The 428,998-nt window shown below is 45.1% G+C and overlaps 1 protein-coding gene across 3 annotated transcripts; it reads right to left on the reverse strand.

The window, feature by feature from the left end:
- Positions 1-109,412: 109,412 nt before the first annotated feature.
- LOC137374285 (phosphorylase b kinase regulatory subunit alpha, liver isoform-like) lies at positions 109,413-395,124 on the reverse strand. 3 transcript variants are annotated; one of them, XM_068040091.1, is made up of 33 exons: positions 395,016-395,124; positions 393,504-394,242; positions 383,732-383,890; positions 375,705-375,752; positions 372,793-372,961; positions 355,524-355,606; positions 351,065-351,145; positions 344,781-344,879; positions 344,523-344,669; positions 340,730-340,783; positions 340,045-340,167; positions 327,517-327,612; positions 319,416-319,523; positions 305,377-305,455; positions 297,051-297,185; positions 285,352-285,461; positions 284,621-284,765; positions 278,110-278,188; positions 276,801-276,979; positions 272,166-272,345; positions 271,011-271,099; positions 263,427-263,563; positions 238,284-238,440; positions 237,824-237,903; positions 223,481-223,559; positions 223,258-223,387; positions 217,782-217,883; positions 212,441-212,559; positions 199,885-199,923; positions 137,075-137,248; positions 122,856-122,909; positions 117,767-117,967; positions 109,413-113,920 (listed from the first exon to the last, which is right to left on the reverse strand). In XM_068040091.1, the coding sequence occupies exons 2-33, from the start codon at positions 393,579-393,581 to the stop codon at positions 113,747-113,749; spliced, it is 3,687 nt and encodes a 1,228-aa protein (XP_067896192.1). In that variant the 5' UTR covers positions 393,582-394,242; positions 395,016-395,124; the 3' UTR covers positions 109,413-113,746. The 3 variants fall into 3 exon arrangements, with proteins under 3 accessions (XP_067896192.1, XP_067896191.1, XP_067896193.1); XM_068040090.1 differs by lacking the exon at positions 395,016-395,124 and adding an exon at positions 394,720-394,867; XM_068040092.1 differs by lacking the exons at positions 199,885-199,923; positions 395,016-395,124 and adding an exon at positions 394,720-394,867.
- Between the last annotated feature and the right edge of the window lie 33,874 nt (positions 395,125-428,998).

A 428,998-nucleotide genomic window follows, 5' to 3' on the forward strand; every position in this document is an offset into this window, starting at 1 on the left:
GGCCCTGGCGATCAGAGGGGGAAACCCCTCCCTTGGCAGTTCTGGGCCTGCAGGGGCAGTCATTACAGCCAGGGCCCTCCCTTCAGAGCATGAAGCCTCCAAAACCAAGGACCCCCGCCCCTCCTCCACCACTGGGAAGCCAATGAGGGGCCTCCCCACGCAGCCGGAAAATGGCCATCATTGACCTTTTAATGATGTAAATTGGCCGCCTGCCTCCAGTCGGTGGGCAGCCAGGCCGCTGCTATACTCAGTGCTGAGAATATCCTCTGGTGGTGCAAACACATCGGGTGTTCCTCCCAACACCTTTCACCACCATCTTCCTGCCCCTGCTGCCTCGCAGTCTGTCTCCAATGGGCTGGTAAAATCCCAGCCCACATATTCTGGATGAATACATCACTGTGAATATATAGGAATCAGCAATGTTGAGAGATTGGGGAAGCTGGTTGTTGTTCTCCTTGTAACAGAAAAGGTTAACAGTGCATTTAATAGGCGTATTGAAAATTATGAAGGATTTTGATGAATTAGATGGGGAGAAACAGTTTCAGCTGGCAGGAGCAGTGGTAACCAGAGGACAGTTAAGATAATTGGCAAAAATAATATTTGAAGGGGAACATTTTGCAGTGCGATGGGGAAAGAGCAGGGGACTGGGAGTAATGGGGTAGCCCTTTCAAAGAGCTGGAACAGGCACAATGGGCTGAATGGCCTCCTTCTGTGTTGTATGGTTCTGTATCACTGCCTATGGACAAAAACAGAAAGTGCTGGATGCAGCACGTCAAGCAGCATCTGTGGAACAGGCAAGGTTACAGGTGTGGCCCCTTCATGAGAGCTGATTGTAGTGAAACTCAAAGAGATCAGTTTGCTCCAGGGGCTGTTTCTAGGCTGGGAAATTACCTGAATTTTCAGGATAAAATGAAGTGCTTGCACCTGAGAGCAGGAGATAACCTCCCCCACCAAACCCTGTGAGACAGGGAGATGGATGGGAGGGGATGGGAGTTGTTATTTCCTGCCGAGACTGCTGGTCCCAGGAGAGCTGAAGATCACTGTGGATTCTGATCCACAACCACAGCTCGCTGCTCCCTTGTCTCATACCATGCCCGTGTCGTCTTGACAGAGAGCTGAAGTCTTCACACCTCAACTCTACAGGGAATCCCTTATCCCTCACAAGTTATGATTGTATCATTATTCGGGTTTCCAGTTTCCCTGATGGGATCCCTCCGAATGTTGCTTCTTGGGATCTTGCTGCTCCCGGACGGCGGTAAGTGAGGCTATGCACAATAAGTTAAGGAGCTTGATGTTTAGATACAACTCTCTAGCCCACAATGGTGTCCTTCTCTGCTCAATATCCAATGAATGTAATTTTCCATGCTGAATTTATTATAATTCTAATATTAAAATTTGATCATGAATAAAACTAATTCAGTTAACCTGACAACTAAAAGTGCACCCTAGCTTGGACTAATGTCAAGACAAGATTATCAGTGGGTTTTTAAGAATTAATGGGGCAGTAGGTTTTATCATTGAAGATCTGGCTGTTATTCAGTCACCTGCATTATTGCAAACTTTAATTGCCCATTTATCCAACTGGGTCAATTATTTCTAAGGAACAGTAAAACTGGGAGCAAACATTACCCAAGGACAGTAAAAGGAGATACCGCAAGTTTCTCATCATGTCAATATTAGGCTTTGTTTTTTTTTAACTCTTTGTGGTGAGTTTTGCATTCAACGTATTTTAACATTCATTCATGGAATGTGGGCATCACTGGCTTGGCCAGCATTTATCGCCCATCCCTAATTACCCTTGAGAAGGTGGTGGTGAGCTGCCTTCTTGAACCACTACAGTCCATGTGGGGTGGGGACACCCACTGTGCTGTTAGGAAGGGAGTTCCAGGATTTTGACCCAGTGACAGTGAAGGAATGGAGATATAGTTCCAAGTCAGGATGGTGTGTGGCTTGAAGGGGATTTTGCAGGTGGTGATGTTACCACGCGTCTGCTGCCCTTGTCCTTCTAGTTGGTAGAGGTCGCAGGTTTGGAAGGTGCTGTCTAAGGAGCCTAGGTGAGTTGCTGCAGTGCTTCTTTTAGATGGTACACACTGCTGCCACTGTGCGTTGGTGGTGGAGGGAGTGAATGTTGAAGGTGGTGGATGGGGTGACAATCAAGCGGGCTGCTTTGTCCTGGATGGTGTCAAGCTTCTTGAGTGTTGTTGTTCAGTTTCTGGTCAATGGTAACCACCAGGATATTGATAGTGGGGGAATTAGTGATGGTAATGCCATTGTAAGTGAAGGGGAGATGGTTAGCTTCTCTCTTGTTGGAGATGGTCATTGTCTGGCACTTGTGTGGCACAAAATGTTTCAGCCCAAGCCTGACTGTTGTCCAGGACTTGCTGTATGTGGGCACAAACTGCTTCAGTATCTGAGGAGTCGCGAATGATGCTGAACATTGTGCAATCATCAGTGAACATCCCCACTTCTGACCTTATGATTGAAGGAAGGTCATTGATGAAGCAGCTGAAGATGGTTGGGCCCAGGCCACTACTCTGAGGAACTCCTGCAGTGATGTCCTGGAGCTCAGCTGATTGACCTCCAACAACCACAATCATCTTCCTTTGTGCTAGGTATGACTCCAACCAGTAGTGAGCTTTCACCCTGATTCCCATTGACTCCAGTTTTGCTAGGGCTCCTTGATGCTATACTCAGTCAAATGCTGCCTTGATGTCAAGGGCAGTCACTCTCACCTCACCTCCTGAATTCAGCTTTTCTGTCCATGTTTGGACTAAGGCTGTAATGAGGTCAGGAGCCGAATGGCCCTGGTGGAACCCAAACTGAGCGTCACTGAGCAGATTACTGCTGAGCAAGTGCCGCTTAATAGCACTGTCGAGGACACCTTCCTTCACTTTGCTGATGCTTGAGCTTAAACTGATGAGGTGATGATTGGCCGGATTGGATTAGTTCTGCTTTTTGTGCACAGGACACACCTGGACAATTCCACATTATCGGGTAGATGCCAGTGTTGTGCTGTACTGGAACAGCTTAGCTCGGTGTATGCCTTCAGTACTGTTGCCGGAATGTTGTCAGGGCCCATAGCCTTTGCAGTATCCAGTGCCTTCAGTCGTTTCTTGATATCATGTGGAGTGAATTAAATTGGCTGAAGTCTGGCTTCTGTGATGCTGTGGACTTCAGGAGGAGGCTGAGATTGATCATCAACTCGGCACTTCTGGCTGAAGTTGGTTGCAAATGCGTCAGCCTTATCTTTTGCACTCAAGTACTGGACTCCCCTATCATCCAATTCATTGTTTAATTGTCCACCACCATTCATGACTGGATGTGGCAAGATTGCTGGGCTTTGATCTGACCTGTTGGTTGTGGGATTGTTTAGTTATGCTTATAGCATGCTGTTTCTGCTGTTTAGCTGTGCCTGTGATTCCTTTTTATAAATAGAAAGTTCCATTCCAAATTTAGTAAATGGGCCTTTGCTGCTATTATTTCTTGACCTGTGATAATGAAAATATTGACAAGTATTGGAAAAAATGGCATTCCCTCCTGACATACTCCAGCCCCTTGAACAGCTCCTCATATCAGTTCCACGGCTTAAAAAACTGACAAGAACTGGCAATACCATAACAGCAATAAGTAGTAATATGTAGGAATAAATAGTTGCCAGTTTTCGGAGCATGGAAGACAAGGTGAAAGCAATTTCGAATGAAGTTGCTGACATGGGGAAAGATGTTCAACTTCCACTGTCAAGAACATTTTGCGTGAACCAGTTTTTGCTGTCGAGTTTGTGCTGCATTAGGGATGAAACCTCTCAGAATTTCACATTGTAGCTGGGAGATGAAAAAAGAAGTAAACTCTAATTTGTACCAAGGTTAGAGTTTAAACTTTGATCTTCGATACAAGATGGAAGATTAAAATCCCATATTCTCCCCCTGAGCCCCTAAAACCTGGTGCTTCTGTCACCTGATGCAGTGGTGGGAGAGCAAAAAAAAAACAAAATAATTTGTTGAACTTGACTTTGGATGTTGAATGTAGCAAAGTCTGTTAAAATAAAGAGAGGATGCCTTGTATACCCTAAAAATATGGATTAAAGCTAAAAAGAATATTCTACTGAACTAGAAACCTGTGAAAGCTTTCAGTGACGCAAGCAGTACTTACAACATAGTGGCAAATGCACCATCGATATAATGTATATATATATAATCTGGAACTCTCTATATATTTCAGGATGCAGAGATATCCATTTAGCCATTGGGAACTTAGTTTGCATGATGGTCCTGTACTCTGTGCTAATGACCTGGAGCATGCAAGAGAACAATGTTTCAGTGACAAGACAGCTATTCTATTGGTACTATACTCTACTGTGTGTTCAGTTTAGTGTGGGCCACAACTGTAATGATAATAGTTATAAATATGTTATTAAGAGTCTTCATGTAAGGGCTTCAAACCAGCTGTTTAAAGTGTAGTGCCGTCAGCCTGCGACACTACACAGTTAAGTTACATAGAATCATAAAGTTGTGGGGCTGGATTTTGTGCTGGAACTGGGGCTCACGGTGCCGGGCCGAAAAGGTGGGGGAACCTCGCCTCAGCCTTTTCCCGCTCGCCCGGAGCGATCCTCCGGTCTTTTCACTTCCAGGTTTCCCATGCCGGGATCCCAGTCCCTTTAAAGATGGGGATTCTGCCTCCAGGAGCTGCCGGCCATCCAGAGGGCCGGCAGCTCAGCTGTATCAGCAGTGCTAATGGGAGCAGTGGCCATTGGCAGTATTGCAAAGGCCTTGGACACAGGCCCAGCGCTGGAACCCCAGACCTCAGGTAAGTGAGGTGGGGTCGCCAGGGCCAGTCTGGAAGGGTCCAGCGAGATGGGCCAGTGGGAGACGGGGGTGGCTGGTGGTGGGGGTGTTGTCATATAGTCCAGGAGGAAGGGGTTCCCTGGGGTTAAAATAGTTCCTGGCAAGGGTCTCCTGTGGGCCACAGATTGCCCACAGAGGAGGGAGACTCCCCAAGCTCACAAGAAGTGCACTTCATCTTACAAGTTGTCCTCCCAGTGCAGTGGAAGCACCCCCCCACCCCCCACCCAACCCCCATCACTGGTAATATTCCAGCAGTGGTGGAAAGAGGTCCTTAGTTAGCCATTAATAGGCCACTTAAGGCCCTCAATTGGCCTCAGGCGGGAAGGCTGTCGTTGGCCTATCCTGCCCCTTGGAAGATCACTTGGTGAATGGGAAACGACTGACCTTCCGCTCTCCCCCACCACCGATTGCAATACTCTGAGCATCCGCCCCCCTCCCCAACCCAACTCCAACCCTGCCTCAGGGAGCCACACAAAATCCTGGCCATTGAGTCATTTACGGCACACAAGACGGCCATTTGTCCTGTCACTTGCACAGTTGAACTACAGTATGAGGTCCAAACTTTAGGAAAGTTGTAAAGGCCTTATAAAGGGTGCAGAGACAGCTTCCCAGAATGTTACCAGGGATGAGGGTCTTCAGTTATGAGGAGATGTTGGAAAAGTTCAGCATGCTCCATTTGGAACAGAGAAGATTAAGAGGTGACCTAATAAAGGTTTTCAAGATGATGTGAGGCTCTGATAGAGTAAATAGATTTAAAAAACTGCTCCCTGTAATGAGTAGGTCCATAACCAGAGGTCATAGACAGGCAGGAGTTTTTTCACTCAGAGTTGTTGGGATCTGGAACAGTCTGTTTGAAAATGTGTGAAAGTTGATTCAATCAATGATTTAAAAAAAGAGTTGGACAGGTATTTGAGGATGAGAAACTTACAGTGTTATGGACAAAAAGAGAAGCTGTGGGACTAAGCATGACTGATCTTTCAAGAGCCAGCATGGGCATGATGGGCCAAATGGCCTCCTTCTGATGTAATTTTCTGTAATTCTATGATCAGATTTGAAATGCCATTCTTGCTAATTGTCACATCTGAGTTTCTGTGGGGAGGGGTACAAGCAGGAAGAAAGTCCATTCCAAGTGCACACCTCTTGACAGATTATTGTAGGTAGCATCTGGAAATATACCCTTGATAGAATTCACATGAAAATCTATTGGGCTTGAATTTCATGATAAAACAATAGCAGGTGCTCCTGACTTGCGACGAGGAAGTGATATGACGTGAATTGTAAATTGCCATAGATTGTTAGAGACGACTCTGCCATTAACCTCACAAAGATGGCAAATCGCCCTCAAATTCCCAGTAAGTTTTAAGGAATTTCAGCGGTTTTGCATTAGTTATCCATTAAATTTGCAGTAGAAAGTTAGGGCCAGCAATTAACAGCGTAAGTACATTTTTACAGAGGAAATTTATGTGTTATAATGCCACTCAACCTCATCGGCCCAGAAAGTGATCAACTTAAACTATGGCGTCTCATTCCCACAGGTGTTGAATTATTGTTAGAGATTTTTAAACTTGTAAATATAAAACAAAAACCCCACTTTTTGTTTGTCTTTTCTCTCTCTCTTTCCTCTTTCCTTCTCCTTATTTCTTTTATTGTATCTTCTTCTTCTTAGGCAGGGAACGAGGATGATTTTCTTCCATTCCAGTGTTATGGGTCCATAGGTGACTGAATAGTCCAATCCTGGATCCACACACTCTGCCACAGGTGGGGCAGGTGGTGTCTGGTGAGGCAAGTGAATGGGATGCTCGAATTTCTAAACGCTCCTCCCACTGTTTGCACTTGGTCTCTGCCTGGGCATGTCGACGTTGTTAGAACTGGCTGGCACCTTCGCGGATGCTTCTTCTCCATTTTGGGCGGTCTCGGGCAAGAGATTCCCATGAATCAGTGGAGATGTCACATTTTTTCAGGGAGGCTTTAAGGACATCTTTGTAGCATTTCCTCTGCCCTCCTGGTAGCCTCTTGCCGTGACGGAGCTTGGAGTAGAAAGCTTGTTTTGGGAGTCTTGTGTCAGACATGCCAATGATGTGGCCCGCCCAACATAACTGACTAGCCATGATCAGTCTCTCGATACTGGGGATGTTGGCCTGAGAGAGGGCACCGATATTGGAGCACCTGTCCTACCACTGAATTTGCAGGATCTTGTGGAGGCACCGCTGGTGATAACGCTCCAGGACTTTGAGATGTCTGCTGTACAGTGTCCATGTTTCTGATGCATACAGGAGGGCAGGTAACACTGCGACTGTGCAGACCATGAACTTGGTGCCAGGTTTGAGGTCTTTGTCGTCAAACACTCTTTTCCTTAGACGACCGAAGACTGCACTGGCACACTGGAGGCGATGCTGAGTTTTATCATCGATGTCTGCCCTTGCTGAGAGGAGGCTCCCAAGGTATGAGAAGTGATCCACATTGTCCAGTGGTTCACCGTGGATCTTGATAGTCAGGCGGCAATGTTGCACTGTGGGAGCAGGCTGGTAGAGGGCCTTTGTCTTCTGGATATTTAGCTGAAGGCCCATTCTTTCATATGCCTCCAAGAAGGTATGACTCTCGGCCTCTGAGTGTGCACATACATACGCAAGTGTCGTTTGCATACTGCAGCTCAATGACAGAGGTTGGAATGGCCTTGGTTCTGGACTGGAGGCGATGCAGATTAAATAGTTTCCCACTTGTCCTGTAGAGTAGATCTACTCCAACAGGGAGCTTCAGGGAAATGAGGTGGAGTGTTATGGCGAAGAAGATGGAAAAGAGTGTTGTCCCTCAAAGCTACCATAATCAGCATGTGCAAAGATATTCTTGGTTTCTTGACCAGGAAACATCAAGACTAGTTTGACAAGAACAATCAGGAGATCCAGGAGCTACTAAATGGCAAGCGCAAGGTATTCCTGAACTGGAAGCATCACTAAAATTCGAGGGAGAAAAATCAGGTAAACAGACAATTGAAGGCTGAGCTTTAATAGAAAACCTGTAACCTAAAGAACAGCTGGTGGGCTGAAAGAACACAGGAAGTATAGCAACTCACTGACAGCCACAAAATGTGTGGATTCTTCAGTGTAGTCAAGACCATTTATGGCCCAGGTATCAAAGGACCTACCCCACTGAGAGCAGTCGGCGGGCGGACCCGGAGCGGCTTCAGTCGGCGGGCGGACCCGGAGCGGCTTCAGTCGGCGGGCGGACCCGGAGCGGCTTCAGTTGGCGGGTGGACCCGGAGCGGCTTCAGTCGGCGGGCGGACCCGGAGCGGCTTCAGTCGGCGGGTGGACCCGGAGCGGCTTCAGTCGGCGGGTGGACCCGGAGTGGCTTCAGTCGGCGGGCGGACCCGGAGCGGCTTCAGTCGGTCGGGCGGACCCGGAGTGGCGGCAGTCGGCGGGAGGACCCGGAGCGGCAGCAGTCAGCGGGCGGACCCGGAGCGGCTTCAGTCAGCGGGCGGACCCAAGCGGCTTCAGTCGGCGGGCGGACCCGGAGCGGCTTCAGTCAGCGGGCGGACCCAAGCGGCTTCAGTCAGCGGGCGGACCCAAGCGGCTTCAGTTGGCGGGCGGACCCGGAGCGGCTTCAGTCGGTGGGCGGACCTGGAGCGGCGGCAGTCGATGGGCGGACCTGGAGCGGCGGCAGTCGGCGGGCTGTCTGTCTGTGTCGGTGCGCGTTGGGTTTCAAAAGAGGAAGAAAACTTAGTGACATCACAGGAAATCTGTAAGCTGATTGGTTGGGTAAGTAACAGCTGTTATTACCTGTAAACAGCTTTAAAAATCAGGGAAAAAATGTTATTTTTTTTAAACCCTCAAATAGCTACTTTGTAAGTGATAAGGCTAGTACTACTCATGTTTTGTTTCAATTAGTGTAATTTATTAATAATTACTAATTAGAATATTGCTGTTTGGACAGAGTTAGGCTATGAGTTGTGTGTGAGGGATTTTACCTACCAGGGGAGAGAGGTGCTCTTTGTCTCTGTTCTTTTCTGCCTTTTCAGCCTCCGTGTTACTGGGGAAGAAGCTAATTGGTGAGTAACTGGTAAGTTATTCCACTTATTACATTAGCAATAGTTAGTTTGCGAAGCTAAGTAATGGCAGGGCAGCTCGGACAAGTGGAATGTGCCTCCTGTGGTATGTGGGAAGTCATGGACGTACCTTGTGTTCTTGACAATCACATCTGCAGCAAGTGTCACCAGCTGCAGAAGCTTGAGCTCCGGGTTTCAGAACTCGAGTGGCGGATGGAGTCACTGTGGCACATCCGCGAGGCAGAGAACTACGTGGATAGCATGTTTCAGGAGGTAGTTACCCCAGAACTTAAGCAAGCACAGACAGAGAGGGACTGGGTGGCTGCCAGACAGACAAGAAGGTTGAGGCAGGTAGTGCAGGAGTCCCCAGTGAGCATCCCACTTTCAGTTCTGAGTACCGATGGGAGAGAGGGTTCCTGTAGAGAGTGCCGTGAGAGTCATGACCAGAGCACTATGGGTGGCTCAGCTGTGCAGGGAGGGAGGAGAAAGGACAAGAGAGCAATAGTGATAAGGGTTTCTATAGTTAGGGGAACAGATGGGCGTTTCTGTGGTCGCAGACGTGATTCCAGGATGGTATGTTGCCTCCCTAGTGCAAGGGTCATGGATATCACCGAGTAATTGCAGGGCATTCTGGAAGGTGAGGGTGCACAGCCAGAGGTCATGGCCCACATTGGTACCAACAATATAGGAAGAAAGAGGGATGAGGTCCTGTAGGCTGAGTTTAGGGAGTTAGGAACAAGATTAGCAAGCAGGACCTCAAGGGTAGTAACCTCTGGATTAATCCCAAGGCCACGTGCTAGTGAGTATAGAAATAAGAGAATACACCAGATGAATGTGTGGCTGGAGAGATGGTGCAGGAGGGAGGGCTTCAGATTTCTGGGGCATTGGGACCAGTTTGGGAAGGTGGGACCTGTACAAGCTGGATGGTCTACATCTGAATAGGACTGGGACAAATATCCTTGCAGGAAGGTTTGCTAGTGCTGTTGGCGATGGTTAACGAGTTTGGCAGGGGGATGGGAACCTGAGCGCAGTGTTAGATAGGAACAGGAGGCAGAAAATTAGCAAGTGACTGAAAAACAGAAGCAAAGGTTAAAAAGTGTGCAGCACAGGAATTGGGCAGTTTTAAAGGGTATTTTTTAAAATGCAAGGAGTATAGTAAATAAAGCCGATGAGCTGAGGGCACAGATAGACACATTGCAACACGATATCATTGCTGTAACAGAAACTTGGCTCAGGGAGGGGCAAGAATGGCAATTCAACATCCCTGGAAACAGAATTTTCAGGCAGCATAGAGAGGGAGATAAAAAAGGAAGTGGTGTTGCATTATTAGTTAAGGAATCAATAACAGCTTTGAGGAGGGATGATATGCTAAATGAATCATCAAATGAGGCCATATGGGTAGAGCTCAGAAATAAAAAAGGGGCAGCCACACTACTAGGAGTGTACTATAGACCCCCAAATAGTGAGAGGGAGATAGAAGAACAAACATGTAGGCAGATTTCTGAGTGCGAAAACTATAGGGCAATGATAGTTGGAGATTTCAACTACCCCAATATCAACTGGGATACAAACATTGTGAAGGGCACAGAGGGGACAAAATCTTGAACTATGTTCAAGAGAACTTTTTTAGCCAGCACGTAACAAACCCGACAAGAAGGGGCGCAATTCTAGATTTCGTCTTCAGTAAGGAAGCTAGGCAAGTGGAGGAAGTAGCAGTGGGTGACCATTTTGGAAATAGTGACCATAATACAGTTAGTTTTAGCATAATCATGGAAAAGGACAAAGATAAAACAGGAGTAAAAGTTCTAAATTGGGGGAAGGCAAATTTTAAGGAACTGAGAGGTGACCTGGTGAAAGTGGACTGGATACAGCTACTTGAAGGAAAATCAGTGTAAAACCAGTGGGAGGCATTCAAAAGCGAGATACAGGCACAGTGTAGGCATGTCCCCACAAAAATAAAGGGTGGTACTACTCGAGTCCCCTGGTTATCTAGAAGCTTACAGGGTAAGTTAAAGCAGAAAAAGAAAGCTTATGACAATCACAAAAATCTTAATACTTTAGAAAGCCTAGAGGAGTATAGAAAGTACAGGGGTGAAGTAAAAAAGAAAATTAGAAAAGCAAAGAGAGGACATGACAAATTTTGGCAGGTAAAATCAAGGAGAACCCAAAGATGTTTTATCAGTACATTAAGAGGAAGAGGATAACTAAGGAAAGGGTAGGGCCTATCAGAGATGTACAAGGGAACTTATGTGTGGATGCAGAAGATGTGCGCAGAATTCTTAATGAGTTTTTTGTCTCTGTCTTCACAAAGGAGAGGGATGATGCAGACATTGTAGTTAAAGAGGAGGAGTGTGAAATATTAGATATGATAAGCATAATGAGAGAGGAAGTACTAAAGGGTCTGATATCCTTGAAAGTGGATGGATTTCATCCCAGGCTGTTAAAGGAAGCCAGGGAGGAAATGGTCGATATAAAAACAAGAAATGCTGGAATCACTCAGCAGGTCTGGCAGCATCTGTGGAAAGAGAAGCAGAGTTAACGTTTCGGGTCAGTGACTCTTCATCCGCAGTATCTTGCTTTTATTTTAGGAAATGGTTGATGCTCTGAGGATCATCTTCAAATCCTCACTAGATACAGGAGAGGTACCAGGGGATTGGAGGTCTGCGAATGTTGTACCATTGTCTAAAAAGGGTACGAGTGATAGGCTAAATTATTATAGGCCAGTCAGTCTGACCTCGGTGGTGGGTTAATTGTTAGAATCAATTCTGAGGGACAGGATAAACTGTCACTTAGAAAGGCACGGATTAATCAGGGATAGTCAGCATGGATTTAAGGGAGGGTCATATCTTACTAACTTAATTGAATTTTTTGAGGAAGTAACAAGAAGGATTGATGAGGATAGTGCAGCGGATGTTGTCTACATGGATTTTAGTAAGGCATTTGACAAGGTCCCACATGGCAGACTGGTCAGTAAAATGAAAGCCCATGGGATACAGGGGAATGTGGCAGGTTGGATCCAGAATTGGCTCTGTGACAGGAAACACAGGGTCGTAGTCAACGGATATTATTGCGAATGGAAAGCTGTTTCCAGTGTCGTTCCACAGGGCTGTTTGTGGTATATATTAGCGAGGGAATATGCAATAAATGGGAGGATATTGAGAGGGGTGGAGGAGGTGCGTGACCTTGGAGTCCACAGGTCCCTGAAGGTGGCCGAGGTATCGAATACAAAAGCAGGGAAGTAATGTTGGAACTGTATAAAATGCTGGTTAAGCCACAGTTGGAGTATTGCGTACAGTTCTGGTCACCACATTACAGGAAGGACATAATTGCTCTGGAGAGAGTCCAGAGGAGATTTACAGAATGTTGCTAGAGCTCAAAAGTTGCAACTATGAGGAAAGATTGGATAGGCTAGGGTTGTTTTCCTTAGAACAGAGGAGGCTGAGGGGTGACTTAATAGAGGTGTACAAAATTATGAGGAGCCTAGATAGAGTAGACAGGAAGGACCTGTTTCCCCTAGCGGAGAGGTTAATTACCTGGGGCACAGATTTAAGGTGATTGGTAGAAGGATTAGAGGGGACATGAGGAGAAACTTTTCAACCCAGAGGGTGGTGGGTGTCTGGAATTCGCTGCCAGGAATGGTGGTGGAGGCAGAAACCCTCAATTCTTTTAAAAGTTACCTGGACACGCACCTGAAGTGCTGTAACTGGCTAGTTTTTCGGCCAGCACAGACACGACGGGCTGAATGGCCTCCTTCTGTGCCGCAATTTTTCTAATGTTTTATGGAGTGGTGCTGATCAAGGACAGAGAGGCAGTCAGCGCTTGTTGGAAGGAGCTCTTCAAACATCTCATCAATCATGACTCAGTCCTTGATGCAAGTGCTCTCGATCACATTCCACAGCATGCTACCCACCGTGACCTCAGCACAACCCCAACCCAACATGAAATCGAAAAGGCAATCCGACAGCTAAAAAACAATAAGGCCACCGGTGTAGACAGAATTCCTGCCGAAATTCTAATATACGGCGAGAGGCACTCTTGACAGAAATACATGATGTCACCTCCCTCATCTGGAAGAAGGAGGGCATGCTGAGGGATTTTTGAAACGCGGTAATTGTGACTATCTTCAAAAAAGGTGCAAGACCGACTGTGCTAGCTACAGAGGGGTATCCCTGCTGTCCGCCACAGGGAAAGTCATCGCAAGAGTCCTTCTCAACTGCCTCCTCCCTGCGGCTGACAAGCTCCTACCGGAATCACAATATGGATTCTGTCCATCAGGAGGCACAGTCGACATCATCTTCACAGTAAGACAACTCCAAGAAAAATGTCAGGAGCAGCAGCAACCTTTATACATGGTCTTCTCTGACCTCACAAAGCCCTTCGACTCTATCAACCGGGAGGGATTATGGAACAACCTCCTCAAATTTGACTGCCGGGAGAAATTCCTCACCATCCTGCGCCTGTTGCACCATGACATGCAAGCTGTAATCCTTACCAATGGATCTGCCACTGACCCAATCCGAGTGCAAACTGGGGTTGAGCAAGGCTGGGTCATCGCACCAACACTTTTCTGTATCTAACGACTTTAATTTACCCTCTTTCCTTCTCTGCCATTCCTGTTTCTTTCTCAATCATGTTACGACCAGGTGAGAAAGGGGTCTAGGGTTCCCTTTCAGCCTTCACCTGGTCTTACTGTAACAGGGTTTAATTTTAAACACACCATGTTTTTAACTCCCCCTTGGTGAATCCTTGTTCACTGCTTTCCAATTATAAATCAAAGAAACCAGCACAAACAGGCTTTCTTAGGTTTAAAGAAGAAAAGTCAAAATTTATTAAACTTGGACTTAAACTCTAATTTGGTTGACGCCTACGGATGCATGATGCACCCACATTGGCATGCATACAGGATACACACATGCAAATAGACAGAAAAGAGCAGAAGAAAATTAAAGCGGAAAAGTTTGAGGCAATATCTGAAGGGTTTTTGTTCCAGTTCTTCGAGCTCACTGTAGAGTCCTTGATTGTAGGTAGATCTTACTTTTTGTTGGGGCCCAGTATTCTTCTCAAACCTTGTTCACTGTAAGAGACTTTTCTCTCTTGGGGTTTGCATGTCTTCAGTGGATTCAGCGGCTTGTGAGAAAGAGATGGGAGCAGACAGGAGAGATCTTCTCAGTCCAGGAGCAAACAAATCTTTCTGAGTTCAAACTCTCTGTGGCTAGTTCAAAAAACCGTGGAATAGCTAGTTAGTCATGTGACCAGCTGGTCCAACCAGTCCTGGCCGCTGTGGATCACCCCAGCAGGCCCTGGAATGCGCTTCCCCATCCCCTCACTGTCCAGTGATCCACATCCAATGTGTCAGGGAATGGTCCTTTGTCTGCACAAACACTGTCGGTTAGTATGTAAATATTTTTTCCAGCCACGGTTGATCTGTTCAACAAGTAATTTCCTTGCTCCAGCAACAGTTCAAAATCAATGTTCATATGACAAAACCAATGTGCCTCATTCTTGGCAGGTGGGGGCCTGCATGAAAATCATTTAATATCATTGTTTAAGGAGCTAGACTGTTGGTCCCCTCATTCACGGACGTCCCAGATGCCCCTTCGCTCTCACCGCTGTCAGCAGCAAATTGCAGGGCAAAACAAATTTTGAGCTGAAAGGTGTGGGAAATAGTTTAACTAACAATACCCCTCCCCAGCAAACTCAGTACCATTAATTCACAGAATTGATTAACAAGCTAATCATTGACCCCAGCATTGAATTTGAACCTGTCCAAACTGAAGGGAGTGTTTGTATCGATGGAGTTTGTTGCCATTCCCTCCTGCATTACCACTGCTGCAGGCCCAATGTGTCAGAAAACCTGCCTCAGTTAATAGAATCATAGAAATCATTGAAAGTTTACGGCACAGAAAGAGGCCACTCGGCCCATCGTGTCTGTACCAGCCAAAATAACAGCCACCCAGCCTAATCCCACTTTTCAGCAATTGGTCCATAGCCCTGCAGGTTACTTGAGGTTAAGTTTAGTGAAGCTTGGTGTTATGCTTAGGGTGGGTGTAGGATTGGACTGAGGGTGAGGGCTGTCATATATTTATGGTTAGGGTTAATGTTAATGTTAGGATGAACTTTTCAGGATAGGTTTAACTTCTGGATGGAGAGCACTTACTTTAATGGGAAAGACTGTGTACTGCATGGATTTGCCAGAGTGACTGGGATTCTGCTATGAGGTTGATATATTTCATTGAACTGGCCATGCAAGCTGCCACTGATCTGCCTCACTGCTGAACATGCTGACACGGAGATGGGGTCAAAGTTGACAGTGGAGCCAGGCATTTAAGTGGAGGGGAGAGGTGACAGTATACAAACAACAGGACATGCAGGAAGAATAATTTCCTCAAAGAGAAATGGAGCCAATTAGAAAACAATGTATAATTGATACTAACACAACTTTAATTTGAAGCTCCCAATACAAGGATGTTCTCCCAGGCTCATATTTATCCCTCAGCCAACATCACTGAAGCAGATTATCTGGTCATTTGCACATTGCTATTTGTGGGAGCTTGCTGTGCACAATTGGGCTGCAGCTTTTCCTATGTTACCATGGTGATCATACTTCAAAAGTGCTGCATTGGATGTAAGGTGCTTTAGGACATGCTGAGGTTATGACTGGTGCCATATAAATGCAAGTTCGAACTTTTTTTCTCCCTTCCTGTGTGAGTTCAGTTCTCTCACATTCCCAGGTGTGAACTAGTGTTTTGTTTATTACTCATGTTTTAAATTAAAAATATCCGAAAATAGAAGTATGCAAAGACGAATGAAATTGAATGTAAGAGAAAATGATTTTAATGTTAATCACACTTGTTTGTAACTGTTTGATTTTTAAAATATGGTGGAATTCCTTCTTTCCAATGCATCATAGAATCGTAGCAGGTTTAAGGCACAGAAAGAGGCCACTTGGCCCATCGTGTCTGTGCTGGCTGAAAAACGATCCACCTATTCTAATCCCACCTTCCAGCATTTGGTCCATAGCCCTGCAGATTACAGCACTTGAGGTGCATATCCAGACTCCTTTTGAATGAGTTGAGAGTTTCTGCCTCAACTACCCTTTCAGGCAGTGAGTTCTAGAACCCACCACCCTCTGGGTGAAAAAGCTTTCCCTCATCTCCCCTCTAATTTTTCTACCAATCGCTTTAAAACTATGTCCCCTCGTCACTGACCTCTCTGCTAAGGTGAATAGACCCTTTACCTCCACTCTATCCAGGCCCCTCAAAAAGTTTGTACACTTCAATCAGATCTCCCCTCAGCCTTCTTTGTTCCAAGGAGAACAACCCCAGCCTATCCAATCTTTCCTCATAGCTGCATTTTTTCAGTCCTAGCAACATCCTCGTAAATCTCCTCTGTACTCTGTCTAGTGCAATTACATCCTTTCTGTAATGAGGTGACCAGAACTGCATACAGTACTCAAGTTGTGGCCTATCCAATGAGTTATACAGTTCCAGCATAACCTCCCTGCTCTTGTATTCTATACCTTGGTTAATAAAGGAAAGGATTCCATATGCCTTCTTAAGCACCCTATCGACCTGTCCTGCTACCTTCAGGGATCTGTGAACATTCACTCCAAGGTCCCTCACTTCCTCTACACTTCTCAGTATTTTCCCATTAATTGTGTATTCCTTTGCCTTGTTTGACCTCCCCAAATGCATCACCTCACACTTCTCCAGGTTGAATTCCATTTTCCACTTTTCTGCCCATCTGACCAGACCATCAATATCTTCCTGCAGCCTACAGCTATCCTCCTCGCTATCTACCACACGGCCAATCTTTGTGTCATCCGCAAACTTTTTGATCATGCCCCCTACATTTATGTCCAAATTGTTAATATATACCACAAAAAGCAGGGGACCCAGTACTGAGCCCTGCGGAACACCACTGGAAACAGCCCTCCTGTCGCTAAAACACCCGTCAACAATTACCCTTTGTTTCCTGTCACTGAACCAATTTTGTATCCACCTTGCTGCATTTCCCTGGATCCTATGGAATTTTGTTTTTTAACCAGTCTGCCATGTGGGACCTTGTCAAAAGCCTTGCTAACATCCATGTAGCCAACATCAACTGCACTACCCTCGTCTATCTTCCTTGTTACTACTTCAAAAGATTCGATCAAGTTGGTCAAACATGATCTTCCCTTAACAAATCCATGCTGACTGTCCTTGATTAACCTATGTCTTTATAAGTGACAGTTTATCCTGTCCCTCAGAATAGTTTCTAATAATTTGCCCACTACTGAGGTTAGACTGACTGGCCTGTAATTGTTCTGTCTCTCCCTCATTCCCTTTTTAAACAGAGGTACAACGTTAGCAGTTCTCCAATCCTCTGGCACCACACCTGTATCCAGTGAGGACTGGAAAATGATGGTCAGATCCTCTGATATTTCCTCTCTTGCTTCTTTTAACAGCCTAGGGTACATTGCATCCAGCCCTGGTGATTTATCAACTTTCAAGGATGCTAATCCCATTAATACTTCCTTCTCCCTATGTATATCACATCCAATACTTCACACTCCTCCTCCTTAACTACAGTACCTGCATCGTCCCCCTCTTTTGTGAAGACAGAGGCAAAATATTCATTAAAAACCATAGCAACATCTTCTGCCCCTACATACAGGTTACCTTTTTGGTCTTTTATGGGCCCTACTCTCTCCTTATCCTCTTATTCTTAATGTATTGATAAAACATCTTTGGGTTTACCTTGATTTTGCTTGCCTATATTCGTTAATGCTCTCTCTTTGCTTTCCTAATTTCCTGTTTGATTTCACCCCTCCATTCTCTATACTCCTCTCGGCTTTCTGTAGTGTTGAGTTCTCGGTGTAGGACACAAACTTTCCTTTTCTGTCTTATCTTACCCTGTAGGCTCCTTGACATCCATGGGGCTCTAGATTTGGCCATCCCACCCTTTTTCTTTGTGGAATCATGTTTACTCCGAACCCCTTGAATCTCCCCTTTGAATGCCTCCCACTGCTCTGACACTGGTTTACCTTCAAGTAGCTGTTTCCTGTCCACTTTCACTAAATCACTCCTCAGTTTAGTAAAATTAGCCTTTCCCCAATTGAGAACTCTAACTCCTGTTCTATCCTTGTCCTTTTCCATAATTATGTTAAAACTGACTGAATTATAATCACTACCACCAAAATGCTCTCCCACTGCCACTCCTTCCACCTGCCCATTTCATTTCCTAAAACTAAGTCTCAAACTGCACCCTCTCTTGTTGGACTTGCTACAGACTGTGCAAAAATGTTCTCCTGCATGCACCTCAAGAATTCTGCTCCCTCAATTCCTTTCGCACTGAAACTATCCCAGTTAATATCGGGGTAGTTAAAATCCCCTACGATTACTGCCCTGCTTTCTTGCACTCCCAGAAATACTGAAGATGGACAAAGACTTTGACCAAGTTAATTAATTCAGAAACATTGATGAGCTGATTTATGTATGTGTATCCTGGTCCCCATTGATTTCAAACTGACTGCCTTTTTCGGCTGGGTTAATGTAATAGTTTTGATGACAGTCCACAGCCATCTTCATAGCCACCCATAAAATGAAGCTTTACTCAACTATAAAATAACCTAGCAGGCCGGCTGAGAACTGACCATTGAGAGTAGTGGTGATTGAATTGACATACCTGGCATTGGAACTCGGCTGCTGTGGTTGGGACTCCTGTGCTCTACCAGAAATTGATGAAATGATTTACTGGTTAATGAATTGCTTCTTCCCTCAGGGCTGGCCCTAAGCAGATGTCCAGGATTGCACCAGTTGTCTAATGGCCGTCTATTTTTCCGTTATGGTGGGATTTATGTGACATTCTTTTGTAATCCTGGATTTAAACATTATGGATATCAGACCAGTAGCTGTATGTCTGGCCGATGGACCAGAGCTCCTCCAGTATGTGTTGGTAAGTAAAGGTAATTTCTCTGTACAAAAATAAACTTAAATATTTCATTGAAATTATACAGTTCAGTGGAAAGCAAGTTTTCATGAATTTGTGTTGAAACCATGAGGGGTCTGGACAGAGTAGATAGGGAGAAACTGTTGTCATTGGCTAGAACCAGAGGACACTGATTTAGGGTGATTGGCAAAAGAAGCAACAGTGACATGAGGAAAAAGGTTTTCATGCAGCGAGTGGTTAGGATCTGAAATGCACTCTCTGAGAGTGTGGTGGAGGCAGATTCAATCAATGCCTTTGAAAGAGAATTGAACAATTACGGAAGAGAAAATATTTGCAGGGCTATGGAGAAAAGGTGGGGGCATGGGACTAGGTGAGTTGCTCTTGTAAAAAGCTGGCATGGACACAACAGGCTGAATGGCCTCTTTCTGTGCTGCACCAGTTAAAAGCTCACAACTTCATGATAAGGGAATTCTCAACAATTAAATATTTAAGAATAATAGTGAATGTTACCACCTTATAAGGGTAATGAAAGAGGGACGAACATTTACAGTGAGGTAACGCCCACATTTGCAAGGGATGACTTAATCAGGTTGGAAAACTATAAATGTAGGCACTTTACAATTGAAAAATGAGAAGTATTGAATTCCTCAGCAATGCTTTTCACCTCATGGCAAAGGAAGCTAACTGCACGATAAGATAATTCTACTCTTAACTGAGGGGGTTTTGTCTTGTTAGGCAGGAGGCTTACTCGGGGAATTTAAGCTAACAGTTTACTTTGCATTTTGATAGACATTCTGAGATGTTTTGCTGTAACATTGTCGAAGTTGAACGTTTTGGATTCTGTTTTAGAAATAAGATTACGTTTTCCATCTTTTAGTAACCTTTAATGTTGTGATATACTTAGCCACTTAAAGTCTATAGCATGTTCAATTCCTTGATAAATTTACAAATAAGTTAGTAAATCGTCTCAGGTAGTATTCTGTATACAACTGCAAGAACCCCTTTCTGTACTCCTTAAGTGGGGATATACATATTGAAGAGAGAATCCCAGACACTTATAATTTCTGGGATGTTTATGACCTATAAAAAAATAGGCTATCCGAAAGATGGTAATATTCCATTTCCTTTTTTGAGGGAGAGCTGGTCGAGTTCTTCAGACTCAAAACAAGTGTCTGTGAGATCTGCCTAGTTTAAACTTAAGTGAGAGAGATTAGCAGGGAAGTACTCCTGATTTGGTTTATCTCCTGTAAGGGGTTAAGGTCATAAATCACTTCAATAAGATGACAAAGTTCAATGCAGATGAGGAAGACATTAAACATATTCAAGATCATTCATCTGTTAAATTAAATTTAATATGTAATTCCAGTCATAGAAGTAAATGAGAATAGAATGAAAGAATAATCATAAGACAATGCTTTATTTTATATACATGTATGTTTAATACCAAGACTACTGGATTCTGAATTAAAGCAGCTGTGTCCAGTTAACTCTTGAGTTGTAATTGATTTCAGGCACTAGCAGGCTAATTAGATAACATAACAAAGCTTTGGTTTTATTCCGTAACTGTCAGAAATATGTTTTTCACCCAGAGTGAGCTGACTAATAGATGTAATTGTCATGTAGACTGTACCTTTCGGGCCTTAAATATAGAGACAGTTTGCAGCTTTGATTAGAGTGTGCCCCAGGAAAGAAAACTGCTAGACACGGCCAAGTAGACCATCTACTGGTGCTTCCCAAGCTTGCTAATTATTAGTTAACAGACTCATATTGTTAGATTATGAATCTTACGATATGGCTATAATGTTGTGTGAATATTACAGTAGCCATTATTTAGTAAAATCCCTTATATAATGAATAGTTGAACTCATAGAGAGTCATAGAGTCATTTTACAGCACAGAAGGAGGCCATTCAGCCCATCAAGTTCATGCTGGCTCTCCATTGAACTATGCAGTCAATCCCAGTCCCCGGCTCGTTTCCCATAGCCCTGCAAGTCTATTTCTCTCAGGTGGCCGTTCAACTTCCTCTTGAAGTCAGTGATTGTCTCTGCTTCCACCACCCTTGTGGTCAGTGAGTTCCAGGTCATTACCGCCCGCTGTGTAAAAAAATGTGCTTCTTCATATTCCCCCTGCCTGCAACCTTCTCTGTTCTTGCACACTCTTTAGAACTCTCCCATTAAGTACATATTGCCTCTCCCTATTCCTTCCATCAAAATGCATCACCTCAAACCTGTCTGTATTAAATTCCATCTGCCACCTGTCTGCCCATTCTCCTCGCCTATCTATGTCCTGATGCAGGTGGTTCATATCATCCTCGCTGTTTGCCACATTTCCAAGTTTGGTGCTATCAGCAAATTTTGAGATTCCACTCTGTATTCCAAGATCCAAGTCATTTACATATATATAGCAAAAAAGCAGTGGTCCCAGCACTGACCCTTGGGGAACACCACTATCTACCATCCTCCAGTTTGAAAAACAACCATTTACTACAACTCACTGTTTTCTGTCCTTAAGCCAATTTTTTTTATTCAATTGGACACTGACCCTCCTATTCCATGAGCCTCAATTTTGTTAACCAGCCTTTTATGTGATACCTTATCAAATGCTTTCTTAAAATCCAAATAGACAACATCCACCACATCAACTTTTTCTGTTTCTTCATCAAAAAATTAAATTAGATTAGTGATGATTTGCCTTTTACAAATCCATGCTGACTATCCTGAATTAGCTCAAACCTCTCCAAGTGTCCTGGATTATTGTTTCTAAAACCTTATCCACCACTGATAGTAAACTAACTGGCCTTTAGTTGCTAGGACTGTCCTCACACCCTTTCTTGAATAAGGTTTCACATTTACCACTCCCCAATCCTCCGGCACCTCTTACATATCTAGGGAAGATTGGAAGATTTTGGCAAGCCCTTCTGCTATCACCATCCCCACTTCTTTTAGCAACCTGGGATGCAAGCCATCTGGACCAGGTGACTTATCAACCCTAAGCATAACCAGCCTTTTTAGTACCTCCTCGTCTCAATTTTTATCCTATCCATTGCCTCTACTCCCTCTGCTTTTGCTGATATTTTGTCAGCCTCCATTTCCTTAGTGAACACTGATACAAATACTCATTACGTATATTAGCCTTGCCCTGCGCCTCTAAGCATAGATTACCCTCTCTGTCCCTAATAGGTCCCACTCCTCCTCTTACTACTTGCTTACTATTTATATGCCGGTAGAAGATCTTTGGGTTCCCTTTTATGTTGATTGCCATTCTATTCTTATATTGTCAGTTAGCATATGAGTTGTATTATTGTTGAATCCAAATATTAAAACACATCTCGACTGCAGAGGGATTATGGTGTCTAAAGCGTTTCAGTGAAGGTCTCAAACTGAACTAGAAATAAGTGTAAAGAAACGCACCTCAAAAATCAATTCTTCCAAAATCACAGCTGGTTTTTAAATGATTCCGAATTCTTTCCCTCCATTGTCCAAGCTTAATCCATTTTCTGGGTGAAAAACATATTTCTGACAGCAGTTTTCAATGTACACTGGTTTAAAGTAGTTTACCATGATTTAACTTGAAGTAAAATTGTGGATTTTATATTTTCAATATTATTACAACCTCACATACTCCCATGAAGGCTGCTTTCAGGCATTTACTTTGAAAGCTTAAAATCCCATGTTTTTCCCATCTTTCCTCGCACCTTAGTCCTCTCCGCTAGGGATCAGTCTCATGACATCCAGCTATATGTAAGCTTATACCCTTCAAACTGATGAATAGTTTAATTGATGAGCATGTTCCTATTTGTCTCATTGCAGCTTCTGGATGCCCAGATATTGGGAGTATTCTCCATGGAAGCAGCACTGTGCATGAAGGCAATTCTGTTGTCAGATTCAGATGTGATTCCGGGTTCAAACTGCTTGGATCACCGATGCTTTATTGTAATGGCAATAACTGGAATGGCACCAAGCCAAGATGCAAAGGTGGGACCCCATCTTAATAGTCTTACAGTAAATGTAGAGTAATGTGGTCCTGGTAATGATTGCATGAAGTTTGCACAATTATATTTATCAACTTCATAAAGAATGGCTGGAGCAAACTGCACGAGTGCCAGAACTGAAATATATCTCAATATATATCTTAGAGCTATTCAATGCCAAATCCATTACTTTCATTGTTGTGCAAAGGGACAACCAGAATTGATTCTGATGTTTCTATTAACAGCCCAGTTTGTCGATGTACAAATGTGGAAGGTCGATACTGAGTTCGCTACTTTCAGCAGGGGTGGTGACTGGGGAGTGGATCCAAATACTCCTGGGCTGGGGAGGGGTGGGTGGGTGGGGGAAGGGGGGAAATGAGTGAAAATGAGTGAGAGCCCACATGGTCAAATTGATTTCTGACACTCAAGCTCTGATTTAGTGGAGTGGGATTTCCAAGCTGGGAATGGGGAGAGGAGTTATTAACGCCAAGGGGTTGGGACTATCTGGGATGATCACCAGGGGGATTGAAGATCAGTGGTGCCGGGAGAAGATCGGGAGGGTGTCGAAAATTAGGAAGAAATGAGCTTGGGGGAGAATCAAAGGGTCAGTGATAGTGGAGGGGATGGTGATAGCAGGGGACAATAATGGGGGGCGGGGGGGGGGGGGGATTGTGACGGTGGCGGGGTGTTTACAGGTAAGCTTGTTGGCCCTGGAGAAACATTCCTGCTGATCATGGTCTACAAGCAGTGCTGTAAAGGTACTTAACAGATAACACTTGCAGCACTGTACACTTAGACAGGATACCAGGGGAAACCAATGCCCATGAAACTCTATTCCAACAGTGCCTACAGGAGAAGGGGGGAGAAAACCATTCCACTAAGTCAGAGGGTAACCCTCTAGCAGTTTTAGTTTTAATTCTTAATTCTAAATTTACATTACTTGAAAATGTGTTAATAACCTCCTTTTGGGATTAGAGCCCATCAGTTCCATATGGAATAATATTTCCATTCAGTGATGATTCTGTTGTTCTTCAGTGGTGTTGGATTTAGGATGTGCTGCTTTACCTGATATTAATCTGAGAATGCAGACTGACAACTCCGACAAAACAAAGTTTCAACATGGCTGAAGATGATGGTGACCATGCATTTCAACATCCAACACTGCAACCATGCTGTTAAAGCACAGAACTATCTGGATTATCACAAATTCATTATCACAGCTTGACTCCCTACCTTTGTATTGAACATGTTGAGGGTCAAAGGAATGATCCCGCATCTTATCATTCTATGTCACAGAGTGTAGGGTCTTGATTTTCAGTCCGGGATCTGGAACCTGATGCCTGGCTCATTTCCAGGCCCTGATGTCACACTCCGTCCATGTTGCTGATGTGACGCTGTTTAGAAATGGAATGGCACTAATTGGGCTGAAGGTGAGCTCAATGCCCAATTGGTGGCTCCAAGAGCTGCATGGAGACAGAAACCGGCTCCACATTGGAATGCTCAGACAGCAGCTATGACAGAGCTTACCATTGCCTTCCAGAATGGAGCAGTAGCGCCCCAGTGCCTACAAGGGCGGCACAGTGGCGCAGTGGTTAGCACCGCAGCCTCACAGCTCCAGCGACCCGGGTTCAATTCTGGGTACTGCCTGTGTGGAGTTTGCAAGTTCTCCCTGTGTCTGCGTGGGTTTCCTCCGGGTACTCCGGTTTCCTCCCACAAGCCAAAAGACTTGCAGGTTGATAGGTAAATTGGCCATTATAAATTGCCACTAGTAGAAGTAGGTGGTAGGGAAATATAGGGACATGTGGGGATGTGGTAGGAATATGGGATTAGTGTAGGATTAGTATAAATGGGTGGTTGATGGTCGGCACAGACTCGGTGGGCCGAAGGGCCTGTTTCAGTGCTGTATCTCTAAACTAAACTAAGTGATCAAACGGATGGTACTTGACCCCTTCTTTTTGAATCACCCTTCATTTCATTCACCCTTACTCATCAGCAACAGTGCTTTATGGCTCCCTGCAATGCTCCCGTCCCCTGCACCCTGACATGTCTCAGACCCTGCATTTTCCTCGTGCCTCCTGATTGAAAATTTCAAACTGCGCCTAGGAAGTATTTTAATGAGCTCAACCATCACTTAATTGGAGACATATGGGTTTCCAGTCTCTCCCCTCCCGCCCTCCCTTTGAAAATCTCTTTGTGTTCCGGAGGCCTCCAGATCCGATGACACCCTTCGGGAATGTGATTTTTGATGCGTTCCCACACCCATGCTCATTCCCACAATTAATTGCAAATTCAGCCCCAGGAGTCCAATGTAGCAATCTAACAACATCCAAGTATCCCTCTTGTTCTATTCGCACTTTAGTAACTAAATACCAAAAACATAACTTTGATTGAAGCATCTAGTGTTTTGTTTCAGAATCAGATATGATGAGGTCCAGGAAGGAGACATATCTGGAGGTTACTAAATCAAATTTGTTGCCAAACCTGAATAAACCATAATCCCTGAACAAGCTGACAGATAATCTATTTCAAGTTCATCATAGTAATACAGCCATAGTTGTTACATTGTCCTTTCACCAGAGCCTCACATTGTTGCTCTTACAAAATCATGGCCAATCGTCCAACTTTTATCCTTAAATCAACCTGTATAAAACAAGTGTAATGAGAAGCTTTTTATGTTGTCTGATGCAAAATAAATGAGATCTGTGGGGTTCAGTTGATTGACAATCTCATACAGGTTTATGAACAGCCAACTATTTATTATATACAACACAGAGCTAACTATTTACGGAAGCTGCCTCTTGGTGTCACAGTTGCCAAGTGACTCTGGCTAGTAGTCACATGACTGCATCCTGGCACTTAGCTCATTAGCATACTAAGATTTTAAAGGTACATTACTCTTAAAGGCAATCACATAACATCCCCCTTCTTTCCAAAGATAAGTCTTGAATGCTAAAAGTAAAACATACATAAAATTAGATAACATCAAAATTATTTACACAAGTATAGAGATTATGAACTTTACAAAATAGAGACTCAAAAGTCCTTATATTGTCTCGGTAGTTTGGCCACTTAACTCATTAGCATACTAAGATCCTAAAGGTACATTTCTCTTAAAGGCAATCACATAACAACAAGAGTAACCAGAAAATAATGCCGAGAGGGAGTTCCAGGCATGGTGTGGTAAGACTTCTAGAGGCAACTTCTTAAACTAAGGATCATCAAAAGATCAATATAGCCAAGTAAAGTTTGATCAACATCAATGTCTTCATTACTGTTATCAACATCAGCACTATATCCACTTCTACATTTACCTTACCATCACTGACAGGACCAACATTACCGTCATCCTTCTGGCCATTGCGTTCCATGTTAGTCACTCAACTAACTCCCTCCTCATCACCATAGTCAAAACCTTCAAAATCTATAATGGAGCCAGAACCTTCCTCTACAACCAAATTGACATTATCACTGCCACCTTCACCTTCATCAGCACATTCTCTGTCTTCCAAATCTAACCCTATATCTCTACACCAACCTTCAAAATTATTATTTCAATCAGAATCTTCCATGGTAACGAACCTATCATTACCATCATCTTTACCTTCACCATCGTCTTATCTGTCACCCAAAACCTTATTGCAACAACTAACATGCTATTCCATATATACTCAGTCAGGACATTTCTATCAGCCCCAATATCTCTGCAATGGACAGTTAAATCATCATTATTCTTGAGAAACAAAATTCTCCAATATCTAATACCTGATCTCATCCCTTCACAGTGACTCAAAGGGGTCTCTATTCAGCTCCAATCACATCCAAACCATATGGATGGCTTAGAGGAGCAGAGAGCCATATCAGTGAAGAAGACAGCTCCATGAGTGAAGGAGAAAACATTGAAGCAACAAGAGAGGAACCTCGCAAGAAGCAGATATTACTCAATTATGACTCGAATCAACTCAGAACATTTGATTGGATTACTCAAATAGTTACAACAGATGCTACTAGTTCAAAGCCTGCATCCTCACTGGATGAAGATGCCATGAAGTCATTACCATTTTCAAGCACAGAATCAATGAGAGGTTTGTCTTCTCAAGGTGACACTAGTGAATATACTTCTACTGCAGTGACTGCAGCCGAAACTGTCCCCGCTCCTCCAGATTCCATCTTCCATCAATTTAAAGAGGAGGATCCAAATGTCAGTGCAGAAATATCTTCATCTACTAACTCTATTCCTGCCTGGTCAGTTAGTGGCACTGAGTTACCGACAACAAGTAACAATCATGGAATCCTAAACATGCCAAGTCCATACTTTTGGCATAAATCTATCACCACAACAACCATTGCAATACCACAAAGTCCTGAATCTCTGCATTCTCAAACCAGTACGCCTGTTAGTGTGGGACATCCAAACACAACCAAAGGTTCCCCTGGTGGAGCACTTCCTGGTCCAGAGAGTCAATCAAAGATGAAAGTAAACAGCCATAATCAGATGGATGGTCACATAAAGGAAGAGCTCATGTCCACAGATCAAGTGTCGGCACTATCGGATGATTTTGGTCTGTCACAAAAAATAAATAGACTAAATAATATACAGTTAACTAACTCATTGAGAGGAGCTCAGATGGATTTAGACCAAGCAAAATCTATTAGATCTAAACCTCCAGCACTGAAAGAAAGGGACAGCTCTAGAAAAGACCCATTGGTTTCAAATAACAGCATGACCAACCAATCGTGGAGCAACCAAATTGCACAAAATACAAGTTTGTCAGCTAACAAATCAAACAATGTCACCGCTACCCTTTCGGATGTGCATGGTCCTAAATTAACTGAATCAGAACTACAGAATAACCTGGTTGAAATGAGTGTGGTGGATGAAACAGAATCGGCACCAGTTAATCTACAAGGGCCCATTGTGTGTCCCTCTCCGCCTGTGCCATATCACGGGATATTGTACTTCCACAACTTGGTCAGACCATCACCATGGCAATACAAATACTATGTGCAGTATTCCTGTACTCCAGGTTTTACTTTAGTCCACGGAGACCAGTTCAGCTTTTGTCAACACAATGGCACATGGAGTGGAGAGAGGCCTGTCTGTGCAGGTTAGTGTACCAGTAACATTTCAAACTACAATCAGCTGCAGCTTTAGTTCATCAAATTATCTTAAAAAGTATGTTACTTCTCTGAACATAGTGAGCGCTATTTTACCACTCAAGCTTTGGGCACATGAAGGATTTAAATGGTTAGCTGTAGAAATCAATTGGAAGACATTGGCAGTGAATTTCGGGAACATTCAGTGTAGAGTACAAAGCTGCATTTATGTGCCATACTATTCCTTTTTGAACTGTCCTGTCTTTAAATTCCAATTGTCTTCTAAAAGTCACCTTCACAGAACCCAGCTGAACTGCAGCATTTCACGGGCGATGTCAGATCAGTCACCCATTCTACATTTCTCTTGACTTTTCGTCTCTTGAAGTCACATTGCTTTTTGTGAGAGCTTGCTATGTGCAAATTGGCTGCTGCGTTTTCAACATTACAACAGCGACTACCCTTCAAAAGTACTTCATTGGCTGTAAAGTGCTTCGAGATGTCTAGTGGTCATGAAAGGCACTATAGAAATGCAAGTCTTTCTTTCACTGGCCATTGAACTTCCATTGAAGCTACATTCATTGTGACTACAAGTAGGTTGGGAATGATACTTTGTCTTTAGAGCAAAAGTTGCTAGTGATCTCCATTAATATAGAGATCGGAATTCATCCAGCTGTGGTTAGGAACCACATTTTGTCAAAGAGCCCTATAATTTTGCCACAGTGCAAAATAATTGTAATGTTCAGAATGATTTACAAAGACCCTTTGCTTTGATTTCTAAGGAAGTAGTGATCCTGTGTCAATTACCTGAGGATCACTTCTGTTTAAGTGAACAGGTTCGAAATGTGTACAACACACAGTTAGATGAAAATTAATGGGCCCAGCTCTTACACGTACAGCTGCTGCTCTATCAATCGGTCATGTAAACAGATAATTTGAAATGTCCCATTATTCTTGAACCTTTGCAATCAAAAGGCTCAAATGAAACTGCTGTAACAAAACAAATCACAATCTTTAACTTCACATTTTTGGTTCTGCTGTAGTAATTAAGGTTTTCATATTGGGGAGTCTTTTCGAAAGAGATCATTATTTTCCCTTCAGAGAACATTTTTTTGGATAAAAAATCGGGAAGGGGTATGGGCGGGATTTGAAATTGTTTTCCTGGAGAGCGGCACTGGATCCCACCGCCTCTGGAATGTGAGGTCATTTTCAAAGGGACGGCAGTGGTGTGGGGAAGCGACTCTTCTTCCATTAAAGGCCCATTAAACTCCTTCAGCAGCTTGGTAATGGGCCAGGGAGGACGAGAAAGCAATTTTCAAAGCATGGAACCTGAACAGTCTGGTACACGCTAGTACCGGGTTCAAAGTGGACAGAGGTTAAAGTTTTTTTTAATTAATGATGAAAAATGTTGTGTGCTTTACCTTCCAATTGGCCGTTTGTCCACTTGTGTTCTCAGTGAGAATGCTGGCCTGCCAAGGTACTGCCAGGCCCAGGCACCACCATGGCTGCCATCTGCGGGCCGCTTCCGCCTCTCGGCGCAATTAACTGGACACTGAGCTCACCTTCAGCCCAATGAGGGCATTTAGAATGAGAGATAGCCACACACGCAATGCAGCGTCAGCAGGAGATCATCCTGGCTTCAGGTTCCCCACCCGATCTGAAAATCCAGCCCCAAATCTCTCACTGAATTGCATCCAGTGTCTGTAAACCCGACTTTGTTTAATAGGATGGTAGGGTGTTATAATTTCTATTTCTTACGTTGCTAATTTTTCTCTTCCCCCACCCCATCCTGAAAATATTGTCCTTTACTGGGCCGTTATGAGCATGTGTCGAGCAATCAAAAGTATAACTGTAGATTGAATAGAGTTAGAGAGTTATACAGCACAGAAACAGGCCCTTTGGCCCATCGTGTCTGTGTCAGCCATCAAGCACCTAACTATTCTAATCCCATTTTCCAGCACTTGGCCCGTAGCCTTGCATGCTATGGTGTTTCAAGTGCTCATCTAAATGCTTCTTAAATGTTGTGAGGGTTCCTGCCTCTACCACCTCTTCAGGTAGTGTGTTCCAGATTCCAACCACCCTCTGAGTGAAAAAATCTTTCCTCAAATCCCCTCTAAACCTCCTTCCCCTTGCCTTAAATCTATGCCCCCTGGTTACTGACATCTCCGTTAAGGGAAAAAGTTCCTTCCTATCTACCCTATCAATGCCCCTCATAATTTTGAATACCTCAATCATGTCCACCCTCAGCCTTCTCTGCTCCAAGGAAAACAACCCTAGCCTTTTCAGTCTCTCTTCATAACTGAAATGTTCCAGTCCAGACAACATCCTGGTGAATCTCCTCTGCACCCTCTCCAGTGCAATCACATCCTTCCTATAGTGTGGTGACCACAACTGTACACAATACTCCAGCTGTGGCCTAACTAACGTTTTATACAGCTCCATCATATCCTCCCTGCTCTAATATTCTATGCCTCGACTAATAAAGGCAAGTATCCCATATGCCTTCTTAACCTCCTTATCTACCTGTGCTGCTGCCTTCAGTGATCTATGGACAAGTACGCCAAGGTCCCTCTGACCCTCTGTATTTCCTGGGGTCCTACCATCCATTGTATATTCCCTTGCCTTGTTAGTCCTCCCAAAATGCATCACCTCACACTTCTCAGGATTAAATTCCATTTACCACTGCTCCACCCATCTTACCAGCCCATCTACATTGTCCTGTAATCTAAGGCTTTCCTCCTCGCTATTTACAACACCACCAATTTCCATGTCATCTGCAAACTTACTGATGATACCTCCTATATTTACGTCTAAATCATTAATGTACACTACAAACACAAGGGTCCCAGCACCGATCCCTGTGGGTACACCACTGGTCACAGGCTTCCACTCGCAAAAACAACCCTTGACCATTACCCTCTGCCTCCTGCCACTAAGCCAATTTTGGATCCAATTTGCCAAATTGCCCTCGATTCCATGGGCTCTTACCTTCTGAACCAATCTCCCAGGTGGGACTTTATCAAAAGCCTTACTGAAGTCCATGTAGACTATATCAACTGCCTTACACTCATCTACACATCTAGTCACCGCCTTGAAAATTAAATCAAGTTAGTTAGACACAATCTCCCCCTGACAAAGCCATGCTGACTATCCCTGATTAATCCCTGCCTCTCCAAGTGGAGACTAATCCTGTCCCTCAGAATTTTTTCCAATAGTTTCCCAACCACTGATGTTAGACTCACCGGCCTGTAATTACCTGCTTTATCCCTGCTACCCTTCTTGAATAATGGTACCACATTCGCTGTCCTCCAATCCTCTGGTACCTCTCCTGTGGCCAGAGAGGATTTGAAAATTTGTGTCAGAGCCTCTGCTATCTCCTCCCTTGCCTCACATAACAGCCTGGGATACATCTCATCTGGGCTTGGGGATTTATCCACTTTTTAGCCTGCTAAAACAGCTAATACTTCCTCCCATTCAATGCTAATATGTTCAAGTATATCACAATCCCCTTCCCTGATTTCTACACCTACCTTGTCTGTCTCCATAGTGAACACAGATGAAAAGTAGTCATTTAAAACCTCACCTATATCCTCTAGCTCCACACACAGATTGCCACTTTGGTCCCTAATGGGCCCTACTCTTTCCCTGGTTATCCTCTTGCCCTTAATGTACTTAAAAAATGCCTTGGGATTTTCCTTTATCTTGCCCACCAGTGTTTTTTCATGTCCCCTCTTCGCTCTCCTAATTACTTTTTTAAGTACCCCACCCCCCCCCCCCCCCACACTTCCTCTACTCCTCTAGTGTCTCCGCTGTTTTCAGCACTCTGAATTTGCCATAAGCCTCGTTTTTTTCCTGATTCAATCCTCTATATTCCTTGACATCTAGGGTTCCCTGGACTTGTTGGTCCTACCTTTCACCTTAATGGGTACACGTTGGCTCTGAACCCTCACTCTTACCTCTTTGAATGACTCCCACTGGTCTGATGCAGACTTTTCTACAAGTAGCTGCTCCCAGTCCACTTTGGCCAGATCCTGTTTTATCATATTGAAATCAGCCTTTCCCCAGTTCAGTACTTTTATTTCCAGTCCATCTTTGTCCTTTTCTATAGCTACCTTAAATCTTACAGAGTTATGGTCACTATCCCCGAAATGCTCCCCCACTGACACTTCTACCACTTGTCCAGCTTCATTCCCTAGGATTAGGTCCAGTACTGCCCCTTCTCTTGTAGGACTTTCTACATGCTGGATCAAAAAGCTCTCCTGTATGCATTTTAAGAATTCTGCCCCCTTTAAGCCTTTTGCACTAAGACTATCCCAGTTGATATTGGGGAAGTTGAAATCCCCTACTATTATTATCCTATTATTTTTACACCTCTCTGAGATTTGCTTGCATATCTGTTCTTCTATCTCTCCCTGACTGTTTGGAGGTCTGTAGTACACGCCCAGCCAAGTGATTGCCCCTTTTTTGTTTTTAAGTTCTACCCATATGGCCTCATTTGAGGAACCTTCTAAGATATCATCCCTCCTTACTGCAGTAATTGACTCCTTGATCAACAGTGCAATGCCACCCCCTCTTTTACCCTTTCCCTGTTTCACCTGAAGATTCTATACCCTGGAATATTGAGCTGCCAGTCCTGCCCTTCCCTCAACCATGTCTCTGTGATAGCAATAATATCATAATCCCATGTGCTAATTATCGCCCTCAATTCATCTGCCTTACTAGTAAGACTCCTTACATTAAAATAGATGCAATCCAGCCTTGCATTTTTCACTTGTGCCTTAACAGGTCTATATTTGATCTGCCTTCCAGACTGACTCAGTTTTTTTAGATTAGAGATACAGCACTGAAACAGGCCCTTCGGCCTACCGAGTCTGTGCCGAACATCAACCACCCATTTATACTAATCCTACACTAATCCCATATTCCTAACAAACATCCCCACCTGTCCCTATATTTCCCTACCACCTACCTATACTAGTGACAATTTATAATGGCCAATTTACCTATCAATCTGCAAGTCTTTTGGCTTGTGGGAGAAAACCGGAGCACCCGGAGAAAACCCACGCAGACACAGGGAGAACTTGCAAACTCCACGCAGGCAGTACCCGGAATCGAACCCGGGTCACTGGAGCTGTGAGGCTGCGGTGCTAACCACTGCGCCACTGTGCCGCCCTGTGCCGCCTTTTATATTTAACTGTGGATCATCCCCTACTCTACCTCCACTCTGTATCCCATCCCCCTGCCAAATTCGTTTAACGTTCCCCACCCGCCCCAAAGAACAAGAACAAAGAACAAAGAACAGTACAGCACAGGAACAGGCCATTCGGCCCTCCAAGCCTGCGCCGATCTTGATGTCTGCCTAAACTAACACCTTCTGCACTTCCGGGGCCCATATCTCTCTATTCCCTTCCTATTCATGTATTTGTCAAGATGTCTCTTAAACGTCGCTATCGTATCTGCTTCCACCACCTCCCCTGGCAGCAAGTTCCAGGCACTCACCACCCTCTGTGTAAAAAACTTGCCTCGCACAGCCCCTCTAAACTTTGCCCCTCTCACCTTAAACCTATGTCCCCTAGTAACTGATAGCTTCTGACTATCCACTCTGTCCATACATAACTTTGTAAACCTCTATCATGTCGCCCCTCCACCTCTGTTGTTTCAGTGAAAACAATCCGACTTTTTCCAACCTCTCCTCATAGCTAATGCCCTCCAGACCAGGCAACATCCTGGTAAACCTCCTCTGTACCCTCTCCAAAGCCTCCACGTCCTTCTGGTAGTGTGGCGACCTGAATTGCACGCAATATTCTAAGTGTGGCCTAACTAAGGTTCTGTACAGCTGCAGCATGACTTGCCAATTTTTATACTCTGTGCCCCGACCGATGAAGGCAAGCATGCCGTATGCGTTCTTGACTATCTTATCCACCTGCGTTGCCACTTTCAGTGACCTGTGGACCTGTACGCCCAGATCTCTCTGCCTGTCAATACTCCGAAGGGTTCTGCCATTTACTGTATACCTCCCACCTGCATTAGACCTTCCAAAATGCATTACCTCACATTTGTCCGGATTAAACTCCATCTGCCATTTCTCTGCCCGAGTCTCCAACCGATCTTTATCTTGCTGTATCCTCTGACAATCCTCATCATTATCCGCAACTCCACCAACCTTTGTGTCGTCCGCAAACTTACTAATCAGACCAGCTACATTTTCCTCCAAATCATTTATATATACTACAAACAGCAAAGGTCCCAGCACTGATCCCTGCGGAACACCACTAGTCACATCCCTCCATTCAGAAAAACACCCATCCACTGTTACCCTCTGCCTTCTGTGACTGAGCCAGTTCTGTATCCATCTTGCCAGCTCACCTCTGATCCCATGTGACTTCACCTTTTGCACCAGTCTGCCATGTGGGACCTTGTCAAAGGCTTTACTAAAGTCCATATAGACAACATCCACCACCCTTCCCTCATCAATCATCTTCGTCACTTCCTCAAAAAACTCAATCAAATTAGTAAGACACGACCTCCCCTTCACAAAACCATGCTGTCTCTCGCTAATACGTTCGTTTGTTTCCAAATGGGAGTAAATCCTGTCCCGAAGAATCCTCTCTAATAGTTTCCCTACCACTGATGTAAGGCTCACCGGCCTATAATTTCCTGGATTATCCTTACCACCCTTCTTAAACAAAGGAACAACATTGGCTATTCTCCAGTCCTCTGGGACCTCACCTGTCGCCAATGAGGATGCTAAGATTTCTGTCAAGGCGCCAGCAATTTCTTCCCTTGCCTCCCTCAGTATTCTAGGGTAGATCCCATCAGGCCCTGGGGACTTATCTACCTTACTGCTTTGCAAGACACCCAACACCTCCTCCTTTTTGATAATGAGATGACTGAGGCTATCTGCACTCCCTTCCCTAGGCTCATCATCCACCAAGTCCTTCTCCTTGGTGAATACTGATGCAACGTACTCATTTAGCACCTCACCCATTTCCTCTGGCTCCACGCATAGATTCCCATCTCTGTCCTTGAGTGGGCCAACCCTTTCCCTGGTTACCCTCTTGCTCTTTATATATGTATAAAAAGCCTTGGGATTTTCCTTAATCCTGTTTGCCAATGACTTTTCATGACCCCTTTTAGCCCTCCTAACTCCTCCCAACAGCACTAGCAAACCTCCCAGCAAGTTTGTTGGTCCCATTCTGGTTCATGTGTAACCCATCCAACTTGTACAGGTCCCACCTTTGCCAGAAACAGACCCAGTGATTCAGGAAACTAAAGCCCTCCCTCCTGCACCATCTCCTCAGCCACGCATTCGTCTACTCTATCCTCCTATTCCTATACTCATTAACACATGGCAATGGGAGTAATCCAGAGATTACAACCTTTGAGGTCCTGCTACCTGCTAATCTGCTACCTCAATCCCTAAATTCCTCTCGCAGGACCTCATCCCTCTTTTTACCTATGTCGTTGGTACCAATGTGTACCACAACCTCTGACTGTTCACCCTCCCCCTTCAGAATGTCCTGCAGCCGCTCCATGACATTCTTGACCCTAGCACCAGGGAGGCAACATACCATCCTGGAGTCATGCTTGCAGCCACTGAAACGCCTATCTGTACCCCTTACAATAGAATCCCCTATCAGTATAGCTCTCCCACTCCTTTTCCTCCCCTCCTGTGCAGCTGAGCCACTCGTGCTGCCACAGACTTGCCTCTTGCTCTATTCCCCTGAGAAGCTATCTCCCCCAACAGTATCCAAAATGGAAAAATCTGTTAGATAGGGAGATGGACCCAGGGGACTCCTGCACTACCTGCCTAGTTCTTCTACTCTGCCTGGCAGCCATCCATTCCCTTTCTGCCTGGCAGTCTTTACCTGCAGTGTGACCACCTCCCTGTACGTGCTATCCATGATGATCTCAGCCTCACGGAATGCTCCACAGTGTCTCCAGCCGCCATTAAAGATCCGAAACGTGGATTTCAAGTGGCTGCAGCTGGTGACACTTCCTGCACACGTGTTCGCCCTGGACACTAGAAGTGTCCCCGACTTCCCACATTGCACAGGAGGAGCACTCCACACTGCCGAGCTGCCCTGCCATGAGTTACCCTTAATTTATTCCCTTAAGTTACCCAAAAATTAGATTATATACACTCGGGACCTTGATTGCCTAAAAACAAACACGACCTACTATATTTTATATGGCGGGCAGCCATAAAGACAGGGCTAAATTGTGGCGAGTCGAAGAGACTTAGTAGTTGGCAGGAAAAAAGACAGAGGCGCAAGGGGAGAGCCAACTGTGCAACAGCCCCAACAAACAAATTTCTCTGCAGCACCTGTGGAAGAGCCTGTCACTCCAGAATTGGCCTTTATAGCCACTCCAGGCGCTGCTTCACAAACCACTGACCACCTCCAGGCGCGTATCCATTGTCTCTCGAGATAAGGAGGCCCAAAAGAAGAGAATACACTCGGGACCTTGATTGCCTAAAAACAAACACGACCTACTATATTTTAAAAACTGTAGACCTTTCCCTTTTCTTTTCGTTACTAACCCAGCTATTTAGAGTTATTCCCTAACAACAGTTACTCACCAACCAATCACTTTGCAACTTTCCTGTGACGTCACTTCTCACTTTGTTTTCAAACTCTGGACCGCTCTCACACAGGTCCGCTCCCGGAAGATATGTGCTCTCGGCCTTGATCCTCGGGCTCTATTTATCGGTGCTCCATTCTCGGTGTTTTCCCCGCAGGTCCATTCCTCTCCCAGAAGGTAAGTGCTCTAGGCCTTGATCCTCGGGCTCTATTTATTAGCTCCCCACTCCGTGTTCCTCCCGCAGCTCTGCTCCTCTCCGCTGCTCTCCCGGAAGGTAAGTGGAACATGATGATATCGGCAATCAGATCAATCCAACCCTGCGATAGATCAGTAAAGGAAGATGTAATGTTTGTTGAATATACTTCAGATTGGTTTGATTTGTGGAGTGGGGAGGGACTTTGCAGAGTCTCTCCTCAGATCATCACAGAGGTTGGGTTGACTCCCTGATATAACAGCTACCATCACAGTCTGTAGAAGGAGCTTATTTGAATGGCTGTTTCTCATTCTGTGCGTTCTGAGGTTCTTGCATCTGACACATTGTTTTGAGCACCAAATCAAAATGATCTTCACTGGGCTATTTTGAGTATATTTTCAATTGCCTGAATTTGACTCGCGTTTGCCGCTTTGGTCTGGACTTTACTGCTGTTCTTGGGCAAATTCAGGACAGCCAACTGAGGAACATCAGGGGATAAGACTAAACCCCAGATCCCCAATGGCTCCATGTTGGTCAGATCTTTCTGCTGGGACCAGACATCATTGCCCATTTCATCCTAACCCTGCCGCCTGCACTGATGGTTGTTGGGTGGGGTTTTGTGCAGGGTCATGTGTTCCTTTGCGGTCCCCAATGGGAAGGAATGCCTGGGGTCATGAACGGTGGCATTCCAGTCCTGTTTTCCATGGCCTCCAAGACTATGAAGGGACCCAGAGCAGCTCATAGAGTAGAGAGATTTTGCAGTTTATTGCAAAGTTTTTACAGCTATAATTTAAGTTTTTGTAGAAGTGTTGTAGTTTTTCCCGTTTTTTTTATCAACGCTCCCCTAACTTGTGTTTGATTTTTCATTTTGTAAATGGTATTTAGATATTTTTTGAGCATTTATTTAGTTTTGTAGGGTGTTTTTAAGTTTAATCTTGCAGATTGTTCTGTGTGAACCGAAGAGGTCTGTCAGGTCTACGTTGGTTACTCTGCTTCAAGGTGGGAAAAGAGGATGATCAGAGGGAACACTGCAGGGAACCCAGGCTGAACAGGGACCATAGACAGCCTCCAGTCCCTATCTGCTGCTACCTCTGAGCTAGGGTTGTCATCCCTCCAGGAATTGCCCATCAATCTCCAGCACATGGCTACAATCAAACCGGACAAAATCATAGGGCCAATAAAAAAATAAATGTCATCTACTTTGGAGACTTTCATTTATTAATTATAAAAATAATGGAGATGAAGGAGAAAAGACTGTTTGACTAGCAGTCAAGATTATTCCAACTGTGTATCAAAGAGTCGGTTCCCTTTCCAATTGGTGTGAGAAGGCAGTGTCATAGATTCATACAGTCATTTATGGCACAGAAGGAGGTCATTTGGGTCCATGCCGGCTCTCCAGGGAGCTCTGCAGTCAGTTCCACTCCCCCGCTCGATCCCTGTAGCCCTGCAAGTCTATTTCCTTCAAGTCCCCGTCAATTTCCTTTTGATTGTTTCTGCTTCCACCACCCTTGTAGCCAGTGAGTTCTAGTTCATTACCATCCACTGCATAAAGAAGTTCTTTCTCATATTCCCCCTGCATCTCTTGACCAAAACGTCAATCTGTGTCCCCTAGTCCTTGTACCATTTGTTAATGGGAACAGTTTTTCCTTGTCTAACTGATCTAAGCCTGTCATAATTTTGTACACTTCTATTAAATCTCCCCTCAATCTCCATTGCTCCAAGGAGAATAACCACAGCTTCTCCAACCTAACCTTGTAACTAAAATCCCCCATCCCTGGAACCATTCTGGTAAATCTCCTCTGCACTCTCTCAAGGGCCCTCACATCTTTCCTAAAGTGTAGTGACTAGAACTGGTTACAATACTCCAGTCGGAGCCTAACCAGAGCTTTATAAAGGTTCAGCATAACTTCCCTGCTTTTGTACTCAATGCCTCTATTTATGAAGCCCAAGATCCCATATGCTTTGCTAACCACTCTCACAATATGTCCTGCCACCTTCAAAGATCGATACACATGCACCCCCAGGTCCCTCTGTCCCTGCACACTCTTTAGTACTGCACCATTAAGTCTATATTACCTCCCCCAAACCGTTCTGCCTCACACTTGTCTGTATTAAATTCCATCTGCTACTTGTTTGCCCATTCTGCTAGCCTATCTATGTCCTGTTGCAGGCAAATCCTGTCATCCTCACTGTTTGCCACTCCTCCAAGTTTGGTGTCATTGGCTAGTTTTGAAATTTTACTCTGTGTTCCAGGATCCAAGTCATTAATGTATAGCAGAAAAGGCAGTTGTCCCAGCACTGACCTTTGGGAAACACCACTGTCTACCATTCTCCAGTCTGAAAAACAACCATTTACCACGATTCACTGTTTTCTGTCCTTAAGCCAATTTTTCATCCAATTGGGCATTGACCCTCCATGAGCCTCAATTTTGTTAACCAGCCTTTTAGATGGTACTTTATTAAACATTATCTTAAAATGCATCTAAACAACATCCACCACATTCCCTTCATCAATCTTCTCTGCTACTTCATCAAAAATTTCAGTCAGATTAGCCATGCTGGCTATCCTTAATTAATTCAAACCTCTCCAGTGTTTGTTGATTTTTTTCCCTGATTCTTGTTTCTAAAACTAACTGGCCTGTGGTTACTAGGAACGTCCTTGCAACCTTTCTTGAATTTGGGTGTCACCTTTGCCACTCTCCAATCCTCTGGCACCTCTCCCGTATCCAGGGAAGATTGGAAGATTATGACAAGCCCTTCTGATATCTCTACCCCCACTTCCTTTAGCAACCTGGGATGCAAGCCACCTGGACCAGGCGACTTACCTACCCTAAGCATAGCCAACCTTCTCAGTATCTCCCCACTCTCAATTTTTACCCTATCCATTGCCTCTACTCTCTCTGCTTCTACCAATATTTTGTCGGATTCCTTTTCCTTAGTAAACACTGATACAAAGTACTCATTAAGTATTCTAGCCTTGCCTTGCACCTGTAGGCATATATTACCCTCCTCGTCCTTAATAGACCCCATCCTACCTCTTACTTACTATTTACATACCGGTAGAGGATTTTTGGGTTCCCTGTTAACTGCCATTCTATTCTCATATTCTCTCTTTGTCAGTCTTACTTTCCTCTTCACTTCCTCTCAACTTATTGTATTTGACCTGGTTCTCACTTGAAGAATTCACCTGACATGCATTGTACACCCTTTTGTTTGTTTCATCATATTCCCTATCTCCCTCGTCATCCAAGGATACTTGGCTTTGGTCCCCGTAGCTTTCACCCATGTTGGAAGGTACCTAGCCTGTACCTGAAACATCTCCTCCTTAAAGATAACCCATTGTTCCTTTACAGTTTTTCCTGTCAGTCTTTGCTCTAGTTAGATTCCTTCTCATCGCATTGAAATTAGCCCTCTTCCAATCGAGACGTTCTACTTTTTATTGTTCCTTGTTTTTCTGCATTACTAATCTAAACCTTATGACACAATGAACACTGTTACCCAAGTATTCCCCCACAGACACTTGGTCCACTGGCCCACCTCTTTTCCCCAGCACCAGATCCAGCAATGCCTCCTTCCTAGTTGGACCGTGAACATACTGGTTAAGGAAGTTCTCCTGAACACATTTCAGAAATTCCTCTCCCTCCTTACCCTTTCCTCTAACATTATTCCAATAGATATTTAAGTCCCCCAACTTCACCACTCTAAAGTTCTTGTATATCTCTGTGATTTTCCTGCAGATTTGCCCCTCTATCTCTCTCTCTATTTGGAGACCTATAGAATACCCTCAGTAGTGTGATCATACCCTTTTTGCTTCTCAACTGTAACCAAATGGATTCTGTCCTTGCTTTTTTAAGGACATCCCCTCTTTCCAACACTACAATGTCTTCCCTAATCAGCACTGCCACCCCACCTCCCTTTTATCCTTCTCTGTCTTTTCTGAACACTTTATATTCTTATATATTAAAAGACCCGTCCTCACCATTTTTAAGTCACGTTTCAGTTATTGCCACTATATCATATTCCCACATGGCTATTTGCACTTGTAGCTCACCAGCCTTACTCACCACACTTTGTGTGTTTACATACATGCATTGTAATCCTGTCTTTGCAATGCTCGTAGTCCTTCTCAGTCTGCTCCCATCTAATACAGATCCTTCTCTAGTACTGTCTAACATTCTCAAATTATACACCTTATTCCTCTCTTCTATTTCTATATGCTGGTGCCCATCCTCCTGCCAATTTAGTTTAAAACCTCCCCAACTGCACTAATGAACCTCCTTATGAGCACATTGGCCCCAGTCCTGTTGAGGTGCAACCAGTCCCTTTAGAATGGGTGCCTCCTGCCCCAGAACTGATCCCAATGTCCCAAAAATCTGAAGCCCTCCCTCCTGCATCATGCCTCATTGATCCTCCCTATCTTCCTATTTCTACTCTCGCTAGTGCATGGCACTGGGAGTGATCCAGAGATTACTACCTTTAAGGTTCTACCTTTTAACTTCCTTCTGAGAACGTGACTGAAGGTCCTCAATACCTGCTCTGTTTATATCGTTGGCACCAATGTGTGCCACAACTTCTGGCTCATTCCCTTCTCCCTGTAGAATATCCTGCACCCTCTCCGTAATGCTCTTTACCCTGGGACAAGGGAGGTAACACACCGTGCAGGACTCACGATGACGGTTACAGAAATGCCTGTCTGCCCCCTAACTATGGAATCTACTATAACAACTACATTTCCTCTCTTTGCTGTTCGTCTCCTGTACAGTCCCTTGCCCATTGGTGCCAGGGTCTGGACTGCTCTCCTTCAGGGACCGGAGAATGGACCAATGGTGGGAATGTGGGGTGGGCAGTTTGAGGCTAGGGGCCATGTGATGAAACCTCCAGATGAATCCCACCGGAGTTAGCAACACCACTGACAGCCTGCAGATTGAGGAGGGCTACTCCACAAAGCTGGGTCATTGCTGGCTGTCCGACACAGTTTGTGAAGGAGACCGCGAATTGGTTAACCTTCAAATGCACTGCGCAATGAGTCCTGTCAACATGAGCCCAGAGTTACAACCAAGGCCACCTCCAGACAAATCTGAGCGAATCACCGATGGAGTCAGAAAAAAAACAGCATGAACTAACAATAATAATTAGCTAATAATTACCCTGAGAATTATAGTTAGCAGTACTCTGAGTACACAAATAATTCAGAGATAGGGTTAGTTTATCAAATAATTAATAGAGGTTACAAAAGCAGTTCAGCTCTTTCACTCAGCAATAACTGCTTGCTCATTCTAAACGCATAGTTTGAGGTTATTACAAGTTCGTCATCATTAGTATAGACAGTCTATTGAATAGATGAAAGACGATGGGCTAGAAATTCGGCTGCATAGCCTGGATTTAGCCGGTACTCCGGGGCCCTCTTAGTGGGACACAGTGTTCCCAACCACTTTTGGTGTGGCACACCTGACGTACCACACTGGGTAGGGCACTATTGTGGGCATGTCATCCGTAAGCCAACAGCTTCACAACAGGGCACATTGCGATGTTAGACAGACGTTCCGGCTGATCAGACGCATGTATTCCCAACTTGGACCACGCAGCTGCAGGAGGGAGACACCACTCACTTAGTTAAAGGGCCAGGCACCCAACTTGCAGCGAAGGTGATTGAAACTAATCTCTGCTATTGCAAAGTGTCTGGAAGGACTGTGAACTATTTTGGGGGTGTTTTGGTTGGAAGTATTGCTGCATCCTCCCAGGGAGGGCTAGAGGAGTCATAGAGTCAGAGGGGCGGAGTTCTGCCGGCCCCATGGAGATGGTGTTGAAGACGAGGCGGCTGCTGGGAAAATAGGGGAAGCCATGTTGGGATGGCTTCCCACACATTTCCACCAGCAGGGAGGTTTCCCGGGGTAGACCAAGAGGCCGATTGGCTGCCAGCTCCACAGAGGTAGCCTCGCTCTGGCAGGCTTGGGGGTGGTGGGGGAGGTGGGGTGGGGGGGGGGGGGGGCGGTCATTGGAGCTGGAAGATTCATGTCCTAATGATGGGGCCAAGGGCAGGAAAGGTTGTTCCCGTGAACCCAATGATCCCACCAGAGGGCTTTCCTCTCTATTCCTCAGGGCCGTCTGCTTTCCCAGCTCTGTATTATTAATTTAATTTTCCCCCCTCCGAGGGCATCTCCATATTGAGGCACCATCGCAGTCCCCAACCTGCCTGAGCAGCATCCACCTCTCCCAGTGGGACTGCCAAGGCTTCAGAGCTGCCGTCCCTCTGATTGGGCCAGCAGCATCGAGAGCGAGCACGGAGGCAGCAGTTCTGGCCTGTCTTTGGGAATATTGCTGAGCTAGTCTCACTGCCGGCAAGTGCAGGCTCAGAACCCCTATTTGGCCATGAAGTCGGGCTCTCAAAGCCCAAAGGAAAATCCATCCCAGAGAGCTATTGGCCGGAATTTTACAGTGGGCGGACGGGAGCCGGACTCCAATGTAAATTTCGGTGCCAAACCCGCTTCCGCCCAGCCAGGGGATCCGTCCCGTATTTTACAGATCCCACTTGAGGGAGGAGGTCCCGCCTCAGCAGCGCCACCAGGAGCGGTGGCCACTGCTGGGACTGCAGCCCAGCCGACTGAGGAAGATACCAAGGAGCTGGGACTGAAGGTAAGTTTGGGTTGCCTCACCAGGGGAATCAGTCGTGCCCTGGTGAGGCTAGGGTGGTCGTTTGTGGGGGAAGGGGCGTCTTGGATCCCGGAGTTGGGTTAGGAGGCAGGGGCGGCTCTCAATCGGGTCCGATTGCCAGGCCACCCCACCACCCTGGGGTGCGGAAAGGCCGGCAGCAATAGCTGGGTGGCCTTTCACGTCCCCGGCACACCCGCTTGCCACAGGTAAAATACCCGTGGAGGCGTGGAAGGGCCCTTAAGTGGCTGTTAAGTGGCCACTTAAGGGTCTTGATTGGCGTCGAGCAGGCGGGTGGCTTCTCACCCCCCCGCCCCCCCCGCTGGACCTCCGTAAACTTGGTCGGAGGCGGAATCGGGGCGGTTAGGCTTCCCGGTGCCTGCTGCTCAATTTTACGCCACCCCCGCGCCACCATCCGACCTGCTGGGGCGGCGTAGAATTCCGGCCATTATGTCACCGAAGGAGACCATGAGGTCCATTGAGTGCTTACCAGCTCTCTGCAGAGCAATCCAAACAGTCCCATTCCCCGGCATTATTCCCAGAGCCTCATAAGTTCATTTCCCTCAAGTGCCCATCCAATTTCCTTTTGAAATCATTCATCATCTCCACTTCCTCCACCCTCGTAGGCTCGTCACCACTCTCTGTGTAAAAAAGGTTCTCCCTCACAGGGACCTGTCCACATCAAGGCTGCAACAGGTATGGGGGCAGGAGAGGCACTGACTCTGGGTCTGCAGCACAGCAAAGTGATGGAGCGAAGGCTAAGAGAGGGGAACCTCTGTGCAGAGGGATGAGGAGTTGGAGGAAGTGGAAGAGAAGGAGGCATGCACTCTACTCTTCCTACCCAATCATCTGAAACATCTCTACACAACATCATCCTGGCCAGAATCCTGCAATAAAAGCCAGCAACAAAATCTTTGTCTTTATCATCTTTATCAAATAACACATCCAATTATATCGGCAAAAATGAACTCTTCACCCTTGTGTGTTCCCTTAGTGCCTGTCTTGTGGGTATCTTTGCCTGTCCTAGTGCTCCAACACAGAGCTATCCCAGTGGCTGTAGCATGGCTGCTGGAAGGCTGCTGACTTTCACTGGGAGAGACTGCAGATGGTCTTGCATGATGACCTCAAGCAATTCTGGGCCTCTAGGGTCCAGCTTCAGACTGTACTTCAGCTCAGCATGGATACCAGCAGTCTGGGCTGACCAGCTGATGGGCAACAGCAAGGGCACTGGGTGGGTGGCAGGGGCAGGAAGATGTCATCCTGAGAGAGTGGGCAGAATGTCAGTGGTCGTGCTGCATCCTGTGTGATGTGCCTGCCATAGTTGAATAGCCGGAGGTATGTGGAGACAGTGAGGGATGGATGTGAGGCTGGCATCATTGGTAGGTGTGTGAGAGTGAGGTGGAGTACCTGGATGTTAGGCCTGAGTTCTGACTGCCAGGGAGTGTCGCTGGGTGGGTGATGGGGGTGTGGTGCATTGAGCAGTGTGAGGGGTTGGCATTGTGAGGGTAGTAGGTGTCTCATGAAGATGCCTTCACTGATCTTGAGGTGTGAGGTCATTGTGGCACTGTTGCCAGGTCATCGGGGCCAGATTCTGGGCATTGACTTCCTTGGCCACCTGCTCCCACTCCCTTCGGAAGTTTGCTTTGAGGCCTCCCATTCCCACTCCCTGCAGAAATAGCACTGCTCTCCTTCTATCAAGTTCCACCACTAAGGCCTTCAGCACCACATCTGTAAACCTAGGAGCCTTCTCCCTGGTGCTCCATTTGTACTGCTCCAACTTGCAGCCAGTATCAGTACAGACAGGGAGCTGCAGCAGCTCCCTTTCCACTGAGTGAAGCTCCCTTTTAAGAGGACAGACTGCCTATAAGAGAAGCAGGCTGGTTGCAAAATGTGATATGAGTGCATGGTGCTTGGCCCCTTGCTGAGTGCTGAGGCAGCCAGCAGCATGGGCCCTCCTCAGACTAATGCTACAATCTGGTAAATGAGAAGGCTGAATCAAGTCTGCCTACCTGAATGGGAAAGTCGTGAATCACAACCCCGGACCCAAAAACAGCTGCAGACTAATATTTAAACTAATATGCTTGTAGTTCACAATGTTTCCAGAACTTATGAAGTCACATTCTTCTGAGGATGAACTAGTTGACTTGCCTTCTCTTAGGAATAGACTGTGAGATATCAGAGTGATGAGCCTCTGGCTATAGAGGTATTATCTGAACCTCCTGGATCCTTTGCTCCTGGCTAAATACACCTTTGGCATTGTTATCGATCTCTGGACCAGCTGTCTTAAATCTCAGCTTACTTGATCGCAGGGAAATGTCTGAATTTCTATATTTCTATCTGTCTGTATCTATCTGGTAAAGCCATACAACCTTAATTGCTGGAATCTTTATCTCTCTCTCTCTCTCTTTCTCACTCACACTAAGGGAAACACATAATAAACTCACTCGGAATGACAGAAAAATGGCATAAATCTTCAATTATTGCTTTGCTCCAGTACTTACTAAGGAGAATAATGGGATGGACATGAATTGGGAATAAGAGATCCAAAAAGGATATAAAAACATTTAAGATAGAATGTGGGGGAGATAATTAATAAGCTAATCAAACTTGTAGGATAAACCACCATGGCCTATATAGATTGCATTGATGCATATTCAAATAATGTAGGGTACCAAGATAGCAGATGCATTATTACATATACAAAAAAAATTATTAGAAAATGGAATAGTGCAGGGAAAATAGGCCAATTAGCTTAATGGTGGTGGTAGGAAAGATAATGGAATCATTAATTAAAAATATAATAGAAAAACATGCAGAAACTGAAAAAATAATAAAGCAGAGATAGCACAGATTTCAAAAGGAAGGTGATTCTTCACCAACCTTATTGAATTCTTTGAAGAAGTAACAGAAAGGGTAGATAAGGGTAAAGTCATAGATGTAATATATTTGGATTTCTAAAAGGCTAAGGTACTGCATAGTATACTCCTGACTAATGTCAGAATATGTGAAGTCGAGGGCAGGTAGCAGAATGCATAGCTACAAACAGAAAACAGAGAGTAGTGGTTAAAGGTAGTTATTCCGATCGAGAAAAGGTGGGAAGTGGTGTTCCACAAGGATTGGAGCTGGGAACACTGTTGTTCATCATTCACATCAATGACTTGGACTCTGAAATTGGAAACACATTTTTAAAATTTGCAGATAACACCAGGAAATGTAACTAACACATAGGAGGACTGCAGCAAAGTACAGGAAGACATTAATAAACTTGCAGGTTGGGCGTTTAATTGGCAAATGAACTTCAATATAGCGAAGTGCGAGGTAATGCCTTTTAGTAAAAGGATAAGAAGGCCATATACTCCTTGGTAAATAATTGTCTAAATGGGATAGAGGGATCTAGGGATACAGATCCACAAATCACTAAAGGGCCATACAAGGGATAGAATTGAAAAGTGGAGATGTTGTGCTAAACTTAAATGGTACCATAGTTAGATCACACTTGGAACATTGTGAACTGTTCTGATTTCTGTCTTATAAAAAAAGATATAGAGACAGTGGGAAAGGTGCTAAAAAGATTTACAAGGTAAATGGCGGAACTAAGAAGAGACATCTAACAGGAATGACTGAACAGGCTGTGTTGTTTCTTTTCTCTGGAAAAAAAGACTGAGAGTTGACTGAATCTTTAAGATTATGAAAGGGTTTGTTTGACTAAATGTGGGGAAGCTGTCTCCACTTGCGGAAGAGACCAGGACTAGGGGCCATAAATATAAGATAGTCACTATTAAATCCAATAGGGAATTCAGGAGAAACTTCTTTACCCAGGGAGTGCTGAGAATGTGGAACTCACTCCCACAGGCAATTAGCAGAGATGTATTTAAGGGGAAGCCAGATAAGCACATGAGGGAGAAATGAATAGAAGAATATGTTATTGGGGTTAGATGAAGAAGGTTGGGAGGAGGCTCGTGTGGAGCAAAAACACCAGCATGAGCCTGTTGGGCCGAGTGGCCTGTTTCTATTCTGTAAATACTGTGTAATACTACTGACCACTACAAGAATACTAATAGAACTACGAAGACTAGGAGTAAGACACAAAACTGAGAACTGAGCCTTAGTGTCAAAACATATCTTCTTAATTTAATACCTTAATGAAAACCTTAATTTCCAAAGAAAACTCCTCAATTCTATTGACCAATCTAAGTTGAAGAGTTTAGCCCTCCTAACATCAATCCCCTCACACAGCCCTGTTGGTACCATTATGGCCTCCGGGTCAATGAAGCCTCATTTTGTGACAAACCAGCTTGCTCATTTCTGTCCTTGCTTCTTAGGGTTTTGCCAGCAGATGGGTTGCACAGAGATCTAGCTAATGGAAGGATATTTTTATGTCCTGCTTAGTGTGACCGGGCCTAAAGTTTTGATGAGGTATTTTCTATCCCTGGTAAGGATTAGTTTTATTGTAGAAGCCTCCATTCTTTAATTAACATTAGCCCTTTCCTGTGCCAGCATGCAGCCTGACAAATGACTCCATTTTGAGGATACAATTGAGACAATTCAGAGGGTGTTACTGCTCCATGATCCTGGGGTCTCTTCTTATTTTAAAGATGTCAATGAATGCACCGTTGGACTGAACCATTGCCAGCAAATCTGCATCAACACCTTTGGATCTTACAAGTGCGGCTGTCTGTCTGGTTTCCTGTTGGCCCAGGATGGCAAGAGTTGTACAGGTAATTTAGTTATGATTTCTATGTTGCAATGTAACTAAGAATGCAGGCATATTAGTTGCTTGTAGCAATTTGTGAACCATTACTCAATATTCCATTGTGTACAACATGCCTTCAGCTTGCAGCATTGGTCACTGTAGTCAAAGCCAGCTTTCTATTTGAAATGTGGATTTATTCACTGTAAAATTTATTCCTGTAAAAGTCTATCTGCTCATTTCCCAATCTCTAACCTTCTCTTTGTTTCCCTTCTGCTTTTTCCATCTCTCTCTCTGCATGCCTCTGTCATACCTTATGTCATGGCTATTTCTGCATCTCAGTCTCCACATCCTTTCTGTCCTATCAATGTATAAAGCCAGGTGTTGTCCAAGATATTAGATCATTCCCATAGCCAAGAGCACTAATGGGGTGAGGGCTGAACTATGACAAATGGGTCTGCCATCCTCATTTGGTTAATACCAGAGAGCTGTAGGCATCATTCATGGTCATGGCAGGGTTGGGCTATGGGGGTGAGGTACAAGATTGGCTTGCATGACTGTGGAAAGAGGGAGTCAGGGAGTTGGACACTAATAAAGCACAGAGATTAGGTGGCTACAGCAAGTAGGGTAATTGTTGGAGTAAGGGTACAGTTGATCTCCTGCAAATTATTTGTAGGTTCTCAGGTTTTCTCTCTCACCCTGGCCGTTTGCCTTGCTACTGCCTTCATCTCTGCTCCATTTAACTCCAGATCAGGTTGGACTGTACTGAAAGTGGATAAAGCACCAGGGCTTGATGAGATGTATCCAAGGATACTGAGGGAAGTGAGGGTGGAAATCGCAGAGGCACTGGCCATAATTTTTCAATCTTCCTTAGACTTGGGGGTGGTACCAGAGGACTGGAGAATTGCAAACGTTACACCCTCGTTCAAAAAGGGATGTAAAGATAAGCCCAGCAACTACAGGCCAGTCAGTTTAACTTCGGTGGTGGGAAAACTTCTAGAAAAAATAATTAGGGACAAAATCAATAGTCAAGGACAATCATGGACAAATGCGAGTTAATTAAGGAAAGCCAGCATGGATTTCATAAGGGAAAATCATGTTTAACTAACTTGCTGGAGTTTTTTGAGGAGGTAACAGAGAGGGTTGATGAGGGCAATGGTGTTGATGTGTTGTACATGGACTTTCAAAAGGCATTTGATACAGTGCCACACAAGAGACTTGTGAACAAACTTGTAGCTCATGGAATAAAAGGGACGGTAGCAACATGGATATGGTATTGGCCGAGTGACCAGAAACAAAGAGTAGTGGTTAATGGATGTTTTTTGGGCTGGAGGAAGGTTTGCGGTGGAGTTTCCCAGGTTTCAGTGTTGGGACCCTTGCTTTTCCTGATACATATTAATGCCCTAGACCTTGGTGTACAGGGCACAATTTCAAAGTTTGCAGATGATATGAAATTTGGAAGCATTGTGAACTGTGAGGAAGATAGTGTAGAACTTCAAAAGGACATAAACAAGTTAGTGGAATGGACAGACAGGTGGCAGATGAAGTTTAATGCAGAGAAATGTGAGGTGATTCATTTTGGTAGGAAGAACATGAAGAAACAACATAAAATAAAGGGTACAATTCTAAAGGGGCAGGAGCAGAGGGACCTGGGTGTATATGTACATAAGTCATTGAAGGTGGCAGGACAGGCTGAGAGAGCGGTTAATAAATCATAAAGTATCCTGGGCGTTGTAAACAGGGGCATAAAGTACAACAGCAAGGAGGTTATGTTGAACTTGTATAAGACACTAGTTCGGCCTCAGCTGGAGTATTGTGTCCAATTCTGGGCGTCGCACTTTAGTAAACACATAAAGGCATTGGAAAGAGTATAGAAAATATTCATGAGAATGGTTCCAGAGATGAGGAATTTCAGTTATGAAGTTGATTGGAGAAGTTAGGACTGTTTTCCTTGGAGAAGTGAAGGCTGAGAGGTGATTTGATAGAGGTATTCAAAATCATGAGGGGTCTGGACAGAGTAGATAGAGAGAAACTGTTCCCACTTGTGAAAGGATCGAAAACAAGAGGGCACAGATTTAAAGTATTTGGTAAGAAAAACAAAAGTGACATGAGGAAAAACTTTTTCACACAGCGAGTGGTTAAGGTCTGGAATGCACTGCCTGAGAACATAGTAGAGGCAGGTTCAATTAAAGCATTCAAAAGGGAATTAGACAGTTATATGAAAAGGAAGAATGTGCAGGGTAATGGAGAGAAGGCGGGGGAATGGAAGTGAGGGAATTGCTCTTTCAGAGAGCCAGTGAGGACACGATGGGCCGAATGGCCTCCTTCTGCACTGTAACAATTCTGTGATTCTCAACCTGTCTGCAGGTTGACCACACCATCCTCCTCCAACACCTCTCCATTGTCGTCTAGATGGGTGGCACTGCACTCACCTGGTTCCATTCTTATCTAATCGCAGCCAGAGAATCACCACCAATGGCTTCTCTTCCCAATTCACAGTTACCAATTGTTTACCCCCAGGATCTATCATTGGCCCCTTCCTGTTTCTCATCTACACACTGCCCCTTAGGGAGATCATCTGGAAATGTCTGTGTCCACATGTATGCTGGTGACACCCAGCTCTACCTCACCACCACCTCTCGATCCTGCCACTGCCTCTAAATTGTCAGACTATTTGTCTGACATCCAGCTGTAGATACGCAGAAATTTTCAACAATTAAATATTGGAAAGACAAAAGCCATTGTGTTCAGACCCTACCACAAACTCCGTTCCCTCGCCACCTGCTCTCTGGCAAATGTCTGAGGCTGAACCAGACTGTTCACAACCTTGGTGTCAGGTGTCACCCTGAGATTAGCTTTCAGCACATATCCATGCCATCACCAAGATCACCTATATCCACACCTGCAGCATCGTCCGATTCCACCGCTCCTCAGCTGTTTTGCTGCTGAAACTCTCATCCATGCTTTTGTTACCTCCAGACTTGACTATTTCATCCCATTCTTGGCCAGCTTCCCACATTCTACCATAGAAACATTAAAAATAGGAACAGGAGTAGGCCATTCGGCTCTACGGGCCTGCTCTGCCATTCATAAAAGATCATGATAATTCAGTACCCTGTTCCTGCTTTCTCCCCATAGCCCTTGATCCCTTTGGCATTAAGAAATTTATCTATCACCTTCTTGAATATATTTAATGATTTGGCGTCAGGACCTGAAACGTTAACTCTGCTTCTCTCTCCACAGATGCTGCCAGACCTGCTGAGTATTTCCAGCATTTCTTGTTTTTATTTCATATTTCCAGCATCTGCAGCATTTTACTTTTATTATCACAATACTCCAGATGTGGTCTCACCAAGGCCCTGTATAACTGCAGTAAGACATCCTTGCTGCTGTACTCAAATCCTCTTGCCTTCCGAACTGCTTGCTGCACCTGAATGCTTGCTTTCAGTGACTGGTGTACAAGGACACCCAGGTCTCGTTGCACCTCCCCCTTTCCCAATCTATCACCATTCAGATAATAATCTGCCTTTCTGTTTTTACAACCAAAGTGGATAACCTCACATTTATCCACATTATACTGCATCTGCCATGCATTTGCCAAATCACCCAACTTGTTCAAATTACACTGGAGCCTCTTTGCATACTCCTCACAGCTCACATTCCACCACCACCACCACCCCCCCCACCCCACCTCCCCCACCCCCAGCTTTGTGCTGTCTGCAAACTTGGAAATGTTACATTCAGTTCCCTCACCCAAGTCATTAATATATATTGTAAATAGCTGGGGCCCAAGCACTGATCCCTGCGGTACCCCACTAGTCACTGCCTGCCACCCAGAAAAAGACCTGTTTATTCTTACTCTCTGTTTCTGATCTGTCAACCAATTCTCAATCCATGCCAGTATATTTTTTTTTATTCATTCATGGGATGTGGGCATCGCTGGCCAGGCCAGCATTTATTGCCTATCCCTAATTGCCCTTGAGAAGGTGGTGGTGAGCTGCCTTCTTGAACCGCTGCAGACCATTTGAGGTAGGTACACCCACAGTGCTGTTAGGAAGGGAGTTCCAGGATTTTGACCCAGTGACAGTGAAGGAACGGCGATATAGTTCCAAGTCAGGATGGTGTGTGACTTGGAGGGGAACTTGCAGGTGGTGGTGTTCCCATGTATTTGCTACCCTTTTCCTTCTAGTTGGTAGAGGTCGCGGGTTTGGAAGGTGCTGTCTAAGGAGCCTTGGTGCATTGCTGCAGTGCATCTTGTAGATGGTACACACTGCTGCCACTGTGTGTCGGTGGTGGAGGGAGTGAATGTTTGTAGGTGGGGTGCCAATCAAGCGGGCTGCTTTGTCCTGGATGGTGTCGAGCTTCTTGAGTGTTGTTGGAGCTGCACCCATCCAGGCAAGTGGAGAGTATTCCATCACACTCCTGACTTGTGCCTTGTAGATGCTGGACAGGCTTTGGGGAGTCAGGAGTTGAGTTACTCGCCTCAGGATTCCTAGCCTCTGACCTGCCACCAATATTACCCCCAATCCCTTGTGCTTTAATGTTGCACACTAACCTCTTATGTGGGACCTTATCAAAAGCCTATTGAAAATCCAAATACACCACATCCACTGGTTCTCCCTTATCTATTCTATTAGTTACATCCTCAAAAAAGTCCAATAGATTTGTTAAGCATGATTTTCCTTTCGTAAAACCATGCTGACGTTGTCCAATCCCGTTTATGCTTTCCAGGTGTTCTGCTATTACATCCTTTATAATAGACTTTAGCATTTTCCCCACTACTGATGTAAGGCTAACTGGTCTGTAATTCCATGTTTTTTCTCTCCCTCCTTTTTTAAATAGTGGGGTTACATTTGCCACCCTCCAATCTGTAGGAGCTGCTCCAGAATCTATAGGATTTTGGAAGATGACCACCAATGTATCCACTATTTCCAGGGCCGATTCCTTGAGTACTCTGGGATGTAGATTATCAGGCCCTGGGGATTTGTCAGCCTTTAACCCCATTAATTACCCTCCCACTATTTTTTTACTAATACTGATTTCCTTCATTAGACCCTTGGTTCTCTTACATTTCTGGGAGGTTATTTGTGTCCTCCTTTGTGGAGACAGAACCAAAGTATGTGTTTAATTGTTCTGCCATTTCTTTGTTCCCTATTATAATTTCCCCCATTTCTGACTGTAAGTTTTTCTGACATTTGTCTTCACTCATCTTTTTCTCTCCACGTATTTATAGAAGCTTTTACAGTCAGTTTTTATGTTCCCTGCAAATTTACTCTCATACTCCATTTTCCCCCGCTTAATCAATCTCTTTGTCCTCCTTTGCTGAATTCTAAACTGCTCCCAATCCTCAGACTTGCTGCTTTTTCTGGCAATTTTATATGCCTCCTCTTTAAATCGAATAGTATCCTTAATTTCTTCTGTAAGCCATGGCTGAGTCACCTTTCTGGTTTTATTTTTGCGCCAGACAGGAATGAATAATTGTTGTAATTCATACACACGTTCTTTAAATATTATCCATTGCCTATCCATCATCAACCCTTTTAGTAAAGTTCCCCAATCTACCATAGCCAACTCGCGCCTCATACCTTCGTAGTTTCCTTTATTTAGATTCAGGACCCTAGCTTCAGATTCAACTACTTCACTCTCCATCTTAATGAAGAATTCTATCATGTTATGGTCACTCCTCCCCAAGGGACCCCACACAACAAGATTGTTAATTAATCCTTTCTCATTGCACAATACCCAGTCTGGGTTAGCCTGTTCTGTAGTTGGTTCCTCAACGTATTGGTCTATAAAACCATCATGTACACACTCCAGGAAATCCTCCTGCACAATATTATTGCTAATTTGGTTTGACCAATCTATATGTAGATTAAAGTCACCCATGATTACAGTTGTACCCTTATTGCATGCGTCTCTAATTTCTTGTTTAATGCCTTCCCTTACATCTCCACTACTGTTTAGGGGTCTATAGACAACCCCCACCAACGTTTTCTGCCCTTTGGTGTTTCTTAGCTCCACCCATGCAGATTCCACATAATGATTTTCCGAGCCAATCTCCTTCCTCGCTATTGCATTGATTTCCTTCTTTACTAACAACGCTACTCCACCTCCTTTTCCTTTTTCCAAAAGTTGTCTGTCGGCATGTAAAAGGGTGGTAAAAGGAGGCATAGGGCTGATTAGGGACCAAAAAGGGGATTTACACATGGAGGCAGAGGGCATGGCTGAGGTACTAACTGAATACTTTGCATCTGTCTTTACCAAGGAAGAAGATGCTGCCAAAGTAGTAGTGAAAGAGGAGATAGTTGAGATTGGCTAAAAATTGATAAAGAGGAGGTTAGAAGATGTTAGTTTCGGCAGGCATCAAGATCGGCGCAGGCTTGGAGGACCGCATGGCCTGTTCCTGTGCTGTGCTGTTCTTTGTTATTTGTTCTTTGAGGTATTAGATATGCTAATGAGATGACAAATCAAGTTAAGGGATAGGTCAATAGAAATGCAGTCGCAGACATTTAAGAGAATATTTCAGAATACACAGAATAGATACATTTCAACGCGAAAGAAAAATTCCAAGGGTGGGACCCGCCATCCGTGGTTAACTAAAACAGTTAAAGATAGTATCAAACTTAAAGAAAAAGCATATAATTGTGAAAAGATGGGAGGCAGGTCAGAAGATTGGACAGATTATTAAAAACAGCAAAGAATGACTAAAAGATTGATAAGGAAGGTAAAATTGGAGTACGAGAGAAAGCTAGCTAAAAATATAAAGACAGAGAGTAAGAGTTTCTACAGATATTTAAAAAAGAAAAGAGTTAACAAATGAGCCTTGGTCCTATAAAAAGTGAGTCTAGGGAGTTAATGGATAATGAGATGGCAGATGAATTGAACAGATATTTTGCATTGGTCTTCACTATTGAGGATACAAGTAACATCCCAGTATTCACTAAGTCAGGAAATGGAAAGGAGGGAGGAACTCAAGAAAATTACAATCAACAGGGAAGTGGCATTTGATAAGGGGCCACATCAAAGGTTATTGCAGAAAATAAAAGCTCATGGTGTAGGGGGTAACATATTGGCATGGATAGATGATTGGCTAGCTAACAGGAAACATAGAGTAGGCATAAATGGGTCATTTTCTGGTTGGCAAGATGTAACGAGTGGTATGCCACAGGGATCTGTGCTGGGGCCTCAACTTTTTACAATTTATATAAATGACTTAGGTGAAGGGACCAAAGGTATGGTTGCTAAATTTGCTGATGACACAAAGATAGGTAGGAAATTAACTTGTGAAGAGGACATAAGGGGACTGCAAAGGAATATAGATTGGTTAAGTGAGTGGGAAAAGATCTGGCAAATGGAGTATTATGTGAAAAATATGAAATTGTCCACTTTGGCAGGAAGAATAAAAATGAAGCATATTATTTAAATGGTGAGAGATTGCAGAGCACTGAGATTCAGAGGGATCTGGGTGTCTGAGTGCATGAATTGAAAAGGTTAGTATGCAGGTACAGCACATAATTAGGAAAGCTAATAGAATGTTATCGTTTATCGCAAGGGGAATTGAGGTTATGCTTCAGATATTTGTTAGACAACATCTGCAGTACTGTGTATAGTACTGGTCTCCTTATTGAAGGAAGGATGTAAATGTGTTGGAGGCAGTACAGAGAAGGTTTACTAGACTAATACCTGGAATGGGCGGGCTGTCTTACAAGGAAAGATTGGACAGGCTAGGCTTGTATCCACTGGAATTTAGAAGAGTAGGAGGCGATTTGATTGGAACATATAAGATCCTGAGGGGTCTTGACAGGGTGGATGTGGAAAGGATGTTTCTCCTTGTGCAAGAATCTAGAACTAAGGGGTCACTGTTTAAAAATAAGGGGTCGCCCATTTAAGACAGAGACGAGGAGAAATTTCTTCTCTCAGAGGGTCGTGAGTCTTTGGAATTCTCTTCCTCAAAAGGCAGTGGAAGCAGAGTCTTTGAATATTTTAAGGCAGAGGTAGATAGATTCTTGATAAACAACGGGTGGAAGGTATTCAGGGGTAGTGGAAATGTGGAGTAATCAGTTCAGCCATGAACTTATTGACTGGCGGAGTAGGATTGAAGGGCCGAGTGGCCTACTCCTGCTCCTAATTCGTATGTTCATATGCTGGCTGTACTTATAGTTGATAAGTCACCAGGACCAGATGGGATGCATCTGAAGATACTGAGGAAAGTAAGGGTGGAAATTGCAGAGGCACTGGCCATAATTTTCTAATCCTCCTTAGAGACAGGAGTGGTGCCAGAGGACTGGCAAATTGCAAATGTTGCACCATTGTTCAAAACAGGCTGTAAGGACAAGCCCAGCATTTACATGCCAGTCAGTTTAAACTCGGTGGTGGGAACATTTTTAGAAATGATAATCCAAGACAAAGTCATTTGGACAAATGTGAAATAATTAGGGAAAGCCAACATGCATTTGTTAATAAAAGGTATAGTAACAAGCATGGATACGAAGATGGCTGAATGACAGGAAACAGAGAGTCGTGGTGAACAGTTGTTTTTTGGAATGGAGGATGGTATATAGTGGGGTTCCCCAAGGATTGGTATCAGGACCCCGGCTTTTCATGATATATATTGATGTCCTTGACTTGGGTTTGCAGAGCACAACATTAAAATTTGCAGATGGCACAAAATTTAGAAGTATTGAAAGTCATAGAAATGTTATGGCACAGAAAGAGGCCATTCAGCCCATTGTGTCTGCGCTGCCTGAAAAATACTAGCCACCCAATCCAATTCTACCTTCCAGCACCTGGTCCGTAGCCTTGCAGGTTACAGCACTTCAGGTGCAGGTCTAGATACCTTTTAAAAGAATTGAGGGTCTCTGCCTCCACTACCGATCTGGACAGTGAATTCCAGACACCCACCACCCTCTGGGTGAATAAATATTCCTCAAGTCCCCTCTGTCAATCACCTTAAATCTGTGTCCCCTGGTAACTGGCCTCTCTGCTAGGGGAAACAGGTCCTTCCTGTCTACTCTATCTAGGCCCCTCATAATTTTGTACACCTCAATTAAATCACCCCTCAGCCTCCTCTGTTCTAAGGAAAACAACCCTAACATATCCAATCTTTCCCCATAGCTGCAACTTTCAAGCCCTGGCAACATTCTTGTAAATCTCCTCTGTACTCTCTCCAGAGCAATTATGTCCTTTCTGTAATGTGGTGACCAGAACTGTACGCAATACTCCAGCTGTGGCCTAACCAGCATTTTATACAGTTCCAGCATTACATCCCTGCTTTTGTATTCTATACCTTGGCCAATAAAGGAAAACATTCTTCACCACTCTATCTACCTGTCCTGCTACCTTTAGGGACCTGTGAACATGCACTCCAAGGTCTCTCACTTCTTCTACCCCTCTCAATATCCTCCCGTATATTACGTATTCCCTCGCTTTATTTGCCTTCCCCAAATGTATTACCTCACACTTCTCTGTATTGGATTCCATTTGCCGCTTTTCCGCCCACTCAACCAAACCATTGATATCATTTTGGAGCCTACAGCTATCCTCTTCGCGATCCACTACATGGCTAATTTTTGTGTCATCTGTAAATTTCCCAATCATGCCTCTCACATTTATATATACCACAAACAGGTCTGTTTTCTGACCAGGCTGCCATGTGGGACCTTGTCAGATGCCTTACTAAAATCCATGTAGACCACATCTACTGCACTACCCTCATAAATCCTTCTTGTTACTTCCTCAAAAAATTCAATTAAGTTAGTAAGACATGACCTACCCTTAACAAACCCATGCTGACTGTCCCTGACTAATCCATGCCTTTCTAAGTGGCAGTTTATCCTGTCCTTCAGAATAGATTCTAACAATTTACCTACCACCGAGGTCAGACTGTCCAACCTATAATTATTTGGCCTATCTCTTGCACCCTTTTTAAACAATGGTACAAAGTTCACAGACCTCCAATCATCTGGTACCTCTCCTGTATCTAGTGAGGATTTGAAGATGATCCTCAGCACATCCGTTATTTCCTCCCTGGCTTCCTTTAACAGCCTGGGATATAATCCATCCGACCTTGGTGATTTATCCACTTGCAAGGATGTCAGACCCTCTAGTACTTCCTCTCTCATTATGCTTATTGTATCTAATATTTCACACTCCTCCTCTTTAACTACAATGTCTGCATCATCCCTCTCCTTTGTGAAGATAGAGACAAAAAACTCATTAAGAACCCTGCCCACATCTTCTGCATCCACATCTCTGATAGGTCCTACCCTTTCCTTAGTTATCCTCTTCCTCTTAATGTACTGATGAAACATCTTTGGGTTTTCCTTGATTTTACCTGCCAATAATTTTTCATGTCCTCTCTTTGCTTTCCTAATTTCCTTTTTTACTTCACCCCTGCACTTTCTATACTCATCTAGGCTTTTGAAAGTATTAAGACGTAGGCAAGCTGGTGGAAAATGGCAGATGAAATTTAATGTGAAGTGATACATTTTGGTAGGAGGAATGAGGAAAGGCAATATAAAATAAAGGGTACAATTCTACAGTGGGTGTAGAAGCAGAGGGACCTGGGGGTATATGTACAAAAGCAAGGAAGTTATCATAAGTTTGTTGTTATGAACACTGGACTTTATAACATGATTATGTTTGAAAAACTATGATTTTTAAAGTTTAACATGGAGTCTGAGAATTCAGGTGATCTCACATCTTGCTTAAGGGCAAGACAGAAATCTTGGTTACCAGGACAACAGAGAATACAGATCAAAGACCTTTCTTTGAAAAACAGAGACTGCAGGGGTAACACCTAAAGGACAATGGGTTTTACACTCCCAGACTTTCGAATCATAAACAAGGAGTCAGTTATTCCGAGGATGCAAATATACCAGGCAGCTGCTAACACCTGGGAACAATGGAAAGCCCGGGTGACTCTGCTGAAATCAGACTTCTGGACTTTGCATATTGGAAAAGGACAATAAGTTATTGACTTCTGATTCCAGATAAATTTAACAGGGAGAGAGAAGGAACACGTATCCTCAGAGAAGACTGATACAGCGAGAGGCTGAGAAGACTTACACCTGTTTTTTTTAAAGTTGAGGTGTGTGGAAAAGGAAAAGACCAACAGGATCACCAACTTCTTCATAGACATCCAGTTTGAAAGTGCTCGGAGAAGTGAGTGAAGAGGACATTGACTTTGAGAAAGGTCTAGGAGATCCAATCCATTGCAACTGGGAGGAGTTTGGGACCTTTAACCACAGGCATTTTGCCAACAAGAAGGACTGTGTAACATATCAGTGTGCTGTGAGGTTTTCAAGTGTTTCTACAAGTAAAGAAAATACCTTTCTTTGTAATTTGAGGTATCAGCTACTTACAAAGTACTATTTGTTTAATGGGGATTTCTTTTAGTTTAGCTATTCTAATAAAAGTCTTAACAGGTGGAATCTTGTCGTGCAATTCTTTAAATTGGTCTGGGGATTCACATCTTGTATTTTAACGTTAATTGTTTCACTCAGGTCATAAAACTGTATTAAACACTGGTTCGGCCTGAACTGGAGTATTGTGTCTGATTCTGGGCAGCACATTTTAGGAAGCGTGTGAAGGCATTGGAGAGGGTGCAGAAAAAATTTACAAGAATGGCTCCAGGGATGAGAGACTTCAGTTACTTGGATAGACTGTTCTCCCTAGAGAAGAGAAGGCTCAGAGGAGATTTGATAGAGGTGTTCTCAAAATCATGAGGGGTCTGGACAGAGTAGATAGGGAGAAACTGTTCCCATTGGTCAAAGCATTGAGAACCAGAGGACACAGATTTAAAGTGATTGGCCAAAGAACCAGAGCTAACATGAGCAAACCTTTTTTTAACTCAGTGAGTGGTTAGGATCTGGAATGCACTGCCTGAGAGTGCGGTGGAGGCAGATTCAATCCTGGCTTTTAAAAGAGAATTGGATAAATAACTGAGGGGTAATGATATGCAGGGCTACAGGGAAAAGGCAGGGGAGTGGGACCAAGTGAGCTGCTCTCGCAGAGAGCTGGCATGGACAGGACGGATCGAATGGCTTCCTCCTGTGCTGCAACCATTCTATCATTCTAAAACCTCTCCGACTCTCTACCTCTCTTCCTTCATTTTAAGATATTCCTTAAAACCTACCTCTTTGACCAAGATTTTGGTCATCTCCCCGAACATCTCATGTGGCTCGGTGTCATATGTTGTTTTAAAAATTCCTCTGTGAAGCCTCTTAAGGCATTTAATGATGTTCAAGGTGCTGTATAAGTACAAGTTCATAGAATCATAGAATGGCTACAGCACAGGAGGCCATTCGGCCCACCATGTCTGTGCTGGCTCTTTGCAAGAACAACTCAGCTAATCCCACTCCCCTGCCTTTCCCTGTAGCCCGACAAATCTTTTCTCTTCAAAGGTGTTGTTGTTGTTGGTACATTAGATTTTTTAAAGTTCCAATTGGGGTGGAAAGTGTAAGAAGAACTTGCTGATACCAATCTTAAATTAACTTTTTTACGAGTTTGGACGTGTGCCCCTTTGTTTAATTTAAAGTAATTTTTCTGGATTCATCTTTTCCACACAGTTTACTGTTTTATATATGTTGGGAAGATCATTTGTCAGACACCTCCTTTCGAGGCTGAAAGAAGAGAAAGGGGTTTCATGCAGAGTCCTGGTCAATATTTAGCCCTCAAACAATTTATCTGGTCATTTATCTCATTCCTACTTGTGGGATCTTGCTATGCGCAAGTTGGCTGCCATGTTTCCTACACTACAATGATGACTACCCTTCAAATGTGCTTCATTGATTGTAAAGTGTTTGGGGGTATTCTGAAGTCATATAAGGCGTTTAGAATTGCAAGTTCATTCTTAAATATCAGTCAATTATTTTTGTTTTGCAGATATTGATGAATGTGTTCTGTCTGCTGGAATTGCCAGCTGTTTGTTTGGTTGCATTAACACTCCAGGAAGTTTCCAGTGTCATTGCCCAGAAGGTTACCAGTTAAGTACCAACAATGGACACTGCAGCGGTGAGTATCAAACCCAGCTGAATTGATAGGTGCTGTTAGCCTCAGAACGGTTGGAAACATGTATGTTGGGCCCCAGAACTTCACTAGATACCTGGATGAGGCAGATATGCATCCTATAGTGCCACAATGAGGCACTCAATATTATCTAAAATAATTAATGCTTTTGATATGCACTAATGACTTGGACTTAGAGTCATAGAGAGATACGGCACTGAAACAGGCCCTTTGGCCCACTGAGTCTGTGCCAACCAACAACCGCCCATTTATACTAATCCTACATTAATCCCATATTCCCTACCACATCCCCACCTTCACTCAATTCTCCTACCACCTACCTACACTAGGGGCAATTTATAATGGCCACTTTACCTATCAACCTGCAAGTCTTTGACTGTGGGAGGAAACCAGAGCACCCGACGGAAACCCACGCGGTCACAGGGAGAACTTGCAAACTCCGCACAGGCAGTACCCAGAATCGAACCCGGGCCGCTGGAGCTGTGATGCTAAAGTGCTAACCACCGTGCCACTGTGCCACCCCAAGGGTGGGGGGGGGGCGGTACAGGGCACAATTTTGAAATTTGCAAATGTCACGAATCTCAGAAGTATAGTAAACACTGATGAAAGTATTAATAGACTTCAAGAGGACAAAAGAACATAAGAAATAGGAGCTGAAGTAGGCCACTCAGACCTTTGAGCCTGCTTTGCCATCCAATAAGATCATGGCTGATCATCCGCCTCAACTCCACCTTCCTGCACTATCCCCACATCACTTAATTCCCTTCGTAACCAAAAATCTATCGACCTCTGTCGATCTTGGTTCGTTAACCTTGGTGAAGGTTCAGTTGAGTGGGTCAAGGGTGATGGATTCAGGCTGGAAGGTGGCAGGAGGAGGTTGGAAGGTGGGGAGACTTGCCTTAAATTGTACACACACCATTTTCTCAAACAATGATGCAACCACATGGCCACTCAAGGATGGGAAGGAGACTGGGAGGAGAAAATGATTGTAGATGTGTTTTCCAAATGGCTGCAATTCTAAGGCACATAAAATCGAACTGCTCATTGCCTCACTATCTCATCTTTCTTTCTTTTTATTCTTTCATGGGATGTGGGCATTGCTGGCCAGGCCAGCATTTATTGCCCATCCCTAATTGCCATGAGAAGGTGGTGGTGAGCTGCCTTCTTGAACTGCTGCAGTCCATGTGGGGTAGGTAGACCCACAGTGCTGTTAGGAAGGGAGTTCCAGGAATTTGACCCAGTGACAGTGAAGGAACGGCGATTTAGTTCCAAGTCAGGATGGTGTGTGACTTGGAGGGGAACTTGCAGGTGGTGGTGTTCCCATGTATGTGCTGCCCTTGTCCTTCTAGTTGGCAGAGGTCGCGGGTTTGGAAGGTGCAGTCTAAGGAGCCTTGATGCATTGCTGCAGTGCATCTTGTAGATGGTGCACACTGCTGCCACTGTGCGTCGGTGGTGGAGGGAGTGAATGTTTGTAGATGGGGTGCCAATCAAGCGGGCTGCTTTGTCCTGGATGGTGTCGAGCTTCTTGAATGTTGTTGGAGCTGCACCCATCCAGGCAAGTGGAGAGTATTCCATCACACTCCTGACTTGTGCCTTGTAGATGGTGGACAGGCTTTGGGGAGTCAGGAGGTGAGATACTCGTCTCAGGATTCCTAGTCTCTGACCTGCTCTTGTAGCCACGGTATTTATATGGCTACTTAAGTTCAGTTTCTGGTCAATGGTAGCCCCTAGGATGTTGATAGTGGTGGATCCAGCGATGGTAATGCCGTTGAATGTCAAGGGGAGATGGTTAGATTCTCTCTTATTTGAGATGATCATTGGGCAGCACAATGGCGCAGTGGTTAGCACCGCAGCCACACAGCTCCAGCGACCCGGGTTCAATTCTGGGTACTGCCTGTGTGGAGTTTGCAAGTTCTCCCTGTGTCTGCGTGGGTTTCCTCCGGGTGCTCCGGTTTCCTCCCACATGCCAAAGACTTGCAGGTTGATAGGTAAAGTGGCCATTATAAATTGCCCCTTGTGTAGGTAGGTGGTAGGGAAATATAGGGACAGGTGGGGATGTGGTAGGAATATGGAATTAGTGCAGGATTAGGATAAATGGGTGGTTGATGGTCGGCACAGACTCGGTGGGCCGAAGGGCCTGTTTCAGTGCTGTATCTCGAAATAAATAATAAAAATAATAATTGCCTGGCACTTGTGTGGCGCGAATGTTACTTGCCACTTATCAACACAAGCCTGGATATTGTCCAGGTCTTGCTGCATTTCTACACGGACTGCTTCAGTATCTGAGGAGTCACGAATGGTGCTGAACATTCCCCACTTCTGACCTTATGATTGAAGGAAGGTCATTGATGAAGCAGTTGAAGATGGTTGGGCCTAGGACACTACCCTGAGGAACTCCTGCAGTGATGTCCTGGAGCTCAGATGATTGACCTCCAACAACCACAACCATCTTCCTTTGCGCTAGGTATGACTCAAGCCAGCGGAGGGTTTTCCCCCTGATTCCCATTAACCTCAGTTTTGCTAGGGCTCCTTGATGCCATACTTGGTCAAATGCTGCCTTGATGTCAAGTGCAGTCACTCTCACCTCACCTCTGGAGTTCAGCTCTTTTGTCCATGTTTGAACCAAGGCTGTAATGAGGTCAGGAGCTGAGTGGCCCTGGCGGAACCCAAACTGAGCGTCACTGAGCAGGTTGTTGCTAAGCAAGTGCTGCTTGATGGCACTGTTGATGACACCTTCCATCACTTTACTGATGATTGAGAGTAGGCTGATGGGGCGGTAGTTGGCCGGGTTGGATTTGTCCTGCTTGTTGTGTACAGGACATACCTGGGCAATTTTCCACATTGCTGGGTAGATGCCAGTGTTGTAGCTGGTACTTGAACAGCTTGGCTAGGGGCGCGGCAAGTTCTGGAGCACAGGTCTTCAGTACTATTGCCGGAATATGGCCCATAGCCTTTGCAGTATCCAGTGCCTTCAGTCGTTTCTTAATATCACGTGGAGTAAATCGAATTGGCTGAAGTCTGGCATCTGTGATGCTGGGGGACTTCAGGAGGAGGCCGAGATGGATCACCAACTCAGCACTTCTGGCTGAAGATTGTTGCAAATGCTTCTGCCTTATCTTTCGCACTGATGTGCTGGGCTCCCCCCCCATTGAGGAAGGGGATATTTGTGGAGCCACCTCATCCAGTTAGTTGTTTAATTGTCCACCACCATTCTCGGCTGGATGTGGCAGGACTGCAGAGCTTAGATCTGATCCGTTGGTTATGGGATCATTTTGTTCTGTCTATTGCATGCTACTTACGCAGTTTGGCATGCAAGTAGTCCTGGGTTGTAGCTTCACCAGGTTGACACCTCATTTTGAGGTATGCCTGGTGCTGCTCCTGGCATGCCCTCCTGCACTCTTCATTGAACCAGGGTTGGTCTCCTGGTTTGATGGTAATGGTAGAGTGGGGGAGATGCCAGGCCATGAGGTTACAGATTGTGGTTGAGTACAATTCTGCTGCTGCTGATGGCCCACAGCGCCTCATGGATGCCCTTTTTTGCATTGCTAGATCTGTTCGAAATCTATCCCATTTAGCACAGTGATAGTGCAACACAACACGGTGGACGGTATCTTCAATGTGAAGGCGGGACTTCGTCTCCACAAGGACTGTGCGGTGGTCACTCCTACCAATACTGTCATGGACAGATGCATCTGCGGCAGGCAGATTGGTGAGGACGAGGTCGAGTATGTTCTTCCCTCCTGTTGGTTCCCCCACCACCTGCCGTAGACCCAGTCTAGCAGCCATGTTCTTTAGGACTCGGCCAGCTCGATTAGTAGTGGTGCTACCCAGCCACTCTTGGTGATGGACATTGAAGTCCCCCACCCAGAGTACATTTTGTGCCCTTGCCACCCTCAGTGCTTCCTCCAAGTGGTGTTCAACATGGAGGAGTACTGAGTCATCAGCTGAGGGAGGGCCGTAGGTGGTAATCAGTAGGTCCATGTTTGACCTGATGCCATGAGACTTCATGGGGTCCGGAGTCGATGTTGAGGATTCCCAGGGCAACTCCCTCCCTACTGTATACCACTGTGTCACCACCTCTGCTGGGTCTGTCCTGCCGGTGGGACAGGACATACCCGGGGATGGTGATGTCAGTGTCTGGGACATTGTCTGTAAGGTATGATTCCGTGAGTATGACTATGTCAGGCTGTTGCTTGACTAGTCTGTGGGACAGCTCTCCAAACTTTGGCACAAGCCCCCAGATGTTAGTACGGAGGACTTTGCAGGGTCGATAGGGCTGGGTTTGCCGTTGTCGTTTCCGCTGCCTAGGTGGATCTCGGGTGGTCCGTCTGGTTTCATTCCTTTTTATAGACTTTGTAGCGGTTAGATACAACTGAGTGGCTTGCTAGGCCATTTCAGAGGGCATGTAAGAGTTAACCACATTGCTGTGGGTCTGGAGTCACGTGTAGGTCAGACCAGGTAAGGACAGCAAATTTCCTTCCCTAAAGGACATTAGTGAACCAGATGGGTTTTTACAACAATCGACAATGGTTTCATGGCCATCATTAGACTAGTTTTAATTCCAGATTCATTAAGTAAATTCAAATTCCACCTTCCCACTCAAGGACAGAGATGGGAATCTATGTGTGGAGCCAGAGGAAATGGGCGAGGTGCTAAATGAGTACTTTGCATCAATATTCACCAAAGAGAAGGACTTGGTGGATGATGAGCCTGGGGAAGGGAGTGCAGATAGTCTCAGTCATCTCAGTATCAAAAAGGAGGAGGTGTTGGGTGTCTTGCAAAGCATTAAGGTAGATAAGTCCCCAGGGCCTGATGGGATCTGCCCTAGAATACTGAGGGAGGCAAGGGAAGAAATTGCTGGGGACTTGACAGAAATCTTTGTATCCTCATTGGCTACAGGTGAGGTCCCAGAGGACTGGAGAATAGCCAATGTTGTGCCTTTGTTTAAGAAGGGTGGGAAGGATAATCCAGGAAATTATAGGCCGGTGAGCCTTATGCCAGTGGTAGGGAAACTATTAGAGAGGATTCTTCGGGACAGGATTTACTCCCGTTTGGAAACAAACGAACTTATTAGCGAGAGACAGCATGGTTTTGTGAAGGGGAGGTCGTGTCTTACTAATTTGATTGAGTTTTTTGAGGAAGTGACGAAGATGATTGATGAAGGAAGGGCAGTGGATGTTATCTATATGGACTTTAGTAAAGCCTTTGACAAGGTCCCACATGGCAGACAAAAGGTGAAGTCGCACGAGATCAGAGGTGAGCTGGCAAGATGGATACAGAACTGGCTCTGTCATAGAAGACAGAGGGTAGCAGTGGATGGGTGTTTTTCTGAATGGAGGGATGTGACTAGTGGTGATCCGCAGGGATAGTGCTGGGACCTTTGCTGTTTGTAGTATATATAAATGATTTGGAGGAAAATGTAGCTGGTCTGAATAGTAAGCTTGCGGACGACACAAAGGTTGGTGGAGTTGCGGCTAATGATGAGGATTGTCAGAGGATACAGCAGGATATAGATTGGTTGGAGACTTGGGCGGAGAAATGGCAGATGGAGTTTAATCCGGACAAATGTGAGGTAATGCATTTTGGAAGGTCTAATGCAGGTGGGAGGTAGACAGTCAATGGCAGAACCCTTAGGAGTATTGACAGGCAGAGAGATCTGGGCGTACAGGTCCACAGGTCACTGAAAGTGGCAACGCAGGTGGATAAGGTAGTCAAGAAGGCATACGGCATGCTTGCCTTCATCGGTCGGGGCATAGAGTATAAAAATTGGCAAGTCATGTTGCAGCAGTACAGAACCTTAGTTAGGCCACACTTAGAATATTGTGTGCAATTCTGGTCGCCACACTACCAGAAGGACGTGGAGGCTTTGGAGAGGGTACAGAGGAGGTTTACCAGGATGTTGCCTGGTCTGGAGGGCATTAGCTATGAGGAGAGGTTGGAAAAACTCGGATTGTTTTCACTGGAACGACGGAGGTGGAGGGGCGACATGATAGAGGTTTACAAAGTTATGAGCGGCATGGACAGACTGGATAGTCAGAAGCTTTTACCCGGGTGGAAGAGTCAGTTACTAGGGGACATAGGTTTAAGGTGCGAGGGGCAAAGTTTAGAGGGGATGTGCGAGGCAAGTTTTTTACACAGAGGGTGGTGAGTGCCTGGAACTTGCTGCCAGGGGAGGTGGTGGAAGCAGATACGATAGCGACGTTTAAGAGACATCTTGACAAATATATGAATAGGATGGGAATCGAGGGATATGGGCCCCGGAAGTGCAGAAGGTGTTAGTTTAGGCAGGCATCTAGATCGGCGCAGGCTTGGAGGGCCGAATGGCTTGTTCCTGTGCTGTACTGTTCTTTGTTCTTCTTCTGTGGTGGGATTCGAACCCATGTCCCCAGAGGAATACCCTGGGTCTCTGGGTTACTAGTCCAGTGATAATACCACTGCGCCACCGCCTACCCTTTCTGGCAACATATGTTTTGTTCAGAAAAGCCACAGCAGCATGGGTCTCATACCCCCAATTTGTCTATTACCATGGGAAGAAGAGCAGACGGAGAGACTAAGGATGGCTCTTTTCCCTCAATGGGTGATGCCTGAACACCAAAAACAAGTAGAACAAGAAGGTGAGGATGTTGCGAATGACAACATCCAGGAATGGCATTATTGAACTCGGGCGCTGGCATATTATCAGATCCTCGGGACAAGGACAAATTACCTACAAATGTCAGAGAGACAATGCCAGAGATGTCTAAGTATGTTATGTTAAATTGTCACTGAAATTTGTAGGATTCTGCGGCATGACCTGTAACTGCTTGGGTTTGGTGGGAATCCCATGCCAGTTGTCCTCATGGTCACTGCTGCACTCAGTTATTCTGCTAGTAGGTCCTTCCAGGGATCCATGGGCGACATATGTGTCATATCACAGTCTGAGACCTACAGGTGTGTCAAAGATATGTATCAAGAGGTGCCTTATTTCAATGTGTCAATGATTTCTTCTACTTACCTGGAGATGAGGGCAGCCATGCAGCAAGGTCCGCTGCCTTCAGCACCATCACTGGTTTCCCTAGAGGTCAAGGGGTGATCAGCTGCCCTCATGTGACCATTAGGACTCCCAGTGAATGCAAAGGAGTCCAATCTTTGAACATACAACTGGTTTGCGACCACAGGAGGAAAATCATGCAGGTTTGCGTATGTTTCCCAGGGAGCTGTCACGAGTCATACATTGTGAGGACCTCCCAGCTGCCAGCAGTTTTAGAGGAACTAGCCGAAGTGGAGTGCTGGATCCTGGGTGACAAGGGTCACCCCCTTTGTACACGGTTGATGACACCAGTGCGTCATCCCCAAAGCACTGCTGAAAGAGGTACAATACTGCTCACGCATCCACCAGAGCCATCATTGAACACATCATTGGCATGTTGAAAATATACTTCTGCTGCCTTGACCGGTTTGGAGAGGCTCTTCAGTACACACAACAGAGTTTGTCACAAATAATCATTGTCTGCTGTGCCTTGCACAACCTTGCAATTAGAGACAGCAACATTCTGCAGGTGAAGGAACAGGAGGAACAGCAGTCCTCCTCAGATGAGGATGACTGTGAAGATGGTGAGGAGGAGGATAACAATGACAATCATATCGTCATCGATATGAGGGCCATGGAGAGACATGCCAGGACATCAGGGAAAACCTCGTATTTTCACGTTTCAGCCAACAATAAGTCACATCATCAAGGAATGTTGGTCGGGTGTGAGGCAGAACCACAAATGTAAGGCATGTCAGTAGTGATAAAAGTTAATAATCATCAAATGACCAACAGCCATCATTGAAGACTGAAGGCTCAAATAGCAATGAGAAATGGACACTGGACATTTTCTGAAATGCTTTACAAACATCAATGTGTTCCTTTCATACGCTCCAATGGACATTTTCCTTTTTAACTGAAACTAAGCAAAGGATTTTCGAGAGTGCATCAAATGTAAAAGTAAATAACGGTGTATTTAAACTTCTGCAATATGTGTGCAATATTTACAGCACCTGTGCCACCTTCATGCTCTAAACCATTCCTTTTTCTGTTTTCTCTCGCTATGTCTTGGTGCAGCCCCGACATTAACAGCTGAGGTGGAGACAGTCTGCTCAATGCACTGCCCCACTGCTCTGGATGACCATGGCAGGCGTCCTCTGGAGGCACGGGGTCCTGGTGGCTCCATTCTACTGGGGGTCTGCAGCAAGAGTGATTGAGTAACCCCCGTGGGCTCACCTGCTGGAGGTAAGGGGGTCAATGTCGGGGGGTGGATGAGACGCCGCTTAACCTATGGGCTACCTGAGAGGAGAGTCCAAGGGCAGCTGGCATGCACTCCTCCTCCATCTGTCTGCACGATGGCATCTGTGTGTCTCCCTGAGAGGGAAGGAGCACCTGGAGGGAGGTCCAGGTTCCTTGTCCCCCTCTCACTTAGACTCTGCTGCACGGAGCCCACAACAACAACGATGGAGTGCAGGACAGATCGGATATGGCTCGAGTGCTGAACCAGACTCACCACAGAGCTGTCCAAACTGTCTACTGAGGAAGCCATACACTCAAATGCCTGGGACATGGCAGACGCCATGCCTTGCATGGACTCCTCCATGGCACACGCAAAGCCCATGCATGACCTCCGGCATCTCCGACATATTTCCTACATGGTTTTGCGTCACATCCAGCAGACTTCTCCTAGCAACTAACAGAGGATCATCATGAGCGTGGGGCTGAGCAGAGGCCTGGTCCCCAACACTCCTTCAATTGTCAGGGGACCCAGCTGGCACATGCTCCCTCAGCTGCTGGGACGTGTCTGTGTTGTGACCACCAGCTTGTACACAGATTCTAATTCTAACCCCCCATGGACCGTGTAGATGTAAATGTCCTGGCGGAGATGGAAGAAGAGAAAAGTGAGGGTGCACCCACTGGGACATTTCCACCTTCCTCCCCAGAGGAGGGGTCTTGTGCCTCGTGGTGTTCTGTCACTCGAGTGCGGGCACCTGCAGTGGAGACACAAACAGAGGCACATTAAGCATCGGATGAACTTGAGTTCACAGTTTCCTGTGGTGTCCACATATGGCTACAAGACTGAAGAAGACACTTGATCCTTACGCCTTGAGGATCCTGCCTCACCATCTGCGATCGCCCTGCCTCCCTCCTCTCTCAATATTTAGTTTAGAGATACAGCACTGAAACAGGCCCTTCGGCCCACCGAGTCTGTGCCGACCATCAACCACCCGTTTACACTAATCCTACATTCCTATCACATCCCCACCTATCCCTATATATTTCCCTACCACCTACCTATACTAGGGGCAATTTCTAATGGCCAATTTACCTATCAACCTGCAAGTCTTTGGCATGTGGGAGGAAACCGGAGCACCCGGAGGAAACCCACGCAGACACAGGGAGAACTTGCAAACTCCACACAGGCAGTACCCGGAATTGAACCCGGGTCGCTGGAGCTGTGAGGCTGCGGTGCTAACCACTGCGCCACTGCTGCCTCCCTCCTCTCCCAGTATTCTGAGGCCTCCTCGTGATGATTGGAACACCTCCACTTATCTTTGGCAGCTCACACTGATTGTGGGTGTGTTTGTCCTGCAGAAGACAGTGCAGATTGAATGGGATTTCAAAAGATGAATCCCACCCATTGTAAACATGCATCGCTGTCACTCATTCTGTAGGGGCTTTCACACGACACATCCAAGCACATCAACAATGCCAATCATCATCTTAGCGCACAATTATTCAGTGTATGGCACCAAGACTACTCCTGCATTCCACTGAATGCCTTGTCTGCCCTCTATCTTAAAGAGACGAAGCCAGAGAAAACCAATGAAACAGCTTCACCAAGACCACTTAACCTCGCCGATCTGAGCAAGTCATTGATACGTTTGTGACACTGAACCCAGGTTTGCCGCATCACCACACAGTTCGAGCCCTCCTCCACTACCTCCATCCAGGCCCCCTTGGTGAAGCGGGAGAGTTTTTGCACTCCATCTGCAGGGAAGAGGACCTCCCGCCTTTCCCTGACGGCCTGGAGGAGAACCTACAGGGAGGCATCACTGAACCGTGGGGCGGGACGCTGCCTGCTGGCTGACATTTTCTTTGCTGCTGTTGCAGAGAAAAATACATGATGTGAAGTTGGTGCTGGATTACAAAACCTAAGGAGGCAGAAGCATTTTGAATTAAGTTCAAGTTTAAATTCAGGTTCCTGTGCAGAGACGTACACGACAGGAAGGCTGCTGATCCTTGAGGTTGCAAGCAGAGAATGCCTTATAGCCTTGGCGACCATAGCCCAGTGACAGTGGGTTCCTCCAATGAAAGGCCAACCCCGCCACATAATCCCACAGGTCGCCCGTGCCTGTCACCGCATGGTTCATTTACATATGAAATCAGGTGTGGCATGGGAAAAATGGCGGAAATGGAAGTTACACCAACTTTCAGTCCCACTATCGAGAACACCGTGAGACTCATAAATTCCCGGCCAAAGTACTTGTTTAATGTCTCTGCCATTTGCTCAGTCTCCATGAAAATATCACCTGGCACTGCTTCTAATGCGCCTACGTTTACTTTCACTAATCTCTTCCTATTTCCGTACCTATACAAACATTTACAATATGCTTTTATGTTTCTTGTTAGTCGACTCTCATATTCTCTTTTCTCTTTCCTTATCAATTTCTTGGTCCTTCACTGCTGAATTCTAAAATCCTCAAAATCCTCAGGCTTATCCCTTTTGTTGGCAACTTTATAAGCCTCTTTTTTTGATCGAAACAATCTTTAACTCCTGGAGCTGTGGGTGGATTCACTGTGGAGCATCTGCAATGCTCAGGACGTCGTGGATAGCACGTTTAGCGAGGTGGTCACACTGCAGGTAATGGCTGCAGAGGTAGAAAAGGGATGGGTGACCACCAGGAGGAGTAGTAGGCGCAGGCAGGTAGTGCAGGAGTCTCCTGCGGCCGTCCTCCTCTCAAACAGATATACCACTTTCGATACTGTGGGGAAGATGGCCTCCCAGGAGGAAGCAGCAACAACCACGTTCGTGGCACCATGGATGGCTCTGCTGTGCAGCAGGGGAGGAAAAGGAGTGGGAGAGCTATAGTGGTAGGGGATTCTATCGTAAAGGGTACAGATAGGTGTTTCCGTGGCTGCAAAGTGACTCCAGGATGGTATGTTGCCTCCCTGGTGCCAGGGTCAAGGCTGCAGGACATTCTGAAGGGGGAGGGTGAACAGTCAGAGGTTGTGGTACACATTGGTATCAACGACATAGGTAAAAAGAGGGATGAGGTCCTGCAACAAGAATTTAGGGATCTAGGTAGCAGATTAAAAAGCAGGACCTCAAAGGTTGTAATCTCTGGATTACTCCCGGTGCCACGTGCTAGTGAGTATAGGAATAGGAGGATAGAGCAGATGAATGCGTGGCTGAAGAGATGGTGCAGCAGGGAGGGCTTTAGTTTCCTGGATCACTGGGTCTGTTTCTGGCAAAGGTGAGACGTATACAAGTTGGACGGGTTACACATGAACCGGAACGGGACCAATATCCTTGCTGGGAGGTTTGCTAGTGCTGTTGGTGGTGGTGGTGGTTTAAATTAATTTGGCAGGGGGATGGGATACAGAGTGGAGGTACAGTGGGGGGTGATGCACAGTCAAATATAGAAGAGAAACTGAGTCAGTCTGGATGTCAGAACAAACATAGACCTGTTAAGGCACAAGTGAAAAATGCAAGGCTGGATTGCATCTGTTTTAATGCAAGGAGTCTTACTATTAAGGCAGATGAATTGAGGGCGTTGATTAACACACAGGATTATGATATTATTGCCATCACAGAGACATGGGTGAGGGAGGGGCAGGACTGGCAGCTCAATATTCCAGGGTATAGAATCTTCAGGCGTGACAGGGGATGGGGTAAAAGAGGAGGTGGCATTGCACTGTTAATCAAGGAGTCAATTACTGCAGTAAGGAGGGATGATATCTTAGACGGTTCCTCAAATGAGGCCATATGGGTAGAGTTAAAAACAAAACGGGGGCAATCACTTTGCTGGGAGAGTACTACAGGCCTCCAAACAGACAGGGAGAGATAGAGGAGCAGATATGTAGGCAAATCTCAGAGAGGTGCAAAAATAATAGGGTAATAATAGTCGGGGATTTCAACTTCCCCAAGCCTGTGACCAGTGGTGTACCGCAGGAATCGGTGCTGGGACCCTTGCTGTTTGTAGTGTACATTAATGATTTAGACGTGAATATAGGAGGTATGATCAGTAAGTTCGCAGATGACACGAAGATTGGTGGTGTCGTAAATAGTGAGGAGGAAAGCCTTAGATTACAGGACGATATAGATGGGCTGGTAAGATGGGCAGAGCAGTGGCAAATGGAATTTAATCCTGAGAAGTGTGAGGTGATTCATTTTGGGAGGACTAACAAGGCAAGGGAATATACAATGGATGGTAGGACCCTCGGAAGTACAGAGGGTCAGAGGGACCTTGGTGTATTTGTCCATAGATCACTGAAGGCAGCAGCACAGGTAGATAAGGTTGTTAGGAAGGCATATGGGATACTTGCCTTTATTAGGCGAGGTATAGAATATAAGAGCAGGGAGGTTGTGATGGAGCTGTATAAAACGTTAGTTAGGCCACAGCTGGAGTACTGTGTACAGTTCTGGTCACCACACTATAGGAAGGATGTGATTACATTGGAGAGTGTGCAGAGGAGATTCACCAGGATGTTGCCTGGGCTGCGGTATTTCAGCTATGAAGAGAGACTGAAAAGGCTAGGGGTGTTTTCCTTGGAGCAGAGAAGGCTGAGGGAGGGACATAATTGAGGTATACAAAATTATGAGGGGCATTGATAGGGTAGATAGGAAGAAACTTTTTCCCTTAACAGAGATGTCAGTAACCAGGAGGCATAGATTTAAGGCAAGGGGCAGGAGGTTTAGAGGGGATTTGAGGAAAGATTTTTTCACTCAGAGGGTGGTTGGAATCTGGAACACACTACCTGAAGAGGTGGTAGAGGCAGGAACCCTCACAACATTTAAGAAGCATTTAAATGAGCACTTGAAACACCATAGCATACAAGGCTACGGGCCAAGTGCTGGAAAATGGGATTAGAATAGTTAGGTGCTTGATGTCTGACACAGACACGATGGGCCGAAGGGCCTGTCTCTGTGCTGTATAACTCTATGACTCTATGATTTTTCCTGGAGTATTTTATGCCGTAAAGGAATGTATATTTGTTGCAAATGATGTATTAATTTTTTTAATGCTTGTCTATCGTCATATCTTTTAAAAATAGGTGGAATGGGCAGACACATGGCAGATGGAATTCAGTATAGAAAAGTGCAAGGTGATACATTTTGGTGGGAAGAATGAGGAAAGACAATAGAAGCTAAATTGTACAGTTTTCAAGTGGGTGCAAGAACAGACAGATCTGGAGGTGTTTGTGCACACAGCTTTGATGGTGACAGGGCAGACTAACAAAGGAGTTAATAGAGCATGTGGGATCCTGGGCTTTATATATACAGGCAAAAAATACAACAACCAGGAAGCTGTGATGAACTTTTAAAAACACACTGCTTCAGCCCCAGCTGGAACATCGAGCTGGATTTTGTGGAAGTTGAGGGGGGTGGGGGTGCTCCCGGCACCGGGCCGAAACAGCAGGGGGATCCCCACCTCGGCCTTTCCGTGCCCCTCCCCAGAAAAATATTTGAAGGTTATGTGTCCCGTGCCGGGATCCCAGTCCCTTTAAAGGTGGGGATCCCATTTCCAAGAGCTGCCAACCAATCACAGGGCTGGCAGCTCAACAGTATCAGCGGTGCCACTGGGAGCGGTGGCGACTGCCAGTATTGCACAGGCCTTAGAGCCAGGCCCAGCGCCAGAACCCCAGACCTCAGGTAAGTGAGGCTGGGTCACCAGGGCCAGTGTGGAAGGCCCTGACGAGGGGATTTGGGAGTTAGGTGCATTGTTTCCTGGCCAGGGCCCTTTGTGGGCCACAGATTGCCCATGGATGAGGGACTGCCCACCACCACCACCTCCGCACCACCCCCCCCCACGCCCCCAACAAGCTTGCAGGGAAGATGCCTCTTTTTACAAGGTGCCCTCCCCGTGTGGCAGAGGCACCCCCTCCTTCTGGTTAGATCCCAGCGGCGGCGGGAAGAGGCCCTTTTGCAGACATTAATAGGCCACTTAAGGGCCTCAATTGGTCTCTGGGCGGGAAGGCTGTCATCGGCCTATCCTGACCCCCGCAAGATGGCTTGGCGATGGGGCACTCCACCTCTGCTACACATCAGGATTCTATGCCCCCCACCCCGCCTACAACTGCTTCGGGGGGGCCCATAAGATCCAGCCCATTGTGTCCAATTCTGGGCACTGCATTCTAGGAAGGATGTTAAGGAATTAAAGAGCGTGCAGAAAACATTCAGGAGAATGGCTCCAGGGATGAGGGACTTCACTTACATGTTTGGAGAAGCTGGGGTTGTTCTCTTTAGAAATCAGTGGAAGTTAAGAATTAGTACTTGTGAAATTACTGGGACTAAAAATGAGATATCCCCTGGACCTGAACCTATATCTTGGGTTTAAAATAGATGGCTGCAGAGATAGTGGATGCATTGATTTTGATATTCCAGAATTCCTTAGATTCTAGGTCAGTTCCCAAGGATTGGAAGGTAGCAAACAGAATCCCGCTATTTAAGAAACTAGGAAAAGTAAAAACAGAGAAGCACTTACCCTAACATCAGGAGTAAGAAAAATGCTAGAATCTATTATTTGGGATGAGGTAACAGGGCACCCAGAAAATTATAATACAGAAACATAGAAAATAGGAGCAGGAGTAGGCCATTCGGCTCTTCGAGCCTGCTCCGCCATTCATTATGATCATGGCTAATCATCCAACTCAGTAATCACTAATCATCCAACCTGTTCCAGCTTTCTCCCCTTACCCTTTGATCCCTTTAGACCCAAGAGCTATATCTAACTCCTTCTTGAAAACATACAATGTTTTGGCCTCAACTGATTTCTGTGGTAATGAATTCCACAGGCTCACCACTCTGTGGGTGAAGAAATTTCTCCTCATCTCAGTCCTGAAAGGTTTACCCTGTATCCGTAGACTATGACCCCTGGTTCTGGACTCCCCCACCATCGGGAACATCCTTCCAGCATCTACCCTGTCAAGTCCTGTTAGAATTTTATAGGTTTCTATGAGATTCCCCCCTCACTCTTCTGAACTCCAGCGAATATAATCCTAACCGACTCAATCTCTCCTCATATGTCAGTCCCGCCATCCCAGGAATCAGTCTGGTAAACCTTTGCTGCACTCCCTCTATAGCAAGAACATCCTTCCTCAGATATGGAGACCAAAACTGCTCACAATATTCCAGATGTGGTCTCACCAAGGCCCTGTATAATTGCAGCAAGACATCCCTGCTTCTGTACTCGAATCCTCTCGCTATGAAGGCCAACATACCATTTGCCTTTTTACTGCCTGTTGCACCTGCATGCTTACCTTCAGCGACTGGTGTACGAGAATACCCAGGTCTCACTGCATATTCCCCTCTCTCAGTTTATAGCCGTTCAGATAATAATCTGCCTTCCTGTTTTTGCTACCAAAGTGGATAACCTCACATTTATCCACATTAGACTGCATCTGCCATGCATTTATTTGCCCACTCACTCAACTTGTCCAAGTCGAGTAAGATTAAGTAGAGCAGAGAAGAGTACAGAAGAGATTTACTAGAATGGTTCCAAGGAAGAGAGATTGCAGGTATGAGGATAGCCTACAGCAGCTGGAGTTGTTCTCCTTAGAGTAGAGAAGGTTAAGGGATTAAGGGGAGTTTTGATAGAGACAATTAAGATTTCGAAGTGTTTAGATGTAGAAAATAGAGAAAGTGTTTTTTAAATTCATTTGTGGGATGTGGAAGTCACTGGCAAGGCCAGAATTTATTGCCCATCCCTAATTACACTTGAGAAGGTGGTGGTGAGCTGCCTTCTTGAACCGCTGTAGTCCATGTGAGGTAGGTACACCCATAGTGCTATTAGGAAGGCAGTTCCAGGATTTTAACCCAGCGACAGTGAAGGAACGGCGATATAGTTCCAAGTCAGGATGGTATGTGGCTTGGAGGGGAACTTGCAGGTGGTGGTGTTCCCATGTATTTGCTGCACTTGTCCTTCTAGTTGGTACAAGTCACGGGTTTGGAAGGTGCTGTTTAAGGAGCCTTGGTGCATTGCTGCAGTACATCTTGTAGATGGTACACACTGCTGCCACTGTGCGTCGGTGGTGGAGGGAGTGAATGTTTGTAGATGGGGTGCCAATCAAGCGGGCTGCTTTGTCCTGGATGGTGTCGAGCTTCTTGAGTGTTGTTGGAGCTGCACCCATCCAGACAAGTGGAGAGTATTCCATCACACTCCTGACTTGTGCCATGTCGATGGTGGACAGGCTTTGGGGAGTCAGGAGGTGAGTTACTTGCTACAGAATTCCTAGCCTCTGACCTGCTGTTGTAGTCACCATATTTATATGGCTACTCCAGTTCAGTTTCTCGTCAATGGTAACCGCCAGGATGTTGATAGTGGGGGATTCAGCGATCATAATGTCATTGAAAGTCAAGGGGAGATGGTTAGATTCGCTTCTGTTTAGATGGTCATTGCCTGGCACTTGTGTGGCGCGAATGTTACTTGCCACTTATCAGCCCAAGCCTGGATGTTGTCCAGGTCTTGCTGCATTTCTACACGAACTGCTTCAGTATCTGAGGAGTCATGAATGGTGCTGAACATTGTACAATCATCAGCGAACATCCCCACTTCTGACCTTATGATTGAAGGAAGATCATTGATGAAGCAGCTGAAGATGGTTGGGCCTAGGACACTACCCAGCGGAACTCCTGCAGTGACGTCCTGGAGCTCAGATGATTGACCTCCAATAACCACAACCATCTTCCTTTGTGCTACGTTTGACTCCATCCAGCCGAGGGATTTCCCCCTGATTCCCATTGACTCCAGTTTTGCTAGGACTCCTTGATGCCATACTCGGTCAAATGCTGCCCTGTTCTCAGGGCAGTCACTCTCACCTCACCTCTGGAGTTCAGTTCTTTTTTTGTCCATGTTGGAACCAAGGCTGCGGTCAGGAGCTGAGTGGCCCTGGTGGAACCCAAACTGAGCATCAGTGAGCGGGTTATTGCGAAGCAAGTGCCACTTGATAGCACTGTTGATGACACCTTTCATTACTTTACTGATAATTGAGAGTAGACTGATGGGGCTGTAATTGGCCGAATTGGATTTGTTCTGCTTTTTTGTGTCCAGGACATATCTTTGAAATTTTCCGCATTGCCAGGTAGTGCCAGTGTTGTAGCTGTACTGGAATAGCTTGGCTAAGGGCGCGGCAAGCTCTGGAGCACAGATCTTCAGTACTATTGCAGAATGTTGTCAGGACCCATAGCCTTTGCAGTATTCAGTGCCTTCAGTCGTTTCTTGATATCAAGCAGACTGAATCAGATTGGCTGAAAACTGGCATCTGTGATGCTGGGGACCTCAGGAGGAGGCCGTGATGGATGATCAACTCGGCACTTCTGGCTGAAGATTGAAGCAAATGCTTCAGCGTTATATTTTTCACTGATGTTCTCGTGCTCCCCCATCATTGAGGACGGGGATATTTGTGGAGCCACTTCCTCTAGTCAGTTGTTTAATTGTCCACCACCATTCGTGACTGGATGTGGCAGGACTGCAGAGCTTCGATCTGATCCGTTGATTGTGGAATCACTTAGCTCTGTCTATCGCATGCTGCTTATGCAGTTTGGCACACAAGTAGTCCAGGGTTGTAACTTCACCAGGTTAACACCTCATTTTGAGGTATGTCTGGTGCTGCTCCTGCCATGTCCTTCTGCACTCTTCATTGAACCAGGGTTGATACCCCAGCTAGAAGGTAATGGTAGAGTGGGGCCCCCTAACCCCCACTCCTGTTAATAACCAACACCGTGTAAACACTGAACCCCCTAACCCCACTCCTGTTAATAACCAACACCCTGTAAACATTGAGCCCCCTCACCCCCACTCCTGTTAATAACCAACACCCTGTAAACATTGAGCCCCCTCACCCCCACTCCTGTTAATAACCAACACCCTGTAAACACTGAGCCCCCTAACCCCCACTCCTGTTAATAACCAACACCCTGTAAACACTGAGCCCCCTAACCCCCACTTCTGTTAATAACCAACACCCTGTAAACACTGAACCCCCTAACCCCCACTTCTGTTAATAACCAACACCCTGTAAACACTGAACCCCCTAACCCCCACTCCTGTTAATAGCCAACACCCTGTAAACACTGAGACCCCTAACCCCCACTCCTGTTAATAACCAACACCTTGTAAACACTGAGCCCCCTAACCCCCACTCCTGTTAATAGCCAACACCCTGTAAACACTGAACCCCCTATCCCCCACTCCTGTTAATAACCAACACCCTGTAAACACTGAACCCCCTCACCCCCACTCCTGTTAATAACCAGCACCCTGTAAACACTGAACCCCCTAACCCCCACTCCTGTTAATAACCAACACCCTGTAAACACTGAACCCCCTAACCCCCACTCCTGTTAATAACCAACACCCTGTAAACACTGAACCCCCTAACCCCCACTCCTGTTAATAACCAACACCCTGTAAACACTGAACCCCCTCACCCCCACTCCGGTTAATAACCAACACCCTGTAAACACTGAGCCCCCTAACCCCCACTCCTGTTAATAACCAACACCCTGTAAACACTGAGCCCCCTAACCCCCACTCCTGTTAATAACCAACACCCTGTAAACACTGAGCCCCCTAACCCCCACTCCTGTTAATAACCAACACCCTGTAAACATTGAGCCCCCTCACCCCCACTCCTGTTAATAACCAACACCCTGTAAACATTGAGCCCCCTCACCCCCACTCCTGTTAATAACCAACACCCTGTAAACACTGAGCCCCCTAACCCCCACTCTTGTTAATAACCAATACCCTGTAAACATTAAGCCCCCTCCCCCCCACTCCTGTTAATAACCAACACCCTGTAAACATTGAGCCCCCTCACCCCCACTCCTGTTAATAACCAACACCCTGTAAACACTGAGCCCCCTAACCCCCACTCTTGTTAATAACCAACACCCTGTAAACACTGAGCCCCTTAACCCCAGCTCCTGTTAGTAACTAAGGCTCTGATTCTCTGGTTTTATTAATTTTTATAATGTTTTGCTGTTGTTGTAACAGGTCTGTTTGATTGTAGGGTAAGTAACTGGCTGTTTATTGGTGGAGTTATATCATGCCAACAATAACAACAAATTCTATTTTTATAGAACTCTGAATGTAATCAAACATCCCAGGTCACTTTCCCCAGTCTGAAGTGTCTCCTTGGACGTTAATTCCATATTGCCTGGGGTCTGGACTCAGAGGAGGGCTCAACACTGACCTTTTCCATACTTTTACATCAGTTTTCAGACGCAAACCTGTTCATTTCCCCTCTTGCTACAGGTGCCATGGGGATTGGTGCGACATGACAATGCTGATTCCCAGGGATTCGTACTGTGGCCTTCGCTTTTACTGGAATTATACTTGAATTGGATAAAGGAATAGAGGGTCATATATCCCAGTTTGCAGATGACATTTAGTTCGGGAGCACAGTAGGTTGTGCAGATGGGAGCAGGAAGTTACATTGACATTGACAGATGAAGTGGGTGGAATTTTAATTTTAACTTAGAACAATGGTGTAAAATGGATGGTAATAAATTAGCTGACTGTTATACGCCACACATGATTTTCCTGTCAATTGATGTCAAATTGGTCATCGGCTTAAAATGGTCAGCCACGTTGATATTGTCATTTTTTACAATCGCCCAAAGTTAAAGGTACTCCCAAAGGTTGGACAAAACTGTGGCAGATGGAGTTCATTGTGGGAAAGTGTGAGGTCTTTGGACTGACCTGAGAAGGACAGATCAGAATATTTCCGATTAGGAACTGTGGATGAACAGGGAGATTTGGATGTCCACATAAATCACTAAAAATTAGTGGATCGGTACAAAAAGTAATCAAATGGTTTGATTCAATGTTGGCCTTTAGCTGAAGAGGGCTGAAATACAGAGGGATGGTTAGATCCCATCTGCAGTACTGTGTTCAGTTCTGATGAGATGAGAAATAACAAAGGCAAGATGTCACTCATGGGAGTGTTGCCAGGCCCCCGAACAGTAAACACATGGTTGGACAGAGTATAAAGGAAGAAATAATGGCAGCTTGTCAGAAAGGTATGGTGATAATCATAGGGGACATTAATCTACATATAGACTGGAAAAATCAGATAGGCAAAGGCAGCGTAGATGAGGAGTTCATAGAATGTTTCTTAGAACAGCACATCCTGGAACCAACCAGAGAGCAGGCTATGCTCGACCTGGTATTGTGCAAGAGAAAGGATTAATTGATAACCTCATAGTGAAGGCGCCTCCATGTAACAGCAATCATAATATTATTGAATTTTACATTCAGTTTGAGGGAGAGAAGAGTGAGTCCAAGACTAGTATTTTAAACTTAAATAAGGGTAGTTATGAGGGCATGAAAGCAGAGCTAGCTGAAGTGAACTGGGAAATTAGGTTAAGGGACAGGTCAATAGAGATGCAGTGGCAGATATTTAAGGGGATATTTCAGAATATACAGGATAGATACATTCCAACGAGAAAGAAAAATTCCAAGGGAAGGACTCACCATCCGTGCTTAACTAAAAAGGCTAGAGGTAGCCTAGGCCCCAAGCTCTGGAATTCCTGCTTTCTACCTCTCTACCTCTCTTTCCTCTTTTAAAACGCTCCTTAAAATCTAGCTCTTTGACCAAGCTTTTGGCCATCTGTCCTAATAAGTGGCTTCATGTCAAACTTTGTTTTATAATGCTCCCAGGAAGCACTTTGGAATGTTTTACCATGTGAAAGGGACCAAATCAATAGAAGTTGTTTTTGCATTCCCTTGACAATATAAGGTTCAAAGGTGATTTATTTGAGGTGTTTACTGTGATAAAAGGAATCGATGTGGTAGATGGAGAGAAATTATTTGATCTGGTGGAAAAATTCACAACAAGTAGGCACAAATGAGCTAGGCCATGCAGGAGCGCAAACAGGGAAACATTTTCAGACAAAGCGTAGTGGAAATCTGGAACTCTCTCCACCAAAAGGCTGTGGATATTGGAGGCCAATTGGAATTTTCAAGACTGAGATTGACAAATTTTCTTTGGTAAGGGGATGGAACAAAGGTGGGTAAGTGAAACTGAGGTAGAAATCAGTTATGATCTAATTGAAGGGAGGAACACACTCAAGGGGCCAAATGGCCTCCTCCTGTTCATATGTAATGCAATCCTGCCTCAAGTCCCCTGCATGCAGTGAGAATGTTGCTTTCTGAATGAATCTGGAGTAATAATCTCACTTACCTCACCTCACTATATATGTTTAAATGAACAAACAGATATTGATGAATGTGTGGAGAATAAAGGCCGGGGTCCCTGTGCCATGGAGTGTCAGAATGCTCCTGGTTCCTTCAGATGTTCCTGCTCATATGGATTTAACCTGGCAGGGGATGGCCGCTCTTGTATTATGGAATGCCCCCTTGGCTACAGAAAAATGAACAACACAGAGCAGCCTAACGGGTACCAATACAGTCAGCAGTGTGTGGGTAAGTAACTAGATGGGGAGTGTTGCTTTCTTGTTCCCTTCCCTTCTATTCCTTTCCCTATCATCAGTCTGAATCATTGAATCTTACATCACAGAAGGAGGCCATTCAGTCCATCATGCTTTGCTGGATCTTTTGAAGAAGCTGTCCAATTAGGTCCACAGCCCTGTTCTTTCCCCATAGCCCTGTAAATTAATTCTCTTTCAACTATTTATCCAATTCCTTTTTGAAATGTATTATTGAGTCTGCTTCCACCACCCTTTCAGACAGTGTAGTTCAGATCACAACAACTGGCTAGGTAAAAAAAAAAATTCTCCTAGTTTCTCCTCTGACACATTTGGAATAACCGCAATCACACACACAGGGCTGGATTTTACAAGCGCCCCTGAGGCGAGATCAGAGGCGGGGGATCCATAGAATCATGGCAGGTGGCAGGGAGCAGAGGGCCCATCACCACCCTCTCACCAAGCAATCTTGCTGGGGCGGACTAGGCTGATGATGGCCTTCCCATCCAGAGGCCAATTGAGGCCCTTAAGTGGCCTATTAATGGCTACTTAAGGGCCTCTTCCCGCCGCCACTGGGATATAACCTGTGGTGGGGAGTGCCTCCGGCACGTGGGTGGATGCCTTGTAAAACGAGGCACCCTCCCTGCGGGCTTGGGGGGACTGTCCCTCCTCCGTGGGCAATCTGTGGCCTATGAATGGCCCTGCCGAGAAACAAGGCACCACCCAGAATCCCTGCCCCCTGGGCTTTATGACCACCCCCCCCCACTAACCCCCCCCCCCCCCCTCTTGCTGGGGCCTTCCAGACTGTTCCCAGTGACCCTGCCTCACCTACCTCTTCTCTGGGTTTCCAGCGCTGGGGCTGAGTCCAAGGCCTGTGCAATACTGGCAATGGCCACCGCTACCAGTGGCGCTGCTGAGCCTGCTGAGCTGCCAGCCCTGTGATTGGCCGGCAGCTCTTGGTGGTGGGATCCCCAGGGATCCTGGCGCGGGACGCTTAACCTTCAAAACGCCAGAATATCGCTCTTGGGGTGGGGGAGGGACATGAAAAGGCCAAGGCAGGGATCTCCCTGCCATTTCGGCCCAGCGCCGGGAGCCCCGCCTCCTCCACAAAATCCAGCCCACGGAAACATTGGCTGCCACATTCACTCCTTGCCCATGAGCCCCAATGCCTTAATATATTAAATGTGATGTACGAGTTTCAGGTGCATTATTCATCTCAATGAATTACTAAAATGTTGCCTGTCGGTTTAATAGTGTTTTTGCATTTCCTACTATGTGTAAATAAGCATATTAACATAAACGTTTAATGTTACTTCCCACTCACATGTCATGTTTATGATTGTGTCCCTGCAGATATTAATGAGTGCCTGGATGTGTACAACAGACAGTGGCAGTGTGAGTGGAGGTGTTTAAATCTCCCTGGCTCCTTCCGTTGTATTTGTCCCCGTGGCTACATATTGAATGATGACAAGTATCATTGTGAAGGTGAGAGCCATCTTTCATTTTGCAAACGTCCCATTTGTCTTTGTTCATAAGGTAGATCCAGATGAGGAAGCGTCATTTATCCAGCTAAAAAAAAATCTCTCATGGTTACAACATCTATCACAATATCCAACTGGTACATGAAGAGTTCCAGTGATATTGCTTCCACAACCCGACATTGAAGTCAACTCCACTCATTGCTCCTCATCTCCTGACCTTTACTGCTTTGAACTTGGGTCCCATTCTCACAGTTACTATAGGTCACAAAATTCAGCTCCTGAGCACTTGCTTTATTTTTGGCACTACAAGCACAGTTCTGACTTTAAAGTGGCATCTGCAGCATGCGTGCAGACTACTGGTGCAAACCACCTTGGATGCCAATTTGGTGAGGGTGTTAGTGCGCACAGTGGGAATATCTGCTGGAAGTATCACAGTGATTTGATGCCAGTGTTGCCATTTTGGAGCTAAACATGAGTCGAGCAGCAGGAAGAACACCCTCCCCCCCCCCCTCACCCCACCAGCTTTATTTAAAAGGATCATCAACTACTTCCAGGTTAGTCGCTGATTGATTTCTACTGACTGTTGCTGCAATCATAGAAGTATTTGATGGTTTCTAGAGTGCTTTCAAGTTGCTAAAGTCTGCAGAGAATGGTGTGACAGGTGCTGAAGGACTTTGTCCTGACTTCAAGGATTTTGCACAAACTACTTGCTCAGGTGCAGTAATTTGCATCCCCCCCTAGGACTACAGCATGGCAGGGAGAATGAACAGAGGTGGCACAAAGCAGGACGTGCTGCTGGAAGAAGGAGGAGGAGGAAAGGAAGACTAGCTTTCAGCAAGAGGCCATATCCACCCAGGGTGTTCAGAAAGCAATTCTGAGGACTAGTGCATCAGACATCTCCACTTCACTGTAAGGAGGTTCTCAGTGAAATCTGCCACCTGCTGCAGACTCAGAACAGGGCGAGGATGGCATTGCCACTGGCTGTGAAAGATGACCTTGGCCAAAGACTTTTCTATATCTAGCTCTTACCCAGCTGGAGCTGGCAATATTTGCAACATTTCCCAGTTTGCCATCCACTGTTGTCTAAGGGAGGTCACTGAGGCTCTGTATTGCAAGACAGCTAAATACATTACATTCTGTCCTGCCAGTGAGAAGCAGCGGAGTGAGCATGCAGCTTTCTGATGAATACAGGCTTCCCCACAGTGCAGGGCTGCCATTGACTGCATGCACATTGTTTTTGGGCACTGCAAGTCAGCTCTGAGTTATACCGCAACTGAAAGGAATTCCAGTCCCTCAACGTGCAGCTGGTGTGTGACCATATGCAGCATATCGTGCAGGTCAATGCCCAGTATCTTGGCAGCAGTCGTGATGCCTTCATTCTGCAGCAGTCCACTGTGCCAGCTGCATTTGAGCCACCACGACAAACCAAGGGCGAACAAGGGCTCACCACAGACCACATGGGCGATGACTCGAGTGCACAACTCACACACATGTGCTCAGCATGCATATAACAAAAGTCATGCTGCCACACGAAGGGTGATTGAGCAGATCATCGGCATACTGGAACAATGTGTCTGCTGCCTGGATCGCTCTGGAGGAGCCCTATAATACTTGGCAGAGTGGATGTTGAGATTCATGGCACTTTGTTGCATGCTGCACAACCTCGCCATCATGAGGGCACAGCCTTTGCCACCATCTATCCAGTGTACAGCTGAGGAGGGGGAGGAGAAGAGGAAGTGAGGAGGCAATCAACACAGTCCTTCTCTGGCTAGGCTGTCTGTAATCCACTCATCCAACTGCAATACCAGTAAATGCAACCTCAATCGGCCATTCACCAACAATCCGACACCTTACCTTCCCTCTGTTACCGACTAGCACAGAAAAAGACACCACAAGATAAACATTCTAAATCTAATTTATAAATCAAGTTATGCCATACTGTATACAAAGGTCAACTAATCACCCTTGTGCATTCCCTGTCTTGGTGGTGTCTTTGCCTGTCCTCGTGCTCCTACACAGTGCTACCCCAGTGGCTGCAGCATGGCTGCTGGAAGGCGACTGACTTTCACCAGGGGAGACTGCAGATGGTCTTGCAGGATGACCTCGAGCAGCTCTGGGCTTAGAAGGCCCAGCTTCAGACTGCACCATCTTGGCATGGGTGGCTGCATTCTGGGCTGGCTGGCTGACAGGCAACACAAGGGCACTGGCAGAGTGGCAGTGGTGGGAGGACGAATGCTGTCATCCTGACAGAAGACAGCAGGCCCATGCTCCATGAAGCCACTGCCACTCCCCCTGGGCGGCATCTCAACAATCCTAGCAATCTGTTGGAAGACAGATTATTGGACTGCTGGAGCATTTTTAGGTGGGCAAACTGTAAGTAGTGGAATGCCTCAGGGATCAGTGCTGGGATCTCAACTATTTATGATCTATATTAATGACTTAGATGAAGGAACTGAGTGTATTGTAGCCAAATTTGCGGACAATACAAAGATAGATAGGAAAGCAATTTGTGAGGAGGATACAAAGTGTCTGCAAAGAGATATAGATAGGTTGAGTGAGTGGGTAAAAACTTGGGAGCTGGAGTATAATGTGGGAAAATGTGAGGTTGTCCACTTTGGTAGGATGAATAGAAAAGCAGAACATTATTTAAATGGGGAGAGACTGTAGAATGCTGTGGTACAGAGGGATCTGGGTGTCCTTGTACATGATTCACAAAAAGTCAGCATGCAGGTACAGCAGGGAATTAGGAAGGCAAATGGAATGTTGGCATTTATTGCAAGACGGATGGAGGGATATACTTGCATTGGAAGCAGTTCAGAGAAGGTTCATTAGGCTGATTCCTGGGATGAGGGGTTTGTCTAATGAGGAAAGATTGAGCAGGTTGGGCCTATACTCATTGGAATTTAGAAGAATAAGAGGTGATCCTATTGAAATGTATAAGAATCTGAGGGGGCTTGACAGGGTAGATGCTGAGAGGATATTTCCCCTCGTGGGGCACTCTTGAACACAGGGTCAGAGTTTCAAATTAAGTAGTCTCCCATTTAAGACGGCGATGAGGAGGAATTTCTTCTCTCAGAGGGTCATTAGTGTTTGGAATTCTCTTCCCCGGAGAGCAGTCGAAGCTGGGTCATTGAATATATTCAAGGTTGAGTTACACAGATTTTTGATTGACAAGGGAGTCAAGGGTTATGGGCAGCAAGCAGGAAAGTGGAGTTAAGGCCACAATCAGATCATCCATCATCTTATTGAATGGTGGAGCAGGTTCGAGGGGCCGAATGGCCTACTCCTGCTCCGATTCATTATGATCTTATGTTGTAATGAGACCCTGCAAGCCCCTTTGAGCACTGATATCTGCAGTCATGGTGGCAGCAGTCTGAGCTTATGTGGCTGTAAGCTGACCTTTCATTACAGAGGTCAGAGTTTCCATTGCAGCACAGGCCAAAGCTACCTGTTTTCTGAGTGCTGCAGTGGAAACTCAGACTTCTGAGATGAGACATCGGCCACCAGACACTGCATCATGGCTGGATCCGCAAGTGCGTTACAAGCTCACAGGACACCAGTCTGATGTATACTGAGTCTTTAATGAAACTCACTGTCATGGCCACCCCCAGTCTGAGTAGCTCATGTTAGAGGCCACATGACTATGGCAAGCCAGGAGGTAGATTGGTACAGTATTGCATTTCTATCCCAAACATCCCCCTTTTCATACAAAAAAACAAAATTTGCATGCATTATCATTGACACTGAGTTTCCCAAGTTACCCACTATGCACACAACTGTTCGTCATTCTTGTCAATCTCTGCACATGCATTGCACACACAGTCATTAAATCGTGCCAGTCTCTTAATGGTGTGCATGCACATTGTAGTTGGTTGTTCATCTGGTTGATTTCCCTTCTCCGGTGAGTGTCGTTCCCTTGTCACTTGTTGTCGTGGTAACTGTTGTTGTTCCATTTCCGTTGCTGGGATGCTGCGGACCGCTGGGGCTGATGGTTGTTCTGTGGCCTGTGCAATTGGTGAGTTCTTATCTTCCTGATTGGCCGCCTGTTGTGACAGAACAGCTTCTCCAGTTGTGCGTATGTGTCTGCAGTTGCAACAGTATATCTTGTCAGTCACTTCCAACGCATACGATTGAGATGACAACTGCTCGATGCAGGTCCCAAGTTGCCACTTGGGCCGACTCTTGTTGTGAACGTTGAAGGTTTGTACCCTGACTGGCTCTCCAATGCTCAATTCTGGCAATGGTTTGGCAGTTTTGCTAAAGTGAAATTTAACTTTCTGCCGTTTCACCTTGATTTTGTCACTCACGCCAGTTACTACTTCTAGCTTCAGTAGCTTTTTTGCTATTGGAAGAGTAGTTTGTGTGCGGCGTGACATTAGTCTTTGTACCGGACTACTTTCCATGCCTTCAGTAGGTATGTTTCTCCATTCGAGGATTGCCTTGTATACATCTGTGCTGGATTTTCCCGATTTCTTTATGATTCCTTTGGCGATTTTCACTGCCACCTCAGCCTTTCCATTTGACTGGAGATAGTGTTGCGATGATGTGTGGTGTTGAATTTCCCAATCCTTTATGAAGCGGCTGAATTCTTCACCCATGAACTGAGGGCCATTGTCGCTCATCACAATGTCTGAAATGCCGTAACGACTGAAGTGTGTTTTCAGGCATTCTCCAATCTCACCGGTAATCATTGAAGTCAGCTGCTCTACCTCCCAGTAATCAGAATAGTAGTCTACAGTGACAAGATAATCAGTTCCTGTGAGAGTGAAGAGGTTCATCCCAGGTCTGTCTGGGATGTCATGTCCTCGAGGATTGTACAGCTAAAGGAGGTTACAGAGCTAGGGAAGGATTTGAACAGAAAAATTGCCTGAGCAGGAGCCCATTTCGGTCAGTGAGCAGAAGAGTTGCTGGGTCAATGGGACTTGGTGCAAGTTCGGATATGGCCGGCGGCATTTATGATGAGCTAAAGTTTTCAGAAGGTGGAGGATGGGCTGTTGATCAGGACAGCATTGGAATGGATGAGTCTAGAGGTAAAAAGGCATGGATGAGGGTTTCAGCAGCAGATAAGCTGAGGAAGGGGTTGAGACGGCTAATGTTACAGAGGTAAAGTAGGTGCTGTTGGTGATGGTGTGGATATGGGATCAGAAACTGAACTCTCTGACAGTGAAAAGAAAAGAGGGACTTGCATTTATAGAGCACTTTTCACAATCACTAGACATCACAAAATGCTTTACAGCCAATGAAGTATTTTAGAAGTGTAGGCACTGTTGTACTTGTTATGACTGAAGTTGGAGGAAAGCACTGTCTGTCTCTAATTCCACTACTCCACTGGTCACAACATATATTTAAATATTTTACCCAGTTATGGCCAATTATATAGTTTATCTATATTAGTTTCTGAATAAAAATCCGCCAACCAGGTTTCTTTAATAAACAACAAAATTATTAATTTATTATAAAACAAGACTTAGTTTTTTTTAGTATTTAAGACTTATTCAATAAAACTGCAAATCTCATTAACACACAAGTTGAAATATGGAAGTTTAAATATATTCCCTTCTAAATAACCCAACACACATCCACACCTGTCAAAGAAAAATAAAGACTTTCTCTGCAGAGATCAACTTTACAAAAAATAAAATACTTTGGCCAAATAATTGTTAATTCTTGAAGAAAAAAAGAATAAGATATGAAATCTTCCAATTGGTACTTTGGTCTGGCATCCGGGTACATGTAAACGGGTAACACTGGGATCTTTCTGGAGCAGTTCTGTTCAGGAGATGTTGAGTAGTAGTCTTGCAGGCTTTTAGGGAGAATTACTGCATCAGTGGGTTCAGTTATCACACTGGATTCCCGGAAGATTTTTCAAAACAGGTGGCAAAGGATGAGTTGGGTGGCTTCTCTCTTAGCAGGGTACACACCAACTGCCCATTCAAACAGTTCAAAAATGAAACCAACTCCTGACCACCATAAATCTAGACATGTGACTTCTCTGTAAACAACTCCAAATAGTTCCACAGTCCATAAGGCTCTGGCTGTTTACTTAGCTTAAGACATGTGACTTCTTGTAAGAGTTTGTTTTAGAACAAAATCCCAAATGTCCTTCCAGTGACCCTTTAAAAAAAAAACAAGTCCAGCATCTCTTGTTTTCCACAGTCTTTTAAGCACAAGTCTTCAAAAAATATTGGTAATGGAAGCATGTTCATGACTTAATGCACAGGCTAAACTTTACTGAGGGAATAGCTGTTTGCACTTGGATAAACAGCCACCTAAAGAACAAAGAACAGTACAGCACAGGAACAGGCCATTCGGCCCTCCAAGCCTGCGCCGATCTTGATGCCTTCTGCACTTCCGGGGTCCGTATCCCTCTATCCCCATCCTATTTATGTATTTGTCAAGATGCCTCTTAAACGTCGGCTATGGTACCTCCTTCCACCACCTCCCCTGGCAGCAAGTTCCAGGCACTCACCACCCTCTGTGTAAAGAAATTGCCTCGCACATCCCCTCTAAACTTTGCCCCTCTCAACTTAAACCTATGTCCCCTAGTAACTGACTCTTCCACCCTGGGAAAAAGTTTCTGACTATCCACTCTGTCCATGCCACTCATAACTTTGTAAATCTCTATCATGTCACCCCTCCACCTCCATCGTTCCAGTGAAAACAATCCGAGTTTATCCAACCTCTCCTCATAGCTAATGCCCTCCAGACCAGGCAACATCCTGGTAAACCTCTTCTATACCCTCTCCAAAGCCTCCACGTCCTTCTGGTAGTGTGGCGACCAGAATTGCATGCAATATTCCAAGTGTGGCCGAACTAAAGTTCTGTACAGCTGCAGCATGACTTGCCAATTTTTATACTCTGTGCCCCGACCGATGAAGGCAAGCATGCCGTATGCCTTCTTGACTATCTTATCCACCTGCGTTGCCATTTTCAGTGACCTGTGGACCTGTACGCCCAGATCTCTCTGACTGTCAATACTCCTAAGGGTTCTGCCATTTACTGTATAGGTCCCACCTGCATTAGACCTTCCAAAATGCATTACCTCCCATTTGTCCGGATTAAACTCCATCTGCCATTTCTCCGCCCAAGTCTCCAACCGATCTATATCCTGCTGTATCCTCTGACAATCCTCATCACTATCCGCAACTCCACCAACCTTTGTGTCGTCTGCAAATTTACTAATCAGACCAGCTACATTTTCCTCCAAATCATTTATATATACTACAAACAGCAAAGGTCCCAGCACTGATCCCTGCGGAACACCACTAGTCACAGCCCTCCATTCAGAAAAGCACCCTTCCACTGCTACCCTCTGTCTTCTATGACCGAACCAGTTCTGTATCCATCTTGCCAGCTCACCTCTGATCCCATGTGACTTCACCTTTTGTACCAGTCTGCCATGAGGGACCTTGTCAAAGGCTTTACTGAAGTCCATATAGATAACATCCACTGCCCTTCCTTCATCAATCATCTTCGTCACTTTCTCAAAAAACTCAATCAAGTTAGTGAGACACGACCTCCCCTTCACAAAACCATGCTGCCTCTCGTTAATAAGTTCGTTTGTTTCCAAATGGGAAAAAATCCTGTCCCGAAGAATCCTCTCTAATAATTTCCCTACCACTGACGTAAGGCTCACCGGCCTATAATTTCCTGGATTATCCTTGCTACCCTTCTTAAACAAAGGAACAACATTGGCTATTCTCAAGTCCTCTGGGACCTCACCTGTAGCCAATGAGGATACAAAGATTTCTGTCAAGGCCCCTGCAATTTCTTCCCTTGCCTCCCTCAGTATTCTGGGGTAGATCCCATCAGGCCCTGGGGACGTATCTTCCTTAATGCTTTGCAAGACGCTCAACACCTCCTTTTTGATAACGACATGACCCAAACTACCTGCACTCCCTTCCCTAGACTCATCATCCACCAAATCCTTCTCTTTGGTGAATACTGATGCAAAGTACTCATTTAGTACCTGGCCCATTTCCTCTGGCTCCACACATGGACTCCCTCCTCTGTCCTTGAGTGGGCCAACCCTTTCCCTGGTTACCCTCTTGCTCTTTATATCCGTGCTCTTTATATACTCTTTATATACCTAGTGCAAAGGATTATTGTATTATTATTATTACAATTCACAACAGCTAGTCGGAAGCTGGATCAAACTCAATTCATCAAAGACCAGACACGTAGAGGCCTGGATTGAAAAAGATGGAGAAGAATTTTGATTAAATGGTGAAGCAGAACTTGGATGATGGAGCAACCTGGATCTCCCTGCTTTTGTTGTTGTGTTTGAATGGTCTTAATTCACAACTGTTGTGCAGTATTAGTAGACAGAAAATGATTGCTCATGTACTCGAACCCAACACTGGCTCTCAAAATTACCCCATCCATCATTTTCTAGAGTTTGGGTTCTGGTGCGAAAAGGAAGAGAAAGACCTGCATTTATGTAGCGCCTTTCACAACCTCAGGATGTCCCAAAGCCCTTTACAGCCAATGAGTGTAGTCACTGTTGTAATGTAAGAAACGCAGCAGATAATTTATGCGTAGCAAACTGCCACAAACAGCAATGAGATAATGACCGGACAATCTGTTTTTGTGATGTTGATTGAGGGATAAATATCGGCCAGGACACTGGGGAGAACTCCCTTGCTCTTCTTCAAAGTAAGGCCATGGAATCTCTTACATTCACCTGAGAGGGCAGACGGGCCCTCAGGCCTCTCATCATAAAGGGAGGACTTGAGCAATGCAACACTCTCTCAAAGCTACACTGATAATTATCATTTCATGGTCGAATTCATCTACAAATGTGGGACCTAAACAATGAACCAAAATAAACTCTGGACTATAATAAATGAATAAATGAGAGTACAGTTGCATATTGGTTGTATGACTGGACTAGTAATCCAGAGGCCTGGACATATGATCCAGAGACATGAGTTTAAATCCCATCATGGGAGCTGGGGAATTTAAATTCAATTAAATAAATCTGGAATAAAAAGCTAGTGTCAAGGAAACATAGGAACATAGGAGCAGGAGTAGGCCATTCAGCCCATTGAGCCTGCCCAGGCATTCAATACGATCATGGCTAATCATCCACTTCAATGCCTTTTTCCCACACTATCCCCATATCCCCTTATGTCATTTGTATTTAGAAATCTGTCAATCTCTGCTTTAAACATACTCAATGACTGAGCTTCCACAGCCCTCTGGGGTAGAGAATTCCAAAGATTCACAACCCTCTGAGTAAAGAAATTTCTCCTCATCTCCCCCTTATTTTGAAATTGTGTCCCCTGGTTCTAGATGCCCCAACCAGGGGAAATATCTTAACCTGCATCTACCCTGTCTATCCCTTTAACTATTTGGTAGGTTTCAATGAGATCACCACTCATTCTTGGAAACTCTAGAGAATGCAGGCCCAGTTTCCCCAGTGTCTCTTCATAGGACAGTCCCACCATCCCGGGAACAAGTCTGGTGAACCTTCGTTGCACTATGGCAATAATATCCTTCCTATGATAAGGGAACAAAAACTGCACACAGTACTCCAAGTGTGGTCTAACCAAGGTTCTATACAATTGAAGCAAGACTTCACTACTCCTGCTATCCCAAATGAGGATTTTTAATTCATCGGTTAGAAACCTACGATAAACTTTTAAAAAGGAGCTGGGATCCTACAGTTAACTTTTAAAAAACTGGCAGCCAAGATGCACAATTTACATTGAAATACATCACGTTCCAGGACATCGAATTGAAAATGCATGTCTAATGAGGTTGATTCTAGGAAGGACAATGCATCATGCATTTGGAATTAGATAACAGCTTCACTTCTAATGAAAAAACATTTAAAGACATCTTGGAACGTTAACAGTGGAGTGATACCACCAGGGGGTGAACATTGAAACAATGAAACTCGAGAGAGATTGAAAATACCTGGACTCGAGTCTAATTAAATTGCAAATGAGGGCACTGGACAATCATATGACTACCTCACCATCTGTGGAAAAACTAGCAGTCTTTTGCAAAAGGATAAACTCCTGAGACTTTGAAGCAGACAAGCGTTGAGTGCTAACCAGACAAGATCCCAATGGGGCTGAGTGTGTCTCTCTCTCCAGATAACGTCATAAGTTTGATACCTGTCTGTGACTGTGGGACAAGTCTACCATTGCTACAGACAGAGACCCCAGGGAAGAAAGCCACCTACAACTCCGTCTCCAAGAAAAACCTGAACCAGTTGGATTAGCCACAAAGTGCATTTCTCCCAGCCAGAGACTTAGAGATCGCACTTCAGCTGGAAGACAACAGAATTACCCGACCCCACAGTCTGTATATTATTTTTACTTGTTCTGGACTCTAATCCAAACTAGATGATTTCTTCTCTCTCTGTACTCCATTTGTGTATGTGATTCTCGTGAGCATGTGTGAGTGAAAGTATAGCATAGTTTTATTATTTTATCTGGATCGAGTTTAGATTTTTTAAGTGCAATAAACTCACCTCTTTTTTGCTTAAACTCAAGAAAACCTGTCCGATTGGTTCTTTTATGATCATGACAAAGGTAAAAGGTAAAACACTCACTGAAGAGGTAACCGCATCTACTGTTTTAAAAGCAATAAACCCTGTGCGGTCAAACAAGGAGGACAAGAGGGGAACCTTGTGACTCCTCCTCACCTGTTCGTAACACTAGTCTCAGTAATTTGACCATGAAATTACTGGATTGTCCTAAAAACCCATCTGGTTCACTAATGTCCTTTAGGGAGGGAAATCTGCCATCCTACCCAGTCTGGCCTACATATGACTCCAGACCCACAGCAATGTGGTTGACTTTTAACTACGCTCTGGAATGTCCCAGCAAGCCACTCGGTTGTATTCAAGAAGGCAGCTCCCTGCCATCTTCTCCAGGACAATGATGGGCAATAAATGCTGGCCTTTTCAGTGACTCCCATATCCCAAAAAACGAATAAAAAATATTTTCACTCTTGTAGTTTTGTATACAGATATTTGCCAACTTTTAGTTAAGGATCTTTCCCAAAAATACTACATTTTGAGAAATGAAATGTTAATTGAAGAAGAATTATTTTTAAAAGTGTGATGTGTTTGTATTACAGATATTAATGAATGCACCTATAAGAACGGTGGCTGCTCCCAGCTCTGCATCAATAACAGTGGGGGATATCGATGTGCTTGTCCAGAAGGTTACATCTTCCATCCATACAGCAAGAAGAACTGCCAAATTGTTAGGGTTTAGGAAGTGATTCTGGGTAACCATTCATACACTGAATCATTCAGACTTAATTCCTGCAGTATTACCTATTGTTCATGGATGTCACTCTTCAAAAACACCTTACATTGCTTAATATAGTGTTTCAACACCATAGCATTACTGAAACTGCTCATAGAATCATATAGCACAGAAGGAGGCCATTTGGCCCATCATGCCTGTGCCAACTCTTTGGAAGAGCTATCCAATCAGTCCCACGCCCCATGGCCTTATAAATTTCTCCCCCAAGCATTTAACCGATTTCCTTTTGAAAGTTCCCATTGAATCTACTTCCACTGCCTTTTCAGGCAGTCACAGTTCCTAGATTTTCAAAGTCTTGGAAATGGTATATGTTATTGTGTAAATCTGTTGGTTTTTCAAAACTTATTCTAGGTAGTTCAAAATCACTTTCTATGTGTGCCTTATATATCATAATATACTTTGTATGTATCAGTATGTGGTGAGGTGTAGTTTAGCATTCTATATAAATAATTAATAATACTCTGGCATTCGGAAGTCTGACAGAGTGCCATTATTTCTAAATTTCATCTCTATCACCAGTCACCATCGCCAGCACACAGGGGACAGAGAGGGCATCTAATAGATCGATCATCAGAATTAGACACTGATTAGTGACACAGACACTCAGGCAGTCTTTAGTTGGGTAAATTGAAGCTTGACATTCAAGAACGCCATAGATACTGACAGGCCCAACCATCTTCAGCTGTTTCATCAAAGACTTTCCCTCCATCATAAGGTCAAAAGTAGAGATGTTCGCTAATGATTGTACGATGTTCAGCATCCTTCGTGACTCCTCAGATATTGAAGCAGCCTGTGCCCAGATGCAGCAAGACCTGGACAATATCCAGGCTTGGGCTGATAAGTAACAAGTAACATTCAAAGAACAAAGAACAGTACAGCACAGGAACAGGCCATTCGGCCCTCCAAGCCTGCGCCGATCTTGATGCCTGCCTAAACTAAAACCTTCTGCACTTCCGGGGTCCGTATCCCTCTATTCCCATCCTATTCAAGTATTTGTCAAGATGCCTCTTAAACGTCTCTATGGTACCTGCTTCCACCACCTCCCCCGGCAACAAGTTCCAGGCACTCACCACCCTCTGTGTAAAGAACTTGCCTCGCACATCCCCTCTAAACTTTGCCCCTCTCACCTTAAACCTATGTCCCCTAGTAACTGACTCTTCCACCCTGGGAAAAAGCTTCTGACTATCCACTCTGTCCATGCCACTTATAACTTTGTAAACCTCTATCATGTCGCCCCTCCACCTCCGTCGTTCCAGTGAAAACAATCCGAGTTTATCCAACCTCTCCTCATAGTGCCACCTAAGTCCCAGGCAATGACCATCTCAAACAAGAGAGAATCTAACCATCTCTCCTTGACATTCAATGGCATTACCATTGATGAATCACTCATTATTAATATCCTGGGGTTACCATTGACCAGAAACTGAACTGGACCAGCCTCATACATGCTGTGCCTACAAGAGCAGGTCAGAGACTGGAAAATCTGCAGTGAGTAACTCACCTCCTGACTCCCCAATGCCTGTCCACCATCAACAAGGCACAAGTCAGGAGTGTGATGGAATAATCTCCACTTGCCTGGATGGGTGCTGCTCCAACAACACTCAAGAAGTTCAACACCATCCAGGACAAACAGCCCACTTGATTGGCACCCCATCTACAAACATTCACTCCCTCCACCACTGACGCACAGTGGCAGCAGTGTGTATCATCTACAAGATGCACTGCAGCAACTCACCAAGGCTCCTTCAACAGCACCTTCCAAACCCACGACCTCTACCAACTAGAAGGACAAGGGCAGCAAACGCATGGGAACACCACCACCTGCAAGTTCCCCTCTAAGTCATACACCATCCTGACTTGGAACTATATCGACATTCCTTCACCGCTGCTGGGTCAAAATCCTGGAACTCCCTTCCTAACAGCACTGTGGGTATACCTACCCCACAAGGGTTGCAGCAGTTCAAGAAGGCAGCTCACCACCACCTTCTCAAAGTCAGTTAGGGATGGGCAATAAATGCTGACCTGGCCAGCGACGCCCACTTCACATGAACGAATAAAAAAAAGGCAAACCAGGCTCAGTTCCCATGCTGATATATTCCTTTCTATTAGACCTGCCGAGGCTGCTATGGTTATCTTGGTGGATTCCAGCTGTATATTAGGCTGAGTTGTATCAGAAGCCTGTATATGCTTTTGTTTCGACTGTGATGCTGTTAGCTATTTGGTACAGTTGGAGCTCAACTGACCCAGAGAAGGAGGCTTCATATTAACCCCTGTGACAGGGAGGACAGGGCTGTGAGCAGAGTGTTAAAAGATCAGGAGCAGAAAACCCAACCCCAACCTGACCTCATTCCCATTCTTTACAACTTGAAAGTGCAGAAATCAGACCATGGATTTCATCACGGAGTTTCCCATGAAATGCAGGTGGGGCCTCGATAACATTCCAGAGTCACTCCCAAGAACAGTCGTTTCCTCAGTACACCTTTAGATCAAATGTGCTATCCTCTTCACCTCTCCCAGAATACCTCCAATCACTGACACCCCGATCACCCCACAAATCACTAACCCCCCCCCCAATCACCCCCAAATCACTGACCCCCAGATCACCCCGCAATCACTGACACCCCGATCACCCCACAAATCACTAACCCCCCCCATCACCCCCAAATCACTGACCCCCAGATCACCCCGCAATCACTGACACCCCGATCACCCCACAAATCACTAACCCCCCCTCATCACCCCCAAATTGCTGACCCCCAGATCACCCCGCAATTACTGACCCCCCGATCACCCCACAAATCACTGACCCCCTCGATCACTCCCCAATCACTGACCCCCCCATCACCCCCAAATCACTGACCCCCAGATCACCCCCCCAATCACTGACACCCCGAACACCCCACAAATCACTGACCCCCCCATCACCCCCAAATCACTGACCCCCAGATCACCCCGCAATTACTGACCCTCCGATCACCCCACAAATCACTGACCCCCTCGATCACTCCCCAATCACAGACACCCCGATCACCCCAAAATCACTGACCCACTCGATCACTCCCCAAGCACTGACCCCCCAATCACCCCAAAAATCACTGACCCCCTCGATCACTCCCCAATCACTGACCCCCCCATCACTCCCCAATCACTGAACCCCCGATCACCCCCCAATCACTGAACCCCCATCACTCCCCAATCACTGACCCCCCCGATCACCCCAAAAATCACAGACGCCCCCGATCACCCCAAAAATCACTGACCCCCCCGATCACCCCCCAATCACTGACCTCCCCATCACTCCCCAATCACTGAACCCCCGATCACCCCCCAATCACTGAACCCTGATCACCCCCCAATCAATGACCCCCATCACTCCCCAATCACTGACCCCCCATCACTCCCCAATCACTGACCCCCCGATCACTCCCCAATCACTGAACCCCCGATCACTCCCCAATCACTGACCTCCTCGATCACTCCCCAATCACTGACCCCTCCATCACCCCCCAAACACTGAACCCCCGATCACCCCCCAATCACTGAACCCCCGATCACTCCCCAATCACTGAACCCCCGATCACCCCCCCCAATCACTGAACCCCCGATCACTCCCCCCAATCAATGAACCCCCGATCACTCCCCAATCACTGACCCCTCCATCACTCCCCAATCACTGAACCCCTGATCACTCCCCAATCACTGAACCCCCGATCACCCCCCCAATCACTGAACCCCCGATCACTCCCCAATCACTGACCCCTCCATCACTCCCCAATCACTGAACCCCCGATCACACCCCCAATCACTGAACCCCCGATCACACCCCCCAATCACTGAACCCCCCATCACCCCCCAATCACTGACCTCCCCATCACCCCCGAATCACTGAACCCTGATCACCCCCCAATCAATGACCCTCCCATCACTCCCCAATCACTGAACCCTGATCACCCCCCAATCAATGACCCCCCATCACTCCCCAATCACTGACCCCCCCCATCACTCCCCAATCACTGACCCCCCAATCACCCCCCAATCACTGAACCCCCATCACCCCCCAATCAATGACCCTCCCATCACTCCCCAATCACTGAACCCTGATCACCCCCCAATCAATGACCCTCCCATCACTCCCCAATCACTGAACCCTGATCACCCCCCAATCAATGACCCCCCATCACTCCCCAATCACTGACCCCCCCGATCACTCCCCAATCACTGAACCCCTGATCACTCCCCAAATCACTGACACCCCCAATCACTCCCCAAATCACTGACACCCTCCATCACCCCCCAAACACTGAACCCCCGATCACTCCCCAATCACTGACCCCCCAAAACTCCCCAAAAATCACTGACCCCCTCGATCACTCCCCAATCACTGACCCCCCCATCACTCCCCAATCACTGACCCCCCAATCACCCCACAATCACTGAACCCCCATCACTCCCCAATCACTGATCCCCCCGATCACCCCAAAAATCACTGACGCCCCCGATCACCCCAAAAATCACTGACCCCCCCGAACACCCCCCAATCACTGAACCCTGATCACCCCCCAATCAATGACCCCCCATCACTCCCCAATCACTGAACCCCTGATCACTCCCCAAATCACTGACACCCCCCATCACCCCCCAAACACTGCACCCCCGATCACCCCCCAATCACTGAACCCCCGATCACTCCCCAAATCACTGACACCCTCCATCACCCCCCAAACACTTAACCCCCGATCACTCCCCAATCACTGAACCCCCGATCACCCCCCAATCACTGAACCCCCGATCACTCCCCAATCACTGAACCCCCGATCACTCCCCAATCACTGACCTCCTCGATCACTCCCCAATCACTGACCCCTCCATCACCCCCCAAACACTGAACCCCCGATCACCCCCCAATCACTGAACCCCCGATCACTCCCCAATCACTGAACCCCCGATCAACCCCCCCAATCAATGAACCCCCGATCACTCCCCCCAATCACTGAACCCCCGATCACTCCCCAATCACTTACCCCTCCATCACTCCCCAATCACTGAACCCCTGATCACTCCCCAATCACTGAACCCCCGATCACCGCCCCAAACACTGAACCCCCGATCACCCCCCAATCACTGAACCCCCGATCACCCCCCAATCACTGAACCCCCGATCACTCCCCAATCACTGAACCCCCGATCACACCCCCAAATCACTGAAGCCCCGATCACTCCCCAATCACTGACCCCTCCATCACTCCCCAATCACTGAACCCCTGATCACTCCCCAATCACTGAACCCCCGATCACTCCCCAATCACTGACCCCCTCGATCACTCCCCAATCACTGACCCCCAGATCACCCCCCAATCACTGACACCGTGATCACCCCACAAATCACTGACCCCCCCATCACCCCCAAATCACTGACCCCCAGATCACCCCCGAATTACTGACCCTCCGATCACCCCACAAATCACTGACCCCCTCGATCACTCCCCAATCACAGACACCCCGATCACCCCAAAAATCACTGACCCCCTCGATCACTCCCCAATCACTGACCCCACGATCACCCCAAAAATCACTGACCCACTAGATCACTCCCCAATCACTGACCCCCCAATCACTCTCCAATCACTGACCCCCCAATCACTGAACCCCCATCACTCCCCAATCACTGACCCCCCCCGATCACCCCAAAAATCACTGACGCCCCCGATCACCCCCCCAATCACTGAACCCTGATCACCCCCCAATCAATGACCCCCCATCACTCCCCAATCACTGACCCCCCAATCACTCCCCAATCACTGAACCCCCGATCACTCCCCAATCACTGAACCCCCGATCACCCCCCAATCACTGAACCCCCGATCACTCCCCAATCACTGACCCCTCCATCACTCCCCAATCACTGAACCCCCGATCACCCCCCAATCACTGAACCCCCGATCACTCCCCAATCACTGAACCCCCGATCACCCCCCCGATCACCCCCACAATCACTGAACCCCCGATCACTCCCCAATCACTGAACCCCCGATCACTCCCCAATCACTGAACCCCCGATCACCCCCCAATCACTGAACCCCCGATCACTCCCCAATCACTGACCCCTCCATCACTCCCCAATCACTGAACCCCCGATCACTCCCCAAATCACTGACACCCCCGATCACTCCCCAAATAACTGACACCCCCCATCACCCCCCAAACACTGAACCCCCGATCACTCCCCAATCACTGAACCCCCGATCACCCCCCAATCACTGAACCCCCGATCACTCCCCAATCACTGAACCCCCGATCACCCCCCGATCACCCCCCCAATCACTGAACCCCCGATCACTCCCCAATCACTGAACCCCCGATCACCCCCCCAATCACTGAACCCCCGATCACTCCCCAATCACTGACCTCCTCGATCACTCCCCAATCACTGAACCCTGATCACCCCCCAATCAATGACCCCCCATCACTCCCCAATCACTGACCCCCCCGATCACTCCCCAATCACTGAACCCCTGATCACTCCCCAAATCACTGACACCCCCAATCACTCCCCAAATCACTGAACCCCCGATCACTCCCCAATCACTGAACCCCCGATCACCCCCCCGATCACCCCCACAATCACTGAACCCCCGATCACTCCCCAATCACTGAACCCCCGATCACTCCCCAATCACTGAACCCCCGATCACCCCCCAAACACTGAACCCCCGATCACTCCCCAATCACTGACCCCCCAAAACTCCCCAAAAATCACTGACCCCCTCGATCACTCCCCAATCACTGACCCCCCCATCACTCCCCAATCACTGACCCCCCAATCACCCCACAATCACTGAACCCCCATCACTCCCCAATCACTGATCCCCCCGATCACCCCAAAAATCACTGACGCCCCCGATCACCCCAAAAATCACTGACCCCCCCGAACACCCCCCAATCACTGAACCCTGATCACCCCCCAATCAATGACCCCCCATCACTCCCCAATCACTGAACCCCTGATCACTCCCCAAATCACTGACACCCCCCATCACCCCCCAAACACTGCACCCCCGATCACCCCCCAATCACTGAACCCCCGATCACTCCCCAAATCACTGACACCCTCCATCACCCCCCAAACACTTAACCCCCGATCACTCCCCAATCACTGAACCCCCGATCACCCCCCAATCACTGAACCCCCGATCACTCCCCAATCACTGAACCCCCGATCACTCCCCAATCACTGACCTCCTCGATCACTCCCCAATCACTGACCCCTCCATCACCCCCCAAACACTGAACCCCCGATCACCCCCCAATCACTGAACCCCCGATCACTCCCCAATCACTGAACCCCCGATCAACCCCCCCAATCAATGAACCCCCGATCACTCCCCCCAATCACTGAACCCCCGATCACTCCCCAATCACTTACCCCTCCATCACTCCCCAATCACTGAACCCCTGATCACTCCCCAATCACTGAACCCCCGATCACCGCCCCAAACACTGAACCCCCGATCACCCCCCAATCACTGAACCCCCGATCACCCCCCAATCACTGAACCCCCGATCACTCCCCAATCACTGAACCCCCGATCACACCCCCAAATCACTGAAGCCCCGATCACTCCCCAATCACTGACCCCTCCATCACTCCCCAATCACTGAACCCCTGATCACTCCCCAATCACTGAACCCCCGATCACTCCCCAATCACTGACCCCCTCGATCACTCCCCAATCACTGACCCCCAGATCACCCCCCAATCACTGACACCGTGATCACCCCACAAATCACTGACCCCCCCATCACCCCCAAATCACTGACCCCCAGATCACCCCCGAATTACTGACCCTCCGATCACCCCACAAATCACTGACCCCCTCGATCACTCCCCAATCACAGACACCCCGATCACCCCAAAAATCACTGACCCCCTCGATCACTCCCCAATCACTGACCCCACGATCACCCCAAAAATCACTGACCCACTAGATCACTCCCCAATCACTGACCCCCCAATCACTCTCCAATCACTGACCCCCCAATCACTGAACCCCCATCACTCCCCAATCACTGACCCCCCCCGATCACCCCAAAAATCACTGACGCCCCCGATCACCCCCCCAATCACTGAACCCTGATCACCCCCCAATCAATGACCCCCCATCACTCCCCAATCACTGACCCCCCAATCACTCCCCAATCACTGAACCCCCGATCACTCCCCAATCACTGAACCCCCGATCACCCCCCAATCACTGAACCCCCGATCACTCCCCAATCACTGACCCCTCCATCACTCCCCAATCACTGAACCCCCGATCACCCCCCAATCACTGAACCCCCGATCACTCCCCAATCACTGAACCCCCGATCACCCCCCCGATCACCCCCACAATCACTGAACCCCCGATCACTCCCCAATCACTGAACCCCCGATCACTCCCCAATCACTGAACCCCCGATCACCCCCCAATCACTGAACCCCCGATCACTCCCCAATCACTGACCCCTCCATCACTCCCCAATCACTGAACCCCCGATCACTCCCCAAATCACTGACACCCCCGATCACTCCCCAAATAACTGACACCCCCCATCACCCCCCAAACACTGAACCCCCGATCACTCCCCAATCACTGAACCCCCGATCACCCCCCAATCACTGAACCCCCGATCACTCCCCAATCACTGAACCCCCGATCACCCCCCGATCACCCCCCCAATCACTGAACCCCCGATCACTCCCCAATCACTGAACCCCCGATCACCCCCCCAATCACTGAACCCCCGATCACTCCCCAATCACTGACCTCCTCGATCACTCCCCAATCACTGACCCCTCCATCACCCCCCAAACACTGAACCCCCGATCACCCCCCAATCACTGAACCCCCGATCACTCCCCAATCACTGAACCCCCGATCACCCCCCCAATCACTGAACCCCCAATCACTCCCCCCAATCACTGAACCCCGATCACTCCCCCCAATCACTGAACCCCCGATCACTCCCCAATCACTGACCCCTCCATCACTCCCCAATCACTGAACCCCTGATCACTCCCCAATCACTGAACCCCCGATCACCCCCCCAAACACTGAACCCCCGATCACCCCCCAACCACTGAACCCCCGATCACTCCCCAATCACTGAACTCCCGATCACCCCCCAATCACTGACCCCCCCATCACTCCCCAATCACTGACCCCCCAATCACTGAACCCCCATCACTCCCCAATCACTGACCCCCCCCGATCACCCCAAAAATCACAGACGCCCCCGATCACCCCAAAAATCACTGACCCCCCCCGATCACCCCCCAATCACTGACCTCCCCATCACTCCCCAATCACTGAACCCCCGATCACCCCCCCAATCACTGAACCCTGATCACCCCCCAATCAATGACCCCCCATCACTCCCCAATCACTGACCCCTCGATCACTCCCCTATCACTGAACCCCGATCACTCCCCAATCACTGAACCCCCGATCACTCCCCAATCACTGACCCCCCCCCGATCACCCCAAAAATCACTGACCCCCTCGATCACTCCCCAATCACTGAACCCCGATCACTCCCCAAATCACTGACACCCCCCATCACCCCCCAAACACTGCACCCCCGATCACCCCCCAATCACTGAACCCCCGATCACTCCCCAAATCACTGACACCCCCCATCACCCCCCAAACACTGCACCCCCGAACACCCCCAATCACTGAACCCCCGATCACTCCCCACTCACTGAACCCCCGATCACCCCCCAATCACTGAACCCCCGATCACTCCCCAATCACTGAACCCCCGATCACCCCCCCGATCATACCCCCAATCACTGAACCCCCGATCACTCCCCAATCACTGACCTCCTCGATCACTCCCCAATCACTGAACCCCCGATCACCCCCCCCAATCACTGAACCCCCGATCACTCCCCAATCACTGACCCCTCCATCACTCCCCAATCACTGAACCCCTGATCACTCCCCAAATCACTGACACCCCGATCACTCCCCAAATCACTGACACCCCCCAAACACTGAACCCCCGATCACTCCCCAATCACTGAACCCCCGATAACCCCCAATCACTGAACCCCCGATCACTCCCCAATCACTGACCCCCATCACCCCCTAAATACTGACACTCCTGATTACCCCCAAATCACTGACCCCCCGATCACCCCCCAAATCACTGACACCCCCGATCACCCCCCAAATCACTGACACCCCCAGTCACCGCCCCGATCACTGATCCCCAATCGCTCCCCAATCACTGACGCCCCCCCCCCACAATCACCCCCAAAATCACTGACCAACTAAAACCCCTCCCGCAGATCACTGACCTCTCCCTCCCAATCACTGCTGTCTCCCTCCCGATCATCCTCCCAATGCTGGAGTCCATCACCAGAGTCACTGACTATATGCTCTGCCCCCTTCTATCCTGCCCCATGGTCAGCTTCTGTGTTAGCATCTGGTGTCTTGTATGGGGGGAGGCATTGAGATCAGGATGGAGAGGGGCTGAGATTGGGAATGGCAGAGGTTTCCACCCCTCTCACCGGATGAGCAAAGATAGGAATGTCATTGTCCATGGTGATTTGTTCCTTCTCATCTGACTTTCAGCCTTTAGCACAGTCCATCACACAATACCACTCCCATCCCTCTTTCACTCAGGAATCCTACTCCCATCCCTCTTTCACTCAGGAATCCTTCTCCCATCCCTCTTTCACTCAGAAATCCCACTCCCATACCTCTTCTCTCACTCAGGAATCCTGCTCCCCTCTCTCTTCTCTCATTCAGCTCAGTGGCATTCTTATTAATTCCATTCTTACCGAGCTGATGATAGCCTGAGAATCCCTATCAATGGCATCACCCATGGCTGTCTCCATCCCATCCCCCTAGTACTATCCCAATTCTTCATCCATATTTCCTCTTCTTTGTCTCCATCCTGTTCTTGTTGACATTATTCACAGACATAGGATCAGCTTCCAGCTATAATGGATGAAAGCTAACTTGACCTCCCCAGCATGCCTCTGGACTCTGCCACTGAACGTTCTGCTGTTTAGTTTAGAGATACAGCACTGAAACAGGCCCTTCGGCCCACCGAGTCTGTGCCGACCATCAACCTCCCATTTATACTGATCCTACACTAATCCCATATTCCTACCACATCCCCACCTGTTTCTATATTTCCCTACCACCTACCTCGACTAGGGGCAATTTATAATGGCCAATTTACCTACCAACCTGCAAGTCTTTTGGCTGTGGGAGGAAACCGGAGCACCCGGAGGAAACCCATGCAGTCACAGGGAGAACTTGCAAACTCCACACAGGTAGTACCCAGAATTGAACCCGAGTCGCTGGAGCTGTGAGGCTGCGGTGCTAACCACTGCGCCACTGTGCTGTCAGACTGCTTGTCCAATATCCACATCTTGGATGGATCACATTTTCCTCCAGTTAAACAATGGGAAGAGTGAAGTATGAACCTCCTACCATAAAATCTGTATGCTCAGAACAGACCATAACCCCCTCCCTAGTGACCATCAGGCTGAATCAGACTGTTTGTCGTTTTAGTACTATTTTGAACCCCAAGCTGAGCTTCTGATACCATATTCTCACCATCAGAAAGAATGCTGTATATTATTATCTTTACCACTTCACCCACCTCAGCTTACCCTGCCTTCGTCACTTTGAGATGTTATTATTGCAATGTTCTCCTGTTGTCCTCTCATCCTTCACCCTCCCAAATCAAGCCCCAATTCCCTAGCATCCTATTTTTACAGACAGACATGAACTCCTGCTACCCCAACACCTCAAATTGAAAAGTCTGACCTTCATGCTTCTATCTCTACAATGCTCCACAATGGCTTCCTGTCTTTGTAACCTCCTGGCAAATCACAGGCTAGAACTGATAGTGTATCACTCCATAACAACAACAACGTGTATTTATATAGCACCTTTAACATCATAAAACATCCCAAGGCACTTCACAGGAGCGTCGTAAAACAAAGTATGACACCGAGCCACATAAGGAGATATTAGGAAATGTGAACAAAAGCTAGGTTAAAGAAATAGGTTTTAATGAGAGTTTTAAAGGAGAAAAGAGAAGCAGAGAGGTTCAGAGGAGCTTAGGGCCTGGGCAGCTGAAGGCACAGCCATCAGTAGTGGAGAGATTAAAATCAGGGATGCTCAAGAGATCAGAATTAGAGGAGTGCAGATATTTCAGAGGTTGTGGGGATGGAGGAGATGAGAGAGATAGGGATAGAGATAGCATGATACATTGCAGCAACAGGCTATATACCTATAAAATATAATGGTAACTATGGTGAGCTTAATGTCAGCAAAAAATATAGTATCTGCATAGCTCCAACTGTATTTCATTTATACATTTGAACCTAAAAAATTCTGAAAAGGTGTGGTGGGGAAGGTGTAAAACTGATGAGAATTCCCCGATTTGGCTGTATCTAGGCAAATGAATGGGATCCTCTGACAAAGACTCTATTTAAATGCAACGGCAAGGACTAGGGAACCCCAAAGACAGAGCACAAATTGAGAGAACTAGAGAGCATCACCATAACTGCTCCATAGTCTCACCTCACAGATAATTAAACTTACCTCACCCAAGATGAGAGGACACATCAACCATGCAGTCAACATCTCTCCTTAGTTCCATCCTTTGTCATTTACCTCCTCCACTCTCATCTCCAACCAATACAAGGAGCTCATGGACTTCTTTGTCACTAAGATAGAGGCCATTCATTCAGCTGCCTCTGCAAGGTTGTGGCCTCCATTCCTGCCCAGTGTTAGCTGATATTGTAAACTATTCATTGTTAATGAACGAACCCCATCTCTTTCAAATCTGTCATCATCAACTGCTCAAAATCCCGTCCATCTCCAAATAAGCAAACTACCGCTCCATCTCCAACCTCCCTTTGCTATCTAAAATCTTTGAACATGTTGTCTCCTCCCAAATCCATTCCCACCTTTCCCAGAACTCCATGTTTGAATCCCTCCAATCAGATTTCCGCCTATGCCACATTACCAAAACAGCTCCTATCAAAGTCACAAATGGTACCTAATGTGACTATGATAAAGGGAAACTATCCCTCCTCATCCTTCTCAACCTGTCTGCAGCCTTTGACACGGTTGACCACATCATCCTCCTCCAATGCCTCTCCACTGTCGTCCAGCTGGGTGGGACTGAACTCGCCTGGTTCCATTCTTACCTATATAATGGTAGTCAGAGAATCACCATCAATGGCTGCTCAGTCCAGCTCTGCTACCACTGATGCCCCTACCCTTATCTATGTCTATTCCAATGCTCTCCTGTCTGGTGTCCCATCTTTCACCCTCCACAAACTTCAGCTCATCCAAAATTCTGCAGCTTAAATCTTAATTGGCACTAAGTGCCAATCATCCATCATCCCTGAGCTCGCTGACCTACACTGGCTCGCAATTGAGCAATGCCTCGATTTTAAAATTAATATCGTCAAGTTCAAATCCCTCCATGGCCTCACTCCTCCCTATCCATACCTCCTTCAGCCCTACAACCCTCTTCTAACTCTACTTTCTTTCAATCCTGTCCCCTTGTGCAGCCCCCACTTTCATCATTGGCTGCCCTGCCTTCAGCCATCTCAGCCCCGAGCTCTGGAATTCTCTTCCTTAACCTCTCTAACTCCTTTAAGATGCTCATCAAAAGCTAACTCTTTGATCAAGCTTAGTCACCTGTCTTCATATTTCTTTTGATTCGGTGCCAATTTTTATCTGATTATGTTCCTGTGAAGAATATTCCACGTTTTATACATTAAAGACGCTATATTAATGCAAATTGTTGTTATAAGTCCATTCTCACAGGATACTACACTGTTTTCTAGCTGAGCTATTTTAAAAGTAAATCAGTTGAGATTAATCTAACATTCTAAAGAAAATGTAAGTGAACATAAATGAAAGGACACTTCTGCTGTGCATTCTCCTTTATTCACATGCTTAGAAATATAAACACAGAATAAACATTTCATTGTTTGAAAGTTAAAACACAGGCTGAATACAATTTGCGATTGGAGAATAATGCTGCATTGTGGAATGTCTCAGATATAACAAACACACACAAAGCAGCACTGTTTCAATTTAAATGGATTATGATGTGGCTTCAGAATTAGGGAGGTTTGGAACTGTTCTAAAAGAATTTCAGAAAAGACACAAAACAACCATCACGTGTGTTAGCCTGGTCTTTAAATTACTTTTAAGCATTTTATCGCAATTGCTTGGCACATATTCTTTACAAAGGTATTTACTATGTAACATCTGCTGTTGAAAACAGAAAATATTTTTCTTCAATATGTTATATGCTGGTCAGAACACAGCTATCTCACTAATGTATATAAAACAAAACACTATTTACAAATGTGTTAAATAATCAAATTCAAAATGCACTATATCTAATAAGCATATTCCACTTTTAAGTTAATAAAATCATTAAACCTTCATGCATCAGAAAAATCATCAGCTTCTTAAATAGATGTAATGAAGGAAATGCTAAAGCTTCACTAATGTGATGCGTGTGTACAGGATTTCCACACTATGGCAGATAGTCTGTTTACTATTTGTAACACTACAAACTGAGGCTTGTTCTACAATCCTGTTTATTAATCAGCTGTACACTCACTGATATTGGATACAAATACAAAGCCTGCTTTCTCTCGTACAAAGACAAAATACAGCAAACGCTGGAAATCTGAAATCTAAACAGAACATGCTGGGAATACTCAGCACCGACAGGCAGTAAGTTTCCTCGCTCCACAATGCTGCTCGACTTGCTGAGCATTTCCTGCTTAGTTTGCCTACTTTCTCTACCTTGGTGCTCCTCTAAAAAATAAATGTAATATCCCCATATGGGGACTGAGCTATTATTCACAGTGCTACTGAGAAATCTGGAACTAAGAAAGTAAAATAACAGCAACAGTCCACATACGGAATAGCAGAGTCATAGTAACAAGGAAACACTCAAAACAAGTTCGTTATTAGGTTCATAAACGCTCAAGCTCTTTAAAGTCATGATGAAGTAGCAGACAACATATGAGTAGCAATACTGTAAATAAATGCGTGGAATTTTCAAACGTCCTGATCTCCCAGTCTCCTGATTCTCCGACAGTTTGTTCAACAAGTGTTAGTGTAAATATAACATGGAACACATTTTCCCAATGTACTTAACTAAAAGATATTCCCATCACTTTTAAAAGGATTAAATATCACTGTAATTTGTTAGGAAGCTCACTTATTTATGAGGAAAAATGCAAGCCAGTACACACTGTGGCCATGCCGATACAACAACATTGCATTGGGCTTCATTGTATTTGCACCATGTGCTGCTTCTATTTTATAAAACTATACATTTAAAAAATATTAAAAACTACAATTGCTGATTTATTGTTACCTTTTAGAAGTTTAGAACAATGGCTAAAAAAGTGAAAATAAATAATCCGAAATGTCTTAACTTGCACCAAGTCCCATTTACCCATCACCCCCTATGCTCGCTGATATACAATGGCTTCCAGTCTCATCCTTGTTTTCAAATCCCTCCATGTCCTTGCCCCTCCCTATTTCTGTAATCTTCTCCAGCCCCACAACCCTCCGAGATATCTGTGCATCCCCCACTTCAAAGAACAAAGAACAGCACAGGAACAGGCCATTCGGCCCTCCAAGCCTGCGCCGATCTTGATGCCTGCCTAAACTAACACCTTCTGCACTTCCGGGGCCCATATCCCTCTATTCCCTTCCTATTCATATATTTGTCAAGATGTCTCTTAAACATCGCTATCGTATCTGCTTCCACCACCTCCCCTGGCAGCAAGTTCCAGGCACTCACCACCCTCTGTATAAAAAGTGCACCATTGGCGGCTGTGTGTTCAGCTGCCTGGGCTCGAAGCTCTGGAATTCCCTCCCTAAAGCTCTCTGCCTCTCTATAACACCATCCCCCCCCCCCGAGCCCCCCTTTTTAGATGCTCCTTCATAACTACCCTGTACTAATGTCTTCTCCTTTGGCTTGGTGTCAACTTTTGTTTGATGGCTCTCCTGTGAAGCACCTTGGGATGTTTTACTATGTTAAAGACATGAGATAAATGCAAGTTGTTTTGGAAGTGGTTTCAATATGAATGCTTTATGTCTTTAGGAAGGGACCGACAGCATGGCTGGATTAATTTGTTCACTCCAGCTCAAGGAAAGACTGCTACTGTGTCAGATTCTTCATATGCTAAACTATGTCATGTACCCAAGTCACCATTTCACTAGTAGAGATACATTGCAACAATAAGTTCTCAGTGATTGACTTAAGTTGTGTTTTAAGTCTACTTATCATTAAACCTGATAGTTACTGATCTGCATAGGGATGTAATACATATATTCTTTGACAAGCAAAAATATCAGTAAATTAAAAGTTGTTTTGGAGAAAAGGCCATTAGCACCATCTTGGCAGATCCATCATTTTTGAAAGTTATAAATATTTCTCCATATCTTTAAGTGATCTTTACTATGAGGTGGCTAATTACAGCCTGCGAAAAATTAAAACTGGTTAAAAAAGAAACTTCAGAACAAGTATTTATTACAACATTAGACGTTACAGCCATCACGAGATTTGGGCATCTGTTTTATGCACTGTTTCCAGTTTCCTCGGCCCTGTCCAACTTTGTAACTGGCCATTCGGAGACAGTTTAAATCATCACAGTAATTTATAATTTAGACTTTCTCCACTGGGGAGATGGTTTGAAACTCTCCAGTGTCCTCCTGTTGTCACCCATTCTTTCATATAACTGGTGGCCAGCTGTCTTAGCAATCACCACACTGTTGGCTGACTGTTTGGCCAGTTATCCCTGAAACTGTCCATTAACACAACTGCAAATCACTTGAAGCAACACTGCAGTAGCATATCAATACCAGGATACCACAACCAGGATTTCTCAGACTATAAAGATTAAAAATTCACATTTTCCATTAAAACATTCTCCAAGCAAGGTACAGAATATATTCCAGCCAACATTGCAAGCAGCTTGTCCTTTTCATTGCTCATAAACTATTTACAATGTTTCATTGATGGCAATATCATGTGCTCTATGTAACAAGGTCTATGAGACACAGTTAGTATGCATTTAAACACATTTAGCTTGCAATTAGTGAGCATGCTTAAAAGTTGGAGTTCAATCTATTTTTATATCTATTGTGTATCCCTTTGGGATATGCATTGTGCAATATCAGTACAATGATGATTACTTTGCTATCTTAAGTGAAGCGTTAACAATTAATGGGCAAAAAGCTTTTCTAAATTCATTCCTGGGATCGCTAGCTGGGCCAGCATGTTCTGTCCATCCCTAATTGCCCTTGAGAAGGTGATGATGAGCTGCCTTCTTGAACCACTGCAGTCCTTGGGGTGTAGGTACACCCACAGTGCTACTAAATAGTGCATACAGGAGAATCGTACAAATTTATTAAAGCATAGCCTGATTTTACCCCAATGATAAGCTACCACCAGATCTAAATGAACTCTCATTTTTCTATCCCTGCACTTGTCAAATACAGGATTCTATTTCAATACGTTCTAGTAAAATTCCTAATTATGAAATGCCCAACTCAATCTGCACTCCACTCCAACAATGGGTCTCGGGAAGCTTAAGCCTTCATTTCTCTTTTACCTCTTCATTCAATATAAGTTTATAAGATACAAACAAAATCTGCCAGAACTCTCTCATGCATAATATAGTTTGTATCTTCACTAATGAAACATCACCATTATGCACTGTGAAAATGTCAATGATGCACATAATTTATATTAAGCTAAGTTAATAGAATCCAAAAATTCTCTGTTCAATCCCACTAAGTATACAGATATGGCTTATCACATCTTCATAAATTTTGCTACAATTAAATGACAAACTAGAGGTTTAGTATATACATTACTAAGTGTACAAAAGACTTCAGACACTTGTGAGTTAGCTTACTACTTTCCTAACTACAGCATTTAGTTGCTTTCCAAATACTGAAATATATTTATTTAAAGCTGCCAGTCTTGAGTGAGTAAACTTCTGCACTATTACTTTGTGTCAAAGTTATTATAACTGTGCCAAATAAATAACAGCCATATATAAAGAGTATTTCCTGACACACAGTTCATATTATCCCATGCATTATTGCAATTCACAGATCATAATTTTATTAGATATATGTTCACTTAAAACTCTGAGTGATGGAATATAACGAGATCAGAAGGATATTCTTCATCATGCTGATAACTCTTTCACAGCTCACATTTCTATTGCATGAAACAGCCAGTATTTGGCAGGAAGTCTTGTACATAAGTAGCAACAGCTTTTGTCAAATAAGTCATAGTGCCATAGCTTCCACTTGGAGCACTGTCATAGAACAAATTGCAAACTCTTGTGGCTGAGTCAAGTTCTAAAAGGGAGTCACTTGCACCAAGGGATTTCTGCAATAGAAACAGAACAGGAAATTATATTAGAAAAATTCAGTTGATACAGTTCAAATTTCATGTGTTAAGTACAGTACAACATTACATTCTAGACACGTCTTTCACCAACCACAAACCTTCAGCCCTTCTAATTCAGAAAGATTTTTTCTTATTTGCTTATCCAAATGTCATTCCAGTTTACATAAAGATTTCATTATTTTCCTTTTTATTGCAGTTCTTACTAATCCAAATTGTGTTTTGTGCTCAAGCATCGATTGTAAAGATACAACAAAAAGCCATTTAGTTTACAAGGCTCATTTGTGTACATTTTAAATGTGAACGAGGACTTATCCTAAGGTTGATTTACAGCAAGACCTCTAAAAAAAAAAGGGTTTACACTTAGTGAGCTGGTTTTACAAGGAACACTGACCACTTTCACTGAGGCAATTCTGGAAGGACCACCTATAATGAGGCAGTTTCAACATTGCGTTGGGAGTCATAGAGACATGATGGCACAGAAGGAGGCCACTCAGCCCATCAAGTCCATACCAGCTCTCCGTAGAGCAATCCAGTCAGTCCCATTCCCCTGCTCTATCACTGTAACCCTGCAAGTTTATTTCCCTCAAGTGCCCGTCCAGTTTCCTTTTGAAATCATTCATCATCTCCACTTCCACCACCCTCGTAAGCAGAGTGTTTCAGGTCATTATCACTCATTCTGTAAAAATGCTCTTCCTCACATTCTCTCTGCATCTCTTGCCTAAAACCTTAAATCTGTGTCCCCTATTCCTTGTACTATCAGTTAATGGAACAACTTTTCTTTGTCTACCCTACCCAAACCTTCCTAAAGAATGTCCTGCCACCTTCAAAGGTCTGTGCACATGAATCCCCAGGTCCCTCTGTCCCTGTACACTCGTCATAACTGTGTCATATAGTCTTTATTGCTTCTACCAATCCCTTCTACCAAAATACATCATCTCACACTTCTCTCTGTATTAAATTCCATCTGCCACTTGTCTGCCCATTCTGTTAGCCTATCTATGACCTATTGCAGTTGATTGGTATCATCCTCACTGTTTGCCACATCTGCAAGTTCCGAAGAAGGGTCACTGACCCGAAACGTTAACTCTGCTTCTCTTTCCACAGATGCTGCCAGACCTGCTGAGTGAATCCAGCATTTCTTGTTTTTGTTTCAGATTTCCAGCATCCGCAGTATTTTGCTTTTATTTATGCAAGTTTACTATCATTGGCAAATTTAGAAATTCTACTCTGCATTCCAATATCCATGTAATTTATATATATAATCAAGAAAAGCAGTGGTCCTAGTGTTCCCTTGGGGAAACACCACTGCCTACCATCCTCCAGTCTGAAAAATACCCATTTACCACAAATTGCTGTTTTCTGTCCTTAAGCCAATTTGTTTATCCAAGCTGACACTGACCCTCCTATTCCATAAGCCTCAATTTTGTTGTTAACCAGCCTTTTGTGGTATACTTTGTCACTTTCTTAAAATCCAAATAGACGTCATCCACCGTATTCCCTTCATCAACCTTCTCTGTTACTTCATCAAAAAATTCAATTAAATTAGTCAAGCATGATCTGCCTTTCACAAATTCATGCTGACTATCCTTAATTAACTCAAACCTCTCCAAGTGTGTGTTGATTCTTTTTTCTTGATTATTGTTTTTAAAACTTTACCCACCACTGAAGTTAAATTGACCAGCCTGTACTTACTACGAATATCAATACACCCTTCCTTGAATAAGGGTGTCACATTTGCCATTCTCCAATCCTCTGGCACCCCCATATCTAGAGAAGATTGGAAGAATATGGTAAGCCCTTCCGCTATCTCCACCCCCACTTCCATTAGCAACCTGGGATGCAAGCCATCCGGACCAGGCTATGTATGTACTTTAAGCATAGCCAGCCTTTCCAATACACCCTTCTTAACAATTTTCACCTATCCATTATCACCAACATCTCCTCTTCTACTGATATTTTGTCAGTATCTTCTTCCTTAGCAAACACTGATACAAAATACTCATTAAGTATTCTAGCCTTTTCCTTCGCCTTTAAGCATATGTCATCCTTTTTCTCCTTAACAGGCTCCATTCTGCCTCTCACTACCCACTTACTATTTATATGCTGGTAGAAGATTTTTGGGTTTCCATTTATGTTGACCGCCATTCTATACTCATATTCTCTCTTTGCCAGTCGTATTTTCCTCTTCATCTCCCCTCTCAACTTATTGCATTTGGCCTGGTTCTCACTTGAAGAATTCACCTGAGGTGCATCACACACTTCTTTGTTTCATCATATTCTTTATCGCCCTCGTTATCTAAGGAGACCTGGCTTTGGTTCCCTTACCTTTCGCCCATGTTGGAATGTACCCAGCCTGTATCTGAAGCATCTCCTCCTTAAAGATAACCCATTGTTCCATTACAGTTTTTCCTGTCAGTCGTTGGTTCCATTTTATCCTGGCTAGATCTCCTAGCATTCCATTGAAGTTAGCCCTCTTAAAATTTAGAGGTTCTACTTTAGATTGTTCCTTGCTTTTCTCCATTACTAGTCTAAACCTCATGATACAACCTCTTACCCAAGCGTTCCCCTGCAGACACTTGGTCCACCTCATTTCCCAGCATCAGATCCAGCAATGCCTTCTTCCTAGTTGGACTGAGAAGATACTGATCAAGGAAGCTCTCCTGAACACATTTCAGAAAATCCTCCCCTCCTTACCCTTTACTCTAAGATTGTCCTAATTGATATTTGGGTAAATAAAGTCCCTCAATATCACCATTCTATAGTTCTTTCACATCTCTGTGATTTCCCTGCAGATTTGCTCCTCTATCTCTCATTATGTGAAGGTATATCGAATACCCCTAGTAAAATGACCTTTTTGCTCATCAACTCTAATCAAACGGATTCTGTCTTTGCTCCCACAAGGGCATCCTCCCTTTATAACATTACAATGTCTTCCCTAATTGGTACTGTCACTCCACCTCCCATTTTTCCTTCCCTATCTTTTCCGAACACTTTGTATCCCAGAACATTAAGCGCCAGTCCTCGCCATTTTTAAGCCATGTTCCCGTTATTGCCACTACATCATATTCCCATATGGCTATTTGTACTTTTAGCTCTTCAACCTTATTCGCCATACAGGAGATTGGTGATTTTATAAGTACGGTGATATTTTTCATATTTAAATACTCTTGTTACTATATGAGTTTACATTATTACTGAACAACAGTTTGGTGAATTGCAAGAAGTAACTTGCTAGAGTTCATTATAATGAACAAGGAGCTGCAGAATTTTTGGTATTAATGTAAACTCTCTCTAATAAAAGAATATGCTGCAACATTTGTATCCCCCCGCACCCCGCCCCAAGTTGTCAGCTGAACCTAAAACTGGAATAAAACTGGCCAAAATGTCAGATTGACAGAAAGGGTCTGCATGCTTAAGATTAGGAGTGTTGCTTCATATTTGAATCATCACATATTCCACTTCCCCTTGTGACCTGTACAGTGGAATATTAGTTTTCAGATTTCACAAAAGAAATAGTAAAATTGTTGAAAAAGAAAACAAACTAAAAGTATATATAGCAAGTCAGGATGTGAATGGAGTTTCAATAAGTCAGGAAAGGCATCATGGCTCAATAACCTCTTCAGTGTTGTTAGATTCTAGGATTTTATGAACATTAATTTTATTATGTACCAGGACTCTGCTATTTGTTCATATCAAATGGAGCAGGTTACCACGGTATCTAAATGTTACAATAAGCTATACAACCAGAATTTAAGATCTTTCTGTAATAATAATGACTTATGTCTGCTACATGTGTTAGAAACAGCAACAACTGAGAACTCTTACCTGATCCTGCAAAAAGTACTCATTGGCCATGTGCACGATGTGGTCCACACAGATTATACCACCAATGCTGTGAACCTCCAGATCTGCTAGTACAGTGAGAACCAGGATTGTTTCCACCAGAAGCTGTCTGTATTCAGGTTGAGGAACATGGTTCAAAACAGACTCCACATGAACGGCAAATTTGATCTCTTGAGGTGTCATCTTAAAGTGAAAAAAAAAATTTAACTCACGCACTACATTAGCCACCAGACAGTAAAATAGTACGGACTGTCTCTAATTGTCAAACAACAAATGATATTTTCTTTCATCAGTAACAGAACATTTTCCAAGGCGGAATCTTATCCTTTTTGTAGGTTGGTCATGTTATAGGAATTGACGGAAGCTGATCTTTCTACCATAACCCTGCATATTTTAATTTTCCTACTACCCTATTGGAGTAGTACTGAATTGAGACCAATTCTTGGTTTGTGTTGATTTAACTGATCCAAGTTGGGCCAGCAGTAAAGGCATTATGATTGGTCTCTGTGACATGGACTAGGAAGAGGCCAAGGCTCTGGTCCCTAACAACTAATGGAAATTGACCATGCCTGGGGACAGACAGATGGTCTCTAATGCAGTGCTGTCAAACAAGCCGATTGATGCTCACTTTATAGGTCAACATGTGAAGAGAAAGAAGAGACAATGGGTATTCAGACTTGTCGTTGGAGGGTTCTTATTCAGAGATTTTAATCAGCATTTAATATACTACCCGCAGCTGCCCCAGATGCCTACAGAGCGACAAAAAACCCAATACAGCGGGTAACTGACACAGAATGAGCAGTGTGTGCTGACTGCCATATCGCACACCAAAGCACTCGTTTTACGCTTGAAAACGAGCAATACACCGATGAATTTCTAGGCCACTGGGTGTCCCTAAAGCTGATTATTTAATCGACCTCTTCCTTGACCAGCTGCTCCTATTAGGTTTCACAGAGGACATAAATGCAAGGACCTGTTTTTTCTGAGAACAGCAGCAGCCAACTGAGAGGCAAAATGATTGTTTTGTAGGCTGGACAGGTATCCCGACAAAGCTGCCTTCCTGAGTTTACTAACATAAATTTTGAAATACATAGAAGACAATGCTTTACTGTAGCTGAAAAGTTTATGATGTGCTCTCAAGGATAAATTAAGCATCAAAGCAGCTGACAAATATTTTCATTCTAATGCACCCTGATCACCCAAGCTGGTTTCAATATGAATTATCTCATTCTGCTCTCTTGTGCATCCCTGATTTTAATCACTCCACCTCTGGTGGCTGTGCCTTCAGTTGCCTGGACCCTAAACTTTGGAATTCCCTCCCTACACCACTCCACCTGGCTTTCCTCCTTCAAGTTGCTCCTGAATACCTACCTCTTTCACCAAGCTTTTGATCATCTCCCCTATCATCTCCGTGTAGAAATGCAGCAAGACCTGGACAATATCCAGGCTTGGGTTGATAAGTAACATTCACACCCTACAAGTGCCACGCAATGATCATCTCAAACAAGAGAAAATCTAACCATCTCCCCTTGACATTCAATGGCATTATGATCGCTGAATCACCCACTATCAACATCCTGGGGATTACCATTGACCAGAAACTGAATTGGAGTAGCCATATAAATGCCGTGGCTACAAGAGAAGGTCAGAGGCTAGGAATCCTGCGGCGAGTAACTCACCTCCTGACTCCCCAAAGCCTGTCCACCATCTACAAGGCACAAGTCAGGAGTGTGATGGAATACTCTCCACTTGCCTGGATGGGTGCAGCTCCAACAACACTCAAGAAGTTCAACACCATCCAGGACAAAGCAGCCCACTTGATTGGCACCCCATCTACAAACATTCACTCCCTCCACCACCGACACACAGTGGCAGTAGTGTGTACCATCTATAAGATGCACAGCAGCAATTCACCAAGGCTCCTTCGACAGTACCTTACAAACCTGCAACCTCTACCACCTAGAAGGACAAAGGCAGCAGCTGCATGGGAACACCAGCACCTGCAAGTTCCCCTCCAAGCCACAGACCATCCTGACTTGGAGCTATATCGCCATTCTTTCACTGTCGCTGGGTCAAGATCCTGGAATTCCCTTCCTAACAGCGCTGTTGGTGTACCTACCCCCCAAGAACTGCAGTGGTATATGAAGGCGGCGGTTCACCACCATATTCTCAAGGGCAATTTGGGTCGGGCAATAAATGCTGGCCTAGCCAGTGACACCCACATCCCATGAACAAATAAAAAAAATGCTGCCTTGATGTCAAGGGCAGTCACTCTCACCTCACTTCTGGAGTTCGGCTCTTTTGTTCACATTTGGACCAAGGCTGTGATGAGGTCAGGAGCTGATTGGCCCTGGCACTACAGTATACTCTCTCCAAGGCGATATATCTTTTATGAGGTGTGCTGCCCAGAACTCAATGCATTACTCTAAATAGGGTCTAAGCAGAGCTCTAACTGTAAGATCACATTCCCTTTGTATTTCGGTCCTCTTGAGAGAAAGGCTAACAAGTAATAAGTTGGAATCCCAACACATTGTGCGATGGAGTGAAACTGTATTTAATTGTGCCAGTAATCTTCCCTAGAATACATGAATAATCTTAAAGGCCCAGATTATGCGGTTAGCAGCCAAGTGACTGCCCTTGCCGTTGACCTTGAAGAAAGCTGCCCACAAAGATCTGGCGATCTCTGGTGTGGATTTCCTCTTTCCCGATATTAGTTTGAAACTGGCACCAAGTCAAGGGGATCTCCAGGCATCCCGCCAAAAGTGATGTCAACAAGCAGGGTAAGCAGCCAATCAAATTGAAGTATTCTCACAGACAGCAAAGCAGGAAGTTAAAGCACTGATTATCCTTCACTTTTTAATATCAATTTATAGACAGCGAAATAAAGATTGTGATATACACATGGGATTAAGGTAGAAGCTGAAATATCATAAATAAGCTTTAAAAGAAAATTATTTTAAACATGCAAAATTTTTAAAATCTTAATAGAGAAATTCAAAATTCTACAAATATAAATAGTTTCCCAGGATCAGAGAGGTTGTTCATCAGTAATTATGAAGTTAGTACACTGTTATAAACACAGTTACAATTCATTCAACAAGGCGTAACATTTTCCAAGGGTTTTTACAGCGAGTGTGAAAGTGGAAGTTCTTGTCAACTTCAGAGATGGTGGGGGGGCGGGGTGCGGTATTGGGGGGAGAACAGCATCACTGACAGCAACTTCAGGATTGCTGTATTTAACCATGCATGTGCGGACTCCAGAAGTTGCTGTCAGTTAAAGGAGGAGTAATAACTGCAAATGTTGACACTTTCACTGTCATTGCTACTGCAAATTCCGGGCCCTTGTGGGGACAAATATTGCTCCACTTTTGGGTTTAGAATCATAAAACACATGTAAGCCAACGTGTTTTTATCTTTTAATCGTGTAACTGTTCCTTTATTTCTTTTATATTAATGAATGTAGACCAGTTGTGGTGGAGTCCTGTTGTGGACTCTGTCTCATGGTGGCAACATGGGCCGTTGAAGTACCCAGACCGAAGACATCTAATGAACTATAGTGAGGGCCTGAAGGTACAGGCAGGATGGTCAATGGCAGAGCCTGAATTGGCAAGGTCTGCAAAATCAATTCAACTGCAGAAGTGCTAACATCCGGGAAGAGATACAGGCCTTGCTCATTAAGAGCTAAAAAAACAGGTTTGTCTGCACCAGTCTGGAGATTGATAAATGATGCTAGAGATAATGAAGCAGAGAAACTGTCTTTGTTATCTGAAGCAGTGGGCCTTGAAATTTCAGCATGAGGCCCAAGTTGGCAACCACCTGGAGAAGTAATTGTCTTGTTTTGAAAGGGACAGTGAGGTAATTGCTGACCAATTGAAAGAGTTAAAGACAGATTTTACCTTATATGGAACAGGGACATAGCAAAAAAAAAAGGAAGAAAGAGCCCACAGTAACATCTTTGCTGCAGTGGTTAGGGTGACATGGTCGGCCATCCGGAAGTTGTGCACGGAAAATTCATCAACGGATTGACCACTGGGATGGACTCCGGCTCACAGGGCTGCTAAGCAACTGGTATTATCATGAGTATGCTTAGTGATATAATAAAGGCGTACCCAATCTACTGGAACAATACCAATTGTGGTGTGCCATTGATACCCGGAGTAACCAGGTAAAGGGTCTTCACAGAAGATGATAATTCAGCCCATCATGCCTGTCCCGGCTCTTTGAAAGGGCTATTCAATTAATCTCACTCCTCATCTCTTTCTCCATAGCCTTGCAAAACTATCAACCTTCAAGTATTTATCCAATGCCCCACTGAAAGTTGCATTTTTTTTTCGGCCCACCGAGTCTGTGCTGACCAACAACCACTCATTTTATACTAATCCTACATTAATCCCATATTCCCTACCACATCCCCACCATTCTCCTACCACCTACCTACACTAGGGGCAATTTACAACAGCCAATTTACTTATCAACCTGCAAGTCTTTGGCTGTGGGAGGAAACCAGAGCACTAGGAGGAAACCCACGCAGTCACAGGGGGTACTTGCAAACTCCGCACAGGCAGTACCCAGAACTGAACCTGGTCGCTGGAGCTGTGAGGCTGCGGTGCTAACCGCTGTGCCACCCGCTACGATTAAATCTGCTTCCACAACCCTTTCAAGCCGTGCATTCCAAATCATAACAGATCATTGCATTAAAAAAACTTCTGCTCTGGTGCTTTTACCAGTTCCCTTAAATCTGTGCCCTCTGGTTACCGAGCCTTCTGCCACTGGAAACAGTTTCTCTGCATTTACTCTATCAAAACCATTCATAATTTTGAACATTTGAATCAAATCTCCCCTAACCTTCTCTGGTCTGAGGAGAACAAACCCAGTGTCTCTTGTCAGGACGCCCAGTTAAAACCACTGACAGGTATGCTTTTCAGTCATCTGTACTTCTGCAATGTTAAGTATTTTGAGTTATCGGAATATTACTGAAAAGACAGCTAGAAGATGGAAGCTACAAGCACATTTGGCTGCATCTGGCCATCAGTGATATAGGAATTGAGTGTACAAATTAGTTGTGGCTCACCTCTCTTGTGGTTGAAGAAGGAAGTACATAGCCATCAATAGAAAGACCATGACACTGAAATTAAAAATAAGACAAGGAATAAAATAAAATCACTTGCATTTACATTCTGCCTTTTAAATAGAAAATATCTCAAAGTGTGCCATACAATGAAGTCAGACTTTCAATGAAGACATGTGTGCAGCAGTGGCTTTGAATTTGATCTCTGTAAACACAATCCATTCATAATTTAATATTTGCATTGAGCCGTCCAATATATCAAAGAAACTCACAGGACAGAAGGAGGCCATTTGGCCATCGTACCTGTGCCAGCTCTTTGAATGGATTATCCCATTAGTCTCACTCCCTGCTCTTTTCCCATAGCACTGCAGATTTTTACCCTCCAAGTATTTATTCAATTCCTGTTAGAAATTTATTACTGAATCTGCTTCCACCACCCTTACAAGCAGTGCAGTTCAGATCACAACAACTAGCCAAATAAAAAAACAAATTCTCATTTCCCCTCTGGTTCTTTTGTCAATTACCTTAAATGTATGTCCTCTGGTTACCGACAACCCCTCTCCACCCCCACCAGTGGAAATTGTTTCTCTCTACTGAATTTATCAAAACCCCTCATGATTTTGAACAGCTCTTTGAAATCTCCCTTTATCCTTCTTTGCTCAAAGAAGAACCCAGCTCTTCCAGTCTCTCCAAATAACTGAAGTCTCTCATCCTGATACCATCCTAATAAATCTTCTCTGCACCCTCTCACAGCATCGAAACCTTCCTAAAGTGTTGTGCCAGAATTGGAGACAGTACATGTTTAGCATAAATTCCTTGCTTTTGTCCTCTGTGCCTCGATCTATAAAGCCAAGGACCCATATACTTTTTTTTAAACAGACTTGTCAACTTGTCACCTTCAAAGATTCGTGAATGTGAAGCCCCAGGTCTTTAATGGCCCTCTCCACTTTAAATTTGCATCATCTATCTAAAATATACTGCAGCAGTTCAGGAAGGCAGCTCATCATCACCATCTCAAGGCAACTAGGGATGGGCAATAAATGCTAGAATTTTCAGTGACGCCCACATTCTAAGAAGGAGTAACAAATTAGACAGAAAACATGCTAAGTATAGCTAACTTTATAGCACATAAAATTCAGGTTATTTTCGAATTTATTTGAAGATATTGTGAATGGGTCGGCAATACTAGGAAGGGGTCGGTAACACTGTGAATGGGCCGGTAACACTGTGAATGGGACGGTAACACTGTGAATGGGACGGTAACACTGTGAATGGGACGGTAACACTGTGAATGGGTCGGTAACACTGTGAATGGGTCGGTAACACTGTGAATGGGTCGGTAACACTGTGAATGGGTCGGTAACACTGTGAATGGGTCGGTAACACTGTGAATGGGTCGGTAACACTGTGAATGGGTCGGTAACACTGTGAATGGGTCGGTAACACTGTGAATGGGTCGGTAACACTGTGAATGGGTCAGTAACACTGTGAATGGGTCAGTAACATGGCAAATGGGTCAGTAACATGGCAAATGGGTCAGTAACATGGCGAATGGGTCAGTAACATGGCGAATGGGTCAGTAAAACTGTGAATGGGGCAGTAGCATTGTGAATGGGTCAGTAGCATTGTGAATGGGTCAGTAGCATTGTGAATGGGTCAGTAACATTGTGAATGGGTCAGTAACATTGTGAATGGGTCAGTAACATTGTGAATGGGTCAGTAACATTGTGAATGGGTCAGTAACATTGTGAATGGGTCAGGAACATTGGCAATGGGTCAGTAACATTGGTAATGGGTCAGTAACATTAATAATGGGCCAGTAACATTAATAATGGGTCAGCAGCGTTGTGAATGGGTCAGTAACACTGTGAATGGGTCAGTAACACTGTGAATGGGTTAATAAAACTGTGAATGGGTCAGTAAAACTGTGAATGGGTCAGTAAAACTGTGAATGGGTCAGTAAAACTGTGAATGGGTCAGTAAAACTGTGAATGGGTCAGTAAAACTGTGAATGGGTCAGTAAAACTGTGAATGGGTCAGTAAAACTGTGAATGGGTCAGTAAAACTGTGAATGGGTCAGTAAAACTGTGAATGGGTCAGTAAAACTGTGAATGGGTCAGTAACATTGTGAATGGGTCAGTAACATTGTGAATGGGTCAGTAACATTGTGAATGGGTCAGTAACATTGTGAATGGGTCAGTAACATTGTGAATGGGTCAGTAACATTGTGAATGGGTCAGTAACATTGTGAATGGGTCAGTAACATTGTGAATGGGTCAGTAACATTATGAATGGGTCAGTAACATTATGAATGGGTCAGTAACATTGTGGATATAGGTCAGTAACATTGTAATTGGGTCAGCAACATGTGAACGGGTCAGCAACATTGGCAATGGGTCAGTAACATTATGAATAGGTCAGTAACATTAATAATGGGCCAGCAGCATTGTGAATGGGTCAGTAACATTATGAATGGGTCAGGAACATTGTGGATATAGGTCAGTAACATTGTAATTGGGTCAGCAACATTGGTAATGGGTCAGTAACATTGGCAATGGGTCAGTAACATTAATAATGGGTCAGAGCATTGTGAATAGGTCAGTAGCATTGTGAATGGGTCAGTAACATTGAGAATGGGTCAGTAACATTGTGAATCGGTCAGTAACATTGCGAATGGGTCAGTAACATTGCGAATGGGTCAGTAACATTGCGAATGGGTCAGTAACATTGTGAATGGGTCAGTAACATTGTGGATATCTGTTAGTAACATGGCAAATGGGTCAGTAAAACTGTGAATGGGTCAGTAACATTGAGAATGGGTCAGTAACATTGAGAATGGGTCAGTAACATTGTGAATGGGTCAGTAACATTGAGAATGGGTCAGTAACATTGAGAATGGGTCAGTAACATTGAGAATGGGTCAGTAACATTGTGAATGTGTCAGTAACATTGTGAATGGGTCAGTAACATTGTGAATGGGTCAGTAACATTGTGAAACATAGAAACATAGAAAATAGGAGCAGGAGTAGACCTTTCGGTCCTTCGGCCCTGCCCCGTCATTCAAAAAAGATCATGGCTGATCGTCTAATTCAGTACCCTGTTCCCGCTTTCTCCCCATATCCCTTGAGCATTAAGAAATATATCTATCTCCTTCTTGAATATATTTAATGACTTGGCTCCACTGCCTTCTGTGGTAGAGAATTCCACAGGTTCACCACCCTCTGAGTGAAGAAATTTCTCCTCATCTCGGTTCTAAATGGCATACCCCATATCCTGAGACTGTGACCCCTGGTTCTGGACTCCCTAGCCATCGGGAACATCCTCCCTGCATCTGGCCTCTCTAGTCCTGTTAGAATTTTATAGGTTTCTATGAGATCCCCTCTCATTCTTCTAAACTCTAGTGAATATAGGCCTAGTCGACCCAATCTCTCTTCATACGTCAATCCTGCCATCCCAGGAATCAGCCTAGTAAATCTTCTTTGCACTCCCTCCAAGGCAAGAACATCCTTCCTCAGATAAGGTGACCAAAACTGCACACAATACTCCAGATGTGGTCTCACCAAGGCCCTGTATAACTGCAGTAAGACATCCTTGCTCCTGTACTCAAATCCTCTTGCAATGAAGGCCAACATACCATTCGCCTTCCTAACTCCTTGCTGCACCTGAATGCTTGCTTTCAGTGACTGGTGTACAAGGACTCCGAGGTTTCGTTGCACCTCACCCTTTCCCAATCTAACACCATTCAGCTAATAATCTGCCTTTCTGTTTTTACAACCAAAGTGGATAACCTCACATTTATCCACGTTATATTGCATCAGCCATGCATTTGCCCACTCAGCCAACTTGTCGAAATCACATTGGAACCTCTTTACATCCTCCACACAGCTCACATTCCCCCCCAGATTTGTGTTGTCTGCAAACTTGGAAATGTTACATTTTGTTCCCTCACCCAAGTCATTAATATATATTTTGACTGGCTGGGGCCCAAGCACTGATCCCTGCGGTACCCCACTAGTCACTGCCTGCCACCCAGAAAAAGACCCGTTTATTCCTACTCTTGTTTCCGATCTGTCAACCAATTCTCAATCCATGCCAGTATATTACCCCCAATCCCATGTGCTTTATTTTTGCACACTAACCTCTTATGTGGGACCTTATCAAAAGCCTTCTGAAAATCCAAATACACCACATCCACTGGTTCTCCCTTATCTATTCTACTGGTTACATCGTCAAAAAGCTCCAGTAGATTTAAAGTCATAGAGTCATTGTGTTACACAGCACAGAAACAGGCCCTTTGGCCCATCATGTCTGTGCCAGCCATAAAGCACCTAACTTTTCTAATCCTATTTTCAAGCACTTGGCCCGTAGCCTTGCGTGCTATGGCATTTCAAGTGCTCATCTAAATACTTCTTAAATGTTGTGAGGGTTCCTGCCTTTACCACCCTTTCAGGCAGAGCGTTCCAGATCCCAACCACTGAGTGAAAACATTTTTCCTCAAATCCCTTCTAAACCTCCTACCCCCTACCTTAAATCTATGCCCCCTGGTTATTGACCCCTCCACTAAGGGAAAATGTTTCTTCCTATCTAACCTATCAATGCCCCTCATAATCTTGTACACCTCAATCATGTCCCCCCTCAGCCTTCTCTGCTCTAAGGAAAACAGCCCTGGCCTTTTCAGTCTCTTTTCATAGCTGAAATGCTCCAGCCCAGGCAACATCCTGGTGAATCTCCTCTGCACCCTGTCCAGTGCAATCACATCCTTCCTATAGTGTGGTGCCCAGAACTGTACACAGTACTCCAGCTGTGGCCTAACTAGCGTTTTATACAGCTCCATCATAACCTCCTTGCTCTTACATTCTATGCCTCGGCAAATAAAGGCAAGTATCCATATGCCTTCGTAACCACCTTATCTACCTGTGCTGCTGCTTTCAGTGATCTATGGACAAGTACACCAAGATCCCTTCTGACCTTCTCTACATCCTATGGTCCTACCATCCATTGCCTTGTTAGTCCTCCCAAAATGCATCACCTCACACTTCTCAGGATTAAATTCCATTTACCACTGCTCTACCCATCTTACCAGCCCATCTATATCGTCCTGTAATCTAAGGCTTTCCTCCTCACTATTTACACCACCAATTTTTGTGTCATCTGCGAACTTACTGAACATACCTCCCACATTCACGTCTAAATCATTAATGTACACTACAAACAGCAAGGGTCCCAGCACCGATCCCTGTGATACACCACTGGTCACAGGCTTCCACTCGCAAAAGCAACACTCGACCATCACCCTCTGCCTCCTGTCACTAAGCCAATTTTGGATCCAATTTACCAAATTGCGCTGGATCCCATGGGCTTTTACCTTCTTAACCAATCTCCCATGCGGGACTTTATCAAAAACCTTTCTGAAGTCCATGTAGACTACATCAACTGATTTACCCTCATCTACACATCTAGTCAGCACCTTGAAAAATTCAATAAAGTTAGTTAGACACGATCTCCCCCTGACAAAGCCATGCTGACTATCCCTGATTAATCCCTGCCTCTCCAAGTGCAGATTAGTTCCGTCCCTCAGAATTTTTTCCAATACTTTCCCTACCACTGATGTTAGACTCACCAGCCTGTAATTACCTGGTTTATCCCTGCTACCCTTCTTGAATAATGGTACCACATTTGCTGTCCTCCAATCCTCTGGTACCTCTCATGTGGCCAGAGAGGATTTGAACATTTGTGTCAGAGCTCCAGCTATCTCCTCCCTTGCCTCACATAACAGCCTGGGATACATCTCATATGGGCCTGAGGATTTATCCACTTTTAAGCCCGCTAAAACAAGCTAACACTTCCCCCCTTTCAATGCTAATATGTTCAAGTATATCACAATCCCCCTCCCTAATCTCTACATGTACATCGTCCTTCTCCGTTGTGAACACAGATGAAAAGTAATCATTTAAAACCTTACCTATGTCCTCCGACTCCACACACAGATTGCCACTTTGGTCCCTAATGGGCCCAATTCTTTCCCTGGTTAAAACCCCTTAAGATTTTCCTTTATCTTGCCCGCCAGTGTTTTTTTTAGGTCCCCTCTTCGCTCTCCTAATTACTTTTTTAAGTATCCCCCTACACTTTCTATACTTCTCTAGTGCCTCCGCTGTTTTCAGTGCTCTAAATCTACCATAAGCCTCCTTTTTTTCCCTGATCCAATCCTCTATATCCCTTGACATCCAGGGTGTCCTGGATTTGTTGGTCCTACCCTTAACCTTAAGTAGTACATATTGGCTCTGAACTCTTACTATTTCCTCTTTGAATGACTCCCACTGATCTGAAGTAGACTTTTCTACAAGTAGCTGCCTTCAGTCCACTTTGGCCAGATCCTGTTTTATCATATTGAAATTGGCCTTCCCCCAATTTTCCCCTTTATTTCTGGTCCATCTTCGTCCTTTTCCAAAACTGCCTTAAATCTTAGAGTTATGGTCACTATCCCCGAAATGCTCCCCCACTGACACTTCTACCACTTGTCCGGCTTCATTCCCTAGGTTTAGGTCCAGTACTGCCCCTTCTCTTGTAGGACCTTCTAAGATATCATCCCTCCTTACTGCAGTAATTGTCTCCTTGATCAATAGTGCAATGCCACCTCCTCTTTTACCCCCTCCCCTGTCACGCCTGAAGATTCTATTCCCTGGAATATTGAGCTGCCAGTCCTGCCCCTCCCTCGACCATGTCTCTGTGATAGCAATAATATCATATTTCCATGTGTTAATCAACGCCCTCAATTCATCTGCCTTACTAGTAAGACTCCTTGCATTAAAATAGATGAAATCCAGCCTTGCATTTTCCTCTTGTGCCTAAACAGCTTTGCCTTCCAGACTGACTCAGTTTCTCTTTTATATTTGACTGTGCATCACCCCCTACGTACCTCCACTCTATATCCCATCCCCCTGCCAAATTAGTTTAAACAAACAGCACTAGCAAACCTCCCAGCAAGGATGTTGATCCCATTCTGGCTCAGGTGCGACCCTTCCGACTTATACAGGTCCCACCTTTGCCAGAAACAGACCCAGTGATCCAGGAAACTAAAGCCCTCCCTCCTGCACCATCTCCTCAGCCACACATTCATCTGCTCTATCCTCCTATTCCTATACTCACTAGCAGGTGGCACCGGGAGTAATCCAGAGATTACAACCTTTGAGGTCCTGCTTTTTAATCTGCTACCTAGATCCCTAAATTCTTGATGCAGGACCTCATCCTTCTTTCTACCTATGTCATTGGTACCAATGTGATCCACGGCCTCTGACCATTCACCCTCCCCTTTCAGAATGTCCTGCAGCCGCTCCGTGACATCCTTGACCCTAGCACCAGCGAGGCAACATACCATCCTGGAGTCACGTTTGCGGCCACAGAAACGCCTATCTGTACCCTTTACAATAGAATCCCAAATCACTATAGCTCTTCCACTCCTTTTTCATCCCCTCCTGTGCAGCTGAGCCACCCGTGGTGCCACAGACTTGGCTCTTGCTGTATTCCCCTGAGAAGCTATCCAACAGTATCCAAAGTGGAAAATCTGTTAGATAGGGAGATGGACCCAGGGGACTCCTGCATTACCCGCCCAGTTCTTCTACTCTGCCTGGTGGTCGCCCATCCCCTTTCTGTCTGAGCAGTCTTTACCTGCGGTGTGACCACCTCCCTGTACGTGCTATCCACGATGATCTCAGCCTCGCGGATGCTCCACAGTGTCTCCAGCTGCCGCTCCAGATCCGAAACGTGGATTTCAAGTGGCTGCAGCTGGAGACACTTTCTGCACACGTGTTTACCCTGGACACGGAAGTGTCCCTGACTTCCCACATTTCACAGGAGGAGCACTCCACACTGCCGAGCTGCCCTGTCATGACTTACCCTTAATTTATCCCCTTAAATTACACAAAAATTAGATTATATACACTAGGCACCTTGATTCCCTAAAAAAAAACCTACCTATTATATTAAAAAGACTGTAGACCTTTCCCTTTACTTTTAGTTACTTACCCAGCTATTTAGAGTCATTCCCTAAAAGCAGTTACTCACCAACCAATCACCTTGCAGCTTTCCTGTGACGTCACTGCTCACTTTGTTTTCAAATTCCGGCGTGCCTGGACTGCTCTCACACAGGTCCGCTCCGCTCCTAGAAGGTACGTGACTGGGCCTCGATCCTTGAGCTCAATTTATTAGCTCCGCTCTCGGTGTTTTCCCTACAGGTCCGCTCCTCTCCGCTCTGCTCCCAGAAGAAAAGTGACTGGGCCTTGATCCTCGGGCTCAATTTATCAGCTCCGCTCTTGGTGTTTTCCCTACAATTCTGCTCCTCTCCCTGAAGGTAAGTGACTGGGCCTCGATCTTCGGGCTCAATTTATCAGCTCCGCTCTCAGTGTTTATCCCACAGGTCCACTCCTCTCCGCTGCTCTCCCGGAAGGTAAGTCATGTTAAGCATGATTTCCCTTTCGTAAACCCATGCTGACTTGGTCCAATCCCGTTTATGCTTTCCAGGTGTTCTGCTATCACATCCTTTATAATAGACTCTAGCATTTTCCCCACTACTGATGTAAGGCTAAGTGGTCTGTAATTCCCTGTTTTTTCTCTCCCTCATTTTGTAAGTAGTGGGGATACATTTGCCACCCTCCAATATGTAGGAACTGCTCCAGAGTCTATAGAATTTTGGAAGATGACCACCATTGCATCCACTATTTCCAGGCCCACTTCCTTTCGTACTCTGGGACGTAGATTATCAGGCTCTGGGGATTTGTCAGACTTTAACCCCATTAATTTCCCTTGCACTATTTTTTTACTAATACTGATTTCCTTCAGTTCCTCCCTCTCATTAGATCCTTGGTTCCCTAACATTTCTGGGAGGTTATTTGTGTCTTCCTTTGTGAACACAGAACCAAAGTATGTGTTTAATTGTTCTGTCATTTCTTTGTTCCCCATTATAATTTCCCCCATTTCTGACTGTAAGGGACCTACATTTGTCTTCACTAATCTTTTTCTCTTCACATATTTATAGAAGCTTTTACAGTCAGTTTTTATGTTCCCTGCAAATTTACTCTCATACTTTATTTTCCCCCACTTAATCAACCTCTTTTTCCTCCTTTGCTGAATTCTAAATTACTCCCAATCCTCAGACTTGCTGCTTTTTCTGGCAATTTTATATGCCTCCTCTTTGTATCTAATAGTATTCCTAATTTCTTTTGTAAGCCACGGTTGAGCCACCTCTCCAGTTTCATTTTTGCGCCAGACAGGAATGAATAATTGTTGTAATTCATGCACGCGTTCTTTAAATATTATCCATTGCCTATCCACCGTCAACCCTTTTAGTAAAGTTCCCCAATCTACTGTAGCCAACTCCCACCTCATACTTCGTAGTTTCGTTTATTCAGATTCAGGACCCTGGTTTCAGATTCAACTACTTCACTCTCCATCTTAATGAAGAATTCTATCATGTTATGGTCGCTCCTCCCCAAGGGACCCTGCACAACAAGATTGCTAATTAATCCTTTCTCATTGTTCAACATATTGGTCTAAAAAACCATCACATACACACTCCAGGAAATCCTCCTGCACAGTATTATTGCTAATTTGGTTTGTTATATGTAGATTAAAGTCACCCATGATTACAGTTGTATCCTTAATGCATGCGTCTCTAATTTCCTGTTTAATACCATCTCTTACATCTCCACCACTGTTTGGGGGCCGATAGACAATCCCCACCAATGTATCCTGCCCCTTAGTGTTTCTTAGCTCCACCCAGATTCCACGCCATGATTTTCCGAGCCAATATCCTTCCTCACTATTGCATTGATTTCCTCCTGTACTAACAACGCTACTTCACCTCCTTTCCCTTTTTGCCTGTCCTTCCTAAATACTGAATACCCCTGGATGTTCTGTTCCCATCCTTGGTCACCCTGCAGCCATGTCTCCGTAATCGCAACTATATAACCATTTATATCTATTTGCGCTGTTAATTCATCTACCTTATTTGATTGTTCCGTGCATTAAGACACAATGCCTTTAGACTTGTCTTTTTAACATTGTTAGTCATCTTAGCTTTATTTTGCACCATGACCCCGTTTGTTTCTTGCCTTTGTTTTCTTTGCCTTCCACTTTCGCTTCTTACCTTTCTGTCCTCCATTTCCAACCTTGTTTCCCCCTCCTCTGTCTCCCTGTTCAGATTCCCATCCCCCAGCCATTCTAGTTTAAACCCTCCCCGATAGCTCTAGCAAACAACACCCCCCACCCCCCTCCACCCCCACCGAGGAAATTGTTCCCGGTCCTGCCCAGATGCCACCTGTCCAGCTTGTACTGGTCCCACCTTCCCCAGAATCGGTTCCAATGTCCCAGCAATCTGAATCCCTCCCCGCTACCACATTTCTCCAGCCACATATTCATCTGCTATATCCTGCTATCTCTGCTCTCATTAGCACATGGCACTGGTAATCATCCTGAGATTAATATCTTTGAGGTCCTACTGTTTAATTTATGCTCTAACTCCCTATATTCACCTTGTAGGACCTCATCCCTTCTTTTTACCTATGTTATTGAATACCGATATGTACCATGACAACTGGCTGCTCGCCCTCCCCCGTCACAATGCCCTGCAGCCGCTCAGAGACATCCTTGACTGCAGCACCAGGAGACAACATACCATCCTGGAGTCTCTTTTGCAGCCGCAGAAACACCTGTCTGGTCCCCTTGCAATTAAATCCCCTATCACTATAGTCCTGCCACTATTCTTCCTGCCCTCCTGTGCAGCAGAGCCACCCATGGTGCCATGAACTTGGCTCTTGCTGCTTTCTCCAGCTCACTAACGTGTTATCCACAACAATCTCAGCATTGCAGATACTCCACAGTGAATCCACCCGCAGTCCAGCTCCGTAATGCAGGTAGTCAGTATCTGCAGATGGATACACTTCCTGCACACATGGTCATCAGGGACACTGGAAACGGCCCTGATTTCCCACATAGCGCAGGAGAAGCATATCATGGGTGCGAGCTCTCCAGCCATGACTTCCTTTACATGACTTAGTTACTCCCTTTAATTAAAAAATATTAATTACGCTAGGGACCTTGTTCTACTCCAAACACTACCCACTACAATCTAAGGTCCTTACTTTTGAAGCTACTGATAAATTCTACTAAAAATCAATACAGTTCACTAGTTAAAATAAACCTTACTCAAAAAAAAAGTTACTCACTTGTTCCCTATTATTAAGCAATTTACATATGCACCCTAACTCTAACTCAGCTATTTAGAGTTATTCCCTAACAGCAGTTAATGGGTCAGTAACATTGTGAACAGGCCAGTAGCACTGTGAATAGGTCAGTAACATTGTGAATGGGTCATTAACATTGTGAATGGGTCATTAACATTGTGAATGGGTCATTAACACTCTGAATGGGTCCGTAACATTGTGGTTATGCATCAGTAACATGGTGAATGGGTCAGTATCATTGTGAATGGGTCAGTAAAACTGTGAACGGGTCAGAAACATTGTGAATGTGTCCGTAACATTGCGAATGGGTCCGTAACATTGCGAATGGGTCCGTAACATTGTGGATATGTGTCAGTAACATGGTGAATAGATAAACAACATGTGAATGGGTCAGTAACATTGCGACTGGGTCAGTAACATTGCGACTGGGTCAGTAACATTGCGACTGGGTCAGTAACATTGCGAATGGGTCAGTAACATTGCGACTTGGTCAGTAACATTGCGACTGGGTCAGTAACATTGCGACTGGGTCAGTAGCATTGCGACTGGGTCAGTAACATTGCGACTGGGTCAGTAACATTGCGACTGGGTCAGTAACATTGCGACTGGGTCAGTAACATTGCGACTGGGTCAGTAACACTGCGACTGGGTCAGTAACATTGCGACTGGGTCAGTAACATTGCGACTGGGTCAGTAACATTGCGACTGGGTCAGTAACATTGCGACAGGGTCAGTAATATTGTGACTGGGTCAGTAGCAGTGTACTCCTGCTCCTAATTCGTATGTTCGTATGTAATGGGTAACTAACACTGTGAATGGGTCAGTAACACTGTGAATGGGTCAGTAACACTGTGAATGGGTCAGAAACATGTGAATGGGTCAGAAACATGTGAATGGGTCAGAAACATGTGAATGGGTCAGTACCACTGTGAATGGGTCAGTAACACTGTGAATGGGTCAGAAACATGTGAATGGGTCAGTACCACTGTGAATGGGTCAGTACCACTGTGAATGGGTCAGTACCACTGTGAATGGGTCAGTAACACTGTGAATGGATCAGTAACATTGTGAATGGGTCAGCAACACAGTGAATGGGTGAGCAACACACTGAATGGGTGAGTAATACTGGGAATAGGTCAGTAACATTGTGGATGTGTGTCAGTAACAATGTGAAAGGGTCAGTATCACTGTGAATGGGTCAGTATCACTGTGAATGGGTCAGTATCACTGTGAATGGGTCAGTAACACTGTGAATGGGTCAGTAACACTGTGAATGGGTCAGTACCACTGTGAATGGGTCAGTAACACTGTGAATGGGTCAGTACCACTGTGAATAGGTCAGTAACATTATGGATGTGTGTCAGTAACAATGTGAAAGGGTCAGTATCACTGTGAATGGGTCAGTATCACTGTGAATGGGTCAGTAACACTGTGAATGAGTCAGTAACACTGTGAATGAGTCAGTAACACTGTGAATGAGTCAGTAACACTGTGAATGGGTCAGTAACACTGTGAATGGGTCAGTAACACTGTGAATGAGTCAGTAACACTGTGAATGAGTCAGTAACACTGTGAATGGGTCAGTATCACTGTGAATGGGTCAGTAACACTGTGAATGGGTCAGTAACACTGTGAATGGGTCAGTACCACTGTGAATGGGTCAGTAACACTGTGAATGGGTCAATACCACTGTGAATGGGTCAGTAACACTGTGAAAGTGTCAATAACACCGTGAATGGGTCAGTAACACCATGAAAGGGTCAGTAACACCGTGAAAGGGTCAGTAACACCGTGAAAGGGTCAGTAACACCGTGAAAGGGTCAGTAACACTGTGAAAGGGTCAGTAACACTGTGAAAGGGTCAGTAACACTGTGATAGGGTCAGTAACACTGTGATAGGGTCAGTAACACTGTGATAGGGTCAGTAACACTGTGATAGGGTCAGTAACACCGTGAATGGGTCAGTAACACTGTGAAAGGGTCAGTAACACTGTGAATGCGTCAGTGACACTGTGAATGCGTCAGTAACACTGAATCGGTCAGTAACATGTGAATGGGTCAGTAACATTGTGAATGGATCAGCAACAGTGTGAATAGGTCAGTAACACTGTGGATCTGTGTCAGTAACATTATGAATGGGTCAGTAACATTGTGAATGGTTCAGGAATACAGTGAAAGGGTCAGTAACATTGTAAATGGGTCAGTAACACAGTGAATGAGTCAATAACACGATGGTTATGTGTCAATAACATTGTGGGTATGTGTGATAGTGTGTGCCTGTGTTCCGAATACTGCAATGAGCCATTAACGGTGATAATTGAGTTGCGATCTTGCCAGGTTACACTGGGACAATGTGGAGATCCAATTGGTCAATATTAAACATGTGACACAATGCACCAGAAAAATCCTCAGATGAACACTTTTTAGAAAAAGAATTTCAAAAAGGAATTGGATAAATATTTCAAGAAACCACATTCATGGATATAGGGAAAGAGCTGGCAAATGGAACTAACTAGATTCTTCTTCAAAAGAACAGACTCTATGGGCTGAATGGCCTCCTCCTGTGCTCTGTTATCCTATTATTCTATTCTATGAACACATATGGCTGCCATTGTTTTTGATCTGAAGATTTCTTTCTTACAATTAATTTTGGTGGCTTTTCCTATCTTTAATTTCTTCCCCCCATTAGGAGGTCAAATTCAAGCCAGATCTGTCACTAATCCTGACCCAGCTTGTCTACCATACCTGACTCAGCCTCCCTGCCTTGCACAATCCTGCCTGTATGTAAAGACTGAGCATTATTTAAAAAAAGTCAAGTTGAATTTTTTTAACTAAGTATAAAGTTGATTTCTAATGTAGACATTGGAGCTGGGCTTGAGATCTGCTCAGTACTTCCTTTACACAGCACGGGCAGAAAGCGGAGGGTTAGAATACTTCCAACGGACTGAGACATCACTCTTTTGAACATTCACCATCAGGAACTCACCTTCCGTAAAATTTTCCAGACTTTTTCATAGAAGCCCATGGGAACTCGGTTAATGGCCCCATCGAGGCGTCGTCTACGCAGCCACTGACCCTGGCGGTCATCCCAAGTCAAACGGGTACAGAAGGAGCCGATGGGAGATGCAGTGCCTGTGGGAGATGAAGGACCACTGCATCGCTGGAATAGTCAAAAGAAACAAGAAAAATACAATGAAGGTAGACAGGGTATACAAAAATAAATACCATTCTGAAAATATATGTGGATTCCTGGATTGCAATAGAGTGGGACAACAACCAGCTGTGCAGCAGCAAGCAATTCAAGGTCGAAGTCCACCCTGAAGGATAAGACGATGATGCATGTCTGGAAGATGACAGTGACCACTATTATCTTGCAAGCTACAGTTTCTCTGACTATTTAAGCCACTGCTACCTTTGCTGGTGCATTGTGGCTGCTCACGCTCAGACCAAAAAGGTAACCTATGTCTAGGGGCGGAAGATGTTGGTTTGTTCTTAATGAATACTTTGCATCTGTCTTCACAAAAGAGGGGGATGATGACGATATTGCAGTTAAGGAAGAGGGGTGTGAAGTATTGGATGTGATAAACATAGGGAGAAGGAAGTATTAATGGGATTAACATCCTTGAAAGTTGATAAATCACCAGGGCCAGATGAATGTACCCCAGGCTGTCAAAAGAAGCAAGAGAGGAAATAGCAGAAGGTCTGGCCATCATTTTCCAGTCCTCACTGCATACAGGTGTGGTGCCAGACGATTGGAGGACTGTTAACAATGTACCTCTGTTTAAAAAGGGAGCAAGGGATAGACTGAATAATTATAGGCCAGTCAGTTTAACCTCAGTCATGGGCAAATTATTGGAATCAATTCTGAGAGACAGGATAAACTGTAACTTAGAAAGGCATGGATTAATCAAGGATAGTTAGCACGGATTTGTTAAGGGAAGATCTTATTTGACCAACTTGATCGAATATTTTGAAGTAACAAGGAAGTTGATGTGGTCGACATTGATTTTAACAAAGCTTTTGGCAAGGTCACACATGACAGATTGTGTAAAACAAAAATCCCACGGGATCCAGGGAAATGCAGCAAGGTGGATACAAAATTGGCTCAGTGACAGGAAACAAAGGGTAATTGTTGACGGGTGTTTTAGCGGCTAGAGGGCTGTTTCCAGTGGTGTTCCACAGGGCTCAGTACTGGGTCCCCTGCTTTTTGTGGTATATATTAACAATTTGGACGTAAATGTAGGGGGCATGATCAAGAAGTCTGCAGACGACACAAAGATTGGCCGTGTGGTAGATAGCGAGGAGGATAACGGTAGGCTGCAGGAAGATCTTGATGGGCAGAAAAGTGGTAAATGGAATTCAACCCGGAGTAGTGTGAGGTGATGCATTTGGGGACTCAAACAAGGCAAAGGAATGCAAGAATAATGGGAAAATACTGAGAGGTGTAGAGGAAGTGAGGGACCTTGGAGTGAATGTTCACAGATCCCTGAAGGTAGTAGGACAGGTCGATAAGGTGGTTAAGAAGGCATATGGAATCCTTTCCCTTATTAGCTGAGGTAGAGAATACAATAGCAGGAAGGTTATGCTGGAACTGTATAACTCATTGGTTCGGCCACAACCTGAGTACTGTGTGCAGTTCTGGTCACCTCATTACAGAAAGGATATAATTGCACCAGAGAGGGTACAGGGGAGATTTACGAGGATGTTGCCAGGACTGGAAAATTGCAGCTATGAGGAAAATTTGGATAGGCTGGTGTTGTTCTCCTTGGAACAGAGAAGGCTGAGGGGAGATCTGATTGAAATATACAAAATTTTGAGGGGCCTGGATACAGTGGAGGTGAAGAGTCTATTCACCTTAGCAGAGAGGTCAGTGACGAGAGGGCATAGATTTAAAGTGATTGGTAGAAAGGTTAGAGGGGAGATGAGGAAAAACATTTTCACCCAGAAGGTGGTGATGGTCTGGAACTCACTGCCTGAAAAGGTAGTTGAGGCAGAAACCCGAAACTCATTCGAAAGGAGTCTGGATATGCACCTCAAGTGCTGTAATCTGCAGGGCTATGGACCAAATGCTGGAAGCTGGGATTAGAGTGGATGGATCGTTTATTGGCTGGCACAGACACGATTGGCCAAATAGCCTCTTTCTGTGCTGTAAACCTTATATGATTCTATGGGGAGCCAAAATCGCCATTACCATCGAAGTGAAGAAGACTAACTGATTTCACCAGGTCATCCCTAAAAAGTTCCAAGGTCAATGAGAATGATTTCTTCATTTCGTTTCTATTCATCACGCTGATGGGACCCAGTACTAATGCTGGGACCTTATATCAATGATTTGGATCTTGGAATACAGAGTAGAATTTCAAAACTTGCCAGTGACACCAAGCTTGGAGGTGCAGCAAACAGTGAGGCTGATATGAACCACCTGCAACAGGACATAGATAGGCATGCAGAATGGGCAGGGAGGTGGCAGATAGAATTTAATACTGACAAGTATGAGGTGATGCATTTTGGCAGAAGGAACAGGGAGAGGCAATTTCTACTTAATGGCACAGTTTTAATGAGTGTGCAGGAACAGAGGGACCCTGGGGGTGCATGTACATCGATCTTTGAAGGCGGCAGGACATATTGAGAGAGTAGCTAGCAGAGGATATGGGATCTTGGGATTCATAAATACAGATTGTGAGTACAAAAGCAGGCAAGTTATACTGATCCTTTATAAAGCTCTGGTTAGGCTCGAACTTGAGTATTGTGTTCAGTCCGCCACACTTTAGGAAGGACGTGAGGGTCCTTGAGAGGGTGCAGAGGAGATTTACCAGAATGGTTCCAGGGATGAGGGATTTTAGTTACAAGATTAGGTTGGAGAAGCTGGGGTTGTTCTCCTTGGAACAAAGGAGATTGAGGGGAGATTTGATAGAGGTGTACAAGATTATGACAGGCTTAGATAAGGTAGACAAGGAATAACTGTTCCCATTAACAAATGGTACAAAGACCAGAGGACACAGATTGAAGGTTTTGGGGAAGTGATGCAGGAAGAACTTTTTTACACAGTGAGTGGTAATGATCTGGAACTCACTGCCCACGAGGGAGGTGGAAGTGGAGGCAACCATGATTTCAAAAGGAAATTGATGGACACTTGAAGGAAAAAAACTTGCAGGGCAATGGATAGCGAGCGGGGGAGTGGGACTGACTGGATGGCTCTGCAGAAAGCTGGCATGGACTCAATGGGCCAAATGGCCTCCTTCTGTGCCATCAATGACTCTACTCCAGTACTGGAGAAATCAAATCCCTTCCACTTCAAGCAATCAGAGTAAAGCTCACCTCAGTCCCAACCTCAGAAGAGCACCAGTGTGGCTTTCTCCACACACCCCACTCTCTCAGTCAGAGTCATAACAGCACAGAAGGAGAGGCCATTCAGCCAACTGAAAATTGCTTCAGCCCAGGGGGATGAAAACCCACAATTGCTGGCTTAGCAGGCCAGTGCCTTAGCCATTAAGCTGTTGGGGCTCTGACCTGTATGTGTGTGAATAATGCTGAACTAGAAACAATTCTCTGCCAATTGGGAACAGACTGCACCTTCTCAAACTCATTTCACACACAGGAATATATCAGCCAGCCAGCAGAGATGACTTTGAATTTTGGGAAACAACCTGTACAAGGTTGCCAACCCTTCAGGGTTGTTCCGGAATCTCCATGAATTAAAGATTAAACTCCAGGATGCTGCTGTAACTTGGGAGAACAGTCTTTCTTTCATTTCGTTTGAACGCATTTGGTTATTATTTAGAAAAATATTGGAAATGCAAAAAAAAAGTCTTTTTTATTGGAGTGGTATCAAAAACTCCAGGAATGCTCCCAAGCAGAGTTGGTAACCCTTAACTGCAAAGCAGTAAGCAAAACAAGATCAGTCTGGGCTGAACTTCAACCCAGTGCCTAACCTATTATAGCACCCAGCTCCTCAGAACACTATAAAATAAAATACATTTGCTTGAATTATTATTTCAATGCATCAGCTGTTATTGTTCGGGTTTTAAAAACCAAAACTCACCAAACGTATCAGACCAATTTGGCAATTTAATGTCATCTACGTATTAACTGCAAATTAAAGAGTTTTCAGTACTGAAACCCCAGCTACAGTATCAATGCACATTACATGTTGCAGATAATAATACAAAGAGTAAACCGTAAATGTAAAACCATAAACACAGGAGAGTTAGATTGGTTAAAGATTCACACAAAGTCACTCAGGTTCCATGCAGAATGACCTTGTATCTTTGATCACAAAAGTAAAAACTATATATGTGTTTTAAACTTTGATTTTGAGCAACATGGTCAAATTTGTATCTTTTAGAGAAAGTCATTCTACAACTGGCCAGTAGATTCCAGCCTGGTTAGCCATCACGACCCATGCTCAAAAATTCACATATTTAGATTGTGCAAATTCCAGGATTAAAATGTCAGACAAATCAAAAGCTGCAATCATCCATTAAGATACTTTACTGCTTTTCAACTGGGCATTAGACTAAATGCTTGGCCCAGAACTGTGGAAATACACAATCCCCATTCCAGGCATAAGGCCATAAATTTGTGCACTTTTGGAAGCTCTCTTCAGTCTTGAGTGAAGTGTTGCTCCAGCATGTTGTTTTCACTACTGTACCACATCATAGTTTAGAATGTATTGTACAACCAGAATAAGCAACAATTCACTCTGTGCTACAATAACCACTTTACCAGGTGTGAAAATATTTCTTATTGCCACATTAACTGCCAGTTATCCTCTGCCCAGTCAATAATTTAGTCAGCACTTAGTAGATGTGCAAACTTGTTTTACAAACCAGATACGCTGCTTTTTCACGAGTCATGTGTGATGTGTGTTTACAGGCAAACTACAGGGATTTCTACATCATTCTATCCTTACAGAAATCAGCTTGCCTGGGTGACAGGTTTGCACCATTGAATCAAGATGGCAGAGGCATTCATTTCGGAGACACATCAATTTCGATCAGAAATAAAAGCTGGCGAGAGATGGTAGCGTAATGGTAGTGTCACTAAACTAGTAATCCAGAGGCCTAGCCCAATGCCCTGGGATATGGGTTCAATTCCCACCATGAACAGAAGTTCAATTAATTAATTATATAAAAACCTTGAACTGAAAGCTAGTTTCAGGAATTGTGCCATGAAACTATTGTGATTGTTGTAAAAACCCATCTGGTTCCTTTAGGGAAGGAAATCTGCTGCCCTTACCTGGTTTGGCCTACATGTGACTCCAGACCCACAGCAATGTGGTTGACTCTTAACTGCCCTCTGAAATGGCCGAACAAGCCACTCAATTGTGAAGGACAATTAGGGAAGGGCGACAAATGCTGGCCTTGCCAATGACGCCCATATCCCAAAAAAGAATAAAATAAAGTGTAGCTTAGGAAGCTGTTTTCTGAATCAGTACTGGCTATATTCCAGCCAACAACTTGCAATGACTAACACAAGTGCCCTTTCATTTGGCTTTAGACCATGAAATACTAATTAACAACTGAATTCCATTTTTGTGAGTAGCCCAGGATATATACACACCTCTTAGCCAGATTGAACAAGAGTATTACAAGAGTGACGGCCCCTTTTTTTAATTCGTTCATGGAATGTGGGCATCGCTGGCCAGGCCAGCATTTATTGCCCATCCCTAATTGCCCTTGAGAAGGTGGTGGTGAGCTGCCTTCTTGAACCACTGCAGTCCATGTGAGGTAGGTACACCCACAGTGCTGTTAGGAAGGGAGTTCCAGGATTTTGACCCGGCGACAGTGAAGGAATGGTGATATAGTTCCAAGTCAGGATGGTGTGTGACTTTTTTTTTTAGAGATACAGCACTGAAACAGGCCCTTCGGCCCACCGAGTCTGTGCCGACCATCAACCACCCATTTATACTAATCCTACACTAATCCCATATTCCTACCACATCCCCACCTGTCCCTATATTTCCCTACCACCTACCTATGCAAGGGGCAATTTATAATGGCCAATTTACCGACCAACCTGCAAGTCTTTGGCTGTGGGAGGAAACTGGAGCACCCGGGGAAAACCCACGCAGATACAGGGAGAACTTGCAAATTCCACACAGGCAGTACCCAGAATTGAACCCGGGTCGCTGGAGCTGTGAGGCTGCGGTGATAACCACTGTGCCATCACTTGCAGGTGGTGGTGTTCTCATGCAGCTGCTGCCCTTGTCCTTCTAGTTGGTAGAGGTCGCGGGTTTGGAAGGTGCTGTCGAAGGAGCCTTGGTGCATTGCCACAGTGCATCTTGTAGATGGTACACACTGCTGCCACTGTGCGTCGGTGGTGGAGGGAGTGAATGTTTGTGGATGGGGTGCCAATCAAGTGAGCTGCTTTGTCCTGGATGGTATTGAGCTTCCTGAGTGTTGTTGGAGCTGCAGCCATCCAGGCAAGTGGAGAGTATTCCATCACACTCCTGACTTGTGCCTTGTTGATGGTGGACAGGCTTTGGGGAGTCAGGAGATGAGTTACTCACCACAGGATTCCTAGCCTCTGATCTGCTCTTGTAGCCACGGTATTTATACGGCTACTCCAGTTCAGTTTCTGGTCAATGGTAGCCCCTAGGATGTTGATAGTGGGGGATTCAGCAATGGTAATGCTATTGAATATCAAGGGGAGATGGTTAGATTCCCTCTTGTTGGAGATGGTCATTGCCTGGCACTTGTGTGGCGCGAATGTTACTTGCCACTTATCAGCCCAAGCCGGATATTGTTCAAGTCTTGCTGCATTTCTACATGAACTGCTTCAGTATCTGAGGAGTCGCGAATGGTGCTGAACATTGTGCAATCATCAGCGAACATCCCCACTTCTGACCTTGTGATTGAAGGAAGGTCATTGATGAAGCAGCTGAAGATTGTTGGGCCCAGGACACTACCCTGAGGAACTCCTGCAGTGATGTCCTGGAGCTCAGATGATTGACCTCCAACAACCACAACCGTCTTCCTTTGCGCTAGGTATGACTCCAGCCAGCGGAGGGTTTTCCCCGAGTCTCATTGACTTCAGTTTTTCTAGGGCTCCTTGATACCATACTCGGTCAAATGCTGCCTTGATGTCAAGGGCAGTCACTTTCACCTCACCTCTTGATTTCAGCTCTTTTGTCCATGTTTGAACCAAGGCTGTAATGAGATCAGGAGCTGAGTGGCCCTGGCGGAACCCAAACTGAGCGTCACTGAGCAGGTTATTGCTAAGCAAGTGCTGCTTGATGGCACTGTTGATGACACTTTCCATCACTTTACTGATGATTGAGAGTAGGTTGATGGGGCGGTAATTGGCCGGGTTGGACTTGTCCTGCTTTTAGTGTACAGGCCATACCTGGGCAATTTTCCACATTGCAGGGTAGATGCCAGTGTTGTAGCTGTACTGGAACAGCTTGGCTAGGGGTGCGGCTAGTTCTGGAGCACAGGTCTTCAGTACTATTGCTGGAATATTGTCAGGGCCCATAGCTTTTGCAGTATCCAGTGCCTTCAGTCGTTTCTTGATATCACGCGGAGTGAATCGAATTGGCTGAAGTCTGGCATCTGTGATGCTGGGGACTTCAGGAGGGGGCTGAGATGGATCATCAACTCGGCACTCTTGGCTGAAGATTGTTGCAAATGCTTCAGCCTTATCTTTTGCACTGATGTGCTGGGCTCCCCCATCATTGAGGATGGGGATATTTGTGGAGCCACCTCCTTCAGTTAGTTGTTTAATTGTCCACCACCATTCACGGCTGGATGTGGCAGGACTGCAGAGCTTAGATCTGATCCGTTGGTTATGGGATCGCTTAGCTCTGTCTATCGCATGCTGCTTACGCAGTTTGGCATACAAGTAGTCCTGGGTTGTAGCTTCATCAGGTTGACACCTCATTTTGAGGTATGCCTGGTGCTGCTCCTGGCATGCCCTCCTGCACTCTTCATTGAACTAGGGTTGGTCTCCTGGCTTGATGGTAATGGTAGAGTGGGGGATATGCTGGGCCATGAGATTACAGATTGTGGTTGAGTACAATTCTGCTGCTGCTGATGGCCCACAGCGCCTCATGGATGCCTAGTTTTGCATTGCTAGATCTGTTTGAAATCTATCCCATTCAGCACGGTGATAGTGCCACACAACACAATGGAGGGTATCCTCAATGTGAAGGCAGTACTTCGTCTCCACAAGGACTGTGCGGTGGTCACTCCTACCAATACTGTCATGGACAGATGCATCTGCAGCAGGTAGATTTGTGAGGACAAGGTCAAGTATGTTTTTCCCTCTTGTTCGTTCCCTCACCACCTACTGCAGACCCAGTCTGGCAGCTATGTCTTTTAGGATAAAAATAAAAACAAAAAATGCTGGAAATACTCAGCAGGTTTGGCAGCATCTGTGGAGAGAGATGCAGAGTTAACGTTTCAGGTCAGTGACCCTTCTTCAGAACATTAGGACTCGGCCAGCTCGGTCAGTCGTGGTGCTACTGAGCCACTCTTGGTGATGGACATTGAAGTCCCCCACCCAGAGTACATTTTGTGCCCTCGCCACCCTCAGTGCTTCCTCCAAGTGCTGTTCAACATGGAGGAGTACTGACTCCTCAGCTGAGAGAGGGCAGTAGGTGGTAATCAGTAGGAGGTTACCTTGTCCATGTTTGACCTGATGCCATGAGACTTCATGGGATCCGGAGTTGATGTTGAGGTCTCCCAGGGCAACTCCCTGTCTACTGTATACCACTGTGCCACCACCTCTGCTGGGTCTGTCCTGCATGATTCCTGTATGACTATGTCAGGCTGTTGCTTGACAAGTCTGTGGGACAGCTCTCCCAACTTTGACACAAGCTCCCAGATGTTAGTAAGGAGGACTTTGCAGGGTCGACAGGGCTGGGTTTGCCGTTGTCATTCCCAGTGCCGAGGTCGATGCCGGGTGGTCCGGTTTCATTATTATCCCTATTAATTATACATTGCTGAGATTTCTCAGCATGACAGTATTGGTAGGAGTGACCACCGCACAGCACAAAGGGCTGGTTTATGTAGCAGTCAGTATAGATTCCCTAAGGGCTGGTTTATGTAGCAGTCAGTATAGATTCCCTAAGGGCTGGTTTATGTAGCAGTCAGTATAGATTCCCTAAGGGCTGGTTTATGTAGCAGTCAGTATAGATTCCCTAAGGGCTGGTTTATGTAGCAGTCAGTACAGATTCCCTAAGGGCTGGTTTATGTAGCAGTCAGTATAGATTCCCTAAGGGCTGGTTTATGTAGCAGTCAGTATAGATTCCCTAAGGGCTGGTTTATGTCGCAGTCAGTATAGATTCCCTAAGGGCTGGTTTATGTAGCAGTCAGTATAGATTCCCGAAGGGCTGGTTTATGTAGCAGTCAGTATAGATTCCCTAAGGGCTGGTTTATGTAGCAGTCAGTACAGATTCCCTAAGGGCTGGTTTATGTAGCAGTCAGTATAGATTCCCGAAGGGCTGGTTTATGTAGCAGTCAGTATAGATTCCCTAAGGGCTGGTTTATGTAGCAGTCAGTACAGATTCCCTAAGGGCTGGTTTATGTAGCAGTCAGTACAGATTCCCTAAGGGCTGGTTTATGTAGCAGTCAGTATAGATTCCCTAAGGGCTGGTTTATGTAGCAGTCAGTATAGATTCCCTAAGGGCTGGTTTATGTAGCAGTCAGTACAGATTCCCTAAGGGCTGGTTTATGTAGCAGTCAGTATAGATTCCCTAAGGGCTGGTTTATGTAGCAGTCTGTATAGATTCCCAAAGCGCTGAGCTTAGACAACCTGGGCGAATTTGTTCAAGAAATAACTCAGGATAAAATAAATGCAGTGATGGATTTCCTGAAAAGCTTGTGATAAGCTGCAACACGGGAAACTTATGGCAAAGACAACGGCTTGTAAAACTAGCCATGTGGAAGGAAAGATGGTTGTAGGGTAGGAAGCAGGGTCGGAATAAAGGGAATTCTGTCAGACTGGAAGGGTACCGGAAGTGGCTTTCCATAGGAGTCTCTGTTGTGGCTGTTATTCAGATTCATGGAATCATACAGCACATGAGGCCATTTGGCCCATGGTGCCTATACCAACTCTTTGAAAGGGCTATCCACTTCACCCCATTCCCCTGCTCTGGGCTAGTATCAGCCCCATTTCCTGCTTTTTCCCCAGAGACCTGCAAAATTTTCCCCTTCTAGTATTTATCCAATTCCCTTTTGAAATTTATTATTAAATCTGCTTCCAACACCCTTTCAGACAGTGCACTTCAGAGAACAACAACTCACTGTGTAAAAACAAAATGTTCATCTCTCCTCCAGATCATTTGTCAATTAAATTAAATCTAACCCCCACTGGTTACTGACCCTCTTTCCAGTGCATTTACTATACACATAAACAATTCAGATCTAGAATTAAGGGAACTTTTTATAATTTATATCAATGACTTAGATGAAGGGAGTGATGGCATGGTAGCTAAATTTGCAGTTGACACAAAGATAGGGAGGAAAGCATGTTGTGAAAAGGACATAAGGAGGTTGCAAACCGATATAGATAGGTTGAGTGAGTGGACAAAAATCTGGCAGATGAAATATAACGTGGGAAAATGTGAAGTTGTTCACTTTGGCAGATTAGATTAGATTAGATTAGATTAGATTAGAGATACAGCACTGAAACAGGCCCTTCGGCCCAACGAGTCTGTGCCGACCATCAACCACCCATTTATACTAATCCTACACTAACCCCATATTCCTACCAAACATCCCCACCTGTCCCTATATTTCCCTACCACCTACCTATACTAGTGACAATTTGTAACGGCCAATTTACCTACCAACCTGCAAGTCTTTTGGCTTGTGGGAGGTAACCGGAGCACCCGGAGAAAACCCACGCAGACACAGGGAGAACTTGCAAACTCCTCACAGGCAGTACCCAGAATCGAACCCGGGTCCCTGGAGCTGTGAGGCTGTAGTGCTAACCACTGCGCCACTGTGCCGCCCCTTTTTAAGACTTCACTACTCCTGTACTCAAATTCTCTTGTGATAAAGGCTAACATACCATTAGCCTTCTTAAGTGCTTGCTGTCCCTGCGTGTCAACTTTCAGTGACTTATTGACAAGGACACCCAGATCCCTTTGCACATCTACACTTTCTAGATTTAGGAAGAATAAAAAAGCAGAGTATTACTTCAAAGGAGAATGACTGCAGAATTCCGAGGTGCAGAGGGATCACGTGTTCTAGTGCATGAGTCACAAAAAGTTAGCATACAGGTACAGCTAGTAATAAAGAAGGTTAATGGAATTCTATCTTTTATTACAAGAGGAATCGAAAATAAAAGTAAGGATGTTATGCTTCAGTTATACAGGGTAAGACCACGTCTCGAATACTGTGTGCAGTTTTGGTCTCCTTATTTAAGGAAGGATGACAATGCATTGGAGGCGGTTCAGAAAAGGTTTACTAGATTGATACCTGGAATGAGCAGGTTGTCTTATCAGGAAAGGTTGGACAGACTGGGCTTGTTTTCACTGGAATTCAGAAGAGTGAGGAGAGATTTTGATTGAAGTTTATAAGATCCTGACAAGGTGATTGTTGAAAGGATGTTTCCTCTTGTGGGTGAGTCCAGAACTAGGGGGCTCTGTTTTAAAATTAGGGGTTGCCCTTTTAAGACAGAGATGAGGAGAATTTTTTGTCTTACGAGGGTTGTGAGACTTTGGAACTCTGCCTCAGAAAGTGATGGAGGCAGAGGCATTGAATATTTTTAAGGCGGAGGTAAATAGATTCTTGTTAGGCAAGGGAATTAAAGGTTATCGGGGTAGATGGGAGTGTGGAATTCGAGACACAAACAAATCAGCCTTGATCTTATTGAAAGGCACAGCAGGCTAGAGGGGCCAAATGGCCTACTTCTCTTAATTCTTATGTTCGTATGTAACAACATTGAAGTATGCAAATGCCAATAAACTTAGGAGTCGAGCAAATTGTGACAAGGACAACAAAGGTCATAGATTGGATAGTGAGCTGGGCAGAAAGTTAGCAGAGCAGCTCAATGTAGATAAAAGCAAAATACTGCGGATGCTGGAAATCTGAAACAAAAACAAGAAATGCTGGAATCACTCAGCAGGTCTGGCAACATCTGTGGAAAGAGAAGCAGAGTTAACGTTTCGGGTCAGTGACCCTTCTTCGGAACTGACAAATATTAGAAAAGTCACAGATTATAAACAAGTGAGGTGGGGGTGGGGCAAGAACAGCTCAATGTAGAGATGTGTGAAGTAAAACATTTTAGCAGCAAAAACAGAAGGAAGCAAGTAGGCCTTGAATGGTAAGATTTTCCATGGAGTAGAGGAACCTTGGTGAGCAGATGCACGAGTGCAACACTTGGTAGGTAAAGCCAAAAAAAGGCAGACTGAATCTTAATTTTGTATCTGGAGTTATTACGAGGCAGTTGAGAAGTTTGGGCTTTTTGTACTGGAGCTGAGAAGGTTCTGAGGATCACAATAAAAAACAGAGGGTGATTAAAATGAGAAATTCTCTGCTTAAAACGTTTGCTGAAGGACTACTCCTGGGCATTTCATCTTCCACCTGTGTAACACCAGCCACCCCCTGCTCACGTCCAATGCCGCGGAAAGCCATGCTTTTTCACCTCCATACTTTTTCACCTCCATACTCAACTGCTCTCCTGGTTGGCCACCCTCTGCAAACTTCCCCTCAGTCCAAACACTGCTGCCTGTATCCCAAGCCTTTCCCATTAGCCCTGCCCTAGCTGATATACATTGGCTGACATTCTCGGGATGTGGGTGTCACTGGCCAGGCCAGCATTTATTGCCCATTCCTAATTGCCCTTGATAAAGTGGTGGTGAGCTGCCTTCTTGAACCGCTTTGGTCCCTGTGGTGTAGGTACACCCACAGTGCTGTTAGAAAGGGAGTTCCAGGATTTTAATCCAGGAACAATTAACTGTTCATTGATGGTGAGAAGATAGGAAATAGGAAATCATTGGGAAGATAAAGCCATTCAACTGTCAAGTCTGCTTCTTCCACAGACAGTATATAGCACTCTATCCCATCAGGCACTTTTAACCTTCCTGAGGGAAATTTCAATATAAAGACACCTAATCCCAAAGATTTACCAAGTTTGATGAGACAAACTATTTTCCTCTATCATATACTGCTTTGTATTTACTGCTTCTGTTTCAGATGTATTTGCAACCTTCGCTGTTAACATGACGTTTATTCTGAGCATTGAAACTACACAGTTTCTGAAGGCCCTTGCAACCCAGCATCTGCTTCAAATTAGCAACATTCCAGAGTTTATTACAATCACCCTCACCTCATGTAATTCAACCTCTTCAAATGTTAAATGTACTTGCATTAAAAGAGAGGGAAGATGGATGTTAAAAGGAGTGGGTTTATACTGTATCACACTGGAGTATGAAGGAGCGAGGTCGCTGCTCCCGAGCGGGTGAAACAGGGCTGTGTTCTCGCACCTACACTGTTTGGGATCTTCTTCTCCCTGCTGCTCTCACATGCGTTCAAGTCTTCAGAAGAAGGAATTTTCCTCCACACAAGATCAGGTGGCAGGTTGTTCAACCTGAGACTGAGGGTTGATACTGCACCACACTGGAGTGTTTATCATTGTCCTGTAGACTGAGGGTTGATACTGTACCACACTGGAGTGTTTATCATTGTCCTGTAGACTGAGGGTTGATACTGTACCACACTGGAGTGTTTATCATTGTTCTGTAGACTGAGGGTTGATACTGTACCACACTGGAGTGTTTATCATTGTTCTGTAGACTGAGGGTTGATACTGTACCACACTGGAGTGTTTATCATTGTTCTGTAGACTGAGGGTTGATACTGTACCACACTGGAGTGTTTATCATTGTTCTGTAGACTGAGGGTTGATACTGTACCACACTGCAGTGTTTATCACTGTCCGGTAGACTGAGGGTTGATACTGTACCACACTGGAGTGTTTATCATTGTTCTGTAGACTGAGGGTATATACTGTACCACACTGGAGTGTTTATCATTGTTCTGTAGACTGAGGGTTGATACTGTACCACACTGGAGTGTTTATCATTGTTCTGTAGACTGAGGGTTGATACTGTACCACACTGGAATGTTTATCATTGTTCTGTAGACTGAGGGTTGATACTGTACCACACTGGAGTGTTTATCATTGTTCTGTAGACTGGAGTGTTTATCATTGTTCTGTAGACTGAGGGTTGATACTGTACCACACTGGAGTGTTTATCATTGTTCTGTAGACTGGAGTGTTTATCATTGTTCTGTAGACTGAGGGTTGATACTGTACCACACTGGAGTGTTTATCATTGTTCTGTAGACTGAGGGTTGATACTGTACCACACTGGAGTGTTTATCACTGTTCTGTAGACTGAGGGTTGATACTGTACCACACTGGAGTGTTTATCATTGTCCTGTAGACTGAGGGTTGATACTGTACCACACTGGAGTGTTTATCATTGTTCTGTAGACTGAGGGTTGATACTGTACCACACTGGAGTGTTTATCACTGTTCTGTAGACTGAGGGTTGATACTGTACCACACTGCAGTGTTTACCACTGTTCTGTAGACTGAGGGTTGATACTGTACCACACTGGAGTGTTTATCATTGTTCTGTAGACTGAGGGTTGATACTGTACCACACTGGAGTGTTTATCATTGTTCTGTAGACTGAGGGTTGATGCTGTACCACACTGGAGTGTTTATCATTATCCTGTAGACTGAGGGTTGATACTGTACCACACTGGAGTGTTTATCATTGTTCTGTAGACTGAGGGTTGATACTGTACCACACTGGAGTGTTTATCATTGTTCTGTAGACTGAGGGTTGATACTGTACCACACTGGAGTGTTTATCATTGTTCTGTAGACTGAGGGTTGATACTGTACCACACTGGAGTGTTTATCATTGTTCTGTAGACTGAGGGTTGATACTGTACCACACTGGAGTGTTTATCATTGTCCTGTAGACTGAGGGTTGATACTGTACCACACTGGAGTGTTTATCATTGTCCTGTAGACTGAGGGTTGATACTGTACCAGACTGGAGTGTTTATCATTGTTCTGTAGACTGAGGGTTGATACTGTACCACACTGGAGTGTGTATCATTGTTCTGTGGACTGAGGGTTGATACTGTACCACACTGGAGTGTTTATTAATGTCCTGTAGACTGAGGGTTGATACTGTACCACACTGGAGTGTTCATCATTGTTCTGTAGACTGAGGGTTGATACTGTACCACACTGGAGTGTTTATCATTGCTCTGCAGACTGAGGGTTGATACTGTACCACACTGCAGTGTTTATCATTGTTCTGTAGACTAAGGGTTGATACTGTACCACACTGGAGTGTTTATCATTGTCCTGTAGACTGAGGGTTGATACTGTACCACACTGCAGTGTTTATCATTGTTCTGTAGACTCTGGGTTGATACTGTACCACACTGGAGTGTTTATCATTGTTCTGTAGACTGAGGGTTGATACTGTACCACACTGGAGTGTTTATCACTGTTCTGTCGACTGAGGGTTGATACTGTACCACACTGGAGTGTTTATCACTGTTCTGTGGACTGAGGGTTGATGCTGTACCACACTGGAGTGTTTATCATTGTTCTGTAGACTGAGGGTTGATGCTGTACCACACTGGAGTGTTTATCATTGTTCTGTAGACTGAGGGTTGATGCTGTACCACACTGGAGTGTTTATCATTGTTCTGTAGACTGAAGGTTGATACTGTACCACACTGGAGTGTGCATCATTGTTCTGTAGAGTGAGGGTTGATACTGTACCACACTGGAGTGTGTATCATTGTTCTGTAGACTGAGGGTTGATACTGTACCACACTGCAGTGTTTATCATTGTTCTGTAGACTGAGGGTTGATACTGTACCACACTGGAGTGTTTATCATTGTTCTGTAGACTGAGGGTTGATGCTGTACCACACTGGAGTGTTTATCATTGTCCTGTAGACTGAGGGTTGATACTGTACCACACTGGAGTGTTTATCATTGTTCTGTAGACTGAGGGTTGATACTGTACCACACTGGAGTGTTTATCATTGTTCTGTAGACTGAGGGTTGATACTGTACCACACTGGAGTGTTTATCATTGTTCTGTAGACTGAGGGTTGATACTGTACCACACTGGAGTGTTTATCATTGTTCTGTCGACTGAGGGTTGATACTGTACCACACTGCAGTGTTTATCATTGTTCTGTAGACTAAGGGTTGATACTGTACCACACTGGAGTGTTTATCATTGTCCTGTAGACTGAGGGTTGATACTGTACCACACTGGAGTGTTTATCACTGTTCTGTAGACTGAGGGTTGATACTGTCCCACACTGGAATGTTTATCATTGTTCTGTCGACTGAGGGTTGATACTGTACCACACTGGAGTGTTTATCATTGTCCTGTAGACTGAGGGTTGATACTGTACCACACTGGAGTGTTTATCATTGTTCTGTAGACTGAGGGTTGATACTGTACCACACTGCAGTGTTTATCATTGTTCTGTAGACTAAGGGTTGATACTGTACCACACTGGAGTGTTTATCATTGTTCTGTAGACTGAGGGTTGATACTGTACCACACTGGAGTGTTTATCACTGTTCTGTAGACTGAGGGTTGATACTGTCCCACACTGGAGTGTTTATCATTGTTCTGTAGACTGAGGGTTGATACTGTACCACACTGGAGTGTTTATCACTGTTCTGTACACTGAGGGTTGATACTGTACCACACTGGAGTGTTTATCATTGTTCTGTAGACTGAGGGTTGATACTGTACCACACTGGAATGTTTATCATTGTTCTGTAGACTGAGGGTTGATACTGTACCACACTGGAGTGTTTATCATTGTTCTGTAGACTGAGGGTTGATACTGTACCACACTGCAGTGTTTATCATTGTTCTGTAGACTAAGGGTTGATACTGTACCACACTGGAGTGTTTATCATTGTCCTGTAGACTGAAGGTTGATACTGTACCACACTGGAGTGTGCATCATTGTTCTGTGGACTAAGGGTTGATGCTGTACCACACTGGAGTGTGTATCATAGTTCTGTAGACTGAGGGTTGATACTGTACCACACTGGAGTGTTTATCATTGTTCTGTAGACTGAGGGTTGATACTGTACCACACTGGAGTGTTTATCATTGTTCTGTAGACTGAGGGTTGATACTGTACCACACTGGAGTGTTTATCATTGTTCTGTAGACTGAGGGTTGATACTGCACCACACTGGAATGTTTATCATTGTTCTGCAGACTGAGGGTTGATACTGTACCACACTGGAGTGTTTATCACTGTTCTGTAGACTGAGGGTTGATACTGTACCACACTGGAGTATTTATCATTGTTCTGTAGACTGAGGGTTGATACTGTACCACACTGGAATGTTTATCATTGTTCTGTAGACTGAGGGTTGATACTGTACCACACTGGAGTGTTTATCATTGTTCTGTAGACTGAGGGTTGATACTGTACCACACTGGAGTGTTTATCATTGTCCTGTAGACTGAGGGTTGATACTGTACCACACTGCAGTGTTTATCATTGTTCTGTAGATTAAGGGTTGATACTGTACCACACTGGAGTGTTTATCATTGTTCTGTAGACTGAGGGTTGATACTGTACCACACTGGAGTGTTTATCACTGTTCTGTAGACTGAGGGTTGATACTGTACCACACTGGAGTGTTTATCATTGTTCTGTAGACTGAGGGTTGATACTGTACCACACTGGAGTGTTTATCACTGTTCTGTAGACTGAGGGTTGATACTGTACCACACTGGAATGTTTATCATTGTTCTGTAGACTGAGGGTTGATACTGTACCACACTGGAGTGTTTATCACTGTTCTGTGCACTGAGGGTTGATACTGTACCACACTGGAGTGTTTATCATTGTTCTGTCGACTGAGGGTTGATACTGTACCACACTGGAATGTTTATCATTGTTCTGTAGACTGAGGGTTGATACTGTACCACACTGGAGTGTTTATCATTGTTCTGTAGACTGAGGGTTGATACTGTACCACACTGGAGTGTTTATCACTGTTCTGTAGACTGAGGGTTGATACTGTACCACACTGGAGTGTTTATCATTGTTCTGTAGACTGAGGGTTGATACTGTACCACACTGGAATGTTTATCATTGTTCTGTAGACTGAGGGTTGATACTGTACCACACTGGAGTGTTTATCATTGTTCTGTAGACTGAGGGTTGATACTGTACCACACTGGAGTGTTTATCATTGTTCTTTAGACTGAGGGTTGATACTGTACCACACTGGAGTGTTTATCATTGTTCTGTAGACTGAGGGTTGATACTGTACCACACTGCAGTGTTTATCACTGTTCGGTAGACTGAGGGTTGATACTGTACCACACTGGAGTGTTTATCATTGTTCTGTGGACTGAGGGTATATACTGTACCACACTGGAGTGTTTATCATTGTTCTGTAGACTGAGGGTTGATACTGTACCACACTGGAGTGTTTATCATTGTTCTGTAGACTGAGGGTTGATACTGTACCACACTGGAATGTTTATCATTGTTCTGTAGACTGAGGGTTGATACTGTACCACACTGGAGTGTTTATCATTGTTCTGTAGACTGGAGTGTTTATCATTGTTCTGTAGACTGAGGGTTGATACTGTACCACACTGGAGTGTTTATCATTGTTCTGTAGACTGGAGTGTTTATCATTGTTCTGTAGACTGAGGGTTGATACTGTACCACACTGGAGTGTTTATCATTGTTCTGTAGACTGAGGGTTGATACTGTACCACACTGGAGTGTTTATCACTGTTCTGTAGACTGAGGGTTGATACTGTACCACACTGGAGTGTTTATCATTGTCCTGTAGACTGAGGGTTGATACTGTACCACACTGGAGTGTTTATCATTGTTCTGTAGACTGAGGGTTGATACTGTACCACACTGGAGTGTTTATCACTGTTCTGTAGACTGAGGGTTGATACTGTACCACACTGGAGTGTTTATCATTGTTCTGTAGACTGAGGGTTGATGCTGTACCACACTGGAGTGTTTATCATTGTCCTGTAGACTGAGGGTTGATACTGTACCACACTGGAGTGTTTATCATTGTTCTGTAGACTGAGGGTTGATACTGTACCACACTGGAGTGTTTATCATTGTTCTGTAGACTGAGGGTTGATACTGTACCACACTGGAGTGTTTATCATTGTCCTGTAGACTGAGGGTTGAAACTGTACCACACTGGAGTGTGTATCATTGTTCTGTGGACTGAGGGTTGATACTGTACCACACTGGAGTGTTTATTATTGTCCTGTAGACTGAGGGTTGATACTGTACCACACTGGAGTGTTTATCACTGTTCTGTAGACTGAGGGTTGATACTGTACCACACTGGAGTGTTTATCATTGTTCTGTAGACTGAGGGTTGATACTGTACCACACTGCAGTTTTTATCATTGTTCTGTAGACTAAGGGTTGATACTGTACCACACTGGAGTGTTTATCATTGTCCTGTAGACTGAGGGTTGATACTGTACCACACTGCAGTGTTTATCATTGTTCTGTAGACTAAGGGTTGATACTGTACCACACTGGAGTGTTTATCATTGTTCTGTAGACTGAGGGTTGATACTGTACCACACTGGAGTGTTTATCATTGTTCTGTAGACTGAGGGTTGATACTGTACCACACTGGAGTGTTTATCATTGTTCTGTAGACTGAGGGTTGATACTGTACCACACTGGAGTGTTTATCATTGTTCTGTAGACTGAGGGTTGATGCTGTACCACACTGGAGTGTTTATCACTGTTCTGTCGACTGAGGGTTGATACTGTACCACACTGGAGTGTTTATCATTGTTCTGTAGACTGAGGGTTGATACTGTACCACACTGGAATGTTTATCATTGTTCTGTAGACTGAGGGTTGATACTGTACCACACTGGAGTATTTACCATTGTTCTGTAGACTGAAGGTTGATACTGTACCACACTGGAATGTTTATCATTGTTCTGTAGACTGAGGGTTGATACTGTACCACACTGGAGTGTTTATCATTGTCCTGTAGACTGAGGGTTGATACTGTACCACACTGGAGTGTGTATCATTGTTCTGCAGACTGAGGGTTGATACTGTACCACACTGGAGTGTTTATTATTGTCCTGTAGACTGAGGGTTGATACTGTACCACACTGGAGTGTTTATCACTGTTCTGTAGACTGAGGGTTGATACTGTACCACACTGGAGTGTTTATCATTGTTCTGTAGACTGAGGGTTGATACTGTACCACACTGGAGTGTTTATCATTATCCTGTAGACTGAGGGTTGATACTGTACCACACTGCAGTGTTTATCATTGTTCTGTAGACTAAGGGTTGATACTGTACCACACTGGAGTGTTTATTATTGTCCTGTAGACTGAGGGTTGATACTGTACCACACTGCAGTGTTTATCATTGTTCTGTAGACTAAGGGTTGATACTGTACCACACTGGAGTGTTTATCATTGTTCTGTAGACTGAGGGTTGATGCTGTACCACACTGGAGTGTTTATCACTGTTCTGTCGACTGAGGGTTGATACTTTACCACACTGGAGTGTTTATCATTGTTCTGTAGACTGAGGGTTGATACTGTACCACACTGGAGTGTTTATCATTGTTCTGTAGACTGAGGGTTGATACTGTACCACACTGCAGTGTTTATCACTGTTCGGTAGACTGAGGGTTGATACTGTACCACACTGGAGTGTTTATCATTGTTCTGTAGACTGAGGGTATATACTGTACCACACTGGAGTGTTTATCATTGTTCTGTAGACTGAGGGTTGATACTGTACCACACTGGAATGTTTATCATTGTTCTGTAGACTGAGGGTTGATACTGTACCACACTGGAGTGTTTATCATTGTTCTGTAGACTGGAGTGTTTATCATTGTTCTGTAGACTGAGGGTTGATACTGTACCACACTGGAGTGTTTATCATTGTTCTGTAGACTGGAGTGTTTATCATTGTTCTGTAGACTGAGGGTTGATACTGTACCACACTGGAGTGTTTATCACTGTTCTGTAGACTGAGGGTTGATACTGTACCACACTGGAGTGTTTATCATTGTTCTGTAGACTGAGGGTTGATACTGTACCACACTGGAGTGTTTATCACTGTTCTGTAGACTGAGGGTTGATACTGTACCTCACTGCAGTGTTTATCACTGTTCTGTAGACTGAGGGTTGATACTGTATCACACTGGAGTGTTTATCATTGTTCTGTAGACTGAGGGTTGATACTGTACCACACTGGAGTGTTTATCACTGTTCTGTAGACTGAGGGTTGATACTGTATCACACTGGAGTGTTTATCATTGTTCTGTAGACTCTGGGTTGATACTGTACCACACTGGAGTATTTACCATTGTTCTGTAGACTGAAGGTTGATACTGTACCACACTGCAATGTTTATCATTGTTCTGTAGACTGAGGGTTGATACTGTACCACACTGGAGTGTTTATCATTGTCCTGTAGACTGAGGGTTGATACTGTACCACACTGGAGTGTTTATCATTGTTCTGTAGACTCTGGGTTTATACTGTACCACACTGGAGTATTTACCATTGTTCTGTAGACTGAAGGTTGATACTGTACCACACTGGAATGTTTATCATTGTTCTGTAGACTGAGGGTTGATACTGTACCACACTGGAGTGTTTATCATTGTCCTGTAGACTGAGGGTTGATACTGTACCACACTGGAGTGTGTATCATTGTTCTGCAGACTGAGGGTTGATACTGTACCACACTGGAGTGTTTATTATTGTCCTGTAGACTGAGGGTTGATACTGTACCACACTGGAGTGTTTATCACTGTTCTGTAGACTGAGGGTTGATACTGTACCACACTGGAGTGTTTATCATTGTTCTGTAGACTGAGGGTTGATACTGTACCACACTGCAGTGTTTATCATTGTTCTGTAGACTAAGGGTTGATACTGTACCACACTGGTGTGTTTATCATTGTCCTGTAGACTGAGGGTTGATACTGTACCACACTGCAGTGTTTATCATTGTTCTGTAGACTAAGGGTTGATACTGTACCACACTGGAGTGTTTATCATTGTTCTGTAGACTGAGGGTTGATACTGTACCACACTGGAGTGTTTATCACTGTTCTGTAGACTGAGGGTTGATACTGTACCACACTGGAGTGTTTATCATTGTTCTGTAGACTGAGGGTTGATGCTGTACCACACTGGAGTGTTTATCACTGTTCTGTCGACTGAGGGTTGATACTGTACCACACTGGAGTGTTTATCATTGTTCTGTAGACTGAGGGTTGATACTGTACCACACTGGAATGTTTATCATTGTTCTGTAGACTGAGGGTTGATACTGTACCACACTGGAGTGTTTATCATTGTTCTGTAGACTGAGGGTTGATACTGTACCACACTGGAGTGTTTATCATTGTTCTGTAGACTGAGGGTTGATACTGTACCACACTGCAGTGTTTATCACTGTTCGGTAGACTGAGGGTTGATACTGTACCACACTGGAGTGTTTATCATTGTTCTGTAGACTGAGGGTATATACTGTACCACACTGGAGTGTTTATCATTGTTCTGTAGACTGAGGGTTGATACTGTACCACACTGGAATGTTTATCATTGTTCTGTAGACTGAGGGTTGATACTGTACCACACTGGAGTGTTTATCATTGTTCTGTAGACTGGAGTGTTTATCATTGTTCTGTAGACTGAGGGTTGATACTGTACCACACTGGAGTGTTTATCACTGTTCTGTAGACTGAGGGTTGATACTGTACCACACTGCAGTGTTTATCACTGTTCTGTAGACTGAGGGTTGATACTGTACCACACTGGAGTGTTTATCATTGTTCTGTAGACTGAGGGTTGATACTGTACCACACTGGAGTGTTTATCATTGTTCTGTAGACTGAGGGTTGATGCTGTACCACACTGGAGTGTTTATCATTGTTCTGTCGACTGAGGGTTGATACTGTACCACACTGGAGTGTTTATCATTGATCTGTAGACTGAGGGTTGATACGGTACCACACTGGAGTGTATATCATTGTTCTGTAGACTGAGGGTTGATACTGTACCACACTGGAGTGTTTATCATTGTTCTGTAGACTGAGGGTTGATACTGTACCACACTGGAGTGTTTATCATTGTTCTGTAGACTGAGGGTTGATACTGTACCACACTGGAGTGTTTATCATTGTCCTGTAGACTGAGGGTTGATACTGTACCACACTGGAGTGTTTATCATTGTCCTGTAGACTGAGGGTTGATACTGTAGCACACTGGAGTGTTTATCATTGTCCTGTAGAGGTGAAGAAGGAGCTGCGGGACCCGAGAGAAGTCCTGTGAAAAGGTGCCCCGAACACCCAAAACATCCACGAGCGGCCCCCCCGGCCGCAACTTCAAAGCGCCCGCGGGAGATGGCTCGGAGAGCATCTGCAGCGCACTGTCGGCAATGCTGCATGCCTTTATTTAAACCACTGCAAAAAAAAAAACCCTTAGCAAATGTAACCACCTCTAAGTCTGCCAAATGATGCTTCACCTCCCGAAGGACGTAGATGAGCTTTCCGGACGTCGATGGTGGGCACTGAGGAATTGGCTTATTACCTGCACCAGATTCCACCCCCCCTCCCCCCCCCCACCCCCGTCCCCTTCCCTGCTCCACCCTCTCAGCTCACCCCCTCACAACCCCGTCCCAGCCCGCCCCCCCCCGCACCATCTTCACCCCGCACCCCCTTCCCCTGCACCCCCCCCCCCCCACCCCCTCCCTCTACCCCTCCCCCCTGCATCCCCTCCTCCCACCGGCACCATCCTACACCTGTGTAGGGGCCCCAACAACCCCACTGCCTTGTGGGCGTCTCGGGAGAGACCAAGGCTAAGGGAGTAAACCCTAACAGAAAATCCGGAGCGGAACCCCGTAGGCGGTCATGTGTCACCTTTGGCATGTTTCCGGCAGTTCCTGCAGCCATACTGGTGCCAAACGTCGTGTCCTGCACTCCTTTGGACCCCACCAGAAAGGCCGAGAGGGGGGTTTTGACGACTGGGCAACTCTCAACCTCCATAAATTTGCCCAGGCATGCGCCATGGAGAGGTCACTCCATAGTTGCCTCACAGCGACTGAAACAACACGGAAGGCAGCAGTTACGGGTTATAAGTCCAGATAAATTGGCGTAGAAACTGGGCACAAATTTCTCTGCAGCACCTGTGGAAGAGCCTGTCACTCCAGAATTGGCCTTTATAGCCACTCCAGGCGCTGCTTCACAAACCACTGACCACCTCCAGGCGCGTATCCATTGTCTCTCGAGATAAGGAGGCCCAAAAGAAAAAGAAGAAGAAGAAGAAGAAGTAGACTGAGGGTTGATACTGTACCACACTGGAGTGTTTATCATTGTTCTGTAGACTGAGGGTTGATACTGTACCACACTGGAGTGTTTATCATTGTTCTGTAGACTGAGGGTTGATACTGTACCACACTGGAGTATTTACCATTGTTCTGTAGACTGAAGGTTGATACTGTACCACACTGGAATGTTTATCGTTGTCATGTGGACTGAGGGTTGATACTGTACCACACTGGAGTGTTTATCATTGTCCTGTAGACTGAGGGTTGATACTGTACCACACTGGAGTGTTTATCATTGTTCTGTAGACTGAGGGTTGATACTGTACCACACTGCAGTGTTTATCATTGTTCTGTAGACTCAGGGTTGATACTGAACCACACTGGAGTGTTTATCATTGTCCTGTCGACTGAGGGTTGATACTGTACCACACTGCAGTGTTTATCATTGTTCTGTAGACTAAGGGTTGATACTGTACCAGACTGGAGTGTTTATCATTGTTCTGTAGACTGAGGGTTGATACTGTACCACACTGGAGTGTTTATCACTGTTCAGTAGACTGAGGGTTGATACTGTACCACACTGCAGTGTTTATCATTGTTCTGTAGACTGAGGGTTGATACTGTACCACACTGGAGTGTTTATCATTGTTCTGTAGACTGAGGGTTGATACTGTACCACACTGGAGTGTTTATCATTGTTCTGTAGACTGAGGGTTGATGCTGTACCACACTGGAGTGTTTATCATTGTTCTGCAGACTGAGGGTTGATGCTGTACCACACTGGAGTGTTTATCATTGTTCTGTAGACTGCGGGTTGATGCTGTACCACACTGGAGTGTTTATCATTGTTCTGTAGACTGAGGGTTGATGCTGTACCACACTGGAGTGTTTATCATTGTTCTGTAGACTGAGGGTTGATGCTGTACCACACTGGAGTGTTTATCATTGTTCTGTAGACTGAGGGTTGATACTGTACCACACTGGAGTGTGTATCATTGTTCTGTAGACTGAGGGTTGATACTGTACCACACTGCAGTGTTTATCATTGTTCTGTAGACTGCGGGTTGATGCTGTACCACACTGGAGTGTTTATCATTGTTCTGTAGACTGAGGGTTGATGCTGTACCACACTGGAGTGTTTATCATTGTTCTGTAGACTGAGGGTTGATGCTGTACCACACTGGAGTGTGCATCATTGTTCTGTAGAGTGAGGGTTGATACTGTACCACACTGGAGTGTGTATCATTGTTCTGTAGACTGAGGGTTGATACTGTACCACACTGCAGTGTTTATCATTGTTCTGTAGACTGAGGGTTGATACTGTACCACACTGGAGTGTTTATCATTGTTCTGTAGACTGAGGGTTGATGCTGTACCACACTGGAGTGTTTATCATTGTCCTGTAGACTGAGGGTTGATACTGTACCACACTGGAGTGTTTATCATTGTTCTGTAGACTGAGGGTTGATACTGTACCACACTGGAGTGTTTATCATTGTTCTGTAGACTGAGGGTTGATACTGTACCACACTGGAGTGTTTATCATTGTTCTGTAGACTGAGGGTTGATACTGTAACACACTGGAGTGTTTATCATTGTTCTGTAGACTGAGGGTTGATACTGTACCACACTGCAGTGTTTATCATTGTTCTGTAGACTAAGGGTTGATACTGTACCACACTGGAGTGTTTTTCATTGTCCTGTAGACTGAGGGTTGATACTGTACCACACTGGAGTGTTTATCACTTTTCTGTAGACTGAGGGTTGATACTGTCCCACACTGGAATGTTTATCATTGTTCTGTCGACTGAGGGTTGATACTGTACCACACTGCAGTGTTTATCATTGTTCTGTAGACTAAGGGTTGATACTGTACCACACTGGAGTGTTTATCACTGTTCTGTAGACTGAGGGTTGATACTGTACCACACTGGAGTGTTTATCATTGTCCTGTAGACTGAGGGTTGATGCTGTACCACACTGGAGTGTTTATCATTGTTCTGTAGACTGAGGGTTGATGCTGTACCACACTGGAGTGTTTATCATTGTTCTGTAGACTGAGGGTTGATGCTGTACCACACTGGAGTGTTTATCATTGTTCTGTAGACTGAGGGTTGATACTGTAACACACTGGAGTGTTTATCATTGTTCTGTAGACTGAGGGTTGATACTGTACCACACTGCAGTGTTTATCATTGTTCTGTAGACTAAGGGTTGATACTGTACCACACTGGAGTGTTTTTCATTGTCCTGTAGACTGAGGGTTGATACTGTACCACACTGGAGTGTTTATCACTTTTCTGTAGACTGAGGGTTGATACTGTCCCACACTGGAATGTTTATCATTGTTCTGTCGACTGAGGGTTGATACTGTACCACACTGCAGTGTTTATCATTGTTCTGTAGACTAAGGGTTGATACTGTACCACACTGGAGTGTTTATCATTGTTCTGTAGACTGAGGGTTGATACTGTACCACACTGGAGTGTTTATCATTGTTCTGTAGACTGAGGGTTGATACTGTACCACACTGGAGTGTTTATCACTGTTCTGTAGACTGAGGGTTGATACTGTCCCACACTGGAGTGTTTATCATTGTTCTGTAGACTGAGGGTTGATACTGTACCACACTGGAGTGTTTATCACTGTTCTGTACACTGAGGGTTGATACTGTACCACACTGGAATGTTTATCATTGTTCTGTAGACTGAGGGTTGGTACTGTACCACACTGGAGTGTTCATCACTGTTCTGTACACTGAGAGTTGATACTGTACCACACTGGAGTGTTTATCATTGTTCTGTCGACTGAGGGTTGATACTGTACCACACTGGAGTGTTTATCACTGTTCTGTAGAATGAGGGTTGATACTGTCCCACACTGGAGTGTTTATCATTGTTCTGTAGACTGAGGGTTGATACTGTACCACACTGGTGTGTTTATCATTGTTCTGTAGACTGAGGGTTGATACTGTACCACACTGGAATGTTTATCATTGTTCTGTAGACTGAGGGTTGATACTGTACCACACTGGAGTGTTTATCACTGTTCTGTAGACTGAGGGTTGATACTGTACCACACTGGAGTGTTTATCATTGTTCTGTAGACTGAGGGTTGATACTGTACCACACTGGAGTGTTTATCATTGTTCTGTAGACTGAGGGTTGATACTGTACCACACTGGAGTGTTTATCATTGTTCTGTAGACTGAGGGTTGATACTGTACCACACTGGAGTGTTTATCATTGTTCTGTAGACTGAGGGTTGATACTGTACCACACTGGAGTATTTATCATTGTTCTGTAGACTGAGGGTTGATACTGTACCACACTGGAATGTTCATCATTGTTCTGTAGACTGAGGGTTGATACTGTACCACACTGGAATGCTTATCATTGTTCTGTCGACTGAGGGTTGATACTGTACCACACTGGAGTGTTTATCATTGTTCTGCAGACTGAGGGTTGATGCTGTACCACACTGGAGTGTTTATCATTGTTCTGTAGACTGAGGGTTGATGCTGTACCACACTGGAGTGTTTATCATTGTTCTGTAGACTGAGGGTTGATACTGTACCACACTGGAGTGTGCATCATTGTTCTGTAGAGTGAGGGTTGATACTGTACCACACTGGAGTGTGTATCATTGTTCTGTGGACTGAGGGTTGATACTGTACCACACTGCAGTGTTTATCATTGTTCTGTAGACTGAGGGTTGATACTGTACCACACTGGAGTGTTTATCATTGTTCTGTAGACTGAGGGTTGATGCTGTACCACACTGGAGTGTTTATCACTGTTCTGTAGACTGAGGGTTGATACTGTCCCACACTGGAATGTTTATCATTGTTCTGTCGACTGAGGGTTGATACTGTACCACACTGCAGTGTTTATCATTGTTCTGTAGACTAAGGGTTGATACTGTACCACACTGGAGTGTTTATCATTGTTCTGTAGACTGAGGGTTGATACTGTACCACACTGGAGTGTTTATCACTGTTCTGTAGACTGAGGGTTGATACTGTCCCACACTGGAGTGTTTATCATTGTTCTGTAGACTGAGGGTTGATACTGTACCACACTGGAGTGTTTATCACTGTTCTGTACACTGAGGGTTGATACTGTACCACACTGGAATGTTTATCATTGTTCTGTAGACTGAGGGTTGGTACTGTACCACACTGGAGTGTTCATCACTGTTCTGTACACTGAGGGTTGATACTGTACCACACTGGAGTGTTTATCATTGTTCTGTCGACTGAGGGTTGATACTGTACCACACTGGAGTGTTTATCACTGTTCTGTAGAATGAGGGTTGATACTGTCCCACACTGGAGTGTTTATCATTGTTCTGTAGACTGAGGGTTGATACTGTACCACACTGGTGTGTTTATCATTGTTCTGTAGACTGAGGGTTGATACTGTACCACACTGGAATGTTTATCATTGTTCTGTAGACTGAGGGTTGATACTGTACCACACTGGAGTGTTTATCACTGTTCTGTAGACTGAGGGTTGATACTGTACCACACTGGAGTGTTTATCATTGTTCTGTAGACTGAGGGTTGATACTGTACCACACTGGAGTGTTTATCATTGTTCTGTAGACTGAGGGTTGATACTGTATCACACTGGAGTGTTTATCATTGTTCTGTAGACTGAGGGTTGATACTGTACCACACTGGAGTGTTTATCATTGTTCTGTAGACTGAGGGTTGATACTGTACCACACTGGAGTATTTATCATTGTTCTGTAGACTGAGGGTTGATACTGTACCACACTGGAATGTTCATCATTGTTCTGTAGACTGAGGGTTGATACTGTACCACACTGGAATGCTTATCATTGTTCTGTCGACTGAGGGTTGATACTGTACCACACTGGAGTGTTTATCATTGTTCTGCAGACTGAGGGTTGATGCTGTACCACACTGGAGTGTTTATCATTGTTCTGTAGACTGCGGGTTGATGCTGTACCACACTGGAGTGTTTATCATTGTTCTGTAGAGTGAGGGTTGATACTGTACCACACTGGAGTGTTTTTCATTGTCCTGTAGACTGAGGGTTGATACTGTACCACACTGGAGTGTTTATCATTGTTCTCTAGACTGAGGGTTGATACTGTACCACACTGGAATGTTTATCATTGTTCTGTAGACTGAGGGTTGATACTGTACCACACTGGAGTGTTTATCATTGTTCTGTAGACTGAGGGTTGATACTGTACCACACTGGAGTGTTTATCACTGTTCTGTAGACTGAGGGTTGATACTGTACCACACTGGAGTGTTTATCATTGTTCTGTAGACTGAGGGTTGATACTGTACCACACTGGAGTGTTTATCATTGTTCTGTAGACTGAGGGTTGATACTGTACCACACTGGAGTGTTTATCATTGTTCTGTAGACTGAGGGTTGATGCTGTACAACACTGGAGTGTTTATCATTGTTCTGCAGACTGAGGGTTGATGCTGTACCACACTGGAGTGTTTATCATTGTTCTGTAGACTGCGGGTTGATGCTGTACCACACTGGAGTGTTTATCATTGTTCTGTAGACTGAGGGTTGATGCTGTACCACACTGGAGTGTTTATCATTGTTCTGTAGACTGAGGGTTGATGCTGTACCACACTGGAGTGTTTATCATTGTTCTGTAGACTGAGGGTTGATACTGTACCACACTGGAGTGTGCATCATTGTTCTGTAGAGTGAGGGTTGATACTGTACCACACTGGAGTGTGTATCATTGTTCTGTAGACTGAGGGTTGATACTGTACCACACTGCAGTGTTTATCATTGTTCTGTAGACTGAGGGTTGATACTGTACCACACTGGAGTGTTTATCATTGTTCTGTAGACTGAGGGTTGATGCTGTACCACACTGGAGTGTTTATCATTGTCCTGTAGACTGAGGGTTGATACTGTACCACACTGGAGTGTTTATCATTGTTATGTAGACTGAGGGTTGATACTGTACCACACTGGAGTGTTTATCATTGTTCTGTAGATTGAGGGTTGATACTGTACCACACTGGAGTGTTTATCATTGTTCTGTAGACTGAGGGTTGATACTGTAACACACTGGAGTGTTTATCATTGTTCTGTAGACTGAGGGTTGATACTGTACCACACTGCAGTGTTTATCATTGTTCTGTAGACTAAGGGTTGATACTGTACCACACTGGAGTGTTTTTCATTGTCCTGTAGACTGAGGGTTGATACTGTACCACACTGGAGTGTTTATCACTGTTCTGTAGACTGAGGGTTGATACTGTCCCACACTGGAATGTTTATCATTGTTCTGTCGACTGAGGGTTGATACTGTACCACACTGCAGTGTTTATCATTGTTCTGTAGACTAAGTGTTGATACTGTACCACACTGGAGTGTTTATCATTGTTCTGTAGACTGAGGGTTGATACTGTACCACACTGGAGTGTTTATCATTGTTCTGTAGACTGAGGGTTGATACTGTACCACACTGGAGTGTTTATCACTGTTCTGTAGACTGAGGGTTGATACTGTCCCACACTGGAGTGTTTATCATTGTTCTGTAGACTGAGGGTTGATACTGTACCACACTGGAGTGTTTATCATTGTTCTGTAGACTGAGGGTTGGTACTGTACCACACTGGAGTGTTCATCACTGTTCTGTACACTGAGGGTTGATACTGTACCACACTGGAGTGTTTATCATTGTTCTGTCGACTGAGGGTTGATACTGTACCACACTGGAGTGTTTATCACTGTTCTGTAGAATGAGGGTTGATACTGTCCCACACTGGAGTGTTTATCATTGTTCTGTAGACTGAGGGTTGATACTGTACCACACTGGTGTGTTTATCATTGTTCTGTAGACTGAGGGTTGATACTGTACCACACTGGAATGTTTATCATTGTTCTGTAGACTGAGGGTTGATACTGTACCACACTGGAGTGTTTATCATTGTTCTGTAGACTGAGGGTTGATACTGTACCACACTGGAGTGTTTATCATTGTTCTGTAGACTGAGGGTTGATACTGTACCACACTGGTGTGTTTATCACTGTTCTGTAGACTGAGGGTTGATACTGTCCCACACTGGAGTGTTTATCATTGTTCTGTACACTGAGGGTTGATACTGTACCACACTGGAATGTTTATCATTGTTCTGTAGACTGAGGGTTGGTACTGTACCACACTGGAGTGTTCATCACTGTTCTGTACACTGAGGGTTGATACTGTACCACACTGGAGTGTTTATCATTGTTCTGTCGACTGAGGGTTGATACTGTACCACACTGGAGTGTTTATCACTGTTCTGTAGAATGAGGGTTGATACTGTCCCACACTGGAGTGTTTATCATTGTTCTGTAGACTGAGGGTTGATACTGTACCACACTGGTGTGTTTATCATTGTTCTGTAGACTGAGGGTTGATACTGTACCACACTGGAATGTTTATCATTGTTCTGTAGACTGAGGGTTGATACTGTACCACACTGGAGTGTTTATCATTGTTCTGTAGACTGAGGGTTGATACTGTACCACACTGGAGTGTTTATCATTGTTCTGTAGACTGAGGGTTGATACTGTACCACACTGGAGTGTTTATCATTGTTCTGTAGACTGAGGGTTGATACTGTACCACACTGGAGTATTTATCATTGTTCTGTAGACTGAGGGTTGATACTGTACCACACTGGAATGTTCATCATTGTTCTGTAGACTGAGGGTTGATACTGTACCACACTGGAATGCTTATCATTGTTCTGTCGACTGAGGGTTGATACTGTACCACACTGGAATGTTTATCATTGTTCTGTAGACTGAGGGTTGATACTGTACCACACTGGAGTGTGCATCATTGTTCTGTAGAGTGAGGGTTGATACTGTACCACACTGGAGTGTGTATCATTGTTCTGTGGACTGAGGGTTGATACTGTACCACACTGCAGTGTTTATCATTGTTCTGTAGACTGAGGGTTGATACTGTACCACACTGGAGTGTTTATCATTGTTCTGTAGACTGAGGGTTGATGCTGTACCACACTGGAGTGTTTATCATTGTCCTGTAGACTGAGGGTTGATACTGTACCACACTGGAGTGTTTATCATTGTTCTGTAGACTGAGGGTTGATACTGTACCACACTGGAGTGTTTATCATTGTTCTGTAGACTGAGGGTTGATACTGTACCACACTGGAGTGTTTATCATTGTTCTGTAGACTGAGGGTTGATACTGTAACACACTGGAGTGTTTATCATTGTTCTGTAGACTGAGGGTTGATGCTGTACCACAGTGCAGTGTTTATCATTGTTCTGTAGACTAAGGGTTGATACTGTACCACACTGGAGTGTTTTTCATTGTCCTGTAGACTGAGGGTTGATACTGTACCACACTGGAGTGTTTATCACTGTTCTGTAGACTGAGGGTTGATACTGTCCCACACTGGAATGTTTATCATTGTTCTGTCGACTGAGGGTTGATACTGTACCACACTGCAGTGTTTATCATTGTTCTGTAGACTAAGGGTTGATACTGTACCACACTGGAGTGTTTATCATTGTTCTGTAGACTGAGGGTTGATACTGTACCACACTGGAGTGTTTATCACTGTTCTGTAGACTGAGGGTTGATACTGTCCCACACTGGAGTGTTTATCATTGTTCTGTAGACTGAGGGTTGATACTGTACCACACTGGAGTGTTTATCACTGTTCTGTACACTGAGGGTTGATACTGTACCACACTGGAATGTTTATCATTGTTCTGTAGACTGAGGGTTGGTACTGTACCACACTGGAGTGTTCATCACTGTTCTGTACACTGAGGGTTGATACTGTACCACACTGGAGTGTTTATCATTGTTCTGTCGACTGAGGGTTGATACTGTACCACACTGGAGTGTTTATCACTGTTCTGTAGAATGAGGGTTGATACTGTCCCACACTGGAGTGTTTATCATTGTTCTGTAGACTGAGGGTTGATACTGTACCACACTGGTGTGTTTATCATTGTTCTGTAGACTGAGGGTTGATACTGTACCACACTGGAGTGTTTATCACTGTTCTGTAGACTGAGGGTTGATACTGTACCACACTGGAGTGTTTATCATTGTTCTGTAGACTGAGGGTTGATACTGTACCACACTGGAGTGTTTATCATTGTTCTGTAGACTGAGGGTTGATACTGTACCACACTGGAGTGTTTATCATTGTTCTGTAGACTGAGGGTTGATACTGTACCACACTGGAGTGTTTATCATTGTTCTGTAGACTGAGGGTTGATACTGTACCACACTGGAGTATTTATCATTGTTCTGTAGACTGAGGGTTGATACTGTACCACACTGGAATGTTCATCATTGTTCTGTAGACTGAGGGTTGATACTGTACCACACTGGAATGCTTATCATTGTTCTGTCGACTGAGGGTTGATACTGTACCACACTGGAGTGTTTATCATTGTTCTGCAGACTGAGGGTTGATGCTGTACCACACTGGAGTGTTTATCATTGTTCTGTAGAGTGAGGGTTGATACTGTACCACACTGGAGTGTTTTTCATTGTCCTGTAGACTGAGGGTTGATACTGTACCACACTGGAGTGTTTATCATTGTTCTCTAGACTGAGGGTTGATACTGTACCACACTGGAATGTTTATCATTGTTCTGTAGACTGAGGGTTGATACTGTACCACACTGGAGTGTTTATCATTGTTCTGTAGACTGAGGGTTGATACTGTACCACACTGGAGTGTTTATCACTGTTCTGTAGACTGAGGGTTGATACTGTACCACACTGGAGTGTTTATCATTGTTCTGTAGACTGAGGGTTGATACTGTACCACACTGGAGTGTTTATCATTGTTCTGTAGACTGAGGGTTGATACTGTACCACACTGGAGTGTTTATCATTGTTCTGTAGACTGAGGGTTGATGCTGTACAACACTGGAGTGTTTATCATTGTTCTGCAGACTGAGGGTTGATGCTGTACCACACTGGAGTGTTTATCATTGTTCTGTAGACTGCGGGTTGATGCTGTACCACACTGGAGTGTTTATCATTGTTCTGTAGACTGAGGGTTGATGCTGTACCACACTGGAGTGTTTATCATTGTTCTGTAGACTGAGGGTTGATGCTGTACCACACTGGAGTGTTTATCATTGTTCTGTAGACTGAGGGTTGATACTGTACCACACTGGAGTGTGCATCATTGTTCTGTAGAGTGAGGGTTGATACTGTACCACACTGGAGTGTGTATCATTGTTCTGTAGACTGAGGGTTGATACTGTACCACACTGCAGTGTTTATCATTGTTCTGTAGACTGAGGGTTGATACTGTACCACACTGGAGTGTTTATCATTGTTCTGTAGACTAAGGGTTGATACTGTACCACACTGGAGTGTTTATCATTGTTCTGTCGACTGAGGGTTGATACTGTACCACACTGCAGTGTTTATCATTGTTATGTAGACTGAGGGTTGATACTGTACCACACTGGAGTGTTTATCATTGTTCTGTAGATTGAGGGTTGATACTGTACCACACTGGAGTGTTTATCATTGTTCTGTAGACTGAGGGTTGATACTGTACCACACTGGAGTGTTTATCACTGTTCTGTAGACTGAGGGTTGATACTGTCCCACACTGGAGTGTTTATCATTGTTCTGTAGACTGAGGGTTGATACTGTACCACACTGGAGTGTTTATCACTGTTCTGTACACTGAGGGTTGATACTGTACCACACTGGAATGTTTATCATTGTTCTGTAGACTGAGGGTTGGTACTGTACCACACTGGAGTGTTCATCACTGTTCTGTACACTGAGGGTTGATACTGTACCACACTGGAGTGTTTATCATTGTTCTGTCGACTGAGGGTTGATACTGTACCACACTGGAGTGTTTATCACTGTTCTGTAGAATGAGGGTTGATACTGTCCCACACTGGAGTGTTTATCATTGTTCTGTAGACTGAGGGTTGATACTGTACCACACTGGTGTGTTTATCATTGTTCTGTAGACTGAGGGTTGATACTGTACCACACTGGAATGTTTATCATTGTTCTGTAGACTGAGGGTTGATACTGTACCACACTGGAGTGTTTATCATTGTTCTGTAGACTGAGGGTTGATACTGTACCACACTGGAGTGTTTATCATTGTTCTGTAGACTGAGGGTTGATACTGTACCACACTGGAGTGTTTATCATTGTTCTGTAGACTGAGGGTTGATACTGTACCACACTGGAGTATTTATCATTGTTCTGTAGACTGAGGGTTGATACTGTACCACACTGGAATGTTCATCATTGTTCTGTAGACTGAGGGTTGATACTGTACCACACTGGAATGCTTATCATTGTTCTGTCGACTGAGGGTTGATACTGTACCACACTGGAATGTTTATCATTGTTCTGCAGACTGAGGGTTGATACTGTACCACACTGGAGTGTGTATCATTGTTCTGTAGACTGAGGGTTGATACTGTACCACACTGGAGTGTGTATCATTGTTCTGTAGACTGAGGGTTGATACTGTACCACACTGGAGTGTTTATCACTGTTCTGTAGACTGAGGGTATATACTGTACCACACTGGAGTGTTTATCATTGTTCTGCAGACTGAGGGTTGATACTGTCCCACACTGCAGTGTTTATCATTGTTCCGTAGACTAAGTGTTGATACTGTACCACACTGGAGTGTGTATCATTGTTCTGTAGACTGAGGGTTGATACTGTACCACACTGGAGTGTGTATCATTGTTCTGTAGACTGAGGGTTGATACTGTACCACACTGGAGTGTTTATCACTGTTTTGTGGACTGAGGGTTGATACTGTACCACACTGGAGTGTTTATCATTGTTCTGTAGACTGAGGGTTGATACTGTACCACACTGGAGTGTTTATCATTGTTCTGTAGACTGAGGGTTGATACTGTAACACACTGGAGTGTTTATCATTGTTCTGTAGACTGAGGGTTGATACTGTACCACACTGCAGTGTTTATCATTGTTCTGTAGACTAAGGGTTGATACTGTACCACACTGGAGTGTTTTTCATTGTCCTGTAGACTGAGGGTTGATACTGTACCACACTGGAGTGTTTATCACTGTTCTGTAGACTGAGGGTTGATACTGTCCCACACTGGAATGTTTATCATTGTTCTGTCGACTGAGGGTTGATACTGTACCACACTGCAGTGTTTATCATTGTTCTGTAGACTAAGTGTTGATACTGTACCACACTGGAGTGTTTATCATTGTTCTGTCGACTGAGGGTTGATACTGTACCACACTGGAGTGTTTATCATTGTTCTGTAGACTGAGGGTTGATACTGTACCACACTGGAGTGTTTATCACTGTTCTGTAGACTGAGGGTTGATACTGTCCCACACTGGAGTGTTTATCATTGTTCTGTAGACTGAGGGTTGATACTGTACCACACTGGAGTGTTTATCACTGTTCTGTACACTGAGGGTTGATACTGTACCACACTGGAATGTTTATCATTGTTCTGTAGACTGAGGGTTGGTACTGTACCACACTGGAGTGTTCATCACTGTTCTGTACACTGAGGGTTGATACTGTACCACACTGGAGTGTTTATCATTGTTCTGTCGACTGAGGGTTGATACTGTACCACACTGGAGTGTTTATCACTGTTCTGTAGAATGAGGGTTGATACTGTCCCACACTGGAGTGTTTATCATTGTTCTGTAGACTGAGGGTTGATACTGTACCACACTGGTGTGTTTATCATTGTTCTGTAGACTGAGGGTTGATACTGTACCACACTGGAATGTTTATCATTGTTCTGTAGACTGAGGGTTGATACTGTACCACACTGGAGTGTTTATCATTGTTCTGTAGACTGAGGGTTGATACTGTACCACACTGGAGTGTTTATCATTGTTCTGTAGACTGAGGGTTGATACTGTACCACACTGGAGTGTTTATCATTGTTCTGTAGACTGAGGGTTGATACTGTACCACACTGGAGTATTTATCATTGTTCTGTAGACTGAGGGTTGATACTGTACCACACTGGAATGTTCATCATTGTTCTGTAGACTGAGGGTTGATACTGTACCACACTGGAATGCTTATCATTGTTCTGTCGACTGAGGGTTGATACTGTACCACACTGGAATGTTTATCATTGTTCTGCAGACTGAGGGTTGATACTGTACCACACTGGAGTGTGTATCATTGTTCTGTAGACTGAGGGTTGATACTGTACCACACTGGAGTGTGTATCATTGTTCTGTAGACTGAGGGTTGATACTGTACCACACTGGAGTGTTTATCACTGTTCTGTAGACTGAGGGTATATACTGTACCACACTGGAGTGTTTATCACTGTTCTGCAGACTGAGGGTTGATACTGTCCCACACTGCAGTGTTTATCATTGTTCCGTAGACTAAGTGTTGATACTGTACCACACTGGAGTGTGTATCATTGTTCTGTAGACTGAGGGTTGATACTGTACCACACTGGAGTGTGTATCATTGTTCTGTAGACTGAGGGTTGATACTGTACCACACTGGAGTGTTTATCACTGTTTTGTGGACTGAGGGTTGATACTGTACCACACTGGAGTGTTTATCACTGTTCTGTAGACTGAGGGTATATACTGTACCACACTGGAGTGTTTATCATTGTTCCGTAGACTGAGGGTTGATACTATACCACACTGGAGTGTTTATCATTGTTCTGTGGACTGAGGGTTGATACTGTACCACACTGGAGTGTTTATCATTGTTCTGTAGACTGAGGGTTGATACTGTACCACACTGGAGTGTTTATCATTGTCCTGTAGACTGAGGGTTGATACTGTACCACACTGGAGTGTTTATCATTGTTCTGTAGACTGAGGGTTGATACTGTACCACACTGGAGTGTTTATCATTGTCCTGTAGACTGAGGGTTGATACTGTACCACACTGGAGTGTTTATCATTGTTCTGTAGACTGAGGGTTGATACTGTACCACACTGGAGTGTTTATCATTGTCCTGTAGACTGAGGGTTGGTACTGTACCACACTGGAGTGTTTATCATTGTCCTGTAGACTGAGGGTTGATACTGTACCACACTGGAGTGTTTATCATTGTTCTGTAGACTGAGGGTTGATACTGTACCACACTGGAGTGTTTATCATTGTTCTGTAGACTGAGGGTTGATACTGTACCACACTGGAGTATTTACCATTGTTCTGTAGACTGAAGGTTGATACTGTACCACACTGGAATGTTTATCGTTGTCATGTAGACTGAGGGTTGATACTGTACCACACTGGAGTGTTTATCATTGTCCTGTAGACTGAGGGTTGATACTGTACCACACTGGAGTGTTTATCATTGTTCTGTAGACTGAGGGTTGATACTGTACCACACTGCAGTGTTTATCATTGTTCTGTAGACTCAGGGTTGATACTGTACCACACTGGAGTGTTTATCATTGTCCTGTCGACTGAGGGTTGATACTGTACCACACTGCAGTGTTTATCATTGTTCTGTAGACTAAGGGTTGATACTGTACCACACTGGAGTGTGTATCATTGTTCTGTAGACTGAGGGTTGATACTGTACCACACTGCAGTGTTTATCATTGTTCTGTAGACTGAGGGTTGATACTGTACCACACTGGAGTGTTTATCATTGTTCTGTAGACTGAGGGTTGATGCTGTACCACACTGGAGTGTTTATCATTGTCCTGTAGACTGAGGGTTGATACTGTACCACACTGGAGTGTTTATCATTGTTCTGTAGACTGAGGGTTGATACTGTACCACACTGGAGTGTTTATCATTGTTCTGTAGACTGAGGGTTGATACTGTACCACACTGGAGTGTTTATCATTGTTCTGTAGACTGAGGGTTGATACTGTACCACACTGGAGTGTTTATCATTGTCCTGTAGACTGAGGGTTGATACTGTACCACACTGGAATGTTTATCATTGTTCTGTCGACTGAGGGTTGATACTGTACCACACTGCAGTGTTTATCATTGTTCTGTAGACTAAGGGTTGATACTGTACCACACTGGAGTGTTTATCATTGTTCTGTAGACTGAGGGTTGATACTGTACCACACTGGAGTGTTTATCATTGTTCTGTAGACTGAGGGTTGATACTGTACCACACTGGAGTGTTTATCACTGTTCTGTAGACTGAGGGTTGATACTGTCCCACACTGGAGTGTTTATCATTGTTCTGTAGACTGAGGGTTGATACTGTACCACACTGGAGTGTTTATCACTGTTCTGTACACTGAGGGTTGATACTGTACCACACTGGAATGTTTATCATTGTTCTGTAGACTGAGGGTTGGTACTGTACCACACTGGAGTGTTCATCACTGTTCTGTACACTGAGGGTTGATACTGTACCACACTGGAGTGTTTATCATTGTTCTGTCGACTGAGGGTTGATACTGTACCACACTGGAGTGTTTATCACTGTTCTGTAGAATGAGGGTTGATACTGTCCCACACTGGAGTGTTTATCATAGTTCTGTAGACTGAGGGTTGATACTGTACCACACTGGAATGTTTATCATTGTTCTGTAGACTGAGGGTTGGTACTGTACCACACTGGAGTGTTCATCACTGTTCTGTACACTGAGGGTTGATACTGTACCACACTGGAATGTTTATCATTGTTCTGTAGACTGAGGGTTGGTACTGTACCACACTGGAGTGTTCATCACTGTTCTGTACACTGAGGGTTGATACTGTACCACACTGGAGTGTTTATCATTGTTCTGTCGACTGAGGGTTGATACTGTACCACACTGGAGTGTTTATCACTGTTCTGTAGAATGAGGGTTGATACTGTCCCACACTGGAGTGTTTATCATTGTTCTGTAGACTGAGGGTTGATACTGTACCACACTGGTGTGTTTATCATTGTTCTGTAGACTGAGGGTTGATACTGTACCACACTGGAATGTTTATCATTGTTCTGTAGACTGAGGGTTGATACTGTACCACACTGGAGTGTTTATCACTGTTCTGTAGACTGAGGGTTGATACTGTACCACACTGGAGTGTTTATCATTGTTCTGTAGACTGAGGGTTGATACTGTACCACACTGGAGTGTTTATCATTGTTCTGTAGACTGAGGGTTGATACTGTACCACACTGGAGTGTTTATCATTGTTCTGTAGACTGAGGGTTGATACTGTACCACACTGGAGTGTTTATCATTGTTCTGTAGACTGAGGGTTGATACTGTACCACACTGGAGTATTTATCATTGTTCTGTAGACTGAGGGTTGATACTGTACCACACTGGAATGTTCATCATTGTTCTGTAGACTGAGGGTTGATACTGTACCACACTGGAATGCTTATCATTGTTCTGTAGACTGAGGGTTGGTACTGTACCACACTGGAGTGTTCATCACTGTTCTGTACACTGAGGGTTGATACTGTACCACACTGGAGTGTTTATCATTGTTCTGTCGACTGAGGGTTGATACTGTACCACACTGGAGTGTTTATCACTGTTCTGTAGAATGAGGGTTGATACTGTCCCACACTGGAGTGTTTATCATTGTTCTGTAGACTGAGGGTTGATACTGTACCACACTGGAATGTTTATCATTGTTCTGTAGACTGAGGGTTGGTACTGTACCACACTGGAGTGTTCATCACTGTTCTGTACACTGAGGGTTGATACTGTACCACACTGGAATGTTTATCATTGTTCTGTAGACTGAGGGTTGGTACTGTACCACACTGGAGTGTTCATCACTGTTCTGTACACTGAGGGTTGATACTGTACCACACTGGAGTGTTTATCATTGTTCTGTCGACTGAGGGTTGATACTGTACCACACTGGAGTGTTTATCACTGTTCTGTAGAATGAGGGTTGATACTGTCCCACACTGGAGTGTTTATCATTGTTCTGTAGACTGAGGGTTGATACTGTACCACACTGGTGTGTTTATCATTGTTCTGTAGACTGAGGGTTGATACTGTACCACACTGGAATGTTTATCATTGTTCTGTAGACTGAGGGTTGATACTGTACCACACTGGAGTGTTTATCACTGTTCTGTAGACTGAGGGTTGATACTGTACCACACTGGAGTGTTTATCATTGTTCTGTAGACTGAGGGTTGATACTGTACCACACTGGAGTGTTTATCATTGTTCTGTAGACTGAGGGTTGATACTGTACCACACTGGAGTGTTTATCATTGTTCTGTAGACTGAGGGTTGATACTGTACCACACTGGAGTGTTTATCATTGTTCTGTAGACTGAGGGTTGATACTGTACCACACTGGAGTATTTATCATTGTTCTGTAGACTGAGGGTTGATACTGTACCACACTGGAATGTTCATCATTGTTCTGTAGACTGAGGGTTGATACTGTACCACACTGGAATGCTTATCATTGTTCTGTCGACTGAGGGCTGATACTGTACCACACTGGAATGTTTATCATTGTTTTGTAGACTGAGGGTTGATACTGTACCACACTGGAGTGTTTATCATTGTTCTGTAGACTGAGGGTTGATACTGTACCACACTGGAGTATTTACCATTGTTCTGTAGACTGAAGGTTGATACTGTACCACACTGGAATGTTTATCATTGTTCTGCAGACTGAGGGTTGATACTGTACCACACTGGAGTGTTTATCATTGTTCTGTACACTGAGGGTTGATACTGTACCACACTGGAGTGTTTATCATTGTTCTGTAGACTGAGGGTTGATACTGTACCACACTGGAGTGTTTATCATTGTTCTGTAGACTGAGGGTTGATACTGTACCACACTGGAGTATTTATCATTGTTCTGTAGACTGAGGGTTGATACTGTACCACACTGGAATGTTCATCATTGTTCTGTAGACTGAGGGTTGATACTGTACCACACTGGAATGCTTATCATTGTTCTGTCGACTGAGGGTTGATACTGTACCACACTGGAATGTTTATCATTGTTCTGCAGACTGAGGGTTGATACTGTACCACACTGGAGTGTGTATCATTGTTCTGTAGACTGAGGGTTGATACTGTACCACACTGGAGTGTGTATCATTGTTCTGTAGACTGAGGGTTGATACTGTACCACACTGGAGTGTTTATCACTGTTCTGTAGACTGAGGGTATATACTGTACCACACTGGAGTGTTTATCACTGTTCTGCAGACTGAGGGTTGATACTGTCCCACACTGCAGTGTTTATCATTGTTCCGTAGACTAAGTGTTGATACTGTACCACACTGGAGTGTGTATCATTGTTCTGTAGACTGAGGGTTGATACTGTACCACACTGGAGTGTGTATCATTGTTCTGTAGACTGAGGGTTGATACTGTACCACACTGGAGTGTTTATCACTGTTTTGTGGACTGAGGGTTGATACTGTACCACACTGGAGTGTTTATCACTGTTCTGTAGACTGAGGGTATATACTGTACCACACTGGAGTGTTTATCATTGTTCCGTAGACTGAGGGTTGATACTATACCACACTGGAGTGTTTATCATTGTTCTGTGGACTGAGGGTTGATACTGTACCACACTGGAGTATTTATCATTGTTCTGTAGACTGAGGGTTGATACTGTACCACACTGGAATGTTCATCATTGTTCTGTAGACTGAGGGTTGATACTGTACCACACTGGAATGCTTATCATTGTTCTGTAGACTGAGGGTTGGTACTGTACCACACTGGAGTGTTCATCACTGTTCTGTACACTGAGGGTTGATACTGTACCACACTGGAGTGTTTATCATTGTTCTGTCGACTGAGGGTTGATACTGTACCACACTGGAGTGTTTATCACTGTTCTGTAGAATGAGGGTTGATACTGTCCCACACTGGAGTGTTTATCATTGTTCTGTAGACTGAGGGTTGATACTGTACCACACTGGAATGTTTATCATTGTTCTGTAGACTGAGGGTTGGTACTGTACCACACTGGAGTGTTCATCACTGTTCTGTACACTGAGGGTTGATACTGTACCACACTGGAATGTTTATCATTGTTCTGTAGACTGAGGGTTGGTACTGTACCACACTGGAGTGTTCATCACTGTTCTGTACACTGAGGGTTGATACTGTACCACACTGGAGTGTTTATCATTGTTCTGTCGACTGAGGGTTGATACTGTACCACACTGGAGTGTTTATCACTGTTCTGTAGAATGAGGGTTGATACTGTCCCACACTGGAGTGTTTATCATTGTTCTGTAGACTGAGGGTTGATACTGTACCACACTGGTGTGTTTATCATTGTTCTGTAGACTGAGGGTTGATACTGTACCACACTGGAATGTTTATCATTGTTCTGTAGACTGAGGGTTGATACTGTACCACACTGGAGTGTTTATCACTGTTCTGTAGACTGAGGGTTGATACTGTACCACACTGGAGTGTTTATCATTGTTCTGTAGACTGAGGGTTGATACTGTACCACACTGGAGTGTTTATCATTGTTCTGTAGACTGAGGGTTGATACTGTACCACACTGGAGTGTTTATCATTGTTCTGTAGACTGAGGGTTGATACTGTACCACACTGGAGTGTTTATCATTGTTCTGTAGACTGAGGGTTGATACTGTACCACACTGGAGTATTTATCATTGTTCTGTAGACTGAGGGTTGATACTGTACCACACTGGAATGTTCATCATTGTTCTGTAGACTGAGGGTTGATACTGTACCACACTGGAATGCTTATCATTGTTCTGTCGACTGAGGGTTGATACTGTACCACACTGGAATGTTTATCATTGTTTTGTAGACTGAGGGTTGATACTGTACCACACTGGAGTGTTTATCATTGTTCTGTAGACTGAGGGTTGATACTGTACCACACTGGAGTATTTACCATTGTTCTGTAGACTGAAGGTTGATACTGTACCACACTGGAATGTTTATCATTGTTCTGCAGACTGAGGGTTGATACTGTACCACACTGGAGTGTTTATCATTGTTCTGTACACTGAGGGTTGATACTGTACCACACTGGAGTGTTTATCATTGTTCTGTAGACTGAGGGTTGATACTGTACCACACTGGAGTGTTTATCATTGTTCTGTAGACTGAGGGTTGATACTGTACCACACTGGAGTATTTATCATTGTTCTGTAGACTGAGGGTTGATACTGTACCACACTGGAATGTTCATCATTGTTCTGTAGACTGAGGGTTGATACTGTACCACACTGGAATGCTTATCATTGTTCTGTCGACTGAGGGTTGATACTGTACCACACTGGAATGTTTATCATTGTTCTGCAGACTGAGGGTTGATACTGTACCACACTGGAGTGTGTATCATTGTTCTGTAGACTGAGGGTTGATACTGTACCACACTGGAGTGTGTATCATTGTTCTGTAGACTGAGGGTTGATACTGTACCACACTGGAGTGTTTATCACTGTTCTGTAGACTGAGGGTATATACTGTACCACACTGGAGTGTTTATCACTGTTCTGCAGACTGAGGGTTGATACTGTCCCACACTGCAGTGTTTATCATTGTTCCGTAGACTAAGTGTTGATACTGTACCACACTGGAGTGTGTATCATTGTTCTGTAGACTGAGGGTTGATACTGTACCACACTGGAGTGTGTATCATTGTTCTGTAGACTGAGGGTTGATACTGTACCACACTGGAGTGTTTATCACTGTTTTGTGGACTGAGGGTTGATACTGTACCACACTGGAGTGTTTATCACTGTTCTGTAGACTGAGGGTATATACTGTACCACACTGGAGTGTTTATCATTGTTCCGTAGACTGAGGGTTGATACTATACCACACTGGAGTGTTTATCATTGTTCTGTGGACTGAGGGTTGATACTGTACCACACTGGAGTGTTTATCATTGTTCTGTAGACTGAGGGTTGATACTGTACCACACTGGAGTGTTTATCATTGTCCTGTAGACTGAGGGTTGATACTGTACCACACTGGAGTGTTTATCATTGTTCTGTAGACTGAGGGTTGATACTGTACCACACTGGAGTGTTTATCATTGTTCTGCAGACTGAGGGTTGATACTGTACCACACTGGAGTGTTTATCATTGTCCTGTAGACTGAGGGTTGATACTGTACCACACTGGAGTGTTTATCATTGTCCTGTAGACTGAGGGTTGATACTGTACCACACTGGAGTGTTTATCATTGTTCTGTAGACTGAGGGTTGATACTGTACCACACTGGAGTGTTTATCATTGTTCTGTAGACTGAGGGTTGATACTGTACCACACTGGAGTATTTACCATTGTTCTGTAGACTGAAGGTTGATACTGTACCACACTGGAATGTTTATCGTTGTCATGTAGACTGAGGGTTGATACTGTACCACACTGGAGTGTTTATCATTGTCCTGTAGACTGAGGGTTGATACTGTACCACACTGGAGTGTTTATCATTGTTCTGGAGACTGAGGGTTGATACTGTACCACACTGCAGTGTTTATCATTGTTCTGTAGACTCAGGGTTGATACTGTACCACACTGGAGTGTTTATCATTGTCCTGTCGACTGAGGGTTGATACTGTACCACACTGCAGTGTTTATCATTGTTCTGTACACTAAGGGTTGATACTGTACCACACTGGAGTGTGTATCATTGTTCTGTAGACTGAGGGTTGATACTGTACCACACTGCAGTGTTTATCATTGTTCTGTAGACTGAGGGTTGATACTGTACCACACTGGAGTGTTTATCATTGTTCTGTAGACTGAGGGTTGATGCTGTACCACACTGGAGTGTTTATCATTGTCCTGTAGACTGAGGGTTGATACTGTACCACACTGGAGTGTTTATCATTGTTCTGTAGACTGAGGGTTGATACTGTACCACACTGGAGTGTTTATCATTGTTCTGTAGACTGAGGGTTGATACTGTACCACACTGGAGTGTTTATCATTGTTCTGTAGACTGAGGGTTGATACTGTACCACACTGGAGTGTTTATCATTGTTCTGTAGACTGAGGGTTGATACTGTACCACACTGCAGTGTTTATCATTGTTCTGTAGACTGAGGGTTGATACTGTACCACACTGGAGTGTTTATCACTGTTCTGTAGACTGAGGGTTGATACTGTCCCACACTGGAATGTTTATCATTGTTCTGTCGACTGAGGGTTGATACTGTACCACACTGCAGTGTTTATCATTGTTCTGTAGACTAAGGGTTGATACTGTACCACACTGGAGTGTTTATCATTGTTCTGTAGACTGAGGGTTGATACTGTACCACACTGGAGTGTTTATCATTGTTCTGTAGACTGAGGGTTGATACTGTACCACACTGGAGTATTTATCATTGTTCTGTAGACTGAGGGTTGATACTGTACCACACTGGAATGTTCATCATTGTTCTGTAGACTGAGGGTTGATACTGTACCACACTGGAATGCTTATCATTGTTCTGTCGACTGAGGGTTGATACTGTACCACACTGGAATGTTTATCATTGTTCTGCAGACTGAGGGTTGATACTGTACCACACTGGAGTGTGTATCATTGTTCTGTAGACTGAGGGTTGATACTGTACCACACTGGAGTGTGTATCATTGTTCTGTAGACTGAGGGTTGATACTGTACCACACTGGAGTGTTTATCACTGTTCTGTAGACTGAGGGTATATACTGTACCACACTGGAGTGTTTATCACTGTTCTGCAGACTGAGGGTTGATACTGTCCCACACTGCAGTGTTTATCATTGTTCCGTAGACTAAGTGTTGATACTGTACCACACTGGAGTGTGTATCATTGTTCTGTAGACTGAGGGTTGATACTGTACCACACTGGAGTGTGTATCATTGTTCTGTAGACTGAGGGTTGATACTGTACCACACTGGAGTGTTTATCACTGTTTTGTGGACTGAGGGTTGATACTGTACCACACTGGAGTGTTTATCATTGTTCCGTAGACTGAGGGTTGATACTATACCACACTGGAGTGTTTATCATTGTTCTGTGGACTGAGGGTTGATACTGTCCCACACTGGAGTGTTTATCATTGTTCTGTAGACTGAGGGTTGATACTGTACCACACTGGAGTGTTTATCATTGTTCTGTAGACTGAGGGTTGATACTGTACCACACTGGAGTGTTTATCATTGTCCTGTAGACTGAGGGTTGATACTGTACCACACTGCAGTGTTTATCATTGTTCTGTAGACTAAGGGTTGATACTGTACCACACTGGAGTGTTTATCATTGTTCTGTAGACTGAGGGCTGATACTGTACCACACTGGAGTGTTTATCATTGTTCTGTAGACTGAGGGTTGATACTGTACCACACTGGAGTGTTTATCACTGTTCTGTACACTGAGGGTTGATACTGTACCACACTGGAATGTTTATCATTGTTCTGTAGACTGAGGGTTGATACTGTACCACACTGGAGTGTTTATCATTGTTCTGTACACTGAGGGTTGATACTGTACCACACTGGAGTGTTTATCACTGTTCTGTAGACTGAGGGTTGATACTGTACCACACTGGAGTGTTTATCACTGTTCTGTACACTGAGGGTTGATACTGTACCACACTGGAGTGTTTATCACTGTTCTGTAGACTGAGGGTTGATACTGTACCACACTGGAGTGTTTATCATTGTTCTCTAGACTGAGGGTTGATACTGTACCACACTGGAATGTTTATCATTGTTCTGTAGACTGAGGGTTGATACTGTACCACACTGGAGTGTTTATCATTGTTCTGTAGACTGAGGGTTGATACTGTACCACACTGGAGTGTTTATCACTGTTCTGTAGACTGAGGGTATATACTGTACCACACTGGAGTGTTTATCACTGTTCTGCAGACTGAGGGTTGATACTGTCCCACACTGCAGTGTTTATCATTGTTCCGTAGACTAAGTGTTGATACTGTACCACACTGGAGTGTGTATCATTGTTCTGTAGACTGAGGGTTGATACTGTACCACACTGGAGTGTGTATCATTGTTCTGTAGACTGAGGGTTGATACTGTACCACACTGGAGTGTTTATCACTGTTTTGTGGACTGAGGGTTGATACTGTACCACACTGGAGTGTTTATCACTGTTCTGTAGACTGAGGGTTGATACTGTACCACACTGGAGTGTTTATCATTGTTCCGTAGACTGAGGGTTGATACTATACCACACTGGAGTGTTTATCATTGTCCTGTAGACTGAGGGTTGATACTGTACCACACTGGAGTGTTTATCATTGTCCTGTAGACTGAGGGTTGATACTGTACCACACTGGAGTGTTTATCATTGTTCTGTAGACTGAGGGTTGATACTGTACCACACTGGAGTGTTTATCATTGTTCTGTAGACTGAGGGTTGATACTGTACCACACTGGAGTATTTACCATTGTTCTGTAGACTGAAGGTTGATACTGTACCACACTGGAATGTTTATCGTTGTCATGTAGACTGAGGGTTGATACTGTACCACACTGGAGTGTTTATCATTGTCCTGTAGACTGAGGGTTGATACTGTACCACACTGGAGTGTTTATCATTGTTCTGTAGACTGAGGGGTGATACTGTACCACACTGCAGTGTTTATCATTGTTCTGTAGACTCAGGGTTGATACTGTACCACACTGGAGTGTTTATCATTGTCCTGTCGACTGAGGGTTGATACTGTACCACACTGCAGTGTTTATCATTGTTCTGTAGACTAAGGGTTGATACTGTACCACACTGGAGTGTGTATCATTGTTCTGTAGACTGAGGGTTGATACTGTACCACACTGGAGTGTTTATCACTGTTCTGTAGACTGAGGGTATATACTGTACCACACTGGAGTGTTTATCATTGTTCCGTAGACTGAGGGTTGATACTATACCACACTGGAGTGTTTATCATTGTTCTGTGGACTGAGGGTTGATACTGTACCACACTGGAGTGTTTATCATTGTTCTGTAGACTGAGGGTTGATACTGTACCACACTGGAGTGTTTATCATTGTCCTGTAGACTGAGGGTTGATACTGTACCACACTGGAGTGTTTATCATTGTTCTGTAGACTGAGGGTTGATACTGTACCACACTGGAGTGTTTATCATTGTTCTGTAGACTGAGGGTTGATACTGTACCACACTGGAGTGTTTATCATTGTCCTGTAGACTGAGGGTTGATACTGTACCACACTGGAGTGTTTATCATTGTCCTGTAGACTGAGGGTTGATACTGTACCACACTGGAGTGTTTATCATTGTTCTGTAGACTGAGGGTTGATACTGTACCACACTGGAGTGTTTATCATTGTTCTGTAGACTGAGGGTTGATACTGTACCACACTGGAGTATTTACCATTGTTCTGTAGACTGAAGGTTGATACTGTACCACACTGGAATGTTTATCGTTGTCATGTAGACTGAGGGTTGATACTGTACCACACTGGAGTGTTTATCATTGTCCTGTAGACTGAGGGTTGATACTGTACCACACTGGAGTGTTTATCATTGTTCTGTAGACTGAGGGTTGATACTGTACCACACTGCAGTGTTTATCACTGTTCTGTAGACTGAGGGTATATACTGTACCACACTGGAGTGTTTATCATTGTTCCGTAGACTGAGGGTTGATACTATACCACACTGGAGTGTTTATCATTGTTCTGTAGACTAAGGGTTGATACTGTACCACACTGGAGTGTGTATCATTGTTCTGTAGACTGAGGGTTGATACTGTACCACACTGCAGTGTTTATCATTGTTCTGTAGACTGAGGGTTGATACTGTACCACACTGGAGTGTTTATCATTGTTCTGTAGACTGAGGGTTGATACTGTACCACACTGGAGTGTTTATCATTGTTCTGTAGACTGAGGGTTGATACTGTACCACACTGGAGTGTTTATCACTGTTCTGTAGACTGAGGGTATATACTGTACCACACTGGAGTGTTTATCATTGTTCTGTAGACTGAGGGTTGATACTATACCACACTGGAGTGTTTATCATTGTTCTGTGGACTGAGGGTTGATACTGTACCACACTGGAGTGTTTATCATTGTTCTGTAGACTGAGGGTTGATACTGTACCACACTGGAGTGTTTATCATTGTCCTGTAGACTGAGGGTTGATACTGTACCACACTGGAGTGTTTATCATTGTTCTGTAGACTGAGGGTTGATACTGTACCACACTGGAGTGTTTATCATTGTTCTGTAGACTGAGGGTTGATACTGTACCACACTGGAGTGTTTATCATTGTCCTGTAGACTGAGGGTTGATACTGTACCACACTGGAGTGTTTATCATTGTCCTGTAGACTGAGGGTTGATACTGTACCACACTGGAGTGTTTATCATTGTTCTGTAGACTGAGGGTTGATACTGTACCACACTGGAGTGTTTATCATTGTTCTGTAGACTGAGGGTTGATACTGTACCACACTGGAGTATTTACCATTGTTCTGTAGACTGAAGGTTGATACTGTACCACACTGGAATGTTTATCGTTGTCATGTAGACTGAGGGTTGATACTGTACCACACTGGAGTGTTTATCATTGTCCTGTAGACTGAGGGTTGATACTGTACCACACTGGAGTGTTTATCATTGTTCTGTAGACTGAGGGTTGATACTGTACCACACTGCAGTGTTTATCATTGTTCTGTAGACTCAGGGTTGATACTGTACCACACTGGAGTGTTTATCATTGTCCTGTCGACTGAGGGTTGATACTGTACCACACTGCAGTGTTTATCATTGTTCTGTAGACTAAGGGTTGATACTGTACCACACTGGAGTGTGTATCATTGTTCTGTAGACTGAGGGTTGATACTGTACCACACTGCAGTGTTTATCATTGTTCTGTAGACTGAGGGTTGATACTGTACCACACTGGAGTGTTTATCATTGTTCTGTAGACTGAGGGTTGATGCTGTACCACACTGGAGTGTTTATCATTGTCCTGTAGACTGAGGGTTGATACTGTACCACACTGGAGTGTTTATCATTGTTCTGTAGACTGAGGGTTGATACTGTTCCACACTGGAGTGTTTATCATTGTTCTGTAGACTGAGGGTTGATACTGTACCACACTGGAGTGTTTATCACTGTTCTGTAGACTGAGGGTATATACTGTACCACACTGGAGTGTTTATCATTGTTCCGTAGACTGAGGGTTGATACTATACCACACTGGAGTGTTTATCATTGTTCTGTGGACTGAGGGTTGATACTGTCCCACACTGGAGTGTTTATCATTGTTCTGTAGACTGAGGGTTGATACTGTACCACACTGGAGTGTTTATCATTGTTCTGTAGACTAAGGGTTGATACTGTACCACACTGGAGTGTTTATCATTGTCCTGTAGACTGAGGGTTGATACTGTACCACACTGCAGTGTTTATCATTGTTCTGTAGACTAAGGGTTGATACTGTACCACACTGGAGTGTTTATCATTGTTCTGTAGACTGAGGGTTGATACTGTACCACACTGGAGTGTTTATCATTGTTCTGTAGACTGAGGGTTGATACTGTACCACACTGGAGTGTTTATCACTGTTCTGTACACTGAGGGTTGATACTGTACCACACTGGAATGTTTATCATTGTTCTGTAGACTGAGGGTTGATACTGTACCACACTGGAGTGTTTATCATTGTTCTGTACACTGAGGGTTGATACTGTACCACACTGGAGTGTTTATCACCGTTCTGTAGACTGAGGGTTGATACTGTACCACACTGGAGTGTTTATCACTGTTCTGTACACTGAGGGTTGATACTGTACCACACTGGAGTGTTTATCACTGTTCTGTAGACTGAGGTTTGATACTGTACCACACTGGAGTGTTTATCATTGTTCTCTAGACTGAGGGTTGATACTGTACCACACTGGAATGTTTATCATTGTTCTGTAGACTGAGGGTTGATACTGTACCACACTGGAGTGTTTATCATTGTTCTGTAGACTGAGGGTTGATACTGTACCACACTGGAGTGTTTATCACTGTTCTGTAGACTGAGGGTATATACTGTACCACACTGGAGTGTTTATCACTGTTCTGCAGACTGAGGGTTGATACTGTCCCACACTGCAGTGTTTATCATTGTTCCGTAGACTAAGTGTTGATACTGTACCACACTGGAGTGTGTATCATTGTTCTGTAGACTGAGGGTTGATACTGTACCACACTGGAGTGTGTATCATTGTTCCGTAGACTGAGGGTTGATACTATACCACACTGGAGTGTTTATCATTGTTCTGTGGACTGAGGGTTGATACTGTACCACACTGGAGTGTTTATCATTGTTCTGTAGACTGAGGGTTGATACTGTACCACACTGGAGTGTTTATCATTGTCCTGTAGACTGAGGGTTGATACTGTACCACACTGGAGTGTTTATCATTGTTCTGTAGACTGAGGGTTGATACTGTACCACACTGGAGTGTTTATCATTGTTCTGTAGACTGAGGGTTGATACTGTACCACACTGGAGTGTTTATCATTGTCCTGTAGACTGAGGGTTGATACTGTACCACACTGGAGTGTTTATCATTGTCCTGTAGACTGAGGGTTGATACTGTACCACACTGGAGTGTTTATCATTGTTCTGTAGACTGAGGGTTGATACTGTACCACACTGGAGTGTTTATCATTGTTCTGTAGACTGAGGGTTGATACTGTACCACACTGGAGTATTTACCATTGTTCTGTAGACTGAAGGTTGATACTGTACCACACTGGAATGTTTATCGTTGTCATGTAGACTGAGGGTTGATACTGTACCACACTGGAGTGTTTATCATTGTCCTGTAGACTGAGGGTTGATACTGTACCACACTGGAGTGTTTATCATTGTTCTGTAGACTGAGGGTTGATACTGTACCACACTGCAGTGTTTATCATTGTTCTGTAGACTCAGGGTTGATACTGTACCACACTGGAGTGTTTATCATTGTCCTGTCGACTGAGGGTTGATACTGTACCACACTGCAGTGTTTATCATTGTTCTGTAGACTAAGGGTTGATACTATACCACACTGGAGTGTTTATCATTGTTCTGTAGACTAAGGGTTGATACTGTACCACACTGGAGTGTGTATCATTGTTCTGTAGACTGAGGGTTGATACTGTACCACACTGCAGTGTTTATCATTGTTCTGTAGACTGAGGGTTGATACTGTACCACACTGGAGTGTTTATCATTGTTCTGTAGACTGAGGGTTGATACTGTACCACACTGGAGTGTTTATCATTGTTCTGTAGACTGAGGGTTGATACTGTACCACACTGGAGTGTTTATCACTGTTCTGTAGACTGAGGGTATATACTGTACCACACTGGAGTGTTTATCATTGTTCTGTAGACTGAGGGTTGATACTATACCACACTGGAGTGTTTATCATTGTTCTGTGGACTGAGGGTTGATACTGTACCACACTGGAGTGTTTATCATTGTTCTGTAGACTGAGGGTTGATACTGTACCACACTGGAGTGTTTATCATTGTCCTGTAGACTGAGGGTTGATACTGTACCACACTGGAGTGTTTATCATTGTTCTGTAGACTGAGGGTTGATACTGTACCACACTGGAGTGTTTATCATTGTTCTGTAGACTGAGGGTTGATACTGTACCACACTGGAGTGTTTATCATTGTCCTGTAGACTGAGGGTTGATACTGTACCACACTGGAGTGTTTATCATTGTCCTGTAGACTGAGGGTTGATACTGTACCACACTGGAGTGTTTATCATTGTTCTGTAGACTGAGGGTTGATACTGTACCACACTGGAGTGTTTATCATTGTTCTGTAGACTGAGGGTTGATACTGTACCACACTGGAGTATTTACCATTGTTCTGTAGACTGAAGGTTGATACTGTACCACACTGGAATGTTTATCGTTGTCATGTAGACTGAGGGTTGATACTGTACCACACTGGAGTGTTTATCATTGTCCTGTAGACTGAGGGTTGATACTGTACCACACTGGAGTGTTTATCATTGTTCTGTAGACTGAGGGTTGATACTGTACCACACTGCAGTGTTTATCATTGTTCTGTAGACTCAGGGTTGATACTGTACCACACTGGAGTGTTTATCATTGTCCTGTCGACTGAGGGTTGATACTGTACCACACTGCAGTGTTTATCATTGTTCTGTAGACTAAGGGTTGATACTGTACCACACTGGAGTGTGTATCATTGTTCTGTAGACTGAGGGTTGATACTGTACCACACTGCAGTGTTTATCATTGTTCTGTAGACTGAGGGTTGATACTGTACCACACTGGAGTGTTTATCATTGTTCTGTAGACTGAGGGTTGATACTGTACCACACTGGAGTGTTTATCATTGTTCTGTAGACTGAGGGTTGATACTGTACCACACTGGAGTGTTTATCACTGTTCTGTACACTGAGGGTTGATACTGTACCACACTGGAATGTTTATCATTGTTCTGTAGACTGAGGGTTGATACTGTACCACACTGGAGTGTTTATCATTGTTCTGTACACTGAGGGTTGATACTGTACCACACTGGAGTGTTTATCACTGTTCTGTAGACTGAGGGTTGATACTGTACCACACTGGAGTGTTTATCACTGTTCTGTACACTGAGGGTTGATACTGTACCACACTGGAGTGTTTATCACTGTTCTGTAGACTGAGGTTTGATACTGTACCACACTGGAGTGTTTATCATTGTTCTCTAGACTGAGGGTTGATACTGTACCACACTGGAATGTTTATCATTGTTCTGTAGACTGAGGGTTGATACTGTACCACACTGGAGTGTTTATCATTGTTCTGTAGACTGAGGGTTGATACTGTACCACACTGGAGTGTTTATCACTGTTCTGTAGACTGAGGGTATATACTGTACCACACTGGAGTGTTTATCACTGTTCTGCAGACTGAGGGTTGATACTGTCCCACACTGCAGTGTTTATCATTGTTCCGTAGACTAAGTGTTGATACTGTACCACACTGGAGTGTGTATCATTGTTCTGTAGACTGAGGGTTGATACTGTACCACACTGGAGTGTGTATCATTGTTCTGTAGACTGAGGGTTGATACTGTACCACACTGGAGTGTTTATCACTGTTTTGTGGACTGAGGGTTGATACTGTACCACACTGGAGTGTTTATCACTGTTCTGTAGACTGAGGGTATATACTGTACCACACTGGAGTGTTTATCATTGTTCCGTAGACTGAGGGTTGATACTATACCACACTGGAGTGTTTATCATTGTTCTGTGGACTGAGGGTTGATACTGTACCACACTGGAGTGTTTATCATTGTTCTGTAGACTGAGGGTTGATACTGTACCACACTGGAGTGTTTATCATTGTCCTGTAGACTGAGGGTTGATACTGTACCACACTGGAGTGTTTATCATTGTTCTGTAGACTGAGGGTTGATACTGTACCACACTGGAGTGTTTATCATTGTTCTGTAGACTGAGGGTTGATACTGTACCACACTGGAGTGTTTATCATTGTCCTGTAGACTGAGGGTTGATACTGTACCACACTGGAGTGTTTATCATTGTCCTGTAGACTGAGGGTTGATACTGTACCACACTGGAGTGTTTATCATTGTTCTGTAGACTGAGGGTTGATACTGTACCACACTGGAGTGTTTATCATTGTTCTGTAGACTGAGGGTTGATACTGTACCACACTGGAGTATTTACCATTGTTCTGTAGACTGAAGGTTGATACTGTACCACACTGGAATGTTTATCGTTGTCATGTAGACTGAGGGTTGATACTGTACCACACTGGAGTGTTTATCATTGTCCTGTAGACTGAGGGTTGATACTGTACCACACTGGAGTGTTTATCATTGTTCTGTAGACTGAGGGTTGATACTGTACCACACTGCAGTGTTTATCATTGTTCTGTAGACTCAGGGTTGATACTGTACCACACTGGAGTGTTTATCATTGTCCTGTCGACTGAGGGTTGATACTGTACCACACTGCAGTGTTTATCATTGTTCTGTAGACTAAGGGTTGATACTGTACCACACTGGAGTGTGTATCATTGTTCTGTAGACTGAGGGTTGATACTGTACCACACTGCAGTGTTTATCATTGTTCTGTAGACTGAGGGTTGATACTGTACCACACTGGAGTGTTTATCATTGTTCTGTAGACTGAGGGTTGATGCTGTACCACACTGGAGTGTTTATCATTGTCCTGTAGACTGAGGGTTGATACTGTACCACACTGGAGTGTTTATCATTGTTCTGTAGACTGAGGGTTGATACTGTACCACACTGGAGTGTTTATCATTGTTCTGTAGACTGAGGGTTGATACTGTACCACACTGGAGTGTTTATCATTGTTCTGTAGACTGAGGGTTGATACTGTAACACACTGGAGTGTTTATCATTGTTCTGTGGACTGAGGGTTGATACTGTACCACACTGCAGTGTTCATCATTGTTCTGTAGACTAAGGGTTGATACTGTACCACACTGGAGTGTTTTTCATTGTCCTGTAGACTGAGGGTTGATACTGTACCACACTGGAGTGTTTATCACTGTTCTGTAGACTGAGGGTTGATACTGTCCCACACTGGAATGTTTATCATTGTTCTGTCGACTGAGGGTTGATACTGTACCACACTGCAGTGTTTATCATTGTTCTGTAGACTAAGGGTTGATACTGTACCACACTGGAGTGTTTATCATTGTTCTGTAGACTGAGGGTTGATACTGTACCACACTGGAGTGTTTATCATTGTTCTGTAGACTGAGGGTTGATACTGTACCACACTGGAGTGTTTATCATTGTTCTGTAGACTGAGGGTTGATACTGTACCACACTGGAGTGTTTATCATTGTTCTGTAGACTGAGGGTTGATACTGTACCACACTGGAGTATTTATCATTGTTCTGTAGACTGAGGGTTGATACTGTACCACACTGGAATGTTCATCATTGTTCTGTAGACTGAGGGTTGATACTGTACCACACTGGTGTGTTTATCATTGTTCTGCCGACTGAGGGTTGATACTGTACCACACTGGAGTGTGTATCATTGTTCTGTAGACTGAGGGTTGATACTGTACCACACTGGAGTGTGTATCACTGTTCTGTAGACTGAGGGTATATACTGTACCACACTGGAGTGTTTATCACTGTTCTGCAGACTGAGGGTTGATACTGTCCCACACTGCAGTGTTTATCATTGTTCCGTAGACTAAGTGTTGATACTGTACCACACTGGAGTGTGTATCATTGTTCTGTAGACTGAGGGTTGATACTGTACCACACTGGAGTGTGTATCATTGTTCTGTAGACTGAGGGTTGATACTGTACCACACTGGAGTGTTTATCACTGTTTTGTGGACTGAGGGTTGATACTGTACCACACTGGAGTGTTTATCACTGTTCTGTAGACTGAGGGTATATACTGTACCACACTGGAGTGTTTATCATTGTTCCGTAGACTGAGGGTTGATACTATACCATTTTGGAGTGTTTATCATTGTTCTGTGGACTGAGGGTTGATACTGTACCGCACTGGAGTGTTTATCATTGTTCTGTAGACTGAGGGTTGATACTGTACCACACTGGAGTGTTTATCATTGTTCTGTAGACTGAGGGTTGATACTGTACCACACTGGAGTGTTTATCATTGTCCTGTAGACTGAGGGTTGATACTGTACCACACTGCAGTGTTTATCATTGTTCTGTAGACTAAGGGTTGATACTGTACCACACTGGAGTGTTTATCATTGTTCTGTAGACTGAGGGTTGATACTGTACCACACTGGAGTGTTTATCATTGTTCTGTAGACTGAGGGTTGATACTGTACCACACTGGAGTGTTTATCACTGTTCTGTACACTGAGGGTTGATACTGTACCACACTGGAATGTTTATCATTGTTCTGTAGACTGAGGGTTGATACTGTACCACACTGGAGTGTTTATCATTGTTCTGTACACTGAGGATTGATACTGTACCACACTGGAGTGTTTATCACTGTTCTGTAGACTGAGGGTTGATACTGTACCACACTGGAGTGTTTATCACTGTTCTGTACACTGAGGGTTGATACTGTACCACACTGGAGTGTTTATCACTGTTCTGTAGACTGAGGGTTGATACTGTACCACACTGGAATGTTTATCATTGTTCTGTAGACTGAGGGTTGATACTGTACCACACTGGAGTGTTTATCATTGTTCTGTAGACTGAGGGTTGATACTGTACCACACTGGAGTGTTTATCATTGTTCTTTCGACTGAGGGTTGATACTGTACCACACTGGAATGTTTCTCATTGTTCTGTAGACTGAGGGTATATACTGTACCACACTGGAGTGTTTATCATTGTTCTGCAGACTGAGGGTTGATACTGTACCACACTGGAGTGTTTATCATTGTTCTGCAGACTGAGGGTTGATGCTGTACCACACTGGAGTGTTTATCATTGTTCTGTAGACTGAGGGTTGATACTGTACCACACTGGAATGTTTATCATTGTTCTGTAGACTGAGGGTTGATACTGTACCACACTGGAATGTTTATCATTGTTCTTTAGACTGAGGGTTGATACTGTACCACACTGGAGTGTTTATCACTGTTCTGTCGACTGAGGGTTGATACTGTACCACTCTGGAGTGTTTATCATTGTTCTGTAGACTGAGGGTTGATACTGTACCACACTGGAGTATTTATCATTGTTCTGTAGACTGAGGGTTGATACTGTACCACACTGGAGTGTTTATCATTGTTCTGTAGACTGAGGGTATATACTGTACCACACTGGAGTGTTTATCATTGTTCTGCAGACTGAGGGTTGATACTGTACCACACTGGAGTGTTTATCATTGTTCTGCAGACTGAGGGTTGATACTGTACCACACTGGAGTGTGTATCATTGTTCTGTAGACTGAGGGTTGATACTGTACCACACTGGAGTGTTTATCATTGTTCTGCAGACTGAGGGTTGATACTGTACCACACTGGAGTGTTTATCATTGTTCTGTAGACTGAGGGTTGATACTGTACCACACTGGAGTGTTTATCACTGTTCTGTAGACTGAGGGTTGATACTGTACCACACTGGAGTATTTATCACTGTCCTATAGACTGAGGGTTGATACTGTACCACACTGGAGTGTGTATCATTGTTCTGTAGACTGAGGGTTGATACTGTACCACACTGGAGTATTTATCACTGTCCTATAGACTGAGGGTTGATACTGTACCACACTGGAGTATTTACCATTGCTCTGGTAGAGTGACTGCTGGATCCTAATAATCTTCCACTGCAATAGAACTGGTTAAAATAAGGAAAAACAAAAATAAGTAACATGGGGCAGAAAAGAAAGCAATGGAGCAACTGCATGCACAGCAGAAATGAGGACTTTAGCTGCAAATAGTAATACAGTGAAAGGCATCTCACCATTTTGTTTGTGACGATCAGAAATCATGTAACTTTTTCAAATAATCAAGAACATTCGCTGAATTTGAAAATGTTTTGCTGCTTGCTCAGCATTTTTACTAAGAACCTGCACATTCCGTTTTCATCAATAACCTGATTTGGCATGATTCTGTTTTATTGCAATAACATTGGGACACTAACAAGGTCAAAGTCTGTAAAAGTCATCTTATGAATTTTAATGTTTTTTAACCTCAGTACGTGTTGTTAGAATTATACCAGCTTTTAATAAGCCAGCTCTGGCTCGATGGTTTACATTCTTCTTCTTCTTCTTTGGCCTCCTTGTCGCAAGAGACAATGGGTAAACGCCTAGAGGTGGTCAGTGGTTTGTGAAGCAGCACCTGGAGTGGCTATGAAGGCCAATTCTCGAGTGACAGACTCGTCCACAGGCGCGACAGATTAAAATTGATTGTCGAGGCTGTTACACAGTTAGCTCTCCCCTTGCGCTTCTGTCTTTTTTCCTGCCAACTGCTAAGTCTCCTCGACTCGCCTGTCTTTAGCCCCACCTTTATGGCTGTGCACCAGCTCTGGCGATCACTGGCGACTGACTCCCACGACTTGTGATCAATGTCACAGGACTTCATATCGCGTTTGCAGACGTCTTTAAAGTGTAGACATGGACGGCCGGTGGGTCTGATACCAGTGACGAGCTCGCTGTAGAATGTGTCCTTGGGGATCCTGCCATCTTCCATGCAGCTCACAAGGCCAAGCCATCTCAAGCGCTGCTGGCTCAGAAGGGCGTATATGCAGCGGGTGTTGGCCACCTCGAGGACTTCTGCGTTGGAGATACGGTCCTGCCACCTGATGCCAAGGATTCTCCGGAAGCGGCCAAGATGGAATGAGTTGAGACGTCGCTCTTGGCTGACATACGTTGTCCAGGCCTCGCTGCTGTACAGCAGGCTTTATACACTCGGATTTTTGTGTTCCGTGTCATTGCGCCATTTTCCCACACCCTCTTGGCCAGTCTGGACATAGCAGCGGACGTCTTTCCCATGCACTTGTTGATTTCTGCATCGAGAGACAGGTTACTGGTGATAGTTGAGGCTAGGTAGGTGAACTCTTGAACCACTTCCAGAGCGTGGTCGCCAATATTGATGGATGGAGCATTTCTGACATCCTGTCCCATGATGTTCGTTTTCTTGAGGCTGATGGTTAGGCCAAATTAAATACAGGCAGCCGCAATCCTGTTGATGGGTCTCTGCAGACACTCTTCTGTGTGGGATGTTGATGCAGCATCGTCAGCAAAGAGGAGTTCCCTGATGAGGACTTTCCGTACTTTGGTCTTTGCTCTTAGACAGTTTTTAGTTCAGAGATACAGCACTGAAACAGGCCCTTCGGCCCACCGGGTCTGTGCCGACCATCAACCACCCATTTATACTAATCCTACACTAATTCCATATTCCTACCACATCCCCACCTGTCCCTACCTATACTAGGGGCAATTTATAATGGCCAATTAACCTATCAACCTGCAAGTCTTTGGCATGTGGGAGGAAACCGAAGCACCCGGAGGAAACCCACGCAGACACAGGGAGAACTTGCAAACTCCACACAGGCAGTACCCAGAATTGAACCCGGGTCGCTGGAGCTGTGAGGCTGCGGTGCTAACCACTGCGTCACTGTGCCGCCCCAGGTAAGATTGAACAACCTGCCATCTGATCTTGTGTGGAGGAAAATTCCTTCTTCTGAAGACTTGAACACACGTGACAGCAGCAGGGAAAAGAAGATCCCAAACAGTGTAGGTGCGAGAACATAGCTCTGTTTCACTCAGGATAGGAAAGGGGTCTGATGAGGCAGCACTATGCTGAATTGTGCCTTTCATATTGTCATGGAATGAGGTGATGATACCTAGTAGCTTTGGTGGACATCTAATCTTTGCTAGTAGTCTGAAGAGACCACGTCTGCTGACAAGGTCAAAGGCTTTGGTGAGATCTATGAAAGCAACGGAGAGGGGCATCTGTTGTTCGCGGCATTTCTCCTGTCGCTGGCGAAGGGAGAACAGCATGTCAATGGTGGATCTCTCTGCTCGAAAGCCACACTGTGCCTCAGGGTAGACACGCTCAGCCAGCTTCTGGAGACTGTTTAAAATTTACGTTACATTTAACGGTTTACATTACTGAATATTTAATTCATGTCATTTCGAAAAAAAATCTTTTTGTAGATCTCAACGGGCTTATCATCCTTTCACTGCATCATCTAATTTGCATAGATTTGAAAATAACTGAAAAGCATCAGTAGTGAAGATAAAGTCTGAAAGCAAACACACTGCAGATCAAATGAAGATTACCCATTCTAATCTGGCCCAAATTTGTCAAATTGCCTGAAGTAAAAATGCAAATAAAGATAGTTTGTAATGAAGGATCTTCAGGAAAACCTGCTCTTTTCCTTTTGCTGCGCTCATTTCAGATTACTAATTTGCTGTCTGAGAGCAGGCATTCAAGTCTAACAAGATTTCAGAGTGATATCATTTACAGGAAATGTGGAAATACAACTCTGTTGGTTAGATTGTCAGAATGCACATATCCATGTTTTAAGAAAGACACTTTTGTGGTAAATTACCAAGTGCTTTTTATGAGGAATTGTGGAACACTTTAAGGAAGACAAGAAAGCTCCTGCACTGTGAAATGTAGAGGGTGTAAAGAGTCATCAGAGAGCAAAGGACAACAATGGAGGGGGGTCACTGGAATGTGTAGCTGTAAGAATTTGAGATGTTTCAAATCCAATCAGAGCTCTACTGCAGTCCCAAGACACAATGTACTGGTGCCTGAAACAATGTACACAATATAAAGTCCACTGCTGAATGCTAGACACCAAAGCCTTGTTCCATCTTTCTTAAATTATAAATTTGGACAAAGTATTAAAAAATACATGGTCTAGTTGTCTAGACAAATTGGTAAGTCACCCTGTGTTTCTGCTAGGCAGGCTAAACCTTCACTGTGTCTTGTGTTAACTGGAGGGTCCTTACACATTATTAATTAACATGCAAAAGGAGAAAACACAAAGGGTATAAAGAAATCACCTGATCAACAAAAATGCTAAGCATTTGACTGCTATCCATCTAGAAAAGAGAAAATTTATTATAAACAGACATTGCCAGTTGCCTATATTTTAGAAATGCACACTAAATTTAAAATATATTACCTGCAGCCACGTCATTTTACATGTAAAATGCAGCACTCTCAGGGCTGAAGTTGCACTCCCGGGGCTGAGGCCGCACTCCCGGGGCTGAGGCCGCACTCCCGGGGCTGAGGCCGCACTCCCGGGGCTGAGGCCGCACTCCTGTGCCAATGCTGTTTTGAGCAGGAGAGCAGGACATCCACAGGAAGTGGAGTTCCAGTTTAAATATGCAGACGAGGACCCGATTTGTAATTTTAATCTGAGACCTGAGCGAGGGGGTCAGTGTCAGCTTCCATTTGAGGCAAACCTGCCTGTCAGGAGGGGGACTCTGGACAAGCCCAGAAGGCAAGTTGAAAACTTTTATTTCAGGTTTCCTAGTGGGCCAGGAGTGCTTCAGTTCTCCCCTCAGCCTCTCTCAATCCTGCTTACAGCTTCCCCCACACCACCAACTACTCCTGACTGTTGCCAACCATCCCCGGCTATGGCCTCCTGCTGCCAAATGCCCATTCCTGCCCCTGGCCAGTTTAGAATTCTCATCCTTGTCTTAAATCCCTCCATGACCACGCCCTCCCGATCTCTGTCATCTCCTCCAGCCCCACAACCTTTCCTCCCTGTCTAAGCTCATTTGCTACTGAAACCCTTATCCATGCCTTTGGTACCTCTAATTTGACTATTGCAATGCAGTCCTGGCTGGTCTGCCACATTCTATCCTCTATAACCTTGAGGTCAACCAGAACTCTGCTGCCTGAGTCTTAATTCGCACCAAGCCCTTTTCACCCATCACACCTGTGCTCGCTGACCTACACTGGCAAGGCAAGCAATGCCTTGATTTTAAAATTCTCATTCTTGTTTAGTAATCCCTCCATGGCCTCTCCCCTCCCTATTTCTGTAATCTCCTCCAGCCCCACAACCCTCCGAGATATCTGTGCTCATCTAATTCTGGCCTCTCGTGCATGTGATTTTAATTGTTGCACTATCAGCAAAATTCTTGTAGCTGAGAAGTTCATACGCAGATTTCTTTCAGAAATCTTTCAATCAGGTTGCTAAGGTTTTTTTTAAAAAGGAAAATCAGGCTTGAGAGAAGCTAACATTTCATCCTGGGTTTAGACATGCAGTTCAAAGAACGATTACAATGAATAACCAGCAATCAACAACAATTAGACTTATAGTTCTTAAAGGGACATAAATCTATTAGCTACAAAACATCTGACTTACCCTGAACATCATCAGGGAGAATCACAGGTAGAAACAAAAACTATTGTTAAAAAAAGCACAACTTTTTATGTCTGTTAAAAAGGCCACGGCAATGACATGAAGAAACGGCCCATGGAACTAAAATAAAATTAAATTAGCGAGGCACTTGCTGTGTTGTTATGTGAAAACCCTACAAGTTCAGAGCAGCACCAAAACGACAGAACAGAAAACCCATGGCTGAACTGCTCATGAAAAGCCAATGTTGCCATGATATATTTACACTTCAGAATTTAAAGACAATTTAGCACCATTACAGATAATGCAAAACCAGGCCCACAGCTGGGATTGTGAAGTAGACACAGATAACTGTGAGAACTGCCATTGAACTTGTGTTGTCGGATCTGAAATGAAATGTTGGTGAATAATATTTTTTCTGCACCTTAGAGAATGTTATGACAATGTTTTTTTTTTTTAAAAGTAGTTCAAGGGATAGATCAATAAAATTAGAACAATTTCTGCTATTTTGTGGATAATTCTTTAAATTATAAGGATGTTTATTTTTTATTTATTTTTGTTTCGTGAAAGTGTCATGTTCAATAATGGCCTTTAGCGACAGAAGGCTGGATTTTGACAAGATCGTCGGGACCATTCTCGGGCTCTGACCCTGCTTGAGGTTGCAGTCCGATGTGCGTTAGCATTTTGTGGGAGGTGGCCAATTAATGGGCTGCTCCAGGATATCTGTCCAATTACAGACAGTGGGCGTGATGAGGAGGTGGGAGCTGGAAGAGGCAAGCCCTATTTAAAGAGTATCCATCAGCCTTCAATGTGGACGCAGTCAGAGAGTGTCAGTCCTGAGAGATATGGGGGGCAGGCAGCAAAGTGGAGCTCAGGCCACATTCCGATCAATCATGATCTTAGTGAATGGCGGAGCAGGCTCGAGGGACCGAATTAACAGGCAGTCTGTGGTGCCAGGGCAGCCCCGCGGTTCAGTGATGCCTTCCTGGAGGTCATGCTAGAGGCAGTGAGAGGCAGGACTAACATTTTATTTCCAAAGAGTGGCAGCAGGAGGCCTACCAAGGAGGCATGGCTGGAGGCCAAGAGAGAGGTCAGCAGCCGCAGTGTGGGTCATAGGATGTGGGTCCAGTGCAGGAAATGCTTCAATGACCTGCTGAGGTCCAGCAAGGTGAGTAAGATGCAGAGCCAAGCTATCAGTCATAAGCGTCTTAAAGGGATGGCACACCACTGAGCTGGAGGATCTCAAGGCAGGCAGTGTTTAGGAACACTGAGGAGTTGAATGCCCAATGCCAACTCTCGCCCAAGGGAAGGCAGCAAGGCAATGTAGTTTGGGAGGATATTCATGTAAAACCCAGGACCAGTGCAATGCCAGGAACATCATACCTGATTATGAATCATGATGGTCAGATGGGAATGTTAAGTGTAGCTCAACTCTTCATCCCCACATTTTTTTTATTCATTCATGGGATGTGGGCATCGCTGGCCAGGCCAGCATTTATTGCCCATCCGTAATTGTCCTTGAGAAGGTGGTGGTGAGCTGCCTTCTTGAACCACTGCAGTCCTTGTGGGGTAGGTACACCCACAGTGCTGTTAGGAAGGGAGTTCCAGGATTTTGACCCAGCGACAGTGAAGGAACGGCGATATAGTTCCAAGTCAGGATGGTGTGTGACGTGGAGGGGAACTTGCAGGTGGTGATGTTCCCATGCATTTGCTGCCCTTGTCGTTTTATTTGGTAGAGGTTGCGGGTTTGGAAGGTGCTGTCGAAGGAGCCTTGCTGCATTGCATCTTGTAGATGGTACACACTGCTGCCACTGTGCGTCGGTGGTGGAGGGAGTGAATGTTTGTAGATGGGGTGCCAATCAAGCAGGCTGCTATATCCTGGATGGTGTCGACCTTCTTGAGTGTTGTTGGAGCTGCACCCATCCAGGCAAGTGGAGAGTATTCCATCACACTTCTGACTTGTGCCTTGTAGATGGTGGACAGGCTTTGGGGAGTCAGGAGGTGAGTTACTCGCCTCAGGATTCCTAGCCTCTGACCTGCTGTTGTAGCCACGGTATTTATATGGCTACTCCAGTTCAGTTTCTGATCAATGGTAGCCCCTAGGATGGTGATAGTGGGGGATTCAGCAATGGTAATGCCATTGAATGTCAAGGGGAGATGGTTAGATTCTCTCTTATTGGAGATGGTCATTGCCTGGCACTTGTGTGGCGCGGATGTTACTTCCACTATTCAGCCCAAGCCTGGATATTGTCCAGGTCTTTCTGCATTTCTACACGAACTGCTTCAGTATCTGAGGAGTCTCGAATGGTGCTGAACATTGTGCAATCATCAGCGAACATCCCCACTTCTGACCTTATGATTGAAGGAAGGTCATTGATGAAGCAGCTGAAGATTGTTGGGCCTAGGACACTACCCTGAGGAACTCCTGCAGTGATGTCCTGGAGCTCAGATGATTGACCTCCAACAACCACAACCATCTTCCTTTGCGCTAGGTATGAATCCAGCCAGTGGAGGGTTTTCCCCCTGATTCCCATTGACCTCAGTTTTGCTAGGGCTCCTTGATGCCATACTCGGTCAAATGCTGCCTTGATGTCAAGGGCAGTCACTCTCACCTCACCTCTGGAGTTCAGCTCTTTTGTCCATGTTTGAACCAAGGCTGTAATGAGATCAGAAGCTGAGTGGCCCTGGCGGAACCCAAACTGAGCGTCACTGAGCAGGTTATTGCTGAGCAAGTGCCGCTTGATGGCACTGTTGATGACGCCTTCCATCACTTTACTGATGATTGAGAGAAGGCTGATGGGGTTGTAAATAGCCAGGTTGAACTTGTCCTGCTTTTTGTGTACAGGACATACTTGGGCAATTTTCCACATTGCCGGGTAGATGCCAGTGTTGTATCTGTACTGGAACAGCTTGGCTCGGGGGTGGCAAGTTCTGGAGCACAGGTCTTCAGTACTATTGCCGGAATATTGTCAGGGCCCATAGCTTTTGCAGTATCCAGTGCCTTCAGTCGTTTCTTGATATCACGCGGAGTGAATCGAATTGGCTGAAGTCTGGCATCTGTGATGCTGGGGACTTCAGGAGGAGGCCGAGATGGATGATCAATTCGGCACTTTTGGCTGAAGATTGTTGCAAATGCTTCAGCCTTATCTTTTGCACTGATGTGCTGGGTTCCTCCATCATTGAGGATGGGGATATTTGTGGAGCCACCTCCTCCAGTTAGTTGTTTAATTGTCCACCACCATTCACGGCTGAATGTGGCAGGACTGCAGAGCTTCGATCTGATCCGTTGGTTATGGGATCGCTTGGCTCTGTCTATCACGTGCTGCTTATGAAGTTTGGCACGCAGATAGTCCGGTGTTGTAGCTTCACCAGGTTGACACCTCATTTTGAGGCATGCCTGGTGCTGCTCCTGGCATGCCCTCCTGCACTCTTCATTGAACCAGGGTTAGTCTCCTGGCTTGATGATAATGGTAGAGAGGGGGATATGCCGGGCCATGAGGTTACAGATTGTGGTTGAGTACAATTCTGCTGCTGCTGATGGCCCACAGCAGCTCATGGATGTCCAGTTTTGCATTGCTAGATCTGTTCAAAATCTATCTCATTTAGCACGGTGATAGTGCCACACAACACGATGGAGGGTACCTTCAATGTGAAGGCAGGACTTCGTCTCCACAAGGACTGTGAGGTGGTCACTCCTACCAATACTGTCATGGACAGATGCATCTGCGGCAGACAGACTGGTGAGTATGAGGTCAAGTATGTTTTCCCCTCTTGTTGGTTCCCTCACCACCTGCCGCAGACCCAGTCTAGCAGATATTTCCATTAGGACTCGGCCAGCTCGGTCAGTAGTGGTGCTACCGAGCCACTCTTGGTGATGGACATTGAAGTCCCCCACCCAGAGTACATTTTGTGCCCTTGCCACCCTCAGTGCTTCCTCCAAGTGCTGTTCAACATGGAGGAGCACTGACAGGAGGTTTCCTTGTCCATGTTTGAACTGATGCCATGAAACGTCATGGGGTCCGGAGTCAATGTTGAGGACTCCCAGGGCAAATCCCTCCCTACTGTATACCACTGTGTCACCACCTCTGCTGGGCCTGTCCTGTTGGTGGGACAGGACATACCCAGGGATGGTGATGGCAGTGTCTGGGACATTGTCTGTCAGGTATGATTCTGTGAGTATGACTATGTCAGGCTGTTGCGTGACTAGTCTGTGGGACAGCCTGTGTGGAGTTTGCAAGTTCTCCCTGTGTCTGCGTGGGTTTTCGCCGGGTGCTCTGGTTTCCTCCCACAGCCAAAGACTTGCAGGTTGATAGGTAAATTGGCCATTATAAATTACCCCTAGTATAGGTCAGTGGTAGGGGAATTGAGGGAAGGTGGGGGTGTGGTCGGAATATGGGATTAATGTAGGATTAGTATAAATGGGTGGTTGATGGTCGGCACAGACTCGGTGGGCTGAAGGGCCTGTTTCAGTGCTGTATCTCTAAATAAAATAAATAAATGTTAGTAAGGAGGACTTTGCAGGTTTGACAGGGCTAGGTTTGCCATTGTCGTTTCTGGTGCCTACGTCGATGCTGGGTGGTCCGTCCGGTTTCATTCCTTTTTATTGACTTCGTAGTGGTTAGATACAAATGAGTGTCTTGCTAGGCCATTTCAGAGGGCATGTAAGAGTTAACCACATTGCTGTGGGTCTGGAGTCACATGTAGGCCAGACCAGGTAAGGACAGCAGATTTCCTTCCCTAAAGGACATTAGTAAACTAAATGGGTTTTTACAACAATCGACAATGGTTTCATGGCCATCATTAGACTAGCTTTTAATTCCAGATTTATTAATTGAATTCAAATTCCACCTTCTGCTGTGGTGGGATTTGAACTCATGTCCCCAGAGCAATACCCTGGGTCTCTGGGTTACTAGTCCAGTGACAATACCACTACACCACCGTCTCCCCCATTACAGGAGAAAAGATCACACAATGCCCGGCAGAGGAGTCGTTCAATATTGACGGCCATGGAGGAGGAGGCCCTTGACATTGGCAGGATGGCCACAGTGTAGGCAATCGGCAACGGTGAGATTGGTGTGAGTCAGAGAGAGGGTGAAGGTTTATTGACTGCTCCATAAACGCACCTTTGAGCAGCTTCCAAGTTTGTAAAGTCGTACCCAGTCGCTGCCACTTGATGTGTTGAGAGGTGTCTGAAGAAGCATCTGCTGAGGAGAGTGAGTGACTGATGTTTCCTCTCTTGCACAGGGCCAATGCTGGAGGATCAGCAGCCACCGAGTAGAGAGGCCATGGCTACCTCAGAGAATGACTTGCACTCTGAGGAACCACCCTCATAGGTGCCCCCTCCACCAGTGCAGATACACACGCCTCGGTGGGGGTCTCAGGAGACATCAGAATGGGTGGCACAAGGTGAGCACCAAGTTACATGTGAACAGGGGCAGGAGATGGAGGCAGAGGCAGCTGTGGACATTCCCCATTGGAGGACAGAGGACAGCTCCAGCCATACTAATCCAGCCGGAGATGCGGAGCCTCGGGGGCCATATACAAAGCGGATGCTTGTGGAACAGCAATGACAGTTGCGTGGACATCTATCAGAGTTTCCTGAGGCAGTGCAGTCACTTGTTCAGAAACTGGAGGAGTCCATTCATGACATGAGCACCACAGTGTCCCAGGCATATGAGCATATGAACTCCTCCACTGACAGAGTGACCACCCTCAGAGAGAGTCATAAGCAGCAGTCGACCAAATGGATGCAGGAGCAGCAAACTGGCATTAACAGATTGGACGATGGATTCTGTAGCATTGACCGGTCCCTTGCAGTGATGGTGAATGGATGTATGCACACGCACGGAGTTGTTCTCACACACTGGGTAGGTGTGGATGTGCAGCTGGGCTATGAAGGGCTGAGGCAGGAAGGGATGATGTAGATGGTGCCACTACTCAAGGGACCTTCTTCTGGAGCCGCCCTTCCAGCCCTCTGACTGAGATACACAATAAGCCTTACACCCTCATGACCAAGGCTGGCCCTGCACAAATGCAGCTGGTGCAGCCTGTCATGGTGCCATCATGTACATTGCGATCCTCAGGGACAGACGCCACGGGCATCCCAGCTGCTGGGACATCCTCCCGAGCACTCTGCCTCCACATCTGCTCCAGCCACAGGGGGAGAACCACATATGATCTGTCACAAGAGGGCGGACAAGCAGCAGTAGCATCACATTGGGTTTCACCTGGGTGCAGATTATCAAGCTTTTGTTCAATACACACACTTTAATGAAAAGGGCTGTGGTCAAAATCCAACATGTGTCGGTCTTTATTTCTGGGAAAGTGTGACCTCATCATTACGTCTGGCCTGTGTGTGAGTAAGAGTCATAGGGTTATACAGCACAGAAACAGGCCCTTTGGCCCAGCGTGTCTGTGCCAGCCATTAAGCACATAACTATTTTAATCCTATTTTTTAAGCCTGTAGTCTTGTATGTTATGGCGTTTTAAGTGCTCATCTAAATACTTGGTATATGTTGTGAGGGTTCCTGCCTCTACCATCTCTTCAGGCAGTGCGTTCCAGATTACAACCATCCTCCGGGTGAAAATGTTTTTCCTCAAATCCCTGCTAAACCTCCTGCCCCTTACCTTAAATCTATGCCTCCTGGTTATTGACCCCTCTGCTAAGGGAAAAAGTTTCTTCCTATCTAACCTATCAATGCCCCTCATAATTTTGTATACCTCAATCATGTCCCCCCTCAGCCTTCTCCGTTCTAAGGAAAACAACCCTGACCTTTTCAGTCTCTTTTCATAGCTGAAATGCTCCAGCCCAGGCAACATCCTGGTGAATCTCCTCTGCACCCTCTCCAGTGCAGTCACATCCTTCCTATAGTGTGGTGTCCAGAACTGTACACAGTACTCCAGCTGTGGCCTAACTAGCTTTTTATACAGCTCCATCATAACCTTCCTGCTCTTATATTCTATGACTCGGCTAATAAAAACAAGTATCCCATATGCCTTCCTAACCACTTTATTTACCTGCGCTGCTGCCTTCAGTGATCTATGGACAAGTACACCAAGGCCCCTCTGACCCTCTGTACTTCCTAGGGTCCTACCATCCATTGTATATTCCCTTGCCTTGTTAGTCCTCCCAAAATGCATCACCTCACACTTCTCAGGATTAAATTCCATTTGCCACTGCTCTGCCCATTTTGCCAGCCCATCTATATTGTCCTGTATTCTAAGGCATTCCTCCTCACTATTTACGACACCATCAATTTTCGTGTCATCTGCAAACTTGCTGATTATACCTCCTATATTCACGTCTAAATCATTAATGTACACTACAAACAGCAAGGGTCCCAGCACCGATCCCTGTGGTACACCACTGGTCACAGGCTTCCACTCACAAAAACAACCCTCGACCATTACCCTCTGCCTCCTGCCAAAGAGCCAATTTTGGATCCAGTTTGCCTAATTGCCCTGGATCCCATGGGCTCTTACCTTCTTAACCAATCTCCCATGCGGGACCTTATCAAAAGCCTTACTGAAGTCCATGTGGACAACACCAACTGCTTTACCCTCATCTACACACCTAGTCACCTCCTCGAAAAATTCAATCAAGTTAGTTAGACATGATCTCCCACTGACAAAGCCATGCTGACTATCCCTGATTAATTCCTGCCTCTCCAAGTGGAGATTAATCCTGTTGCTCAGAGATTTTTCAAATAGTTTCTCAACCACTGATGTTAGACTCACCAGCCTGTAATTACCTGGTTTATCTCTGCTACCCTTCTTAAGTAATGGTACCACATTCGCTGTCCTCCAATCCTCTGCCACCTCTCCTGTGGCCAGAGAGGATTTGAAAATGTGTTCAGAGCCCCTGCTATCTCCTCCCTTGTCTCACATAACAGCCTGGGATACATCTCATCTGGGCCTGGGGATTTATCCACTTTCAAGCCCACTAAAACAGCTAACACTTCCTCCCTTTCAATGCTAATATGTTCAAGTATATCACAATCCCCCTCCCTCATCTCCCCACCTACATCGTCCTTCTCCACAGTGAACACAGATGAAAAGTAATCAATTAAAACCTCACCTATGTCCTCCGGCTCCACACACAGATTGCCACTTTGGTCCCTAATGAGCCCTACTCTTTCCCTGGTTATCCTCTTGCCCTTAATATACTTATAAAGTGCCTTGGGATTTTCCTTTATCTTGCCTGCCAATGTTTTTTCATGTCCCCTCTTCACTCTCCTAATTACTTTTTTAGGTATCCCCCTACACTTTCTGTACTCCTCTAGTGCCTCCGCTGTTTTCAGCGCTCCGAATCTGCCATAAGCCTCCTTTTTTTTCTCCTGATCCAATCCTCTATATCCCCTTGACATCCAGGGTTCCCTGGACTTGTTGGTCCTACCCTTCACCTTAACGGGTACATGTTGGCTCTGAACTCTCACTATTTCCTCTTTGAATGCCTCCCACTGGTCTGATGTAGACTTTCCTACAAGTAGCTGCTCCCTGGCACTTTGGCCAGATCCTGTTTTATCATATTGAAATCACCTTCCCCCAATTTTCCCCTTCATTTCTGGTCCATCTTTGTCCTTTTCCATAACTACCTTAAATCGTACAGAGTTATGGTCACTATCCCCGAAATGTTCCCCCACTAACACTCCTACACTTGTCCTGCTTCATTCCCTAGGATTAGGTCTAATACTGCCCCTTCTCTTGTAGGACTTTCTACGTACTGGCTCAAAAAGCTCTCCTGGATGTATTTTAAGAATTCCGCCCCCTTTGATCCTTTTGCACTAAGACTATCTCAGCTGATATTGGGGAAGCTGAAATCCCCTACTATTATTACCCTATTATTTTTACACCTCTGAGATCTGCCTACATATCTGCTCCTCTATCTCTCCCTGACTGATTGGAGGCCTGTAGTACACTCCCAGCCAAGTGATTGCCCCCTTTTTGTTTTTAAATTTTACCCATATGGCCTCATTTGAGGAACCTTCTAAGATATCATCCCTCCTTACTGCAGTAATTGACTCCTTGATCAACAGTGCAATGCCACCTCCTCTTTTACCGCCTCCCCTGCCATGCCTGAAGATTCTGGAATATTGAGCTGCCAGTCCTGCCCCTCCCTCAACCATGTCTCTGTGATAGCAATAATATCATATTTCCATGTGCTAATCAATGCCCTCAATTCATCTGCCTTACTAATAAGACTCCTTGCATTAAAATCAATGTAATCCAGCCTTGCATCATTTGCTTGGGCCTTAACAGGTCTATATTTGCTCTGCCTTCCAGACTGACTCAGTTTCTCTTCTATATTTGACTGTGAATCACCCCCTACTGTACCTCCACTCTGTATCCCATTTAAGAGTATCATGAGGCAATGTTAACTCACAGGAAACTTGCTGCATCAGGAGGGCTAAATCACATGAGAAGTGGATGTCACGTTGGACTGTGGAGAGGGGCCACTGTATATAAACTGGATGTCTGGATTAGATGCTTCCGTTGGAGGATCTGCTGTGCTCAGAAGTGATCCTGGGTCTGGGCGTTCCAGGCTTCCCTGTCATCCGGGTCAATGTGTTCACACAGGAGTCCGAGCTGTGGCTGGCTTTGCTGCTTCTCCGGAATGTCCTCATCAAATCCTCATCCTCCAGTGAGGCAGCCCCTCTTCCTCATGAACCTCCTCCAGGTCCACTCCTCTCTGAATGATCATGTTGTGCAAAGTGCAACAAACCACAATGATGGGGGAAACCCTCAAATACGGCATTGGAGGGCACTCTCCGAGTGGTAGAGGCACCAGAATGTCATCTTCAGGAGGCTGATAGCCTGCTCAATGAACAAATGGTGGCTCTTGTACTGAGATGGCAGTGGCTGTATCACTCCTGTGCCTCAGCTGTGGTATTTTACCACAGGGGTCAGCAGCCCATCTCTTACCAGATAACCCTTGTCCTCCAGGAACCATCCATGGGGGCTGCAAGGTGGAATGAACAGCTGCATTACTTGCGATTGCCTCAGACTGAAATATTCATGACAGCTGCCAGGAAACCTTGCAAAAACCTAAAGGAAGCACTGATGATGGTCGCACACCAGCTGCAGGTTTTAATGAGCTAAATCCCTTCCTGTTGATGAATGCTCTGCGCTGAGACATCGGGACTTTGATGGTCATGTGTACAGTTGATCACACCGTGCATCTGAGGGAATCCTGCCATTGAGACAAAGCCCTGCGCTCTCTGTGTCTCACTGGCTGCATCTGTGGTGAAGGTGATAAGTTCAGATGCCCATGCCGATATGTGCAGCTGTGCATGGCCGATTGTGAGATCCCACAGAGGTCAGCTGCTGACCCCCGAAATGAGCCAAAAGTTAGAAAGTTAAAGGTCACTATCAGCATGACAGCAACTGGCATAAGGTGTCCCCCGGAGCCTTACAGACTAAGGTCACCCTCCAGAAGTGCACACAACTTTGCCACCATCTGCCTCAATAAACAAAGCCACCGGTGGCACTACTGCTCTGACACGCTCGGGAAGCTGATCATCGCGTGGTCCACTCGATTCTACAGTATCACCTTCTAGCCCCTACTGCCTCTCGAGTAGCACCTCTGCATCCCTCTGCACCAGGGAACTGCCAGTGTTGTTCAGCACGCAGCTTCAGCCCAGTTTGGAGTCGCTGGTCCCCATCTCGTGATACAGCTGCAGGCAGACTGCGTTCCTCCGCACGATGCCACCTCTGGAAAAACTGCTCGGAGGCAAGAACACGTTGACCAACGGGCACACTGCACCCCAGCGCAAATTTGCCGCTCACCCACCTCCTAATCCACTTCCGCGACAAAATTCAGCCCAGACTGTGAGTTTTATATTCTGCCATTTTTCTGTGTGAAGGTTTTCACATGACCTATAACAAGGTGTCTTGACAGTGGAGGTGCTTGCTGTGCTGTGGATATTTTAATCATACTCAGCTCATTTCTAATAAAATAATAAACTTAGTGTTTAGACCACAGAAATGAGCCTGGACTCTCCAAGCTGGTTTAAGTTTCTCAATGAGATTGCAAAGTGTCACTGTGTTTTCAACATATTTCAGTGCTAAAAAAGGATCTGTAATCCTTACAGAATACAACATTGTGATATAGTGACAAATACCACTGCAGAAATAAGAAGGAATTTAGAAGATGGAACTTCTTTGTGAAATGGACTAACCAATGATGCATTTTTGAATACCATTTGTGCTAATACTGCAGCACTAGAGACTATTTTATGTTAAGATCTTACCTGTTTCATTTCACTCTTTAGTTTGCTGATACCAGTTCTCTCAGTTTTTGTTGCTCCTGCATGACCAACTTCATGAATAGAAATAACAGGACTGATGGCAGCAGAATCGACAGGTTGTACTTGAAAAGAGAATACAAATGTTCCTGTTAAATCATGTATTTGACAATTATATTACAATGTAAATAAAACTGACAAACAACAAATACTTCTATTTAAATAGTGCCTTTAACAGGAGCGTCACAGGAGTGTCAGATAACCAAAAGCTTGATCATTAAGGTAGGTTTTAAGGAGCATCTTAAAGAAGGAGAAAGAGGCAAAAAGATTCAGGGACAGAATTCTAGAGCTTAGGGCCCAGGAAACTGAAGGCACAGCCACCAATGGTGGAGCAATGAAAATCAGGGATGTGCAAGAGGCCAGAAGTAGAGGAATGCAGAGATCTCGGAGTGCTGTAGGGTTGGAGGAGATTACAGAGAAGGGCAAGGCCATGGAAGGATTTGAAAACAAGGAAAAGAATTTTAAAGTAATAAATGCTGGCACTGCAGGTTATGAAATTATATAATGGAGAGAAGATTGGTTGTCACGGTCACGCAAAGAAAAATTATGAACTATAAAATGACTGTGAATGCACATGGTAACTGCTGGAACTGAATATATTGTCATGTCTGGTCAGGTGTTGAAGTAAGCATTAGAAATGCAAATGGACCATTCAATGTTAATGGCTACCCCTCTTCAATAAGTTGGACTAACAATGACTTTTCAGACATGGAGCCACCAGATTCAAACTCAGGTAAAAGGGTGTGAAAAAAACCACTACTTTATCACAATGGCATAGAGATGAGCAACATCCAAACCCATTGTATAACAATGGCCACACCATCAAACACCATTTATGATAACACAATAGGAGAGAAACTTGGGTCACCTAACAGAAACCAGGTCTCTGATAAGGAATTTTAATAAGAAGGAAGCGAGACCTATCCCAGCAAGAAGAAGCAGCCTGTCAGAATACCATCTTTAAACTACCTAGGGGCGGAGACAAAAGGTGCCCTTTGAAACTCCCTACCCGGGAAATGGAAACAGGATCGTTGCCTGTGAGCTGACTGAAATTTGACCAAAGAGGTCTGCAACCAAAGCATCCATCCAACTGAAACCTTCCAAAGTTTGAATTCAGAGTACCAGGAAAAAGGAAAAACTGGCCTGCACCGTTTTTAAATCCGGAGAAACAAACAAGGTGTCACAACAAATCCTTTTTAAAAAAACCATCAGATCAAAATGCATGCTATCTTTTTTTCTGCATGTGTGTGTGAGGGTGTGCGTGTGTGTGTGCGTGTATGCACGTGTGTGTGTATGCGTGTGCATGTGTGAATAAAGTTGTGAATATTTTCAGGTATTGTTAAATAAACATTTATCTTCCTTTAAATCTATGAGAAACCTGTTATTTGTCTGTTTATTGACTATTAAAGCGCTCAAGGGTGAAAACACAATTCTAATAAAAACACACTGTCTTCAGTCAGTTGAGAGGTGATAAGGCAAACTGTCCCCATCATTTCCCACCTGTCTGTAACACAGTGCAAAGTGTGAGCTAAATATGAGGACACATTCTGCAACAAAAATGTTGTTGTATCTTATCCTTTCAAACATATTTCAGCTAGACCCAGACACTGAGGATTTAAAATGCAGCAATGTCAGCAAGCTGGAATTTTAAAAGTCATAGTTTCTGAGTCACAAATGGCTGCCTGGGAATCAATCCCAGGTCAACTATTGTTTGTTGAAGTTATTTATATCTCTAAGGTCCTTTAGTCTCTAGTCTGTCAGTGCGGGAGGTAATTTAAGGGACACAGTGATGATTAACATTTAGCTTCCATTGGACCAGATTGGATATCAAAAAGAGAAGTGTTATGAATGCTGGACTTTATAGTATGATTATCTTTTAAAAACTGTGGACTTCATTGACCAATACCACCTATTTCCTTCTCTCTAGCAAATTCCATACATTTCTGGCTCTGTTTCTTTTTTTTAACATCTGATTTTTTTGCCTGAAGGCCTCAGGCACCAACTCATAAGCATTGAGAACTGCAGTGTTAACCATTTCATAGTCACTTGACTATGCTTCCAAAAGTATTGATTATACCGCTAACGCTTTTCCCACTAACACACTTTGCAATAAAATTGTCCAACTTTTTTCGGCAATTGCAAATTCGTAGCAACTTTTTCAAAGGTTACAAAATATATTTCAACTCCTTCCTCACTGAATTTAGGCACTAGGCGAATATTCCTTGCCAAAGAAAACCAGGAGCTAAATCGGATTCATCCTTAAACCTTCCTGCCAGCCCCTTTTCACATAACCTGATTACGGCCTCAACTCTATTTTCTTGTCTACCTGCTATCACCTTTGACTCGCTTGTCAATCAAGAATCTATTTAACTCAGCCTTAAAAATACTCAATGACCAATTTGATAATAAACTTGGTGAACAGCGAGTTTGCTAAGCCTAAGGTCACCTATTTGGGGCATGTCATGGGTCAAGGTCAAGTGTTGCCTTGAGAAGCCAAGGTTCAGGCAATCAGACTTTTCAGTTCCAAGACAAAAAAAGATGTTGTAACTCATAGAGATGTGTGGGCTCTGTCCAAAGTCCATTCCTAACTTCAGTACAGTAGTAACCCCACTGATAAATTTCTTAAAAAGAAATCTGAAGGTCCAGTGGACAAATTCCTGTGAAATGGCATTGGAGAAATTATTGGAGAAATTAAAGGCCATTTTAATAAATGAGCCTGTCCTAGCGGCACCAAATTTTGGTAAACCCTTTAAAGTAAATGTTGATGGCAATGCTGTAGGAATAGGAGCAGTGTTACTCCAGGATAATTATACTGCAATTGAATGATTGGTCAGTTACTTCTCTAAACAACTAAATAAATAGCAAAAGTGCCACCACCATTTACCCTAAAAATTGTACGTTACAGGGAAGAGCAATGTAATTCCCGACACTCGATCCAGAATTTAAGAAAAGGGTATAATGGAGGAAAACAATTGAGACAGGTGAAAGTGTTGTTGTTACCTGTGTAAAATGTAAAATGTCCATGATTGGAATGTTACATGTTGATAATGTTGTAGAAATATCATTACTACAGTAATGAATTTTCTAATTATAGGGGGGAGGCGTTATGAACCCTAGACTTTATCGTATGATTATGTTTTAAAAACTGTGATCTTTAATGCAGTGACCTCACACCAAGTCTGTCCGGAAACAAACCAAGCATCTTGGTTACCATGCGTACAAGGAACCCTTTTGAAAGCAGAATGCAAAGATGTGACACCTGAAGAACAGTGGGTTTCGCTCTCTCAGATTGTAAACCGGGAGCCAGGGGCTCTGAAGGTGCAAACTGAAGTTGTAATTTTTAACACCTGGAAACAAAGGAAGGCTCAGGTGTGGCCAGACTTGTGCATATTGGAGAAGACAAATGGCTACTGACTTTTGATTCTGGATAAATTCAACAAGCTTTCAGAAGTCTGGCGGCGGTAAGAAAGACCAGAAGACATAAAGACCAGCAGCCTCAGAAGAGAGAGAAAAAATATCTGCTCTCTGAACACAGATACAGTGAAAGGCTGGAAGACTGAACCCTATTCGAAAGCTGAGGTTTGTGGAGGAAAAAAGGCCAACATCACCAGAGATCACCTCATTCATCTAAATTCAGGTCAAAGGTGCTTGGAAGAAGTGAGCAACGAGGATGTTGACTGAAAAGGACTGGGAGATTCAACTGGAAAGAGTTTGGGACTTTTATCTGCAAAGATATTGCTTCAATTAGGACACAGTAACACATAAATGTGGTGTGGGGTTTTCAAGTGTTTTAATAAGTTAAAGAATACCCTTCACAGAATCACAGAATAATACAGTGCAGAAGAGGCCCTTCGGCCCATCGAGTCTGCACCGATGCATTAAAGACACCTGACCTGTCTACCTAATCCCATTTGCCAGCACTTGGCCCATAGCCTTGAATGTTATGACGTGCCAAGTGCTCATCCAGACCGTCACCACCCTCTGGGTAAAAAAGTTCTTCTTCAAATCCCCCTTAAACCTCCTGCCCCTCACCTTAAACTTGTGTCCCCTCGTAACTGACCCTTCAACTAAGGGGAACAGCTGCTCCCTATCCACCCTGTCCATGCCCCTCATAATCTTGTACACCTCGATCAGGTCACCCTCAGTCTTCTCTGCTCCAGCGAAAACAACCCAAGCCTATCCAGCCTCTATTCATAGCTTAAATGTTCCATCCCAGGCAATAATTGTAATTAATAATTGTAATTTAGTGTATTAACCATTTACAAAGTACTGTTTAGTTAATGTTGACTTTTAGTTTAGTTATTGTAGTAAAAGTCTTAAAATGTGAAATCTTGTCATGTAATTCTTCAATCAGTCTGGGGAGTTCATATCTCGTATTTTAACATTAACGGTCTCACTGAGGCCGTAATAGAAGCATATAACCATGTACTTAATGTCTTCTATTTTGTTGTGCTACTGTGTGTTTTACAGCTAACAGGGGTTCAGTGAAGTATCATTTTTCATCAATCACTCATTTGCTTCTCCAATTCATATCCACTGAAGTGAATATGTTTCACAGCTTTGTGTTTTCCAATCGTGTAATATTAAGCACTAATGCAGATTTACTTTTACCTCTGTGTCTATCCATATTGCTTTGTTTTAATAAACGAGTTGTAGATTAGTTTGAAATATGGGGTTTTACACCCAACCGAGAGAGAAGATGATGATTGCAGACATCCAGTTTTGCAGTATAACCCAGAGTTAAAGTTTAGGCTGTTAGCACTGAGACACTCTACATCCTATTCACTAGATGCAAAAGGCTATATTATATTTGGGAGGCATACAGCGCTGCTTATGAGTGCTGCATTCTGCGGTGAGCATGAGTGAGGAGTGTTGGACCATGTCTCAATCCTAACAGTACGGCAGTGAAAGTTTCATCAAAAGGCAATATTTGCATCCAAGAGCATCGGGCAGAGTGGGAGTGTATTCTGCTGCAAGGTAAAGACTTCTCTGGGGTTGTGACTCACATCGGAAGAAGACATTTGTAATGAGGTATGAGAAGGTTGTTGGTGTCCACAGAGCCAGTGTTAGGAACTGCCTTCAGGATCAGAGGAATAAGGGAATGAGAATACCACCACCATGGCAATTTTAGAACCGTAGTCTATGCCAAAAAATAGTTACATTATTTGTGTAAGTAAACTTACAGCAAATAATAATTTAGCAATGTTTTTAAAATGTAGTAACAGTAACCTCGTTCTTGTTAAGTAGCATTATTTAGTTAGTATTAGAAAATAATGTTGAAACTGACCACTTTTTTCTACTCCAAACTCCTTTCCACTTAGAATATGATGCAGAAGTTTCTTCATGTCAAAAGGACTCAGATTCATCAAATTCTCTGAAGCCTCTTCCTCTGTATGTGAAACAAAGGTGGAATTTAGAAAACAATTCAAATACAGATTGGTTAACACAGCGTGTTTCCGGCTGCTCTACACTTGGCTCGGGGAACATCACAAAATGTTGAGAGCTAAGTTTAGAAATGTCATTCCCTTTCCACATTTGCACAGTGACATAATCCAAAGGGTTAGTTTCCACATGTACACTGCAGATCGAGGGATGGGCTTTCATCAACCACCTCTGCGCTGTCCAACTGCCTGTCCAACCATGGATGAGGCAAATTTTCCCCAACACAACCAAAACCATTCTTTTCAGGCCCCCTCCACAAATTCCAGGCCCTTCCACTGATTCCAATCCTTTAATCACTCAGATGAATTCAGACTATGCAAAAAACCCTGATGCTCTTTCAGCCTTAAGCTAAGCTCGAAACTCTATTCATCCATCACTTTCAGGTCAGCTTATTTCTCATCTCTGCCAGTACCTCAACCCGACAACCACTGAAACCCTTACCTACAGCTTTATCGCTTCTGGACTCAGTGCAGGAGATATGTACCTTTCCCATTTGAGCAGTAATCCAGCAGATCACATCTTCCGTCTGTTATAGAACCTGCGTGATTTCATTGAATTTAATGACAATGAAAAGCAGGTGGATTCTCTAATAGGAGTTCAATCCATTCCACCAGATTACTGCCCAGGCAGTGAAAATAAAAAAAAAACCTAGCCCAATTTTTCCAACATCTTAATGAAAGCAAAATACTGCAGATGCTGGAAATCTGAAATAAAAACAAAAAGTGCTGGAAATACTCAGCATGTCTGGCAACATGGATCAGTCTTCTGCTGCAATGGCTCTGCTCTCTGGAATTCCCTGCTTAAACCTCCCTACCACCGCCTTTAAAATCTTTCTCAAATTTTTTGGTCACATATCCTAACTCTCCTGCCAAGGCAATATACCTGTTCTGTCCTCTCTTACATATATGCCCACGACAGAACCCAGCCCACCAACATAGCATTAAGGAGCATTTTCAATGTTAAATGAGTTCTATAAAAGCAACTTCTTGTTGGTCAACCTGCTGTTAGAGGCTTGAACATACTTCAAAAGCAATCAGTTTTAAAAATAATTATTTACAATATATTCAGATTTCAGTAACTGTATCTTCGATTGCACTTCTTGTTACACCCCTGAGCTTTGCCATTAACCGCGCATTAGAAAAGGAGAGAATCAAATTAAGCAAACTAGACTCAGATTGTAGTACTGTCCACTAACAGAAAAGGAAGACTTCAAAAATATTCAACGTTTAATGAATATACTTTAAGTTAAGACACAATACAGCCACAGTACAGGAGGCAGTGGTGTAGTGGTAATGTCACTGGACTAGTAACCCAGAGCCCCAGGCTATTTTCCTGGGGACATGGATTCGAATCCCACCATGGTAAAAGGTCGAATTTGAATTCAATTAATAAATTTGGAATTAAAAGCTAGTCTAATGGTGACCATTAAACCATTGTCGATTGTTGTAAAAACCCATCTGGTTCACTAATGTCCTTTAGGGAAGGAAATCTGCTGTCCTTACCTGGTCTGGCCTAAATGTAACTCCAGACTGACAGCAATGTGGTTGACTCTTACATGCCCTCTGAAATATCCTAGCAAGCCACTCAGTTGTATCAAACAGCTACAAAGTCTAAGAAAAGGAATGAAACCGGACGGACCACCCGGCATCAACTGAGGCACCGGAAACGACAACGGCAAAGCCAGCCCTGTCGACCCTGCAAAGTCCTCCTCACTAACATCTGGGGGCTTGTGCCAAAGTTGGGAGAGCTGTCCCACAGACTAGTCAAGCAACAGCCTGACATAGTCATACTCAGGGAATCATACCTGACAATGTCCCAGACACTGCCATCATCATCCCCGGGTATGTCCTGTCCTACCAGCAGGGCAGACCCACCAGAGGTGGTGACACAGTGGTATACAGCTGGGAGGGAGTTGCCCTGGGAGTCCTCAACATCGACTCTGGACCCCATGAAGTCTCATGGCATCAGGTCAAACATGGGCAAGGAAACCTCCTGCTGATTACCACCTACCACTCCGCCCTCAGCTGATGAATCAGTACTCCTCCACGTTGAACACAAATTGGAAGAAGCACTAAGGATAGTAAGGGTACAAAATGTACTCTGGGTGAGGACTTCACTGTCCATCATCAAGAGTGGCTCGGTAGCACCACTACTGACTGAGCTGGCCGAGTCCTAAAGGACATATCTGCTAGACTGGGTATGCGGCAGGTGGTGAGGGAACCAACAAGAGGGAAATACCTCCTTGACCTCATCCTCACCAATCTACCTGTTGCAGATGCATCTGTCCATGACAGTACTGGTAGGAGTGACCACCACACAGTCCTTGTGGAGACGACGTTCCATTTTCACACTGAGATGCCCACCGTCGTGTTATGTGGCACTACCACTGTGCTAAATGGGACAGATTTCGAACAGATGTAGCAACTCAAAATCGGGCATCCATGAGGCGCTGTGGACCATCAGCAGCAGCAGAATTGTACTCAACCACAATCTGTAACCTCATGGCCTGGCATATCCCCCACTCTACTCTTACTGTCAAGCTGGGGGACCAACCCTGGTTCAATGAAGAGTGCAGAGGGCATGCCAAGAGCAGCACCAGGCATATCTCAAAATGAGAGCCTGATGAAGCTACAACACAGGACTACTTGCATGCCAAACAGCAGAAGCAGCATGCGATAGACAGAGCTAAGCGATCCCACAACTAAAGGATCAGATCTAAGCTCTGCAGTACTGTCATCCAGTTGTGAATGGTGGTGGATGATTAAACAACTAACTGGAGGAAAAGGCTCCACAAATATCCCCATCCTCAATGATGGGGGAGCCCAGCACATCAGTGCAAAAGACAAGACTGAAGCAGTTGCAACAATCCTCATCCAGAAGTGGCGAGTGGATGATCCATCTCGGCCTCCTCCTGAGATCCTCAGCATCACAGATACCAGTCTTCAGCCAATCAGATTCACGCCATGTGATATCAAGAAACGACTGAAGGCACTGGATACTGCAAAGCTATGGGCCCTGACAATATTCCAGCAATAGTACTGAAGACCTGTGCTCCAGAACTAACCATGCCCCTAGCCAAGCTGTTCCAGTACAGTTACAGACAGGCATCTACCCAGCAATGTGGAAAATTTCCTAGGTATGTCTTATTTCCTAAGTAGGCCAAATCAAAACCGGTCAATTACCGTCCCATCAGTCCACGCTCGATCATCAGTAAAGTGATGGAAGGTATCGTCCACAGTGCTATCAAGCAGCACTTGCTTAGCAATAATCTGCTCAGTGATGCTCAGTTTGGGTTCTGCCAGGGCCACTCAGCTCCTGACCTCATTACAGCCATGGTTCAAACTTGGACAAAAGAGTTGGACTCAAGAGATGAGGTGAGAGTGACTGCCCTTGGCATCAAGGCAGCATTTGATCAAGTATGGTATCAAGGAGTCCTAACAAAACTGGAGTCAATGGGAATCAGGGGGAAAACTCTCTGCTGGTTGGCGTTGTACCTAGCACAAAGGAAGATGGTTGTGGTTGTTGGAGGTCAATCATCTGAGCTCCAGGACATCACTGCAGGAGTTCCTCAGGGTAGTGTCCTAGGCTCAAACATCTCCAGCTGCTTCATCAATGACCTTCCTTCAATCATAAGGTCAGAAGTGGGGATGTTCACTGATGATTGCAGAATGTTCAGCACCATTCGTGACTCCTCAGATACTGAAGCAGTCCGTGTAGAAATGCAGCAAGACCTGGACAATATCCAGGCTTGGGCTGATAAGTGGCAAGTAACATTCACACCACACAAGTGCCAGGCAATGACCATCTCCAACAAGAGAGAATCTAACCATCCCCCCTTAACATTCAATGATATTACAATCACTGAATCTCCAACCATCTTCAGCTGCTTCATCAATGACCTTCCCTCCATCATAAGGTCAGAAGTGGGGATGTTCGCTAATGATTGCACAATATTCAGTACCATTCGTGACTCCTCAGATACTGAAGCATACATGTCCATATGCAGCAAGACCTGGACAACATCCAGGCTTGGGCTGATAAGTGGCAAGTAACATTCACACACACCAAGTGCCAGGCAATAACCATCTCCAACAAGAGAGAATCTAACTATCTCCCCTTGACATTCAATGGCATTACAATCACTGAATCCCCCACTATCAACAACCTGGGTGTTACCATTGACCAGAAACTGAACTGGTGTAGCCATATAAATACCAAGGCTACAAGAGGAGGTCAGAGGCTGGGAACTCTGCGACGAGTAACTCACCTCCTGTCTCCCCAATGTCTGTCTACCATCTCCAATACACAAGTCAGGAGTGTGATGGAATACTCTCCATTTATCTGGATGGGTGCAGCTCCAACACCACTCCAGCAGTTCGACATTATCCTGGACAAAGCAGCCCACTTGACTGGCACCCCATCCACCACCTTCAACATTCACTCCCTCCACCACCAATGCACAGTGACAGCAGTGTGTACCATCTACAAGATGCACTGCAGCAATGTACCAATGCTCCTTCAACAGCACCTTCCAAGTCTGTACCTAGCCAGTGACGCCCACATCCCCCGAACGAATAAAAAAAAGCCCTGCACAGAAACATTTGCATATAATTTCTTTACACACATGCTTAAATGTTTGAATGGGCCTATTACAAGATAGGAAAGTAGCAAGGAATAGATTCACTGGTAAATGCAAAATATTGACAACCTTGGTTGTGGTAACACTTGTTTCATGATATCGGGCACTAGGTGGTAATCTACTGCAGAACAGAATTTTGACACTCCCGGAATTAAACTGACAAAATACATGTGACTGAATACATAAAAAACCCTTACAAATGGTCAGTATTTATGATACAATTTTAAGGCATTACCATTTTCACATTCAGTAGAGTGGAGTTTAATGATCAACACCACTGACACTGGAATAAAGCAAAACTTGTTGCAAGTGTTCATTAATGTCACCATTGCAGTCAAACTACCTGGTTGGCTTTATAACAGCACTAAAAAAACTTCAAGATGATCCAAGAAATGGCCTTACACCAGTTACAACTATACTGTCAATATCCCTGCTTGTGATCAGTACCCAGTGAGTGAAAGTGAGTGAACACACTCACACATTACATACACACATTAATCAGCCAAGGACAGATGAACGAACTGCTGATGCTCACTGTCCAAACCAAGAGATCATTTTCTGAAACACGTCAAAGTCTTCAGGAGACACAGGGGTAAACTGAGCAACAAAAAAACAGAAGAAATGGCAGTAAAGATGCAGTTTATCGCATGCCCTGCTCACCAAATAGTTTATACATTCATACCTGAACAGCTGAGACTATAAGCAAGCTCTGTGGCCATCACCTGAATGATGAGTCCAATTCTCAGTCTGAGCATTTCTGCAAAGAGACAGGGCTCTGTCCTGACATACATCGCAAGGTAAACCATGATTTCCTGAGGTAAATACAAAGTGCAGAAACACAAGATAAATACGGTAGTGGACCAACTAACAACACCCATTAACAAATACACCCGCTGAGATCGTACCTGGGTAAGGACTGCTAGGCTAATGTCTTGTCCACTTGCTTCATAAATAAGCTGCGTTAGTTCATCAGGTGGCAAAGGACTAGAAAATAAAAGGAAGCTGTAAGGATATTCTGGTCTTTCAAATAATTATTTTATGCAGATGGAACAATTTTGGAAAACATTTGAAAATGCCATGTTTTGATATTGGTGTAATACCCCATCACTAAATATGTCGTGAAACACACCTAGAAACCAAAAACATCATAATGAATAAAAGCAAAATACTGTGGAGACTGGAAACCTGAAATGAAACCAGAAAGTGCTGGCATTACTCAGCAGGTCTGGCAGCATCTGTCGAGAGAGGGAATAAGAGTTAACGTTTCAGGTTGGGAATGAAAGGTCACAGAGCTGAAACGTTAACTCTGTTTCTCTCTCCACAGATGCTGCCAGACCTGCTGAGTATTTCCAGCACTTTCTGGTTTTATTACGAAATAATGAAGTTCAAAAATTGAATGAATTTCAAAAGTTGCTTGAGAAACTTGATTGAATTCTTTGAAGAACTAACAGAGAGAATAGACAAGAGTAATGAAGTAGATGTAACATACCTACATTTCCAAAAAGCTTTCAATAAGTTATCACATTATAGAATAATGAATAAGGCTAAAGCATGTGGAATCAGAAGGACAACTAGCAGAACAGATACCAGCTGGCAGCAGAGAATAGGGGTGAGGAAAAAGCAAAATGCTGCGGAAATCTGAAATTAAGATGGATAATGCTGGAAGTACTCAGCAGGTCTGCTAGCATCTGTGGAGAGAGAAACAGAGTTAACAAGCTGAATTTTCATCACAGAGGTGGCAAACAGGAGCTGGATTTGTTTTTGGGTCAGAAACCCTCTTCTGGTGGGAAACTGATTAAAGTTCAGATTTTCACAGGGATGAGCCCTTAATTGATTTGGAGATGTGTTTCCTGTCCAGTTAGAGCCAGTGGGGATGGGAAAGGAGGTCGGTCAGATGTAGTGTGGAACTCATTTAGACTCCCCACGGCAGCAATCACTGAGGCTGCTGGTGGTCCTGAGGGAGAGATCTGTGATTTGTGCGAAAGCCTTCCACTGCTCCAGAGGAAAGCAAAATGTAACAGGGGAGCCAGTGGCCTGGTACCTGAGCTGACCCTCACTTCATTGATGCCAACTGGATCTAACGCTGGAGGCCATCAGGGAGAGGAGGAAGGCTCTCTTCCTGGGGAGGGTGGGGGGGGGGGGGTGGTGGTGGCAGGAGGAGGCCGCCTCATTGTGCAGCAGGCACCTCTCTGTTCAGCGTCATCTTCCTTCGCCTGTTCTTCCTCTCCCTCTATCACCTCCTACTCTTGCTCCTTCCCCGATGAGCTGTCTCCTTCCAGGTCTCACTGTCCTCAAGGTCCACACCTCTCTGGAGGGCCATGTTATGGAGACCGCTGCAGACCATCACAATGACCATGACTCTTGCAGGAAGGTATTGGAGGGTACCACCCAACCGGTCCATGCACTGGAATCACATATTCAGAAGCCCGATGGCCTGCTCAATAGTTGCCCTGCTGAGCGGGTGGCATTGGTTGTATTGCCCCTGTGCCTCTGTCTGGGGCTCCTGTAGAGGGGTCAGTAGCCATTTCTTCAAGGGATTTCCCTTGTTCTCTCGGATCCTGTTACGACCAAGGCAGGAGTAATGCACTGTTAATTCAGACCCACTACTCCACAGGTCACATCATATCAAGAAAGTTTTTCACCTACCAAAGAATAGTCAAATTAGGTACTCTATTTGTCCCCCAGAATAAAGCACAGCAAACCAGGTTTCTTTAAACAACAGTGTTTATTAGAAAAGAAATAATAGGCCATAACTACAATTGAGATAAATATATATATATATAAGAAACTCCTTAACCCTCATACACACACATTAAACAAAACGGTTAACCCGGGGAAAAAGGAGTTTTGGTTTACAACTGTTTCTTAGGAATAGACGAATAATAAAAATAATTGAGTTTATCATGTTCTGGTAGGATGTTTTCAGTATGGTGAGATGTCCCAGAGTTGAATAGTCGGATGCCATTTGAAGTCTCTCCAGGTGAGTTTGGCGAACTGTCTGTAATGGGTAGGCGTTCACACAAGTCTTCCTTCAGGGGTAAAGCAACGGGTCTGTTTGGGTTTTGAAGCAGCAGTTTAGCAGTAGAAGAATTCTTCATATTTCAGGATCTCCCAAAACAGAGAAGGTAACAGAAACCACATTGGATGCAGGGATTCATCTCAAGAGATGTAGGATTCCTTTACAGAGAGAAGTCTTTTTTTCTCTGGGTCTTCCTCTCTTGCTCCAGGGAGGTCAAAACAAAGATTTCAAAAATTTGCTCTTTGTCCAACTCACTGGCTTTTTTAAAGGGTCCAAAGTGAAACAAAACCTTTCTGAACATGGTCACATGTCCAGACACAGTGTCTCTGGTCATTCAAAGAAAACTGCTCTGAGGAAGGCCAAACCCCTGTGGTTTCCTTGAAACTGCCTACTTTCCTGTCCTTGTGTAAGTTCAACTTCCTTTCAAAGCACCCATAATGTTCAACTTCTGCTTTGAACTTCTTTTCAACACATTGTAGGAATTCCAACTATTTGCAGGTGTCTTCCACTGAGCAAAAATCCTTTCTCAGTTTTCAAAACACACAGAATTCTATGTTCCGAGTACAAAATAAAACCTCTTGTAACAAATCCATCCATACACTTTGGGGGTTGGGTTGGCAGCCTGGACTGGCAGAAGATTAAGGAATCATAGCAGCTGTCAGGAAAGCGAGCACACACATGGTGGTCACTTATGTGGTCACAGACCAGATGGATGTTGAGGAATAGAAGCCCTTCTTGTTGATGGATATCACTGCCCGATCGCTGGGTGCCACAATTGCCATATGGATGCAGTCGATCATGCCCTGCACCTGGGGGAATCCAGTAGCAGAGGCAAAACTCACTGCCTTCTGTGCCTGCTAGGCTGTGTCTGTCATTAAATGAATGTGCTGTCCAGCTCTTGCAGGAGAGCATCAGTGACCTGCAAGATCCAGCGATGTGCAGCTGTTTGCAAGATGCCACTAAGGTTGATCCTTGGAAGGAACCAGAAGTGAAGACGTTCAAGGCCACAGTGACTTTGACGGCTACTGGTGGGGCATGGTGACCGTACTGCGAGGAGGTCTTTGGCAATGAGGGCACAGATGTCTGTGAACATCTGCCTGGAAAATCAAAGCCTCCTGTGACACTGGGTCTTGGCCATCTCCAGGTAGCTTCATCTCCAGCAGTACATCCTGTATTGAGGGTTGGCCTCTGTTGTCTTCCTTCTCCTCTTTCCTCTCACATGCCCTCCTGATGCCCAGAGTTTTCCCCTTCCTGCAGAGGGTATTGTCCCTCATCACCCTTGGGCTTAAAATCTTACAGCCATGTGCCCATTGGCAATTGGAGCCTTCCGTCTGGGCAGGTTGCTGCCCAATTGTGATTGGCAGTCTTCTGAGTCCCACTGTTCTGTCCCCGTGATGCCAGGGGGTCCCACTGGCTCTCTAATGGGGCTGGGATGATGCCCTCACTGTGTACCTAACTGGTCAGGTTCTGCAGATGTGAGTTACCTGTCCACCCCTTTACAAATATAAAGTTTTTCAACCGTCTTAATTGGCCTCATCTGGGAGGACAGCCAAATCCCTGTTCCACCCTCAACCACCACTCCCCGCAATCCCCCCACCCTGGTGATTACCGGCGGCAGTGGGACCAGCACCTTGAAATTGACATGCTGCCCACCGCCAGGATGTTCAGGGCTCCCCGCCTCCATTCATTCCTTTAGGGAGGGCCCCAAATTTTCAGCACAATATCTCAGGTCGATGACCTTTTGTCAGAGCTCAGTGGAGGTCAAAGGTAGCTCTTCAGAGTGGCAGAAGGTAGGAAATCGGGTCCCACAAGGATCAGTGCTGACACCACTGCTGTTTATATTAACCATTTAGAATTTGGAATTAACAACACAATTTCTAAGTTTGCAGATGACACCAAATTGGGGGGGATAGTCAATACTGAGAAGGACTGCACCAAACTACAGGAGGACATTAATAAACTTGAAGAATAGGAATATAATTGGTGAATGAATTTCAACATAAATATCAGCTATTACAGTTTGGTAAGAAAAATAAGGTGGTCACATATTACTGGGAAAAGACGAATTTAGATGGGATAGAGAAGCAAAGGAATCTGGGAGTACAAATTCACAAATCACTAAAAGATGTGACATAGGTCAATATGGCTAGAAAAAAACAAACCAAGCACTTGGGTTTATTTCTAGAGGGTTAGAATTGAAAAGTAAAGCAGTTTTGCTAAACTTGTATTGAACCCTGGTTAGACCACGCTTGGGAGTACAGTGTACAATTCTGGTCAAATAATATTCGCTCCACACAAGCAATGACCCATCTTCAACAAGAGAGAATCTAACCATCTCCCCTGGACATTCAACGGCATTACCATCGCTGATGTGGAACAGCCACATAAATACCGTGGCTGACAAGCTTACAAGAATGATACCAGACCTGTGACACAATGCCTATCAGGAAAGGATGAACAGGCTATTGGCTCTCCAAAATGGGGTCTGGGGAGAGAATCTGCAATTGGATCAAACTGCTCTACACAATGGGTGGCACAGTGGCGCAGTGGTTAGCACCGCAGCCTCACAGCTCCAGGGACCCGGGTTCGATTCCGGGTACTGCCTGTGTGGAGTTTGCAAGTTCTCCCTGTGTCTGCGTGGGTTTCCTCCGGGTGCTCCGGTTTCCTCCCACAAGCCAAAAGACTTGCAGGTTGATAGGTAAATTGGCCATTATAAATTGTCACTAGTATAGGTAGGTGGTAGGGAAATATAAGGACAGGTGGGGATGTTTGGTAGGAATATGGGATTAGTGTAGGATTAGTATAAATGGGTGGTTGATGTTCGGCACAGACTCGATGGGCCGAAGGGCCTGTTTCAGTGCTGTATCTCTAATCAATCTAATCAAACATCAGTAGCGCAGTCTCAATTAATGGGTGGGAATCAGAAAATTTCCCGATCCAATCTGGAGTCAGACAGGGCTGTCCTCTCCCCCCTGTCTTGTTTGTTTGCTGTATTGAACCCTTTGCTGAATCTATTAGGAAGGATGCGAGCATAAGAAGGGTGACAATCCCAGGCAGCGGAGGCACTCAGGTTAAAACCTCCCTGCACATGGATGGCGTCGTTGTCTTCTGCTCGGATCTGCTGTCTGTTCGCGGACTGATGAACATCTGCGACCAGTTCGAACTGGCCTCGGGAGCCAAAGGTAACCACGGCAAGAGCAAGGCCATGTTCTTTGGGAACTGGGCCGACCGATCCTTTGTCCCCTTCACCGGCAGGTCAGACTACCTGAAGGTGCTGGGGATATGGTTCGGAAGGGCCGGGGCGTGGACCAAAACCTGGAGGGAGTGAGTAGCCAGGGTACACCATAAACTGAGCATGTGGGAGCAGCATTCTCTCTCCATTGTGGGTAAGAACCTGATCATCAGGTGCGAGGCGCTCACGTTGTCGCTGTACATGGCGCAGGTCTGGCCCTTACCCCACTCCTGCGCCGTGGCAGTTACCCGAACCACTTTCCACTTTATCTGAGGATCTAAAATGGACCGGTTCTGGAGGGACACGATGTTCAAACCTCTGGATAAGGGCGGGAAAAATGTATCCAACGTCGCCCTCAACCTGATGATCACCTTCGTGCTCGGCTGCATCAAGCTGTGCGCACAGCCCCAATACGCAAACACCAAGTGCTGAGGTTCTATCTGTCCCCGGTGTTGTGAAGGATGGGTCTAGTCACATTGCCGCGGAACGCTCCATCCAGTTGGACCGTGCCGCACCACCTATCCTTCATGGAAAAGTTTCTGTGGAAAAACACCTTTGACCACCAATCCATCAGGCAGTGGTCTGCACGGAATGTCCTCAAGGCCCTATGGGAAAAGGAGATGGTGGATCCGGTCGGATGGTTCCCCGAACAGACTGCCAAAGTCATTTGGCAGAATGCCTCATCATCAGAACTTTCAAACAAACACCAAGATGTAGCTTGGCTGGTGGTGAGAAGAGCCCTCCCTGTCAGATCCTTCCTGCACGCCCAGAGTCTTGCCCCCTCCACACACTGCCCTCGAGGTGGATGCAGTGGGTAAGAGACTGTTGCCCATCTCCTTCTGGAATGTGTCTTTGCAAAGCAGGTGTGGAAAGAGATGCAGTGGTTTTTATTGAGGTTCATTCCAAGCAGCTATCACAGGAGTCTGTGCTCTACGGGCTGTACCCAGGGACGCACACCGAGGTAAACATCAACTGCTGCTGGAGGACCATCAATTCGGTGAAAGATGCTCTTTGGTCTGCCCGAAACTTGCTGGTCTTCCAGCGCAAAGAGTTGTCCACGACCGAGTGTTGCAGACTGGCACATTCCAAGGTCCAGGACTATGTGCTGAGGCACGCACTAAAGCTTGGGGCTGCCGCAGCAAAGACTCAATGGGGAAAGACCACTGTGTAAGGTCCCACCACCAAAGTGAACGGAGGGCCTGGAGCCATGGGAAACCCCTCGGGCTGTATCCAGAAAATATGGGTTTGCTGCAAAATGTACATGGTATGTAAAATGAAATGGAAGGGTTGTGAGGCAACTCACTCCTGTATTGAAGGAAAATGATCTCCTTTCCACTTTTTTTACTGTCAACTTGGTGCTGTTTTGAACTGTTTTGTAATGTATTTTTTTTTTTTTAAACAGATTTTTATGAATAAAGTATATTTTGGGGAAAAAAAAGGTGAACAGGCTATTTGGCAGAATGTCTCATGGCCAGAACTTTCAAACAAGCACCAAGACATAGCTTGGCTGGTGGTGAGAAGGGAGATCCTTCCTGCACACCCAGAGTCTCACCGCCTCCGCACGCAGCCCTCAAGGTGGCAGTGATGGGGAAGAGACAGTTGCCCACCTCCGTCTGGAATGTGCCTTTACAAAGCAGGTGTGGAAAGAGATGCAGCAGTTTTTGTCGAGATTCATTCTGAGCAGTTTGGTAACGTCGGAAAAACATAGAAACATAGAAAAATAGGAGGAGTAGGCCATTCGGCCTTCCAAGTCTGCTCCGCCATTCTATACGATCATGGTTGATCATCCAAACTCAGTAGCCTGTTCCCGCGTTCTCCCCATATCCTTTGATTCCTTTAACCCTAAGAACTATATCTAACTCATTCTTGAATACATTTAATGATTTGGCCTCAACTGCTTTCTGTGGTAGAGAATTCCACAGGTTCACCACTCTCTGGGTGAAGAAATCCCTTTTCATCTCAGTCCTAAATGGCTTACCCTTTATCCTTAGACTGTGACCCCTGGTCCTGGACTCCCCCGCCATCGGGAACATCCTTCCTGCATCTAGTCTGTCCAGTCCTGTTAGAATTTTGCAGGGTTCTATGAGATCCCCTCTCATTCTTCTAAACTCTAGTGAATACAAGCCTAATCGACTCAATCTCTCCTCATTCGTCAGTCCCGCCATCCCAGGAATCAGTCTGGTAAACCTTCGCTGCACTCCCTCCATAGCAAGAACATCCTTCCTCAGATAAGGAGACCAAAACTGCATACAATATTCCAGATGTGGCCTCACCAACGCCCTGTATAATTGCAGCAAAACCTCCTTGCTCCTGTACTTGAATCCTCTCACTATGAAGGCCAACATACCATTTGCCTTCTTAACTGCCTGCTGCACCTGCATGCTTACTTTCAGCGACTGGTGCACAAGAACACTCAGGTCTCACTGCACCTCCCCCTTTCCCAATCCATCGCTGTTCAGATAATAATCTGTCTTTCTGTTTTTGCCAGAAGTCTGTGCTCTACGGTCTGTTCCCAGGGACGCACGCGGATACAAACATCAACTGATGCTGGAGGACCATCAACTCGGTGAAAGATGCTCTTTGGTCTGCCTGAAACTTTCTGGTCTTCCAGTGCAAAGGTTGTCCATGACCGAGTGTTGCAGACTGGCACATTCCACGGTCCAGGACTACATGCTGAGGGATACATTGATGCTTGGGGCAGCAGCCGCAAAGGCTCAATGGGGAAAGGCCACTGGGTAAGGTCCTCCCGCCATAGTGAACTGAGGGGCTAGAACCCGTGTAAAACCCCTCGGGCTGTATACACCAAAATGTTTTTTTATTATGTCATGCCAATGTACATTGCATGTAAAATGGAATGGAAGGGTTGTGAGACAACTCACGTTCTGTATTGAAGAAAACTGATTTCATTCGCACTTTCTGGAATGTCAACTTGGAACTGTTTTGAACTGTTTTGTAATGTAGTGTTTTACAGATTTTTATGAATAAACTATATTTTTGGAAAATAAAATGAGGAGAAGATACCAGAGGACTGGAGGACAGTGAATGTGATGCCATTATTCAAGAAGGGTAGTAGGGATAAACCAGGTAATTACAGGCCGGTGAGTTTAACATCAGTGGTTGGGAAACTATTGGGAAAAATTCTGAGGGACAGGATTAATCTCCACTAGGAGAGGCAGGGATTAATCAGGGATAGTCAGCATGGCTTTGTCAGGGAGAGATCATGTCTAACTAATTTGATTGAATTTTTTGAGGTGGTGACTGGATGTGTGGATGAGGGTAAAGCAGTTGATGTAGTCTACACGGACTTCAGTAAGGCTTTTGATAAGGTCCTGCATGGGAGATTGGTCAAGAAGGTAAGAGCCCATGGGATCCAGGGCAATTTGGCAAATTGGATCTAAAATTGACTTTGTGGAAGGAGGCAGAGGGTGATGGTCGAGGGCTGTTTCTGCGAGTGGAAGCCTGTGACCAGTGGTGTACTGCAGGGATTGGTGCTGGGACCCTTGCTGTTTGTAGTGTACATTATTGATTTAGACGTGAATATAGGAGGTATGATCAGTAAGTTCGCAGATGACACGAAAATTGGTGGTGTCGTAAATAGTGAGGAGGAAAGCCTTAGATTACAGGACAATATAGATGGGCTGGTAAGATGGGCAGAGCAATGGCAAATGGAATTTAATCCTGAGAAGTGTGAGGTGTTGCATTTTGGGAGGACTAACAAGGCAAAGGAATATACAATGGATGGGAGGACCTGAGGAAGTACAGAGGGTCAGAGGGACCTTGGTGTATTTGTCCATAGATCACTGAAGTCAGCAGCACAGGTAGATAAGGTGGTTAGGAAGGCATATGGGATACATGCCTTTATTTGCCGAGGCATAGAATATAAGAGCAGGGAGGTTATGATGGAGCTGTATAAAACACTAGTTAGGCCACAGCTGGAGTACTGTGTACAGTTCTGGACACCACACTATAGGAAGGATGTGATTGCACTGGAGAGGGTGCAGAGGAGATTCACCAGGATGTTGCCTGGGCTGGAGCATTTCAGCTATGAAGAGAGACTGAAAAGGCTAGGGTTGTTTTCCTTAGAGCAGAGAAGGCTGAGGGGCGGGGGGTGGGGGGGAACAACATGATTGAGGTATACAAAATTATGAGGGGCATTGATAGGTTAGATAGGAACAATCTTTTTCCCTTAGCGGTGTGGTCAATAACCAGGGGGCATAGATTCAAGGTAAGGGGCAGAAGGTTTAGAGGGGAGTTGAGGAATTTGTTTTTCACCCAGAGGGTGGTTGGAATCTGGAACGCACTGCCTGAAGTTTAGTTTAGAGATACAGCACTGAAACAGGCCCTTCGGCCCACCGAGTCTGTGCCGACCATCAACCATCCATTTACACTAATCCTACACTAATCCCATATTCCTACCACATCCCCACCTGTCCCTATATTTCCCTACCACCTACCTATACTAGGGGCAATTTATAATGGCCAATTAACCTATCAATCTGCAAGTCTTTGGCATGTGGGAGGAAACTGGAGCACCCGGAGAAAACCCACGCTGACACAGGGAGAACTTGCAAACTCCACACAGGCAGTACCCAGAATTGAACCCGGGTCGCTGGAGCTGTGAGGCTGCGGTGCTAACCACTGCGCCACTGTGCCGCAGGTGGTAGAGGCAGGAACCCTCACAACATTTACTAAGTATTTTGATGAGCAATTGAAACGCCATAGCATACAAGGCTGTGGGCCAAGTGCTGGAAAATGGGATTAGAATAGGTGGATGCTTGATGGCTGGCACAGATACGATGGGCCGAAGGGCCTGTTTCTGCGCTGTATGACTCTATGATTCTATGATAAACAGGCTAGGGCTCCTCTCTTGAAAAGAGAAGACTGAGGGGTGACCTAATAGAGGTCTTTAAAATTATAGATTGTTTTGATAGAGTGGATACAGGGAGAATGTTTCCACTTGTGGTGAAGAGCAAAAGAGGCCATCAATATAAGATAGTCACCAAGAAATTCAATAGGGAATTCAAAGAAACCTTCTTTACCCAGAGAGGTATGAGAACCGACTACCACAGGGAGTGGTTGAAGGGAATTGTATAGATGCATTTAAGGGGTGGCTAAAGAAGCATATAAGGGAGAAGGGAATAGAGGGTAATGCTGATAGAATTCGATGTGAAAGGATGGGAGGAGGCTCAATGCTTGCATGGACTGGTTGGGCCTAATGGCCTGCTTCTGTGTTGTATATCCTATGTAATACAATGTAAACATCAATTCTTGTTCATGTATTTTCCAATTCTCCCGTACATACTGTTTTTAATCAGTTAGTCCTCTTTCACTTAGCTAGAGGCAATGGATAGGGTAAAAATTGAGAGGGGTGGGGGGGAAGTACTGAAGAGGCTGGCTATGCCACCTGGTCCAGATGGTTTACATCCCAGGATGCCAAAGGAAGTGGATATGGAGATAACGGAAGGGCTTGTCATAATCTTCCGATCTTCCGTGGCTATGGGGGAGATGCCAGAGGATTGGAGAGTGGCAAATGTGACATCTGAATTCAAGAAAGGGTGTAAGGACAGTCCGAGCAACTACAGGACAGTTAGTTTAACATCAGTGGTGGGGAAGGTTTTAGAAACAATAATCAGGGAAATAAAATCAACAGGCACATAGAGAGGTTTGAGTTAATTAAGTCAGCACAGATTTGTAAAAGGCTGATCATGCTTCACTAACCTATTTGAATTTTTTGATTAAGTGACAGAGAAGGTTGATGAAGGAATGTGGTGGATGCTGTCGATATGAGTTTAAGAAAGCATTTGATAAGACACCACATAAAAGGCTGGTTAACAAGATTGAGGCTCATGGAATAGGAGGGTCAGTGTCCAATTGGATAAAAAATTAGCTTAAGGACAGAAAACAGCAAGTCTTAGGAAATAGTAGTTTCTTAGACTGGAGGACGGTGGACAGTGGTGTTCCCCAAAATGCTAGGACACTGCTTTTTTCTATATATCAATGACTTGGATCTTGGAATACAGAATAGAATTTCAAAATTTGCTGATGACCCCAAACTCGGAGGTGTGGCAAACAATGAGGATGATATGAACCACCTGCATCAGGACATAGATAGGCTAGCAGAATGGGCAGACAGGTGGCAGATGAAATTTAATACAGGCAGGTTTGAGGTGATGCATTTTGATGGAAGGAATAGGGAGAGGCAATATATACTTAATGGGAGAGTTCTAAAGAGTGTGCAGGAACAGAGAAACCTGGGGATGCATGTGCATCAATCTTTGAAGGTGGCAGGAAATATTGAGAGAATAGTTATCAAAGCATATGGGATCTTGTGCTTCATAAATAGAGAGTACAAAAACAGGGAAGTTATGCTGAACCTTTATAAAGCTCTGGTTAGACCCGAACTAGAGTATTGTATCCAGTTCTGGTCACCACACTTTAGGAAGGATGTGAGGGTCCTTGAGAGGGTGCAGAGGGGATTTACCAGAATGGTTCCAGGGATGAGGGATTTGAGTTACAATGTTAGGTTGGAAAACCTGGGGTTGATCTCCCTGGAGCAAAGGATATTGAAGGGAAATTTGATAGGGTTGTACAAGATTCTGACAGGCTTAGATAAGTTAGACAAGGCAAAACTGTTCCCATTAACTGATGGTACAAGGGCTAGGGGGCACAGATTGAAGGTTTTGGGGAAGAGATGCAAGTGGAATATGAGGAAACACTTTTTTACACAGTGGGTGGTAATGACCTGGAACTCGCTGCTCACAAGGGTGGTGGAAGCAGAGACAATCACTGACTTCAAAAGGAAACTGGATAGGCACTTGAAGGAAATAAACTTGCAGGGCTACAGGGATCGAATGGGGGAGTGAGACTGACTGGATAGCAGAGTGGAGAGCCAGCATGGACTCTATTGGCCAAATGGCCTCCTTCTGTGCCGTAAATGACTAAGACTCTAGGTCACTTGCCAACGTGTAAGCAAGAACAACCAGTTTGTCACAAAAATGTCCCACAAACAGTATTGAGATAAATGACTAGGAAATCTGTTTTAATGTTGTTGGTTGAGGGATAAATGTTTGAATGACACCATGAGAACTCTTTTGTGCTTTTTTTGAGTACAGAAATGGAAAGTTTTATATCCGCCTGAAAAAGTAACAGAACCTTTGTTTAATGTCTCATCTGAAAGGCAGCACTTCAGATTGGCCCAGATTTTGGGGTCAGTGGCGAAGCAATGGCGCTCACCTCTGAACTCAAAGAAAGCTGCCCACAAAGGCCTAGTGATCTCTATGACATGGATCTCCCCTACCCCAGCAGTTTGAACCTGGCACAAAGTCAAGGGGATCTCTAGGCATCCAGCAACAGTGATATCATCGAGTGGGGCAAGTAGCCAATCACATTGAAGTATTCTAATAGACAGCAAACCAGGAAGTGAAATACAAGTCAAAAAAAGTAATTAAAATTTTTAGAGAGTGAAATAAATGATTGGGCCATAAACATAGGGTTAAGGTAGAAGTTGAATTATAAACTTTGTTTAAAATTGTTTAAAAAATTTGTTTAAAAATGTGAACTTTTTAAAATCATAATGGAGAAATGTGATATTCCACAAACATAAAATTAGCTTTTCAGAGCCAGTGAGGGTGCTTAGCAGTAATTATGAAGTTAGTACACCATTAAAAACCCAGTTACACCTCATTCATCAAGGTGTAACTTTTTCAAGGATTTTTTCAATCTCCTTTGCCCCAGCGAGTCCAATCATGTAAAAGGGCAAACTCTTGCCAAATCAAATGATTTCCCAGATTGAAGTTTAAGGGGACTTCAATAGCACATCCTCTGGAGACCATAGAATCACTGACGGCAACTGCTGGATTTCCACATTTAACTGCGTATGTGGGGACTCTAGAAGTTGCTGTCAGTTTCAGAGCAGTAAATTGACAGTTTCACTGTCATTACTACTACAAAGTGCAGACCAATACGTTAAGTATCAGCCGAGATCATGTTTCCTGGAGTGGGGCTTGAACCCATGACCCTGTTATTCAGAGGTAAGAGTGCTACCACTAGGCCAAGGCTGACACCTATACACTGTCCAGCTAAGAGAGGTAGATCCACCAGTGATTATTCTCCTTCGCAGGGGATCCCTGGAATCAAGATTGATCCAAGATGACAGACATTTCATTGTTAAAACTTGTTTCCATTTATTTATATTGGTGGAACCAGTAACAATTTTTAAGCTAACAAACACCCTTAGCTATTAACCAAGGGCTATTAAAATACAGACGTTGCTTAGGCCACATGTAATATACTTCGGTTTATGTGTAATGATGCATCATAAATGTTTGATATATGCAAATGCATTTAAGAAATTTTGAAAACTATAAACATACTAATAATGCATAATTTGCTGTGCATTACATTTCAAGAGTTTGAATAAGATATTGCTAAGTTCTAACTAGCCTCCTTCAATCCGAATGTTTGGACGTACTGGTTCCACATGATCATTATCTGAAACAAGACTGGTGAAGTAGCCGCTGAGTAGAACAAGCTTGGGCAAGCGGAAATCCAATAGCAAGTGGGCCTTGGCCACAGCAAGCAGTTATAGTACACACAACATAAAAAATCCTGTTGTCTTGGTAACAAGTTTCAAATTTACAGATCATCGTTCATTATACTGTGGAAGTTCAATGGAACAGAATGAGGCCATTGTGCCTGTGCTGCTATCTAATTACTCTCACTCCCCACTCTTTCCCCATGGCCCTGCAAATGTTCCCTTTAAGCATTTATCCAATTCCCTCTTGAAATTTGTTATTGAATCTGCTTCCACTACCCTTTCAGGCAGTGCATTTCAGATCACAACTCACTGTGTAAAAACATTTCTCCACATGTCCTCCTCTGTTTTTCTTGCCAATTATCTTGAATCTGTTTCCTCTGGATACTGACCGTCCTGCCAATGGTAAAAGTTGCTCCTTATTCACTCTATCAAGACCCCTCAAGTAAATTTAATATACTCACGCTGTGATGGTTCGCTCACGTGGTTCTGGTGGAAGACCAACAGTCAATTGTTTCTGATGTGACAGCAGTGCTGTACAAGCCTACACATCAAACAGGAAGCCAATCAGACAGTTCCAATCAATGGTAACAAAGCATCAACATTGAAAGCCCAGGAATTAGCCTCATTCAAAACAATTCTCAACACTTAACGTGGCATTCGTTATTGTAAAACTACTCAGCTACTAACCCAGATAATCCTGCATGACAATTTCTCAGATCGTATTGTGGGTGATTTATAACAGCAATGCTCGAGTGCAATGGATTGTGCTTAAAGCATGACAGACATTTCATCCTATCTGTTTGGACAGCTCTCAGTGCGAGAGTTTTAAATCTGTCACAATAATCACCTTGACAGCCAGGTTGAGATCAGTGCAGCACATTGTGACTTACAGCAGCACGCTAAATGGTGGTTCCCACATACCTCCGCAAGGACTTCAATCCTCTTCCTGAGCATGCCTGAAATGTAGCGGATTAATCCCCAGTCACGGTTCTGGCCGGCCTTACTATACAGCTCAGTCATCAGGCTTCGTACTGTTGCACAACTCTGTCCCCCAACGTTAGTGTCCCAGTCAGGGCCCCTGGATCAGGAAGAAATGGAGCAGGAAATATCCTTTAGTGCAAATTATAATCACGTATTTCAACATTGAGCTCTTTTCGCACTGATAAATGTTTGATAACAAAACACCAGGAGATTAGAGTTTCCATCCCTTGCCAAGTCCAAAACCACATGGGGGCAAAAGTACGGCATGAATTTTGACTGCCTGGTTGGAGGGTGAGAGCAAGAACTGGGGACAGGAGGACACAGTCTTGGATCTTTTTAGAAAGTACCCTGTTCTGTCCTTTTTAGATCCAAAGTAAATGATCTCACATTTGTCCACATCAAAATTCATCTGTTACAGTTTTGCCTATTCACTTAATCTATTAATATTTCTTTGTAATTTGCACTGCTTACAATGCCATCTATCTTTGCGTCAGCAGCAAATTTGGATATGGGTGTTTCTTTTTCATCATGTATGTCATTAATAATTGAGGCCCTAACACAGATTCTTGCTGGACACCCTATTCACATGCTGCCAATTAGAGTACCTGCCCATTGCCCATAGTCTCTGGCCCCTGCCATTCAGCCAAATTCCAAACCAGAGTTGCAGATAGTTGTTTGGTGTAGTTACTCTACAGGCTTAAACTGTTGGAAATACACTGTGTACTGTACACACCAGTACAGGCTGCACAGTCACATTCAGAATAGGCTGCATTTGCTGACAATGCTACCACGAGGTGGCGCTGCAGTCACACATGCGCAAATGCAGCCTGTGCCACTAAAGCGTCAGTCTGTGACTTCAGGCAGCTGCCAGGACTAAAGATGGCACTGCTCAAATAATCACACGAAGGCAACCTAACCTAAACACATGGCAGCACACAATGGCTGGAGGGAGAGAGCGGGGGAGCGGAGCAGGCCGGTGACGGGGGGGGCGGGGGGAAGCGGAGCGGGACGGTGACGGCGGGGGGGGGGTGCGCGGAGCGGGAACGGGGGGGAGCAGAGCGACCGGAGAGAGCAGCGAGGGGGGGAGCAGAGCGGCAAAGAGAGCAGCGAGGGGGGGAGCAGAGCGGCCAAGAGAGCAGTGAGGGGGGAGCGGAGTGGCCGGAGAGAGGAGCGAGGGGGGTGGGGGGAGCGAAGCTTGACGCATGGGTGAATACCTATTGGCGTTGCATTGCTGTACGCGTAAAGCGCATGCGCAGAGGCCGACCAGGCGCGTTGCCCGAAGATGCATATGTCATGCGATGACATCATCGGCGCATGCGCTAACCAGGCCTGCCAAGTTGGAACGCAGCGCATGCGCAGAGAGCAGGAGACCGTCTGTGCATGTGCGCACCTCGGCGCAGCCTGATGCGTCAGCAGCCAACTGCGTTGTTGGGACTCACTTTGTTCAGAATATTACACAATTCACTGCATGAAAAAGACAGGGAGATCCAGAAACCATGAAACACGGGGAGGGGGTTAAATTGGTCATCCCCCCAAAACAAGCATGAAGATCACCATGTGCAATTAACCCAATGGAGACAGCACAGGAATTTGGCTGAATGGCAGGGGGCAGAGAGTATAGAGACAGCACAGCATCTTTGTGCTGTCTGCTCCTTATAATGATTGCTGTGCACAGCCAGTGCTAACTGAGCTGGTCATTGGCAGCAACATCAGCAGAGGGCCCAATACCAATGGGAAAGAGTGGGCTCCCTGGTCTTCGGATGCTACATCTAGGTCTAGGTGAAGGAGTGCACAGGAGGACAGATGTCCTATATTCTCAAGGAGGCAGGAGGCCCTCCAGATGAGAAGACAGTGGGAGCAGATAGCCACAGAGGTCAATGCTGGAGCCCAGTCCCGAAAACCTGTTCAATGACCTCACATGAGTGCTCAAGGTCAGTGACTATATCTGCAAATGCTAAATCCCACCAAGTGCACCACTAACCTCACACACTGCTCAATGCACCACAGCCCATCACTCAGCTACCATCAATCTCCATCAACCACCTCACATTCATAACTTCACACACTGAGCACTGCTGAAAGCCTCACACCCACATCTCACATCTGCACACACTGCCCACTATTCAGCTGCAGGAGGCACATCACCCAAACTCACTGACACAATTCCCTCTCTCTTGCAGAAGTTGCACACAACTGATGCCAGCAGGAAATAAGCAGAGGGGGTGAGGCATGGCTGCATGTCCTCATGCCCATGGAGAAGGTGCTGGGCATTATTTGAAGGTTGGTTGCTATGGCCATGTGGTGGGGCTGAAACCATTGAAGATAACAGTATCCTCATACCTAATCCTCCTTCTCACGTTGCACTTCCCCCTCATCCTGCAGTCTCTTCTGATTTACAAGCTGCAGATGGTGTAGTCATGCACCTCTTACATTCACCACCCCCTCCCCTCACCATACCCTTACCCTTATACCTTTCTCCTTTCAGAGCCTGGCACTGTATGTATTTTACAGGCTGGCTTAGAGGCAGGACCTGCACATGGTGAGTGAGCAGGCACAAGTGGGCTGCAAGAAGGGCAGGAGACAAAGACAGTGCAGGTACCAGCTTACTGGAAGACGAGATCACACACAGGCTCTGCTGCAGAGGATTCGGATGAGCACTTTGATGGGGGTGGGCTAAGGAAGAACACTGATGGGTAGACGCAGAGAAATGCTTGGTGCATTGGCAGGCCTGTCGGAAAGCCTGCGTGCAAGGTTAAAGATGGTGGAGGGATCTGGCACCATTTGGGCAGCAGAACTTGAAGCCATCCTCTCCAGCATGGAAGTGTTGGCCAATCATGATGCAGCGTCTGATGGCGGATGTCTCAGCTTCCATTGTAGCACAAGCAGGGGCCACCCCATGTCTGGGAGCTGCAGTGGAAGCTCAGAATGAGAACATGTAATCTCAGCTTGTTGCCATGCAGGCTCAGAGTGCTGCCCTCATGGCTGCAGTAAACAGCACTCAAAGAGGCTTGCAGGCTCTCACAGCAGTCCCATAATCTGTCCTCCAACAGATTACATGGATTGTTGAGGCCCTGTCCAGGGGGAGTGACGGTGACACTGTGGAGCATGAACCTGCTGTCCTCTCTCAGTCCTCCCACCACTGTCACTCCGCCTGTCAGCCAGCCAGCCCAGACCGAGGTGGGACAGTCCAAATCCAGGTCCTCAAGGCCAAGATCTGCCTGAGGTCATCCTGCAAGGCAATCTGCAGTCTCCCCCAGTGAAAGCCAGCAGCATTCCAGCAGTCTAGGAGCACTAGGACAGGCAAAGACACATAGAAGAATGGCACCAAGGGAATGCATAAGAGTGACTAGTTCCATTTTCGTGTGCAATGTGGCATCATTTAATTTATAAATTTGGATTGGAACGTGATGTGTACTTTGTGTTGCTTTGTATTTTTGCACTGTGGCCAAGAGGACAATGTAATGGTCAGTGACAGAGGGAAGGTAAGGAGTATGGAAATGTTGGTGAGTGGGGTATTGGGGTTGAGGTTACTGCTTTCACATTTGAATTAGTTCCTCACGTCCAGCCTGGGCAGAAAGGGGTTGTCTAGGTTGCAGCCTCCCTTCCTCCTCCTCAGCTTCTCACCTGATCAGTAGTGGCAAGGCCGTTCCCTCCTGATCGGGGTGTTTGTGCAGCAGACTGACACAAATCTTCACACCTGTGCTGGAGAGTTCTGCAGGCTCCTCCAGACTGGTCCAGGCAGCGGAAGCACTGTTCCAGCACGCCAACGGTCTGCTCGATCAAATTTTGTGTGGCAGCATGGCTTTCATTGCATGCCTTCTGCCCACGTGTGCATGGGTTGTGGGCCAGATTCATCAGTCATGTCGTCAGTGGATAACCATTGGCACCCAGTAGCGACGGTTTGGTTTATTGCAGCAGTTGAAATGCAGCTGGCACAGAGGACTGTCACAGAATGAAGGCATCAGAACTGCTGCTTGGATAATGGGCACTGACTGACTAAACACACTGCCTATGGTCGCACACCAGCTGAATGCTGAGGGAATGACATCCTTTTCAGTTCAGGTACATAGCAGAGGTATTTGCAAATCAATGTGTGCACAGCCAATGCACCCTGCAATACGTAGAAGCCTCAGATCTATGCAAACCCTCGTGCTCACTCCACCTGCTTCCCTCTGGCAACAGGGAATGAGATGAAGTTGTCTCTCTTTGTGTACAGAGCCTCAGTGACCTCCTGTATACAGCAGTGCACTGTAAACTGCAAGATGTTGCTAATATATCCAGCAGCAGCCTGGAAGGAGTCTGACACCATGGTCAGTCTGTGCCCTGCTCTGAGGCTCCAGTTGTGGCTGCAGCAGATGTTAGATTTCAGGGCCAACCTGCTGAATGAAGTGTAAATGTCTCAGACATTTTCCCCCGCTGAAATTCAGGGGGGAGAATTATTCTTTGAGCTCTCTGGGCTGATGTGGCCTCCCGTTGAGAGCCCCTCTCCTCTTCCTCGTCCCTCTGTGTGGCCTCGACTCATTCTATCAGTTATACTATATTCCAAGGAGAATGGCCACTGCTGCACATATCTGGGAGCAACTAGTTCGTGCAGAAATCTTGAACTAAAAAATAGTCCTTCAGTAATGCCACACCACTCCCTGTAGAGTTCTGAAACTCTAAACATTTCTGGAAAGCACCAGAAATGTGTAAAATTGTAGCAACAGCCAGAAGAATTCAACCAGCAACTAACCGGTCATTAGTGATGATCTCTTTAAATACTGCTGCTTTATATTAGTTAAATGAGGTTAAGAGAGAGCACTGGCTGAAGCATGGAGCTCCAGGATGGCACTGCTGGTATAACATCAGTTGTAAGCTGATTACCGCCAAGATCGGCATACTTCTGGTGGCTGTAAGGTGCACATGCACTAACCCTTTAAGAGATGGCGTCTCGTGCCCTCTGTGTCTGAAGTGTGTGCACGTGGGCTGTGGATAGCATTTTGAAACACTAAGGGGATTTATAGTGCCCAAAAATATGGTGCTGCTGAGCCCAAATTTGCCCCATGAAGTTCCTTGACTATGATTAGAAAGAACAATAACATCCAAAATAATACTGCTCCCCATTGAGGGTCATTGAAGAGGCCTTATGTTGTTCTTCCACTGGCTTGCAGCAGTTCAGTTTGACTTTGCGGATACACACAGATGGTCCTGTCATCATCACTTATTTGGCACAATGCTATTTTCCATGACTGCATGCACGTGGGCTGACAGCGATATATAAATATTGACGGCAGATTCGGTTTCAGACATGTCATTGCTGGGAAATAGCTACACTAATTCCAACATGCTAATAGTTGAGATGATGATACATAGCGTTGAAGTATAGGACAATATGAATCAGTGTTGTGGACAAGTGTAAACAGGGATGGAAATCCAAGTACATTTCAGCTCAATTTGGGACAAACCCCAGGATTTGCTTAGTTCCGCTCACTGGCATGTGAATCTGGTATATTCTGCAAATAAACCAGAACAGAATTGATTGAATTTTTAACTTTTCTTCAACTTTAATTAAGAAATCAGACAATGGAGGAGATTTTCACTATGTGCCATTTGTAGCAAAATCATAAAAACATACTTCATGCTCGCACTACAAATAGAAAACAGTAAAGCTTAGAGATCATCACTTCAATCTGATTTTCACATTTGATGAGCTGAGGTAGAATTGAACAAAACTGCATACTGAAGCTGGGTTCATGTATTCAATATTATTGTGCTGTGCCTAGGTCTATTTTATGTTATTTGAAAGTTTCGTGGAAAAGATTGCTGATGTCTGACGTATGCAGCAATGAGATTAAAAATAAGCCTGAATAATTTCCTGGCCAGCGCCACTGAATTCATAAGAGTAAAGCTATAACGGTTACAGAGGTGAAAGTGTCAGCAGAGCCACATTGTTGGCATTTTCTGTCAGCACTGAGTCAGGAGGTTGTGGAATCAAGCCTCACTTAAAGACTGGGGCACATATTCATCCAATAGCCATCATAATATGATTGAGTTCAACATAATGCTTGAAAGGGAGAAATGTGAAACAGCTAAGATTCTAGATTTAAGTAAGATTGACCTCACTGTGATGAGAAAGAGACTGTCCACAGTAAACTGGGTAAATCTGTTCATCGGTAAAATGACAGAAATCAGTGGAAAGTGTTCAAAGGAAGCATTTAATATGATACAGAGCCAGTTAACAGCCATAAGGAGAAAGAGCTCCCATCGCCAAAAAAGACAGCCATGGACAACTAGAGGAAAGGGATAACACAAAACAAGAGAAAAAGCATACACGAATGCAAAAAGTAATACAGATCCTAGCAAAGAGCTGCAAAGAACAGCAAACGGTGACAAAATGGTAACAGCTACAAACAGAAAGTATGAAAGGAAACTTGCAAGGGATATCAAAATCAACACAAACATTTTTTACAATTATATTAGGAAAAAGAGAGTGGTCCGGAGCAATGTGGACCCCTTGAAAACTGATGACAGTGATGTCGTCCATGAAAATGCATCAGTATTTACAGTGGAGGAAAATGTTAGCAAAACAGACATCCCAAGAAACTAATATAGAATCAGGGTCAAGGACTCAATAAAATTAACATAAGCAAAATAACAGCAATGAAGGACATAGTGACACCAAAGAGTGACAAATCCTCATCACCAGATGATTTCCATCCCAGTGGTTTTAAGGAAGTCGGTGAGAACATTGCGGATACCCTAACTACAATCTTCCAAAGTTCTTTTGATTTGGGAACTGCTGCTTGAGTTTGGAAAATTGTATATCACTTCCTTATTTCAGAAAGGTGAAGAAAGGAAAACAAGGGAATTATAGAGCAGGTAGACTAATATCGGTCAGCAAATTACTAGTGTCTATAATTAAGGACAGGGTGACTGAACACCTTGAAAATTTCAGCTGATCAGAGACAGCCTGCATGATTTATAAAGAGTAGGTCATGCTAGACAAACTGATTGAATCTTATACACCTCTATCATTTCCCCCCTCAATCTCCTTTGTTGTAAGGAGAACAACCCCAGCTTCTCCAACCTAACCTTGTGGCTAAAACCCCCCATCCCTGAAACCATTCTGGTAAATCTCCTTTGCACCCTCTCAAGCACTCTCACTTCCGTCCTGAAATGTGGTAACCAGAACTGGATGCAATACTCCAGTTGGGGCCTAACCAGAGCTTTATAAAAGTTCAGCATAACTGTCTGTCTTTTGTACTCAGTACCTCTATTTATGAAGCCCCAGATCTATATGCGTTGCTAACTACTCTCTTAATCTGTCCTGCCACCTTCAAAGATCTATGCACATGAACCCCCAGGTCCCTTTGATCCCTGTCCATTCTTTAGAACTGTGCCGTTTAGTCTATATTGCCTCTCCCTATCCCTCCTGGCCAAATGCATAACCGCACACATCTCTCCATTAAATTCCATCTGCCACTTGTCTGCTCATTGTTAGCCTATCTATGGCTTGTTTTATCCAAGCTGACACTGAGCCTCAATTTTTTAAATCAGCCTTTTATGTGGTATTTTGTCAAATGCTTTTTAAAAATCTAAATAGACAACATCCTTTGCATTCTCTTCATCAACTTTCTCTGTGATTTCATCAAAAAATTCAATTAGAAAAGTCAAGCACAATCTGCCTTTTACTCTTAATTAATATAACCTCACCAAGTGCAGACTGATTTTTTCCCCCTGACTATTGCTTCTAAAACCTTATTCACCACTGATGTTAAACTGACTGGTCTGTAGTTACTAGCAATCTTGTTACACTCTTTCTAGAATAAGGATGTCATATTTACCACTCTCCAATCCTCTGGCGCCTCCCCCATGTCTAGCGAAGACTCAAAGATTATGGTAAGCCCTTCAGCTATCTCCACCTCAACTTCCTTTAGCAATCTTGGATGCAAGGCATCCAGACCAAGTGACCTAACCAAAATAAGCATCGCCAGGCTTTCCAGTACCAACTGCCTCTTAATTTTCACCCCATCCATTATCTCCAACGTCTTTGCTTTTACCGATACTTTGTCAGCATCCGCTTTCTTAGTAAACATTGATACAAAGTACTCATTAAGCATTTTAGCCTTTCCCCGCACCTCTAAGCATATATCATACTCTATGTCCCAAATCGGCTCTGCCCTGTCTCTCACTAGCCGCTTACTATTAGATGCCGGAGGAAGATTTTTGGATTCCCTTTTATGTTGACTGCCATTCTATTGTCATATTCTCTCTTTGCCAGTCTTATTTTCCTCTTCATCTCCGCTATTAACTTACTGTATTTGACTTGGTTCTTGCTTGAAGAATTCAACTGACCTGCATTTTACGCCCTCTTTTTTTTGATTCATCATATTCTCTATCTCCCTCGTCATCCAAGGACACCTGGCTTTGGTTCCCCTACCTTTCGCCCACGTTGGAATGTACCTAGCACGTACCTGAAACATCTCTTCTTTAAAAATCACTCATTGTTTCATTACAGTTTTGCTTGTCAGTCTTTTACCCTGGCTAGATTCCCTCTCATTCCATTGAAGTTATTCCTCTTCCAATTTAGAAGTTCTACTTTAGATTTTTCCTTTCTCTTCTCCATTACTAAACTAAACCTTATGATACAATGATCACTCTTACCAAGCGTTCTCCCACAGACACTTGGGCTGGAATTTTATGCCTGCCAAGGGCCACCCCCTGTCCTTGCTGCTGACCCTCCTTCCCCCTCTCCACAATCCCCACCCCATGAGACCTCTCCCGCCCAGACCTATCTTGACCCTGGTTTCAGCACAGCTCCCCAGTGTCTGGTCGCTGCACCTACAGCAGCAGCATCCGCCTCCGCGGTGGCACTGCAGCTGCCGGCCTCTGATTGGCTGGCAGCTCTGCAAGGCCGGGACTTCTGGCGACGGGGTCCTAAATCCTACGGAAGGCCCGCTGCTGTCCAGCTAAGTGCCTGATTGGCACTAAATTTGGCAGGCCTTCCGGAAAAGAGCTGACATGGGGATCTGGGTGTTGGTTTCCCTGTGTCACAAGCCCCGCCGTCAGCATAAAATGACCCCCGACGTCTACTTGGCCCACCTCATTCCCCGGCACCAGATTCAGCAATGCCTCCTTCCTGGTTGGACTGAGAACATACTAATCAAGGAAGTTCTTCTGAACATATTTCAGAAATTCCTCCCCATCCTTACCCTTTACTCTGACATTGTCCCAATTGATATTTGGGTAAAGTCCCCCACTATCCCCAATCTATACTTCTTGCACATCTCTGTGATTTCCCTGCAGTTTGCCCCTCTATCTCTCTCTCTCTATTTGGAGATATATAGAATACCCTCAGTAGTGTGACCATACCCTTTTTGCTTCTCAACTGTAAGCAAATAGATTCTGTCTTTGCCCCCTCCTGGACATCCTCTCTTTCCTACACTACAATGTCTTCCCTAATCAGAACTGCCACCCCTCCTCCCTTTTATTCTTCCCTTTCTTTGCTGAACACTGTATTGGGCCTGATTTTCATTTGCAGAAGGAGGCCCACAGCAGTGCGGGTGCACATTGAAAATTGTGTTCCCGGAGGGCATCACTGGATCCTGATACCTCCACACCATGACAACATTTTCAAAGGGAGGATGGGGAACAAGGAACCCGCTTGCCTCCAATTAAGCTCCTCAAGGAGCTGGTTAACAGGCCGTGGAGGGACAGGAGGTGATTTTCAAAGCGGGAAGCTCCAAACGTGAACAGTCTGTTGCACTCTAGTTCACAGCTGTCAGGGTCAATGAGGGAAGCTGCAAAGTTGTTTTGTGGAATGGAAACATTTTTGCTATCAAGTGTTTCACTGCGAGATTGAGCATTAGCCTGGCCGTTTGGCTGATTCTCTGTGCACTAAGGCTCCTGGCCCTCCGAATTCCTGCCTCCTCTCTTGTACAAGGCAGCAGCAGGCCCTGCCATGGCTGCCACCTGCCTTTCAGGCTCCTGCTCTGGCTGGCATGTCCTGCCTCCTCGTGGAGTTCGGTGCCACTAATTGGGCGCTGAGCTTGCCTCTGGCCCAATTAGGGCATTAGCATTTGAAGATTGTAAACGTGAGCAACACAGATGTATTGGGGGAGGGGCAGTGTCAGACCCAGAAGTTATCCAGGCATTGGGTTCCTGACACCAATTTCAAAATCCAACCCTTTGTGTCCTTGAATATTAAGTGTCCAGTCCTCACCAATTTTAAACCACGTTTCTGTTACTGCCACTACATCATATTCCCATACAGATATTTGTGCTTGTAGCTCACCAACCTTATTCACCAAACTTTGTACATTTACATACCTACACTGTAAACCTGTCTTTGTATTTCTCATGGATGAGAAATCCGCTACTAGATCCAGACTGGCCAAGAGAGTGTGGGAAAATGGCGCACTGACACGGAACACAAAAGTCCGAGTGTATTAAGCCTGTGTCCTCAGTACCTTGCTCTACGGCAGCGAGGCCTGGACAATGTATGTCAGCCAAGAGCGACGTCTTAACTCATTCTATCTTCGCTGCCTCCAGAGAACCCTTGGCATCAGGTGGCAGGACCGTATCTCCAATGCAGTAGTCCTCGAGGCGGCCAACATCCCCAGCATATACACCCTACTGAGCCAGTGGTGCTTGAGATGGCTTGGCCATGTGAGCCGCATGGAAGATGGCAGGATCCTCAAGGACGCATTGTACAGCGAGCTTGTCACTGGTATCAGACCCACCGGCCATCCATGTCTCCGTTTTAAAGACGTCTGCAAACGCGACATGAAGTCCTGTGACATTGGCCACAAGTTGTGGAAGTCAGTTGCCAGTGATCGCCAGAGCTGGCGGACAGCCATAAAGGCGGGGCTAAAGTGTGGCAAGTCGAAGAGACTTAGCAGTTGGCAGGAAAAAAGACAGAAGTGCAAGGAAAGAACCAACTGTGTAACAGCCCTGACAATCAATTTTATCTGCAGCGCCTGTGGAAGAGTCTGTCACTCTCGAATTGACCTTTATAGCCACTCCAGGCACTGCTTCACAAACCACTGACCACCTCCAGGCGCTTACCCATTGTCTCTTGAGACAAGAAGGCCAAAGAAAGGCATTTAAGTGGACAGCAGCTGGCCTTCCACAGGATCAAGGAGCCCAGAGATAGAAGTCCCGCCCTCGGAGAGCTGCCACCCAGTCAGAGGCCAGCAGTTCATCCACTGAGCAACAGTGGCTGCCACTGGTGGAGCACCTAGCCGAGGCCGAGGAGCATCACTAGACCCAGGCCACAGGTAGGTCAGGGTGGGAGGGGTCTCGCGGGGTGGGGGTTGCAGGGGAGGGTGTTGAAGGTGGATTGGCAGCAAGGGTGAGGGGTGGCTCTCAGCGGGCACCTCCCTTCCTGATGCTGGGTCCCTTGTTCAAGCACGGCTAATTGCAGTGGCGGGTTGAGGCCCTTAATTGGGCATTAATTGCCCAGTTAACAGCCTCAATTGGCAGTAGGGTGGGAAGGCCGTTCACAGGCCTTCCTGCCCCGGACTTAATTTTGGCAGAGGTGGGAAGACCTCCACCACTGTCCCTCCCAAGTTTATGCACTCTCCGCCTCCAAACACCCCACGGGAGAGCGTAAACTTCCCCCCATGGAATTAGGTCACAGGTCAGCCATAATCTCATTGAATGGCAGAACAGGCTCGAGGGGTAAAATGGCCGACTCCTGTACCCATGTTCCGAGAATACAGATGACACCTCAGTGCAGGTCTGAGGGAGTTCTGCACTGTCAGAGGTGCCATTTTTCAGAGGAGATGTTAAAATGAGGCCTTGTCTGCCCTCTCAGGTGAACATAAAAGATCTCCTGCAAGAGCCAGTGACCAGGCCAATATTTATCCCTGAACTAACATCATTCAAACAGATTCACTGTCATAATCAAATTGCTGTTTCTGGGATCTTGCTTTGTGCAAATTAGATGTTGCATTTTTTTGCACTGCTACAGTGATTATTCTTCAACAAGTATTTCATTGGCTGTCAGGTTTTGGGATGTTCTGAGGTTGTGAAAGGTGCTATGGAAATGCAAGTTTTTTCTTAACCGTGTGACCTGCCATGAAATTGCTCACTTCTGTCCATCACTTGTAAAGCAGGAGTAGGCCATTCAGCCCATTGAGCCTGCCCTGCCATTCAATATGATCATGGCTGATCTTTCACTTCAATGCCTTTTTCCCATGCTATCCTCATATCCCCTTATGTCATTTGTATTTAGAAATCTGTCAATCTCTACTTTAAACATATTCAATGACTGAGCTGCCACAGCCCACTGAGGTAGAGAATTCCAAAGATTCACAACCCTCTGAGTAAAGACATTTCTCCTCATCTTGGTCCTAAGTGGCTCCCCCCTTATTGTGAAATTGTGTCCCCTGGTTCTGGATTCCCCAACCAGGGGAAACATCTTAACGGTCTATCCCTTTCAGTATTTTGTAGGTTTCAATGAGATCACCTCTCATTCTTCGAAACTCTAGAGAATACAGGCCCAGTTTCCCCAATCTCTCTTCATAGAACAATCCCATCATCCCGGGAACAAGTCAGGGGAACCTTCGTTGCACTCCCTCGATGGCAATAACATCCTTCCTAAGGTAAGGGGACCAAAACTGCACACAATACTCCAAGTGCAGTTTAACCAAGGTTATATACAATTGAAGCAAGACTTCACTACTCCTATACTCAAATCCTCTTGCGATAAAGGCTAACATACCATTAGCCTTCCTAATTGTTGGCTGCATCTGCATGTTAGCTTTCAGTGGCTTATTGACAAGGACACCCAGGGCCCTTTGTACCTCTACACTTTCTAATCTCTTAACATTTAAGAAATACTCTGCACATCTGTTCCTCCTACCAAAGTGGATAACCTCACATTTTTCCATATTATATTCCATCTGCCATGTTCTTGCCCACTCATTAAGTCTGTCCAAATTCTCTTGAAGCCGCTTTGTCTTCCTCACCACACACATTCCCACCTTGTTTTGTGTCATCTGCGAACTTGGAAATACTACATTTGGTCCCCACATCCAAATCATTGATATATATTGTGAACAGCTGGGACCCAGGCACTGATCTCTGCAGTATCCCACTAGTCACAGCCTGCCAACGTGAGAATGACCAGTTTATTCCTACTCTCTGCTTTCTGCCTGCTAACCAATCCTTAATCCATGCCAAAATATTACTTCCTGTCCCATGTGCTTTAATCTTGCTAACCAACCTCCTGTGGGGGAATTTATCAAAAGCCTTTTGAAAATCCAGTTATACGATGTCCACCGACTCCCCTTTATCAATTCAGTTAGTAACATCTCAAAAAGCTCCCAACAGGTTCATCAAACATGATTTCCCATTCACAAATCCATGTTGACTATGCCCAATCAGATCATTATTATCCAAGTGTCCATTTACCACATCCTTTAGAATAGATTCTAGCATTTTCCCAACTACTGATGTAAGGCTAACAGGTCTGTAATTCCCTGTTTTCTCTCTCCCTCCCTTCTTAAATAGTGGGGTGATATTTGCGACTTTCCAATCTGCAGGAACTGCTCCAAAATCTATAGAATTTTGGAAGATGATCACCAATGCATCCGCTATCTCCATAGCTACCTCTTTCAACCTCAGGTCCCAGGGACTTATCAACTTTCAGCCCCATTAATTTCTCCAAACAAAGAACAAAGAACAGTACAGCACAGGAACAGGCCATTCGGCCCTCCAAGCCTGCGCCGATCTTGATGCCTGCCTAAACTAAAACCTTCTGCACTTCCAGGGACCGTACCCCTCTATTCCCTTCCTATTCATGTATTTGTCAAGATGCCTCTTAAACGTCTCTATGGTACCTGCTTCCATCACCTCACCCGGCAACAAGTTCCAGGCTCTCACCACCCTCTGTGTAAAGAACTTGCCTCGCACATCCCCTCTAAACTTTGCCCCTCGCACCTTAAACCTATGTCCCCTAGTAACTGAATCTTCCACCCTGAGAAAAGGCTTCTGACTATCCACTCTGTCCATGCCGCTTATAACTTTGTAAACCTCTATCATGTCGCCCCTCCACCTCCGTCGTTCCAATGAAAACAATCCGAGTTTATCCAACCTCTCCTCATAGCTAATGCCCTCCAGACCAGGCAACATCCTGGTAAACCTCTTCTGTACCCTCTCCAAAGCCTCCACATCCTTCTGGTAGTGTGGCGACCAGAATTGCACACAATATTCTAAGTGTGGCCTAACTAAAGTTCTGTACTGCCGCAGCATGACTTGCCAATTTTTATACTCTATGCCCCGACCGATGAAGGCAAGCATGCCGTATGCCTTCTTGACTACCTTATCCACCTGCGTTGCCACTTTCAGTGACCTGTGGACCTGTATGCCCAGATCTCTCTGCCTGTCAATACTCCTAAGGGTTCTGCCATTTACTGTATACTTCCCACCTGCATTAGACCTTCCAAAATGCATTACCTCACATTTTTCCGGATTAAACTCCATCTGCCATTTTTCCGCCCAAGTCTCCAACCGATCTATATCCTGCTGTATCCTCTGACAATCCTCATCACTATCCGCAACTCCACCAACCTTTGTGTCGTCCGCAAACTTACTAATCATACCAGCTACATTTTCCTTCAAATCATTTATATATACTACAAACAGCAAAGGTCCCAGCACTGATCCCTGCGGAACACCACTAGTCACATCCCTCCATTCAGAAAAGCACCCATCCACTGCTACCATCTGTCTTCTATGACCAAGCCAGTTCTGTATCCATCTTGCCAGCTCCCCTCTGATCCCGTGTGACTTCACCTTTTGTATCAGTTTGCCATGAGGGACCTTGTTAAAGGCTTTACTAAAGTCCATATAGATAATAAGTCCATATAGGGGGCGGCACAGTGGCGCAGTGGTTAGCACTGCAGCCTCACAGCTCCAGGGACCCGGGTTCGATTCCGGGTACTGCCTGTGTGGAGTTTGCAAGTTCTCCCTGTGTCTGCGTGGGTTTTCTCCGGGTGCTCCGGTTTCCTCCCACAAGCCAAAAGACTTGCAGGTTGATAGGTAAATTGGCCATTATAAATTGTCACTAGTATAGGTAGGTGGTAGGGAAATATAGGGACAGGTGGGGATGTTTGGTAGGAATATGGGATTAGTGTAGGATTAGTATAAATGGGTGGTTGATGTTCGGCACAGACTCGGTGGGCCGAAGGGCCTGTTTCAGTGCTGTATCTCTAATCTAATCTAATCTAATCTAATAATCTAACATCCACTGCCCTTCCTTCATCAATCATCTTCGTCACTTCCTCAAAAAACTCAATCAAATTAGTGAGACACAACCTCCCCTTCACAAAACCATGCTGCCTCTCGCTAATAAGTCCATTTGTTTCCAAATGGGAGTAAATCCTGTCCCGAAGAATCCTCTCTAATAATTTCCCCACCACTGACATAAGGCTCACCGGCCTATAATTTCCTGGATTATCCTTGCTACCCTTCTTAAACAAAGGAACAACATTGGCTATTCTCCAGTCCTCTGGGACCTTACCTGTAGCCAATGAGGATGCAAAGATTTCTGTCAAGGCCCCAGCAATTTCTTAAAGCAAAATACTGCGGATGCTGGAAATCTGAAATAAAAACAAGAAATGCTGGAACCACTCAGCAGGTCTGGCAGCATCTGAGGAAAGAGAAGCAGAGTTAACGTTTCGGGTCAGTGACAGGGTCACTGACCCGAAACGTTAACTCTGCTTCTCTTTCCACAGATGCTGCCAGACCTGCTGAGTGGTTCCAGCATTTCTTGTTTTTATCCCAGCAATTTCTTCCCTTACCTCCCTCAGTATTCTAGGGTAGATCCCATCAGGCCCTGGGGACTTATCTACCTTAATGCTTTGCAAGACACCCAACACCTCCTCCTTTTTGATAATGAGATGACTGAGACTATCTGCACTCCCTTCCCTAGACTCATCATCCACCAAGTCCTTCTCCTTGGTGAATACTGATGCAAAGTACTCATTTCGTACTTCGCCCATTTCCTCTGGCTCCACACATAGATTCCTTTCTTTGTCCTTGAGTGGGACAACCCTTTCCCTGGTTACCTCTTGCTCTTTATATACGAATAAAAAGCCTTGGGATTTTCCTTAATCCTCTTTGCCAATGACTTCTCATAACCCCTTTTAGCCCTCCTGACTCCTTGCTTAAGTTCCTTCCTACTGTCTTTATATTCCTCAAGGGATTCGTCTGTTCCTAGTCTTCCAGCCCTTACGAACGCTTTCTTTTTCTTTTTGACGAGGCTCACAATATCCCGCGTTATCCAAGGTTCCCGAAACTTGCCAAACTTATCCTCCTTCCTCACAGGAACATGCTGGTCCTGGATTCTAATCATCTGATGTTTGAAAGACTCCCACATGTCAGATGTTCATTTACCGTCAAACAGCCGCCCCCAATCTAAATTCTTCAGTTCCTGCCTAATATTGTTATAATTAGCCTTCCCCCAATTTAGCACTTTCAACCGAGGACTACTCTTATCCTTATCCACAAGTACCTTAAAACTTATGGAATTATGGTCACTGTTCCCGAAATGCTCCCCCACTGAAACTTCGACCACCTGGCCGGGCTTATTCCCCAACACCAGGTCCAGTACGGCCCCATCCCTAGTTGGACTATCGATGTATTGTTTCAAGAAGCCCTCCTGGATGCTCCTTACAAATTCTGCCCCATCCAAGCCCATAGCACGAAGTGAGTCCCAGTCAATATAGGGGAAGTTAAAATCACCCACCACTACAGCCCTGTTACCTTTACATCTTTCCAAAATCTGTCTACATATCTGCTCCTCTACCTCCCGCTGGCTGTTGGGAGGCCTGTGGTAAACCCCCAACATCGTGACTGCACCCTTCCTATTCCTGAGCTCCACCCATATTACCTTGCTGCATGACCCCTCCGAGGTGTCCTCCCACAGTACAGCTGTGATATTCTCCTTAACCAGTAATGCAACTCCCCCACCCCTTTTACATCCCCCTCTATCCCGCCTGAAGCTTCTAAATCCTGGAACATTTAGCTGCCAATCCTGTCCTTCCCTCAACCAAGTCTCTGTAATAGCAACAACATCATAGTTCCAAGTACTAATCCAGGCTCTAAGTTCATCTGCCTTACCTGTTATACTTCTTGCATTGAAACAAATGCACTTCAGACCACCAGTCCCGCTGTGCTCCACAACATCTCCCTGCCTGCTCTTCCTCTTAGTCCTACTGGCCTTATTTACTAGTTCCCCCTCATTTATTTCACTTGCTGTCCTACTGCTCTGGTTCCCACCCCCCTGCCACACTAGTTTAAACCCTCCCGAGTGACGCTAGCAAACCTCGCAGCCAGGATATTTCTGCCCCTCCAGTTTAGGTGCAACCCGTCCTTCTTGTACAGGTCCCATCTGTTCCTGAAGAGATCCCAATGTTCCAGATATCTGAAACCCTCCCTTCTACACCAGCTGTTCAGCCACGTGTTTAGCTGCACTATCTTCCTATTTCTAGCCTCACTGGCACGTGGCACAGGGAGTAATCCCGAGATTACAACCCTAGAGGTCCTGTTTTTTAACTTTCTACCTAAATCCCTAAACTCCCCCTGCAGGACCTCATCACTCTTCCTGCCTATGTCATTGGTACCGATGTGTACCACAACCTCTGGCTGTTCACCCTTCAGAATGCCCTCTGTCCGTTCAGAGACATCCTTGACCCTGGCACCAGGGAGGCAACATACCATCCTGGAGTCTCTTTCACGTCCACAGAAGCGCCTATCTGTGCCCCTGACTATAGAGTCCCCTATAACTATTGTTCTTCTGCGCTTTGTCCCTCCCTGCTGAACAACAGTGCCAGCCGTGGTGCCACTGCTCTGGCTGTTGCTGTTTTCCCCTGATAGGCCAAACCCCCCAACAGTATCCAAAACAGTATACTTACTAATACTAATTTCCTTCAATTCATTGGATCTCTGATTCTGGGAGATTTCTTGTATCTTCCTCAGCCATGATTGTATTGAATGGTGGAGCAGGCTCGAAGGGCCAAATGGCCTACTCCTGCTCCTAGTTCTTATGTTCTTATGTGAAGACAGACACAAAGTAATCATTTAGCTTCTCTGCCATTTCTCTATTCCCCATTATAAATTCTCCTGACTCTGCCTGTAATGGACCCACATTTGTCTTAGCCAAACGTTTCCTTTTTACCTATTTTACAGCTTTTACAGTCCGTTTCTATATCTTTTGATTCTATTCTCCCTTTATCAGATAGCTGGCTTTAGATAAAAGGAAGCAATAAAATGCAGGTATTGATAGATCGCTTTCAGAAAGTAAACTGGAACAAGGTACACATTCTTTACAGGGTGAAGATCTTTCACAGGATCACATGCAGCCCTGCAAGGAGAAAAAGGGGATCAGCACCATAGGTTCTGACCACTGGAGACCAGCCAGGTTGGGCAGATTTTGAAGTGCAGACCTTTGTTCAAGCACAGTTTAGGCCAGGAGTGAGATCTGCACCATGGTATTCATCGGTTTTCTTCTTTCTTATGTCGTGCAGGCCCCCACCTGCTAAGAATGAGGCACATTAATTTCACCACATGAACATCAAATTTCAAATTATTGCTGGGAAGAAGAGAAGGCCTGAAGAAGGAATTGCCAGGCCCCTGGCTGGAAAGACATTTTTGCATAATTCCAGACACTGCTTGGAACAAAGGAGCTATCCCCTGCTTCAATACGATACACAAAGCCAGAAGTGGTTACACCAGTCGGTCACATGATGACCCTGCTGGCCAGCTTGGGGAGTTTTAAATTGTAGAGACAGTGTTTGAATTAGCAGAAAGCTCTTTGCTCCTGGATTGAACAGACCTCTCCTGGTTGGCTCGCCACAGCCTCTCCTGGCTGTTCCCATCTCTTTCTCACGGAACTCCAAAACCCACTGAAGACCCATGAACCCCAAGAGAGAAAGGTCTCCTACAGTGAACAAGGTTTAAGAAGAATACTGGGCCCCAATGAAAAGCAAGACCTACCTACAATCAAGGACTCCACAGTGAGCTCGAAGAACCGTAACAACAGCTCTACAGATATTGCCTCAAACCTTTCTACTTTAATATTTCTTCTGCGCTTTTCTGTCTCTATTTGCATGTGTGTATTGCACATGCATGCGAGCGTGGGCATGTTGTGTATCTGTAGACAACAACTGAATTAGAGTTTAAGTTTAATAAAATTTCACTTTTGTTCTTTAAACCTAAGAAAACCTGTTTATACTCGATTCTTTGCCTTATAATTAGAAAGCGATGAACAAGGATTCACCAAAGGGGAGCTAAAAATACAGTGTGTTTAAAAATAAAACCCTGTTACAGTAAGACCAGGTGAAGGCTGAAAGGGAACCCTAGACCTCTTTCTCACCTGGTCATAACACTTAGGGGACTGACACATTAACTGCACGTTTCCAGTAATTCAGTTTTTACCTTCAACCTGCCTTCGCAGGCTTTGTGCTTTTTTAAGGCTTCCTAAGCAACACACGGAAAGGAGACTTCACCTGAGTGAGACGTAGTCGGAGTGTGAAGGTGGGAATTTGGTTCACGTGGGAATTTGGTGCAGAGGGGGAAAGAGGAATTGATGTGTGACTTCCCAGCAAAGAGGGTAAGTGATTGGTTGATGAATATTTTCTCTTCTTCTCTTACCTAAACTAAGGAATTTTAATTGGGATTAGGATAATATTAATTGAAATAATAATAAGAATCTTCTGAGTCTCAGGTAATTTATTACTAAGCTTTTATGATTAATAGTAAGGTTTACCAGCAAAAGTAAAGCTTATTAGCAGTGGAACTTAGTAGTAGTGGGGTTTATTATAAATTAATTAAAAAAACAAATTAACACATAATAAAGATGACATGGCAGGTGATGTGTTGTGGTTGCAGTACATGGGAGCTGGTCGACGCCAGTATGATCCACAGTGAACGCGTCTGCAGTGTGTCTGTAGCTCGAGGAGCTTCGGTTCAGAGTAGATGAACTGGAGGCCAAGCTACAGACACTGATGTATCGGGGAATGTTACCAGGGCACTTTGTTCCAGAAGGCAGTCACACCCCTTAGGATAGGGTCTTCTGATTTGGTCAGTGGTCAGGGACAGGAGAGTGTGACGGCGGGTGAGGCAGGTAAGGGTACTGAGAAGGCAGAAGTGGAGGAGCCTCAGCCCTTGCAATTGTCCAACACGTTTGAGGTTCTTTCAGCTTGTATGGATGAGTGTGAGGGCTGCAGGGCAGATGAGCCAACTGACCATGGCACCATGGTACAGGAAGACATTCAAGTGGGGGGGAATAAATAGGAATCTAGTGGTAGTCGGGACAGTCTAGTTAGGGAGATAGACAAGAGCGAGAGTCCAGAAGGCTGTGTTGCCTGCCTGGTGCCAGGGTTCGAGACATCTGCTCGGGGCTGGAGAAGAATGTGCATGGGAGGGGGAGGATACAGTTGTCATGGTCCACGTGTGTACCAACAACATAGATAGAACTATAGAATCACAGAATTGTTACAATGCAGAAGGAGGCCATTCGGCCCATCGTGTCCGCACCAGCTCTCTGAAAGAGCAATTCACTCAGTTCCATTCTCCTGCCTTCTCCCCATAACCCTGCACATTTTTCCTTTTCATATAACAGTCTAATTCCCTTTTGAATGCTTCAATTGAACCTGCCTCCACCACGTTCTCAGGCAGCGCATTCCAGACCTTAACCACTCGCTGTGTGAAAAAGTTTTTCCTCATGTCACTTTTGCTTCTCTTACCAAATACTTTAAATCTGTGCCCTCTCATTCTCGATCCTCTCACAAGTGGGAACAGTTTCTCTCTATCTACTCTGTCCAGACCCCTCATGATTTTGAATACCTCTATCAAATCACCTCTCAGCCTTCTCTTCTCCATGGAAAACAGTCCTAACTTCTCCAAACTATCTTCATAACTGAAATTCCTCATCCCTGGAACCATTCTCGTGAATCTTTTATGTACTCTCTCCACTGCCTTCATGTCTTTCCTTAAGTGCAGCGCACAGAACTGGATGCAATACTCCAGCTGAGGCCAAACTAGTGTCTTAAACAAGTTCAACATGACTTCATTGCTCTTGTACTCTATGCCCTATTAATAAAGTCCAGGACACTGTATGGTTTATTAACTGCTTTCTCAACCTATCCTGCCACCTAAAAATGACAAACACAGATACACCCAGATCCCTCTGCTCCTGCACCCCCTTTAGAATTGCACCCTTTATTCTATATTGTCTCTCCATGTTCTTCCTACAAAATGAATCACTTCATCTGCCAACTGTCTGCCAATTTGTCTACGTCCTTTTGAAGTTCTACACTATTCTCCTCACAATTCACAAAGTTTCCACGTTTCCTATCACCTGCAAACTTTGAAATTGTGTCCTGCATACCAAGGTCCAGGTCATTAATACATATCAGGAAAAGCAAGGGTCCCAACACTGATCCCTGGGGAATGCGACTACAAATTTTCCTCCTGCCGGAAAAACATCCATTAACCACTATCCTTTGTTACCTGTCACTCAGCCGATTCCATATCCATGCTGCTACCATCCCTTCTTATTTCATGAGCTATAACCTTGCTCACAAATCTGTTGTGTGGCACTGTACCAAATTCCTTTTCAAAGTCCATATACACCACTTTAGGAAAAAGTTTTTCTGCAGAGGGAGTATGAGTAGCTAGGAACTAAATTAAAAAGCAGAACCTCAAAGGTAATAATCTCTGGGTTATTACCTGAGCCACGAGCAAATTGGCATAAGGTAAATGAATTAGACAGTTAAATGTGTGGCTCACAGATTGGTGCGGGAGAAATGGGTTTTGATTCATGAGGCCCTGGCACAAGTACTGGGGAAAGTGGGAGCTGTACTGTTAGGACTGTCTTCACCTGAACCATGCTGGGACCAGTGTTCTGGTGAGTTGTATAACTAGAGTGGTAGAGAGGGCTTTAAACTAAATAGTCGGGGTGAGGGATCAAGTGAGGAAGATATGATAATTTAAAGAAAGAGGAGAAGGCAAGACAGCAAGATAGCAATAAGAGAATTGATCAAGGTTGGGAAATAAATATTCCTGGTACACAATATTCCGAAAAGACAAACAGAACAGCAAAGGAGGAGAGGTAACATTGATAGCAAAGGATGACATAAGGGCATTAGTGAGAAAGGATCGGCCTCAGAAGATCATGAAGAAGAATCAGTATGGCTGGAAATTAAGAAATACAAAATTCAGAAAATGCTGGTGAGAATAGTTTATAAGTCCCCTAACAGTAGTTATACTGTAGGACAGAGCATTAAACAAGAATTATTGGAGCTTGTAACAAAAGCAATGCAACAGTTGTGGGGGACTTTAATCTTCATATAGACTGGGACAATGTAATTGGCAAGAGAGTCCAGAAGCTGAGTGTGTAGAATGTTTTCAGGACAGTTGCTTAGAGCAATATGTTGTGGAACTGACCAGGAATAATGTTGTCGTAGATCTAGTATTGTGTAATGAAGGATTAATTAGTAATATCATAGGGAAGGACAGCATTACCCCCGAAATAATCAAGAGTGCCAAGCCTGCTATACTTTCAGCACTGTACGAACTGCTTTGCCTGTGCTGGGACGAGGGAGCAGTACCACAGGACATGCGCGTGAATTCCATGTTAAGTTTGAAAGTGACGTACTGCAGTCACAAACACGAATCTTAAACAAAGCCAATTACGTAGGTATGAGGGGGAGAACTGGCTAAGGTAAATTGGGTAAATAAACTAAAAGGTATGGTGGTAAATGAACAGGGGGAATCCTTTAAAGAAACAATTCAAAACAAAAATACATTCCACGGAAAAACAAAAACTCAGCAAGAAAGACCCATCTTGGCCGCTCGGGAAGTTAAGGATAGTAATAGATTAAAAGAAGAGGCTTACAATATTGCAAAGAAGAGTAGCAAGTCTGAGGATTGGGAGTGTTTTCGAAACCAGCAAAGGGCCACCAAGAAGTGGATGAAAAAGGAAAAATAGAATATGAGTAAACTAGCCAGTAATATAAAAACAGACTGTAAAAGCTTTTATAGGTATATAAAAAGAAAGAGCTAAAGCAAATGTTGGTCCCTTAGAAGCAGAGACAGGAGCTTACTGTCTGAATTATTATTTACCCATCCTGTTGTTCTATGTGGGAGCAGTGTTTGGTTTGTGGAGGAGCTGTGCGAAGATTTGCTTTGTGGCAGCTCTACAGTTTACTGGACTTCCATCTTCCACCCTCCATAAAATTATCATCCAAACTGCCTCTGCCCCGATCCCAACTCACACCAAGTCCTGTTTACCTCTCACTCCTGTGCTCGCTGACCTACATTGGCTCCCAGTGAAGCAACATCTTGATTTTAAAATGCTCATCCTTGTTTTCAAATCCCTCCATGGCCCCGCCCCTCCCTATCTCTGTAATCTCCATCAGCTTTACAACTCTCCGAGATCTCAATGCTCCTTTAAGTCTGCCATCCCTGATTTTAATCACCCCTCCATTGGTGGCTGTGCCTTCAGCTGCCTAGGCCCCAAGTTCTGGAATTCCCTCCTAAAACTCTATGGCTTGGATTTTATCTGAGCAATGGGGGCCTCGACCTCCAGGAAAAGTACCGGTGAGAACCCCGCTTCATCCCTTCCGTGGGAGGCTCGCCAAATCAACTGCCAATTCGGCACTTAGGTGGACAGCAGCAGGTCTTCCACAGGAGCAAGGACACCGGCGACATAAGTCCCACCCTCTGAGAGCTACCGGCCAAACAGGCATTAATTGCCCACTTAAGGGTCTCAATTGATGGCGGGGTGAGAAGGTCATTCACAGGCCCTCTCGCCCCAGACATAACTTCCGCACAGGCTGGAAGGTGGCGGTGTTTCCCACCACCCTCACCCCCACCGATTACATGCTCTCTCTGCCTCCAAACCTGCCATGGTGGAAAGCATACAATTCCCCCCTTTGACTCTCTATCTCGCTGTTATGATCCTGTTTTTTTTTTTCGGGAACATTGCAGTGTGTCTTTAAGACAGCAAAGGGTCAGTACTGATTTAAGTTAGCAAGCTTCAGGAGTTACCAGAAAGTGCATCTTCATTGCCCCGGATACAGCCATTCAGAGACCAAGAACAGGATATACAATGTTGCGATTGAGTTTTAAACTGGCTTTAGTTTTGGAGACAGACTGTTCTAACAGACAGACACAGCTAGGCCAGCATGAACTGAACAGAGATCTCTGTTAATTTAAACTGAAGGAAGAATTTAAACGGTGACTAATTTTTATCCCTCAAAATTCTAAGGCCAGATTAATTCTTTTGAAAGCAGTTGCAAGTTGTTGATCTGCTGTGGTCATCGCTCGAAGAAAGAGGAGTTTGAAGCTGCGGATGTTAGATTGTTTTCCTTTCCTCAACGGACCCTGGAAGATTGCAAATGGTCTTTGAAGCAGAGGGCTATTTATCGGGAAGCGTAAATCTGCAAGGACACTGTATTTTTCTATTTTAAAATGTCGTTTTATCTTAGTCGGGTTTAAGAATTTAGTTTTTCTAATAAACAGTTAATTTGTTGATCTAAAGACACCTGGTTTGGTTCGCCTCATTCAGGGGTTAATAGCTGGTTTAATTTGCCTGTGGCATTCGTTAATTTGTAAAATTTAAGTGACACGTTAGGCGATCTGTGGAGTGATGGGACTAAATTTACAGTGCGTTGCTCCCACCGCAATCAGAATCATATATTCTGATTGGGGGCTTTGTCTTGAGCGGTCGTGCCTCCAAACTGCCATGGTGGAGAGCATAAAATTCCCCCCTTTGTCTCTCTACCTCGCTTTCCTCCTTTAACGCCTTCCACAAAACCTACCTCTTCGACCAAGCCTTTGGCCATTTGCCCTAATACCTCCTTAGATAGCTGGGTGTCTAATTGTGTTTGTCAACCTTCCTCAGAAACACCCTGGGATGTTTACATAGTTCTACTGACCGATAGGCAATAATGGAAGACTTTGCATAAATGGTTCATTAAGATCCACACGTCAAGATCCCTAATGGGAGTTTAATACTGAAATAGAGGTGAAATATGTCTAAAAGAACACTCAGTCTTATAGAACGAAGTGTTTTAGAGTTTCACTTACTTAATGACATACAGGATGTATAATATGTCCGCCTGGTCCTGTAGCGTGAGGCATTCTTTGAGCTGTTCAACTAATGAAGCAATGTCGACCTCACCATGGGCATCCTTGGGTAAGCTGAGGTCCACTCGATGATCCAACTTGTTAAAAAAGGAAATATAATTGTTTTTGCTGTGTAAGTTTTTAGAATTTTGTTAGATTTACTAGTTTCATTAAACTTATTATTGAATCAAAAACATACATAAGCAAATACCTCATTCAAAATCGTAACATTTCGATGCACCTGTCTGCACAACTCTGCTTCCTGTTGTCATGTTTTGGTCACATTTTGTGCCAGTTTGTTACCATTATAAATTCTTATGTCAACACTGAGAATGGGCATTGCCCATGTAAACTTGTAATGCTGCAATTACTTATAATGGCTACTGGTGGCACATGGAACAAGTCACTGAATGATGTCCCAGCTTGTTTTTTTCAGCTAAGTTTATCTTAAAGATAATTCTAAAGATTTTAATTTTATGTATACACTGATGTAGGATTTTCTCTCCTCTGCCCCTACTCTGCTGCACAGCGCTAAGTTAGAGCCTTGCTGTACTTCTCCTCTGCGTGTTCTCTCAGTAGACTGGCACAGCTCCCAGTCACTAGCATGATCTGCCTCCCTCTCCTCCCTCCAACTCTACTGCTCCCCACCAGTTTGGCCCCAGCACATTCTCACCCAGCTCTTATGAGCCTGTGCTGTTGCCTCCCCATCAGGTCTCAGTTATTCATCATCACTCCTGTTCCACACCCTCCCCTTCTCCTATTCAAAACAGCTCCATCTCCTCCCCTTCTCAGTTCAGTAACTCCACTGTACCTTTTCCCTCAATCTCACCTTCTGCATCCTATTTTCCCCCTTAAGCCTCTAGCCTCCAGACCTTCTCTACCTTATCCTTGACCTTTAGCCTTGCTCTGTCCGGCTGTGTCACAGCCCTCTTTTGCCTATGGTCCAAATGCTGCTGCAATCTAATCCTTTCCAATCTCAAGACAACATTTAGTCTTGGCCCACTGAATGCAAAGGCACACGAGCTTGACTATTAATATATTCACGTACTGTGTGTAGTGGGCACATCCTGTATATGTAACTTACCTTTGAACAATAAGCAAGTAAATAAGGAGGACTGGAGATGGCAGTGTAGTATCTAGGAGTTTGTGGACAGCAAGACTTCCCGGATTCCGACATCTGCAGGAAATGTCTCTGTCTTTAGTCACTCCGGCTCAGGGACATTGAGCTGCAGTGCAAGTTAGAGACACTCCGAAATATAAGGGCAGGGGAGAAATTCCAGGATAATTTTATGCCGAACGCAGTCACACCCCAGAGGAAAGTACAGGTTCAGGAAAAGGAAGGTGTGACTGTTATGGAGCAGGGACTTAGGAGAGGTTGAGAAGGAGGTCCTGCAAACACTGGTCCTGTACAACAGGTACGATACACTCACTATCTGTGAGGACAAGGAGAAAGACTGGGGGGCAAGGTAGCCACAATGTAAACCAAGGCACAAGACTCAGAAGGCTGTTCCGGTGGGGATGAGCAGAATAGAAATGTAGTAGTGATAGGGGACTCTTATAATTAGGGAGATACACAGTGTCCCCTGCAGCCACAAATGGGAGTCTGGAAGGGTGTGTTGCCTACCTGGTGCCAGGGTGAGGGACATCTCGAGGAGCTGGAGAGAAACTTAAAAAGGGAGAAGGGAGGTAAATGAAGTGAAAGTGGCCCAAGTCAGAATAAATGTCATTGGTAGGAAAAGGGAGCAGTTCTGTTGAGGGTGTATCAGGAGTTTGGAACTAAACTACAAAGCAGGACCCAGAGGGTAATAAACTCAGGATTATTGCCCTAGTCACATGAAAATTGGTAAAGGGACAAACAGATCAGCAGAGTTAATACGTGGCTAAAGGGTTGGAGAAGGAATGAGAAGTTCACAGAATCATTAAAACTTACAGTACAGAAGGAGGCTATTTGGCCCATTGTGCCTGTGCTGGCTCTTTGAAAGAACAGTCACGCTTAGTCCCACATTCTCATTATTTTGTCAATAACCTTATAAGTTCCTCAGACGAAAGAACCAGTCCAACTCTCTTTCAAAATTATTCATGGAACCAGTTTGCACTACCTTTTCAGGTAAAACGTTCCAGACTAAATCCAGATAATCCAGTGAAGAAATTATTCCTCATCTTGCCTCTGGGTCTTTTTCCAGTGATTTTTTTATTTTATTTATTTATTTAGAGATACAGCACTGAAACAGGCCCTTCGGCCCACTGAGTCTGTGCTGACCAACAACCACCCATTTATACTAATCCTACATTAACCCCATATTCCCTACCACATCCACACCTTTCTCCTACCACCTACCTACACTAGGGGCAATTTACAATGGTCAATTTACCCATCAACCTGCAAGTCTTTTGGTGGTGGGAGGAAACCGGAGTACCCGGCGAAAACCCACGCGGTCACAGGGAGAACTTGCAAACTCCGCACAGGCAGTACCCAGAACCGAACCCGGGCCACTGGAGCTGTGAGGCTGCGGTGCTAACCACTGCGCCACTGTGCCGCCCAATGGATTTTAAATCCATGACCTCTGGTTATTGACCCACTTATCAGAAGGAACAGTTTTTCTCTATTTACTCTATCAGAGCTTCACATCATCTTGAAAACCTTTATTAGGTTATCTTGCAATTTTCTCTATTCCAAGGAGAATAATTCAAACTTTTCCAACCTGTCCTCATAACTGAAGTCCCTCATCCCCAGCAGCATCCTGGTAAACTGCCTCTGCACCTTTTCTAAAGACTTTACATCTTTTCACAGGACACTGGCACCAGTACTAGACAAGGAAGGAGCTGTACTGATGGGACAGGCTCCACTTGAACCTGAATGGGACCAGTGTCCTGACGGAAAGGGTAAATAGGGAGGTGGCAAAGACTTTAAACTAGTAAGACTGGGGTTGGGGAAGAATCTACGAGAAATGAAACAAGCTTAAATATAAACAAAACAGGGTAGGGAAGCATGGGACAGATGAAACTAAAGGACATAAATAGCCAGGGAATAAACTGAGTTATAACAGAAGTGTAAAAAGATGGTTCAAGATTAAGCGAGAGAACTGGCTATTAAAAATGAGTTAAACTGTCTGAACAGCAATGCACTCAGTGTCTGTAATAAAAGAGGTAAACTGGAGGCAGTTGCAAGGAACCAGACATAGTCGGGATTACTGGGACAAGGCTACAGAGAAAGCAAGACTGGGAATTAAAATTGCAGGATAGAACATATTTAGAAAAGATAGAGAGGGAAAAGGGGAGATGGAGGAGCTGTATTTATTAGAGATAGTAGAAAAAAGTGATGCAACTATCAGCAAGACAGAAATGGATTCCAAATAGATAGAGATAAAAGATAACAAAGGATCAGTCACACTAATAGGGGTCGACTACAGACCACTTAATAGTAGAAGGGAGATGAAGGAAGTAGTTTTCAAGCAAATTAAACAAAACACAGAAAAATAATTACAGGGGACTTTAACTACCCTAAAATTAATTGGCCAGAAGAGGTCAGTAAAGGGGATAAGGGGATGGAGTTCCTACAATGTGTACTTTCTAACTCCTTTCTAATTCAGTATGGAAAAAGCCCAACAAGGGAGGATTCACGACTGGATGTAGTAATGTGGAATGAACCAGACCACACAAAGAGAAGTAAAAGGAGAGGAACAACTCGGCAATAGTGGGTATAGTGTAACATTGTTTAATTGTGAAGGACATAAGCATGACATAAGACATTGGAGAAAAACTGATTTTGAGGGGCTGAGAATAAAACCTAGGAAAATAAAATTGGAAACAATATTGGCAAACAATGATGTAAAACATCAATGGGAAACATTTAAAATGTGTTCAACAGAGGGCATGAGAAATATATTCCACTAAAAAAAAACTAAACACTAATGAGGCACCATGGATGAATAAAGACATAAGGAAAAACTGAGAGTAAGGAAAGAGGTGTAGGGGAGAGCATGACAAGGGAGAATATGAAGAAATTAGGAGACAAGTCAAGAAACAATTAGGAAGGCAAGAGGAACTATGAAATTAAATTATCAAAGAACATAAAACAAAATAGTAAAATATTCTACAGGCATATTAATAAAAATGAAAGTTGGGGTGGGAATAGGGCCACGAAGGGATGGATTGAATAAAATCACAGGCAGCGATAGCAAAATGGTACAAACATTAAATCATTATTTTGTTTCTGTATTTACCAGCGAGATGGATAATTGGGCAAGACATCAGAAGAGGTTAGAAATGGATGGATAGAAAATTGGTTGGCGGACAGGAAACAAAGAGTAGGGATAAATGGGTCTTTTTCTGAATGGCAGGTAGTGACAAGTGGGGTACCGCAGGGATCGATGCTAGGGCCCCAGCTATTCACAATATAAATTAATGATTTAGATGAGGGAACTAAATGTAATATCTCCAAATTTGCAGATGACACAAAACTGGGTGGGAGGGTGAGTTGTGAGGAGGATGCAGAGAGGCTTCAGGGTGATTTGGACAAGTTGAGTGAGTGGGCTAATGCATGGCAGATGCAGTATAATGTGGATAAATGTGAGGTTATCCACTTTGGTAGCAAAAACAGGAAGGCAGATTATTATCTGAATGGCTATAAACTGAGAGAGGGGACTATGCAGCGAGACCTGGGTGTTCTTGTATACCAGTCGCTGAAGGTAAGCATGCAGGTGCAACAGGCAGTAAAAAAGGCAAATGGTATGTTGGCCTTCATAGCGAGAGGATTTGAGTACAGGAGCAGGGATGTCTTGCTGCAATTATACAGGGCCTTGGTGAGGCCACACCTGGAATATTGTGTGCAGTTTTGGTCTCCTTATCTGAGGAAGGATGTTCTTGCTATAGAGGGAGTGCAGCAAAGGTTTACCAGATTGATTCCTGGGATGGTGGGACTGACGTATGAGGAGAGATTGAGGCAGTTAGGATTATATTCGCTGGAGTTCAGAAGAGAGAGAGGGGATCTCATAGAAACCTATAAAATCTAACAGAACTTGACAGGGTAGATGCAGGAAGGACATTCCCGATGGTGGGGGGGTCCAGAACCAGGGGTCATAGTCTAAGGATACGAGTAAACCTTTCAAGACTGAGATGAGGAGAAATTTCTTCATCCAGACAGTGGTGAGCCTGTGGAATTCGCTACCACAGAAAGGAGTTGAGGCCAAAACACTATGTTTTCAAGAATGAGTTAGATATAGCTCTTGAGTCTAAAGGGATCAGAGGGTATGGGTCGAAAGCAGGAACAGGTTAATGAGTTGGATGATCAGCCATGATCATAATGAATGGCGCAGCAGGTTCAAAGGGCCGAATGGCCTACTCCTGCTCCTATTTTCTATGTTTCTAAATGATAAAACTGCATTTAAAATAAAAAGAGACAAAATAGTAAATAAACTAATCCATGCATTTTAAAAGAATCGAGGGAAGAAATAGCAGAGGCATTACTACATGCATTTAATAATTCATTAGAAAAAGATGTAGGGTCAGAAGACTGGTAGATAGCTAATGTTATTCCTATATTTGAGCAGGGGGATAGAGAATGTTCAGGGAACTAATGACCAGTCAGTCTAACAATGGTGGTAGGAAAGATAACGGAATCTATACTAAAGGAGAAAATAGAAAAATATCTGGAAGCCAAAAATGTAATAATGAATAGTCAGCATGGATTTCACATGGGAAAGTCTTACTTGACCAACCTCATTGAAGAGGTAAGAGAGAGAGTGGACAGGGGAATGTAGTAGATGTAAGATATCTAGATTTCCAAATGACCATTGATAAGGTATCACATAACAGACTACTGAATAAGGTCAGAGCAAGTGAATCAGGGAAAAAGTTGCAGAATGGCTAGCTAGCTAGCTACAAGAGAGAGAGAAGAGAGTAGGGGTAAAGGGTCGGTGTTCAAGGTGGCAGAATGTGGAAAGTGGGGTCCCACAAGGATCAGTGCTCGGACCACTACAGCTGTTCACAGTTTATATTAACGATTTAGGATCAAAAACACAGTCTCTAAATTTGCTGATGACACCAAATTTTGTGTGTGTGTGTGTTTGGCGGGGAGGGGGGGTGGGGGGGTGGGGGGGTGCAGTGTTAGTCAACACTGAGGAGGACAGCAATAAATTACAAGAAGACATTAATAAACATGCAGCATGGGCAAACAATTGGCAAATGAATTTCAACATGGATAAGTTTGATGTATTATATTTTGGTAAGAAGAGGTCGCATATTACTTGGAAAATAAGTATTTAAATGCTGTAGAGAAGCAAAGAGATCTGGGAGAACAAATGCACAAATCATTAAAAGTAGTGACACATGTTATCAAGGCCAGAAATAAAACAAACCAACCACTAGGCTTTATTTCTGCAGGGATAGAATTGAGAAGTAGAGAAATTGCTCAACTTGTTTTGAACTTTGGTTAGATCACACTTGGAGTACTGTGTGCAATTTTGGTCACCGTATTATAAAAAGGATATAGAGGTACTGGAGAGAGTGCAACAAAGATTTACAGAGGTAATACAGAACGGAGAAGTTATACCTATCAAGAAAGGATGAACAGCCTGGGTCTCTTTTCTTTTGAAAAGAGGAGGCTGAGAGGTCACCTAATAAAATTATGAAAAGTTTTGAGAGTGAATACACAGAGAATGTTTCCACTTGTGGGGAAGAGCAAAACTAGAGGCCAGCGATATAAGATGGTTACCAAGAAATCCAAAAGGGAATTGAGAAGAAACTTCTTTACCCAGAGAGTGGTGAGAATGTGGAACTGACTACCACAGGGAGTGGTTGAAATGAATAGTATCGATGCATTTAAGGGGAGACTAAAGCAGCATATGAGGGAGAAGGGAATAGAGGGTTACAATGATAGATTCAGATGACGAAAGATGGGAGGAGGCTCGAGTGCAGCATAAATGCCAGCACGGACTTGTTGGGTCGAATGGCCGGTTTCTATGCCGTATATCCTATGTAATAATATTGCAATCAAACTTTGTTCACCAAAAACAATTCTAAAACATATCCTCCAACTCACTGTGAGCAACATCATGAGTGATCAGCTAGTTTATTATGAACTTGTTATTAGGCCCATAAAGCAACACACAATTATTTACACAAGAAAAAGACAAGGAGAAATATTTTTTTTACACGTTATGATCTGGAAAGTACGGCCTTAAAGGGCAGTGGAAGCAAATTCAAAAGGGAATTTGGATAAATATTTTGCAGGGCTATGGGTAAACAGCAGGAGAATGGGACCTTTTTGGATAGCTCCTTCAGAGAGATAGCACAGACACAATGGGCTGAATGGCCTCTTTCTGTGCAGTATGATTCTATGCTGCCCCATTTAGTCTTGAGCAGTGACAATAAATATCAGAAAGTTCACTTCAGATTCTGGACCACCTCTAAACAGAACCTTCTGGTTTGCATTAATCATTCTTTAGACGCATTCTGACCCAATTATTTTATTTTCTTAAATTTTATTTTAAGTGCCAACTCAATGATTTGCATTAAACAAAGTCTTAAATGCTCTCGAACACGAACCTTCACTGGCTGCGATTTTGGTACTTCCAATAAGTTCAGAGATTTTCGTTGAATAATTGGAACTTTCATGGGCAAATACATGGAAACCGCTGTGTGAAAAATAAAAGTAGATATTCGGAAAGTTGGAATAAGCAGCACTTTCACCAGCTTGGACAATATTTGTCTTTACACCTATCTACTATCTATTTTAATTAATCTATTTCAACTATTTCTCAGCTTGCACAAAGATATTAAGGGAATTCCCTTAGATTCGGATGCATTGGCAATTAACTCATTTACAGTAAAGATGAATCATACTTATCCCCGTACAAAGTCATGTAATTCAGCACTCCAGAACAGGAAGGGAGAGTGTATAAGTGTGTGCATATATATATTATATATGTTTATGTGTGTGTGTCTATGTGTAGAAGGGTGTTTGAGGAGTTGTGTGAGGGAGAAGGGAGTTGTTCGAGGGTTTGGAATGGGTTATGCAGGTGGGTTTGGGGTGTAGGGGAGGTTGCATACCATTCAAACCTTCATAATGAAAGGCTCTGGAGATCTTAACTCATCCTCCTGTCCAAATCCAGTGGGAAGCAGCGACTGGCCTGTGTCGGACAGTCGCCAGGGACACAAAGGAACAGGCCCCAGCGCTCAGCCGTGTGTTTGGAAGATTGGTGGGTGGGAGCAGGATAGGGGGTGGTCAGGAGGACCTTACTGTTGGGGGAGGGATGTCCAGCGCAGGGGAGATGAGAGGTTTCCTTGTGGGGCCACAGAGAAGCACTCCTGATCCTGCTGGCCCACCCGAAAACTGAATAAACTCCCCCTTTCTGGGTTCCCCACACCCCTCAGAGTGTCTCTTATTTGTGTTTGTCCTGGCAGCGAAGCCACAGTGGATTATCTCCCCGTGCGGTAAAGACTGCTGCTTTAAAGAAAGACCTGCTACCTTTCGGCACTGCCTTCTCTATTGCTCAGAAGAGTAGATTACAATCGGAACCCACATGAAGGCAGTGAGATCCGTGCGAATAAGGCACATTGGCCAATTTACTTGCCAGGCAGGGAGGGTAAAATTAGCCCATATATATCCCTCTCCTCTCCAAATATCTCACAAAAACAATTGCAAAACAGCTGTAAATGTGGTGTAACTCTCTCATTCTTATAAAAATAAGCTTTGATTACTTGGTAATTCGAGTCCCCTTGCTTTGGCCACCATTGAGATTATGTCCCTTGTGGTGTGTGCAGCTTCAAACACATGATGCATTCCTGGGTTCTTGGACGTTGGGGGCAGTCGCTTTGATGCCGGAGTTGTGCTTTGTAGCAGATGATTTATGTACTGCACAAGCTCATCCTGAATATCAACTGTGTATCAAAAAGAATAGCAGCTACAAGTCAAAAAATCCTTACATTTAGACCGTATTCTTGAACAGAAATTGAAAGCAGTACTTGCAAACCCAAAAGGAATATTTTACACTGGAAAACCTGGGATCTTTCGATGATTTCACAAATCCTTTTCCTCTCAGTAGATCTGAAATGATTTTCAGCATCACGCCTCCTTGAGACGTCTTTCCAGAAATTAGATCCTAACCCAAGACTTGCTCATGTGCACAGTGCTAACTTCCTAAAATACTGCAGATATAAAAGAACAAAAAAAAAGAACAAAAGAAAATTACAGCACAGGAACAGGCCCTTCGGCCCTCCAAGCCTGCGCTGATCCAAATCCTCTATCTAAACCTGTCGCCTATTTTCGAAGGGTCTGTATCTCTTTGCTTCCTGCCCATTCATGTATCTGTCTAGATACATCTTAAAAGACGCCATCGTGCCCGCGTCTACTACCTCCGCTGGCAACGTGTTCCAGGCACCCACCACCCTCTGCGTAAAGAACTTTCCACGCATATCCCCCCTAAACTTTTCCCCTCTCACTTTGAACTCGTGACCCCTAGTAATTGAATCCCCCACTCTGGGAAAAAGCTTCTTGCTATCCACCCTGTCTATACCTCTCATGATTTTGTACACCTCAATCAGGTCCCCCTTCAACCTCCGTCTTTCTAATGAAAATAATCCTAATCTACTCAACCTCTCTTCATAGCTAGCGCCCTCCATACAGGGCAACATCCTGGTGAACCTCCTCTGCACCCTCTCCAAAGCATCCACATCCTTTTGGTAATGTGGCGACCAGAACTGCACGCAGTATTCCAAATGTGGTCGAACCAAAGTCCTTTACAACTGTAACATGACCTGCCAACCCTTGTACTCAATACCCTGTCCGATGAAGGAAAGCATGCCATATGCCTTCTTGACCACTCTATTGACCTGCGTTGCCACCTTCAGGGAACAATGGACCTGAACACCCAAATCTCTCTGTACATCAATTTTCCCCAGGACTTTTCCATTCACTGTATAGTTCACTCTTGAATTGGATCTTCCAAAATGCATCACCTCGCATTTGTCCTGATTGAACTCCATCTGCCATTTCTCTGCCCAACTCTCCAATCTATCGATATTCTGCTGCATTCTCTGACAGTCCCTTTCATTATCTGCTACTCCACCAATCTTAGTGTCGTCTGCAAACTTGCTGATCAGACCACCTATATTTTCCTCCAAATCATTTATGTATATCACAAACAACAGTGGTCCCAGCACAGATCCCTGTGGAACACCACTGGTCACACGTCTCCATTTTGAGAAACTCCCTTCCACTACTACTCTCTGTCTCCTGTTGCCCAGCCAGTTCTTTATCCATCTAGCTAGTACACCCTGGACCCCATGCGACTTCACTTTCTCCACCAGCCTACCATGGGGAACCTTATCAAACGCCTTACTGAAGTCCATGCATATGACATCTACAGCCCTTCCCTCATCAATCAACTTTGTCACTTCCTCAAAGAATTCTATTAAGTTGGTAAGACATGACCTTCCCTGCACAAAACCATGTTGCCTATCACTGATAAGCCCATTTTCGTCCAAATGGGAATAGATCCTATCCCTCAGTATCTTCTCCAGCAGCTTCCCTACCACTGACGTCAGGCTCACCGGTCTATAATTACCTGGATTTTCCCTGCTACCCTTCTTAAACAAGGGGCCAACATTAGCAATTCTCCAGTCCTCTGGGACCTCACCCGTGTTTAAGGATGCTGCAAAGATATCTGTTAAGGCCCCAGCTATTTCCTCTCTCGCTTCCCTCAGTAACCTGGGATAGATCCCATCCGGACCTGGGGACTTGTCCACCTTAATGCCTTTTAGAATACCCAACCCTTCCTCCCTCCTTATGCCGACTTGACCTAGAGTAATCAAACATCTGTCCCTCACCTCAACATCCGTCATGTCCCTCTCCTCGGTGAATACCGATGCAAAGTACTCGTTTAGAATCTCACCCATTTTCTCTGACTCCACGCATAACTTTCCTCCTTTGTCCTTGAGTGGGCCAATCCTTTCTCCAGTTACCCTCTTGCTCCTTATATATGAATAAAAGGCTTTGGGATTTTCCTTAACCCTGTTTGCTAAAGATATTTCATGACCCCTTTTAACCCTCTTGATTCCTCGTTTTAGATTGGTCCTACATTCCCGATATTCTTTCAAAGCTTCGTCTTTCTTCAGCCTCCTAGACCTTATGTATGCTTCCTTTTTCCTCTTAGCTAGTCTCACAATTTCACCTGTCATCCATGGTTCCCTAATCTTGCCATTTCTATCCCTCATTTTCACAGGAACATGTCTCTCCTGCACGCTAATCAACCTCTCTTTAAAAGCCTCCCACATATCAAATGTGGATTTATCTTCAAACAGCTGCTCCCAATCTACATTCCCCAGCTCCTGCCGAATTTTGGTACAGTTGGCCTTCCCCCAATTTAGCACTCTTCCTTTTGGACCACTCTCGTCTTTGTCCATGAGTATTCTAAAACTTACGGAATTGTGATCACTATTCCCAAAGTAGTCCCCTACTGAAACTTCAACCACCTGGCCGGGCTCATTCCCCAACACCAGGTCCAGTATGGCCCCTTCCCGAGTTGGACTATTTACATACTGCTCTAGAAAACCCTCCTGGATGCTCCTTACAAATTCTGCTCCATCTAGACCTCTAACACTAAGTGAATCCCAGTCAATGTTGGGAAAATTAAAATCTCCTATCACCACCACCCTGTTGCTCCTACAGCTTTCCATAATCTGTTTACATATTTGTACCTCTATCTCACGCTCGCTGTTGGGAGGCCTGTAGTACAGCCCCAACATTGTTACCGCGCCCTTCCTATTTCTGAGTTCTGCCCATATTGCCTCACTGCTCGAGTCCTCCATCGTGCCCTCCTTCAGCACAGCTGTGATATCCTCTTTGACCAGTAATGCAACTCCTCCACCCCTTTTACCTCCCTCTCAATCCCGCCTGAAACATCGATATCCTGGGATATTTAGTTGCCAATCGTGCCCTTCCCTCAACCAATATAGTAACAAGATTTCAGAATGTGATGGTTGTTGTCCACTGCATCATATGAAAAACTGATCTGGTTCACTATATAAAGGAACCTGATTAAGAGATCCCACTCTCAGGACTGGGCATAACTTTGACTTAAAATAGCCTGTTGCAGCGGGAATTTGTCTCCTTATTGCACCACAGGGCATTATGCTTAAGGTGTTTACATAGGTTGATAGGTTGGAGGGCAGCCAGGAAAGAAGCTGGAATGACATGACTGGCAGAATATCATTTGATGCTACCCATCAGGATCAAAAGTGGCAGCAAAATTTTCATTTAGAAAATTCAGAACAACAATTTGCATTTTTAAACAAGATATGACTGTCTCTCCTGATCCTTGAGAATTACATTGAATTTACAGCATAGAAACAGGCCATTTGGCCCAACTTGTCTATGCTGGTGTTTATGCTCCACACGAGTCCCCTCCACCCCACTTTATCTCATCCTATCAACATATCCTTATATTCCTTTCTCCCTCATGTGTTTATCTAGTTTGCCCTTAAATTCATCTATACGATTTACTTCAACCACTCCCATTCTCACCACATTCTGGGTAAAGAAATTCCTCCTGAATTCTCGATTGAATTTAATATATTTGTCTCCTATAACATCTGGACTCCCAAGTGGAAATATCTTCTCTACATTTACCTTATCAAACACTTTCTTAATTTTATTAGCCTTTATCAGGTCACCCTTCACCATCTTCTCTTTTCTAGAGAAAAGAACTCCAGCTTGTTCAATCTTTCCTTGGGTTCATCCTTGCGAATTTTTTTTGCACCTTCTCTACTGCATCTGTATCTGTTTAATGCTACTGTGTATGAGTTCTGGGTCAGTACTGTGTCTTTCACACACTCGAGTGCTCTCACCTTTCCTCTATAGAGCGTCCTCTTGAGTTTGAGCTCTTCTCCCTTGAGCATGGATGGTTTTTCACCTAAAACTCAACCTAAATATCTGCTCACAGATGGAATATAATTCAGCTACCATTCCATGTACTTTGTACAGAAACAGTGGCACAAATTTTAATTTAACCCATCCATCAGGATATCACCAAGATGTGATTGGCCATTTCACTCTCTGCCCTATTTTACCTTCCACTGACATTAATGGAAGGTGGGCAGGTTGAAATTAGCTCCACCCCATCAAATCTTTTAGCTTACTTCAATTAGAATTCACTACAAATATTTACTTTCTTTTTTATATTTACCCTATTAAACAGAAAGCAATCTTTGATCACACTAATTTATAATTAGGTACTTCCAAAGCTTATACAGAAGACCAGCATTTTCCACAAGTGTGAAAGCCGAGCCTATTATAGATGTGCAGTAGTGTACAAGCAGCATTTGGAAGATTCCTACCATCATTTCTATAGCATGAATCATGCACAGATACAGCCTCTTCCACCTCATCATTCGGACTGACACTGTCTTCACTGAAATAGTCATCGAACAGAAGACCATCAGGTCCTGGATCCAAGAAACTCAGATGTGTGTAGCACGAGGTGATCAGAAATTCAGATATTTTGCCAGTTTTTACTCTAAAAGGTTAAATATCAGTTAGTTAGCTTTACAATTCATCATCATTAAAACATATCCACCCAATAATCCAAACAAAAGTGACTACAGTACACACATCATTAACTCTGCCTTTTTAAAATGGTCATATCCAGTAAAAACATATATTCCTAACTTTTAAGATATAAACTTTATTCAATGTGGACTCTTTGAAATTGATATTTCCTTTAAAAAAAAGTGGACAATGTGCTGTAAAGATGGCTGTCAAAGGTCAGATGACCTGGTCTGTGTATTCAACAACTGCCTCATTGTCTGTTAAGGACAAAAGGATACATTCCAGACTAAAAGATGTCATCTACACCCATCCTGAAACTATCAAAAGACATTCCTGAATAAATGAATTTCTTCTGAGACAAGGAAGGTGTGAAGTAGCCACATTGTAACAGAATGGTACCCATTCAGACATCAATAGATAGCCATGGATTCATAATCCATTGAATGGTCACACCAGGGGAGAAGGCCATGTGCCAATTAAAAGAAGCGCTCATGTGATGGACCTTAAAGATGGCCCTCTGGAGAGAGAAGGGAGATCACAACATCACAGAAAGCAGTCCTGCAAGAGGCTGTGGAAAGAGATCCAGCCTGAATAAGGGAATTGCCCTGCTCCTAGTTCTACACTTCAACTGAGAACTGAAAGTGATCACCACCTCTAATCTGAAGTCTTAACTAGCCGAAATCTACAACACCTCAAGACTACAAACACCTGGGCCTGAACCTTTAAAAGAGACTGTCCTACTTGGAAGATTCAACAGGTTTACAGTAAACCATGAACACATACCTCACTTTAAGCCACTTACCCTTTTCCTCTCTATCTCTCTGTTCTTGTGTGTATGTGTGTGTGAATAAATGTGTGCGTGAGTGAGGTTGCGATCATTTGGGGAATTGTGTAAAAATAGTTTTTTTTTGTAACTATGAGAAAACTTGTCATTTGTCTGTTTATTTGACCTTAAAAAACACTCAGGGACTAACATCATCTTAAACAAAGAACGATTGGGGTCAGTTGGGAGGTGAACAGTGGGAACCACCCACACCCCATACTGTAACAAAATACACACATTTGCATAAACGTTCAAATCTATATACAAGCTCATACCTAGCCCCACCAAAGTATCCATCCTGTAGCTTTCGGAGCGTACAGAGAATATTTGAGTCAATATCTGTTCCGTCCTCAGCTGCAACAGAAATAGGGCAAGTTTAAAAAGTACAAGACACTGCTATATGTTCTCTATCCTTCAACTCAAAGGCTGAAAACTTGACCTGTCCATGGTCAAACAAATAGTATTTGGAGGTCTCGATCAGGAAGAACATTTCAGCATGAAATTTGATGTGACATTAAGGAAACGACTAGTAAAGGGTAGGGCTGTACAGATTACCTGAGAAAACGAGTATTGTATTCTACTTTACCAGAGGCAGCAATGCTGCATTAAAGCTGGGCCCATACATGGTGCAGGAGACCTGGGAAATACCACTACCTTTTTGCTTAAGCTGCACAGAACTAGAAATGACATCTGGTATAAAAAATGAGAGAATATGAAAGCGCTCAGTGTAGTCTACATTAATAGTGACACGAAATGACACATTTCACAAGGTCCCAAATTCCACTCTCGATCTGTTCTAAAACAGTGAATCTTCACTGGAGTGAAAATTGTACCCTCCGCATTCCTGCATTAGGGATCAGGAAAAAAAACAACCAGGATCCCCATTTCTAATGATCATCCAAAGTATAGCTTCCTTTCCCAAAAGGAGTTCTCATCAAACGGGAACACTGTTGTCTTCCCAAGGCCAAAAGCACAATATCAAATCCCAACATTCCATAAGGTTTTTGTCTTGCAGTTATTTCCTGCCCATTTTCAAAGTGACTGTGCTGATTTTCTGAATACCATGTCCGTTTCATATAACCTATGCATTTGCTCCTGTACATCCAGGTCTGCACACTGAACAGTTAAATTATTTATGCACTGAAACTGCAGGAATAAATATATAGCTCACAGGAAAAGTCTGGTTACTGCAACTGTTAGAAATCAGAATTATAAACTGCAATTGCTAGAACCAGCATGTCCAGTCATCAGGTGGAAAGAGAAAGACAGGGTGAGAAACTAATCTCACTTCACAGATGCTGAAGAGGCGATTGCATACTTCCAGCAGTTTCAGTGTTTCTTGCACAGAGTCCTCCTGCACACTCCGTCAGAGGGGCTCCTGGACCAGCAGGTCATCAGAGAAAGCAAATCGACAATGCTTTTAAGAGCCTTCCACAGAAGGGAGGAGGGAACATATTCCAGCTGGAAACAAGGGGTTGAAAGATGCTTAGATAAAGAGAATAAGTGGAGAATAATATTCTGTGAGGGCAGGGAAATAAGAATAAAGAAGGTCTGTGAGAGAGTGGAGGGTAGGAGTGGTGAATTAAATTACTAGGCCAGTAGAAACGGTTTAAAACTAATGAAGTGAGGTTGAGAGGATTCAGGAAAGGGTAAATTCAAAAACAATAAATGTCGAGGCTGTAGACCAGAGTAATGACTTCGGCAAAAATAAACAGAGTGGGTCAGGAAGGAACAGAAAGCTTAACAACGGGAATGGGACATTAATGGCTATGGTGACATCAGGGAAAACTAAACAAATTAGATCAATTAGTAGAAAGGATTGAAATTAAGATAATTGATGTAATAACCATTATGGAGATATGGTTATAAAGTGACCAAGGCTGGGAGCTTAATATTCCAAAGAACAAAGAACAGTACAGCACAGGAACAGGCCATTCGGCCCTCCAAACCGGTGCCGATCTTTAGTCTAAACTAAAACCTTCTGCACTTCCGGGGACCGTATCCCTCTATTCCCTTCCTATTCATATATTTGTCAAGATGCCTCTTAAACGTCTCTATGGTACCTGCTTCCACCACCTCCCCCGGCGGCAAGTTCTAGGCACTCACCACCCTCTGTGTAAAAAACCTGCCTCGCACATCCCCTCTAAACTTTGCCCCTCACACCTTAAACCTATGTCCCCTAGTAACTGACTCTTCCGCCCTGGGAAAAAGCTTCTGACTATCCACTCTGTCCAAGCCACTCATAACTTTGTAAACCTCTATCATGTCGCCCCTCCACCTCTGTCGTTCCAGTGAAAACAATCCGAGTTTATCCAACCTCTCCTCATAGCTAATGCCCTCCAGACCAGACAACATCCTGGTAAACCTCCTCTGTACCCTCTCCAAAGCTTCCACGTCCTTCTGGTAGTGTGGCGACCAGAATTGCACAGAATATTCTAAGTGTGGCCTAAGTAAGGTTCTGTACAGCTGCAGCATGACTTGCCAATTTTTATACTCTATGCCCCGACCGATGAAGGCAAGCATGCCGTATGCCTTCTTGACTAACTTATCCACCTGCGTTGCCACTTTCAGTGACCTGCGGACCTGTACGCCCAGATCTCTCTGACTGTCAATACTCCTAAGGGTTCTGCCATTTACTGTATACTTCCCACCTGCATTAGACCTTCCAAAATGCATTACCTGCAGGATAGTTAATTTTTAGAAAAGGTTGGCTAAATGGAAGTGAAGGAGAGGTAGCCCTCATAATAAAGGATGGGATAAAGACGGTAGAGAGGAGGGGGGTTGGATTTTCAATCCGGGGTCGGGAACCCAATGTCCAGATCATTTCCAGGTTCCAACCCCGTGCTGTGTCTGCGACACTAACACAATGCTATTTAAATAGGTAAAGTCCCCAATTGGGCTGGAGGTGAGCTCGGCATGCAATTATTAACACCAGGCACTGCCTGGAAACAGGAACTGACTCTGGAGTGTAATACTGAAAGGCAGACAAATGGCAGCCAGAGGATCAGAAGGAAATTTTCAAAGCGGCCAACAGGAAGAGCAAATAGTCTGGGGCAAGTTAGTGCACACCTGTCAGGAGCACTGCAGGTAGTCGGACCTGAATTAAAGTGTTGCAAAAAAAAAGGGTTATTCAAACTAAGGTGCACGAGTGGTGGTACAAAGTTGCCATTGCTTGAGTAGAGCAGGTCAGGTACCTCGTGATTAACTGTTTGTCTCCTTGTATGCACCATGAGGCCGCTGGCCCTCTGCTCTCCTGCCTGCTCCAATCTGCAGGGCCAGTCATGGCTGCCATTTGTCTGCCTTTCAGTATTACACTCCAGAGCCACATCCTGTCTCCAGGCAGTGCCTGGTGCTACTAATTGCATGCTGAGCTCACCTCCAGCCCAATTGGGGACTTTGCATATTTAAATAGCACTGTGTTAGCCCATTAACAAGCTCTTCAATGAGCTTAACGGGCAATTCATTGTAGGTGAACGGATTGCTGGCTCCCCAGTCCCAATCCCCCCAACCCGCCTGTCCACTCTCCACACACCACTCCCCCACCCCGCTCCCCCCTCCCCCGCCCAACTCTCCCCACCCCCACTCCCCCCTCCCCCGCCCCACTCTCCCCTCCCCCCCCGCCCCACTCTCCCCTCCCCCACTCCACAAGAACCACCCCTCCCTCCCCTCCACACCTCCCACCCTCACTTTGAAAATTGCAGCACGTTCCGGAGGCCTCGCAAGACTGACACGTCATCAGGCAGCATTATTTACAAAGTGTCCACTCCAGACCTCACCCCCCACAGGTGTTTGAAAATCCAGCCCCAGGATCTTAACTCAGAAAATCAACATGTAGAATCATTGATGGGAAGTCTTGGGGTGCGAGGGAGATGTCTGAGGGGTTTCTGGGGTCGAAGGGGATGTCAGAGGCATCTCAGTGGTGAGCAGTTGTCGGAGGGATCTAGGGGGTGAGGGGTTGTCTGAGGGTCTATGGGGTGAACAATGGACCTGAACACCCAAATCTCTCTGCACATCCATTTTCCCCAGGACTTTTCCATTTACTGTATAGTTCACTCTTGAATTGGATCTTCCAAAATGCATCACCTCGCATTTACCCTGATTGAACTCCATCTGCCATTTCTCTGCCCAACTCTGACAAATCTGTTAGGAGTTTTCTGAGGATAAGGTCAACCAATGGATGCAGTGTGTTTGGTTTTTCAAAAAGCTTTTGATAAGGTGCTACACAAGAGGTAGTAACACAAAACTGGGACTCGTGGGATTGGAAACAGACAGTGGGAATAAACAGGTCGTCATGTTGTTAGGGTCCATAGCCTTTGCAGTATCCAGTGCCTTCGGCCGTTTCTTGATATCAGGTGCAGTGAATCGAATTGGCTGAAGTCTGGCATCTGTGATGCTGGGGACCTCAGGAGGAGGCCCAGTTGGATCATCAACTCGACACTTCTGGCTGAAGATGGATGCAAATGCTTCAGCCTTGTCTTTTGCACTGATGTGTTGGGCTCTCCCATTGTTGAGGATGGGGATGTTTGTGGAGCATCCTCCTCCTGTCAGTTGTACAATTGTCCACCACTATTAATAACTGGATGTGGTAGGACTGCAGAGCTTAGCTATGATCCGCTGGTTGTGGGGTCGTAGCTCTATTGCCTGCTGCTTTCACTGTTTAGCAAGCATGTAGTCCTGTGTTGTAGCTTCACCAGGTTGACACCTCATTTTGAGGTCTGCCTGGTGCTGTTCCTGGAATGCCCTCCTGCACGCTTCATTGAACCAGGGTTGGTCTCCTGGCTTGATGGTAATGGTAGAGTGGGGGATATGCTACTGATTGTGGTGGAATATAATTCTGCTGCTGCTGAATCCTCAGAGCCTCATGGATACTCAGTTTTGCATTGCTAGATCTGTTCTGAATCTATCCCATTTAGCACGGTGGTATTGCCACACAACATGATGAAGCATGTCCTCAGTGTGAACATGGGACTTTGTCTCCACAAGGACTGTGTGGTGGTCACTCCTACTAACTCTGTTATGGACAGATGCATCTGCAATGGGTTGATTGGTGAGGACGAGGTCAAGTAGTTAAGATGTTTCCTCTGGTTGGGGAGTCTAGAACCATGGGGACACAATATCAAAATAAGGGGGAAGCCACTTAGGACCGATGAGGAGAAAGTTCTTTACTCAGAGGGTTGTGAATCTTTGGAATTCTCTACCCCAGAGGGTTATGGAAGCTCAGTCATTGAGCATATGTAAAGCAGAGATTGACAGATTTCTAAATACCAATGACATGAGAGGATATGAGGATAGTGCGGGAAAAAGGCACTGAATCAGCCAGGATCGTACTGAATGACAGGGCAGGCCCGATGGGCTGAATGGCCTGCTCCTGCTCCTATGTTCCCACTTGTTGGTTCTCTGACCATCTGCCGCTGACCCAGTCTAGCAGCTATGTCCTTTAGGACTCGGCCAGCTCGGTCAGTAGTGGTGCTACCGAGCCACTCTTGATGATGGACATTGATGTCCCCAACCCAGAGTGCATTCTGTGCCTTTGCCACCTTCAGTGCTTCTTCCAAGTGGGGTTCAACATCGAGGAGTACTGATTCATCAGCTGAGGGAGGGCAGTAGGTGGGAATAAGCAGGAGGTTTCCTTGCCCTTTTTGACCTGATGCCATGAGACGTCATGGGGTCCGGAGTCAATGTTGAAGGCTCCCAGGGCAACTCCCTGCCGACTGTATACCACTATGCCGCCACCTCTAGTGGGTCTGTCCTGCTGGTGGGACAGGGCATACCCGGGGATGGTGATGGAGGTGTCTGGGAGATTGGCTGTTATGTATGATTCGGTGAGTATGACCATGTCAGCCTATTACTTGTTTAGTCTGTGCAATAGGTCTCCCAATTGTAATATCAGTACCCAGATATTTGTGAGGAGGACTTTGCAGGGTCAACAGGGCAGGGTGTGTCATTGTCACTTTAGGTGCCTAGGTCGATGCCGGCTGGGTGAATGGGACAAAGCAAGTGCTTTAAAACTACATGCAATCAACACCCTACCAGCTGTGAAACTACTTTAAACATCAAGTAAAGATACAAGGAAACATGCAAAGCCAAATCTAATCAGTCACTCCTTGGGGAATATAAGGTGTCTATTATTTCAATTTCACCAGACTGCGCATGTTAGCAATCTAACCATCATTGTCATTTCTCAAAAATAAATACCATCAACTATTGATTGTTACTGAACAAGTAATATCTATCACAGAAGGAGGCCATTTGGCCTATCATGTCCATGCCAGCACTTTGAAAGAGCTATTCAATTAATCCCACTCCCCTGCTCTTTCCCCACAGCCCTTCCAAGTTTTCCTTATGTCGTAAAATGAGTAATCATGATATTTATTTATTTTTATTTGTTTAGAGATACAGCACTGAAACAGGCCCTTCGGCCCACCGAGTCTGTGCCGACCATCAACCACCCATTTATACTAATCCTACATTAATCCCATATTCCTACCACATCCCCTCAATTCCTCTACCACCTACCTACACTACGGGCAATTTATAATGGCCAATTTACCTATCAACCTGCAAGTCTTTGGCTGTGGGAGGAAACCGGAGCACCCGGCGGAAACCCTCGCGGTCACAGGGAGAACTTGCAAACTCCGCACAGGCAGTACCCAGAACCGAACCTGGGTCGCTGGAGCTGTGAGGCTGCGGTGCTAACCACTGCGCCACTGTGCCGCCCATGTCATATCTGCCATTGAGATTAATTCTGTTTCCAACAAGAATTACAGAGAGAAGTTAGAGTCTTACATAGCATGCTCTTGGTGATTGGAAACGTGACTGTTGGACGACCTGTCACCTTCCAACAGGAGAAGAGGTAAGCAAGGTCAGTGCGGAGCATTTCCACAATCATACGATTATCCAGGGCCAAATAAAACTGATGTTGATCGATAAACTGTTCATTAAAAAAGCACAATGAAAAATGATTAAACAGCAGAAAACCCTTACACGTATTTAGAATATCATATACTCCGGGGAAGGGAAATAAACATTTTGGTAATTTTCATTTGATATAACACTGAGGAAATGTTCTAAAATATCCAAGCCTAAAACTGAAGCGGTGAAATGCGTATTTCTTAATTCTGCCCTTGTAATAATCTTCATATCTCGTTTCCCCCCCACAACCACCAAGGGGGAAGTGGATTAGAACTCTCAGCAATGGAACTGTTTTGAAAGGCAATTTTCATTTTTAGCCCACAAGCCAAATCATTTTCACAGGAATGGGAGAGGATAGGGAATAAAACAATGATTTCCAAGCAGATATCTGCCCGAATGTTAAACATTCAGAAGTATCAACATGCAACCTAACTCTTCCAATTTGACATTTTGTGCTAAATGTTTACAATGTTATTGAACATATCAAAGCAATGTATGCGGCGTTATGAGCTGAGTTTTAGGATGCAGTTATGTATTCCACGGCACAAGTTGAGAAATAGTTCAAAGAAATGTACTATTAACTTCTGGACAATTCAGATGCTTACCTGTGGAGTAAAAGTGAAGGTCTGGTTTCTGATTACATATAACTTGGATGTACCAAGGACACCAATATGTCTATACGGGCGCCCACTGAGTTTCAGTTTCTTATTGCATCCTGTTAAGAGATGAAACAATCATTCCACTTGTTGCTTCACCATCAGCAAGGGGGCACAAATTCTTTTGATTGCTTCACAGAAGAAAAAAAACTCTGCCCAAGCCTAAAACAGGAAGTCATACTGACTCTGGTGAAGGAAGACTTTTCCACCTCACACGTTCCACATTCTCCAACGCCAGGTCTATAAAGTGAGGAGGATTGGTCACTCTGCCACACGTAGCCAGGTCCTTGCCCTGTTATTTCTCTCAGTGCGCCAGCCCAGCAATGTGCTACAAATTCGTTAAAGCTGGCACAGAGGAAAGCCTCAGGATCCATCTCTCACACGGAGAAGAAATGGAGAGTGCAGGAGGGTATGAGAATCAGGTAAAGGGAGCAAGAGATGCTGCAGGAAAATAGGGAAAGGAATCAGGAGGCAGGAGATGAAGAGGGAAAGAGGAAACTTTTTACCAAGAGGCAGTGATTAAACTGAATAGCTGAAATCAGAAAGTGGCCAATTTGACAAACTACAAATTACACAGTCAAGAATGAACAGTTTATGATTTACTGTGCACTCACTGCCATACAAAGAGAAAGCGAGATAGAAGGGAAAGAGAAATGAGAAAGAGATAAAGAAAAACTGGTGAAAGAAAGAGAGAGAGCATGAAGAAAAAGAGAATGAGACGCAGCACTGGAAATGTATCTGCTCCACAAGAACAAAAGCAGATAAATGAATCTCTGTCAATATTCTCCAGACTTTGTTCATTTCCATAAATTTCTGTTATTTCAGATTCTCACACTTGCCTTATCACTTCATGATTTTCTTCAGAATTTTTGGTCCCATCCTGAGATTTACTGTCTAAGCTCAATGAATTGTGTTACAAATCACAGCTCTCCTGTGTTTATTGATATGAGAGATAGTAATTTAACCAGTGTGAACCACACAGTGACTTAACTAGTGTTAACTACACAGTGACTTAACTAGTGTGAACCACACAGTGACTTAACCAGTGTGAACCACACAATGACATAACTAGTGTAAACAACACAGTGACTTAACTAGTATGAACCACACAGTGACTTAACCAGTGTGAACCACACAGTGACTTAACTAGTGTGAACTGCACAGTGACTTAACTAGTGTGAACCACACAGTGACTTAACCAGTGTGAACCACACAATGACATAACTAGTGTAAACAACACAGTGACTTAACTAGTGTGAACTACACAGTGACTTAACTAGTGTGAACCACACAGTGACTTAACCAGTGTGAACAACACAGTGATTTAACTAGTGTGAACCACACAATGACATAACTAGTGTAAACAACACAGTGACTTAACCAGTATGAACCACACAGTGACTTAACCAGTATGGACCACACAGTGACTTAAATAGTTTGAACCACACAGTGACTTAAATAGTGTGAACGACAGAGTGATGTAACTGGAATGAACAACACACACTAATTTAATTCATGTGAACAATCATGATTTAACTAATGTGAACAACAATAAGCGTTTTAACTAGTTTGACCAACTCAGTGGTTTAACTTGTATGAACAAAAATGATTTAACTAGTGTGACCAACTCCCACTAATTTAACTAGTGTGAACAAAAATGATCTAACTAATTTAACAACACACATCAGTTTAACTAGTGTGAACAATGGTGATTTAACCAGTGTGAACACACACCAATTCAACTAGTGCGAACACTGTGGTTTAACTAGTGTGAACAACACACACCGATTACACTAGTGTGAACAATAGTGATTTAACTGGTGTGAACAACATACAGTGGTTTAACTAGCATGAACAACACACCCTGATTTAACTAGTGTGATCAACACAGTAATTTAATTAGTATGAACACCACACACTGATTCAACTAGTGTGATCGAACAACACACTGATTTAACTAGTGTGAACAACACAGCCTGATATAACTAGTGATTTAACTAGTGTGAAGTGATTTAACTTGTGCAACCATAGTGGTTTAACGACTATGAACAGCAGTGATTTAACAGTCCAATTTAACTAGTGTGAACAACAAAAACTAAATGGTATGACCAACACACACCAATTTAACTAGTGTGACCAACACAGTGATTTAACTAGAGTGGAAAAACACTGATTTAACTAATATGAACAATACAAGGATCGAACGAGTGTGAACAAAATAGTGGTTTAGCTAGTGTAAACAACACACAGCAATTTAATGAGTGTGAATAACACCAACGGATTTAACTAGTATAGACTAAACACATTAATGTGAACAACAGTGATTTAACAAGCATGAACAACACAGTGATGAAACTCAAGTGAACAACATAGTGATTTGACTAGTACCATATTCCAGTCCCAAACAAGAATCTTAAACTTGGTATACAGGGCAGGGCAGGGCAGGTGGAGAATTGGCTCTGGTCAATTGGGTAAATAGACTAAAAGGTATGGCGGTAAATGAACAGTGGGAAACATTTAAACATATTATTCAAAATGTTTAACAAAAATACATTCCATCGAAAAACAAAAACTCAGCAAGAAAGATCCATCTGTGGCTTACTAAGGGGGTTAAGGACAGTATTAGATTAAAAGAAGAGGCTTATAATCTCGAAAGGAATAGTAGTAAGCCTGCAGATTAGGAGTGTTTTAGAAACCAGCAAAGGGTAAGCAAAAAGTTGATAAAAAAGGAAAAAACAGAAGAGTAAACTAGCCAGGAATATAAAAACAGATTGTAAGAGCTTTAACAAGTATAAAAAGAGGACAGTAGCAAAAGTAAACATTGGTCCTTTAGACAGGAGACAGGAGAGATTATCATGGGGAATGAGAAAATGGCAGAGACGTTAAACATACACGTTGGGCTGGATTTTACTCCAGCAACAGAGGTCCCAGTTGTGCGGCAGAAGTTTGGGGGGAGAGGGGAGAGAAAACCCTTTATCAGAGCCCCGTTGGAATTCCATGGCGGCCAGCCAATTAGCAGCCCACTGTAGGGGACATCGTCCCTTTAAAAGGACAAGCTCCTATCTCCAGAGCTGATAGTCAGTCAAAGGGCCAGCAGCTCTGCAGTACCATCAGCACCACTGGGAGAGCAGTGGCCATGGCCGGTACGGCAGGACACCCTGCAACATTAAGGACATTGGGGACCGCAGGAGAGGTAAGTGGGATTGGGGTTGCTGGGGCCTGTCAGGCAGGCCCCGGTGACGGGGTGGGAGGCATTAGTGAGGGTCGGGGGAATGCCCCCAAAAGGAGGGACACACCCAACCCTACTAGGAACCCGCCAGGGTTGAGGTGGAGGCAGGAAGAGGCCCTTAAGTGGCCATTAATTGTCCACTTAAGGGCCTCAATTGGCCTGAAGCGGGAAGACTGAAGACATCCTGGACAAAATGGCAGGGGGCCCAGGCAACGCTGGGAACGGTGCCCCCTGCCATTTTGTCTGGCCCTCCCGTCTCTGTGCTAGTCTCCATGGGCAGAACAAAATTTTGTCCATTGCGAGTATCTTCACAGTACAAGACATAAGTTCCATACTGGAAATACAGGGTAACCAAGGGGCTAATTAAGAGTGAGGAAATTAAGGTAATTAATATCAGCAAAGAAAAAGTATTGGAGAAACTTAAGGCACTAAAAACGGACAAGTCCCCAGGACCTGATGGCCTACATCCTAGGATTCTAAAAGAGGTAGCTGCAGAGATAGTGGATGGACTGCTGATGAGTTTCCTTGATTCTCGCATGGTCCCAGTGGATTGGAAGTTAGTAAATGTAACACCGCTATTCAAGAAAGGAGGGAGAGAGACAACAGGGAACTGCAGGCCAGTTAGACAGACATCAGTTATCGGGTAAGTGCTGGAACCTATTATTAAGGAAGTCTTAACATTGCACTTAAAAAATCATAGTATGCTCAGACAGTCAACATGGTTTGACCAAAGGGAAATCATGTTTGACAAATTTATTAGAGGTCTTTGAGGATGTAACTGGTCGAGTAGATAAAGGGGAACCGGTAGATGTCGCATACCTGGATTTTCAAAAGGCATTCGATAAGGTGCCATATAAAAGATTAATAGGCAAGATAAGGGCTCATGGAGTTGGGGGTAATATATGAGTGTGGATAGAGGATTGGTTAACAGACAGGAAGTAGAAAGCTTCAACATGAACTGCAACAATTGTTTATTCCTGCCTGGCGCAAAAGTAAAACGGGAAAGGTAGCCAAACCATGGCTGACAAGGGAAATTAGAGATAGCATTAGATCCAAGGAAGAGGCATATAAATTCGCCAGAAAAAACAACAGACCTGAGGACTGGGAGCAGGACCAAGGGATTGATTAAGAAGGGGAAAATAGAGTATGAGAGCAAGCTTGCGGGGAACATAAAAACTGACTGTAAAAGTTTCTATCGGCATGTGAAGAGAAAAAGATTGGTGAAGACAAATGTAGGTCCCTTACAGTCAGAAGCATGGTAATTTATTATGGGGAACAAAGATATGGCTGACCAACTAAATGCATACTTTGATTCTGTCTTCACAAAGGAGGACACAAATATCAGATCAGAAATGTTGGGGAACACACGGCTTAGCGAGAGAGAGGAACTGAAGGAAATCAGTATTAGTAGAGAAATGGTGTTGGGAAAATTGGTGGGATTGAAGGCCGATAAATCTCCAGGGCCTGATGGTATGCATCCCAGAGTACTTAAGGAAGTGGCCCTAGAAACAGTGGATGCATTGGTGGTCATCTTCCAAGATTCGATAGACTCTGCAACAGTTCCTACAGATTGGAGGGTAGCTAATGTAACCCCACTATTTAAAAAGGGAGGTAGAGAGAAAGTAGGGAATTATAGAGTAGTCAGCCTGACGTTGGTAGTGGGGAAAACTCTGGAGTCCATTATCAAAGATTTTATAGCAGAGCACTTAGAGAACAGTGGTAGAATTGGGCAGAGTCAGCAGGTTTTTTGAAAGGAAATTCATGCTTGACAAATCTACTAGAATTCTTCGAGGATATAGCCAGTAGAGTTGATGAGAGGGAGCCAGTGGATGTGGTTTATTTGGACTTTCAGAAGGCTTTCGACAAAGTCCCACATAAGAGATTAGCGTGTAAAATTAAAGCGCATGGGATTGGGGTAGTGTATTGCGATGGATAGAAAATTGGTTGGCAGACAGGAAACAAAGAGTAGGGATAAATGGGTCTTTTTTCCGAATGGCATGCACTGACTAGTGGGGTACCGCAGGGATCGGTGCTCGGACCCCAACTATTCACAATATATATTAATGATTTAGATGAGGGAACTAAATGTAATATCTCCAAATTTGCAGATGACACAAAACTGGGTGGGAGGGCGAGTTGTGAGGAGGATGCAGAGAGGCTTCAGGGTGATTTGGACAAGTTGAGTGAGTGGGCTAATGCATGGCAGATGCAGTACAATGTGGATAAATGTGAGGTTATCCACTTTGGTAGCAAAAACAGGAAGGCAGATTATTATCTGAATGGCTATCAACTAAGAGAGGGGAATATGCAGCGAGACCTGGGTGTTCGTAGGTGCTGAAGGTAAGCAAGCAGGTAGAACAGGCAGTTAAAAAAGACAAATGGTATGTTGGCCTTCATAGCGAGACGATTCGAGTACAGGAGCAGGGATGTCTTGCTGCAATTATACAGGGCCACACCTGGAATATTGTGTACAGTTTTGGTCTCCGGTCTCCTTATCCGAGGAAGGATGTTCTTGCTATAGAGGGAGTGCAGCGAAGGTTTACCAGACTGATTCCTGGGATGGCGGGACTGACGTATGAAGAGAGATTGAGGCAGTTAGGATTATATTCGCTGGAGTTCAGAAGAGTGAGGGGGGGATCTCATAGAAACCTATAAAATTCTAACAGGACTTGACAGGGTAGATGCAGGAAGGATGTTCCCAATGGTGGGGGAATCCAGAACCAGGGGTCATAGTCTAAGGATACGGGGTAAACCATTCAGGACTGAGATGAGGAGAAACTTCTTCACCCAGAGAGTGGTGAACCTGTGGTATTTGCTACCACAGAAAACAGTTGAGGCCAAAACATTGTATGTTTTCAAGAAGGAGTTAGATATAGGTCTTGGGTCTAAAGGGATCAAAGGGTATGGGGCGAAAGCAGGAACTGGTTACTGAGTTGCATGATCAGCCATGATCATAATGAATGGCGGAGCAGGTTCGAAGGGCCGAATGGCCTACTCCGGCTCCTATTTTCTATATTTCTATAAATGACGCATTTTCAAGTTGGCAGGCAGTGAATAGTGGGGTGCCGCAAGGATCAGTGCTGGGACCTCAGCTATTTACACTCTATATTAACGACTTGGATGAAGAGACAGAGAGTAATGTATCCAAGTTTGCTGATGATACAAAGCTCTGTGGAAAGGTAAGCTGCGGGGAGGATGTCGAGAGGGTGCAAAGAGATACAGACAGGTTAAGTGAGTGGGCAACAAGACAGCAAATGGAGTATAATGTAGGGAAGTTGTTCACTTTGGTCAGAAAAATAGAAAAGCAGAATATTTTTTAAAAGGTGTGAAACTGCTAAGTGTGGATGTTCAGAGAGACTCGGTGTACTCATACAACACACAAAGTTAACATGCAGGTGCAGCAAGCTGTCAGGAAGGCAAATGGTATGTTGGCCTTTATTGCAAAGGGATTGGAGTACAGGAATAAAGAAGTTTTACTAGAATTGTACTGGGCTTTGGTGAGACTGCAACTGGGATACTGTGTGTAGTTTTGGTCTCCACATTTAAGAAAGGATATATTTGCACTGGAGGCCGTGAAGCAAAGATTTACTAAATTGGTCCCTGGGATGAGGGGCTTGTCCTATGATGAGAGGCTGAGTAAATTGGGCCGATATTCTCTGGAGTTTAGAAGAATGAGAGGCGATCTAATTGAGACAGACAAGATTCTGAAAGGGCTTGATAGGGTAGAAGCTGAGAGATTGTTCCCAGTGGTCAGGGAATCTAGAACACGAGGACACAGTCTCAGGATTAAGGACTGAGATGAGGAGAAATTACTTCACTCAAAGGATTGTGAATCTTTGGAATTCTCTACCCCAGAGGGTTGTGGATGCTTCATCATTGAATACATTTAAGGCTGGGATAGATAGATTTTTGGTCTTGCAGGGAATCAAGGGATATGAGGAGCGGGCAGGAAAGTGGAATTAATGCCCAAGATCAGCCATGATCATATTGAATGGTGGAGCAGGCGCGATGGGTCATATGTTCTACACCTGCTCCTATTTCTTGTGGTCTTGGAACAAGCAGTTTTTTTATTCATTCTTGGGGTGCGAGCGTCACTGGCATTTATTGTTCATCACTAATTGCCCTTGAGAGGATGGTGTTGAGCTGCCTGCTTGAACCGCTGTAGTGAATGTGGTGTAGGTACTATCTGTAGCGGTTTGATACAACTGAGTGGCTTGCTTATACCATTTCCAAGTTAAGAGTCAAACACATTGCTATGGATCTGGAGTCACATCTAGGACAGACAGGATGGGGGCAGAGTAGGGAAGGAAGTAATAAAGTAGAAATCAGGGTTAATGTGCATGTATGTGAATGCACAGAGTGTGGTTAAAAGACTGGTGAGGTACAGGCACAGACTGACACGCGCAAATATGTCATTGTGACTATAACAGAGTCCTGGCTCAAAGAAAAGGGTGTTCAATATTCCTGCATACAAGGTGTTCAGGAAAGATAGGAAAGGGAAAAAAGGGCCGGGGTGGAGGTATTGATTAAGGAGAGCATTGCAGTGCTGGAGAGAAAGGATGTCCCAGTGGGGTCAAGGACAGAATCAATTTGGCTAGAGCTAAGGAATAAAAAAAGGGGCAGTTACATTGCTCAATGTTGTCTATAGACCACCAGCTAGTGGGAAGGTGTATAGGAACAAATTTGTAAGGAAATTAGAGAGAGGTGCAAGAATACAGAGTAGTTATAATGGGAGACTTTAATTATCCAAACATAGACTGGGATAGTGGTAGTGTAAAGGGCAGAGAGGGGTAAGAGTTACTAGAGTGTGTTCAGGAAAATTTGCTACAGCAGTATCTTTCGAGTCCAACGAGAAAGGAGGCTCTGCTAGACCTTGGGAATGAGGTGGGCCAAGTGGATCAAGTACCAGTACGAGAGTATTTCAGGGATAGTGATCATTGTATCATAATGTTTAGGCTGACTATGGAAAAGGACAAAGAACAATCCAGAGTAGGAATAATTAACTGGGGGAAAGCCAACTTCAATGGGGTAAGAACGGAGCCGGAGCGAATAAATTGGAGTCGAAGGTTGGTAGGAAATACAGTCGCTGAACAAAGGGCTACCTTCAAAGAAGAGATAATTCGGGCACAGTCAAGGTAAGTTCCCCTTAAGGGGAAAGGAGGGCAAACAAATCCAGAGCTCCCTGGAGATAGAGATGAAGAAGAAGAAGAAAATATGTGCTAATGGCAGACGTGAGGTAACTAATACAATGGAGAATCAGGCTAAATATAGAAGCTTCAGAGGGGAAGTGAGAAAGCAAATAAGAGAAGCAAAGAGAGAGAGTGTGAAAAGAGACTGTAAGCTAACATAAAAGGGAATCCCAAAGTCTTCTATTGGCATATAAATAGTAAAAGGGTGGTAAAAGGTGGAATGGGCAGGTTAGTGACCAATAGAGAGACTCCATTCATGCATGGACACAGGGGGAATAGCTGAGTAATTAAATGAATACTTTGCATTTGTCTTCACCAAGGAAGAGGATGCTAACCAGGCAATAGTGAAGGAGGAAGTAATTAATACACTAGAAGAATGTGAAATTGAAAAGGAGGAGGTATTCGATAGGCTGTCTATACTTATAGTTGATAAAGCACCAGGGCCGGATGAGATGCATCCAAAGATACTGCGGGAAGTGAGAGTGGAAATTGCAGAAGCACTGGCCATAATTTTTCAGTCTTCCTTAGACTCAGGGGTGGTGCCAGAGGACTGGAGAATTGCAAACATTACACCCTTGTTCAAAAAAGGATGTAAAGATAAGCCCAGCAACTACAGGCCAGTCAGTTTAACTTCGGTGGTGCAGAAACTTCTCGAAACAATAATTTGGGACAAAATTAATAGTAACATGGACAAATGCAGGTTAAGTAAAGAAAGCCAGCACGGATTTGTCAAGGGAAAATCATGTTTAATTAACCTGCTGGAGTTTTTTGAAGGGGTAACCGACAGGGTTGATGACAGCAATGCTGGGTGGGGGGGGGGGGGGGGCGGGTGGAGGGGTGAGCTGTGAGGAGGATGCAAAGAGGCTCCAATGTGATTTGGACAAGTTGGGTGAGTGGGCAAATGCATGGCAGCTGCAGTATATCATGGATAAATGTGAGGTTATCCACTTTGGTTGTAAAAACAGAAAGACAGATTATTATCTGAATGGTGATAGATTGGGAAAGGGTGAGGTGCAATGAGACCTGGGTGTCCTTGTACACCAGTCGCTGAAAGCAAGCATTCAGCTGCAGCAAGCAGTTAGGAAGACGAATGGTATGTTGGCCTTCATTGCAAGAGGATTTGAGTACAGGAGCAAGGATGTCTTACTGCAGCTATACAGGGCCTTGGTGAGACCACATCTGGAGTATTGTGTGCAGTTTTGGTCTCCTTATCTGAGGAAAGATGTTCTTACCATGGAGAGAGTGCAAAGAAGATTTACTAGGCTGATTCCTGGGATGGCAGGATTGACGTATGAGGAGAGATTGGGTTGACTAGGCCTATATTCGCTAGAGTTTAGAAGAATGAGAGAGGATCTCATAGAAACCTATAAAATTGTAACAGGACTAGACAGGCTAGATGCAGGGAGGATGTTCCCGATGGGTTGTGAGTCCGGGGTCACAGTCTCAGGATATGGGGTATGCCATTTAAAACTGAGATGAGGAGAAATTTCTTTACTCAAAGGGTGGTGAACCTGTGGAATTCTCTACCGCAGAAGACAGTGGAGGCCAAGACGTTAAATATATTCAAGAAGGAGATAGATATATTTCTTAATGCCAAAGGGATCAAGAGATATGGGGAGAAAGCGGGAACAGGGATCATAATGAATGGCTGAGCAGGCCTGAAGGGCCGAATGGCCTACTCCTGCTCCTGTTTTCTGTTATGTGCTGTACATGGACTTCCAAAAAGCATTTTATAAAGCGCCATAAAACAGACTTGTGAGCAAAGTTATAGCTCATGGAATATGCAGGAAGGTAGCAACATAGATATGAAATTGGCTGCGTGACAGGAAACAGAGAGAAGTGATTAAAGGATGTTTTCGGGCTGTATGAAGATTTGTAGTGGAGCTCCCCAGGGGTCAGTGTTGGGACCCTTGCTCTTCCGGATTTATATTAATGACCTAGACCTTGGGGTACAGGGCATAATTTCAAAATTTGCGGATGCTTTATTAATAGGGGCATAGAGTACAAGAGCAAGGAAGTTACGTTGAACTTGGATAAGACTAGTTCGGCCTCAGCTGGAGCACTGTATCCAGTTCTGGGCGCCACACTTTAGGAAAGACGTGAGGGTATCGGAGAGACTACAGCAAAGATTCACAAGAATGGTTCCAGGGATGAAGAATTTCAATTATGAAGATAGATTGGAGAAATTAGGATTGTTTTCCTTGGAGAAGAGAAGGCTGAGAGGTGATTTGATAGAGGTATTCAAAATCATGAGGGGTCTGGACAGAGTAGATCGAGAGAAACTGTTCCCACCCGTGAAAGGATCGAGAACGAGAGGGCACAGATTTAAAGTATTTGCTAAGAGAAACAATGGCAACGTGAGGAAAAACTTTTTCACGCAGCGAGTGGTTAAGGTCTGGAATGTGCTGCCTGAGAACGTGGTGGAGGCAGGTTCAATTGAAACATTCAAAAGGGAATTAGACAGTTATATGAAAAGGAAGAATGTGCAGGGTTATGGGGAGAAGGCGGGGGAATGGAACTGAGTGAATTGCTTATTCGGAGAGCCAGTGCAGACAGGATGGGCTGAATGGCCTCCTTCTGTGCTGTAATAATTCTGGGTAAGGACAGCATTAGTGAACCAGATGGGTTCTTAAAACAATTCTACAGTTTCATGATCATTATTGAGATTAGAATTTTACTGCAGATTAATTAATTGAATTTAAATTCCCCAGCTGCTGTAGTGGGATTTGAATTCATGCCTCTGGAGCATTCGCCCCGGCGTCTGTACTGTAGTTGGAATCCCAAAAGCCATTTGATAAGGTGGCACACAAAAGGATAATATGCAAGGTAAGGGCACATGGAGTTGGGGGTGATATGTGGGTCGAGGATTAGTTAATGGACAGGAAGCAAAGAGTAGGGTTAAACTGAGCATTTTCAAGTTGGCAGGCTGTAACTAGTGCAGTGACACAAGGATCAGTGCTGAGGCCTCAGCTATTTACAATCTGTATTGAGGATTCAGACAAAGAGACCGAGAGTAATGTATGTAAATTTGCTGACAATACAAAGCTAGGTGGGAATGTAAACTGTGAGGAGGACATAGAGGGACTACAAAGAGATATAGACAAGTATCTGGGCAACAAGGTGGCAGACGGAGTATAATGTGGTGATTCACTTTGGACAACACAGTGATTAAACTAGTCTGAACAGTGATTTAACTAATGTGAACAACATATGGTTTATGCAGCACTTACCTAGTTTTGCATAGATGTGGCTTAGAATTCTCCCTGGCTGTACTCTGATAGGAAGAACATCAGAAATACCGTCTACTTGCAAGTTATGCTTTGCTAAAATGTTCTTTATCTTTTCTGTTTCTGCCAGTATTGACACTATGCAACAAGAAAGAAAGTTAGCCCCTTGTAATGTAAATGCATTTTCATTTTCAGTAGAAATATTTCTACAAGAGCACATTCACTGATTTTACAATAGTAATAGTGATTAGAAAGTGGTGGAGTGGGAGGGGAATTGCTCATGGCCTGTTTGCCCCTGTTTAAATGAAGTTGTTACCATTCCTACATCACCAACAGTATATTAATGAGCAGTTTCTGCGGGAAAACACCTTCGACCACCGGTCCATCAGGCAGTGGTCTGCACGGAATGTCCTCAAGGCCCTACGGGTAAAGGAAACGGTGGATCCTGTCGGATGGTTCCCCGAGCAGACCGTCAAAGTCATTTGGCGGAATGCCTCATCACCAGAACTTTCAAACAAGCACCAAGACGTAGCTTGGCTGGTGGTGAGAAGGGCCCTCCCCGTCAGATCCTTCATGCACACCCGAAGTCTCGCCCCCTCCGCACAGTGCCCCCGCGTTGGCTGTGGTGGGGAAGAGACGGTCGCACACCTCCTCCTGGAATGTGCCTTTGCAAAGCAGGTGTGGAAAGAGATGCAGTGGTTTTTGTCAAGGTTCATCCCAAGCAGCTCTGTAACACAGGAGTCTGTGCTCTACGGGCTGTTCCCAGGGACGCACACCGAGACAAACATCAACTGCTGCTGGAGGACTATCAATTCGGTGAAAGACGCCCTTTGGTCTGCCCGAAACTTGCTGGTCTTCCAGCGCAAAGAGTTGTCCACCAACGAATGTTGCAGACTGGCACATTCCAAGGTCCAGGACTACGTGCTGAGGGACGCACTAAAGCTTGGGGCAGCCGCAGCAAAGGCTCAATGGGGAAAGACCACAGTGTAAGGTTCCCCCACCAAGCTAGACTGAGGGGCTGGATCCATGGGAAACCCCTCGAACTGTATCGTTAATATTCTCAATTGCTGTAAATGTAAAACTGTAATTGACATGACAATTGTGAAACGGAAGGGTTGGGAAGAAACTCATGACAGTATTGAAAGAAACTGATCTCCCTTGCAATGTTTGCATTTTTTGGTGCTGTTTGGAAACTGTTTGGCAATGTAATTTTTACAGATTTTTATGAATAAAGTATATTTTGGAAATAAAAAAAAAATATTAATGATTTAATGAAAGGTAAGGCAGAGATAAAAGGCTGATTTTTTTCTCAATTAATGCTTTCTTCAAGAAAGAAATCACTTGCATTTATATAGGGCCTTTCAGGACCACAGGAAATCCCAAAGTGCTTTACAGCCAATAAAGTATTTTTTGAAGTGTTGTCACTATTGTAATGTGCACAGCAAGATTCCACAAACAGAAATGTGATAATGACTGGATAATCTGTTTCAGTGATGTTGATGGAGGGATAAATATTGGCCAGGACACTGGGGAGAACTCCCCTGCCCTTCTTCAAATAGTTGTTGGGCTGAATGGCCTCCTCCTCTACTGTCTGATTCCGACTCAGGCAAAATTGCAACCAAAGAGTCTAAGCTGACACCTTTAAGGCCATGTGACATTCTGAAGCAGTAGGATCAACTTTAAAAAACACCGGTATTTAGCTTGTGGTCAGCCCATGCATAAAGTGAGCTGACAGAACAGGAAAAGTTCAAAGTGGGAGCCAGAGACAAAGGGACAGGCCTAGGATCAGCTCATTAATTCAAGCAGCTGGACTGTTAGGGAAGTGCAAAATAAAACAGGAGAAAGAAAATGTTAAAATCCCGATGCTGGTTAGCAGACTGACGGCTATTAGATTTAAGAACCATGAGGCAGCAGTGACAGGTCCAAACCTTGTTCAATAAGAGATGCAAGTGGTGAAAGTTCAGGATTTATTCAAAGCTGTTACCTTCCAATATCACAGTGAGTCTCTTACATTAACCTTGGTGTCAGATCTCACATCGAGATGAACTTCCGACTATATATTTGCATCACTATGACTGTCTACTTCCACCTCGATAACATCACCCAACTCTGCCCCTACCTCAGCTCACCTGCTGCTGAAACCCCGATTCATTCCTTCGTTACCTCTGCACTTGACTATTCCAATGCTCTCCTGGAAGATCTCCCACGTTCTATTCTGTAAACTTGAGCTCATCCAAAACTCTGCTTCCCGTGTCCTTACTCACACCAAGCCTCGTTCACCTATCATCCCCTGTGCTCGCTGACCTACACTGACTCCCAGTCAAGCAACGCCTTGATTTTAAAATTCTTATCCTTGTTTTCAAATCCTTCCATGGCCTTACCCCTCCCTATCTCTGTAATTTCCTTCAGCACCACAACCCTCTGAGATTTCTGCACTCATCTAATTCTAGCCTCTTGAGCATCCCCGATTTTAAATTGCTCCGCTACTGACTGGTGTGCCTGTAGTATAAGGATGTAAAGGGTTAATACTGAAGACAGAGAGAGAGACCCCTCCCACTGTATGAGCGATAATGTAACAGTCACGAGAGGCTTGAGAAGAAGGTATAGCAGCACGAAGGATGCTAGTTTAGGTGGCTGGAGGAGAGTGTATATAGTAACCGTAAATTAATAGAGATGTTAGCTAACCTTTACCAGAGTTAAAGACTTTCTCTAGAATGCCCTACAATGCTACTAATACACACCCAACAATGCAACAGTGCCTTCAGTTGCCTTGGTCCAAACTGCTGAAACCCCTCTCTAAATCTCTCCGACTCTCAGAGTCAGAGAGAGATACAGCACTGAAACAGGCCCTCTGGCCCACCGAGTCTGTGTTGACCAACAACCACCCATTTACACTAATCCTACATTAATCCCATATTCCCTACCACATCCCCGCCATTCTCCTACCACCTACCTACACTAGGGGCAATTTACAATGGCCAATTTACCTATCAACCTGCAAGTCTTTGGCTGTGGGAGGAAACCGGAGCACCCGGAGGAAACCCACGCAGTCACAGGGAGAACTTGCAAACTCCACACAGGCAGTACCCAGAACTGGACTCGGGTCGCTGGAGCTGTGAGGCTGTGGTGCTAACCACTGAGCCACTGTGCCACTCATAATCACTCACTCTCAATCACTCATTCTTCCTTTAAGACACTCCTTAAAACCGACCTCTTTGACCAAGCTTTTGGTCATCTGCCCTAATATCACCTTATATGTCTCAGTGTTAATATTTGTCTGATAACACTCCTGTGAGCGCCTTGGGACTTTTTACTGTTAAAGGTGCTATATAAATGCAAGTTATTGTCGTTGCGTGGTTATACAAGAAAGTGACAGACTGCTTACATTAAATTAATTTTAAAAAAATTTCTGGGCAAACTTTTCTTACAATCAAACCTATTCGTGCATTGAAGCAAATATTGTCATGAAAGGAAATGGATGTAAAGGGGAAGTAGCTTTTACTTCAACTTTCTCCAATCACTTCCTATAACAGAACATAATGGTTCACACAGACTCTCTCCTGTTAGTGAAATCATCAAGTTTCTTACTGGTTTGGAGATGCTGAAGTCCTATCTCCCTCTCTGCTAGGTCACCTCACTGGTCCTATCTCTCTCTCTGCTAGGTCACCTCACTGGTCCTATCTCCCTCTCTGCTAGGTCACCTCACTGGTCCTATCTCCCTCTCTGCTAGGTCACCTCACTGGTCCTATCTCCCTCTCTGCTAGGTCACCTCACTGGTCCTATCTCCCTCTCTGCTAGGTCACCTCACTGGTCCTATCTCCCTCTCTGCTAGGTCACCTCACTGGTCCTATCTCTCTCTCTGCTAGGTCACCTCACTGGTCCTATCTCCCTCTCTGCTAAGTCACCTCACTGGTCCTATCTCTCTCTCTGCTAGGTCACCTCACTGGTCCTATCTCCCTCTCTGCTAGGTCACCTCACTGGTCCTATCTCCCTCCCTGCTAGGTTACCTCACTGGTCCTACCTCCCTCCCTGCTAGATTACCTCACTGGTCCTATCTCTCTCTCTGCTAGGTTACCTCACTGGTCCTATCTCTCTCTCTGCTAGGTCACCTCACTGGTCCTATCTCTCTCTCTGCTAGGCCACCTCACTGGTCCTATCTCCCTCTCTGCTAGGACACCTCACTGGTCCTATCTCCCTCTCTGCTAGGACACCTCACTGGCACTTGATCTCAAGCTGTAGGATGGGGACTAACACTTCTAAAGTATGACTTAGTTTTGTGATTCCTATGAATATGATTTGATAGCTATCACTGAGACGTGGTTGCAGGATGACCAGGACAGGAATCTCAACGTTCAAGGATATTCGACGTTCCGGAAGAATAGGCAGAAAGGATAAGGAGTTGGGGTAGCTTTGTTATTAAAGGGAGGCATCAGTGCAGTTGAGAGTAATGATGTAGGTGTAATAGATCATGATGTAGAATCAGTTTGGGTGGAAATAAGGAATAGCAAGGGAAAGAAATCACGGATGGGAGTGGTCTATAGGCCCCCCGAAGAGTTGCCTCTCTGCAGGACAAGATATTAATCAGGAAATAATGGAGGCGTGTAAGAAGGGCACTGCAATTATCATGGGTGATTTTAATCTGCATATAGACTGGGCAAATCAAATTGGCAAGGGTAGCATGGAAGATGAATTTGTGGAGTGCCTCAGGATTGTTACTCAGAGCAATATGTTGCAGAACCTATCAGGGAGCAGGCTATTTTAGATTTGGTTATCTGTAATGAGGTAGGATTAATAAGAGATCTCGTAGTTAAGGATCCTCTAGGGGGAAGCGATCATAACATGATAGAATTTCAAATTCAGTTTGAGGGCGAGCAACTTGGGTCTCAAACCAGTGTCCTCAACTTAAACAAGGGCAATTACAGAGGTATGAAGAAAGAGTTGTCTAAAGCGGGCTGGGAAAATAGACTACAGGGGAAGTCAAAGGATGAACAGTCTTTTAAGCAGATATTTCACAACACTCAGCAAACATTTATTCTGGTCAGAAGGAAGGACTCGAAGAGAACGATGAACCACCCATGGATAACAAAGGAAGTTAAGGAGAATATCAAATCAAAAACAAAGGCGTACAAAGCGGCGAAAATCAGTGGTAGGCCAGAGGATTGGGAATTTTTTAGAAACCAGCAGCGGATGACTAAAAGACTAATAAATAGAGAGAAAATTGATCATGAGAGTAAATTGGCAAGAAATATAAAAACAAACAGTAAGAGCTTCTATGGGTATATTAAAAGGAAGAGAGTAGCTAAAGTAAGTGTGGGGCCCTTAGAGGATGAGACTGGGGAATTAACAACAGAGAACAGGGAAATGGCAGATAATTTAAACCAATATTTCCATTGGTCTTCACGGTGGAGGACACTATAAACATCCCAACAATAATAGATAAGCAAGGTGTAAATGGGAGGGAGGAACTTGTAACAATCTCGATCATGAGGGAAAAGGTGCTGGACAAACTGATGGGACTAAAGACAGACAAGTCGCCAGGACCTGATGGCCTGCACCCAAGGGTTTTAAAAGAAGTGGCTGCAGAGATAGTAGAGGCATTGGTCATAATATACCAAAACTCACTGGATTCCGGTAGGGTACCAGTGGATTGGAAAACCGCTAATGTGACACCTCTATTCAAGAAAGGAAGGAGACAGAAAGCAGGAAACTATAGACCCAGTTAGCTTAACATCAGTCATTGGGAAAATGCTAGAGTCCACTATTAAGTAAGAAATAGCAGGACATTTAGAAAACCTTAACGCTATCAGAGTCAACATGGTTTTATGAAAGGGAAATCATGTTTGACAAATTTGTTAGAGTTCTTTGAGGATGTAACAAACAGAGTGGATAAAGGGGAACCGGTAGATGTTGTGTATTTGGATTTTCAGAAGGCATTTGATAAGGTGCCACATAAAAGGTTATTGCACAAAATAGGAGCTCAGGGTATTGGGGGTAATGTGTTGGCATTCATTGAGGACTGGCTAACACACAGAAGGCAGAGAGTCGGGATCAATGGGTCTTTTTCAGGTTGGAAAACCGTAACTAGTGGGGTGTCACAAGGATCGGTCCTAACGCCTCAACTATTTACTATCTATATTAATGACTTAGAGGAAGGGACAGAGTGTAGTGTATCCAAAGTTGCTGACGATACAAAAATAGGTGGGAAGGCATGTTGTGGTGAGGACACAAAGAATCTGCAAAGGGATACAGATAGGTTAAGTGAGTGGGCAAAAACTTGGCAGATGGTGTTCAATGTGGGAAAGTGTGAGGGAATCCACTTTGGTCGGAAGAATAAAAAGGCAGATTATTATTTAGATGGAGAAAGACTACAAAATACTGCAGTACAGAGGGATCGGGTGTTCTTGTACAGGAAACACAAACGGTTAGCATGCAGGTGCAACAAGTAGTTCGGAAGGCAAATGGAATTTTGGCCTTTATTGCTAGGGGCTTAGAGTTTAAAAATAGGGAAGTCTTGTTACAACTGTACAGGGTGATGGTGAGGCCACACCTGGAGTAATGTGTACAGTTTTGGTCCCTGTATTTAAAGAAGGATATACTAGCATTGGAGGTAGTACAGAAAAGGTTCACTAGGCTGATTCCTGGGATGAAGGGGTTGTCTTATCAAGAACAGCTAAACAGTTTAGGCCTTTATTCATTGGAGTTTAGGAGAATGAGAGGTGATCTTATAGAAACATGTAAGATTTTAAAGGGGCTTTACATGGTAGATGTTGAGAAGATGTTTCCACTAGTGGGGGAATCTCAAACTAGGGGACATAGTTACAGAATAAAGGGGCACACATTTAAAACTGAGATGTGAAAGAATCTCTTCTCTCAGAGGGTGGTGAATCTCTGAAATTCTCTGCCTCAGAGTTGTGGAGGCTCGGTCACTAAATGTATTTAAGGAGGAGGTAGATAGATTTTTGAAATCTCGAGGAGTCGAGGGTTAGGCGGAGGAGGCCCGAAAGAAGAGGTGAGGCCTGGGACAGATCAGCCATGATCTTATTGAATGGTGGGGCAGGCTTGAGGGGTTGAATGGCCTTGTCCTGTTCCTATTTCTGATGTTCTTATGTCCTATAAAGGTGTTCTGAGCTGCATAGGAATTCTCTCCATCTGGTTTCTGCCCCATCTGAACTATGAAATCATTGGTCAAAGTTACAAAAAACATTCTCTGCAACTAAGACCACAGCTTTCTATCTCTCTTCACCATTCTCAACCTCTCCACAATCTCATCCTCTCTCAATGTCTTCGTTCTGTAATCAACCTACACAATCTACACTCTCCCTGTTCCACACTTCTCCAATAGCTTCTCCTGTTCTGTTTCCACATTCACCTGTGATGTATCAGGATTATCCTGATCACCTAAGCTTCAACATTTACATGCTACCTCTTAGCCCATCCGGAAGTGGAGTTCAGCTTTACACCGATGACACCCAGCTCTATCTCCTGCATTAATTAAAAAGCCATCGCTACACTCTAACTGCAGTCAGACATCAACATCTGCATGGGACAAAACTTCCTTGAGCTCAATTTCAACAAAACTGAACCCCTCCTTCATGGGAACTCCATGTCTCTAATCGTGACTCATTAACTTCCCAGGCTGCCCCCTCGGTCTGAGTCAGGAAGACATGGTGCTCAACCTGGAGCTCTCTCCTTCCTCCACCTCTACAACATTGCTCAGCTCTGCCCTTCCCTCCTTCCCCGAGTCCACATCTTCAGTAACTCGACGCCCAACCTCTCCAACATCCTCCTGGCCAGCCCCTTGCATCACACTCCACAAGCTTCAACTCATTCAAAACACTGCAGCATGTATCCTGACCTGCTCCCTCAGCCACTGCACACCTACTCTCTGGGTCTCACTGTTCAGCTTCCTCCAAGTCTCTCAAAACACTCTTTAAATCTGTCTCTTCAACAATGCTTTGTAGCTCCCTGCCCAACATTCCCCATTGTCCCCTTCCTGTTCAGCATCCACTGTTTTTGTCCTGACCCTTGAAAGGTTGTCCTTTGAGATGTGAACAACACTATAGAAATGCAGTTTATTGTCGTCTTCATCGGAACACCCTAACTGTGAGGGAGATACAGCTTCAAGGCTGCCTGCTGGCAAGGGACTTGGTGTAATGAAAATATTTTTTATATTTTTTTTATATTTTTAAAGAATTTCCCCAGAAACAGGAGAGTTTAAATGGGACATCATGATGGATTTTTTTTCCCCAGCAAAACCGCTTTGGGTCATTGTAGCATTGTATCTATGTATCGGAGAATCGATTAGTGACGGTCCACATATCTGACAGACCTTGTACAACAACATCAGGCCTGCCGGCGGTAGAAAGTCTTCGGCTTAAAGGATCAATCTCACCGGGAGCAAGAAATCCCTGCAAAACAAACCAAGGCCCAAGTCAATGGTAAAAATAAGCTACAACTGGCTGAAGCGGAGTGAACTGCATTTGCTGCTCTCCCATTTACCCAGCTGGCAACAGGCAGTCAGCACATTTCATTCAAATACCAAACAAGTCAGCCTCCAATGGAAAATTAAAGATGGGAAGAGTCCCAAAGGTAAGATTAGCTGCAAAACAAGCTGCTGTCATATCAACATAATTTCAGAACCTTTCTAAACCCTTATGGAATATTTAAAGCAGTCGTAGAACTGCCAAACATAATTAACAAAGTGATATAATTTATTCATGTTTCAACACAGTTTATGGAAAAGTCTGCCAAGCCCCCAGCCTAACCCCTGAAGAACGATCAGTAATACACAACAAAACTCTTCATCTGTAATGAAACTTAGTTTCGGAAAATGCTGCCCGGTTACATTTCAATAAAGGGCAATGCAACAAGGAAAATTTTTGTTTTTAAATGGCTGAGATGCTATAATATATTTTACCATTGTATTTTTTAATCCAAAATATTTCTCTTACACCTTACTAATTTATTGGCCTACCTTAACTCACTGTATTTTAATATTAGATTTGCAGGCTGGGATTTTACAGGCCCCTAGGGATCGGAGGCGGGGGAACAGGAGAATCGCGACAGGCGGCCGGGATGGGGGCCTGTTGGGTGGGGGTGTGGAAGGCCCCTCGCCTCCCCCGTTGCCCAACAATCGTCCCAGGGCAGGATAGGCCGATGACGGCCTTCCCACCCAGAGGCCGACTGAGGCCCTTAATTGGCCTAAGGGGGAGGGAGGGGGCCTCCCATGCACAGGGAGGATACCTTGTAAAACTAGGTGCCCTCTCTGCAGACTTGGGGGGCTGGTCCCCTCCTTCATGGGCAATTTGTGGCCCACAGAGGACCCCCACTGGGAAAAACTTTACCCCCGAGGCCCCCCTCCCCCTTAACTCAACAACCATCTCTGGCAGCCCCGGGCCTTCCAGATTGGTCCTGGTGACCACATCTCACCTACCCCTGCTTCGGGGTTTCCAGTGCCGGGGCCTGGGTCCGAGGCCTCTGCAGTACTGGCACTGGCCACTGCTCCCGGTGATGCTGCCAATACTGCTAAGCTGCCAGCCCTCTGATTGGCTGACAGCTCTTGGAGACGGGATCCCAATCCCTTTAAAGTCTTTAACGGGATATGGATCCTGTCTCTTAAAACTTTGACTGAAAATGACTGGAGGATCACTCCGGGGAGGGGGAGGGGGAGTGGGGGGTGTGCAGAAAAGGCAGATGAGGGGCTCCCCCCGCCTTTTCAGCCTGGCATCAGGAGCCCCGCCCCCCCAGCACAAAATCCAGCCCACAGAATGCCTTTCACATTGAAATGTCTCCGAGTACACTGCACAATTAATTCATTCTTGGTAATTCTTTGATAGTTTAGCATATACATATGACATCCACTTTGTACCAACAATAGCCCACAAACAGCCAGAAGATAAATGAGCAGTCAGCCAGTTTGCCACCTCAAGCTTTCCCTCCTGCCCCCTTGCAATCAGAATGACCTTTGACAGATGAACTGACACATGCTGCTTCTAAATAAAACAATTTAAAATATGAAGGAAAACATCACCTGTGTTGATTCACAGATATTAGCACCATAATATCTTGAAACCTTGTTACTGGTCTTTCATACTTAGCCCAGTATGTATGGGCAGAATTAATGCGGCCGTTGAAAGGGGGAATAGCGGCGTCGGGGGACGGAGAATTGCATCCGCCCAGAAATCCGGCATTGTGACATTGGTTCCGGATTTGTCAGCGGCGGGAAAGCACCGAGGCGGAATTGAGACCCTGACATGACAGGACTGTACTTTAAATTGTAGAACACTGACTTTCCATACATTAGCATATCATTAGGCACGATTCAATTGGGGGGGGGGGGGGGGAGGGGAAACACGTGGGATTAAGATGACGGCGGGCAACATCCCGTGCCTTCAGATTCGTTCCCGTTAGAAGTTGGTGGGACCGAGGCAAGGCTTCAGTGCCACGACGGGGAGGCACAGTTGTTAGCACTGCAGCCTCACAGCTCCAGGGACCCGGGTTCGATTCCGGGTACTGCCTGTGTGGAGTTTGCAAGTTCTCCCTGTGTCTGCGTGGGTTTTCTCCGGGTGCTCCGGTTTCCTCCCACAAGCCAAAAGACTTGCAGGTTGGTAGGTAAATTGGCCATTATAAATTGTCACTAGTGTAGGTAGGTGGTGGGGAAATATAGGGACAGGTGGGGATGTTTGGTAGGAATATGGGATTAGTGTAGGATTAGTATAAATGGGTGGTTGATGGTCGGCACAGACTCGGTGGGCCGAAGGGCCTGTTTCAGTGCTGTATCTCTAATCTATAATCTAATCTAACACTGCATAATGGGAGAGAGGGGTGAAGATGCCATTGTCGGACTGCAGTGCAGTGCACTTTGCAAGTGGGGGGGGTTGGGGATTAGGTGACCAAACTGTTACGTGAGATTCGGCAATGCCGCTGGATGAGAGGTTCGGCTACCAGCAAGGGTGAGCACTGAGGGCCATTAGGGAGTTTGCCAGGAGAATGTTCAAAAGCTCAGTTACCAAGCCAGGGCTGTCTCTACATCACCTGGCACGGGTCTGTAGGCCCACTGATCACCTGGACTGGGTCTATACACCCACTGATCACCTGGACTGGGTCTATACACCCACTGATCACCTGGACTGGGTCTGTAGGCCCACTGATCACCTGGACTGGGTCTGTAGGCCCACTGATCACCTGGACTGGGTCTGTAGGCCCACTGATCACCTGGACTGGGTCTGTAGGCCCACTGATCACCTGGACTGGGTCTGTAGGCCCACTGATCACCTGGACTGGGTCTGTACACCCACTGATCACCTGGACTGGGTCTATACACCCACTGATCACCTGGACTGGGTCTATACACCCACTGATCACCTGGACTGGGTCTGTAGGCCCACTGATCACCTGGACTGGGTCTGTAGGCCCACTGATCACCTGGACTGGGTCTGTAGGCCCACTGATCACCTGGACTGGGTCTATACACCCACTGATCACCTGGACTGGGTCTATACACCCACTGATCACCTGGACTGGGTCTATACACCCACTGATCACCTGGACTGGGTCTGTACACCCACTGATCACCTGGACTGGGTCTGTACACCCACTGATCACCTGGACTGGGTCTGTAGGCCCACTGATCACCTGGACTGGGTCTGTAGGCCCACTGATCACCTGGACTGGGTCTGTAGGCCCACTGATCACCTGGACTGGGTCTGTAGGCCCATTGATCACCTGGACTGGGTCTATACACCCACTGATCACCTGGACTGGGTCTATACACCCACTGATCACCTGGACTGGGTCTATACACCCACTGATCACCTGGACTGGGTCTATACACCCACTGATCACCTGGACTGGGTCTGTACACCCACTGATCACCTGGACTGGGTCTGTACACCCACTGATCACCTGGACTGGGTCTGTAGGCCCACTGATCACCTGGACTGGGTCTGTAGGCCCACTGATCACCTGGACTGGGTCTGTAGGCCCACTGATCACCTGGACTGGGTCTGTAGGCCCATTGATCACCTGGACTGGGTCTATACACCCACTGATCACCTGGACTGGGTCTATACACCCACTGATCACCTGGACTGGGTCTATACACCCACTGATCACCTGGAATGGGTCTATACACCCACTGATCACCTGGACTGGGTCTATACGCCCACTGATCACCGGGACCGGGTCTGTAGGCCCACTGATCACCTGGACTGGGTCTGTAGGCCCACTGGTCACCTGGACTGGGTCTGTAGGCCCATTGATCACCTGGACTGGGTCTATACACCCACTGATCACCTGGACTGGGTCTATACACCCACTGATCACCTGGACTGGGTCTATACACCCACTGATCACCTGGACTGGGTCTATACACCCACTGATCACCTGGACTGGGTCTATACGCCCACTGATCACCTGGACTGGGTCTGTAGGCCCATTGATCACCTGGACTGGGTCTATACACCCACTGATCACCTGGACTGGGTCTATACACCCACTGATCACCTGGACTGGGTCTATACACCCACTGATCACCTGGACTGGGTCTATACACCCACTGATCACCTGGACTGGGTCTATACACCCACTGATCACCTGGACTGGGTCTATACACCCACTGATCACCTGGACTGGGTCTATACACCCACTGATCACCTGGACTGGGTCTATACACCCACTGATCACCTGGAATGGGTCTATACGCCCACTGATCACCGGGACCGGGTCTGTAGGCCCACTGGTCACCTGGACTGGGTCTATACACCCACTGATCACCTGGACTGGGTCTGTAGGCCCACTGATCACCTGGACTGGGTCTATACACCCACTGATCACCTGGACTGGGTCTATACACCCACTGATCACCTGGAATGGGTCTATACGCCCACTGATCACCGGGACCGGGTCTGTAGGCCCACTGGTCACCTGGACTGGGTCTATACACCCACTGATCACCTGGACTGGGTCTGTACGCCCACTGATCACCTGGACTGGGTCTGTAGGCCCACTGATCACCTGGACTGGGTCTATACACCCACTGATCACCTGGACTGGGTCTGTAGGCCCACTGATCACCTGGACTGGGTCTGTAGGCCCACTGATCACCTGGACTGGGTCTATACACCCACTGATCACCTGGACTGGGTCTGTAGGCCCACTGATCACCTGGACTGGGTCTATACACCCACTGATCACCTGGACTGGGTCTATACACCCACTGATCACCTGGACTGGGTCTATACACCCACTGATCACCTGGACTGGGTCTATACACCCACTGATCACCTGGACTGGGTCTATACACCCACTGATCACCTGGACTGGGTCTGTAGGCCCACTGATCACCTGGACTGGGTCTGTAGGCCCACTGATCACCTGGACTGGGTCTGTAGGCCCACTGATCACCTGGACTGGGTCTGTACACCCACTGATCACCTGGACTGGGTCTATACACCCACTGATCACCTGGACTGGGTCTATACACCCACTGATCACCTGGACTGGGTCTGTAGGCCCACTGATCACCTGGACTGGGTCTGTAGGCCCACTGATCACCTGGACTGGGTCTATACACCCAATGATCACCTGGACTGGGTCTATAGGCCAATGATCACCTGGACTGGGTCTATAGGCCAATGATCACTTGGACTGGGTCTGAAGGCCCAATGATCATCTGGCATGGGTATCACACACACTGTCTTTTTGAAGCCCCGTGGCATGATGCAGTGCCTCTGACAGGGAGGGCCAAGAGGCAGGTGCGCCTACCCGTGAAACTCCACAATGACAGCAGTAGCTGGCCATGCCAAGAAGGGCCCACCTGTGCCAGAGAATGTTCCAGACTCAACTCAGCTACCTCCAAATGTCTGAGCAGCATTGTCAGAGAAGACTACACCTCTCCAGCGAGGCCGTCACCGACTTATGCGCCCTGCTACAGGACGAGTTGCGACCTTTGGGATTTGGGGGTCACCCTGTGCCAGTGGCCCTGATGATCTCAGTGGCACTAAAGTTTTATGCTTCTGGATTGTTCCACGGATCCACCGGGGATATACGTGGGGTCTGCCAGGCCGCAGCCAACTGCTGCATCAAGGAGGTGACCAATGTCCTATTCAAGAGGGCCGGTGACTATATGTGTTAGCAGACTGACCCTGACAGTCAGGCCAACAGGGACAGCTGAGTGTAATTGATTGTATTCATTAAGGCACCCATGGACCAACCAGTCGCCTTCACCAACAGAAAGGGCTTCCATTCAATCAATGTTCAACTGCTCTGTGACCACTGAAAGAATTTTCTGCAAGTGTGTGTCCGCATCCCTACATACTTTGACAGTCCCAGGTACCACAGCTTTTCACTCCCCCCGCTTGCCTTCAGGGGTGGATTCTTGGGGAAAAGGGTTATCCCTTGAAAATATGGCTTCTGACGCTAGTGAGGATCCCTCGCACTGCAGCAGAGGAGAGGTACAACACTTGCCATGGCACCATCCAAGTGACCATTGAGCAGGCCATCGGGCTGCTGAAGATGATATTCCAGTGCCTGGATCAATCCGGTAGAGCCCTGCAGTATGGCCCAGTGAGGGTCTCGTGTATTGTCGTGGTCTGCTGTGCTCTACACAATCTAGCACTGTGGAGGAAGGAGGCCTTGCATGATGATGAAATGCCTGAGCAACACTCCTTCACCGACGAGGAGGATGCAGAGGAGGGAGAGCAGGAAGAACCACTGGATGTTGAAGCCCTTGCACCGGAGGCCAAGCAGATTGAGCGGCGTGCCAAGGAGGCAAGAGGCAATCTCATAATTAGCCCCTTCCAGCAATCCTGATGCCCACTCACAGAGAATCCAATAAAGACTCACCTCAATGCGTGTAGTGTGCCACTTGTGTAACAGTTCCTTTTGTGTTCCTTGACTTGTGCCCAGCTGCAAAGTGCACGAGTGCTCATGGGAGATCAAATGTTAATGAAGGCTGTGGTCACTTTGGCAATCCACTAAGGGAAGTCAACAGCTCACAATTAAGGCTTAATAGAATAATGACTGTTACACAATGATCATTCATTACATGAAAAAAGAAACTCAATATTAATGATTACATATCAGATGTCAGACACCCATGAATCCAAAAGTGTGGCTAGGTGATTTTTTTTTAAGTTTGCGATTGCTCGTATGCGGTGTGATCCCTATGCTAGCTTCTGTGCTGGAGACAGGCTGCTAATCAGGCAGCCCCTTGGCCAGAGATGACTTCGGTGGTCGTCCTCTGGCTGCATGAGGCCTGGAGGGCCCCAGCTGTCTGAGGGTTTCCTGCACTGGTGCAGGACTCTCCTCAGATGTCGTGGCAGTTGGAGTTGGACTCACTGGCGGAGGGGCTGAGGAGCCGCTGTCCACACTCAGAGTGTCCTGAGGAGAGCCCCCAAGCACGTGGAGGTCAGCCTCTCCCCCTCCTTCTCAAGGCTCTCTTGAACATCTCTGCTGACCAGAGAAGGACAAGGAGCTGGGGACGTCTCCAGGGGTCTTGTCCTTCTCTCACCTTGCCACTGCTGCATTGAGCTCATGGCCAAGGTGATGGTTTGCAGGTCTGTGCGCATCTGTGGGGTCTGGCTCTCCAAGAGGGTCGCCAACCTCTCGATGGAGGAAGCCATGCATTCACATGCCTGAGACATGGTAGCACTCATGGCATGGATGGACTCCTCGACCGTCCGCTCAGGGCTATGCATGGCCTCTGGCATCTCCACCAGATGTCGCCCTACTTCTCCCTGCAACTCCAGCATGCCCTGTGCAGTTGGCACCAGAGGCTCGTCATCAGCCTGGGGCTCAGAATGGGCCTGGCCATCAACAGCCCTCCAACAGTCAGAAGCCTCGGCTGGCACAGCCTCAATCAGCTGCTCAGGTGCGTGTGCGTGGTGCTCTCACCAGCTTGTGACTCTGATTCTAAAGCTGAGTGGATTCCCAGAAAAGTATCTGGTGGAAGATGAAGAAGAATCAAGTATTGGCTGTTCCCCTTCAGCTAGAGTCTCCTGTGAACACCGACCAGCATGAGAGAACACAAACGTGTGTGGTTAAGGCCGTACAGAGCCCAGCATGCTAACCATACATGACATGGATCTGTAGAAGTGAACTGTAACTCTTGCACACAGACTCCAGTCTCTCCATCTGATATGGTGCAGCCAGCCTGGGTCCACACCAATTCCAAAGCCTCTTCCTCAGCTGTGCCGAGAGGCCACAGATCCAGAACTCCACCTGTCCAGGCTGCCTCCCCGAACTTCTCCACCTGTCCAGGCCGCCTCCCGGAACTCCTCCACCTGTCCAGGCCGCCTCCCGGAACTCCTCCACCTGTCCAGGCCGCCTCCCGGAACTCCTCCACCTGTCCAGGCCGCCTCCCGGAACTCCTCCACCTGTCCAGGCTGCCTCCCGGAACTCCTCCACCTGTCCAGGCTGCCTCCCGGAACTCCTCCACCTGTCCAGGATGCCTCCCGGAACTCCTCCACCTGTCCAGGATGCCTCCCGGAACTCCTCCACCTGTCCAGGATGCCTCCCGGAACTCCTCCACCTGTCCAGGATGCCTCCCGGAACTCCTCCACCTGTCCAGGCTGCCTCCCGGAACTCCTCCACCTGTCCAGGCTGCCTCCCGGAACTCCTCCACCTGTCCAGGATGCCTCCCGGAACTCCTCCACCTGTCCAGGCCGCCTCCCGGAACTCCTCCACCTGTCCAGGCTGCCTCCCGGAACTCCTCCACCTGTCCAGGATGCCTCCCGGAACTCCTCCACCTGTCCAGGATGCCTCCCGGAACTCCTCCACCTGTCCAGGATGCCTCCCGGAACTCCTCCACCTGTCCAGGATGCCTCCCGGAACTCCTCCACCTGTCCAGGATGCCTCCCGGAACTCCTCCACCTGTCCAGGATGCCTCCCGGAACTCCTCCACCTGTCCAGGATGCCTCCCGGAACTCCTCCACCTGTCCAGGATGCCTCCGGGAACTCCTCCACCTGTCCAGGCTGCCTCCCAGAACTCCTCCACCTGTCCAGGATATCTCCTGGAACTCCTCCACCTGTCCAGGATGCCTCCCGGAACTCCTCCACCTGTCCAGGCTGCCTCCCGGAACTCCTCCACCTGTCCAGGCTATCTCCTGGAACTCCTCCACCTGTCCAGGATGCCTCCCGGAACTCCTCCACCTGTCCAGGATGCCTCCCGGAACTCCTCCACCTGTCCAGGATATCTCCTGGAACTCCTCCACCTGTCCAGGATGCCTCCCGGAACTCCTCCACCTGTCCAGGCTGCCTCCCGGAACTCCTCCACCTGTCCAGGCTATCTCCTGGAACTCCTCCACCTGTCCAGGATATCTCCTGGAACTCCTCCACCTGTCCAGGATGCCTCCCGGAACTCCTCCACCTGTCCAGGATATCTCCTGGAACTCCTCCACCTGTCCAGGATGCCTCCCGGAACTCCTCCACCTGTCCAGGCTGCCTCCCGGAACTCCTCCACCTGTCCAGGCTATCTCCTGGAACTCCTCCACCTGTCCAGGATGCCTCCCGGAACTCCTCCACCTGTCCAGGATATCTCCTGGAACTCCTCCACCTGTCCAGGCTGCCTCCCAGAACTCCTCCACCTGTCCAGGATATCTCCTGGAACTCCTCCACCTGTCCAGGATGCCTCCCGGAACTCCTCCACCTGTCCAGGCTGCCTCCCGGAACTCCTCCACCTGTCCAGGCTATCTCCTGGAACTCCTCCACCTGTCCAGGATGCCTCCCGGAACTCCTCCACCTGTCCAGGATGCCTCCCGGAACTCCTCCACCTGTCCAGGATATCTCCTGGAACTCCTCCACCTGTCCAGGCTGCCTCCCGGAACTCCTCCACCTGTCCAGGCTGCCTCTCCCTGCTGTTCTGGGCTCTTTTGTCCTGCAAGAGGAAAGATGGAGATAGTCATACTTCACAGAGAGATCTTCCTGACAGTTCTGCTAGTGTCAGCCCCTTGACCACTACTGGGGTGTGACATATAGCTCATGCTCTTGTCCGCTCTCAGGAGACTTAATGGAGGTGAGCTGTGATGGAAGGTGTCCTGTGGCTGAGATGCAACCGTGCGTCTGTCAGAATGAGGTGATGCCTCACCCCCTCTGCCATCACTGTGGTAGTGCCATCCTCACCATGTCCCACTTCCTCCTGTGTAGACACTTGCAATCAGTAATAAAGAGCGGGGTATGGAGCGCTCACCTTAGTTGAACCCGGGTCATTGACCCTCTTCCTACATGGCACCCAGTTGCGTCGAGTGACTCCACAGCTGCTGACCTTCTCTGTGATCTCTGTCCAGGCTTGCTTGGTCAGGCAGGCGGACCTCTTCTTGCCATCACTGGGGAAAGAGGAGCTCCTGCCTTTCCCTTGTAGCCTTGAAGAGAATCAGCAGGGAGGTATCACTGAGGCGTGGGGCTACCCAGTGTCTTGGCTCAGGGGTTGGGGGGGTCCAGGAGTCACTCCAACACCAGTTTCAACAGTGAACTGGAAACATCAAATGACTCTAAGGCAGCAATGCAAGCAGGGCTTTAAATATGGCACCAGGACCTGCACCAGAGTCACCTGACACCTCCACTGCATGACTGGGGAGGGCCCACGCCTCCAGTATGCAAAATAGCTGCCATCCACATGACGAAGGGGAACGGTGCCAGTCAAATTCAGCCCTAGGAGTATAGACAGGAACTAGGACACAAGTGTGTCATCCAAATCCATGAAGGAAACAGATGGCAGGTTTGAAGGACGTGGCATTTGCTTGGCTTTTGGGCCACAATGATTATCTTTTAACCTTAATAAAATGGCAGAGGATTTGGAAATTGGTTAACTCGGCTGGGTGGGGATATCATGGATGCCGGATGGCAGGTTTTTAAAACAGAAAATTAAAATGCATCAAAACCTGAATTTTCATTCTGGGGTCAGGAACCCAACGCCCGGAACATTTGTGAGTCCCAACCCTGCACAGCCTCAGGGTCAGTGACGCATCGCAATTTCCAAAGTGCCAGCCGCTAATTGAGCTCGACGTCAAATTAGAGGCATTGGGTGCAGGCAGGAGGCGGGATCTAAGAACGGAGGGATAATTTAAAAGGCAAATGGCAGCCGTGACTGGCCTTGCTGTTGCCTTTGGAAATGAATGAGCAGGGAGGGCAGGATTTGGGCAGCTGAAATCAGGTGGCCCCACGTTTTCTGTTGTCTCCTTTGAGGCCCTGATGGAGGCTGTGGCAGACAGGGGAGCTGTACCCCCCCCTCCATCTGGAAAAAGAGCTCCGCTCAGCCAGGCGTGGCAAGGGGTGGCCCAGGTGTGGCTAGAGGTGGCCCAGGATGCCAGTGGCCTCACGTTCCTCTCAAGAGTCCAAACACTGTCTCCGCACAAAATCAAGCCTCTCAGCTCTAGCAACTCAGTGCCACTGCATGAGGAAGTGAGATTAAATCTCTCCTTTCATACAATTTTCTTACCCTGCAGTCATGAGCACTAATGGCTCCCCGTGTTCCCTCCATGTTCCCCATGCCTGCCATTTGAAATTTGCTAACTGTTGCTCCCCATACTCTTAACAAGCTCCACAACGAGCTCAACAAGCAATTAATTGGAGGGGTGTAAATTGCGGGCTCCCCCTCTCTTTGAACATCTCACTGTGTCACTGAGACGTCGGGAACCAGTGACACCTTCCGAGTGAGTGATTTTCCGGGCTGCCCGCACCCAAACTTGCCCCACAGGCGATTGAAAATTTAGCTCCGTATAGAAAGAAGAGTGTTTGGTGAGTAGAAGCCGAGGTGCTTGACTGTTCATGTACAAAAACAAATAAAAATGCTTTTGGTAATTAAAAGTATGTAATACCCAACAAAACAAAGATAAATACTGGAAACAGTTAAAGAAAACTAATGCTGCTCTCAGATCACCTATGAGGTTAATGGAGGATAGTGGGTAAATGAGCTAATAATGGGGAAAGCTGTTGCAGCAATGTCAAGACCTGAAGGAACTTCAAAGACCTTATTGGACCATTGAGAGATTCTAAAGGACAGGATATGGCAGAGATGCCAAATAAATTCTCTTGACTCTTGAAGGCAAATTAACAACATTAGATGGTACTGTTAACAATTAAATTGTTAATATTAAAATGGATGAGGATATAACTGTATAAAGAACAAACATTTTAAAATAGATCAGGCTGCCAGCTGAGACAATGTCCAATGAGAGTCCTTACGGAGACAGGACAGGGGCTATGTGAGCCTTCGCCCGCATATTTAATAGTTTGCTGCAGTCAGGGACTGTTCTCTCAGAGTGGAAGGTGGCCAATGTCATTCCACTTTTTAAGAAGGGGGATAGGTCAGAATGGGTAACTATAGGCCTATTAAGCTTGAAGCCAGTGATAGAAATCATGGTTGAGGAAATCATCAGCAATGGCCCACATGAACACTGAGGCAGAGAAAGCCTGATCAAGGGCACACAATAGAGCTGCCTGAAAAGATAGGTCTGTCTTACAAATTAGACTGAAGTTTGTGAAAAAGACATGGTTAGTGTTTGAGAGTAACTCATTAGACATTGTCTACCAGGGCTTTCAGAAAACATTTGACAAGGTACCTCACAAGAAGGCTCTCTACAAGATAGAATCCTGTGTAATTACTGGTAATCTGCTCAGGTGGGTGGGTGAAAATTGGCAGAATGCAGGCAGAAAGTGGTTGGTAATGGATTTGGATCTGCTTGGAGACTGGTTACCAGTGGTCTCCCACAGGGAATGGTGTTAGGACCTTTGCTATTTCCCATCTGCATCAATGATTTGGATGATGGGGGAATGATCCCTACATTTTTTGTATAATATCAAACTGCATGTGAAAGTTAGCACTGAGGATGCCTGCCTACTGCAAACAATGTGTCGGGGGAATGAGTAAGTTTTGGCCAAATTGTATTTAACTTATAAAAGTGTAGTGTTGTGCAGGTAGGCAGGTCAAATCTACTTACACACTACAGGAGAAAGAGCTAAAGCCAGTGTGGAAAGAAAGAGGTCTGGGTGTTCTAGTGTATCAACTGTCAATGTTCATAACTGATGCTGTTAAGCTCAAGCCAAAGTGAGAATAAACAACGTTTATGTATCCTATCCACAGAGTGATTCCAGCTCTGTACTATGTTTAGTAAAATTATGAACGCATTTACAATATCATTAACCACAGTGCACCGAAAACATCTTCCTGCCAGAAACAGGAAACAACAAATACACACAGCTTGTGGTTTCTACAGTAAATGATGAAATACTGTATAACTGACCCGAGACCTGTTAAACAGGAACATGATTTTTAAATTGAAGGTGTGATGAGGGTAATTAGTAGTACTTGCATCAGAAGGTAGCTTTTTTGCCTGTGTTAGTTTATTTGTGTAGACATCAATCTAAATGGTGTTAACAGATCAATGTACAATGAACATTATACCTGATAGCCTGCTCCCCATCTTGACCTTCACCTTGTAATAAGTCTTCATGATTTGATGAGTAACATTTGTTCCACACAAGTGCCATCTCCAACAATAACCATCTCCCTTTGATGTTGAACAGTGTGACTATCATTGCATTCCCCTGCTATCAACATCCTGGGGGTTACCATTGACCAGAAACTGAACTGGACCAGCCGAATGAATATTCTGGCTACAAAAGCAGGTCAGAGGCTGGGAATTCTGCGGCAAGTAACTCACCTCCTGACTCCCCAAAGACTGTCCACCATCGACAAGGCACAAGTCAGGAGTGTGATGGAATACTCCCCACTTGCCTGGATGGGTGCAGCTCCAACAAGCCTCGAGAAACTCGACACCATCCAGGACAAAGCAGCCCACTTGATCGGCAACTCATTCACCACCTTAAACATTCACTCCCTTCACCACCGACACACAGTGGCAGCAGTGTACCATCTACAAGATGCACTGCAGCAACCCGCCAAGCCTCCTTCAACAGCACCTTCCAAATCCGTGACCTCTACCGCCTAGAAGGACAAGGGCAACAGATACATGGGAACACCACCACCTTCAAGTTCCTCTCCAAGTCACACACCATCCTGACTTGGAACTATATCGCCGTTCCTTCACTGTCGCTGGGTCAAAATCCTGAAACTCCCTTCCTAACAGCACTGTGGGTGTACCTACACCCCAATGACTGCAGTGGTTCAAGAAGGCAGCTCACCACCACCTTCTCAAGGGCAATTAGGGATGGGCAATAAATGCCAGTGATGCCCACATCCCACAAATAAAAAGGTTGTTTCTGAGGGTGGTAAATATTGATTTTAAATGAATTGCTAAACATCACCTTGATTGAAGCATGTCTGCTTGTATTCTGCATTGAAAGTCTGTTTTTCAGAAAATGGTGAAACTACTGCCCCAATGTTATTAATGTGATTTGATTGGTACGTACCTCAGTCAGGAGGGTCCCGATGATATATAAAGATTGTCCCCACATCTGAGGCAATTTTCCTTTTGTAATTCTGTCTACAGTATGTGGGTTCTTATATTCTTCATCTACCTGGTAACAACAAACAGCACGTTCATATTAGATTGTAATCAATGCCCAATATGGGGATTCATATTTAACAAACTTTAACACAAACAGTTTCCATGCAGCCATCAATGATGCCTAAATGACAAAATGACAATGCTGTTAAAGCACTTCACTTCACAAACGTAGGAATTTATGAAAATGCGCATGTCTCACTGGAAACCTTTTGCTAATCATTGCAGAGTGGGAATTAACTCTTAAGTGTACAATAAAAACTTCCTGCTGGCTGGCTGGGTAAACACAATGTGAATGTGGAAGCAAGACAGAAGGTCCCAGATACACCCTCTGATCCACGTTGCCAAGTCTGTCCATTAAATGGTGTCAGTAGCCCTGAATTCAGGAGAGGGAATAGGATATTAGTGAGGTTCCGGGTCCCAGATAATGACCAGTGAGCCTCTGCTGGAAGTATGAGGTGGATAGTGCTGAGGATAGGATTACCAAGCCAGGGCTATAATGCCGTACACTTGCCAACCCATGTCACCCAGACTCACATGTCGGAGGAACAAGTAGGACACTTATTCCTTGGAAAATAAGTCTAAATGGGGTAGAGGTGCATAAGGATCTTGGGGTCTAGAATTTGCAGGACATTCCAGGATATGTATTAGTACTCTTCGTCGCTCAATTTGATCATTGGACAGTTTTTGGATAATAGGAATAGGAGGAAGACAATCAATTCCTCGAGTTACTCAGGCCAATCAGATCATGCCTGATCTGTATCTCATCTCCATCCATCTGCCTTAGTTCCATAATCCTGGATACGCTCGTTCAAATAAAACCTATCAATCCCACTTTTCAAAATTTCAAACGGCCCACAGGGGAGAGGGAACACCAGATTTCACAACCCTTGTGAAAAAGTCTTTCCTGATTTCAGTCCTGAATGGCCTGCTCCTTGTTCTGCATAGACCCACCAGAGGAAATAGTTTCTCCATCAAACCCCATTTTTAAAGGTAATTGCTGAGACAATTCTCAACGTGGCACACAGGGATTTTCTTCTCTCCTTTGCCACTACTACACAATTTACTGTGATCCTTCCTCTCTCCCCAACCTTCCCATTTCACATTGCCAATCTTCTTTCCCCACATTCACTTCCTAATCCCACTCTAGCTCTCAGCCTCATTTCCACTGGCTATCTCCTTCCACAGCTCATGCCTACACTAATTCTCCCACCATCAGTTCACAATGAAACTCTGCACACCCCAGTTCTCTCAGATCAAGCTGCTATTCATGTCCATCTCTCATCTCCACCACAACCAGGTAATGTCGGCAGAAACTGACACTTCCCCTGCCTTGATTTCATCCCGACTCCCATCTCCCTCCCCGTTCCCACTCCATCCTGTCTCCCATCTCCCTTCCTCTGCTCCCACTCCATCCCATCTCCCATCGCCCTCCCTGTTCCCACTCCATCCCGTCTCCAATCTCCCTTCCCCTGCTCCCACTCCATCCCGTCTCCCATCGCCCTCCCTGTTCCCACTACATCCCGTCTCCAATCTCCCTTCCCCTGCTCCCACTCCATCCTGTCTCCCATCTCCCTCCCTGTTCCCACTCCATCCTGTCTCCCATCTCCCTCCCCCTACTCCCACTCCATCCTGTCTCCCATCTCCCTCCCCCTCCTCCCACTCCATCCTGTCTCCCACCTCCCTCCCCCTACTCCCACTCTATCCTGACTCCCATCTCCCTCCCCCTGCTCCCACTCCATCCTGTCTCCCATCGCCCTCCCTGTTCCCACTCCATCCTGTCTCCCATCTCCCTCCCTGTTCCCACTCCATCCTGTCTCCCATCTCCCTCCCCCGACTCCCACTCCATCCTGTCTCCCACCTCCCTCCCCCTACTCCCACTCCATCCTGACTCCCATCTCCCTCCCCCTGCTCCCACTCCATCCTGTCTCCCATCTCCCTCCCCCTACTCCCACTCCATCCTGACACCCATCTCCCTCCCCCTGCTCCCACTCCATCCTGACTCCCATCTCCCTCCCTCTGCTCCCACTCCATCCTGACTCCCATCTCCCTCCCCGTTCTCACTCCATCCTGACTCCCATCTCCCTCCCCGTTCTCACTCCATCCTGACTCCCATCTCCCTCCCCGTTCTCACTCCATCCTGACTCCCATCTCCCTCCCCGTTCTCACTCCATCCTGACTCCCATCTCCTTCCCCATTCCCACTCCATCTTGACTCCCATCTCCTATCGTTAGGGGTACAGATAGGTGGTTCTGCGGCGACAAACGTGACCGTTATGTTGCCTCCCTGGTGCTAGGGTCAAGGTGTCATGGAGCAGCTGCAGGACATTCTGAAGGGGCAGGGTGAACAGTCAGAGGTCATGGTACACATTGGTACCAACGACATAGGTAGAAAGAGGGATGAGGTCCTGCAACAAGAATTTAGGGAGCTAGGTAGCATATTTAAAAAGCAGGACCTCAAAGGTTGTAATCTCTGGATTATTCCCGGTGCCACGTGCTAGTGAGTATGAGGATAGAGCAGATGAATGCGTGGCTGAGGAGGTGGTGCAGGAGGGAGGGCTTTATTTTCCTGGATCACTGGGTCTGTTTCTGGTGAAGGTGGGACCTTGACCAGTTGGACGGGTTGCACCTGAACCAGAATGGGATCAACATCCTTGCTGGGAGGTTTTCTAATGCTGTTGGGGTGGTGGGGAGGGCAGGGGGTGGTGGTTAAACTAATTTGGCAGGGGGATGGGATACAGAGTGGAGGTACAGTAGGGGGTGATGCACAGTCAAATATAAAAGAGAAACTGAGTCAGTTGGAAGGCAGAACAAACATAGACCTGTTAAGGCACAAGTGAAAAAGATGGATTGCATCTATTTTAATGCAAGGAGTCTCACTAGTAAGGCAGATGAACTGAGGGCAATGATTAGCACATGGGATTAGGATGGAGAGTGAGAGAGTTGATTCTGAGACTAGGGTCCTGAATGTAAGTAAAGGAAACTACGAAGGCATGAGGCGCGAGTTGGCTATGATGGATTGGTGAACGTTACTTCAAGGGTTGACAGTGGATAGGCAATGACTAGCATTGAAAGAGCGCATGGATGAATTACAACAATTTTTCATTCCTGTCTGGCGCAAAAATAAATAGGAAGGGTGGCTCAACCGTGGCTTACAAAAGAAATTAGGGATAGTATTAGATCCAAGGAGGAGAAATATAAAATGGCCAGAACAAGCAGCAAACCTGAAGTTTGGGAGCATAGAACATATTACATTACAGCGCAGTACAGGCCCTTCGGCCCTCGATGTTGCGCCGACCTGTGAAACCATCTGACCTACACTATTCCATTTTCATCCATATGTCTATCCAATGACCACTTAAATGCCCTTAAAGTTGGCGAGTCTACTACTGTTGCAGGCAGGGCGTTCCACGCCCCTACTACTCTCTGAGTAAAGAAACTACCTCTCACATCTGTCCTATATCTATCACCCCTCAACTTAAAGCTATGTCCCCTCGTGTTTGCCATCACCATCCGAGGAAAAAGACTCTCACTATCCACTATCCAGTTTGGAATTCAGCAAAGGAGGACAAAGGAATTGAGTAAGAAGGGGAAAATAGAGTATGAGAGTAAGCTTTCAGAGAACATAAAAACTGACTGTAAAAGCTTCTACAGAAATGTGAAGAGAAAAATATTAGTGAAGACAAATGTGGGTCCCTTACAGTCAGAAACGGGGGAATTTATAATGGGGAACAAGGAAATGGCAGACCAATTAAATACATACTTGGGTTCTGTCTTCACAAAAGAGGACACAAATTACCTCCCAGAAATGTTGGGGAACATAGGTCTAGTGACAAGGAGGAACTGTATGAAATCAGTATTAGTAGGGAAATGGTGTTGCGGAAATTGATGGGACTGACGGCCGATAAATCCCCAGGGCCTGATAATCTACATCCCAGAGTACTTAAGGAAGTGGCCCTTGAAATAGTAGATGCATTGCTGGTCATTTTTCACAATTCTATAGACTCTGGAACAGTTCCTACAGACTGGAGGGTAGCTAATGTAACCCCACTATGTAAAAAAGGAGGTAGAGAGAAAATGGAACGAGACTGGTTAGCCTGACATCAGTAGTGGGAAAAATGCTAGAGTCCATTACAAAAGATGTAATAGCAGAGCACTTAGAAAACAATGACATGATCAGACAAACTCAACATGGATTTACAAAAGGGAAATCATGCTTGACAAATCTACTGGCATTTTTTGAGGATGTAACTAGTAGAATAGATAAGGGAGAACCAGTGGATGTGGTGTATTTGGACTTTCAGAAGGCTTTCAATAAGGTCCCACGTAAGAGATTAGCGTGTAAAATTAAAGCACATGGGATTGGAGGTAAGGTACTGAAATGGATAGAGAACTGGTTGGCAGTCAGGAAACAAAGAGTAGGAATAAACAGGACTTTTTCCGAGTGGCAGGCAGTGACTACTGGGGTACCGCAGGGATCGGTGCTAGGACCCCAGCTATTCACATTATATATTAATGATATAGATGAGGGAATTAAATGTAATATATCCAAGTTTGCAGATGACACAAAGCTGGGTGGGAGGGTGAACTGTGAGGAGGATGCAGAGAAGCTCCAATGTGATTTGAACAGGTTGAGTGAGTGGGCAAATACATGGCAGATGCAGTATAATGTGGATAAATGTGAGGTTATCCACTTTGGTGGCAAAAACAGAGACAGATTATCTGAATGGCGATGGATTGGGAAAGAGGGAGGTGCAGCGAGACCTGGGTGTCCTTGTGCACTGTCACTGAAAGCATGCAGGTGCAGCAGGCAGTTAAGAAGGCAAATGGTATGCAGGCCTTCATAGCAAGAGGATTCGAGTACAGGAGCAAGGATGCTTTGCTGTAATTATACAAGGCCTTGGTGAGACCACATCTGGAGTATTGTGTGCAGTTTTGGTCTCCTTATCTGAGGAAGGTTGTTCTTGCTATGGAGGGAGTGCAGCGAAGGTTCACCAGACTGATTCCTGGGATGGCAGGACTGACTTATGAAGAGAGATTGAGTCGATTAGGCTTGTATTCACTAGAGTTTAGAAGAATGAGAGGGGATCTCATAGAAACCTAAAAAATTCTACAAGATTGGACAGACTAGATGCAGGAAGAATGTTCCGGACGGCAGGGGAGTTCAGGACCGGGGTCACAATCTAAGTAAAAGGGGTAAGTCATTTAGGATTGAGATGAGGAGGGATTTCTTCATCCAGAGAGTGGTGAACCTATGGAATTCTCTATCACAGAAAGCAGTTGAGGTCTAATCATTAAATATATTCAAGAGTTAGATATAGTTCTTAGGGCTAAAGGAATCAAGGGATACGGGGAGAAAGCAGGAACAAGGTACTGAGTTTGGACAATCAGCCATGATCGTATTGAATGGCAGTGCAGGCTCGAAGGGCCGAATGGCCTACTCCTGCTCCTATTTTCTATGTTTCTATGATATTATTGCTATCACAGAGACATGGTTGAAGGAGGGGCAGGACTGGCAGCTCACAGAGCTTTTTGAGCCAGCTTATAGAAAGTCCTACAAGAGAAGAGGTAGTACTGGACCTAATGCTAGGGAATGAAGCCGGACAAGTGGTAGAAGTGTCAGTGGGGAAGCATTTCAGGGATAGCGACCATAACTCTGTAAGATTTAAGGCAGTTATGGAAAAGGACAAAATGGACCGGAAGTAAAAGTACTGAACACAGAGGAAATTGTGAGAGCTCAGAGCCAACATGTACCCATTAAGGTGAAGGGTAGGACCAACAAGTCCAGGGAACCCTAGATATCAAGGAATATAGAGGATTGGATCAGGAAAAAAAAAGGAGGCTTATGGCAAATTCAGAGTGCTGAAAACAGCGGAGGCACTAGAGGAGTATAGAAAGTGTGGGGGGGGGGGGGGGTGGGTACTTAAAGAATTAATTAGGAGAGCGAAGAGGGGACATGAAAAAACATGGTGGGCAAGATAAAGGAAAATCCTAAGGTGTTTTATAAGTATATTAAGGGTAAGAGGATAACCAAGGAAAGAGTAGGGACCAAAGTGGCAATCTGTGTGAGGAGCCGGAGGACATAGGTGAGGTTTTAAATGATTACTTTTCATCAGTGTTCACTATGGAGAAGGACGATGTAGGTGGGGAGATCAGGGAAGGGGATTGTGATATACTTGAACATATTAGCATTGAAAGGGAGGAAGTATTAGCTGTCTTAGCGGGCTTAAAAGTGGATAAATCCCCAGGCCCAGATGAGATGTATCCCAGGCTGTTATGTGAGGCAAGGGAGGAGATAGCAGGGGCTCTGACACAAATTTTCAAATCCTCTCTGGCCACAGGAGAGGTACCAGAGGATTGGAGGACAGCGAATGTGGTACCATTACTCAAGAAGGGTAGCAGGGATAAACCAGGTAATTACAGGCCAGTGAGTCTAACATCAGTGGTAGGGAAACTATTGGGAAAAATTCTGAGAGACAGGATTAATCTCCGCTTGGAGAGGCAGGGATTAATCAGGGATAGTCAGCAAGGCTTTGTCAGGGGGAGATCGTGTCTAACTAATTTGATTGAATTTTTCGAGGAGGTGACTAGATGTGTAGAAGAGGGTAAAGCAGTTGATGTAGTCTACATGGACTTCAGTAAGGTTTTTGCTAAAGTCCCGCATGGGAGATTGGTTAAGAAGATAACAGCCCAATTTGGCAAATTGAATCCAAAATTGGCTTAGTAGCAGGAGGCAGAGGGTAATGGTCGAGGGTTGTTTTTGCGAGTGGAAGCCTGTGACCAGTGGTGTACCACAGGGATCGGTGCTGGGACCCTTGCTGTTGTAGTGTACATTAATGATTTAGACGTGAATATAGGAGGTATGATCAGAAAGTTCGCAGATGACACGAAAATTGGTGGTGTCGTAAATAGTGAGGAGGAAAGCCTGAGATTACAGGACGATATAGATGGGCTGGTAAGATGGGTGGAGCAATGGCAAATGGAATTTAATGCTGAGACGTGTGAGGTGATGCATTTTGGGAGGACTAACAAAGCAAGGGAATATACTCCCATCTCCCTCCCCACTCCATCCTGACTCTCATCTCCCTCTCTGTTCCAACTCAATACTGACACCCATCTCCCTCCCCCTGTTCCCACTCCATCCCGACTCCCATCTCCCTCCCCACTCCATCCTGACTCTCATCTCCCTCTCTGTTCCAACTCAATACTGACACCCATCTCCCTCCCCCTGTTCCCACTCCATCCCGACTCCCATCTCCCTCCCCACTCCATCCTGACTCTCATCTCCCTCTCTGTTCCAACTCAATACTGACACCCATCTCCCTCCCCCTGTTCCCACTCCATCCTGACACCCATCTCCCTCCCCCTGTTCCCACTCCATCCTGACACCCATCTCCCTCCCCGTTCCCACTCCATCCATGGCGGGGAGGGTTCTCTATTGTATGCTTAAGATAACATTTCCAGGTCACACTCAACTAACAGGAGAATTCCCGCCCACGGCAGGTGGCAGTGACAGCACAGCTCTCTGTCCTGGAGCAGCAGCAGTATAAGACAATGGGACATGGAGCCCACAATCATGCGAATTTTCATCTGCAAATATTGATCCTTAATCTCCTGACTCTCCAGGTGGCGGTCAGTGCAAAGATGCCAAATTTGGCTGAAATTCACCCGATTGTTCGATATTATTGCAGAAACGGAGAGACCCGTCAATTGTAAAGCTCGGCAAGACTCTGCAGATTAAATAAGTTACTCCCACACAAAGAAAAACTACAACCAAGAAATTAAAAAGTTTGAAGTAATGTAATTTCTGTAATGGAAGTAATTTTCCAGTCAATGAATGAAATTAACATATTCAATACCTGCTGTTTAAAATACATAATTGTGAATTCAAACGTGAATTGATCAGACTGATTTATTAACAACTTCTAGTGGTAATGTTCTACATTTGCTCAACAGAAAGATGTGAAAATGAGGTGAATTTGTAATGAACTGTTTCCAAAGACTGACCTTTTCTGCAGGTACTGCATATAGTTCTGGCACCAGACGTATGCCGTTCTGTCCTCTTATAAGGATTTCTTCCAGGGCCTCTCTGTACTCTTCAATCTGTCACAACATTGAAAGAGACAGAGGGTTTACATTCCTACAGAGCCTGTCACAACCTCAGGACTTGCCAAAGCATTTCTCTGCCAATGAACTTCTTTGTTTGCAGTGTAGTCACTGTAGTAATTTTATAATATCAAAATACAGAATAATTTTCCCAAAACATTTTCATACTTCTTCCGAAATAATATTGATGCCATGTTTTTGCTGAATATGACTTCTACCCAAATATTTGCTTTATCTGATAAAAGAATGAACCAAAAACAGATTGGTTCTGGAAGAATGGGTAAATACATCCCTTGGAAATTCCTTTCATTGCTATTTGAGCAGAGATGCTAAGCTTTTTAAATACATATGTCATGCCTCTGCTGAAATAGCGAATGGAAGAACTGCAGGATGTACACGTTTAACTTGTTTCGCATGGCATCATTTCAAGGCCAATGAATTAACATGATGCCAGAAATCTATACAACTCGGCAACACAATTCCACAGGAGATCGATTTTTTTTACTTGTGCCATTCAGTTTGCTGGTCATGTTCATTGAAAGCCAACAAGATTTGCTTCTTATTTTCTCCTTATTCACAAGAAATGCCTCTTTGATCTCACCTCGCCTCATCTTAACCAATCCTCCTGGCATTTCCTTCAGTTTTTAAAGCATCCCCCTCCCCCACCCCCTTATATAATGGAAAACATTGCCCTCTATGTACACTTTCTGGTGCTAATGGTAAATATCCTCTTAGCCTGCTGCCCTGATGTTATTCAAAGTATTGTTCCATGCTAGCTTGCTGCAGTTCTAAGGCTGCAGATATCACCTTGCATATCCTGGAGAAGTGATCAGGATTTACCCTTCTCAGGATACGGAATTGTGCTTGGGGTCCACCATGAGCAACAGTCTTTGAGACGGAATCACACAGCACAGAAGGAGGCTATTCAGCCCATCATGACTGTGCTAGCTCTTTGAGAGATCTATCCAAGTTGTCCCACTCCACTGCTCTTTCCCCCATAGCCCTTTTCAAATGCATATCCTTTTGAAAGCTCCTATGGAATCTGATTGAGGTAATGCATTCCAGATCTCAACAACCCACTGTGTGAAATAATTTCTCCTCATTTCCCCTCTAGTTATTTTCTCAATTATTTTAAATCTATCATCTCTGCTTACCAACCTACTTGTCAGAGGTAACAGTTTCTCCCAACTTGGTCTATCAAAACTACTCATAATTTTTGAATATGTATTTATTCTTACACCTAAAATAAACTGAGATCTTATGTTTTATATATATCACAGAATCACACAATTGTTACAGTGCAGAAGGAGGCCATTCAGCCCATCGTGTCTGTACCAGCTCTCTGAAAGAACAATTCACTCAGTTCCATTCCCCCTCTCTCTCCCCATAACCCTGCACATTCTTCCTTTTCATATAACTGTCTAATTCCCTTTTGAATGTTTCAATTGAACCTGCCTCCACCACGTTCTCAGGCAGCACATTCCAGACCTTAACCACTTGCTGTGTGAATAAGCTTTTCCTCATGTCACTTTTGCTTCTCTTACCAAATACTTTAAATCTGTGCCCTCTCGTTCTCAATTCTTTCACGAGTGGGAACAGTTTCTCTCTATCTACTCTGTCCAGACCCCTCATGATTTTGAATACCTCCATCAAATCACCTCTCAGCCTTCTCTTCTCCAAGGAAAACAATCCTAATTTCTCCAAACTGTCTTCATAACTGAAATTCCTCATCTCTGGAACCATTCTCCTGAATCTTTTCTGTAGTCTCCCCAATATCTTCACATCATTCCTCAAGTGCGACGCCCAGAATTGGACGCAATACTCCAGCTGAGGCCAAACTAGTGTCTTATACAAGTTCAACGTAACTTCCTTGCACTTGGGCATTAGCTATGCGGAGAGGTTGGATAAACTCGGATTATTTTCACTGGAACGACGGAGGTGCAGGGGCGACATGATAGAGATTTACAAAGTAATAAGCGGCATGGACAGAGTGGATAGTCAGAAGCTTTTTCCCAAGGTGGAAGAGTCAGTTACTAGGGGACATAGGTTTAAGGTGAGAGGTGCAAAATTGAGAGGGGATGTGCGAGGTAAGTTCTTTACACAGAGGGTGGTGAGTGCCTGGAACTTGTTGCCGGGGGAGGTGGTGGAAGCAGGTACCATAGAGACGTTTAAGAGGCATCTTGACAAATACATGAATAGGATGGGAATAGAGGGATACGGACCCCGGAAGTGCAGAAGGTTTTAGTTTAGGCAGGCATCAAGATCGGCGCAGGTTTGGAGGGCCGAATGGCCTGTTCCTGTGCTGTACTGTTCTTTGTTCTTTGTACTCGATGCCCCTATTAATAAAACCCAGGCTACTGTATGCTTCATTAACTTGGGAATTGTACCCTTTATTCTATATCGTCTCTCCATGTTCTTCCTACCAAAATGAACCACTTCACATTTCTCCGCATATAACTTCATCTGCCAACTGTCTGCCCTTTCCACTAACTTATGATGTTCTACATTATCCTCCTCACAGTTCACAATGCTTCCAAGTTTTGTATCATCTGCAAACTTTGAAATTGTGCCCTGTACACCAAGGTCTAGGTTATTAATACAAATCAGGAAAAGCAACAGTCCCAACACTGATCCCTGGGGAACTCCAGCCTTCCTCCAGCCCAAAAAGCATCCATTAACCACGACTCTTTGTTTCCTGTCACTCAGCCAATTTCATATCCATGTTGCTACCATCCCTTTTATCCCATGAGCTACAAGTTTGTTCACGAGTCTGTTGCGTGGCACTGTATCAAATGCCTTTTGAAAGTCCATGTACACCACATCAACAGCATTGCCCTCATCAACCCTCTCTGTTACCTCCTCAAAATATAATATACACACAATATATTATATTATACACAGACATTGCCATCACCATCCCTGGGTATGTCCTGTCCCACCGGCAGGACAGACCCACCAGAGGTGGTGGCACAGTGGTATACAGTAGGGAGGGAGTTGCCCTGGGAGTCCTCAACATCAATTCCGGACCCCATGAAGTCTCATGGCATCAAGTCAAACATGGACAATGAAACCTCCTGCTGATTACCACCTACCGCCCTCCCTCAGCTGATGAATCAGTACTCCTCCATGTTGAACACCACTTGGAGGAAGCACTGAGGGTGGCAAGGGCACAGAATGTACTCTGGGTGGGGGACTTCAATGGCCATCACCAAGAGTGGCTCAGTCACACCACTGACCAAGCTGACCGAGTCCTAAAGAACACAGCTGCTAATTTGTGTATGCGGCAGGTGGTGAGGGAACCAACAAGAGAGAAAAACTTACTTGACCTCGTCCTCACCAATCTGCCTGCCGCAGATGCATCTGTCCATGACAGTATTGGTAAGAGTGACCACGGCACAGTCCTTGCAGAGACGAAGTCCCGCCTTCACATTGAGGATACCCTCCATCGTGTTGTGTGGCACTATCACCGTGCTAAATGGGATAGATTTCGAACAGATCTAGCAATGCAAAGCTGGGCATCCATGAGGCGCTGTGGACCATCAGCTGCAGCAGAATTGTACTCAACCACAATCTGTAACCTCATGGCCCAGCATATCCCCCACTCTACCATTACCATTAAGCCATGTGACCAACCCTGGTTCAATGAAGAGTGCAGGAGGGCATGCCAGGAGCAGCACCAGGGATACCTCAAAATGAGCTGTCAACCTGGTGAAGCTACAACCCAGGATTACTTGCGTGTCAAACTGCATAAGCAGCATGCAATAGACAGAGCTAAGCGATCCCATAACCAACGGATCAGATCTAAGCTCTGCACTCCTGCCACATCCATTCGTGAATGGGGTGGACAATTAAACAACTAACTGGAGGAGGTGGCTCAACAAATATCCCCATCCTCAATGATGGGGGAGCCCAGTACATCTGTGTGAAAGATAAGGCTGAAACATTTGCAACAATCTTCAGCCAGATGTGCCGAGTGGATGATCCATCTTGGCCTCCTCCTGAAGTCCCCAGCATCACAGACGTCAGTCTTCAGCCAATTCGATTCACTCCGTGAGACAGAAGGCACTGGATACTGAAAAAGCTATGGGCCCTGACAACATTCCAGCAATAGTACTGAAGACCTGAGCTCCAGAACTTGCCGCGCCCCTAACCAAGCTGTTCCAGTACAGCTACAACACTGGCATCTACCCTGCAATGTGGAAAATTGCCCAGGTATGTCCTGTACACAAAAAGCAGGACAAGTTCAACCCGGCCAATTACCGCCCCATCAGCCTACTCTCAATCATCAGTAAAGTGATGGAAGGTGTCATCAACAGTGCTATCAAGCGGCACTTGCTTAGCAATAACCTGCTCAGTGACGCTCAGTTTGGGTTCCTCCAGGGCCACTCAGCTCCTGACCTCATTACAGCCTTGGTTCAAACATGGACAAAAGAGCTGAACTCAAGAGGTGAGGTGAGAGTGACTGCCCTTCACATCCAGGCAGCATTTGACCGAGTATGGCATCAAGGAGCCCGAGTAAAACTGAGCTCAATGGGAATCGGGGGAAAACTCTCTGCTGGTTGGAGTCATATCTAGTACAAAGGAAGATGGTTGTGTTTGTTGGAGGTCAATCATCTCAGCTCCAGGACATCACTGCAGGAGTTCCTCAGGGTAGTGTCCTAGGCCCAACCATCTTTAGCTGCTTCATCAATAACCTTCCTTCAATCATAAGGTCAGAAGTGGGGATGTTCACTGATGATTGCACAATGTTCAGCACCATTCGCCACTCCTCAGATACTGAAGCAATCTGTGTAGAACTGCAGCAAGACCTGAACAATATCCAGGCTTGGGCTGATAAGTGGCAAGTAACATTCGCACCACACAAGTGCCAGGCAATGACATTGACATTCAACGGCATTACCATCGCTGAATTCCCCACGATCAACATCCTAGGGGTTACTATTGACCAGAAACTGAACTGGAGTAGCCATATAAATACCATGGCTATAAGAGCAGGTCAGAGGCTACGAATCCTGCGGCGAGTAACTCACCTCCTGACTCCCCAAAGCCTGTCCACCATCTACAAGGCACAAGTCAGGAGCGTGATGGAATTCTCTCCACTTGCTTGGATGGGTGCAGCTCCAACAACACTCAAGAAGCTCGACACCATCCAGGACAAAGCAGCTCACTTGATTGGCACCCCATTCACAAACATTCACTCCCTCCACCACCGACGCACAGTGGCAGCAGTGTGTACCATCTACAAGATGCACTGCAGCAACGCACCAAGGCTCCTTAGAAAGCACCTTCCAAACCTGCGACCTCTACCAATTAGAAGGACAAGGGCAGCAAATACTTGGGAACACCACCACCTGCAAGTTCCCCTCCAAGTCACACACCATCCTGACTTGGAACTATTATCGCTGTTCCTTCACTGTCACTGAGTCAAAATCCTGGAACTCCCTTCCTAACAGCACTGTGGTATACCTACCTCTCATGGACTGCAGCGGTTCAAGAAGGCAGCTCACCACCACCTTCTCAAGGGCAATTAGGGATGGGCAATAAATGCTGGCCTAGCTAGCGCCACCCACATCCCATGAATGAATAAAAAAAACACACACACACACACACACAATTCCTCAATCGCCAGTCTTGCACATGCGGAGTCAGGTGATGAGGAATTAATAGGCTGAGATCACTGGACTTAGAGCATGTGGGTTTAATTCAGTTTAAAACCATATGTTTTGTCATTAGTTTTAGATTTTGATCGTAAATCCATATATCCACCTTTAAATTGGAAACTGCCTATGTAAACGTGTCACACTGTATTCCCGCCCTCCTACCAGTAGCGGTGCTGTAATGCCTCAGCTGTGCATATCTCACCTGCTCCTACAGAAAAGCCACTCTGCTTCACAAATCATCACAAAGTTTTGTTATTTAACCAGAAATGCACAGATATAATCAAACTGACTTTTGCTAAATTAATTCTTCTGCTTGCAATAGCTCTCAACAGGCAGGCAAGGAACAGAAGGTCCTGAATGACAGTCTTGGGGGTGTGCATGCAAACCGAGCGTAATGATCATTTCCATCAGTGACAAAGAAACCAGCTACGTGTTTCAGCTTCACCATTGTGGCCAATCCTACGGAGTCATTGTTCTTATTGGACTTAGTCCAGTGGGTGATGTTAGCTTTGTTGTTCCTTTCCTTCGATCAATGCTGCACTTTGTCTTCAAGTGTGTGTGCAAGGCTCTTGCTGCCAGTCACTCCAGTACTTGCTGGCACCTTTCCTCCTTGCACAATGCTCTTCTCTCTTAAAATAAGTTGCCACATCCCTTCTTCTGACTGTGTTCTTGAAATTATACTGTTGCACCATTTTTACTAACTTATACTACAGTCAGCTCTGCCATTTTAATTTTACACCTCAGGCAATCTTCTGCCATCACAGCCACTCATCATCTGGATTGCACTGTTTGCCCTTCTGTTCACACAATCTACAAAGTGGATTTGCCATCCAGTGAGGGCATCCCAGAAGAGGTCCCACTCAATCGCATGTGCTGACCCAATGATTCACTGAACATGGCTGTGTTGGCCTGGAATCACTTCCTCAATCCCAAAATGTTATACTGTGGATCTCAGATAGCTGGGCATTATATTTGGTCAAGAGTCCCCATATACGTCATATGCCTAGAAAGGCTTTGTTTTCAACAATCAAGGAGTCCAGGCACCCTATACAATGGAGGCCAATTATTACAGCACCAACGTTTAGTGACATTGACTGCAGAACAGTTTCATTGTAGATGTAGAATCCATCTGGGGCCTGCAGTACCACTCCCTTTCTGCAAAAAGAACTGCTCACCACTGCACTAATGCAAAGTAATAGAAAAAGAGGTACATATTGACCTTGAAAGACTTAAGTTTACAATTTTTCACCACAAACATCCATTCGTCCCAGGACAGCTTTGTTATTTAATCTCTCCTGTCCTATCAAACACCTTCCCCTTTGGTCTCTCCCCCACCCCACTCCCCTTCACTTGCTTAAAACCTAATTCTTTTCTAACCTTTGCCCGTTCTGATGAAGGGTCACAGACCCGAAACGTTAACTCTTGTTTCTCTCTGCACAGATGCTGCCAGATCTGCTGAGTATTTCCAGCACTTTTTATTTCAGATTTCCAGCATCTGCAGTATTTTGCTTTTATCACAGAACTGAATATTAAGCTTGGAGTATAATGGCAATACCACCCAAAATGAGCTTCTACCCCAAAGAATCAAAGGAGGCCATTCATCCCATCAGCTCTTTGCTGGCTCTCTGAATTAGCTATCCACTTAGCCCCATTTTTCTGAACTTTCCCCAGACTTAAGTTTGCAAATTCTCTTCTTCAAAAGTTTCTCTTTTAAAGCCATTATGATTGAGGTTGAGAGGCTGTGGGGTGGTGTGGCGAGGGGGTGGGGGGAGGGGGAGAGCATAAGAAACAGGAGCAGGAGTAGGCCATTCAGCCCCTCAAGCCTGCCCTGCCATTCAATAAGATCATGGCTGATCTGCCCCAGACCTCCATTCCTCTTTTGTGCCAGCTCCTCATAGCCCTCAACTCCCCAATATTTCAGAAATCTATCAACCTCCTCTTTAAATACTTTCAGTGATCTAGCCTCCACAACTCTCAGGGGTAGAGAATTCCAGACATTCGCTACCCTCTGAAAGAAGACATTTCTTCGTCTCTCAGTTTTAAATGAGTGTCCCCTTATTCTGTAACTATGTCCCCTAGTTCGAGATTCCCCCACTAGTGGAAACATCTTCTCAACATCTACCCTGTCAAGCCCCCTCAGAATCTTGTACATTTCAAAGGACTGGATGGGGATGTCCCAAGGATTCATGTTTGGACTATGACTCCTCCTCATGTACATCAATGACTTGGTCAAGTTTGCTGATGATAGACTAGAAAAGGCTGTGGAAATGGATGAAGCAATTCAGAAATCAGAGTGTCATCTGGAACAGGCACAATTGGTGAGCCTGGTGGTGAGGGGAAGCGTAACCTGTGGTGAGGGGAAGAGTACCAGGTGGTGAGGGGAAGCGTAACCGGTGGTGAGGGGAAGAGTACCAGGTGGTGAGGGGAAGCGTAACCTGTGGTGAGGGGAAGAGTACCAGGTGGTGAGGGGAAGCGTAACCTGTGGTGAGGGGAAGAGTACCAGGTGGTGAGGGGAAGCGTAACCTGTGGTGAGGGGAAGAGTACCAGGTGGTGAGGGGAAGCGTAACCGGTGGTGAGGGGAAGAGTACCAGGTGGTGAGGGGAAGAGTACCAGGTGGTGAGGAAAAGCAGAACCGGTGGTGAGGGGAGGTGTACCAGGTGGCAAGGGGAAGTGCACCCAGTGGTGTGGGGAGGTGTACCAGGTGGTGAGGGGTGGTGTACCCGGTGGTGAGGGGTGGTGTACCCGGTGGTGAGGGGAAGTGCACCCAGTGGTGAGGGAAAGCGTAACCTGTGGTGAGGAGAGGTGTACCAGGTGGTGAGGGGAAGTGCACCCAGTGGTGTGGGGAGGTGTACCAGGTGGTGAGGGGTGGTGTACCCGGTGGTGAGGGGTGGTGTACCCGGTGGTGAGGGGAAGTGCACCCAGTGGTGAGGGAAAGCGTAACCTGTGGTGAGGGGAGGTGTACTCAATGGTGAGGGGAGGTGTATCCAGTGGTGAGGGGAGGTGTACCCAGTGGTGAGGGGAGGTGTACCCAGTGGTGAGGGGAGGTGTACCCAGTGGTGAGGGGAAGTGCTTTTTTAAAAAAATTCATTCATTGGATGTGGGCGTCGCTGGCCAGGCCAGCATTTATTGCCCATCCCTAATTCCCCTTGAGAAGGTGGTGGTGAGCTGCCTTCTTGAACCGCTGCAGTCCATGTGGGGTAGGTATACCCACAATACTGTTGGGAAGGGAGTTCCAGGAATTTGACTCAGTGACAGTGAAGGAACAGCGATAATAGTTCCAAGTCAGGATGGTGTGTGACTTGGAGGGGAACTTGCAGGTGGTGGTGTTCCCATGTATTTGCTGCCCTTGTTCTTCTAGTTAGTAGAGGTCGCGGGTTTGGAAAGTGCTGTCTAAGGAGCCTTGCTGCATTGCTGCAATGCATCTTGTAGATGGTACACACTGCTGCCACTGTGCGTCGGTGGTGGAGGGAGTGAATGTTTGTAGATGGGAAGCCAATCGAGCGGGCTGCTTTGTCCTGGATGGTGTCGAGCGTCCTGAGTGTTGTTGGAGCTGCACCCATCCAGGCAAGTGGAGAGTATTCCATCACACTCCTGACTTGTGCCTTGTAGATGGTGGACAGGCTTTGAGGAGTCAGGAGGTGAGTTACTCGCTGCAGAATTCCCAGACTCTGACCTTCTCTGGTAGCCACAGTATTTATATGGTTACTCCAGTTCAGTTTCTGGTCGATGGTAATCCCCAGGATATTGATAGTGGGGGAATCAGCGATGGTAATGCTGTTGAATGTCAAGGGGAGATGGTTAGATTCTCTCTTGTTGGAGATGGACATTGCCTGGCACTTGTGTGGCGCAAATGTTACTAGCCACTTATCAGTACAAGCCTGGATATTGTCCGGGTCTTGCTGCATTTCTACACGGACTGCTTCAGTATCTGAGGAGTCACGAATGGTGCTGAACATTGTGCAATCATCAGTGAACATCCCCACTTCTGATTTTATGATTGAAGGAAGGTCATTGATGAAGCAGCTGAAGATGGTTGGGCCTGGAACGCTGCCCTGAGAAACTCCTGCAGTGATGACCTGGAGCTCAGATGATTGACCTCCAATAACCACAACCATCTTCCTTTGTGCTAGGTATGATTCTAACCAGCGGAGAGTTTTCCCCCTGATTCCCATTGACCTCAGTTTTGCTCGGGCTCCTTGGTGCCATACTTGGTCAAATACTGCCTTGATGTCAAGGGCAGCCACTCTCACCTCACCTCTTGAGTTCAGCTCTTTTGTCCATGTTTGAACCAAGGCTGTAATGAGGTCAGGAGCTGAGTGGTCCTGGCGCAACCCAAACTGGGTGTCACTGAGCAGGTTATTGCTAAGCAAGTGCCGCTTGATGGCACTGTTGATGACACCTTCCATCACTTTACTGATGATTGAGAGTAAGCTGATGGGGTGGTAATTGGCTGGGTTGAACTTGTCCTGATTTTGGTGTACAGGACATACCTGGGCAATTTTCCACATTGCAGGGTAGATGCCAGTGTTGTAGCTGTACTGGAACAGCTTGGCTAGGGGCACGGTATGTTCTGGAGCACAGGTCTTCAGTACTATTGACAGAATATTGTCAGGGCCCATAGCCTTTGCAGTATCCAGTGCCTTCAGTCATTTCTTGATATCGCATGGAGTGAATCGAATTGGCTGAAGTCTGGCATCTGTGATGCTGGGGACTTCAGGAGGAGGCCAAGATGAATCATCAACTCGGCACTTCTGGCTGAAAATTGTTGCAAATGCTTCAGCCTTATCTTTCTCACTGATGTGCTGGGCTCCCCCATCATTGAGGATGGGGATATTTGTGAAGCCACCTCCTCCAGTTAGTTGTTTAATTGTCCACCACCATTCACGGCTGGATGTGGCAGGACTGCAGAGCTTAGATCTGATCCGTTGGTTATGGGATCGCTTCGCTCTGTCTATCGCATGCTGCTTACACAGTTTGGCACGCAGATAGTCCTGTGTTGTAGCTTCACCAGGTTGACACCTCATTTTGAGGTCTGCCTGGTGTACCCGATGGTGAGGGGAAGTGTACCTGGTGCTGAGGGGAAGTACACCCAGTGGTGAGGGGAAGTGTACCTGGTGCTGAGGGGAAGTACACCCAGTGGTGAGGGGAAGTGTACCTGGTGCTGAGGGGAAGTACACCCAGTGGTGAGGGGAAGTGTACCCGGTGCTGAGGGGAAGTACACCCAGTGGTGAGGGGATGTGTACCCGGTGCTGAGGGGAGGGAACACATGAATAATCCATTCCCATCCTTCTGTCTTCAACTTTAACCTGCTCTTCAGGGCTGGCAGCAGAAAATGATGTGGTCATTCTGGATGTACATCAGGCTCTGATTGTTAGATTAACCAGTGGCCTGAGGAGGGAAGCGGTTGTGATCTTACCCCCAGCTGAGGCCAGTGGGAAGAGTTGGGGCCAAAAGAGGACCAAAGAAGTTATTTTATTTTCACTTTTTTTGTGGTAGGAGGCATGGTGCCATTTCCTCCTGAAACTCTCTCAGTGGCATTTACAAGTGCCAGAGACCATCCCATCAATCTCAGCTGTGCCATCCTCTATCCCCAACTGACCAGGAGCTAAAATCACCCAAGGCTCTCGCTGCCAAGGCCAGGGAGGTTTGCCCACCTGCCCAATTCCCATTCTGAATTAAAACCGGGGCTTACAGGTCAGAGTGAACCTGACATTATACCCAAACAATTCAACAACGACCAAAGTCAACATAACGTTGAATGACATCTCAGGAGAGTACAAGTCATCTGAAGTCATGATCAAGTTGTACAGTGTTCTGGTCAGACCATACCCTGGTTATTGTGTCTGACTGTGGTCAGAGACACACGGGCACTATTCAAACACTGGAGGCAATGCAGAGATGTTTCCTAGTTGAACCCCTCCAAGTTATGAGGAAAGACTGAAGACTGTCGAGGGGTAAAATTCAACTTCAGCAGCAGCACAAAACGGAGTGAGAAGGCAGGGTGTATAACAGGCAGTCAATACAACCAGTTTACACCCCCTTGAGAGAAGACACCTGACAGGTGACTCTACAGAGACATAAAAGATTACAACAAGTACAGAAAAATTACAGAAAATGAAACTGAAAGCCACAGGCTCAAGAAAATTCAAGGCAAATTTGGAATTTACAAATAATGAGTTTCATAGCTATACATTTCAAAATGTATTCCTAGATTAAAATAGGTAGCACAGGTAGGCACAATATAAAATAATGATCGAAGGGGAAGAAATGATAATCAAGGTGAAGTGTATATTATGTATGTTGTAAATGTTTGTTACTGTCACAAGGTAGTATCTGATTTGTACACAGACAGATAATGGCCTATGAACAGACTGTCCCTCTCCATAGTGCGGCACAGTGGCGCAGTGGTTAGCACCGCCGCCTCACAGCTCCAGGGACCCGGGTTCGATTCCGGGTACTGCCTGTGTGGAGTTTGCAAGTTCTCCCTGTGTCTGCGTGGGTTTTCTCCGGGTGCTCCGGTTTCCTCCCACAAGCCAAAAGACTTGCAGGTTGATAGGTAAATTGGCCATTATAAATTGTCACTAGTATAGGTAGGTGATAGGGAAATATAGGGATAGGTGGGGATGTTTGGTAGGAATATGGGATTAGTGTAGGATTAGTATAAATGGGTGGTTGATGTTCGGCACAGACTCGGCGGGCCGAAGGGCCTGTTTCAGTGCTGTATCTCTAATCTAATCTAATATAACCAATGAGGTTGCTAGTGTCCTACCTGCACCTTGTCTCCTTTAAATGCCCCATCAATGAGGAGATAGGTCCAGAAGACAGGCCATTCACATTCAATGTTTTCAAACAACTGGAGTTCAGCAGAGTCATAGTGCAATCTGCTAGGATCCTAAAAGCAGAAGGCAACGATTTAATTACAGAGGTTACAAATTACTCACGAATGTGGCCACATTTTCAAATAACACATTTGAGAAGTGAAATGGTTTTCAGCAGAGGAAAAATTAGGAGAGACACAAACACATTTGTATTAAAGAGGAAGGGAGAAAGATTTTATCAGCATACATTTTCAAATCAAAAATTATTTTAAAAAATTACAAATGAGCTTGAATTGATTTGTTCTATTCATGTGGACTTGTTGAATTGTCAAGCAGAATGCTGATGGCAGTATTCGGGTCCAAGCTTGCTGCAACTGCAGAGCATGGCAGAATGAAGGAGCTTTAGCAAAAGGGTATTAGTGTAAAACATAACATGTTGAGGGGACTGATTCTTCTGTACAAGCACAAAAATCATCTTGTGCTTATAAAGAACATAAGTTCCACCACAGACCTGCTGTTAAACAAGTAAAATCAAAATCCTGTAGGTTCCTTTCCATTGATTCTAACCACTTCTCCATTCAGTCAGATGGTGCACCAAACTATCAATCTACAGGTGTGAAACTAAACTCTATATACCTCTCTTGGAGTTTTGTAGCCATCTCTCAAAAATCGACAGCAGCCGTACCGCCCCTATACAACAGAAAGAAATTAAATTACTACAAAGAAAATTCAGTCATGTACAAGCAAGAGAGCATAATGCAGAGATAACTCCACATTATGCAGTGACTCAGTTTCCTCCCAAGCTGAAAAAAGGCAATGTCAACACAAAGGGGAAAACATCCCTTGGATACTATGCGCAGTGAAATTACAAACCAGTTCTTTCCAAGGTTGCAGGTTTCGTTCTGCAGTACAGAGATAAATCACCCCACCCCTGTTCCACTCTACGTGAATCCTTGCAGGCCAAAGCTCCAATAGATTGGCTGGTCCTCACTGGACAAGCAGTGGGAAGATTACCCATGATTTTCACTGGCTGAGTTAGCAGATATCAGCTGGAGACATGGTACAGAACTTCAATTGGACTCAGTGCTTCTATGTGAGAAACAGGATTGGCATTATTTTATAGCTGTTATCCATACGAACACTGCATCAGGGTTGACTGCTGGTGGGTAACTGATTCTGGCTCTGATGTGACACCGTCCTCAGGTTCAACAACCCATAAATATTCAGTGTATAAGCTCACACATGAAGACTGCTATTGGGAGTGAGGTACCAATGGGCTTGTGTAGAACACCCAAACGAAGGGTCAAATAGAGCCAATTCTAAACCCTCTGATTGGAGGGGCAGCAGCATGAGAATGGCAACAGTGTCACTTAACACTTCACTTACTCTGGTGTCTGCCTGCTGGAATCTCGAGTCGGATTCTGAAACAGGCAGCCTAGGATCTGCCTGTTCCAGGCAACAGCCACGTATAAGGCAGCATTTGACCGAGTATGGCATCAAGGAGCCCGAGCAAAACTGAGGTCGATGGGAATCAGGGGGAAAACACTCCGCTGGCTGGAGTCATACCCAGCGCAAAGGAAGATGGCTGTGGTTGTTGGAGGTCAATCATCTGAGCTCGAGGACATCACTGCAGGAGTTCCTCAGGGTAGTGTCCTGGGCCCAACCATCTTCAGCTGCTTCATCAATGACCTTCCTTCAATAATAAGGTCAGAAGTGAGGATGTTCACGGATGTCTGCACAATGTTCAGCACCATTTGTGACTCCTCAGATACTGAAGCAGTCCGTGTAGAAATGCAGCAAGACCTGCACAATATCCAGGCTTGGGCTGATAAGTGGCAAGTAACATTCGTGCCACACAAGTGCCAGGCAATGACCATCTCCAACAAGAGAGAATCTAACCATCTCCCCTTGACATTCAACGGCATTACCATTGCTGAATCCCCCACTATCAACATCCTAGGGGATACCATCGACCAGAAACTGAACTGGAGTAGCCATATAAATACCGTGGTTATAAGAGCAGGTCAGAGGCTAGGAATCCTGAGGCGAGTAACTCACCTCCTGACTCCCCAAAGCCTGTCCACCATCTACAAGGCACAAGTCAGGAGTGTGATGGAATACTCTCCACTTGCCTGGATTGGTGCAGCTCCAACAACACTCAAGAAGCTCGACACCATCCAGAACAAAGCAGCCCGCTTGATTTGCACCCCATCTACAAACATTCATTCCCTCCACCACCGACGCACAGTGGCAGCAGTGTGTACCATCTACAAGATGCACTGCAGCAATGCACCAAGGCTCCTGAGACAGCACCTTCCAAACCTGCGACCTCTACCACCTAGAAGGACAAGGGCAGCAAATATTTGGGAACACCACCACCTGCAAGTTCCCCTCCAAGTCACACACCATCCTGACTTGGAACTATATCGCCGTTCCTTCACTATCGCTGGGTCAAAATCCTGGAACTCCCTTCCTAACAGCACTGTGAGTGTACCTACCTCACATGGACTGCAACGGTTCAAGAAGGCAGCTCACCACCACCTTCTCAAGGGCAGTTAGGGATGGGCAATAAATGCTGGCCTGGCCAGCGTGGCCCACATCCCATGAATGAATAAAAAAAAAATATGGAAAACTGGGTTCTTCTGATGTATGTAGGATCTTAATTTGAGATTCCAAATACAAATGGGCAGAGCATGGACCTCACCTGTTGGCACTGGGCACCAGCAGTCTGTAAAATGGTCCAGGAAATGATACACTTTTCTTTTGGTGGGACCAGGAGGAGCAGGGATCTCAAGGCTACTCCCACCTCCAGTCTGTACATGACTGAGGGTCAGTCTGTACACGCGGCGGCTGATTTCCTATCCTCCCATAGTCGGCAAGCTGGAGCAGAGGCACCGGAATGAGGCTCAGGTCTCACATACACTAAGGGGCTGCTCCACCCATCACCTGGCAGTCAGCAGCATAGCAGTAAGAGGAGGCCATTCAGCCCCTCAAACCTGCTCTGCTATTCAATTAGATCATGGTTGATTGGTATTTCAACTCGAGTTACCCACCTTGGTTCCAGAACCCTTAATACCCTCGCCAGGAAAATCTATCAGTCTCAGTTTTGAAATTTTCAATTGACACCCACGCACCCCCCACCCCACCCCCAGCCTCAGTAGCTTTAATCATCACCTCTATCAGATCATCATTAATCTTCTGCACACAAGGGAATACAAGCCTAGTCTATGCAGCCAGTTCTCACAATTTAACTCTTTCAGCAGTGTGATCATTCTGGTGAATCAGTTCTACACCCCCTCCAAGGTTAATTTATCCTTCCCGAGCTGTGGTGTCCAGAGCTGAACGCAGTCTCCCAGATGTGGTCTAAGCAGAGATTTATACAACTGTAACATAACTTCCAGCCCTTTGTATTCCAGCCCCTTTCAGATAAAGGCCAATTCCAGTCGCCTTTTCAATTAGTTTCTGTACCTGTTCACTGGCTTTTGAGAGATTTCTACACTTGGACCCTGAATCTCTCTGTTCCTCCACAGTTCCGAGCTTCTCACCATTTAAAACAATTTCTCTTCCTGGGTCCAAGGTAAATGACCTCACACATTGAACTCCATCTGCCACTCACGTAATCTATCAATGTCCCTTTGCCACTTTCTACTCCCATCTACACTATTTACTGTGCCACATGGTGTCATGAACAAACATGGATATACGACTCTATTCCTATATCCAAGTCGTTTATAAATACAGTGAAAAGCAGAGACCCCAGTGCTGATCCCTGGGGAACACCCAACAGTTATATCCTGCCAATTAGAGAACATACTCATTATCCCTACTCTCTGTCTCCAAACCAATTCACTGCACTTTCATTTTTGTTAATGGTCTCACCATGTGCAACCTTATCAAATGCCTTCTGGAAGTCCATATAAATAACATCCATAGACAGTCCCTTATCCACCAAATTATATGTCTGCAGTTAAATACTGGTCCCAACATCTTCAGGAAAATTGGGGAGTGTTGGTATCGCAGGAAGAGAAAGTACTCCTGTAAAGCCATGGTTAGCACCGCAGCCTCACAGCTCCAGAGACACGGGTTCAATTCCGGGTACTGCCTGTGCGGAGTTTGCAAGTTCTCCCTGTGACCGCATGGGTTTTCGCCGGGTGCTCCGGTTTCCTCCCACAGCCAAAGACTTGCAGGTTGACAGGTAAATTGGCCATTATAAATTGCCCCTAGTATAGGTAGGTGGTAGGGGAATTGAGGGAAAGTGGGGATGGGGTAGGAATATGGGATTAATGTAGGATTAGCATAATGGGTGGTTGATGGTCGGCACAGACTCGGTGGGCCGAAGGGCTGTATCTCTAAATGAAATAAATAAATGAAAGCCTTGTTAGTGCACTGCTCTAGATGGCAGTTATTCAATTCTTTAATAAAAACTTACTTGCAATTTTGAAATGATTTCATTCTTTGTCACATTCACAAGATCAATATCCTCCACAGCAAAAGCTGGGTAGGAAATAATTGAGAGAAGTCCCGCATCAATCTCTTTAGATGTCGAAGCTCTAGGTAACATAGAATGAAGAATGGACTAAAATAAAAAAAGAACGGAAATCAATTAAGAATAACCAATCACATTTGGACTGATCAATAAACAGCAGTAACGTAATTAAATCAGTCCATGCCATTCTCTCGCATTTACCTGGCAATGTTGCACTTCATCAGGCAGAACATGAATAACCGACTTGGGGCCTCCCCGGGCACCGAACAGATCCAATTCATCGATTGCCTCCAGAGCTGCCTGCAACAAGAGGGTAGAATTAGATTACTAGCTACATAATAAACATCCAGTAGGACTGTTGAATGTTGATTGATGTATTGTCTGTCGAACAATGGAAAATGTATTGACTTCTGTAGCACTGAAGCAGTTCAAACATGTGCAAGAGGCTTTATGAAACTGGAAAACTTCTATTATTGTAGGAAACCATAGGTTCAAAAATGTGCAGGTCTTCCTCTAATGTTTATATACAAAAAACAGAAGATTGGGACATACACATAAGAAGGTAAGAATGAAGAGCAGGAGTAGACCATTCGGCCCCTCGAGCCTACTCCACCATTCAATACGATCATGACTGTTCTTCTACCTCAACTTCACTTTCCTATCCACTCCCCATATCCCTTGATTCCTTGAGAGACCAAAAATCTATCTATTCCAGCCTTAAATGTATTCAATAATGGAGCATCCACAACCCTTTGGGGTAGAGAATTCAAAAGATTCACAACCCTTTGATTGAAGTAGTTTTCCTCATCTCAGTCCTGAATGATTGACCCCTTATCCTAACACTGTGCCCCTGTGTTTTAGATTCCCCGACCAGTGGAAATAATCTCTCAGCTTCTACCCTATCTAGCCCCTTTAGAATCTGATATGTTTCAATGAGATCACCTCTCATTCTTTTGAACGCCGGAGAATACAGGCCCAATTTACTCAGTCTCTCATCATAAGCCAACCCCCTCATCCCAGGTACCAATCTAGTTAACCTTTCTGTACCACCAAGGCAAATATATCCTTCCTTAAATGTGTAGACCAAAACTGCACACAGTACTCCAGATGTGGTCTCACCAAAACCCTGTACAATTGTATCAAGACCTCTTTATTCCTGTACTGCACTAATCTTGTAATCAAGGCCAACATGCCACTTGCCTTCCTAATTGCTTGCTTTAGCTGCATGTTAACTTTCTGCATTCCTGTACAAGCACCCCCAAGTCTCTTTAAATAGCGACACAAGTTTCAGATCTTTTACAAAAAATTCTGCTTTTCTATTCTTATGACCAAAGTGAATAACTTCACACTTCCTTACATTATCCTCCAACTGCCATCTTGTTACTCACTCGCTTAACCTGTCTATATCTCTTTGCACCCTCTCGACATTCTCCCCACAGCTTACCTTTCCACCGAGCTTTATATCATCAGCAAACTTAGATACATTACTCTCTGTCTCTTCATCCAAGTCATGTGGTGAAGGCTGAAGCTAAAATATTCTGAAAAATCTTCTTTAAAGTTTAAAAAATCTACTCATTAATCATATAACACTCCAGAACTATAACATTATTTTTTCAGAGCCAGTCCTGTTGTTCATTAAATTTTATCAATCACAATATTTTTTATTGGTGCGTTAAAGGCCTGCTACCCGACCCAAACCCAACAGGACCCGACAACGTGTCTGGTTCGGGTCGGGTCGCACTTCCGGGTCCGGCATTCGGGCTCGGGTCAGGCCGGTTCAGAAACACTATCACAGGCTCCAATGTTAATTTAATTTTTGGACAAGAAAGGTGGTTTTGTTAGAGTTAGTTAAAGCTTGTGCAGATCAGCAACAAAGCGAAAAACAAAGTGGGTAGGACGCGGGAAAAATGGAAGGACTTGGGTCGGGTCACGTTCAGGTCAGATGTGGTTCTGCCAGGCATGGGTCGGGTTTTTTTTTTTTGCAGACCCGAGTTGGCCTTTATCGTGCGTGGGATGTGGGCGTCACTGGCTAGGACAGCATTTATTGCCCATCCCTAATTGCCCTTGAGAAAGTGGTGGTGAGCTGCCTTCTTGAACTACTGCAGTCCTTGGGACGTAGGTACACCCACAGTGCTGTTGGAAAGGGAGTTCCAGGATTTGACCCAGCGACAGTGAAGGAACGGCGATATAGTTCCAAGTCAGGATGGTGTGTGACTTGGAGGTGGCGGTGTTCCCATCCATCTGCGGCCCTTGTCTTTCTAGGTGGTAGAGGGTTTGGAAAGTGCTGTCGAAGGAACCTTGGTGAGTTGGTGCAGTGCATCTTGTAGATGGTACACATTGCTGCCACTGTGAGTCAGCGGTGGAGGGAGTGAATGTTGAAGGTATGGATGGGGTGCCAATCAAGCGGCTGCTTTGTCCTGGATGGTGTCGAGCTTCCTGAGTGTTGTTGGAGCTGCACCCATCCAGGCAAGTGGAGAGTATTCCATCACACTCCTGACTTGTGCCTTGTGGACAGGCACTGGGGAGTCAGGAGGTGAGTTACTCGCCACAGAATTCCCAGCCTCTGACCTGCTCTTGTAGGCACAGCAATTATATGGCTGGTCCAGTTCAGTTTCTGGTCAACAGTAACCCCCAGGAAGTTGATAGTGGGCGATTCAGTGATGGAAATGCCATTGAACGTCAAGAGCAGATGGTTAGATTCTCTCTTGCTGGAGATGGTGATTACTTGGCACTTGTGTGGCGAATGTTACTTGCCATTTATCAGCCCAAGCCTGGATATGGTCCAGGTCTTGCTGCATCTGGACACGGGCTGCTTCAGTATCTGAGGAGTTGTGAATGGTGCTGAACATTGTGCAATCATCGGCGAATATCCCCACTTCTGACCTTATGATCGAAGGAAGGTCATTGGTGAAGCAGTTGATATTTGGGCCTAGGACAGTACCCTGGGGAACTCCTGCAGTGATGTCCTGAGACTGAGATGATTGACCTCCAACAACCACAGCCATCTTCCTTTGTGCTAGCTATGACTCTAACCAGCAAAGAGTTTTCCCGCTGATTCCCATTGACTTTAGTTTTGCTAGGGCTCCTTGATGTTGTACTTGGTCAAATGCTGCCTTGATATCAAGGGCAGTCATTCTCACCTCAACTCCCGAGTTCAGCTCTTTTGTCCGTGTTAGGACCAAGGCTGTAATGAGGTCAGTAACTGAGTGGCCCTGGCGAAATCCAAACTTAGCATCAGTGAGCAGGTTATTGCTGAGTAACTGCTGCTTGATAGCACTGTCAATGACACCTTCCATCACTTTACTGATGATTGAGAGTAGGCTGATGGGGCGGTAATTGACCGGGTTGGACTTGTCCTGCTTTTTGTGTACAGGACATACCTGGGCAATTTTCCACATTGCCGGATAGATGCCAGTGTTGTAGCTGTACTGGAACAGCTTGGCTAGGGGCACGGCACGTTCTGGAGCACAGGTCTTCAGTACTATTGCCGGAATATTGTCAGGGTCCATAGCCTTTGCAGTATCCAGTGCTTTCAGCCGTTTCTTGATATCACGTGGAGTGAATCGAATTGGCTGAAGTCTGGCATCTGTGATGCTGGGGACCTCAGGAGGAGGCCGATTTGGATCATCCCTTGGCACTTCTGGCTGAAAATGATAGTAAATGCTTCAGCCTTATCATTCGCACTGATGTGCCGGGTTCCCCATCATTGAGGATGGGGACATTTGTGGAGCCTCCTCCTCCGATTAGTTGTTTAATTGTCCACCACCATTCACGACTGGATGTGGCAGGACTGCAGAGTTTAGATCTGATCTGTTGGTTATGGGATTGCTTAACTCTATCTATCACATGCTGCTTACGCTGTTTGGTGCACATGTAAACACTGAGCCCCCTAACTCCCCCACTCCTCTTATCACATGCTGCTTCTTCTATTTGGTATGGAAGTAGTTGTCACCTCATTTTGAGGTATGCCTGGTGCTGCTCCTGGCATGCCCTCCTGCACTCTTCATTAACCCAGGGTCCCCTGGCTTGATGGTAATGGTAGAGTAGGGGATACGCTGGGCCATGAGGTTACAGATTGTGGTTGTGGGACATTGTCTGTAAGGTATGATTCCGTGAGTGTGACTATGTGAGGCTGTTGCTAGATTAGTCTGTGGGACAGTTCTCCCAATTTTGGAACAAGCCCCCAGATGTTAGTAAGGAGGACTATGCAGGGTCAACAGGGCTGGGTTTGCCGTTGTCATTTCCGGTGCCTAGGTCAATGCCGGGTGGTCCGTCCGGTTTCATTCCTTTTTATTGACTTTGTAGCGGTTAGATACAACTGAGTGGCTTGCTAGGCCATTTCAGAGGGCATGTAAGTGTCAACCACATTGCTGTGGATCTGGAGTCACATGTAGGCCAGACCAGGTAAGGACAGCAGATTTCCTTCCCTAAAGGACATTAGTGAACCAGATGGGTTTTTACAACAATCAACAATGGTTTCATGGTCATCACTAGTCTAGCTTTTTAATTCCAGATTTATTAATTGAATTCAAATTCCACCATCTGCCGTGGTGGGATTCGAACCCATGTCCCCACAGCAGTAGCCTGGGTCTCTGGGTTACTAGTCCAGTGACATTACCACTACGCCACTGCCTCTGCATCACCATTAAAAACCCACTTACATCTGATTGAAGAAGGTGTAACTTTTTTCGGTGTTTCAAACAGCGATGTGGGAAGTTGAAGTTCTCACTGATTGCCAGCTCTGGGGAGGCACAGTGCAGCCTGCGGCAGGACCCTGAGTGACAGACTGCAACTTGAGCATTTCCATTCTAGTCTACACATGCCCGAGATCCTGGAGTTCCAGTCAGTTTCAGAGGGCAGCTTCACCATCAATCCCATCCCCCACAAGTCCAGCCTAGTAGTTCCCTTCACTTTCTCACTTTAAGATGTTCTCAAGTTCAATTTTATCAGAAATAATATCTGTGCAATCAGGAATGCACTGAAGGTGTTGTCTGTTCAGCTTCAGTAACAAACTCAAACCTGATTTTCTTGTCACTGTCCATTATCTACTTATAAAGCAACGTTTATGGGAATAGGTTTTAAATTTAATCAACCATCTCTTGCAGTATTGTAGCTCCTAAATTGCACCCAAGAATTCTAAAGTACAAGTGTTGCCATTGTGCTGAAAATCCAATTAGCTGCCCTGATGTTTAATGTACTCGAGTGAGGCGAGTTTCAATGGGCCTAACAAATATATCTCATCCTAGACTTTTCTTCAGTTACTTCGTAAAATTTTGACCATTCTGAAGCACAGCATCGAAACACAGTCTGATTGGACGGCTCAGCACTAGTTAATTAGTATTTCTATTTAATAAATCCCAAGTATATAAATAATTGTATCATTGCAACATCTAAAAGTTTACAAATACAGTATCCTTATATGATGAAAATGATTAGTGACATCTCTGTTACGATGGAAGCCTACTATTTAGGGCTTAGTCAACTAGGGCTTGTCCTTGAGGACGGCCTGCTGGTACTCCAAGGAACGGTCAGAGGTTTGTTCTTCACACTAGCCTAGGCACGGAGCTGGATCTGAGCTGAGAAGACAGTAATACCCAGTCTAATAACAGCTTTCCTTCACTCAGGAACCTCGAGACTGACATCCACTGATAGGAAAGTAAACCCAGAGCATTACTGGCAACAATGAAACACACTTGAGTCTGGTTATTTACAAGGTTGGCCATAGCTCACTCCTGGCTTTCTTGATTAGGAGTTGTCAAACCAAATGCCAAAATACAAATGTATGTGGCATATCTTGTAACATATTCTTTCATTTGCGACTTTGGAGTAAACCTCGGCTGAACAGCTGTTGCGTTATAACTGTAGTATTTCGGGGCATGGCGTCCACTATAAATAAGTGTTCTTCATGACAGGTTTCACTATGTTTTCACATTCCTCCTTATGTTAGAAACACAAGAGTATGCACACATCCTTAACATCTGATAAGAGTACAGGAAAATTATTGACATGACAAAGTTCATTGTCCATCATATCTTTATGCCATAGCATGTGCTTTCATGTGATAACATACATGCTAATATGGACTATATGTTTTGTGAACAGGAATACATAAATATATTGAATTTGGTTAGATTTCTTTTGAGAAATAGTTGATATCCCAATGAAAACAAATATCATTCCAGAGGAGCTGGAGCTCAGGGATGAGCTGTGCCTCTTTTGTTTTAACCTAAATACACCAATGAGAAGCCAATAACAGAGGTTTGAATGCAACTACCATAAAAGATCACGAAGGCTCCCAGTACCACCCCACCTTGTACAAGGGCCCGACATTAATTTGAGACATTCTAACATTGCCTGGAATGGCTGAGAATGGTACAGGCCCAGCACACGTTCCATAACTAGTAAGTTCACTGGCATGTGAAACCTGCTGTATTGTTTATAGGGAGTTAAACGGATTTATTTTTACCAATGCCCGTGTTAATTACCTTGGCCATGCCCACCGAACTTGCATTCAGCTCTGCTATTCCCTGGTTTGTTTTATCTCCACGTTCCCACATGCCATAATCCTGAGGCCAAAAGGGAAAAAGAAACTATTAGCTTTCTTCCCCACATTATGCCAACACTTTCATTATTGAATTGATGTATATTTTATAAGCATGAATAGCTGACATTAACTTTTCATTTGATTGCAGGTCCTACTATCAGTGTAGGACATCAAATTTGAAGACAAAGAGTGAGATCGGTAAGGAGTTCAGTCCATGATACTTCATTCACAGTGGTGACAGCTAGTGAGCTTGGCAGACAGTTTCAAAATGATGGCCAAATTGAAATTTGAGCAAATTCCAATCTTGGATGCAGCATGACAAAACTCTTACGCTTGAGGGGGAGGGGAGGGGTGGGAGGAGCTTCACTCCAAGGGAACGAGAGCCAGTGACGAGGCTAAGACACTGCAGCAATGGTTCAATGGAAGGTGCTCCCTTTGAGTGTAGGATTGCTGAATCTACCAATTGATGAACAATAACATCAAGGCCACTTTGGCAGCAACGCAAGCTCAAGTAACATTTAAGCTTACATAGGAATATGTGGCCTAGCAGATCACCTGACCAGTTCCAAAATTCAAAGAATGCCATTGCATGGCCAGTCTTGTAACAGGAAAGCAGTCTGTTATAATACATGTCACTTAGCATGCATGCAGCTATTGGTACACATCATTTCCGAGTAAATTAATTTTTGGTATATGCTATAGGGAGAGTACTTTAAATATAATAGGAGTACTTTTAAAGTAATGCTAATGCTGCACTGCTAAACCAATCATAAGTTGCAGTATTAAATTACCATGCCCATTCATAGAATCATACAGCACACGAGGCCATTCGGCCTATCATGGCTGTACCAGCTCTCTGAAACAGCTATTCCCATTGCCATTTCCCCACAGCCCGATAAATTTTTCCTGTTCAGGTATTGATCCAATTCCTTTTTGAAAGTTATTCTGGATAATATTAAGGGAAAATGCTAGCCAAGGTAAGTACAGTGGAACTCATTCAGCCCATCTAACCTATCCTGTCATAGAAACTCGTGCTCCCTGATCACAGCATCTAACTGCATTTTGGATGAATCGGGTTTTTGCATGAAGTGATGTTTCCTGACATCAGTCCAGTGCTTGCCAGTTTGTAACTATGCAGAGACTCTTCTTTTCTTTTGGGCCTCCTTATCTCGAGAGACAATGGATACGCGCCTGGAGGTGGTCAGTGGTTTGTGAAGCAGCGCCTGGAGTGGCTATAAAGGCCAATTCTGGAGTGACAGGCTCTTCCACAGGTGCTGCAGAGAAATTTGTTTGTTGGGGCTGTTGCACAGTTGGCTCTCCCCTTGCGCCTCTGTCTTTTTTCCTGCCAACTACTAAGTCTCTTCGACTCGCCACAATTTAGCCCTGTCTTTATGGCTGCCCGCCAGCTCTGGCGAATGCTGGCAACTGACTCCCACGACTTGTGATCAATGTCACACGATTTCATGTCGCGTTTGCAGACGTCTTTATAACGGAGACATGGACGGCCGGTGGGTCTGATACCAGTGGCGAGCTCGCTGTACAATGTGTCTTTGGGGATCCTGCCATCTTCCATGCGGCTCACATGGCCAAGCCATCTCAAGCGCCGCTGACTCAGTAGTGTGTATAAGCTGGGGATGTTGGCCGCTTCAAGGACTTCTGTGTTGGAGATATAGTCCTGCCACCTGATGCCAAGTATTCTCCGAAGGCAGCGAAGATGGAATGAATTGAGACGTCGCTCTTGGCTGGCATACGTTGTCCAGGCCTCGCTGCCGTAGAGCAAGGTACTGAGGACACAGGCCTGATACACTCGGACTTTTGTGTTCCGTGTCAGTGCGCCATTTTCCCACACTCTCTTGGCCAGTCTGGACATAGCAGTGGAAGCCTTACCCATGCGCTTGTTGATTTCTGCATCTAGAGACAGGTTACTGGTGATAGTTGAGCCTAGGTAGGTGAACTCTTGAACCACTTCCAGTGCGTGGTCGCCAATATTGGTGGATGGAGCATTTCTGACATCCTGCCCCATGATGTTCGTTTTCTTGAGGCTGATGGTTAGGCCAAATTCATTGCAAGCAGACGCAAACCTGTCGATGAGACTCTGCAGGCATTCTTCAGTGTGAGATGTTAAAGCAGCATCGTCAGCAAAGAGGAGTTCTCTGATGAGGACTTTCCGTACTTTGGACTTCGCTCTTAGACGGGCAAGGTTGAACAACCTGCCCCCTGATCTTGTGTGGAGGAAAATTCCTTCTTCAGAGGATTTGAACGCATGTGAAAGCAGCAGGGAGAAGAAAATCCCAAAAAGTGTGGGTGCGAGAACACAGCCCTGTTTCACACCACTCAGGATAGGAAAGGGCTCTGATGAGGAGCCACCATGTTGAATTGTGCCTTTCATATTGTCATGGAATGAGGTGATGATACTTAGTAGCTTTGGTGGACATCCGATCTTTTCTAGTAGTCTGAAGAGACCACGTCTGCTGACGAGGTCAAAGGCTTTGGTGAGATCAATGAAAGCAGAGACTCACTGTCTTATTAAATGTGCATTAGTTCCTCAACGTCACCACCAGTCTAAGCATTAGCAAAACAGTCCTTGCATTCTATGACTTTGTCAATGTCTAGCTGAGCAGGTGCATCAAAAACTAAACATCAATCCATATTCAGGCACTAACGTAATAAAGAAAATGTCTTTACTGTCACCAAATGTTTTCATTGCTCTACCAATAACTTGCAGTAAAACAACAACTTGTATTGATATAGCACCTTTAAAGTAGTAAAACAATCCAAGGCACTTCACAGGAGCATTGTCAGACAAAAAAACTGATACCGAGCAAAAGAATGAGAGATTAGGATAAGTGACCAAAAACTTGGGTCAAGAAGTAGATTTTAAAGTAGTATCTCAAAAGAAGGTGGTTTATGAAGGGCTAAGGCAACTGAAGGCACGGCCACCAATAGTGGAGCAATTAAAATCAGGGATGCTCAAGAGGCCAGAACTAGAGGAGCACAGATATCTCCGAGGGTTGTGGGACTGGAGGAGGTTACAGAGATAGGAGAGAGGCCATGGAGGGATTTGAAAACAAGGATGAGAATTTTAAATTCCAGGCATTGGTAGATCGGGAGGCAGTGTAGGTCAGATAGCACGGGGTGATAGGAGAACAGGACTTGGTGCAAGTTAGGATATAGACAGCTGAGTTTTGGATCAGCTCAGGTTTATGGGAGGTGAAACATGGGAGTCCAGCCAGGAGAGCATTGGAATAATGGAGGCTGGAAGTATCAAAAGCATGGATGAGGGTTTCAGCAGCAGATGGGCTGAGGTAGGGGCAGAGATGGGCGATGTTACAGAGGTGGAAACAACAATGAAGAGGATATGGGGTGAGAAACTCAGCTCAGGGTCAAACAGGACGACAAGTTTACAGTCTGGTTCAGCCTCAGACAAGAACCAGGGAGAGAGATAGAGTCAGTGGCTAAGGAAAAGAGAGTTTGTGGTGGGAACCGAAGAAAATGGTTTTGTTCTGTGCAATATTCCATTGGAGGAAACAGCTACTCAGCCAATACTGGATGTTAGTCTAGCAGCATGGCAATTCAGAGGTGACGGAGGGGTCGAGAGAGGTGGCAGTGAGTTACACTGACAACATCCAAATCTACACGTGGAACCTGACGCTGTTTTCGGACGATGTCGCTGAGGGGAAGCACACAGATGAGAAATAGGAGACTGAGGTTAGATCCTTGTATTATATAACTTGCAATATAGTATTTGCCACCAGATGAGTAATCATGAGCTGCCCTTTACACATGGCGGCTGAGTTTTTTTTTGTTCTTTTTAAACTTTCCACTTCACTTCCTACTCCTCCCACCAAAGGTAAGGATTTACAGAGTGCCTCCTGACAATGCAGAGCTTACACAGAGCAATCGCTGACATCAGTCAATGAGGCTGCATTTGCCCATGTGCCAGTAGTGTGCCACCGAGAAGGTGCGTTGTCAACAAACGTAGCCATGGATTTATGCTGAGTCTAGACACTGAGTGCCAGCATTCCGTTCAACCAATGGAGGGGCAGGGGGGGGGGGGGGGGGGGCGATGGGTGAAAAGGAACATCAATATCAAGTCTGATAATATTCTCACCAGCCTACACATTCCAGAAGACTCACTGGACAGCAGCAGCAGCCACTGTTGTCTCCGCTCTTCCCCAGACCCAGTGGTGTTTTGGTGAATTCTAGGGCCTGACTCCCTATCCCCAGCTGAGATTAGCACAAACCTGGCACCTTGCTAGTCTGAGTGGTTCAGTTCCACACAGTGCAGTGTTGTTAACAATTGACCCATTGTTGTTTTCGAACAGCAGCCAAGGTAAGGCAGATAGCTTGAATTCTCTTGGCTATTTTTGCTTCTCGTCTCATTATCTGCAAATACTCACAGCCACTTTATAGGCAGCCTCAATGTAAAATACGAGGTTCTGTATAAACGCTACTTCATCAAGCGTGAAAATGATGCGTAATCCTACGGAGAGGAAAAGACTCAATTAATGCAAATTCATATCACTTGTTTCTCATTATCAGAGAGCTGATTTTCACAATCCGTCTTCCTGCTCAAACACATCTTCTGGCTCCTTACCAAGAAGTGGCATTGATAGAGAGAGCATTAATTCCTTTAGCCTAGAAAGCTTATGACTCCTGTCCAAATACTACCAATTAGAGTTTCAGAACTAATTCTCTTTCGACGGAGTCACCCCGCTATTTGGTAAAGCTGTTGAAGATCATGAAGGATTTAGAGTAAACAGAAACTGTTTCCAATGGCTGAAGGGTCAATAACAGAGGGCACACATCTAAGGTGTTTAGCAAAAGAACTACAGGCAACAAGAGGAAAAACATTCTTACGTGTAAGTAGTGATTAGGATTAGGAACTAACTTCCTGATCGGGTGATTCTGGCCTGGATTTTGTCCCCGCAGCAAGGGAGCCGACGCTGCCCCCCGTCCCCCCCCGAGCCCACAGGGAGGCTGCCAGTATTTGTTCCATGTATGTTCCAAAAGTATTTATCCAAAGAGTTTTTACAGGGCGGCCTCCCCGTGTGGTGGAGGCCCATCCTCAACCTTCCCCACCCCTGGTAAAATTCCGTGGCATCGGGAAGGTGACAGGCACTCCAGCCCCTGCCTTTCCTCACCACTTTACACGGCCCCCGCCTCCCAGCCCATCCCTCGAGGGCTAGCAAAATCCAGCCCTCTGAGTGGGAGTACAGCAAGGGAATTCCTGCCACTACATCACACCAGTCTATCTGCTCCAGTCCATGCTGTAAGAAATAGAAGAGATACAATCACACCTCTATAGGGCCAAGGCAGTTTACACTTCAAAAGACTGAATTCGTTTTGTTCAATATATAAACAAGGGCGGCAAAGTGACACAGTAGCTAGCACCGCAGCCTCACAGTTCCAGCGACCCGGGTTCGTCCTACAGCCAAAGACTTGCAGGTTGATAGGTAAATTGGCTATTGTAAATTGCCCCTAGTGCAGGTAGGTGGTAGGAGAATTGAGGGAAGCTGGGGATGGGAGCGGAAAATGGGACTAATGTAGGATTAGTATAAACGGGTGGTTGATGGTCAGTACAGACTCGGTGGGCTGAAGGGCCTGTTTTGGTGCTGTATCTCTCTATGACTCTAAACCTTTGCCCTGTAAACATGTTAAGCAGTAACAATTGCAAACAAACTACTAAACAGCGTACACATTGTACATGGGCACAGTAAAACTGATGACAAACATTACAGAATCAGATCCCATGCCTGATGAGAGAGCTCTCTTTTAACAGCTTAAAATGTAAACATTATCTGCAGTGATGGAAAGCAGAGCAAAAAGGAAACAGGGAACTGGAGTCTGTTTCCAGCAAGAAAAACTTCAGGAGTGCCCCTTGTGCACAGGCATTATCATCAATTTTAAGAAGTCAGAGATCTTAAACAGCATTGTTACTATATCACCTTACACATCAAAAAAAATCAGACAAATTGGAATATGACGATCAATAAAAGAATAAACTTGAATTTATACAGCACCTGTCCGAAACTCAGAGCACCTCCAAAGCCTTTGCAGCTGATTAAATACTTTTGAAGGGCCGTCACTGGTGTAATGCAGAGTAATATCAGGTACAGATTCACGGAAACATAGAAAAATAGGGGCAGGAGTAGGACATTCGGCCCTTCGAGCCTGCACCGCCATTCACTACGATCATGGCTGATCATCCAAACTCAGTATCCTGTTACCACTTTCTCCCCGTATCCCTTTGTATTCCAGACCCCCTTAAGATAAAGGACAACATTCCATAGCTGTTTTGATACTTTACAAACCTGTGCACTAGTTATGAGTGATTTGTGTACCTGGACCCCTCAAATCCCTTTGTTCCTCCAGTTCCTGGTCTCTCGCCATTAAGAAAATCCTGATTGGTCTTTTTTGGGTCTGAAGTGGATGATCTCATGCTTCTCCACACTGAGCTCCACTTTGTTCAGTTTTACCCACTCACTGGGCTGGATTTTGTGGAACAGTGGGGCTCCTGGCACCAGGCCGAAAAGGCAGGGGGAGCCCCGCCTCAGCCTTTTTGAGCCCCCACCCCGGCACAATCCTTCGGTGTTCCAGAGGCTAAGTTTGAGCGTTGGGATCTCCATCCCTTTAAAGACAGGGATCCTGCCTCCAAGAGCTGCTGGCCAATCAGTGGGCCAGCAGCTCAGCTGTATCAGCAGTGCCACCAGGAGTAGTGGCCACTGCTGGTACTGCAGAGGCCTTGGACCCAGGCCCGGCACTGCAACCCCAGACCTCAGACAGGCAGGGTCGCTGGGGCCAGTTTGGAAGTCTCTGGCAAGTGGAGAGGTGGGATGGTGGGCATGAAGTGCATGGGGAGGGGGGCTCCAGGGAGGTGATAGTTTTGCTGGCAGTGGTCCTCTGTGGGCCACAGATTGCCCACAGCAGAGGAACTCCCTCCCAAACCCGCAGGGAGGGTGCCACTATTACAAGATGCCTTTCCCATGTGCCGAAGGTACCCCCTCACCATCCCTCTCAACAACTGCAGGTTAAATCCCAGTGGTGGTGGCGGGCGGGGGGCGGGGGGATTGTGGGGGGGAAGAATCCTTTAAGTAGCCGTTAATAGGCCACTTAAGGGCCCCAACGGACCTCTGGGCGGGATGGCAGTCGTCAGTCTATCCCACCCTGACAAAATTGTTTGGTGAAGGGGTGGCGACAGGCTCTCCAACCCCTGTCGTGATTCTGGGCCCCCCCACCCACCCGCCTCTGACCCCATCCCCAGCCCACCTTGTCTATTTTTTTTTCGTAACCTCCTGCTCCTATCTACACTACTTACTACCCCACCTAGCCTCCTTCTTCATTCTTGTCTTCCTTGGACTGTCAGGCCAGGGGGTTACAGCAGGTATACAAAACAAAGTGAAAATATCACCAGCCATGTAACCACAGTAACACTGCAGCCTGAAAGTTGTTAGTTTGGAGTCTGACCCCAGTGGTAATTCAATATTATTAAACTACAGTTTTACGACACTCACTTACCACTCATTCAGTGACCATCCTGAAATTACTGAGGACTGAAAAATCTGGAGAATTAAACTTCTTGTCAGGAATGATACTTTGTTAAATACTCAGTGCATTCTATTCCAAAGCTAGCATGGTTCACAGAACATAGAAAATAAGAGCAGGAGTAGGCCATTCGGCCCTTCGAGCCTGCTCCACTTCATGGCTGATCATCCAACTCAGTAACCTGTTCCTGCTTTCTCCCCATATCCTTTCATCCCTGAAAACCCGAGAGCTATATCTAAGATGGTGAGAGGTGGTGGCGTGTAGTGGTATTGTCACTGGACTAGTAACCCAGAGACCCAGGGTATTGCTCTGGGGACATGGGTTCAAATCCCACCACAGCAGAAGGTGCAATTTAAATTCAATCAATAAGTCTGGAATTAAAAGCTCGTCAATGACGACCATGAAACCATTGTCGATTGTTGTAAAAACCCATCTGGTTCACTAATGTCCTTTAGGGAAGGAAATCTGCTGTCCTTACCTGGTCTGGCCTACATGTGACTCCAGACCCACAGCAATGTGGTTAACTCTTACATGCCCTCTGAAATGGCCTAGCAAGCCACTCAGTTGTATCTAACCACTACGAAGTCAATAAAAAGGAATTAAACCGGACGGACCACCCGGCATCGACCTTGGCACCGGAACTGACAACAGCAAACCCAGCCCTGTCGACCCTGCAAAGTCCTCCTTACTAACATCTGGGGGCTTGTGCCAAAGTTGGGAGAGCTGTCCCACAGACTAGTCAAGCAACAGCCTGACATAGTCATACTCACGGAATCATACCTGACAGACAATGTCCCAGACACTGCCATCACCATCCCCGGGTATGTCCTGTCCCACCGGCAGGACAGACCCACCAGAGGTGACACAGTGGTATACAGTAGGGAGGGAGTTGCCCTGGGAGTCCTTAACATCGACTCCGGATCCCATGAAGTCTCATGGCATCAGATCAAACATGGACAAGGAAACCTCCTGCTGATTACCAGCTACCGCCCTCCCTCAGCTGATGACTCAGTACTCCTCCATGTTGAACACCACTTGGAGGAAGCACTGAGGGTGGCAAGGGCATAAAATGTACTCTGGGTGGGGGACTTCAATGTCCATCACCAAGCATGGCTTGGTAGCACCACTACTGACCGAGCCCTAAAGGACATATCTGCTAGACTGGGTATGCGGCAGGTGGTGAGGGAACCAACAAGAGGGGAAAACATACTTGACCTAGTCCTCACCAATCTGCCTGCCGCAGATGTATCTGTCCATGACAGTATTGGTAGGAGTGACCACTGCACAGTCCTTGTGGAGATGAAGTCCCGCCTTCACATTGAGGATACTGTCCATCGTGTTGTGTGACACTACCACCGTGCTAAATGGGATAGATTTCGAACAGATCTAGCAATGCAAAACTGGGCATCCATGAGGTGCTGTGGGCCATCAGCAGCAGCAGAATTGTACTCAACCACAATCTGTAACTTGGCATATCCCCCAATCTACCATGACCATCAAGCCAGGAGACCAACCCTGGTTCAATGAAGAGTGCAGGAGGGCATGCCAGGAGCAGCACCAGGCATACCTCAAAATGAGGTGTCAACCTGGTGAAGCTACAACACAGGACTATCTGCGTGCCAAACTGCATAAACAGCATGCAATAGACAGAGCTAAGCGATCCCACAACCAACGGATCAGATCTAAGCTCTGCAGTCCTGCCACATCCAGTCGTGAATGTTGGTGGACAAATAAACAACTAACTGGAGGAGGTGGCTTTACAAATCTCCCCATCCTCAATGATGGGGGAGCCCAGCACATCAGTGCGAAAGATAAGCCTGAAGCATTTGCAACAATCTTCAGCCAGAAGTGCCGAGTTGATCATCCATCTCAGCCTCCTCCTGAAGTCCGCAGCATGGTTGAAGGTCGGCACAGACTCGGTGGGTCGAAGGGCCTGTTTCAGTGCTGTATCACTATCTCTATCTCTATCACAGATGCCAGACTTCAGCCAATTCGATTCACTCCGCGTGATATCAAGAAACAAATGAAGGCACCGGATACTGCAAAGACTATGGGCCCTGACAATATTCCGGCAATAGTACTGAAGACCTGGGCTCCAGAACTTTCCGTGCCCCTAGCCAAGCTGTTCCAGTACAGCGGCAACACAAGCATCTACCCTGCAATGTGGAAAATTGCCCAGGTATGTCCTGTACACAAAAAGCAGGACAAGTCCAACCTGGCCAATTACCGCCCCATCAGCCTACTCTCAATCATCAGTAAAGTGATGGAAGGTGTCATCAACAGTGCTATCAAGCAGCACTTGCTCAGCAATAACCTGTTCAGTGATGCTCAGTTTGGGTTCAGCCAGGGCCACTCAGCACCTGAACTCATTACAGCCTTGCTTCAAACATGGACAAAAGAGCTGAACTCAAGAGGAGAGGTGAGAGTGACTGCCCTTGACGTCAAGGCAGTAGTTGACCGAGTATGGCATCAAGGAGCCCTAGCAAAACTGAGGTCAATGGGAATCAGGAGGAAAACCCTCTGCTGGCTGGAGTCATACCTAGGGCAAAGGAAGGTGGTTGTGGTTGTTGGAGGTCAATCATCTCAGCTCCAGGACATCACTGCAGGAGTTCCTCAGGGTAGTGTCCTAGGCCCAACCATCTTCAGCTGCTTCATCAATGACATTCCTTCAATCATAAGGTCAGAAGTGGGGATGTTCGCTGATGTCTGCACAATGTTTAGCACCATTCGTGACTCCTCAGATACTGAAGCAGTCCGTGTCCAGATGCAGCAAGACCTGGACAATATCCAGGCTTGGGCTGAAAAGTGGCAAGTAACATTCACGCCACACAAGTGCCAGGCAATGACCATCTCCAACAAGAGAGAATCTAACCAACTGCCCTTGACATTCAACAGCATTACCATCGCTGAATCCCCCACTATCAACTTCCTGGGGGCTACCATTGACCAGAAACTGAACTGGAGTAGCCATATAAATACCGTCGCGACAAGAGCAGGTCAGAGGCTAGGAATCCTGAGGCGAGCAACTCACCTCCTGCCTCCCCAAAGCCTGTCCAGCATCTACAAGGCACAAGTCAGGAGTGTGATGGAATACTCTCCACTTGCCTGGATGGGTGCAGCTCCAACAGCACTAAAGAAGCTCGACACCATCTAGGACAAAGCAGCCCGCTTGATTGGCACCCCATCTACAAACATTCACTCCCTCCACCACCGACGCACAGTGGCAGCAGTGTGTACCATCTACAAGATGCACTGCAGCAATGCACTTTAGACAGCAACGTCCAAACCCGCGACCTCTACCAACTGGAAAGACAAGGGCAGCAAATGCATGGGAACACCACTACCTGCATGTTCCCCTCCAAGTCACACACCATCCTGACTTGGAACTATATCGCCGTTCCTTCACTGTCACTGGGTCAAAATCCTGGAACTCCCTTCCTAACAGCACTGTGGGTATACCTACCCCAAATGGACTGCAGCGGTTCAAGAAGGCAGCTCACCACCACCTTCTCAAGGGCAATTACAGATGGGCAATAAATGCTGGCCTGGCCAGCAACGCCCACATCCCATGAATAAATAAAAAAAAGCTCCTTCTTGAAAACATGCAATGTTTTGGCCTCAACTGCTTTCTGTGGTAGCGAATTCCACAGGCTCACCACTCTCTGGGTGAAGAAATTTCTTTTATTGGTTTCTATGAGAGCCCCCACTCACTCTTCTGAACTTCAGCGAATATAATCCTAACTGTCTCAATCTCTCTTCATACGTTAGTCCCGCCATCCCAGGAATCAGTCTGGTAAACCTTCAATGCACTCCCTCTATAGCAAGAACATCCTTCCTCGGATAAGGAGACCAGAGACCAAAACTGTACACAATATTCCAGGTGTGGCCTCACCAAGGCCCTGTATAATTGCAGCAAGACATCCCTGCTCCTGTACTCTAATCCTCTCGCTATGAAGGCCAACATACCATTTGTCTTTTTAACTGCCTGTTCTACCTGCTTGCTTACCTTCAGCACCTACGAACACCCAGGTCTCGCTGCATATTCCCCTCTCTTAGTTTGTAGCCGTTCAGATAATAATCTGCCTTCCTGTTTTTGCTACCAAAGTGGATAACCTCACATTTATCCACATTATACTGCATCTGCCATGCATTAGCCCACTCACTCAACCTGTACAAATTACCCTGAAGCCTCTCTGCATCCTCCTCACAACTCACCCTCCCACTCAGTTTTGTGTCATCTGCAAATTTGGAGATATTACATTTAGTTCCCTCATCTAAATCATTAATATATATTGTGAATAGCTGGGGTCCTAGCACCGATCCCTGCGGTACCCCAATGGTCACTGCCTGCCATTCAGAAAAAGACCCGTTTATCCCTACCTTTTGTTTCCCTTCTGCCAACCAATTTTCTATCCATCGCAACACACTAGCCCCAATCCCATGCTTTAATTTTACATGCTAATCTCTTATGTGGGACTTTGTCGAAAGCCTTCTGAAAGTCCAAATAAACCACATCCACTGGCTCCACCTCATCAACTCTACTAGTTACATCCTCGAAGAATTCTAGTAGATTTGTCAAGCATGATTTCCCTTTCGTAAATTCATGCTGACTCTGCCCAATTCTACCACTGTTCTCTAAGTGCTCTGCTATAAAATCTTTGATAGTGAACTCTAAAATTTTACCCAGTCAGGCTGACTGGTCTATAATTCTCTACTTTCTCTCCACCTCCCTTTTTAAATAGTGGGGTTACATTAGCTACCTTCCAATCTGTAGGAATCCAGAGTCTATAGAATCTTGGAAGATGACCACCAATGCATCCACTATTTCTAGGGCCACTTCCTTAAGTACTCTGGGATGCATACCATCAGGCCCTGGGGATTTATCGGCCTTCAATCCCATCAATTTCCCCAACACCATTTCTCTACTAATACTGATTTCCTTCAGTTCCTCTCTCTCACTAAGCCCTGTGATCCCCAACATTTCTGGTATGATATTTATGTCCTCCTTTGTGAAGACAGAACCAAAATATGCATTTAGTTGATCAGTCATTTCTTTATTCCCCATAATAAATTCCCCTGTTTCTGACTGTAAGGGACCTACATTTGTCTTCACCAATCTTTTTCCCTTCACATACCTATAGAAACTTTTACAGTCAGTTTTTATGTTCCCCGCAAGCTTACTCTTGTACTCTATTTTCCCCTTCTTAATCAATCCCTTGATCCTCCTTGGCAGAATTCTAAACTGCTCCCAATCCTCAGATCTGTTGTTTTTTTCTGGTGAATTTATATGCCTCTTCCTTGGATCTAATGCTATCTCTAATTTCCTTTGTCAGCCGTGGTTTAGCTACCTTCCCCGTTTTACTTTTACGCGAGACAGGAATAAACAATTTTTGCAGTTCATCCATGCATTCTTTAAATGTTTGCCATTGCCTATCCACCGTCATCCCTTTAAGTAACGTTTCCCAACCCGTCATGGCCAACTCGCGCCTCATATCTTCGTAGTATCCCGAGCATTGTATTGGTGAAGAGATGTTGTGACAGAGCTGCAGTCTATAATCTGGAGCCTTTGTTTTTTTGCACATTATGGGGATTGCTCGATTAACACCAAACATAGCAGAGGAGGGTGAGCATGAACAGTAAAGGATGGGTGGTATGCAGATTGAATGGTCAAGTTCCCCCCACTATACAACACTATACTGGGGACATCGTGACAGCCCACAGCTAGGCAGGAGTGACAGAAAAGATGCACTTATAGAGAGTGAGCTTTAGACTATGATCCCTCCACCACTCATTCAGGGAGAACTAAAAATTACACCTTCCATCCATATGGGGCTATCACTGGCCAAACTGACCTTGGGGCTTAATTCCAATGCATTAAATTGCTCTAAAGAAATCCACTGTGAGCATGTGTAGGATCAGCCTGTTAGCTGCCCACATATGTATCATGGAAGTCACAGATACATCATTCAACATTGTTAAGCTTGTTAAGAAGATGGAAGCCCATGGAATTAAGGAAGATGTGGCCATATGGATTTGGAATTGGCTCAATGACCTGAAGCAAATGGTGGTGATGGATGGATGTGTTGTGATTCAGACTGTGAGATGGTTTCCAGTGATCTTCCCCAGGGGTCAGTTTTGGGTCCATTACAACGTTTTCCCCCCAAACATGGTAAATAACTTCATTATTTTCACCACTAATAAGTAGCAGCAGTACAAGAGGCAGTACAGAGCTGTGGCCTTTCCGGAGTCCATGGGATCATCAACTGCACCTACATTGTGTGAACTGTATACAATCTTAGTACTCTCCGCATGCACAGCTGCTAAATAACCATCTGCAGAGAGTCTGGTATTTAAATACAGCATCTACTTCCCCAGAGAATCTCTCCTAAAGCTTTAGCCAAAGCTCAAAACAGCCCTTGTACCAACAATGGACAGAAACCCAAGCTTCAGCCAGAATCATTGGTGAGCATGGGGGATCAGGAAGCAGCAATTTGGATTTCTCGGGAAAGTTGGGGGAGATGCTACAAAGTTTGAAGAATAATTATTGTCCGCTGCATGCTGCCTAACTTGGTCCTTCAAAAAGGCCTCAACATGTAGTTTGATGCCCAATATATCAAAGTGAGTGAAAATGATAACTGCAGAGAAACCGGGTCTGTTTGGCTTCAATTCAAGATACCTTACAATGCATAGCACAGCTCTGAAATCTGCAGGCTTCCTCGGCACCCTAACTATACCCAAACCATCTCCTGCGGCAGTTTATACCCAAACCATCTCCTGCTGCAGTTTATACCCAAACCATCTCCTGCTGCAGTTTATACCCAAACCATCTCCTGCTGCAGTTTATACCCAAACCATCTCCCCTTACAGTTTATACCCAAACCATCTCCTCCGACAGTTTATACCCAAACCATCTCCTGCTGCAATTTATACCCAAACCATCTCCTCCTACCGTTTATACCCAAATCATCTCCTCCTATAGTTTATACCCAAACCATCTCCTCCGATAGTTTATACCCAAACCATCTCCTCCTATAGTTTATACCCAAACCATCTCCCCTTACAGTTTATACCCAAACCATCTCCTCCTATAGTTTATACCCAAACCATCTCCTCCTACCGTTTATACCCAAATCATCTCCTCCTATAGTTTATACCCAAACCATCTCCTCCTATAGTTTATATCCAAACCATCTCCTCCGACAGTTTATACCCAAACCATCTCCTCCTATAGTTTATATCCAAACCATCTCCTCCGACAGTTTATACCCAAACCATCTCCTGCTGCAGTTTATACCCAAATCATCTCCTCCTATAGTTTATACCCAAACCATCTCCTCCTATAGTTTATATCCAAACCATCTCCTCCGACAGTTTATACCCAAACCATCTCCTCCTATAGTTTATACCCAAACCATCTCCTCCTATAGTTTATACCCAAACCATCTCCTCCGACAGTTTATACCCAAACCATCTCCTCCTATAGTTTATACCCAAACCATCTCCTCCGACAGTTTATACCCAAACCATCTCCTCCTATAGTTTATACCCAAACCATCTCCTCCTATAGTTTATACCCAAACCATCTCCTCCTATAGTTTATACCCAAATCATCTCCTCCGACAGTTTATACCCAAACCATCTCCTGCTGCAGTTTATACCCAAATCATCTCCTCCGACAATTTATACCCAAATCATCTCCTCCGACAGTTTATACCCAAACCATCTCCTCCTATAGTTTATACCCAAACCATCTCCTCCTATAGTTTATATCCAAACCATCTCCTCCGACAGTTTATACCCAAACCATCTCCTGCTGCAGTTTATACCCAAACCATCTCCTCCTATAGTTTATACCCAAACCATCTCCTCCTATAGTTTATATCCAAACCATCTCCTCCGACAGTTTATACCCAAATCATCTCCTCCGACAGTTTATACCCAAACCATCTCCTCCTATAGTTTATACCCAAACCATCTCCTCCTATAGTTTATACCCAAACCATCTCCTCCGACAGTTTATACCCAAACCATCTCCTGCTGCAGTTTATACCCAAATCATCTCCTCCGACAGTTTATACCCAAACCATCTCCTCCTATAGTTTATACCCAAACCATCTCCTCCTATAGTTTATACCCAAACCATCTCCTCCTATAGTTTATATCCAAACCATCTCCTCCGACAGTTTATACCCAAACCATCTCCTGCTGCAGTTTATACCCAAATCATCTCCTCCGACAGTTTATACCCAAACCATCTCCTCCTATAGTTTATACCCAAACCATCTCCTCCTATAGTTTATATCCAAACCATCTCCTCCGACAGTTTATACCCAAACCATCTCCTGCTGCAGTTTATACCCAAACCATCTCCTCCTATAGTTTATAACCAAACCATCTCCTCCTATAGTTTATATCCAAACCATCTCCTCCGACAGTTTATACCCAAATCATCTCCTCCGACAGTTTATACCCAAACCATCTCCTCCTATAGTTTATACCCAAACCATCTCCTCCTATAGTTTATACCCAAACCATCTCCTCCGACAGTTTATACCCAAACCATCTCCTGCTGCAGTTTATACCCAAATCATCTCCTCCGACAGTTTATACCCAAACCATCTCCTCCTATAGTTTATATCCAAACCATCTCCTCCGACAGTTTATACCCAAACCATCTCCTCCTACAGTTTATACCCAAACCATCTCCTGCTGCAGTTTATACCCAAACCATCTCCTCCTATAGTTTATACCCAAACCATCTCCTCCTACAGTTTATACCCAAACCATCTCCTCCTACAGTTTATACCCAAACCATCTCCTCCTATAGTTTATACCCAAACCATCTCCTCCGACAGTTTATACCCAAACCATCTCCTCCGACAGTTTATACCCAAACCATCTCCTCCGACAGTTTATACCCAAACCATCTCCTCCTATAGTTTATACCCAAACCATCTCCTCCGACAGTTTATACCCAAACCATCTCCTCCTATAGTTTATACCCAAACCATCTCCTCCGACAGTTTATACCCAAACCATCTGCTCCTATAGTTTATACCCAAACCATCTCCTCCTATAGTTTATACCCAAACCATCTCCTCCGACAGTTTATACCCAAACCATCTCCTCCTATAGTTTATACCCAAACCATCTCCTCCGACAGTTTATACCCAAACCATCTCCTCCTACAGTTTATACCCAAACCATCTCCTGCTGCAGTTTATACCCAAACCATCTCCTGCTGCAGTTTATACCCAAACCATCTCCTCCTATAGTTTATACCCAAACCATCTCCTCCGACAGTTTATACCCAAACCATCTCCTCCGACAGTTTATACCCAAACCATCTCCTCCGACAGTTTATACCCAAACCATCTCCTCCGACAGTTTATACCCAAACCATCTCCTCCTATAGTTTATATCCAAACCATCTCCTGCTGCAGTTTATACCCAAACCATCTCCTGCTATAGTTTATACCCAAACCATCTCCTCCTATAGTTTATATCCAAACGATCTCCTGCTGCAGTTTATACCCAAACCATCTCCTCCTATAGTTTATACCCAAACCATCTCCTCCGACAGTTTATACCCAAACCATCTCCTCCGACAGTTTATACCCAAACCATCTCCTGCTGCAGTTTATACCCAAACCATCTCCTCCTATAGTTTATACCCAAACCATCTCCTCCTATAGTTTATATCCAAACCATCTCCTGCAGCAGTTTATACCCAAACCATCTCCTGCTGCAGTTTATACCCAAACCATCTCCTCCTACAGTTTATACCCAAACCATCTCCTCCGACAGTTTATACCCAAACCATCTCCTGCTGCAGTTTATACCCAAATCATCTCCTCCTATAGTTTATACCCAAACCATCTCCTCCTATAGTTTATACCCAAACCATCTCCTCCGACAGTTTATACCCAAACCATCTCCTCCTATAGTTTATACCCAAACCATCTCCTCCTACAGTTTATACCCAAACCATCTCCTCCTATAGTTTATACCCAAACCATCTCCTCCTATAGTTTATACCCAAACCATCTCCTCCTACAGTTTATACCCAAACCATCTCCTCCGACAGTTTATACCCAAACCATCTCCTCCGACAGTTTATACCCAAACCATCTCCTCCGAAAGTTTATACCCAAACCATCTCCTCCGACAGTTTATACCCAAACCATCTCCTCCGACAGTTTATACCCAAACCATCTCCTCCGACAGTTTATACCCAAACCATCTCCTGCTGCAGTTTATACCCAAACCATCTCCTCCTATAGTTTATACCCAAACCATCTCCTCCTATAGTTTATATCCAAACCATCTCCTGCTGCAGTTTATACCCAAACCATCTCCTCCTATAGTTTATATCCAAACCATCTCCTGCAGCAGTTTATACCCAAACCATCTCCTCCTATAGTTTATATCCAAACCATCTCCTGCTGCAGTTTATACCCAAACCATCTCCTCCTATAGTTTATACCCAAACCATCTCCTCCTATAGTTTATATCCAAACCATCTCCTGCTGCAGTTTATACCCAAATCATCTCCTCCTATAGTTTATACCCAAACCATCTCCTCCTATAGTTTATACCCAAACCATCTCCTCCTATAGTTTATACCCAAACCATCTCCTCCTATAGTTTATACCCAAACCATCTCCTCCTATAGTTTATATCCAAACCATCTCCTGCAGCAGTTTATACCCAAACCATCTCCTGCTGCAGTTTATACCCAAACCATCTCCTCCTATAGTTTATACCCAAACCATCTCCTCCTACAGTTTATACCCAAACCATCTCCTCCGACAGTTTATACCCAAACCATCTCCTGCTGCAGTTTATACCCAAATCATCTCCTCCTATAGTTTATACCCAAACCATCTCCTCCTATAGTTTATACCCAAACCATCTCCTCCTATAGTTTATACCCAAACCATCTCCTCCTATAGTTTATACCCAAACCATCTCCTCCGACAGTTTATACCCAAACCATCTCCTCCGACAGTTTATACCCAAACCATCTCCTCCGACAGTTTATACCCAAACCATCTCCTCCGACAGTTTATACCCAAACCATCTCCTCCGACAGTTTATACCCAAACCATCTCCTCCTACAGTTTATACCCAAACCATCTCCTCCTACAGTTTATACCCAAACCAATTCCTCCTACAGTTTATACCCAAACCAATTCCTCCTACAGTTTATACCCAAACCATCTCCTCCGACAGTTTATACCCAAACCATCTCCTCCGACAGTTTATACCCAAACCATCTCCTCCGACAGTTTATACCCAAACCATCTCCTCCGAAAGTTTATACCCAAACCATCTCCTCCGACAGTTTATACCCAAACCATCTCCTCCTGCAGTTTATACCCAAACCATCTCCTCCTGCAGTTTATACCCAAACCATCTCCCCTTACAGTTTATACCCAAACCATCTCCCCTTACAGTTTATACCCAAACCAATTCCTCCTACAGTTTATACCCAAACCATCTCCTCCGACTGTTTATACCCAAACCATCTCCTCCGACAGTTTATACCCAAACCATCTCCTCCGACAGTTTATACCCAAACCATCTCCTCCGACAGTTTATACCCAAACCATCTCCTCCGACAGTTTCTACCCAAACCATCTCCTCCTGCAGTTTGTACCCAAACCATCTCCTCCTGCAGTTTGTACCCAAACCATCTCCTCCTGCAGTTTGTACCCAAACCATCTCCTCCTGCAGTTTATACCCAAACCATCTCCTCCTGCAGTTTATACCCAACCCATCTCCTCCTGCAGTTTATACCCAAACCATCTCCCCTTACAGTTTATACCCAAACCATCTCCTCCTACCGTTTATACCCAAACCATCTCCTCCTACAGTTTATACCCAAACCATCTCCTCCTACAGTTTATACCCAAACCATCTCCTCCTACAGTTTATACCCAAACCATCTCCCCTTACAGTTTATACCCAAACCATCTCCTCCTACAGTTTATACCCAAACCATCTCCTCCTACCGTTTATACCTAGCTCCTTCAAACGTTAGCCTCAGCAACGAGACAGCACAATGTACAAATACAATGCAGTCTATTATTTGCATCCACTGTGAGGTGTGTGAATGTTGACAGCTTGATTTGTCAGGGTTCTGCCTCTTCGTGCCTGTGCCTCATTTCAGATAAGCAGGTGCTTCTGATAATGTCACAATCAGTCCCTCTTGCGATACAGTTTCAAGTGCTTCGAGTGTGAAACTGCCTTCCCACTCTAATGACCTTGTCTTCAGCAACTTTCTTCAGTTACGAGCTGTCCAGTACCCTCCCTTCCTTGTGCCATTTCAACTGCTTAAATGTCTCCTCGTTGGAGTTCAAAGCTGATTGAGGATTATTACTGCTTCCATTTCACTACCTGGACTTCTTCCTGTATCTTACTTTTTAGCCCTCTTACTGAGCACAACAAAATGTGTTAAATTGCATTTCTTTTATAACATAACCCTCAAAAGCCAATGGTAACATTTAATTAATGTTTCAAGAGGGCAACAGTAACACTTTGCAGGTTTTTGTCCCAATAGAAACACGATTCCAGGTAGTTTGGTGATGTTAATCCTCTTAGGTGGATGTAAAAGATCCCATGCTGCCATTGTGACGAAGAGTAGGGGAGTTCCCCCCGGTGTCACTGTGATGGAGAGTAGGGGAGTTCTCCCCGGTGTCACTGTGACGGAGAGTAGGGGAGTTCCCCCCGGTGTCATTGTGATGAAGAGTAGGGGAGTTCTCCCCGGTGTCACTGTGATGAAGAGTAGGGGAGTTCTCCCCGGTGTCACTGTGACGGAGAGTAGGGGAGTTCTCCCCGGTGTCACTGTGACGGAGAGTAGGGGAGTTCTCCCCGGTGTCACTGTGACGGAGAGTAGGGGAGTTCTCCCCGGTGTCACTGTGACGGAGAGTAGGGGAGTTCTCCCCGGTGTCACTGTGACGGAGAGTAGGGGAGTTCTCCCCGGTGTCACTGTGACGGAGAGTAGGGGAGTTCTCCCCGGTGTCACTGTGACGGAGAGTAGGAGAGTTCCCCCCGGTGTCATTGTGATGAAGAGTAGGGGAGTTCTCCCCGGTGTCACTGTGATGAAGAGTAGGGGAGTTCTCCCCGGTGTCACTGTGATGAAGAGTAGGGGAGTTCTCCCCGGTGTCACTGTGATGAAGAGTAGGGGAGTTCTCCCCGATGTCACTGTGATGAAGGGTAGGGGAGTTCTCCCCGGTGTCACTGTGATGGAGAATAGGGGAGTTCTCCCCGGTGTCACTGTGATGAAGGGTAGGGGAGTTCTCCCCGGTGTCACTGTGACGGAGAGTAGGGGAGTTCTCCCCGGTGTCACTGTGACGGAGAGTAGGGGAGTTCTCCCCGGTGTCACTGTGACGGAGAGTAGGGGAGTTCTCCCCGGTGTCACTGTGACGGAGAGTAGGGGAGTTCCCCCCGGTGTCACTGTGATGAAGAGTAGGGGAGTTCTCCCCGGTGTCACTGTGATGAAGAGTAGGGGAGTTCTCCCCGATGTCACTGTGATGGAGAGTAGGGGAGTTCTCCCCGGTGTCACTGTGACGGAGAGTAGGGGAGTTCCCCCCGGTGTCACTGTGATGGAGAGTAGGGGAGTTCCCCCCGGTGTCCTGACCAATCTTTATCCCTCAAATCAACATCACAAAAGCAGATTCTCTCGACATTACCACTCTGCTGTTGGTGGGTGTTAATTGTCTGCTGCGTTTCCTACATTATATATTAACCACACGTCAATGATACTTCATTGGCTGTGAAACGCTTTGTGATATCCTGAGGTCGTGAAAGGTGCTACAGAAATGCAAGTTCTTTCTTTCTATTGACTATGATTGAACTCGACCCGACAGATTGTAACATGATGAACACTATGTTTAATTACTGCTGAAGGATATGTAACCAGGAAAATGTCTTGGAGCTCCAGAGTGGATCTCAGGAACCAAGTATTCCATCGGTTGCATCCACATTAACAAAAGCTGATTCATGCATACAAATTTCATACCGCGAAACACTTTAGTAGCAGGGACCAGAGCAATTGATGAAATGAGTTATAGACATTACAATACAAGAAAAACCTTTTCTAAACAGGATTTTTCTCACCTGAGGCTGTCATTTGGGCCAAAAATAACAGATATAGAGAAGTAGCATCCACCTGAAGATGGCCCCATTCATCGTCACCAACCACTGTCCCACATGTGGAAGTGTTGTATTTGGCATGGAGAGAGTCCTTGGTGCTCTGGGTTCGTTTAAACTTTTCAACTTTTTCCATCTACACAGAAACAAATTACACCTGTGATTGTCCTGGTAACACATTTACTGATGGAGTTAATGTACAATTTATTTAGTGCAGACAACTGCTATCTTACATTACATGCCGTTTCTGAATTCCTCTTCATTACTAATATTGGTGATACAAAAACAAGTTGCATTTATATTCCATCTTTAATGTGGTAAAACATCCCAAGGTGCTTCACAGAGCATACTTATATACTGAAAGGCTCCTCCCATTAGCTTATTTAAGCATCAACTAGACAATTTACACTAGTTTTTTTCCAATGGGATCATGCTGTGCCTTAGTGTCAAATGCATCAAAAGTCCGTGTACAAATAAAGAAATTTGTCACATTACAGTTAAAATATTTACCAACAGGCTGAATAATTCAAGCAAGGAAAGTTAGCAACTGTTAACAGGGAAGAGTTTTATTTGCTTGTCTCTCTAGATGTGTGCAGGTCCTACGCCATCCTTCCACTAAGCAGGGGACCGGACCCCAGGCTCCACCAATGTTGCTCTTGTGTTTGCATTAGGAGATATGAGAGGCTAGGTCAAGGCAGTTCCCTCTGAAATTTCCTGCGAGAAGGCACCAAGCACCTGCTTTCACCGAGTGCATCGTCGAGATTAGGAATATCCTGGATTACTTTCTGCCAACTCACAATATCTTATGGCAGTTATCATTCCGTTATGCTGTTCCTCAATAGAAGTTTGTAGCAGTGGATAATTGAAATGTGTTTCAGGAGAAGTTAGGCTTCCTGCTTCATATTCCCCTCCCTGCCACCAACACTAAGAAAATCCAACAGTCTCCCGCCAGAGTCCCAAAGTGAAAAAAGTTCGAAGTTCTATTGGTTTGAATGCCTTTAGTACACCCAGAATCATAGCATAGAAAGAGGTCGTTCAGCCCATCATGTCTGTTCTGGCTCTCTGCAAGAGCAACTTAACTAGTCCCACTCCCCCTGCACATTTTTTCTCTTCAGTTATCCAATTCCCTCTTGAAAACCATAGTTGAATCTGCCTCCACCACACTCTCAAGCAATTCATTCCAGATTCTAACCACTCGCTGTGTAAAAAAATGTTTCCTAACGTCAATCACCTTAAATCTGTGCCCTCTTGTTTTCAATCTTTCCACCAATGGGAACAGTTTCTCCCTATCCACTCTGTCCAGACCCCTCATGATTTTGAACACCTCTATCTAATCTCCTCTCAACCTTCTCTTCTCCAAGGAAAACAGTCCTAACATCTCCAATCTATCCATATAATTGAAGTTCCTCAACTCTGGAACCATTCTCATAACTTTTTTCTGTACCCTCGCTAAAGCATTAACAATCTTCCTAACGTGTGGTGACCGTAAATGGACAATACTCCCATTGAGACCGAACCAGTGAACACTTCTCGTTTCTAAGAATAACTTCCCAGCTTCTCCAATCTGTTCTCGTAACTGACGTCCCTCATTCCTGGAACCATTCTCATCAATCTTTTCTGCACCCTCGCTAAAGCCTTCACACCCTTCCTGAAGTGTGGTGTTTACATTTGCACACAATAGTCCAGTTGAGGTCAAACCAGTGTTTTATAAAGGTTCGTTTTAACTTCCTTGTTCTTGTTCTAGAAAGCCCAGAATTCTGTATGCTTTTTTTAAAAAACACTTTCTGAATGTGCCCTACCACCTTCATTTATTTGTGCACATATACCCCCCCAGGTCTCTCTGTTCCTGCATCCCCCCCCCACCCCTCCCATGGCCATTTAGAATTGTAACCTTTATTTTATACTGCCTCTCCTCATTCTTCCGACCAAAATGTATCACTTCATACTTCTCTGCATTAAATGTTATCTACCACTCGTCTGCCCATTCCACCAGCCTGTCTGTGTTCTTTTGAAGTTCTATCACTATCCCCCTCACAGTTCATAATACTTCCACATTTTGTGCCATCTGCAAATTTTGAAATTGTGCCCTGCACACTCAGGTCTGGAGACCGAGTAGCTCAGTTGGCTAGTTGACTAGCATGTGATTCAGAACAACATAAGCAGTGTATCTCCAACTCCCGTTTCAGTCTGAGGAAGGCAATGGGAAACCACGTCATATACCCTTTTCCCTATTCATGCTCATCTCTCCTGAGTGGAGAAACAGAGCAGAGGACCTGCCCTTGGGCAGAATACCACCACTACGGCACGGCATGTCACGGCACACCCAAGTCCAGGTCATTAACACAGATCAAGAAAAGCAGGGGTCCCAACCCCTGGGGAGCCCCACAGTATACTTTCCTCCAATCTGAAAAACAACCATTTACTTTCTGTTTCCTGTCACTTAGCCAACTTGGTATCCATGCTGTCACTTTATTCCATGGGCTTCAACTTTGCTGACAATACTGTCATATGGCACTTTATCAAACGCCTTTTGAAAGTCCATGTACATCACATCAACCGCATTACCCTCATCAACCCTCACTCATCGAAAATCTCAAAAATGTGAGTTCAACATAACTTGAATGAGAACAATATTTAGGGTTGAGTTATAAGAGGGTTCATGAATAAATACTGTGACAGTAAAACATGAGGACAAACTGTAAACTCCACAGCAATGTGGGTCAATAATAGATGCTTGTTTTACATCTTACTAATTAAATCAAATAATTTGTTTGACACCAACTAGAATCAGCCAAGCTTCTCAGGCAAGTTGAAATTATCACTATAATGCTGCTTTTTTCTGAATTTCCAAAGTATGTGTAGGAATGAAGGTAACGTACCTGCCTTATCATGCAATGGAGGAGCCCCCTCATCAACTTCACAACACTCTGTGGAAAGAAATAATCAGTGCAGAACTTCACAAATCTTGATCATGCAGAATAGATGGACTGTCAGGCAAGCCCCTCCTACCTGCCAAGACTGAGGCACACATTATTTCGCCACATGAACATTAAAATTAAAATTGCAAGCCTCTGACTGGAAAGACATTTGCATAGTAACAAACAGCGTTGGAACAAGGGGACCCAGTCGTTGCTTCCCCAATACACAGAAGAAGTGGTCAGACTAGTTTTAGTCACATGTCTAACTGACTGTTACAGTTTTTTGAATTTGAACTTCCAACAGGAAAAAGACTCAGAAAGCACTATTCTCCTGGACTAAGCTCCTGTCTGCACTCATCTCGCTCTCACCAGCTTTGGAAACCATTGAAGACACGTGAACCTCAAAAGAAAGAAAAGTCCTATGTTGAACAAGGTTTAAGAAGAATACTGGGCCCCAACGAAAAGTAAGTGCTGCCTACAATCAAAGACTCAACAGCGAGTTGGAACCATAGGAACAGCAACCAGAAACCCCCTTCAGCGACTGCCTCAAACCTTTCACCTTATATTTTTCTCTCCTCTTTGCTGTCCCTATCTACCTGCGTGTATCGGCTGTGCATGCTAGCGTGGGCTGTCATATATCCGTAGGCGTTAACCATATTAGAGTTTAAGTTTAAGGTTTAATAAATTTCACTTTTTCTCTTTAAACCTAGGAAAAACTTGGTGTGCTCATTTCTTTGCCTTATAATCAGAAAGCTGTGAACTAGGATTCACAAAGGGAGAGCTCAAAACACAGTGTGTTTAAAAAATTAAACCCTGTTACAACAGGACCAGGTGAAGACAGTAAAAGACCCCAAGACATCTTTCTCACCTGGTCGTAACAGGACATATTCCAATAAACAATCAAGGGAAAATTATCTGCTGTCAGTGATGGAGCCAGGGGTAATGGGTGATACAGCGCAGATTCACCAGAATGACACCAGGGCTTAAAGGGTTAAATTATAAGGACATTTAGAACATGAGGGCCCAAGCTGAAAATTAGAACTTGACCATTTAGGAGCGAAATCAGGAAGCACTTTTACACACAAGAGGCAATGGAAATCTGGAACTCACTGCCACAATTATGGAGTAAATAGAGTTGAAGCACAGATCAGCCCCGGCCGAACTGAATGACAGCATAGGCTCAAGGGGCTGAATGGCCTATTCCGGATCCTATAGTCATTGTCTTAGCATTTTGCTATCATTATCATTTGTTGCAAATATAATTACTGATAAAAAGTATTCATGTCTAAATTACTGTTGTAAATGCTACATAAGATACTGTTGTAAAAATGTGACTTTTGCCATCTTCACTATAGTAACTTACTGGCTAAATAACTTAAATATCCTAAACTTTAACAGAGAGACAAGCTTCAGTTCTGTAAAACAGTTCATCATTTCCTTCCCAGTCTTGTTCTTGTCAGCTGGGTCAAATGATTAATCCCAGCTCAGTATCACAGAAATGCTGTCAATGACTGCCTCCTGTCGCATGACAGGAATCAAAAGCTGATTGTAAAATCCAAGCATAAAATGTTCATTGCATTAACCTTGTCCATTACTGCCAAGCCATTCCAGAAAAGGTACTTTTACATTTATAAGATGGGACTTCTCAAACTGTAAAGCACGTTTATCAATTTTAATTTATTTAAACATTGCAGTAAAGCATTATTTAAAAATAGTCTGAGTTATTTTCTGCAGCTGGTTAAATCTATGGAATTGTTACAGCACAGAACGAGGCCATTCGGCCCATCGTGTCTGTGCTGGTTGTCCGAATGAGCAATTCACCTCATGCCATTTCCCCCGCTTTCTCTCCGTAAGTCTGTACACTCTTCATTTTCAGATAACACTTTTATTCCCTTTTGAATACTTTAATTGAACCTGCCTCCACCACGTTCTCAGACAGTGCATTCCAGACCTTAACCACTCTCTGCATGAAAAAGTTTTTCCTCATGTCACCATTGCTTCTTTTGCCAAATACTTTAAATGTGTGCCCTCTCATTCTTGATCCTTTCAGGAGTGGGAACAGTTTCTCCCTATCTACTCTGTCAGACCGTTAAGATTTTGAATACCTCTATGAAATCTCCTCTCAGCCTTCTCCTCTCCAAGGAAAACGGTTCCAATTTCTCCAATCTATATTAGTAAATAAAGTTCCTCATAGAATCAGAGATCAGAGGCTAGGAATCCTGAGGCGAGTAACTCACCTCCTGACTCCCCAAAGCCTGTCCACCATCTACAAGGCACAAGTCAGGAGTGTGATAGAATACTCTCCACTTGTCTGGATGGGTGCAGCTCCAACAACACTCAAGAAGCTCGACACCATCCAGGACAAAGTAGCCCACTTCATTGGCACCCCATTCACAAACATTCACTCCCTCCACCACCGGCAGCAGTGTGTACCATCTACAAGGTGCACTGCAGCAATGCACCAAGGCTCCTTAGACAGCACCTTCCAAACCTGCGAACTCTACCAACTAGAAGGACAAGGGCAGCAAATGCATGGGAACACCAACACCTGCAAGTTCCCCTCCAAGTCACACACCATCCTGACTTGGAACTATATCGCCGTTCCTTCACTGTCGCTGGGTCAAAATCCTGGATCTCCTTTCCTAACAGCACTGTGGGTATACCTACCTCACATGTACTGCAATGGTTCAAGAAGGCAGTTCACCACCACCTTCTCAAGGGCAATTACGGATGGGCAATAAATGCTGGCCGAGCCAGTGACACTCACATCCCATGAATTTAAAAAAATCATAGTTATAGAAAGTCTAAGGCACAGAAAGAGGCCACTTGGCCCATCGTGTCTGTGCCGGCTGAAAAACGATCCACCTACTCTAATCCCATCTTCCAGCATTTGGTCCGTAGCCCACTCTATCCAAGCCCCTGAAAATTTTGTACATCTCAATCAGATCTCCCCTCAGCCTTCTTTGTTCCAAGGAAAACAACCCCAGCCTATCTAATCTTTCCTCATAGCTGCATTTTTCCAGTCCTGGCAACATCTTCGTAAATCTCCTCTGTACCCTCTCTAGTGCAACTACATCCTTTCTGTAATGAGGTGACCAGAACTGCACACAGTTCTCAAGTTGTGGTCTAACCAATGAGTTATACAGTTCCAGCATAATTTCCCTGCTCTTGTATGCCAAACCTCGGTTAATAAAGGAAAGGATTCCCTTTGCCTTCTTAACCACCTTATCGGCCTCTCCTGCTACCTTCAGGGATCTGTGGACATTCACTCCAAGGTCCCTCACTTCCTCTACACCTCTCAGTATTTTCCCATTAATCGTGTATTCCTTTGCTTGTTTGACCTCCCCAAATGCATCATCTCACACTTCTCCAGGTTGAATTCCATTTGCCACTTTTCTGCCCAACTACCAGACCATCAATATCTTCCTGCAGCCTATAGCTATCCTCCTCGCTATCTACTTTTCGCAAAATTTTTCATCATGCCGCCTACATTTACGTCCAAATTGTTAATATACACCCCAAAAAGCAGGGGGCCCAGTACTGAGTCCTGCGGAATGCCACTGGAAACAGCCCTCCAGTCGTTAAAACAGCTATCAACAATTACCCTTTGCTTCTTGCCACTGAGTCAATTTTGTATCCACTTTGCTGCATTTTTTAACTGTAGTGGTGACGTTGGGAATGGCAGAATGGCAGAAAATTAGAGACGCATGCGAAAAAGGAACATCTATAATTATGGGTGACTTTAATCTGCATATAGAATGGGCAAATCAAATTAGACACAATTCCATAGTGGAGGAATTCTTGGAGTGTATACGGGATAGTTTTCTGGACCAATATGTTGAGGAACCAACTGGAGAACAGGCCATCCTAGACTGGCTACTGTGTAATCAGAGAGGAACAATTGACAATCTAGTTGTGCGAGACCGCTTGGGGACGAGCGACCATAATATGATTGAATTCCTCATCAAGACGGAGAGTGACGTAGTTGATTCTGAGACTAGGGTCCTGAATCTTAAAGGAAACTACGACGGTATGAGGCGCGAGTTGGCTATGACAGATTGGAAAACGTTACTTAAAGGGATGACGGTGGATAGGCAATGGCAAACATTTAAAGAGTGCATGGATGAACTGCAACAATTGTTTATCCCTGTCTGGCACAAAAATAAAACGAGGAAGGTAGCCAAACCATGGCTTACAAGGGAAATTAGAGATAGCATTAGATCCAAGGAAGAGGGATATAAATCTGCCAGAAAAAACAACAGACCTAAGGATTGGGAGCAGTTTAGAATTCCTCAAAGGAGGACGAAGGGATTGATTAAGAAGGGGAAAATAGAGTACGAGAGCAAGCTTGCGGGGAACAAAAAAAACTGACTGTAAAAGTTTCTATCGGTATGTGAAGAGAAAAGATTGGTGAAGACAAATGTAGGTCCCTTACAGTCAGAAACAGGGGAATTTATTATGGGGAATAAAGAAATGGTTGACCAACTAAATGCATACTTTGGTTCTGTCTTCACAAAGGAGGACATAAATATCATACCAGAAATGTTGAGGAACACAGGGCTAAGTGAGAGAGAGGAACTGAAAGAATTCAGTATTAGTAGAGAAATGGTGTTGGGGAAATTGATGGGATTGAATGCCGATAAATCCCCACGGCATGATGGTCTGCATCCCAGGGTATTTAAGGATGTGGCCCTAGAAATAGTGGATGCATTGGTGGTCATCTTCCAAGATTCTATAGACTCTGGAACAGTTCCTATAGATTGGAGGGTAGCTAATGTAACCCCACTATTTAAAAAGGGAGGTAGAGAGAAAGCAGAAAATTATAGACCAGTCAACCCGACGTCGGTAGTTGGGTAAATTCTAGAGTCCATTATCAAAGATTTTATAGCAGAGCACTTGGAGAACAGTGGTAGAATTGGACAGAGTCAGCATGGATTTACGAAAGGGAAATCATGCTTGACAAATCTACTAGAATTCTTCGAGGATGTAACTAGTACAGTTTTTGAGGTGGAGCCAGTGGATGTGGTTTATTTGGACTTTCAGAAGGTTTTCGACAAAGTCCCACATAAGAGATTAGCATGTAAAATTAAAGCATGGGATTGGGGCTAGTGTATTGCGATGGATAGAAAATTGGTTGGCAGACAGGAAACAAAGAGTAGGGATAAATGGGTCTTTTTCTGAATGGCAGGCAGTGACTAGTGGGGTACCGCAGGGATCGGTGCTAGGGCCCCAGCTATTCACAATATAAATTAATGATTTAGATAAGGGAACTAAATGTAAAATCTCCAAATTTGCAGGTGACACAAAACCGGGTGGGAGGGTGAGTTGTGAGGAGGATGCAGAGAGGCTTCAGGGTGATTTGGACAAGTTGAGTGAGTGGGCTGATGCATGACAGATGCAGTATAATGTGGATAAATGTAAGGTAGCAAAAACAGGAAGGCAGATTATTATCTGAATGACTATAAACTGAGAGAGGGGAATATGCAGCGAGACCTGGGTGTTCTCGTGCACCAGTCACTGAAGGTAAGCATGCAGATGCAACAGGCAGTAAAAAAGGCAAATGGTATGTTGGCCTTCATAGCGAGAGGATTCGAATACAGAAGCAGCGATGTCTTGCTGCAATTATACAGGGCCTTGGTGAGGCCACACCTGGAATATTGTATGCAGTTTTGGTCTCCTTATCTGAGGAAGGACGTTCTTGCTATAGAAGGAGTGCAGAGAAGGTTTACCAGACTGATTCCTGGGATGGCGAGACTGACGTATGAGGAGAGATTGAGTCAGTTAAGATTATATTCGCTGGAGTTCAGCAGAGTGAGGGGGGAATCTCATAGAAACCTATAAAATTCTAACAGGACTTGACAGGGTAGATGCAGGAAGGATGTTCCCGGTGGTGGGGGAGTCCAGAACCAGAGGTCATAGTCTAAGGATACAGGGTAAACATTTCAGGACTAAGATGAGAAGAAATTTCTTCACCCAGAGAGTGGTGAGCCTGTGGAATTCGCTACCACAGAAAGCAATTGAGGCCAAAACATTGTATGTTTTCAAGAAGGAGTTAGATATAACTTTTGGATCTAAAGGGATCAAAGGATATGGGGAGAAAGCAGCAACAGGTTACTGAGTTGGATGATCAACCATGATCAGAATGAATGGCGGAGCAGGCTCGAAGGGCCAAATGGCCTACTCCTGCTCCTATTTTCTATGTTTTTATGTTTCTAACCAGTCTGCCATGTGGGACCTTGTCAAATGCCTTGCTAAAATCCATGTTGACCACATCAACTGCACTACCCTCATCTATTTTCCTTGTTACTTCTTCAAAAAATTCGATCAAGTTGATCAAACAAGATAAAAGCAAAATACTGCAGATGCTGGAAATCTGAAATAAAAACAAGAAATGCTGGAAATACTCAGCAGGTCTGACAGCATCTGTGGCGAGAGAAGCAGAGTTTACTTTTCAGGTCAGTGACCCTTCATCAGAGCTGGCAAAGGGTAGAAATGTAATAGATTTTAAGCAAATAAATTTGGGGTGGAGCAAGAGATAACAAAAGAGGTGTTGATAGGACAGAGGGTCACAGAGAATAACTGACCAGAAGATCATGGAGCAAAGGCAAACGTTATGTTAATGGTGTGGTGCACCACCTAAAAGATGCACTGCAGCAACTTGCCAAGCCTCCATCGACAGCACCTTCCAAACCCGCAACATCTACCACCTAGAAGGACATGAAAACACCAGCACCTGCAAGTTCCCCTCCAAGTCACACACCATCCTGACTTCGAACTATATCACTGTCGCTGGGTCAAAATCCTGGCACTCCCTTCCTAACAGCACTGTGGGTGCACCTACACCCTAATGACTGCAGCGGTTCAAGAAGGCAGCTCACCACCACCTTCTCCAGGGCAATTAGGGATGGACAACAGATGCCAGCCTCCCAGTTACACCAACATCCAGAGAATGTATAAAAATATCCTGAACCAATTCATCTTTATTTGAAGTCATATCAAAATCTGCAAAGAAAATCTGATGTAGAAGATAGTTGATTTGATGCAGAATAAAAGCTCTGCTTTCATCACATTATATTTTTGAGACCTAAATCTTTAAGTAGCAGTAAGATGTGTAATATGTTTATCTCACGTCAGTCACAGGTTATATTTGCTTCAATAAAGTTGCTGTTATAGCAAGGCAGTAAGCATCAAAAATAACATAGTCATAGGAAATTTACAGGTAAATGACAAGTGAACAAAAATGTCAGCACTCCAAGTATCCAATTCTATTCAGATAGTGCAGCAAGCCTTCCTGATATCATTTCACTCTGAGTTTTATGTATCCTCGACTGTACCGACAGTGGAAAAAAACTATTCCTTAATAACTCAATAATATTGCAAATAAGCAACAAATACTCTTTACACTCAATCTGCGAATTCCCTAAAAATAATTACATTGAACAGTGCTGGCTAAGACTTTGAGAATAATGTTTGTAGTTACTATTTGATATAAAAACAATACAAACAACAGCTCGGAAAAAACACAATATAACCATTTGAGAACAATAGCCAATATCAGTACAGGGTTATAGCAGTAATGATTCCAAAAGGTGTCAGGTTTGTTTTACATATTTTTTTGTAACAAAATGGTTACCATCATGAACATTTAAGGAAAACTGCATAATGTTTGATCTAACAGGATAACTAAGTAATTAAATATTCCATTAGATTTATAATTATAATTCAGGGAACCTGCAAATGGATAGATTACAGTTGCTAAAAAATCAGTTTTGTTTCTTGATCTTGTTAACAATATGTTTGTCATTTTCTGCTTGACCGTTTGAAATTGGCATGAATAGTTATCCACAATAACAGGCATTCTTCAAAACATTCAATACCTGAATACCTGGGTGGGTTTTTCCAGGAGCAAAAATCAGAACGAAAGAAGGAAAAAGTGTTTTTCTGCTTCTATTTTGGAAATAAGCAATTATTTTGTTGCACTGACTGACCTGCTCGAGTTCATAAGCTTTAGCTTTGTCTTCATCTCGGTCTGCATTCTTGCGATATGCTAATCCCAGGCCCCATATTGCCAGGATGCTGTACACATTATCTCGCACCCAGGCATCCTTCTGATCTATACTGGCTGGCAGCAGTCCCGTGACTGGGTTCTGAAAACAAAAATAAATAGTTAGGAAAACCAAACTGACAACCACTCTAGTTAATCTGATTCATCAGAAATTGCCTGAAAATGATCGGGCGTATATGGGAGAGGGATGTGTGCATACTATGCATTGTGCTATAGGTGCATGAAGCAGAGAATGTGTGTGCGAGTGTGTATGTGTGCATGTGACAGTGGATGTGTGCGTATATGTGTGGATGTTTTTTGAGAAGGTGACCAAACAGGTGGATGAGGGTAAAGCAGTGGATGTGGTGTATATGGATTTCAGTAAGGCGTTTGATAAGGTTCCCCACGGTAGGCTATTGCAGAAAATACGGAAGTATGGGGTTGAAGGTGATTTAGTGCTTTGGATCAGAAATTGGCGAGCTGAAAGAAGACAGAGGGTGGTGGTTGATGGCAAATGTTCATCCTGGAGTTTAGTTACTAGTGGTGTACCGCAAGGATCTGTTTTGGGGCCACTGCTGTTTGTCATTTTTATAAATGACCTGGAAGAGGGGTTAGTAAATTTGCGGATGACACGAAGGTCGGTGGAGTTGTGGATAGTGCCGAAGGATGTTGTAGGGTACAGAGGGACATAGATAGGCTGCAGAGCTGGGCTGAGAGATGGCAAATGGAGTTTAATGCGGAAAAGTGTGAGGTGATTCACTTTGGAAGGAGTAACAGGAATGCAGAGTACTGGGCTAATGGGAAGATTCTTGGTAGTGTAGATGAGCAGAGAGATCTTGGTGTCCAGGTACATAAATCCCTGAAAGTTGCCACCCAGGTTAATAGGGCTGTTAAGAAGGCATATGGTGTGTTAGCTTTTATTAGTAGGGCATCGAGTTTCGGAGCCACGAGGTCATGCTGCAGCTGTACAAAGCTCTGGTGCGGCCGCACCTGGAGTATTGCGTGCAGTTCTGGTCACCGCATTATAGGAAGGATGTGGAAGCTTTGGAAAGGGTGCAGAGGAGATTTACTAGGATGTTGCCTGGTATGGAGGGAAGGTCTTACGAGGAAAGGCTGAGGGACTTGAGGTTGTTTTCGTTAGAGAGAAGGAGGAGGAGAGGTGACTTAATAGAGACATATAAGATAATCAGAGGGTTAGATAGGGTGGATAGTGAGAGTCTTTTTCCTCGGATGGTGATGGCAAACACGAGGGGACATAGCTTTAAGTTGAGGGGTGATAGATATAGGACAGATGTCAGAGGTAGTTTCTTTACACAGAGTAGTAGGGGCGTGGAACGCCCTGCCTGCAGCAGTAGTAGATTCGCCAACTTTAAGGGCATTTAAGTGGTCATTGGATAGACATATGGATGAAAATGGAATAATGTAGGTCAGATGGTTTCACAGGTCGGCGCAACATCGAGGGCCGAAGGGCCTGTACTGCGCTGTAATGTTCTATGTATGTGTGTGTGTGCATGTGTGTGTGTGTGAGAGAGAGAGAGTGTGTGTGTGTGAGAGTGTGTGAGAGTGCGTGTGAATGTGGATGTGTGTGAGAGTGTGTGTGTGAGTATGCGTGCACATATGTGCATGTGTGTGTGAGAGAGAGAGAGTGTGTGAGAGTGTGTGAGACTGTGCGCATGTTTGTGAGTGTGTTTGTGAGTGTGTGTGTGTGTGTGTGTATGTGTGTGTGAGTAGGTGTGAGAGTGAGAGTGAGAGTGTGAGTGTGAGTAGGTGTGTGAGAGTGACTGTGTGCGAGAGTGCGTGCGAGAGCGCGTGTGTGTGTGCGTGTGAGAGTGAGAGTGTGTGAGAGAGTGAGAGAGTGAGAGAGGTTGTGTGAATGTGGATGTGTGTGAGAGTGTGTGTGTGTGAGTACGTGTGCGCGTGTGTGAGAGAGAGAGTGTGTGTGAGTGTGTGAGACTGCATATGTTTGTGAGTGTGAGAATGTGTGTGAGCAGGTGTGTGTGTGTGAGAGTGACTGCGTGTGTGAGAGTGCGTGAGAGGTTGTGTGAATGTGGATGTGTGAGAGTGTGAGAGTGTGTGTGAGTGTGAGTGTGAGTGTGTGAGTGTGAGAGTGTGAGAGTGTGAGTGTGTGAGTGTGTGAGTGTGAGAGTGTGAGTGTGAGAGTGTGTGTGAGTGAGAGTGTGAGTGTGAGTGTGAGAGTGTGAGTGTGTGAGTGTGAGAGTGTGAGAGTGTGAGAGTGTGTGTGAGTGAGTGTGTGAGTGTGAGTGTGAGTGTGAGAGTGTGAGTGTGAGTGTGAGTGTGTGAGAGTGTGAGTGTGTGAGAGTGTGAGAGTGTGAGAGTGTGAGTGTGTGAGTGTGTGAGTGTGTGAGTGTGAGTGTGTGAGTGTGAGAGTGTGTGTGAGTGTGAGTGTGTGAGTGTGAGTGTGAGTGTGTGAGTGTGTGAGTGTGAGTGTGTGAGTGGACATGCTCACTGTGTGATTTTTCTCGGTTGTTTGATGGTAACGGGATGGATTTTGCTGCTTTAATTGCTGACCTGTCTTCTGTAGCTGTGTATATTGTGGGACTGCCATTCATCTGATTTGGGTGGACAACAGTTTTTACATTGGAGGTGTCTAACTGAAATTTCTTTGTTTCCATTTTATTTCTTTCATGACTTTAAATTTATGAATAGCATCACCTTTCACACTTTGTTTTGCTACAGAAAATAATCTGAGTTTTGTTATATTGAATTTTACCCCCACTCTTCCTCTCCCTCAGCTCCTCTCCAGTTTGCCAAATTAGTTTCCACATTATGTCAACACATCGCAACCTCAACCCCATCCAACATAGCCTCGAGCAACCAACTTGTGCTTCTCAGTCCCATGCTCATGGACACTGTCAACCTCTTCCCTCCTTAGGTATTTGCCAGCATGGTGACAGCCAATATTATCACCGTTGATAATATGCAGGGATAGACCTGGCAGTATAGAATGTCCAAGTATTTGCCATGTCACAAGTTGTCATTCATGGGTTCTTGCAACACAATGAAAGCATATGTCCATCATAAATGAGAATACTTGGAATGACAACTTGCTGGAAAGGTGTTATCTTGGGATCAGACATGAGAGCATGTGCACTCACATATCCCAGATTCAGTGCCAACCATAACTGGGTTGCAGAGAGGCAAGTAAAAACAGCAGCAGCTCCACAGCTCTCACTGTTCAATCACCTGTCAATGGGATATTCTATGTGTCTGTGCTGCGGCCAGACAGCAGCGTGTGCATCCATTCTGTCATGACCTGTGCCACTCACTGGTGAGAGGCTCTCGCTGCATCCCGATTGCTCAAACTATCAGTTGTCTATTGACCAAATAATGAGGAGGATGGCAGCATTGTGCCAATTTTACTGGACCAGTAATCCACAGTAATATACCAGAGACAACAGTCAAATTATTAATGAATTAATAAACCTGGAATTAAAAGCTATTTTCAGTAATGGTGACCATGAGACTACTGGAATTGTCATAAAAACCCATCTGCTTCACTAATGTCCTTTAGGGAAGGAAATCTGCTGTCCTTACCCGGTCTGGCCTCCATGTGACTCCAGACAGTAATGTGGTGACTCTTAACTGCCCTCTCAATAAATGCTGGCCTTGCAAACACTCACATCCGAAGGACAAATAAAAAGAGACTAGCCATCCTGGAGGAGGAGGAGGCAACACAGTGTCACTCTGGAGTTCTGGTGACTCTGAGGCGACATGCCTGATGGCAGAAGTTTGGAACCAAGTCAACCCTCTCTGGCAGACTCAGTAATCCAATCCCAGAGCAAGCCAGATCTGTAGTACTCCAGAATACGCTGGACAATTGACAGCCAGTCTAGCTTGGGTGCAGCAATGAAAGCTGGAGATCGAGAAAAGCTAACCATCAATGATTCTTTACATCTGGTACCAGATAACTCTGCAAACCAATGCCTTACTGAGTAAGCTGTTCTTGGGCAGGTAAGGAGCAGAAAGTCTATGGGTGCTCTGTACTTGTAGAAAGCACAATTTTAGCTAGTCGAGCTCCAGCAGTATTCCTGTACATACTTAGGACCCCAGAGTCTCGTCTCTTGCAGACTGCAGCTAAACGCTTTTCATAAATAGAATGTGTACCTAGAGTTAAGGAAGGCTACAAGCGTCACTACGGAAAGAGTGTGTTCACTTTAGATTAGGCAACTAGAAACTGTACCCTTATGGAGTTCTAAGTAGCTTGGTTCAGAGCCCCTTAAAACATAGTGCTGGATTTCCATACAAGTCAGACATCAAGCTCACGAGAATGTAAAAGCCCTGTTCACCCACTCCTTACATTTACCTTATACTTTAAAAGAATATGGAGAAGAGTACTCACATTACCCAAACACGTAAAATCATCTTCAGGTACGTTTAGCCAGTGTGGAAGGGATTTTGTTTTATTCGTTCTTGGGATGTAGGCGTTGCTGGCTAGGCCAGCAATTACTGCCCATCCCCGAGTTCAGGGTTTGTACACTACATCTCAGTATAACCACACTCTACAACCCACTTTAATCTCTAAAGCAATTGCTGTGACCAACCAACTGACTATTCCCCAAATATACAACAACAACTTGTATTTATATAGCACCTTTAACACAATAAAACATTCCAAGGCATTTCACAGAAGTGTTACGAAACAAAGCATGACACCGAACCACAGGGAGAGATATTAGGTCAGATGACCAAAAGCTTGGTCAAATAGGTAGGTTTTAAGGTAAGTCTTAAAGGACGAGAGAGGTGGAGAGACAGAGAGGTTCAGAGAGAGAATTCCAGAGTTTTAGACCGAGGCAGCTAAAGCAACAGCCACCAATGGTGGAATAATTGAAATTGTGAATTCTCCAGAGGCCAGATTTAGAGGAGCCCAGATATCTCAGAGAGTTGTGGAGCTGGAGGTGATTAAAGAGATAGGGAGGGTGAGGCCATGGAGGGATTTGGAAACAGGGATAAGGATCTTAAAATCCAGGCATTGCTTATCCGAGAGCCAGCGTACATCCGCGAGCACAAGGATGACATGTTTTGGATGACCCCAGGTTTACGGAGGATAGAATATGGGAGGCTGGCCTGGAGTGGATTGGAATAGTCAAGGCTGGAGCTAACAAAGGCATGGTTGAGGGTTTCAGCAGCAGATGAGCAGAAGCAGGGGAAGTGTCAGAAAATGTAACAGAGGTGGAAATAGGTGGTCTTAGTGATGGCACAGACATGTGGCCGGAAGCCCATCCCGGTCATAGAAGACAGAGGGTAGCAGTGGAAGGGTGCTTTTCTGAATGGAGGGCTGTGACTAGTGGTGTTCCGCAGGGATCAGTGCTGGGACTCCTTTGCTGTTTGTAGTATATATAAATGATTTGGAGGATAACGTAGCTGGTCTGATTAGTAAGTTTGCGGACGACACAAAGGTTGGTGGAGTTGCGGATAGTGATGAGGATTGTCAGAGGATACAGCAGGATATAAAAGCAAAATACTGTGGATGCTGGAAATCTGAAACAAAAACAAAAACAAATGCTGAAATCACTCAGCAGGTCTGGCAGCATCTGTGGAAAGAGAAGCAGAGTTTGGAAGGTCTAATGCAGGTGGGAGGTATACAGTAAATGGCAGAACCCTTAGGAGTATTGACAGGGAGATCTGGGCATACAGGTCCACAGGTCACTGAAAGTGGCAACGCAGGTGGATAAGGTAGTCAAGAAGGCATACAGCATGCTTGCCTTCATCGGTCGGGGCATAGAGTATAAAAATTGGCAAGTCATGCTGCAGCTGTACAGAACTTTAGTTAGGCCACACTTAGAATATTGCGTGCAATTCTGGTCGCCACACTACCAGAAGGATGTGGAGGCTTTGGAGAGGGTACAGAAGAGGTTTACCAGGATGTTGCCTGGTCTGGAGGGCATTAGCTATGAGGAGAGGTTGGATAAACTCGGATTGTTTTCATTGGAACGACGGAGGTGGAGGGGCGACATGATAGAGGTTTACAAAGTTATGAGCGGCATGGACAGAGTGGACAGTCATAAGCTTTTTCCCAGGGTGGAAGAGTTAATTACTAGGGGACAAAGGTTTAAGGTGCGAGAGGGGCAAAGTTTAGAGGGGATGTGCGAGGCAAGTTCTTTACACAGAGGGTGGTGAGTGCCTGGAACTTGTTGCCGGGGGAGGTGGTGGAAGCAGGTACCATAGAGACGTTTAAGAGGCATCTTGACAAATACATAAATAGGAAGGGAATAGAGGGATACGGACCCCGGAAGTGCAGAAGGTTTTAGTTTAGACAGGCATCAAGATCGGCGCAGGCTTGGAGGGCCGAATGGCCTGTTCCTGTGCTGTACTGTTCTTTGTTGCAAATATGACATAAAGGTTACAAATAGTCTGGTTGAGCCTCACACAGTCGCCAGGGAGAAGGATGGCGTTGGTAGCAATGAAGCAGAGTATGTGGCAGGGACAGAAGACCATGGTTTGTCTTCCCAATGTTGAACTCGTGAAATTTCTACCCTTCCAGGACAGGATGTCAAATAAGTAGTCTGGCAATTTAGAGACAGAAGTGGGGTTGATGGAGGTGATGGTGAGGTACAGCTGTGTTTGTCATTCCAATACTTTGAGTCTCTATTTTCAATTTATTCTTTATCCTGTTTTTAAACATAAAAACACTTGTGCTTTCTGAAATCTTGCAATTCCATTTTCCTGACATTTTCAATGCTCAACTCCAACAGCATATATCACTGAATCTGCTGTCATGGTTAGGGGATGGTGAAAAAATACAGACTCAAAATGAAGAGCTATAAAAATTCACTTTACCTTTTTAAAAATTGGACATTGCCGCAAAAGATGCCGCATGTGTATCTGAACATTGCCACACTGTCTATTTGGACCAAAGGATGCCTAGCCACAGATGCCAGTCGTCAGCCAATCCAATCCACTCCACATGATATCAAGAAACGGCTGAAGGCACTGGATATGGGCCCCGACGACATTCCGGCAATAGTACTGTAGAATTGTGCTCCACTACTTGCCGCGTCCCTAGCCAAGCTGTTCCAGTACAGCTCCAACACTCGTATCTATCTGGCAATCTGGAAAATTGCCCAGATATGTTCTGTGCAAAAAAGAGGGCAAATCCAACCTGACCAATTACCGCCCTATCAGTCTACTCTCGATCATCAGCAAAGTGATGGAAGGGGTCATCGACAGTGCTATCAAGCAGCATTTGCTCGGCAATAACCTGCTCAGTGATGCTCAGTTTGGGTTCCGCCAGGGACACTCAGCTCCTGACCTCATTACAGCCTTGGTCCAAACATGGGCAAAAGAGCTGAACTCAAGAGGTGAGGTGAGGTGAGAGTGACTGTTCCTGATATCAAGGCAGCATTTGACCGAGTATGGCATCAAGGAGCCCTAGCAAAACTGGAGTCAATAGGAATCAGGGAAAACTGTCCGCTGAAATAAAAGCAAAATACTGCGGTTGCTGGAAATCTGAAATAAAAACAAGAAATGCTGGAAATACTCAACAGGTCTGGCAGCATCTGTGGAGAAAGAAGCAGAGTTAACGTTTTAGGTCAGTGACCCTTCTTCAGAACTGGCAAATACTAGAAATGTAAAAGGTTATAAGCAAGTAAAGCGGGGGTGGGGCAAGAGATAACAAAGGAGAAGGTGTGGATAGGACAAGGTCACTGAATAGCTGACCGGAAGGTCGTGGAGCAAAGGCAAACAATATGTGAATGGTATGTTGAAAAACAAAGCATTTGTACAGAAAGGGTGTTAACGGACTGAAAATTGAACAGCAGCAAGTACAAACATGAAAAAAAAAACAGTGGGTAAGCAAACTAAACAAACTAAGATGAAATAAAATAAAACTTCTGAAATTTCTACATTTTCTACTTGTGCAGCAGTGAAATTGGAAGTTTTCCTCTATCTTCAAACTGAACTTTCAAGCGAGAGAGAAATCTACAAACAGCTCAAGCCTGCAACCAACGAGAACATGACTTCCAAGAGAATGCAACAGGTTTAAGGTGAATCCTGAAACCTACAGCTATTTCAGGATAAGGTGTATTGCTCAATAAATAATTAATCTTCTGTTTTCGCCCTACAAGAAAACCTGTCACTGTCTGTTTATTTGACAAATGAAACACAAAGGAATTAAACCCTAATAACAAAAACACACTTGCTACAGTCAGTTGGAAGTTGAACACTGGGAACCAGGCAAAACCCTGACCATGTGGCTGTAATACTGCATTGAGTTAAACCACACAGAATTGAAAACTGCAAACAGTACCAGATTAATTTTGCATTCCTCTAAACTAAAATATACTGTACACACACTACTCTCCCACTGGAAATTAATGAGAACATGGAGCTACAAATCACTAAAGCAACTATACTTAGATTTATTGGAATAATCAAGTTATTATGTAAGCATTATTCAGCTGCAATAGAATTATAGTATGATATAACACAGAAGGAGACCATTCAGCCCATTGTGCCTGGTCCAGCTCTTTGAAAGGGCTATCCCATTACTCCCAGTCCCCTGCTCTTTCCCCATAGCAGTGCAGAGTATTTCCAGCATTTCTTGTTTTTATTTATGAACAGCTATGGTGCTGGGCTGGATGGGTTGATCAATATTCAAATTCATTGTTTCATTTCCATTTTTGCCCAATATGACAAATAATATACTTAAAAAGGTAAAACTGAGGCATGTATGTTCTTGAGTTGAAATACTCATAATTGTAATCTTATATCCTTTCATTTTTATCCTGTTGTGTGTACTAATTATCCTTTAAAAGAGGCATAATTACTGGACAAAAAAAATCTCCAAATGCAAATTAATTTCTTAACTTAAAATAAATAGATACCAGTGATCCAGATAGTTATAGCACTGTGGGTGTGAAAGTGTTCTGATAATCACTTAAAGTCGAAACCCAAAGCTACGTTCATGATCGTCTTTTTTACCCTTGATAGTTTGTAGTTACAGGCTCAACCATTTTGTTGTGGTTGATATTTACCACAGAGCACATATGCACTACATTAACATTAAACATAGAAATAACATGTTCCATCTTGGTGATGTTAATATTCTGCTCAGTCTCTCAGATTTGAACCATCTCTGGCTACATAATCCCTTCTTCCTCTTTGGCCTCCTTGTCTCGAGAGACAATGGGTAAGCGCCTGGAGGTAGCTACATAATCGAAAGTGATGTTTACATTATGAAAACAAGAACCAGGAAGTAGACGTGCATTATTCTCATTTCCCCCTCCATTGCTAATCTCTCTCAGCTCTTCCTTCCTCTTACAAACTTCAGGCTTTGGAAACTCCAACTGGGTTTCACCAGCCTCGATTTCCAATTTAGCTGCCTCTTCATAGCTTCAGCAGTGTTTTATACCATACATAAAAACAAGAAACGCTGGAAATATTCAGCAGATGCTGCCAGACTTGCTGAGTATTTCCAGCGTTTCTTGTTCTTATTTCAGATTTCCAGCATCCGCAGTACTTTTCTTTTGTTTTATACCATACACCTTGACTTGAGTTTCTCGTTACCAATGGCTTTTTTTTTAAAACACAACTTTAATAGCTTACGAGACTCAATGTGTGCAAGGATGATGAGAATGGTAGGGCCAGACAACTTCTCTCCACTCAATCAGAATTTAGATGATTTGGCAGCTTGGTATCCATTCCCAATACAAACAACCCTTTCTATATATAGAATTTAAAACAAAGCTGGTACTTACCTGATGGCATAAAATGGTTTGCTGCACCAACCTTGCATATCCATCCAATCGAACTCCCGAGTTGCTTCTGCTCCTCATGGTGCCCAGTAGTGTTGGTTACTATTGACCAGTGTTGACCAGCAGTTACCAGTGTTGATCAGGAGCTAGCAGCATTGACCAGGAGCTACCAGCATTGACCAGGAGTAACCAACATTGACCAGCAGTTATCAGCATTGACCAGCAGTTACCAGCGTTGACCAGCAGTAACCAATGTTAACTAGCAGTTATCAGCATTGACCAGCAGTTACCAGTGTTGACCAGGAGTTAACAGCATTGACCAGCAGTAACCAACGTTGACCAGCAGTTATCAGCATTGACTCGGAGTTATCAATGTTGACCAGGAGTTACCAGTGTTGACCAGCAGTTATCAACGTTGACCAGGAGTTACCAGTGTTGACCAGCAGTTATCAACGTTGACCAGGAGTTACCAGTGTTGACCAGCAGTTATCAACGTTGACCAGGAGTTATCAGTGTTGACCAGCAGTTATCAACGTTGACCAGGAGTTACCAGTGTTGACCAGCAGTTATCAACGTTGACCAGGAGTTATCAGTGTTGACCAGGAGTTATCAGTGTTGACCAGCAGTTATCAACGTTGACCAGGAGTGACCAGCAGTAACCAGCATTATCCACGGTGTCCTGGCGAGGTATGGGGAGTATGGGACATCTGCTCACGATCTCATTCCTGGGCTGTTAGTGAATCTGAAGACACAATGTTTACTGTCACACAACAGAAAAACACAAGCAACAAGAACTAAACTTTATCTGTTCCCAATGCTTCACTCAGTTTACTGACTGGTTCGCTGGAGCCGGGCCAAGTGATGCTATGCTGGTTAGTCACCTCTCTCGCTCATTGACCCCAACATCTTATGTGGCTGTGAATAGCCCAACCTGGCACCCAGTCACTGCCCAGCCTGGCACCCAGTCACTGCCCAGCACCCAGTCACTACCCAACCTGGCACCCAGTCACTGCCCAGCACCCAGTCACTACCCAACCTGGCACCCAGTCACTGCCCAGCACCCAGTCACTGCCCAACCTGGCACCCAGTCACTGCCCAACCTGGCACCCAGTCACTGCCCAACCTGGCACCCAGTCACTGCCCAGCACCCAGTCACTGCCCAACCTGGCACCCAGTCCGGCCTGGCCCTGACTGATGCACCAGACCAATGCAGAATTACATCAGTGATAGACAGCAGTTCACTCAAACATTCCGGCTGTCGAAGGTTTATCTTCCAGGATCGAGTCGCTGAGTTCCTGCTTTGTAGCTGCTCCGGTACAGTAACATTGTTACTGAGCCCGGCTCCGGCTCTCTCTATTCCGCATCAATGTAACAGGGGGGGAGGGGAGGATTGTTGCAGCGGCCCTGGGTCCTAGTGTAACAATATTAAACCATGTCTCTCTCTCTCTCCTGCTTGCACCCTCCAGTTAGTGTACCCCCACTCTGGCAGCTCACTACCCCACACTGTACACACACCGTACACTGAGAACAATCTTTCAGCCTTTCTTTCATTTTCTCTCCTGGCCTCTGCTTGACTTTCAGGACCTTGTTCAGCCGCATTTCCCAGGCAGCCCAGGTGATGGAGACAGTGGGGAAAGCAAGTGCTGAGCCCAATGCATCGAGATTCAGGCTCAGCTTCTCACTGTAAATACTTTCAATGCCAGTGAGTGCTGCAGCTCTGGGTGGGGGTGGGGGTGGGGGTGGGGGTGGGAACAGGAACATGGTCAGGTCACCTTCCAGCAGGCAGTCTTTACCTGATTCACACCCCTATAAACTGAGAAATGTAAAACCTGATTTAATCTGAAACAATAACAGAAATAGCTGTAAAATGCATATATAAATAAAAATCCAGACAACATATCTGCTTCCTGCATTAGAACCGTGACAAAACTTCCAAGTGTCCTCAAACTCCTGTGGTCGTGAAAGTCTTTCAAGCTCTTTAGTCTCAGGAGAATGTCATGAAGAAGTTTCAAACTGACCGACCTGAATGAAACACCATTTCTGGAATTTTCCCCTGTATTTGCAAGGATATATATCAATCAGTAAATCCCCTGCACTGCCCACTAGTCATTAATGGCATTGAGTGATCCAATGCTTGCTCATGGTCATTGGTCACCCAGGCCTGAGCCCCTAACATGGGAAACTTGGTGCTCCACACAGAACATAGAACATTACAGATGTTGCACTGACCTGTGAAACCATCTGACCTACACTATTCCATTTTCATCCATATGTCTATCCAATGACCACTTAAATGCCCTTAAAGTTGGCGAGTCTACTACTGTTGCAGGCAGGGCGTTCCACGCCCCTACTACTCTCTGAGTAAAGAAACTACCTCTGACATCTGTCCTATATCTATCACCCCTCAACTTAAAGCTATGTCCCCTCGTTTTTGCCATCACCATCCGAGGAAAAAGACTCTCACTATCCACCCTATCTAACCCTCTGATTATCTTGTATGTCTCTATTAAGTCACCTCTCCTCCTCCTTCTCTCCAACGAAAACAACCTCAAGTCCCTCAGCCTTTCCTCGTAAGACCTTCCCTCCATACCAGGCAACATCCTAGTAAATCTCCTCTGCACCCTTTCCAAAGCTTCAACATCCTTCCTATAATGCGGTGACCAGAACTGCACACAATACTCCAGGTGCGGTCTCACCAGAGTTTTGTACAGCTGCAGCATGACCTCGTGGCTCCGAAACTCGATCCGCCTACTAATAAAAGCTAACACACCATATGCCTTCTTAACAGCCCTATTAACCTGGGTAGCAACTTTCAGGGATTTATGTACCTGGACACCAAGATCTCTCTGTTCATCTACACTACCAAGAATCTTCCCATTAGCCCAGTACTCTGCATTCCTGTTACTCCTTCCAAAGTGAATCACCTCACACTTTTCCACATTAAACTCCATTTGCCATCTCTCAGCCCAGCTCTGCAGCCTATCTATGTCCCTCTGTAACCTACAACATCCTTCGGCACTATCCACAACTCCACCGACCTTAGTGTCATCCGCAAATTTACTAACCCACCCTTCTACACCCTCATCCAGGTCATTTATAAAAATGACAAACAGCAGTGGCCCCAAAACAGATCCTTGCGGTACACCACTAGTAACTAACCTCCAGGATGAACATTTGCCATCAACCACCACCCTCTGTCTTCTTTCAGCTAGCCAATTTCTGATCCAAAGCACTAAATCACCTTCAATCCCATACTTCCGTATTTTCTGCAATAGCCTACCGTGGGGAACCTTATCAAACGCCTTACTGAAATCCATATACACCACATCCACTGCTTTACCCTCATCCACCTGTTTGGTCACCTTCTCAAAAAACTCAATAAGGTTTGTGAGGCACGACCTACCCGTCACAAAACCGTGCTGAATATCTCTAATGAACATATTCTTTTCAAGATGATTATAAATCCTATCTCTTATAACCTTTTCCAACATTTTACCCACAACCGAAGTAAGGCTCACAGGTCTATAATTACCAGGGCTGTCTCTACTCCCCTTCTTGAACAAGGGGACAACATTTCCTATCCTCCAGTCTTCTGGCACAATGCCTGTCGACAATGACGACATAAAGATCAAGGTCAAAGGCTCTGCAATCTCCTCCCTGGCTTCCCAGAGAATCCTAGGATAAATCCCAGCTGGCCCAGGGGACTTATCTATTTTCACACTTTCCAAAATTGATAACACCTCCTCCTTGTGAACCTCAATCCCATCTAGCCTAGTAGTCTGTATCTCAGTATTCTCCTCGACAACATTTTCTTTCTCTACTGTAAATACTGACGAAAAATATTCATTTAACACTTCCCCTATCTCCTCTGATTCCACACACAACTTCCCACTACTATCCTTGATTGGCCCTACTCTAACTCTAGTAATTCTTTTATTCCTGATATACCTATAGAAAGCCTTAGGGTTTTCCTTGATCCTATCCGCCAATGACTTCTCGTGTCCTCTCCTCGCTCTTCTTAGCTCTCCCTTTAGATCCTTCCTGGCTAGCTTGTAACTCGCAAGCACCCTAACTGAGCCTTCACGTCTCATCCTGACATAAGCCTTCTTCTTCCTCTTGACAAGCGCTTCAACTTCTTTAGTAAACCATGGCTCCCTCGCTCGACAACTTCCTCCCTGCCTGACAGATACATACTTATCAAGGACACGCAGTAGCTGCTCCCTGAATAAGCTCCACATTTCGATTGCAGTTTCCTTCCCCATCCTACGCATCCTAAATCTTGCCTAATCGCATCATAATTTCCTTTCCCCCAGCTATAATTCTTGCCCTGCGGTATATACCTGTCCCTGCCCATCGCTAAGGTAAACCTAACCGAATTGTGATCACTATCACCAAAGTGCTCACCTACATCTAAATCTAACACCTGGCCGGGTTCATTACCCAGTACCAAATCCAATGTGGCATCGCCCCTGGTTGGCCTGTCTACATACTGTGTCAGAAAACCCTCCTGCACACACTGGACAAAAACTGACCCATCTAAAGTACTCGAACTATAGTATTTCCAGTCGATATTTGGAAAGTTAAAGTCCCCCATAACAACTACCCTGTTACTCTCGCTCCTGTCGAGAATTATCTTCGCTATCCTTTCCTCTACATCTCTGGAACTATTCGGAGGTCTATAGAAAACTCCCAACAGGGTGACCTCTCCTCTCCTGTTTCTAACCTCAGCCCATACTACCTCAGTAGACGAGTCCTCTAACGTCCTTTCTGCCGCCGTAATACTCTCCTTGATTAACAATGCCACACCCCCCCCCCTCTTTTCCCATCTTCTCTGTTCTTACTGAAACATCTAAATCCTGGAACCTGCAACATCTATTCCTGTTCCTGCTCTACCCATGTCTCCGAAATGGCCACAACATCGAGATCCCAGATACCAACCCATGTTGCAAGCTCACCCACCTTATTAGCTAACTTCAGATAGACACACATTATAGATCCACATCCACCCTGTCAAGACCCCTCAGAATCTTTTGCCCCACCCCCACTTTATTTGCTTAAAAGCTATTACTTTTCTAACCTTTGCCAGTTCTGATGAAGAGTCACTGACCTGAAACGTTAACTCTGCTTCTCTCTCCACAGATGCTGCCAGACCTGCTGAGTATTTGCAGCATTTGCTGGTTTTTATTTCAGATTTCCAGCATCCGCAGTATTTTGCTTTTATTTTAGTGTTTAATTCACTGCCACTTCTCTTCCAGGAATGCCTACCTTGAAGAAATTCTGTTCTTCTCTCCGACGGGATTTTCATTTGTCTCTTTTACTTTGTTCACCTTCATTACTTTCTATTTCCCTCCTGGTGTCTGATAAAATGTCCCCTAAAACTCGTTTTCACAGCCACATCTCCTTCCTCAGTGACTGTCTCCGGCTCTGACTTATTCCATGTGGATTCCAACTGCAGTTTCACCCATCATGCTTTGAGTCCACCCAGGATTACAGGTATCTCCGAGAAATACAACGTTCCTCGGACTGCTGTTCTCACCGCATCCTGAGATCCACACTCAGTGTCATGCACCGCCACATGTACACACTTTTTTTTATTCATTCATGGGATGTGGGCATCACTGGCCAGGCCAGCATTTATTGCCCATCCCTAATCCTTGAGAAGGTGGTGGTAAGCTGCCTTCTTGAACGGCTGCAGTCCATGTGGGGTAGGTATACCCACAGTGCTGTTAGGATGGGAGTTCCAGGATCTTGACCCAGCGACAGTGAAGGAACAGCGATATAGTTCCAAGTCAGGATGGTGTGTGACTTGGAGGGGAACTTGCAGGTGGTGGTGTTCCTATGTGACTGCTGCCCTTTTCCTTCTAGGTGGTAGAGGTCGCAGGTTTGGAAGGTGCTGTCGAAGGAGCCTTGGTGCATTGCTGCAGTGTATCTTGTAGATGGTACACACTGCTGCCACTGTGCGTCGGTGGTGGAGGGAATGAATGTTTGTAGATGGGGTGCCAATCAAGCGGGCTGCTTTGTCCTGGATTGTTTATTTAGTTTTTTTTTATTTAGAGATACAGCACTGAAACAGGCCCTTTGGCCCACCGAGCCGGTGCCTAACAACAACCACCCATTTATAATAATCCTACACTAATCCCATATTCCCTACCACATCTCCCTACACGACACTAGGGGCAATTTACAATGGCGAATTTACCCATCAACCTGCAAGTCTTTGGCTGTAGGAGGAAACCAGAGCACCCGGCGGAAACCCACGCAACTTGCAAAATCCGCACAGGCAGTACCCAGAACCAAACCCAGTTGCTGGAGCTGTGAGGCCGCGGTGCTAACCACTACGCCACTGTGCCGCCCCTGCGTCGTGCTTCTTGAGTATTGTTGGATCTGCACCCATCCAGACAAGTGGAGAGTATTCCATCACACTCCTGACTTGCGCCTTGTAGATGGTGGACAGGCTTTGGGGAGTCAGGAGGTGAGTTACTCGTCACAGGATTCCTAGCCTCTGACCTGCTCTTGTAGCCGCGGTATTTATATGGCTACTCCAATTCAGTTTCTGGTCAATGGTAGCACCTAGGATGTTGATAGTGGGGGATTCAGCAATGGTAATGCCATTGAATGTCAAGGGGAGATGGTTAGATTCTCTCTTGTTTCAGATGGTCATTGTCTGGCACTTGTGTGGTGCGAATGTTACTTGCCACATATCAGCCCAAGCCTGGATATTGTCCAGGTCTTGCTGCATTTCTACATGGACTGTTTCAGTATCTGAGGAGTCACGAATGGTGCTGAACATTGTGTAATCATCAGCGAACATCCCCACTTCTGACCTTATGATTGAAGGAAGGTCATTGATGAAGCAGCTGAAGATGGTTGGGCCTAGGACACTACCCTGAGGAACTCCTGCAGTGAGGTCCTGGAGCTCAGATGATTGACCTCCCACAACCACAACATCTTCCTTTGCTCTAGGTATGACTCCAACCAGTGGAGGTTTTTCCCCCTGATTCCCATTGACCTCAGTTTTCCTAGGGCTCCTTGATGCCATACTCGGTCAAATGCTGCCTTGATGTCAAGGGCAGTCACTCTCACCTCACCTCTTGAGTTCAGCTCTTTTGTCCATGTTTGAACCAAGGCTGTAATGAGGTCAGGAGCTGAGTGGCCCTGGCGGAACCCAAACTGAGCGTCAATGAGCAGGTTATTGCTGAGCAAGTGCTGCTTGATGGCACTGTTGATGACACCTTCCATCACTTTACTGATGATTGAGAGTAGGCTGATGGGGCGGTAATTGGCTGGATTGGACTTGTCCTGCTTTTTGTGTACAGGACATACCTGGGCAATTTTCCACATTGCAGGGTAGATGCCAGTGTTGCAGCTATCCTGGAACAGCTTGGCTAGGGGCGCGGCAAGTTCTGGAGCACAGGTCTTCAGTACTATTGACAGAATATTGTCATGGCCCATAGCTTTTGTAGTATCCAGTGCCTTCAGTCGTTTCTTGATATCACATGGAGTGAATCGAATTGGCTGAAGTCTGGCATCTGTGGTGCTGGGGACTTCAGGAGGAGGCCGAGATGGATCATCAACTCGGCACATCTGGCTGAAGATTGTTGCAAATGCTTCAGCCTTATCTTTCGCACTGATGTGCTGGGCTCCCCCATCAATGAGGATGGGGATATTTGTGGAGCCACCTCCTCCAGTTAGTTGTTTAATTGTCCACCACCATTCACGGCTGGATGTGGCAGGACTGCAGAGCTTAGATCTGATCCGTTGGTTATGGGATCGTTTAGCTCTGTCTATCGAATGCTGCTTATGCAGTTTGGCATACAAGTAGTCCTGGGTTGTAGCTTCACCAGGTTGAAACTTCATTTTGAGGTATGCCTGATGCTGCTCCTGGCATGGCCTCCTGCACTCTTCATTGAACCAGGGTTGGTCTCCTGGCTTGATGGTAATGGTTGAGTGGGGGAGATGCCGGGCCATGGGGTTACAAATTGTGGTTGAGTACAATTCTGCTGCTGCTGATGGCCCACAGCGCCTCATGGATGCCCAGTTTTGCATTGCTAGATCTGTTCGAAATCTATCCCATTTAGCACAGTGATAGTGCCACACAACACGATGGACGGTATCCTCAATGTGAAGGCGGGACTTCGTCTCCACAAGGACTGTGCGGTGGTCACTCCTACCAATACTGTCATGGACAGAAGCATCTGCGGCAGGCAGATTGGTGAGGACGAGGTCAAGTATGTTTTTCCCTCGTGTTGGTTCCCCCACCACCTGCCGCAGACCCAGTCTAGCAGCTATGTCCTTTAGGACATGGCCAGCTCGGTCAGTAGTGGTGCTACCGAGCCACTCTTGGTGATGGACATTCAAGACCCCACCCAGAGTACATTTTGTGCCCTTGCCACCCTCAGTGCTTCCTCCAAGTGGTGTTCAACATGGAGGACTACTGAATCATCAGCTGAGGGACGGCGGTAGCTGGTAATCAGTAGGAGGTTACCTTGCCCATGTTTGATCTGGTGCCATGAGACTTCATGGGGTCTAGAGTCGATATTGAGGACTCCCAGGGCAACTCCCTCCCTACTGTATACCACTGAGCCACCACCTCTGGTGGGTCTGTCCTGCCGGTGGGACAGGACATACCTGGGATGGTGGCAGTGTCTGGGACATTGTCTGTAAGGTATGATTCCGTGAGTATGACTATGTCAGGCTGTTGCTTGACTAGTCTGTGGGACAGCTCTCCCAACTTTGGCACAAGCCCCCAGATGTTAGTAAGGAGGACTTTGCAGGGTCGACAGGGCTGGGTTTGCCGTTGTCGTTTCCAGTGCCTAGCTGGATGCCGGGTGGTGCGTCCGGTTTCATTCCTTTTTATTGACTTCATAGCAGTTAAGTACAACTGAGTGGCTTGCTAGGCCATTTCAGAGGGCATGTAAGAGTTAACCACATTGCTGTGGGACTGGAGTCACATGTAGGCCAGACCAGGTAAGGACAGCAGATTTCCTTCCCTAAAGGACATTAGTAAACGAAATGGGTTTTTACAACAATCGACAATGGTTTCATGACCATCATTAGACTAGCTTTTAATTCCAGATTTATTAATTAAATTCAAATTCCACTTTCTGCTGTGGTGGGATTCGAACCCATGTCCCCAGAGGAATACCCTGGGTCTCTGGGTTACTAGTCCAGTGGTAATACCACTACGCCACCGCCTACCATTATGGTTAAATGGTTTCCACATTTAAGAAAAGATATTGGAGGCTGTGCAGCAAAGATTTACTAAATTGGTCCCTGGGATGAAGAGGTTGTCCTATGATGAGAGGCTGAGTAAATTGGGCCGATATTCTCTGGAGTTTAGAAGAATGAGAGGTGATCTAATTGAGACATGGAAGATTCTGAAAGGTAGAAGCTGAGAGATTGTTCCCACTGGTCGGGGAATGTAGAACACGAGGACACAGTCTCAGGATAAGGGGTCAATCATTCAGGACTGAGATGAGGAAAAATTACTTCACTCAAAGGGTCGTGAATCTTTGGAATTCTCTACCCCAGTGGGTTGTGGATGCTCCATCATTGAATACATTTAAGGCTGGGATAGATAGAATTTTGGACTAGCAGGGAAGTAAAGGAAACGGAGAGCAGGCAGGAAAGTGGAATTGAAGCCCAAGATCAGCCATGATCGTATTGAATGTTGGAGCAGGCTCGATGGGTCACATGGTCTACTTCTGCTCTCATTTCTTGTGTTCTTGTATATGTTAAGGGAAGATCTTGTTTGACCAACTTGATTGAATTTTTTGAAGAAATAACAAGGAAGGTAGATGAGAGTAGTACAGTTGATGTGGTCTACATGGATTTTAACAAGGCTTTTGACAACATCCCAGATGGCAGACAGGTTAAAAAAATAAAATCCCTTGGGATCCAGGAAAATGCAGCAAGGCAGATACAAAATTGGCTCAGTGGCAGGAAGCAAAAGGTAATTGTTGATGACTGTTTTAGCGACTGGAGGGCTGTTTCCAAAGGCATTCTGCAGGGCTCAGTACTGGATCCCCTACGTTTTGTTGTATATATTAACGATTTGGTCGTAAGCGTAGAGGGCATGATCAAGAAGTTTGCGGACAACACAAAGATTGGCCGTGTTGTAGATAGCGAGGAGGATAGCTGTAGGCTGCAGGAAGATATTGATGGTCTGGTCAGATGGGCAGAAAAGTGGCAAATGGAATTTAACCTGGAGAAGTGTGAGGTGATGCATTTGGGGAGGTCAAACAAGGCAAAGGAATACACGATTAACGAGAAAATACTGAGAGGTGTAGAGGAAGTGAGGGGCCTTGGAGTGAATGTCCACAGATCCCTGAAGGTAGCAGGACAGGTCGATAAGGTGGTTAAAGAAGCCATATGGAATCCTTTTCTTTATTAGCCAAAGTGTAGAATACAAGAGTAGGGAGGTTATGCTGGAACTGTATAAAACATTAGTTTGGCCACAACTTGAGTGCTGTGTGAGTTCTGGTCACCTCATTACAGAGGAGATTTACAAGGATGTTGCCAGGACTGGAAAAATTCAGCTATGAGGCAAGATTGGATAGGCTGGTGTTGTTCTCCTTGGAACAGAGAAGGGTGAGGGGAGAGAGAGATACAGCACTGAAATAGGCTCCGGCCCACCCAATCTGTGCCAACCAACAACAACCCATTTATATTAATCCTACATTAATCCCATATTTCCTACCACATCCCCACCATTCTCCTACCACCTACCTACACTAGGGGCAATTTACAATGGCCAGTTTACCTATCAACCTGCAAGTCTTTGACTGTGGGAGGAAACCAGAGCACCCAACGGAAACCCACGCAGTCACACGGAGAACTTACAAACTCCGTACAGACAGTACCCAGAACTGAACCCGGGTCATTGGAGCTGTGAGGCTGCAAGTGCTAACTACTGCACCACTGTGCGCCCCATGAGATGTGATTGAAATGTACAAAATTTTGAGGGGCCTGGATAGAGTGGAGGTGAAGGGTTTATTCACCTTAGCAGAGAGGTCAGTGACAAGATGGCAAAGATTTAAAGTGATTGGAAGAAAAATTAGAAGGGAAATTAGGAAATGTTTTTTCACCCAGAGGTTGGTGATGGTCTGGAACTCACTGCCTGAAATGGTAGTTGAGGCAGAGACCCTCAACTCATTCAAAAGGAGTCCTGATATGCACCTCAAATGCCGTAATCTGCAGGGCTATGGATCAAATGCTGGAAGATGGGATTAGAATAGGTGTATCGCTTTTCGGCCTGCGCAGACAGGATGGGCCAAGTGGCCTCCTTCTGTGACTTAAACTTTCTATGATTCTGTGATTCTATGGTTGGAGTCTTACCTAGCACAAAGGAAGATGGTTGTGGTTGTTGGAGATCAATCATCGCAGCCACAGGCCATCACTGCAGGAGTTCCTCAGGGTAATGTCCTGGGCTCAACCATCTTCAGCTGCTTCATTAATAACCTTCCTTCAATCATAAGGTCAGAAGTGGGGATGTTCACTGATGATTGCACAATGTTCAGCACCATTCACAACTCTTCAAATACTGAAGCAGTCCATGCCCACATACAGCAAGATCTGGACAATATTCAGGCTTGGGCTGATAAATGGCAAGTAACATTCGCACCACACAAGTGCCAGTTAATGAGCATCTCCAACCATAGGGAATCTAACCACTTCACCTTGATGTTCAACAGGATTATCGTCACTGAATCCTGCACCATCAACATCCTGGGGGTTACCGCTGACCAGAAACTGAACTGGAGTAGCCACATAAATACTATGGCAGCAAGAGCCGGTCAGAGGCTGGGAACTTTGTGGTGAGTAACTCACCTCCTGATTCCCCAAAGCCTGTCCACCATCTACAAGGCACAAGTCAGGAGTGTGATGGAAAACTCTCCACTTGCCTGGATGGGTGCAGCTCCAACAACACTCAAGAAGCTCAACACCATCCAGGACAACGCAGCCTGCTTGATTGGCACTCCATCTACAAACATTCACTCCCTCCACCATCGACGCACGGTGGCAGCAGTTTGTACCATCCACAAGATGCACTGCAGCAATGCACCAAGGCACCTTTCAAACCTGCAACCTCTACCAACTATAAGGACAAAGGCAGCAGATGCATGGGAACACCACCACCTGCAAGTTCCCCTCCAAGTCACACACCATCCTGACTTGGAACTATATCGCCGTTCCTTCACTGTCGCTGGGTCAGAATCCTGCAACTCCCTTCCTAACAGCACTGTGGGTGTACCTACCTCACATGGACTGCAGTGGTTCAAGAAGGCAGCTCACCATCACCTTCTCAAGGGCAATTGGGGATGGGCAACAAATGCTGGCCTTGTCATCGATGCCCACATCCCATGAACAAATAAAAAACATAAATTGCTCAAATTTTGTTGTCCCAATTAGATACAATCTTTGGCAAATTATGCAGATTATTTCTAATGTAAAATAAATTAATATGCACAAGCAAAATACAGAAGATTTTGGGAGATGTTGTAAGTGATTTTTTTTCCTTTTGATCACGTGTATTATGGTTTGTTGACCCAGAGCCTTGGCCAACATTCATACGAGTGAGAGAATGAAGAGAATGCTGCTGAAACTCTTCTGATCTTGTTTTATTCCTGCTCAGTGTAACATCCTTTCAAATGCAACATTCTGGAGCAAAATGAATGTGTAAGTGTCAATATTAATAGTGTGAAAAACGTGAAAGTCTTCTTCGCTTCTTAGCATTTCTACGCGGACAAAGATTTTGGGAAGGCTGTACTCACCGGTTGCAGGCCCGCTGGTGGTTAGTCAGGCCTATCCGTGATTGGCAGATTCTCCCACAGCAGGTACAAGAGAAGGTGTAGTTGCTGCTGGGGACAATTGCATCTATACTTCTCCTCCTTTTCTCTTTCATGCTGGTTCTTCACTCAGTCTCAAAGGTGTCTGTAGCCCTCCTGATGTAGCATCTCCAGGCATCACGATCTATGGCCTGTGCTTCCCACTGGTGATGGTCGATGTGGCACACAGAGAGGGACGTCTTCAGGGAGTCCTTAAAACACTTACATGGAGCCCCTCTGTTCCTTTTACCCGTGGTCAGCTCTCCATATACCACGATCTTGGGCAGGTGACTGTCGTCCATCCGGGCAATGTGACCTGCCCAATGGAGTTGTCTTTGCAGGAGGCTGGCCTCAATGCTGGTGATGTTGGCTGTTTCCAGGACTTCAATGTTTGTGATGCGGTCCTGCCAGCTGAGCTTGAGGATACTGCGGAGGTAGCGCTGATGGAAGTGCTCTAGAAGGTGTACATGACGGCAGTATAGGACCCATGACTCAGAGTCGTACAGAAGGGTGGTGAGGACCAGGGCTTTGTACAATTTGAGCTTGGTCTGTGCTCTGAGGCTGTGGTTACTCCACACACTTTTGTAGAGTCTGGCGAATGTACTAAAATATATTTCAAAGAAATGTAAAAAAAAATTAACATACCGTTTACCTTTGCTCCATAACCTTCTGGTCAGTTATTCACTGTGACCCTGTTCTATCAACACCTTCTCTATTGTTATCTCTTGCCCCACACCCGCTTTACTTGCTTAAAATCTTTTACATTTCTAATATTTGTCAGTTCTGAAGATGAATCACTGACCTGAAACGTTAACTCTGCTTCTCTCTCCACTGATGCTGCCAGACCTGCTGAGTATTTCCAGCATTTCTTGTTTTTATTATTGCCGAATGTACTGTTTGCTTTTGAAATCCTATTGTCCACTTCCTTGTCTGTGGTGGCATCAAACGAGATGACGCTCCCCAAATAAGTAAATTGCTCGATGACATTCAGCTCGGTTCCCTCGATGACAATGCTTGATGATCAATATTCTTCTTGGGGTGCAGGCTGATGCAGGACTTCAGTTTTCTTTAAACTGATTTTCAGTCTGAAGAGTTGTGCTGCCTTGGAAAAATGTGTTGTTATACGTTACAGGTCTGACTGACTGTGGGCCAGGAAAGCACAGTAATCGGCAAAAAGAAGTTCACGGATGAGTTTTTCTTGTGTCTTTGTGTGAGCCTGAAGACGCCTGAGGTTGAAAAGATCTCCCTCAGTCTGAAAGCGAAAGTAAACTCCCTCCTTAAGGTCTTCCGTTGCCTGCTGCAGCATCATGCTGAAAAGGTGAATAAGGTTGGGGCCAGCACACATTCCTGCTTCACACCATTGGAGATATGGAAGGGACTTGAGAGGTCGCTGTTTTGCTTGACTTGTCCGTACTGATTTTCATGAAACTGCTTCACCATGGCCAGGAGCCTGGGTGGGCATCCAAGTTTTTCAAGGATGTTCCAAAGTCCATCTCTGCTCACAGTGTTGAATGTCTTGGTGAGGTTGGCGAAAGTGACGTACAGGCCTTTGTTTTGCTCACAACACTTTTCTTGTAATTGTCTGAGTGTAAATACCATGTCTGCGGTTCCTCTGTTTGCTCTGAAACCACACTGGCTCTCTGGGAGGTTTTCTTCTGCAATGGTAGGCACAAGCCTGTTCAGATGTATTCGAACCAGGATCTTCCCAGCAATAGAAAGGAGGGTGATCCCACAATAGTTGGAGCAGTCTGATTTTTCTCCTTTGTTTTTGTACAAGGTGATGATAACGGTATCATGAAGATCCTGCCCTGTTCCCAGCAGGCCGTGAAACACTCATGAAGCTTGTTGTATAGGGCGAGGCCACCAAGCTTCAAGGCTTCGGGTGAAATTCCATTGACTTCAGGGGCTTTGTTGTTCTTCATCTGGTTGATGGCGGTCACAGTTTCCTCCAGAGTTGGGCTGTCATCCAGTTCTTCGTTGACAGGCTATTGTTGGATGTGATTGATGGCAGTATCACGCACTGTGCACTTGGCGCTGAAGAGAGTTTCAAAGTGCTCCGACCAGCGATCCAGGACTGACTCCTTGTTAGTGTGTAGGGTCTTGCCATCGGCAGTCCTCGGGCGGGGGGGGTGGGGTGCGGCGGGGGGCGGGCGGGTGTTGGGGGGTTGGGTTTGATATGCTGGTCCATAGACAGATTTTAGTGTTTCATAGAAACTTGTTATGTTGCCAGTATCAGCGTATAATTGAGTTTTTTCATCAAGTGCGATCCACCAGTGGATGTTCCTCAGTTTACACTGAAGGGTGCTGCATGCTTGACGGTAGACTGTCTTTTTCTCTCGGCTGGCTGGCTGAGCCAATTGAGCCTGATGAGCTGAACTGAAAAATGTAAATGTCGCATCCTTTCAAATATAATCGTCATATGTAAATGCATTAATACCAACACTACCACAATGATATATCTTTAAGTGTCTTTGTATTGTAATTAGGAATGTTTTTTGGTGGTTTTAGGTATTTGTTACAATTACACATATTCACTTACAACTGCCCTTTCCAAATCCCAGCTGTCTAGCCTTTAGCCCACCTTTCGCCATGACATTTCTGCAGCAACTGATCTGCTCAACTGCCTCATCACCTCTACCTTCGACGCCCTAGACCCCATTAAAACCATTACTGTCTCTCACCTCAGCTGTTCCCCCTGCTACAGCCCTCATCTCTGCTCCATTCACCTCCAGATCTGGTTGGACCACATCGATCACTATCAGGTCCTGTCCTCGTCTGTGAAAACTGCTCAATATTCCAAGATCATTCTGGAATGCAAAGGTAGCCCACCACACCCCACACCCCCTCCCCCCAATCCCCAGCTCCTTCTGTCTAGCACCATAGAACCATAGAAAAGTTATGGCACAGAAGGAGGCCATTCAGCCCGTCGTGCCCGTGCCGGCCAAGAAAAGTAGCCGCCCAATCTAATCCCACCTTCCAGCACCTGGTCCGTAGCCTTGCAGGTTACAGCACTTCAGGTGCGTGTCCAGATACCTTTTAAAAGAATTGAGGGTTTCTGCCTCCACCACCATTCCTGGCAGCGAATTCCAGACACCCACCACCCTCTGGGGGAAAAGGTTTTTCCTTGTGTCCCCTCTAATCCTTCTACCAATCACCTTAAATCTGTGCCCCCTGGTAATTAACCTCTCCACTAGGGGAAACAGGTCCTTCCTGTTTACTCTATCCAGGCTCCTCATAATTTTGTACACCTCAACTACGTCACCCATCAGCCTCCTCTGTTCTAAGGAAAACAACCCTAGCCTATCCAATCTTTCCTCATAGCTGCAACTTTCAAACCCTGTCAACATTCTTGTAAATCTCCTCTGTACTCTCTCCAGAGCAATTATGTCCTTCCTGTAATGTGGTGACCAGAACTGTACGCAATACTCCAGCTGTGGCCTAACCAGCATTTTATACAGTTCCAGTATTACATCCCTGCTTTTGTATTCAATACCTCGGCCAATAAAGGAAAGCATTCCATATACCTTCTTCACCACTCTATCTACCTGTCCTGCCACCTTCAGGGACCTGTGAACATGCACTCCAAAGTCTCTCACTTCTTCTACCCTTCTCAATATCCTCCCGTTTATTGTGTATTCCGTCGCTTTATTTGCCCGCCCTCTAGTACAAGCTCTCTTCTTAAACCCCTCTCCCCTGTCATGTCCAGCCTCACCTCTTAACAAGTGCAAGGAGCTGATGGATTTCTTGGTCACCAAGATTAAGACCATCCAATCAGCTGCCTCTGCTGCTTTCCTGTCTTCCCCTAGTCCACCAGGCCAAACATCCTCTGAGGCTCCTCCTGCCCTGGTCTTGAACTTGTAACTTTCACTAGTTTCTCTCCTATCTCCCCTTGTCCATGAGACCCACCTCCTGCTCTCTCAAGGAGGAATGATATCTTAGAAGGTTCCTCAAATGAGGCCATATGGGTAGAACTTAAAAACAAAAAGGGGGCAATCACTTGGCTGGGAGTGTACTACAGGCCTCCAAACAGTCAGGGAGAGATAGAGGAGTAGATATGTAGGCAAATCTCAGAGAGGATAATAATAGTAGGGGATTTCAACTTCCCCAATATCAACTGGGATAGTCTTAGTGCAAAAGGCTTAAAGGGGGCAGAATTCTTACAATGCATACAGGAGAGCTTTTTGATCCAGCATGTAGAAAGTCCTACAAGAGAAGGGGCAGTACTGGACCTAATCCTAGGGAATGAAGTCGGACAAGTGGTAGAAGTGTCAGTGGGGGAGCAGTTCGGGGATAGTGACCATAACTCTGTAAGATTTAAGGTAGTTTTGGAAAAGGACAAAGATGGACCCCGGAAATAAAGATACTGAATTAGGGGAAGGCCGATTTTAAGATGATAAAACAGGATCTGGCCAAATGGACTGGGAACAGCTACTTGTAGGAAAGTCGGCATCAGACCAGTGGGAGTCATTCAAAGAGGGAATAGCGAGATTTCAGAGACAACATGTACCCAATAAAGGTGAAGGGTAGGACCAACAGGTCCAGGGAACCCTAGATGTCAAGGGATATAGAGGATTGGATCAGGAAAAGAAAGGAGGCTTATGGCAGATTCAGAGCACTGAAAACAGCGGAGGCACTAGAGGAGTATAGAAAGTGTAGGGGGGGTACTTAAAAAAGTAATTAGGGGAGCGAAGAGGGGACATGAAAAACACTGGCGGGCAAGATAAAGGAAAATCCTAAGGCGTTTTATAAGAATAGTAGGGGCAAGAGGATAACCAGGGAAAGAGTAAGGCCCATTAGGGACCTTCTTCTGACGAAGGGTCACTGACCTGAAACGTTAACTCTGCTTCTCTCTTCACTGATGCTGCCAGACCTGCTGAGTGTTTCCAGTATTTCTTGTTTTTACACCCAAATTTGCTTCCTGATTGTTAACACTTCTCTCTTTTCCAGGGTTGTCTCTCTCTGCTTTAGACTTGCCATCGTCACCCCTCACCTCAAAAAACTAACCCTTGACCCCTCTGTCCTTGCAAACTGTCGCTCCATCTCTAACTTCCCTTTTCTCTACAAAATCCTTGAACGTGTTGTCACCTCCCAAATCTGTGCCCAGCTTTCTCAGAACTGCGGCACAGTGGCGCAGTGGTTAGCACCGCAGCCTCACAGCTCCAGGGACCTGGGTTCAATTCTGGGTACTGCCTGTGCGGAGTTTGCAAGTTCTCCCTGTGTCTGCGTGGGTTTCCTCCGGGTGCTCCGGTTTCCTCCCACATGCCAAAGACTTGCAGGTTCGTTAGGTTAATTGGCCATTATAAATTGCCCCTAGTATAGGTAGGTGGTAGGGAAATATATAGGGACAGGTGGGGATGTGATAGGAATATGGGATTAGTGTAGGATTAGTATAAATGGGTGGTTGATGGTCGGCACAGACTCGGTGGGCCGAAGGGCCTGTTTCAGTGCTGTATCTCTAAACTCTAAACTAAACTAACTCCATGTTTGGCTCCCTCCAATCAGGTTTCTGCTCCTGCCACAGTTCTGAAACAGCTCTTACCAAAGTCGCAAATGGCACCTAATGTGACTGTAATAAAGGCAAACTATCCTTCCTCATCCTTTCGACCTGTCTGCAGCCTTTGACACGGTTGACCACATCATCCTCCTCCAACACCTCTCCACTGTCATCCAGCTGGGTGGGACAGGACTTGCCTGGTTCCATTTTTATCTGTCTAATGGTAATGTTATGGCCAGGTGGCAAATGGCATTGCTAGTTTCCACTGGTCACCTTTCATCTGACCACAGGTAGTGTTTGTTTACATTATTGTTTCAGCCTCTGTGTTTTGTTGGTCAAATAAATAGACAGTGACATGTTTTCTTTTGAGTTTAAAACAGAAGATTAAGTTCTGATGAAGTGATATATGACTTTAACCCCTTGTAGGGACTAAACCAAATCAGGAGTACATCCCCATGAATCTCCTTTAATCAAGTTCAAACCAGACAAATTCTCAGACACTTATTTGGGTCCAAAGAATTGCACTGGCTTTCCCTCAAAGCAAGAAAACCAACAGAGTATTTTAGCATCTTTCTGATAGCCAACTTCTAATATTATGGCTGAGTCATAAATATCCCAGATATTATAAGGGTCTGGGAAACTCTCTTCAATATGAGTCTCTCCACTTAAAGAGACAGAGAGAGGGGGTTCTTGTCGTTGTATACAGAATTCTACATGAGATGATATATTAACTTTTATCTATTTATTAAAGAATTTAACATGCAATAAATTTCTTAAGTGGATAAGTATATCACAATATCAAATATTACTGAGAGCAAACGCGACATGAAATCGTGTGACATTGATCACAAGTCGTGGGAGTCAGTTGCCAGCATTCGCCAGAGCTGGCGGGCAGCCATAAAGACAGGGCTAAATTGTGGCGAGTCGAAGAGACTTAGTAGTTGGCAGGAAAAAAGACAGAGGCGCAAGGGGAGAGCCAACTGTGCAACAGCCCCAACAAACAAATTTCTCTGCAGCACCTGTGGAAGAGCCTGTCACTCCAGAATTGGCCTTTATAGCCACTCCAGGCGCTGCTTCACAAACCACTGACCACCTTCAGGCGCGTATCCATTGTCTCTCGAGATAAGGAGGCCCAAAAGAAAAAAAAAGAAACTGAGAGCTGTAACCTTATTTCTTATTTCTAACATAGAATCCAAAAGTTTAATGCTTGCTAATGTTAAAGCAAAATTATCTTAGAATATACAGAATATCCATCAAAATTTGAAGTAAACTATACCTTAAATCTCTGAATAAGGCATGGGATGAGAAGTGTTGTTTGAGGATTCAACACTCCTAAATGTTTGCTTCATAACCTTATATTTTTATACTATTTCTAAGGTGTCATATGACTTTTGCATTTGATGTGACCTTCCTGTGTTCCCTTTTAAAATCTACGTCTTTAATTTAATATTTTACTGGAATTTGAGGTTTGTGAGCTTTTCTCTGGTCAAAATGTTCATAATTGTGTTTATCTGACCTCTCTTGTTCCTGTGAGTACATTCCATTTATTGTTAATTACCCTTTCCATGGTACCCAAAGCAACCTCCGGAGCCGACCGGCTGAACAACAACCCCATAAACCAATTAAGTTTTATTGCTATCTCTTACGGAGGTCACACAGGATATTTTAATGTGTGTGTTTATCTCCCAAGTCCATGGTAACAGCAATTCTATTCTAACAGAGACCTTGAAATATTTAACTCCAGCATCTTAAAGGGGAACTTCAGTGAGCTCTGAAAACTAATCATTTATTCAATCTTTAACTCTAAAGGCATAATACACTAACTATTTCCAAATTCTACTTAACAAGCCTATTATACCTATATTCCCTCACACTTATTAATCAATAATCACCTGTAATGTTCGCAACACTACCCACACACACATTCACTCTCTCATGCACACTCAAGGAAAGATAGATAGAAGGTAAGAGGCATTAAGAGTTCAAGGTGTAAAATCTGCTATTTTCATGAAAAACCCATGGGATCCTCTTAGAAAGTAAGTTTTAAAGTTACAAGCCTGTTTGCTGGTCATCTTGCTCTTTCTGGGTTGCTGAGGTCTCCTGGCAGACAACACTGCAGTTTGAAGACAGTGCTGGTATCTCTTAGCTTAATTTTCACATGTGGAGACATTGTTCACTCTCTTACTTCTGTGCTGCAGTTGGTTGCCAACTTATCCCAGCAGGATCTACATGTATCAGCTGAAATTAAAGATCTTTCTCTTTCACACACAAACACACACACACATACAGCCTTGTGCTGGAATTAAAGATGGCTTTCGATGTTCTCTCTGTGGCTAGAGATCCCAGATTGATGACCTTGATGTTCTGAACTTGAATGACTGAATGTTCTGAACTTGAATCTCCTTTATTCTCCAAAAAGTTTATCTTTAAAGGTAAATTCATAAAGAATTATTTTGCCCATGTGACCTTCGGCTTTTGGCTCCTGAGGGGCTATACACATCTCAGCACATTTGATAAGATGAAGGATGTTCACACCTTGTTGTAATACGTAAGCTGGAGAGTGGAGTCTGTGAGTGTTTTTGCTTCAGCTCGTTTTGTGGATAGCTCACAACCATGTGTGATGAGCTGTCTCATTTCGATGCAGTTAATGGGTTTTCGGTCTTAGTAGACAAGGATGTGTATTTTAGTGCGGGAGATGGTATTTGTCAGTTGACTGTGTCCTCCAACTTGTTCAAGGCAGAAATGTACCTGTCTTTTTTAAATTGTTCTAATTTTTTTCTAACTCCAGTTTATTTTTGTATTTTCATCGCTGCACTTCTTGTGAGTGTGACAGTAACCAGAGAATCACTTGCTATGGCTTCTTTTCCACCTTCCACACTATTTTCACTGGTGTGCCTCATGGATCTATCCTTGGGCCCCTCATATTTCTTACTCACATGCTGTCCCTCAGCGACAGCATTGGAAAAACAGCATCATTTTACACCTGAATGCTGACAGCACCCAGCTCTACCTCACCACCACCTATCTCTTGTCCCCTCCACTGAGTCTAAATTGTCAGATTGCTTATCTGACATCCAGTACTGGATTAGCAGAAATTCCCTCCAATTAAGCATTGGGAAGATTGAAGCCATTGTCTTCCATCCCCGCTAAAAACTCTGCTCCCTGGCCATTGGCTCCATCCTTCTCACTGGCAACTGTCTGAGGCTCACCTAGTCTGTTCGCAATCTTGGTGTCATATTTGACCCTGGGATGAGCTTCTCATCACATATTCATCACTGAGACTGCCTATTTCCACCTCAAGTAGCAACGCCCAACTCCGCCCCTGCCTCAACTTATCTGCTGCTGAAACCCTCATGCTTGCCTTTGTTGTCTCTAGATTTGTTATTGTAATGCACTCCTGGCCAACCTGCCATGTTATATCCTCCATAAACCTGAGCTCATCCAAACTCTGCTGCCCTTATTTGCACCAAGTGCCATTCACATGTCACCCCCATGCTTGCTGACCTACAGTGGCTCCTGCTTAAGCAATGTCTGAATTTTAAAATTTTCATCCTTGTTTTTAAATCCCTCCACGGCTTCGCCCCTCCCTATCTCTGCAATCTTCTCCAGTGTCACAAATCTCTGAGATTTCTGCACTCCTCTAATTCTGGCCTCTTGAGCATCCTGGATTTTAGTCTCAAGGTTAGGTTGAAGAAGCTGAGGTTGTTCTTTGTGGAGCAAAGGAGATTGAGGGGAGATTTTATAGAGGTGTACAAGATTCTGACAGGTTTAGATAAGGTAGACAATGAAAAATTATTCCCATTAGCTCGTGATACAAGGACTAGGGGATACAGTTTGAAGGTTTTGGGCAAGAGATGCAGGGGGAATGTGAGGAAGAACTTTTTTACGCAGCGAATGGTAATGACCTGGAACTCACTGCCGATGAGGGTAGTGGAAGTGAAGACAATCAATGATTTCATAAGGAAATTGGATGGGCTCTTGAAGGAAGTAATCTTGCAGGGCTATGGGAATAGAGCAGGGGAATGGGACTGATTGGACTGCTCTGGAGAGCCAGCACAGGCTCGATGGGCCAAATGGCCTCCTTCTGTGTCATAATGACTCTATGATCTAGAACAGTTCCCAAAGATTGGAAGGTAGCAAACATATCCCGCTATTTAAGAAAGGGGGAAGAGTGAAAACGGCTAACGACTAGTTACCTTGACATCAGTAGTAGGCAAAATGCTAGGGATGTGGGAACAGGACAATTAGAGAATCATATGAATGACTATTTTTCGTCAGTATTTACAGTAGAGAAAGAAAATGTTGCCGAGGAGATTACTGAGATACAGCCTACTAGGCTAGATGGGATTGAGATTCACAAGGAGGAGGTGTTAGCAATTTTGGAAAGAGTGAAAATAGATAAGTCCCCTGGGCCAGATGGGATTTATCCTAGGATTCTCTGGGAAGCCAGGGAGGAGATTGCAGAGCCGTTGTTGTTGATCTTTAAGTCGTCATTGTCGACAGGAGTAGTGCCGGAGGACTGGAGGATAGCAAATGTTGTCCCCTTGTTCAAGAAGGGGAGTAGAGACAGCCCTGGTAATTATAGACCTGTGAGCCTTACTTCGGTTGTGGGTAAAATGTTGGAAAAGGTTATAAGAGACAGGATTTATAATCATCTTGAAAAGAATAAGTTCATTTGCGATAGTCAGCACGGTTTTGTGAAAGGTAGGTCGTGCCTCACAAACCTTATTGAGTTTTTCGAGAAGGTGACCAAACAGGTGGATGAGGGTAAAGCAGTGGATGTGGTGTATATGGATTTCAGTAAGGCGTTTGATAAGGTTCCCCACGGTAGGCTATTGCAGAAAATACGCAAGTATGGGGTTGAAGGTGATTTAGAGCTTTGGATCAGAAATTGGCTAGCTGAAAGAAGACAGAGGGTGGTGGTTGATGGCAAATGTTCATCCTGGAGTTTAGTTACTAGTGGTGTACCGCAAGGTTCTGTTTTGGGGCCACTGCTGTTTGTCATTTTTATAAACGACCTGGATGAGGGTGTAGAAGGGTGGGTTAGTAAATTTGCGGATGACACGAAGGTCGGTGGAGTTGTGGATAGTGTCGAAGGGTGTTGTAGGGTACAGAGGGACATAGATAGGCTGCAGAGCTGGGCTGAGAGATGGCAAATGGAGTTTAATGCGGAGAAGTGTGAGGTGATTCACTTTGGAAGGAGTAACAGCAATGCAGAGTACTGGGCTAATGGGAAGATTCTTGGTAGTGTAGATGAGCAGAGAGATCTTGGTATCCAGGTACATAAATCCCTGAAAGTTGCTACCCAGGTTAATAGGGCTGTTAAGAAGGCATATGGTGTGTTAGCCTTTATTAGTAGGGGGATCGAGTTTCAGAGCCACGGGGTCATGATGCAGCTGTACAAAACTCTGGTGAGGCCGCACCTGGAGTATTGCGTGCAGTTCTGGTCACCGCATTATAGGAAGGATGTCGAAGCTTTGGAAAGGGTGCAGAGGAGATTTACTAGGATGTTGCCTGGTATGGAAGGAAGGTCTTACGAGGAAAGGCTGAGGGACTTGGGGTTGTTTTCGTTAGAGAGAAGGAGGAGGAGAGGTGACTTAATAGAGACATATAAGATAATCAGAGGGTTAGATAGGGTGGATAGTGAGAGTCTTTTTCCTCGGATGAGGATGGCAAACACGAGGGGACATAGCTTTAAGTTGAGGGGTGAAAGATATAGGACAGATGTCAGAGGTAGTTTCTTTACGCAGAGAGTAGTAGGGGCGTGGAACGCCCTGCCTGCAACAGTAGTAGACTCGCCAACTTTAAGGGCATTTAAGTGGTCATTGGATAGACATATGGATGTAAATGGAATAGTGTAGGTCAGATGATCGGCGCAACATCGAGGGCCGAAGGGCCTGTACTGCGCTGTAATATTCTAATTCTAATTCTAATATTATGATTAAGCAGAGTCAACACAGATTTATGAAAGGGAAATCGTGTTTGACAAAACTTAGAGTTTTTTTAAAAGATATTACTATCAAGGAAGATAAGAGGTAACCAGTGGATGTGGTGGATTATCAGAAGGCATTCCCCAAGGTGCCACACAAGAGGTTGCTACACAAGATTAGGGCTTGTGGGATTTGACGTAATATATTAGCATGGACTGAGATTAGTTAAAGGATAGAAAACAGAGAGTAGGAATAAACAGGTCATTTTGGGGATGGGAGGGTGTGACTAGTGGAGTGTCACAAGTACTGGGGCATCAGCTATTTACAGTCTATATTAATAATTTAGACAAAGAGACTGAGAGTAATGGATCTAAATTTGCTGACAATACAAAGCTAGGTGGGAATATAAGTTGTTAAGAGAATGCAAAGAGATACAGATAGATTAAGTGTCTGTGCAAGTGGAGTACAATGTGGAGGATTGTGAAATTATCCACTTTGGTGGGAAGAATGGAAAAGCAGATTATTTTTTTAAACGTGAAAGACTCGTAAATGTGGGTATTCGGAGGGGCCTGGGTGTCCTTGTACATTTCTTAGATGTTGAGGGGCTGTTTCCCTCAGCTGGAGAGTCCAGAAATAGGGGACATAGTCTCAGAATTAGGGGTTTTAGGACTGAGATTTAGACTGACATTTAGGATTGAGATGAGGAGAAATTTCTTCACTCAAGGTGTTGTAAATCTTTGGAGTTCTCTACTCCAGAGGGGAGTGGATGCTCCGTCATTGACAATATTCAAGATTGAGATCGATAGATTTTTGGGCACAAAGGGAATCAAGGAATATGGTGATAGGGTCACTACCACAGCTCACCACCACCTTCTCCAGGGCAATTAGGGACAGGTAACAAATGCTGGCCGAGCCAGTGATGCCCACATCCATCAAAGAATAAAAAAACTGAGTGGGAAAGTGGAGTTGAGGTGGATCAGCTATGATCATATTAAATGGTGGAGCAGGCTCGAGGGGCCAAATGGCCTACACCTGCTCCTGTTTCTTATGTTCTTATTAAAATTTGAGGTATTCAGTCACCGTGTGTCAGTGGCCCTACCAATTACTATATTGACTGAAATCACAAACACTAAACATGCAGCACATCACTGGTAAGTACAATATTGAAGCTCACAATCCAATGTAATATTTTTAAACTGGAGGAATGACATCAATTGCAGCTTGTAGCAATGAACTGTAGCTGTTACTTTTGTTTATTCTTATATTGGCACATTGGCCAGTGATAAACAATTGCTATGGCTTCACAAACATAACCTTGGGAAATGTGAAAAAATGTTGCTGATTGGCCTGCATACAGAAAAGAAATATCACAGATTTACAGAATTGTTACAGCGCAGAAGGAGGCCATTCGGCCCATCGTGTCCGCACCAGCTCTCTGAAAGAGCAATTCCCTCAGTTCCATTCCCCTGCCTTCTCCCCGTAACCCTGCACATTCTTCCTTTTCATATAACAGTCTAATTCCCTTTTGAATGCTTCAATTGAACTTTCCTCCACCATACTCTCAGGCAGAGCATTTCAGGCCCAGGGGTATAGCAGTGAGACAAACTGGATATCATATACTCATACATTCCCCCCCAACCCCATTCCCTCCCCACCCGCCCCAATCCTATGGATGCATCTTCAATCTTTCGATAGGCAGAGGCGAGGTTTCTGTTAAGATGAGGTCAAATCAACAAGCTGCATAGAAAGTGTAATCAAGACTCACTTATTCCACTCAGCTCCTCATACAAAAAAGAAATTATGAATGATCCACATTATTTCACAATGATGGGCAATCTTTCCTGTAATTTCAGAATTACCGTTTATGCAAATACTAATCTATAAGAAACAGAGCCTCCATATCAAGGGTGTCCAACCTTTTCGCATGAGGGGCCATATTATAAATTTTGTCCTACATGGGGGGTTGGTGAGCAAATTTTGGAAAGATATATGTATTAGAAATTTATTTTACTATGAATCAAAAACACAAAGAATGTGCATTTTTGTAAACAAGCTTTAAATGAGACTAATTTATTAAATGCTTTCTCGTGACTATGTTGAACCCTGATTTAGTGAGATACCTGGCATTGTTTTTGCTTACAGAAGTAGAAAATGTCTGCACGCACGCTTGATGTAGCGATGCAGAGTATTCCAGATAGATGTCCATCTGTCAGAAATGATCTTGATCACTCTCTCTTCCCCCTCTCTCCCTCCCTGTCTCTCTCCCACTCTGTCTCTCTTCATCTCTGTCTTACTCTCCCACTCTGTCTTATTCTACCTCTGTGTCTCTCTCTCTGCCTTTATGTCTCTCTGTTGTGTGTGTCTCTCTCTCTGTCTCTCTGTTTCTGTCTCTCTCTCACTGTCTGTCTCTTTCTCTGTCTGTTTCTGTCTCTCTCTCTCTCACTGTCTGTCTCTCTATCTCTCTGTCACTCTGTTTCTGTCTCTCTGTCTCTGTCTCTCTGTCTCTGTCTCTCTCTCTCTCTTTGTGTCACTCTCTTTCCGCGTCTGTGTCTCTCGATACCTCTCTGTGTCCCTGACTTTGTGTCGCTGTCTCTCTGACTCTCTCTCTCTCTCTCTCTATGTCTCTCTCTTTGTGTCTCTCTATCCCTGTCTCTCTCTCTCTGTTCCTACCTCTGTCTCTGTCTCTGTTTGTCTCTCTGTTTCTGTGTGTCTTTGTCTCTCTTTTTCTCTTGCTGTCTCTGTGTCTCTCTCTCTGTCTCTGTGTGAGTCTCTCTCTACCCCCTCCCTCTGTCATGCCCCCCCCCTCCTCTATGTGTCACCCCATCCCAGGGCCCGGTTACCCCGCAACCCCACCTCAGGGCCTGGTTATCCCAGGAACCTGCCCCTAGGGCCCGTGCCTGGGTTTTGCCATCTCCTCAGGAGGCTCCTCCTCAGTGATGGTGGTGGAGAAGAAGAACCCAGGGCCTGAGGCTCAGGCCGGGTCCGTGTGCAGGTAGAGCCAGTGCTAGGCCTGGGGCCCAAGCTCAAGGCTGGGAAGGCCGCACTGGGAATGGAGTTCTGGCAGGAAGCACCGGAAGGCAGGCAGCTCAGTCTGGGTGCTGCCATCTTAAACTCCAGATTGAACTCATCCCAGAGCTGTTCCTAAACTCACTATTCTAACACTTCTGGGACAAAACCCTGTCAGGCAAATTGAGTTTCTGCAATCTTTTGTATAGGTTTAAAAAACATGTCCCTGGAATCAGACCCTGCCATAAACTGACCACGTCCCCGGATTGAATGAATCGTCATTGAGCCTTTCTGCTAATTGCTCGTGTGATTGGGCCTTCGAGAAGGCCTTGAAAATTAATCTGGGTTTTTGATTTCTTTTACATTTACATTTATTAAGAAACTGACTATTGTACACCAATGAAACTAGTAAATGGTTCAATGTTGTTTTTAAAAGTCATTTTCAGTAATTTAAAATCAGCTTCCTCACAAGTGGTGGACTAGATACTCTGATTAAAAATGTTTATTTTCTATGATAAACCTATTTTTAGCTGTATTAATAAAACTGCACCAGCTTACCACTCTTAAATATAATCACAGAATATTTGTTAATGCAAAGAAACAAGTTTTAAATTACATTCTAAAATATTGTCCAATTTTGCTGGGTCAAGGAAGATTTTACATTCAGCGATATGCAAACGAGTTTGAGCGGGAACCTGAGCAAAAGGAAAATTTCTTAAAACTCGCACAATTTTGAGGGCAATTTGTGTTGGATTGCTGTGTGTGCTTAAAGTGGAAGCTCTTGGTCGTCACATATATTACTGAGGTTTATTCTTTCAATCCCATCTTGCCCTAATGTGGACATTTCCCATCGGGAGCCCGAACTGATCTAGAATCCAATCATCTGTCTATCCTGCAGAGTAACTGATGATTTTTACACTGCATAGCTGAAAGTTAGAATCTGATCTTGGCATTTTAGCATTGAAGGTATGTTCCACAAAATCCTACTCCGCTGTCTAAAGTCCATGTGTCCTTGTTTGCAAAAACAAGATAATTCAGAGTTTTGTTTATCTAGCAGTGTGTTATTACAGAGAGAGAGATCCACTGCAAAGATAAAATGCACGGTGCACCAAATTTCTTATCACAGACTTTCCTATTGCATAGCTGCATACAGAAGTTGCCAAATTTGTAGCAAATATGTTTTATTCATGTATTTGGTGAACTGTACTATGTAAATGTCGGTGTCCGTAGTTAAATATTGCTGAAAAAACTGAGGACACGGAGAAAGTAGCATTGGCAAAGCCCAAATGTGGTGGATGAGCCTTTTAATACTTTTCTTCTAAAAATAACAACAATTTGCATTTGTACGGTGCCTTTAATATAGTAAAATGTCCCAAGGCATTTCACAGGAGCATTAATACACAAAATTTTTCACTGAACCACATAAGGAGATATTAGGGCAGATGACCAAAAACTTGTTGAGGTTTTTAGGAGTGTCTTAAAGGAGGAAAGAGAGAGAGAGGGTCAGAGAGGTTTAGGGAGAAAAATTTCAGAGATTAGGGCCTTGGCAGCTGAAGCATGGCCACCAATGGTGGAGCGATTAAAATCGGGTTTGCTCAAGAGGTAATGTCACTGGACAAGTAATCCAGAGGCGCAGACTAATTCTCTCAGGACATGGGTTCAAATCACACCACGGCAGCTGGTGGAATATCAATTCAATTAAATAATAATTAATTGTGGTGTGACGTGGGTGGCTCCCTACCGTTCCACTGCCCATCTGACCACAGCAAGTGAATTTGTATTACGAGTTTAGCCTCTTGGGGTTTTATTTTTCAAACAAAGGGACAGCAACAGGTTTTCTTGTAGGTTTTAAAAACAGAAAGTCAATTGTTTATTGATTAATACGCCTTACCCGGAAATTGTCACAACCTCATGCACTCACACATTTGCTTGTGCGCATGGGCACACACACACACACACACACACACACACACACACATACACAAGAAGAAACAGATAGAGAAGGGAAAGAGGTAGGTGGGTTTTAGTGGGGAAGAAGGGTTATGATAAATCAGTTGAATTCTCTTGAGACTCAAGTTCTAGATGGTTGCAGGCCCGAGATGATTGTAGATTTCTCTCTTGATTGGAGGTTCTGTTGAAGATGGTGGGTCACTTCCAGCTCTCTCTGCTGTATAATGTAGATGTCAGATTTTTTCAGCAGGGAATGTGCTTTCTGGCTTGCTGGAATGTCAGTTGTTCCAAGTAGCTTCACCTTCTGGGTCTCTCTCTCTCTCTCTCTCGCTCTCTCTCCCCCTCTCTCGCTCTCTCTGGCTGTCTTTGTTTTAAGGTAAAACTGTGTCACCTGTCACCTCTCACCTCTTGTTAGGAGACGTTCTGGTTGCACACCATGGTGATCGCACAATGGCCCAGGATGTGGCTGCTTCACACCTCCTTTGTTTTCAAAGATGACATTCAATTATGAAATGTTTTTAGGATATGTATGAGATAACACTTTTCTGGGTTTGAAGATTTGTCCTTTGTCTTTGTCAGACTGTTTGAATCACAAAAGGCTAATCCCCCTTTTCTATGGCAGCCATTATGGACCATTATTCACATTTTAAAATAAAGGTGCATTTTTTAAAGTCAAGGCTTGTTTGTTCAGAGTTAGTCCATGAATGTGGTATCATCACACTTCTGATGTGCATGTAAAAACCCTAATGTTTCACTAATGTTTGTCAGGGAGGGAGATCTGCCCTCCTTACCTGGTCTGTTCTATATGTGACTCCAGACCCACAATGTGGTTGACTCTTAACTGCCCTCTGAAATGGCCTACCAAGCCATTCAGTTCTCAAGGGCAGTTAGGGATGGGCAACAATTAGGGATGCTGATCTTAACAGCAATGCCCACATCCCATGAAAGAATAACAAAAGGCCACAATTAGATGTGTGCAGATATCTCGGAGTGTTGTGGGGCTGGAGGAGATTACAGAGATGAGGAGGGGCCAGGCCATGGAGGGATTTGAAAACAAGGATGTGAATTTTAAAATTACTTAATTGGGAGCAATTGTACATCAGTGAGCACAGGGGTGAGAGCTGAACTGAAGTTGGTGCGGGTTAGGATAAATGCAGCAAAGTTTTGGAATTCCTTAGGGTTACAGAGGTTGGGAGACCAGTCAGGATTGCACTGGAATAGTCACGTCTAGAGGTAACAAAGGCAGGATGTGGGTTTCAGCAGCAGATGAGCTGAGGCAGGGGCAGAGACGGGCGATGTTACAGAGGTGGATATAGGCCGTGTTAGTGATGGCGTGAATATGTGGTCAGAAGGTCATCTCGGGGTCACATGTGACACCAAGGTTGTGAACAGTCTTGTTCAGCCTCAGGCCTCAGACAGATGTCAGAGAGAAGGATGGAGCAGGATGGAGCTGGTGGCGAGGGAGGGGAGTTTGTGGCAGAGACCACCACAATATTTAATCGGAGGAGCTTTCTGCACATCTACTGCTGAGTATCAGACAAGTAGTCTGACAATTTAGAGATAGTGGTGGGGTTGAGAGATGGTGGTTAGGTAGAGCTGGGTGTCACCAGTATACATGTGGACATTAACATGTTTTCGGATGATCTCCCTAAGGGACTGCGTGTAGATGAGAAATAGGAGAGGTTAAGGATAGATCCTTGGAGTAAACCAGAGGTAACTGTGTGGATTGGGAAGAGAAACCACTGATGGTGGTTCTCTGGTTACGATTAGATAGATACGAATGGAACCAGGTGAGTCCAGTTCCACCCAGCTGGACAACAGTGGCGAGGCATTGGAGAAGGATTGTTACGAGCTCACAGGACACCAGTCTGGTGTGTACTCTGTCTTTAACGAAACTCACTGTAATGGCTGCCTGCAGTCAGAGTGCCTCATGATAGAGGTCACATGACTATGGCAAGCCAGGAGGCACATTGGTACAATATTGCTTTTCTATCCCAAACATCCCCCTTTTCATACAAAAAAAAACACAAAACAAAAAATTGCATGCATTATCATTGACACTGTGAGTTTCCCAAGTTACCCACTATGCACACAACTGTTCTCATGCATTAGTAGTTCGTCATTCTTGTCAGTCTCTGCACATGCATTGCGCGCAGTCATTAAATCGTGTCGGTTTCTTAATGGTGTGCGAGCGCGCGTTGTCGTTGGCTGCTCATCTGGTTAATTTTCCTTCTTCAATGAGTGTCAGAGAGTCATAGAGTTATACAGCACAGAAACAGGCCCTTCAGCCCATTGTGTCCGTGCAGGCTATCAAGCACCTATCTATTCTAATGCCATTTTACAGCACTTGGCCCGTAGCCTTGCATGCTATGGAGTTTCAAGTGCTCAGCTAGATACTTCTGAGGGTTCCTGTCTTTACCACCCCTCCAGGCAGTACTTTCCAGATTTCATTCACCCTCTGGGTGAATTTTTTTTCCCTCAAATCCCCTCTCAACCTCCTGCCCCTGACCTTAAATCTATGCCCACTGGTTATTGACCCCTCTGCTAAGGGAAAAAGTTTCTTCCGATCTACCCCATCTATGCCCCGCATAATTTTGTATACCTCAATCAGGTCCCCCCTCAGCATTCTCTGCTTGAAGGAAAACAACCCTAGCCTATCCAGTCTCTCTTCATAGCTGAAATGCTCCAGCCCAGGCAACATCCTGGTGAATCTCCTCTGCACCCTCTCCAGTGCAATCACATCCTTCCTATAGTGTGGTGCCCAGAACTGTACACAGTACTCCAGCTGTGGCCTAACTAGCATTTTATACAGCTCCATCATAACCTCCCTGCTCTTATATTCTATGCCTCAGCTAATAAAGGCAAGTATTCCATATGCTTTCCTAACCACCTTATCTACCTGTGCTGCTGCCTTCAGTGATCTGTGGACAAGTACACCAAGGTCCCTCTGACCTTCTGTACTTCCTCGGGTCCTACCATCCATTGTATATTCCCTTGCCTTGTTAGTCCTCCCAAAATGCATCACCTCACACTTCTCAGGATTAAATTCCATTTGCCATTGCTCCACCCATCTTACCAGCCCATCTATATTGTCCTGTAATCTCAGGCTTTCCTCCTCACTATTTATGACACCACCAATTTTCATGTCATCTGCAAACTTACTGATCATATCTTCTATGTTCTCTTGCCACTTTTTGTGTGGTAACTGTTCCATTTCTGTTGTTGGGGTGCTATGCACCACTGGGGCTGATGGTTGTTCTGTGTTCTGTGCAGTTGGTGAGTTCTCATCTTCCTGATTTGCCACCTGCCATGAAGGAACAGCTTCTCCAGTTGTGTGTGTGTGTGTGTGCCTGCAGTTGTCACGGTATCTCTGGTCCTTCATTGCCACTGCATATGATCCAGGTGGCAACTCCTCTATGCAGGTCCCAAGTTGCCACTTGAGCTGACTCTTGTTGAGCGTGTTGAAGGTTTGTACCCTGACTGGCTCTCCAGCGCTCAATTCTGGCAATGATGTGGCAGTTTTGTCAAAATGATATTTTGCTTTCTGTCATTTCACCTTGATTTTGTCTGCCTGCTCTGCGGAATCCGAGCACTCCTTCCCCACAGCCTCCACCTCAGGCCTGAGCAGACTACTGCCCGATCTTCCTGGGCACCTGAGCAGACGACTGCCAGATCTTCCTCTTCCTCACCGCCTGTGTGACTCACGTCACCTTGCGACTGACAAAGGCGTTCCCGTTCCAGGGCTGGTGCCCGCTCCTGGAAGCCGTCTCCTGGGTTTTCTCTTTTTGCACGTTGAGGGTTACCAGTCCAAGCTTTAGACTTGCTTCTGTTGAGATGAGTGGCTTTTGCTTGCTGTGTATGATTTGGAGCTCCAGATCTTCGTTCTTGTCATTGTAATGGGCTCGCATAGTAACTTGTCCTCTGGGCACTAGTATGGTGCCATCAACATTACTTTTGAGGGCTTCATTTTTGGATCACCATGTTGAGCCTCTTTGCATAGGTCTGTGAAGGTCATGATGTTGCACGATGCACTGGTGTCTATCTGGCACTTTATGTTGACTTGATATTCTCCTTCTGCAGTCATCATTCCAAGTCACAAACCATTTAACACCTATCGACCTGTCTGGACCAACCTGTTGTATAGTGACTCGTCAGAATCTTCAGCTGATGTCTCTCCAGTGGCCATCTGTACCTGCTTGTTGTGCTTCCTTCTAGCCAAACAGTTGCATCCAAAATTATTCGACTTGTTGCAGTGAGAACACTGCTCTCCCCACACTGGACATGCCTTCTTATCCTGTGCATGATGTCCTCCGCAGTATTTGCATCCAGCCCTTTGTCCGTGATCTTTCTGCCCTTTCAGCCTGGAATGTCTATTAGCATAATGCAAGGTCTGGTCTGTTCTGCCATGAATATGCTCTATCTGCTGATTTACAACCTCAGCGCTTCTGCACATGTCGATTCCTCAGTTTCTTCTCTCTCAGTAGATGTGTGCTCACTGCGGGATCTCTAATGCATAATACAATCCTGTCTTTAATTAGATCATCTTTTAGTTGTGCAAGTTCACAGGATTCTGCAAGCTGTGTTAATGCAGTCACATATTGATCAATGGACTCTTGTTCACCCTGAGCCCTAATATTGAACATATACTGTTCATAAGCTACGTTCTTTTGGGGTTCAAAGCATGCCTTCAGGGCCTTCAAAATTTCTGCTGTCCGTTTTTTTTTGTTCTTTAGAAACATTTAGGGTGGAATACACTTTGTAACAGTCTCGCCCCAACAGTGATAAAAGTATAGCTACTCGCAGCTGCTCTGGTTTGTGAATTAAATCTGTCGCAATTTCATCATTTTGCCATTGCGAGAGGAAAAACTGCCAGTTCTGTTTCATATCACATTTCATTTCAACTGGTGCAGGCAGAGGAAAATTTGCAGCCATTGTCTTACCCTGTGCTTTCAGCTGTTTCTTTGTTCCTTTTCTGTGGCTTCCTGTGGCTTTTTCGCAGCTTTGAGCAGTTGTGACCATTCCGGTGGCCTTTGTTCTGTAGCTGTGCTTCTTCACCACTCAGTCTCAGCTCCACTCTGACACCATGTTATGAGTTCACAGGACACCAGTTTGGTGTGTACTCTGTCTTTAATGAAAATCAGTGTAACGGTTGCCTGCAGTCAGAGTGACTCATGCTAGAGGTCACATGACTACGGCAAGCCAGGAGGCACATTGGTACAGTATTGGATTTCTGTCCCAAACAAGGATGGTGTGGTCAACCGTGTTGAAGGCTGCAGACAGGTTGAGAAGGATGAGGAGGGATAGTTTCCCTTTATCATAGTCACATTAGGTGCCATTTGTGACTTTGATAGGAGCTGTTTTGGTACTGTGGCAGGGGCAGAAATCTGATTGGAGGGATTCAAACATGGAGTTCTTGGAAAGCTGGGGAAAGATTTGGGAGATGACGACACATTCGAGGATTTTGGAGAGGAAAGGGAGGCTGGAGATGGAGCGATAGTTTGCAAGGTCGGAGGGATGAAAGGTTAGCTTTTTTGAGGAGAGATCTGATAACGACAGATTGGAAGGACGGAGGGACAGAACCTGAGGAGAGAGAGCAGTTAACAATGTCAAATAACATGGGAGCCAGGAAGTGAAGTTGGGTGGCGGGTAGTTAAGTGGGAATAGGGTGAGAGCGCAGGAGGTGGGTCTCATGGACAAGGGGAGATAGGAGAGAAACTAGTGAAAGATACAAGTTCAAGAACAGGGCAGGAGGAGCCTCAGAGGATGTTTGGCCTGGTGGACTAGGGGAAGAGAGGAAAGCAGCAGAGGCAGCTGATTGGATGGTCTCAATCTTGGTGACCAAGAAATCCATCAGCTCCTTGCACTTGTTAAGAGGTGAGGTGGGATATGACAGGGGAGAGGGGTTTAAGAAGAGAGCTTGCACTAGAGAAAAGGAGCCGGGGTGGGGGGGGGGTACCTTTGCATTCCAGAATGATCCTGGAATACCAAGTAGTTTTCGCAGATGCGAACAGGGCCAGATAGTGGTTGATGTGGTCCAACCAGATTTGGAGGTGAATGGAGCAGAGATGAGGGCTGTAGCAGGGCGAACGGCCAGGGTGAGAGACAGTAATGGTTTTAACAGGGACTAAGGCGTCAAAAGTGGAGGTGCGAGTACAGTTGAGCAGATCATTTTCTGCAGAAATGTTGTGGTGAACGGTGGGCTAAAGGCTAGACAGTTGGGATTTGAAGAGTGTAGTTGTAAATGAATTGGGAATTGGGTTTAATGTCTCTGTCAATTTTTTATTCCCCATG

Source organism: Heterodontus francisci, chromosome 10 (genome assembly GCF_036365525.1).
Source record: "Heterodontus francisci isolate sHetFra1 chromosome 10, sHetFra1.hap1, whole genome shotgun sequence".
Taxonomy (NCBI): domain Eukaryota; kingdom Metazoa; phylum Chordata; class Chondrichthyes; order Heterodontiformes; family Heterodontidae; genus Heterodontus; species Heterodontus francisci.

Bases quoted from the DNA above. Each gene is read 5' to 3' on its own strand.
- LOC137374285 (XM_068040091.1), bottom strand. From the start codon at position 393,581: ATGAGGAGCAGAAGCAACTCGGGAGTTCGATTGGATGGATATGCAAGG. The intron at 383,891-393,503 runs GTAAGTACCAGC...TTTTGTTTTCAG, and splicing joins AAACCATTTTATGCCATCAG to AACCCAGTCACGGGACTGCT. The intron at 217,884-223,257 runs GTATGAATGTAT...TTTCACATACAG, and splicing joins TTATAGTCTCAGCTGTTCAG to AGGAAGAGGCTTCAGAGAAT.